The sequence below is a fragment of the Bombina bombina genome, chromosome 8, assembly GCF_027579735.1.
Source record: "Bombina bombina isolate aBomBom1 chromosome 8, aBomBom1.pri, whole genome shotgun sequence".
Classification (NCBI taxonomy): domain Eukaryota; kingdom Metazoa; phylum Chordata; class Amphibia; order Anura; family Bombinatoridae; genus Bombina; species Bombina bombina.
In genome coordinates, this window is record NC_069506.1 from 187,079,866 (window position 1) to 187,656,581 (window position 576,716).

Here is a 576,716-nt window from a genome sequence, read left to right on the forward strand (position 1 = left end):
ACTCTGTACGTGCTCAGGTCTGCACTTGTGATCCTTTGCTTTACCTGTTAAGGGGTTCACCTCTCATAGCTTGCAATTATCTACGTGATTAGTTGTGAGGCATGCTCTGTCCAATACGTAGGGCTCACCACGAGAGAGGCCAGAACCTGCATAAAGGAACACCTTGCAGACATTAGGGCAGGTGTCCTTACCACCCCACTTGTAAACCATTTCTCGGGTTTCCATTCAAAAGATGTCTCAACATTCACTTGGACCATCATTGAACGGATACCTCCTTTAAAGGGGGGACAGGATAGAATTCGTAAGTTGGGGGAGAGGGAGGTCTTCTGGATCTTTAAGCTCAAAACTAGAGTTCCAGCAGGCCTCAATTCTGAGTATGATCTCATCAACTTTTGGTGACACTTTTGTGTCATCACTTTCATATTTTGTCCTCCTCCCAAATTTACATTTGTATCCTTCTTTGCACCCTCATTTAGTTAATTGTGTCCATATCAGCTCCTTTCTCTTATATATTGGCTTATTCTTAACCCTTCTGGGGGCAACCCTTAATTGGGTAATTTTTGCCCAAGGGGGTGGTATGTACGTATATATCCATGTACACTTACACTTATATATATAATAATAACGACTATCTGTGGGTAGTTAATATATTTGTAATCCCATACCCTCCTCCCCCAAGAATAGGGTTCAAGAGATATATAGGAGTATCTAATATCTAGCTTAGAATGTACTTAGAAATACATCTTGCTATTAATAAATCTAACACCTAATCTTTTTATACAGGAGATCCTGCTGTCCTCTGAAGCTTTTGCTCCATGGGGGAAGTTCCATGTCGTCAGCACTTAAATAATATAATATGATAATATTTACATGTTTCTATATTTTGAATATTGTCTATTTAAATTTCCACTACACAACCCATTCACTGATGTATAATTTGTCTATCTTTATAGTCAATCTGGTACATGTATAGTATAGTTTAGTTACATTGAGACAATACCTCTTTCCTCCCCAAGTCAAGCATCTGCTGGCAAGCGACAATTCGAGGATAGTGGAGATAATTACGTTTAAGTTCAATTTACTAACACACTTTGCATTGCATTTTATTTTCATATTTGCATTTCGATTTTTGATCCCATATTCACTGTGCCTCTTATATATATTCCCCAAACTTCATTTCTGGGTGCACTATAATCAATAACAATACCAATCACTATAGTTATAGTTGTTATAGTTGTTCTTAGTATATAAATTATTTGATTAGTATTCCACTGCTCACGTATAATGCAATGCTGTATGTTCACTTCACTTAGCAGTAAGGGGCTGGTTTCCTACTTAGGAATCTATTGGTCGAGTTAAGGAGGAGGGCGTGTACCCTCTGACCAATGAGAATCTGGGCTGTTTGTTTTATAGTGCACAGCGTACTATTTTTAGATTAGGTCATGAGTAAGGCTACACGCTGAAACGCGTTTACCTGACATTATTCAGCCCTTGTTGTTTTTTCCGTGTTTAACCCGGGGTGTTTATCCCCTCCACATTACTTTTGTGAAGCATTGTAAACTGTCTTTTTGTCTACTCTCATGCCGCGCTACGGCGCTAGGTTTTAATAAACCTTATTTTATTTGCATTCCATCCGGTTTGTGCTCCTCCATTTTTTCTTTCACTGTATTGGTTTTGGCCAGGAAGTGAGCACTTGCTTGGGGTGAGGACCGTATGTACACACACACTGCCTTGGCGTTTGCAACAGGAGGAGGTTCAGTGATTGACATAACCGCCGTGGAAGGCGGACACAGGACTCAGCTGCGATATCAAGCAGGAAGCAACGGCATCAAGTACAAAGGTAAAGTGACTGGTTTATGGTCAGCCTATCTGCATGTTTGTTGCATATGATCCGGATATATGACAGGTCTGACAACTGTGGTAGTGTGCACTATATGCCGATTTGATTGCAATAACTTCGGATACAGTAGCACTGTTAATCCTACGCTCCTTACATCACCACCAGCGTTGTTGTGGGAAACGTGTGGGGGGTAGACTCCTGTCAGTGGACTAGTATTTGTGATTACATACTACTAACTCTCTAGAGTAGTGAAGATTGTTGAGTATATACACATCTACACGTACATGAGGAGTCCTCGCCATTACACTTATCCCATTGGTGTATTCTTCATATTTTATATTTAATTAGATTAGAGAGATGTTCTTGTATAAACATTCTCTTTTGCATTTTTGGAGTGTTAAACTGTCTACCTGTTTAGACTCACTAGTCACATCCAATTTATCAAACAGGACTTACATTGTTTAAATAATGAGAAATACATTTTTTAAATAAATTGAAGCACTGTGTAAAATTATAATATGAATACAAGGAAGTAATTGTCTTCTTTTAACAAAAAGACAACTCGTCTTTTACCATTATCATTACCATTATCTAGAAGGATTTTGTTTCTAATTTCATCTTTGTCCTTGGATTTCCCTTCATCTCACTGTCTTTTTGCTAAGCCTTTCAGTCATGCTAAGTACACTGAATGTATTATGTGGGAGTTTGTAACCACAGCAACCTTTTATACTGGAAACTAGATGAGATCTATCACTGGCCATCCAGTGAAGAGATGGTACTACCTAGTTACTAATTCTAATTTTCCTCGAGATAACCTTGAGAGTGTTAATAGCTGTAGCTAATCAGAAGCTAAACTCAACCTATTCCTCAGTGCTGAAGATCCCGTAAGACAGAAAACAATACACAGTAAAAATGCTTACTTCTTAGTCATCAGTATTATTAGACCTGTAGATATCTAACCATAAAAATAAGATTTATACATGAATGCCAAACAATACAAAAACAAAGAAAATACCTACTTAGCTAATACATTTACTTAATGATTGTAATATATATTATAGAAAGTTTTATGGGAAATATATAGAATTTTACTAACTTGTTGTCAGATAACTTATTAGTATGGTTCTGAAATATACCTACAGTTTAGCCCATCTGTGCCAATAATGGAAGTTATTTTGGCTTACCAAGTATTTTGCCCAACCCTTAGACTACCTTCCCAATATTGTGACCATTTTGTTTCCAGATTTCCTCTTTATGTTATGACTATGATCTTAACTAAAGACTTGTTACCACATAGGCCATGGTGCCTCTAGAATCTTTCTTTAGCTCCTACGTCAGCCTTTTCCAGTGGATTTTTCAAGTTACCTTGTTGACTTTGCTTGAAGTTGAAGTTAGGTTCCCACCCAACAACACCCAATGGAAAATGCTTGCAAAGTTCAGAAATCACCACTTAAAGGGACACTGAACCTAAATTTTTTCTTTCGTGATTCAGATAGAGCATTACATTTTAAGCAACTTTCTAATTTACTCCTATTATCAAATTTCTTTATTCTCTTGGTATCTTTATTTGAAATGCAAGAATGTAAGTTTAGATGCCGGCCCACTTTTGGTGAACAACCTAGGTTGTCCTTGCTGATTGGTGGATAAATTCATCCACCAATCAAAAACTGCTGTCCAGCATCCTGAACCAAGAAAAAAGCTTAGATGCCTTATTTTTCATATAAAGATAGCAAGAGAATGAACATTGATAATAGGAGTAAATTAGAAAGGTGCTTAAAATTGCATGCTCTATCTGAATCACAAAAGAAAACATTTGGGTTCAGTGTCCCTTTAAACCTCTTAGAGGCCTATGTATCAAAGGTCTTGAGGACCTGATCCGACAGTGCGGATCAGGTCCGCAAGACCTCGCTGAATGCGGAGAGCAATACGCTCTTCGTATTCAGCATTGCACCAGCATTGCACCAGATGCTTACGTCACTACAGATGTTCCGAACGCAAGTTTGGCACAATCTGACTACTTTTGGAAGTTATCAAATTTCTACCAGGTACACTCGCCACTATTCCGGCCCAGCGTACCTGGTTTTCGATACACCGCCCTGGAGGCGGCGGATGCCATAGGAATCAATGGGAGTCAGAAAGCAGCGAAAGCTTATGTTCGCTGCTGCCCAATATCCCATTGATTTCTATGGGAATGTCTACACCTAACACCCTAACATGTACCCCGAGTCTAAACACCCCTAATCTGTCCCCCTACACTGCCGCCACCTACATTATACTTATTAACCCCTAATCTGCACCCCCTACACCGCCACCACCTAAATAAAAGTTATTAACCCCTATCCCGCCGCTCCCGGACCCCACCACAACTAAATAAAGTGTTTAACCCCTACCCCGCCGCCACCTACATTATATTTATTAACCCCTAATCTGCCAACCCCAACGTCACCGCCACTATATTACATTTATTAACCCCTAAACCTAAGTCTAACCCTAACCCTAACACCCCCCTAACTTAAATATAATTTAAATTAATTTAAATTAATCTAAATAAATATTCCTAGCATTAAATAAATTATTCCTATTTAAAACTAAATACTTACCTATAAAATAAACCCTAAGCTAGCTACAATATACCTAATAGTTACATTGTAGCTAGCTTAGGATTTATTTTTATTTTACAGGCAACTTTGTATTTATTTTAACTAGGTACAATAGTTATTAAATAGTTATTAACTATTTAATAGCTACCTAGTTAAAATAAAGACAAATTTACCTGTAAAATAAAACCTAACCTATGTTACAATTACACTTAACACTACACTATAATTAAATAAATTAACTAAATTAGTACAAAAAAAACCCACTAAATTACAGAAAATAATAAAATAATTACAAGAATTTTAAACTAATTACACCTAATCTAATCCCCCTAATAAAATAAAAAAGCCCCCCAAAATAATAAAAATCCCTACCTTATACTAAATTACAAATAGCCCTTAAAAGGGATTTTTGCGGGGCATTGCCCCAAAGTAATCAGCTTTTTTACCTGTAAAAAAAAGATACAATACCCCAACATTAAAACCCACCACCCACACACCCAACCCTACTCTAAAACCCACCCAATCCCCCCTTAAAAAAACCTAACACTAACCCCTTGAAGATCACCCTACCTTGAGACGTCTTCACCCAACCGGGCCAAAGTCCTCAACGAATCCGGGCAGAAGTGGTCCTCCAGACGGGCAGAAGTCTTCATCCAAGCCGGGCAGAAGAGGTCATCCAGACAGCATCTTCTATCTTCATCTATCCGGAGCGGAGCGGGTGCATCTTCAAGACATCCGACGCGGAGCATCCTTACAGGTCAACGACTACCCGACGAATGAATATTCCTTTAAATTACGTCATCCAAGATGGCGTCCCTTGAATTCCGATTGGCTGATAGAATTCTATCAGCTAATCGGAATTAAGGTAGGAAAAATCCTATTGGCTGATGCAATCATCCAATAGGATTGAAGTTCAATCCTATTGGCTGATCCAATCAGCCAATAGGATTGAGCTCGCATTCAATTGGCTGTTCCAATCGCATTCTATTGGCTGCTTCAATCCTATTGGCTGATTGCATCAGCCAATAGGGTTTTTCCTACTTTAATTCCGATTGGCTGATAGAATTCTATCAGCCAAACGGAATTCAAGGGACGCCATCTTGAATGACGTCATTTAAAGGAATATTCATTCGTCGGGTAGTCGTCGGCCTGGAAGGATGCTCCGCGTCGGATGTCTTGAAGATGGACCCGCTCCGCATGGATGAAGATAGAAGATGCCGTCTGGATGAAGACTTCTGCCTGTCTGGAGGACCTCTTCTGCCCAGCTTGGATGAAGACTTCTGCCCGTCTGGAGGACCACTTCTGCCCGGCTTCGTTGAGGACTTCAGCCCGGTTGGGTGAAGACGTCTCAAGGTAGGGTGATCTTCAAGGGGTTAGTGTTAGGTTTTTTAAGGGGGGATTGGGTGGGTTTTAGAGTAGGGTTGGGTGTGTGGGTTTTAATGTTGGGGGGGTATTGTATCTTTTTTTACAGGTAAAAGAGCTGATTACTTTGGGGCAATGCCCCGCAAAAAGCCCTTTTAAGGGCTATTTGTAATTTAGTATAGGGTAGGGATTTTTTATTATTTTGGGGGGCTTTTTTATTAGATTAGGTGTAATTAGTTTAAAATTCTTGGCATTATTTTATTATTTTCTGTAATTTAGTGTTTGTTTTTTTTGTACTTTAGTTAATTTTATTTAATTGTAATTAATTGTAGTTAATTTATTTAATTATAGTGTAGTGTTAGGTATAATTGTAACTTAGGTTAGGTTTTATTTTACAGGTAAATTTGTCTTTATTTTAACTAGGTAGTTTATTAAATAGTTAATAACTATTTAATAACTATTGTACCTAGTTAAAATAAATACAAACTTGCCTGTAAAATAAAAATAAACCCTAAGCTAGCTACAATGTAACTATTAGTTATATTGTAGCTATCTTAGGGTTTATTTTATAGGTAACTATTTAGTTTTAAATAGGAATAATTTAGTTAACGATGGGAATATTTATTTAGATTTATTTAAATTATATTTAAGATAGTGGGTGTTAGGGTTAGGGGTTAGACTTAGGTTTAGGGGTTAATATGTTTATTATAGTGGTGGCGGTGTAGGGGGGGCAGATTAGGGGTTAATAAATATAATGTAGGTGGCGGTGGGCTCTGGGAGCGGCGGTTTAGGGGTTAAAAAATATATTTAGTTGCGGTGGGGTCCGGGAGCGGCAGGATAGGGGTTAATAACTTTATGTAGGTGGCGGCAGTATAGGGGGCGGCAGATTAGGGGTTAATAACTTTATTTAGGTGCGGTGGGGTCTGGGAGCAGCAGTTTAGGGGGTAAAACAGTATAGTATAGTGTGGGTGCTTAGTGACAGGGTAGCAAGAAAGCTGTGAAAAAGCCAAAGAGCAGCAAGATCGATGACTGTTAGTTAAAAACAGTCCGCTGCTCATCGCCCCGTACTTGGTGCGCGGCTTTTTGACAGCTTTTTTGATAATTTTGGAGAACGTATTCAGGTCTGCAGTGGCGATGTTAGGCAAACTTAGGCGAGCGTATTGGTGCCCGGCGAATGCAAGAAAGTCGACGGCTTGATACATAGGGGCCTATGTGTGTAGTCAACAATCACCAGCCTGCTTCCAGTAATGCACTGCATACCTAAGTATGCTTTTCAAGAAGGATACCACAAAGAAAATCTGGAAATATAAGTAAATTTAAAAGTCTGAGAGGTTTTTGAACAACAAAGCATTCATTATCTTTATGTGTATATTTATTAAAAAGAAAGTACAGGTGGCCCTCGTTTTACGCCGGTTCAATCTGCGCCGTTTCAGAATAACAACCTTTTTTTCCAGTCATGTGACTGCTATTGAAAAGCATTGAAAAGCAGTGCACTAATTAAAATAGCCAGTAGGTGGAGCTGTCCCCTTGTGTTGCAGCAAAGTTATGTAACTTAGCAGACTGAAATTAATCTGTGTACACAGAACAGACCTTAGCTATCGAGCAGCTTTCAAGCAACAAGATCTAGCAGCCACTTCCCTATTATCTTCCTGTCCAGCTGCTTGAGGTGAGGGTGCCTAACTGCCTATTAATCACTCCAGATTGAAATGCATAGAATAGGTGCAGACCCAATATTATCTAACATGCTAACAATGAAGAGAACTGTTTGCAGAAAAATGCAAGTAAAAAAATGCTTTTGTTCATTAAACTTAGTTTAATGATACAGTCTGTTGTGTGATTATTTAACTAGGTTTATAATGCTGTTTAGCATTTCAAGTCTTCATTTCAAAGCTTTAAAAATAATGTATTAGGTGTTACTTAGGACAATTTTGAGAGGGGCCTGGAATCTAACTCCCTCACTTCCCATTGACTTACTGGGTTTGAATTTACAACGGTTTCGATTCACAACCATTCTTTCTGGAACCTAACCCCGGCGTAAACTGAGGGCTACTTGTAATAGTAACTGGTTACAATGAAAGCAAATAATTTGTATCTTTTTTTAAATTAACATAAAAAACTAATTTTGCACCAATTATTAAGTTATTGGTCCCATTTTATTAATATTGTTGTAAAGCATTCACCATAACTTGTCATTTGTCCTTTAGCAGGTGGATACAGCAACTGGCATACTTTATATAGTTATTGGTCGCTCACTTCCATATGTTTTATTCTCTGTTTCATACATTTTGGGCACAGCCATTATTTCAGGCAAAGGCCCCTGCCGCGGAATGGTCCAAGGACATTCCAGTGGGAAGTAGACATCCCGGGACCGCTTGATATCCAGAGGCACTTGGTAACTCTCCTGTGCCAAAGATTTTAGACCACGGTTAGGCACAGGAGCAGCACGTGGAGGTATCCTTGGTAGTTTTGTAGCAATGGGGAACTGCATGCCATCTTGCAGAGGAGGTGGTCGGCGAAGGATAGGTTGCCCCTCTTTAGGAATGGGGTTTTCTTTCAAGCCATGACCCCAGGCTTTGGGGTAATCCTCAGCCTGCCAGAATGTCAGGACATCCTTCTTGGCATAACCTTCCAGTTCTTTTCTAAAATACAATAATGCATTCATTGTAAGCTTGTCAGTGCAAAAAAAAAAAAACAGTATACTGTTCAGTATGATGATGGAGTTTTACACAGTTATAAAGAAAAAAACCTGTTGCTCCTGAGCCTACCTATTTGTGCTTTTTAGTATAGGATGCCATGATAAAGAAGTCAGTTTTATAATAGAAGTAAATTGAAAAAATAAGAATGCTCTTTCTGTATCATGAAAGTTTAAAGGGACATAAAACAAGTCTTTTAAAAATATATAATAAATGGCTGATGGATTTTTGCTGTCTCCGATTTGAAGAGTTTAGAGAGAGCTTTTCCCTAATATCTAAATACACACATTTGTGCTCACTCAGAGAATCACATTTCAGACTGCTGAATAGATTGTATATTACACCAAACATTATGTCTAAATGGTCTAACCAGCAGTTTAACCACTGTACTAGATATTCTGCACCTAAGGCAGATATCATACATGTCTTTTGGTCCTGCCCAAAATTGCAAGAGATCTGGCATAAGGATGCTTTCTGGCTTAATAAGTTTCTAAACAATAAAGAGATGGATACCACTGTATTGCAGTTAAAATTTTCTTTATTATCACAAAAAAGTTAAAAACATAGAAGCATCCTGGGATGTAGGTGAGAGCATAGGACCTAAAGCTAACATGTTTCGGCCCTCAAGCTGTAATCATTGCATGTTATCTATATTCACCTTTGGTAGAATGCAAGACTTTAACAAATAAGCAAATAAGCTGCTTTGAACTCAGTTGAAATACAATGCCTGTGTTTCTGATGCTAAACACTGATAAGGGGGGTGGACCAGACTACTCCAGACAGCATGGCTATGTAACTAATTTTGCTTATTTATGAAAATTATTTTTTAATATACTTTCCAGCAATTTCTAAACAATTTTTTATGCAAACTATTTTTACTTAATTAGCCCTTTTAGGATATGCACAGATCTCAACATGTTTTATGGCATTTTAATTTTGGACTTGATGTCTCTTTTAAAACATGGAGTACATCATTATTTATTTTATCTGCTATTGTTGTGATATACCTTGGTAAACTGTGCTTTCCCCTCCCTCATAGAGTGTATATTGCAGTTATCCTACGATTGACTGCGTATTGGACCAAGCTCTAAAAACCTCCTGGTGGGTGTGTGTGTGTGTGTGTGGGGGGGGGTTAGTTAAAGAGAAAAAGAGACCAACCCGTTTGAAAGGTTGTTCCTGTAGCTGCTCTGTATACACTAAACTCTCATAAGCTGCTTGCCTAAATACATTACCTTTAACTGTATATACTGTATGTATATATACCTGTTTATACACTAATATACACTATGCAAACATAAACAAAGCAACTTTGATGTCCTTTTAACCTATTTCATGTACAAAAAAATAAAATAATATATTTAATTTCTATTCTGGTTTTACCAAGATACAAATATCTTTAATTCAATGTTCCATTATGGAAAGATTCCTAGTCAAACTTATTTTCTATAACACAATGATTAAGCTTGCAGTTGGCAGATTATCAGTCATAATTTAAAGACCTAATTAGATGGGGGAAAAATCGACTTTTTAAATGATTGTACATCCCTTATATACCTAAAATTAATGGTTTTGTATAGTTTCTTCAGTAACAAGACATTACTTGTGATAACATCACAAAAAAGAATATTCTAGAAAAAAATAGAGAAGGCGCCACATAGCGTGATTCCGTACAATAAATCTTATATAATGTACTAAAAATGATACACCCACATTTAGTGAAGCACTAAGATGTAGTGCTGGCTGCGCAGACCGGATCCTCAGTGTTGTCCGGTAGAAGGTTGTGGGAATAGGTCACCAAAGTATTAAAAAAAGCAGCAAGTAGCATAAAAACAAGTGTTTATTAAACACAAATAATGCACAGCTGATAGCCTGATGAAACAGTTTGGATACTGAGAAATGCGTTGCTGTTTTTGTGAACCAAGAGGAGAGTTTTACCAGACAACTCTGAGGATCTGCCCACCCAGCACTACATCTTAGTGCTTCACTAAATGTGAGTGTATCATTTTTAGTACACTATATAAGATTTACTGTGCAGAATCACGCTATATGGCGCCTTCTCTACTTTTTTCTAGAATAACTTGGAAGTGGATGGCCTTAAACTTCGAGGAGAGCTGCCTCTCTGTGTAACCTATACAGGAATTTGATTGGACTATCTGTTTGATGTAGTTCATATGTATTTACAAGCACATTTTGTATATATATTTGTATTGATTGAGATAGTGGTAGTTGGTGTCTTTTTTTGACACTAGTTCTAATTACCACCTTTTCTTTTTGGTACACATATCTATTCACCTTTGTGATAGCGCCCCTATTTACACCTGAGAGTGTTATCATTGTTACAAAAAAGAATATATTTGAAATGTTGCTGGGGGTGTTGCTGATCACCAATAGTTCAGTTGATCCTTGTCAACCAGTGAGCTATGTGGCCATAAAAATGAGATGTGCACAAATACTTCCTGTTAGTCTTAACCAGATTACATTTAAAGGGACATTAAACTAATCTCATACTGTATAAACACAATTAAAGGGATGGTACATTTTACATGTTTTAAATTTAGGTCTGGGATCTACTCATATTTTTTGTGAGTTTGAACTGTTCTCCAATAAGCGCTCTAGCTACAAAAAAAGTGACATTTTCATTAGAAGTGATCAATTAAAATCCATCTAAAATATAGCTTAGATTCCAGACCTGATTTGAAAGGGACAGTCAAGTTGAGTGAGAGTTAGAGTGAGTGTGTACACAATATTCATTTAACCTATGGTGAGATAAAGTGAACAAGAGAACTCTGGGGAAGATATACAAATGAAATATGAATCATCTAACACTTTTTTTCTGCATTTAGCAAAGCAAGAATTTGAATATCTTACCCAGAGTTTCTTTATATTTCTCAAAAAAGTTGAATGAATATTGAATTTGACCTGGAAATAAACTTCACATACCTTCAAATCAAACCTAATAGCTGTCGATGTAAAACATATCACTTAAAAAAACTAGAAGGTTGGATTGATCTGTAGGCGTTTAGGACAGAAACTTTCTTGTAGACTGATGATCTATCCTCTTTGTTCCTTCCTTTTTCAGTGTTACCCTACAGCAGTATTTCTCTACTATTACTGATAGCTGAGAAATACAAACAAAAACAATGCATCCATGATGGTTGGCAGTGATAGGCACATAGCCACTAGGACATTCTGATATGTTATTCTATAGCAACACAACAGAAATATCTTGTAATTACAAGGTGCTTACTACCCTTTAAGGGGATGGTAAAGTCAAAATGTTTATTTTGTGATTCAGATAGAGAATTCAATTTTAAACAACTCTTCAATTTACTATTATCTATTTTGCTTTGTTTTCTTGGTATCCTTTGTTAAAAAAAACATAGGCTCAGGAGCAGCAATGCACTACTGTGAGCTAGCTGCTAATTGGTGGCTCCACACATATGCCTCTTGTAATTGGCTCAAACAATGTGTTCAACTTGCTCCGAGTAATGCATTGATGCTCCTTCCACAAAGAATACCAAGATGATGAAGCAAAATAGAAGTAAATTGGAATAAAATGAAATGCTCTATCTGAAACATGAAAGAAAAAAAAAAGAGTTTTACGTCCCTTTAAGCAAAAAGATTTGAATGGTTTATTAGCAGCCTGTCATATGCAGGATATACTAGCTGAATGTATCCTTGAGCAAACTAAACACAGGCATAAGAAAAGACAGAAACATTAAGGAATACTCACGCTGTAAATGCTCTGAAGTCCCGTGCTGTAGTTGTAGCATAAATGTCATTCAGACTCAAAACTCCCTTATCTCTTATGTAGAATGGTTCTCCAGATAGGGTCTTGTTCTCTGTAGTTGCCACTATTGACTGAACATTATCATCATTATTATTTATTATTGGCTTATTTGCTTATCATTAAAATTGCAACTAAAACATTTTGCCACTCCGTCCTATTTTTATAGTTTATCCCATGTTTCTCATTTTGTTTCCTGCTCTGATACCAATTTCTCTTTCCGACTCTATCAAGACCCAAATAATGCTATAAGATGAGGCAATTTCATAGGCTGTTTTATAGACTACCCCATCATCATTCTGTAATGGAATTTAACTGGCTTGTTGCCTGAAGGTGAAATTACCCAGAATCCTCATCTCTGCATCCTACGCATTTAGGCCACACAATTTCCTCTAGACCCTTCCCTTTCTGTTTCACAAACCACTGGAATGATGTTTAACAGAATTAATGTGTATTTTATATGAGTGTGGTGTCCAGGCAGACTCACAACTCTCCTTGGTTCCTAGGTTGGGGGTGGACCTAGGATTGCCACCTCGGCCATATTTTCCTGGACACTTATGAGTTACACATGCTGCAGTGTGTGCAGAGGGTGATCCTGGACAGCACTATTCATGTTTCTCCCTGCATACCCTGCAGCATGTGTAACTCATAAGTGGCCGAGGTGGCATCCCTAGGTGGACCCTTCACACTATCTACCTGCATCGGTCTAGTATAGCAAGCAGACTAGGCTTGCAGAGTGTAGAGAGCTAAGTAATGCAGCCAGCGTGAGAGGATCTGTGAGAGCAGTCAGATTGTTTGCCATGAAACTGCTTCTGGAAAGGACAGGAGCTTGCTACTTCAGAGGTTTCCCAGAGAAGTCTGCCTAAGGGAACCCACTTATCTCAGGGTGACACTGAACCAGTACACACACACACATCCCTGGGCCACAACAGTGGTGAAGAGAATTGTGGATTCTAACAATAAATGACACTAATAGAGTCTGTCCAACTAATTGAGACACTCTGATTAAAGGACTCAGGGCCTAATGATCAAAGCTTTGCTGGGCTAGATGATAAAAGCCACATTGACACTCGCAGGGGCTGCCCACAGAGAATTTTATAAAACAGCTGTTTCTGGGAGTTGCAAGATGTATCCTATAGAAAGTAATGCAGCTTGCTGGAAAGGGTAACTTAACTGGGGAGAGCGGAGTTAGCAGGGAGCAGGGAGCGCAGTTTAAAAATTAAATACTGCGGCCAAAAGAAATCAGATTACTCTGCTTTAAGTGTATAGTGTCTTACAATCACCTCTATTTTTATATACTTGTGTTTTTCTATTAGGGTAATGAGTGTTTTGCATATTTTGACACAATCTCGCCACCTTTTAGTTTTCATAAAAACAGCAAGATTTAGGAAAATATTTAAAGAATATGTCAGACCTTGCAGAGAAATTTCAGTTACAACCATAGAATGCTCCTTTTCTGCCCGCTAGCAGAGAATGGGAAACTCGTTTTACATTAAGGTAAACAATCAGTTTTTAATTTCGTATTTTAAATACGAATGTCACAGCGTTTTTTGCATATGCAGTGTAGTTGTAATATTATGACTTAAAAAGTTTATTTCCTGCATAATTTCAATATGATTTTTAATTTTCACATAAAATACAATTTTTGCTTAACAATTTTGTTGTGATTTTTAATGCTATACCATTTGTTTACTAAATATTTTTATTTTAAGATTTCATTTACTCGTTTTATATGATTTTTAATTTACAATTTTTTGTAATGAAGGCATTGCCTTCACATACTTAAAGGGAAAGTGTAATGTAAAATTAGTTTCCCCTAATTGACATTTCAGCAACGTGTAACATGTTTCATTTTTGAAAGTGGAAACATTATTGCAATATACATTCATTTTGCTTCCTTTTGCTGTAAAATATATCTGGAATGTATACTTATTCCACTTTATCCCAGGGAGGTTTGGGTTAATACTTTTAGCTAATTCTATGGCCTAGATTTGGAGTTTGGCGTTAGCCGTGAAAACCAGCGTTAGAGGCTCCTAACGCTGGTTTTAGGCTAACTCCGGTATTTGGAGTCACTCAAAATAGGGTCTAACGCTCACTTTTCAGCCGCAACTTTTCCATACCGCAGATCCCCTTACGTCAATTGCGTATCCTATCTTTTCAATGCGATCTTTCTAACTCCGGTATTTAGAGTCGTGTCTGAAGTGAGCGTTAGACATCTAACGACAAAACTCCAGCCGCAGGAAAAAAGTCAGTAGTTAAGAGCTTTCTGGGCTAACGCCGGTTCATAAAGCTCTTAACTACTGTACTCTAAAGTACACTAACACCCATAAACTACCTATGTACCCCTAAACCGAGGCCCCCCCACATCGCCGCCACTCGATTAAATTTTTTTAACCCCTAATCTGCCGACCGCCACCTACGTTATACTTATGTACCCCTAATCTGCTGCCCCTAGCACCGCCGACCCCTGTATTATATTTATTAACCCCTAATCTGCCCCCCACAACGTCGCCGCCAGCTACCTACAATAATTAACCCCTAATCTGCCGACCGCAAAGCGCCGCCACCTACATTATAGCTATGTACCCCTAATCTGCTGCCCCTAACACCGCCGACCCCTATATTATATTTATTAACCCCTAATCTGCCCTCCACAACGTCGCCTCCACCTACCTACACTTATTAACCCCTAATCTGCCGAGCGGACCGCACCGCTACTATTATAAAGTTATTAACCCCTAATCCGCCTCACTAACCCTATAATAAATAGTATTAACCCCTAATCTGCCCTCCCTAACATCGCCAACACCTAACTTCAATTATTAACCCCTAATCTGCCGACCGGAGCTCACCGCTATTCTAATAAATGTATTAACCCCTAAAGCTAAGTCTAACACTAACACCCCCCTAAGTTAAATATAATTTTAATCTAACGAAATTAATTAACTCTTATTAAATAAATTATTCCTATTTAAAGCTAAATACTTACCTGTAAAATAAACCCTAATATAGCTACAATATAACGAATAATTACATTGTAGCTATTTTAGGATTAATATTTATTTTACAGGCAACTTTGTAATTATTTTAACCAGGTACAATAGCTATTTAATAGTTAAGAACTATTTAATAGCTAAAATAGTTAAAATAATTACAAATTTACCTGTAAAATAAATCCTAACCTAAGTTACAATTAAACCTAACACTACACTATCAATAAATTAATTAAATAAAATACCTACAATTATCTACAATTAAACCTAACACTACACTATCAATAAATAAATTAAATACAATACCTACAAATAACTACAATGAAATAAACTATCTAAAGTACAAAAAATAAAAAAGAACTAAGTTACAAAAAATAAAAAAATATTTACAAACATAAGAAAAATATTACAACAATTTTAAACTAATTACACCTACTCTAAGCCCCCTAATAAAATAACAAAGACCCCCAAAATAACAAAATGCCCTACCCTATTCTAAATTAAAAAAGTTCAAAGCTCTTTTACCTTACCAGCCCTGAACAGGGCCCTTTGCGGGGCATGCCCCAAGAAATTCAGCTCTTTTGCCTGTAAAAAAAAAATACAATACCCCCCCCCAACATTACAACCCACCACCCACATACCCTAATCTAACCCAAACCCCCCTTAAATAAACCTAACACTAAGCCCCTGAAGATCTTCCTACCTTGTCTTCACCCTACCAGGTTCACCGATCCGTCCTGAAGAGCTCCTCCGATGTCCTGATCCAAGCCCAAGCGGGGGGCTGAAGAGGTCCATGATCCGGCTGAAGTCTTCATCCAAGCGGGAGCTGAAGAGGTCCATGATCCGGATGAAGTCTTCATCCAAGCGGGAGCTGAAGAGGTCCATGATCTGGATGAAGTCTTCTATCAATGGCATCTTCAATCTTCTTTCTTCCGGATCCATCTTGCAGACCTCCGACGCGGAACATCCTCTTCTCCCGACGCCTACTAGCCGAATGACGGTTCCTTTAAGGGACGTCATCCAAGATGGCGTCCCTCGAATTCCGATTGGCTGATAGGATTCTATCAGCCAATCGGAATTAAGGTAGGAATATTCTGATTGGCTGATGGAATCAGCCAATCAGAATCAAGATCAATCCGATTGGCTGATCCAATCAGCCAATCAGATTGAGCTTGCATTCTATTGGCTGATCGGAACAGCCAATAGAATGCAAGCTCAATCTGATTGGCTGATCGAATCAACCAATCGGATTGAACTTGATTCTGATTGGCTGATTCCATCAGCCAATCAGAATATTCCTACCTTAATTCCGATTGGCTGATAGAATCCTATCAGCCAATCGGAATTCGAGGGACGCCATCTTGGATGACGTCTCTTAAAGGAACCGTCATTCGGCTAGTAGGCGTCGGGAGAAGAGGATGTTCCGCGTCGGAGGTCTGCAAGATGGATCCGGAAGAAAGAAGATTGAAGATGCCGTTGATAGAAGACTTCATCCGGATCATGGACCTCTTCAGCTCCCGCTTGGATGAAGACTTCATCCGGATCATGGACCTCTTCAGCTCCCGCTTGGATGAAGACTTCAGCCGGATCATGGACCTCTTCAGCCCCCCGCTTGGGCTTGGATCAGGACATCGGAGGAGCTCTTCAGGACGGATCGGTGAACCTGGTAGGGTGAAGACAAGGTAGGAAGATCTTCAGGGGCTTAGTGTTAGGTTTATTTAAGGGGGGTTTGGGTTAGATTAGGGGTATGTGGGTGGTGGGTTGTAATGTTGGGGGGGGGGTATTGTATGTTTTTTTACAGGCAAAAGAGCTGAATTTCTTGGGGCATGCCCCGCAAAGGGCCCTGTTCAGGGCTGGTAAGGTAAAAGAGCTTTGAAATGTAGTAATTTAGAATAGGGTAGGGCATTTTGTTATTTTGGGGGTCTTTGTTATTTTATTAGGGGGCTTAGAGTAGGTTTAATTAGTTTAAAATTGTTGTAATATTTTTCTTATGTTTGTAAATATTTTTTTATTTTTTGTAACTTAGTTCTTTTTTATTTTTTGTACTTTAGTTAGTTTATTTCATTGTAGTTATTTGTAGGAATTGTATTTAATTTATTTATTGATAGTGTAGTGTTAGGTTTAATTGTAGGTAATTGTAGGTATTTTATTTAATTAATTTAATGATAGTATAGTGTTAGGTTTAATTGTAACTTAGGTTAGGATTTATTTTACAGGTAATTTTGTTATTATTTTAACTAGGTAACTATTAAATAGTTCTTAACTATTTAATAGCTATTGTACCTGGTTAAAATAATTACAAAGTTGCCTGTAAAATAAATATTAATCCTAAAATAGCTACAATGTAATTATAATTTATATTGTAGCTATATTAAGATTTATTTTACAGGTAAGTATTTAGCTTTAAATAGGAATAATTTATTTAATAAGAGTTAATTAATTTCGTTAGATTAAAATTATATTTAATTTAGGGGGGTGTTAGTGTTAGGGTTAGACTTAGCTTTAGGGGTTAATACATTTATTATAGTATCGGTGAGCTCCGGTCGGCAGATTAGGGGTTAATGTTTGAAGTTAGGTGTCGGCGATGTTAGGGAGGGCAGATTAGGGGTTAATACTATTTATTATAGGGTTAGTGATGCGGATTAGGGGTTAATAACTTTATTATAGTAGCGCTCAGGTCCGCTCGGCAGATTAGGGGTTAATAAGTGTAGGCAGGTGGAGGCGACGTTGAGGGGGGCAGATTAGGGGTTAATAAATATAATATAGGGGTCGGCGGTGTTAGGGGCAGCAGATTAGGGGTACATAAGGATAATGTAAGTAGCGGCGGTTTACGGAGCGGCAGATTAGGGGTTAAAAATAATATGCAGGGGTCAGCGATAGCGGGGGCGGCAGATTAGGGGTTAATAAGTGTAAGGCTAGGAGTGTTTAGACTCGGGGTACATGTTAGGGTGTTAGGTGCAGACGTAGGAAGTGTTTCCCCATAGCAAACAATGGGGCTGCGTTAGGAGCTGAACGCGGCTTTTTTGCAGGTGTTAGGTTTTTTTCAGCTCAAACAGCCCCATTGTTTCCTATGGGGGAATCGTGCACGAGCACGTTTTTGAGGCTGGCTGCTTGCGTAAGCAACTCTGGTATCGAGAGTTGAAGCTGCGTTAAAAATGCTCTACGCTCCTTTTTTGGAGCCTAACGCAGCCTTTTTGTGGACTCTCAATACCACAGTTATTTTTATGGTGCGGCCAGAAAAAAGCCGGCGTTAGCTACGCGGGTCGTTACCGACAAAACTCCAAATCTAGCCGTAAGTGAGCCAGTCTATCCCCCTCCCTCACGTTATCTGCACTCATTTGCTCTTTTAAGGTGGATTATCAGTTTTCCACCAACAACCAACTATTATATATATATATATATATATATATACATATATATATATATATATATATATATATATATATATATTCACAACTAAACTGCTTAATATGCCCACTGTTATGTAGCTATCAGACAGAGATTAGAAAGGAATATATGTCTGTCTGTTCAAATACCTATAAAATAAATTATTACTAAGTAACTAAGATGAATCAATGCTAAACCACCTTAAGGGGAAAGAATAGGGCAGGTAAGATATGTTCATTTGACAAAATAAAACTGCAGTATTCATTGCAAAATTCTTCTCAAATATGAAGGACATTGATCAATTTGTGTCTAATGCCAGTTTAATGTGTTTCAACATTTCATACCAGCTGCAGAGTATAAAATGTATGTCAAATTTGTCATTTATGTTTGTTTTTGTATATTAAATAGCTGGTTCTATTCTTTGAAACCACAACCCATTAAAATTAGTTTATTTTATCACTTTCTATACACACACATGCTTCACTTATATTATAGAGAATGCAGCAATCCCAGCACTTCGGTAAAGATGCTTTCAGCACAGGAGTATAGGTAAAACCAAAACTTCTTTATTTCAAAGGGTAAAATCATCAGACATAAGAGAAATAGTAGTCAATCAGCATAAGCGTTTCGTCAGCAAAGACGTAACGTGATCATAAGGTCATTGAGGAAGTTACGTCTTTGCTGACAAAACGCGTATGACTGTTTGACTATTTCTCTTATGGCGGACAAGTACATTGAAGATTACAGTGGATGTCTGGAGTGCTTACAAACACTCATATCAGGCTTCCTTATATTATATCTGTATAACAAAGCCCAATACTTAGAAAGAGCAATTGAAAATTAATATTTTTTTATTACTTATCTCTCCTATTTCTCACTGGGAGTGTAATTCCTTCTGCTAGTTTTGTTTACATATCTTTTCTATAGCCAATTCTGAAGTATTGAGAATTTATACACAAAATAATACTCTACAGCAGGAGAAAATATTTAGAGAGGCTTCATAGTACTTATGAGATTGCTTAGAAAATCTAAAAAAGCCCAGAGAGCTTTAGATAATCAGGCAGACAAGTTTAGTCTCATACTACTAGATTGAAATACTTCACAAAGTTAACATTCAAATTCTATATGTAATTAGATTGTGAGCTTTTAATGCAGTTTTAAAAAGGAGTTCAGCAATTACTGAGATTTCATTTAAAAATCAAAAAAATGTCACACTCTCATGGTGACATACAGTAGTACAGTATGTTGGTAATATATAAAAAAAAATAAAAAAAAATATATATATATATAAATATATATAAAGACTATTAGCAACATGCTATGTCACAATGAGAGTGTGAGAAAATTTAGATTTTTCCAATAATGCTTGTAAATTGCACATGTGAGGGTACAGTAAAGTAAAAATTAAACTTAAATAAACTAGATAGAGCATGACAGTTTAACCCTTTCGCTACAGGGAATTTCAGAGAAAAACCTGCCAAAAGTACCGGAGAATTTTTTAGATTTTTGCTCTCCCTACGTTTAAACAGAAATGTGTGTACCACACTTCTGAAATTCTCTGCAGTGAAGGGGTTAATAGGGTATCTTATAAGATTAATATTTGCTCTAGTGTAGGGATTACCCTCCCTCTTTATACCTCTCACTCCCTTATACTTACTTGATCCCTCCCAAACAGCTCTATTCCCCCCCCCCCCCACTGGTCACCACCATATTAGGTACTGGCAAACAGTCTGCCAGATTTTAAATATTCCTCCCTGATCCCCGAAACAGCTCTCTAACCCTCCCCTGCACTCCCACTACTCTCTGGCAGCCAGTAACCAATTATTATTTTTTTAATTTATTTTTCATATTTATTATTATAATTTATTTTGTAGTGTAGGACCCCTCCCCCCTCAAAGATAACTTTTTTTCTCTAGTGCTCCATAGTGTAGGGCTCCATCCCTCCCTCTCCCCTCATAACTTTTCTGTAGTGTAGGGAACCACGCCCCTCCCTCCCACTGCTCCCACTCAGCACCAACAGATGATCATTACAGACAGTTACATAGACAGTGTTACGCTCTGTAATGATCATCGATCTGGCTTCATATGGTAAGGGAGAACAATCAGTTCTCACTTACCATATGAAGGCAGATGCCTTCTGCCCTCAGCTGCAGTTTCCACTGTGTAAGCTGACAGTGAGGACCCTAACATGGGCCTCCGTGTTGGAAAGAGGTACTATGTCAACACAGTATGCTAGGCAAAGTACTGTGTGACACAGTACCTACGTCGGGTTAAAAAACTTTCCAATTTACTTGTTATCAAATTCGCTCAGTTCTCTTAGTATAGAGTAATCCTAGTTGAGCTCAGGAGCTTGCGAGTCAGTAGCCATCTGGCAGCAGTGTTTGCAACATTGCTTATAACAGCGTTATATATAGATTGCTAAAGACACGTGCACACTTCTACCTAGCTTTACTCTTAACCAAGGATATAAAGACAACAAAGCAAATTTGACAATCGAAGTACATTGGAAAGTTGTTAAAATCAAATGCTCTTTATCAAAAACGTTTAATTTTGAGGCTACGGTCCCTTTAACCTAAACTGCAGTTTTCCTAGAAAATACATTTAAAATGTGGAAAAGTATCACACTCATTGCCAGGACTGGGTGCATTCCATGACCTGGATTTGGAATTAAATATTATATAAACATTGTCATTGAAGAAAGTATTTTCTGGCACAAACCTGTGATGGTCCATTGATGTGATGATTCTCCAGTAAAAATGGTTGAGGCCCTGAATGAAATGTACTGAGTGTGGGTTGAAGTTGTTGCCCCTGAAATTCAGCTTTCATTTCACTTTTCTGACTTCCTGGCTCTAATGGCGATCGCCAAGCTCTCAGCTTTAACTGTAAGACACATTTTTATTAAATTTTATTTATCTAAACAGCTTGATACATTGTTTTTACTGGTAGTTTGGGAAGGATCACATTCATAAACACAAGTTATTTACACAGATTCCTTTATTTTCAAACATCAATCTATGAAAATCCAGATTTTAGCTTGTTGCTGTTGCACAAGAATGAATTTAGCAATGAAAATAGCCTAGCGGAACAAAGGGCTGTCTTCTTCCGCATTCGGAGGTTCACGAAACCTCAGAATGCACATTTTCTTGACTAAGTGCCTACTATCGGTGCCAAAGGCATAATATCAGTTCATACACAGGCATTCACTTTTTCAATTAATTTAATAAATTGTTTATAATTGTAATGCCAGTTTTACTGAGTGTAGCTTTTGTACTAGAAATGTAGCACTGTCTAAATACCTACCTATTATATATGGACTTGTTGGCTATATATGTGTCCTATGTATGCACCCTTGCTGGCTAACTGGCTAAATATACACTATTCATATAGGAATAAGTCTGGCATAGTACATTCCCATTGCATATGGGATTACTGGTTATACATAGATATCTTTTGTATGTATGACTATCAACTATATATTTTCTGAAGATGCCCCCTTACTGGAACTAAGGGGCTAAGCACAGACCATGAAAAACATACCCAGATCATTATCCCTCCTCCACCAAACTTTACAGTAGGAACAATGAATTCCGGTAAGTAGCATTCTCCACACCATAAATCTTCACCGCTCCAGAGTTCAGTGGCGGTGTACTCTACACCACTACAGCCAACACTGCTCTAGACCACTACAGCCAACACTGCTTTACACCACTACAACCGACACTACTTTACACCACTACAACCAACACTGCTTTACACCACTACAGCCGACACTGCTCTAGACCACTACAGCCGATAATGCTTTACACCACTACAGCCGACACTGCTTTACACCACTACAGCCAACACTGCTCTAGACCACTACAGCCGATAATGCTTTACACCACTACAGCCGACACTGCTTTACACCACTACAGCCGACATTGCTTTACACCACTACAGCCGACAATGCTTTACACCACTACAGCCGACACTGCTCTACACCACTACAGCAGACACTGCTCTACACCACTACAGCTGACACTGCTCTAGACCACTACAGCCGATAATGCTTTACATCACTACAGCCGACACTGCTCTAAATCACTACAGCCGACACTGCTTTACACCACTACAGCCGACACTGCTTTACACCACTACAGCCGACACTGCTTTACACCACTACAGCCGACACTGCTTTACACCACTACAACCGACACTGCTTTACACCACTACAACCGACACTGCTTTACACCACTACAGCCGACATTGCTCTAGACCACTACAGCCGATAATGCTTTACACCACTACAGCCGACTTTGCTCTACAACAGTACAAACGACACTGCTCTACACCACTACAGCAGACACTGCTCTACACCACTACAGCCGACACTGCTCTACATCACTACAGCCCACACTGCTCTACATCACTACAGCCGACACTGCTTTACACCATTACAGCCAACACTGCTCTACACCACTACAGCCGATAATGCTTTACACCACTACAGCAGACACTGCTTTACACCACTACAGCAGACACTGCTCTACACCACTACAGCTGACACTGCTCTAGACCACTACAGCCGATAATGCTTTACATCACTACAGCCGACACTGCTCTAAATCACTACAGCCGACACTGCTCTACATCACTACAGCCGACACTGCTCTACATCACTACAGCTGACACTGCTCTACATCACTACAGCCGACACTGCTCTAAATCACTACAGCTGACACTACTCTACATCACTACAGCCAACACAACTCTACACCACTACAGCAGACACTGCTCTACACCACTACAGCTGACACTGCTCTACATCACTTCAGCCAACACTTCTCTATATCACTATAGCCAACACTGCTCTACACCACTACAACTGACACTGCTCTACATCACTACAGCTGACACTACTCTACATCACTACAGCCGACACTGCTCTACATCACTACAGTCGACACTGCTCTACATCACTACAGCCAACACAACTCTACACCACTACAGCCTGCGGTGTTTGTGTTTAGCTGTAATTTTCCTCTTATTCATTTACTGTACCCACACATATTATATACCGTTTTTCTCGCCATTAAAAGTACTTTTTAAATATACCATTATTTACATCATATCTTATAATTTACTATAAAAAAATATAAAATATGATGAAAAAATGGTAAAAAAACACACTTTTTCTAACTTTGACCCCCAAAATCTGTTACACATCTACAACCACCAAAAAACACCCATGCTAAATAGTTTCTAAATTTTGTCCTGAGTTTAGAAATACCCAAAGTTTACATGTTGTTTGTTTTTTTGCAAGTTATAGGGCAATAAATACAAGAAGCACTTTGCTATTTCCAAACCATTTTTTTTCTCGAAATTAGCGATAGTTGGAACACTGGAACACTGATATCTGTCAGGAATCCCTAAATATCCTTTGACATGTGTATATTTGTTTTAGTAGACAACCCAAAGTATTGATCTAGGCCCATTTTGGTATATTTCATGCCACCATTTCATCGCCAAATGCGATCAAATAAAAAAAATTGTTCATTTTTTCACAAACATTTTCACAAACTTTAGGTTTCTTACTGAAATTATTTACAAACCGCTTCTGCAATTATGGCATAAATGGTTGTAAATGCTTCTCTGGGATCCCCTTTGTTCAGAAATAGCAGACTTATATGGCTTTGGCATTGCTTTTTGGTAATTAGAAGGCTGCTAAATGCCGCTGCGCACCACACGTGTATTATGCCCAGCAGTGAAGGGGTTAATTAGGGAGCTTGTAGGAAGCTTTTAGGGTTAATTTTAGCTTTAGTGTAGTGTAGTAGACAACCCAAAGTATTGATCTAGGCCCATTTTGGTATATTTCATGCCACCATTTCATCGCCAAATGCGATCAAATAAAAACATTTTTTTAATTTTTTCACAAACATTTTCACAAACTTTAGGTTTCTCACTAAAAATTTTTACAAACCGCTTGTGCAATTATGTCACAAATGATTATAAATACTTCTCTGGGATCCCCTTTGTTCAGAAATAGCAGAATTATATGGCTTTGACATAAGCCTGTAGGGTTAATTTTAGCTTTAGTGTAGTGTAGTGTAGTAGACAACCCAAAGTATTGATCTAGGCCCATTTTGGTATATTTCATGCCACCATTTCATCACCAAATGCGATTAAATAAAAAAATTGCTAACTTTTTCACAATTTTAGGTTTCTCACTGAAATTATTTACAAACAGTTAGTTCAATCATGGCACAAATGGTTGTAAATACTTCTCTGGGATCCCATTTGTTCAGAAATAGCAGACATATATGGCTTTGGAATTGCTTTTTGATAATTAGAAGGCCGCTAAATGTCGCTGCATACCACACTTGTATTATGCCCAGCAGTGAAGGGGTTAATTAGGTAGCTTGTAGGGTTAATTTTAGCTTTAGTGTAGAGATCAACCTCCCACCTGACACATCCCACCCCATGATCCCTCCCAAACAGCTCTCTTCCCTCCCCAACCCGACAATTGTCCCCGCCATCTTAAAGGGACACTGTACCCAAAAATTTTCTTTCATGATTCAGATTGAGCATGAAATTTTAAGCAACTTTCTAATTTACTCCTATTAGCACATTTTCTTCATTCTCTTGGTATCTTTATTTAAAATGTAAGTTTAGATGCCGGCCCATTTTTGGTGAACAACCTGGGTTGTCCTTGCTGATTGGTGGATAAATTCATTCACCAATAAAAAAATGCTGTCCAGAGTACTGAACCCAAAAAAAGCATAGATGCCTTCTTTTTCAAATAAAGATAGCAAGAGAACAAAGAAAAATTGATAATAGGAGTAAATTAGAAAGTTGCTTAAAATTGCATGCTCTTTCTGAATTACAAAACAAAAATGTGGGTTCAGTGTCCCTTTAAGTACTGGCAGACTTAAAATAAAAAGCATTTTTTTTATTTATTATATTGATTATGCAGTGTTGGATCCCCCCTTAGCCCCCAACCTCCCTGATCCTCCCCATACAGCTTTCTAACCCTCCCCCCTCTACCTACTTGCCGCCATCTTGTTTGCCCAAAAAAATGTGTGTTATTTTTAAATTTTATATTAAAAATAAAAAAAATTCTGTAGTGTAGTGTAGCTGCCCCCCCTCAATACCCTCCCCCTCAGATCCCTTAGCCAATATTTAATATCCCCCTCCCTCCTTCATGTCCATTCTTGAATGTAATGTGTAAATGTGGCGCGCGTGCGCACGCCCCCTGTCCAAACCTGCCGCGGCCGTAAGTGAACATGCACACATCGGTGTGCACAGGAACCGGAACCACCAATTGATGGGCCGCCCACCCGCCTCCCTGCTACTGCTCCCACCCACCAACGATCGGCACCATCAATGGCCACAGAGTGGCCCTCTCTGCATCGGTGGTTTAAAAACAAAATTTATGCTTACCTGATAAATTTATTTCTCTTGTGGTGTATCCAGTCCACGGGTTCATCCATTACTTGTGGGATATTCTCCTTCCCAACAGGAAGCTGCAAGAGGACACCCACAGCAGAGCTGTCTATATAGCTCCTCCCCTAACTGCCACCCCCAGTCATTTGACCGAAGACAAGCAAGAAAAAAAGGAGAAACTATAGGGTGCAGTGGTGACTGTAGTTTAAAAATAAAAAACACCTGCCTTAAAATGACAGGGCGGGCCGTGGACTGGATACACCACAAGAGAAATAAATTTATCAGGTAAGCATACATTTTGTTTTCTCTTGTAAAGGTGTATCCAGTCTACGAGTTCATCCATTACTTGTGGGATACCAATACCAAAGCTTTAGGACACGGATGAAGGGAGGGACAAGGCAGGAACTTAAACGGAAGGCACCACTGCCTGTAAGACCTTTCTCCCAAAAATAGCCTCCGAAGAAGCAAAAGTATCAAATTTATAGAATTTAGAAAAGGTATGAAGTGAAGACCAAGTCGACGCCTTACAAATCTGTTCAACAGAGGCCTCATGTTTAAAAGCCCATGTGGAAGCTACTGCTCTAGTAGAATGAGCTGTAATTCTTTCAGGAGGCTGCTGGCCAGCAGTCTCATAAGCTAAGCGTATTATACTTCTTAGCCAAAAAGAAAGAGAAGTTGCCAAACCCTTTTGGACTCTCCTCTGTCCAGAGTAGACAACAAACAAAGCAGATGTTTGACGAAAATCCTTCGTAGCTTGTAAATAAAACTTTAAAGCACGAACCACATCAAGATTGTGTAATAGACGTTCCTTCTTTGAAGAAGGATTAGGACATAGTGAAGGAACAACAATCTCCTGATTGATATTCTTATTAGATACCACCTTAGGAAGAAACCCAGGGTTGGTACGTAACACTACCTTTTCTGCATGGAAATCAGATAAGGGGAATCACATTGTAAAGCAGATAACTCCGAAACTCTTCGAGCCAAGCAGATAGCTACTAAAAACAGAACTTTCCAAGATAAAAGCTTAATATCTATGGAATGCAAAGGTTCAAACGGAACCCCTTGAAGAACTTTAAGAACTAAATTTAAACTCCATGGCGGAAAAACAGGTTTAAACACAAGCTTGATCCTAACTAAAGCCTGACAAAACGCCTGAACGTCTGGAACCTCAGCCAGACGTTTGTGCAAAAGAATAGACAGAGCAGAAATCTGTCCCTTTAAGGAACTAGCTGACAAACCCTTCTCCAATCCTTCTTGGAGAAAAGATAATATCCTAGGAATCCTGACCTTACTCCATGAGTAACCCTTGGATTCACACCAATGAAGATATTTACACCATATCTTAAGATAGATTTTCCTGGTGACAGGCTTTCGAGCCTGAATTAAGGTATCAATGACCGATTCGGAAAAACCACGCTTTGATAGAATCAAGCGTTCAATATCCGAAGGAGAGAGCTTCGGTGATCTTGATAGCCCCTGCGTGGCCAAGTCCTGCGTGGCCACGCAGGGGCTATCAAGATCACCGAAGCTCTCTCCTGCTTGATCTTGGCAATCAGACAAGGGAGCAGAGGAAACGGTGGAAACACATAAGCCAGGCTGAAGGACCAGGGCGCTGCTAGAGCATCTATCAGCGCTGCCTTGGGATCCCTGGACCTGGACCCATAACAAGGAAGCTTGGCGTTCTGACGAAACGCCATGAGATCCAGTTCTGGTTTGCCCCAAAGTTGGATCAACTGGGCAAATACCTCCGGATGGAGCTCCCACTCCCCCGGATGAAAAGTCTGCCGACTTAGAAAATCCGCCTCCCAGTTCTCTACTCCTGGGATATGGATAGCTGAGAGATGGCAAGAGTGAACCTCTGCCCATAGAATTATCTTTGAAACCTCCAACATTGCCAGGGGGCTCCTTATTCCCCCCTGATGGTTGATATAGGCTACAGTCATGATGTTGTCCGACTGAAATCTGATGAACCTGACCGCAGCTAGCTGAGGCCAAGCCTGAAGAGCATTGAATATCGCTCTTAGTTCCAGAATGTTTATCGGAAGGAGGGCCTCCTCCTGAGTCCACGAACCCTGAGCCTTCAGGGAATTCCAGACTGCACCCCAGCCCAGAAGGCTGGCATCTGTCGTTACTATAGTCCATTCTGGCCTGCGGAAACTCATTCCCTTGGACAGATGGACCCGAGATAGCCACCAGAGAAGAGAATCCCTGGTCTCTTGATCCAGATTTAGTAGAGGGGACAAATCTGTGTAATCCCCATTCCACTGATTGAGCATGCAAAGTTGCAGTGGTCTGAGATGTAGGCGGGCAAACGGAACTATGTCCATTGCCGCTACCATTAATCCGATTACCTCCATACACTGAGCCACTGACAGACGAGAAATGGAATAAAGAGCACGGCAGGAAGTTAGAGGTTTTGACAACCTGACCTCTGTCAGATAAATCTTTATTTCTACTGAATCTATCAGAGTTCCTAGGAAGGAAACTCTTGTGAGAGGTGAGAGAGAACTCTTTCCTTCGTTCACCTTCCACTCGTGAGACCTTAGGAATGCCAGAACAATGTCCGTATGGGACCTGGCGATTTGAAACGTTGACGCCTGTATCAGGATGTCGTCTAGGTAAGGGGCTACTGCTATACCCCGCGGTCTTAGAACCGCCAGAAGGGACCCTAGAACCTTTGTAAAGATTCTTGGTGCCGTGGCTAACCCGAAGGGAAGAGCCACAAACTGGTAATGCCTGTCTAGGAAGGCGAACCTGAGAAACTGATGATGATCCCTGTGTATCGGAATATGTAGATAAGCATCCTTTAAATCCACGGTAGTCATATATTGACCCTCCTGGATCATAGGTAGGATGGTTCAAATAGTCTCCATCTTGAAGGATGGGACCCTGAGACATTTGTTTAGGATCTTGAGATCCAAAATTGGTCTGAAAGTTCCCTCTTTCTTGGGAACTATAAACAGATTTGAATAGAAGCCCTGCCCCTGTTCCTCCTTTGGAACTGGGTGGATCACTCCCATAACTAGTAGGTCTTGAACGCAATGTAAGAATGCCTCTCTCTTTATCTGGTTTGCAGATAATTGTGAGAGATGAAATCTCCCCTTTGGAGATGAAGCTTTGAAATCCAGAAGATATCCCTGGGAAACAATCTCCAGAGCCCAGGGATCCTGGACGTTTCTTGCCCAAGCCTGGGCGAAGAGAGAAAGTCTGCCCCCCACTAGATCCGGTCCCGGATTGGGGGCTACTCCTTCATGCTGTCTTAGAGGCAGCAGCAGGCTTTTTGGCCTGTTTCCCCTTGTTCCAAGCCTGGTTAGGTCTCCAGACTGGCTTGGACTGGGCAAAATTTCCCTCTTGTTTTGTAGAAGAGGAAGATGAAGCTGCGCCACTCTTGAAGTTTCGAAAGGAACGAAAATTAGTCTGTTTGGTCCTTAACTTGTTGGACCTATCCTGGGGAAGGGCGTGGCCTTTTCCTCCAGTAATATCAGAAATGATCTCCTTCAGTCCAGGCCCAAATAGGGTCTGCCCTTTGAAGGGGATATTGAGAAGTTTAGACTTTGAAGTGACATCATCTGACCAGGATTTAAGCCATAGCGCCCTACGTGCCTGAATGGCAAAACCTGAATTTTTAGCTGTTAGCTTGGTTAAATGAAAAACGGCGTCAGAAATAAATGAATTGGCTAACTTAAGAGCTTTAAGCCTGTCAAGGATATTATCCAACGGGGTCTCTACCTGTAAAGCCTCCTCCAGAGACTCAAACCAGAAATCCGCTGCAGCAGTGACTGGGGCAATGCATGCAAGAGGCTGGAGAATAAAACCTTGTTGTATAAAGATTTTCTTAAGGAAACCCTCTAATTTCTTATCGATAGGATCTAGGAAAGCACAACTGTCCTTGACAGGAATAGTTGTACGCTTAGCTAGGGTAGAGACTGCTCCCTCCACCTTAGGGACCGTCTGACACAAGTCCTGTATAGCGGCATCTATAGGAAACATTTTCTTAAAAGCAGGAGGGGGAGAGAACGGCACACCTGGTCTATCCCATTCCTTAGTAATAATTTCTGAAAACCTCTTAGGGATTGGAAAAACATCAGTGTAAACAGGCACTGCAAAGTATTTGTCCATTTTACACAATTTCTCTGGGACTACAATGGTGTCACAGTCATCCAGAGTCGCTAAAACCTCCCGCGGAGGTGTTCAAGCATAAATTTAAATGCTGTCATTTCAGAGTCAGACTGAAGTAACGCCTTCCCTGAATCAGAGAAGTCACCCACAGATAGAAGCTCTCCTGCTTCCACTTCTGCACATTGTGAGGGTATATCAGACATAGCTACTAAAGCGTCAGAGAGCTCTGTATTTGTTCTAACCCCAGAGCTGTCTCGCTTTCCTTGTAACCCTGGCAGTTTGGACAATACCTCTGTGAGGGTATGATTCATAACTGCCGCCATGTCTTGTAAAGTAAACGCATTGGACGCGCTAGATGTACTTGGCGTCCCTTGAGCGGGAGTTATAGGTTCTGACAGGTGGGGAGAGCTAGATGGCATAACCTCCCTTTTGTCTGTCTCAGAAACCTCAGGTGATAAATCTTTAAAAGCCATAATATGGACTTTATAACTTATAGAAAGGTCAGTGCATTTGGTACACATTCTAAGAGGGGGTTCCACAATGGCTTCTAAACATAATGAACAAGGAGTTTCCTCTATGTCAGACATGTTTAACAGACTAGTAATGAGACCAGCAAGCTTGGAAAACACTTTAATAAATGTGAAAAAAATAATAATAAAAAAACGGTACTGTGCCTTTAAGAGAAAAAAACTACCACGTAAACTGCAAAACAGTGAAAAAAAGTAGTAAACTTTACAAAATGTTTACAGTGTGTATAAGGGACTAAAGCAGCATTGCACCCACTTGCAAATGGATGATTAACCCCTTAGGCCCAAAAACGAATTAGAAAAACATTAAACCTGTTAACAAACAGTCAAACACACTGCCACAGCTGTGCTGTGGCTCCTACCTGCCCTTAAAAACGATTTTTGCAGGAACAAAACCCTCTATAGAGGTCCTATAAGCCAGAGGACTCCTTCAGGGAAGCTGGATGTCTCAGACTGAAAACGAAAATAGGCCCCTCCCACCATGCACTCAAAGTCAGAGGGCCTTAAAAAAGTACTCCTAGGAGTAATTTAACAAGCCATTTGGAAATTAGGCCCCAAATAAAGATTTATCACCCTCAGAGAAAAAAAGTTTTTATTTATAAATCATGCAAACGTTTTTACACTAAATAATATAGGTATTAACATGAATATTATCCCTTTTTGCAAGCATGATCCCAGTTGCTGTTAAATCACAGTATCAGGCTTACCTTAAATATACCAGGCACTGACAGCATTTTCTAGACCTTATCATCTCTCTAGAAAAAAATATACTGAACATACCTCAAAGCAGGCAATCTGCAGACCGTCCCCCCAACTGAAGTTTTCTTTCCATACTCTTCAGTTATGTGTGAGAACAGCAATGGACCTTAGTTACAAACCGCTAAGATCATCAAACCTCCAGGCAGAAGCCTTCTTCCAATTTCTGCCTGAGAGTAAAAACAGTACAACGCCGGTACCGTTTAAAAATAACAAACTTTCTTTCATGTAATTAGCAAGAGTCCATGAGCTAGTGACGTATGGGATATACATTCCTACCAGGAGGGGCAAAGTTTCCCAAACCTCAAAATGCCTATAAATACACCCCTCACCACACCCACAATTCAGTTTTACAAACTTTGCCTCCGATGGAGGTGGTGAAGTAAGTTTGTGCTAGATTCTACGTTGATATGCGCTCCGCAGCAAGTTGGAGCCCGGTTTTCCTCTCAGCGTGCAGTGAATGTCAGAGGGATGTGAGGAGAGTATTGCCTATTTGAATGCAGTGATCTCCTTCTACGGGGTCTATTTCATAGGTTCTCTGTTATCGGTCGTAGAGATTCATCTCTTACCTCCCTTATCAGATCGACGATATACTCTTATATATACCATTACCTCTGCTGATTCTCGTTTCAGTACTGGTTTGGCTTTCTACAAACATGTAGATGAGTGTCCTGGGGTAAGTAAATCTTATTTTCTGTGACACTCTAAGCTATGGTTGGGCACTTTGTTTATAAAGTTCTAAATATATGTATTCAAACATTTATTTGCCTTGACTCAGAATGTTCAACTTTCCTTATTTTTCAGACAGTCAGTTTCATATTTGGGATAATGCATTTGATTTAATCATTTTTTTCTTACCTTCAAAAATTTGACTCTTTTTCCCTGTGGGCTGTTAGGCTCGCGGGGGCTGAAAATGCTTCATTTTATTGCGTCATTCTTGGCGCAGACTTTTTTGGCGCAAAAATTATTTTCCGTTTCCGGCGTCATACGTGTCGCCGGAAGTTGCGTCATTTTTTGACGTTATTTTGCGCCAAAAATGTCGGCGTTCCGGATGTGGCGTCATTTTTGGCGCCAAAAGCATTTAGGCGCCAAATAATGTGGGCATCTTATTTGGCGCTAAAAAATATGGGCGTCGCTTTTGTCTCCACATTATTTAAGTCTCATTTTTCATTGCTTCTGGTTGCTAGAAGCTTGTTCTTTGGCATTTTTTCCCATTCCTGAAACTGTCATTTAAGGAATTTGATCAATTTTGCTTTATATGTTGTTTTTTCTCTTACATATTGCAAGATGTCTCACGTTGCATCTGAGTCAGAAGATACTACAGGAAAATCGCTGTCTAGTGCTGGATCTACCAAAGCTAAGTGTATCTGCTGTAAACTTTTGGTAGCTATTCCTCCAGCTGTTGTTTGTATTGATTGTCATGACAAACTTGTTAATGCAGATAATATTTCCTTTAGTAAAGTACCATTGCCTGTTGCAGTTCCTTCAACATCTAAGGTGCAGAATGTTCCTGATAACATAAGAGATTTTGTTTCTGAATCCATAAAGAAGGCTATGTCTGTTATTTCTCCTTCTAGTAAACGTAAAAAATCTTTTAAAACTTCTCTCCCTACAGATGAATTTTTAAATGAACATCATCATTCTGATTCTGATGACTCTTCTGGTTCAGAGGATTCTGTCTCAGAGGTTGATGCTGATAAATCTTCATATTTATTTAAAATGGAATTTATTCGTTCTTTACTTAAAGAAGTTCTAATTGCTTTAGAAATAGAGGATTCTGGTCCTCTTGATACTAATTCTAAACGTTTGGATAAGGTATTTAAATCTCCTGTGGTTATTCCAGAAGTTTTTCCTGTTCCTAATGCTATTTCTGCAGTAATTTCCAAAGAATGGGATAAATTGGGTAATTCATTTACTCCTTCTAAACGTTTTAAGCAATTATATCCTGTGCCGTCTGACAGATTAGAATTTTGGGACAAAATCCCTAAAGTTGATGGGGCTATTTCTACCCTTGCTAAACGTACTACTATTCCTACGTCAGATGGTACTTTGTTTAAGGATCCTTTAGATAGGAAAATTGAATCCTTTCTAAGAAAAGCTTATCTGTGTTCAGGTAATCTTCTTAGACCTGCTATATCTTTGGCTGATGTTGCTGCAGCTTCAACTTTTTGGTTGGAAACTTTAGCGCAACAAGTAACACATCATGATTCTCATGATATTATTATTCTTCTTCAGCATGCTAATAATTTTATCTGTGATGCCATCTTTGATATTATCAGAGTTGATGTCAGGTTTATGTCTCTAGCTATTTTAGCTAGAAGAGCTTTATGGCTTAAGACTTGGAATGCTGATATGGCTTCTAAATCAACTCTACTTTCCATTTCTTTCCAGGGTAACAAATTATTTGGTTCTCAGTTGGATTCTATTATTTCAACTGTTACTGGTGGGAAAGGAACTTTTTTACCACAGGATAAAAAATCTAAAGGTAAAAACAGGGCTAATAATCGTTTTCGTTCCTTTCGTTTCAACAAAGAACAAAAGTCTGATCCTTCACCCTCAGGAGCAGTTTCTGTTTGGAAACCATCTCCAATTTGGAATAAATCCAAGCCAGCCAGAAAGGCAAAGCCTGCTTCTAAGTCCACATGAAGGTGCGGCCCTCATTCCAGCTCAGCTGGTAGGGGGCAGGTTACGTTTTTTCAAAGAAATTTGGATCAATTATGTTCACAATCTTTGGATTCAGAACATTGTTTCAGAAGGGTACAGAATTGGTTTCAAGATGAGACCTCCTGCAAAGAGATTTTTTCTTTCCCGTGTCCCAGTAAATCCAGTAAAAGCTCAAGCATTTCTGAATTGTGTTTCAGATCTAGAGTTGACTGGAGTAATTATGCCAGTTCCAGTTCAGGAACAGGGGATGGGGTTTTATTCAAATCTCTTCATTGTACCAAAGAAGGAGAATTCCTTCAGACCAGTTCTGGATCTAAAAATATTGAATCGTTATGTAAGGATACCAACGTTCAAGATGGTAACTGTAAGGACTATCTTGCCTTTTGTTCAGCAAGGGAATTATATGTCCACAATAGATTTACAGGATGCATATCTGCATATTCCGATTCATCCAGATCATTATCAGTTCCTGAGATTCTCTTTTCTGGACAAGCATTACCAGTTTGTGGCTCTGCCGTTTGGCCTAGCTACAGCTCCAAGAATTTTTACAAAGGTTCTCGGTGCCCTTCTGTCTGTAATCAGAGAACAGGGTATTGTGGTATTTCCTTATTTGGACGATATCTTGGTACTTGCTCAGTCTTTACATTTAGCAGAATTTCATACGAATCGACTTGTGTTGTTTCTTCAAGATCATGGTTGGAGGATCAATTTACCAAAAAGTTCATTGATTCCTCAGACAAGGGTAACCTTTCTGGGTTTCCAGATAGATTCAGTGTCCATGACTCTGTCTTTAACAGACAAGAGACGTCTAAAACTGATTGCAGCTTGTCGAAACCTTCAGTCACAATCATTCCCTTCGGTAGCCTTATGCATGGAAATTCTAGGTCTTATGACTGCTGCATCGGACGCGATCCCCTTTGCTCGTTTTCACATGCGACCTCTTCAGCTTTGTATGCTGAATCAATGGTGCAAGGATTACACAAAGATATCTCAATTAATATCTTTAAAACCGATTGTTCGACACTCTCTAACGTGGTGGACAGATCACCATCGTTTAATTCAGGGGGCTTCTTTTGTGCTTCCGACCTGGACTGTAATTTCAACAGATGCAAGTCTCACAGGTTGGGGAGCTGTGTGGGGATCTCTGACGGCACAAGGAGTTTGGGAATCTCAGGAGGTGAGATTACCGATCAATATTTTGGAACTCCGTGCAATTTTCAGAGCTCTTCAGTTTTGGCCTCTTCTGAAGAGAGAATCGTTCATTTGTTTTCAGACAGACAATGTCACAACTGTGGCATACATCAATCATCAAGGAGGAACTCACAGTCCTCTGGCTATGAAAGAAGTATCTCGAATTTTGGTTTGGGCGGAATCCAGCTCCTGTCTAATCTCTGCGGTTCATATCCCAGGTGTAGACAATTGGGAAGCGGATTATCTCAGTCGCCAAACGTTGCATCCGGGCGAATGGTCTCTTCACCCAGAGGTATTTCTTCAGATTGTTCAAATGTGGGAACTTCCAGAAATAGATTTGATGGCGTCCCATCTAAACAAGAAACTTCCCAGGTATCTGTCCAGATCCCGGGATCCTCAGGCGGAAGCAGTGGATGCATTATCACTTCCTTGGAAGTATCATCCTGCCTATATCTTTCCGCCTCTAGTTCTTCTTCCAAGAGTAATCTCCAAGATTCTGAAGGAATGCTCGTTTGTTCTGCTGGTAGCTCCGGCATGGCCTCACAGGTTTTGGTATGCGGATCTTGTCCGGATGGCCTCTTGCCAACCGTGGACTCTTCCGTTAAGACCAGACCTTCTGTCACAAGGTCCTTTTTTCCATCAGGATCTGAAATCCTTAAATTTAAAGGTATGGAGATTGAACGCTTGATTCTTCGTCAAAGAGGTTTCTCTGACTCTGTGATTAATACTATGTTACAGGCTCGTAAATCTGTATCTAGAGAGATATATTATAGAGTCTGGAAGACTTATATTTCTTGGTGTATTTCTCATCATTTTTCTTGGCATTCTTTTAGAATACCGAGAATTTTACAGTTTCTTCAGGATGGTTTAGATAAAGGTTTGTCCGCAAGTTCCTTGAAAGGACAAATCTCTGCTCTTTCTGTTCTTTTTCACAGAAAGATTGCTATTCTTCCTGATATTCATTGTTTTGTACAAGCCTTGGTTCGTATAAAACCTGTCATTAAGTCAATTTCTCCTCCTTGGAGTTTGAATTTGGTTCTGGGGGCTCTTCAAGCTCCTCCGTTTGAACCTATGCATTCATTGGACATTAAATTACTTTCTTGGAAAGTTTTGTTCCTTTTGGCCATCTCTTCTGCCAGAAGAGTTTCTGAATTATCTGCTCTTTCTTGTGAGTCTCCTTTTCTGATTTTTCATCAGGATAAGGCGGTGTTGCGAACTTCTTTTGAATTTTTACCTAAAGTTGTGAATTCCAACAACATTAGTAGAGAAATTGTGGTTCCTTCATTATGTCCTAATCCTAAGAATTCTAAGGAGAAATTGTTGCATTCTTTGGATGTTGTTAGAGCTTTGAAATATTATGTTGAAGCTACTAAATCTTTCCGAAAGACTTCTAGTCTATTTGTTATCTTTTCCGGTTCTAGAAAAGGCCAGAAAGCTTCTGCCATTTCTTTGGCATCTTGGTTGAAATCTTTAATTCATCTTGCCTATGTTGAGTCGGGTAAAACTCCGCCTCAGAGAATTACAGCTCATTCTACTAGGTCAGTTTCTACTTCCTGGGCGTTTAGGAATGAAGCTTCGGTTGATCAGATTTGCAAAGCAGCAACTTGTTCCTCTTTGCATACTTTTACTAAATTCTACCATTTTTATGTATTTTCTTCTTCTGAAGCAGTTTTTGGTAGAAAAGTACTTCAGGCAGTGGTTTCAGTTTGAATCTTCTGCTTATGTTTTTCGTTAAACTTTATTTTGGGTGTGGATTATTTTCAGCAGGAGTTGGCTGTCTTTATTTTATCCCTCCCTCTCTAGTGACTCTTGTGTGGAAAGATCCACATCTTGGGTAATCATTATCCCATACGTCACTAGCTCATGGACTCTTGCTAATTACATGAAAGAAAATATAATTTATGTAAGAACTTACCTGATAAATTCATTTCTTTCATATTAGCAAGAGTCCATGAGGCCCGCCCTTTTTTTGTGGTGGTTATGATTTTGTATAAAGCACAATTATTCCAATTCCTTATTTTATATGCTTTCGCACTTTTTTATCACCCCACTTCTTGGCTATTCGTTAAACTGAATTGTGGGTGTGGTGAGGGGTGTATTTATAGGCATTTTGAGGTTTGGGAAACTTTGCCCCTCCTGGTAGGAATGTATATCCCATACGTCACTAGCTCATGGACTCTTGCTAATATGAAAGAAATGAATTTATCAGGTAAGTTCTTACATAAATTATGTTTTTGATTGAAGGTAAAAACTACACTAAGTCACCACATCTCTCTTGATACTTCCTTTCTTGTCGAGAGCTGCAAGAGAATGACTGGGGGTGGCAGTTAGGGGAGGAGCTATATAGACAGCTCTGCTGTGGGTGTCCTCTTGCAGCTTCCTGTTGGGAAGGAGAATATTTTACAAGTAATGGATGAACCCGTGGACTGGATACACCTTTACAAGAGAAAAGGGTATTGCAGTGATGCCTCAATATCAGGGCATCACTGCAATACCCTGGAAGCTGCTGGAAGCAATCACAATAGTTTCCAGCGCTTCAAACCCCAGAGGACGTGCCAGGTACGTCCTTGGTCGTTAAGGGTAGTTTTTTGGAGGATGTACCTGGCATGTCCTTGGTTGTTAAGGGGTGAAACGCTTCTTGTTTTATACCTGCTGCTACGGTATTTTGAATCACTAGATTACATATTTTGCCTTTTGGCCTCTTAGGGAGCATGGGACGAAGTAAAAATTTTTACACAGAAACAAGAAATCATGAATCAGATAGAGCATGTCATTTTAAGACACTTTTAAATTCAGTTACTGTATATTTTCAAATGTGCTTTGTTCTCTTAGTATCCCTTGTTAAAATGAATATGCGCATATCATACACTAGTAGGAGCTGCTGCTTATTGGTGCCTGCACACAGTTGTCTCTTGTGATTGGCTGACTAGATGTGTTCAGCTAGCTGCCAGTAGTGCAATGCTGTCCCTTCAGCAATGGATAACAAGAGAATGAAGCAAATTTAATAATAAAAGTAATTTGGAAAGTTGTTTAAAATTGTATGTTCTATCTGAATCATAAAATAAAATTTTTAAAGTTTCTAAAATATTGATCTAACGTGATAGAAAAAAGTGCAATATCCCTTTAATGCTAAAGAAAAATATTAAACTATGTATCAATAAAAGAAAAATATTTTAAATTGTAATATCTGTAAAGAAAAAATACCCTAAAGTATATGTTTTTGATGATAAATGTATTTATTTTATTTCAAGAAAAACCAGGTGGCTATGTAAAATATGGGTAAATAAAACTACACATTTTGTGCTTTTTAAAGATATGTTGTTTTGTATGGTGAGATTTCTTTAAAAAGAACTAGGGTATAGATTACTATTCCCTCCAATAATCAGCCTGTGGCTAAAACGCTTCTAATGAAATATGCAAAATATTTAAAGCACATTTCTCTGAAGCTCTTAGCAGCTACAAGTTCACAGCATTTAGGACACTATGACTTCATTCTTTTATATGTAGACTCTAGAATGTTGTTCACATAACCACATTTTGTCATGGGTAAAATGAGACAGGTCATGTGTAAATATGATGAAGTTTAGCAATATTAAATGGATGCTGTTATTATAATTTCTGCAAGTCTGACATACAAGAATGATAGTTTTTTTGTTTTTTTTAAATGGACATGAAACCGAAAATGTTTATTTCAAGATTCAGATAGACCGTATAAATAAAAAAAAAAACACAAACATTTCTAGTATATTTCTATTACCAAATTTACTTTGTTCTCTTGGTATCCTTTTTTGAAAATCAATTAGGTAGGCTTTGGAGCGTCCACATATATGGCAATGTTATACATTTGCAAGAGCACTAGGTGGCAGTAGTGTTTACAGAAACTGCTGCCATGTAGTACAATCACACTACCTATCTAGGTATGCTCTTGAACAAAGAATATGATGAGAAACAAAGGACATTTGATAAAAGTAGTAAAATGGATTTTTTTCAAAAAATGTTTTGCTCTGTCTGAGTGAGTGCATATCTCTTTAACAAAAATTTATGTAATTGATTTAGATTTCTTTTTACCTCAGTCTTAAAGGGACAATATGTAACTTTTGAACTACTACCAAGCTGGCTATGTGTTTAACACCAAAAAAAGAGTTAAACACATAAGTAAAATCCTACTCAGGAACAACAAGCCTTACAGCTTCCAAGAAGAAAAAGGCTGGTAACTGTTGGGGCTGTGTGACTGCACCTGCTGATTGTCTCACTGGCCAGGTCCTGCTCAGGAGCAATATTTAAGACTCCCAATTGGGACTTTACCAGAGTTTGTAACCGTAATGCATATAGCGGGATTGTCATGATTTTGTAGCTCTGCCCTCTGTGTCTCCCACACTCCTCTTCATTTAAATGCTTTGGTTTCTGTAAAGAAACTAGGTACCATCTAGGATACACCTCAACTCTGCCCATAAACTGGCCTAGCACAATCAAATACTTATGACCCCACCCTATTGGTCATAAATCTGCCCAAATGACACCCAAGACTCCGCCCACAATTCTCCCTCATAGCAGCCCTCTGGGAAAAGTTGGGAGGTATGATTTACACAAAATTCCACAATGACTATAGCTCATATAAACTTTTAATAATATCTATAGGTAGAAATAAATAACAACAAGCATACATTCAACACTCATGCCAAATTAGGATCCACAGGGACGTCTCCCTTAAAAATGGGGTTAAATAAAAACAAGTATATATATAACATTTTCTGTTTGAGCTAATAGGTATGATCTACCTGCTAAGGGCTTAAAATCATAGTAATCTAGGATCAGTTAGGCAAACATTGCAAATGGAATGGAAGATATTAATTGTATTATGCAACATCCATAGTATGAAACCCCCAAGGGGATAAGCTGAGCTATGTGTCTTCTCAGTTCATTTCCGTGCCAATACTTTGTAGTATTTCTATTTGTCATACGTTGCATTGTAAATATGCTCACTGTTCATTTTCAAGGGGAATTAATCACTTTGAGATGGTAATATGAAATGATAAATTGTATCTATAAAAAAAACCTCTGCAATAAACTTATTTAATGTGTCCCCTTTTCCTGCAATTCCATGAAATTTTGAGCTTTTCAGTTCCAGTTAGAAATGGAAGTGCAGAACACTGTCATATTCCACACAGCCATTGGCTGCACACTATAGTGACCTATTTATAACTGTTCCTAATTGGCCACAGCAGAGAAGGTAACCTAAGTTACAACATGGCAGCTCCCTTGTTTAATAGACACTAAAACTTTACACTTATTTTGTCATTATAAACAGCCAATGAAACCTTAAAAATCTATCTACATGTTATTCTCAGACTACTCTTTTCTTTGAATGCATCATTCTATCTAGCATTTATTTAGTGTTTAATGTCCCTTTAAAGGGAAATTGCACACAAAATGTTCTATCATTAATGTAAAAGAGCAGCGCTTAAAATGTTAAAATATTTTTGCATAAACTAGGTGAAAGAAAAGATGATTTGGTCTAAAGCATGAAAATGTGCACATCCAATACTGCTACATTACTGCTCATTGGCTGAGAAAGACAATTCCTACAGCCATTGTGGGGAGTTGCCCAAACCTCCACAAGCCTGGAAAAAAGGTTAAATTATTCAGAATAAAAACATCCACAAGAAAGACTTACACATTTTATAATGCGCTTGTTAATTTGAAGAATGAAAAAACGTAAGCACATTCTCCTTTAATATTATACAAAGAGAGCAAAAATAATCCTCCCCCCTCTTGCCCCTAGAACAGAGCATTATATTAGTGCACTAGATTGCCCCTATGTGCACAACTCATCCCAAGGGACAGATTGCTCACTGGCTGACAAGGACACTTCCCACAACTCAATTGGTTAACAAGGATGTGGGCCACAAGCAATTTCAGCATCAACCATTTTTTTAAATTAATATTCCCTCTTTTAGGTGAAAAACATACTTAGGCATCCTTAAACTATTTAGAAAGGAAATTTGATTTTGTTGTAGATGACCTGTGACATATTTTTATTAAAAATTATATTATTTAAAAAATCCCCACAAAAACAAAGACATTTGCAGCAGTTTCTCACCTTTTCCCATAAGTCTTTGTTATAATGAACTTTCCAGTGGGGCGGTGCAAGAGGGAAGCTGGGCTGAGAGAGGACTCCTCCAGGGTACTTCCTGCTATGGGCACTTCCTGTGGTCGTCTCATACGTATTTAGAAGCTCATCATAAGCTGTAATCTCATCTGCCTTCTGCAGCCCTGCAGGCAGTGGTGCCGAAATGGTTGACTGGAACAGGAGGAATACATATTATAAGATACACAAAATGATATAATCAGGGTTATCTCCTGGATAAAGAGACTATGGGGCATATGTATCAAGGTCTGACGGACCTGATCCGACAGTGCGGATCAGGTCCGCCAGACCTCGCTGCATATTGCTCGCCGTATTTAGCATTGCACCAGCAACTCACAAGAGCTGCTGGTGCAACGCCGCCCCCTGCAGACTCGCGGCCAATAGGCTGCCAGCAGGGGGGTGTCAATAAACCCGATCGTACTCCAGAAACACAGGGCATCAAGCTCCATTTGGAGCTTGATACATATGCCCCTATGTTTCCATAGTGTCCTGGGTTTTGCTAGATAGACCTTTCCCCAAAACCGCACCATAGGCCCCAAACTACCTCACCATATATATGTGTCACAGCTTAGCTGCCATTAACAGACACATAGTGCCATCAACACACATAGAACACTGATTCTTTTGTATATGGTTGCCAGTAACACACAAAGTACGACGACTTAAAGGGATATGGAAACCAAAAATGTTCTTTTGTGACAGAGCGTACAATTTGTAAAAAAAAGTTTTCAATTTACTTCTATTATCGACTTTACTTCGTTCCCATGGTAATTCTTTGTTGAATAGATACCTAGGTAGGTGTCTGGAGAGTATTACATGTTGGGAAATAGTGCTGCCATTTAGTGCTCTGGCAAATGCATAACATTCTTACAAGACTGCTGCAATAAAGTGCTCCAGACACGTCCACACTCCTGAGCTTAGATCCCTGATTTTCAAAAAAGATATTAAACGATTACTGGAGTTTTATTCTTGGCATATATAACTATTATATACATCGGCTTATAATGTTCAAAGAAATAATATGCACCTACTTGCAGTCTCAAACGATCTGTCCATCATATATAAAATGTAGTTTTAAAATCTTCTAATGACGTAGGCTAAGACAGCCCCCAAATATGGGCTGTACAATTGTCCGTATATTCAACCAATAATATTCCGTTTTTATGAATCTAATTAAATCGTTTAGTCGGCATCTCGCGCATGCGCAACCTGATCTGAGCTATAAAAAGTTATTTCTTTCTTATGCCCAAACAATGTTAAGTTGCTCAATAATGCTAGGGCGATTCTATATGCGAACTGCACTCACCTTATTAGCGCAGCTCCGTCACCCGCTCTGCTGCTTTCAATACAGAGAAACACAAGGTGACGTATTCGCTGACGTGTCAGAAGCTTGCGCAGGCGCATCGCGGATAATGTCCGCCACATTCATACCTGGGTTCGCATGCAGGATAGGGCTAGGTGATCAGGTACCCCCGGAGTGGGTTTGGAAATCAGGATTACTTTGTAAATCAATTGTGGACAAACAGTAAGTTATTACAAAGTATGTGTCTAATACAAAGTGTCTTATTTTTAAACGTTTTATCTATATTTCAAACTTTGTTTTTTGAGTTCAGTATCCCTTTAAGAGAATGAAGAATCTTTGATAATAGAAGTAAGTTGTTAAAAATTATATACGCTATCTGAATTATGAAAAAAGTTGGGTTTCATGTCCCTTTAATCATTGTGTGCCAAGAACACATGTAGATCTGTGATTTTACCACTTGACTGTCAGTAATAACTGAGTGATGATTTAACCCCTTTGTGCCAGTAATATATATATAGTGATTGCCCCCCATTTGGATATCAGCAACACACAGGACTTTTCTGAAGATAGTGGTGGTACTTAGCTGTTCACTTTGTTCTTTGCACATTCACAAAGAGCAGCAAAAGCTTGTTCTTTCATCTATATGGCTGTGATTGAGAACAATCAGCTCTTTCATATACAAAAAAACTCTCTCTCTCTTACCCCCCACTGGGAGATTAATTAAAGGGACAGTCTACACCAGAATTTTTATTGTTTTAAAAGATAGATAATCCCTTTATTACCCATTCCCCAGTTTTGCATAACCAACACAGTTATTATATTAATATACTTTTAACCTCTGTGATTATCTTGTATCTAAGCCTCTGCAAACTGCGCCTTTTTTCAGTTCTTTTGACAGACTTGCAGTCTAGCCAATCAGTGCCTGCTCCCAGATTACTTCACGTGCACGAGCACAGTGTTATCTATATGAAATATGTAAACTAACACCCTCTAGTGGTGAAAAACTGTTAAAATGCAATCTGAAAGAGGTGGGCTTCAAGGTCTAAGAAATTAGCATATGAACCTCCTAGGTTAAGCTTTCAACTAAGAATACCAAGAGAACAAAGCAAAATTGGTGATAAAAGTAAATTGGAAAATTGTTTAAAATTACATGCTCTATCTGAATCATGAAAGTTTATTTTGGCCTAGACTGTCCCTTTAATGATATAGTCTCATGTTTACCTAGCTTTTCTACAGAGAATAGGTTTGTTATTCATATTTTCAGAGTGGGTGGCAGTTAAATAACAAACTATTAAATACACCCCAACAGGTAAAATGGACCATTGGGAGCACATTAAAGGGGAGAAAATGTTAAAGCATAATGTCCCTTTTATTTATATATACAAAGTGCACATGATTGTAATGGATATCCAACATTTTTTCCATTTTGAGGGTACCCTACACTGAAAATATTTCTATTAACCACGTCACAAATATTTTCTGCTTGAATAATGCCCACTGGCTCATGGTTAGTTCCTGCTGGTGCTCATTGGCTAATAGTTATTCCCTGATAATGCTGATTGGCTGATAGTTACTTCCTGCTAATGCTTATTGGCTGATAGTTATTTCATGATAATGCTTATTGGCTGATAGTTATTTCCTGCTAATGCTCATTGTGTACTTCTGCATTAGTTTCAATTTAAATATTAACAGATATATAATTCACGCCACCTCTTTCAAATAGTTGAATAGTTTCAACTATTGCTCTTATTTTACTGTTTTGCATTGGACCCCCCCCCCCCCCCCACATACACACACATTATGTTAAACCTATTTTCTCCCAAAAAGTAACAAATAGGCCCTGAAATAGATGATCACTTACTGGCTGCTGAGGAGGACAAATCCCTAAGCTCTATTGGGGAAACAACGCGCAACCCTAATAACTAACAACCAAAAGTATCTTATTTAAGCACATCTATAAAACATGTAAAATACCAAGTTGTAACAAAGAAAAATACATTTAATGCCACATTCAGATGGGCACAGACGTACACTAAACAGTTCCATTGACCAGCAGAAATGGCAGCTATAATAGAGCTTGAATTTCTATTTATTTACCAGATTAATTTAGAATTCCGATAACTCGCCAGTGGACAAAATGCACTTCCACTCCTGTATGTCGGTAGCACTAAAAATCATAGTAAATTAATTCAATAGGAAAATATATAAGTTGGAGGGTTTTTTTCTCTGTGAATTTGTAGAAAATGTCAAGCGCTATAATCACCAATAGGAGAAACATAGACGTGCGTTGAGATTAAAGGGACACTGAACCCAAATTTTTTCTTGCGTGATTCAGATAGAGCATGCAATTTCAAGCAACTTTCTAATTTACTCCTATTATCAATTTTTCTTTGTTCTCTTGCTATCTTTATTTAAAAAAGGCATCTAAGCTGTTTTCTTGGTTCAGAACTGTGGACAGCACTTTCTTATTGGTGGATTAATTTATCCACCAATCACCAAGGACAACCCAGGTTGTTCACCAAAAATAGTCCAGCATCTAAACTTACATTCTTGCATTTCAAATAAAGATACCAAGAGAATGAAGAAAATTTGATAATAGGAGTAAATTAGAAAGTTGCTTAAAATTTCATGCTCTAACCGAATCACGAAAGAAAAAAATTGGGTTCAGTGTCCCTTTAACTGTTTTTGTGGAATTAGTTATTCCTTCATATATTTACCTACAATATTTCAAAAACCTAAGTTGAGTTACTAGAACTTTTCCCTTTGATTTAAGTCTTTGGTAATCATACTAAATACTAAATTTTAGTCAAATGTATTATGGAAATCTACAGTAAGATCATGGATTTGAACAATTAGGCATATGATAGAAGCTCCAACCTAACCAAATAGGGTGTATTATATTGCACAGCACATCTAATTACTACTATATATAAGTTGCATCAATTAAATATATATTAAATGTTAAAAAAAATATATATATATGTAATATATTCCATATAATTAAATAGATTTCCAATCTTTTTCATGAAAATTACAACTCTACACTGAAAAATGAGTTTATGAAACTATAAAATAAAATATCATTTTTAATGTCCTGTGTGCTGATGAACATATGTATATTGTATACATTCACATATGACACATAATACAGTCTCACACTGCATCCCTTACCTTGATATGGGAAGGAGGGAAAGAAATCTTGGCTTTGTAATTATGGCCAACTCCAGTGCTAGTTTGGTGCCAGTCTTGTCTCCTCTCGAGCCCCATTATCCTAAAACATTAAAAAGCAACAAGTAAGAGAACAGATAACACTGAAGCCTGAGAACGGGACTACGAATGTTTTGTTTCCCTGCTGCTATGGTGATAGAATGAACACGCCTCTTCTAATCTGATGACCTCATAGGTAATTAGCATTTTTTTCTAACAATACATATGAGAATATTTGATACAATCACTAATATACAATTCAGAAAAAAAAATATTTAGAATACAAACAATTATCCTGTGCTAACAGAAAAATCATGAAAAGCTAACGCGTTATACAAATTAAAGGTAATGTGATTCACCTTTTCTACCACAAGGTGGTGATATAACACAACGTATTAAGCATTTTTATGATTTTTTTGTAATATTCCATTTCAAATGTTAACTTTTGATTATCTTTTATATATATGGTGAGCAATATCATTTTAACAAATAAATATTTTAAGCTATTTTACGTTTTTAAACAGAAATCAGAATAAACATAAAATGTCATGTAATGCAATTTATATATAGGAAACTAAATGAATTTAAGATTAAATAAAAGCAATACTTTTATAACTCCTTATCACAGTGAGCGTTTATCCCAAAACACAAATATAATGTAACAATATATTAAAGATACAGAATACAGCTATTTACTATGGAGTAATAGAGTGGCCACTGTGCGTAATTTGTTTTTAATAATGCGCACAATTTAGCTAAACATTCCCACTATTTAAGAAACCATATATAAAAAGAAGCATTAGGAATGATATAGATGCTCCACAAATTTCCTTGAAGGGACAATACACATTGAGAGTTGTATATAAAATTCTAAGTTATGCATAATGAAACAACTTTGCAGTATACATTCATTATTTATTTTGTCACCCTTTCATATAATTTAGTTTAGAAAATTGAGCAATTTCGAATTTCCAGGACTTAAACTGTACTGTTTTCTCAAGCCTAAATTTGCCATATATCTGTCCCTAAGTGGCTTTATCAGATAACAACTGCAAAACAATGCACTCTTTACTAACATTGAGCCAGATTACAAGTGGAGGGGTCCTATTTGAATTGTGCTAGAAGTAAGCTTTTTGTGTGTCGGGTTGCGCTCGTATTATGAGTGGAAAGTAAACTGTTTTCTCTTGCGCGCTTACCCGAAGGGTGCAAAAAGCCAAACTTATAATATTGCACGCGCATTCACGTATTCCCCCGCAGAAGTCAATGGAGAAAAAAAAGTGGAAAAAAACCCTACACCTCACTTTTGCGCAAACCCGAATGCATATTCTCATGTTCTTCAAATATGTTATTTATAAGTACATTTTTCTACATATATCTGATGTTTTTTGGACAATATATATCTATACCTATATATATACAAGTATCAAAAAACAGATGTACTCTCCAGGATTTTTTATCACTGTCACCTCTTTATTTGTAAAGTTTCAGGGTTTTATCCCCTTCGTCAGACACTCAAAAAGTGATAACATATATATATACATACATATATATATATATATATATATATACACAGGTATATATATATATATATATATATATATAAAATTATATATAGGTATAGATACATACAGATATATAATATATAGGAATATCTATTTATAAATACTTAGAACATATTCTGCTATGTGAAAGAACATTGGAATGACAACTATTTACAGCAAATAAATAGTTAAAACCTTTATTAAAAAGGAATATTGCATTAATATGTTTTTACATGTTTTCATCTACTTAACTGCAAAGGGCTCCATATACTGTATGCATATGTATGTATCTCTATGTTAAATCCCCTTGCCTGCTTTTTTCTTACACCTGAGACCATCTATATTTGAGCCCTTACAACTTTTGTGTGCAATATTTGAGTGTATGTGTACTTTGTAGAGTAGCATTTTGTGCAACCTTTTAGTTTTGCAAAACAATTAACCAGGGCTCTTATGTCATTGTAATCATTGCAGTGTAGATCGCAATTGCGCTCAAGCGATTGTGTTTGCATTTAACTCGTCATACCAGCACAAACACCCGCGATACACCCCTTATCGCTAGCGTGGAAATGTTTGCGCTCCACACGTAATCTGGCCCATTATGGGGTACATTTATTAAGCTGCTTTCGCAGCTTTTGAGGCTTTGTGAAGTAGGCTTGCATGACAGGAGCCCAGATTGACTTACCCAAATACGACAAATGGAAGGTGGCGTTTGGCTATTGATAAATAATTGCAGTAAAAAGTAAAAAAAAAAAAAAAAAGCTAAATCTTAATTTGTTTTAAAAATGTTAAGACTTGGCTGATAGGTTAATGTACAACAACACAACATAAATGTATTGTAATTACAAAGGTTTACTGTTTCTTTAAGTATTTTCATGTTCCATTTTAAATAGGAGGCATTTCTATTCGAGTCCGGACGGCACGGCACTTACCTCATAGGATTGAGGTAAAGGAGTGTAAGTAGACTCCCAAAGGGACCTGTTGGTTAAAGTTGTCTCTTTCTCTATATGTTTATTTACTCATCATCGGTTTTTCAACACCATAGGATTAATACACACTGAAGTGGCTGTAGTTGCTGTCTCTTACCTTGACAGATACCAATATTTTATTTGTTATGATAATATCTGAATTATATACTATTCATATGAGATATTAATATCTGATTTGTAGTTTTATTTTATTGTACATATTATACTCTGGATATTTTTTCTGTATACTAGGGTATTCACATCTATTTGTTGAATCACTTGTATAAATGTATAATATTGTATACATTTTTTTATTACCTGAATGCCACATTGTATGACTGTTTGTACATGTAGCTATTGTCATCCATTTGTTTAAAGTGCATCATTTAGTTACTTCTCTAACTCAAAGTTTAGATCGTATTTACGGTGTCCTTTTTTACTTTCACCCTAATATTTAGGTACTTATTTACACCAAATACTGGTATTTTTGATCTTTTATCACAATAGTGTATCTATCACTCATTCTTTATTCCAAGAGTGTTGTGCCATTAGAAACACACCCCCTGCTCTTTCCCTTTTCCCTACTATTTATTTACCATAATTTTTCTATCAGGTGACTAGTATATAGGGATACTACTCATATTTGATAGGTTTTCTAGGGCGGCATTATCACTCCTCACCTATTAGTTTATCTAGGTATTACCAGCGCCATTCCTATACACATCTTCCATACTATATATATATATATATATATATATATATATATATATATATATATATATATTAGAAGGTGGGTAATACAAGTATGCACTCTGTGATGTCATCTTGGCAATATCATCTTCCAGTTAATTTGTATAAGGTAATTTGGGGAGACAAGCTAAGAGGAGCACAAAGACTGAGGTTATAGTATATGTGTTTAAAGAGTTTCTGTTGCTAAAGAAGCTGGGTTTTTTTTTTCTATATTTGTGGCATGGACCATTAATTTGTGGTATAGCAAGTGCTTTGATTTCTGTGACATCCAAAAATAATACATCCCACTGTTGTGATAAATTAAATTTACTTTTATATACTTATCAATCTCAATTTGACAATTAGACCTTGACTTAAATGTGTCCACCACTAAAATGCATTGTGTGTATGTCAGACAGAGTGAAATTGTGTGTGTGTGTGGGCTGTCTGTGTGTGTGTGTGGGGGGGCTGTCTCTGTGTGTGGGGGGCTGTCTCTGTGTGTGGGGGGGCTCTGTGTGTGTGGGGGGCTGTCTGTGTGTGTGTGTGTGGGCTATCTGTGTGTGTGGTGGGCGGGGCTATCTGTGTGTGTGGTGGGCGGGGCTATCTGTGTGTGTGTGTAGGCTATCTGTGTGTGTGGGCTATCTGTGTGTGTGGGCTATCTGTGTGTGTGGTCTATCTGTGTGTGTGGGCTGTGTGTGTGGGGGCTGTGTGAGGGCTGTGTGTGTTGGCTGTGTGTGTGTGGGCTGTGTGTGTGTGGGCTGTGTGTGTGCATGGGCTGTATGTGTGTGGGCTGTGTGTGTGTGGGGGGCTATCTGTGTGTGTGTATCTGTGTGTGTTGGCTATGTGTGTGTGGGCTGTGTGTGTGTGTGGGGGCTGTGTATGTGGGCTGTGTGTGTGTGTGTGGGGGGGGCTGTGTGTGTGTGGGGGGGACTGTGTGTGTGTGGGCTGTGTATGGGGGCTGTGTGTGTGGGGGGGCTGTGTGTGTGTGGGGGGGCTGTGTGTGTGTGTGGAGGGGGGCTGTGTGTGTGTGTGGGGGGGGCTGTGTGTGTGTGTGGGGTGTGTGTGTGTGTGTGTGTGTGGGCTGTGTGTGTGGGCTATCTGTGTGTGTGTGGGGGCTATCTGTGTGTGTGTGTGTGTGTGTATGTATGTGTATATAAGTATCTGTGTGTGTGTGTGTATCTGTGTGTGTGTGTATCTGTGTGTGTTGGCTATGTGTGTGTGGGCTGTGTGTGTGTGGGCTGTGTATGGGGGCTGTGTGTGTGTGTGGGGCTGTGTGTGTGGGGGGGACTGTGTGTGTGTGTGGGCTGTGTATGGGGGCTGTGTGTGTGTGTGGGGGGGCTGTGTGTGTGTGTGGGGTGTGTGTGTGTGTGGGCTATCTGTGTGTGTGTGGGGGCTATCTGTGTGTGTGTGTGTGTGTGTGTGGATGTATGTGTATATAAGTATCTCTGTGTGTGTATTATATCTGTTTGTGTGGTACAGTGCATTTCCCCATTTCTTTTAAGTATTTTTTTGTTCTGGGTAGAGGCCCGCGCTGTCATTCTGCCTAGGGACCTGCACTTGCTGAGGCGGCCCTGGCATCTCTGTAATGTTCTTGTTATCATAAGAAAACACATAAAAATAAGGCCCAGTTCAACTTAACTGTTCCTAATTGTCAGCATAATTCTTCATTATATACATAAACCATTGTTCCAATATTACAAATGGTATATTACAATATATACAATGTTATAGTGCTGCACTTTAGTGGATTTATATATATTTTTATTTAAAATGTTGTGCATTACCTTAAATGATTTTTCTCCCATTTTTTTTATTTGTAAAAACGGCAGGGGCGCGGTTGGGGTGAGGAGATTGGGCGGGGTGGGGGGCGGAGATAGGGCGGGTTGTGGCAGAGATTGGGCGTGGATAAAGGGGGGCCCCATTTTGTCATCCTGCCTTGGGCCCCGCAATGGCTAGGGCCGGCCCTGCAAAAACAATCTCACATAATGTGGTTTATATGTTAATCAAGTTATAATAACAAAACCCCTAGTTACAAGAAATATTTCTATAAATTAACCTTACTCGAAATGAATCGCTTAATAAAATCCCACCTTAACGTTAAACTTACAAGGCAATTTGTAATTATCTAACAACACAAGTCCAATGCCAAAATATGGATCACTAACTTACAATGCTTAAACAACCACAACCAGAGAAATTGTATATTCTTAACACAACAGCCAATTTATATGCAATTTCTAAGAGATTTCATAATCAATAAGACGGACTTATAAATATAGTATACAAAGTCTTTTCCAGCAATAAAACTACTTAGCACCAATATAATTATTTCTAAGCTACACAGGCCAATGGGACATACATTTAAAGTACAAAATACCCTTTTAAATCACAGCTATAATTTAACTTACAATGCTTAAACAACCACAAACAGAGAAATTGTATATTCTTAACACAACAGCCAATTTATATGCAATTTCTAAGAGATTTCATAATCAATAAGACTGACTTATAAATATAGTATACAAAGTCTTTTCCAGCAATAAAACTACTTAGCACCAATATAATTATTTCTAAGCTACACAGGCCAATGGGACATAAATTTAAAGTACAAAATTCCCTTTTAAATCACAGCTATAATTTAACTATAGCTATAGAATACCTTTGATTTAAATATTAAGTATTCTTAACAATCACGTATACTTTACCAGCGAACCAGTATGAGAATCAATATCCAGATAAATTCTTTTCACTGTCATTTTAGAGGGTATGCAAACGTCTGGAAGTAAATGTTGGGTCCAATTTTGTTTTACAAACTCTGTGTATTTCCAAGGCAGCAGTTTGTCAGTAAGTCAACTTAAGAAGCCACGCAAAAAGCCAAAAAAATCCCCCTTTTTCTGCAGAGGTTTTTATCTCTCTGATAAAACCCACCTTGTTTCTAATCATTGGTGAAATTTGGGTACGCTCTTATTTGTAGCTTGTCCCTCATTGGCCCTGGTACTGCCATTCAATTTCCTTAAATTGAATTTCCGGGCTGTATTTCCCATATCAAACACCGGAGGGCAACAGACATAACAAAATTGTTTCATTATCAAATACTACAACAGTTTAATATGTATATTAAAGTGTTCATTAAATACACTTATGTTTTCCAGTATCAATAAACAATATGTTTAATCTATATGGGACTATTTAATACTACTGAATATGTATAATTCAAAACCAAACATGAGTATATTCCACTTTATTATGGCACTTAAAAGGATTTTTAATACTTTCAGCATGAATTTAATTAGTATTTTAGTTCATGTCCTGATATAATGTTGCCACCTTTTTCAGATATCATTTTAATATCACATGCATACCTTGTGAGTAGCAGTCTGATGTAATTTCATATAGCTATATTTCATTTAATTATTATTCCATAATAATATAAATAAAGTATATTCCATATATCTCTTGCTGAGTGTATAAAACATATGATATAATTTACAGCACCAATTACATATGCATTTATCAGAAGTCTGAAAAACAAGGAAGATGTTATTTATTCTGAAGTAGGTTGGTTAAACATTTTAAATTCAATGCAGCTATTATTTATATTTAATTAACTTTAGATTTAAGGGTATATTAGGTGTTAGACACATTTCCTAGATTGACAAATACTATTTATATAAAATGCTGAATACACAATAACTGAAAATTAGACATAAGTTGTACTTTAAAATCTCAATTTTGATGTTTCCCCATATCACCAAGGGCATTTGGAGCTGACACAACATCTGGAGTTTGTGTAATGGAACTCAGCATGGGACAATTTACACCCGGATAATAGATATTTAAATTTGTTGTCTATCCTGAGATCTCTTCCACATAGTAGACATCTAGGGGCATATTTATCAAGGTCTGGCGGACCTGATCCGACAGTGCGGATCAGGTCCGCCAGACCTCGCTGAATACGGCGAGCAATACGCTCGCCGTATTCAGCATTGTACCAGCAGCTCACAAGAGCTGCTGGTGCAACGCCGCCCCCTGCAGACTCGCGGCCAATGGGCCGCCAGCATCGGGGTGTTAATCAACCCGATCATACTCGATCGGGTTGATTTCCGGCGATGTCTGTCTGCCCACTCAGAGCAGGCGGACAGGTTATGGAGCAGCGGTCTTTGTGACCGCTGCTTCATAACTGCTGTTTCTGGCGAGCCTGCAGGCTCGCCAGAAACACGGAGCATCAAGCTCCATACAGAGCTTGATAAATATGCCCCCTAGGCTGCGTGAAGGGGGACGTGTAATTTTATTACACCTATTAGGCAGGAAGTCCTTATATGGTCACACAAATCTGAGAGTTCCATGTGCTAAAATTACTTTGAAGTGGCCCATCAGTTTTATCTATACAATTCTCTGCTTCATTGTTCTCTGATGTGTAACCAGAAAAAGGGAAAATGGATTTGCATTTATCAATGCTCAGGGCATTTTATAAATATTGAAATACAACACATAGTATCTGTTGAGATATATATATATATATATATATATATATATATATATATATACAGTACATATATTGAATATTACTCACCAATACCCTGACAACTCATATAAGATGTCTGTTTCTGTATTGTTTCAGTTATTTATAACAGGCTTCTTTGCGGGAAAGGCTCATGTACTGAAACCGATTAAATGCACCCCTTATTTGGTTAAATATCGATCCCCTCTTATTCAGAAAAATATGCTGTTTTGTCGTTCTGACTTTTTTTTCTGTGTTTTTCAGAGGGTAACTGTAAAGTTATTTAATTATAGGGTAAACATATATCCAATTTCTGTGCACTTCTGTACTGCTTTCTCTACGTCTTTTTTACCAATGATATTCTTCCACAACCGGGGGTGTCATGTGCAGTTATAATACTTTAGCGATATATAGCTTAGAAGTGTAGCATACTTGCGGTTCTTCTGTTCTAGTAGATCGTACCCACTGTTTCGGCCTGCTTCTTCAATGCCCTTCCACAGGAACCAGTGCGTCCAAGACACCTCTTGAACGGTCCATTATTTGGTATACGGAAAGAAACTTGCATCGGCTTCTTGGAGCTTTTCAGCTTGGCCTGAGTTGGGTTACAATTCTGTGTCGCACTTGAGTGGTGTTGTACTCTCACTTCTTTGATTTCCGCCTTGTGTATACCAGTTCTGCACACCCTCCGGTTGACGTTCAGACTGTATGGTTGTGGTCAGCACCGCCCGACCTATGGAGGCTTTGTTGAGATTTCCGTGCACCGTGCTGGGGTTGTGCCCTCCCAGAGCAGGTTACTATTACCCTGCCAACAGGAGATAGGTGCTGGGTAAAGATTGAAACACCGCTCCGCATACACAGCTCAGAGCGCATGTGTATCTCCAGGTTCCTCCCACCGGAAACCGTTAAACTGACTTTATAGTTCTCCTGGTCAAGCCCTGTAATAATTCAGTTCAGTGTAATTGTATGCACATTTTTACAGAGCTCTAGAAATGTGCTCATGATTTTAAAAATAAAAATAGAAATTGAATAGAAATAGGAAAAAGGTGTCACATGTGCACGATTTGCTTAAAGGGACATGAAACCAATTTTTTTTTATTTGAATAGAACATAGCATTTTAAGCAAATTTCCAATTTACTTCTATGATCAATTTTGCTTCATTCTCTAAAAATGTGGTTTCATGTCCCTTTAATCATGCAAACATTTTGGAAAATCATAGACACAGTTTCCTAAGCTATGCGCATGTTTTGCTAAATCATGTGCCCAATTTTTTTTTTTTTTTTTTTAAATCCACAAGGTGGCTTCTCAGAGGCTCTGTAATTTACTTTTTTGTTGGTTTTATTTTGCCTTTCAATAGTAAGTGGAGTTGTAATTGGCTGTCACCTATAAGTTTGAACTCTGTGGTATAAATCAGATGTTTTCTATAAATGAACAGATTTATTTTAAAAAAAGGTTACAACTCTATGTGATATTGGTGTGTACGTTTGTAACTAGACAATAGTCTTAGTAATAAATAGTGCTTTACAATGTTCTCCAGCGTATTTCAGCACTAATAATATACCCTTTAATTAAGTAATCATTATAAGGATAAATGGGTTTGACAATCAATATATAAGGGATTTACTAGTAAGAACTTATGAGATGGTCATACAGACATTTTAACCCTTACAACCCTCTTAGAGCACTATTCGTGTTCCACTGTGCACGCCCTGCAGCATGTGTAACTCATAACGGTCCAGAAAAACAACAAGGCTGAGGTGGCAAACCTACTTATAGAGCTTCTGAGTACTTTTCCTGTGAGGTATCCATACACGTCATATTCTCTATTTTTACATTAAATCATTTGACATAAATGGTCACGAGTCCCCTAATTTGTAAGAGTTTTTGTTTGACAAAAGCACCACAGTCTCCTGCAAGCTTGTAAACTAAAAGTACTTAGCCATTAACGTATATCCCTCTAAAGGGCCATTATAGTACAACAATTACATGATCTAATTCATTGGAGCAGATAATTTTAACATTAACAACCCTGCAACTCTGTGTTTAACCCCCTCCCAAAGGGAACTGCTGGTCCTGATGGAAAACTGCCAATCAGCATCTCTAGCCTCACAACACAGTTTACTAAGAATAGAGTTGTAAATAGAGAAGAACAAAAAACCCACAAATAAATATTAAGGAATTAGAAAAAGTCAGAGGAGCAGAAGAGCTATAAGATAAGGAAACTGGATGCCATAATGAATTCTCTAGTACCTTTTATCTGACCCTTACACATAATATACATCACAAGGTGTTATGGTGAAGCATTTGGGTAAGTCCTTGCTACATTTTGACCTTTGCCATTTCATCACAGAGTGTTTATTCATACAGAGCCAGCTCAAGTAATTGTACTGATTATGTGCTGCCTGGGTCTGAGAATAAAATGATACCACCAATTCTCTTTCCACTACAGTCTAAACCCAACCATTGCACTGCATCCTAAAGACAGACGAGGTACATAGATATATACAAGTGACTTGTGTAATGCAACCATATTGTCCCCACATGCTGCCCGTATTAAATGCTGCCACTGGGATCCATTATAGAGCCAGCCCTGTATTCACACAATAAGCAATGCCTTGCTAACAAAATTCCTTTGATTGGCTATATATGGAAAATATTGGTATTAGCCGTCTTGTTATGGAAGTTCATTGTGTTAACTCTGCTCTTTTACTGTATTTTACTCAGAAGCTCGTAATTCAGCAGCCAAAGGGCCAACATTTTAAGAATCAAATTAACAATTAGAGACATCTAAAAATCAGTATGTGGGGACAGCAGCCAAAGGGCCAACATTTTAAGAATCAAATTAACAATTAGAGACATCTAAAAATCAGGAATTTACCCCAATTTTGTTCTGAGTAAGAATATAACTCTGTCACAAACAAACGCCTAGATTTAGAGTTTTGTCGGTAAAGACCCGCGTAGCTAATGCTGCTTTTTTTTCCAGCGCACCCTTAAGACAACGCTGGTATTTAGAGTTGTCTGAATGGCTGCGTTAGGCTCAGAAAAGGGAGCGTTGAGCATAATTTACCTTCCCTTTAACTCTCAATACCAGCGTTGCCTACGGTAGTGGTAAGCTGGAAAAACGTGCTCGTGCACGATATCCCCATAGGAAACAATTGGGCTGAGCTGACTGGAAAAAACACCTGCAAAAAAGCAGCTTTCAGCTTCTAGCGCAGCCCCATTGTTTCCTATGGGGAAACACTCTCTAAGTGTATACTGTTAGGTAAGGTGGGGCAGACTTGCTGGGCCTATGGCTCTTATATAAGTTTATACTGTTAGGTAAGGTGGGGCAGACTTGCTGGGCCTATGGCTCTTATCTGCCGTCAATATCTATGTTTCTATGTTTCTAAGTCTGCACCTAACACCCTAGCATGAACCCCGAGTCTAAACACCCTTAACCTTACACTTATTAACCCCTAATCTGCCGCCCCCGCTATCGCTGACACATACATTATATTATTAACCCCTAATCTACTGCTCCGGACACCGCCGCCACCTACATTATAGCTATGAACCCCTAATCTACTGCCCCTAACATAGCCGACACCTATATTATATTTATTACCCCCTAATCTGCCCCCCCAACATTGCCGCTACCTAACTACACTTATTAACCCCTAATCTGCCGACCGGACCTTCGCTGCCACTATAATAAATGTGTTAACCCCTAAACCGCCGCACTCCCGCCTCGCAAACACTATAATAAATTTTATTAACCCCTAATCTGCCCTCCCTAACATCGCCGCCACCTACCTAAAATTATTAAACCCTAATCTCCTGCCCCCAACGTCGCCGCTACTATAATAAAGTTATTAACCCCTAAACCTAAGTCTAACCCTAACCCTAACACCCCCCTAACATAAATATAATTTTAATTAAACGAAATAATATTCCTATAATTAAATAAATTATTCCTATTTAAAACTAAATACTTACCTATCAAATAAACCCTAATATAGCTACAATATAACTAATAGTTACATTGTAGCTATTTTAGGATTTATATTTATTTTACAGGCAACTTTGTATTTATTTTAACTAGGTACAATAGCTATTAAATAGTTAATAACTATTTAATAGCTACCTAGTTAAAATAAGTACAAAATTACCTGTAAAATAAATCCTAACCTAAGATACAAATACACCTAACACTACACTATCATTAAATTAATTAAATAAATTACCTACAATTAGCTAAACTAAAATACAATTAAATAAACTAATCTATAATACAAAAAACCCCCACTAAATGACAAAAAATAAAAAAACATATTACAAGAAGTTTAAACTAATTACACCTAATCTAAGCCCCCTAATAAAATAAAAAAAAAAAAAAAAAAAAAAATGCCCTACCCTATTCTAAATTACAAAAGTAATCAGCTCTTTTACCAGCCCTTAAAAGGGCTTTTTGCGGGGCATTGCCCCAAAGTAATCAGCTCTTTTACCTGTAAAAAAATTACAACCCCCCCAACATTAAAACCCACCACCCACATACCCCTACTCTAACCCACCCAAACCCCCCTTAAAAAAACCTAACGCTAACCCCCTGAAGATCTCCCTACCTTGAGTCGTCTTCACTCAGCCGAGCCGAATTCTTCATCCAAGGTGCGCATAGGAGGTCCTTCATCCGTTAGAAGTCTTCATCCAGGCGGCGTCTTCAATCTTCATTCATCCATCCGGAGCAGAGCGGAGCCATCTTCCAAGGAGCCGACGCGGAGCCATCCTCTTCATCCGGAGTCTTCGTACACAATGACGGTACCTTTAAGTGACATCATCCAAGATGACGTCCCTTCAATTCCGATTGGCTGATAGGATTCTATCAGCCAATCGGAATTAAGGTAGGAAAAATCCGATTGGCTGATCCAATCAGCCAATCGTATTGAGCTCGCATTCTATTGGCTGTTCCAATAGAACTTCAATCTGATTGGCTGATTGCATGAGCAAATCAGATTTTTCCTACCTTAATTCCGATTGGCTGATAGAATCCTATCAGCCAATCGGAATTGAAGGGACGCCATCTTGAATGACGTCACTTAAAGGTACCGTCATTGTGTACTAAGACTCCGGATGAAGAGGATGTCTCCGCGCCGGCTCCTTGGAAGATGGCTCCGCTCCGGATGGATGAAGATTGAAGACGCTGCCTGGACCTCCTCTGCGCACCTTGGATGAAGAATTCGGCTCGGCTGAGTGAAGACGACTCAAGGTAGGGAGATCTTCAGGGGGTTAGCATTAGGTTTTTTAAGGGGGGTTTGGGTGGGTTAGAGTAGGGGTATGTGGTTGGTGGGTTTTAATGTTGGGGGGGTTGTATTTTTTTTACAGGTAAAAGAGCTGATTACTTTGGGGCAATGCCCCGCAAAAAGCCCTTTTAAGGGCTGGTAAAATAGCTGATTACTTTTGTAATTTAGAATAGGGTAGGGCATTTTTTTTATTTTGGGGGGCTTTTTTATTTTATTAGGGGGCTTAGATTAGGTGTAATTAGTTTAAACTTCTTGTAATATTTTTTAATTTTTTTAATTTAGTGTTTGTTTTTTCTTGTATTATAGATTAGTTTATTTAATTGTATTTTAGTTTAGCTAATTGTAGGTAATTTATTTAATTAATTTAATGATAGTGTAGTGTTAGGTGTATTGTAACTTAGGTTAGGATTTATTTTACAGGTAATTTTGTACTTATTTTAACTAGGTAGCTATTAAATAGTTATTAACTATTTAATAGCTATTGTACTTAGTTAAAATAAATACAAAGTTGCCTGTAAAATAAATATAAATCCTAAAATAGCTACAATGTAACTATTAGTTATATTGTAGCTATATTAGGGTTTATTTGATAGGTAAGTATTTAGTTTTAAATAGGAATAATTTATTTAATTATAGGAATATTATTTAGTTGAATTAAAATTATATTTATGTTAGGGGGGTGTTAGGGTTAGACTTAGGTTTAGGGGTTAATAACTTTATTATAGTAGCGGCGACGTTGCGGGCGGGATATTAGGGGTTAATAATTGTAGGTAGGTGGCGGCGATGTTAGGGAGGGCAGATTAGGGGTTAATAAAATTTATTATAGTGTTTGCGAGGTGGGAGTGCGTCGGTTTAGGGGTTAATACATTTATTATAGTGGCGGTGAGGTCCGGTCGGCAGATTAGGGGTTAATAAGTGTAGTTAGGTAGCGGCGACATTGGGGGGGGGCAGATTAGGGGTTAATAAATATAATATAGGTGTCGGCGATGTTAGGGGCAGCAGATTAGGGGTTCATAGCTATAATGTAGGTGGCGGCGGTGTCCGGTCGGCAGATTAGGGGTTAAAAAATTTTATTAGAGGGTTGGCGATGTGGGGGTGGCTCGGTTTATGGGTACATAGGTAGTTTATGGGTGTTAGTGTACTTTATAGCACAGTAGTTAGGAGCTTTATATTCCGGCGTTAGCCCATAAAGCTCTTAACTACTGACTTTTTTTTGGCGGTAGGAGTCTTGTCGGTAGAGGCTCTACCGCTCACTTCTTCCAAATACCAGAGTTAGGCAAATCCCATAGAAAAGATAGGATACGCAATTGACGTAAGGGGATCTGCGGTAGCCTGGAGTCGCGGAAAGGAAGTGAGCGGTAGACCCTTTCCTGGCTGACTCTAAATACCAGCGGTATTAGGACCCCTTAACGCTGCTTTTGACGGCTAACGCCAAACTCTAAATCTAGCCGATAGATTTTTGGTTATTTAATTTTCCTAGAATAAAAAAAGATATATGACAGTTATGACTACTCAAACTCAGAACTTTCAATAAATACATGGACAAAAACAACTATACTACTTGAGTCTTAATTTAAAAAAAAAAAAGTTTTAGTCACTTCTGTTTTAACTCTAACACATAACTAGTAAAGAAGAAAATGATTTACTGCTTGGAGTGTCTTTTGAAACAATCAATCCTAACATAGGAATGAGCTATATCAATGCTCCTTTAGTAATTTTGTATTTCATAATGACATCACATACAGAAGTATAGTGTTAGACTATTATAGACACTGGTTAAATGTGTTTACAAGCAAACTCTCTCTATGAATGATTTTCACTCAACAATAGTATACCCTTAAAAAATCACAATATGAGTCATAAAGCACTTTTGTTAGTTTAGGACATTTCAGCATGAGGTTTGTTACATTAGTTTTAAAATATAAAAAACTTTACACTCCCTTGAGGGGCACTCAAACCTATAAAGTTCTGTTACACAACAAGGTGCTTAGTCACCTAGTTATTCTTTGTGTAGTGTTAGATGTATAATGACAAACACCAGCAAATTCATGGTCCATCATAGACACCAGTGATAAAGAAGCTCTCCATGCAAAGTATATTCAACATAGTTGTGTTTGTCCTTCAACTATGTACAAAATGAGCAGTGAATCGCTTTGTAAATTGACGATATTTCAATCTGAACTCTGTTAAATTACTTGTAAAGTTTAAAAATAAATAATTAGATATTCTATTAAGAGAAACTTCAGTTTAGCTGGAAGTAGCTATATACTCAATGTAATTTGGACATTTAGGACCAGATTACGTGTGGAGCGCTAGCAGTTATGTGCAAGGGGTTTATGACGGGTGTTTCAGTGCATCGAGTTAGTGCGACCTCAGAGCTCTGGTTAACTGTCTCGTGAAACAAACAATTTGCACAAAAAAGTTATAAGGGCTTAAAGACATAAGATCTCAGGCAGGCAAAGGGCTTTAACATTGAGATATATACAGTATATATGTCTAAATATGTATATGTATGTATATATACATGCATATATGTCTGTACATATGTATTTATATGTGTATATATGTATTTACAGACATGTGTACACATAGAAACACATAAATACATATGTATATAACTATATATAAAGCTAGACAGGGTTAATAAAATAATATAATAAAAGATGGAAATTTAAACAAAAACAAGAAAAGGGGAAACTTTTGTAAATACAATGGTTAAATACAAAGTTGTATGAAAGCAACAGTGAAAAATTAGATTATTTTCTTTTTGCATTTTTATACTCCTTTAAATTTAAATACAGCTATTCTATAAGATAACCACATGGTGTCACTGTTGAGCTACTTATGCCATAAAATATTTCCTGACATTTCATTACTAGTATCACAGATACTGTGAACATATGAGGTAGAGAAGTCATCCTCAAGGTTTTATGCTTAGTAACACCCCTGATTCTAAAATGCTAAATAAATAAAGAACAGATTAATATAATCCTTAAAGGGATAGAAAAGTCAAAATTAAACTTGCATGATTCACATAGAGCATGCAATTTTAAGACACTTTTACATTCACTTCTATTTTCAAATGTGCTTTGTTCTCTTAGTATCCCTCGTTAACTACGCACATATCCTACACTAGTGGGAGCTGCTGCTAATCGGTGCCTGCACACATTTGTCTCTTGTGATTGGATAACTAGATGTGTTCAGCTAACTGCCAGTAGTGCAATGCTGTCCCTTCAGTAATGGATAACAAAGGAATGAAGCAAATTTGATAATAGAAGTCATTTTCAAATTTGTTTAAAATTGTATGTTCTATCTGAATCATAAAAGAAAATATTGTAGTTTACTATCCCTTTAATTAGTGTTGTGCTATGATTTAAACCTTTCCTTTACAAATTCTCTGTATTGATACTTGTCTTCTACTATATGTCTTCTTCAAACTGTTAAATAGCATCATATTCCCTTATAATCCAAATTAACAGGTCAGCTATTGTAAAACGTCTGATTTATTACCAAGTATATATTGTATTCATTTTAAAATTATTTGTGGTTAATCAAATATGACCTCCAATCAAAAGCGTCCCCATTTTCTCAGGGCCGGCTCAACCATGAGACCAAGTGGATTCAACAAACCCAGGCAGCACACAAGGGACAGCACTTCAGTGACTGAGTTAGCCACTGTCAGACCCAGGCCACTTATGTGTCTCCGTGAAGGAAGTCACAGGCGCCCAGCAGCATAACCTTCTCATGCATAAAGACACCGAACTGGTCAGAAGCAATATTTAAGGCGGGACAAGTGCAACTCATCCCTAACTACCTTCCCACTTATTGCACAATTGTGCATAAGAATTAGTTGCATTCAGGTAGGCAGACTTAGTAAGGTCAGCGGACAGGCTAGTAGGTTTATAGGCATAGCAATGCTGGAGAGGAATCATTTCATTTTTGGACCCAGGCAGCACAATATCTTGAGCCGCCCTGCATCTACTTCTTTAAGAACTACATACCCAAAACTTTTTTGATATTCAAATAGTATAACATTAGATTCTACTGTAGAGTGTAGTTTGAAGGTTCATTGGTAATTTTTTTAGAAAAATATACATATATAACTAAAAGTAATTGATTTTTAACAAATCCTATGAAACATTTACCCAGTGGGATCTGTTTATGCTACAAGAAGAAAAGGAATAGATATCACCAGGTAAAAAGCAACCTGCAACCCAGTTCTGCTTCCTAATCCTTAGCTTGACGCACCCAGGGATAGTGAGTTACAACAACCTGGTTGAGATTCACTGATGTGGAGCTGGTTTTCTAGGAGGTAAAAAAATAAATAAAAGTGTGCATTAGTAAAACTTGGAGTTGCTATTTAGGTGGGTATAGCGGCTAGTCTCTAAAGTGTTTTAACCCCTTGGCTGCCAAATAGAGTTGTAACATATTGTGTATGTACTTAAACTATTATATTACTCTGTCTGCCTATATGCTCTAGTAATACCTCTACCACCAACTGTCTAGGACCTGCGAATCCTTCTGTATTATACACTTCTCATACTGAACGTGTTATACACATGATACAATAACTGGTATATTTTAATAGGGTTGCAACGATACAGATACTAGTATCGGTATCAGTACTGATACCAAGTATTTGCATTTGTATTACCAAGTACTTCTACTCGTGCATATGCACCGATACTTAAACCGATACCTCCACTTCCTACCCATATGCTATTTTGTGGCATTTTTTAAACTGCATATTCCCATTTAATTTTAAGCTGGAGTTGAGACTAAACTAAAAACTGTTTACTACTATTCTGCCAATACAAATTGCTTTTATTTGTATTATTGTAGGAGAGATTACTTTACCTCATTCAGACAAACCCCTGAAATACTGGGAAGTTAATAAACTGAGATTTCCAGCTCTGGCTAAAATTACCCAAAAATATCTTTCTGCCCCATGCAGTAGTGTGGAAAGTGAAGGACTGTTCAACATAGAGTCGAATGTCCTTACTGATAGCAAAAACAGACTTATAGCTGAACATGTTGAGATGCTTCTGTTCCTTAAAAAGAACTTGCCACTAACTTTTGAAAAATTATTCTAATTGCTAGATTGCCTGTTATACTGTTTGTTCTTATCTTGCACAATTATGTTCAAAACATACTGTACTCTGAGGAATATACATAGCCAGGGGTTTACTGGGACACTCCTTCCTCAGTATTTTTTCAGAATTAAATTATATTACTTTGTATTAATACAAATGTCAGATTGATGTTATATAACAGCCCTACAACTCAATTGCATCACCTCTTTAAATTGTAGCTTTCCAGCCCCAACTGCTGCAGCCCATCAAGAAATCTGGTATCCAGGTATTGTGTTTAAATTTGATCATTATGTTAACGGTGGAACGACATTCATGGTTTACCTTCTGGAGTGTAACTTATGTCATGTTCAGTACGTGGGTTAAACCTCACGGTGCTTGAGGTTGAGAATTTCGGGAGCACAGGAGGGATGTTAAAAACTATGACAAGGACTCTACTGTAGCTAGGCACTTTAATGGTTTTCATTTTATGCACACTTCTAACTTCAGAGGTGGTAACAAGTATGAAATCCTGAAGAAAAAAGAACTTTATTGTATATTTATGTTGAATATGAGGGAGCCTTGTGGCTAAAATAAAGAGTGAGACATTAGTTTGTATGTAGACTGAGTGTTCCATTCTCCCTTTCTTCTGATTACTTAGTATTTCCATCCCCTTTTTGGAGCACCTAAGTTTTGTCTTTTTTTTTTTTTTTTTAAATATTTTTTTTATTGAGGTTCTTTTCAAAACATACAATTAATAGTTGCCATAACATACATACGAAAGAAAGCAAATTGTTGCAGGTTAAGCTACAAAAACAAGTGAAGGAAATGCACAGTATAATTAAATGGCACATTACACTTTCAGTACAGGCAGTAATTGCTGATCAAACTCTAAACCCACCTAATGATGTGAGTGGCCACTCTTGGACCACATAGTTATAGTTAATATAGTATATGGTGGGTAAACCTTAATGTGCAGGGGCCACTCATGGACCCCAAAATGAAGGACCTCTTATTTTTTAAATATTAATACTATATTTCTGATGAACAATTTAACAGGGTAGGGTAACGCTAAAAGATTGTTGGTAAAGCTCTGCCTGCAATATGATTGTAATATAACACTAAAATATTACGAAAATACTGAACGAGAAATGTAACTACTGTAAACTTCAATAATTATAGCTACATAAAATGTAGGAGTTGAAGAAGTAAGAAGGGATTATATGTGAGGTTGCCACAGAGAAGGGGTCTCCACCACCAAGCCTAGTGAGGGAATATATAATAATATTGAGCCAAAGTCTAGAGTGACAAATCATGCCCAGAATAAATATACACCCATATTGAGAGGTTATAAATGATTACTAAGAACCAGAAAAGTGTAGGGAGAAATAGATGTCTCGCTACCTCGGCCGCTGGGAACAAGACATCATCTTAAAATGGTTCATTAAGGCATTATGGGTGTAAATGGGGTTTAGAGGCTGTAATATAATCTAGGGCTGAAGCGAATAGGTAGCTAAATACCCTTTCTATATAGAAGCAGTAAAGGAGCATAGAAATAATATAACATTTAAGGAGTGGACATACTACTGTATGTTAAAAAGCGATAATTAAAACACAAATAGCTAGGGGGCATGCAAGTAGTGAATGGTTGATCCTCAAATAGTTATGTGCTCATTCCTAGCAAACAGATCAAACTCACATGAAATACAAAACATAATGGCTATAGGATTAAATACACATATGGTTAGTTCCTATTATGTTACACAGAGCCCGATATCCCTATACGAGCAGTAAATACTATTATGTCATCGAAAACTTACTTGCAGATACTATACTTATTGCTCACATGAAAATTTAGTAGAATTATAGAAAGAATACAGGGCGCATGATATATCATAAGTTCCTACTATAGCACGTAACTTGACATCCCTATAAAAACGTTAGGAATGGTTATACTATCTCGTGACAGGAAAATGTATAAAGGGGTAGCCTTAAAGGTTACAACTGCAGGGATAAATGGCTCAGCAGTGGTAAATCAGAACGTCTTGGAAAACACAGACTACTATGAATATATATATGGATGGTGGGAAGCATTAAACAGGACACAAGGTGTTGCTAGATATGAAACATTTGGTGTGCCATAGATATTTAAACCTTTGAAGGGTTCACCATAAGATCCTAGAGTGGTCTTGTATGAAATACTGGTATATAAATTGTTATAAAAAAGGAACCATAACCCCACTTTCACAGTAAAACAGTTGCCCACTACATAAAATAAAATCTTATTTAGGATGTCTGGTATACCATATTCAAAGCACTATATCGCTAAATAAGGGGTGTTTTGACTATTAAGCTTAGTGATATCAAACTACATTGTTCCAACATAAATATATCCAAGGCATATAAACACAGGCAATGAGTCACCAATATTTGAAGTATTATAACCAATGCGATCCTCCAAGAACCCAGCTAGATCGCAACAAGGCCACCCAGAAAAGGGTATCTAGTAAAGAAAGTATTCAAGCAGTCTGTGTTGGGATAGAAACTAATCGGCTTGTTCCAGTCTCTGTTGCTGTCAAGAAGGGAGCGGCCCGGATCAGACCGCCAGGATCCCACTGCGGTTGTAGCGGTACCACATAAACAAGGATGCCAGGTAATCCAGAGCAGCGTGTTTCCTCCGGTCGTCTGCAGAAACTGTTCCCAATAGTTACTCGCTGCTCTAAAGTCCACAGCCGCGATATAGTGGGTAGTTGACTCGCCGTTGTAATAGATACACAAACATCTGGCTGGGTACTGCAAAATGTCACGCTAGCATCTAGCTGCACAGCTCTGTCAGCCACTCCAGTGGGCACCGCTATAGGGCTCCTCAAGTTCCTCATCGATGCAATAGGAGTGGGCAATGGGCTCCAGGGTTCCAGATTGCCCTTAAAAGAGTCCGCGTTCTCCCGCTCTTGCGGTGCAGGCTCCTCCTGATTGACAGCATGGGGCAAGTGGTTATCCCCGGGATGCAAAGTTTTGTAGAGAATAGACTCGAATGTGGCATGATGTTCCGTTAGTAAACAGTTCAGCTCTTTCAAGATATCAGTAGCACAATCCATTATCCTCGATATAGCTCTGTAAGCAGGCAGATTAGAGATGGGATGTTTTGAATTCAGCACTTCGTGCTGCCTAACGACAAGGTCCAAGTGAACCTCGCCGGGGGGTAGATAAAAGGCCTCAGCCTTAGAATGTGCTCTGGGTGCTCATTGTCGCGATCATCTGAGATTTGATAGGCTCATCTAAAGCAGGATCTGTAACGCTTCAAAAATCAGGCTATGTAGCATTTAAATGGAGCATCTGAAATGTTATTTTGAGCAAAACTGATGAATAGGCTAGAGCAGAGTGGTAAAGTGCGACCTATCATGGCCGCCTCCCGGAAGTTCCCCCTAAGTTTTGTCTTTTGACCTTTATCTAACTCTGTGATATATTAAATACTTTGAGAGAGTGATTAGTTCTGCTTTATGTGCCATTTTGTCTATAATCCCTGACATGAATATTATCATAGAAAGTTTTAGATAACTTACATCCTGTGATTCTGTACCGTTCTGGTTTTATCCTTATACAGTATATGTAAAAATTAAGATACAGCCAATTCTTGAGACATTAACAATAAGATATATTTAAGTTTCGTTATTCGCCATTCATTACAAATTTAGTGTGGTTCAGCATAGTTGTGGTTGTTTAATGTTAAGCTAGTAGGGGTAATGTATTTTTGAATTTTTGTATCTTGCATTATACTCTAAAGTGTGGATTTTAATATCTGACTATGATGTTCTGAAAATGCACAGTGATATCTTTATTTGTTCTCTAATTTTCTTACACAATCAACCAAGCGTGTAATATATTCACATGTTATTGTAACCCATTTGGGATAACCTCTGTTTAGTGTTCTTGGCACTATTTGAGGGGTGGATTGCTAGTGTGGTGATCTTGTTATCCACTTTATAAGTGGATTATTTTACGTATAAACAAAATCAGTTATATTCTGTATAGAATGAGCCTCCCCCCCTTTTTGTGTCAGGATCACGAACCTGGTTGTCTTTATTCTAAGATGGGATCAGTTTGGGCTACCTTATTCTTTTACATAGTATTAGCTTAAGATATATATTCTTATATTCTTGCATTAACATTTCCTAGAAGTGACGAATACTCGTAAACAGTACTGATGAATTGTAAAAGTACTATAATCTTTTCTCTGTAAATCATTTTTATATGTATTTGTTTTTAATTGCATGTATATTAACACTGCATGTTTTGACACTCCCGTAGCCTCTAGACTCAGTGATGGTATTGGTCATTTGTGTCTGGAATGCTATTGGATAAGCTGAGCATATAGGTGCTGTTACCTGACTTTCTTGTTATCCTATGACTGTACTGCACGAAACGCGTAAGGACATGTCCCCTTTCCTCCTGTTCGTGATTTTGTGTGTATTTTCATGACGGAATAAAGCATCAAGATTTTAACAAATACCCTGGTGTGCTGCCTACCTCTTCATTCTACAATTCGGCCCTGTTCTTATCTTAAATAATTGCAGGAAGAGTACTTATAGGAAAAATTAAGTTAATTGCAATGAACACTCATCCTGCAATTATAGGACTATATTTAGATTACATTTGATTGGTAAGCTTTACCAATGCTCTATTCACATTTCCAACTCCTTAGACTTTAATGGAGTAGGACATGTAATGTGGGCATTTTTAAAGCTTACCAGTCAAAGGTAATCTAGCCCATAGTGTTGTTCCCCATGATTAAACAGTGCACTGTTATATTTTTTACTGTATTGCACTTTTGGTTGGTTGTGATTTTATATTTGTTATTTATTGTTGTTATTATTGACATATTTTATTGACAAATTTTTGTTTATAAACATATTCTGTGAACTTTGTGACAAATAAAACTGTTTTATTATTTAATAATGTCTTTTGAGTTACAGTTCTTCATAATTATAAAGAAGGAATCTTAAATAATTAGTCTGTATTGTGCTTGGTAAACTGTCACATGACATTAAAAAAAAGTATCTGTAATTGGTATCGGCGAGTATTTGAAAACAAGTATCAGTACTTGTACTCAGTCTTAAAAAAATGGTACCGGTGCAACCCTAATTTTAATGAAGAAAATATCCAGATAAGTGTCCAATCATATGTAGTAAAATATGCATCCCAATGTTTGAAGGGACATTGTACACTAGATTTTTCTTTGCATACATGATTTGTAGATGATCCATTTATATAGCCCATCTGATATTTTTTTTTTTAGTTTTGCATATTTTTAAGAACATGGTGCTGATTTTCAGACTCCTAACCAAGCCGCACAGTGTCAGATGTATACACGCAGTTACAGGCTCCTGTTGGCTTCTGTTTATGTTATCTGTCCTTTCATATGCAGGGAAGGGGGGAGTATCTGCTCTTCTTGTTTTCCCAGACCCTTTCACTGGGTGTCCCAGCCAAACCTCATCAACAGTGTTAAACTGGGAGCTTTCAGTAAGTAAGTAAGTACTTTTTAAAAAAGTTTTATACTGGATTCTTAGCTCAGTATCTGTGCATATTCTTCTTTATATGAAAATTGGTGTATACTGCACCTTTAACTGTTTAATTCTGAGACTAGATGACTTGGGGAAGAGTTTGAGTACTCTCGGCAGGCCTACCACTCTAGAAGTGAAACTGAGCTAACTGAGGATAGAGTTTGGCTGTTCCTAAGTATGAGCTGGGTATTCTTTTATAAGAAATGGGTCGCCCAAAGTTTCTGTAAAAAAAAATCATACCAAAAAACAAAATTGGAAAAAAAATAGAACAAAAAAGACAGAGAGACAGTGGGATAGACCCTGCAGTTTGGCATATTGTGGTTCTATTTGAAGTTCTGTAGAAGGAAAATGGCTATTACTCTAGGATTCTGTAATAATTTAGCAGTGCCCTAAATAAGAGTTTAAAATATCTGATCCCATTCCGTTCAGACATGCAAGAAACCAATTACTGGAATAATACTGCCAACTCATAACATACTTAATTCTGTCTTGAACTACAAGATGCACGATATGATAACAAGTATATATGAGAGATGTCCAATTTTATTTTTACCTGAGGGCCCACAGTACACAAGATATTCTCCACTCACGATCTCCAAGGAAACAGTAATACATTTTTACATATAAATACATTTATTAACAACTATGCAGTCATTTAGTACATACAGGGAGTGCAGAATTATTAGGCAAGTTGTATTTTTGAGGATTAATTTTATTATTGAACAACAACCATGTTCTCAATGAACCCAAAAAACTCATTAATATCAAAGCTGAATAGTATTGGAAGTAGTTTTTAGTTTGTTTTTAGTTATAGCTATTTTAGGGGGATATCTGTGTGTGCAGGTGACTATTACTGTGCATAATTATTAGGCAACTTAACAAAAAACAAATATATACCCATTTCAATTATTTATTTTTACCAGTGAAACCAATATAACATCTCAACATTCACAAATATACATTTCTGACATTCAAAAACAAAACAAAAACAAATCAGTGACCAATATAGCCACCTTTCTTTGCAAGGACACTCAAAAGCCTGCCATCCATGGATTCTGTCAGTGTTTTGATCTGTTCACTATCAACATTGCGTGCAGCAGCAACCACAGCCTCCCAGACTCTGTTCAGAGAGGTGTACTGTTTTCCCTCCTTGTAAATCTCACATTTGATGATGGACCACAGGTTCTCAATGGGGTTCAGATCAGGTGAACAAGGAGGCCATGTCATTAGATTTTCTTCTTTTATACCCTTTCTTGCCAGCCACGCTGTGGAGTATTTGGACGCGTGTGATGTAGCATTGTTCTGCATGAAAATCATGTTTTTCTTGAAGGATGCAGACTTCTTCCTGTACCACTGCTTGAAGAAGGTGTCTTCCAGAAACTGGCAGTAGGACTGGGAGTTGAGCTTGACTCCATCCTCAACCCGAAAAGGCCCCACAAGCTCATCTTTGATGATACCAGCCCAAACCAGTACTCCACCTCCACCTTGCTGGCGTCTGAGTCGGACTGGAGCTCTCTGCCCTTTACCAATCCAGCCACGGGCCCATCCATCTGGCCCATCAAGACTCACTCTCATTTCATCAGTCCATAAAACCTTAGAAAAATCAGTCTTGAGATATTTCTTGGCCCAGTCTTGACGTTTCAGCTTGTGTGTCTTGTTCAGTGGTGGTCGTCTTTCAGCCTTTCTTACCTTGGCCATGTCTCTGAGTATTGCACACCTTGTGCTTTTGGGCACTCCAGTGATGTTGCAGCTCTGAAATATGGCCAAACTGGTGGCAAGTGGCATCTTGGCAGCTGCACGCTTGACTTTTCTAAGTTCATGGGCAGTTATTTTGCGCCTTGGTTTTTCCACACGCTTCTTGCGACCCTGTTGACTATTTTGAATGAAACGCTTGATTGTTCGATGATCACGCTTCAGAAGCTTTGCAATTTTAAGAGTGCTGCATCCCTCTGCAAGATATCTCACTATTTTTGACTTTTCTGAGCCTGTCAAGTCCTTCTTTTGAGCCATTTTGCCAAAGGAAAGGAAGTTGCCTAATAATTATGCACACCTGATATAGGGTGTTGATGTCATTAGACCACACCCCTTCTCATTACAGAGATGCACATCACCTAATATGCTTAATTGGTAGTAGGCTTTCGAGCCTATACAGCTTGGAGTAAGACAACATGCATAAAGAGGATGATGTGGTCAAAATACTCATTTGCCTAATAATTCTGCACTCCCTGTACATGCAAGTAATTACCTAGTAGAATAATAATAATAATAATAATAATATAACACCTTTCTTTCTGAAGGAACTCAAAAGAACAATTGTTATTAATTAAAAAACCTCACTGTTTTGCTTATAGCAAAAACAAGCGTGACATTTGCGCTTTGAGATTGTGATAAAACATGAAAACCTACTTCAAATGCCTCCTTTCTGGCAGCTGAAGGACAGGATACTACCCAGTTAGTATAAAAAAAGAGTAATACAAATCAATGGGCTTAATGGGGAGAACAATTATACATTTTATTTCCCTCACTTTTATTAAATAGTTTTATTCTATCCAACCAATCAGGAACCATGACATCTATACAGTCTGTATAGCTCTGAGAGGAGCAATCAAACTCAGACTGTAAGCATGGAGAAGGGTGGAATGATTTTTTTTAACCTAGGTTAAAACATGGCGGCACCTATTGCTTTATGGACAGTAAAACTTTAGGTTTTGTTTATTATTTAAACAACTACAATATTTTACTACCACTTATTAACAGTCCTGATGTATTTATGATACTCATAGATGCTGATCAGACACAAATGGTAAGTGACCTCTGTGCATAGAGGTGATGGTCAGTAGTCAGCTTGGTAGGTGATCGGTCATGTATGTGGCTACAGTGGGGTTATTAGCTGTGCAGTGTCTCATTATCTGGGACTGTGTTACAAAATACTTTTATAGTGCTCACTAAATAATACAGCAGTATTAAATAATAATGAAGTGCTACTAAATAACTTGTGACTGGCCATTGTATGTGTATGGTGGGCACTAGGCAGACGAGTCAGTAGCATTTCTGGGAACCAATTTCATGGGGCAATTAAAAGATACTGCTCTGACTAACCACAAGTCCAACAACCGCTATTATACTTTAGATAATCTGGATACATTATGGGGACCACCTGTAGGGAGAGACTGTGTACATAATGTTAACACATTATGCTGCCATTCATTATTAACCACCTGCCTCCCTTCTCTCTTTGTCCTACCCCTCTCTCAACCTCCCTTCTCTATTTCTCCCTCCCCTCTCTCAACCTCCCTTCTCTCTTTCTCCCTCCCCTCTCTCAACCTCCCTTCTCTATTTCTCCCTCCCCTCTCTCAACCTCCCTTCTCTCTTTCTCCCTCCCTTCTCACTCACATTCCCTAACTTCCCGCCTCTCCTTTCCCTCCCTTTTTTCCTCCTCTCCCTCCTCCCTCCCTTCTTCCTTTCTATTTCCTCCTCTCCTCTCATTTACCTTTGAAATGCCATAAAAAGTCATATTACACCCTAATAAAAAATATTATGGCTAAAAAAGGCCTAAAACCTGGGGGGTGGAGGGCAGCAGAATTGTAAGTGCCTAGGGCAGCACAAAATCTAAATACACCACTGTATATAGCATTTAATTATATATTTAATACACAGTAATATTCTTCATAAAAAGTGTTAATCAAATACAAGTTATAATAGCCTTATATGGTGCAAACCCTTATAATTAAATACATTCTAGAAGTACTACAAGAAAAAGAAAACTAGGACATATACCCTGTTAAGTAGTCCTATAAAAAGACAGGGAATACAGCACTCTTTTAAATGTCAGCAAACACTTATTTATTCAATTATGTTAACACAGTTCATATCTGAACTGAGAAAATATAAACATGAGCAGGTGCATTAAAAAGGAACATCATGTTATACACAAAACTCAAGCACACCCAGAGCAGTCATTCAACATACATACACAGAGAACTTCTTATGTACTATCCCAGCAAAAAAATCATCAAACTAGGCAGCAGCTAAAAAAGCATATTAAATGGCCATTTAGAAAAAAACGTAATACACTTTAGAAAAACACACTGTATCAGCGGTTGTCGGTTAAGCACGCCAGGCATCAACAAGCCAGTCCAAAGCAAGTCCGCTGTGTGAATGTCACGCTTGTATAAATGAAGGCAGTTTATGCATTACCAAAATATTCACTGTGTGAGTGTGAAGCTTCTTTTAAATATGCAGTTCATGCAAAACATATACAGGTAGCCCTCAGTTTACGCCGGGGTTAGGTTCCAGAAGGAATGGTTGTAAATCGAAACCGTTGTAAATTGAAACCCAGTTTATAATGTAAGTCAATGGGAAGTAAGGGAGATAGGTTCCAGGCCCCTCTCAAAATTGTCATAAGTAACACTTAATACATTATTTTTAAAGCTTTGAAATGAAGACTTTAAATGCTAGACAGCATTATAAACCTAATAAAATAATCACACAACACAAAATATATAATTAAACTAAGTTAAATTAACACAAACATTTGCTAAACAGCATTATAAACCTAATAAAATAATCACACAACACAGACTTCACTTGCATTTTTCTGCAAACAGTTCTTTCTGTGCATTCCAAACTGGACTGAGTTATAGACAGGAAGATCTTGTTCCTTTGAAATCTGCTCAATAGCTCAGGTCTGGTTAAACTGATTAATTTCAGCATGCTTGGCTTTGCTGCAACACAAGCGGACAGTTCCACCTACTGGCTATTTTAATAAATGCACTGCTTCTCAATGCTTTTTAATAGCAATCACATGACTGGAAAAAAAGGTTGTTATTCTGAAACGGTGTAAATTGAACCGTTGTAAAACGAGGGCCACCTGTATTGACCGCTTCATTCAAGAATGGGGCAGATACATCCTACCTGAAGCCTTCATTCCCTCCAATGACAGAGCTTGATCTTCCTCCAAATTCCTTAGTGGTATATTAGTAGCACTGTAGCAGATACCGCCTATACCTCTCCTTTCTTGTAACATTCAGCGTGCTCCCTTTAATCCAGAAAACCTGTAAGTATGTTACTCCAAGGACCGCATCCAGGTTAAACACTTTCAAACAAAACAGCCTACGTGCGTTTCACCCATAATCCTTTGCGACAAGGGCTTCATCAGGGCTGTCAATCTCACTGTGAGTCTATCTTTTAACAGGTTGTCTCCACCTCTTTTTTTTTACATCATTGTCCCTTAAGGTGGAGAGATACTGTTACCAATATGTCCTCACTAGATACTTTAAAATAGAAACAAAAAAGGGGGATATTTTTGTTTTTTTATCATTCATTCATAAAACACCATTCACACTGTAGTAACGCTATCTATTAGTTAATAACTATTTTTCACCTTATTCCTCAAAAGGAATATCATTTTCTTAAAATTTTTTTATTGAGTATATATAGTTATTATTTTTGTATATATACACGCACCCACTGTGAATACCTAGGCCTACAAAAAAGAGCCTCTAACTCATATACATTATTCATTATTAACGGGATACATCCAAAAATTGTTTTAATTTTCAATCTTTATTTTAGTTTACCATTATCAACCAGCTAAATTCAGACAGTGGCCTCTATTTATCATTGATCTTGCGGACCTGATCCGACAGTGCGGATCAGGTCCGCAAGACCTTGCTAAATACGGAGAGCAATATGCTCTCCGCATTTAAGATTGCACCAGCAGCTCACAAGAGCTGCTGGTGCAACGCCGCCCCCTGCTGACTCGCGGCCAATTGGCTGACAGCAGGGGGGTGTCAATCAACCCGATCATACTCGATCGGGTTGATTTCCGGCGTTGTCTGTCCGCCTGCTCAGAGCAGGCGGACAGGGTTATGGAGCAGCGGTCTTTAGACCACTGCTTCATAACTTGTGTTTCTGGCGAGTCTGAAGACTCGCCAGAAACACGACCCTTCAAGCTCCGTACGGAGCTTGATAAATATGGGCCAGTGTATATCATGCTGCATTTAGTCTAATGCTCCATTATTCTCACTTCTATCTATGCCGGTAGTCTTTTATCTAAGGAGACCTTTTGTTAAGGTGTAATTAGTTTGTGGAAATACAATGGTATAGTACAGATTTGGGGGAATTCTCATTTATTAGAAGCTCACCAAATATTACTTGCTTAGAGAAAGCTTGCAAACTCTAACTTCTCATTTAACCCGTTAGGGGACAGAGTTCTTACCATATACATCCACTTAGTTTCTGTTTTGTAAAAGACACTTATCATTATCTCCTCCTGTTCCTGATGTAATGCCTCTATCAATACCCACAAATTTCAAACTTTCTGGGTTTGATTCATGACATTCAAGAAAATGTCTTGCCACACTTGTATCCTTCAGAGAGGTAATATCATCTCTATGTTCTCTTATACGATCTTTTATCTGTCTTTTCGTTTTTTCCAACGTAAAATTTTGGACAGGAACAATAGAGAAGATAGATTAGTAAAGTGTTTAATTTATTTGTTGCTCTTCTTGCTGTCATAATGGGAGCACAACCTACTACTTCTTTTACCCCCTCATCCTGTAGTAAGTAATGCCATTTTTAAAAAAAAAATTGATCTCATGGATTCCCACTGACAGTTAAATTTACTGATGTATCTTATCTTTTGGGTCTCATTATCTGTGACTTTGTTTTCTTTATACAGAAGTGTATCCCTTTGGGTATTCCTTGCTCTCTTTCGTGCTCTTTTTACAGATTTTTTTGAATAGACTCTCCTCAGAAACCTATTCTGCATCAAATCAGCATGTTCTTCAAATTTCTTATCTACTGAGCAGTTCCTTCTGAGCCTTAGGAACTTCCCAGTAGGTACTCCTTTCTTTACACTTACTGGGTGTGCACTAGTAGCCTCAAGAATACTATTTGTAGCTGTGTCTTTCCTAAAGTTTTCAGTAATTAGTACATTACCTTGCTTTTTAATCTTAATGTCCAAGAAATTAAGCTCACTTTCACTTATTTCAGAGGTTAGGAAAATATTTCTATTATTTTTGTTTAATTCCAAAATAAAGTCTTTTAAGAGGTCCACCGGGCCGTCCCACAGCAACAAAATATCATCCACATAGCGAACCCAGAGGTGAATGTATTTTTCCACAACGTCTCCATGTCTATCAAATACATCAGTTAGTTCCCACGCACCTACAGTAGGTGCAGGCATGCATAAGTTGGGGCTCAAACCGCCCCCATTGCAGTACCTCTTAATTGTTGATATATCTGATTATCAAACATGAATACATTGTGGGTCAAAACAAACCTCAGTAATTCAATGATAAGATCTGTATGCTTATCATAGGGTTCACCTCTTGTCTCTAGGAATCGTCTGGCCGCCTCCATCCCTATATCATGAGGGATTGATGCATACAGACTTTCTACATCAAGTGACACTAAAATAGTGATACTTGACACTGTTAGACCATCCAATTTCCTCAAAAGATCCAAAGTATCCTTTACATAGGACGGCAGAGTCACCAGAAATGGTCTTAAAAATGTATCAATGTAGTTTCCTATTTTTTCAGTGAGACTTCCAATCCCTGAAACTATGGGACGGCCCGGTGGATTCCCCTTGTTTTTGTGCAATTTTGGTATTGTGTAGAAAACTGGAGTGACCAGATGTTCTGGGTACATAAATTTAAATTCCTTCAGATTAATTTATTTCTCTGATTTTGCTTCATTCAAAATTTCTGATTGCGACTTTTTTATTGGGTTAAAAGGTAACTTGGCATACTGGTCTTTATAATTCAATTGACGTTTAACTTCCTTTACATATTGTTTCTCATCCATAAGGACCAAGACTTTATTTTGGAATTAAACAAAAATAATAGAAATATTTTCCTAACCTCTGAAATAAGTGAAAGTGAGCTTAATTTCTTGGACATTAAGATTAAAAAGCAAGGTAATGTACTAATTACTGAAAACTTTAGGAAAGACACAGCTACAAATAGTATTCTTGAGGCTACTAGTGCACACCCAGTAAGTGTAAAGAAAGGAGTACCTACTGGGCAGTTCCTAAGGCTCAGAAGGAACTGCTCAGTAGATAAGAAATTTGAAGAACATGCTGATTTGATGCAGAATAGGTTTCTGAGGAGAGGCTATTCAAAAAAATCTGTAAAAAGAGCACGAAAGCGAGAAAGGAATGCCCAAAGGGATAAACTTCTGTATAAAGAAAACAAAGTCACAGATAATGAGACCCAAAAGATAAGATACATCAGTAAATTTAACTGTCAGTAGGAATCCATGAGATCAATTTTTTAAAAAAATTGGCATTACTTACTACAGAATGAGGGGGTAAAAGAAGTAGTAGGTTGTGCTCCCATTATGACAGCAAGAAGAGCAACAAATCTGAAGGACGCATTAGTAAGGAGTAATTATGTAAGATCTCCCCATATGGGAAACTGGCTAAGTTCCCATAAGGTAAAAGGTAACTCTCCATGTGGGAAATGTGTCTACTGCCCCTTCATGGTGAGGACGAAAACTTTGATACAGGGGAGAAACAGTACCAAATTAAACACTTTACTAATTGTGATTCATTTGGAGTGGTCTATCTTCTCTATTGTTCCTGTCCAAAATTTTACGTTGAAAAAACAAAAAGACAGATTAAAGATCGTATAAGAGAACATAGAGATGATATTACCTCTCTGAAGGATACAAGTGTGGCAAGACATTTTCTTGAATGTCATGAATCAAACCCAGAAAGTTTGAAATTTGTGGGTATTGATAGAGGCATTACATCAGGAAGAGGAAGGAGGAGATAATGATAAGTGTCTTTTACAAAAAGAAACTAAGTGGATGTATATGTTAAGAACTCTGTCCCCTAACGGGTTAAATGAGAAGTTAGAGTTTGCAAGCTTTCTGTAAGCAAGTAATATTTGGTGAGCTTCTTATAAATGAGAATTCCCCTAAATCTGTACTATACCATTGTATTTCCACAAACTAATTACACCTTAACAAAGGATCTCCTTAAATAAAAGACTACCAGCATAAATATAAGTGAGAATAATGGAGCATTAGACTAAATGCAGCATGATATACACTGTCTGAATTTAGCTGGTTGATAATGGTAAACTAAAATAAAGATTGATAATTAAAACAATTTTTGGATATATCCCGCTAATATTGAATAATTTATATGAGTAAGAGGCTCTTTTTTGTGAGCCTAGATATTCACAATGGGTGCGTGTATATATACAAAAATAATAACTATATATACTCAATAAAAAAACGTTAAGAAAATTATATTCCTTTTGAGGAATAAGGTGGAAAATAGTTATTAACTAATAGATAGCGTAACTGCAGTGTGAATGGTGTTTTATGAATGAATGATAAGAAAACAAAAATATCCCCCTTTTTTGTTTCTATTTTAAAGTATCTAGTGAGGACATATTGGTAACAGTATCTCTCCACCTTAAGGGACTTTGATGTAAGAAAAAGAGGTGGAGAAAACCTGTTAAAAGATAGACTCACAGTGAGATTGACAGCCCTGACAAAGCCCTTGTCGCAAAGGATTATGTGTGAAATGCGTGTAGGCTGTTTTGTTTGAAAGTATTTAACCTGGATGCGGTCCTTGGAGTAACATACATACAAGTTTTCCGGATTAAAGGGAGCACGCTGAATGTTACGAGAAAGTAGAGGTATAGGCGGTATCTGCTACAGTGTTACTAATATACCACTAAGGAATTTGGAGGAAGATCAAGCTCTGGCATTGGAGGGAATGAAGGCTTCAGGTAGGATGTATCTGCCCCATTCTTGAATGAAGCGGTCAATATATGAAGCCGAGATGCGGAAGGTAACGTTCCCCATTGCCGTAATCTTTTTTGCATGAACTGCATATTTAAAAGAAGATTGACACTCACACAGTGAATATTTTGGTAATGCATGAACTGCCTTCATTTATACAAGCGTGACATTCACACAGCTGACTTGCTTTGGAATGGCTTGTTAATGCCTGTCCTTTGACGTGCTTAACCGACAACCGCTGATACAGTGTGTTTTCCTATCTGAAGGATTACCTGACTTTTTGCTCTGAATACACCTCTGAACTGAATATTACCTAAGGCTGGGACTTACTGATATATATTCTCTCAACAAGCATGCTTTTGTTTAGTTTTGTTTAAAGTATCAGCGCTGAATACTAAGTCCGTATTACGTTTTTTTCTAAATGTCCATTTAATATGCTTTTTTTAGCTGCTGCCCAGATTGACGATTTTTTACTGGGATAGTACATAAGAAGTTCTCTGTGTATGTATGGTGAATGACTGCTCTGGGTGTGCTTGAGTTTTGTGTATAACATGATGTTCCTTTTTTTTTTTTTTTTAATAATTTTTATTGAGGTTTAGTACGTAATAAGACAATCAAGCGATAATACAAATGACATGCAAATTCAAGAAGAGTTAAACAAAATCTCCGGCTACAGTCATGTCAAAATATGAATACAAACATTGTCAAAGAATGCATATAGAAAAAAAAGCAAAAAAAATTAACCTCATGTTTTCTATGAAGGTGTGTCCCCTTAACATATGATGAAATAAGAGATAAAGTGTTCACCCCCGGAGATATATAGGGCCTCTCTTGGATGCCCTGAAATAGCTTTATAACAAGGTGGGGGTCTTTGGGGGGAGGGTAGAAAAATAATAAAATGGGCCACTCTTGGACCCGATATATAATATTGGTTGCTATTGTGCCACTTATCTAGGTAGCGCCTGGGGTTAAATTCTCATTAACTATCAACCAATTACAGAAAACAGCAGACAATGGGGGGTAGTTATCAAGCCGTCTACTTTTCTGGCTTCGCCGGCCCAATACGCCCGCCTAAGCTCGCCTCACATCGCCGCCGCAGACCTGAAAAAATACGCCTAAGTTATCAAAAAAAGCTGTCAAAAAGCCGCGGGGCGATGAGCAGCGGACTGTGAGAGTTATCACTCATCCGATCTCGCTGCTCTTCGGCTGTTTGACAGCTTTCTTGCTAGCCTGTCACTAAGCACTCACACTAAACTACACTGCTCTAACCCCTATACCGGCGCCCCCGGAGCCCCCCGCAACTTAATAAAGTTACTAACCCCTAAACCGCCGCTCCTAGACCCCGCCGCAAGTCTCATAAATGTATTAACCCCTAAACCGCCGCTCCTAGACCCTGCCGCAACTCTTATAAATGTATTAACCCCTAAACCGCCGCTCCCGGACACCGCTGCCACCTACAGTATACCTAGTAACCACTATCCTGCCCCCCCCTACACCGTCGCCCTCTATTATAAATTTATTAACCCCTATCCTGCTGATCCCGCACCTCTCCGCAACTAAATAAATAGTTTAACCCCTAAACCGCCGCTCCCTGAACCCGCCGCAACCTATATTAAACCTATTAACCCCTAATCTGCCTCCCCTACACCGTCGCCCCCTATAATAAATTTATTAACCCCTATCCTGCCCCCCACTACGCCGCCGCCACTGTAATAAAATTATTAACCCCTAAACCTAAGTCTAACACTAACCCTAACACCCCCCCTAACTTAAATATTAATTAAATAAATCTAAATAATATTTATCTTATTAACTAAATGAATCCTATTTAAAACTAAATACTTACCTATAAAATAAACCCTAATATAGCTACAATATAAATAATAATTATATTGTAGCTATCTTAGGATTTATTTTTATTTTACAGGTACCTTTCAATTTATTTTAACTAGGTACAATAGCTATTAAATAGTTATTAACTATTTAATAGCTTACCTAGCTAAAATAAACTGAAATTTACCTGTAAAATAAAAACTAACCTAAGTTACAATTACACCTAACACTACACTATACTTTAATACATTATTCCTATTTAAAACTAAATACTTACCTGTAAAATAAACCCTAAGATAGCTCCAATATAATTAATAATTATATTGTAGCTATCTTAGGATTTATATTTATTTTACAGGTAACTTTGTATTTATTTTAGCTAGTTAGAATAGTTATTAAATAGTTATTAACTATTTAATAACTACCTAGCTAAAAGAAATACAAAATTACCTGTAAAATAAATCCTAACCTAAGTTACAATTAAACCTAATACTACACTATCATTAAATTAATTAAATAAACTACCTACAAATAACTACAATTAAATACAATTACATAAACTAACTAAAGTACAAAAAATAAAAAAATAAGTTACAAACATGTTAAAAATATTACAACAATTTTAAGCTACTTAAACCTAATCTAAGCCCCCTAATAAAATAACAAACCCCCCCAAAATAAAAAAATGCCCTACCCTATTCTAAATTAAATAAATTTCAAAGCTCTTTTACCTTACCAGCCCTTAAAAGGGCCTTTTGTGGGGGCATGCCCCAAAGAAAACAGCTCTTTTGCCTGTAAAAGAAAAATACAACCCCCCCCCAACATTAAAACCCACCACCCACATACCCCTAATCTAATCCAAACCCCCCTTACAAAAACCTAACACTAAGCCCCTGAAGATCATCCTACCTTGTCTTCACTCAGCCGAGCAGCGATGGAACCGAAGTGGACATCCGGAGCGGAAGAAGTTAATCCTCCAAGCGGCGCTGAAAAAAATCTTCCATCCGATGAAGTCATCATCCAGGCGGCGCTGAAGAAAAGTCTTCGATCCGGCCGATGTCATCTTCAAAGAGGCGCTGAAGAGGTCTTCTATCCGGGCGATGTCATCTTCCAAGCCGGGTCTTGAATCTTCCTCTCGCCGACGCGGAACCTCCTTCTTCACCGAGGGACTACGACGAATGAAGGCTCCTTTAAGGGACGTCATCCAAGATGGCGTCCCCTCAATTCCGATTGGCTGATAGGATTCTATCAGCCAATCGGAATTAAGGTAGGAAAAATCTGATTGGCTGATGGAATCAGCCAATCAGATTCAAGTTCAATCCGATTGGCTGATCCAATCAGCCAATCAGATTGAGCTCGCATTCTATTGGCTGTTCCGATCAGCCAATAGAATGCGAGCTCAATCTGATTGGCTGATTCCATCAGCCAATCAGATTTTTCCTACCTTAATTCCGATTGGCTGATAGAATCCTATCAGCCAATCGGAATTGAGGGGACGCCATCTTGGATGACGTCCCTTAAAGGAGCCTTCATTCGTCGTAGTCCGTCGGTGAAGAAGGAGGTTTCGCGTCGGCGGGAGGAAGATTCAAGACCCGGCTTGGAAGATGACATCGCCCGGATAGAAGACCTCTTCAGCGCCTCTTTGAAGATGACATCGGCCGGATCGAAGACTTTTCTTCAGCGCTGCCTGGATGATGACTTCATCGGATGGAAGATTTCTTCAGCGCCGCTTGGAGGATTAACTTCTTCCGCTCCGGATGTCCACTTCGGTTCCATCGCTGCTCGGCTGAGTGAAGACAAGGTAGGATGATCTTCAGGGGCTTAGTGTTAGGTTTTTGTAAGGGGGGGTTTGGGTTAGATTAGGGGTATGTGGGTGGTGGGTTTTAATGTTGGGGGGGGGTTGTATTTTTCTTTTACAGGCAAAAGAGCTGTTTTCTTTGGGGCATGCCCCCACAAATGGCCCTTTTAAGGGCTGGTAAGGTAAAAGAGCTTTGAAATTTATTTAATTTAGAATAGGGTAGGGCATTTTTTTATTTTGGGGGGGTTTGTTATTTTATTAGGGGGCTTAGATTAGGTGTAAGTAGCTTAAAATTGTTGTAATATTTTTAACATGTTTGTAACTTATTTTTTTATTTTTTGTAACTTAGCTTTTTTTATTTTTTTGTACTTTAGTTAGTTTATGTAATTGTATTTAATTGTAGTTATTTGTAGGTAGTTTATTTAATTAATTTAATGATAGTGTAGTATTAGGTTTAATTGTAACTTAGGTTAGGATTTATTTTACAGGTAATTTTGTATTTCTTTTAGCTAGGTAGTTATTAAATAGTTAATAACTATTTAATAACTATTCTAACTAGCTAAAATAAATACAAAGTTACCTGTAAAATAAATATAAATCCTAAGATAGCTACAATATAATTATTAATTATATTGGAGCTATCTTAGGGTTTATTTTACAGGTAAGTATTTAGTTTTAAATAGGAATAATGTATTAAAGTATAGTGTAGTGTTAGGTGTAATTGTAACTTAGGTAAGTTTTTATTTTACAGGTAAATTTCAGTTTATTTTAGCTAGGTAAGCTATTAAATAGTTAATAACTATTTAATAGCTATTGTACCTAGTTAAAATAAATTGAAAGGTACCTGTAAAATAAAAATAAATCCTAAGATAGCTAGAATATAATTATTATTTATATTGTAGCTATATTAGGGTTTATTTTATAGGTAAGTATTTAGTTTTAAATAGGATTAATTTAGTTAATAAGATAAATATTATTTTGATTTATTTAATTAATATTTAAGTTAGGGGGGGCGTTAGGGTTAGTGTTAGACTTAGGTTTAGGGGTTAATAATTTTATTACAGTGGCGGCGGCGTAGTGGGGGGCAGGATAGGGGTTAATACATTTATTATAGGTGGCGACGGTGTAGGGGGGGCAGATTAGGGGTTATTAAATTTATTATAGGTGGCGACGGTGTAGGGGGGGCAGGATAGGGGTTAATACATTTAATATAGGTTGCGGCGGGTTCAGGGAGCGGCGGTTTAGGGGTTAATACATTTATTATAGTTGCGGTGGGCTCCGGGAGCGGCGGTTTAGGGGTTAATATGTATAGAGTAGCTTGCGGTGGGCTCCGGGAGCGGCGGTTTAGGGGTTAATACACTTATTATAGTTGCGGTGGGCTCCGGGAGCGGCGGTTTAGGGGGTAATAACTTTATTTAGTTGCGGCGGTGTAGGGGGGGCAGATTAGGGGTGTTTAGACTCGGGGTACATGTTAGGGTGTTAGGTGTAGACAGCTCCCATAGGAATCAATGGGATGTCTGTCAGCAGCGAACTTGTACTTTCGCTATGGTCAGACTCCCATTGATTCCTATGGGATCCGCCGCCTCCAGGGGTGGCGGATTGAAAACCAGGTACGCTGGGCCGTAAAAGTGCCGAGCGTACCTGCTAGTTTTTTGATAACTAGCAAAAGTAGTGAGATTGTGCCGCACTTGTGTGCGGAACATCTGGAGTGACGTAAGAATCGATCTGTGTCGGACGGAGTCCGGCGGATCGAAGTTTACGTCACAAAATTCTACTTTTGCCGGTCTCGAGCCTTTGATAACTAAGGCGTATCAGCCTCGCCACAAATACGCTGCGGAATTCCAGCGTATTTGAGGTTGACGGCTTGATAACTAGGCCCCTATATCTTATATAAGTTCCAGAGGGAGCCCAGAGAAATATTCTTCAAAGAGGAGACATCAATCATACAAAGTTAGCTCACAGGGTTACTCAGAACCTTTTTAATACATTGCCTAGTCTATCCTATGAGCTTGGCCGCAATCTACAGGACAAGGACTGATACTCAGGCCCATGTGGGATTAAAGGGACTCTAAAGTTTGAGGCCCAGGGTGCCTCTATTTATGGTGTTAAACGGTTAAAATATACATTATTTAGAGAGTGATGCTCCTTTTTTAATACACCTGCTCATTTTTATATTTTCTCAGTTCAGATATGACCTGTGTTAACATAATTGAATAAATAAGTGTTTGCTGACATTTAAAAGTGCTGTATTCCCTGTCTTTTTATAGGACTACTTAACAGGGTATATGTCCTAGTTTTCTTTTTCTTATAGCATTTATTTATAGTTTAACATTCCTTTAGCTATATTATACAGGGAGTGCAGAATTATTAGGCAAGTTGTATTTTTGAGGATTAATTTTATTATTGAACAACAACCATGTTCTCAATGAACCCAAAAAACTCATTAATATCAAAGCTGAATAGTTTTGGAAGTAGTTTTTAGTTTGTTTTTAGTTATAGCTATTTTAGGGGGATATCTGTGTGTGCAGGTGACTATTACTGTGCATAATTATTAGGCAACTTAACAAAAAACAAATATATACCCATTTCAATTATTTATTTTTACCAGTGAAACCAATATAACATCTCAACATTCACAAATATACATTTCTGACATTCAAAAACAAAACAAACAAATCAGTGACCAATATAGCCACCTTTCTTTGCAAGGACACTCAAAAGCCTGCCATCCATGGATTCTGTCAGTGTTTTCATCTGTTCACCATCAGCATTGCGTGCAGCAGCAACCACAGCCTCCCAGACACTGTTCAGAGAGGTGTACTGTTTTCCTTCCTTGTAAATCTCACATTTGATGATGGACTACAGGTTCTCAATGGGGTTCAGATCAGGTAAACAAGGAGGCCATGTCATTAGATTTTCTTCTTTTATACCCTTTCTTGCCAGCCACACTGTGGAGTACTTGGACGCGTGTGATGGAGCATTGCCCTGCATGAAAATCATGTTTTTCTTGAAGGATGCAGACTTCTTCCTGTACCACTGCTTGAAGAAGGTGTCTTCCAGAAACTGGCAGTAGGACTGTGAGTCGAGCTTCACTCCATCCTCAACCCGAAAAAGCCCCACAAGCTCATCTTTGATGATACCAGCCCAAACCAGTACTCCACCTCCACCTTGCTGGTGTCTGAGTCGGACTGGAGCTCTCTGCCCTTTACCAATCCAGCCACAGGCCCATCCATCTGGCCCATCAAGACTCACTCTCATTTCATCAGTCCATAAAACCTTAGAAAAATCAGTATTGATATATTTCTTGGCCCAGTCTTGACATTTCAGCTTGTGTGTCTTGTTCAGTGGTGGTCGTCTTTCAGCCTTTCTTACCTTGGCCATGTCTCTGAGTATTGCACACCTTGTGCTTTTGGGCACTCCAGTGATGTTGCAGCTCTGAAATATGGCCAAACTGGTGGCAAGTGGCATCTTGGCAGCTGCACGCTTGACTTTTCTCAGTTCATGGGCAGTTATTTTGCACCTTGGTTTTTCCACACGCTTCTTGCGACCCTGTTGACTATTTTGAATGAAACGCTTGATTGTTCGATGATCACGCTTCAGAAGCTTTGCTATTTTAAGAGTGCTGCATCCCTCTGCAAGATATTCCCAAAGGAAAGGAAGTTGCCTAATAATTATGCACACCTGATATAGGGTGTTGATGTCATTAGACCACACCCCTTCTCATTACAGAGATGCACATCACCTAATATGCTTAATTGGTAGTAGGCTTTCGAGCCTATACAGCTTGGAGTAAGACAACATGCATAAAGAGGATGATGTGGTCAAAATACTCATTTGCCTAATAATTCTGCACACAGTGTATAACATAGCAAATGGTAAAGCTGGGAAGACTGGAGAAGATATTTAGACATTAAACTGTCCTTTGAAATAAACATGCTCGATTTACCAGTCATGTTCCTAACATTTGATATACGTCATTTGTAAAATTGTCACAAATTTGTGTTTAAACTGTTAAAACAAAGCAGACAAAAATGTTAACTTGCCCCTTATTTGCCTCAATCTTTCTATCTTTAGAGAAAAGAATTTTGGAAACTGTCCCATTCATGGATCAGATTTTTGATTTATATACAATATGTAGTTTGTCCATTGTTCCAAAAAGTTAAACACATTGGCCTGTTTATTTTCTGCTCTCAGCTCATACTTCACTGTACAGTCTTTCTGCTGGTTGAGAATGTCTGTAGCATTCCTTGTCTGTAAAGTACTAGCTCCTAACAAAGACGGCATGCTTATCTTGTTTACTGTGCCTGGAATTTTGCAAAAGCTACAACATCATAAAACACCCAGCATATAACATGAATATATTTTTTTTATCTCCATGTCAATGATCTGCTATTGCAGGAAGCGTCCAAATCTGGTCTTTAGGGGTGACACAATGACAGAATTGTATAGTTTGCGCACTTGGGTGATGTATCAAATGATTAAAACTGAACTTCTACTGGAAACAAAAAGCCAGACAGGGAACCTGTCCGCCCACATTTAAAAGGAGTGAGGCAGCATTGACTGCCGCAATCTAAGATTGCACAAGTACCAATAGTGCAAGGGTAGGGCTTGCCAGCTGTATTAGTCCAGGATGTTTTAAGTCCACCACCTCTGATGTCTAAAGACCACTGATTCTTAACTTGGAGTTGTGACCTCACAGTTTTAGAAATGGGGTCCTATGTCCTGTTTGTGGCCATCAAGACCGGGATTTCAAAGTCTAAGGTAAATCTTTGTTTTGTATTGGTTTGCTGGAATAAACAATGCACGCTCAATGCTCCTCTCCTCCATTTATTTTTTTGGTGGAACACTGGAATTTTTCTTCAAAAGCTAAGAAAGGAAAATCAAAATCCCTTTTCATGAAATTTGGAGGAAGATGCAACGACGCCTAGCTTGATTCTTTTTTGCAACCCCAAGGCCAGAGACCAAATTTTTGTTGGTGTCCTAATTCTGGCCTCTTTAACAGGATAGAGCCCAGTGGCAGAGTTAGAAGGAAACAGGGCAGATTGCATTGCAATGGACTGGATATTCAAATATATACACAGTCCTATTTATTAGGAGAAAGTTATGCAGGCGAATAGAAAGTAATGTCCCAAATTAGTTTATACTGGGAAACAGATACAAGTACAGAAAGACCAACTTCAGGGCCAAGGACTGTAGTACCCACTTCTGGGCTAAACAAAGGAAATGCCTGTACCTGGGCTAGGTGAAGGGAATGCCCACTTCTTGGCTAAGCAAAGGAAATACCCGCTCCTGGGTAAAGTGAAGGGAATGCCCCCTTCAGGGCTAAGCAAAGGAAATACTTGTTTCTGGGCAAAGTGAAGGGAATGCCCGCTTCTGGGCTAAGCAAAGGAAATACCCGCTACTGGGCAAAGCAAAGATAATGCCCGCTTCTGGGCAAAGCAATGGAATACAAGAAGCAGAATACAAGTTGCAAGCAGCAGCAAAGGCAGTGCTGAAGCCAGGACACCCAAGTGGGCATATTCTACACAGTGATTGCTTGATCAAAAATACAAAATAATGCAACTTTTGCTAACAAAATGACCGTTGTAAAATGCTTTTGTTGCATTTATATTCTATGAAGAATTTTTGCAATTTAATGTTTAATTTGAGATATACATATAGATCCAAGCAATGTTGTGGATGCACTCTCACCATCCTGTTATAACTGCCAGGGTGCTGTAGAAATCAAGTATAAAACGTTTGATGAATAAAACACTTACTGGACTTCCGACATCTGTGTCAACCTCTATTTATTGTATGTGACATTTCGGGGCGAACAGAGTCCCTTACTCTGACAAACAACAAGTGAAGAAATCAAATTTTTAAAGGCCTGAAAAACCCTCCCCCTGTAAGCTGCCAATCAGGGCAGACCGTGTGCAAAGAAAAACAGGAACGTGCGCACCATGTATACATAATCAACAATGTGAATCATTGTATATGTGTGTAAACAAATGTGTAGCTCAATATCTAATATGCATCCAATTGCTGTGCCCCCCCAGATCGTCATACCTAACGGTATGCTACTATGATAGATTTTATTTGTTTTTTTTAGTGTGATTTAGAATGCCCTGTCAGGCAGGGCCACCTTCAAGTATTCAGGCTGCTATGTACCCAGGTAGTAGATTTAATGAGCACCAGTAGACTATCTAATCCAGTATAAATCCTTATTGATACATCATATCATGGAGTATTAACCTCTATCACATATTCTCAGTTACTGTTCTTTAAAGCAAAAGACAATGTTAAATGTATAAGAGTCAATGTGAGCGGTCTAAAATATACTTTGCCACAGATTATATAAGCACATGTCCTTGTAGGTCACATAGTTCAGACAATATTCCAGGACCTTTGACAGACCCCAATGTATCCATCTCTGTAATATGTAAGCCAGAGGAGTTGATCCAGGCTGAACTGTATTGATTCACAGTAAAGTTCTGTCACCCTTTAGAACCAAGCATAACCTCTGCCCATGCATGGAACACAGGATTCCAGCAGCAAAACAAAAACAAGTACCTTTAGACCTTATAGGCCATATTTCATTCGGTCCCACAGGAGCCGCAGGATTTACACGTCTCCCAGATCGATGACTGCAGACTCGTGTGCTCACAATCAGGCCTACCGACTTACGGGCTTAGCTGATGCAGACTGTGCACCAGGAAATGCGTATGGGGCTGCTTCCAACTCACTCTGTCCACGCCACCCTCGTCAGGACCAATGTGAGTGCAATGACCAGATGTACCTAGCCCAGTGAGGAGAGCCCGTTTTTACGTTGTCGCCTTCCACTGATCTGAGTCCCGTAGTTACAGGATTGGCCGCTTCTCCAGGTAATCCAATTGCACATTTCTAGGCTTCTAGTGTGTTGGCAGATATAGGTACCCAGAGGCCGCAGGATTTTCCCTTCCCCTGGTAGGACCACGTAGTTACCGTGCGGCAGAAGGTAGTCAATTACCAGCTGGGAGATATGGGCTACAGCACCCAAGGGGTATGAAGGCAAATAGAGTGTCTTGCATCTGGTGCTTGCTCCTGCAGGAAATAGGTGAAGCAGTAAGCAAAAAGAGTTGCTTCAGCCATGAAGCCACACAGGGCAACAGCGGGACTTCCACATCGAGGACCCTAAGATCCGCTGACCGGGCCAGTTACACACCCAGCCAAGGCACACTACAATGAGGGGAGTTGGTGAGCATCTCAATCACAGAGAGACACAGAACAACAGCTTCTTACTCGCTCTTCCCCAAACCGGAAGTTGCTACTATCATAGATAACAGCTGGTTGCATCAGTTCCATAGATAGGCACATTGTAGAGAAAACCAAAAACAAAACACACCATTGGTAGTGACTGGAAATGCCTAAATGCCACAATATCCCCTGATGGGCTACCTTACTGATGACTCACCGATGGGCATGTATTGAGCCTACCTTAGCCACACACTGTGATGATAGCGCTTGCAACTACCTCTTAAGACCGCCCATAGGGCGTGTATGCAGTATCCACCCAACATAGGGTCTAATCGAATGACCTGAGGGTGTGCGGTAACAATCCGCCCAGCCTATGTAATCTGTTACTGGCTATATCTAACTGAGGCTATATCACAAGAGAGCACACAAGGGTATGTCTCCAATCTACCCCTGGATCGCTCAAATGTAGAAGTACTAGCTGCGGCAGCACTCTGCCTATTGTGACCATATGTTGTGTACCAGCAGCCAATGGATGCTGTGAAACCTCCAGACAGACCAACTGTTGTGGCTAGGGGTCTCTGCTTCAACCACTGGCACAATTTGTCAACTTCTTCTTGCAGCCATGGGTCAAACAAATGAAATCTTACATATAAGACTCTTCAGCCTTTATTGACCAGATTACTCATCTTGCAGATATCCGTCCCACTGACATTTTGGTCACTTTAGACGTTTCCAGTTTCTACACCGATATCCCACATGAACTGGGTATTGCTGCAGTCACAAACTGTCTAAGATGAGTGCCTTACGTGGGCCCAATGGAGGAGGTTCTTATAGAACTACTGAAGATATGTCTCACAGAGAACGTCTTCCGCTTTGAGAAAACTTTCTACCTACAGATCTAAGACACAGTGATGGGGTCGATTGTCGCCCCATCGCTGGCAAACTTATTCATGGCCGAATATGAGACAGAGATCATTAAAGTGTATGAAACACCACACATTAAATTCTACTGTCGCTATATTAACGACCTGTTCCTCATCTGGCAGGGGGATGAGGATACTCTTTCAACATGGATTAAGTCTCTGAATGAGATTAAGAGCACAATCAGGTTTTAATATACAATACGTTTTTCTCTGAAATTAGAGAAGAGAGGAGTGCAGACTCAAATGCAGAGTAATAACAGTTTTAATATAACACACACGACAAATGGCCACTCACAAGATAAAAGTTAAAAATCAGCATATGTGCAACATTAACACAAAAGACTTATCGTCTCAGGTCAGCCTCCTTCTGTATTCCAAAGATGTCAAAATTGGCGTGTACCTCCAGTGTTTTCCAAACACAGCTCAGTTGTCAGATTGTGTCCGTTGAAAAATGTCTCCAAACAAAGTTCATGCATATGCATATGCATCAGACATGGACAACAATGGAAATGGTGATAGTACCTGTGATTCAACACTGGAATGTGGGGCAAAGAGGATAACAGGCAAGATGAGGTATGCGGCTATATAGTAACGTTCCTCTGCTCTTATACCTCCAGACTCGTAGCTGCAGACTTAGAGCTGGGGCGGCTTCACAGGAACGAATGGCTCAGGGGTGGGCGGGTCTCTACGCATTTCGTCACATCTCGGCGTGACTTTCTCAAGAGTGATAGGTGTTAAGGGAGGAGAGGCTCTATAAAGGGGAGTGTAAATACACACACCCACGTGTTTGACCAATAGCAAGGGGTAAATGACGGCAGAGTTGGATATCTAAAAAAAAAAAAGGAACATGCAAGTAAAATAACAATACTTTCTTTAAGATATCACAGTACTAAATACGATATACATATACATATTAATTAATAAAATGATATAATATAGAGACAAGAATATATAAACATAAATTAATAAAAAATGCTAAAATACATAGACCAATATTCAAGTATTGAAATGCTATATATATGGGAAGAATTTGTAAACATGTATGTATTGAATATAAATATATATATCTTATAAAATACTCATAATAGTAACACTTGAATTGAAATTAAAAACAGTAAAATTGATGTATGTTATAAAACTATTTTATAAAAAAGCCTGCAAGTCAATTTCTATATTTAACCTATTGGGCTCCATACAATTGAGATTTTTAATCCAAAAGGTTTCTTGTTTCCTCAGTTTTAAAAGCCTATTTGTGTCCCATGCATTAGGTTTGACCCACTCTATAACTTTGACGGTAAGATCCAGGGGATTTTGATTGTGGTGGGTTTTAAAGTGACGGGACACACTATGATTTTCGAAGCCATTTGAAATATTATTTACATGTTCTCTAATTCTATATTTGATTTTCCTCTTCGTGCGCCCTATATAGATATAACCACATTTGCAGACTAATTGATAGACCACATATGTGGTGTGACATGTATATCTATCTTTACATGTATACTGTTTGCTATTATTATAGTTAAAAAAATGAGTACTGTCTTGATCTATTAAGGGACATAAAACACAATCCTTCTTTTTACACGGATGTAAACCATTTTTGCCCCCACACCATTCATTCAGAGAAACAGGTTGTTTTTTATTATCTCTTAATTTTGTGGGAGCAATATAATTTTTAATATCTTTGCTCTTCTTAAAAATCACCTGCGGTTTGTCTTCCAAAATTTGATTAAGGATGGGATCTAATTTTAGTACATTCCAATGTTTTCTAAGAATGTTTTTTATTTTAAAATGCTGATTGTTGTATTGTGTCACAAACTTAGGATGATTGTTTGTGTTTTTGTTTTTTGGTACGCTGATCTTATTATTTAAAAGAGAATCTCTATCCATCCTGTTTACTCTTTCTCTACTTTCCTTCAAAAGGTCCATATTGTAACCCTTTTCTCTGAATTTGTTTATTAAAATATCTGATTCTTTCTGATAGTCATCCGAATTGGTACAATTACGTCTTAGTCTTTGGAATTGACCCAGGGGAATGTTCTGTTTCCACTGTCTTAAATGGCTACTTTTAATATTTAATAAGCTATTTCTCTCAGTGGGTTTGCGGTAATTTCTAACAGCAACTTTGTTTGTGGATTCATCGTGATAGAGAGTAAGGTCCAAAAAGGGTAAAGAGACAGTTGAATGTTCCATAGTGAACTTGAGATTATATGTATTGACTTTCAGGCTTTTTTATAAAATAGTTTTATAACATACATCAATTTTACTGTTTTTAATTTCAATTCAAGTGTTACTATTATGAGTATTTTATAAGATATATATATTTATATTCAATACATACATGTTTACAAATTCTTCCCATATATATAGCATTTCAATACTTGAATATTGGTCTATGTATTTTAGCATTTTTTATTAATTTATGTTTATATATTCTTGTCTCTATATTATATCATTTTATTAATTAATATGTATATGTATATCGTATTTAGTACTGTGATATCTTAAAGAAAGTATTGTTATTTTACTTGCATGTTCCTTTTTTTTTTAGATATCCAACTCTGCCGTCATTTACCCCTTGCTATTGGTCAAACACGTGGGTGTGTGTATTTACACTCCCCTTTATAGAGCCTCTCCTCCCTTAACACCTATCATTCTTGAGAAAGTCACGCCGAGACGTGACGAAACGCGTAGAGACCCGCCCACCCCTGAGCCATTCGTTCCTGTGAAGCCGCCCCAGCTCTAAGTCTGCAGCTACGAGTCTGGAGGTATAAGAGCAGAGGAACGTTACTATATAGCCGCATACCTCATCTTGCCTGTTATCCTCTTTGCCCCACATTCCAGTGTTGAATCACAGGTACTATCACCATTTCCATTGTTGTCCATGTCTGATGCATATGCATATGCATGAACTTTGTTTGGAGACATTTTTCAACGGACACAATCTGACAACTGAGCTGTGTTTGGAAAACACTGGAGGGACACGCCAATTTTGACATCTTTGGAATACAGAAGGAGGCTGACCTGAGACGATAAGTCTTTTGTGTTAATGTTGCACATATGCTGATTTTTAACTTTTATCTTGTGAGTGGCCATTTGTCGTGTGTGTTATATTAAAACTGTTATTACTCTGCATTTGAGTCTGCGCTCCTCTCTTCTCTAATTTCAGAGAAAACGTATTTTGCAATCAAGGTCTGTGGAATCACCTGTCCTAGAGGAGCTGCTGGAGTCTTTTGCTTTATGATCTTTTTAGAATAAGTATAAAGAACTTTCCTTGTATCTACATCATTGCACTTTGTGATATTTGTATTTATATTTTATACAATAACAACTGTTATGTTTTTTTATATGATATTTAAATTATAACTTCTAGGTTTATTGCGCTGCTTTGGTGTGTGTGTGCCAACACTCCCCATTTGTTTGTGTTATATTTAGGTTTTAATATACAGCTCACAAAGACACAGTCGACTATTTGGACAAGGGTCTTCAAGGATAAAGACAAACTGGGCACCACTTTGTATAGAAAGACCACGGACCGCAACTCTATTCTACACGCAAGAAGTTGCCATCAGCCTACGCATATTTGCAATATTCCGAAAGCACATTACCAGCATGTCATTAGGAACAATACGGATAACATTAAGTGCAATGAACAAATGTTGGAGATGACACAAACATTATATATATATATATATATATATATATATATATATATGGACGTGCAGTCACTAGAGGCAGGTGAGGCAGGGCCACACAGAGGTCTTGGTCACATGGAAGCACAAAGCATATGTGACCAAGGCCTCTGTGTGGGGCCGAAACGTTATGGGCTTTTACGCTTTGGAATATTCAATAAAAGGTGTTGGATCTTTTCTCTGAGAGCCTACTATTATTTGAGAATACATTTGTATATACACCGGATCCAGATTTTCATATGCTATACAATTGATGTTTCAAGTAGTGCACCGAGATGATGGCTGTTGATAGTGCTGATCTGTTTTGTTTATTTTATTTTGTAAAACCAAGCTTTATTGAAGACAAGTTGAGTTATACATAACATATTAAGTCATGAACAAGCATAGAGGCATTTACATATATTTTAAAGTGCTGTAGTTAGCTCCTCTTATATGTCTATCAGTATTTATATAATATAAAGGTCCTAAAGAGGGTGTTGTCCAATATGCCTTAAGATCTCAACTTTGTCCATTACTTCTGTCTCGATAAACATGGCCTTTGAGCTTGTTATTTCGATACAAGATTATATTATCTTAAGAAACATTAACTGATAAACAGAATATTAACATTTTGAAGGATGCATCAGGCAGATCTTTATACACTACTGAGGTTTCCAGCATTTCTAACACATACTGCTGGTAATTTCAAGATACCTGATGTTCACTCATTGATATGAGCGGGAACAAGGTCATAGAAAGTAAAGAGTTAGAAGAAAAGTAGTTTTAGAAGGTTATATGTAGAGGAGAGAAAGAGGTGAGAAGGAGAGGGAAAAAAAAGGGGGGGGGAGGGGGAGAGAGGAAGGGAGGGGGAATGGGGGGGGGAAGAGGGCGTACAGGGCACCAGATGTTTACCAGGGGATTCTCTCCTCCGACACCCACTGGGTCTATAATAGATGGGCTAGAAGTCTCTACCCTCCCAGGTCAAAGTCATCATTTCATGTGTTGCAATTTTGTCAATTTTCAGAAAGTGTTAACGTTCCAGTCGTAACATGTCCCCTACCCTATCCTCCCACTCTCTCACGCTAGGAATCTGAGTACTCTTCCAATGGGCCGGGATGAGTCCCTTGGCACTGCTTATCATCAGGAGGAAGAGAAGGTATTTATCTTCTCCAATTATCTTGGGGAAACCATGGGAAATCAAGTACCGTATTGTTCCGCATATAGGCCGCACTTTTTTCCCTTGATTTGTACCTTTAAATTTGCAGTGCGGCCTATATGCGGGCCGCGGCCTATATTCGGGTGCTTATCGGCAATATCACACATGCGCAGTGCTGCCGAACTTCCGGTGCACCTTGTGGTCTTATGGGTATTGTATTCAAATGAAAAACTGCAAAGGGAGCACTCACTTGTTGTAAAACGTCACTTTTATTTTGCCAAAGTAAAAACTGCTTACACAACAGTCCATAAAACAAGCATCGTAGAAGCCCAATCGATGCAGATAGCAGCTATCTGTATTGATTGGGCTTTTATGATGCTTGTTTTATGGACTGTTGTGTAAGCAGTTTTCAAATTGGCGAAATAAAAGTGACGTTTTACAACAAGTGAGTGCTCCCCTTGCAATTTTTCATTTGAATCCAGACCTTTGGCCTTTAGGAGTGAGCACTCGTTTCTACCCTTAATGCCCTTAATGCTGCTGAGTGATGATGTCATTACCTGGTGCGGAAGTCCAAGTAACCTGAAGAATGAATATGGAGGTGTCAGTTATTGCTGAAGGAAACGCTCCCAGCTACATTCAAGGGGATCACACAATCGTAGGGGACCGGGTTGTCCGGTTAGCCACACATCCAGCACCGGGTGTTAGACAGAAGTTGCCGCAGCTTGTGGGTAAGTGTGTTAACTTAGCTTTTGGTACTTTATCTATGGGCGCATGATAGGCTGACTTGTTAAGCCATTATACACACAGTGTTTGTTGGTTTAATGTGCATTTAAGGGCCTCCCTTTTTGGGAACTTTATTGCATTATGAGTATTGTAGGTGTGAAGATATTTTCTTTAAAAATTTAATTTCTTCAAAATGGCAGCAAACATTAAGGGTGCGGCCTATATTCAGGTGCGGCCTATATGTGGCACAATACGGGTATGTTGGTTTTGGGGGAATTATGATCTTAAGACGATTACTCATCGCTCCCAGCACCTCCTCCCAGAACGGCTGTATACGTGGGCAGTCCCACCATATGTGGAGGAACGTCCCTTCACCTCCACATCCCCTCCAGCACTCCCTCCCCGCCTGAGGATAAATCCTATGAAGCCTCGAAGGGGTGAGGTACCACCGGCTCAGCAACTTGTAATGCATTTCCTGCAGTCGCGCCGAAACTGAGGCCCTCTTGGTTTTCATGAAGATTTTGTCCCAATCTTTGGGCGATATTTCTATGTTTAGTTCAGATTGCCATGCTGCAGTGTATGACAGGAGTTCTGATCCTCCCCTCATCAAGAGCATCTTGTATAGACATGAGATCAAGTGGGTTGGGGTCTGCTGCGTTATGCACAGGGACTCAAACTGAGTCCTGTGCCTGTTCAGAGCGGTTCGTTCTTTGTGCATAGCATAATAATGCCTAATCTGCGCGTGCCTGTACCATGAAGCGAACATTTCTCCATCCCATTCCAGGAGTTCAGACATCGGTTTAAGTTTCCCCTGATGTAAAATGTTGGAGAATGCTGTCTTAGCCAGTGCGTAGCTGCCTCCCCGGGCAAATGATTCAATTTCCATGCCCAAGTCCGGGTTATCATGAACTGGTATATTAGGCGAGGTCCTGGAGGAAACCGAAGGCTCCCTTGCTAAGATTTTGTCCCAGACCTTAAAGGTGTCGGACATCAACGGATATGCTGATACCACCAGAGGGCGTTTCCTCTCTGTGATCCAGGCCAGCGACCCAGTGTTTCGCCTCCCAAGGATCTCATTGTCCACCTGGATCCATCTCTTGTTTGGGGAGTTTCTACACCACTCAACAATATGCTGAAGGAAAATGGATCTCTGATATTCCCTCAACAACGGCACTCCCAGTCCCCCCCTTTCCCTAGGGAGGTAGATGTTGCGCTGCTTGATCCTGGGCCTGATCCCATTCCATATGTACGCTTCCATGGCTGTTTGGATACGATTAAGATAACCAGATGCTGCCAAGACTGGGACTGTCTGCATAATGTACAGAACTCTGGGGAGTATATTCATTTTAACCACCCCATTGCGGCCAAGCCACAAGATAGTTTTCTTTTTCCAGTTACTGAGGTCTCTCATGACCTCATCACTGATATTTTTATAATTCAACTCAATGATCTCTGCCAGGTCTCGGGTGATCTTGATACCTAGGTAAGTGATGTGATGATCAGCCACCTTTATTGGGCAGTTTGATTTACCGCCATCAAAGGCATCCGATGGGACCGTGATGTTCAGTATTTCAGATTTAGATGGGTTGAGGAGAAAGTTCGAGACCCTTCCGTAGGACCTAAGCTCCTCCAAGGCAGCCTCCAATGAGCTCACGGAGTCCGATAGGGTGAGAAGTATGTCGTCAGCATACATTGATAATTTGTGTTCCGTTTCTCCTACAACAAAACCCCTCACCTCCCGATTGGCTCTAACTCTACTCGCCAGCACTTCGATGAAAAGAGCAAAGAGGAGGGGGGACAGGGGACACCCCTGCCTCGTCCCATTTCTTATCTGAAAAGTGTTTGAGAGTGTACCATTTACTCTCACTCTGGCATTTGGAGCTGAATATAAAGACATGGCTTTGTTGATAAAACCTGGACCAAACCCAAATTTTAGCATTGAACACCGAATGAACTGCCAACTGACCCGGTCAAACGCCTTTTCAGCGTCGGTTGTGACCAGGGCCAGTGGTCTATTGTTCACATGGGCATGGGAGATCAGCTGCAGCACTTTGAGGGTGTTGTCTCTTGCCTCACGCAGAGGGACAAACCCCACTTGGTCAGTAGAGATGAGGTCTGGCAAAAATCTGTTTAGGCGAGTTGCTAAGATCTTTGCCAGTATTTTGACATCTGCGTTGAGCAGCGAGATCGGCTTATAGCTCTCAGGTTTGTCCTGAGGCTTCCCTGGCTTGGGAATCACAGCTATGTGTGCTTCGAGCATGGAGTCCGGTAGAGTGGGGAAGTCGGAGAGGGCGTTGAACATGTTTGCTAGTTTGGGGACCAGAAGGTCTGCGTAGAGTTTATAATATTTAAGCCCATAGCCATCTGGCCCCGGGGACTTACCAGTCGGCAGATCTTTTATGGCTTTGTGCACTTCCTCGTTAGAGATCGGGAGGTCCAAAGACTCAGAGTCTGATCTATTTAAGATCGGGAGCTCAGTGTTTTCAAGGTATGTCCGAATGTTTTCTTCATTACCCTCTGCTGCTGGGGGTGCTTGGCCATTCTGGCTAGGGGAGGGCAGGTTGTATAAGGACTCGTAGTAGGTTCTAAAGCTCTCTGCTATTGAGTTGCCGTCAGAGCATACTGCTCCTTGTGCATCAGTTATATGGTGCACGTAAGCTTTTGTTCTCTTTCTTGCAATTGCTCTAGCTAAAAGCTTGCCAGGTTTATCGCCCTGTTCAAAATAAAGCTGTTTTAGTATAAGAGCTTGCTTTTGATATCCTTCCTGGAGAAATTGCAATAGGGTTTTCCTGGCGGAAAGCAGAAGAGCCAATCGTGCCTCATTTTCGGGATGGGCCTTGTGGGCCAATTCAGCCCGTTCGACCTGAGAGAGTAGGCTACTGTAGCGCTCTCCACCAAGTCTTTTGAGCTTTGCCTTGTGCTTAATCAGCAGGCCTCTGATGGTGCATTTATGTGCTTCCTATATGGTAGTATCTTTTAGTTGTTCTGAGGCATTAAGTTGGAAGAATTCAGTCAGGGCTTTCCGAATTTCTAATCGAAATATTGGATCTGTCAATAGCGTTTCATCCAGCCGCCACACAAAGGGGGTGACCGGGATAGTAGGCCATTGTATAGAGCAACTTACCGGCGCATGATCCGACCAGGTGATCACGGAAATATTGCTACTCTTAGTAATTATGAGTCCTGTTGAGTCAGTGAACAGGTAATCGATCCTAGTGTATTTCCGGTGCGGGTGGGAGTAAAAGGTATAATTTTTCATCTGTGGGTGGTGTGTGCGCCAGATATCATGCAATGCTAATTCCGATAGGATAGCAGTTATGCGTCTCCGTACTTTCTGAGGGGCGCTAGAGATGCCATTCGAAGTGTCGAGTAAGGGGTCTAGGGCCGCGTTTAGATCCCCTCCAAGGAAGAGGACCCCGATCCGGAGTTCCATGATTTTGCTGGAGACTCTCTGCAGGAAGAGGTGCTGTGAAGCGTTAGGGCAATAGACATTAACAAGTGTTACGGGCCTACCATAAAGAGTGCCTGTTAAAAGCAAGTACCTGCCCTCTGGATCTCGGTAAATCTGCGCCATTTGGAAGGGTATTCCTTCGTGAAAGAGGATGCCAACCCCGTTCTTTTTGTGCGGACTCGAAGCAAAGTATGCAATCGGGTAATGTCGGCTAAACCACTGGGGCTCATGTGCATTCGCGAAGTGGGTTTCTTGTAGGTACACTATGTCACCCCCCATTCTTTGTAAATCCCTAAACACTATGGAACGCTTATTAGGGCTGTTCAGACCTTTCGCATTTATGGAGATGAGCTCCAAAGGATGGGCTCCGCCGGGCCGCTGCATCTTGTTGTGGGGTAAATCCCGGCTAAGGATAGGTAGTGAAGGGGCAGGGGGGGAGGCAATACTCCTAGGGAGTGCGTGTAGATGAAAGGAGGCTACAGCAGGGTACACAGCTAGGAGAAAGGGGAGGGCACAAGGAAGGGGAGGAGGGCTAACAAAGAGCGGGAGGGAGGAGAAAAAAAAAAAAAAGGGGGGGAGTGAGGTAAAGAGTGGCGAAAGGAGTATAAGTATAAGGGTCAGTTCAATTACAGAGAAGGGTGCTTTCTGAGATGAGTGTGAGTTGCTCTACAGAGAGTTTGCAATCTATGGTATAATTCCAGAGTAAAAGGAAGATGAGGTGGGGGAATAAGAGGAGGGAAGGAGAAAGAGGAAGGAAGAGAGAAGAAAAGTTTTTGTAATAAACAGAAATATAATCAAGGTTTGTATTTCACAGTGCAATATCAATATCAACTACTAAACCAAACAGGGGTAGTTGTCCCTGTATACCTTGCCTGAATCATAAACAGAAAAATAACTTTGTAACTAGGAATGATCTAAGTGTGTTAACAGTAAGTACTTGTAATAGATGAGCCCTGGAGGCATCGTGAACAGGACCACCTATCTATGCTATTGTCCTCTACTACTACTAATTTACATGTGTGCTTTTCCGTGTGATGGTCTAATAATCTTTACCTAGCCCTTCCTGTGTCTGAATCTCTTCGTAGATGCCTAACGGAAGAGGCAAGTGCCGCGTGAGCTAGAGGGTTAGAATATTTTGAAGGCATGAGGTGGCTAGTTACTTAATGTGTTGTAGCGTCCACCCATCAAGAGGTGTTCCATGTAAGGCCTGGTTAGCTACTATTCTATTTTGTATCATCGGCCCTATATACTTAATATATTGTGACAGTTCCCCCTGATAGCTGAACTTAGTGTTGTTGTTTTGTGGCTCCTACTTCTCTGCTCATCATTTTATGACATTTCTTAGAGTAGCTGTTTCTGGAAAGAGTTACCTAACTACACTGTGTGCAGAATTATTAGGCAAATGAGTATTTTGACCACATCATCCTCTTTATGCATGTTGTCTTACTCCAAGCTGTATAGGCTCGAAAGCCTACTACCAATTAAGCATATTAGGTGATGTGCATCTCTGTAATGAGAAGGGGTGTGGTCTAATGACATCAACACCGTATATCAGGTGTGCATAATTATTAGGCAACTTCCTTTCCTTTGGCAAAATGGGTCAAAAGAAGGACTTGACAGGCTCAGAAAAGTCAAAAATAGTGAGATATCTTGCAGAGGGATGCAGCACTCTTAAAATTGCAAAGCTTCTGAAGCGTGATCATCGAACAATCAAGCGTTTCATTCAAAATAGTCAACATGGTCGCAAGAAGCGTGTGGAAAAACCAAGGCGCAAAATAACTGCCCATGAACTGAGAAAAGTCAAGCGTGCAGCTGCCAAGATGCCACTTGCCACCAGTTTGGCCATATTTCAGAGCTGCAACATCACTGGAGTGCCCAAAAGCACAAGGTGTGCAATACTCAGAGACATGGCCAAGGTAAGAAAGGCTGAAAGACGACCACCACTGAACAAGACACACAAGCTGAAATGTCAAGACTGGGCCAAGAAATATCTCAAGACTGATTTTTTCTAAGGTTTTATGGACTGATGAAATGAGAGTGAGTCTTGATGGGCCAGATGGATGGGCCCGTGGCTGGATTGGTAAAGGGTAGAGAGCTCCAGTCCGACTCAGACGCCAGCAAGGTGGAGGTGGAGTACTGGTTTGGGCTGGTATCATCAAAGATGAGCTTGTGGGGCCTTTTCGGGTTGAGGATGGAGTCAAGCTCAACTCCCAGTCCTACTGCCAGTTTCTGGAAGACACCTTCTTCAAGCAGTGGTACAGGAAGAAGTCTGCATCCTTCAAGAAAAACATGATTTTCATGCAGGACAATGCTCCATCACACGCGTCCAAGTACTCCACAGCGTGGCTGGCAAGAAAGGGTATAAAAGAAGAAAATCTAATGACATGGCCTCCTTGTTCACCTGATCTGAACCCCATTGAGAACCTGTAGTCCATCATCAAATGTGAGATTTACAAGGAGGGAAAACAGTACACCTCTCTGAACAGTGTCTGGGAGGCTGTGGTTGCTGCTGCACGCAATGTTGATGGTGAACAGATCAAAACACTGACAGAATCCATGGATGGCAGGCTTTTGAGTGTCCTTGCAAAGAAAGGTGGCTATATTGGTCACTGATTTGTTTTTGTTTTGTTTTTGAATGTCAGAAATGTATATTTGTGAATGTTGAGATGTTATATTGGTTTCACTGGTAAAAATAAATAATTGAAATGGGTATATATTTGTTTTTTGTTAAGTTGCCTAATAATTATGCACAGTAATAGTCACCTGCACACACAGTTATCCCCATAAAATAGCTATAACTAAAAACAAACTAAAAACTACTTCCAAAACTATTCAGCTTTGATATTAATGAGTTTTTTGGGTTCATTGAGAACATGGTTGTTGTTCAATAATAAAATTAATCCTCAAAAATACAACTTGCCTAATAATTCTGCACTCCCTGTATTACTATGGACAAGGGGACTTGGACAATATTCCCTATCTAAGTGAATATGTAACTGTCTATCTCAGTTAAAAGTTATCATTTTTCTTACATTACAGACAACAGTTACACAGTTAAAGTATAGTATAACATTATTTCTAACAACATTTTCCTGACATAAGGCTGAACTGTCTATCTCATTTAAAGGTTATCACTTTTCATACATTACGGACAACAATTACACAGTTAAAGTATAATATAACATTATTTCTGATAACATTTTCCTGGCGTAAGACTGACTAATATGGTAAGGTTAAACAGTATAAGAAAGTTCTGCCTCTAAGGCAAAGTGTCTCTATACGGCCAGGTGTCCAAGTGTCCTGAGTGTCTTAAAGAGCCTTTGGCTTAACATACATTATAATTATAATTGAACATGTAAACATACAACCTGAATGCTCTGCAACATCAGTCCAGGGATCAGGGTCCTTGTAGAGAAGGGTCAGCTCACTGATGTCAGTTATAAATGATAGGCTCCTTTCAGTGCAGTGGGGATATGGATACCATACCAAGGCCACCTGTAAAAAGAGTGAGTTCCTCCACTCAGATCTGGCGAGCTTCTTCTTGATTTCTGTGGTTTGGAGCAGCATCTTCCCCTCCAGGCGGCCTGATATCAAGCCCTAGTGCTTGCGCAAAACTTGGAATATCTTCTGGGGTCTTCAAAGTGTGGGTGGTGTTGTTCTTGGTTGCTATTAGGCTGGTAGGGAAACCCCATCTGTATGGAATCCGTTTTTCTCGGAGAGCTGAGGTGATGTGCCTTAAGTCCCTTCTTTTTTGCAGGGTTGCGGGGCATAGGTCTGAAAACACCTGGATTTCCATTCCCCTGAACCTGAGTGGATGTGGATGTTTGGCTCTTGCAAGTTTAAGCAAAGTCTTGTTTATACTGCTGCAGGGCAGGGGGGTCCACAGTCTCAGGGATGCCTCTCAGTCTCAGATTACTCCTCCTGCTCCTATTCTCAAGGTCTTCTATTCTCTCCATGAGGCCTTGCACAGTGCCCTCCTGGGCTTGCAAGTAACTTGCTTGCTGCTGCATATCTGAACTGAGAGTTTCTTGCTTTTCTTCAATCTGTGTGACCCGCCTTCTTACTGCTCCCATATCTCTCCAGAGTTCCCCAAACATATTCTTAAAGTCCAACATTGCATTTTTAATGTCATCCTTTGAAGAGAGATGCAGGATATCGTTTTTTGTGAGATATCCGTGTGACTGCATATTGTGTGCATATTGTGTGCTTGGTCAGTTATTTGGGCTGAGTTCTGCTGGCCCACGCTGTCCTGTGAGAGTTTATTAGAGGGATTTGCAGGGTCTGCAGCTATCAGGAAATTCTCCATTACTGATGAGTGTGATCCCTTATGGGGTTTATTTGTCTTTTTACTTGCCATGCTGCTATAAGGTAATGCTATGACAGGGAACCTTCTGTGTGGCCTTGCTCTCCTATCAGCGTGACTAGCTGTCTACTATATTGGACTATGCAGGGTATTAAAAGTCTTCCCTCTGTTCAGGTTAGGGGTGAGTAGGTCTCCCTCTGCTGCTATTCTGCAGGGTCAGAGCGTACATGGCCTACATTCACATTGCACAGTGCGTATGGTGAGTGCCCAGCTCACCCACTTCTTTACTGTCCCTGCGTGTGATGATCTTAACCCTATCAGGGGTTAATGTGAGCCAGGTGTAGGGTCGGGGAGAGCACCGTCCAGGAGGGTCGTGTCTGTCACGCAAATTTCTCTGCCGAGGCCTACCTCTCCAAATCCACCAGGTAGTCTCGCGGACGCTGCCCCCTGCGTGTGGCAATCTTACCCCCAGTCAAGGTCAGCGGGAGCCAGTAAAGGTGCCTTCCTCCGTGGGGTCCGGGAGGGAGCTCCAGCCAAGTAGACCTCACCCACCTCGCGATCTCTCCGCACAGGCCCACTTATGCAAGGTCACCGGGCGGTCACGTGGATGCGGCCCGTAAGCTTCCGGCCAGAACGCGGTGAGCAAAGTCAGCTGCTCGGTGTACAGGTACACCGCTTAGTGTCTCAGTTTGGCTGGCGGGTTCCGGAGGGTGCCCTGCGGGTGGGATGCCTTCTAGGATACTGCAAGGCCCAGTGTGTGTATAAGGGTAGCTGGCGCACTGCACGGCCTATCTTGCTATCTTCATGTGTCGGCACCTCCGCTCCGTTATCCGCTGTTCTCCGGGACTTGGCCAGCAGTTAGCTTTGGGTCTGGGGAGCTCTCCAAAGTACTTTTATTTGGTATTGGGCTAGTTGATCATTCCTAATTTCGGCTAGGTATAGTCAGGACTACGGAGCACTAACAGATTGCAGCCATTTCGTTCAATGGCTAGGCTCCGCCAGTTTTGTTTATTTTATATATATATATATATATACACACAGTGTATAAGATAATTGTTGTCTGATTATCCTAATAGTTAATATAATAGTTTCCTTAATACACTTAGGGCTAGATTACAATTGGAGTGGTATTTTGCGTTTTCGCTATAGCAAAAATTCCGCTAGGATTTTTTATTTTTGAGCCAGTCAGGTTGCGCTGGTTTTACAAGTTCAAAGTAAACTGTTTTTTCTCTAGCGGTAACCAAAATCGTGAATAAAGTTGAAGTCCAAAAATCGAGATCATGTTTATGCATTCACCTGTAACTTAACACCCCACTATCAGGCAAACAACATAGCATATTCTCATTAGTGCCAACTTGATATGAATATAGGAATATTTCATTTTTCAATGTTCTTTACATATCGGAATATGTTCTATTTATTCATAATTAAATATTTTTTACATATATCTGATGGTTTATTAATCAAATATATATTTATACCTATACATATATATAAATATATATATATATATATATATATATATATAGAGAGAGAGGTATAGATAAATTCAAATATATATAGGAATATCTATTTAGAAATACTTAGAACATATTTTCCTGTGTGCAGAACATTGGAATGTAAAATATTTACTGTAAATACATAGTCAAAACCTTTATTAAATATGAATATTGCATAAATATGTTTTTAGAAATTTTAATCTACTTAACTGCAAAGGGCTCCAATGCATTGTATTATTGTATTTATATAAAAATAATCTTATTAGACAGTGTTAATATGAGTGTAACTGTACTTTGTAAAATATTTTTGAAGTGCTTTTGCTCTTAATAGTTAATATAATAGTTTCCTTAATGCACTTATTTTTATGCTTGGGAGCTGTATGAATTTAAAAAAATCAGTGCGCTCGCTGAAAGCTGTTTTCAGATTAAATAAATGACAGTTTATAAATGACAGCTTATTTTTGCGCGTGCTTCAGCAATCATTCCCAGTATGACTCAAGTAAACTTCATGAATCAACTAGACATCGCTTGTGCACGCTCGCTGAAAACTTTATCCCCAGTGTAGATATAATAAGGTGCTTGGTAAATTAATGATTGTGTCTGGATGGATTAATTTATTGGTGGAACTTTAGCATATAAGTAATTACACTTGACACATGTAGCGTATCATGTCCGCAGCACATCGATAAATGCCGACAGCATACCAATCGGCCGCTAGCAGGGGGTGTCAGTCAGCCCGATCGTATAGGATCGGGCGGATTGAAGACCGCAACAGACAAGTAATAGAGCAGTGGTCTTTAGACATAACTAATGAAACAGGGGCATCAAGCTCCATTCGGAGCGTGATAATTCTGCCCCACGGTCTGTGACTTTGCTTATGTGAATGGTTGTCGTTGAACAACTGGCAGTAAATTAATGAAAAAGTACCATGAAAAATAAGAGAAAAAAAAGGAATAGCAGGATTATCATATACATAATTTAAGAATTCTTGTATGCTCTTCATTTCTACTGATTCAAGTCTGATTTGTGTGTTGCACCTGTTTTCTTTTTCAAAGTAAAAAATGGTCAAATAAATATTTTTTTTACTAATACAGTCTTCTTTTAATAAAAAAAGTGAAAAACATATTAATACAATATGTACTAATAAGTAAAAAATTTAAATGAACTTATCTATGAATTTAGGTCATAAGTTTATGCCATATTATTGTACTGGGTCTAGGGAAAAAGGTTTGAGGAACATGATGGAAATCAAATGCCAGAAGTGAGCACTAGGGAGGAATCTATTTATTCTTACACAATTTTACATTTCCAACATCCGTTTAATCTGATGACATTCTATGTTCAATATAAAAGTAGTTGTACTAATTAATAAGTAGGGTATTTGCCATGTTAGTGGTGGTATAGTTTTAAATCTAATTCTCCTAAATAAATTATATTAATGACACAGATTGTTCCATCCTTCTATAAAAACCTTACCTTCTGAAATGTAAAAAGAGAACAACTGTGCCCAGAGGGTTATGAAAATTCTGTAGCAAACCTAATTAGCAGGGTGGATCAGGCAAATAATGTGCCCAATGATTTGTTTCCAAGAGGTACCAAATTATTAACACTGTGTTATTCATTTTTATTTAATAAGGACAATTTCAGAATTATAAATTCCAGTCAATACCAATTTAATCAGCAAAACATGTCAAGACAATCTATCAAAATAGCATACACAGAAGAATGAAACAGACAATTTCAGTGCCCAACATTCTATTTTTTAAGAATAATCATGGGTGTCCATAAGACAGCCTATACTGGAAATAAGCAGTATCCGAAAGCTAGTACCGTTGCAATCTACAGGAGCAGGGAACTAACTACTCATGGGAAAGGAGGTTTCCCTTCTTAAAAAAGTACTCACATAACGCTCTACTTATCAAAATAATAATGGGAAATGGCAGTTTAAATACCACGTTTGAGAAATAATTGTAGGAGATCATTGAAACTGTGCATGTCTATCAAACTAAAATAAATTAATTCGCCCATCACCCTAAGTTTAGAATGGAAGATTTTTATTTTCTAAAGGAGGGGTCACATGACCTTATAGATATCACATGATCGGTGAGGCAATCGCAATACAGTAACTCATACATCAGACTGAGAGCAAAAAAGAGAGATATCTGTAACTGTCTCTAAATTCCACCAAAAATAAATAAGGGGTTACTTGACTGTCTTGATATCACACACTAGATGGAAAAAATTTGAATCCTTGATCCACAAAGGACCAGGTTTAGAGTCAAATTGTCATTCTTCTTCTTCCAAACCCCCCCCCCCCATCCCTTAGATCTTTCATTAGAGACACTGAAGATATCATGTTGTTTATGTAAGAAATGACAAAAAATGTAACTTGCTAAACATTTGCTTTAGAGATAAATGGGAGGTTACGAAAACTAGGGGAAGTGCACATTTTGTGTCGCTGTTTGGTGACTTGATACCCACTGTACCCACACTCTGCTTTACAATTTTATTTTACTTAACACAAATGTGTGGGCATATGCTTCCTAGATATGCCTCCCTATAGAATTAAACACTATGGTGGTTTTGTTGGGGGCATGGTCTTTCACACTTTCTCCATCAGGCAAATGCCTCTCTGGCATGGTTAAATGACATCACATGCCACATTACCCATTACACAACAACATTTAACTTTGCACATCTAAGAGAGGTGTTTGCTGGGTGGAGGGGCATTATTAAAGGAACACCTCAATGCAGATAATAATGCATGCTCTAATTCAGGGGCTTAACTAGACCACACTGGGCCACAAAGCTGTGTCGAGGCCCCCAATTTCAACAGCACCCTTTCTGTCTATTTGCAATCAGCACAAGCTTGGCCAGCAGCCACTTAGGAGAAGGACGAGCTGTTTCTCTATGAATGCGAGTCATCCTTTATTCTTAGTTAGTTTGCACCTTCTCCTTGGTTACTTTATACCAGAGGATGTGTGCATCCTTTCTTTACAAATATGGTGTCAGGTTTTTCTGTATAGCAAAACTGTGGTGGCCATTTTGTAACCCTGCCACCATATTGTAAAGGCAAATGCACTTTCTTTACAATTTGAGCCCTTTTTTTCCAGGGGGGTTGGGACAGAGAGGGGCCAGACATGATGCAAGTGAAGTGATTCCAGTACTGTTTGCAGAGCCCAGATGTGTTCCCCTAGAGTTGTGGAGTCTCAAATGAGACCTCTGAGACCCCTATAGTTACGCCCCTGTTCTAATTCACTAGGAAGTGTAATTTCTTTCTCTAGTTAGCATATGTGTTAAATCCCTGTAAAGTGTTAAAGTTCCAAGTCTTGCAGCTCCTGAGCAGTACATGGCTTGTCAGCCAATCAAGAGCGGCTGTCCTACTTGAGAGCTGCAAGGCTTGTTTTACATATGTATACTTCTAATGTCTATTCATCACACAACTGGAGAATACGACTCATATGCACGGGATATATTTTAAACATTATTACTGATCTTTAGTCTGTACAGTATAGTATAATCTCTTGCTACTATTGATATACAGGGCTCCATTTATCAAGCTGTAAACGCGCAGTTTTGGAGCCCCTGGGTTTCAGACCCTGTGAGCGAGCCTGAGATGCTAGTTAAGTAGCAGAGGTCTTAAGAGCGCTGCTACTAAACCTGTCCGCCAACTAAAATGTGGTGGATTGTAATTATCCTGATCACTTCCGATCAAGATGACTGAAAGGCTGCATGTGAGTAAGGGTTGGCATTGCACAAACAGTCATTTGTGCAATGTTAAATGTGGTCAGTGGATGCAGCTCGCTTGCTGCTAAGCTCGGCAGACGAGGTTCATGACGGCAAATCTTGTCCGCTTGCCAGTTAATAAATGGAGCCCATAATATTTGTACTTTACATGATTTTTTATGATATTACATTGTTTGTCTTTTATTGTTTGATTTCCACTATATATATTATTGAAATACTTAGCTAGGCTCACTAATGAAACATTACATTCTTTAATGAATTAGAGCATATCATCTTGGCATTATAATGTCCCTTTAAAGGGACAGTCAAATCCAAAATAAACTTTCATGATTTAGATAGGGCATGTAATTTTAAACAACTTTCCAATTTACTTTTATCACCAATTTTGCTTTGTTCTCTTTGTATTCTTAGTTGAAAGCTAAACCTAGGAGGTTCATGTGCTAATTTCTTAGACCTTGATGGCCGCTTCTAATCTAAATGCATTTTGACAGTTTTTCAGCACTAGAGGGCGTTAGCTCATGTGTTTCATATAGACAACATTGAGCTCATGCACATGAATTTACAGAGGAGTGAGCACTGATTGGCTAAAATGCAAGTCTGTCAAAAGCACTGAAATAAGGGGGCAGTCTGCAGAGGCTTAGATACAAGGTAATTACAGAGGTAAAATGTGTATTATTTTAACTGTGTTGGTTGTGCAAAACTGGGGAATGGGTAATTAAGGAATTATCTATCTTTTAAAACAACAACAATTCTGGTGTTGACTGTCCCTTTAAAGATAATCAGAGGTCAGAGGTGCATGGAGGAACCATGAGTATTTACAGATAGTTTTTGCTCCCTTCTTTTAATAAAATACAGCTTCTAGTAACCCATATGCTAATACTTTAAATCTTCAAATAACTGAACAACTCAAATTCATTTAAATACCTCTGTATTTATTGGATGCAAATGAATCTCAATAAAAAAGCTGTCTTTTATCTTAAAAAAAAAAAAAAAAAAAAGATACAAAAAATACAATATCAAGAAAACTTGCAAAAAATATGGTCTTCTTTTTTGGCGGTTAAATGATTTTTGTAATAATTAAATGGGTTATGTAAACACACATATATGCACAGGATGTGGCACAATTGGCACAACTGTAGTTTATCGTATACCTTGCAAAAACTCTTTAAGAAACTTGCAAAACTTCATTCTCTTATCTGTAAATACTGCATTTTGGAGCAAGGCGGGTGATTCCTGTAATAAACGTAAAGGGAATTCTATAGAAGGCGATTTACTGCCCTATGTGCTAGAAAACAATTTGGTTTCTCACATGTATTTGCAATATAAATATGCAAACAAACAATAATGTGTGTATTCTAATAATAAATAAAATCTACAATAAAAATCCAATGGAGAGTCCAAAATTGCAGTCTCATATGCTAGAAACTAAATCAGCCGAGATAGGCCACAGAGCCAATAAACTCCTAGGCAGCTGCACTTCACCACATAGGGGGCACCACATAGCGTTACTCTGTATGGTAAGTATCTAACGAAACTTCAAAGAAGCAACTAACAAATTTGTAATGACATCACCTAATTAGGTGCAACAAGGATTTGGATTTTAACCACGTTCATGTGTCTCCGTGGTGTCTGTTCACCATGATTGCAGGGGAAGGAGCTTTGTCCCAAGATCAGTTAGCTGGTGAGTTTGAAGTCCACCCTGCCTTGTTGCACCTGATTAAGCTATGTCATCACAAATTGTGAGTTGCTTCCTTAATGGGACATTGTACACTAGATTTTTCTTTGCATAAATGTTTTGTAGATGATCCATTTATATAGCCCATCTGGTGGTGTTTTTGTAAAAAATTTATAGTTTTGCTTATTTTTTAAATAACATTGTGCTGATTTTTAGACTCCTAACCAAGCCCCAACGTTTTAGATGTATACTGATGTATACAGACTTCAGATTGCTTCTGTTTGTATAATGGTTCTTTTCATATGCAGGGGAGGGTCTGCTCTCAGCCCCTTTCAGTGCTTAAAGGGACACTGAACCCAATTATTTTCTTTCATGATTCAGATAGAGAATGCAATTTTAAGCAACTTTCTAATTTACTCCTATTATAATTTTTTCTTTGTTCTCTTGCTATCTTTATTTTAAAATTAGGAATGTAAATCTTAGCAGTCAGACCATTTTAGGTTCAGCACCATGGATAGCGCTTGCTTATTAAAGGCTTACATTTACCCACCAATAAGCAAGCACAGACCAGGTTCTCAACCAAAAATGGGCCGTCTCCTATGCATCACATTCCTGCTTTTTAAATAAAGATAGCAAGAGAACGAAGAAAAATTGATAATAGGAGTAAATTAGTTGCCTAAAATTGCATGCTCTATCTGAATCATGAAAAAAAAAAAATAGGTTTAGTGTCCCTTTAACCTCATCAACAGTGCTAAATTGGGACCTTCTAAGTAAGTTTTTAAAAGGTTTTATACTGGATTTGTAGATCAGTTCCTGTGCATATTCTTCTTTATAGTAGTGTCTATTACATGTAGTTAAATGAAAATTGGTGTATACTTTCCCTTTAAAGGTTAGCTAGATACTTACCATACAGAGGTATGCTATGTGGCTACCCTTTGCTTTTGGGTATTTCAGTGTTTCTTAACCACGGTCTTCACATACCCCCAACAGGCCAGGTTTTCATTATAGCTGAACTAGAGCACAGAACCATGGTTGCTAACCTGCTTTAACCCATCAGCTGATTATTTAATCTGTGCTCTAGTTCAGCTATAATGAAAACCTGGCCTGTTAGGGGTACCTGAGGACCGCTGTTGAGAAACACTGGTGTATTTAACTGATTCCTGAGCTGGCTCTCTCTTCTCTTAAAACTCATCTTAAAAATGTCAGTGTAATATGTAATTGCCCCAGGTCAAATGTTGTTGGCAGTTGATTCTACCAAAAATGTATTTTCTAACAATCTACTAACAAGGACCCTGTATAGTATTGCAGCTCAGTTGACTTTATGGTGCTGAATTATCATTGTGCAGGCGGACATGATCCGCTGTAGCGGATCAAGTCTGCTGCACATCGATAAATTCCGACAGCATACGCTGTCGGCATTTATCATTGCACAAACATTTCGAATGAAATGCTTGTGCAATGCCGCCCCTGCAGATTCTCGGCCAATCGGCCGCTAGCAGGGGGTGTCAATCATGCCGATCGCTTCTGATCGAGATCATTGCTGTCCGCCGCCTCAGAGGTGACGGATGAGTTAAGGAGAAGCAGTCTTACGACCACTGCTTCTTAAAGGGACAGTCTACACCAGAATTTGTATTGTTTAAAAAGATAGATAATCCCTTTTTTACTCATTCCCCAGTTTTGCATAACCAGCACTGTTATATTAATATACTTTTGACAGACGTGCAGTTTAGCTAATCAGTGCAGACTCCTAAATACTGTAACTCCACGGGAGTGAGCACAATGTTATCTATATGACACACATGAACTAGTACTGTCTAACTGTGAAGAACGTTTAAAATGTTCTGAGCTAAGAGGCGGTTTTCAACAGTTTAGAAATCAGTTTGAACCTAGCTAGGTTTAGCTTTTCAAAAATACCACCAAGGGAACAAAGCACATTTAATGATAAAAGTCAATTGGTAAGTTGTTTACAATTGCATGCCCTATCTGAATTATGAAAGTTTAATTTTGACTAGACTGTCCCTTTAACTCCTGTTTCCAGCGATCTGGAAACTACAGAGGTAGATTGCAGCATCCGCTGCTTGTTAACTCTACCCCTTTGACTACTTTTTGTAAGCCATTCCAATGCATTCGAAGAGCTGCTGTCTTTGTAAATTATAAGTAAATCATATTGTAGCAAAAACTATTTAAACACACACAAAAATTAAGAAAAGGAATATTGCAAATGTCATAAAGAATGCATAGACTTTGACAGAAGTGAAAGATGATGACTGCATGTATGTTTTTATAATTAACAATTGTAAATTGCCAAACATTTAATTGCAATATAGATTATGTTGATCATATTTAATTTGAGCACAAGTGTTATGGTTTAAAAGTATGATTTGAGGTAAATGTTTAACTTTTTTTTTTATTGAACTGAAGCAACTGTGTTTTGTAACATGTGAAATGAACATACACAAAAATGTTAAGAGGCATTCTTCTGGTGAAGATTTTAATGCACATATAACATCTTTGAATAGAAATATAGCGCTTGCTGATTGGTATGTACATTTAGCCACCAATCAGCAAGCTGTACCCAGGTGCTGAACCAAAGATAGGGCAGCTCATAAGCTTACATTCCTGCTTTTTCAAGTAAAGATACCAAGAGAATGAAGAAACATTGATAACAGGAGTAAATTAGAAATTTGATTAAAATTGCATGCTGTATCTGAATCATGAAAGAACAAAATTGGGTTCAGTGTCCCTTTAATGACTCATTCATTTTGAAGAAATAATATGCAAACAGTCAAGTCAAAATTACACTTTCATGCTTCAGATAGGGAATGCAATTTTAAACACCTTTTCAGTTAACTTTTATAATCAAATTAGCTTTTTTCTCTTTGTATTCTTTGTTGAAAGCCTAGGTTTTTGACAGGTTTTTTTATAGTTAGGCAGTGCTAGTTCATGTTTGCGTTATTGATAACATTGAGCTCACTCCCGTAGAGATATTTATGAGTCAGTACTGATTGGCTAAAATGTATGTCTGTCAAAAGAACTTAGATAAGGAGGCAGTCTACAGAAAATTAGATTCTAGTTAATCAGAGGTAAAACGTGTATTAATATAACACTGTTTGTTCTGCAAAGCTGGGGAATGGGTAATAAAGAGATTATCTCTCTTTTTAAACAATAAAACATTTCAGTAGACTGTCCCTTTAAATGAGTTTTAAAGAGCTTAAAGACACAGTAAAGTCAAAATGAAACGCTCATGATTCAGATAGAGCAATTTTAAACAACTTTCACTTTACTTCTATTATCAAAATTGTTTTGCTCTCTTGGTATCTTTTGTTGAAGAGTAAACGTAAGCAGGCTAATAGGAGCTTAGGAGCATGCATGTGTCTTCAGCGGTCTATGGCAGCAGTGTTTGTAACTTTGTGTAACATTGTTGTAAACATTATTGCAACCACTGCTGACCTATGGATAAAGACACATGCACACTCCTCAGCTCACCTACAGGGAGTGCAGAATTATTAGGCAAATGAGTATTTTGACCACATCATCCTCTTTATGCATGTTGTCTTACTCCAAGCTGTATAGGCTCAAAAGCCTACTACCAATTAAGCATATTAGGTGATGTGCATCTCTGTAATGAGAAGGGGTGTGGTCTAATGACATCAACACCCTATATCAGGTGTGCATAATTATTAGGCAACTTCCTTTCCTTTGGCAAAATGGGTCAAAAGAAGGACTTGACAGGCTCAGAAAAGTCAAAAATAGTGAGATATCTTGCAGAGGGATGCAGCACTCTTAAAATTGCAAAGCTTCTGAAGCGTGATCATCGAACAATCAAGCGTTTCATTCAAAATAGTCAACAGGGTCGCAAGAAGCGTGTGGAAAAACCAAGGCGCAAAATAACTGCTCATGAACTGAGAAAAGTCAAGCGTGCAGCTGCCAAGATGCCACTTGCCACCAGTTTGGCCATATTTCAGAGCTGCAACATCACTGGAGTGCCCAAAAGCACAAGGTGTGCAATACTCAGAGACATGGCCAAGGTAAGAAAGGCTGAAAGACGACCACCACTGAACAAGACACACAAGCTGAAACGTCAAGACTGGGCCAAGAAATATCTCAAGACTGATTTTTCTAAGGTTTTATGGACTGATGAAATGAGAGTGAGTCTTGATGTGCCAGATGGATGGGCCCGTGGCTGGATTGGTAAAGGGCAGAGAGCTCCAGTCCGACTCAGACGCCAGCAAGGTGGAGGTGGAGTACTGGTTTGGGCTGGTATCATCAAAGATGAGCTTGTGGGGCCTTTTCGGGTTGAGGATGGAGTCAAGCTCAACTCCCAGTCCTACTGCCAGTTTCTGGAAGACACCTTCTTCAAGCAGTGGTACAGGAAGAAGTCTGCATCCTTCAAGAAAAACATGATTTTCATGCAGGACAATGCTCCATCACACGCATCCAAGTACTCCACAGCGTGGCTGGCAAGAAAGGGTATAAAAGAAGAAAATCTAATGACATGGCCTCCTTGTTCACCTGATCTGAACCCCATTGAGAACCTGTGGTCCATCATCAAATGTGAGATTTACAAGGAGGGAAAACAGTACACCTCTCTGAACAGTGTCTGGGAGGCTGTGGTTGCTGCTGCACGCAATGTTGATGGTGAACAGATCAAAACACTGACAGAATCCATGGATGGCAGGCTTTTGAGTGTCCTTGCAAAGAAAGGTGGCTATATTGGTCACTGATTTGTTTTTGTTTTGTTTTTGAATGTCAGAAATGTATATTTGTGAATGTTGAGATGTTATATTGGTTTCACTGGTAAAAATAAATAATTGAAATGGGTATATATTTGTTTTTTGTTAAGTTGCCTAATAATTATGCACAGTAATAGTCACCTGCACACACAGATATCCCCCTAAAATAGCTATAACTAAAAACAAACTAAAAACTACTTCCAAAACTATTCAGCTTTGATATTAATGAGTTTTTTGGGTTCATTGAGAACATGGTTGTTGTTCAATAATAAAATTAATCCTCAAAAATACAACTTGCCTAATAATTCTGCACTCCCTGTAGATTACTCTTTAAAAAAACCCCAAATCAAGCAAAATTGATAATAGAAGTCAATTTGAACTTGTCTTCTATTGCCTATTCATGTATTTGGGCTTTCACCTGCACAGAGAACTGGGTATATAACTGCTCAGTGGGACACGGTCTGTAGCTCACATAAGCTTACATTAAAGGGACACTGAACTGCCACTGGGACAAGGTCTGTAGCTCACATAAGCTTACATTAAAGGGACACTGAACTGCCACTGGGACAAGGTCTGTAGCTCACATAAGCTTACATTAAAGGGACACTGAACTGCCACTGGGACACGGTCTGTAGCTCACATAAGCTTACATTAAAGGTCACTGAACTGCCACTGGGACAAGGTCTGTAGCTCACATAAGCTTACATTAAAGGTCACTGAACTGCCACTGGGACAAGGTCTGTAGCTCACATAAGCTTACATTAAAGGGACACTGAACTGCCACTGGGACACGGTCTGTAGCTCACATAAGCTTACATTAAAGGTCACTGAACTTCCACTGGGACAAGGTCTGTAGCTCACATAAGCTTACATTAAAGGGACACTGAACTGCCACTGGGACAAGGTCTGTAGCTCACATAAGCTTACATTAAAGGGACACTGAACTGCCACTGGGACTAGGTCTGTAGCTCACATAAGCTTACATTAAAAGGACACTGAACTGCCACTGGGACAAGGTCTGTAGCTCACATAAGCTTACATTAAAGGGACACTGAACTGCCACTGGGACAAGGTCTGTAGCTCACATAAGCTTACATTAAAGGGACACTGAACTGCCACTGGGACACGGTCTGTAGCTCACATAAGCTTACATTAAAGGGACACTGAACTGCCACTGGGACACGGTCTGTAGCTCACATAAGCTTACATTAAAGGGACACTGAACTGCCACTGGGACATGGTCTGTAGCTCACATAAGCTTACATTAAAGGGACACTGAACTGCCACTGGGACACGGTCTGTAGCTCACATAAGCTTACATTAAAGGGACACTGAACTGCCACTGGGACACGGTCTGTAGCTCACATAAGCTTACATTAAAGGGACACTGAACTGCCACTGGGACAAGGTCTGTAGCTCACATAAGCTTACATTAAAGGAACACTGAACTGCCACTGGGGCAAGGTCTGTAGCTCACATAAGCTTACATTAAAGGGACACTGAACTGCCACTGGGACAAGGTCTGTAGCTCACATAAGCTTACATTAAAGGGACACTGAACTGCCACTGGGACAAGGTCTGTAGCTCACATAAGCTTACATTAAAGGGACACTGAACTGCCACTGGGACAAGGTCTGTAGCTCACATAAGCTTACATTAAGATCAAAAAGAATTAGTGATTGTTGAAGAAAGTTATACCTAATTAAAGGGATATTCCAGTCAACATTTAAATGCACATAGATGAATTACCTCTTTGAACATATTTGCAATAAACATGCATTGGTAAAAATGCTTCTAGCAAAAGTTTCCACTGTTCTAATGTTAACATTTTTCTCTGCAAGTGCATGTGAAGCATAGCTAGATATTGCCAGTGCACCAGCATGTTAAATACTGCAGCTGGCCAGAGCACCAGTGGGGCTTGTATCATGTCAGCAATTAAATTGAGTCCATTACCAGATGGTAAAAACACCTTAGGTTCTCTGAGCAAGTGCTGTGTTTAAAATGCTGGTGCACGGTGCATACTTAAATACACTTTTGAAACAGCTAAAGCTTTTATTAGAAGTATTTTTGCTGATACATGTATATTACAAAAATGCTTCTATTCAAAACTGAAATGCATCCATGTGGATTCCAATTTTGTCTGGAATGTTCCTTTAACTCTTTCAAGGCAAATATTGATAGTTCTATCTAAATATGTGGCAGACAATGAGAGATGAAAGAAGAATCAACCACTTTACAGCTCTTTAATCCGTGTATAGTGGTAGATTTTTTACCAAAACCTAGACTGAAGCATTCACAACTTTGGAGTTGTTTCCCAATACTGTACAATAGATTTAGAGATTTATCTAAATTTGTGCATTGATAAATCCCAATCATTGAATACAGTACAAATGCATAATCATCAAGCGCACAATAAAAGGACAATGTGATAGCATTTACTATGAATTTTAAATGAGTAGTAGATTTTTTTCTGAGAAATTTCAACATTTACTTCAATTTGCCACCCCCTGTATCATGTGACAGCCATCAGCCAATCACAGGCAATCACAGGTTTGTGCAGCCGTGCTTAGCTTTTTTCTCCCATAAAAATGAGCTTCTCTACTGTTATTAACCACACAGAGATGGAGCTGAACCACCTCAATGGAAAAAACAGAACTGTTAGAAGCTGCAGTGTGTAAATTCGATAAATTTCACCACACTTCAAATTTCCTCATAAATAAAACCAAATCGGAAATGTTAGCTTTACATTGTAACGACCATCATCTATCTCTCCTCCTTCAAGCTAAGAATTTAAAATATTTAGGGATTTTCTTGGCCTCCACTATGCAGGAGATGTTTAAAGCAAACTATGAAGTACTACAAAAAACTATTATTGCAGACCTCTCCTCTTGGAGATCAAAGAACATCTCGTGGGTAGGGAGGATTACCACAATTAAAATGAATGTCTTACCGAGAATATTGTATTTACTTCAAACTCTCCCTATACCTTTACCCAGGGGTTTCTTAACTTCTCTGCAAAATGAAATTTTCGACTTTATTTGGGATAAAAAAAAAAAAAGGCAAGAATTAATAAATCATTGATGTGTCTTCCCGTATCTGAAGGAGGTTTGGGGGTCCCCAATTTAGTAAAATAAAGACAAGCAGTCTTCCTACAGGGGATTGAAGACTGTTTTGGTCATTATAATCACAAAGCATGGGTGTCCCTCGAACATAATTTAGCAGATAAATCCTCCTTAGGTACAATATGCTGGCAGACAAAGCCGACTCTATCACTAGATTTTAAACAAAATGACATCTTAATGGAAACTCTGACAGTTTGGAAAAGGATTATGGTCGAACAACCACATCTCACGTCCCAATACTCCCCACTAACACCACTCACAGAAAACACGGAACTTTACACCACTATGCTACAAAAAATGAAAAACCTGGAAATCCCTTTAAGAACCCTAATGATATATAATATTGGCAATGATAAAAACAGAGGAGAATAAATTGCGCTAAAGTTCTAACCCTGAATAGATATTATCTTATTGCTATATGAATCCACACCAGTTGAATATAAAACAAAAAAATATAATAAAATAACAAATAAATAAATACAATGAATATAATGTGAATGCACCAATGTCAAAATAATAAATAAATCTATCTTTTAAATGATGCAGAATGTTTTATGGCATGTTTTACAATGTTTTATTATTTATTATTCACTATTTGTATATTTGGCTCTATTATGTTTAGCACTTGATATGTTAGACCTTTGCTGTCAAATCTTGTAAACCACCAGACACACCTCCAACCAGGATTGGTTATAACAACACACCTCCGTACCATGATTGGTCAATATGCCTTTAAATCCAAAAGGCGCATTATCGGGCATATCCATCTCATAAACTTGCCTCTTGAAGAAGCCCGGCCGTAGAGGATTGGACAAACGACTGGGATCTAAAGTTTAACACAGCAAAGTGTAAAATAATGCATTTAGGGAAGAAAAATCCAAATGCTAATTACAGACACAATGACACTTTACTGACTGTTACAGATGAGGAACAGGACTTGGGCATTATTATTTCAGATGATTTATAACTTAGTAAACAATGTAGTAATGCAGTGAGTAAGGCTAGCATAATGCTTGGATGTATTGGTAGAGGTATTTGCAGCAGAAATAGTAAGGTTCTTATGCCACTTTATAGATCATTAGTTAGGCCTCATCTTGAGTATTGTGTGCAGTTCTGGAGGCCATATCTTCAGAAGGATATTAACAAACTTGAATCTGTGCAAAGGAGGGCTACCAAAATGGTACATGGTCTAAAAAATAAAACTTACCCGGATAGGCTCAATGACCTAAATATGTATAGCTTAGAGGAGAGAAGGGAAAGAGGTGATATGATAGCAACTTTCAAGTACGTTAAAGGGCTTAGTAAAACTGAGGCTGTGGGTATTTTACATAAAATGTAAAATTCAAGAACAAGGGGTCATGATCTCAAGCTAAAGGGTAGTAGATTCAGGAGTAATTTGAGGAAGCACTTCTTTACAGAAAGAGTGATTGATTTATGGAATAAACTTCCTCAAGAGGTAGTAGCAACAAACACTGTGGGGGACTTTAAAAATGCATGGGACAAGCATAAGGCTATCCTACAAACTAGATAAGTTTATACGGTTAGGTAATATCAGGCAGACTTGCTGGGCCTATGGCTCTTATCTGCTGTCAATATCTATGTTTCTATGTTATGTTTCTATGTACAGTGTACCTTGTAGTAGATATTGAAGAATTACATAAATTTAACTACATAAAGGCTGCTACGTCTATATCTATGTTGAGACCTAGAGGTGGTAATGTTTTTAGCCTATAGATCCATTTGGTCTCTAATTTTCTAAATGCAAGTAACCTATTAGGTTTTGATTGGGGGACCCAATCTATAATCTGTATTTTCAAAGAACTAGGATTACTGTCATGGCAATCAAGGAAATGTTTAGGAACACTATGTTTAACTAATTTTTGTTTGATGTTATAAATGTGTTCATTACATCTACGTCTCGCTTTCCTTTTTGTGCAGCCAACATATAAAAGGCCACACCCACATTCCAATAAATAAACTATGTAAGTGGAATCACATAGTTTATTTATTGGAATATTAAATGTTAAATGTTTCTGTTGATTCGCTGTTGTGGAAGGTTGGGGATTTATTAATATGTTTACACATATTACACCTTGTTTTACCACATCTCATCGTACCTTTCCATTCTTTGAGCCAATTGCTAGCCCCTTTATCATTATCCATCTTTTTATTATTAGATGGATTAATTTTACTTGGAGCTAGTATATTTTTAAGGCTTTTACACCTTTCTTATAAGTAATAGTGGGTTTGGTGTCTAAAAGGGGCCCTAAGAGGGGATCAGATTTTAGTAAGGGCCAATGTTTTCTGAGGATACTTTCTAGCTTCTTAGAGCCTTCATTGAAGGTAGTGCTAAATCTTGTAGGATTACTCTTGGTAGATTGTAATTTTATAAGTTCCTTATGTATATTAGTCCCTAGGTCTGCTGGATTTTCATTTTGTTTACTAAGGAAAGACTTCCTATCTCTAGATGCAGCTTTGGATCTGGCTTGTTGAATGACGTCTTGGTTATATCCCTTATCCAAAAATTTATTTTCAAGGACATTAGCTTCAAATTCTTAGTCTGCTAGGTGAGTGCAATTTCTTTTAATGTATAAAAATTGGCTTTATGGGACGTTATTTAACCAACTCTTTTTATGTGCACTCTTAGCTTGTATGAAGCTATTTCGGTCTGTGCTTTTTCTGAAATTCTTAACTGCTACCTTACCCTGATTGTCTTTAAATAGTACTAAATCTAAAAATGCAATCTGTTCATTGGAACTGGAATTAGTGAATAATAAATTAAAATTGTTGTTATTGATGTGATCCATGAAATTATTAATTTCTTTAAGTCTCCCCTTCCATAGTATGATAATGTCATCTGTGTACCTAGCGTAAACTGAAATATTATTTATAAAAGGGTTATTATTATTCTAAATGTAATCGTTCTCAAATGCATTTACATAAAGATTCACCTAGGACAGGGGGAAGGTGGTCCCTATTGCTTGCACATAAAATTTATTTTGAAAGACAAAATAATTGTGGTGTAAAATGAATCCTATGCTATCGATTAAAAATTTTGACAGTTCTGCTTTGACTTTCTGTATACCATTATCGTGAGGGATGCAGATGTATAGTGCTGCTACATCGCACGTAAGCCATATCATATCCTCATCTCAGGTAATCCCTTCAAATTTGGTTATAACCTCATTTGTATCTTTGAGGTATGCTTTTGTAGATTTAACTATAGGTTGAAGATATGAATCTACGTATTTTGATATCTGTAATGGACCCTATACCGGATATTATTGGCCTACCTGGGGGGTTTAGAGGGTCCTTATGAACCTTGGGTAAGTGATATATAATTGGAATATTTGGTTGTGAGGTATAGATGTATTTATATTTATCTTCGTTAAGAATTCCTTCTATTTTTGCCTTATTTAATATTTTATTTAATTCTTTGTTATAAAATCCTGTTGGATCATTCTTAAGGATTTTATATGTTGTAGTATCATTTAAAAGATACAATGCCTCTTTGAGGTAATCCGCTCTCTTCTGGATCACAATGCCCCCGCCTTTATCGGCGGGGAGTATGATGATTTCTTCATTATTAACCAATTTGTTGAGGGACTTTCTTTCTAAAATAGTTAAGTTGTCATTATGTTTGTTTAAAAAGTCATTTTCTTTTGCAAATTGTTCCTCAATATCATTGAGGACTAATTTGTTAAACATAGATAACTGCTCACCTTGCAATCCTACAGGTTAAAATGTTGATTTTGCCTTAAATTTAGAATGTTGTATTTCAGGTTCCATTAGATGTTGAGAGAAATTGAGTGTGTCTATGTATTCATGTAAATCTTCCTCTATTGTACCTTCTTCCCTCAATTGTTCGCTTTGATTTTTATTTTCAAGATCCTTTAGAATTTCTAATATACCTAAATCTGTTGACTCTAAATGGTATTTATGAAAATTACCTTTTTAACTGGATTCTTGAGGAAATATCTCTTTAATGTGAGTTTCCTAACGTATTTATGTACGTCTACAAAAATTTCAAATTTATTGGGTTTTGATTTGGGCGCAAAATTAAGGCCTTTCTGTAGGAGATTAATATCATTAGAATCCAAACTAATTTCAGATAGATTGAAAATGTCACTCTTAGCTTTACTTATTCTTTGCTTATTCTCCCTGTTTGCCTGTATAAGTTTTCCTGCTCTATTTCCTCTTCTCTTTCTAGGGACCTTTTTCTTTGCCCTGTTCTGTCTTGTTGTATAGGTTTGTGGTTTCTTATTTGTTCTGCCCCTAAATAATGTTGAATCCCATGTGTACTTTTGGGTTTTGCCCACTTATTTCCCAATTTGGAATATTATATTTGCTGGTGTTATGTTCCAAGTTTTCATATTTATTGTTAGTGGGGAGGTGTGAATGATATTGGCGGCTAACATCATCATTAGCTCTATAACTTTTCTCCGTCTCCATTGTAGATGTTGATTAGAAGAATCTTGTTTTTTATTATTACTATTATTATATGGAGTGTATTGTTGGTTAAAATAATTTTGTTTGTCAGATGGAATATAATCCCTAGCATTCTTAGAATTATAATTTATATGTCTATTCTGATTATAAATAGAATTGTAATTCTTATGTTTGTAATTTTCATGCTGTCCCCTTTGATTATTAGGAATCCTATTATAGCGAAAATTGAAATTATTTTTGTTCTCACTATATTGTTGTACGTGGTATCTTCTATAGTGAACCCTAGGTGTGAGGGGTCTTTGCTATATCTTATGTGTGTTGCTATCATCTGGGAATTTAAAGAAAGATTCCTGTTCCTTTTGATCTTTCTTATATGTGTAAACTTTATTGTTATTAAAATCTTCAATATCTCTCCTAAGTTTTTTCTGTTTATTACTTTGTAATTCTCTATCCAATTGACTAACTCTAGATTGAATGCTTTTATTGCGGTTCACCCATTTTTCTATATTTTTATAGGGTTGAATTTTGGTAACAATTTCGTCAAGTGCAGTTTTAAGGTTATTTAATTTGTTTTCCCTATATTTGATGAGGATTTTAATGAATTAGTTTGAGCATTCATATGCTGCTGCTTCCCACTCTGTGGTGTATTCTACTTCATCTAAGTCGAAAGCGGGCTGTTTAAAGACTCTTAAACCCCTGGGAACTACCTTGTGTATCAGGTAGTTTTCTAGAAGAATCACATCTTGACACAGAAGTTTTTCTAAGGATTTAAAAAGTTCATCAGGGTCGTGTTCTATTAGATTAACGCCCTCTACAGAGTCGTGTGAGACAAAGTGGCTGTAGGAACACAGCGCTCCATATGAACGCCCATTTTATCTTGCATCTAGTAAGTGTAATTTGTTTTGCGTGTGCAGCACTTTATAATAAAATCCTTCACTTGAGTCTCTCCCTGTGCGCCTCTTTCTTTTTCTTTTCTTCAATATTGGCAATGAGTTGAGGCTTTATTCACAAGCGGAATTACTAGATAAAGGTCTAAAGGTGTTTAGCAACTGGTTCCCACTGCATCAATGCCATTCTTACATCACCAAACATCCTGATAGACGTAATTTACTCAGACAGTTAACCTCCTGCAAATGCCTCTGGCAATCCGACTCCCCTAAAAGGAGAATCCTCTCCTTATCCTATTCACTTTTACAAAGACCTCTTCAGGGTTTTACCCCGTATTACATTGATAGATGGAATGATGAATTAAATATAGACCTTACTAACACAGAAATCTCTAAAATGTTTTCTAATGTCACTAAAGTCTCGGTCTCCAGCAATCTCATTGAACTAAATGTTAAAATAATTAAAAGAGGATATCTTACCCCTATTAGGATTAACGCATTATTCCCTTCCACCTCTGATAAATGCTGAAGATGTAGACAAAACTTAGGATCAATGGCTCATATGTGGTGGACATGTCCAACTTTAACCCCGATATGGCAATCTATAATTAAAGCAACCTCTACAATGCTTGAGACCACAATACCATCTGACCCCCAAATCTGGCTGCTTAATATCATCCCCAATTAAACCCCCGTTATATAAAAAGAAGCTTTTATTTACAGTTGTGCTCATAAGTTTACATACCCTGGCAGAATTTATGATTTCTTGGCCATTTTTCAGATAATATGAATGATAACACTAAAACTTTTCTTTCACTCATGGTTAGTGTTTGTCTGAAGCCATTTATTATCAATCAACTGTGTTTACTCTTCTTAAATCATAATGACAACAGAAACTACCCAAATGACCCTAATCAAAAGTTTACATACCCTGGTGATTTTGGCCTGATAACATGCACACAAGTTGACACAAAAGGGGTTTGAATGGCTATTAAAGGTAACCACCCTCACCTGTGATCTGTTTGCTTGTAATTAGTGTGTGTGTATAAAAGGTCAATGAGTTTCTGGACTCCTGACAGACCCTTGCATCTTTCATCCAGTGCTGCACTGACGATTCTGGATTCTGAGTCATGGGGAAAGCAAAAGAATTGTCAAAGGATCTGCGGGAAAAGGTAGTTGAACTGTATAAAACAGGAAAGGGATATAAAAAGATATCCAAGGAATTGAAAATGCAAATCAGCAGTGTTCAAACTCTAATCAAGAAGGGGTGTGGTGACCCTGCCTTTTGACTATGGCTGAAGTTGGACTAAGCCATTGGAAGCTGATAACTCCATTTAATGAAACGTAAATTCAACATTACAATTTAGCGTCCTTTTCACTCATGTCACAAAGGATATAAGTGCAAGGAAACATGATATAATTTATAGAGAATCAAGATAATTAATTCACTGTTCCCAGAGCCCCCTAAATTTCTGTGTGTGAGAAATATTTTCTATTAAAAGGCACATTTTCCATATGCAAATTATGTGTTAGGATTACTTGGAACTGTTGCCTTGCTACCAGAACTATGTTTTTCACATAATATATGTTTTCTTTATTTTTCAGCCTGACATTCCCATTGACAGTATTACAACCAAATAATGAATAATAATTCTGGTAGTTGAACTTAAAAGCTTAATACCACTGAAAAAAATATAAAAGGGCAGCTAATGTTAGATTTATCTTGGCTCATCCTAGTCAGTACTCACTTGGAATAAAAACAGCCCCAAATAACGGATGGACAGAAACAAACACCTCCTAACCTGTATGAAGTTGACTTCCCTTAGCAAGACCTCTGTTTGTAAATCTGCCTATGTGCAGAGTGGCAAGGACTGAGGGATTACTTCTCCCATTAGTTACCTGGTAGAGTGCTCAGGGTTAAACAAATATACATTCTTTTTATGAATCAGTTGTAGCATATCATTTTAAATAACTGTAATTTAATTACTTCATTCTCTTGGAATCCTTGGCAATGCACTATACTGGGAGCTATTTGAACACATCAAATGGGCCAGTGTCAAGAGGCATACATGTGCAACCATCAATCAGCTGCTAGCTCCCAGTAGTGTATTGATGCTCCCAAGCCTACCTAGGTATGCTTTTCAACAAAGGATACCAGGAGAACAAATTTTTTTTTATAACAGAAGCAAATTGGAGTTGTTTAAAAATAAAATGTATTGCTAAATGAGCCATTGGGCAGTTTTTTAAGAAATGGTAAGTGTTTATCAAAACTCTTTCTCCTAATGAGGTAGATTATTTGATTTACCCATTTAGGAATTTATTATAATTGGTGCTACTGGGATCTGGTGATCTAGTTTACCTACTCTTTCTTTCCCTCTCTTCCTCCTCCCCCCCCCCCCCCACACTTTTTCTTTTTACTTTTTTTCCTTTTGGGTCTAAAATAAATTCCCCAACAGATTATGAGTTTTAAAGTGAACTATATATATTTATGCATATATTTGATACAGTTAAATCATGTGTTGAATGACAGAGAAATATGTTATTTGTGATTTATTATTTTCAATGCCCTGCATGGTGGGAAACTCTGTAATTTATCTTTATTATTACGCACTGCATGGCGAGAAAACTATCTGTTTTGCTTTTGTTACTCCTTATATTGTGTATCTTCTTTTTTTTTTTAGTTTAATTTTTTTTTAATTGAGAATCAACAATCAAACAAAGTCTCACATTTTCAGTAAACAGAGAGGGTGGGGGAGATAGAGAGATGGGAGGGAGAGAGAGAGGGGAGAGGGAGATAGAGAGAGAGGGGAGAGAGAGAGTGAGGGGAGGGGGAGAGAGGGGGAGGTAGAGAGAGAGAGGGGAGGGGGAGATAGAGTGAGGGGAGGGGAGAGAGAGTGAGGGGAGGGGGAGAGAGAGAGGGGAGGGGGAGAGAGAAAGAGAGAGAGAGGAGAATGAGAGAGAGAGAGAGAGAGAGAGAGGGGAGAGAGAGAGGGGAGGGGGAGAGAGAGAGAGAGAGAGGAGATAGAGAGAGAGGGGAGAGAAAGAGAGGGGAGGGAGAGAGAGAGAGAGAGAGAGAGAGAGAGAGAGAGAGGAGGGGGAGAGAGAGAGGGAAGGGGGAGAGAGGAGAGAGAGGAGAGAGAAAGAGAGGGGAGAGAAAGAGAGGGGAGAGAGAGAGAGGGGAGAGAAAGGGGGGAGGGAGAGAGAGAGGGGGGAGAGATAGGGGGGTAGAGAGAGAAGGGAGAGAGAGAGGGGAGAGCGAGAGAACACTTAAGAAGTTATGTTAAATGGTAAAAAAATAATTTTAATCCTAAAAACAGTAGTCTTTCACAATAAGCAATGAGATAATGGCTGACTTTTTTTTAAAAACTAGAGCAGCAATAGCCACACCAACAAATGTACAAGAAAAACATATTTTAGCACACTATTGAAAATAGAAGCTGGCCCTCAGAAGTGTATTACATTGGGTACCACAGTCATAAACAGTCCTAAATGAGACTGCTGGCGTAGCACAAATCACCTGTCAGGAGCTTACACCCTGGAAAATTGCTTCACAGTGCAATGGGGCTACATCAGCAAGACAAGAGAACCGCTTTAAATTTTATCAGCAGAGAGACTCACTAGCAAACAAGAAACTAAACAATCTAATTAAATTATGAATCAAATTAAACACCAGCCGCCTCTCAAGGGCTGAATTACCCGGTCAGTCTGTCGCTTCCCAGAATCTTACTTCCTCAGCTGCTGCTTCTTTGCTCTTTCCCTCCACCAGTGCTTTCACTGTTTGCGCACACTTCCTGGTGAGGGTAGTGGAATTTGGCGGGCTGAGTTGCTACTTTGATGCTCCGCCTTCATAGATTGTTTGTGGGCCTGTCACGCTCTACAGACCATACAAGTCACTTGAAAACAATATGTGATGTTTGCAGACTTATGGCTCACGTGCCAACAGACTGGCCCCTGAGTGCCAGCTGTGGCACGCGTGCCATAGTTTCGCCATCGCTGCCCTAGAGCTTTAAAATTTTGCCCACGTCCCATACATCAAGTAGATGAGGAAAACAGAAAAGCAGGAAGGATAAAGAAGGGCAAAACAAATGCAAAACAAGTACTGCTGCCATCTAAACAAAAAGAAAGGGCGTGGCTCGTGCATTCTCACCACAATGAAAGAAATTAATTTATCAGGTAAGCATACATTTTTTTTCTTTCATCAGATGGTAAGAGTCCACAAGTCATCATGTGTGGGAATCTATACCCAAGTAGTGAAGTCCACGAGATCACCATGAAATAGGGGAGGACAAAACAGTGAAGGCAGATACTGTACGTTACAGTCAGATACTACGGCTAGCAGAACTTTCCTGCCGAAAGCAGCCTCAAAAAAGGCCTACACATCAAAGTGATAAAACTTCTACAAAGTGTGCAAAGAATACTACATAGCTGCCTTGCAAATCTGACCAATAGAAGCCTCATTTTGAAAAACCCATAGAAGTGGTAACTGATCTAGTTGAATGAGCAGTAATGCACTCGGGCAGTTTTACCAGTAACCAAATATGCCTTATGAATTAAGGTTTTAAGTAGCAGCCAAAGTAACAGCTGTAGCTTTCTGACCCTTACAAGGCCCAAAAAAATGAACAAAAAGAAAAGAATAAAGTATGAAATATTTTGTGGCTTCCATATAATATTTGAGAGCTTTCACAACATCCAGATTGTAAAGAAGACGCTCTTTAGAGTTCTTAGCGTTAGACCAAAGGAAATCACCACAATTCCACTATTAATAGTATCTGTAGATATTTACTTAGGAAGAAATAATATATGAATAGCCTTATGCTGATGAAAAATTAGAAAAGGAGGTTTTTGCATGACAAAGCTAAAAGCTGAGAAACCCTTCTAGCTGAAAAAATTGCTAGAAGAAAAAGAACCTTCCAGGATAAAAGCTGAAAGTCTAAACCATGCATCAGCTCAAAGGAGACGTCTGAAGAACCCTCAAAACCAGATTAAGATTCCAAGGAGGAGAAACTAGACAAATAACTGGTTTAATTCTGATCAGAGCCTGAATAAAAGTCTGAAAATCTGGAATTTTAGCAATTTTCTTATGAACAATAACTAAATAAAAAACATCTTTTTTTAAAAAAAGTGCTATAATATGCTGTTATTATGTACAAATACATCTCCCAGACTATGTGAAGCATGTGTACATGTTCATACTAATAACAGGTGGGCTAGTAAAGTGCAAAGTACATGTCACGTCCGTGCACAGGATGGCTAGCAGAGGGCATTTGCCAAGCACCGGTATCCTGCTTCAGTACACACACCCTGCAGATGGTGTCTGGCAAGCACCGGTATCCTGCTTCAGTACCCAAAACCTGCAGAGGGTGTCTGCCAAGCATCAGTATCTTGTTCCTATCTTTGGCCCTTAAATGGACACTCCTGTCTTCGGCCCTCTAGTGGACACACCAGTCTTGGCCTTAGAGTGGGCAAAACTTCTGACCCATCTCTGGTGTGGGCATTTTTGCTGCCTAATTCTGTTTTCTGAACCCAACTCTCCAGTTTCCTTTACAATAAACTTGCCTTGTGTCTGTTTTCTCAATCATGCCTAAAACGTTAGTTCCATAAAGAAGCCTATTCCACTGGCCCCTTTTAGTGCTTAAGATGGGACTAAGTCTGACACCTCTACACATGAGCTCCGAACCCCTGAACCCGCTCTGCTGAGCATGACAGTACATACCTGTGAGCACCTTTGTCAACTGTGCTTACCTCAGTTGCAACAATATGCTTCCAGTAGACAAGCCCGTCCTAGGCAGTACAAGCACAATGCCAAGGGTCTAAATATATAACAGCAAATACAACCATGGGGATTGATGAACAAGTCCAAATTTCACCTGGGGAGGGCTGTGGGTCCCACAAGGAGCAGCTGACTATAGAGCAGATTTCTTACTGAGAAAAGACCTTTTCACTGCCAAGCTGATAACTCCTTGTCTACTTCTCTGACCAACCAGGGCAGGCTGGGACTGACCATCGAGCATTACACTACTAGCATTACTCTACATAAAAAAGGTTTCTCTTTGGATGTGCTGCCTCTTTGTCCCTTTTTTGCAACTTGATATTTGGATTCCTGTGAGGGGGATCCTTGAGGCTTTGCACCCTTATTCTCTCAGTGTGTGTACCTACGTGGACTTTGGGAGGTGCTGGTCCTTCACTGTACATTTGACCATCGAGCATACCAAGCAAATCCCCACGGACAATACCCTTAGCCCCACCCCCTATTAATTTCCCACACTAGACCACTGCTATGAGCCTCTTTTTTCTTCACTCATAAAATAACAGCCAAACACACAGCAGTGTCACGTCTTGACCCTTTTTGGTAGCCAGACAAGCCCTACATATCCCTCCACACCATTGGCGCTGAAATCTTTACCAATGCTGGGGCCTCAGCCCAGTGACATCACACTTGACACAACACAAGGTGCAGTCAGGAAGCTCAGCCTCTTCAGTCTGTGTGCTCATCATGGCACCACTTGGGAAGGAAGCATGGATTGGAAGCAGTCATCTTGTAGAGAAGGTGAGTATTTGAGTTCAGCTTTTACAGAATAAAAAAAAATTGCCCTGCAGTGATTTAAGGCATGGGGAAAACAAACTTCTTCTTATGCTCTTGATCTTTTGAACAGGCCAAGCTTTCAGTAAATACCTTGTTGAGAACAGGTGGTTAAATCAGTGGCTTTGTAAACTTAATTATGCTCAGGTAAGGAATATCCTGAAATCCTGGGTTACTGTAGGGGCTGTTGCTGATTATAGCTAGGCTAACCCCTTGTTTGACTGATGGAATCTTGTAGTCAAGCTCTAACTCTTGATCATAATACTAAACAATAGAAGGTGACAAGAAAATCCAGAACTGGATAACAATATGGAATTGTATTACAGCACGACTTTTCATATTAGGTTTCCCTCTTTTTATAACAGCAGTAAAAATACACATATATATTTGTGTGTAATTTTAAGTGAAAGAGAGTTGATAATACATAGGGGCATATTTATCAATGTGCGAGTGGACATGATACAAAGTAGCGTATCCTGTCTGCCGCACATCAATAAATGCTGACAGTATACGCTGTTGGCATTTATAATTGCACCAGCAGTTCTTGTGAACTGCTGGTGCGATGTCGCCTCCTGCAGATTCGCGGTCTGAAGGCGCGCCGGAAACAAGGGGCATCAAGCTCCATACGGATCTTGATAAATATGCCCCATAGAGTTGGTGTAAGAACCCCTGTGTAATCACATGCCACCGCTTTCACCTGTCACTTTATAATTAAACCAGAGATGAAGCAGTTGACAGTGCAGGACTGAGCGCAGGGGGAGAATAAAACAGATATTTCTTCAGGCTGTGTTCTGCTTCTTTAAAGAGAAAGACGGCCTGCCTGGAAATGCAAAATCTCCTCTGGCTGACATTTTGACAGCTTTCTTTTGACGTGACGCGTGATTTCTGTAAAAATTTCAAAACTAATAAATAAAAAACATACAAATAATTCTAAGCTAGTAATGCCTTTTAGTGGATTTAATAAACATGAACTGCCAGATGTTTATATACATTCCTGGGATTATTTTGAAGAATTCTGAAAAGAACTCTGAAAATAACTAAGCAATCCTTATATGATTTCTTGGTGAATAAAATGTCAGAATAAAGAAATTAGTTTATCATAAAATAAGTGTTTTGTGACACTCATTACTTGTGTATCTATGTTGTAATACATCTATTTTTTGTGATTTTTTTTCTCTTTTTTAAATAAGTGCCACAGGTAACACTCTGTGTATAAAATGTGTATCTGTGAGAATTGGTGAACTCAGTAGTTGAAAGGTCATATTCGGTTCCAAACTTAATTTATTTTCCCAAGCTGTTGAGGCTTACCATGGGAATATTTAAATAATATTTTTTACACTCCATAAGTGAGTATTAATTGACATGATTTATGTACTAGTGAGTGTTTGTTTGGAATCTTATTCAGTTGCTGTTGCCTCAAAGAGGCTGCATTTGTATTAAATGCACTTTTTCAATAAATATGTACATATGCTTGATGTATTACTTAGGGGTTGGGCTTAATGGATATTGCACTTCAAAATGTTGGAAATATGTTTGTTAAGCTTCTATCTATAAGATGCATTGCCCTTTAAGGCGGCAGGAGAAGGTGTGTATATTCCTAATTGTTTTTAGCCAATGAGAATACGATTGTCTGTATAAATTGTATCTGTGCATCAGGTGTGTCAGGCTATGATTACGGCTCAGACCGAAACGCGTAAGCCATCCTCATACACAGAACCTTCTCTTTTGAAAATCCTCCATATGGATGTTATTTTTTTTAAGTTTTAAAAATAAATGCTATATTTTAGAACCGAACTTTATCTTCTCTTTTTTCTCTTTTTTACTTATCCCTTATATAAAAACATATGGATGCTTTTTAATGCCTCATGTCACCAAGCTAAATTATATGAATTCCTGTTGGGATTTTCAGGATATATCAAATCAGCATCTCAATACCCAAACGCTGAACAAAAAATGGGGTATAAAAGCCTCAATATTTACGGTATTAATTTACAATATACAGTGATTGTAGGGTGTTAGAAACCTTGAATGTTTTTGTCAGTCAAAAAAGACATTATACTTCTCATGTTCAGTATACGGTTAAATAAGAAACCAGGGGGGAGGTGCTGCTTTGCCTAAAAATGCCTGGGCGTATTTGTGGTCCCAGTCCGGGACCAGGGTACTACAAGGAGGAAATGGACCTCAGATCGGTTGGAGAACCCCTCTCAACGAGTAGATCTGCTGTTTCACCTCACTCCTCATCAAGGAGGCAAAAGAAAATGACTGAGGATCATGGGAAGTGGGAGTGATTTAAAGCTGTGGTGTGTTGGGATGTCTTTTGCCTCCTCCTAGTGGTCAGGAGGGGAATTCCCACACTTGATGACTAGTGGATTCTCACCTTCTGGTGAAAGAAATTTCATGCTCAATGTGAATCATGAGAGTTTAATTTTGACTTTATGCCCCTTTAAAGGAGTGTAATCTATTTTTTCAGGCATGCCTTGGATAAATGGCTTGTAGACTGACATACTAATACATGGGTAATATGTGATGCTCCTTGAAATCCTTTCATTCTAGTGCTTGAGAGTGTTAGGGGGATATAACCGTTGGTAGGCTTGTAGTGTTGGAAGTTTCTAGCCTTTGTCTCCTACTCACTAGTGGTGGACTCTATTATAAGCAAGCAGGAATGATGCAATTAGGTGCATAGGGGTCATGTGCTTTACGGCATTACCAGTGGGCTCTCCAGGAGGGATTGCTGTGTCATGTAAGGACAGGTGTGTATGTGTGCAATGATCATTATGTCTTTAAGTGCTTTGCTACACATATGCCCTGCAAATATCATGAATAATAAAATACAGCCCTGAACCTACACATGCTAAAGTCTGTTACTCCATCCACTAACCATATAGATACAGAAATTATGTGCTACATGTGTATCTCAAATTAATGCTGGTAACATTTATGAACCTCTGTTTTTCAAATGAGAATTCTTGAGATTGATAATTCTGTTTCTTATAGAAGAGAAAATGTGAAGTCTGAAAATGTTACTTCCTTGTCACAGCTGGGACCATTTATTAAAGAAACATTCGGCTAGATTACGAGTTTTTGTCGGTAAGGCTTGCGAGGCTAACGCTCCTTTTTTCCCACCGCTCCCTTAAGACAACGCTGGTATGACAGGTTTTTTTAAACCTGGCGTTAGCCGCAAAAAGGTGAGCGTAGAGCAAAATTTAGCTCCACATCTCACCTCAATACCAGCGTTGCTTAAGTCAGCGGTGAGCTGGCTAAACTTGCTCGCGCACGATTTCCCCATAGGAAACAATGGGGCTGAGCTGGGTGAAAAAAAGTCTAACACCTGCAAAAAAGCAGCGTTCAGCTCCTAACGCAGCCCCATTGTTTCCTATGGGGAAATACATTTTATGTTTGCACCTAACACCCTAACATGAACCCCGAGTCTAAACACCCCTAATCTTACACTTATTAACCCCTAATCTGCCGCCCCCGACATCGTCGCCACCTGCATTATACTATTAACCCCTAATCTGCCGCTCCGGACACCGCCGCCACCTACATTATACTTATATACCCCTAATCTGCTGCCCCCAACATCGCCGACACCTACATTATAGTTATTAACCCCTAATCTGCCCCCCCAACGTCGCCGCAACTATATTAAATTAATTAACCCCTAATCTGCCGCCGCCAATGTCGCCGCCACTATAATAAAGTTATTAACCCCTAAACCTAAGTCTAACCCTAACCCTAACACCCCCCCTAATTTAAATATCATTTAAATAAATCTAAATAAAATAACTACAATTAAATAAATTATTCCCATTTAAAACTAAATACTTACCTATAAAATAAACCATAAGATAGCGACAATATAACTAATAGTTACATTGTAGCTAGCTTATGATTTATTTTTATTTTACAGGCAACTTTGTATTTATTTTAACTAGGTACAATAGTTATTAAATAGTTATTAACTATTTAATAACTACCTAGCTAAAATAAGTACAAAATTACCTGTAAAATAAATCCTAACCTAAGTTACAATTACACCTAACACTACACTATCATTAAACTAATTACCTAAACTACATCCAATTAATTACAATTAAATTAAATAAACTAAATTACGGAAACCCCCCCACTAAATTACAGAAAATAAAAAAAGAATTACAAGATTTTTAAACTAATTACACCTAATCTAATCCCCCTAATAAAATAAAAAAGCCCCCCAAAATAATACAATTTCCCTACCCTATACTAAATTACAAATAGCCCTTAAAAGGGCCTTTTGCGGGGCATTGCCCCAAAGTAATCAGCTCTTTCATCTGTAAAAAAAAATACAATACCCCCCCAACATTACAACCCACCACCCACACACCCCTACTCTAAAACCCACCCAATCCCCCCTTAAAAAAACCTAACACTAACCCCCTGAAGATCACCCTATCTTGAGCCTTCTTCACCCAGCCGGGCACAAGTGGTCCTCCATACGGCAGAAGTCTTCATCCGATCGGGGCAGAAGAGGTCCTCCAGACGGCAGAAGGCTTCATCCAGGTGGCATCTTCTATCTTCATCCTTCTGGAGCGGGTCCATCTTCAATCCAGCCGACGCGGAGCATCCTCTTCAAACAAAGTCCTAACGAAGAATGAAGGTTCCTTTAAATGACGTCATCCAAGATGGCATCCCTTGAATTCCGATTGGAAGATAGAATCAGCCAATCATAATTAAGGTAGGAAAAATCCTATTGGCTTGGATTGATTGGAACAGCCAATAGAATGTGAGGTCAATCCTATTGGCTGATTGGATCAGCCAATCGGATTGCACTTCAATAGGATTTTTCCTACCTTAATTCCGATTGGCTGGTAGGATTCTATCAGCCAATCAGAATTCAAGGGACGCCATCTTGGATGACGTCATTTAAAGGAACCTTCATTCTTCGTTAGGACTTCATTTGAAGAGGATGCTCTGCGTCTGCTGGATTGAAGATGGACCCGCTCTGCTCCAGAAGGATGAAGATAGAAGATGCCGCCTGGATGAAGCCTTCTGCTGTCTGGAGGACCTCTTCTGCCCCGATCGGATGAAGACTTCTGCCGTATGGAGGACCACTTGTGCCAGCTGGGTTAAGATGGCTCAAGGTAGGGTGATCTTCAGGGGGTTAGTGTTAGGTTTTTTTAAGGGGGGATTGGGTGTGTGGGTGGTGGGTTGTAATGTTGGGGGGTATTGTATTTTTTTTTTACAGGTGAAAGAGCTGATTACTTTGGGGCAATGCCCCACAAAAGGCCCTTTTAAGGGCTATTTGTAATTTAGTATAGGGTAGGGAAATTTTATTATTTTGGGGGGCTTTTTGATTTTATTAGGGGGATTAGATTAGGTGTAATTAGTTTAAAATTCTTGTAATTCTTTTTTTATTTTCTGTCATTTAGTGTTTTTTTTCTCTCGTAATTTAGTTTATTTAATTTAATTGTAATTAATTGGAGGTAGTTTAGGTAATTAGTTTAACGATAGTGTAGTGTTAGGTGTAATTGTAACTTAGGTTAGGATTTATTTTACAGGTAATTTTGTACTTATTTTAGCTAGGTAGTTATTAAATAGTTAATAACTATTTAATAACTATTGCACCTACATAAATACAAAGTTGCCTGTAAAATAAAAATAAATCCTAAGATAGCTACAATGTAACTATTAGTTATATTGTAGCTAGCTTAGGGTTTATTTTATTGGTAAGTATTTAGTTTTAAATGGGAATAATTTATTTAATTATGTTAAATTAATTTAGTTAAATTTAAATTATATTTAAATTGGGGGGGTTAGACTTAGGGTTAGACTTAGGTTTAGGGGTTAATACATTTATTAAAGTGGCGGCGATGTTCGGTCGGCAGATTAGGGGTTAATAATTGTAGGTAGGTGGCGGCGACGTTGTGGGCGGGAGATTAGGGGTTAATAAATGTAGGTGTCGGCGATGTTAGGGGCAGCAGATTAGGGGTTCATAGATATAATGTAGGTGGCAGCGATGTCCGGTCGGCAGATTAGGGGTTAAAAATATTTATTTTAGTGTTTACGATGTGGGGGTCCTCGGTTTAAGGGTTAATAGGTAGTTTATGGGTGTTAGTGTACTTGTTAGCACTTTAGTTAAGAGCTTTATGTTCCGGTGTTAACTACTGACTTTTAAATGCGGTAGGAGTCTGGACAGGAGAGGGTCTACCGCTCACTTCTTCCAAGACTTGTAATACCGGCGTTAGGCAAATCCCATTAAAAAGATAGGATACGCAATTGACGTAAGGGGATTTGCGGTAGCCTCGAGTGGCGGAAGAAAAGTGAGCGGTACTCCTGTACCTGCCTGACTCGTAATACCAGCGGGCGTTAAAAAGCAGCGTTGGGACCACTCAACGCCAAACTCGTAATCTAGGCGATTAGGTCTTACAGGACAAATCCCTCAGAATTCTAACTCTAAAGAATGGTTTAGGGTTAAAGTTCTTAAAGGAATAGTCTAGTCAAAATTAAATTTTCATGATTCAGATAGAACATGCAATTTTAAGCAACTTTCTAATTTACTCCTATTATCAATTTTTCATCGTTCTCTTGATATCTTTATTTGAAAAAGCAGGAATGTAAGCATAGGAGCCGGCCCATTTTTGGTCCAGCACCTGGGTAGCGCATTCTGAATGGTATCTAAATGTAGCCAACAGTGAGCAAGCGCTACCCAGGTGCTGAATAAAAAATGGGCCAGCTCCTAAGCTTACATTCAAATAAAGATACCAATCGAACGAAGAAAAATAGATAATAGGAGTAAATTAGAAAGTTGCTTGGAATTGCATGTTCTATCTGAATAATAAAAGTTTAATTTTGACTAGTCTATACAATATTTTAAGAAGGTAAAGAAATTACATATCCCAGTACAAATATAGATGTATCCACTTCCAAAAATAGTTGCTGAAGCATTTGGTTCACTCCTAAAATGGACACAGCAATAACTGATTTTCCGAATTTCATTTGCACTATGGGGAAAAGGATGGAGTTGTGTCTTAATAATATCCACTTAAATATTGTGGCAATATTCCAGCTTTTAGTAACCATGATAGCTTTTAAAGCAGCTGATATGGTATTTATTTTGCAGTTAAAATAAATTGCTGCCTTTACTGAAGCATTGATCTGTTAAAACGCTCACCATATGAAGGCTGCTAATTTAATAAGAGCTGTCTGCTTTCCGCATTCTGAAACAAATTCTGGCTCTAAGGTTAATTTCTACAATCTTCCTTTTGCAATTGACATTGTGTTTGTGAAGTATTTACATTTATTAATTTCTAAAAGATTAAGTAAAAATGCATTATACCACCAATTTTAAACCTAACAGCTTCTATACTTTGAGACAAAAGTGTCAGTTTTGTTTCATGCATCAGCAGCCTAAATAAACCCCAATTGGATCCCAGAAATGGAAATCAAAATGCAGGGGTGAGGTCTTTGGAAAATTAATCTCCCAGCAAAAGAATATGGAGTAATGATTTGTCTGACTAGGTGTATCTACCAGTAGCAACACTGTCCGTTTTGCTCCACAATTCAATCAAATACTGGGTTCTGGAGAGTATAAAACAAGATCTATGCTTACCTGATAAATTATTTTCTTTTGGAATGATGATGGTCCACAGCCCTCCATAACATATGGAATATTTTAACACCACTAAGAGGAGGTCAAGAACCCATACATGAGTGTTAAATCCCTCCCACCTCTCTTTGTTTTTACGTATAACCAAGTAGAAAATAGGAAATAAAGGTAGGAAAGGCAGGGTCTGTAGAGGTGTCATTAGAATTGTTGCCCAAAAATTGAAATGGGCGGGGGACCTGTGGACCATCAACTTTTGAAAGAAAATAATTTATCAGGTAAGCATAAATTTTGTTCTTTTTTGTAAAATGATGATGTCCACAGTCCTCCATAACAAATGGGATTTAAATCCAAGCCGATGGTCTATGGTGCAGAAAGGGTGGGACAATTTTTCTGGCAGTTCTGATTTAGCTGACACTGTGGCCTGAAGGGCTTTCCTGCCAAAAATTGCTTGCTAAAAAGCAAAACCTCAAAGCGATAAGCTCTGAAAAAAGTATGCAGATAAGACATATTGCAGCTTTGCAAATCTGTTCCAAAGATGTATAATCTTTCAAAAACCCACAATGTTGCAATTGCGCTCGAAGAAAGAGCTGTAATGCTCTTATAAAGGTGATCTTCAAACCATCAAGAAAGTCTTGAATCCCTTCTTTCGAGTTAAGAGTCAAACGCTACCTTAGTATATTTCTGCCCCTTACTAGATTTAGTAATGAAAAAGCAAAATAGAAGTTTGACGGAAATCTATTGTTGGAGATAGAACTTCAAAGTGTTTACTATAATCAGTTTATGTAATATCCGCGACTTAGAGTTAGCAGGATCTGAACATAATTAAGAAACAAACATCTCTTGATTGGTATTTTTCTTTAGGAAGAAAAGCATGTTTAGTACAAAGTATAGCCTTCACCTCTGAATAGTGAGAAATGTAAACTCACAGACAAGGTTAACCCCTTAATGACCGGACCATTTTTCAATTTTCTTACCCTTAATGACAATGGCTATTTTTACATTTCTGCAGTGTTTGTGTTTAGCTGTAATTTCCCTCTTACTCATTTACTGTACCCACACATATTATATACCGTTTTTCTCGCCATTAAATGGACTTTCTAAGGATACCATTATTTTCATCATATCTTATAATTTCCTATAAAAAAAATATAAAATATGAGGAAAAAAATTGAAAAAAACACACTTTTTCTAACTTTGACCCCCAAAATCTGTTACACATCTACAATCACCAAAAAACACCTATGCTAAATAGTTTCTAAATTTTGTCCTGAGTTTAGAAATACCCAATGTTTACATGTTCTTTACTTTTTTTGCAAGTTATAGGGCCATAAATACAAGTAGCACTTTGCTATTTCCAAACAACTTTTTTTCAAAATTAGCGCTAGTTACATTGGAACCCTGATATCTGTCAGGAATACCTGAATATCCCTTGACATGTATATATTTTTTTTTAGAAGACAACCCAAAGTATTGATCTAGGCCCATTTTGGTATATTTCATGCCACCATTTCACCGCCAAATGTCATCAAATAAAAAAAAAAAGTTCACTTTTTCACAAATTTTGTCACAAACTTTAGGTTTCCCACTGAAATTATTTACAAACAGCTTCTGCAATTAAGGCACAAATGGTTGTAAATGCTTCTTTGGGATCCCCTTTGTTCAGAAATAGCAGACTTATATGGCTTTGGGGTTGCTTTTTGGTAAGTAGAAGGCCGCTAAATGCTGCTGCGCACCACACGTAAATTATGCCCAGCAGTTAAGGGGTTAAATTAGGTAGCTTGTAGGGAGCTTGCAGGGTTAATTTTAGCTTTAGGGTAGAGATCAGCCTCCCACCTGACACATCCCACCCCCTGATCCCTCCCAAACAGTTCTCTTTCCCTCCCCCACCCCACAATTGTCACCGCCATCTTAAGTACTGGCAGAAAGTCTGCCAGTACTAAATAAAAGGAGTTTTTCTTTTTTTTAATAAAAAAAAAAAAAATGTTTTAGCTGTGATGGACTCCTGCCTTAGCCCCAACCTCCATGATCCCCCCCCCAGCTCTCTAACCCTCTCCCCTACCTAATTGCCGCCATCTTGGGTACTGGCAGCTGTCTGCCAGTACCCAATTTTGCCCCCCAAAAAAGTGTTTTTTTTATTATCTTTTAATACCATTTTAATTTTTTCTGTAGTGTAGCAGCCCCCCACAATACCCCAACCCCCTCCCCCTCCCAGATCCGATATATATTTAATTTTTCCCCCCTCTTCCCACTCATTGGTGTCAGTGTGGGTAGGTAATCGCGCGCGCGCAGCACGCGCACCCCGCGCGCGCGCGCACGCGCATGCGCGCCTCCGCACGCTCCCGGCACCCGGCGTGCACATTGCACTAACAGGAGCCGGATGCCGGGTAGCGATGGGCCGCCCACCCGCCTCCCTGTTGCGCTCCCACCCACCAACGAACCGGCCGCATCGCTACCGGTGCAGAGAGGGCCACAGAGTGGCTCTCTCTGCATCGGATGCTTTCTAAAGGGTATTGCAGGATGCCTCAATATCGAGGCATCACTGCAATACCCTGAGAGCTGCTGGAAGCGATTGCGATCGCTTCCAGCACTCTCTTAGACAAGTGACGTACCAGGTACGTCCATTGTCACTAACTGCAAGTTTTTGCAGGACGTACCTGGTACGTCACTTGTCATTAAGGGGTTAAAGATTAAAGTGATGGTAAACTCTCCCCTTTTTAAAATCAGATCTGGAATGTAAGCGCTATTTTAGAAGGAGTTTTATTCATCTTGTGCAATGAAGATGCGCTATAGCTTAGTTATTAATATAGATATGAAATTCAAATACCCCACGTTACACCACCCACTTCAAAAGTCAATTTTCCTGTCAGCTAAATGATTGAATTACTCTCCAATCAATGCTCTAGCTACAACAAAAGTGCCATATGGGGAGAGCGCTGATTGGACAACAATTCAATCTGGTAGCTCACAGAAAAGTTTACTTTTGAAGTGGGCGGAGGAGAATGCAGGATTTGAATTTCATATCTATATTAAAAAGCATGTTATACTGCATCTTCATTACAGCTAATGAATTAAACTCCATCTAAAATAGTGCTTCCAGATCTGATTGTAAAAAGGGGAGAGTTTACCATCACTTTAAGAAACTCTAAAAGCAATGTAATGCAAAGGTTCAAGAGTAGAACCTTGTAATATATAGAAAAGTAAGTTCACATTTCAGGGTGGAGAAATAGGTTCCATCAGTACATACTCAACATACTTCCAATCTCCCACCCCCTCAAAAGCTCACGATCACCCAAAACCCAAATATCCAAAAATGCAGCTCTTTTGCCCCTGTTAACGAGGATGAAGTTTCTGCCCTTATACTGTCCTCCCACCTCACTACCTGTCCCCTCGATCCCATCCCCTCACAGCTACTCCCCTCCCTCTCTTCTACCCTCACCCCCATACTCACACACATTTTCAACCTCTCCCTCAGCACTGGTATATTTCCCTAATCTCTAAAACATGCACTTATCACACCTATCCTCAAAAAAACCTTCCCTCGATCCAACCTCCCCTTCCAACTACCGCCCTATTTCCCTACTCCCACTTGCCTCAAAGCTCCTCAAAAAGCTAGTTTATGCACGTCTATCCCAATTCCTTACACTAAACTCTCTTCTTGATCCACTGCAATCTGGATTTCGTTCCCATCACTCTACAGAGACAGCAATTGTCAAAGTTACCAATGACCTACTTACAGCAAAATCCAAAAGCCACTTCTCTCTGCTTATCCTCCTTGACCTGTCTGCAGCCTTTGACACTGTTGACCACCCTCTTCTGCTCCAAACCCTCCAATCCTTCGGCATCTGAGACACAGCTCTCTTGTGGTTCTCTTCCTACCTGACTAAACGTACATTTAGTGTAGCCTTCTCCGGAGCATCCTCTTCCCCGTTACCACTTTCTGTTGGGGTACCTCAAAGCTCTGTCCCTGGTCCCCTTCTCTTTTCAATCTACACGTCATCACTAGGTTCCTTAATAAAGTCCCATGGGTTTCAATACCATTTGTATGCAGATGACACCCAAATCTACCTCTCTGCACCAGACCTACCTCCTTCCTTACTAACCCGTGTCACTAACTGTCTTTATCACATCTCATCTTGGATGTCCTCTCACTACCTTAAGCTAAATCTCTCCAAAACTGAACTCCTTATTTTTCCCCCTTCTTCCAATGTCTTCACCCCCAAAATTTCTATAACTGTTGATAATTCCATCATTACCCCTACCCCGCACGCCCGATGTTTTGGGGTCACACTTGACTCAGATCTTTCCTTCACTCCTCACATTCAGTCCTTGGCTAAAGCCTGCCGCTTCCACCTTAAAAACATCGCTAAAATTAGACATTTCCTTACACAAGATACAACCAAGATTTTAATCCACTCACTCATCCTTTCCCGCCTCGACTACTGCAACTCCGTCCTCTCTGGTCTACCTAGCTGCCACATAGCTCCTTTACAATCCATTATGAATGCCTCTGCCAGGCTCATCTTCCTTACTCGTCGCTCTTCATCTGCTGCACCTCTCTGCCAATCCCTTCACTGGCTTCCTCTTGCCTCTAGGATTAAACATAAAATCCTCACCCTGACATATAAAGCTATGAACTGCACTGCTCCCCCCTACATCTCAGAATTTGTCTCTAGATACTCTCCCTCCCGTCCCCTTCGATCAGCTCAGGATCTCCTCCTCTCTAGTTACTTCCTCACATTCCCATTTACAGGACTTCTCCAGACTGGCCCCCATCTTGAGGAATTCCCTGCCTCACTCCATAAGACTCTCCCCTAGTTTTAACAGCTTCAAGCACTCCCTAAAAACTCTACTATTCAGGGACGCATACAACCAACACTAACCTTTCCTAACTCCATTGCTTACCCTTGAACCCCTTAGAATGTAAGCCTATGGGCCCAGCTGTTTATAGATCGCTTGATAAGAGCCGACTACAACAGTGAAACTCTCGGCAGGGCCCTCTACCCACCTGACCCCTACAAAAGCTATCCTGTACACCGACTATGTTTCCAGTGTTGCGGAATCTGTTGACGCTCTACAAATACCTGATAATAATAATTAGTAGCCTAATTCTAACTAATGCCTGAACAAAAGTCTGGACCTCAGGAAGTTTAGCTAACTTCCTATGAAAAAGAGATAAGGCAGAAAATAGTGGAAAACCCTTGACCACGGTATCCTGAAAACTAAAGGATTCTAGTAATTTTAAAGGATACAAAGAAAACCCTCTGAAAAGATACCATTTAAAGGTTGTATTCAATCTTGTGTTAAATCTCCTGTGTTACAGGCTTTGTGGTCTGCATTAAAAATTCAATGACTTAATCAAATAAATCTCTATTTTCCAAAAATAGGCGTTCAAACTCTATCTATTAAATTAGAGATTGATAGAAAAGAGAACCTTGAGACAACGGACTCTGTCTTAGATGAAAAGAGCTATGGAAAGCAAAAAGGACATCTGCACTAAGTCCGCATACAAAGTTCTTCGGTGCCAGCAACTAATATTACTAAAGTTGACTCCAGTTTAATACAAGAAAGATTCTTAGAACCCCCCCCGAAAGGAAACAGGTATGCTAGATGAAAGTCCCAGGGACATACCAAGGTGACTAATATGTAAATCTAGGATCTTTTGCTCTTGCACAGTAGCTTGGAAGTGTCAGATTTAAGTGATAGGCTATTAGAACTATGTCCTGTAAGCCCATTGGATCAATAAGCAATCAAAAATTTTCTATGGAGAGACCACTCTCATGAATGGACCGATCGACTGCTGGAATGATCCCCCTCCCAGTTGTTCACACATGGTATTGTGATTGCCAATATGGATCTATAATTCCTCTCTGCCTTAGAAAGAGTAATAAACATTTCCTGCATGGCCAGTGGACTGCAGTTAACCTCAGTGATAATTTATGTAGGCCACTGCCATGATGTTGTGCGACTGGAAACGTATAACCTTTCCTCCTTCAATAGAGGCCAGGGCTGACTAGCCCGAAGATTGCTCGAAGTTCCTGAATGTTGATTGGTAACCTTGCCTCAAGGTGATACCAAACTTCTTGCAATCTTAGAGAAACCCCAACCGCCCCCAGTATGAAAGACCGGAGTTTGTCGGTACAATAGACCAAGACTAATAAAGGAAGGATGTCCCAAGGGACAAAGGCACACTTTGTGTTTTTAAGAAAAGATTGACTGACTGTGAAATCCAAAGCAACCTGTATGCCAAATGTAGATAATTCATTAACAACTAATGTATCATAAAGATTATAGGGGTCTCGAGTGAAGAGAGGTCTAAAGAAACTGCAACTGAAGCAGCAACCAAAAGACCCATCGCCTCCAAGCACTGAGCTACCAATGGATGGAGCTCATTGTTGGAAGAGACACACCTTCTGAATCTTAATGTGAAGTTCCATCAGGAAAATAGATGCATAAGGATTGAATCTATTATAACTCCTGTAAATGCTACCCATATAGCAGGATATAAGGAGCTATAGGTACATTGATATGCCAACTATTGTCTTGAAAAACAGAGGTTTGAGGGTAAGAGCAACAGCTGTTGACAGAAAATAAGCATGCACTAGATATCAGCTAGATAAGGAGCCACTGAAATGTCTGGATTCTGATTACCGGCAAGAGTGTATCCCACACAGAGTGGCAAACTGGTAGAGTTTTGCAGTTATAGAAAACCTCAGGAACTGAAAATAATCCCTATGTATAGGGAAGGACAGATAAGAATCCTAGAGGCCTATAGTAGTCATAAACTGACCCTTGATTAAGGGAAAAAGACATAGAGGGATGTTCTGATTATACAAGAGGGAATCCAGACCAATATGTTTAGGGATATGAAACCCAAGGTAGGACTGTAAACCCATTGGATAAAAACAGATTGTGGTAAAATTTCTTGACCCTGAGATTAAACAAGTACTAGGATTAAATATGCCTCTATCCTCCAAATCCTTTTGTAAAAGTTGCTGCTCTTAAAGTTCATAGACAACATTAATATAGGGCCGCTGGTCAATCAAAGAGAACAAAAACACTCAATCTATTGAAGGAAAAGAAAATCAGTCTGGATATCCAAGCTATTTTCAGGGTAAAACCTGAAATGTAGAAACTTATACATTTAGTTTATACAGAGTTTAAAAATGTTGCCTTCCTGACTAAAGGAGCAGCACACATAGAGCAACAGGTACACATTAGATACTTGTAAATCCATGTCCAGAGAAAGCAGAGACTGTTTATACTAACTAGCGGCTAGATTACGAGTTGTGCGTTAGGCTTAAAAAGCAGCGTTGGCCGGTCCTAACGCTGCTTTTTAATGCCCGCTGGTATTACGAGTCTTGCAGGTACAGGTGTACCGCTCACTTTTTTGGCCAGACTTGGAAATACCGCAAATCCACTTACATAAATTGCGTATCCTCTTTTTTCAATGGGACTTGCATAGCGCCGGTATTATGAATCTGACAAAAAGTGAGCGGTAGACCCTCTCCTGTCAAGACTGGTACCACATTTTAAAGTCAGTAGTTAAGAGTTTTATGGTACATCACCGTAGCATAAAACTCTTAACTAAAGTGCTAAAAAGTACACTAACACCAATAAACTACCTATTAACCCCTAAACCGAACCCCCCCCCCCCTAACATAGCAAACACTAAACTAAAATTTGTAACCCCTAATCTGCCGAACCGGACATCGCCGCCACTATAATAAATATATTAACCCCTAAACTGCCGCACTCCCGCATCGCAAACACTAGTTAAATATGATTAACCCCTAATCAGCCGTCCCTAACATCCCGACACCTACCTACATTTATTAACCCCTAATCTGCCGCCCCCAACGTCGCCGCTACTATATTAAAGTTATTAACCCCTAAATCTAAGTCTAACCCTAACACCCCCTAACTTAAATATAATTTAAATAAATCTAAATAAAAATAACTATCATTAACTAATTTATTCCTATTTAAAAATAAATACTTACCTATAAAATAAACCCTAAGCTAGCTACAATATAACTAATAGTTACATTGTAGCTAGCTTAGGCTTTATTTTTATTTTACAGGCAAGTTTGTATTTATTTTAACTAGGTAGAATAGTTATTAAATTGTTATTAACTATTTAATAACTACCTAGTTAAAATAAAGACAAATATACCTGTAAAATAAAACCTAACCTAAATGACACTAACACCTAACACTATACTATAATTAAATTAATTCCCTAAATTAAATACAATTAAATAAAATTATCTAAAGTACAAAAACAAACACTAAATTACAGAAAATAATAAACAAATTACAAGATTTTTAAACTAATTACACCAAATCTAATCCCCCTAACAAAATAAAAAAAGCCCCCCCCCCCCCAAAAAAAAGCACTACCCTACACTAAATTACAAATAGCCCTTAAAAGGGCCATTTGCGTGGCATTGCCCCAAAGTAATCAGCTATTTTACTTGTAAAAAAAATTACAATCCCCCCCCAACATTAAAACCCACCACCCACACAACCAACCCTACTCTAAAACCCACCCAATACCACCTTAAAAAAACCTAACACTAACCCCTTGAAGATCACCTTACCGGGAGAAGTCTTCATCCAACTGGGCCGAAGTCCTCAACGAAGCCGGGAGAAGTGGTCCTCCAGACGGGCAGAAGTCTTCATCCAGACGGCATCTTCTATCTTCATCCATCTGGCGTGGAGCATCCTCTTCCAACAAAGTCTTCTTACTAAATGACGGTTCCTTTAAGTGACGTCATCCAAGATGGGGTCCCTTCAATTCCGATTGGCTGATATAATTCTATCAGCCAATCGGAATTAAGGTAGAAAAAATCCTATTGGCTGATGCAATCAGCCAATAGGATTGAGCTGGCATTCTATTGGCTGATTGGAACAGCCAATAGAATGCCAGCTCAATCCTATTGGCTGATTGGATCAGTCAATAGGATTGAACTTCACCCAATACCCCCTTAAAAAAACCTAACACTAACCCCTTCATTCATTACTTGTGGGAAATACAGAACCTGGCCACCAGGAGGAGGCAAAGACACCCCAGCCAAAGGCTTAAATACCTCCCCCACTCCCCTCATCCCCCAGTCATTCTGCCAAGGGAACGAGGAACGGTAGGAGAAATATCAGGGTATAAAAGGTTCCAGAAGAAAAAACTAAAGAAATTTAGGTCCGCCCAAGGGAGAACCGGGCGGGACCCGTGGACTCTCCTCGTAACAATAGAAATTAAATTATCAGGTAAGCATAATTTATGTTTTCCATCTAATACAAAGAGAGTCCACGACTTCATTCATTACTTGTGGGAAACAAATACCCAAGCTCTAGAGGACACTGAATGAAAAACGGAAGGGTAAAAAGGAGGCGGACCCTATTCTGAGGGCACCACAGCCTACAAAACCTTTATCCCAAAAGCTGCTTCAGCCGAAGCAAAAACGTAAAATTTGTAAAACGTTGTAAAAGTATGTAAGGAGGACCAGGTAGCTGCCTTACAAATCTGCTCCATAGAGGCCTCATTCTTAAAGGCCAAAGAAGAAGCCAAAGCTCTAGTTGAATGAGCCGCAATCCTCTGAGGAGGCTTATGCCCCGCTGTCTCATAAGCCCAATGAATCATGCTTATTAGCCAAAATGATATGGAAGTAGAAGAAGCCTTCTGCCCCTTGCGGTTCCCCGAATAGACAGCAAACAAAACTGAAGTTTGTCTGAAATCCTTCGTAGCCTGAAGATAGAATTTAAAGCTCGAACCACATCCAAGTTATGAAGTAACCGTTCCTTCGAAGAAGAAGGTTTAGGACACAAGGAAGGAACCACAATCTCCTGATTAATATTGCAATCAGACACCAACTTAGGGAGAAATCCCAGTCCAGTGCGAAGGACAGCCTTATCTGCATGGAAAACTAGGTAAGGGGGTTCACATTGTAAGGCCGTTAATTCAGATACTCTGCGTGCCGAAGCAATGGCCAGTAAAAAATTAACCTTCCAAGACAGAGTCTTAATGTCAAGAGAATGCATAGGCTCAAACAGAGGCCCCTGCAAAACCTTCAGAACCAAATTCAAGCTCCAAGGAGGAGCAGAATGTCTAAACACAGGCCTGATCCTGGACAGAGCCTGAACAAAAGACTGAATATCAGGGAGCTCAACGAGCTTCTTGTGTAACAGCACAGATAAGAGCCGAAATCTGTCCCCTTAAGGAACTGGCGGCAAGCCCCTTCTCCAGACCGTCCTGGAGGAAGGAAAGAATTCTGGATACCCTGACCTTATGCCAGGAATATCAACAAGATTCACACCAGTAGTAAGTCCTCCACACCTTATGATAGATGCGACGGGTGACCGGCTTTCTGGCTTGGATGAGAGTATCAATCACCCTCTCAGAAAAACCCCTTCTAGCTAAGAATAAGCTTTCAATCTCCACGCAGTAAGCCTTAGAGAATCTAGATTCTGATGCACAAAGGGGCCCTGTACCAGCAGATCCCTGCGACAGGGCAACCTCCATGGAGTGGTCAATGACATCCACACTAGGTCCGCAAACCACATCCTCAGCGGCCATGATGGAGCAATCAGAATAGTTGACGCTTGCTCCTGTATGATGCGTGCCACAGCACGAGGTAGAAGTGGTAATGGTGGAAAAATGTACACCAGGTTGAATCCCCAAGGCACTGCTAAGGCATCTACCAGTTCTGCCAGGGGGTCCCTGGACCGCAACCCGTATCTTGGTAGCTTGAAGTTGAGTCTGGATGCCATTAGATCTATCTCCGGAGTCCCCCAACTGTTGCAAATCTCTGCAAACACTTCAGGGTGAAGAAACCATTCCCCCGGATGAAAAGATTGTCTGCTGAGAAAATCTGCTTCCCAGTTGTCCACACCCAGGATGTGGATCACTGATAGTGAGCATTCGTGGGATTCCGCCCACTCCAGAATCCGAGAAACTTCCCTCATAGCCATGGAGCTTCTCGTCCCCCCTGGTGGTTGATGTAGGCCACTGAGGTAATGTTGTCCAAGTGGAATCTGATGAACTTGGACGGACCCAGGAGAGGCCAAGCCTCCAGAGCATTGTAGATTGCCCGAAGTTCCAGGATGTTGATTGGTAGAAGAGACTCCTTCCGATTCCACCTGCCCTGTGCCTTACTGGCACCCAAAACCGCTCCCCAACCTAAGAGACTAACGTCCATAGTCACAATCTCCCAAGATGGTCTGAGGAAGGATGTTCCCTGGGACAGCCGGTCTGGACAGAGCCACCAATAGAGAGACTTCCTCGACCCATTGTCCAGAGAGATCAGTTGGGACAGGTCCGAATGATCGCCGTTCCACTGCCTCAGCATGCACAGCTGAAGAGGCCGGAGATGGAATCTGGCGAATGGAATGACATCTATAGTGGATACCATAAACCCAATCAACTCCATGCACCGGGCCACTGTTGGCCTTGAGGAGGATTGGAGGGCAAGACAGCTGGAGACAATCTTGCAATGTCTCTTGTCTTCATGGCAATGGAGTCTATTATCGTGCCCAGGAACTCCACTCTGGAACTGGGAACCAGAGAACTCTTTCCTGAGTTTACCATCTATCCATGAGATTGCAGAAGAAGTAGAGCACTTGAGTGGCCCTCTGCCAGGACGGAGCCTGAACTAGAATGTCGTTCAGATAAGGAGCCATTGCTATCCCTCTGGATCTCGCCACCGCGAGTAGAGCTCCCAGTACCTTGGTGAAGATTCTTGGAGCAGTAGCCAGCCCGAAGGGAAGGGCTACAAACTGGAAATGCTGATCCAGAAAGGCAAACCTTAAGAACCTGAAGTGATTCTTGTGTATTGGCACATGAAGGTAAGTGTCCTTCAAGTCTAACGTAGTCATAATCTGACCCTCTTGAACTAGGGGCAGTATAGACCTTATCGTCTCCATTTTGAACAATGGAACCAACAGAAACTTGTTTAAGCACTTTAGGTCTAGAATTGGGCAAAACGTGCCCTCCTTCTTTGGTACCATGAAAAGGTTTGAATAGTACCCTAGACCCTTTCTGCTAGAGGTACCGGTACAATTACTCCTAGAGAGGAGAGATCCCTCACGCACTCTAAAAAGGCAATCCGTTTATCTGGATTTGATGAGAGATTTGACAAGAGTAATCTGCCCCTGGCAGGATGAGTTTTGAAACCTATCCTGTAACCCTGAATAACAACTTCCAGAACCCAAGGATCCTGCACGTCTCTCAACCAAACCTCCACAAAAAAAGTCTGCCCTGTATGAGATCCAGAGACGAATCGGGGGCCGCCCCTCCATGTCGAAATTGTCTCGGCGGGCTTCTTGCTCTGCTTGGCTTTATTCCAAGACTGAGAGGGTTTCCAAGATCCCTTGGACTGCTCGGTCTTCGCGGCAACTTGCTGTCATTGGGACTTGTCCGAACGAAAGGGACGAAAATTAGGACTCTTAGGTTTGTTCTTCTTATCCTGCGGTAGAAAGGCACCCTTGCCCCCCGTGACCATGGATATAATCGAGTCCAAGCCTGGACCGAAAAGGAATCTTTCCTTTAAACGGAAGGGAAAGCAATCAAGATTTGGACGTCATGTCAGCAGACCATGACTTCAACCACAGGGCCCTCTGGGCCAGCACAGAAAAGCCTGATGTCTTGGCATTCAAGCGAATAATCTGCAGATTAGCATCAGAAATAAATGAATTAGCTACCCTCAGGGCCTTAATTCTTTCATGTATCTCATTGAGGGGAGTTTCCACCTCGATAATTTCTGACAGAGAGTTGCACCAATAGGTAGCGTCTACCGCAACTGCGGCTGCAGGATAAAAAACTAACCCTGTGTGCTGAAACATTTTTCTTAACAGGGTCTCTAATTTCTTATCCATGGGTTCTTTAAACGACAAACCATCCTCAAGCGGTATAGTGGTGCGTTTAGTGAGCGTGGAGATAGCTCTATCCACTTTAGGGACAGATCCCCTTAATTCTAGCTGAGAATCTGGAACCGGGAACAATTTTTTAAATGAAGAAGAAGAAGGGGAGAAAGACGAGCCAAGTCTCTCCCACTCATTCTTAATAATATTCATCATCTTTACAGGAACTGGGAAAGTCTGGGGCACTACCCTGTCCTCATAAACTTTATCAAGCTTAGGAATAGAAGGTTCCTCCGGTAACTTCAGTTCCGGAACCTCTAGAGTCGCTAACAACTCTTTTAACAAAAAGCATAAGTTCTCTACCCTAAACCTAAAGTCTGGTTCCTCCGCAGCCGGAGGTTTAGAGGCCACAGATTCCGACCCAGAGAGAGAGTTCTCCGAAGTATCGGAATCCTCAGCATCAGCGGATAATCTAGTCTCAGATACATCCAACATGAGTAAATGAGCCCTGGGAAGGATAGCAATGTTTAACCTTTTGCTTGCGCCTGGCCTGGCAAGGTAAAGCACTAATGACTGCAGATACCGCAGTTTGCAACTGTTCAGCAAAATCGGGCGGCAACGCGGCCCCTCCTGCAGGAGGATTAGAAGTGCACTGGGGGAGCTGCATGTGTAATCGGAGATAAATGTAGGGAACTCACTTCACAGGATGGAGACCCCTCAGAGGTGGATGGCTCAGTGGTACTAAACATCTTGTTTCTTTTAGATATCGCTATTTTATAGAGGCATGTGGAACATAATTGAGCAGGGTATACTGAAGCCTCCTCACAATAAACACAGGCATTAAATTTAGGTAAAGAGGGAGTACCCTCTAACATATCAGAGTCCTCCATAGCTTGCGCCTTTAATAAGGACTATAGAAAAGATTAAACTGCACTTTTATACTCCCAATAAACGGGGCACTCACCACCTCCTATGACCCATGCCCACAGAGAACTTGTTTTCGTCTCCTGCAACTGACGGTCAGGAAAGGAAGAGAATGAGGCCACACCCGGTCACATGGAGTACCGTGCAGGACCGCCCCTGCAGCCAAGAAAAAGCATGCCAACCAAAACAGGCTGCGCAGTAATCAAGGAAGGAAAAGCCTAACTGTTCCACATTGCCAGAGCCACATCTCACACATGTCGCAGCAAAAAACACAAGAAAGCAATCATGTATACATCCCCCCCTGTACAGTAATCACCTTCCGGAGATATTAACCCTTAAATCTATACAGATAAAGGAGTCACACTGTGACCCTGTCTTCTTGCGTTATCATTACAGATATAAAAAATGAAACAATCTTACCAGAATCTACGCCGTGGAACAGGAACACAGCCTCTCAAGTTTGACAGTGTGTAGCATCACTCCTGACATGGACTTGAGTGAAGAAACTAGGCAGTGAAACCCGTCAACACTTATTGCTTAAGGAGCTGTTAATACGAGTCTGGATGGTTTCGCAGAAAGACTCTCCCTGCATCTCCAGACCCTAACATTCTTCAATCACTGAGAGGATGACAAGACTACTTAAAACTCCAGTCCCATTCTGAAGAGTACTACCCTCCATAAGAGACTACTCCGAAATCTTCTGACACTTCTCTGCCATCCTCCTGTGATGAAAGGCAAAGAATGACAGGGGGATGAGGGAGTGGGGGAAGTATTTATGCCTTTGGATGGCGTGTCTTTGCCTCCTCCTGGTGGCCACGTTCTGTATTTCCCACAAGTAATGTATGAAGCCGTGGACTCTCCTCGTATTAGATGGAAATAAACATGCAGAGTACCATGAATGAAAGGTATATACCTAGAGGGGTATATACTATAGATGGTGTACACTAATACCATAGGACATGTAATGTCTTGCATCCACAGAGACAAATGTTTTGCCTAGTTAAAAAGTATTACTTGTTTAACAGAATAGTGTACAGCATCTGCATGATGCAACAGTATAAACATGCCGACTGACATATATAAACTATCTGCTTAAAACTTATATTATGCTTACCTGATAATTTTCTTTTCTTCAGCTGGAAAGAGTCCACAGCTGCATTAATTACTTTTGGGAAATAAGAACCTGGCCACCAGGTGGAGGCAAAGACACCCCAGCCAAAGGTTTAAATACTCCTCCCACTTGCCTCACCCCCCAGTCATCCCCCAGTCATTCCATAAAGGAAAAAAAAAAATCTTCAAAGGAGGGACAAGTCCACAGAGACCCGAATGGATCCCGAGAACAAGGGGAGACGACGCCCAACCCACAAGAAGCAACCGGGCATCATCAAGGAGAAGAAACATCTCCCAAACACCGTGCAACAGCACCGAAAAAGACAACTGAAGATAAAGTCCTCAAAACGTCAGAACTCAGAGACTGAGCAAACAGAAAATTATAAGCAGCAAACTCAGAAATAAAACATCTGAGTCCAGTAACATGCTTGCCATCCGTAGGAAGACACAGAGAAAATACTATCCGTAAGGAAGAAGTGGCCAAACAAAATTTTAGACTGCCTATCCAAGACAGAGATTGCCCAACCTCCAAGACAGAGGACACTTTCCAGGCAATCCAGGCTGCCAAGCCTACCCACAGCTCTCAAAGAGGGAGAGGCACAGAGCCTCTAAAAAAGGAAGGTCCACTGTCACTCCCAAGACCTGAAGATGAACAACAGATCTCAGATCCTACACCTAGCCGGACCAGCCCAAGCAACGGCAGATCTGAAAGTAAGGGAACCGAAAGGAGCCCCAAGACCGGCCCCCCAAAAGGGCGGAAGAATGGGCACAGCCACTCCAATCTAAAGACAAATGAGCAGGCGTTAGACCCAAGGAGATCTAGCAAAGCCACCCGACTAATGCCTCGCTTCCATTGAGTCATTAAAAATGGAGCCGTAAGCTACCGAAGCGGCCGACAGCTAAAAGTAATTTACGGCTCCATTTTAGTACCAGGTTTCCATTGAAATATTTTGCGGATAGCGTGCAGTCGCTCTTTTCGTGTAGCTGTAAGTTAACGTTGTGTTAACGCTTCCATCTGATGTCGGATTTCTTGAAAATCAATTAGTTGCTAAGGTAACCCGACCTTACACTATAGAATTTACGTTTAATGTCCGTGCTCCTTACCGGTGATCACCTCTCAAGAAAAATAAAAAAACACTTATCCATATTTTTAATAATCAAATACTATTTTCTAATATAATTATATTTAACACTTCATAAATATAAGTAATATTTATTGCTGCCCTAGGCATAGGTCTAGTTTGCATTCTGTAGATATGTTCTTGCATATATTATTATATTTAAATATATACTGATATTTCTATTAGAATATAAGTTCAACTATTTCTATACATGAGACAACAATAAATATTACTTATAACAATTTATTTCTACATTAAAACACTTGCATTATTTGCAAGTTTTATAATTTCAATAGAAAATAGGTCTCAAAAAGCACAATTTTCCTCTTTTACACCTAGTTGAGCTGGGGGTAATATTTCTCAATGTATCGACAGCATCCGACAATGTATTAACGGTTAGCGCTTTCATTGGAAACCTGGTATAATTTATCGATTAACGGCTTCTATTACTTTCTATGGGACGCGAAGATCTTTTCGGCAGCCGAAGTCCGGCTGCCGATATTGAGGTATAACGCGCCATTGGAAACAGTCGATAAACGATATTGCTTCCGACAGCATATTTATCGGTTTTCGAGTGCACGCAAACTGAATTACGACTCAATGGAAGCGAGGCCTAAGTCTCAATGCGGAGCCAGCAGCTTCCCAGAAGGAAAGGAATAACTCAAAGAGCAGACCAATCCCCGAACCAGAAAAACATCTGTTCCAACCTCCCAAATACAGGAGAGGACCCTAAAAAAGGAACCATACCACCGTAAGGAGGACAATGAGCCCCCTGAAGAGGACAGCGTTGATAAACACCTGCCTATAAGACAGGAAGTCGTAGAGAGAACCAAGAGGACACAAGGCCACGTCACTGACGAACACGGAAGAACCCCTTAAAACACCATCGTGCTAGCACACATAACTGGCGCAAAGTGACAGCTGAGCAACTGCAAACCTCCCATTTGCTAGGCAGGAAAGCCCACCATCAGGTCATGTTAGTTGGCTGTCCCAAGGGAACCGCATCGTCCGGCACAAGACAAGGCCCAAGGAGCTCTGCTCTCAATAAATCAGGCCAAGTTGTAAAACAGAACAGCCAGAACAAGGGCTAAGCCCAAGTACCCCGGAAACTGGAACCCCCAGGCGAGTCCTAGGATCATAAGGTCCGGTAACATCCCACGGCGGGATCCACAAAGAGAAAACGGCGAGTAAAATCCTTGATAACTGGAAGATCAGGACAAGAAGCCCGGGCCCCACAAATGTTTAGATTAAACAATCTTCCAGGCACATAAATCCCTCGTCTGATATAAAAAAAACAGACCTCCCAGGGAAAAAAATCCAGAATAAACCGGATAACAAGAGCAAGAAGCCCTTGCAAGTCCCGACCCAGAGGGAAGAGACCACCCCTTGTAGGAGCCCAACACTCCAAAGAGCCAGGGCTATAAAAGGACATTAGAGTTAACAGGCGTCCAACTATCATTAACATGATTGTGCTTGAAAAGTGCGGCTAATCCCCCTAAGGGACACAAGGTGCTGCTCATTTTATCAACCTCGAAAGGAGGAAAGGCTGAGTAGGAATAGACCTCGCCATGGATTGAACTAGCAATCCTCAGTTTGCTACAGTACAGAGTAGCCACTGAGCATTAGTATGCTCAGCAAGCTGTCCAGCTAGTCACAAGCTCCAGACACAAAGGGAACAGTGAGGACAAGTCACCCGAACAGAGCAACATCAAGCCTCCACATCACCTCAGATTCAAAGTCAGAGGACAGTAAAACATAGGTTTGGATGCCACCTGGATGGCAATACCTGAACCATATGAGTAGAAAACCACTAGGACTTCTTCAATTCCAAGAAAGAGATGCAGAGGCAAGGACCCCTATGCGGAACCCAAAAATACCTCACTGTCTAATGTCCCGAAAAAGGAACAACCAACTCCTGAAGGGAATCTAAGTCCCCCGAAGGTGACCCATCCACAAGGAGAAACTGACAATCCAAGAGGTCTCAATGAAGAAGAGAAACTCTAAGGGAACAAGTCCAAAAAGGACAATTTCCTAAAGCAACACCACCCCGACCGGTGGAAAAGAGGAGCTAAACCCTCTAATTTTATTCACCACGTGGGAAAGAATGCTTTAGGTTCCAAGGGTATCGGAAGCAACAGAGAGTGACGCCGCAAAACTCACTGACCAAGTCACCAGAGAGACGGCTATTTAGGTCTGAAACAATCCCAAGAGCCGCACGGACCCGCAAGTCCTCTTGAGAATGCTTAGCTGAAATTTGTAAAACAAATAACAAGAAACATAAATAATGTTAATAACACTTGGCACCCCAACCTGACCAGCAAGGTATAACAGGCGCCACGTGTCTGAATAAGCCGCGAGACAGAAGATCTGAACCCAAGCAGGACAAGCCTGCAACACTGCCAAGCCGGCTAAATCCGCCCTCAGTGAGGGAGGAAGAAAAAACAGACAAACATGGGACTAACGTGTCCCGAACAACTTCCGTAGAATCAAACAGCGAGGATCGATCCCAGAGAAAGTTCCCGCAGGAAACATAGTATGAAAAATAAAATTCATCCTAACCGGATAAAATAAAATAACAGGCAACCCAAGGGTTAACGCCCAAGACGAACCGAAAGATTTACAGGACCAGCCTAACGGAAACTCTGATCTTCCAACAAAACTGGGAAGGATTTCGATAACAAGACTTAAAGGAGATTACTTCATCCCCCCATGTCTAACGAGGTGAGCCATTCGAAGGAGGAGACTGATGAGTCCCATAACCCAGAAGGATAGGGTCCCCTAACAGCTCATAAAGGTGTCTGAGTAGAACACGAAGGCAAGCCAGCCTGTAACGAAAGGCACAACACTCAGGTACAGTTACACCCGCAGGGAACTGCCCATACCCTCCTGTGGCCAAGAGACCTGGGGCAATCGGGCACGAACACAATCGCAAATAAACATCTGGACTTTGTAGGCGCACAAGCGGCGAAAGTATGTAAAACCGAAAACAAGCCACAACCTCCGGGGGGAACAATCCATCCTCCGAGGAGGAAAAAACATAACTTGGGTTACCCGCATGTGTAGTAGTAGGTAGCAGTAGGGAACTCGCCTCCTGGAGGACAGGTCCCCCTGAGGCGGATGGCTCAGCAGGCCCTTGAATCCCCGAGCCCGAGGAAAAAGGCACTCTAGAATGGCCTAAAGGACATAACTGACTGACCTAAATCAATGGGGCAAATTCGCATTCGTCACAGGACGAAGAATCTGAATCAGAAAGTTGAACAATCTCAACATCAGTATCCTCCATAACTGGATAAAAGATACAAAAAATTGGACTAAATATAAAACAATTTAAACGGCACCTGACACCCACAATGGCTGGGGCACTCACCACCTCCTATGAACCAGACACCAGCGGACTAGAATTCTCTGTCGCCCCACAGTCAGGAATGCGGAAATGGGAGGCCAGAACGTAAACACACCCGGTCACATTGTGAACCGTACAGTCCAAAAAAAGGGTGTCACATCAAAAGGCCGTTATGTTTCAAAAGCCGCAAACCCAGTTAACACTACACATAAGCAGATTGAATCACATAACAAACATAATTAAAAAAACCCTGTTCAATAATCCCCCTCAGGAGATATTAACCCTTGATTCCAAGATACTAAAGGAGTCCCACTGAGACCCTGTATTTTTCATGTGAGTTCGTAGGAACAAGTGAGTTACAGTACAATCATGAAGAAGTAAAATGAAACAATCTTACCGGAATCTACGCCATGGAACAGGAACACGGCCCTTCAAGTGTGACGGATAGTAGCCTCGCCTCCGCCATGGACTTGAGAGAAGAAAGCAGGCAGCGAAACGAAGTTCGACTACGCTGATTGCTTGTGGAGTTGTTAAAATGAGTTGGGATGGTTTGCAGAAAGACTCTTTGCATCTCCGGACTTTAACTTTCATCCAAGCCCTGACTGAGAGACTGGCAGGATTACTTAAAACTCCCTTCCAATGTCGAAGAGTACTACCCTCCATAAGAGACAAAAACAAACTTCCGACGCTTCTCTGCCAACCTCCTGGGATGAAAGGCAAAGAATGACTGGGGAATAAGGGAAGTGAGAGGAGTATTTAAGCCTTTGGCTGGGGTGTCTTTGCCTCCTCCTGGTGGCCAGGTTATTTCCCAAAAGTAATGAATGCAGCTGTGGACTCTTTCCATTTATGAAGAAAATCCCCTGGCAATGATGGGAGTACAATGCTTAATTGACTTAGAAATAGGTATTAATACTTCAGATAGTTATAATAAATGTGAAAAAAGGGAGGTATCAACGGCACTGCTATACAAATGTGTGTATTAGTACTCTATATTTCTTTGTAACCCCTTATGTATATTTAGTATATGAGGGCAATGTTCCCTTCAAATCTGTATTGAATAGAGCAGGTGCTATGTAGTATTCAACATATGAAAGAATACAGTAGAGAGGAGCTCTGACTGAAAAGACTACATCTTTAGCACTCAAAGGGTTAATATAGAGTGAATTTATGAATAGTAGAAAGACTCTATTATATGAAGGCAAATCAGAGTAGCTGATTGGTCAAGTGAGCTAGTTTACTCTACGTTAAAACATAACTTTTATTAATATCGAAAATGAAAATACTGGATTGTTACTTAAAAACACTCTCAGACGCTGAAGACTGGTTGAATAACCTAGTCACAGTAGGTTAAATATAATTGTGTAAATAATATATTTGCACATAGTATACTTTAGCTTTATTGTATCAAATCATTTAATGTTTTGTACAGAATCGTAACAGAAAACATTTATTAGTAAGTTGGTAATGGATGAAAAGTATTAAATATACAATACACCTTGCTTGAGAACAGCAGTCACGTAGTGTTTAACATTTGGGTAATTGACCCCCAGTTTTTTTGCCTGTTCATTGTATGTTTACAACTTTGACCCAAGAATTTGTGTGACATACATTTGCAAACCACAGACTCTAAACCCAGAAAATCAACCTGGTATTATAGGAGTATTAGCTAATATATCCTATTGGCAGGGCCGGATTGGCCAGCCGGGATACCGGGAAAAATCCCGGTGGGCTGCCGCCCGGCAGCTCACCTGGGCTGAGGGCTCAGCTTGCCTCAGGCTGGCTGCTGCTGTTATGCATTTTATTTAGTATTATTATTGCTCTTGCGATTGCGTTGCGAACTTTCGATAATAAAATTGCACCCAGTATCTTATGTTTTACATTTTTGAGTGGCCTGCACAGACAGTGCACTGTCTGTCTTTAACCCCTCCGCAACAGTTTTAACTTGTGCTTACCGGTTTCTTTTACCGCAACTAAAACTACTGCCATTTGCCAAATAATTATCGAAATCTTAAATATAGAAATTTAAATCACTAAGACTGTGACCGTGGAGGAATGAATTTATGGGCCGGGCCAACGGCTGCTTACGTCACTACTGAGGTGAGTTGACTGACAGACAGGCAGCCTCTTGTTCCGTTCAGATTCTCACACACCACGTGACGTCCACACGGTCCACGTGAGTGGTTCTGGTAAGTACCGGGGGTAGCTGTGGGCACTGGGCTGGGCTGATTAGCATTTGTATAAAACATCTGAGTTTTACAGACTGATCATTTATATAACAAACATAGAAGTGATCTATTTCTTGTGTCATTATTGTAGTTCCACTTCCACAAATCTAATTGCAGTTATCACCCTTTGCTTACCAGATGATGTGAAACAGCACTAAGCCAGTGGGGTTTAGTTACTAGTTGAATTTTTTTTAAAACCCCCCCACCATATTTCTACTTTTTACGTCTATGTTAGTAATTAATACGTATTTTTAAGTATTATGTGCAGTGATCAATTTATTATGTATTTGTTATGCAATTCATTAAGATTTTTTGTGTTGCTTGTTTTAGTCATCTACTACATCCACAAACATCTTTCTTTTTTTAACTGCACTGTTCTGCTTTATTATTTCTATGAATATTAAGATCTGCTGTATCATTCTACGTTTTTGATTGTGGAATGTAAATATAATTGCAGTTTCTAGCAAGTCTGAATATGCAAATATTTACCTGTACCAATGTTTTTTGAGTTAAAAAACAAAAACAAAAGAGCACATATGTAGGAAGTATGGTATAAAGGGAACCATTTAACCTTTAATTAAAATACCCCTATTATTTTATGGGAGACAACATCCAGTTTAACCCCCTATCTGAATAATGAAAAAAAAAAATACAGTTTCTTTAAAGGGGCGGGGCTGGAGGAGGGGGCGGGGCGGGGCCGGTCTATACAAATTTCCAGGGCTGGTCTGATTTCTCAGTCCGGCCCTGCCTATTGGTGATTCACTAATATTAGGACTGAATATAGAATTAAGGTCTCATGTATTTAATAAAAATCACCTAATTTAAAACAGGTTTAGCGGTATACCAGAACAATCATGTAACTGGAACAAAATTCTTAAGAACTGTGGGTCAATTACCCAAATGTTAAACACTACGTGACTGCTGTTCTCAAGCAAGGTGTATTGTATATTTAATACTTCACCTTAAATTCACAGGGCATAACACTCAAAAAGTGTTTAATGCGGTGAACCAGATTACTAGAGCTTTATCAATATATTAGCAAATCCACATCATATAATGTCTCTAGTGTACAAAAAAATAAAGTACACGGATGCTTTAAAATAAAAAGTATCTTTTCATCCATTACCAATTTACTAATAAATGTTTTCTGTTACGATTCTGTACAAAACATTAAATGATTTGATACAATAAAGCTAAAGTATACTATGTGCAAATATATTATTTACACAATTATATTTAACCTACTGTGACTAGGTTATTCAACCAGTCTTCAGCGTCTGAGAGTGTTTTTAAGTAACAATCCAGTATTTTATTTTCATTTTCGATATTAATAAAAGTTATGTTTTAAAGTAGAGTAAGCTAGCTCACTTGACCAATCAGCTACTCAGATTTGCCTTCATATAATAGAGTCTTTCTACTATTTATAAATTCACTCTATATTAACCCTTTGAGTGCTAAAGATGTAGTCTTTTCAGTCAGAGTTATAATAAATGGTAATGACACCATATGTTGTTATGGTTAGTATCTACAGTTGGCATACTGTTATACTGAAACATATTTGCAAAATAAACATATATATGCATATGGAGGGATTTCGGCAACCGACTCCTCTACGGAACAGTGGGGCAGAAAAGTGTTGTTCCATATTAGTACTTATATAACAGTATACAATTACACCTTATAAAGTAACAAAGGGGGGTAAAGTGTAAAGGGGTCTCTACCAGAGAAAACCTAGTAGAGACCCCTTTACACTTTAAAATACTCCCTCAGACACTTACACAATCTCCCCATGTAAACAGTTTTATAGCCTCCATAAATAAGATGCCCATAAGTAACCTTTGGCAGCTCCTATATGGGTATTCACCCCTTTACTGAGTTTGGCAGGCACTGAAAATCAGATTAGAATCTATTTAGAAATTGGCCTCAACTGCTGTAGCTGAAATCTAGTCACAGAGGCTCTGGATTGAGAGAGAAAAGCCAGGAAACACGGAGGGGGTGGAGCTAGAGCCAGGAGTAAAGCTGGTGTCTTTGTATAATGAAACAAAAACACTGGCTGTTTGAAATTAAATTATATTGTACCAAGCATAATAGGCATATAAACCCTGTCAAAATATATTCCTCAGCCTAACCGGAGCCTGCACTACTGAACCGCAGCATGTACTAAGCTATTGCTGGTTCTCTTAAAGGGCAATACACACATTTCTTAAATGTGCTCTAATAAAAAATCCTAAAACTGCCAGAGGGTTAAAAAGGGTCAGAGGCTTCCCTAATAATGTTCCCAATGCTAGTAAAATTGTTAGGGATATAAAATATTGTGTCATGAGGGGAGTAGGTTAAGTCCCCTGGCTATGCTGTTCCTGTGTCAGAGCACCTACAAATAGCCTTTGGCCTGTGCTGTGTAAAGGCACTTACCTTACGCAGTACCCCTCCACTGGCTTACCAGGCATATCAATGTTAATGCAGCTGCAGCAGTATCGAGTAGAGAGCCCATACAGTGCAGGTAGATTACCGCAGAGGATTGCAGTAGGAAATAACGTCCATCAGGGGAAAGATAGCGACGAGTCTCTGCGACGACTTAGGGTAGTTACGGTTGAAGTCCCGTTAGGAAAATGCTGTCCACATAACAGGGTATTCCTGTGTCCTTGTATCATTAAGCTGCTGTGAAGTGTCTTTTCTTTCTTCTTTGTAAATGATACTCCTCAGGGACTCTGGGTCTCACATAGGTCTGAGCTCCCAATTTGTAATCCATAAGCAAGTAGCTGGAACAACCTCTATTCCCAATCATCTCCTATGAGGCCAAGAACAAAAGTAAGAGAGAGATGGGAGGGTTTTAAAGCTCGTGTATGGGTTCTTGACCTCCTTCTAGTGGTGGGAAATATATCCCATATGTTATGGAGGGCTGTGGACCATCATCATTTTACAAAAGATAATATGTTACGCTACTGAGTTAAAGTTTCCAAGTTACTCTGTTTACTTTCCTCATTACAAGTTGGATGTGAATCAGACAGCAGACGCTAACTTTGTGAAAGATTCTTTCTGCTGTTCTTTTAACCTAATAAATCTTTAATTTGTAGTGTTATTGCCTCTCCTACTTTATTTGCCCACCATCATTTAGCTCCCTTGGGTAATCTTTCATTGCTGGTGAGTACAGAATAGGTTGAGCAAAGATAACGTGATTTAATCAGAAATCAGATATAAGAGCAATTGCTATACTGTGATTTATATCCCTAGACAATATCCATCAGTCCTCCCACACTGGTCTGGTCTATCTTGTACACATCCAAATGCTTGCTAAGGGGTATCACTTTTTCATTACGTTGCCAGAAGAACAAATCAGAATTAACAGGATGTTGTACAATAAAGTTCTAGATTAGGGACTTACAATGTGTGAATGATTTCATTATGTAGCCAGAAGATGAAATCAGAATTAAAGAGAATGCTGTACAACAAAGTTTCTAGATTAGGGAGTTGCAGAACACTTTTGAATTGAAGATATATGAGTGCCCGGTGCCTACAAATAATTATTTTGTGCTTTATTATCTATTGAGGTATAGTGATTAGTAGGGATTAGAACACAGACGGCTAGATTTAGAGTTCTGCGGCCAAAGGGGTGCGTTAGCTACGCATGCTTTTTTCCCCCCGCACCTTTTAAATACCGCTGGTATTTAGAGTTCACTGAATGGTTGGGTTTTCAGTGCGTTAGGCTCCAAAAAGGGAGCGTAGAGCATAATTTAAAGCCACTGCAACTCTCGATACCAGCGGTGCTTACGGACGCGGCCAGCTTCAAAAACGTGCTCGTGCACGATATCCCCATAGAAAACAATGGGGCTGTTTGAGCTGAAAAAAAAACCTAACACCTGCAAAAAAGCAGCGTTCAGCTCCTAACGCAGCCCCATTGTTTACTATGGGGAAACACTTCCTACGTCTGCACCTAACACTCTAACATGTACCCCGAGTCTAAACACCCCTAACCTTACACTTATTAAACCCTAATCTGCCGCCCCCGCTATCGCTGACACCTGCATATTTTTTAACCCCTAATCTGCCGCTCCGTATACCGCCGCAACATACATTATAGTTATGTACCCCTAATCTGCTGCCCCTAACACCGCCGACCCCTATATTATATTTATTAACCCCTAATCTGCCCCCCACAACGTCGCCGCCAGCTACCTACACTTATTAACCCCTAATCTGCCGATCGGATCTCGCCGCTAGTCTAATAAATGGATTAACCCCTAAAGCTAAGTCTAACCCTAACACTAACACCCCCCTAAGTTAAATATAATTTTATTCTAACGAAATAAATTAACTCTTATTAAATAAATTATTCCTATTTAAAACTAAATACTTACCTGTAAAATAAAGCCTAATATAGCTACAATATAAATTATAATTATATTGTAGCTATATTAGGATTAATATTTATTTTACAGGCAACTTTGTAATTATTGTAACCAGGTACAATAGCTATTAAATAGTTAATAACTATTTAATAGCTAAAATAGTTAAAATAATTACAAAATTACCTGTAAAATAAATCCTAACCTAAGTTACAATTAAACCTAACACTACACTATCAATAAATTAATTAAATAAAATACCTACAATTACCTACAATTAAACCTAACACTACACTATCAATAAATTAATTAAATAAACTACCTACAATTAACTACAATGAAATAAACTAACTAAAGTACAAAAAATAAAAAGGAACTAAGTTACAAAAAATAAAAAAATATTTACCAACATTAGAAAAATATTACAACAATTTTAAACTAATTACACCTACTCTAAGCCCCCTAATAAAATAACAAAGACCCCCAAAATAAAAAAATGCCCTACCCTATTCTAAATTAAAAAAGTTCAAAGCTCTTTTACCTTACCAGCCCTGAAAAGGGCCCTTTGTGGGGCATGCCCCAAAGAATTCAGCTCTTTTGCCTGTAAAAAAACCACATACAATACCCCCCCCCAACATTACAACCCACCACCCATATACCCCTAATCTAACCCAAACCCCCCTTAAATAAACCTAACACTAAGCCCCTGAAGATCTCCCTACCTTGTCTTCACCATGCCAGGTTCACCGATCGGTCCAGAAGAGGGTCCGAAGTCTTGATCCAAGCCCAAGCGGGGGGCTGAAGAGTGACGTCCATCCTCGGGCTGAAGTCTGGATCCAAGCGGCGGCTGAAGAAATCCATCATCGGGCTGAAGTCTGGATCCAAGCGGCGGCTGAAGAAGTCCATCATCGGGATGAAGTCTTCTATGAAGCAGCATCTTCAATCTTCTTTCTTCCGGAGCCATCATTTTCCAGCCGACGCGGAGCCATCCTTCTTCACCGACGGACTAACGACGAATGAAGGTTCCTTTAAGGGACGTCATCCAAGATGGCGTCCCTCGAATTCCGATTGGCTGATAGGATTCTATCAGCCAATCGGAATTAAGGTAGGAAAATTCTGATTGGCTGATGGAATCAGCCAATCAGATTCAAGTTCAATCTGATTGGCTGATCCAATCATATTGAGCTCGCATTCTATTGGCTGATCGGAACAGCCAATAGAATGCAAGCTCAATCTGATTGGCTGATTGGATCAGCCAATCGGATTGAACTTGAATCTGATTGGCTGATTCCATCAGCCAATCAGAATATTCCTACCTTAATTCCGATTGGCTGATAGAATCCTATCAGCCAATCGGAATTCGAGGGACGCCATCTTGTATGACGTCATTTAAAGGAACCGTCATTCGTCGTTAGTCCGTCGGTGAAGAAGGATGGCTCCGCGTCGGCTGGAAGATGATGGCTCCGGAAGAAAGAAGATTGAAGATGCTGCTTCATAGAAGACTTCATCCCGATGATGGACTTCTTCAGCCGCCGCTTGGATCCAGACTTCAGCCCGATGATGGATTTCTTCAGCCGTCGCTTGGATCCAGACTTCAGCCCAAGGATGGACGTCACTCTTCAGCCCCCCGCTTGGGCTTGGATCAACACTTCCGAGGCTTGGATCAAGACTTCCGAGGATGGATCGGTGAACCTGGCATGGTGAAGATAAGGTAGGAAGATCTTCAGGGGCTTAGTGTTAGGTTTATTTAAGGGGGGGTTTGGGTTAGATTAGGGGTATGTGGGTGGTGGGTTGTAATGGTGGGGGGGGGGGTATTGTATGTGTTTTTACAGGCAAAAGAGCTGAATTCTTTGGGGCATGCCCCGCAAAGGGCCCTGTTCAGGGCTGGTAAGGTAAAAGAGCTTTGAACTTTTTAAATTTAGAATAGGGTAGGGCATTTTTTTATTTTGGGGGGCTTTGTTATTTTATTAGGGGGCTTAGAGTAGGTGTAATTAGTTTAAAATTGTTGTAATATTTTTCTAATGTTTGTAAATATTTTTTTTTTTTGTAACAGTTCTTTTTTATTTTTTGTACTTTAGTTAGTTTATTTAATTGTAGTTATTTGTAGGTATTTTATTTAATTAATTTATTGATAGTGTAGTGTTAGGTTTAATTGTAGATAATTGTAGGTAGTTTATTTAATTTATTTATTGATAGTGTAGTGTTAGGTTTAATTGTAGTTAATTTATTTAATTAATTTATTGATAGTGTAGTTTTTAATTGTAACTTAGGTTAGGATTTATTTTACTGGTAATTTTGTAATTATTTTAACTAGGTAACTATTAAATAGTTCTTAACTATTTAATAGCTATTGTACCTGGTTAAAATAAATACAAAGTTGCCTGTAAAATAAATATTAATCCTAAAATAGCTACAATATAATTATTATTTATATTGTAGCTATATTAGGGTTTATTTTACAGGTAAGTATTTAGATTTAAATAGGAATAATTTATTTAATAAGAGTTAATTTATTTCGTTAGAATAAAATTATATTTAACTTAGGGGGGTGTTAGGGTTAGACTTAGCTTTAGGGGTTAAAAAATTTATTAGAGTAGCGGTGAGCTCCGATCGGCAGATTAGGGGTTAATACTTGAAGTTAGGTGTCAGCGATGTTAGGGAGGGCAGATTAGGGGTTATTACTATTTATTATAGGGTTATTGAGGCGGGAGTGAGGCGGATTAGGGGTTAATAACTTTATTATAGTAGCGGTGCGGTCCGCTCGGCAGATTAGGGGTTAATAAGTGTAGGCAGGTGGAGGCAACGTTGAGGGGGGCAGATTAGGGGTTAATAAATATAATATAGGGGTCGGCAGTGTTAGGCACAGCAGATTAGGGGTACATAGCTATAATGTAGGTGGCAACGGTGTACGGAGTGGCAGATTAGGGGTTAATAATAATATGCAGGGGTCAGCGATAGCGGGGACGGCAGATTAGGGGTTAATAAATATTATGTAGGGGTCGGCGGTGTTAGGGGCAGCAGATTAGGGGTTCATAGGGATAATGTAGGTGGCAGCGGTGTGCGGTCGGCAGATTAGGGGTTAAAAAATTTTAATAGAGTGGCGGCGATGTGGGGGGACCTCGGTTTAGGGGTACATAGGTAGTTTATGGGTGTTAGTGTACTTTAGAGCACAGTAGTTAAGAGCTTTATAAACCGGCGTTAGCCCAGAAAGCTCTTAACTACTGACTTTTTTCTGCGGCTGGAGTTTTGTCGTTAGATTTCTAACGCTCACTTCAGACACGACTCTAAATACCAGCGTTAGAAAGATCCCATTGAAAAGATAGGATACGCAATTGACGTAAGGGGATCTGTGGTATGGAAAAGTCGGGCTGGAAAGTGAGCGTTAGACCCTTTAATGACTGGCTCCAAATACCAGAGGGCGGTAAAAGCCAGCGTTATGAGACTCTAACGCTGGTTTTGACGGCTACCGCCCAACTCTAAACCTAGGCCAGAGACTGGGTAATATGCTTATCTCTAATATCAGTTATACTTATTTCAGATAGACTATTTTGGACTTTCTAATACTGAGGAAAATTTGCCTTTTAGTAAAGGGGTGGAATGAATTTCTAGACAGTGAATAGATCATATCCAATCAACTATATATTATAAAAATATTTGCTACATCTGAAATATTTTGTCCTCTTCTGATATAATGTACACATACAATTAATATCCAGGAGGTTCATTAATTAAAACAAAAGCAAAAGGTTAACATAGAAAACATTTTATTTTGTCTTATTTCCATTTGACTGTTTTCATAAACAACAAAACATATCAGACTACTTATCAGCCAGTGAAAATTTTAACACAAATAAGTTATGTATAAAACCTGCAAGACAGAAAAAGTTGGGGTGGAAATTTAGGAAAAATGGGTTTACAAATTAGATACATTTAGGTTAATGCCGTTACCAAAACATTCCGAGCACTGCAGATGTCTACATCTGCATTTTCACCATTGTGTGCACCTTGACTCTTGGGAATGTGGTTGCACACATAAAACAGTTATATTAGTTAAAGGGACACTGAACTCAAATTTATTCTTTTGTGATTCAGATAGAGCATGCAATATTAAGCAACTTTCTAATTTACTCCTTTTATCAATTTATTCATTCTCTTGCTATCTTTATTTGAAAAAGGCATCTAAGCTTTTTTTTGGTTTAGGACTTTGGAAAGTACTTTTTTTTTATTGGTGGATGAATTTATCACCAATCAGCAAGGACAACCCAGGTTGTTCACCAAAAATGGGCCGGCATCTAAACTTACATTTTTGAATTTCAAATAAAGATATCAAGAGAATGAAGAAAATGTGATAATAGGAGTAAATTAGAAAGTTGCTTAAAATGTCATGCTCTGTCTGAATCACGAAAGAAAAAAAAAATTGGGTTCAGTGTCCCTTTAAGCTGTTGACCTCTTTATTAAGAATGTTCACATCAGTATGCTGAGACCAAAGACTCACAGGACATCTTTATTAAAAAAAAAAGAAATTTTTGGTCCATCGGCTTTAAAGGGACATTCACCCCATAGGTGCATTTCGGTATTCAACAGAAGCATTTTTGTATTATACATATATTAGCAAACATGCCCCACTGATGTGCTGAGCAGCTGCAGTATTTAAAATGTGGGTGCAGTGACAATATCTAGCTATGCTTCACATGCACGCGCAGAGAAAAAACAGAATTTATGTTTACCTGATAAATTTCTTTCTCCAACGGTGTGTCCGGTCCACGGCGTCATCCTTACTTGTGGGATATTCTCCTCCCCAACAGGAAATGGCAAAGAGCCCAGCAAAGCTGGTCATATGATCCCTCCTAGGCTCCGCCTACCCCAGTCATTCGACCGACGTTAAGGAGGAATATTTGCATAGGAGAAACCATATGGTACCGTGGTGACTGTAGTTAAAGAAAATAAATTATCAGACCTGATTAAAAAACCAGGGCGGGCCGTGGACCGGGCACACCGTTGGAGAAAGAAATTTATCAGGTAAACATAAATTCTGTTTTCTCCAACATAGGTGTGTCCGGTCCACGGCGTCATCCTTACTTGTGGGAACCAATACCAAAGCTTTAGGACACGGATGAAGGGAGGGAGCAAATCAGGTCACCTAAATGGAAGGCACCACGGCTTGCAAAACCTTTCTCCCAAAAATAGCCTCAGAAGAAGCAAAAGTATCAAACTTGTAAAATTTGGTAAAAGTGTGCAGTGAAGACCAAGTCGCTGCCCTACATATCTGATCAACAGAAGCCTCGTTCTTGAAGGCCCTGTACAACGGCAAAGAGAATGACTGGGGTAGGCGGAGCCTAGGAGGGATCATATGACCAGCTTTGCTGGGCTCTTTGCCATTTCCTGTTGGGGAGGAGAATATCCCACAAGTAAGGATGACGCCGTGGACCGGACACACCTATGTTGGAGAAATGTTAACGCTAAAACAGTGATAACTTTTACTAGAAGCATTTTTGCTAATACAGGGTTTATTGCAAATATGTTTCTATTTAAAGATGTAATTAATCTATGTGCATTTAAATTTTGACCGGAATGGTAATTAAGTTGTTATTTATTTCACAATAGACAACATCTAAGAACAATAGTTAAAGGGCCATAAAAGTCAGATAATTACATTCTCTTATTCATTTTGAGCATGTAGGTTTTTGAGACTAGCAACCCTGCCTTACTTAACCCCTATGCAGAGGTTAAGCACCTAGTAGAAGTACCACTTGGAATCTGCAGAGCACTGCAGCTCCCAAGCAGAAACTTCCGCTGAACCAGTCAGCTAGTAACGCTGCTGATTGGATCAGTGATGGTTTCAGGCAGTGATCTGTGGGTCCCGAGCAGTACCTATACTCCGTGTATATCTAGTTTGTGGGGGTTAAACAATTAGTAGTGTAGGATCGCTAGTCTTAAAATTACAAGCTCTAAAAAATTATAGCGTCATTTTTATACTTTTATGGCTCTTTAATATTGGTATATTTACCATCTACAGCAAAAACTATTTCAAAGTAAAATAATTTTAAATTTAATGTTTTAAGAACCATTAAAAACCCATATGCAGGGAGGTTAGCTAAGGCTGGCTACTCTTAGCCAGGATTAATGATCTATTGGGCTTCTAATATAGATTATATCTGGTATAAATTACTTCTGTACGAAGAGAAGTGCCAGTGGCACACAAGATTATTTTCAAGCAATAGAATTTAAAAGGACACTGAACCCAATTTTTTGATTGTGTTATTCAGATAGAGCATGCAATTTTAAGCAATTTTCTAATTTACTCCTATTATTAAATTTTCTTCATTCTCTTGGTATCAATATTTGAAAAGCAAGAATGTAAGTTTAGATGCTGGCCCATTATTGGTGAACAACCTGGGTTGTCCTTGCTGATTGGTGGATAAATTCATCCACCAATAAAAAAGTTCTGTCCAGAGGCCTGAACCAAAAAAAACCTTAGATGCCTTCTTTTTCACATAAAGATAGCAAGAGAACGAAGAAAAAATTATAATAGGAGTAAATGAGAAAGTTGCTTAAAATTGCATGCTCTATCTGAATCACAAAAGAAAAAAATTTGGGTTCAGTGTCCCTTTAAGCAGAGCATAAAGGGACTGTAAAATCAAGATTAAGAATAAACTTTCTTGATTCATAAACAGCATTTTTAAACAATTTACTAATTTATATCTCCTGGTATTTTTTTTGTTGAAGTGTGAACCTAGGACGGCTCATAGAAGTTTAGAAGTGTGCATGTGACTTTAGCACTCTATGGCAGTGGTATTTGCAACAATGTTTGTAGCAGTTTTATATATTGTTGAAAGAATTGCTTTGGAATGCTGTATCTAAAGTTTCCTTCTTACTTTACTGTCACTTTAAAAATGGAACAAGTTATTGTTGACAAATTAAAGTAGTAAATAATGTCTGGTCATGAATAAAAAAACAGACTTTTATTAGTAAGTGGTACCTTTAAAAGAGCCAGCAAAATAATTTATAGAGAGGAGACACAGAGCTTTCAAAACCTAACAACTTAAAAATAATATACTGATGCAGAGGTGTAGGTAAGGAAAACGAACACATTCTTCATCACATTTCAAAAATGATTACACTCAGTCATATGTTATATATATATAAATCACTCCAAATGAAACTAGGCGCTAGCGACAAACTGGCAATGTTATCCGATTGGTTGTGCATCCGGTGCGTCACGGTGAGACGGACCAATCAGATAATGCAACAATGGCCGAGGGCAGATATGCTCTATTTTAATCAGAGCCTTGGCGCCGCAACCGCCTTTGGGAACCTAACCATGGGTCCGACCCGCCATGACGTGTTTTTAAAGGTTCTTGGACAATTCTGTCCAAGAACCTGCAAAAGCACGTAGTGGGGGTGGGACCCATGGTTAGGTTCCCAGAGGCGTTTGCGGCACCCGAGGCTCTGGTTAGAACAGAGCTCTCTGAAGTGTATCTGCCCTCGGACGTTTTTGCATAATCTGATTGGTCCGTGTCTCCGTAATGGACAGGATGCGCAACCAATCAGATAATGTTGCCAGTGTGTCTCTCGCCCCTTGTCAACTGAAGGTATGTTTATTAATATGCATGTGTCTTGGGCACCAATATGTAGTACTTGGAAGCAAAAAGCTTGATATGTTGTATATCTAATTTGCATATCTTACCAAGAGTTCCTGGTAGCATTGGTAACAATGTATACCAGGAACTTCTGAGGACAAGCAAGCAGGGATACTTGCCTAGATTTGCTAATTTTATATAATATTTCTATGTCTCCATCAATAATGGAATGCCATTGAAAGGTCCATCTCCTCAATATAAAAAAAAGCTAACAGCTTCCCTAAAATCCCCTATTCAGGTAATTCACTGATGCTTCCTTATCTCTCCAGTCTTTAGTGAATAGGAATAACAAAATAATTTGGAGATAGGTTTTTCCAGTCTTGGTCTAGGGTTTTCAACACAGCAGACATGTTGTTTGACTCTATACTGTATGTATTTATTTCCCATGGACATTATAAAGCTTCTGGGAAAAGTATGCAAACTGGGTAGTGGAATCTGTGATTGGCTATAGCAACCAATGACCTCTGAAAAGATTTTATGAGCTTTTAGCAGAGTATTAAAGAAATAATATTTTCAAATGTGTCCCATAACTGCTGACTAAAGTTAATTTTGTTAGAACAAGCACTTGTTTCTATGATAGTCTTTTTAACTGGCACCAGATATTACATCATTACACTGACAAAAACCATACAGATGGACAGTATCTATTTTTTTTTTACTTTGAAGAAAGATTTAATTTTGTAAACAAAAATGCACATATTGAAGAACAAATTAGTTGTGTCTACATTTATAATGGTCTCCTGTATATTGTCCTGCGCCTTGAAAACACCTAACCAATCAGACAGGTTTTCATGGATATCAATACTAAAGAACAGATTCTGCTTTCAAAATAAAACTATTCAGTGTTCTAAATCAAGTATTTTCTGTAACATTAATGAACATCGATCGATAGGTACATATGTTTCAGTTATTGCGAGTAACCTATCTGTTGTCAAGCAGGGATCTCCATAAAAAATGTGCCTGATGGTATTTAAAGAAATGTCCAAAGGTACTCGAGCATTAGAAACTCCAAAAAAAAAAGGATAATCTAAATACAACATATGGGTTATAAATACTGAGTAGTATTGAGAGAGGGCTTGTATTTCCTAAAGAATTAGGGTGGTCACATGCAGTCCATAAAAATGAGTTGCAAATAAGTTACATTTCTCAATATATATATAAAATTTACAAATAGAATAACCATTTTATAATAGCTTACAATGTGAACTGCTTTTATATTTATATATATATATATATATATATATATATATATATATATATATATATATATATATATAGCAGGGTCCTTCTTCACATTAAATAATAAAATGAAAAAAAAAAAAAGTCATAATGAACGTCAATTCCGATTTCCTTTGCCTAGCATGGTCACATTTGCAGTTTCACACTACTCCTGAAAATACAGGTGAGCCCATGCTAAGTGGTTGTTTTTCGTTACATATAATTAGCATTTTATTGATAATGGAACTGTGCAAATTCCAAGTGAAAAGGCACTAAATATAGTGAGCACTTCTTAGTGAAAATATCCTTTTACACTCTCAGTATGAGAACTGTATATTGTTCACTTGTATCCAGTTTTGTACGTTCATCTTTGTAATGTAAAATTACTTCTGGCAGTCATTGGTTCTCGATTTTTGCATCTTGCAAACTTGGAATGTTTGAGTGAGGAAATTTAGTCATATTGTAAACAGCTTATAAAACCAAAAGCTATTTCCACTTTCCCCAAGACCAGTAATGCCAGAAGAAATACAATGAGCCTTCCCTCTTTTTTTACGTCCTCCCTGTGCGGCTTAACAGGGTACAGACACATGCTGTATCGATCCGAATCCAGCGCCACCCCACCAGCTTGTCACTGTCCATAGTTAAAGCCCGTACAAATGACTGCTTTGGTTTGCACTCTGAAGTCCAATGTCTTTTGTCTACACCCCGACAGCCATTTGTTGTTCCACCAGAAGGATTGCACTTGGTTTCAAAGAAGTACTGTTTCAAGGGTCCTGTGAGGGTCTGTACTTCCGAGAGAACAGTCACGGTCTTACCTTTAATATCTATTGCTGTTCTCTTATCAGTCACCCAGTTGTTTACGCTGTCACATACAGACAGCTCCCCTCTCCGAGAATGGCTGATTGATTCTGACCCTTGTGCCCGTTTCACCCTAGAAGTTCTGTTGGCTGCTTCTGAATGTGTAACTGGTTCATCTGCCAAGAAAAGGAGAGGAGGGCCTGAAGGTTCTTGGCTGGATAAGGCAACTCTAGGAGAATAGTGGTTCCATTCTTTACCAGCCAAGTCAGGGTATGTAGAAGCTAAGTCTAAAAAGTCCCCCTCCAATAACCCCTGGCTGTAGTTGTAGAGTGTACTATGTTGCTCTGAGCTATGAGAGGGATTTTCAGGGCCATAATCCCGGTCGGTATCCTGGATCTGGAAGGGGGCAGCACTGATGGCACACAGGTATGAGATCACCATGGCATAAAGGCGGAGGAGCATTACTTAATCCACCTCAGACAACTGCAAAGAGAGAAAAAGAAGACAACGTTAGAAAATACTGATATAGCATTACACCTTATCTACATGCCACTGATATAAAAGGACAGTTTCTGGGACTTTAAAAAAACAACAACCCACGCATAGTGTATATAAAGAAATGCATTATAATTTTTTTTTTAAAGGTACTATATAAACTGACATTTTGTTTGAAAAAATATGCATTGTTTTGTGGTCAGGGACATACTGCTTGAAGAGCCTTAAGTATGGGTATCTTCTTTACTGTGGTCATTTAGGGGAAAAATATCAATGAGCTCCTGTACATATCAAGCAATCACAGAGTTAGTACTAAATTATGTATGATTTATTCCAGCCTTCCTAAGGAAATGAAAAGGAGGTAAATTGCAGGAAAAGCAGACAAAATAAATGATTACAAAACATTTTTTCTTTACTGTACATGATTAAAGGGACAGTCTACACCAGAATTTTTATTGTTTTAAAAGATAGATAATCCCTTTATTACCCATTTCCCAGTTTTGCATAACCAACACAGTTATAATAATATACTTTTAACCTCTGTGATTATCTTGTATCTAAGCCTCTGCAAACTGCCCTTTTTTTCAGTTTTTTTGACAGACTTGCAGTCTAGCCAATCAGTGCCTGCTCCCAGATAACTTCTTGTGCACAAGCACAGTGTTATCTATATGAAATACGTGAAATAACACCCTCTAGTGGTGAAAAACTGTTAAAATGCAATCTGAAAGAGGTGGGCTTCAATTAGCATATGAACCTCCTAGGTTAAGCTTTCAACTAAGAATACCAAGAGAACAAAGCAAAATTGGTGATAAAAGTAAATTGGAAATTTGTTTAAAATTACATGCTATATCTGAATCATGAAAACAGAATTTATGCTTACCTGATAAATTACTTTCTCCAACGGTGTGTCCGGTCCACGGCGTCATCCTTACTTGTGGGAATATCTCTTCCCCAAAAGGAAATGGCAAAGAGTCCCAGCAAAGCTGGCCATATAGTCCCTCCTAGGCTCCGCCCACCCCAGTCATTCGACCGACGGACAGGAGGAAAAAATAGGAGAAACCATATGGTGTCGTGGTGATTGTAGTTAGAGAAAATAATTCATCGGACCTGATTAAAAAACCAGGGCGGGCAGTGGACCGGACACACCGTTGGAGAAAGTAATTTATCAGGTAAGCATAAATTCTGTTTTCTCCAACATTGGTGTGTCCGGTCCACGGCGTCATCCTTACTTGTGGGAACCAATACCAAAGCTTTAGGACACGGATGAAGGGAGGGAGCAAATCAGGTCACCTAAACGGAAGGCACCACGGCTTGCAAAACCTTTCTCCCAAAATAGCCTCCGAAGAAGCAAAAGTATCAAATTTGTAAAATTTGGCAAAAGTGTGCAGTGAAGACCAAGTCGCTGCCTTACATATCTGATCAACAGAAGCCTCGTTCTTGAAGGCCCATGTGGAAGCTACAGCCCTAGTGGAGTGAGCTGTGATTCTTTCAGGAGGCTGCCGTCCGGCAGTCTCATAAGCCAATCGGATGATGCTTTTAAGCCAAAAAGAAAGAGAGGTAGAAGTTGCTTTTTGACCTCTCCTTTTACAAGAATAGACGACAAACAGAGAAGAAGTTTGTCTGAAGTCTTTCGTAGCTTCTAAGTAGAATTTTAGAGCACGGACTACATCTAAATTGTGTAGCAAACGTTCCTTCTTTGAAACTGGATTCGGACACAAAGAAGGTACAACTATCTCCTGATTAATATTTTTGTTGGAAACAACCTTTGGTAGAAAACCAGGCTTAGTACGCAAAACAACCTTATCTGAATGGAACACCAGATAGGGTGGAGTACATTGTAGAGCAGATAACTCAGAAACTCTTCTAGCAGAAGAAATAGCAACCAAAAACAAAACTTTCCAAGATAACAACTTAATATCTACGGAATGTAAAGGTTCAAACGGAACCCCTTGAAGAACTGAAATAACTAGATTTAAACTCCAGGGAGGAGTCAAAGGTCTGTAAACAGGCTTGATCCGAACCAAAGCCTGAACAAATGCTTGAACATCTGGCACAACTGCCAGTCGTTTGTGCAGTAGGACAGATAAAGCAGAAATCTGTCCCTTTAGAGAAATTGCAGATAATCCTTTATCCAAACCTTCTTGTAGAAAGGAAAGAATCCTAGGAATCTTTATCTTATTCCATGGGAATCCCTTGGATTCACACCAGCAGATATATCTTTTCCATATTTTATGGTAAATCTTTCTAGTTACCGGTTTTCTGGCTTGAACCAGAGTATCTATCACGGAATCTGAAAACTCACGCTTTGATAGAATCAAGCGTTCAATCTCCAAGCCGTCAGCTGGAGGGAGACCAGATTTGGATGTTCGAATGGACCCTGAACAAGAAGGTCCTGTCTCAAAGGTAGCTTCCATGGTGGAACCGATGACATATTCACCAGGTCTGCATACCAAGTCCTGCGTGGCCAGGCAGGAGCTATCAAGATCACCGAGGCCCTCTCCTGTTTGATCCTGGCTACCAGCCTGGGAATGAGAGGAAACGGTGGAAACACATAAGCTAGGTTGAAGGTCCAAGGCGCTACTAGTGCATCCACTAGAGTCGCCTTGGGATCCCTGGATCTGGACCCGTAGCAAGGAACCTTGAAGTTCTGACGGGACGCCATCAGATCCATATCTGGAATGCCCCATAGTTGCGTCAACTGGGCAAAGATCTCCGGGTGGAGTTCCCACTCCCCCGGATGGAATGTCTGACGACTCAAATAATCCGCTTCCCAGTTTTCCACACCTGGAATGTGGATCGCAGATAGGTGGCAGGAGTGATTCTCCGCCCATTGTATTATTTTGGTCACTTCTTTCATCGCCAGGGAACTCCTTGTTCCCCCCTGATGATTGAGATACGCAACAGTCGTCATATTGTCTGATTGGAATCTTATGAAACTGGCCTTTGCTAGTTGAGGCCAAGCCTGGAGAGCATTGAATATCGCTCTTAGTTCCAGAATGTTTATCGGGAGAAGATCCCCATTCCACAGTTTCAGCATGCACAGTTGTAATGGTCTTAGATGAATTTGCGCAAAAGGAACTATGTCCATTGCTGCAACCATCAATCCTACTACTTCCATGCACTGAGCTACGGAAGGACGAGGAATAGAATGAAGAACTTGACAAGCGTTTAGAAGTTTTGACTTTCTGACATCTGTCAAGAAAATCCTCATTTCTAAGGAATCTATTACTGTTCCCAAGAAGGGAACTCTTGTCGACGGAGACAGGGAACTTTTTTCTATGTTCACCTTCCATCCGTGAGATCTGAGAAAGGCCAGAACGATGTCTGAGTGAGCCTTTGCCTTTGAAAGAGACGACGCTTGTACTAGAATGTCGTCCAAGTACGGTACTACTGCAATGCCCCTTGGTCTTAGAACCACTAGAAGGGATCCGAGTACCTTTGTGAAAATCCTTGGAGCAGTGGCTAACCCGAATGGGAGGGCCACAAACTGGTAATGTTTGTCCAGAAAGGCGAACCTTAGGAACTGATGATGTTCCTTGTGGATAGGGATATGTAGATACGCATCCTTTAGATCCACGGTAGTCATAAATTGACCTTCCTGAATTGTGGGTAGAATCGTTCGAATGGTTTCCATCTTGAACGATGGTACTCTGAGAAATTTGTTTAGGATCTTTAGATCCAGGATTGGTCTGAAAGTTCCCTCTTTTTTGGGAACCACAAACAGATTTGAGTAAAATCCCATTCCTTGTTCCGCCGTTGGAACTGGGTGTATCACTCCCATCTTTAACAGGTCTTCTACACAATGTAAGAATGCCTGTCTCTTTATTTGGTTTGAGGATAAGTGAGACATGTGGAACCTTCCCCTTGGGGGTAGTTCCTTGAATTCCAGAAGATAACCCTGAGAAACTATTTCTAGCGTCCAGGGATCCTGAACATCTCTTGCCCAAGCCTGAGCAAAGAGAGAGAGTCTGCCCCCCCACTAGATCCGGTCCCGGATCGGGGGCTACTCCTTCATGCTGTTTTGTTAGCAGCAGCAGGCTTCTTGGCCTGCTTACCCTTGTTCCAGCCTTGCATCGGTTTCCAGGCTGGTTTGGTCTGTGAGGTATTACCCTCTTGTTTAGAGGATGCAGAATTAGAGGCCGGTCCGTTCCTGAAATTACGAAAGGAACGAAAATTAGACTTATTCTTGGCTTTGAAAGGCCTATCTTGTGGGAGGGCGTGGCCCTTTCCCCCAGTGATGTCTGAGATAATCTCTTTCAATTCTGGCCCGAAGAGAGTTTTACCCTTGAAGGGGATATTAAGCAATTTTGTCTTGGATGATACATCCGCTGACCAAGACTTTAGCCAAAGCGCTCTGCTCGCCACAATTGCAAACCCTGAATTTTTCGCCGCTAATCTATCTATTTGCAAAGCGGCATCTAAAATAAAAGAGTTAGCCAACTTAAGTGCGTGAACTCTGTCCATAACCTCCTCATATGGAGTCTCTCTACTGAGCGACTTTTCTAGTTCCTCGAACCAGAACCACGCTGCTGTAGTGACAGGAACAATGCACGAAATGGGTTGAAGAAGGTAACCTTGCTGTATAAAAATCTTTTTAAGCAAACCCTCCAATTTTTTATCCATAGGATCTTTGAAAGCACAATTATCCTCGATAGGAATAGTAGTGCGCTTGTTTAGAGTAGAAACTGCCCCCTCGACCTTAGGGACTGTCTGCCATAAGTCCTTTCTGGGGTCGACCATAGGAAATAATTTCTTAAATATAGGAGGGGGAACAAAAGGTATGCCGGGCTTCTCCCATTCCTTATTCACTATGTCCGCCACCCGCTTGGGTATAGGAAAAGCGTTGGGGTGCACCGGAACCTCTAGGAACTTGTCCATCTTGCATAATTTTTCTGGAATGACCAGGTTGTCACAATCATCCAGAGTAGATAACACCTCCTTAAGCAGTGCGCGGAGATGTTCTAATTTAAATTTAAATGTCACAACATCAGGTTCAGCCTGTTGGGAAATTTTTCCTAAATCTGAAATTTCACCATCTGACAAAACCTCCCTCATGGCCCCTTCAGATTGGTGTGAGGGTATGACAGAACAATTATCATCAGCGCCCTCCTGCTCTTCAGTGTTTAAAACAGAGCAATCGCGCTTTCTCTGATATGCAGGCATTTTGGATAAAATATTTGCTATGGAGTTATCCATTACAGCCGTCAATTGTTGCATGGTAATAAGCATTGGCGCGCTAGAAGTACTAGGTGCCTCCTGCGTGGGCAAAACTGGTGTAGACACAGAAGGAGATGATGTAGAACCATGTCTACTCCCTTCATCTGATGAATCATCTTGGGCAACTTCATTATCTGTGACAGTACTGTCCTTACTTTGTTTGGACGCTTTAGCACAATTATCACATAATTTAGAAGGGGGAGACACATTGACTTTCATACATATAGAACATAGCTTATCTGAAGGCACAGACATGTTAAACAGGCTTAAACTTGTCAGTAAAACACAAAAAACGTTTTAAATCAAAACCGTTACTGTCTCTTTAAATTTTAAACAGAGCACACTTTATTACTGAATATGTGAAAAAATATGAAGGAATTGTTCTAAATTTACCAAAATTTCACCACAGTGTCTTAAAGCATTAAAAGTATTGCACACCAATTTTCAGAGCTTTAACCCTTAAAATAACGAAACTGGAGCCGGTTACAGTTTTAACCCCTCTACAGTCCCAGCTACAGCCTTTACTGCGACTCTACCAAACCCAGAGGGGAATACGATACCAAATGACGCCTTCTAGGAACTTTTCCAACTATTTTCAGGTCCTCACACATGCATCTGCATGTCTTGCTCTCAAAAACAACTGCGCAGTAATGGCGCGAAAATGAGGCTCAGCCTACAACTGGGAAGGCCCTTCCTGACTGGAAAAGGTGTCTAACATAGTGCCTGAAGTTAAAAAACGTTCCCCAAGTTTATAAATGTGAAATACCAGCATAAACATGTATAAAATGCCCAAATAAAGCAATCGATTTTGCCCATAAAAGTGTCTACCAGTTTTATAGCCCATATTAAGCCCTTTATTCTGCTTGAGACTAAGAAAATGGCTTACCGGTCCCCATGAGGGGAAATGACAGCCTTCCAGCATTACACAGTCTTGTTAGAAATATGGCTAGTCATACCTTAAGCAGAAAAGTCTGCTAACTGTTTCCCCCAACTGAAGTTACTTCATCTCAACAGTCCTATGTGGAAACAGCAAAGGATTTTAGTTACAGTCTGTTAAAATCATCTTCCACTCACAAACAGAATTCTTCATCTCTTTCTGTTTCAGAGTAAATAGTACATACCAGCACTATTTTAAAATAACAAACTCTTGATAGTAGAATAAAAATACTACAACTAAACACCACATACTCTTAACCATCTCCGTGGAGATGTTGCCTGTGCAACGGCAAAGAGAATGACTAGGGTGGGCGGAGCCTAGGAGGGACTATATGGCCAGCTTTGCTGGGACCCTTTGCCATTTCCTGTTGGGGAAGAGATATTCCCACAATTAAGGATGACGCCGTGGACCGGACACACCAATGTTGGAGAAAGTTTATTTTGGCCTAGACTGTCCCTTTAAACATTCCATGGGGAATTCAGGTTTGAGTCTACCGTGCCTTTATAACTGAATAAAAGATTTAGTAAAAAATAAATACAATAAAAATAAAACAACAGATCACAACTAGGACAGCTGATATTTATTCCATTATTCCTGGACTCCAAGAATAAGTATCTCTGATCGTGAAATTTTTCTATGGAAATGTCAGCCTTCTAGACTATAACCATAAAAAATGAACATATCCTGCCACAAGAAATGGGACTATATGCTAAAATGACACAATGGACAGAACAGCTTAACAAGAACCAGTAAGACATATTGACCACATATTTGCTTTTCACATATTTTTAGAGACTGCAAACCATCTGTGAGAAAAGACCAGGCTCCCTCAATACATCTCGCTTCATATTAATAACAACGCTTATAGCACAAACTAGCTGTTTCCAAATAAGATGTTCCCTTTGGAAATAACATTAACAAGGGACAAGCTGCTTTAGTTTAAAATGTATTACTGGCAAAGGCAAAAGTAGATATGGATACATTGGGGCCGATTTATCAAGGGCCGAATGGCCTCTGATGCCCCTGTTTCCGCGCAAGCCTTCAGGCAGTGGTCTTAAAACCACTGCTCCTTAAATGGTCCGCTGCTTCTGAGGCTGCAGTTTGCAATCAACCCGATCAGATACGATCGGGTTAATTGACACCCCCTAACTGCTTGTGCAATGTTAACTGCCGACAGCGTATTCTGTCGGCATTCAGCGATGTTGGGCGGACATGATTCGCAACAGCGATGTCGTCCGCCATTTGGTAAATCGCCCCATTGACTTTACTAAGAAAGTCATAAACATTGTCCTTATAGACGTTTGTGTGTGTGCAATATGTATTTTTTGTTTAGGTGTGTATGAGTGTGTGTGTATATGAATGTGTGTGTGAGTATGGGGGATATGGATACATTGGGGCCGATTTATCAAGGGCCGAATGGCCCCTGATTCTGTCAGAAACAGCAGTAAAGAAGCAGCAGTCTTAAAACCACTGCTCCTTAACTGGTCTGCAATTAACCCGATCAGATAAGAGGGGGTTGATTGACACCCCCTAACTGCTTGTGCAATGTTAAATGCCAACAGCGTATTCTGTCAGCATTCAGCGATGTCCGTCTGCCATTTGGTTTAGAAGAAAGTCATAAACATTGTCCTAATAGAAGTTTGTGTGTGTGCAATATGTATTTTTTGTTTAGTGTGAGTGTGTGTATGAGTATGAATGTGCATATGAGTATGTGTAAGTGTGTGTATGTATGAGAGTCTATATATGTTTATGTATGTACAGTATGTGTATATATAAAGTGTATGTATGAGTATGTGCAAGTGTGTGTATGTATGAGTGTGTGCATGTATGAGAGTCTATGCATGTTTTTGTATGTATGTGTATATATAAAGTGTATGTATGAGTATATGTATGAGTATGTGCAAGTGTGTGTATGTATGAGAGTCTATGTATGTTTTTTATGTATGTGTATATATAATGTGTATGTATTAGTGTGTGTATAACTGTGTGTGTGTATGTATGAGAGCCTATATATGTGTGCATGTATGAGTGTGTATAAGTGTGTGCATGTATGAGAGTCTATGTATGTTTTTGTATGTATGTGTATATATAAAGTGTATTTATGAGTGTGTGTATGAGTATGTATGAGTGTCTGTATGTTTTTGTATGTATCTGTATATATAAAGTGTATTTATGAGTGTGTGTATGAGTATGTGTAAGTGTGTGTATGTATGAGTCTATGTATGTATGTTTTTGTATGTATGTGTATATATAATGTGTATGTATGAGTGTGTGTATAACTGTGTGTGTGTATGTATGAGAGCCTATATACAGTATGTTTGTGAGCCTATATATGTTTGTGTATGTACAGTATGTATATATATATATATATATATAGTGTATGTATGAGTGTGTATAAATGTGTGTATGTGTGAGTGCATGTATGAGAGTCTATGTATATTTGTGTATGTATGTTTATATATAAAGTGTATGTGTGTGTGTGTGTAAAAATGCATGCTGTATTTAGAACATGAATACTCAAAACAGAAATCAAATCCCACATATTTCTACGTCCAGTGGGTACTCTTTTATAAGTCTTGAAAACAGAAGTTGAGGTGACATCTGCTTAAACATGAATGCTTGGAATTGGCAATTAATCTATGAATAATCATAGGGCACAAAACACAAAATTATCTCTAGATGTATCAGGTCATTATCTTTCATCCCATTAATATTAAATGTATATGGGCTACGTGCATGGTGCGTATAATAACGGGGGGGGGGGGGTATTGTAATTAATTTATTAAATGACGATGAGACTATATACAAATGAGAGCACAATGTAGCCTGTAACAGGTTTAGGGGTCAGTTCATCACAGGTGGTGCACTAATTGTAAAGTTGGTTGCTTGACCATTTTTAATTTTCCTAATTTGTTTTGAGTTATTGCTTACATGAATTAGTATTGCAAAACAAATACATGGCTGCCGTGGTTAAACCAAGTAAAATAAAAAATTAAAATAAATACATACACCTAGATTACGAGTTGTGCGTTATGAGTCAAATAGCAGTGTTGTGGCCCATAATTCATCATTTACCCTAACGCAGCCATTACAAGTCTTGTCGGTATAGCTGTACCGTAAGCCTTTTAACCTGTAACACAACGTCAGTACAGCACTCGTAAAAAACTAAATTTATGCTTACCTGATAAATTTATTTCTTCAAGATATGGTGAGTCCACGGGTTCATCTTAATTACTGTTGGGAATACCAATCCTCGCCAGCAGGAGGAGGCAAAGAGCACCACAGTAAAAACTGTTAAGTATCACTTCCCTACCCATAACCCCCAGTCATTCGTCCGAAAGTAAATGGAGAAAGGAAAGTGACACAAGGTGCGGAGGTGACTGAGGTTTAGTCAAAAACCTAAAACAATTACCCAAAAAACAAAGGGTGGGTCCATGGACTCACCACATATTGAAGAAATAAATTTATCAGGTAAGCATAACTTTTGTTTTCTTCTAAAGATGTGGTGAGTCCACGGTTCATCTTAATTAGTGTTGGGAACCAATACCCAAGCACACAGATGAATAGGGAGGGATAAAAAACCAGCATGCCTAAACAGAAGGCACCACTGCTTGAAGAACCTTTCTCCCAAAAGCTGCCTCAGCCGAGTCAAAAGTATCAAATCTGTAAAATTCAGAAAAAGTATGCAAAGACGACCAAGTTGCAGCTTTGCAAATCTGCCCCATAGAAGCTTCATTTTTGAAAGCCTAAGAAGAGGCTATGGCTCTGGTGGAATGAGCCTTAATCCTCTCTGGAGGCTGTTTCCCAGAGGACTCATAAGCCATGCAGATTACACTCCTCAACCAAAGAGCTAAAGTAGCGGCAGTCGCCCTCTGACCTCTATACTTCCCAGAAAAACGAATAAATAAAGCGGAAGACTTCTGAAAGTCTTTAGTCGCTTCCAAGTAAAACTTAAGAGCGTGAACCACATCCAGATTATGCAGCAAGTGCTCCTTGTCTGAAGAAGGCTTCGGACACAGGGAAGGAACAACAATTTCCTGATTAATATTCTTAGTAGATACAACCTTGGCAAGGAATCCCAACTTTGTACAAAGAACATCTTTTTCAGCATGAAAAATGAGATAAGGAGAATCAAACTGTATAGCAGATAGTTCAGATACTCTCCGAGCAGAAGAAATAGCCAACAAGAACAAAACTTTCCAAGACAAAAGTTTAATGTCAAGGGAATGCATCGGCTCAAACGGACGTCGTTGTAAAACCTTAAGAACAAGATTAAGGCTCCAAGGAGGAGCAATCACCTTAAACAATGGCCTAATTATGACCAAGGCCTGACAAAAAGACTGAACGTCCGGCACATCTGCCAGACGTTTGTGTAAAACGACTGATAAGGCCGAAATTTGACCCTTCAGGGTACTAACAGACAATCCTTTTTCCAGACCCTCCTAAAGAAAGGACAATATTCTTGGAATCCTAACCTTACTCCAAGAATATTAGCTTCACACCAAAAAATATATTTCCTCCATATCTTATGGTAAATCCTTCTAGTGACCGGCTTACAAGCCTGGATCAGTGTCTCAATCACTGACTCTGAAAACCCCCGCTTAGATAGAATCAAGCATTCAATCTCCAAGCAGTCAGCTTCAGAGAAACGAGATTTGGATGAAGAAAAGGCCCCTGAAAAAGGTCCTTCCTCAGGGGAAGCTTTCACGGAGGTAGAGTTGACATCTCCAGTAAGTCTGCATACCAGATTCTCCGAGGCCAAGCCGGGGCAATTACAATCACTGATGCTTGTTTCTGTCTTATGCAAGCAATCACCCGATGCAGGAGAGCAAATGGAGGAAACAGATAAGCCAACTGGAAGTCCCACGGAACTACCAGGGCATGTATCAGAAAGGATCCCTTGACCTGGAACCGTACCTTGGAAGCTTTGCATTTTGGCGGGACGCCATGAGATCCAGCTCCGGCATCCCCCATCTGGATATCAGTTTGGAGAACACTTCCGGATGGAGTTCCCATTCCCCCGGATGGAAAGTCTGCCTGCTTAGAAAATCTGATTCCCAGTTGTCTACTCCCGGGATGTGGATGGCTGACAGACAAAAACAGTGATCTTCTGCCCACTAAATGATCCGAGACACCTCCCTCATAGCTAGGGAACTTTGCGTTCCCCCCTGATGGTTAATGTACGCTACTGATGTTATGTTGTCTGATTGGAATCTGATGAACTGGTTTGAGGCCAACTGAGGCCAGGCTAACATTGTAAATTGCTCTCAACTCTAGGATGTTGATCAGTAAATTGGACTCCTTGAGTCCAAAGACCCTGAGCTTTGAGGGATTTCCAGACTGCCCCCCAACCCACCAGGCTGGCGTCTGTAGTCACTATCACCCAAGATGGTCTCCAAAAGCAAGTGCCCCGGGACAGTTGCTCCAGAGAAAGCCACAAATGGAGAGAATCCTTTGTCTTCTGATCCAACACTATCTTTGGAGAAAGATCCAGATAATCTCTGTTCCACTGATTGAGCATGCATAACTGTAAGGCTCTCAGATGAAAACGAGCAAATGGCACGATGTCCATGGCTGTCACCATCAGTCCAATTACTTCCATACACTGAGCAACTGAAGGACGAGGTGTCTTCTGAAGGACTAGACAAGCCGATAGGAGCTTGACTGTTCTGGTCTCTGTCAGGAATATCTTCATCAGGACAGAATCTATGATCGTCCCTAAGAATAAAACTCTTGAAGCTGGAACCAGAGAACTCTTTTCCACATTTACCTTCCACCCGTGAGACTGGAGGAAGGACAGTAACATCTCTGTGTGAGATGCTGCCTTTGGAAAGGAAGAAGCCTGAATTAGAATGTCGACCAGATAGGGGGCCACTGCTAACTCCCTTGACCGGTCCACCTTTAGAAGGGCCCCTAGAACCTTCGAGAATATTCTGGGAGCTGTGGCCAGGCTGAAAGGCAAAGCCACAAACTGAAAGTGACGATCCAGAAATGCAAACCTCAGAAACTTGTGATTATCCCTGTGGATGGAAACATGTAAGTAAGCGTCCTTTAAATCTATGGTTGTCATATACTGACCCTCTTGGATCAAAGGAAGAATTGTCCGAACGGTTTCCATCTTGAATGACGGAACCTTGAGAAATTTGTTGAGACATTTTAAATCTAGAATCAGGTGGAAGGTTCCCTCTTTTTTGGGAACCACAAACAGGTTTGAGTAAAAATCCTGTTCCAACTTTGGAACCAGGACAATCACCCCCAAGGCCGAGAGGTCTTTGATACACCTCAAGAACGCCTCTCTCTTTATCTGGTCTGCAGAAAGTCTGGAAAGGTGAAACCTGCCCCTGGGGGGACAACCCTCGAATTCTAACCTGTAGCCCTGAGACACAATTTCCATCGCCCATGGGTCTGGAACGTACCTTAACCAGACCTGAGCGAACTGAGAAAGTCTGCCCCCCACTAGATCCAGGTCTGGATCGGGGGCAACCCCTTCATGCTTCTTGGCCTGCTTACCCTTACTCCAGGACAGAGTTGGTTTCCAGGCTGGCTTGTTATTATCCTGTTTAGACGAAGATGAGGAGGACTTTCCTCTAAAGTTGCGAAAGGAACAAAAATTACTCTGACGTCCCTTCGGTTTGCTCCTCTTATCCTGGGGCAGAAAAGACCCTTTTCCGCCTGTAACATCGGAAATGATTTCCGCCAAACCCGGTCCAAATAAATTCTTCCCCTTGTAAAGAAGAGCCATCAGTTTAGCCTTAGATGAAACCTCAGCAAGACTTTCAACATAAAGCCTGTCTGGCCAAAACAGCAAAACCAGAAGCCTTAGCTCCCAATCTAAGAACCTGAAGAACCGCATCAGCGTTTCCTCTTGTAAAGAATCTGTTAATGCCTCAAACCAATAAGAGGCAGCAAGGGTTACTGTAGCAATACAGACCACTGGTTGCCATTGGAGACCATGATGTGCATAGATCTTCTTAAGATAAGCCTCCATCTTTTTATCCATAGGATCCTTGAAGGCACAACTGTCCTCAATAGGTATAGTAGTCCTCTTGGCCAGAGTGAAAATGGCACCCTCTACCTTGGGTACTGAAGACCAAACCTCCTCCCGGAAGTGTTCTAGCTTAAACCTGAAGGAAGAACCTTCACTATCAGAGAAAGGCATTATACTGTCTGAATCTGAAATCTCACCCTCTGAGCGAGAATTCTCCTTATCCTCCGATCTTAAAGGAACCCGAGGGTCAGCATTAGAAACAGATACCCTAGTCTCTGAAACTTTAGATTTCCTCTTGCGCTTCCAGGAAAATCTGGAAACTCGGCTAAGGCTGCAGATATCGCTGAGGATACCTGTGCAGCAATCTCTGCCTTTAAAAATGCTCCACTGGGAGTTAAAGAGGAACCGCAGGACACAGTGTTAGCTGCCATAGAGGCTTGGGACGAATTAGGGGAGGCCCTGGCATTACCTGGACAACATCCTCCTGAAAGACATAAGGCTCAACATTAAAAAACTTGTCTTTACCCTGCAATGTCTGTTTAACAAAGGAAGAACAGAACTGCATTGCAATTCGTGCATCTAAACACAATAAACAGGGATTGAAATGAGTGGAATCCATATCCGATATAACCGGTAATTATCCTCTATTCAAACTCTCTAGCGTTTAATATTCAACAAGAATTTAACAATCAAAAAGAATTAAGTCTTTAATAAAAACTTTTATTAACAAATACCTCAGATAAAAAACCTCCCTTCGCCCCTCAGTATACCGAGGTGCCCTTACCACTACTTGAAGCGGATCAACGCTGCAACGTATTCCTCACTACGCAGGAAGAAATCCACACAGAGCAGAAAAGCGCAGGCCCGATGACGTCACAGATGTCAGAAGGCGCAAAAACACTCCCGTGGTCTGGACAAGGAGGTGGGTGTGGTTAAACAACCGCCCGCAATCTGAAGAAAAAACGTTAAACTAACCAAAAACAGTGCTGCCTAAAAAACACATAACAAAATTAGCCTTGAGACTCTTAAGTCTCAAATGTCTCTCCTCAGTCTGTGCCTACACATAGTAATAACACCCATCCCATGAGTGAATTATCCGTCCCTTACATTATATTAAACAGGAATTCTAAAGTACCCCTCTCCCATAGGAAGGATAACAGCACTTACCTGCTATGCTGTCTGACATGACGACAGCTCCTAATATGAGAGGACACATTCTCCTCACAGCAACTAGGATAACATTGATAGACAAGTATCTAACTTAGATATCTAAAGTTAGGGCAGCTAAGGTAGAGAAACGGAGCAAGAACCACTTTGCAGTTCTCCACCGCTTTAAAACCACCACAGCTCAACTGCAAAGACTAACGTGGGCTTGGTTATACCCAGTAGCTTGATTGAAAACTCAATTTTCTTTAAAAATATAATTTTAATTACACACTAAATATTCACCTCCTCCATGCACATAGAGGCAAAGAGAATGACTGGGGGTTATGGGTAGGGAAGTGATACCTAACACTTTTTACTGTGGTGCTCTTTGCCTCCTCCTGCTGGCGAGGAGTGGTATTCCCAACAGTAATTAAGATGCACCCGTGGATTCACCACATCTTTAGAAGAAATTATGTTTTTTAATGGGATTCCTATAGCACTGGTATTACGAGTTTTGCGTTCTGGCCAAAAAAACGGCGTTGCAGCCTAAAATGACAAGATCCGTACCGCCATCTAAAGACAGTATTTATGAGTTTCACGCTACAAATCTGTAACATAAAACTCATAACTAAAATGTTAAAAAATACACTAACACCCATAAACTACTTATTAACCCCTAAACCGAGGCCCTCCCGCATCACAAACACTATAATAAATTTATTAACCCCTGCCGCTCCCGACCGCCGCCACTAATAAAATGTATTAACCCCTATTTCGCCGCTCACCAACATCGTCACCCCTATGCTAAAGTTATTAACCCCTAAACCTCCGCCCTCCCTCATCGCAAACACTATTTAAATATTATTAACCCCTAATCTGCCGTCCGCCCACATCGCCCCCGCTATACTAAAGTTATTAAGCCCTACACCGCCGCCACTATAATAAACCTATTAACCCCTAAACTGCAAGCCCCCCCCACAACGAAATATACTAAACTATTAACCCCTAAACCGAATACCCCCCACATCGAAATAAACTAAATTAAACTAGTAAACCCTAAACCTAACGCCCCCGCACTAACTTTATATTAAATTTACAATTTCCCTATCTTAAATTAAATTAAAACTTTCTTGTCAAATTAAAAAAAAAAACTAACGGCTAGATTACGAGTTTTGCGTTATGAGTATAACGCTGCTTTTTCACTACCACTGCTATTACGAGTCTTGTAGGTACAGCTGTACCGCACACTTTTTTGGCATCACGCAACGTTACTACCGCACTTTTCAAAAAGTCCTTTTTCAATGGGACTTCCATAGCGCCGGTATTACAAGTTTGCCTGTCCGGCCAAATAGTGAGCGGCACAGCCTATAACTACAAGATCTGTACCGTCACCTGAAAGTCAGTAGTTATGACTTTTACGTTACAAAGCTGTACCATAAAACTCATAACTAAAGTGTTACAAAGTACACTAACACCCATAAACTACCTATTAACCCCTAAACCGAGGCCCTCCCGCATCACAAACACTAAAATAAATTTATTAACCCTTAATCTGCCGCTCCGGAATTTGCCGCCACTATAATAAATATATTAACCCCTAAATCGCCGCCCTCCCGCATCGTAAACACTTGTTAAATATTATCAACCCCTAATCTGCTGTCCCTAACATCGCCGCAACCTACATTTCTGTTATTAACCCCTAATCTGCTGCCCCCAAAATCTCCGCCAGCTAACTACACTTATTAACCCCTAATCTGCTGCCCCCAATGTCACCGCAACACTATACTAAAGTTATTAACCCCTAAACCTAACCCTAAGTCTAACCCTAACATAACCCTAAACCCCACTAACTTTAACATAATTAAAATAATTCCAAATAAAAATTACAATTAATACCTAAATTATTCCTATTTAAAACTAAATAAATACTTACCTGTAAAATAAAACCTAAGATAGCTACAATATAACTAATAGTTACATTGTAGCTAGCTTAGGTTTTATTTTTATTTCACAGGTAAGTTTGTATTTATTTTAACTAGGTAGACTAGTTAGTAAATAGTTATGAACTATTTACTAACTACCTAGTAAAAATAAATACAAATTACCTGTAAAATAAAAACCTTATCTGTTTTACAGTTAAACCTAACATTACACTAAAATTAAATAAATTAAATTAAACAAATACATTTATCTAAATTACAAAAAATAATAAACACTAAATTACCCAAAATAAAAAAGAAATGATCAAATATTTAAAGGAACGCTGAACCCAAATTTTTTCTTTTGTAATTCAGAAAGAGCATGCAATTTTAAGCAACTTTCTAATTTACTCCTATTATCAATTTTTTATCGTTCTCTTGCTATCATTATTTGAAAAAGAAGGCATCTAAGCTTTTTTTTTGGTTTCAGTACTCTGGACAGCACTTTTTTTATTGGTGGATGAATTTATCCACCAATCAGCAAGGACAACCCAGGTTGTTCACCAAAAATGGGCCGGCATCTAAACTTACATTCTTGCATTTCAAATAAAGATACCAAGAGAATGAAGAAAATTTGATAATAGGAGTAAATTAGAAAGTTGCTTAAAATTTCATGCTCAATCTGAATCACAAAATAAAAATTTTGGGTACAGTGTCCCTTTAAACTAATTACACCTAATCTAATAGCCCTATCAAAATAAAAAAAGCCCCCCCAAAATAAAAAACCCATAGCCTACACTAAACTGCCAATGGCCCTTAAAAGGACCTTTTGCGAGGCATTGCCCCAAAGAAATCAGCTCTTTTACCTGTAAACCCCCCCCCCAACAGTAAAACCCACCACCCACACAACCAAACCCCCCCCAAATAAAAACCTACCTAAAAAACCTAAGCCCTGGCTAATCCTATAGGATCAGTCAATAGGATTGAAGCTCAATCCTATTGGCTGATTGTATCAGCCAATAGGATTTTTTACCCTTTAATTCCGATTGGCTGATAGAATTCTATCAGCAAATCAGAATTCAAGGGACGCCATCTTGGATGACGTCCCTTAAAGGGAACCTTCAGTGTACGGCTGGAGCCGTATGAAGAGGATGCTCCGTGCCAGATGTCTTGAAGATGGAGCCATTCTGCGTCGGAAGGATGAAGATAGAAGATGCCGTCTGGATGAAGACCTGCCCGCCTGGAGGACGACTTCTTGCCTCTTGGATGAAGACTTCTCCCGGCTGGATGAGGATGGATGTCCGGTCTTCAAAAACTGTAAGTGGATCTTCGAGGGTTAGTGTTAGTTTTTTTTTAAGGGTATAATAAAACCTAACCTAAGTTACAATTACACCTAACACTACCACTATAATTAAATTAATTCCCTAAATTAAATAAAATTATCTAAAGTACAAAAACAATTTTTAAACTAATTACACCTAATCTAATCCCCCTAACAAAATAAAAAAGCCCCCCTAAAATAAAAAAGGTTAAAAAATTAAGGTAGAACAGCCAATAGAATGCCAGCTCAATCCTATTGGCTGATTGGATCAGCCAATCGGAATTGAAGGGTCGCCATCTTGGATGACGTAATTTAAAGGAACCTTCATTCAGTCGTAGCCGTGGAAAGAAGAGGATGCTCCGCGTCGGATTTCTTGAAGATGGACCCGCTCCGCGCCAGATGGATGAAGATAGAAGATGCCGTCTGGATGAAGACTTCTGCTCGTCTGGAGGACCACTTATGCCCGGCTTGGATGAAGAAGTCTCCCAGTAGGGTGATCTTCAGGGGGTTAGTGTTAGTGTGTGAGGGTGGTGGGTTTTAATGTTAGGGGGGATTTGTAATTTTTTTTACAGGTAAAAGAGCTGATTGCTTTGGGGGCAATTCCCCCGCAAAAGGCCCTTTTAAGGGCTATTTGTAATTTAGTGTAGGGTAGGGCATTTTTTTTATTTTGGAGGGTCTTTTTTATTTTGTTAGGGGGATTAGATTAGGTGTAATTAGTTTAAAATTTTTGTAATTTGTTTATTATTTTCTGTAATTTAGTGTTTGTTTTTTTGTACTTTAGATAATTGTATTTAATTTAGGGAATTAATTTAATTATAGTGGTAGTGTTAGGTGTAATTGTAACTTAGGTTAGGTTTTATTTTACAGGTACTTTTGTCTTTATTTTAGCTAGGTAGTTATTATATAGTTAATAACTATTTAATAACTATTCTACCTAGTTAAAATAAATACAAAAAAATAAAAATAAACCCTAAGCTAGATACAATGTAACTATAAGTTATATTGTAGCTAGCTTAGGGTTTATTTTATAGGTAAGTATTTAGTTTTAAATAGGAATAAATTAGTTAATGATAGTAATTTTATTTAGATTTATTTAAATTATATTTAAGTTAGGGAGTATTAGACTTAGGTTTAGGGGTTAAGAACTTTAATATAGTGGCGACATTGGGGGCGGCAGATTAGGGGTTAATAAATATAATGTAGGTGTTGCGATGTTGGGGGCAGCAGATTAGGGGTTCATAAGTATAATGTAGGTGGCGGCGGTCTCCGGAGTGGCAGATTAGAGGTTAATAATATAATAATATAATGTAGGTGTCGGCGATGTCGGGGGCGGCAGATTAGGGGTAAAAAAACCCACCACCCAACCAACCCCCCAGAATAAAAAACCTAAGTTACCATTGCCCTGCAAAGGGCATTTGTATGGGCATTGCCCTTAAAAGGGCATTTAGCTCTTTTACTGCCCAGACCCTAAACTAAAAAAAAAGCCCACCCAAAAAACCCTTAAAAAAGCCTAACACTAACTAATTAGCCAATAGAATGAGAGTTGCTTAAAGCCTATTGGCTGATTTGAATAACCAATAGGATTTTAGCAGCTCTAATTCCTATTGGCTGATTCAAAATTTTCAGCCAGTAGGAATGCAAGGGATGCCATCTTGAATCGTGTCCCTTGCATTGAGGATTCAGTGTACGGCGGCGACCGCATGAAGAGGATGCTCTGTGCCGGATGTCTTCAGGATGGACCCGCTCCGCTCCTCCGGGATCAAGATAGAAGATGCTACCTGGGTGAAGATTGAAGAGACCACCTGGATGAAGACTTCTTGCCGCTTGGATCAGGAATTGAAAGCCGGGATGAAGATTGAAGGGGCCGCCTGGATGAAGACTTCTCCCCGCCTGGATGAGGACTTCAATTCCGGGATGAAGTTCGTTCAAGCGGGACTTCAAAAACTGTAAGTGGATCGTCAGGGAGTTAGTGTTAGGCTTTTTAAAGGGTTTTTTGGGTGTTTTTTTTTTTAAGTTTAGGGTCTGGGCAGTAAAAGAGCTAAATGCCCTTTTAAGGGCAATGCCCATACAAATGCCATTTTCAGGGCAATGGGTAGCTTAGATTTTTTTAGAATTAGGTTTTTTATTTTGGGGGGTTGATTGGGTGGTGAGTTTTACTGTTGGGGGGGTCTTTGTGTTTTTTTTTACAGGTAAAAGAGATGATATCTTTGGGGCAATGCCCCACAAAAGGCCCTTTTAAGGGCTATTGGTAGTTTATTGTAAGCTAGGGTTTTTTTTCTTTTGGGTGGGCTTTTTTATTTTGATAAGGCTATTAGTTCATGCGGCCTATTTATTATGTGTCTGTCCGACATAATCCGATCAGAAGGCGGGGGGGGTCAATCAACCTGATCGTATTTGATTGGGTTGAACTGCGGCGATGTCTGTCCGCCTCCTCAGAGCAGACGGACAGGTTATGGAGCAGCTGTCTTTAGACCACTTCTTCATAACTGGTGTTTCTGGCGAGAATGAAGACTCGCCAGAAACACAGGCCCTCAAGCTCCATACGGAGCTTGATAAATGGGCCCCTAGTTGTAATTCTTTTTTATTTTGGATAATTTTGTTTGTTATTTTCCGAAATTTAGTGTTGGCTATTTTTTTTTAACTTAATATTTTTTTATATTTTGTAATTAGATACTTTGTAATTTTTAGAGTAGTGTTAGGATTTGTAATGTGTAGTTTAGTTTTTTTAATTGGTAGTTAGTTTAATATTAGTTTAATGGTTATATTAGTTTAATAATTAGTTTAAACTTAGTTTTAAGATAGGAAAATTATAAATTTAATATAAAGTTAGGGGGGGCGTTAGGTTTAGGGGTTAATAGGTTTATTTAGTGTTAGTGATGTGGGAGGCCAGAGGTTTAGGGGTTAATAACTTTAGTTGTGGCGATGTTGGGGAGGGGCGGAATAGGGGTTAATAAATGTAGAATAGTGGCGGCGATATCGGGAGCGGCAGATTAGGGGTTAATATTATTATTTATGTGCCGGCGATATCGGAAGATTAGGGGTTAATAACTGTAGGCAGGCATCGGCGATGTTGGGGGCGGTGTTTAGACTTAGGGTTTATGTTAGGGTGTTAGGTTTAAACTTTACTTTCTTTTTCCCCATAGACATCAATGGGGCTGCATTACGGAGCTTTTCATTCCGCGATCGCAGGGGTTAGACTGGACAACATTTTTCACACAAATACAGGGGGAATTGAGGGCATCTGGTGAACCAATCACTAATTTTTTTAATTTTTTTGTCACTTTTGTATTTTGTGTTCCAGATCCCCAAGAATTACGTTGGAAAGGTTAGGCGATTACCTTTCCAACGGTGGGTCTTGGGGGTCTGTAGCTGCTTAGATGCCTGAGATAAAGGCTTATAAGCAGCATGCCCCCTTTCCCTATACTTTGTATTGTCTATGCAGGCTGATTGCCGGGGTAGGAGAGGTTGGGAGCCCTCAGAGCCGTCGTTAGCACCAGAGTTGGAAACTCTGCAACGGCTCAGAGTCGTCGTTAGCACTCAAGGGGTTAAAAAAGCACAGGAATTAGAAGGACATGAAACCCAAACTTGTTTCCTTCCTGATTCAGATAGAGCATTAAAAAACAACAACAACAAAAAAACCCCATAATTTATGCTTACCAGATAAATTCCTTTCCTACCGGATAGGGAGAGTCCACGGCTTCATTCCTTACTGTTGGGAAATACAACACATGGCAACCAGCCAAAATACAACACCCCAGCCAAAGGCTTAAATATACCTCCCACTTCCTTATTACCCCAGTTATTCTGCCGAGGGAACAAGGAAAAGTAGGAGAAACTTTAGGGTATAAATGGTACCAGAAGAATAAAATAAATAATAGGGGACTGCCCATAGACAAGAAAAAACGGGCAGGCCGTGGACTCTCCCTATCCGGAAGGAAAGGAATTTATCTGGTAAGCATAAATTATGTTTTCCTTCCCAAAATAGGGAGAGTCCACGTCTTCATTCCTTACTGTTGGGAAAACTATACCCAAGCTCCAGAGGACACTGAATGAATAATGGGAGGGAACAAAAAGGAAGAGGCGGGCTCTATTCTGAGGGCACCACAGCCTGCAAAACTTTTCTCCTGAAAGCTGCTTCAGCTGATGCAAAAACATCAAACTTGTAAAATTTTTGAAAAAGTATGTAAGGAGGACCAGGTAGCCACTTTACAAATCTGATCCATAGAGGCATTGTTCTTAAAGGCCCAAGAGGAAGCCACTGCTCTAGTGGAATGAGCCATTATCTTCTCAGGAGGACGATGTCCTACTGTCTCGTAAGCTAAGTGGATGACACTCCTTAACCAAAAAGATAGGGAATACTCCTTAGTAGCCTGAAGATAGAACTTAAAAGCACGAACCACATCCAAATTGTGAAGTAACTGTTCCTTCAATGAAGAAAGATTAGGACACAAGGAGGAACCACAATCTCCTGATTTATGTTGCGATCTGACACAATCTTAGGCAGAAAACCTATTTTTTTTATGTAAAACTGCCTTATCTGCATGAAAAATCAGATAAGGGGGCTCACATTGCAAAGCAGAGATCTAAGAAACTCTGCACGCAGAGGCAATAGCCAATAAAAATAGAACCTTCCAAGATAACAGTTTAATGTCAACAGAATGCACAGGCTCAAACGGAACCTGTTGCAAAATCCGAATAACAAGATTTAGGCTCCAAGGAGGAGATGACTGCGTTCTGTATAGAAACAAAAAAAGAAGAGGCGCTCTGGTGCAGATGATCCTTGGCTACAAATGATTCTAAACTAACAGTTCAGAGTAATACTCACAAATATGTTTGCACATGCAGTGCAATAACAGGTGAGCCGAAGCTTCAGAGCCGCTCGGCTGACTCGCTAGAGGGTGAAATCAGCTGTTCACTGGGTAATCACTTCACCAACGATGTGGGGAAAAAAGATACCTATGACATAAAATATAGATACCGCCCTTGGTGCAGATTATCCCAGGCACAGAATACACATACAACAGATGTCGAGAAGTTATACTCACAAACGGAGTTGCACAAGCAGTGCAATATCAGGCGTGCCGAATCTTAAAGAGCCGTTCGGCTGACTCCCTGAGGCCTGTACAGCTGCTCCTGGATCGTTGGAGGAGTGGTGGAAAATAAAGGTGGATATGCCGATAGAGGTTAATCCAAGCAAGGGATCAATAAGGCAAATAGAACAATTCACCAGCAAGGTAGACAAAATAAAAGTATTTATTAAAAATATAAAAATTACTTAGCAACGCGTTTCTCGGCTAACATGCCGTTTCATCAGGCTACATAATTCTAAGAGCTACCTTGCTGACTTAAAAGGACTGACAGGACCAATCAAAACCCTGAAAATTCACACACCTCCCTTGCTCAGGTGTACTATCTGATTACAGGGTGTCGCCCTGAGATACATAGCACTTTTGTTAAAAATGAATACAATTTATACAAACTTCAAAAAAATCTTTCTATATATACAAGGGCAATTTAACATGAATCGATAGCAAGTTTTAATCTCAATAATTGTAACAATAATATTTAGATATTTCAGTCTTACAAACAATATAACAATATAAAAGAAATACGATATAATAATCAGATATTTATAAATATAATAGATGAATTCTCAGTAATAAATTTATAATAAACATATAAATCATATAATAACAAATTATATATAAATACAAGAATAAATACTAAAAAAATATATAATTACTAAAAATATATATAAAGCCATATAATCGATCATATTACTACATCTAATGGTCGGATTAGAACTCACGACCTAGTGGCTGGGAAACCATCAACCCAGCCACTAGGCTATAAGCGGGCTTCTGATGCAAGTGTTCATAGTGTACTGAATGTATCTTGACAATGCTGTGACTGGTGCAAGTGGTGCATTATACAAAATAAACGTGTGTGTGAAAAAAGGTGTATAAATGTGATGTACTTGTGCCTAACAGATAGTGGTATTTACCTTTATAGTGATGTACATATAAGGAAAGCAATGATGTACCATTATGTGATGGATTGCTATGTGTGGCCATAGCAGATATGTATACCAAAGACACAAAGTGAGAAAACCTAATACCCAACAAGAATTAAACAACGTCCCATCTCAAAATATACTGCACAGAACAGGAGCAATTTAAGCTCAACAGTCTCAGGTAGTGGACAGGTGTCGAGGTAAAGTTCAGGCAAAAAGGTAGTGGTGCGTGATGCAGGAAATGCAGATATATAGATAGAATGATACAGTCTCACCTCTGTTATGTGTATTTCGGTTCACCCTGTATTCCGCTCTCTCTCCTACCGCTGAGCTTTTACACACTTGTCCCCACCAGGGGGGGGGGGGGGGAGGAAGGCGTATACAGTGCTGTATCAGTTGTGCTCTACAAACCGTTCCATCGATCTTTCCACTTTACACTCACTTGCCGCTTGCCGAGTGTTCAGCAGATTCACTCCTTCTAGGGATCAGAGGCCTACCGCCCACCAGGGGGCGTGTCCAGAACTCTGCCGGACAATCCTCCAATCCAAGTGCTCGACTGCTTTCGTCACACCTGTTGTCCACCAATCCTGGGACCGCAGTCTGGAACCATAGGAATCCTCCGCTCAGGTAGTCGGAACCTTCGTACCAAAACGGCTTCTCACATGTGTGGTAATAGGATATCCCAGTTGCCGTGTGTATATAATATAATACAGACCAAAACAGTTCCAATAATTGCTCCCAGATAAGCAGAGGAGTGGACGAGGCAGGGAACTAACGCTCTCCAGGCTAAAGTATGAAGTCCACCAAAGAAAACGATTGAGAGCGCTAGTATAAAATAAAATATAACCTTTATTTTGTATATATAAAATAAAGTAGGACAACACAGTGTCAAAAGAGACAATATGGGGCACCTCTGGCTGGCAGGCTTACGCGTTTCGGCATAGCCGTAATCATAGCATACTGAAGCCAGCCACAGGTGTTCCTTATGTACATAAGTAAGAACAACCTCATTGGCTAAAAACATATTGAGAAACAACACGCCCTGAGTTTATTTTAACCCCATATATACTGGTTGTGAACAAAAGATAACAGAGCAACAAGAGGTCATGAGTCCATTATTTGTACATTTTTCCTTCCCGGTATAAACAAATAAATGAAGAGTTATATCATATTTGAATACTATTATCTGCAGTGTATTATTTAACCTGGGCATTCTTTAACAAAAACCATGGTCTACAATCAACATGATATAAATTATAAATTAACAGTCTAACAATTAGCAAAGAGTTATTTAACTTTCAAAAATGCTTTCGTCCTGAATTTGTGATTGTATCACATACATGAGGGTAAGGGCCACTATTTCAGGCTTCTGATTACCTGTTACACAACTATGCGTTCACGTAAAAGTTACCTCTGTGCATTGATGTTAGAAATATACAAATATATATAGAGACACAATACCCTATTTTCTTAACCCGTGGAATTACATACTGTTTAAAAAATCTAAGAGGACCTATATTCTAAGAGATGGAGTAATTGGTGATTATATCTCTAGATCGAAACTGTAATATGTACATATATACAAATAAGTGTAATGTTTTAGATGATTGTTTGTTTTGTATAGATAGCAGTAAGAATAACCTTGAGGAATATAATAGTAGGCATAACAAGGAATAATACATTCAATCCTATTCCCAGTAATTTATAAGATCAAACTCAGAGTTCAATCCTTTTGGGACTCTGGTTTCCATCTTAAAGATCCACAGCATCTCTCTTTTGGAGAGTGCTACTTCACGATCACCCCCTCTTCTCGGTCTAGGTACCATATCAATAGGTTGCCAAGAGAAGCAAGTCAGATCTTGTTCGTGGATTTGTGCGAAATGATGTACTATGGGAGTAGTAGCCTTGCCCACTCTAATGGTGGACAGGTGCTTTCTAATCCTACTTCTGATGTCCCTAGTGGTGAGCCCAATGTATTGTTTTCCACATCTAGTGCAAGTAATGCAATAGATCACGAAGGTAGAAGTACAATTTAGGCAGAAATTTATATCATAAGAGATACCAGTCACAGTGGAGCAAAATTGTTCCGACACAGTCAGATATTCACATGCCCCACATCTGGAACTACCACATCTGTAGGACCCTTTGCTGGTTAACCAAGCACTTCCTTGTGAAATGGATTTTGGTAGGACAGTTGGAGACAAGATATTTCCTAGAGTTTTATTGCGTCTATAGGAACATCTAAGTCCTCCTTTTACGCATTGTATTAGTCTGTCATCTGCCACCAGCATATTAAAATGATGTTTTACAATATTACAGACCTCTTCATACTGGTCGCTGTAGTCTGTCACAAAGGTTACCCCTTTCATGGGGTCCTTAGTTTTCCGATCCTTTTCTTTTAAAAGATCTTGTCTGTTCAGATTCCCAACTTCTCTCTGGGCCCTATTGACCACCTTTTTTGGATAGCCTCTCTGTAGGAGGCGCTTTTTAACTTCCATCATCTGTTTCTCACCTTCTCTGGTATCAGAGCAATTACGTTTTGCCCTCATAAGTTGACCTTTCGCTATGCCATACGGGACATGCTTGGGGTGGCAGCTCTTGGCATGCAACAAAGAGTTGCCTGAGATTGGTTTTCTGTACAGACATGTTTTTACTGAGCCCTGAGGGCTACCACTTAAAACTACATCCAGATAGTTGATCTGAGTCTGTTGAATCTCACTCGTAAATTTAAGGCCTATGTCATTGACATACAGCCCTTCAATGAATGTTTTCAGGACATCATATTCACCGTGCCATATGACAATCAGATCGTCGATAAAACGACGATAGAAAGCAATACAATTCCGTGATGGGTTCCTATCTCCAAAGATGTGGGACAGCTCCCACCAACCCATGAAGAGGTTGGCATAGGAGGGGGCAAACTTAGCCCCCATCGCCGTCCCACATCTCTGGAGATAAAAGACACCCTGAAACTCAAAAAAGTTGTGAGTTAATAAAAACTCAGTCACCTGTAAAATGTACTTTTGGAAATCTGTCGTGAAAGAGGACCAATTTTTTAGAAAAAATGATACAGCTTCCAATCCTTTAGAATGTGGAATGGTGGAATACAGTGCTGTGACATCTATGGTTGCCCATAGATGTGCCCCTTCCTGCCATTTAATGTCCTGTACCAAATTCATTAAATGCTTGGTATCTTTAAGAAAACTGGGGAGTGATTCCACAAATGGATGTAGGATCATATCCAACCATTGGGACAGGTGTTCAAAAAGGGACCCTATACCACTTACGATTGGACGTCCTTTGACATCCTGTAGGGACTTGTGCACTTTTGGGAGGTGATGGAAAACAGGAGTAACCGGATGTTCAACGTATAAGTATGACATAGTCTCTTTATCAATAAAGCCATTTTCCATCCCTTCATCTAAAAGGTGCAATAGTTCTCTCTGAAATCGAAAGGTAGGATCGGTCGGTAGCACTGAATAGCAGCAATCATCATTTAGTTGACGCAATGCTTCGTTTATATAATCAATTCTATTCAGCACTACCACCGAGCCGCCTTTGTCCGCATTTTTCACCACAATATTCTGGTTATTAGCCAGAGAGGAAAGGGCTTCCCTTTCAGTTCTGCCCAAATTATCAGGTCTCTGTTTTGGAGACTTCGATAGTGTTCTTAAATCACTCTCCACTCTTTTATAGAAGTTTTCAATCACTGTTCCCCTACTGTGTATGGGGTAAAATTTAGAAGGCGATTTAAGACTTTTCACTTTATTTGTGCTGAGTCTGGCCCCTGACTGATCGCCTTCTATAAAAAGAGTGTTGAGTGAAACCAGATCACAAGAATCAGGAAACGAAAGGTCAGTGTTGAGATTAGTGGTGACCCACTTTACACCCCGACTTTCGTCTGGTGGTGTTTCATCTCCACCTGAAAAATGACCTTTCAATGTAACATTGCGAATTAGACGATTTACATCAATTACAGTTTTAAAGAGATTGAAACTTGTAGATGGCACAAATCCCAGTCCCAGGCTCAGTACATATATCTGAGTCTCAGACAAAGTTTCATCTGAAAGATTAATTACACATGTTACTTGTACTTCGTTTCCTTCCTTGTCTCTCTCAGTTTGTACCCTCTCTTTGCCTGTCCCATAGTCCCTCCCCTGTCGGGGTTGCTCTGGGGCAAGGAAAAAACCTGCTGGACTTGTTCATGTCCAATATCAGGGTTAGCGGGTAAAGCTGACCTCATGGCATTAGCCATGGTATTAGCCACAATTACATCTCTTTGGGATACTGCTGGCTCACTGGCTTTATATTTAGTGTTAGTTTCCCTTTGTTTTATTGCAGGATCTACCTCTGATGTTCTATTGTATGTGGGTACACTGTATGCTATTCCCTCAGTTTGTTTATGTTTAAGGATTCCTTTCTGTGGTATAAGCTCATCCCCACTAGTACTATCCCCTGATTCTGCCTCAGTATCAGAAAAGGTTACTTGTGACTGTCTTCTCCCTCTTCTATTGCGTCTTCCCCTATTGCGGTTCTGTTGCCTACGAACTTGTGTACGTCTAGATCTATTCCACACATACACTGAATCAGTGTCATAATCAGTCTGATCTCGGATATATTTATTGTGTTTAGTGTTAATAATAGTTCTTTTTGCTTCTGCTATAGTGTCTCGTAATACAGTATCAAATCGACCATAATCTACATCCTCTTTTCTAGAGTTAAGTTCCATTTGTATCTCACATATGTTATCTCTAACAGTAGACAGTAATTTTGATTTATAATCACATAATAGTATCATAAGCCTCACAGAACATTCCGTTAATATTGAGTTCCAAGCTTTTATAAAATCAGTATCATTGGTATCAAAGGTTGGGTACTTATTTACCCTTAACCCCCTTGGGACAATACATAATTCAACATATTTATTCATAGACCAAATGTCCCATTGAAGTTTTATTTCCCTGATTTTTAGCTTCTCCATATCGTCAAAAAGTTCTCCTAGTGAGGAATAGGCTTTATCCGTTGAAAAAATTCTTGATAGCTCTGTATCAGGTTCACCTCCAGTCTCTATAGGTTGCAGTGAAAAGTACTGTGATACTATTTGATCGTCCATAACAAGATTGTTTCCCTGCATGTTGGGAATAGGTCTCTCTAGCGTCGCCTGGAACGCTTAATAATATATACCAAAGACACAAAGTGAGAAAACCTAATACCCAACAAGAATTAAACAACGTCCCATCTCAAAATATACTGCACAGAACAGGAGCAATTTAAGCTCAACAGTCTCAGGTAGTGGACAGGTGTCGAGGTAAAGTTCAGGCAAAAAGGTAGTGGTGCGTGATGCAGGAAATGCAGATATATAGATAGAATGATACAGTCTCACCTCTGTTATGTGTATTTCGGTTCACCCTGTATTCCGCTCTCTCTCCTACCGCTGAGCTTTTACACACTTGTCCCCACCAGGGGGGGGGGGGGGAGGAAGGCGTATACAGTGCTGTATCAGTTGTGCTCTACAAACCGTTCCATCGATCTTTCCACTTTACACTCACTTGCCGCTTGCCAAGTGTTCAGCAGATTCACTCCTTCTAGGGATCAGAGGCCTACCGCCCACCAGGGGGCGTGTCCAGAACTCTGCCGGACAATCCTCCAATCCAAGTGCTCGACTGCTTTCGTCACACCTGTTGTCCACCAATCCCGGGACCGCAGTCTGGAACCATAGGAATCCTCCGCTCAGGTAGTCGGAACCTTCGTACCAAAACGGCTTCTCACATGTGTGGTAATAGGATATCCCAGTTGCCGTGTGTATATAATATAATACAGACCAAAACAGTTCCAATAATTGCTCCCAGATAAGCAGAGGAGTGGACGAGGCAGGGAACTAACGCTCTCCAGGCTAAAGTATGAAGTCCACCAAAGAAAACGATTGAGAGCGCTAGTATAAAATAAAATATAACCTTTATTTTGTATATATAAAATAAAGTAGGACAACACAGTGTCAAAAGAGACAATATGGGGCACCTCTGGCTGGCAGGCTTACGCGTTTCGGCATAGCTGTAATCATAGCATACTGAAGCCAGCCACAGGTGTTCCTTATGTACATAAGTAAGAACAACCTCATTGGCTAAAAACATATTGAGAAACAACACGCCCTGAGTTTATTTTAACCCCCATATATACTGGTTGTGAACAAAAGATAACAGAGCAACAAGAGGTCATGAGTCATGAGGAAATGCAGATATATAGATAGAATGATACAGTCACAGAGGTGAGACTGTATCATTCTATCTATATATCTGCATTTCCTGCATCACGCACCACTACCTTTTTGCCTGAACTTTACCTCGACACCTGTCCACTACCTGAGACTGTTGAGCTTAAATTGCTCCTGTTCTGTGCAGTATATTTTGAGATGGGACGTTGTTTAATTCTTGTTGGGTATTAGGTTTTCTCACTTTGTGTCTTTGGTATATATTATTAAGCGTTCCAGGCGACGCTAGAGAGACCTATTCCCAACATGCAGGGAAACAATCTTGTTATGGACGATCAAATAGTATCACAGTACTTTTCACTGCAACCTATAGAGACTGGAGGTGAACCTGATACAGAGCTATCAAGAATTTTTTCAACGGATAAAGCCTATTCCTCACTAGGAGAACTTTTTGACGATATGGAGAAGCTAAAAATCAGGGAAATAAAACTTCAATGGGACATTTGGTCTATGAATAAATATGTTGAATTATGTATTGTCCCAAGGGGGTTAAGGGTAAATAAGTACCCAACCTTTGATACCAATGATACTGATTTTATAAAAGCTTGGAACTCAATATTAACGGAATGTTCTGTGAGGCTTATGATACTATTATGTGATTATAAATCAAAATTACTGTCTACTGTTAGAGATAACATATGTGAGATACAAATGGAACTTAACTCTAGAAAAGAGGATGTAGATTATGGTCGATTTGATACTGTATTACGAGACACTATAGCAGAAGCAAAAAGAACTATTATTAACACTAAACACAATAAATATATCCGAGATCAGACTGATTATGACACTGATTCAGTGTATGTGTGGAATAGATCTAGACGTACACAAGTTCGTAGGCAACAGAACCGCAATAGGGGAAGACGCAATAGAAGAGGGAGAAGACAGTCACAAGTAACCTTTTCTGATACTGAGGCAGAATCAGGGGATAGTACTAGTGGGGATGAGCTTATACCACAGAAAGGAATCCTTAAACATAAACAAACTGAGGGAATAGCATACAGTGTACCCACATACAATAGAACATCAGAGGTAGATCCTGCAATAAAACAAAGGGAAACTAACACTAAATATAAAGCCAGTGAGCCAGCAGTATCCCAAAGAGATGTAATTGTGGCTAATACCATGGCTAATGCCATGAGGTCAGCTTTACCCGCTAACCCTGATATTGGACATGAACAAGTCCAGCAGGTTTTTTCCTTGCCCCAGAGCAACCCCGACAGGGGAGGGACTATGGGACAGGCAAAGAGAGGGTACAAACTGAGAGAGACAAGGAAGGAAACGAAGTACAAGTAACATGTGTAATTAATCTTTCAGATGAAACTTTGTCTGAGACTCAGATATATGTACTGAGCCTGGGACTGGGATTTGTGCCATCTACAAGTTTCAATCTCTTTAAAACTGTAATTGATGTAAATCGTCTAATTCGCAATGTTACATTGAAAGGTCATTTTTCAGGTGGAGATGAAACACCACCAGACGAAAGTCGGGGTGTAAAGTGGGTCACCACTAATCTCAACACTGACCTTTCGTTTCCTGATTCTTGTGATCTGGTTTCACTCAACACTCTTTTTATAGAAGGCGATCAGTCAGGGGCCAGACTCAGCACAAATAAAGTGAAAAGTCTTAAATCGCCTTCTAAATTTTACCCCATACACAGTAGGGGAACAGTGATTGAAAACTTCTATAAAAGAGTGGAGAGTGATTTAAGAACACTATCGAAGTCTCCAAAACAGAGACCTGATAATTTGGGCAGAACTGAAAGGGAAGCCCTTTCCTCTCTGGCTAATAACCAGAATATTGTGGTGAAAAATGCGGACAAAGGCGGCTCGGTGGTAGTGCTGAATAGAATTGATTATATAAACGAAGCATTGCGTCAACTAAATGATGATTGCTGCTATTCAGTGCTACCGACCGATCCTACCTTTCGATTTCAGAGAGAACTATTGCACCTTTTAGATGAAGGGATGGAAAATGGCTTTATTGATAAAGAGACTATGTCATACTTATACGTTGAACATCCGGTTACTCCTGTTTTCCATCACCTCCCAAAAGTGCACAAGTCCCTACAGGATGTCAAAGGACGTCCAATCGTAAGTGGTATAGGGTCCCTTTTTGAACACCTGTCCCAATGGTTGGATATGATCCTACATCCATTTGTGGAATCACTCCCCAGTTTTCTTAAAGATACCAAGCATTTAATGAATTTGGTACAGGACATTAAATGGCAGGAAGGGGCACATCTATGGGCAACCATAGATGTCACAGCACTGTATTCCACCATTCCACATTCTAAAGGATTGGAAGCTGTATCATTTTTTCTAAAAAATTGGTCCTCTTTCACGACAGATTTCCAAAAGTACATTTTACAGGTGACTGAGTTTTTATTAACTCACAACTTTTTTGAGTTTCAGGGTGTCTTTTATCTCCAGAGATGTGGGACGGCGATGGGGGCTAAGTTTGCCCCCTCCTATGCCAACCTCTTCATGGGTTGGTGGGAGCTGTCCCACATCTTTGGAGATAGGAACCCATCACGGAATTGTATTGCTTTCTATCGTCGTTTTATCGACGATCTGATTGTCATATGGCACCGTGAATATGATGTCCTGAAAACATTCATTGAAGGGCTGAATGTCAATGACATAGGCCTTAAATTTACGAGTGAGATTCAACAGACTCAGATCAACTATCTGGATGTAGTTTTAAGTGGTAGCCCTCAGGGCTCAGTAAAAACATGTCTGTACAGAAAACCAATCTCAGGCAACTCTTTGTTGCATGCCAAGAGCTGCCACCCCAAGCATGTCCCGTATGGCATAGCGAAAGGTCAACTTATGAGGGCAAAACGTAATTGCTCTGATACCAGAGAAGGTGAGAAACAGATGATGGAAGTTAAAAAGCGCCTCCTACAGAGAGGCTATCCAAAAAAGGTGGTCAATAGGGCCCAGAGAGAAGTTGGGAATCTGAACAGACAAGATCTTTTAAAAGAAAAGGATCGGAAAACTAAGGACCCCATGAAAGGGGTAACCTTTGTGACAGACTACAGCGACCAGTATGAAGAGGTCTGTAATATTGTAAAACATCATTTTAATATGCTGGTGGCAGATGACAGACTAATACAATGCGTAAAAGGAGGACTTAGATGTTCCTATAGACGCAATAAAACTCTAGGAAATATCTTGTCTCCAACTGTCCTACCAAAATCCATTTCACAAGGAAGTGCTTGGTTAACCAGCAAAGGGTCCTACAGATGTGGTAGTTCCAGATGTGGGGCATGTGAATATCTGACTGTGTCGGAACAATTTTGCTCCACTGTGACTGGTATCTCTTATGATATAAATTTCTGCCTAAATTGTACTTCTACCTTCGTGATCTATTGCATTACTTGCACTAGATGTGGAAAACAATACATTGGGCTCACCACTAGGGACATCAGAAGTAGGATTAGAAAGCACCTGTCCACCATTAGAGTGGGCAAGGCTACTACTCCCATAGTACATCATTTCGCACAAATCCACGAACAAGATCTGACTTGCTTCTCTTGGCAACCTATTGATATGGTACCTAGACCGAGAAGAGGGGGTGATCGTGAAGTAGCACTCTCCAAAAGAGAGATGCTGTGGATCTTTAAGATGGAAACCAGAGTCCCAAAAGGATTGAACTCTGAGTTTGATCTTATAAATTACTGGGAATAGGATTGAATGTATTATTCCTTGTTATGCCTACTATTATATTCCTCAAGGTTATTCTTACTGCTATCTATACAAAACAAACAATCATCTAAAACATTACACTTATTTGTATATATGTACATATTACAGTTTCGATCTAGAGATATAATCACCAATTACTCCATCTCTTAGAATATAGGTCCTCTTAGATTTTTTAAACAGTATGTAATTCCACGGGTTAAGAAAATAGGGTATTGTGTCTCTATATATATTTGTATATTTCTAACATCAATGCACAGAGGTAACTTTTACGTGAACGCATAGTTGTGTAACAGGTAATCAGAAGCCTGAAATAGTGGCCCTTACCCTCATGTATGTGATACAATCACAAATTCAGGACGAAAGCATTTTTGAAAGTTAAATAACTCTTTGCTAATTGTTAGACTGTTAATTTATAATTTATATCATGTTGATTGTAGACCATGGTTTTTGTTAAAGAATGCCCAGGTTAAATAATACACTGCAGATAATAGTATTCAAATATGATATAACTCTTCATTTATTTGTTTATACCGGGAAGGAAAAATGTACAAATAATGGACTCATGACCTCTTGTTGCTCTGTTATCTTTTGTTCACAACCAGTATATATGGGGTTAAAATAAACTCAGGGCGTGTTGTTTCTCAATATGTTTTTAGCCAATGAGGTTGTTCTTACTTATGTACATAAGGAACACCTGTGGCTGGCTTCAGTATGCTATGATTACGGCTATGCCGAAACGCGTAAGCCTGCCAGCCAGAGGTGCCCCATATTGTCTCTTTTGACACTGTGTTGTCCTACTTTATTTTATATATACAAAATAAAGGTTATATTTTATTTTATACTAGCGCTCTCAATCGTTTTCTTTGGTGGACTTCATAGCAGATATGTGTGACATGTTGGTTAACATACTAGTGTGATGGCTTTTATCTTTTAAATTAACAATATAGATGCACAATTTTGCTATATCAGGAATATATTTAGCATATCAAACATGTCACACGAGTAAACGGAGCATTCTTAATATTCACCCACAATATCTTTTTAGTTAAAAATCTTTTAATACATTAGCACTTTAATAATCAATATTATTTATGATATTGGCTATCAGTCAATATTTATATTTAGGCACCACATTAGTATTTTAACTATTTGACCACTCTTTGCACACAGGCAGTCATGGCCTAGCGGTTAGCTTGTTAGATATTTATACTATGAGGTCGGGAGATCCAATCTAGTCAATGTTTAATACTAATATATATCACATTATATATAGTGGCTTAATACTGTCACATTAAGAGTACATTAACATAGTAAATATGTCATATGAATACATCAAGTATTCTTAATAATCATTCATAATATCTTTTTAGCAAATTATTAACATATTAGCACTATAATAATTACTAGTATCCCCTTCCAATATTGGCTTTTAGTCAATTCTTATTTTATTTTTAGCCATCACACTAGTATGTTAACCAACATGTCACACATATCTGCTATGGCCACACATAGCAATCCATCACATAATGGTACATCATTGCTTTCCTTATATGTACATCACTATAAAGGTAAATACCACTATCTGTTAGGCACAAGTACATCACATTTATACACCTTTTTTCACACACACGTTTATTTTGTATAATGCACCACTTGCACCAGTCACAGCATTGTCAAGATACATTCAGTACACTATGAACACTTGCATCAGAAGCCCGCTTATAGCCTAGTGGCTGGGTTGATGGTTTCCCAGCCACTAGGTCGTGAGTTCTAATCCGACCATTAGATGTAGTAATATGATCGATTATATGGCTTTATATATATTTTTAGTAATTATATATTTTTTTAGTATTTATTCTTGTATTTATATATAATTTGTTATTATATGATTTATATGTTTATTATAAATTTATTACTGAGAATTCATCTATTATATTTATAAATATCTGATTATTATATCGTATTTCTTTTATATTGTTATATTGTTTGTAAGACTGAAATATCTAAATATTATTGTTACAATTATTGAGATTAAAACTTGCTATCGATTCATGTTAAATTGCCCTTGTATATATAGAAAGATTTTTTTGAAGTTTGTATAAATTGTATTCATTTTTAACAAAAGTGCTATGTATCTCAGGGCGACACCCTGTAATCAGATAGTACACCTGAGCAAGGGAGGTGTGTGAATTTTCAGGGTTTTGATTGGTCCTGTCAGTCCTTTTAAGTCAGCAAGGTAGCTCTTAGAATTATGTAGCCTGATGAAACGGCATGTTAGCCGAGAAACGCGTTGCTAAGTAATTTTTATATTTTTAATAAATACTTTTATTTTGTCTACCTTGCTGGTGAATTGTTCTATTTGCCTTATTGATCCCTTGCTTGGATTAACCTCTATCGGCATATCCACCTTTATTTTCCACCACTCCTCCAACGATCCAGGAGCAGCTGTACAGGCCTCAGGGAGTCAGCCGAACGGCTCTTTAAGATTCGGCACGCCTGATATTGCACTGCTTGTGCAACTCCGTTTGTGAGTATAACTTCTCGACATCTGTTGTATGTGTATTCTGTGCCTGGGATAATCTGCACCAAGGGCGGTATCTATATTTTATGTCATAGGTATCTTTTTTCCCCACATCGTTGGTGAAGTGATTACCCAGTGAACAGCTGATTTCACCCTCTAGCGAGTCAGCCGAGCGGCTCTGAAGCTTCGGCTCACCTGTTATTGCACTGCATGTGCAAACATCTTTGTGAGTATTACTCTGAACTGTTAGTTTAGAATCATTTGTAGCCAAGGATCATCTGCACCAGAGCGCCTCTTCTTTTTTTGTTTCTATACAGAACGCAGTCATCTCTTTTTCAACATCTTTGGAGAGAGCAGCTATCGTTTGGGACATCATTTCCAGATTGGACATCACTCTATATTGGGACTTTCACTTGCATCTATGGATGTATATTTCCTAACCATATGACTGTGGTGACTATTGTTATGTATTTGTATTTATAATTATACAGTTCATATTGTTTATTTTTTGTAAGATATAAAACTTAGGATCTATCCATATTATCACTTTTTTGAAATAGCATAAATTAGGCGCACCTTATTTCTGGACACACTACTTAGATATAGTAGAGCCCCATTGTTTTTGTATACATCTATTTATCTAGAGGTTATAGCTGCCATTATGCTATCTGTTAATGAACGAGTCAATAAGAGATTAACATTAGTCGCAACTGTTTCTCCCACCAACCCTGCACTCTGTGAAAATATCAATATAGATAGTTTATCAATACACTCTTCCTTCTCCAGATTGGAGGAACTTATTAACATAGAATGCAGGCATTGGTGGGATGCTGAAATGTTACGTAAATACATAGAGAGAAAACAAATCCCTAGAGGATTAAGAATTTTTAAAAACTGCTCATTCAAGGATGATGCCGAACTGTCCTCCAAATGGGAGGAAGCTCTAGGAGATTGCTCAATTCGTTTGATGAAAATCTTAATATCCCATAGGGAAGCATTAGTAGCAAAAGTTACGATTGAGATTGAAAAATTACAAATACATTTAGAACAATTTAAAACTTCTACAGAATATGAAGAACTAAATAAATTAACATTACAGAAAATCGATAACTATCAAAGAGAACTCATAGAAAATAAAAATAAGAAACTATTACGTGATGAGGGGGATTATAATAGAGGAGAAATACATACTTATAACCATGGGAGATCCAGAAATAGAAATAGATTCAATAATAAACAAAACTTCAACTCACATAATAATCTCCAACAAGGGAATACTAAAGACACCACTGCACCAGCAAATTTGCCCCCCTCACAACAAATGAATAGGCATCATATCAGTCATAACAACTTTAGAAATGCCGAATGGACAGTTGTTGATAGAAGAAATAGTCACACAAATAGTAGTAATACCAACTCTCATCACAACAGCTATAGGCAGGATAGTAATACCACCCCATATCATAATGGTTATAGGAATGGTGGACACAACAACCCACACTATAATAGACCCCATAATATAACACAATCAAATAGAACATACAACAACACCAATACGAACAATAGTCCCTCCCACCCCCCTCAAACAAGCTATGATACATATAATCATCATATGGCTAACCCCATTAACCCCCCCAAAACTAGCCATAATTCTAATAGACCGGTATGGCATAATGACTCACATCTTCAGTATGACACTGATAATAGATATGAATCCAACAGAAGAGTCTCTTATGACCATCCTGTCTCTACCGATATCCTCACTTATAATAGATACGAGATTTTGGATGAATCTACCACCCCAAGGGGTAATAACCCCAGACAACCATTAATTACTGGGAATAATGAGATCTGTCACGATAATAGCCATTCCAATTCAACGGATAATGCTGCTTTTTTAGAACAGCGCCAAAGACCAATACACACATGGTCTCAACGAAAAATAGCCAGCTACTTAGAACCGATCAGCACACATACCCAGCCCCAGAAAGGAAAAAGACCATTCGTAGACGGGGGTGCAGAGGGCGTAGGTCCACCATCAAAAAAACAAGATTACAAAGATTAAAAAAGGGTATTTACAATTTATCATCACATAATTTATCAGATGATGAAATTAGGGTATTGGGTAAAGGTTTATCTTACAGTCCCTCAAATTCACACAACACATTTGATTTATTTGTTGATTTGAACAGATTCACACAGAAACTCACTATGCAGAAATACTTCGCTGAGAAAAGAATCAAAGAATCTAATGCATTACCTATCCTTACAGATACTATGGAAACAAGAATATCTTCTGGCATTCCCATATATGAACCAGATACACTATTGGCACAACTAAGTGAGGGTTATGTCCAGACAAATTTTAGGATTAAATCCAACTTTAATCCACAGGTTTCAAACAATACATATGTAGAAATTTTTAAAGAATTAGTATTAGAGGAATTGGAACAGCTCCCTAAAAATATTTCTAAACATAATCTATTTCCCAACGAGATTAAGGCCCTTGAAACACTAAGGAATAATGCTGAACTGATAATCCGCCAAGCAGACAAGGGGGGAGGTATTGTCCTTCAAAATTATTTGGATTATATTAAAGAAGCAAATAGAATTCTTATGGACAAATCATATTACTCTCCCCTTAAAGAAGATCCTACCCCCAAATACCTAAAAACTTTGACAGGTCTAATTAATATCGCCCATCAAGAAGGCATTGTATCTAAGAGAGAAAAGGAATTTTTGATTCCCAGTGAGCCTAGTTGTGCCTTCTATTACCATCTGCCCAAAATCCACAAGGATACTGTCAACCCTCCGGGCAGACCAATAATAGCGGGCATAGGTAGTCTCACTGAGAATGTATCAGCTTATATAGATTACTTCCTTCAAAAGTATGTAATTAACTTGGAATCATATATTAGAGATTCTATGGATCTATTGGATAAATTAAGATGTATACCGATCACTAAAGACTATATATGGATTACTTGTGACGTGGAGGCTTTATACTCCAATATTCCTCATGATTTCAGTGTGAACGCTATATCAGCTTATTTAGAAGAAGACCAATATATCCCCCCATTACAAAAACAATTTATATTACAACTTATATTATTTGTTTTACAGCACAATTATTTTCTATTTTTAGATGAATATTATTTGCAGATAAAAGGAACCGCCATGGGCACCAGGTTCGCCCCGAGTTTCGCTAATCTATATATGGGGAGCTTTGAAAATAGTTACATCTACCAATCGGAATTTGGGGCGAACCTGGTGTTCTATGGTAGGTTCATAGACGATTTAATTTTCATTTGGAATGGCACTCAAGATAGAGCTTTAGAATTTGTAGACCACCTGAACCTCAATAACAGAGGATTGAAATTTACTAGTTGTATACATAAGGAGAGTGTGGTTTTCTTAGATTTATCCCTGCGTTTTAATAATTTGGGTGGAATAGATAGTTCAACCCATTTCAAAACTGTTGATAGCAACAGCTATCTAGATTTTAGAAGTAATCACCACTATCCTTGGAAAAAGAATGTCCCATACGGACAATTTAAACGGATAAGGCGCAATTGTAGCCTAATATCGGATTATGATAAGCAGAGTACGACGCTCAAAGAGAGATTCATGGAAAAGCATTATCCAACAGACCTTATTAATTCTAGTTATCAAAGAGCTAGAAATGAAAATAGAGAGACATACTTTAACAAAAACCATAATATCCAACGGGGAGATGATAAACCTATTGAAATAAGATTTATTACACAGTATAACTGTAATTATAAACATATAAGTGAAATTTTCCAAAAACATTGGAGAATCCTGAAAAGAGACCCTATTTTAAAGGATCTAATTGGAGATACTCCCTCCATTGTGTATAGGAAGGCCCCAAATCTTAAAAATATTTTGGCACCTAGTAAAGTAGTAAAACACAAGGCCAAACAAGAAAATCATAAATCTAAGAATAGAAGAAATTTGAATTCCCAAATAAAGGGCAGAGGAATATACAAATGTAGAGCATCCAGATGTAAAATGTGTGATCACATAGGACATGGTACTCATGTGTTTCAATCCTTTGTAGACAAAAAAACTTACAAGATCAAAAGTAGAATGACTTGTGCTTCAAAATATGTAGTTTATCTTATCTCTTGTGTTTGTGGGATTCAATATATCGGCCGAACTATTAGACGATTGAGCCATAGGTGGTCAGAGCATTATTGTAGTGTTTTAAAAAACAAGAAATCACACAGTGTTATTAAACACTGCCATAAAAATCACAAAGGGAACCCCAATTGTTACACTATAATACCCATAGAAGAAATTATACCATCCCATACATATAATAGATTTTTGAGGCTTAGGCAGAGAGAGACTTTTTTGATTCATAAACTAAAAACTTTACACCCATTAGGACTTAACCTTAATGTAGATCTGGCAGCCTTTTAGATTAATGTAGATTTGGCAGCCCTCTAGATTATATTTATTAACTAAAAGTATAAAGCTGTTATATAATCTCTCTCTGCCTATCAAAATTACCCCTATCTTATGTAATAGTATAGTATTGAATTAGCATATGAATAATCTTAATAGACCATATACAGCTGATTATAAGAAAATTCGACCAATCTTGGTACACATGCAGTTGTGGCCTAGTGGTTAGGTTGATAGTCTTTATATTATTAGGTCAGGAGTTCAAATCTGGCCATTATTGTTTATTAGTATTAATTTATACTAAATTTTATTTATATTTTTTTAATTTTTTATCTTTTAAATTAACAATATAGATGCACAATTTTGCTATATCAGGAATATATTTAGCATATCAAACATGTCACACGAGTAAACGGAGCATTCTTAATATTCACCCACAATATCTTTTTAGTTAAAAATCTTTTAATACATTAGCACTTTAATAATCAATATTATTTATGATATTGGCTATCAGTCAATATTTATATTTAGGCACCACATTAGTATTTTAACTATTTGACCACTCTTTGCACACAGGCAGTCATGGCCTAGCGGTTAGCTTGTTAGATATTTATACTATGAGGTCGGGAGATCCAATCTAGTCAATGTTTAATACTAATATATATCACATTATATATAGTGGCTTAATACTGTCACATTAAGAGTACATTAACATAGTAAATATGTCATATGAATACATCAAGTATTCTTAATAATCATTCATAATATCTTTTTAGCAAATTATTAACATATTAGCACTATAATAATTACTAGTATCCCCTTCCAATATTGGCTTTTAGTCAATTCTTATTTTATTTTTAGCCATCACACTAGTATGTTAACCAACATGTCACACATATCTGCTATGGCCACACATAGCAATCCATCACATAATGGTACATCATTGCTTTCCTTATATGTACATCACTATAAAGGTAAATACCACTATCTGTTAGGCACAAGTACATCACATTTATACACCTTTTTTCACACACACGTTTATTTTGTATAATGCACCACTTGCACCAGTCACAGCATTGTCAAGATACATTCAGTACACTATGAACACTTGCATCAGAAGCCCGCTTATAGCCTAGTGGCTGGGTTGATGGTTTCCCAGCCACTAGGTCGTGAGTTCTAATCCGACCATTAGATGTAGTAATATGATCGATTATATGGCTTTATATATATTTTTAGTAATTATATATTTTTTTAGTATTTATTCTTGTATTTATATATAATTTGTTATTATATGATTTATATGTTTATTATAAATTTATTACTGAGAATTCATCTATTATATTTATAAATATCTGATTATTATATCGTATTTCTTTTATATTGTTATATTGTTTGTAAGACTGAAATATCTAAATATTATTGTTACAATTATTGAGATTAAAACTTGCTATCGATTCATGTTAAATTGCCCTTGTATATATAGAAAGATTTTTTTGAAGTTTGTATAAATTGTATTCATTTTTAACAAAAGTGCTATGTATCTCAGGGCGACACCCTGTAATCAGATAGTACACCTGAGCAAGGGAGGTGTGTGAATTTTCAGGGTTTTGATTGGTCCTGTCAGTCCTTTTAAGTCAGCAAGGTAGCTCTTAGAATTATGTAGCCTGATGAAACGGCATGTTAGCCGAGAAACGCGTTGCTAAGTAATTTTTATATTTTTAATAAATACTTTTATTTTGTCTACCTTGCTGGTGAATTGTTCTATTTGCCTTATTGATCCCTTGCTTGGATTAACCTCTATCGGCATATCCACCTTTATTTTCCACCACTCCTCCAACGATCCAGGAGCAGCTGTACAGGCCTCAGGGAGTCAGCCGAACAGCTCTTTAAGATTCGGCACGCCTGATATTGCACTGCTTGTGCAACTCCGTTTGTGAGTATAACTTCTCGACATCTGTTGTATGTGTATTCTGTGCCTGGGATAATCTGCACCAAGGGCGGTATCTATATTTTATGTCATAGGTATCTTTTTTCCCCACATCGTTGGTGAAGTGATTACCCAGTGAACAGCTGATTTCACCCTCTAGCGAGTCAGCCGAGCGGCTCTGAAGCTTCGGCTCACCTGTTATTGCACTGCATGTGCAAACATCTTTGTGAGTATTACTCTGAACTGTTAGTTTAGAATCATTTGTAGCCAAGGATCATCTGCACCAGAGCGCCTCTTCTTTTTTTGTTTCTATACAGAACGCAGTCATCTCTTTTTCAACATCTTTGGAGAGAGCAGCTATCGTTTGGGACATCATTTCCAGATTCGACATCACTCTATATTGGGACTTTCACTTGCATCTATGGATGTATATTTCCTAACCATATGACTGTGGTGACTATTGTTATGTATTTGTATTTATAATTATACAGTTCATATTGTTTATTTTTTGTAAGATATAAAACTTAGGATCTATCCATATTATCACTTTTTTGAAATAGCATAAATTAGGCGCACCTTATTTCTGGACACACTACTTAGATATAGTAGAGCCCCATTGTTTTTGTATCCAAGGAGGAGCCCTAGATCTAAACACAGGTCTGATCCTAATCTGAGCCTTAACAAAGGACTGCACGTCTGGAAGCTCAGCCGGTTTCTTGTGCAATAAAACCGACAGGGCCGAAATCTGTCCCCTCAGGGAACTAGCAGAAAGGCCCTTCTCCAGCCCAGTATCAATGACACTCTCAGAGAAACCTCTCTTGGCTAAGACTAAGCGTTCAATCTTCATGCAGTCAGGCTTAGAGAATCTAGATTTTTATGAACAAATGGATCATGTATCAGCAGGTCTCTGCGACAAGTTAAACTTCCACGGAGATGAGGAAATCCCCACTAGATCCGTGAACCACGTCCCTCACGGCCACGATGGATTACTGATACCTGCTCCTGTTTGATGCTGACCACCACTTGAGGAAGAAGTGGTAATGGAGGAAAAAGATATATGAGTTTGAACCTCTAAGGCAATGCTAGTGCATCTATTAGATCCGCTTGGGGATCCCTCGACCCATACCTGGGTAGCTTGGTATGGAGACGGGACGCCATGAGATCTATCTCCGGCGTCCCCCACTTGCTGCATATCTCTGCAAACACCTCGGGATGGAGAGACCATTCCCTTGGATGGAAGGATTGCCTGCTGAGAAAATCCGCATCCCAGTTTTCCACACCCATAATGTGGATCGCTGACAGCGAACAGCTGTGGGCCTCTGCCCACTCCAGAATCTAAGATACTTCCTTCATCGCCAAGGAACTTCTAGTTCCCTCCTGATGGTTGATGTAAGCCACTGAGGTTATATTGTCTGATTGGAATCTGATAAACTGGGACGAACCCAGAAGTCGCCAAGCCTTCAAGGCCTTAAAGATTGCCCGTAGTTCCAAAATATTGATTGGGAGGGAGGACTCCTCCTGAGTCCACAACCCCTGTGCCTTCCTGGCACCCCAAACAGCTCCCCATCCGGATAGGCTTGCGTCCGTAGTCACAATCTCTCAGAATGGTCTTAAGAAGCATGTCCCTCGGTACAAATGATCTGGACAGAGCCATCAAGAGAGGGATTTTCTCGACCGAGAGAATCACGGAAATGAATTGAGGAAATGAACATAGACCACACCGGGTCACATGGAGTGCAAGACAGTACTTTCCCTGTTATTACAAGTACAGCAAGTAATAGGAGCTGTGCAACACTTTCAAAAACGAAAGTGAAACTTAAAAGTGAAACCTGTTTTTTCCAGCCAAAAACACACAGTCTATCAGCCCAGGAAAAAAATTACACAAAACAGCATGTAAATAATTAATACACTGATTAATTAACCCCAACTGTTCAATAAACCCCTTTCAGAGGATATTAACCCTGGATCCTATTAAGGTATAAAGGAGCCACACTGTGACCCTGTTATAGCGTTTTATGTGTAAAAATTGAAATGATCTTACCTCCAGGATCCATGTTGTGGAACAGAACACAGCCTTTTAAGTGTGACAGTCTTATAACAGCGCTCCTGACAGCATGTAAATAATTAATACACTGATTAATTAACCCCAACTGTTCAATAAACCCCTTTCAGAGGATATTAACCCTGGATCCTATTAAGGTATAAAGGAGCCACACTGTGACCCTGTTATAGCGTTTTATGTGTAAAAATTGAAATGATCTTACCTCCAGGATCCATGTTGTGGAACAGAACACAGCCTTTTAAGTGTGACAGTCTTATAACAGCGCTCCTGACATGGACTTAAGTGAGAGAAAGCAGGCAGTGAAACTCGTCAACACTGATTGCTTAGGAGCTGTTAGCAGTAGTCTGGATGGTTTCGCAGAAAAACTTTCCCTGCATCTCCAGACTCTAACTTTCATCAATTCTCTCACTGAGAGGTTGACATGACTACTTAAAACTCCAGTCCTATCTCGAAGGGCAGGTACCCTTTTTCAGGACTCTCCAAATCTTCTGACATTTCTCTGCCACCTCCTAACATGACAAAAGGCAAAGAATGACTGGGGTAATGAGGAAGTGGGAGGGATATTTAAGCCTTTGGCTGGGGTGTCTGTCTCCTTCTGGTGGCCAGGTGTTGTATTTCCCAACAGTAAGGAATGAAGCCGTTGACTCTCCCTATCTTGGGAAGGAAAAAAACATTTTCAGTATGCTTCTATAACTGAATTATTTTGTTCTTATTGTATTCTTTGTTGAAGAGAATACCTAGGTAGGTAGTGTGCATGTGTTTGCAGCAGTGTTTTCAGAGTGTATTACATTGTTAAAAACAAAAACTGCTGACATATAGTGCTCCAAAAACATGCATGCTCCTGAGCCGAACTACCTGCTCTTCAAAGGATAGCAATAAAATAAGTAAATGTGAAAAAAAAAATACAAATCCCCAAATCTAGAATTCCAAAAATCCAATATTTTTCTTAAATCCAATCTTTTTAAATTAATATTATTTTAAAAATAAATTAAAAAATTACTATTTTTCACTGCCCGAAAGTCACAATCTTCTCTGCCTGTGTCTTTGGTTAGTTTTTTTGGGTTCTAAAATGCAAATAATAGTCTATATTTAAAACAACAAATGTTATCTTTCTGATGGTACAGTATATACAAAAACATACAAAAAACGATATAAAACTACCATTAGGTTACATGTATAAGCTGTATTATTAACTTAATGACAAAATATATTGTTGTTTACTCTTGGATCCATCCCCTCTCCAAACTGTCCCATTTTACAGATGCAAATATTCCAAAATGCAAAACTTCACTGGTTGCAAGCAGCCTGGATAAAGGGTTTCTACCTGTAATTGTACTTTCTATCTGAATCATAAAAGAAAAAATGGGGTTTCATGTTTCTTTAAAGGCAGAAGTCTACTCCAGAATTGCTATTGTTTAAAAAGATAGATATATTTATTTTATTACCCATTCCCCGGTTTGGCATAACCAATACGGTTATATTAATATACTTTTTACCTCTGTGATGACCTTGTATCTAAGCTTCTGCTGACTGCCTCCTTATTTCAGTACTTTTGAGAGACTTATTTAGCCAATCAGTGCCCTCTCATAAGTAACTCCACGGGTGTGAGCACAATGTTAACTATATGGTAGGGATGGGCGAATGTTTCTAAAAAATTGAAATTTAAAACTAATTTTGATACATTCGTTTGTTCGAATTTCGAATGTTTATATAACATTCGAAAACTGTAAATAACATTCGAAAATCGAATTTTTAAGAATATTCGTTCTTATCAACATTCTATTATGTAAATAAAATTTCTACAATAACATTCGTTCTAACATTCGAATTCGAATATAAACACATTCGCCCATCCCTACTATATGGCATATATGAACTAAAGCTATCAAGCTGTGAAAAACGGTCAAATGCTTTGATATAAGAGTTGGCCTTTAAGGACTTCGAAATTTGCATATGAGCCTACCTAGGTTTAGCTTTCAACAAAGAATACGAAGAGAACAAAGCAAATTTGAAGATAAAAGTAAATTGGAAAGTTGTTTAAAATTACATTCCCTATCTGAATCATGAAAGTTTAATTTTGACTACACTGTCGCTTTAAGTTATTAGTACTAATAAGCTAAATGATTTTAGCATCAACCAATTAATAATAGAAAAAAGTCTAAAAGAAAATAAAATGTAAGTTGTTAAAAGGTGTAATTTTTTCTGCATTAAACCTACTCTTCCATTTGTATATAAGTCCTTAGGGTCATTGTTGTGGCTCCAAATAATATATGGTAAATATTACACCTGAAGGATAATAATAAAGGGATTATTTATGTTTTTTTTATGTTTTGACTCTTTTTACAGACATTACATTTAACTGCACAATCTCTCTATTTCCTTTACAGTAACTTTGGCAGATTTAAAATTCCAGTGTTGAAAATTCTTTGAAAATTATTGTCTCCTGGGTGCAACTGCCATTACAGAGGTAATTTACTAAGGAACAGATGGAAAGTCATTATCTCTTGACATATTACGGAGACACCCACTTATTTAGAGAAGTGGACACCTGTGTAATATCGATACTAACAGATGACAGCTCAGAATTATTAATAATACATTATTTCTAAATGTTTATCTTGTGATCTGAAATCCGGTGTATTTTCTCAGACGTGCACTTCCCAGTGTGAACATTCACACTATAAAAGGAGTTTAACCTCACAGGGGGGAAATGTCCTTTTCCTTCCCAGTTTTCATTTCAAGGACATAGTTTGTCAATTTACAAACCAATTAAGTCAAATCCATACTTGACTGGAGCTGCCAGATCATGGCCGGCTATGAAGCTCGGTTCTATACTTCCCTAAGCCTCTTAATCCCAAAACACAGATGGGAAAAGCCTGGAGACTGAAAAGGCTGGATTGTAGTGCAACTCCCAGTATGGCATCATGCCATAAATGTTTATTGTCAATGCTGAACTTTCTCCTTGTCCCAAAGACAGAAAAAACATTTCTATCAAGGTCATTGTAACGACAGCAGGTTAGGCAATGCTAGGAATGAAATGTGAAAATCGTATAATAATAATGTATCAGGACCCATACTCAGTTTTGAACAATACACACATTTTTACTTGACTTTAAATAAGTAAAAAAAGAAGACACAATTTAAAGGGACATTCTAATGCTAAATTGATATGCTCTAGCTCAGTGTTGATTTTTCAATTGCTGTTTCTAGATAAAGGGAAAGTCAACACCAGAATGTTTGTTGTTTAAAAAGATAGATAATCCCTTTATTACCCATTCCCCAGTTTTGCATAACTAACAGAGATATAAAAATACATGTTTTACCTCTGTTATTACCTTGTATCAAACTGCCCCCTTATTTCAGTTCTTTGACAGGCTTCCATTTTAGCCAATCGGTGCTGACTCCTAGGTAACTTCACATGCATGAGCTCAATGTTATCTATATGCCACACATAAACTAATGCCCTCTAGTGGTGAAAAACTGTCAAAAAGCATTCAGATTAGAGGCGGCCTTCAAGGTCTAAGAAATTAGCATATGAGCCTACCTAGGTTTAGCTTTCAACTAAGAATACCAAGAAAACAAAGCAAAATTGGTGATAAAAGTAAATTGTAAAGTTGTTTAAAATTACATGCCCTATTTGAATCATAAAAGTTTATTTTGGACTTCACAGTCCCTATAATTATGTGTTTAATACCCACAGGGCAGTAAACATATCGAAACAGTCCTGTGCATTGGAAGCTTTGCAGTTCCAGAGCAGGAAACCTGGCTGGCAGGTATGGGCGACTGCCGCTCCAGATGGCTCATTTGAGGTTTCCTGCTTGAGAGATAAACACATAACTAGCTAGGATAAGTAATGCAAAAATGACAACTTAGACAATGTATGTGTTAGAATGTTCCTTTAACTGTTAGCTGGATAAAAGTTATGGGAGCTGAGAGAGAGAATTTACCTATATATTTAGAAAAGTATCTGTGATCAGGAAGAAACTGGTAAATTTGGGCCAATAACATGGACTTACAACCAAAAAAACAACAGTAGTCCATTCTGTGGCTGGTGTTGGGTATAAGTTGAATGTATCAACATTCTACTAATATTAAAAGGTTGTCATTACTGCCAAGGAAAAGATGGCTTCACAGCCAGGAAGCATTATGTCTTTATTTGTTATACAGTATTTAAAAGGGACACGAAACGCAAATGTTTTCTTTCATGATTCAGAGCGCATAAATTAGATTAAGTAAATTGGAAAGTTTATTAAAATTATCCAATTGGCTTTGTTATTTTTGTGTCCTTTGTAGAAAAGCATACCTACAGTGCCCTCCACTAATATTGTCACCATTGGATAATATGAGCAAAGAAGGCTGTGAAAAATTGTCTTTATTGTTTAACCTTTTGTTAAAAAATACACAAAAAACATAATTTATGCTTACCTGATAAATTTATTTCTCTTGTGGTGAATCCAGTCCACGGATCATCCATTACTTGTGGGATATTCTCCTTCCCAACAGGAATTTGCAAGAGGATCACCCACAGCAGAGCTGCTATATAGCTCCTCCCCTAACTGCCATATCCAGTAATTCAACCAAAACTAGCCGAGAAAGGAGAAACCATAGGGTGCAGTGGTGACTGTAGTTTAAAATTTAGACCTGCCTTAAAAGGACAGGGCGGGCCGTGGACTGAATACACCACAAGAGAAATAAATTTATCAGGTAAGCATAAATTATGTTTTCTCTTGTTAGGTGTATCCAGTCCACGGATCATCCATTACTTGTGGGATACCAATACCAAAGATAAAGTACACGGATGAAGGGAGGGACAAGGCAGGAACTTAAACAGAAGGGACCACTGCCTGTAGAACCTTTCTCCCAAAAATAGCCTCCGAAGAAGCAAAAGTATCAAATTTGTAAAATTTTGAAAAGGTATGAAGCGAAGAACAAGTCGCCGCTTTGCAAATCTGTTCAACAGAAGCCTCATTTTTAGTAGAATGAGCGGTAATCCTTTCAGGGGGCTGCTGTCCAGCAGTCTAATAGGCTAAGCGTATTACGCTCCGAAGCCAAAAAGAAAGAGAGGTTGCCGAAGCCTTTTTACCTCTCCTCTGTCCAGAGTAAACAACAAACAGGGAAGATGTTTGACGAAAATCTTTAGTCGCTTGTAAGTAAAACTTTAAAGCATGGACTACGTCCAAATTATGTAAAAGACGTTCCTTCTTTGAAGAAGGATTAGGACACAATGATGGAACAACAATCTCTTGATTGATATTCTTGTTGGAAACGACCTTAGGTAAAAACCCAGGTTTTGTACGCAGAACTACTTTATCTGTATGGAAAATCAGATAAGGAGAATCACATTGTAAAGCTGATAACTCAGAGACTCTACGAGCCGAGGAAATAGCCATCAAAAACAGAACTTTCCAAGATAAAAGTTTGATATCAATGGAATGAAGGGGTTCAAACGGAACTCCTTGAAGAACCTTAAGAACCAAGTTTAAGCTCCATGGAGGAGCAACAGGTTTAAACACAGGCTTAATTCTAACCAAAGCCTGACAAAATGCCTGGACGTATGGAACCTCTGCCAGACGCTTGTGCAAAAGGATAGACAGAGCAGAAATCTGTCCCATTAAAGAACTAGCTGATAATCCTTTATCCAAACCCTCTTGGAGAAAGGACAATATCCTAGGAATCCTAACCTTACTCCATGAGTAATTCTTGGATTCACACTAATGAAGATATTTGCGCCATATCTTATGGTAGATTTTCCTGGTTACAGGCTTTCGTGCCTGTATTAAGGTATCAATGACTGACTCGGAGAAGCCACGCCTTGATAAAATCAAGCGTTCAATCTCCAGGCAGTCAGTCTCAGAGAAATTAGATTTGGATGACTGAAAGGACCTTGTAGTAGAAGGTCTTGTCTCAGAGGCAGAGGCCAAGGTGGAAAGGATGACATGTCCACCAGGTCTGCATACCAGGTCCTGCGTGACCACGCAGGCGCGATCAAGATCACCGATGCCAAAATCAAACAGGAGAGAGCAATCAGTCGAGGGAGCAGAGGAAACAGTGGAAACACATAAGCCAGGTTGAAGAACCACGGTGCTGCTAGAGCATCTATCAGCGTCGCTTCTGGGTCCCTGGACCTGGATCCGTAACAAGGAAGCTTGGCGTTCTGGCGAGACACCATGAGATCCAATTCTGGTGTGCCCCAACGATGAGCCAATTGAGCAAACACCTCCGGATGGAGTTCCCACTCCCCCGGATGAAAAGTCTGACAACTTAGAAAATCCGCCTCCCAGTTCTCTACACCTGGGATATGGATCGCTGATAGATGGCAAGAGTGAGTCTCTGTCCAGCGAATTATCTTGGAGACTTCTAACATCGCTAGGGAGCTCCTGGTCCCCCCTTGATGGTTGATGTAAGCCACAGTCGTGATGTTGTCCGACTGAAATCTGATGAACCTCAGGGTTGCTAACTGAGGCCAAGCTAGAAGAGCATTGAATATTGCTAGTAACTCCAGAATATTTATTGGGAGGAGTTTCTCCTCCTGAGTCCACGATCCCTGAGCCTTCAGGGAATTCCAGACTGCACCCCAACCTAGAAGGCTGGCATCTGTTGTTACAATTGTCCAATCTGGCCTGCGAAAGGTCATACCTTTGGACAGATGGACCCGAGATAGCCACCAGAGAAGAGAATCTCTGGTCTCTTGATCCAGATTTAGCAGAGGGGACAAATCTGTGTAATCCCCATTCCACTGACTGAGCATGCATAATTGCAGCGGTCTGAGATGTAGGCGCGCAAATGGCACTATGTCCATCGCCGCTACCATTAAGCCGATCACTTCCATGCACTGAGCCACCGAAGGGCGCGGAATGTAGTGAAGAACACGGTAGGAATTTAGAAGCTTTGATAACCTGGACTCCGTCAGGTAAATTTTCATTTCTACAGAATCTATCAGACTTCCTAGGAAGGAAACCCTTGTGAGGGGTGATAGAGAACTCTTTCCCTCGTTCACTTTCCACCCATGCGACCTCAGAAATGCCAACACTATGTCCGTATGAGATTTGGCAATTTGACGCCTGTATCAGGATGTCGTCTAGATAAGGGGCCACTGCTATGCCCCGTGGTCTTAGGACCGCCAGAAGAGACCCCAGAACCTTTGTAAAAATTCTTGGGGCTGTAGCTAACCCGAAGGGAAGAGCCCCAAACTGGTAATGCCTGTCTAGAAAGGCAAAACTTAGGAACCTATGATGATCTTTGTGAATCGGTATGTGAAGGTAAGCATCCTTCAAATCCACTGTGGTCATGTACTGACCCTCCTGGATCATAGGTAGGATTGTCCGAATAGTTTCCATTTTGAACGATGGAACTCTGAGGAATTTGTTTAAGATCTTTAGATCCAAAATTGGTCTGAAGGTTCCCTCTATTTTGGGAACCACAAACAGATTTGAATAAAATCCCTGTCCTTGTTCCATCTGTGGAACTGGATAGATCACTCCCATAATTAGGAGGTCTTGCACACAGCGTAAGAATGCCTCTTTCTTTATCTGGTTTACAGATAATCTCGAAAGGTGAAATCTCCCTTGTGGGGGGGGGAAGCTTTGAAGTCCAGAAGATATCCCTGAGATATGATCTCCAACGCCCAGGGATCCTGAACATCTCTTGCCCACGCCTGGGCGAAGAGAGAAAGTCTGCCCCCTACTAGATCCGTTGCCGATAGGGGGCCGTTCCTTCATGCTGTCTTAGAGGCAGCAGCAGGCTTTCTGGCCTGCTTGCCTTTGCTCCAGGCCTGGTTAGATTTCCAGGCCGGCTTGGATTGCGCAAAAGTTCCCTCTTGTTTTGTAGCAGAGGAAGTTGATGCTGCACCTGCCTTGAAGTTTCGAAAGGCACGAAAATTAGACTGTTTGGCCCTTGATTTGGCCCTGTCCTGAGGAAGGGTATGACCCTTACCTCCAGTAATGTCAGCAATAATTTCCTTCAAACCAGGCCCGAATAGGGTCTGCCCCTTGAAGGGAATGTTAAGTAATTTAGACTTTGAAGTCACGTCAGCTGACCAAGATTTAAGCCATAGCGCCCTACGCGCCTGGATGGCGAATCCAGAATTCCTAGCCGTTAGTTTAGTCAAATGAACAATGGCATCAGAAACAAAAGAATTAGCTAGCTTAAGTGTTCTAAGCTTGTCAAGTATTTCAGTCAATGGAGTAGCTGTCTGAAAGGCCTCTTCCAGAGACTCAAACCAGAACGCCGCAGCAGCAGTGACAGGAGCAATGCATTCAAGGGACTGTAGGATAAAACCTTGTTGAATAAACATTTTCTCAAGGTAACCTTCTAATTTTTTATCCATTGGATCTGAAAAAGCACAACTGTCCTCGACAGGGATAGTGGTACGCTTTGCTAAAGTAGAAACTGCTCCCTCCACCTTAGGGACCGTCTGCCATAAGTCCCGTGTGGTGGAGTCTATTGGAAACATTTTTTTAAAAATAGGAGGGGGGGAAAACGGCACACCGGGTCTGTCCCACTCCTTAGTAATAATTTCTGTAAACCTTTTAGGTATTGGAAAAACGTCAGTACACACCGGCACCGTGTAGTATTTATCCAGTCTACACAATTTCTCTGGCACTGCAATTATGTCACAGTCATTCAGAGCAGCTAAAACCTCTCCAAGCAACACCCGGAGGTTCTCAAGCTTAACTTTAAAAGTAGATATATCTGATTCAGGTTTCCCCGAGTCAGAGACGTCACCCACAGACTGAAGCTCTTCCTTAGCTTCTGCATATTGTGACGCAGTATCAGACATGGGCCTTAAAACATCTGCGCGCTCTGTATTACGTCTAACCCCAGAGCTATCGCGCTTTCCTCTGAATTCAGGCAGTCTGGCTAATACCGCTGACGGTATTATCCATGATTGCCGCCATGTCCTGCAAAGTAATCGCTATGGGCGTCTTTGATGTACTTGGCGCCATTTTAGCGTGAGTCCCTTGAGCGGGAGTCAAAGGGTCCGACATGTGGGGAGAGTTAGTCGGCATAACTTCCTACTTGTCAGAATCCTCTGGTAATAATTCTTTTAAAGATAACAGCTGATCTTTATTGTTTAAAGTGAAATCAATGCATTTAGTACACATTCTCCTATGGGGTTCCACCATGGCTTTTAAACATAATGAACAAGGAGTTTCCTCTATGTCAGACATGTTTATACAGACTAGCAATGAGACTAGCAAGCTTGGAAAACACTTTAAATCAAGTTAACAAGCAATATAAAAAAACGTTACTGTGCCTTTAAGAGAAACAAATTTTGCCAAAATTTGAAATAACAGTGAAAAAAGGCAGTTAAACTAACGAAATGTTTACAGGGTATGTAACAAGTTAGCAGAGCATTGCACCCACTTGCAAATGGATGATTAACCCCCTTAATACAAAAAACAGATTAACAAAACGAAAAATATGTTTTTTAAACAGTCATAACAACTGCCACAGCTCCTACTTTTGAAGCCTTTTGAGCCCTTCAGAGATGTCCTATAGCATGCAGGGGACTGCTGAGGGTAGCTGAATGTCACAGTTTGTAATTTTAACTGCACCAACTGTAACTTTTATACTATAACAGTGGAAAGCCTCAGGAAACTGTTTCTAGACAAAAATAAAGCCAGCCATGTGGAAAAAACTAGGCCCCAATAAGTTTTATCACCAAAGCATATATAAAAACAATTAAACATGCCAGCAAAAGTTTTATATTGCACATTAATCAGAGTATATACCTCTGATAGCAAGCCTGATACTAGTAGCTATTAAATCACTGTATTTAGGCTTTAACTTACATTAATCCGGTATCAGCAGCATTTTCTAGCAAATTCCATCCCTAGAAAAACTTAACTGCACATACCTTATTGCAGGATACCCTGCACGCCATTCTCCCTCTGAAGTTACCTCACTCCTCAGACATATGTGAGAACGGCAGTGGATCTTAGTTACTTCTGCTAAGATCATAGAAAAACGCTGCCTGAGATAAAACAGTACACTCCGGTACCATTTAAAAACAATAAAGTTTTGATTGAAGAAAAAACTAACTATATTTTACCACTTTCCTCTAACTACCTCCAGCTATGTTGAGAGCTTGCAAGAGAATGACTGGGTATGGCAGTTAGGGGAGGAGCTATATAGCAGCTCTGCTGTGGGTGATCCTCTTGCAACTTACTGTTGGGAAGGAGAATATCCCACAAGTAATGGATGATCCGTGGACTGGATACACCTAACAAGAGAAATACTCTCATGGATATCAAACAGCTGTAAACACAACAGAAGTATATTAAAAAAATATTTTTTTGTTAAATATATTTGTGGCACAATTATTGGCACCCCTTTGAATTCATATGAGAAAAATATATTTGAAGTATATTCCCATTGATATTTTACATTTTTTAGTATACTCGGGTGACTAGGAACAGGAAATTGTTCAACCATGACTTCCTGTTTCACAGGGGTATAAATATGAGGTAACACATAGACCAAATTCTCCTAGTCATTCATCACAATGGGTAAGACCAAGGAAAATAGCTGTGATGTGTGGCAAAAGGTTGTTGAGCTTCACAAAATGGGAAGTGACTATAAGAAAGTAGCAAAAAGCATTGGCCATTTCCAATATCAGGGCAATAATTAAGAAGTTCCAGTCAACTGGAAATGTTATAAATCAACCTGGAAGAGGATGCGTGTCTTAATTGTCTCAACACACTGTGAAGAGGATGGTTTGAGTGGCCAAAATATCTCCAAGGATCACAGCTGGAGAATTGCAGAAGTTATTTGCTTCTTGGGGTCAAAAAGTCTCTAAAACTACAGTCAAACATCACCTACATAGCCACTATTTATTTGGAAGGGATTCAAGAAAAAAGCCTTTACTCTTATCCAAAAACAAATTCAAGCATCTTTAGTTTGCCAAACACTACTGGATCTTCAGATGGGAATAGGTTCTATGGTCAGATGAAACCAAAATAGAGCTTTTTGGCAATAAACACCAGAGATACCTTTGGCGCACACAGAGCCGTAGCTATATGAAAAAGTACCTCATGCCCATAGTTATGTGGTGGTTCGTTATTGTTTTGGGGCTGTTTTTCTGCCAAAGGACCTGGACATTTTGTTAGGATACATGGCATCATGGACTCGAATATCAACAGATATTAAATTAACACCTGACTGCCTCTGCAAGGAAGCTTAAAATGAATCTTGGTAGGATCTTCCAGCAGGACAATGATCCAAAACAAACATAAAAATCAACACAAAACCATTTTTGTGTTGATTTTTATGTTTGTTTTGGATCATTGTCCTGCTGGAAGATCCTACCAAGATTCATTTTAAGCTTCCTTGCAGAGTCATAAAAGAAAAAAAAATGGGTTTCATGTCCCTTTAATGTTAAAATACATGCATGGCAGTACAAAACACATATAAAGCAGGGAAACAAAATGTTTGATGAGTATAAATTATATAAATTAGATAGTAGTCTTATTGAAGTTTAACCTCCATTATTCAAACTATAACAAGATCACAAAGATCATAATGTGGTTCAAATAGCATTACAGTTATAAATTAATTTACACTAATTTGTGGTGTGACTTGACCACAAAGGATTTTAAAAGGGTATATCCCTGGACTGCTATAGATTTAAAAATTCCTGCAAAAATGTATAAGAAAATGGCATTCAGAGCTTTTGCATTTCAGTGGATGTTTATATACACTAATATTTCTCAACTCCACTCTTTAAATACCCCTAACAGGCCAGATTATTACAATATCTTAGCTAGAATACAAGTGAAATAATCAGCTGATGGGTAAGAGCAGGTTAATAACCATGGTTACTGATCAGCTGACTATTTCACCTGTGCTCTAGTTCAGGGTTCTTCAAACTTTTTCCCCCCAAGACCCAGTGCCATGATACCACATACCTTTGTGACCCTATTTTTATGCTTGGTCTGAAAATGTCAGAGGTAGTATACAACAAGATAGCTGCAATTTTTGGCAAAGTGACTAAAATGTGTGCTTTCTTTATTCCTGACTGTAGTCAAACTTGCAAGTGTTGTAAACGATAATAGCACACACTCTCATACCTTACACACACTCATACAACACACACTCTCATACCTTACACACACACACACACAACACACACTCTCATACCTTACACACACACACACCACACACACTTTCATAACATACACAAATACCACATACACTCTCATACTATACACCTTTATAACATACATACACTCTCATACCATACACACATCACACACAATCTCATACCATACACATATCACACACCATCTCATACCACACACCGTTATAACATACACACACGCTCATACCATACACACTACACACACTCTGATACCATACACACACCGCACACAATCTTATACCACACACCTTTATAACATACACACACTCTCATACCACACACACTACACACACTCTCATACCACACACAATCTTATACCACACACACCACACACCTTTATAACATACACACACTCTCATACCACACGCACACCACACACAATCTCATACCACACACCTTTATAACATACACACACTCTCATACCACACACACTACACACTCTCATACCATACACACAATCTTATACCACACACTTTTATAACATACACACACTACACACTCTCATACCACACACACAACACACACAATCTCATACCAGACACCTTTATAACATTCACACACTCTCATACCACACACACTACACACACTCTCATACCACACACCATTATAACATACACACACACACACTCTCATACCACACACACCACACACAATCTCATATAACACACCTTTATAACATACACACATTCTCATACCACACACACTACACACATTCTCATACCATACACACATCACACACAATCTCATACCACACACCTTTATAACATACACACACACTCTCATACCACACACACTTTCATAGCATACACACACCCCACACAATCTCATACCACACACCTTTATAACATACACACACTCTCATACCACACACACTTCACACACTCTCATACCACACACACACACACCACACACAATCTCATACAGCACACCTTTATAACATACACACACTCTCATACCACACACACACAATCTCATACCACACACCTTTATAACATACACACACACACACTCTCATACTACACACACACACCACACACAATCTCATACAACACACCTTTATAACATACACACACTCTCATACCACACATACTACACACATTCTCATACCATACACACACCACACACAATATCATACACACACCATTATAACATACACACACAATCTCATACCACACACACTACACACACTCTCATACCATACACACACCACACACAATCTCATACCACACACCTTTATAACATACATACACACACTCATACCACACACACACTACACACACTCTCATACCACACACACACACACCACACACAATCGCATACCACACACCTTTATAACATACACACACACTCTCATACCACACACACTACACATACTCTCATACCACACACACAATCGCATACCACACATACTACACACCTTTATAACATACACACACACTCTCATACCACACACACTACACACACTCTCATACCACACACACACACACAATTGCATACCACACATACTACACACCTTTATAACATACACACACACTCTCATACCACACACGCTACACACACTCTCATACCATACACACACCACACACAATCTCATAGCACACATACCACACACCTTTATAACATACACACACACACACACAATATCATACCACACACCTTTATAACATACACACACACTCTCATACCATACACACACCACACACAATCTCATAGCACACATACCACACACCTTTATAACATACATACACACACTCATTCCACACACACACTACACACATTCTCATACCACACACACACATCACACACAATCGCATACCACACACCTTTATAACATACACACACACTCTCATACCACACACACACACACAATCGCATACCACACATACTACACACCTTTATAACATACACACACACTCTCATACTACACACACACACACACAATCGCATACCACACATACTACACACCTTTATAACACATACACACTCTCATACCACACACACACCACACACAATTGCATACCACACATCTTTATAACACACACTACACAAACTCTCATACAACATACACCACACACACACTTTACAAACCACACACACTCACACATAACACACAAGTAGCGACCCAGTAAGCATAGCGTTGCGACCCAGTAATGGGTCCCGACCCCTAGTTTGAAGAACCCTACTCTAGTTCATGTAAATCTGGCTTGTTAGAGGTATTTGAGGACTGAAGTTGAGAAACGCTGACATACACCCCACCAAGGATATGTAGAAAATGACGCAGTGTGACATTAAAAATAAAACAGAAATGAAACGGTTTTCTCATTTTCTGTTACACCCATTATAAACTACTGTATAAACTAGCAGCCAATGACAAGCAGATCTGCAGTTTCTCTGCCTGTCCTAAAAACATTTTTTTTTTTTTTTTAAAAAGTCACATGACGCACCCTATATTGCGTAAGAAATTACACTCTCTCATGCCCTGACATGCTCATAATAAATTCTTAAATAACTAAGCAACATCAGTATTAAATATCAGAAATAATGAATGCGCTGTATGTAAGAAGTAAAGCGGTCTTTTGTACTTAGGAACGTGCATTGTACTCTTTAACATCGGAAAGACTTTGTAAACATTACATATGTTTCAAATGATCTTATGTCTGTGATATCAAGAAAGCGATACACACTTGCACATAGACTCAGGCCCCATCGCTTTCATCCACACCAGCCTGGGCTCATGCCAAAAACCTGAGCACGCTCCTCCGATACAGATCAAATATACTTCTGTAATTCCACCCCGGGCTCAAGTTAATCCTCACACAGGACTGAAGAGGAGATCAGGCTCCGCCTATCTCCATTCGAACGCAGATATTTTTCTGATAAGAGCCGTGCCACCCAGCTGCTACCTTGCTGGCAGGCTGCTGACACAGAGCTGCTCCCCTCGGGACACTCTCCTCTCCTAGCTGGGCCTCCAGCTGTTTTTACTGGCATGGTTAACTGAGAACAAGTGAGCCGTGAGCTATCCAAACCATCAAGGTTTTTTCCCCCTAATTCATATACTCTCCCTGTCATTTTTGAGTTCCTTCAAGAGAATTAACCCTTCATTTTCTGCAAAGGACAAACTATCTAGAAAACAGGAGATAATACATATTAAAGGGACACTATAGTGAAAAATAATTACTTGCTGTAATTTAGTAGAGAATGACATTTTTGAAACGGAGTGTGTTTAAACCCAATTATACATGTTAAAAAGGTTAAAGGGACAGTTACCCCAAAAACATTCTTGCTTTCATTTGTTTCCAATGATCCATTTTACCTGTTGGAGTGTACTGTTGGAGTGTTTACAAATAGCTCCTTAGCCTTTATTTTTTTAAATAGCTGATTTAGCCTGTAGTATCCCTAGCTATACTGAACATTTATATACCTAGGTATAGGCTATTGGTTAAACTATGTAAACACAGCCAGCAGAAAAAAAATTACACTCACGGTGGAAGAGATAAAGCTCTAAAATGTTAATTTCCAATTGTTCTTTCTAAGTATTATACATAGAGATTAGAAAGGGGAGCATTTGAGTGATAAGATAACGATATCTGATTGCAAGCTTAGCCTATTTTAATGGGCTGCTTTTCCAAAAGCAAGTCCAGCTGTTTCTTTTGCAAAAAGAAGCATACATGATCAATTTCTCATACATTTTATACGCTGCAGCTGGTATAACAATTCAAGGAAAAACTATTTTACAGTGAACTGTCCCTTTAAGTCCCACTTGGGAGCTGCAAGAATTAACTCCTATGATTGACTGAGATATGTGACTGCCCCTGCTGATTGGCTCACTGGCTGTTTTCTGATTGGGACCAGCAGTTCTCTGCAGCTCCTAAGCTGTATTTTATCTATGTGTTCCACAGTGATAAATGCAAGAATATCATGATCTAACTAATTAGACTATGTGATTTTTACTCTTTAACTACCCCTTTAAGGCCATTGCAACTAACCCCATCTCTCTAGAACGTGCACACCTGTCAAGCACTGGTTCATGGGACAGACCCTTACAGCCTGATAAGCACATGCCCCACAAGCATAAAAATGCAGTGTTTTTGTTTTCTTCATACAGAAACATATATATTTTTTTTTTACAAAAATCAAACAAACCATGGCAAATGGACTTTGGTGCACTGAGAGCTGGCGACTGGTTTTCCCCATTGTTAGCTGGTAAATATATCCCCACTACATTGTTATATTTTGTCACATTAAAATGTATGCTTTTCACATTAAAGGGATACTAAACTCATTTTTTTTCTTTCATGATTCAGATAGAGCATGTAAGTTTAAGCAACTTTCTAATTTACTCCTATTAACAAATTTTCTTCCTTCTCTTGTTATCTTTAAAAGCAGAAATGTAAGGTTAGGAGCCGGCCATTTTTTGGTTCAGCACCAGGGTAGCGCTTGCTGATTGGTGGTTACATTTAGCCACCAATCAGCAAGCGCTACCCAGGTGCTGAACCAAAAATGGGCCCGGCTATTAAACTTACATTCCTGCTTTTTCAAATAAAGATAGCAAGAGAACTCAGAAAAAACAGAATTTATGTTTACCTGATAAATTACTTTCTCCAACGGTGTGTCCGGTCCACGGCGTCATCCTTACTTGTGGGATATTCTCCTCCCCAACAGGAAATGGCAGAGAGCCCAGCAAAGCTGGTCACATGATCCCTCCTAGGCTCCGCCTTCCCCAGTCATTCGACCGACGTAAAGGAGGAATATTTGCATAGGAGAAATCATATGATACCGTGGTGACTGTAGTTAAAGAAAATAAATCATCAGACCTGATTAAAAAACCAGGGCGGGCCGTGGACCGGACACACCGTTGGAGAAAGTAATTTATCAGGTAAACATAAATTCTGTTTTCTCCAACATAGGTGTGTCCGGTCCACGGCGTCATCCTTACTTGTGGGAACCAATACCAAAGCTTTAGGACACGGATGATGGGAGGGAGCAAATCAGGTCACCTAGATGGAAGGCACCACGGCTTGCAAAACCTTTCTCCCAAAAATAGCCTCAGAAGAAGCAAAAGTATCAAATTTGTAAAATTTGGTAAAAGTGTGCAGTGAAGACCAAGTCGCTGCCTTACATATCTGATCAACAGAAGCCTCGTTCTTAAAGGCCCATGTGGAAGCCACGGCCCTAGTGGAATGAGCTGTGATTCTTTCAGGAGGCTGCCGTCCGGCAGTCTCATAAGCCAATCTGATGATGCTTTTAAGCCAAAAAGAGAGAGAGGTAGAAGTTGCTTTTTGACCTCTCCTTTTACCAGAATAAACAACAAACAAGGAAGATGTTTGTCTGAAATCCTTTGTAGCATCTAAATAGAATTTTAGAGCACGAACTACATCCAAATTGTGCAACAAACGTTCCTTCTTTGAAACTGGATTCGGACACAAAGAAGGCACGACTATCTCCTGGTTAATGTTTTTGTTAGAAACAACTTTCGGAAGAAAACCAGGTTTAGTACGCAAAACCACCTTATCTGCATGGAACACCAGATAAGGAGGAGAACACTGCAGAGCAGATAACTCTGAAACTCTTCTAGCAGAAGAAATTGCAACCAAAAACAAAACTTTCCAAGATAATAACTTGATATCAACGGAATGTAGGGGCTCAAACGGAACCCCCTGAAGAACTGAAAGAACTAAATTGAGACTCCAAGGAGGAGTCAAAGGTTTGTAAACAGGCTTGATTCTAACCAGAGCCTGAACAAAAAACGTTTTAAAATAAAACCGTTACTGTCACTTTAAATTTTAAACTGAACACACTTTATTACTGAAAATGTGAAAAAGTATGAAGGAATTGTTCAAAATTCACCAAAATTTCACCACAGTGTCTTAAAGCCTTAAAAGTATTGCACACCAAATTTGAAAGCTTTAACTCTTAAAATAACGGAACCGGAGCCGTTTTATATTTAACCCCTATACAGTCCCTGGTATCTGCTTTGCTGAGACCCAACCAAGCCCAAAGGGGAATACGATACCAAATGACGCCTTCAGTAAGCTTTTTCTATGTATCTGAGCTCCTCACACATGCATCTGCATGCCTTGCTTCCAAAAAACAACTGCGCAATAGAGGCGCGAAAATGAGGCTCTGCCTATGATTAGAGAAGGCCCCCAGTGAAAAAGGTGTCCAATACAGTGCCTGCCGGTTATTTTACATAATTCCCAAGAATAAAATAACTCCTCAAAGCTATGAACTATTAAAAATGCTTATAAATCAATCGTTTTAGCCCAGAAAAATGTCTACCAGTCTTTAAAGCCCTTGTGAAGCCCTTTATTCTTATTTAATAAAAATGGCTTACCGGATCCCATAGGGAAAATGACAGCTTCCAGCATTACCAAGTCTTGTTAGAAATGTGTCATACCTCAAGCAGCAAAAGTCTGCTCACTGTTTCCCCCAACTGAAGTTAATTCCTCTCAACAGTCCTGTGTGGAAACAGCCATCGATTTTAGTAACGGTTGCTAAAATCATTTTCCTCTTACAAACAGAAATCTTCATCTCTTTTCTGTTTCAGAGTAAATAGTACATACCAGCACTATTTTAAAATAACAAACTCTTGATTGAAGAATAAAAACTACATTTAAACACCAAAAACTCTAAGCCATCTCCGTGGAGATGTTGCCTGTACAACGGCAAAGAGAATGACTGGGGAAGGCGGAGCCTAGGAGGGATCATGTGACCAGCTTTGCTGGGCTCTTTGCCATTTCCTGTTGGGGAGGAGAATATCCCACAAGTAAGGATGACGCCGTGGACCGGACACACCTATGTTGGAGAAATTGATAATACGAGTAAATTAGAAAGTTGCTTAAAATGGCATGCTCTATCTGAATCATGAAAGAAAAAAAATTGGGTTTAGTGTCCCTTTAATGCAGTTATTAACAAGGGAAGTAAATACTTCAACCATTTTGAATTCATCAGGTATTTAGAACATCCAACCCACATCCCAATTTTTGACGTAGTGATTAGTGTAGATCACAAGATCCTGGGAAGGTGGAGGTTTTGGATAAATAAACTGTTCTGCTACAAAAATAACGAAATTGTGAGGTATTTTTTAGGTAAAAACCTTGCCTAGTCAAGGATGTATTTACTGCCAGTATATATTATCCCATTATCCTACAGATGTCAATAGGTGTTTGAGAAAAACAATTATGAAAATAATACACAAGGGCATTACATCCCCCTACGTATGTTTCAGATATCTAAATTTAACTCTCCCCTGTGCTGGAGAGGTTGCGGCAGAGTAGGAGCCCCTCTGCACATGTGGTGGGAATCAAAGGATCTGGTCAAGAGCTTTTTACTGCTGTACTAACCTGGGGGTTATGGATGTAGACCGTCCTCAAGCCGCATTGTTTCATTTAATTTCCAACAAGCTGCCTAGACATATCTTATATCTGTGTGTGTATGTTTTCATGGCAGTTAAGTCAGCTATTGCCAGGGCATGGCGTCAACCTAAGGGCCCAAGGTGGGGTCAGGTCCTGTCAACAATGGCCTATATAGAATCTATGGAAAGTGCGGTGTTTGTTGCCAATAACAATATTGCTACACATTGTATGAGCTGGGAAGCCTGGCGACAGTGCCCAGGAGGAGGGTCTGGGGATGGCTAGTGGGTTTCCTGCAGCAGCAAACTCTCCAATCGAAAGTGCACCTCTGCTACCGATAACCTTAATGGCCTATTATCCCTTCCCCCCCACCTTTTTTATTTTTTTTCCCACCCATTTCTTTGTTTTATTCCTTTCCTTCACACCTACCCTTCACACTTCAAACATATCATATTATACGATCTTCTAAGGAATTGTCTAACGCCACTCTCACTATTGCCCTTACCATATTATAACGAACATTGTATAGGGTAAGATAAAGCAATTAAGAATGTTTTAAGTAATCTTTATTTTCAGACCAGCAAACAATAATAATGAGTGAAACACTGGAATGGAACCTTTCCAGGAAAACAAAACATTGACTTTGCATAACTACAATCTTTTGAAGATTGACTCATAAGAGAATTCATTCTATTATTGGACAATATGGGAACTTTTATTCTAAGCCTATTTTATTACCTTGTTGGCATTCATTGTTCTTAAATGTAATTTTTTGTCTTGTATTGTATTACTTGAAAAACCCAATAAAAATTATTTTTAAAAAATATACTGTATATATAGTGATGGCAAAAATGCTCTGGTCTTATGGGGAAATTTTTGTCTGAAATGCCCTTTCCTTTAACTGATGTACTTTTGTAATGCTTGATAAAACATTTTTAATGTGTTTTTTTTTGTTTCTATTAACCATAGAAATAAATCACAGCAAACATTCACAAATCCAGTGCTCCATTTTAAGAAACTTTCTTTATTTTAACAAAATATTGTTTCCAGCTTTCAGACCACCATTGTGCAAGGAGGTAATTATCATAAACACACATGAATTCCCAAAACGTGCAATTCCTGTGTTCGTTTTCTATCTTCATCCTTCCGACGCGGAGCGGCTCCATCTTCAAGACATCCGGCGAGGAACATCCTCTTCTGTTGACGGCTACTGAAGAATGAAGGTTCTTTTAAGAGACGTCATTCAAGATGGCGTCCCTTGAATTCCGATTGGCTGATAGAATTCTATCAGCCAATCGGAATTAAAGGTGAAAAAATCCTATTGGCTAATGCAATCAGCCAATAGGATTGAGCTAACATTCTATAGGCTGATTGGAACAGCCAACAGAATGCAAGCTCAATCTTATTGGCTGATTGCATCAGCCAATAGGATTTTTTCACCTTTAATTCCGATTGGCTGATAGAATTCTATCAGCCAATCAGAATTCAAGGGACGCCATCTTGGATGACGTCCCTTAAAGGAACCTTCATTCTTCAGTAGCCGTCAACAGAATGTCTTGCCAGAAGAGGATGCTCCGCGTCAGATGTCTTGAAGATGAAGCAGCTCCGCGTCGGAAGGATTAAGATAGAAGATGCCGTCTGGATGAAGACTTCTACCCGCCTGGAGGACCACTTCTTGCCTCTTGGATGATGACTTCTCCCGGCTTCGTTGAGGAATTCTGCCCGCTTGGAAGAAGACTTCTCCTGGCTTGATGAGGATGGATGTCCGGTCTTAAAAAACTGTAAGTGGATCTTCGGGGGTTAGTGTTAGGTTTTATTAAGGGTTTATTGGGTGGGTTTTATTTTTAGCTTAGGGTTTGGGCAAAGAAAAAGAGCTAAATGCCTTAGATAGGATTTTATTTGGGGGGTTTGGTTGTGTGGGTGGTGGGTTTTACTGTTGTTTGTATTTTTTTTTCAGGTAAAAGAGCTGATTTCTTTGGAGCAATGCCCCGCAAAAGGCCCTTTTAAGGGCTATTGGCAGTTTAGTTTAGGCTAGGTTTTTTTTTTTTTTTTTTTTTTTTAATTTTTGGGGGGGCTTTTTTACTTTGATAGGGCTATTAGATTGCGGCGACATTGGGGGCGGCAGATTAGTGGTTAATAAGTGTAGGTAGGTGGCGGCGATGTCAGGGGCGGCAGTTTAGGGGTTAATAACTATAGGCAGGCGTTGGCGATGTCAGGGGCGGCAGATTAGGGGTGTTTAGACTCGGGGTTTATGTTAGGGTGTTAGGTGTAAACATAACTTTCCTTTCCCCATAGGAATCAATGGGGCTGCGTTTCGGAGCTTTACGCTCCTTTATTGCAGGTGTTAGGCTTTTTTGTAGCCGGCTCTCCCCATTGATGTCTATGGGGAAATCGTGCACGAGCATGTAAAACCAGCTCAAAGCAGCGCTGGTATTTCTGTGTGGTATGGAGCTCAACGCTGCCATATTGCCTGCTAATACCGGGTTTTTGCAAACCTGTAATAGCAGTGCTATAGGGAGGTGAGCGGTGGAAATAACTTGCAAGTTAGTACCGAGCCGCTCATAACGCAAAACTCGTAATCTGGCTGTTTATGTTTTAGTCTTCCATTGTACCTAATCTCTCAATAATAATGCAAGGAAAAGAGAAAGAGAGAATGAAAAAAGAGAGAATGATGAGAGAGAGAGTGGCAGGAGAAACAGAGAGAGAGAAAGAAGGAATAATTGAAAAGTAAGGTGGAAGGGTGAGAGAGAGGAGAGAAAAGAGAGTGTGAATGAGAGATAAAAACAGTTGAAATAGAATAAAGAGAATGGTTACAGAAGAAAGAGAGAGAGAGAAGACAGATTGGATAGAGAAGGAGAGACAAAGAGGAGAGATAACAGTAAAAAGAAAAGTCTGAGAGAGAGAGGGGGGACAACAAGATAAGACAGAGTAAAGTCTAGAGTAGAGAATGCAGAGGGTGGAAAGAAAAATAAAAAGAACAAGAGAGATAGAAAAAGAGAGAGAGAAAGGATAAATAGAGTCAGAATAGAAAATGGAGAAAGAGATGGGAGAAGAGAAAGGAGGAAGAGTGGGAGAAAGGGGAGAGGTAGATTGAAGTGAGAGGAGGGGGAGAGAGAGAGTGAAAAGAAAAAAGAAAGGGAAGAGAGGGGAAGTAGTAAGAGAAAGGAGAGGGAAGAAAGTGAAGTTAGTGAGAGAGATAAGAGGAAGCGCAGAAGAAGAGAGACAAACAAGGGGGCAATAGAGGAAGAAGAGAAGAGGGAAAGAAAGAAAAGAGGAAAGTTAGAGAAAAAAGGGTAAAGAAAGAAGAGCATGAGAGAGGAGAATGTGAGAGAAGGGACAGAGGAGAGAGAAAATATAAGAAATGTTAATAGCAGCTTATCACCTCTGGTCGCATAGGTTAAAATGCATTCTTCTCTTTTCCTTTTACATGTTTATTGTTGTCTGTGTCCCCTCTGCCTCTTGAGGGAGGCAGAAGGTGGACGGGAAGAATTTTTTTCTATGCCCCTCTGTGAGGCCCCATTAAGAGTGAGGCCTTAGGCGGTCGCCTATTTGGCCTAACACTAGAGTAGCCTATGCTGGACACCATGAATATTTTGTGAGGAGGCAGAAAGTTATTAAGATCCCTTCTACTTTACATACTTGGTGATAAGACCCCCGTTTAATACAGAGGAACCCCCTCTTTTGAATGAGGAGACACATTCTCCTCTAATCTGTATGTAATGACTATGGCAATGGTGATAATTCCTTATCTCAGAAGGCACAGTACATTTTATTTAACAGACTCTATTTTATTTATTTATTTATTTTTTTAATTAACTTTTTTTTATTGAGAAAAGTTTTGTTACAGTTTTCACAAGACAATTGGAACAGTGATACTTTACTGTATTACATCAAACATCAAATATCCTATTTACAACATTTTTTTTTTCCCTTCTTGCATCCATAAATGGTAAAGGGATGTTTAGCTTCCTCACATTACATCTAATATATACTTTATACAATCTTTCATCCAGCTTACTACCTCTACAAAATTAACCACTGTATTCTTATTAGTATAAATTAATTCAGTACTATTCTCATTTTTTAATTATGTTTATCTTGGTTATTTCTCTAAATTAATTACTAAAAAAAGAAAAGTCTTAATAACACATCCTTTTTCTTGATGTGTTTGACTGTTAAATATCTCATACATTATAACACAAAAAAAAAAAAAAGGGTTAGTCTTACAGCTCCCCCTCTCCATCCCTCTCCCCTCCTACGCCCTCCAGCTCCCCCTGAGTTGTTCCTCTTGAATATATATAGAGTTTTCAAATGGTTTAATAATAATTTGTTGTATTGCAGGATCTAACGATCTTATATATAGCTCCCATTTAGTCATAAATTTTGCTATTTGTTTTTCAGACTGACTATCTGTATCAAATTGCTCGTAAGTCATTTGCTGCTGTATTCGCCTCAAGAAAATCTTTATGCTCAAGTTCTTTTTGGAATTCCATTCACATAATATCATATTCCTAACAATTAAAATTATGGTATTTAATAAACAAGTGCATGACCCGTGTACTACCCCTTTTGCTAGGAAGAGAATTTCCTTCGGAGTGATGTCCACGTTAATTTTACATTTTTTTTTTCAACCAATAGGTTATTTTTAGCCAAAAAGTGTTAATTTTGGGGCATGAATACATACAATGTACTATATCTGCTCTTTCATATCTACATCTCTTACAAAAACTATTTTGGGGATTACCCCACTTAGCTAACACATAAGGGGTTAGGTAAACATGATGTAGTATTTTTTTTTTAATTTTTTTTTTAATTTTCAAAGAGCTTTATTGAGATAACGAGGATTTACAGCAGATCTTAAAAATACATGGAATATATCAGAAAAAGTTGCGAAAAGGCATTTCACATTGTTAGGACCATGCAATAATTATGAATTATGTAATACTCAAATTTCACTGTCTTATTAAAGGAATCTAAAAATAAGAAGATAAAACAAAGCAATGAGTATTAGTTATTGAACCTCGAGTTTGCCCCAACTTTTTAAATGGGCCACTTTTGGGCTCTGTGTGTATATAGACAATGTGGGGGTTATACATATGAAAAACAGACTAAACAATGATTTAAAAGAACAAAAAACAAACTAAACAAGGAGTTAAGAGAAAAAGAAGATAAGAAAAAACATACTGAGGTGATAGGAGTGGGGACCAAATATTGCAAACCAAATAAATTAAGGACCCAGACCGAGCTAATAGTTAATCTTATATATAATAAATAAAAAAATATTTGAGTATATCATCTCGCATCACTGCTGATCTTATCTCGAGGGAATGCCCTCTTTTCCTCCATTTTAATTAGTTATGGGTGTTGACGATTAAGAAGGGGTATATTATATCGTGAGGTTAGACTATAAGACATTTGTGGTGAACTACTGTTGACTAGTTGTTTAAATAATAACTTTTTATGCTTGAGCGGCACTAGTTCACCATCCCCTGCTCCGCGGCCCCGGCCGCAAGCCACAGAGAGGGGGCTGCATACTTCTCATTTTCACAATAAATCAATTATCCCCAGTAAATTGGCATGAGCAATACAAAAACTAAATAACATAGAGGGCAAACACAAGTGCTATATATACTATATATCATGCAACATAATAAAAACCGGTTAACATAACTTTGCATAGTTACTGCATTTTGCATCTCGAGGGTTTAATGTCCTCAGAGGTGAGTAAAGTCACTTTCACCCTCCAGTAATAGCCTGATCATACTGTCCCGCTTCTGAATTGTGCAGCCTTTTTCCTTGTGCAAGTCCGTCACACTGGGTCTCCCCGGGCCATGGTCGTATTGGGCTACCATCAAGCTGTAGCTCCGAGTGGAGCTCGAACTGTGTGGGGCATTGAAGCCCATCTAGGTCCCCGAGGCCTCCTCTGTAAACCTTTCGATCTCGGGAAGCCCCCTTTTTATGCCCCGCTGGAGTCAGACTTTGAGTCGGGAAAGAGGCCTGATGAGATCTCCTGGATCGTTTCTGCCGGAGCGGCGCTGTGGCAACCGCGTGATGCGCTTTTGCTTGGGGAAGCCCCTTCATATGTCCGGCAACGATGTCGGGTGCGCCAGTGTGGTCAACCTCTTGCCCCACATCTGATAATGATCTCTCTGGCCTGTCGTTTGTAGGTTTAGGCAGAGTGGACCTCTGCAGCGACTGTAATTCCTCTGATGCGTGCTCGATCCTTATGGCGCCATCTTGAGAGGTAATTTTCATATCCTCCTTAGGAGCTGTTATTAACTTGTCAGCGGTACACAGCTTTTTCATCAGAGCGTCAAATGGGGCTCTCTCCGCAAGATTCTCCATAAGCCTCTCAAGATTTGCAAAGTGAAGGTCATACTTTATCAATTTCTTTGTATCATACATAGTCACCATCTTTCAAGGATACTTAAATTCCGGCTATGTGTTAACTTGCCCCGTTGAGCAAAGATGTCTTGGTAGTTTGCTGGATGCGAGAGTAGGATGATAGCACCACTTCAGACTTGTTAGAGTGCGAAGAGTTCAGTAAGCCGGTCTCCCTGGCAGCACTGATAACCCGGCTCTTCCCGGGGGGGAGGTGAATGCCTAGTATTAGGCCGCCGCCTTAGGCCTTATTCTCCAAACTGTAGCCCCAGCGTCATGCAGACAACAAGAAGATTAAATGCTTGGTCGCTAGTGACCACACTGTACAATCTGTAATTTATAAACTCATAACTTGCTGTTATATGACAATAATCGGCGGATTACTGAAATCTCTGCTCAGAGCTCCCAGAGTGTGCGTCCTGTTCAGAACGCTGCTTGGACACCCATGATGTAGTATTTTAACTTGTGACTCTCTCCAGCTAGATAGTAAAGTGGCTTTTTTTGTTCTATTTATACTTCCTCTTAAATCTTCCTTAGTTATTTCAAGCTCTGGCAAAATTCTCAACCATTTATTGATTGATTCATATATGTATTTTATCCTAATTTGATTGTTAAGTTTGTTGTACAATGCTGAGCAACTAGTGTTCCCTTGTGAGAATATATTCAATATGGGAGTCAAATTGTGCCAGTTATACTTCATGTAAATAACCCTTCCTAATGAATTACAGTAGTGTCTCAACTGAAGATATATGAAGAATTGTGGATTTTCCCATCCATACATAGCTTTTAAGTAGTTGAAGTCCCAAATACAATTCTTCTGGTTATCAATTATCTGGTATAAATAGGTAAAACCTCTTTCCTGCCAGCGTTGACATACTTCAACATTAATCATTACCTCAGGATTCCCTATTAACGGTAAAAAATTTGAGAAATGGAAATCTATTTTAAGAATCTTGCATATTTTTTGCCAAGCTATTATAAGATTCGTTATGTTATCCAATTTTTTCACCCTATCTGGCAACCTATTATAATCTATATGTATTAAAGAGTTTAGACTATAAGGTTTTACTATGTTTTCTTCTAATTCTAAGTCTACGATCTTGTTATTATTAGAGATCCAGGCTAGTACTATTTTAACCAAGAACACCTGGTTATATAAGTTTAGGTCAGGTAGCCCCATTCCACCCCAATCATTTGCGATGGACAATTTTGAATATGAAATTCTAGCTTTTTTATCTTTCCAACATAGTTGAATTACTGCCTTCTTGATGCAAGCTAGATCCTTATTTTTAATTTTTAGTGGTAGGTTTTGCATTAAATATAAAATTTTAGGTGTTGTAATCATCTTAAACATATTAATTTTCCCCGCCAGGGTTATAGTTTTAGCAAATAAAGGATCATAGTTTAACTTGTACCAGTCGCCTGGTGTTATAGAGAAATTTATTCCCAAATACTTTATAGATGTATCTGCTACTGTAAACTTAGGGTTTATAACCGAGCCCTTCTGTTTTAATAGCCAGAGAATCTCAGATTTTTGTATATTAACTCTGTATCCCGAGAATGACCCAAATGTTTTTATCATTTCCGTTATTAATGGGATCTGTTTTTTAGAATTTCTTACAAATAATAACATATCATCCGCATATGCTGCTACTTTTATTTCAATGTCCCCAATCCTTATACCTTGAGTTGTTCCTCTAATTTGTGTCATTAATGGTTCAAGAGCCAAGTCAAATAATATTGGTGAGAAGGGACATCCCTGTCGGGTACCTCTAAACATTTTTATATGTTCTGATTGTTGGCCATTTATACAAAAAGCAGTTTTTGGGGAGAGATATAAGTTCTTGATGCATTCCAAAATATTGCCTTTAAATCCAAACATTCCCAGTGTATGGAAAAGATGATCCCATTCTACCGAATCAAAGGCTTTTTGTGCATCCAAAGTTAATAACAATAAATCCTCTCCTTTTTTAATAAGTTTATCCTTGTTGGCCCATACGTATGAGATAACATTTGTAACTCTTCTAATATTATAGAAGGATGATCTACCATTAATGAATCCTGATTGATCTGAATGTATTAAAGTCGAGATCACTTTTTGTAGCCTGTCAGCTAAAATGCTTGTCAGTATCTTTAAATCTGAGTTTAATAATGAAATTGGTCTGTAAGAGGCCATATCTTGATAATCTTTCCCTGGTTTAGGTAAAAATATAGTAGTAGAGTCCATAAACCTGTCTATCTTGATTCCTGAAGGGGAGAAAATACATAGTTATAGACCCTTTGCAAAATTGGTGCTATTTCTATATTCATTAATCTATAGAACTCGTTTGGGAGATCATCCGGGCCGCTAGCTTTATTTACCGATAGAAATTTGATCTTCCCAACTATTTCCTCCAACTCTATCGGGCGATTCAACCCTTCTAATTGGTCTATAGAAACTTGAGGTACTCTAACTTTCTCCCAAAACTTCCTTTTATTTTCCAAATTTATTCCCTGTGTTCTATATATATCTGAATAATATTCTTTAAAAGCTTTTAAAATTCCTTCTTGGGAAGATATATTAATATTTTTTAATATTAGCTATAACTGTTTTTTTCTTGTTTATTTTATTTAGACCAGCCAGATATCTGCCAGACTTGTTACCAAATCTTTGAAATCTACTTTTACCCCTAATGTCCTCTTGCGTAGACTCTATTTTAAAGCTCATATCTCCTCCTATGAACCACGCATAGAGGCATGAGGCAGCATTATGGAAAGCCGGGAAACTTTATTTTCAAATTCTGGTTATTTCTACAAAATAAAAGTTTATTTTCTAAAGTTTTACATCTGCCAAAAAAAAAAAAGTACTGCAAAAAACTGTGTAAATACAATTAATGCAAAAGACTGAAGTTGGCTTCAACACAGAAATGTGAAATGGCTCAACAGTGAAAAGGTAAATAGCGATAAAAAAAATGGAAGTTTGCTTTTTCTTTAACACAAATAAAGGATGCACTTACAACACCAATTTACAGGCCAACTGCTAACATTTACTTTTTTGTCTAGAAATTACACCAAGGTAAATAAATATAATACATAATAGTGACTTCAATTTTGTTCAGGTCCTTTAAAGACTTATAATTCACAAAAAGTACAAGTCTTTCAGGAAATGTGGATCTTGATACAATTACACTCAGTTACGGCTGCAATTCTGGCATGCGTCTTTTAGTTTTATGTTTAATATTTTTCATCATTAACTAGAACCACCTGTGTAGGAGAAATGCAATAGATTTACATTGTTTAAACAATTTACCTTCACAGGTCCTTAGAAACCCTGGGGTCACCGAAGAAATGGTTATAAGCAGCCATAAATTGTCTCACCAAGGTCACCAGATACAAGTGAAAATAAAGAGCATGTGTTTTCTGTGCAGCCAGCATATTCAATATGGCTACTTTCATGTTTTATTTGATTATTTTTGTGTCGCCTTGTATATTTGGAAAAATCTGGCTCACTGCAAAAGCATTTTGAGGAGATCAAACGATAAGGCAGAGTGGTAATTTATTTATAGCTCAGCTATATTTTTAACTTCCTGCTGCAGGTACATAGCAACAGTACCAGTATATTGCTTCCCTCAGTTTAGTTGTATGCTCTTCCTACTCTAGCTAAAAAGTGCTCAAAGGATTTCTCCAAATTTTGTTAGGTTTGTATTTGTGTCCAAGTATTTCTGAATTATAATATAACTATAATTCCAAAAGAAGATACACTTTATTTTCCCCTTTAATTTTTTTTTACCTTACTATTTATATTTCATAACGGTCTAGAAACAGAGTATTATCAGAAAAAAATCTAAAGCTGCAAACATAACTATTGAACTTTAGGTAAAGTACAGTGACTTCCATTCATGGACTTGTATCAGTGACAGTTTAAACCTTATATGCCACAGGAACTTTTAGTGAAGGTCTTACAGTAGAGGAGGTGAGGTAAAGCTGTAGACCAGTGACAGTGAGCATTTAACCCAGGTATGCCACAGGACTCTTTAGTGAGGGGACCTGGTGCTGCAAAGGTTTTAAATGCTGGGTCCTGCCTAGGGATGGACGAATATGTTTATATTCAAATTTGAATGTTAGAACGAATGTTATTGTAGAAATTCGATTTACATAATAGAATGTTGATAAGAACGAATATTCTTAAAAATTCTATTATCGAATGTTATTTACAGTTTTCGAATGTCACATGCAAATTTGAATATTACATTTATAAAAACAGTATTAGATTAGAAATACTATTTCAAATTCGAATATTACATTTATTAAACAGTTGTAGACTAGAAATACTATTTTGAATTCGAATGTTACATTCAAATTCAAATGTCACATTTGAATTTGAATATTACATTTATAAAACACAGTATTAGGCTAGAAATACTATTTTGAATTTGAATGTTAAATTCAAATTCGTATGTAGCGTTCGAAAATTACATTTATTAAACACAGTTGTAGACTAGAAATACTATTTTGAATGTTACATTAAAATTCGAATGTCACATTCGAATTTGAACATTACATTTCGAAATTCAATGTGATATAAAATACATAGCTAAACATTCTATTATTCGAACAAAATTTTTTCTAATTCTATTTACAAATTAGAAAACAAAAATTCGAAAATAGATATAAACATTCGAAATTCGATTCAAACGAACGAATGTATCAAAATTCATTTTAAATTTTTAGAAACATTCGCCCATCACTAGTCCTGCAATGTCAGCATATGTGTGGGGACCTATTGCTTAACAGAAGCATTGTGTACCATTTCACTACCAGTTCACAGTGTGTAATTACTACTCCTCATGGTCAACATAGCAATAATTGAAATTTGATCCCTTGAAGTATCAGGTTCCCTTAGTTTTAAAGGGACATGAAAGTAAATATTAAACGTTAATGGTTCAGATAGAACATGCAATTTTAAGATACTTTTCAATTTACTTCTATTATGAAATTTCCTTTGTTCTATTGGTATCCTTTGTTTAAAAGCATACCTAGGTAGGCTAAAGAGTAACAATGCACTACTGCGAGCTGGTTGGTGATTGGTGGCTACACACATATGCCTCAACGTGTTCAGGTAGCTCCCAGTAGTGCCTTGTTGCTCTGGAGCAGACTTTAACAATTAGTTTATCTGCTTTACAGTGCAAAGAACTTACACCTTCTTGTGCTTGAATAGGATGATCCTCATATATTGCAGCAAGATGGTAAAAGTAAGCAATTTAAAAGATGTCAAATTCACTATCAGAAATTCCCTGTAACTTGCACTTTATTGGTCTAACTAATGTTTCACAAATGTAGGCTAGCATTAACCCTTTGGCTGCAGTTCACGTTTAAACACTTTTAGAAGTAAAGTTTGTGTGAATAAACTATACAAACTATATATATTGTTTTTTTCAGCAGACCCAAAATATACCATTATTAAATGTGTATGTTATATCAGGTTAGAAAAATAGTGCGTAAAATGTGAAAAAAGTGTATTTTTTTCTTTACCCCATACTCAATAAATAATAGTATTTTAATTTTATTGTTCTAAGCTCTATCATCAAAATCTGTGTGGATAAATATTTGTAGTAGGTAATAAGCAGAAATAAAGAACATTTCACTGTTTTTTCCCCCACTGTATTATTGCAGGCCAGATGGCTCAGCATGCTAAGTGCACTGTGGCTGAGCTCTGTAGCAACCCAAGGGTTGCAGGTTTGATCGCCGGCGAGGTCCACTCAGCCTTTCATCCTTCTGAGATTGATAAAAGGAGCAGCGCCTTGAGACCCTTACGGGTGATTATCCACGCTTTACAAGTACCCAATACATACAATTTGATAAATTATCAAAAGCTGCATCTTAGAATTTACTGTACTCTTTTCAGCAATTAAACAGTTCTAGCCACCTAAGAAATTAAAATGGGGTACACAAAGCACACATTTGCAGAAAGTACACCCCTTGGTTCATCAAATGAGGGGCTACAAGTATTTCTAGCATGAATTTGAGGTGCGCAGCAATTAATGGAATAAGTTGCATTGCTAAAAAAAAAAAAAAAAAAATCTAAGCAAAGAGCCATATTCCACTTATTACATTGTCTATTTTTGTGCTAGCATTACATGTAGCCCCTCATTTGATGCGGCTTGGTGTGTAGTTTCTAGAAATATTTAGTTTATATATCATATGCATCATCAGTGAAGGAATCAGAGTCTGAGTTCATAGAGAACTCAGCTGCTTCCTCGGCACGCTTAGCCATAATTCTCTTTACAAAATAAATAGATATTTTTAAAGGAATTATGTTGTTAGAAAAACAGAATTTATGTTTACCTGATAAATTTCTTTCTCCTACGGTGTGTCCGGTCCATGGCTTCATCCTTACTTGTGGGATATTCTCTTCCCTTACAGGAAATGGCAAAGAGAGCACACAGCAAAAGCTGTCCATATAGCCCCCCCTCTGGCTCCGCCCCCCAGTCATTCGACCGACGGTTAGGAGAAAAAGGAGAAACTATAGGGTGCTGTGGTGACTGTAGTGTACAGAAATAATTTTTTTTAAACCTGACTAAAAGCCAGGGCGGGCCGTGGACCGGACACACCGTAGGAGAAAGAAATTTATCAGGTAACCATAAATTCTGTTTTCTCCTACATTGGTGTGTCCGGTCCACGGCTTCATCCTTACTTGTGGGAACAAATACCAAAGCTTTAGGACACGGATGAAGGGAGGGAACAAGTCAGGTTACCTAAACGGAAGGCACCACAGCTTGCAAAACCTTTCTCCCAAAAACAGCCTCCGAAGAAGCATAAGTATCGAATTTGTAAAATTTGGCAAAAGTATGCAGGGAAGACCAAGTCGCTGCCTTACAGATCTGATCAACAGAAGCCTCGTTCTTGAAGGCCCATGTGGAAGCCACAGCTCTAGTAGAGTGAGTTGTAATTCGTTCAGGAGGATGCCGTCCGGCAGTCTCATAAGCCAATCGGATGATGCTTTTCAGCCAAAAGGAAAGAGAGGTAGCAGTAGCTTTCTGCCCTCTCCTCTTACCAGAATAAACGACAAACAAGGATGATGTCTGTCTGAAATCCTTTGTTGCTTCTAAATAGAATTTTAAAGCACGGACCACATCTAGGTTGTGTAACAAACGTTCCTTCTTTGAAGCTGGATTCGGACACAGAGAAGGAACAACTATTTCCTGGTTAATATTCCTGTTGGAAACCACTTTTGGAAGAAAACCAGGCTTGGTACGTAAAACTACCTTATCTGTATGGAATACCAGATAAGGTGAAGTACACTGCAAAGCAGACAATTCAGAAACTCTTCTAGCAGAAGAAATAGCAACCAAAAACAGAACTTTCCAAGATAGTAACTTAATATCTATGGAATGTAAGGGTTCAAACGGAACCCCTTGAAGAACAGAAAGAATTAAGTTTAGACTCCTTGAAGGAGTCATAGGTCTGTAGACAGGCTTGATTCTGACTAACGCCTGTACAAACGCCTGTACATCTGGCACTGCTGCCAGACGTTTGTGTAACAAAACAGACAGAGCAGATATCTGTCCTTTTAGAGAACTAGCTGACAAACCTTTATCCAAACCCTCTTGGAGAAAGGAAAGTATCCTAGGAATTTTAATTTTACTCCAAGAATATCCCTTGGATTCACACCAACAGATATATTTTTGACATATCTTATGGTAAATTTTCCTAGTCACATGTTTTCTGGCTTGAACCAGAGTATCTATAATTGAATCTGAAAACCCACGCTTAGATAGAATCAAGCGTTCAATTTCCAAGCAGTCAGTTGCAGAGAGACTAGATTTGGATGTTCGAATGGACCTTGTACTAGAAGATCCTGTCTCAAAGGTAGCTTCCATGGTGGAGCCGATGACATATTCACCAGGTCTGCATACCAAGTCCTGCGTGGCCATGCAGGAGCTATTAGAATCACCGAGGCCTTCTCCTATTTGATCCTGGCTACAAGCCTGGGAAGGAGAGGGAACGGCGGAAACACATAAGCTAGATTGAACGACCAAGGCGCCACCAATGCATCCACTAGCGTCGCCTTGGGATCCCTGGATCTGGACCCGTAGCGAGGAACCTTGGAGTTCTGACGAGACGCCATCAGATCCATATCTGGAATGCCCCATAGTTGAGTTAACTGGGCAAAGACCTCCGGGTGGAGTTCCCACTCCCCCGGATGGAAAGTCTGACGACTCAAATAATCCGCCTCCCAGTCGTCTACTCCTGGGATGTGAATTGCAGATAGATGGCAGGAGTGATCCTCCGCCCATTTGATAATCTTGGATACCTCTCTCATCGCCAAGGAACTCTTTGTTCCCCCCTGATGATTGATGTAGGATACAGTCGTCATGTTGTCCGACTGAAATCTTATGAATCTGGCCTTCGCTAGTTGAGGCCAAGCCAGGAGCGCATTGAATATCGCTCTCAGTTCCAAAATGTTTATCGGGAGAAGAGACTCTTCCCGAGACCATAGATCCTGAGCTTTCAGGGAGTCCCAGACCGCGCCCCAGCCTAAGAGACTGGCGTCGGTCGTGACAATGACCCACTCTGGTCTGCGGAAACTCATTCCCTGAGACAGGTGATCCTGAGTCAACCACCAGCGGAGTGAGTCTCTGGTTACCTGGTCTACTTGAATCTGGGGAGACAAGTCTGCATAATCCCCATTCCACTGTTTGAACATGCACAGTTGCAATGGTCTTAGATGAATTTGAGCAAAAGGAACCACGTCCATTGCCGCAACCATTAATCCTATTACCTCCATGCACTCAGCTAAGGAAGGCTGAGGAATAGATTGAAGAACTTGACAAGCGTTTAGAAGCTTTAACTTTCTGACCTCTGTTAGAAAAATCTTCATTTCTACAGAATCTATTATTGTTCCCAGAAAAGGAACCCTTGTGGACGGGGACAGGGAACTCTTTTCTATGTTCACCTTCCACCCGTGAGACCTGAGAAAGGCTAAAACAATGTCTGTATGAGCCCTTGCTTTGGAAAGGGACGGCGCTTGGATTAGAATGTCGTCTAGGTAAGGTGCTACAGCAATGCCCCTCGGCCTTAGAACCGCTAGAAGGGACCCTAGTACCTTTGTGAAAATTCTGGGAGCAGTGGCTAAACCGAATGGAAGAGCCACGAACTGGTAGTGTTTGTCCAAAAAGGCGAACCTCAGGAACTGATGATGATCTTTGTGGATAGGAATATGCAGGTACGCATCCTTTAAGTCCACGGTAGTCATATATTGACCCTCCTGGATTGTTGGTAAAAATGGTTTCCATTTTGAATGATGGAACTCTGAGGAATTTGTTTAGAATTTTTAAATCCAGAATTGGCCTGAAATTTCCCTCTTTTTTGGGAACTACAAACAGGTTTGAGTGGTGACTGGAATAATGCACGAGTATGGTTGAAGAAGGAAACCTTGCCGAACAAATATCTTTTTAAGGAATCCTTCCAATATTTTATCCATAGGATCTTTGAAAGCGCAACTGTCCTCAATAGGAATAGTTGTGCGCTTGGCTAACGTTGAAACTGCCCCCTCTACCTTAGGGACCGTTTGCCATGCGTCCCTTCTGGGGTTGACAATGGGGAACATTTTCTTAAATATAGGAGGTGGAACAAAAGGGACACCTGGCTTCTCCCACTCCTTAGTCACTATGTCCGCCACCCTCTTGGGTATCAGAAAAGCATCAGCGTGCACTGGGACCTCTAAGAATTTGTCCATTTTGCACAACTTCTCTGGAATCACCAAAGAATCACAATCATCAAGAGTAGCTAGCACCTCCTTAAGCAGGGTGCGGAGATGTTCTAGCTTAAATTTAAATGCCACGATATCAGGTTCTGCCTGCTGAGAAATTTTTCCTGAATCAGAAATTTCTCCCTCAGACAGACCCTCCCTCACTGCCAAATCAGATTGATGTGAGGGTATAACAGATAAATTATCGTCAGCGCCAACTTGCTCATCCTCTGTATTTAAAACTGAGCAATCACGCTTTCTGGGAAATGCTGGCAGTTTGGATAAAAGATTTGCTATAGAATTATCCATTACTGCTGTTAATTGCTGCATAGTAACAAGCATTGGCGCGCTAGATGTACTAGGTATCGCCTGCGCGGGCAAAACTGGTGTTGACACAGAAGGAGAGGATGATGAGCTATCCCCACTACCTTCATTTGAAGAATCATCTTGGGTAACCTTATTAAATGTGATAGTACTGTCCTTACTTTGTTTGGACGCCATGGCACAATTTGCACATACATTTAAAGTGGGAACCACCTTGGCTTCCATACACACATAACATATGCTATCTGAAGGTACAGACATGTTAGACAGATTTAGGCAGGCTATTAATGCAATAAAAACAATTTTAAACAAAACCGTTACTGTCTCTTTAAATAATAAAAAGAGTACACTTTATTTCTGAATGTTCGAAAAACTATGAAGGAAATTTCAGATCTTTATAAAATTTACACCCCAGTGTCTTAATGCTTTGAAAGTATTACACACCAAATTTCAGTCTCTAAACCCTTAAATGAGCAAACCGGAGCTAATTGTTCAATTTACCAGTTTATATACACTACAGTCCCTGCCACAGACTTTGCTGCGGCTTTTACCTTCCTTAGGGGTTATTCACCACAGAAATAAGCCTTCCTGAGTCCGTTTCTCAGCCACAGGACCCTCTCACATGAAGCTGCATGCACTGCCTTTAGAAGTAACTGCGCAACTGAGGCGCGAAAATGAGGCCTCCTCCCTCTGCATACCAGAGTGAAGGGGCCTTTCTGACTAGATTAGGCGTCTAAACAACTGCCAGGCGTAATTAAACGTTCGCAAAAGTGTTTCAAATTTCACAAAACAATCCAATTGTCATATAAAAATGATATAAACAAATCGATTTAGCCCACAATAGTGTCAACCAGCATAGAGCCCAATTTATAAGCCTTAATTCTGTTACTGAGTCTAAGAAAATGGCTTACCGATCCCATAAGGGAAAACTGACAGTCTTCTAGCATTACTATGTCTTGTTAGAAAAGAGACTGGTTATACCTGGAGCAGATAAGTCTGCAAACTGTTCCCCCCAACTGAAGTTCTCTGGTTTCAACAGTCCTGCGTGGGAACAGCAATGGATTTTATTTACTGGTGCTAAAATCATATTCCTCTTTTAACAGAACTCTTCATCACTTTCTGTTGTAGAGTAAATAGTACAAACCGGCACTATTTTAAAATAACAAACTCTTGATAGAAGAAATAAAACTACAACTAACACCACATACTCTTTACCATCCCCGTGGAGATGCTACTTGTTCAGAGCGGCAAAGAGAATGACTGGGGGCGGAGCCAGAGGGGGGGCTATATGGACAGCTTTTGCTGTGTGTTCTCTTTGCCATTTCCTGTAGGGGAAGAGAATATCCCACAAGTAAGGATGAAGCCGTGGACCGGACACACCAATGTAGGAGAAATATGTAATTTTTATTGCAAAACAATAAGCTTCTTTGCAGTTAAAATACAGAAGGTTTGAAAGATGGAGAGAGCTGTGTAAAGAAGGTGTTTTACTCATCTTCCACGCACGCTATAAGACAGATTATAAAAATATTATTTGGTGTTTGTTTTTTTTAAATAGCATTCCTCTACCATTTATTAATTTGTAACCACATTATCCAGTTAATCATGGGATAACAAATATAATATTGGTATGTATTGTAAAAGGGAATGCAACATTTCTCAGCTAGGTGATCACTGCGGTAACGCTGGTTATCATGGTGATCATTTAGCTATAATACTTACACTGATATTTATTTTGCAAAAATAAACAAGTTTATTATTGTAAAATGTATTTATGTGTCTTTAGAGACCCCCCGAATCCCTTTTTTTAAACTTTTTTAATTTTTTTTTTTTTTTTTTACTTTTTTATTCTACACTCCAAATTTATACCATTGGAAAGGGTAGACGATTACCTTAGGGCTCTTGGGGGTCTGTAGCTGCTTAGATGCCTGAGATACAGGCATCTAAGCACCATGCCCCATCTCCCTATAACTAACAATTGTCAGTTTTAACCCCTTAGTGACAAGACCATTTTTCAATTTTCTTACCATTAGGGACCAGGGCAATTTTTACATTTTTGCTGTGTTTGTGTTTAGCTGTAATATTCCTCTTACTCATTTACTGTACCCACATATATTATATACCGTTTTTTCTCGCCATTAAATGGACTTTCTAAAGATACCATTATTTTCATCATATCATATAATTTACTATAACATTTTTTTATAAAATGTGATAACAATTTTTAAAAAAAACACACTTTTTCTAACTTTTACCCCTAAAATCTGTTACACATCTACAATTACCTAAAAACACCCATGTTAAATAGTTTCTAAATTTTGGCCTGAGTTTAGAAATACCCAATGTTTACATGTTCTTCACTTTTTTTGCAAGTTATAGGGCAATAATTACAAGTAGCACTTTGCTATTTCTTTTTTTCAAAATTAGCGATAGTTACATTGTAACACTAATATCTGTCAGGAATCCCTGAAAAACCCAACACATGTATGTATTTTTTTTTAGTAGACAACCCAAAGTATTGATCTAGGCTTTTTTTGGTATATTTCATGCCACCATTTCACCACCAAATGCGATCAAATTAAAAAAAAAAAAAACTTTCACAAACTTTAGGTTTCTCACTGACATAATTTACAAACAGCTTGTGCAATTATGACAAAAATTGTTGTAAATGCTTCTCTGGGATCCCCTTTGTTCAGAAATAGCAGACATATATGGCTTTGGCATTGCGTTTTGGTAATTAGAAGGCCGCTAAATGCCGCTGCGCACCACACTTGTATTAAGGGGTTAATTAGGTAGCTTGTAGGGTTAGTTTAAGCTTTAGTGTAGAGATCAGCCTCCGACCTGACACATACCACCCCTGATCCCTCCCTGACCCCTCTCAAACAGCTCTCTCCCCTCCCCCACCACCCAAAGGTCACCCCCATCTTAAGTACTGGCAGAAAGTCTGCGAGTATAAAAATAAAAGGTTTTTGTTTTTTTTCAATACATTTTCTGCTGTGTAGTATCCCCCCCTTACCTCCCAACTTCCCTGAGCCCCCCCAACAGCTCTCTAACACCCCCCCCCCTTCTACCTATTAGTCACCATGTTAGGTAATGGCACCTGTCTGCCAGTACCCAGTTTCCTTTTTTTTTGTTGCTCTTTTTTAAAAATAAATAATTAAAAAACGTTTTCCGTAGTGTAGCTGCACCCCTCATTCCCCTCCCCCTCCCAGATCCCTTTCCCAAAATATGTATATACCCTCTCCCTCCTTCCCAATCACTAAAAAACTGGCGTAGCTGTAGCAGTCCCACCTGCTCCCGCCCCTCTCACACCTCCTCCAACCCCCTCCAGTGATGGGCCGCCCAACCGCCTCCCTGCTATCCCAATGATTGGCACCATTGCTTGCCGATGCAGAGAGGGCCACAGAGTGGCTCTCTCTGCATTGGTTGCTTAAAAAACAGGGTATTGTATGATGCATCAATATCGAGGCATCGCTGCAATACCCTGAAAGCGATTGCGATCGCTTCCAGAGCTTGAAATCTCAGAGGACGTGCCAGGCATGTCCTCCTTAACGACCAGTTGTTATTCATTAAGGGGTTAAATAAAATTGTGCAATGACGTCATTGTGCGTGACATCACTACGCGAAACATGAAACCCTGGCGATGCCTGTCACTATACAGGCCAGATCGCCGGGGTGGGAGTGGATGGAGTTCCCCAGACCTCCATTAAGGTGGGTAAGTGCTAGTGATGGCTCAGAGCCGTTGTTAGCAACTAAGTGGGAAACTTTGCGATGGCTCAGAGCCGTCATTAGCACTCAAGGGGTTAAAAAGTCTGGGGAAACTGACTTAATTGCATTAGCTAAATGATAAACGTCATTTGTAGACAAAGTGTCAGAGTGTAGCCTATGGTTCCACTAAAAAGCTGTCTCAGGGTACCCTTAAATTCCTGCTATGTTTAAAAGCCCTCTAGCGCAGCATTGTACTGACATGTTGGAATGTTTCTTTAAAAGGGGTATTTAAGGCAAAATGATGAAGCACGTAAAGCTTGTCTGCATATCCTTACAAAGAAACCTCAGCTCTAGTGGGAAACCGTGAAAACTGGAAGTTCAGGTTTTATTTTGTTTCTCTAAAGAATATATATATATATCTGTACATCCATTATATATACATATTAGAGCTGCAACAAACGAATCAATATAAACAATAATGAAAAAAGTTGTAAACGAATCTCATTATTGATTAGTTGGTCTGTGCATAGCAGTTGCTGCTTCACTCTGATGAACTCCTGCACATGGTATTGTGTTTAATGGTTATGTCCTTAGCATAAAAGATGTCTACAGACATTTACTTTTCAGTTTTTCAGCGCAGTATAAAGTAATTTTTCAGTTTACAACTACTCCTGGCTTTTGTGGATTAGATCACCTGTGCAACTCAGAAATAATAGTAGTCATCATTTAGATTGTTTATATTAAATCAGGTGATTTGGGACTTTGCTTTGCATGATATAGTGCCAAGCTTATTATTTACACTTATACCTATTGATGTGAGTTGTTATTTGAATTGATGTGCTCTATTATCTGTTTGCTCAATTGTTAGCTGATTGCTTGCTATTGCTTATTATATGTACTGTATAGACCAGAATTCTTCAAACCACCGGTTGGGACCCATTATTGAGTCGCAACACCATGTTTACTGGAATGCATGTGTGTGTTGTTTGAGAGTGTATGTGCATTGTATGAGAGTGTATGTGTGTTATATGAGAGTGTATGTGTTGTATGAGAGTATGTGGTATGTGTGTGTGTTGTGTGATAGTGTGTGTTGTATGAGAGTATGTGGTGTGTGTGTGTTATATGAGATTGCAGGTGTGTTGTATGAGAGTGTGTGGTGTGTGTGTGTGTGTTATATGAGATTGCAGGTGTGTTGTATGAGAGTGTGTGGTGTGTGTGTGTGTGTTATATGAGATTGCAGGTGTGTTGTATGAGAGTGTGTGGTGTGTGTGTGTGTGTGTTATATGAGATTGCAGGTGTGTTGTATGAGAGTGTGTGGTGTGTGTGTGTGTGTTATATGAGATTGCAGGTGTGTTGTATGAGAGTGTGTGGTGTGTGTGTGTGTGTTATATGAGATTGCAGGTGTGTTGTATGAGAGTGTGTGGTGTGTGTGTGTGTGTGTTATATGAGATTGCAGGTGTGTTGTATGAGAGTGTGTGGTGTGTGTGTGTGTGTTATATGAGATTGCAGGTGTGTTGTATGAGTGTGTGTGTGTTATTACCTTTTACAACACTTACAAGTTTGACTTCAATCAGGAATAAAGTACACACACATTTTAGTCAATTTGCCAAAAATTGCCCCTATCTTGTTGTATATTACTTCAGAAATTTTCAGAACAAGCATAAAAATAGGGTCGCGAAGGTATGTTGTATATTTGCACTGGGTCTTTGGGAAAAAGCTTTAAAAAACCCTGGTATAGACGGTAGATAACTGTGTAAGGCTTTGTCCTGTTATTGATATATAGTCTTAGAGCTTTGGACCTTTTTTTTTTTTTAATTATATTTTGAACAAATTGTAATATATACCAGATTAATATCCCACCTTGGTGAAATTGGCAAAATCCTACTTATACATCCCAAGTGCCTCAATACCATCTGAGCGCCTCTTCTCTGCTGTAGGCAACAAAGCTTGCAGAAAGAGAGCCAGCCTCAGCCAGGAGCGTGTGGACATTTTTGAATTTCAATGTAAAGTTTCTGGAAGAATGAATAACAGAATGTTATAAAAAGTGATAGTCTACCTCTTTCTAGTTCTACCTCTATCAAACAGTTTTTGCAGTTTTGTTTGGCTTAATTATAAAAACGTGTTCTGCTGCTTAAAAACTGGATTAACAGTTGTGTTAATGTAAAGTTTTAGTCTGAACTCAGTTTGTGGATTTTATTTTAAATATACGAAAAAATGGTATTGGAATTTTATTTTATCTGATTAATTTAAAACAATTAACTCGGCCAATTAATTATGACAATAATTGTTAGTCGCAGCCCATATATATATGTGTATATATATATATACATACATATATATATATATATATATATATATATATACACACACATATATATATATATATATATATATATATATATATATATATATATATATATATATATATATATATATATATATATATATATATATATATATAAAATATATGGAACAATTAAAACTTGATCTTTTTCCAAAATCTTTACTGTGAAAAGCAAGTGACGTTTCGAGGACAAAGTATCCCCTTCCTCAAACACAAAAACAGAATTTATGTTTACCTGATAAATTACTTTCTCCAACGGTGTGTCCGGTCCACGGCGTCATCCTTACTTGTGGGATATTCTCTTCCCCAACAGGAAATGGCAAAGAGCCCAGCAAAGCTGGTCACATGATCCCTCCTAGGCTCCGCCTACCCCAGTCATTCGACCGACGTTAAGGAGGAATATTTGCATAGGAGAAACCATATGATACCGTGGTGACTGTAGTTAAAGAAAATAAATTATCAGACCTGATTAAAAAACCAGGGCGGGCCGTGGACCGGACACACCGTTGGAGAAAGTAATTTATCAGGTAAACATAAATTCTGTTTTCTCCAACATAGGTGTGTCCGGTCCACGGCGTCATCCTTACTTGTGGGAACCAATACCAAAGCTTTAGGACACGGATGAAGGGAGGGAGCAAATCAGGTCACCTAAATGGAAGGCACCACGGCTTGCAAAACCTTTCTCCCAAAAAATAGCCTCAGAAGAAGCAAAAGTATCAAACTTGTAAAATTTGGTAAAAGTGTGCAGTGAAGACCAAGTCGCTGCCCTACATATCTGATCAACAGAAGCCTCGTTCTTGAAGGCCCATGTGGAAGCCACAGCCCTAGTGGAATGAGCTGTGATTCTTTCAGGAGGCTGCCGTCCGGCAGTCTCGTAAGCCAATCTGATGATGCTTTTAATCCAAAAAGAGAGAGAGGTAGAAGTTGCTTTTTTGACCTCTCCTGTTACCAGAATAAACAACAAACAAGGAAGATGTTTGTCTAAAATCCTTTGTAGCATCTAAATAGAACTTTAGAGCGCGAACAACATCCAAATTGTGCAACAAACGTTCCTTCTTCGAAACTGGTTTCGGACACAAAGAAGGCACGACTATCTCCTGGTTAATGTTTTTGTTAGAAACAACTTTTGGAAGAAAACCAGGTTTAGTACGTAAAACCACCATATCTGCATGGAACACCAGATAAGGAGGAGAACACTGCAGAGCAGATAATTCTGAAACTCTTCTAGCGGAAGAAATTGCAGCCAAAAACAAAACTTTCCAAGATAATAACTTAATATCAACGGAATGTAAGGGTTCAAACGGAACCCCCTGAAGAACTGAAAGAACTAGGTTGAGACTCCAAGGAGGAGTCAAAGGTTTGTAAACAGGCTTGATTCTAACCAGAGCCTGAACAAAGGCTTGAACATCTGGCACAGCTGCCAGCTCTTTGTGAAGTAACACAGACAAGGCAGAAATCTGCCCCTTCAAGGAACTTGCAGATAATCCTTTCTCCAATCCTTCTTGAAGAAAGGATAGAATCCTAGGAATCTTTACCTTGTCCCAAGGGAATCCTTTAGATTCACACCAACAGATATATTTTTTCCATATTTTGTGGTAAATTTTTCTAGTTACAGGCTTTCTGGCCTGAACAAGAGTATCAATAACAGAATCTGAGAACCCTCGCTTTGATAAGATCAAGCGTTCAATCTCCAAGCAGTCAGCTGGAGTAGGACCAGATTCGGATGTTCGAACGGACCTTGAACAAGAAGGTCTCGTCTCAAAGGTAGCTTCCATGGTGGAGCCGATGACATATCCACCAGATCTGCCTACCAAGTCCTGCGTGGCCACGCAGGAGCTATCAAGATCACCTACGCCCTCTCCTGATTGATCCTGGCTACCAGCCTGGGGATGAGAGGAAACGGCGGGAATACATAAGCTAGGTTGAAGGTCCAAGGTGCTACTAGTGCATCTACTAGAGTCGCCTTGGGATCCCTGGATCTGGACCCGTAGCAAGGAACCTTGAAGTTCTGACGAGAGGCCATCAGATCCATGTCTGGAATGCCCCACAGTTGAGTGATTTGGGCAAAGATTTCCGGATGGAGTTCCCACACCCCCGGATGCAATGTCTGACGACTCAGAAAATCCGCTTCCCAAGTTTCCACTCCTGGGATGTGGATTGCAGACAGGTGGCAGGAGCGAGTCTCCGCCCATTGAATGATTTTGGTCACTTCTTCCATCGCCAGGGAACTCCTTGTTCCCCCCTGATGGTTGATGTACGCAACAGTCGTCATGTTGTCTGATTGAAATCGTATGAACTTGGCCCTCGCTAGCTGAGGCCAAGCCTTGAGAGCATTGAATATCGCTCTCAGTTCCAGAATATTTATCGGTAGAAGAGATTCTTCCCGAGACCAAAGACCCTGAGCTTTCAGGGATCCCCAGACCGCGCCCCAGCCCATCAGACTGGCGTCGGTCGTGACAATGACCCACTCTGGTCTGCGGGAGGTCACCCCTTGTGACAGGTTGTCCAGGGACAGCCACCAACGGAGTGAGTCTCTGGTCCTCTGATTTACTTGTATCTTCGGAGACAAGTCTTTATAGTCCCCATTCCACTGACTGAGCATACACAATTGAAATGGTCTTAGATGAATGCGCGCAAAAGGAACTATGTCCATTGCCGCTACCATCAAACCTATCACTTCCATGCACTGCGCTATGGAAGGAAGAGGAACGGAAGGAAGTATCCGACAAGAGTTTAGAAGTTTTGTTTTTCTGGTCTCTGTCAGAAAAATCCTCATTTCTAAGGAGTCTATTATTGTTCCCAAGAAGGGAACTCTTGTCGACGGAGATAGAGAACTCTTTTCCACGTTCACTTTCCATCCGTGAGATCTGAGAAAGGCCAGGACTATGTCCGTGTGAGCCTTTGCTAGAGGAAGGGACGACGCTTGAATCAGAATGTCGTCCAAGTAAGGTACTACAGCAATGCCCCTTGGTCTTAGCACCGCCAGAAGGGACCCTAGTACCTTTGTGAAAATCTTTGGAACAGTGGCTAATCCGAAAGGAAGCGCCACGAACTGGTAATGCTTGTCCAGGAATGCGAACCTTAGGAACCGATGATGTTCCTTGTGGACAGGAATATGTAGATACGCATCCTTTAAATCCACCGTGGTCAAGAATTGACCTTCCTGGATGGAAGGATTGTTCGAATGGTTTCCATTTTGGACGATGGAACCTTGAGAAACTTGTTTAGGATCTTGAGATCTAAGATTGGTCTGAACGTTCCCTCTTTTTTTGGGAACTACGAACAGATTGGAGTAGAACCCCATCCCTCGTTCTTTTAATGGAACAGGATGAATCACTTCCAGAAGATAACCTTGGAAGACTATTTCTAGCGCCCAAGGATCCAGAACATCTCTTGCCCAAGCCTGAGTGAAGAGAGAGAGTCTGCCCCCCACCAAATCCGGTCCCGGATCGGGGGCCCGCATCTCATGCTGTCTTGGGAGCAGTGGCAGGTTTCTTGGCCTGCTTTCCTTTTGTTCCAGCCTTGCCTTGGTCTCCAGGCTGGATTGGCTTGAGAAGTATTACCCTCCTGCTTAGAGGACGTAGCACTTGGGGCTGGTCCGTTTCTGCGAAAGGGACGAAAATTAGGTTTATTTTTGGCCTTGAAAGACCTATTCTGAGGAAGGGCGTGGCCCTTGCCCCCAGTGATATCAGAGATAAACTCTTTCAAGTCAGGGCCAAACAGTGTTTTCCCCTTGAAAGGAATGTCAAACAATTTGTTCTTGGAAGACGCATCCGCTGACCAAGATTTTAACCAAAGCGCTCTGCGCGCCACAATAGCAAACCCAGAATTTTTCGCCGCTAACCTAGCCAATTGCAAGGTGGCGTCTAGGGTGAAAGAATTAGCCAATTTAAGAGCACGAATTCTGTCCATAATCTTCTCATAAGAAGAAGAATTACTAATAATCGCCTTTTCTAGCTCATCGCACCAGAAACACGCGGCTGTAGTGACAGGGACAATGCATGCAATTGGTTGTAGAAGGTAACCTTGCTGAACAAACATCTTTTTTAGCAAACCTTCTAATTTTATATCCATAGGATCTTGGAAAGCACAACTATCTTCTATGGGTATAGTGGTGCGCTTGTTTAGAGTAGAAACCGCCCCCTCGACCTTGGGGACTGTCTGCCATAAGTCCTTTCTGGGGTCGACTATAGGAAACAATTTTTTAAATATGGGGGGAGGTACAAAAGGTACACCGGGCCTGTCCCATTCTTTATTAACAATGTACGCCACCCGCTTGAGTATAGGAAAAGCTTCGGGGGGCCCCGGGGCCTCTAGGAACTTGTCCATTTTACATAGTGTTTCTGGAATGACCAGATCATCACAATCATCCAAATTGGATAACACCTCCTTAAGCAGAGCGCGGAGATGTTCCAACTTAAATTTAAAAGTAATCACATCAGGTTCAGCTTGTTGAGAAATTTTTCCTGAATCTGAAATTTCTCCCTCAGACAAAACCTCCCTGGCCCCCTCAGACTGGTGTAGGGGCCCTTCAGAAACAATATCATCAGCGTCCTCATGCTCTTCAGTATTTTCTAAAACAGAGCAGTCGCGCTTTCGCTGATAAGTGGGCATATTGGCTAAAATGTTTTTGATAGAATTATCCATTACAGCCGTTAATTGTTGCATAGTAAGGAGTATTGGCGCGCTAGATGTACTAGGGGCCTCCTGTATGGGCAAAACTGGTGTAGACGAAGGAGGGGATGATGCAGTACCATGCTTACTCCCCTCACTTGAGGAATCATCTTGGGCATCATTTTTACTAAATTTTTTATGACATAAATCACATCTATTTAAATGAGAAGGAACCTTGGCTTCCCCACAGTCAGAACACAATCTATCTGGTAGTTCAGACATGTTAAACAGGCATAAACTTGATAACAAAGCACAAAAAACGTTTTAAAATAAAACCGTTACTGTCACTTTAAATTTTAAACTGAACACACTTTATTACTGCAATTGCGAAAAAGTATGAAGGAATTGTTCAAAATTCACCAAAATTTCACCACAGTGTCTTAAAGCCTTAAAAGTATTGCACACCAAATTTGGAAGCTTTAACCCTTAAAATAACGGAACCGGAGCCGTTTTTATATTTAACCCCTTTACAGTCCCTGGAATCTGCTTTGCTGAGACCCAACCAAGCCCAAAGGGGAATACGATACCAAATAATGCCTTCAGAAAGACTTTTCTATGTATCAGAGCTCCACACACATGCAGCTGCATGTCATGCTGTTCTCAAAAACAAGTGCGCCATACCGGCGCGAAAATGAGGCTCTGACTATGATTAGGGAAAGCCCCAATAGAATAAAGTGTCTAAAACAGTGCCTGCCGATATTATTTTACAAAAAATACCCAGATTAAATGATTCCTCAAGGCTAAATATGTGTAAATATGATCGATTTAGCCCAGAAAATGTCTACAGTCTTAATAAGCCCTTGTGAAGCCCTTATTTACTGTGTGAATGAAAATGGCTTACCGGATCCCATAGGGAAAATGACAGCTTCCAGCATTACATCGTCTTGTTAGAATGTGTCATACCTCAAGCAGCAAAAGACTGCTCACTGTTCCCCCAACTGAAGTTAATTCCTCTCAACAGTCCTGTGTGGAACAGCCATGGATTTTAGTAACGGTTGCTAAAATCATTTTCCTCATACAAACAGAAATCTTCATCTCTTTTCTGTTTCAGAGTAAATAGTACATACCAGCACTATTTTAAAATAACAAACTCTTGATTGAATAATAAAAACTACAGTTAAACACTAAAAAACTCTAAGCCATCTCCGTGGAGATGTTGCCTGTACAACGGCAAAGAGAATGACTGGGGTAGGCGGAGCCTAGGAGGGATCATGTGACCAGCTTTGCTGGGCTCTTTGCCATTTCCTGTTGGGGAAGAGAATATCCCACAAGTAAGGATGACGCCGTGGACCGGACACACCTATGTTGGAGAAAACAATATATAGCGACAAACAAACCCCACCCCCAATTAGGACCAAAAAAACACCAAAGGGTAACCATGGAAAGAACCTAATCACATAGTAAACATCAGTGGTAAAATCTGCATATGATCAATTTTGTATTCTAAGTATCAATGATCAATAATACTAACAATATAAAGTGCAGTGATAATATGTGACAATGTTACTATGACCAGCAACAGGGATAATCAGTGCAGGTACACAAAGTAAAATCAACGTAGGTACAGATATGTCATAACTTTGACTAAATTATGTGGTAGATTACCTGAAACTTTCAGGACTAGAACACAGAGTAAAGTGCGTCTGAACAAATACTAGATTGTGTATATCTCTGATGTATAGCAATTACGGCCGCGGCACTCACCAGGAGAATCCATAACTCGCTTCCTGGTTAGTGGTGCGGTCACGTGTACGGGTAAGCCAATAAGATCCAAGCATCATAATTTCTATGGCAACGCAGCGTCCACATGAACCATCATCTGGGGGGTATTGTAAAAAAACAATCAGGATGGGCAAACAAATGTGAGCGTAAGCACTGCGTGGACATAACAATTACAGTCATAGAAATAAAGGCATAAAACGAACATCGCAAAGGTGTACACAGCAAAAATGTTACATAAGGCTAATATATAGTGTACAATAAATCATTTACAGCATTAGAAAAAAGCATTTACAACATTACAACAAACGGAACTACTCTAGGGAGAAAGGTTGGCTATGAGCACAAATGGTGTAAGCGCAAATGTTATGCCAATCACAGAATAGGAAAGACACAAAATTGTCAGATCTTGACTAAAATCCAGTTGTCAGCTAAATGGGAAACATACCAACCCTAAAGGCCAAAGGGATAGTCTATGTCCCTGCAAACATGAGAAAAGGGGGGGGGGGGAATTACTTAGGCCACCAATAGGCAAACTGTGTATAAGCACCTATGCCAGGGTAATGGGTGGGACAAACTAGCAGCACCTTTAATTTAAAATCCCAATACTGAGCAGGAAAAATGTCAGAAGGTCAAAATTGTAGTGAATGGATCGTGAAACTCCAATAAATTGAAATATACAGGCTTTACACCTATAAAAAGCAATGCCAGTCAATGATGGTATTCTGTCCATTTGGCTGTAAAGTATTCAGGCGATATATCCACCTTGCTTCTACTTTCAGGAGTATCATGTTGCTGTCACCCCCACGTTTCAGGGGGTGACATGGTCTATCAGAAGAAAACGAAGATCATTGGCAGTGTGGCCAGCCTCCAAAAAATGTCTCGCCACTGGCTGGTGACTCTTCTTATTTTTGATGGCATTCCTGATAGATGATCTGTGATTGGCAAACCACACTCTGGCATCATCTGAAGTCTTGCCAACGTGGAACCTCCCGCAACTGCAATTCAGCATATATAGTACATGGGTAGTGGTACAGGTGATGTAGTGTCAAATACTGTATCTCTTGTTTGTATGTGGATGGCCAAAGGTTGGTCGTGATAACACATACAACAGTTAAATATGGAGCCCCACATAGAAATGATAATCATCCCAATTGGAAACAAAACAAGAATACTTATCAACAACATCAATATAATACATCCAATAATAACAATTAGAGGTGGAGAAATAATGATCCACAACAAACACATTGGGGAAATAGTAGAGATCAATATTCAGCTAGAGGATCTACCATCAACACCATCAGAACCACTATAGACAGCCTTATAATACCATGGTAACAATGGGACACATAATCCAACAGAGAGTCATAATTTTGAAATTTCAACACATAATAGATATGAGCCACTTTTAGAACAGGGCCAAAGCCAGTCACCTCATGTTCAATACCAAGAACAAATTAATTATAGAGAGAAAAGACCAACAACAGGGAATACAAATGCTAACAACCATTTTTTAGGGGACAGACCCCTAGCCCCCTTATGAAACAGAACCAGACCCCTCCCCCGCCAAACAGCAAAAAAAGGTCATACTCAAACAAGGGAGAAGAGGTAGAGGAAAAACCTTTAAAAAAACAGAATTACTCAAATTAAAAGAAGGGATCTTTAATCTCTCTACACATGAATTAACAAATGACGAAATTAGAATTGTAGGCCTTTCTTATTGCCCTCCTAATGAACCTAATGAGGGCTATTCAACAAAGGTCTGTTGGACCTGATCTGACAGTGTGGATCAGGTCCGACAGACCTCGCTGAATGCGGAGAGCAATACGCTCTCCGTATTCAGCATTGCACCAGCAGCTCTTGTGAGCTGCTGGTGCAACGCCGCCCCCTGCAGACTTGCGGCCAATCGGCCACCAGCAGGGGGTGTCAATCAACCCGATCGTACCCGATCCGGTTCAATTGTGGCGATCTCTGTCCGCCTCATCTAAAGACTCGCCAGCAACACGGGCCCTCAAGGTCCAATTGGAGCTTGATAAATGGGCCTCAATTTGTTTAATTTATTTGTAGACTTGAATGCTTTCACTAGGAAACTCAACCTACAAAGATATTTTGCGTTGAAACAGTTAAAGAAAAACAAACTAGAGGGTAGTCCCATTCTATTAGACATAATGGATCCCAAAAGGCTAGATTTTTTAGCATACACTCAAACAGATGATATATCTAATGAGCTATTTGAACAAGTACTACATACTCCTTTTGCCCCTCCTTCCTCCTTAAATCCTCCAAAGGATACTTGTTCCTATGTGGATCTTTATCAACAGCTAGTTATGGAGGATTTAAAAAAGGCAGTGAAAAATGTAAACATAGCCAAAAGAAACGTTGGCCTAATGAACAAAAGGCCCTTAAGATCCTCATGGATGATATAAACTTGGTTATCCACCATGCGGATAAGGGAATTGTGTTACAAAACTATAATGACTATAAATTGAATATTATAAAAAAACTCACTATAGATCCTACTATTGTTTACAGTAAATTGCTCAAAACAATTATATTACAAGGTTTTGACATTGGAATATTAAATAAAAAAGAGAAAGCATACCTTCTCCCTGATCACCCTAGTGTTCCCTTCTACTATAATTTTCCTAAGATCCACAAAGATCGTTTCAAACCCCCTGGGCAGCCCATTATAGCTGGAATTAACAGTTTGACAGATCATTTGTCAGAGTATGTAGACTTTTATTTACAAAAGTATGTATTACTGAAGAGCAATATCGTCTGGAATCGCTTCTAAGAGGTGACAGCCAGTTGTTCAACACACCCACTGCTATGTCACTTTCAACACACCCACCGCCACATCATTGGTCTAATAGAGGGTGTATTAGAACTATCGAGACAGGATTGGCTTAACATCGCCAAATGTTAAGTATCTTTTGGTAGATTGTTTGCTAACATATAGGAAGACTATAGGTTTTCATATAGTATATCTCAATTGTGAGCTCATTATGTTTTTAAAGCCTAACCAGCACACATATGTATATACCCAGCTGTGAGTAACTTACAACTTACTAAATTTAGAGAATATGGGAATGATTTAATTGAATCTTTCATAAACAGTGCCTGGTATATGACTTTCAATCAAAAAAGTGAGTATATTATGACGATCTTATGAACTCACAAATTCCATATGTTTATATAATTGTTACTGAATATGATATGACAAATTTAAGAAATTAATATTATTAAAAACTTTTAAAGTTAAAGTAGGGTCTTTTCTGAGATGAGGATTGGGACTTATTATGACCATATATATGACGCTGTAAACCTTCAATAGCTTGTCCCTGGGCAGCCCATTATAGCTGGAATTAACAGTTTGACAGATCATTTGTCAGAGTATGTAGACTTTTATTTACAAAAGTATGTATTACTGAAGAGCAATATCGTCTGGAATCGCTTCTAAGAGGTGACAGCCAGTTGTTCAACACACCCACTGCTATGTCACTTTCAACACACCCACCGCCACATCATTGGTCTAATAGAGGGTGTATTAGAACTATCGAGACAGGATTGGCTTAACATCGCCAAATGTTAAGTATCTTTTGGTAGATTGTTTGCTAACATATAGGAAGACTATAGGTTTTCATATAGTATATCTCAATTGTGAGCTCATTATGTTTTTAAAGCCTAACCAGCACACATATGTATATACCCAGCTGTGAGTAACTTACAACTTACTAAATTTAGAGAATATGGGAATGATTTAATTGAATCTTTCATAAACAGTGCCTGGTATATGACTTTCAATCAAAAAAGTGAGTATATTATGACGATCTTATGAACTCACAAATTCCATATGTTTATATAATTGTTACTGAATATGATATGACAAATTTAAGAAATTAATATTATTAAAAACTTTTAAAGTTAAAGTAGGGTCTTTTCTGAGATGAGGATTGGGACTTATTATGACCATATGTATGACGCTGTAAACCTTCAATAGCTTGTCCTTTGGATGCCAATATATGAATTTGTTTAGGGTTTGTTTATATAGATATATGCATTGCAATCATGAAACTTTGGGCCTTTTTAGAGTATCCTTTTTATCACTGCATAATGTGATACTTTCATTGTGATATCACTGTCACTGTTCACTAGTTTGCAGGTTTAGATCAAAATGTTTAGTATAACATTATATATATTTTCTGTATCTATGACTTTCACAAGTTTTCTTGTTGTCAATCAATCAATTAACAATGTATGTATGTATGCACGCCCACTAGGGGTGTGTCCACACTTACTATTGGTTGAGGAATAGTTTAAATGGGTTGTCAGTTAGAAGGTACACTATGCCTGATGAAACAGCCCATGCTGGGGCTGAGAAACGTGTTGCATTTTTACAATTGCTTGTTAATGCTTTTAATCTTGTTTTTAATAACCTAAACTTGTTTTATACAAGCATTGGTGTATCACCTTCTTGAGCAGTCACAACCGCTGCAATTAACTTCTAACTCACACTAAGTGTGGCAGGATCCTCCTGCATTGACCAATCTACGCCTGGAGAGGGTTAGCTGGTACACCCCAAGCTACCAGCCCGCATCTACCAGTACATAAGTGTACTTGGGCCTAATGTGAGTACCCATTTGGCTTTACCTTATATCTGATTGATTGGCATACTGATATACACATGAGGCGCCCCTCTATTCTCCCATTTCCTTGGCCCTGATAACATAGTACTGCAAGTGGTGCAACCTGCACACCAAAATGAGCTATGTTTCTTTCTTCGTTGTACCCAATTTTCCTTTTTATAACAGTGAGTAGGATCTGTAATCATCAGAGTGTCCTTCAGGTTAGTGTTCTGTTTAAAGCCCACCTTCGGATGTTGCCATTTATTGAACGGTAGGGATGGATAACTCTTTAAGATATGCCAATGTTGTTCAATACTCTTTCCCAATGTTCTCATGGCTGGACTATAAACAGTAGTGAAGGTCAATCTTTGTATATTCTCTTCATTGTACCAGGATCATTTCCTGGTAAATCTTCAACCATTCTTTTGTTTTGGTCAATCAGCTTTGGATCATACCCTCTCTTTGTGAATTTATTGGCCATTTCAGATAGTTGTTCTTGTCTCACCTGTGGTTCACTATTGTTTCTAACCACACGGATCATCTGGGCCTTGGGAATGGCCTTTAACAGAGATGGGGGATGGTTACACGTCGCATGCAGGAGCGAGTTTCTATCCATTGGTTTGCAGTAGAGTGATGTGCCCAGTCGATGTAGCGTCGATAAAACATCATTCATGTTCATCATAGATGCCCATCACGGAGGTCTCATATTTCTCCATAAACAAATTGGCAAATGAAGGCGCCACATTAGATCCCATGGCCGTGCCAGAGATTTGTTGGTAGTAGGCATTTTCTAAACGGAAATAATTCAGCCTTAAGCTTTTATATATATATATATATATATATATATATATATATATATATATATATATATATATATATATATATATATATATATGTGTGTGTATGTAGTTGTGTGTGTGTATATATATATATATATATATATATATATATATATATATATATATATATATATATACACACACACACACACACACATACATAACATACAGATATACATTGGACACACACATGCACAAATTAGGTGTATAAGAGAGAAAAAAATGTCAAAAGTATAATTTCCAAAAAGAGTAAACAAATAAACCTGTCAACCCTTCAGTAATAAAATTAACATTTAATATTGTCAAAAAAAATCATTAAATTTTGTAAACAATTGGTATTAACACGGAAAACAGAATTTATGCTTACCTGATAAATTTCTTTCTCCAACGGTGTGTCCGGTCCACGGCGTCATCCTTACTTGTGGGAATATTCTCTTCCCCAACAGGAAATGGCAAAGAGCACAGCAAAAGCTGCCCATATAGCCCCTCCTCAGGCTCCGCCCCCCAGTCATTCGACCGACGGTTAGGAGAAAAAAAAGGAGAAACTATAGGGTGCCGTGGTGACTGCAGTGTATAGAGAAAGAAATTTTTCAACCTGATTAAAAAAAACAGGGCGGGCCGTGGACCGGACACACCGTTGGAGAAAGAAATTTATCAGGTAAGCATAAATTCTGTTTTCTCCAACATTGGTGTGTCCGGTCCACGGTGTCATCCTTACTTGTGGGAACCAATACCAAAGCTTTAGGACACGGATGAAGGGAGGGAGCAAATCAGGTTACCTAAACAGAAGGCACCACGGCTTGCAAAACCTTTCTCCCAAAAATAGCCTCCGAAGAACCATAAGTATCAAATTTGTAAAATTTGGCAAAAGTGTGCAGAGAAGACCAAGTCGCTGCCTTACATATCTGATCAACAGAAGCCTCGTTCTTGAAGGCCCACGTGGAAGCCACAGCCCTAGTAGAGTGAGCTGTGATTCGTTCAGGAGGCTGCCATCCGGAAGTCTCATAAGCCAATCGGATAATGCTTTTAAGCCAGAAAGAGAGGTAGCAGTAGCTTTTTTGTCCTCTCCTCTTACCAGAGTAAACGACAAACAAAGATGAAGTTTGTCTAAAATCCTTTGTTGCTTCTAAATAGAACTTTAAAGCACGAACTACATCTAAATTGTGTAACAAACGTTCCTTCTTAGAAACTGGTTTCAGGCACAGAGAAGGAACAACTATTTCCTGGTTAATATTCTTGTTGGAAACAACTTTTGGAAGAAAACCAGGCTTGGTACGTAAAACGACCTTATCTGAATGGAACACCAGATAGGGTGGATCACACTGCAAAGCAGATAATTCAGAAACTCTTCTAGCAGAAGAAATAGCAACCAAAAACAGAACTTTCCAAGATAGTAACTTGATCTATGGAATGTAAAGGTTCAAACGGAACCCCTTGAAGAACTGAAAGAACTAAATTTAGACTCCAAGGAGGAGTCATGGGTCTTTAAACAGGCTTGATTCTGACCAAAGCCTGTACAAAAGCTTGTACATCTGGCACAGCTGCCAGTCGTTTGTGTAACAAAACAGATAAAGCAGAAATCTGACCTTTTAGAGAACTCGCTGACAACCCTTTATCCAAACCCTCTTGGAGAAAGGAGAGTATCTTAGGAATTTTAATCTTACTCCAGGAGAATCCCTTGGATTCACACCAACAGATATATTTTTTCCATATTTTATGGTAAATCTTTCTAGTCACAGGTTTTCTGGCTTGGACCAGAGTATCTATCACTGAATTTGAAAACCCACGCTTGGATAAAATCAAGCGTTCAATTTCCAAGCAGTCAGCTGCAGAGAAACTAGATTTGGATGTTCGAATGGACCTTGTACTAGAAGATCCTGTCTCAAAGGTAGCTTCCATGGTGGAGCCGATGACATATTCACCAGGTCTGCATACCAAGTCCTGCGTGGCCACGCAGGAGCTATCAGAATCACTGAGGCCTTCTCCTGTTTGATCCTGGCTACGAGCCTGGGAAGGAGAGGAAACGGTGGAAACACATAAGCTAGGTTGAACGACCAAGGCGCCACTAATGCATCCACTAGAGTCGCCTTGGGATCCCTGGATCTGGACCCATAGCAAGGAACCTTGAAGTTCTGACGAGACGCCATCAGATCCATGTCTGGAATGCCCCATAATTGAGTTAACTGGGCAAAGACCTCCGGTGGAGTTCCCACTCCCCCGGATGGAAAGTCTGACGACTCAAATAATCCGCCTCCCAGTTGTCTACTCCTGGGATGTGAATTGCAGATAGATGGCAGGAGTGATCCTCTGCCCATTTGATGATCTTGGATACCTCTCTCATCGCCAAGGAACTCTTTGTTCCTTCCTGATGGTTGATGTAAGCTACAGTCAACATGTTGTCCGACTGGAATCTTATGAATCCGGCCTTCGCTAGTTGAGGCCAAGCCCGGAGCGCATTGAATATCGCTCTCAGTTCCAGGATGTTTATCGGGAGAAGAGACTCTTCCCGAGACCATAGACCCTGAGCTTTCAGGGAATCCCAGCCTAATAGACTGGCGTCGGTCGTGAGAATGACCCACTCTGGTCTGCGGAAACTCATTCCCTGAGACAGGTGATCCTGAGTCAACCACCAACAGAGTGAGTCTCTGGTTACCTGGTCTACTTGAATCTGGGGAGACAAGTCTGCATAGTCCCCATTCCACTGATTGAGCATGCACAGTTGTAATGGTCTTAGATGAATTCGAGCAAAAGGAACCAAGTCCATTGCTGCAACCATCAATCCTACTACTTCCATGCACTGAGCTATGGAAGGCTGCAGAATAGAGTGAAGAACTTGACAAGCGTTTAGAAGCTTTGACTTTTTGACTTCTGTCAGGAAGATCTTCATTTCTAAAGAATCTATTATTGTTCCCAAAAAGGGAACTCTTGTTGACGGAGACAGGGAACTCATTTCTACGTTCACCTTCCACCCGTGAGATCTGAGAAAGGCTAGAACAATGTCTGTATGAGCCTTTGCCTTGGAAAGAGACGACGCTTGAATTAGAATGTCGTCTAGATAAGGTGCCACTGCAATGCCCCTCGGTCTTAGAACCGCTAGAAGGGACCCTAGCACCTTTGTGAAAATTCTGGGAGCAGTGGCTAAACCGAACGGAAGAGCCACGAACTGGTAATGTTTGTCCAGAAAGGCGAACCTTAGGAACTGATAATGATCTTTGTGGATAGGAATATGTAGGTACGGATCCTTTAAATCCACGGTAGTCATATACTGACCCTCCTGGATTGAAGGTAAAATTGTTCGAATGGTTTCCATTTTGAACGATGGAACTCTGAGAAATTTGTTTAGAATTTTTAAATCCAGAATTGGCCTGAAAGTTACTTCTTTTTTGGGAACTACAAACAGGTTTGAGTAAAACCCCTGACCTTGTTCCACTGTTGGAACTGGGTGTATCACTCCCATCTTTAACAGGTCTTCTACACAATGTAAGAATGCCTGTCTCTTTATTTGGTCTGAAGATAAGCGAGACATGTGGAACCTTCCCCTTGGAGGAAGTTCCTTGAATTCTAGAAGATAACCCTGAGAGACTATTTCTAGCGCCCAGGGACATCCGGAACATCTCTTGCCCAAGCCTGAGCAAAGAGAGAGAGTCTGCCCCCTACTAGATCCGGTCCCGGATCGGGGGCTACCCCTTCATGCTGTCTTGGTAGCAGCAGCAGGCTTCTTGGCCTGTTTACCCTTGTTCCAGCCTTGCATTGGTTTCCAAGCTGGCTTAGCCTGGGAAGCGTTACCCTCTTGTCTAGAGGCTGCAGAGTTAGAAGACGGTCCGTTCCTGAAATTACGAAAGGAACGAAAATTGGACTTATTCTTAGCCTTGAAAGGCCTATCCTGTGGGAGGGCATGGCCCTTCCCTCCAGTGATGTTTGAAATAATTTCTTTCAATTCTGGCCCAAAAAGGGTCTTACCTTTGAAAGGGATATTAAGTAATTTTGTCTTGGAAGATACCTCCGCCGACCAAGACTTTAGCCAGAGCGCTCTGCGCGCCACAATTGCAAACCCTGAATTTTTGGCCGCTAATCTCGCAAGTTGCAAAGCGGCATCTAAAATAAAGGAATTAGCTAACTTAAGTGCGTGAATTCTGTCCATGACTTCCTCATATGGAGTCTCCTTATTGAGCGACTTTTCTAGTTCATCGAACCAAAACACGCCGCCGTAGTGACAGGAATAATGCACGAAATTGTTTGAAGGAGGTAACCTTGCTGAACAAAAATCTTTTTAAGCAAACCCTTCAATTTTTTATCCATCTTTGAAAGCACAATTGTCCTCAATGGGAATAGTCGTGCGTTTCGCTAGCGTAGAAACTGCCCCCTCAACCTTAGGGACTGTTTGCCATGTGTCCTTCCTTGGGTCGACCATGGGGAACAATTTCTTAAATATAGGAGGTGGGACAAAAGGTATGCCTGGTTTCTCCCACTCCTTAGTCACTATGTCCGCCACCCTTTTAGGTATCGGAAAGGCATCAGGGTGCACCGGGACCTCTAGGAATTTGTCCATCTTGCACAATTTCTCTGGAATGACCAAAGAGTCACAATCATCCAGCGTAGTTAGTACCTCCTTAAGTAATGCGCGGAGATGCTCTAACTTAAATTTAAACGTCACAACATCAGGTTCTGCCTGTTGAGAAATTCTTCCTGAATCAGAAAGTTCTCCCTCCGACAAACCCTCCCTCACTGCCACTTCTGACTGGTGTGAGGGTATGACAGATAAATTATCGTCAGCGCACTCTTGCTCTACTGTATTTAAAACTGAGCAGTCACGCTTTCTTTGAAATGCTGGCAGTTTGGATAAAATATTAGCTATGGAATTATCCATTACAGCCGTTAATTGTTGCATAGTAACAAGCATTGGCGCGCTAGATGTACTAGGGGTCGCCTGCGCGGGCATAACTGGTATTGACACAGAAGGAGAGGATGAAGAACTATCCCCACTACCTTCACTTGAGGAATCATCTTGGGCAACCTTATTAAATGTGACAGTACTGTCCTTACTTTGTCTGGACGCCATGGCACAATTATCACATACATTTGAAGGGGGGACCACCTTGGCCTCCATGCATACAGAACATGTTCTATCTGAAGGTACAGACATGTTAGACAGGCTTACACAGGCTAATAATGCAATAAAACCGTTTTTAAACAAAACCGTTACTGTCTCTTTAAATGTTAAACAGAGCACACTTTATTTCTGAATGTGTGAAAAACTATGAAGGAAAATCCGATCTTTACCAAATTTTTACCCTAGCGTCTTAATGCTTTTAAAGTATTGCACCCCAATTTTCAAGTTTGTATCCCCTTAAATGAGGAAACCGGAGCTGTTTTATCAATTAGCAATTTTAAACCCACTACAGTCCCAGCCACAGCGTTTGCTGCGACTTCACCTGTCCTTGGGGGTTATACGACACCAAAATAAGCCTTCCAGGAACGTTTTCAATGACCACCAGACCCTCTCACATGAAGCTGCATGCACTGCATCCAAAAGAAACTGCGCAATTATGGCGCGAAAATGAGGCTCTGCCTACTATAGTGAAAGGCCCTCCCTGACTGGGAAGGTGTCTAAACGACTGCCTGGCGCCTAAAAACGTTCCCAAATACTAAAAGTTTTGAAAATCACTTCAAACCTCATAAAAAGATTAAATAAAGCAATCGATTTAGCCCACAAGAGTGTCAACCAGTATATAGCCCATAATAAGCCTTCATTCTGTTATGAGTCTAAGAAAATGGCTTACCGATCCCAAAGAGGGAAAATGACAGTCTTCTAGCATTACACAGTCTTGTTAGAAAATGGACTAGTCATACCTTGAGCAGAAAAGTCTGCAAACTGTTCCCCCCAACTGAAGTTCTCTGGGCTCAACAGTCCTGCGTGGGAACAGCAATTGATTTTAGTTACTGCTGCTAAAATCATACTCCTCTTTTAAACAGAACTCTTCATCCTTTTCTGTTTTAGAGTAAATAGTACAAACCGGCACTATTTTAAAATAACAAACACTTGATAGAAGAATAAAAAACTAAAACTAAACACCACATACTCTTCACCATCTCCGTGGAGATGCTACTTGTTCAGAGCGGCAAAGAGAATGACTGGGGGGCGGAGCCTGAGGAGGGGCTATATGGGCAGCTTTTGCTGTGCTCTTTGCCATTTCCTGTTGGGGAAGAGAATATTCCCACAAGTAAGGATGACGCCGTGGACCGGACACACCAATGTTGGAGAAAACTGGCTCTGAAAATGCTCAAATGAAAGTTGTCTCTGTTCTCAGCTAAACAAACAATATAAATGGATGGCAGATAAGATTCACTAGTCTCATCAAGTCTGCAAACTGCTGAATTTGTAATAAAATGCTCTATTACATTATTAAATAGAGGTTTTCCCTTCCTATTTAGGATCGACCCATGTCTATTAGAGGGATTTCTTTACTTGTGTAAAAACCTTATAATTCCCCATTTTTTTAAAGCTTTCATTCAAATAACTTCTTATTTAGAAAGTTGGCTGGAAAACTAACTGCAAATGCTTATATAGAGTGTTGGTAAATTAAAATACAGGCGTACCTTGAATATATTGCGGGTTCGATTCCAGACCACTACAATAAAACTAATATACCAATACATGGCTAGATTACGAGTGGTGCGCAAAAGTTTGCACTCGAGCACTAGTATTACAAGTGGAATGTGAACGCGATTGCTTGAGTGCAATCAAGATTTAAGCTAGAATGATTACCGTGACTTCAGAGCTCTGGTTAACTGTTTCGCAAAACTAAAATGTTGCACAAAACACATTAAATACATTACAAAGTATAGTTACACTCATAATAGCACTATCTAATAAAAAAAATATTTAAAAAAAAATATTGCACACAAAAGTTAAAGGCTCAAAGATATTAGGTCTCAGGTGTTAGGGGAAAAAAAGGCAGGAAAAAGTGATATAAAAGAGATACATGCATATACATGTCTAAAGATGGATATTTATATGTGTATTTATGTATTTACAGACATTTATACACATATAAACACATACATATGTTTACACACACACACATATATATATATATATACATACATACATACACAGTATCTCACAAAATTGAGTACACCCCTCACATTTTTGTAAAAAAAAATAACTCAACACACAGCCATTTATGTCTAAACTGTTGGCAACAAAATTGAGTACACCTCTAAGTGGAAATGTCCAAATTGGGCCCAAAGTGTCAATATTTTGTGTGGCCACCATTACTTTCTAGTACTGCCTTAACCCACTTGGGCATGGAGTTCACCAGAGCTTCACAGGTTGCCACTGGAGTCCTCTTCCACTCCTCCATGACGACAACACGGAGCTGGTGGATGTTAGAGACCTTGCACTCCCCCACCTTCCGTTTGAGGATGCCCCACAGATGCTCAAAAGGGTTTAGGTCTGGAGAAAAGCTTTTTCAGTCCATCACCTTTACCCTCAGCTTCTTTAGCAAGGCAGTGGTCATCTTGGAGGTGTGTTTGGGGTCATTATCATGTTGCGTGTGAGAGCGATAACACCAAATCTAACACAGCTGCACCCCATTTACACCTGAGACCTTGTAATACTAATGAATCACATAACACCGGGGAGGGAAAATGGCTAATTGGGCCCAATTTGGACATTTCCACTTAGGGGTGTACTCACTTTTGTTGCCAACAGTTTAGACATTAATGGCTGTGTGTTGAGTTATTTTGATGGGACAGCAAATTTACACTGTTATACAGGCTGTACACTCACTACCTTACATTGTAGCAAAGTGTCATTTCTTCAGTGTTGTCACATGACAAGATATAATAAAATATTTACAAAAATGTGAGGGGTGTACTCACTTTTGTGAGATACTGTATATATATATATATATATATATATTACACACACATACATACACACACACACCTTTGCACACCCTTATCAGTCTCTTTGCCTTCAACTCATACAGAAATAGATACCTTGCACCCGGTCAGTTAATTCCACTCTCTTCAATTTATTATATCATCACTGTGTTATCATAGTTTCCAACGTTTCGGTCCTCCACCTGGGACCTTTATCAAGGTTATAATCACAAGTGTTAAAAAATAAAATAGCTGTTACCAATGGGTTTTTATCATTAGAAAAGGTTACAGAATAACCCTGTGCTCCTAGGCCTTGTTGAAAGGCTGACAGCAGCTTCACGCAGACACCTGCTCCGTGGTGCCTTATTTATTATATGACAGTGAGATGTCACATTAGAGAAAGAAAAAAAGGTCTTAGTAGAAAGATGGACAGTAAATAGTTCAAATGTGATTTCACATCTCCTAACTAAAGTGTAATAAGTCTTGGAAACACGTTAGACGTCTCACCATTCGTTTGATTAAGGACGCAACTATTCAGTCTTTAACACCCTGGATGGCTACAAAAGGTCTCTTGCATAGTGACCTTACAATATTCACATTCAATATCTCATAATTATCTGAGGTTTATGAATATTTGTTGTTTAATAGTGTTTTTACTACCATAATAAATACAGAATTACACTATTGGTGCTCTTGTTTCTTCCCCTTCATGCAGAGTCAAATAGGAGGCTACCTTACTCAAAGAAGCAGTGAAGATGAAATACTCCAGTGCCAACGAGACTCCCCTTACCACATGCAGCTCTTACTTCATAGGATTGAGATCAGGAATTGTAAGTGGGAATCCTGAGGGGGATCTTCATTTATTTATTTTTCCATTTTTGTATGGACTTCATTAGGAGTTGTAGACAAACATTTTCTGGAATTGATGCAACAAAGAGCTAGAATATTGCATGAATTTTATTACTGGCATGAGGATTTGTATATGAGATTAATTTATTTGCCCTACCCCATATCTTTTGTATTATACATTTATTTTTGTGTTAGTATATTTGGGAAGATATACTTAACCAATCACAGAGGAAACGCTGCCATAAGTGTCTCAATCAGGATACATTTATTGATATTTCTTTTCATATTATAATAATAATAATAATACTATTTTTTATAACTATTTGCGTATAATACTATTTAGCGCCAGATTTCTCATCTTGCTCACACACATACATACACACACACACACACACAATATATATATATATATATATATATATATATATATATATATATATATATATATATATATATATATATATATATACAGATCGCCCTCGGTTTACGTCGGTTCAATTTGCGCCGTTTCAGAATAACAACCTTTTTTTTAGTGACTGCTATTGAAAAGCATTGAGAAAGCAGTGCATTGATTAAAATAGCCAGTAGGTGGAGCTGTCCGCTTGTGATGCAGCAAAGATACACACAAGCAGGCTGAAATGAATCAGTGTAGCTAGCTAGACATGAGCTATCGAACAGTTTTTATAGGAACAAGATCTTCCTGTCTATAAATCAGTCCAGATTGGAATGCATAAAAGGAACTATTTGCAGAAAAATGCAAGTAAAGTCTGTGTTGTGTGATTATTTCATAAGGTTTAGAATGCAGTTTAGCAAATGTTTTTGTTCATTTAACTTAGTTTAATTATATATTCTGTGTTGTGTGATTATTTGATACTGTTTATAATGCTGTTTAGCATTTAAAGTCTTCATTTCAAAGCTGTAATGTATTAGGTGTTACTTATGACAATTTTGAGAGGGGCCTGGAACCTATCTCCCTCACTTCCCATTGACTTACATTATAAACTGGGTTTCAATTTACAACGGTTTCAATTTACAACCATTCCTTCTGGTACCTAACCCTGGCGTAAACAGAGGGCTACCTGTATATATATATATATATATATATATATATATATATATATATACATACACACACATATATACTGTATATACATACCCACGCACACACACATATATATATATATATATATATATATATATAAAAACATACATACATATACACATACACACACACATATATCATGAGATTTATAATCCCCTACAATGGAGCAACGGGGAAAAAATTTTTGCGAAAATCTTAAACATTGGAGCAACCTGAGTAGGGATGGACCAATGTTTCTAAAAATTTGAAATTTAAAATTAATTTTGAAACATTCACTCATTCAAATTTTGAATGTTTATATAACATTCTAATTTCGAATTCGAATTTTTCAATAACATTAGAAAATATTTGTTTGAATAATAGAATGTTTAGCTATGTATTTTATATCACATTTAATTTCGAAATGTAATATTCGAATTCGAAATAGTATTTCTAGTCTACAACTGTGTTTAATAAATGTAATACACAGTATTAGACTATAAATACTATTTCGAATTCGAACCCAGCATTTAAATTTGAATATTACATTTACACAACACAGTTGTAGACTAGAAATACTATTTTGAATTTGAATGTCACATTTGAATTCAAATGTAGCATTCAAGATAGAATATTACATTTATAAAATAGTCTACAATTGTATTTTATAAATGTAATATTCAAATTTAAATGCTACATTTGATTTTGAATGTCCCATTCAAATTCGAAATAGTATTTCTAGTCTAATACTGTGTTTTATAAATGTAATATTTGAATTTTAATGTCACATTCAAAATAGTATTTCTAGTCTATAACTGTGTTTTATAAATGTAATATTCGAATTTGAATGTCACATTCAAATTCGATGTCACATTTGAAAACTGTAAATAACATTCAATAATAGAATTTTTATGAATATTCGTTCTTATCAACATTCGATTATGTAAATTGAATTTCTACAATAACATTTCGAATTTGAATATAAACACATTCGCCCATCCCTAATCCTGAGTAACAATCCAATCCTCACTTTAATAAATGAGCCACAAAAAGTGACAAATAAAAAAGTACGAGTGTAAAAAACATTCTAGCTCCCACTGTTTTAAAGAAAGAAATCTGAAAATTACATTAAAAGGATTATTCAAAATGTGGCTGAAATAACTGTGTTTGCTGCAGCCACATAGACAAGAACAGGGAAATTATTAAATGGATCATAAACACAGAGGACAGAAAAGTCCCTATTGAAAGTTTTCTCAAGTGCAGATCTGAATATGTCATAAGTTTTACATAGGTTGCACCAAACACACCCTGAAGAGAAGGGTCCTAGAACATATTAATAATATCAAAGATGATGATAATTTGTAATATTAGCTCATTTTAGCTTAACATTGGCTTCAATTGCACACACATATATATATTTACATATATAGTATATATACACACACACACATATATTTATATACATTTATATACATACATATATATATATATATATATACAGGTGGCCCTCGATTTACGCTGGTTCAATTTGCGACGTTTCAGAATAACAACCTTTTTTTCAGTTGTGACTGCTATTGAAAAGCATTGAGAAGCATTGCATTGATTAAAATAGCCAGTAGGTGGAGCTGTCCCCTTGTGTTGCAGCAAAGATATGCAAAGCCAAGCACAGTAACAGGCTGGAATTAATTAGTCTAGCTAGACATGAGCTATTGAGCAGCTTTCATAGGAACAAGATCTTCCTGTCTATAAATCAGTCCAGATTGGAATGCATAGAAAGAACTGTTTGCAGAGAAATGCAAGTAAAGTCAGTGTTGTGTGATTATTTCATAAGGTTTATAATGCGGTTTAGCAAATGTTTTCGTTCATTTAACTTAGTTTAATTATATATTCTGTGTTGTGTGATTATTTGATACAGTTTATAATGCTGTTTAGCATTAAAAGTCTTCATTTCAAAGCTTTAAAAATAATGTATTAGGTGTTACTTATGACAATTTTGAGAGGGGCCTGGAATCTAACTCCCTCACTTCCCATTGACTTACATTATAAACTGGGTTTCAATTTACAACCATTCCTTCTGGAACCTAACCCCCGGCGTAAACTGAGTGCTACCTGTATATATATATACACACATACACATATATATATATATATATATACACACACACACATGCATATACAGAATCACTTTATTCCAACACAGTGAGCTGGACAGATGCTGCAGCCATAAAGCTGGACAGAAACTGCAGCTAAGCGAACCTGTAGAGGAATCTACTTACACTATGCTTGGAACTGTTATTCTATTCTGAATCGCTACATGCGCTAATACAAAAGCAACATTGTATACAAGTTTAACTGAGAAATCAACAACAAAACTGCACTTTTTTCCGATTGGTCAATCTTAGGTCACGTGACCAAAGAGGAGAAAAAAGACGATCACTGATCATTACACAACGCACCAACCATTGGAGAGAGATCAAGGTAATAGGATACTGCGCTCAGTGGGGTCTCCCTTTCTATAGTTCCAACTATCTGGAAGATTGGGTACTTTTAAACATTATCAAGTATACTACAAATTGTACCAATCTTAATGGACTTAGAATCCATAGAATCCGTTTATTAATTGTGTTCTAATTAATTTTGTTTGGTTTTTTATTGTAATTGATGCTGGCATCCTTCCTTATGTTTATTATATCCATATAGGTTTTATAATATTCTTCTCATTTCCATTTTATGTGTATCTATTAATTTTTTTTAAAAACACTTATGATATGTCATTTTACATCATTAGCACCAAATATATATTAGGGTCCCCTCTATACCTTGTTATTTACAGTGCATCACACAGTTAGCTCTTAGTTTTTGAGCACTTTCCCTATTTTTGTATACCATTTACCTTTTTATCACATCTTTTGAGAGATATGTGCGATAATATAGGGTTTAGCATACTGTTATCAAGAGCGATCACATCAAACCTTCACTTATTAGCCATAGTACTAGTTTCATATTTTAGTTTTGTAAATCCACTTTGAAAATTAAATGTAGAACTCTTCCTTACCATAAAACTATATATCCTACCTGTGCATCCTAGTAACTACAGCATAATCTCCTTTGACTTTAAAGAATAGGGATCTATAGCTCCTGTATACTTGCACACCTTTAAGGCAACCCTTGATACTACGTGCTGTTAAAAAAACAACAACAAAAAACAGAAATAAAAATAAACTATTTTCACATTTAACCTCAGCCCCTTGTGAACACGTCTGGGGTCAATCTCAGAAATGAGGACATTAAAAGGACATGAAACTCAATTTTTGTCTTTCATGATTCAGATAGAGAATACAATTTTAAACAACTTTCCAATTTACTTCTATTATTTAATTTGCTTCCATCTCTTGTTATCCTTTGCTGAAAGGTTTATCTTGGCAAGCTCAGGAGCAGCAGATAACCTAGGATCTAGCTGCTGATTGGTGGCTGCATATATATACCGATTGTCATTGGCTCACCCATGTGTTCAGTTAGAAACCAGTAGTGCATTGCTGCTCCTTCAACAAATGATACCAAGATAATGAAACAAATTAGATAAGAGAAGTAAATTAGAAAGTTGTTTAAAATTGTATTTTCTATCTGAATCATGAAATATTTTTTGGGGGGGTTTCATGTCCCTTTAATGATGCCACTTCTAATACTGTATCTCCTTTAATGCCACTGGTACTAGGTACCAACAGTTTATGGTTTCTCAAGCTAAGCATTTTACAGCAGAAAGTCTTTGTCCGCTTTGATCATTTCTGCATGAGCACTTATTATGTGACTATTAACAAATACAAAGTGCCATCAGTTGGATTTGACTCTGTGAACTTTAACATAACACTGAACACTATGGAGAATATTTATTAAGCAGCGGATGCTGCTAATTCCGCACAAACCTTCTGGCTCGCCGGAAACGTAAGTTAAGAAGCAGCGGGCTTAAGACCGCTGCTCCTTAACTCGTGTGCCACCTCTGAGCCGTGAATGTGCAGGGGGCAGCATTGCACAAGCATTTCACTAGAAATGCTTGTGCATTGTTATATGCCGACATCGTATGCGGTCGGCATTTAGCGATGTTAGGCGGACATGTTCACCACAGGGAATCATGTCCGTCCGACATGTGATAAATCGGCCCCTATGTCCTGAGTAATCTACACTCTTGATAACCCTTTTATAAATGCTATTGTTCACAATAACATTAATCAGTCTATTATATACACAGACTAAAAGTGTTCACAAATATACAAATCATGTCCACTGCACATTTATTTGTACATATACCCAGCACAAAAATTATCTTTAAATCTCTTTGTATGTTTAGGACATTTTAAGTCTGAAACAAGACTATTAAAATACAACAAATGTAAATGATAAGTGCCTTGAACGGGTCTGGAACAGTTATATTCAGTATCTACTACTAGGGATAGGCGAATGTTTCGCAACATTCGAAAAATGAAACGAATTTTAACACATTCGTTTGTTCGAATTTCAAATGTTTACATAACATTCTAACATTCGATTTTCGAATATTCGGTTTCGAATTTTACGATTACATTAGAAAATATTAGTTTAGAAAAATTTGAATTTATATTTGTAATAGTATTTCTAATGCTTTAAATGTAATATTCAAATTATGCAATATTCGAATTCGAAAAATTTGAAATGATATATTTGTATCTATTATGTATCAATTTACTACATTCCTGCTCTACCACATGAACTATTGAACTTCTGACTAGTATTTGTTAAATAGAATGTTAAATTCAAAATTTCGAATGTGGACATTTAATATAATTATAAACATTTGAATTCGAAAGGGACATTCGAAAACTGTAAAATAGCATTCGATTATAGAATTTTTAATAATATTCATTCTTATCAACATTCGGATTTATAATTCGAATTTCGGTAATAACATTCGTTCTAACATTCGAATTCGGAAATTTACACATTCACCCATCCTTATTTACTACTATAATTAAGCTGCTTTGCAATATCCCTTTGAAGTGTTCGACACAGAGAAATATGTGAGACTTGATCCATCACAAACTGGTGAAATTATCTTCCAATAATCTGTTAGTGCTTAAGCCATAACCAAAAAAAAAAAGAGAAAATCAAACAGGCCAGATAATTTTTTCAAACAACAGGGCTCACCGTTTAGGACAAGGGAGTAAAAAGAAGCGCAAAAGAACAATCTTGAGTAGTTTATTCCGAACATATAAATAAATAAACATAAAAACTTACACTCAGGTAAGCAGCAACGTTCCGCCTAATCACACACAGAATATAATTTGGTCCAGTAAAAGCCTGCGGGTCTGAGTCCTGCTCTAAACAAACTGAACGTCCGTGATGGAAAACGAGCCGTCAAACCCAAATCGGCGTCTGACGTCAGGGCTCACCGTTAAAGAGCTTTAGCAACCAAATTGTAGACCCCTTTTATAGCAGAGTTTCTCATCAGTTATCAAGCAATCATAACAGGTAAAAAAATATTCTATCATTTTTGTGTCATAAAAACTAGTAGAAAAACATTTCTGTGTAAAACTGATAATAAAGTAGTCATTACTGATAGCTTCCACATAGGTGTTGGAGGAAAAGAATGAAGTAATGTTATTCATCACATCCATTAAAAAATAGATGGAAATCAGAATTTACAATGTACTATGTACTATAATATTGCCTTACCAAAGAACCTCTTCATCTGAAATGTCAGATGAAGAGGTTCTTTTACCCCGAAACATCACTTTAATAAAATACTTGTTTTCACAGTTGACTGAAGTCCAGCGAGTGCTTCATATGCAAATTATACTTGGATTTTGAGATAGCACCCTGGCAGTTTTTGACCTTTTGGTGAGAGTGCAACCACAACGCTCCTTTACTATACAGGTTGCCCTCAGTTTATGCCGGGGTTAGGTTACAGAAGGAATGGTTGTAAATCGAAACCGTTGTAAATTGAAACCCAGTTTATAATGCAAGTCAATGGGAAGTGAGGGAGATAGGTTCCAGGCCCCTCTCAAAATTGTCATACGTAACACCTAATACATTATTTTTAAAGCTTTGAAATGAAGACTTTAAAAGCTAAACAGCATTATAAACCTAATACAATAATCACACAACACAGAATATATAATTAAACTAAGTTAAATGAACAAAAACGTTTGCTAAACAGCATTATAAACCTAATACAATAATCACACAACACAGACTTCACTTGCATTTTTCTGCAAACAGTTCTTTCTATGCATTCCAATGGACTGATTTATAGACAGGAAGATCTTGTTCCTTTGAAATCTGCTCGATAGCTCAGGTCTGGTTAAACTGATTAATTTCAGCTTGCTTGGCTTTGCTGCAACACAAGCGGACAGCTCCACCTAGTGGCTATTTTAATAAATGCAATGCTTCTCAATGCTTTTCAATAGCAGTCACATGACTGGAAAAAAAGGTTGTTATTCTGAAACGGTGTAAATTGAACCGTTGTAAAACGAGGACCACCTGTATATATAAATATATATATTTATGTGTGTGTGTGTGAAGCCACCAATCAACAGCTCCATAGTCTACCTAGGTATCATTTTCAACAAAGGATCTCAAGAGAACAAAACAATTTAGATAATATAACTACATTTGAAAGTTGTTTAAAATTGCATGTACTATCTGAATAATGAAAGAAAATAATTGGATTTCATGTCCCTTTAAGTTCATTCTGAATCCCTATTGTTTCCAGATTTCTGCCCTAATCAAATCTAGTACCTAGCCTAAAACAAAGTACTTACAGAGATCGCCTTGAATAATTTTTGCAGGTGTAAGAACTAGTATGCTTCACATTAAAGCCAAGATGAGTCATTCCCCATTGTCTGACCTTTGCAATACAACTCTTAGTTCACCTTTATGAGTTATTGCCTTAGGTCTTCTTAGTGTGTTGTCCAACGTACGGAGAGACGCATGCGCAAAGGAAAGTTTAGTTGTTTATGCGCCTCTTAGTCACTTGTTATCATGGATAAAGAATCCCTCCAATGTCAACTGAACAAACACAGAATGTTCCTTTCATCATTCCTGCATTAAAAGCTCCTTACAATTACTAGACAAAATCTGTTGAAAGATCATAGCCAAACTTGGACAATAGGAGATTCCTTTCTTCTGTTGCTCTTTCAGTGGCAGATGCTGTTTAACTTGTTCATGTTAGGGTCACCTTTCAGATGCTCTTTTGATATCCCCTACAGGCATGGATTGCATGTCTTGAGATAATCTGCTTAACCCCTGAATTGCTAAAGAGAGTCGCAACACTATTCTACACAAGTATTAGCAGCCCTATCAACCAACAAGTAAAACAGATGCAATCACTGAGTATAGATATTACACAGGTCTACTACACAGCTATCACAATATATGAAGATCACTTCCTTCCTCTCTCTGAATTAAAGGGATATTAAAGAGACATGAAACCCCCTAAAAATCTTTCATGATTAGGATAGAGCATATATTTTAAAACAACTTTCTATTTGACTATTATATCAAATTTGCTTAATTCTCTTGGTATCCTTTGTTGGAGTGGCAATGCACTACTGGGAGCTAGCTGAACACCACAGTGAGCCATAGAGGCAATATGTGCATCCACCAAAAAAACACTTAGTTCCCACCTCCTGAGCCTACCTTGAAGGTCTGCTTTTCAACAAAGGATACAAAGAGAACTACGCAAACTATAACAGAGAATACAATTTTAAACAACTTTCCAATTTACTTATATGTATAATATATAATCAATGAATTGCTGTATTGCAATATAGCTGCAAACAAAATAATTATTTTAAAATATTACACAGTTACATAGTTTGCAGTGCAGGGATATACCCTTGAAAAGCATCTTATGCATATTTATATTATTTCCTTGACCAATTAGCAACAGATATATATGAGCTCCTGGACTGATCATATAATCACAGTGCATAATGTTGAAGGGTCGGGTTCTGGGAGGATCACAATTTTCAGAATTAAATTACAGGAAAAGTGGGCAAAACAAATACTATGCATAAGTAAACCTTTCATGGGGAATTTTATTTTGCATTTAATGTCAATTTAATGGGACACAGTACAAAGGTTTCTAATATTAATATAAAAGCAGCAGCATGTTAAAATATTTTTGCATGAAAAGAAAAGTGACATAACGGTTTAATTTTAACGTGAAACTAAACAGTGCGTATGCTTGTGTATAACGAATACCTAGATATCTATTGCTAACTGACTGATAGGGACAACTTAATCCGAAAATTAAACCAGCACAGGAATATCCAGTAAAAAACAAACAACAACAACAAAAAACATACATTATGCTTACCTGATAATTTCATTTCCATCTGTGGGAGGAGAGTCCACGGCTTCATTCATTACTTGTGGGAATTAAGAACTTGGCCATCAGGAGGAGGCAAAGACACCCCAGCCAAAGGCTTAAATACCTCCCCCACTCCCCTCATCCCCAGTCATTCTGCCAAGGGAACAAGGAACAGTAGGAGAAATATCAGGGTATAAATTGTGCCAGAAGAAAATAAAAAAAAATTAGGTCCGCCCATCGGGGAAACAGGCGGGGGCCGTGGACTCTCCTCCCACAGATGGAAAAGAAATGATCAGGTAAGCATAATTTATGCTTTCAATCTTAATGGGAGGAGAGTCCACGGCTTCATTCATTACTTGTGGGAAACAAATACCCAAGCTCTAGAGGACACTGAATGAAAAAAATGGGCAAAAAGGAGGCGGACCCTAATCTGAGGGCACCACAGCCTGCAAAACCTTTATCCCAAAAGCTGCTTCCGCTGAAGCAAAGACATCAAATTTGTAAAATTTAGCAAAAGTATGTAAGGAGGACCAAGTAGCCACTTTACAAATCTGCTCCATAGAGGCCTCATTCTTAAAGGCCTATGAAGAGGCCACAGCCCTAGCTGAGTGAGCCGTAATCCTCTGAGGAGGTTTATGTCCCACTGTTTCATAGGCCAAGCGGATAATGCTCCTCAACCAAAAAGATAGGGAAGTGGAAGAGGCCCTCTGCTCCATGTGCTTCCCCGAATACACAACAAATAAAGACGAAGCCTGTCTGAATTCTTTCGTGGGCCTGAAGATAGAACTTCAAGGCTCGAACCACATCCAAATTATGAAGCAACCTTTCCTTTGAAGAAGAAGAAGGGTTTGGACACAAGGAAAGGAACTACTATTTCCTGATTGATGTTACGTTTCGACACAACCTTGGGAAGAAATCCCAACCCAGTGCGAAGAACAGCCTTATCGTCATGAAAAACCAGGTAAGGAGGCTCACATTGCAAGGCCGCCAACTCAGAGGCTCAAACGGAGTCCTCTGCAAAATCTTAAGTACCAAGTTTAAGCTCCAAGTGGGAGCAGAATTTCTAAAGACAGGCCTGATCCTAGACAGAGCCTGAACAAAGGACTGAATATCAGGAAGCTCCACAAGCTTCTTGTGCAACAGTACAGATAAAGCCGAAATCTGTCCCTTTAAGGAACTGGCGGCAAGTCCCTTCTCCAACCCATCCTGGAGGAAGGACAGGATCCTAGATGCCCTAACCTTATGCCAGGGATATCCCCGTTCCTCACACCAGGGCAAGTAGGTCCTCCACACCTTTTGACAGATGCAACGAGTGACCGGTTTTCTGGCTTGAATGAGAGTATCAATCACTCTCTCAGAAAATCCTTTCTTGGCTAGGACTAAGCGTTCAATCTCCACGCAGTCAGCCTCAGAGAATCAAGATTTTGATGTAGAAAGGGACCCTGAACCAGCAGATCTCTGCGACAAGGTAACCTCCATGGAGGAGACAATGACATCCCCACTAGATCCGCAAACCCCGTCCTCCGTGGCCACGACGGAGCAATCAGAATAGCCGAAGCTTGATCCGGCTTGATGCGGGCCACTACTCAAGGTAGGAGTGGCAACGGTGGAAATATGTAGACTAGGTTGAACCCCCAAGGCACTGCTAAGGCATCTATCAGTTCTGCCTGGGGATCCCTGGACCGCAACCCGTATCTAGGTAGCTTGAAGTTGAGTCTGGACGCCATGAGATCTATCTCCCCCATCCCTCATCTGTTGCAGATCTCCGTAAACACCTCAGGATGGAGAGACCATTCCCTCGGATGAAACGATTGTCTGCTGAGAAAATCCGCTTCCCGGTTGTCCACACCCGGAATGTAGATCGCTGATAGCAAATAGTTGTGGGTCTCCGCCCATTCCAGAATCCGAGATACTTCCCTCATGGCTAGGGAGCTTCTCGTTCACCCCTGATGGTTGATGTAAGCCACCGAAGTAATGTCTGACTGGAATCTGATGAATCAAGACGACCCCAGGAGGGGCCAAGTCCTCAGAGTGTTGAAGATCGCTCGAATTTCCAGAATATTGTTTGGGAGAAGCGACTCCTCTCAAGTCGACCTGCCCTAGGCCTTTCTAGCACCCCAAACCGCTCCCCATCCTGACAGACTTGCGTCTGTGGTCACAATCTCCTAGGATGGTCTCAAGAAGTATGTCCGCTGGGACAGTTGTCCCGGACAGATCCACCAAGAGAGGGATTCCCTTGTTCAGTTGTCCAGAGAGTGATCGCCGTTCCATTGTCTCAACTTGCACAACTGAAGAGGTCTGAGATGGAACCAGGCGTATGGAATGACATCTATGCTGGATACCATGCTCCCAATCACCTCCATACACCGGGCCACAGATGGCCTTGTGGAGGTCTGAAGGGCAAGACAGCTGGAAGTAATCTTGCAATGTCTCTGATCTGTCAGGAATATCTTCATGGATGTAGAATCTATTATTGTACCCAGGAATTCCACTCTGTTGCTGGGAACCAGGGAACTCTTTCCTACGTTTATCTTCCATCCATGAGATTGAAGGAGAACAAGAAGAGCCCTCGAATGGTCCTCTGCAAAACGGCAGGACGGAGCCTGGACCAGGATGTCGTCCAGATAAGGTGCCACTGCAATACCCCTGGCTCTCGCCACAGCGAGCAGCGCTCCCAGAGCCTTCGTAAAGACTCTAGGAGCAGTCGCCAGGCCGAACGGCCCTCCTGAACTAGGGGCAGAATAGACCTGATCGTCTCCATTTTAAACAATGGGACCGACAAAAACTTGTTTAGGCACTATAGGTCTAGAATCGGACGAAACGTGCCCTCCTTCTTTGGGACCACGAAAAGGTTTGAATAATACCCCAGACCTCTTTCTGCTAGAGGGACTGGAACGAATACTCCGAGAGAGGACAGGCTTCTCTCTTCTCTGGTCTTGATGATAGGTTGGGCGGATGAGTCTTGAATCATATCCTGTAACCCTGGGCGATGACCTCCAGAACCCAAGGGTCCTGTACGTCTCTTACCCAAGCTTCAGCAAAAAGAGATAGTCTGCCCCCTACGCAATCCATAGACGGATCGGGGGCCGCCCCTTCTTACCGATTTTGTCTTGGCAGGCTTCTTGCTCTGCTTGGCTTTGTTCCAAGATTGAGCTGGCTTCCAAGATCCCTTGTATTGCTCGGTTTTCTTGGCAGGCTGCTGGCGTTGGGACTTTTCTGAACGAAAGGAAGGAAAAGTAGACCCCTTAGGCTTGGTCTTCTTATACTGCAGTATGAAAGCACCCTTGTCTCCCGTGACCGTGGATATGACAGAGTCTAGGCCTGGACCAAAAAGAACTTTCCCCTGAAATGGGAAGGATAGTAATCTAGACTTGGAAGCCATGTCAGCAGACCACTACTTTAACCATATAGCCCTACGGGCTAGAACAAAAAAACCTGATGTCTTGGCATTCAGACGAATAATCTGCACATTTGCATCACAGATGAATGAATTAGCTACCCTTAAGTCACACCAGTAGGTAGCAGCTCCAGCCACCACAGCGACTGCCGTTGCCGGTTGAAAAACAAAGTTTGTGAGCTGAAACATCTTTCTCAACATGGATTCCAATTTTTTATCCATGGGCTCTTTGAACGAAGAGCTATCTTTGACCTGGATAGTAGTGCTCTTAGCAAGCATGGATATAGCACCATCCACCCTAGGGATGACCCCCCACAGCTCAAGCTGCGAGTCCAGAATGGGAACAGTTTTTTAAAAGAAGAAGAGGGGGAAAAGGATGAACCAAGTTTCTCCCATTCGTTCTTAATAATATTAGCCATCTTAACGGGGACCGGAAAGGTCTAAGGCACCATCCTGTCCTCGTAAACCCTATTGAGCTTAGGGATCGAAGGTTCCTCCGGCAGTTTCGGTTCCGGGAACATCTAACGTAGCAAGCACCTCTTTCGGCAGAAAGCTCAAATGCTCCATCTTAAACTTAAAGTTTGGCTCCTCCTCTAGATGTCGCCGATTCCGACCCAGAAAGAGCGTCCAACGGAGTAGATGACCCCTGGGATGGATAGCTATGTTTCACCTTTCGCTTGTGCTAAGCAGGGCGTGACAAGGCATTGAAAGCTGCAGAAACCGCCGTTTGTAACTGATCAGGGAAATCTGGCGGCCAAAGGGCCCCTCCCGCGGGAGGATTAGTAGTGCCCTGGGAAGCTGCATGTGTAATAGGAGATGAATGTAGGGAAAGCACCTCGTGGGACGGAGAACTCTCAGAGGTGGATGGCTCAGTTGTACTAAATATCTTATTCTTTTTAGATATTGCAATTTTATCAAAGCATGTGGAACATAGTTGAGCAGGCGGATCAACCGGAACCTCCTCACAATAAACAGTTATTAGATTTGGTTAAAGAGGGAGTACCCTCTAACATATCAGAGTCCTCCATAGCTTGCGCCTTTATTACGGACTAGATAGAAATTAAATGGCACCTTTATACCCCAATGGCCAGGGCACTCACCACCTGCTATGACCCGGACCACAGAAAAACCGCTTCTGGACGTAATCTTGCAATGTCTCTGATCTGTCAGGAATATCTTCATGGATGTGGAATCTATTATCCTACCCAGGAATTCCACTCTGTTGCTGGGAACCAGGGAACTCTTTCCTACGTTTATCTTCCATCCATGGGATTGAAGAACAAGAAGAGCCCTCGAATGGTCCTCTGCAAAACGGCAGGACGGAGCCTGGACCAGGATGTCGTCCAGATAAGGTGCCACTGCAATACCCCTGGCTCTCGCCACCGCGAGCAGCGTTCCCAGAGCCTTCGTAAAGACTCTAGGAGCAGTCGCCAGGCCGAACGGCCCTCCTGAACTAGGGGCAGAATAGACCTGATCGTCTCCATTTTAAACGATGGGACCTACAAAAACTTGTTTAGGCACTATAGGTCTAGAATCGGACTAAACGTGCCCTCCTTCTTTGGGACCACGAAAAGGTTTGAATAATACCCCAGACCTCTTTCTGCTAGAGGGACTGGAATGATTACTCCGAGAGAGGACAGGCTTCTCTGTTCTCTGGTCTTGATGATAGGTTGGGCGGATGAGTCTTGAATCCTATCCTGTAACCCTGGGCGATGACCTCCAGAACCCAAGGGTCCTGTACGTCTCTTATCCAAACTTCAGCAAAAAGAGATAGTCTGCCCCCTACGCAATCCATAGACTGCTTTTTCAAATCAAGGTAACATGAGAACAAAGAAAAATTGATAATAGGAGTAAGTTAAAAAGTTGCTTAAAATTGCATGAAAGAAAAAATGTGGGGTTAGTATCCCTTTAAGCCTTTGGCTGGGATGTCTTTGCCTCCTCCTGGTGGCCAGGTTCTTAATTCCCACAAGTAATGAATGAAGCTGTGGACTCTCCTCCCATTAAGATGGAAAGCACACACTCACACTGCAATACATTTTGAAGCACTTTATTTTACAGAAATCAGTGTCCACTGTATTTTAATCACATTCTCTAAATTGTCTATTACTGTTATAAACAAATACAATTGTTACCCCGCGCCTTCACTTTTAGTGACATTTTTATTTTACCTTCCAATTGGGCTGTATGTGTCCCTGATTTTAATGATTTTTTTTTTTTTAAAATCTCTGTGATGTAATGTGCAATCTACACAGATCAAATGCCTTGAGTAAAGCCCTGGTTAAATTACATGTATTGCTTGGTTCAGACATGCAGGGCCTCTTAAATAGCATGTAAAGCCAGGTTCCTGTGACATTTTGACTCTTATGTTGCTATTATTTTAGTAAACGTGCCACTTAATCAATTATGTAATTTGATTATTACCTCATCACTTTGTTTCATCTCTCAGAATAAATCTTTGGCCATGGCCGGACATTTGAAAATGTATTCATCTAACAAAGAAGATTTTTTTTTCTATTTCTGCATTATAGTTATGACACTAATATAACATTTTAAAGACATTAACAATAACAGCAGAAAGTAGGGGCTGCGTGCAAAAAATAATAATAATATATCATGCATATAAAACCAGCAATTATAAAATATACATTGTTTTGCATGAAAAAAAAAGAAAATACTCTCAAATAAAAAAATAAGTACAATGACCTTGATTCAATAAAACAAATATCTTGCTTAAAAATCTGCATCTATCTCACCACTTGTCCACAGTCCAGGATACTGACCTCACAAAAGGTATAAAAAAACTTGTATAAAACAGTCCTCTCTAATATATGCATAAAGGAAAAAACAATCCAATTGAAATAAAAAAATATTAAAAACAAAATTTATGCTTACCTGATAAATCTCTTTCTTTCCGGATATAGTGAGTCCACGGCATCATCAATTACTTTTGGGAATATCACTCCTGGCCAGCAGGAGGGGGCAAAGAGCACCACAGTCAAACTGTTAAGTATCACTCCCCTATCCACAAACCCCAGTCATTTGACCGAAGGTAAATGGAGAAAGAAGAGTAACATACGGTGCAGAGGTGTCTGAGGTTCATACAAAAATAACTGGCTTAAAACAAAGGGCAGGCCGTGGACTCACCATATCCGGAAAGAAAGAAATTTATCAGGTAAGCATAAATTTTGTTTTCTTTCCTAAGATATGGTGAGTCCACGGCATCATCAATTATTGTTGGGAATCAATACCCAAGCTAGAGGACACAGATGATTAGGGAGGGACAAGACAGGTAACCTAAACAGAAGGCACCACTGCTTGAAGAACCTTTCTCCCAAAAGAAGCCTCAGTCGATGCAAAAGTATCAAATTTATAACATTTTGAAAAAGTATGCAAGGAAGACCAAGTATCAGCCATGCAAATTTGTTCCACGGTAGCTTCATTTTTGAAGGCCCAAGAAGAAGAGACAGCTGTCAGGATTCCTGTGTCATATTAGCCCATCCCACTTTCCCTACTTAATTTGCACGCTGACAGTCTCAGGTGCTTAGTAATATTGTTTAGTTCGTCTAAGCAGCCTGAGCCTCTGGGAACCTTCGTTTCTGGATTATCAAAGAATTACCTGAGACAGTCTGTCTTCACTTACCAGACTTCACCTAACAAGTCGGATTATCCTTTAACTGTTACCTATGTGTTTCTACAATACACGCAACAATTCCTACAGCAACGTCTCAACAACCAAGCAACAGTTGCACACTACTTGCCTGTCAGCTTCCTGCAGCGTTACAAATTTCCCTGAGCTGTCCGGGTTAAAAGTCATAACATACTCTGGGAATTGTTCTTACTAGTACAGGACTTTCTTCCGTTATTTTGAACTGTCTGAACAGGTCTCCGTGAACGGAGTTAAGCTCCACCTACCTCAGTGACATCACGATCTGAGCATAACAAGAGGCAGTCTAAGTATGTTACCTTTAGTAATATTGAGCAGTACAGAGAGGAAATTATTCTTCAGATATCTTATCCAATCCTGCCACAGATATCACATCACGAGCCGCTTCCAGTCTGTCATCTTCTGATTACTGCTCCGTATGCTAAACAGCTCAGATATAAAACCATTACAGTTGTACACTTGCTACTAAGTTGCACTATATTGGAGACTCTATTTCCTCTCTTAACCATACAAATTAAAATTTACTGCTGGCTGCTTGAATTACTTCCTTATAGTAAAAACAAAAAGCCAAGTGAAACAAATACAAATTTTCACTCCTTATATTGTAGGCTCTGCAGTTGAGATCCTTAAAAGGTATAACATTACCCAGAGCACACATTACAACAGCGCTAGTTGAATGAGCCATAATTCTCTCAGGAGGCTGCTGTCCAGCAGTCTCATAAGCCAAACAAATTATACTTCTTAACCAGAGGCAAAGGGAAGAAGCAGTAGCTTTGTGACCTTTATGTATCCCAGAAAAACAAACAAACAAACAGAGCAAAAGACTGACGAAAATTCTTAGTCGCCTGCAGATAAAATTTAAGAGCACGCACAACATCCAAGTTGTGCAACAAGCGTTCCTTATGAAAAGAAGGATTGGGACATAGAGAAGGAACAACAATTTCCTGATTATTGTTTCTATTTGAAACAATTTTAGGAAGAAAACCAAACTTAGTACGAAGAACCGCCTTATCAGCATAAAGATAAGATAAGACGAATCACACTGTAAGGCAGAGAGTTCCGAAACTCTCCGAGCAGAAGAGATAGCTAAAAGAAACAAAACCTTTCAGGATAACAACTTAATATCTATGACATGCATTGACTCAAACGGAGGCCGCTGCAAAACCTTAAGAACAAGGTTAAGGCTCAAAGGAGGAGCAACAGACTTAAACACAGGCCTGATTCTTGCCAAGGCCTGACATAAGGATTGCAAATCTGGTACGTCCGCCAGACGCTTATGAAGCAAAACAGACAACACGAAATCTGACCCTTCAGGGTACTTCTCCAGACCTTCCTGAAGAAAAGAGAAAATTCTAGGAATCTTGACCTTACTCCAAGAGAAGCCCTTGGATTCACACCAGTAAAGATATTTATGCCATATCTTATGGTAGATCTTTCTAGTAACAGGCTTGCAAGCCTGAATCAAGGTCTCAATGACCGACTCAGAAGAAAAATGCTTAGACAAAACTAAGCATTCAATCTCTAAGCAGTCAGCTTCAGAGACACAAGATTTGGATGAAAGAAGGGACCTTGAAGTAGGAGGTCATTTCTCAGAGGCAGTCTCCAAGGTGGCAGAGACGACATCTCCACTAGATCTGCATATCCTGCAAGGCCACGCAAGGGCTATTAGAATCACTGACACTGTCTCCTGTTTGATATGAGCAATGACTCGTGGAAGGAGAGGAAACAGAGGAAACAGGTATGCCAGTCTGAAATCCCAAGGGACCGCCAAAGCATCTATCAGAACAGCCTGTGGATCCCTTGACCTTGAACCGTACCTTGGAAGCTTGGCATTTTGCCGAGACGACGGCAGATCCAACTCCGGAATCCCCTGTTTGAGGGTTAAGTTGGAGAACACCTCCGGATGGAGTTCCCACTCCCCGGGATGAGAAAACTGTCTGCTCAGGAAATCCGCTTCCCAGTTGTCCACTCCTGGAATGTGGATGGCAGATAGGCCACAATTGTGGGTCTCCGTCCACTGAATGATCCGAGCCACTTACTTCATGGCTAAGGAGCTCCGAGTGCCTCCCTGGTGGTTGATGTAAGCCACTGAGGTTATGTTGTCAGACGGGAACCTGATAAACTGGGCTAAAGACAGCTGAGGCCAAGCCATCAAAGCATTGTAAATTGCTCTCAACTCCAAGATATTTATGGGGAGAGCAGACTGCTCCCTGTGCCTTTAAAGAGTCCCAGACTGCTCCCCAGCCTAGCAGGCTGGCATCCATGGTCACAATCACCCAGGATGGTCTTCGGAAGCAAGTGCCCTGAGACAGATGGTCCTGAGAAAGCCAATACGGGAGAGAGTCTCTTGTTGACTGATCCAAATCTATCCTCTGCAATAGATCTGTATAATCCCTGTTCCATTGGCTGAGTATGCACAACTGCAGAGCTCTCAAATGGAGTCGAGCAAAGGACATGATGTCCATGGAGGCCACCATCAGACTGATTACCTCCATAAATTGAGCCACTGATGGTCGAACAGTAGACTGTAGAGATAGGAAGGAGGAAATAATCTTGGCTCTTCTGACCTCTGTCAGAAAAATCTTCATCGATATGGAATATATTATGGTCCCTAAGAAAATTAATCTTGTGGCTGGAACAAGGGAACTCTTTTCCAGATTCACTTTCCATCCGTGGGAACGAAGAGAAGACATCAAGATCTCTGTGTGAGATTTTGCTTGCTGAAAAGATGGTGCCTGAACCAATTTGTCGTCCAGGTAGGGCGCCACTGCGATTCCCCGAGACCGGATCACTGCCAGGAGAGCCCCCAGAACATTTGAGAAAATTCTGGGAGCTGTGGCAAGACCGAACAGAAGAGCCACAAACTGAAAGTCTTTGTCCAGAAAGGCAAATCTCAGAAATTTGTGATGATCCCTGTGAATGGGAACGTGAAGATACGCATCCTTCAGGTCTACGGTCGTCATGAACTGACCCTCTTGGATCAAGGGAAGAATGGAACGTACAGTTTCCATCTTGAAGGATGGTACGCTGAGAAACTTGTTTAGACACTTTAAGTCTAGAATAGGTCGAAAAGTTCAATCTTTTTTGAGAACCACGAACAGATTGGAATAGAAGCCTAGACCTTGTTCCTGTACAGGGACTGGAACTATGACCCCTAGCGAGGAAAGGTCCTGTACACATTTCAAGAGCGCCTCTCTCTTTATCTGGTCTGCATATAATCTTGAGAGGTGGAACCTGCCCCTGGGAGGAAAGGTCTTGAATTCCAACTTGTAACCCAGAGATACTATGTCCACAGCCCATGGATCTGGGACATCTCGTATCCAAGCTCGAGAAAAATGAGAAAGTCTGTCCCCCACTTGATCCGATCCTGGACCAGGGGCAAACCCATCATGCTGATTTAGAGTCAGCTGCAGGTTTCTTTGATTGCTTCCCCTTGTTGCAAGACTGACTGGGCTTCCAGGAAGGTTTGGACTGTTCCTGCTTGGAAGAGGAAGGCTTACCTCTGAAGTTACGAAAGGAACGAAAATTACTCTGTCGTCCTTTCGGACTATTCTTCTTATCCACATGCAATGAAGCGTCAGTAAAGAAATAAAGAAATTGGCTAACTTAAGAACCTTAATCCTGTCCTGAATCTCCTCCAAGGGAGTCTCTTCCTGAAGAGACTCAGACAATGCATCTAATCAATAGGCTGCTGCACTTGTCACAGTGGCAATACACACTGGCAAGGCCACTAATTCAGACACCCTACTCGCCAAGGCAATAGCCAGTAGAAAAAGAACCATCCAAGACAGAGTCTTAATGTCAAGAGAATGCATAGGGTCGAACGGAACCCCCTGCAAAACCTTCAGAACCAAATTCAAACTCCATGGTAGAATGTCTAAACACAGGCCTGATCCTGGACAGAGCCTGAACAAAAGACTGTATTTTAGGAAGATCAGCAAGCTTTTTGTGTAACAACACAGATAGCGCCAAAATCTGTCCCCTTAGGGAACTGGCGGCAAGCCCTTTCTCCAAACCATCCTGGAGAAAGGAAAGAATTCTGGATACCCTGACCTTATATGAATCCATGAGATTCACACCAGAGTAAGTAGGTCCTCCACACCTTATGATAGATGCGACAGGTAACCGGCTTTCTGGCTTGAATGAGGGTATCAATCACCCTCTCAGAAAATCCTCTTCTGGCTAAGACTAAGCATTCAATCTCCACGCAGTCAGCCTCAGAGAATTTAGATTCTGGTGCACAAAGGTGCCCTGCACCAGCAGATCCCTGCGACAAGGCAACCTCCGCGGAGAGGAGGACATCTCCACTAGATCAGCAAACCACGTCCTTGGGATAGGTCTGAATCGCATGCATAGCTGAAAAGGCCTCAGATGGAATCTGACAAATGGAATGACATCTATAGTGGATATCATGAGCCCTATCACCTCCATGCACTGGGCCACTGATGGCCTTGAGGAGGATTGAAGGGCAAGACCGCTGGAGACAATCTTGCAATGTCTCTGGTCTGTTAGGAATATCTTCATGGCTATGGAGTTGATTATCGTGCCCAAGAACTCCACTCTGGTATTGGGAACCAGAGAACTCTTTCCTGAGTTTATCCAACCATGAGATTGCAGAAGAAGGAGAAGGGCTCTCGAATGTTCCTCTACCACCCGGTAGGACGAAGCCTGAACCAGGATGTCGTCCAGATAAGGAGCTACTGCAATCCCTCTGGATCTCGCCAAAGCGAGAAGAGCTCCCAGAACCTTTGCGAAGATTTTTGGAGCAGTAGCCAGCCCGAAGGGAAACGCTACAAACTGGAAGTACTGATCCAGAAAGGCGAACCTTAAGAACCTGAAGTGATCCTTGAGTATTGGCACATGAAGGTAAGCGTCCTTCAAGTCTTTCATAGTCATAAACTGACTCTCTTGAACTAGGGGCAGTATAGATCTTATCGCCTCCATTTTGAACGATGGAACCGACAGAAACTTGTTTAACCACTTTAGGTCCAGAATCGGGTGAAATGTGCCCTCCTTCTTTACCACGAACAGGTTTGAATAGTACCCTAGACCCCTTTCTGCTAGAGGTAATGGTACAATTACTCCTAGAGAGGAGAGGTCCCTCACGCAATCTAGGAAGGCATCTTTTTCTCTGGTTTTGACAATAGATTTGACAGGAGGAATCTGCCCCTGGGAAGATGAGTTTTGAAACCTATCCTGTAACCCTGGGCAACAACCTCCAGAACCCAAGGATCCTGTACGTCTCTCATCCAAGCCTCCGCGAAAAGAGATAGCCTGCCCCCTACGAGATCCAGAGATTGATTTGGGGCTGCCCCTTCATTCCATCTTTGTCTCGACAGGCTTCTTGATGTGCTTGGATTTATTCCAAGACTGAGAAGGCTTACAAGATCCCTTGGACTGCTCGGGTTTCGTTGCAGGTTGCTGTCGTTGGGACTTGTACGAACAAACAGGACGAAAATTAGGACCCTTAGGTTTATTCTTCTTATCCTGCGATAGAAAGGCACCCTTGCCCTCTGTGACCGTGGATATGATAGAGTCCAGGCCTGGACCAAAAAGAATCTTTCCCTTAAACGGAAGAGAAAGAAATCTAGATTTGGACATCATGTCAGCAGACCACGACTTCAACCACAAAGCCCTCCAGGCCAGAACAGAAAAGCCTGATGTCTTGGCATTCAAGCGAATAATCTGCATATTGACATCACAGATAAATGAATTAGCAACCCTCAGGGCCCTAATTCTTTCCTGTATATCCTCAAAGGGAGTATCCACCTCGACCATCTCTGATAGAGAGTCACATCAATAAATAGCGGCTCCCGCCACCGCAGCAACCGCGGCTGCAGGCTGAAAAACGAACCCTGTGTGTTGAAACATCTTTCTTAACAGGGTCTCTAATTTCTTATTCATGGGTTCCTTAAACGACGAACTATCCTCAAGCGGGATAGTGGTGCACTTAGTGAGCGTGGATATAGCTCCGTCTACCTTAGGGACAGATCCCAACAATTCTAGCTGAGACACTGGAACCAGGAAAAAAATATGTAAACGAAGAAGAAGGGGTAAAGGACGATCCAAGTCTCTCCCATTCATTATTAATATTCACCATCTTTACAATAACCGGGAAAGGCTAAGGCACCATCCTGTCCTCATAAACCTTATCAAGCTTGGGAATGGAAGGTTCCTCCGGCAACTTCGGTTTCGGAACCTCAAGAGTAGCCAACACCTCTTTTAAAAAAAGCGTAAGTTCTCCATCCTAAACCTAAAGTCTGGTTCCTCCGCAGCCAGAGGTTTAGAGGCCGCAGATTCCGAGAGAGAGTCTCCCAAAGTATCGGAATCCTCTGCATCAGCGGATAATCTAGATTCAGATACATCTAACGGAGTAGATGACCCCTGGGAAGGATAGCAATGTTTAACCTTTCACTTGCGCTTAGCCTGGCGAGGTAAAGCACTAAGGACCGTAGACACCGTCATTTGCAACTGCTCAGCAAAATCGGGCGGCAGCATGGCCCCTCACACAGGAGGATTAGAAGTGAACTGGGGAGCTGCATGTGTAATCAGAGATGAATGTAGGGAACGCACCTCGCGACACGGAGAGCCCTCAGAGGTGGACGGCTCAGTGGTACTAAACATCTTATTTCTTTTAGATAACATTATTTTATCGAGGCATGTGGAACATAGTGGAGCAGGTGGGTATACCGAAACCTCCTCACAATAAATACAGGCATTAGATTTAGGTAAAGAGGAAGTACCCTCTAACATATCAGAGTCCTCCATAGCTTGCGCCTTTAATATGGGCTTTAACAAGATTAAATGGCACCTTTATACTTCCAATGGCCGGGGTACTCACCAACTCCTATGACCCAGACCCACAGAGAAACTCGCTTTGATCTCCTGCAACCAACGGTCGGGAAGGAAGAGGAAGAAGCCACACCCGGTCACATGGAGTGCCGTGCTGGACTGCCCCTGCAGCCAAGAAAAAGCGTGCCAACTAAACAGGCTGCGCAGTAATCTAAGGAGGAAAAGCCTGACTGTTCCACATTGCCCGAGCCACATCTCACACATGTCATAGCAAAACACAAAGTAAACATGTATACATCCCCCCCTGTTCAAGAATCACCTTCCGGAGATATTAACCCTTGATTCTATACAGATAAAAAGAGTCACACTGTGACCCTGTCTTCTTGCGTTATCATTACATATATAAAAAATGAAACAATCTTACCAGAATCAATGCTGTGGAACAGGAACACAGCCTCTCAAGTTTGACAGTGTGTAGCATCGCTCCTGGCATGGACTTGAGTGAAGAAAGCAGGCAGCGAAACTCGTCAACGATGATTGCTTAAGGAGCTGTTAATCTGAGTCGAGATGGTTTCTCAGAAAGACTCTCCCTGCATCTCTGGACTCTAACTTTCATCCATGCTCTCACTGAAAGGCTGACAGTATACTTAAAACTGCAGTCCCATCTCGAAGAGTACTACCCTTCATAAGAGACTACTCCGAAATCTTCTGACACATCTCTGCCAACATCCTGTGACGAAAGGCAAATAATGACTGGAGGATGAGAGGAGTGGGGGAGGTATTTAAGCCTTTGGCTGGTGTGTCTTTGCCTTCTCCTGGTGACCAGATTCTGTATTTCCCACAAGTAATGAATGAAGCCGTGGACGCTCCTCGTATTAGATGGAAACAGTTAACCAGAGCTCTGAGGAAACGGTAATCATTCTAGCGTAAATCACGATTGCGCTCAAGCGATTGTGTTTAGCTCTCAACTTGTAATACGAGCAGTAAGCCAGACGAACACAAACACCCGTGATAAACCCCTTATCGATCGCGCGCAAACGTTTCCGCTCCACTCATAATCTGGCCCTATGTGTGCATTAATATATTTTCTTTACTTAGAAATAAAAAACGTTTTCACATTCCCTGACTTTTAGAAATGACCTGGTTAAAAACAGCAAGATTCAGAGAGATAATTTAAACAGTGCATAAATAGCAAAATCCTTTAAAGTGTAGTCTAAAATATTATACATATAATGGACTGCAGAAAACACATGGTTAAATGGACAGTCTACACCAAATTTTTTCTTATTTAAAAAGATAGATAATCCCTTTATTACCCATTCCCCATTTTTGCATAACCAACACAGTTATATTAATATACTTTTTACCTCTGTGATTACCTTGTATCTAAGCCTTTGCAGACAGCCTCCTTATCTAAGTGCCTTTGACAGACATGCAGTGTAGTCAATCAGTGAAGACTCCTAAATAACTTCATGGGAGTGAGCACAATGTTATCTATATGACACATGTGAACTAGCACAGTCTAACTGTGAAAAACTTTTAAAAATGCTCTGAGCTAGGAGGCGGTTTTCAACTGTTTAGAAATCAGTTTGAACCTAGCTAGGTTTAGCTTTTCAAAAATACCACCAAGGGAACAAAGCAAATTTGATGATAAAAGTAAATTGGAAAGTTGTTTAAAATTGCATGCCCTATCTGAGTCATGAAAGTTTAGTTTTGACTTTACTGTCCCTTTAATGCTGGTCTTGAGTGGATACTGTCAACTATATTATTCTCAAAATTGGGCAGAGACCTTTAAAAGGTCCAGTAACTGACATCAGATGACATCACTGCTTTAAAATCTAACTGTAACTGCTGTAGTTGTAACCGTTATTCTGGCATGTTCTGTATGTGGGCAGCAAAAGGACAGATGTTTGTTATGCACACCCTATTAATGGACTGGATATGTTTGTCATAAATATGTATTGCTGTAAAAAAATGTATTCTCTCTGGAATCCTCAAGCTTTCTAGTATTATTATTAATAAAGAGCAATCATGCTCCTTAATCTTAACAAAAGTAGACTTAATTTTTGTCTGTCAATCTGGATTTGTGCAAATGGTTTTGAGAGTGCTGAGAACAATAATGCAGGTCTCTTTCAAACAATTGATGAGAGTTGAGAATATGGGGCCACATACGTCCAAATAATACAGACATTCTTTAGCAGTAGGATATTATATAGAATTTGTAGGCTTTAGAATTTCCTAACGTAAAACATCAATGTATTTGCTGTATGTGTGTCATTATCCTTTACTGTTCTACAATGATGTCTTCTAGCAAGGACATTCCTGATTTAAAATAAATGCCCCTTGGGTCTCACTCCACATACTGAAGAAATATACTCATGATGAGCAGAGCAGAGTAATCAAGATGCTTAGGTACTGTCATCTCAAGCGTGACCGACTTTAACAGCCTGTTTTTGTCATTCACATGGTATGTTAAATCTTTTTTATTGTTATTCTATTTATTCCAGAACTTTATTGGGCCCTCCAACCCATGCTTTACTATTGAACAATGTTAACAAAGGTATATAACTAACTCTGTAAAATGTAGCATGCTATGTACTGATTGTGGGGAACATACGCCATAAAGAATCAATCTTTATATTCTAGACAGCTGGATAAGTCATTGAACTCCATTCACATTCATTTTCTGCCTCTTTAATGAACTAAGCCAGCAGTGCAGATTGCAAAGATATGTGTAATAATCCTAACTAAAGTAAATATCCCAACACTATGGTACGCCCATGGACATTACCCTTGTGCTACAAAAAAGCCTGGTATATCGATCAATATGCTTCAAGCCTCCTGTGTGTCCAACCTTTTCAGATGAGGGCCAGATTCAGTCTCCTTACCAGCTATGGTGGACTTTATTTATTACATACCTCTATCATTATTTAATTACTTCTATTAATTAAAAAATATATATGTATACACTCGGCTCTGCACAGTATAAACAAAAAATAAAATTAAGTTTGTACCTCTAATCATGGGTTTTGCTTCATAGCAGGATGCTTGGCCTCATATACACACAGTGTGCACATAACAAAAATAAATATAGATTACTCTGGATGGAGAAATAAAGGTCACATAAAAAATACTGGATAGCCCTGACTCCAGCTCTTCAAACCAAATATATATATATATATATATATACATATATATATATATATATATATGCAACAAAAAAAGAAAAGGAATACCGGAGCCAGGTTGTCAGTGCAGACTTAGGTTTATTCAGATAGGAGACAACAGATAGGTAAGACTCCTACTATCTGATGCGTTTCGCGCATGCGTACATGCGCTTCATCAGAGATATATACATACATATATAAAAGAAATGCAGAGAAGGTAAGAAGGACCACGGAGCCCTGCTTCCTAGAGAGCTTAAAATCTGTTCTTCTGTATTAGGGGCCGAATTATCAAGCTCTGAATGGAGCTTGATGCCCCTGTTTCCGCACGAGCCTTCAGGCTCGCCGGAAACAGCAGTTATGAAGCAGCGGTCTACAACTGGTCCGCTGCCTCTGAGGCTGTGGTCTGCAATCCGCCCGATCCTATATGATGGGGCTGATTGACACCCCCTGCTAGCGGCCGATTGGCCGCAAATATACAGGGGGGGGGGCATTGCACAAGCAGTACTGGTGAACTGCTTGTGTAATGTTAAAGGGACAGTCTACCATAGAATTGTTATTGTTTTAAAAGATAGATAACCCCTTTATTACCCATTCCCCAGTTTTGCATAACCAACAGAGTTATATTAATATACTTTTTACCTCTGTGATTACCTTGTATCTAGGAACCTTCTTCCAGCCCCATGATCACATGACTGTGACTGTTTATTATCTATTGTCTTAAATTTAGCATTGTTTTGTGCTAAATCTTAAATAACCCCCTGTGCCTGAACACAGTGTTATCTATATGGCCCACGTGTACTTTCTGTCTCTTTGTATTGAAAAAAGATTTAAAAAGCCTGTGATAAGAGGCAGCCCTCAAAGGCTTAGAAATTAGCATATGAGCCTACCTAAGAATACCAAGAGAAAAAAAGCAAATTTGATGATAAAAGTAAATTGGAAAGTTGATTAAAATTAAAAGTCCTATCTGAATAATGAAAGTTTAATTTATACTAGACTGTCCCTTTAAATGCCGACAGCGTATGTCTGTCGGACATGATACGCTACAGCGTGTCATGTCGGACCAACATTAATAAATCGGCCCCTTAGTCTTGAGAAAAATGGCTGAGATGATTATACAGCATGAACTGGTAACATAATGGACATAATGGTGCAGAAAGAACACATCTACACCTGTGATTACATCTGTATATCAATTCACATCCCTACAAAGTCAATAACCTGAGTAACTAAAGTGTTTGTTTTTTTTAACAACTGAGTTTATCCTCGTCCCTAATAAGGTATCCTTACAAAGTTACACTGGGCAACGGGAGCATGAACTGAATGTTCAAACTTCTTCCAAAATATGGGTATCTATTTTCAGAAGAAAGCCCTCTTCATCCAAATCTTACATATATTAAAGGGATATGAAACCCAAAAGTTTTCTTTCATGATTCAGATAGAGCATGTGATTTTAAACAACTTTCTAATTTACTTCTATTATCTATATTTGTTTGTTCACTGGGTATCTTTTGTTAAACAGCAGCAGTAGTAGCAGCTTAGTAGCTGTCCCAGTTTGGCAAGAATGTTATCAATTTGCAAGAGCACTAGATGACAGCACTATCATGAGAAAGAAGCAAATTGGATAATATAAGTAAATTGGAAACATTTTTAAAATGGTATGCTCTGTATGAACCACAAAAGAAAATGTTTGGTTTTCATATATCTTTAAGTAATAACTTAGCTTTATTGCTGACTGTATAAAACCTTACACAGATAAAAAGAATGTTGTAGATAGCCCTTACTAAATGGCAGTTTTAGTTCATTTTCTGGGTTACTTTAGAAAAAAAAATAAACGCTTTGTAATTACATTTGTATGCAGTGCGCCAACAGATTATCACATCAGCAGAATCTTAACAATATTAGAATAGATTAACACCTTGTTTGCGTCAATTTGTTTTCACCACTTTTTTTAGAGGAGCCCATCAGGACTTGAGTCTGGAGATAATTTGATTTGCCTCTGTCATTGTGTTAACAAAATAGCCATTGTTTGACTTCAGCAGAAAAAAAGATAACAAAACTGCAAATTATGGAGAAACACGTAGCAAGGTTAGGCTTGTCATGCCTGTCATGTTTTTCTTTAAATTTTCAGGACTAGAAAACCCAAAATTTTTAGACTTAAAATTACAGGGAAAAGGGCAAAATAATTAAAGAATGTGCAAAATGTTCAGAAACAATGAGATACATGATGGAATTGTTAGCTCTTTCTCTTTGCAGTACTGCTCCGTATCAGGCTGTCCTCTTAAAAAATTGCTGTGCTCTGGCTGCACTGTGTAAGTTTTCCATAACAGTGCAACCAAAGTGAAGTGCTTTTTGAAAAGAATAGTCAAATATAGAGCAGGGCTGGTTCTCAGGGATTTTTTCAAACCCGCTCCCTAGCCTTTCCTGGTATACAAAGCTGTGACTTGTGAGCAATGCACCTTTTTTATTACTAGATTTTTACCTTATATTACGTTAGACCAAGGGCAAAGGAAACAAATGTATTAAAGAGACATTTTAAAGCTTCTTTTCTTTTATTCTGCAAATAATTTGCAATGAGATTTTCAGTTGCTGCAATATATTATACAACTTTTAAAAATTGCTTTATTCTCCAGTTATCTACACATTGCCTAATAAAAACTGAATTTCATTTCAAAATGAAATTTCACAAAAAAATAAAAATCATAGCAGAAAGTAAAAAAATACTGCTTGTGGGTTAAAATCTCAAGAAGGGTTTATAGTTCCTTTAAGTTCTTATTCATGAAAATGGAGACTATGGAGCCTATTTATTAAGGTGCGAGCGGACATGATACAAAGTAGAGTATCATGTTCGCCGCACATCGATAAATGCCGACAGCATATGCTGTCGGCATTTATCATTACACAAGCAGTTCTTGTGAACTGCTTGTGCAATGCCGCCCCCTGCAGATTTGCGGCCAAATGGCCGCTAGCAGTGGATGTCAATCAGCCCGATCGTATAGGATTGGGCGGATTTATGTCCACGGCCTCAGAGCAGGCGGACAAGTTATGGAATTGTAACAGAGTATACAATTGTATAAAGGTAGCTCTTATCTGTGTAATAAAGAGTATAACACTGCTATATTTAAACTGATCAACAAGATATTATATGTTAATTAAAGGGACACTGAACCCAATTTTTTTCTTTCATGATTCAGAAAGAGCAATACATTTTAAGCAACTTTCTAATTTACTCCTATTATCAATTTTTCTTTGTTCTCTTGCTATCTTTATTTTAAAAGCAGGAATGTAAATCTTAGCAGCCAGGCCATTTTAGGTTCAGCACCATGGATAGCGCTTGCTTATTGGAGGATTACATTTACCCACCAATAAGCAAGCATAACCCAGGTTCTCAACCAAAAATGGACCGGCACCTATGCATCATATTCCTGCTTTTTAAATAAAGATAGCAAGAGAACAAAGAAAAAATGATAATAGAAGTAAATTAGAAGGTTGCTTAAAATTGCATGCTCTATCTGAATCATGAAAGAAAAAATTTGAGTTTAGTGTCCCTTTAATTACAACCATTCATACTAAATCTTTATTACAAAAAAGAAGAAAACATCATTCATACAACCAGCTTGGGCTAAGATTAAAAAACACTTGAACCGAGATGTGAATAAAATACATTCCCACAGTTATCTATCGTGAGTAGTATTAACTGAACTACAACAGCAAGCGAATGTAATGAAACATTAACTAAGCCCTTACAATCCGAGGGCTATATTATATTTATATTATCATCTGCATTGCTGAGAGTATTAACCCCTTAGTGACCAGAGCACTTTTCCATTTTCTGTCCGTTTGGGACCAAGGCTATTTTTACATTTCTGCGGTGTTTGTGTTTAGCTGAAATTTTCCTCTTACTCATTTACTGTACCCACACATATTATATACCGTTTTTCTCGCCATTAAATGGACTTTCTAAAAATACCATTATTTTCATCATATCTTATCATTTACTATAAAATAATTTATAAAATATGAGGAAAAATGGAAAAAAACACACTTTTTCTAACTTTGAACCCCAAAATCTGTTACATATCTACAACCACCAAAAAACACCCATGCTAAATAGTTTCTAAATTTTGTCCTGAGTTTAGAAATACCCAATGTTTACAAGTTCTTTGCTTTTTTTGTAACTTATAGGGCCATAAATACAAGTAGCACTTTGCTATTTTCAAACCATTTTTTTTCAAAATTAGCGCTAGTTACATTGGGACACTGATATCTTTCAGGAATCCCTGAATATCCATTGACATGTATATATTTTTTTTTAGAAGACATCCCAAAGTATTGATCTAGGCCCATTTTGGTATATTTCATGCCACCATTTCACCGCCAAATGCGATCAAATACAAAAAATCGTTCACTTTTTCACAAATTTTTTCACAAACTTTCAGTTTCTCACTGAAATTATTTACAAACTGCTTGTGCAATTATGGCATAAATGGTTGTAAATTCTTCTCTGTGATCCCCTTTGTTCAGAAATAGCAGACATATATGGCTTTGGCTTTGCTTTTTGGTAATTAGAAGGCCGCTAAATGCCACTGCCCACCACACGTGTATTATGCCCAGCAGTGAAGGGGTTAATTAGGAAGCATGTAAGGAGCTTTTTGGGGTATTTTTAGCTTTAGTGTAGTGTAGTAGACAACCCCAAGTATTGATCTAGGCCCATTTTGGTATATTTCATGCCACCATTTCACCGCCAAATGCGATCAAATTAAAAAAAATGTTACATTTTTCACAATTTTAGGTTTCTCACTGAAATCATTTACAAACAGCTTGTGCAATTATGGCACAAATGGTTGTAAATGCTTCTCTGGGATCCCCTTTGTTCAGAAATAGCAGACATATATGACTTTGGCGTTGCTTTTTGGTAATTAGAATGCTGCTAAATGGCGCTGCGCATCACACGTGTATTATGGCTAGCAGTGAAGGGGTTAATTAGGTAGCTTGTAGGGAGCTTGCAGGGTTAATTTTAGCTTTAGTGTAGAGATCAGCCTCCCACCTGAAACATCAGACTCCCTGATCCCTCCCAAACATCTCTCTTCCCTCCCCTACCCCACAAATGTCCCCGCCATCTTAAGTACTGGCAGAAACTCTGCCAGTACTAAAATAAAAGGAGAATTTTGGCTTTTTTGTGCATTTTTTTTTAGCATATTTACATATGCTTATGTGTAGGATCCCCATTAGCCCCCAACCTCACTGATCCCCCACCAAACAGCTCTCTAACCCTCCCCCTCTGACTTAATGTGCGCCATCTTGGGTACTGGCAGCTGTCTGCCAGTACCCATTTTAGTGAAAAATATGCTGTTATATATTTAAAAAATGTCCCTTTTCTGTAGTGTAGCTTCCCCCCCCCCCAATACCAACCCCCCACCCCTTCCTGATCCCTTAGATGTTTTAAAAAAAATAAGTTTATTATATATTTTTTGACAATCAACTTGTACCTTTTTTCTGTAGTGTAGCGGTTCCCACCCGCTCCCGCCCCGTGCACGCGCCCGCCCGCCACCCCCCGCGCACGCGCGCGCACCCGTGCGCGCCCCCGGCGATACCGCAACCGATCCCGCCCCCCTCTCTCACTAAGAAGCCATCGATGGCCGCCCACCCACCTCCCACTTCAGCTCCCACCCACCAACGAATGCGGCCATCGATGTCCGGTGCAGAGAGGGCCACAGAGTGGCTCTCTCTGCACCGGAGGGGTAAAAAATGTTATTGCAGGATGCCTCAATATCGAGGCATCCTGCAATAACCGGAAATCAGCTGGAAGTGATCAGGATCGCTTCCAGCTGCTTTCCAAACCGAGGACGTGCAGGGTACGTCCTTGGTCGTTAAGTGACTTTTTTAAGAGGACGTACCCTGCACGTCCTCGGTCATTAAGGGGTTAAAGATAAATATTATAAGGTTTTAACAACATTCAGTAAGCTAAGATAAAAAAAAGGAGAGGCAGAGCTTCTCCAGGTGACCTGTACACAATGGTGTACAGGACCTGTAAAAGAAACATACAACTAAACTTCTACATCTGGTCTAACATAAAACTTGTAACACACCCAGACTTCCACCTTCCAATCCTCTTTATCACACTCACATCCAAACCAAAACTTGCTGCTTCTGTGGCTGCCCCAATACGGAAGGAATGAGAACCAAACTCACTGGCATTAAAACCCAACCTATCCAACGCCCTCCTGAAAACAGCTACAAATTGGAAACGTGACAATGAAGACCCATCCTGATGAATAAACAAAGGACATCCCCCAAAAGGTCTCTGACTCAAGTATTCCCTCATAGCTGTAACAGGGCAACACGACCCAGCAACAGCAAAAATTCAAATCATCTGCACCTTCCCTTCTTGGTCAGTTTTTGCCCTACTTAACCATATACATAACTCCCCATTATTAAGAAAAACATCTCAGGCTTGCAGCCCCCAACATCCCCCTTATTAGCCCCCACCAATTCTGATATTCAAAAGGCACTGAAAAACGCCACAACAAATGCTGCTCTAAACAACAAAAATCAGAAGAACAAACTGTCAATTAACCTTACTAAAGATAAAAAACCACAGGTCTGTGCTGATCCTTATAAACTTGATGCTTACAGATACCTTTAACAGCTAATCTAACCACAAAACATTTTGTTAGATCAGCCTTATCAAGTAGATTAAGCAAAAAGGTTAATGCTGCCAACTTCCTACAAACTATAGCCCTAGACAGCTGACTCCTTCCCCACTCCTCAGTCCATGCCAACAAACAATGTAACCACTCACCTTCAAACTCCTAAACCCCCATCTCCTCAACAACTCTATCCAAAGCTACCACATGTGCCTATATGCTATCTAAGTTCTTCAAGTGAGACCTCTCCTTGCTACAGCCCATAGTCTAGAAACCTGAATTGCAAAAGGTCCGCAGTGCAACTTACTCCCTCCTCCTAGAGGGGTCACCTGGAGAAGCTCTGTCTCTCCCCTTTTTTTTAATCTTAGCTTACCGAATGTTGTAAAAACCTTATAATATTTATCTATACTACTCTCAGCAACGCAGATGATTATATAAATATAATATAGCCCTCAGATTGTAAGGGCTTAGTTAATGTTTCATTACATTCGCTTGCTGTTGTAGTTCAGTTAATACTACTCACGATAGATAACTGTGGGAATATATTTTTTTCACATCTCGGTTCAAGTGTTTTTTAATCTTAGCCCCAGCTGGTTGTATGAATGATGTTTTCGTCTTTTTTTGTAATAAAGATTTAGTATGAATGGTTGTAATTAAATAACATATATTATCTTGTTGATCAGTTTAAATATAGCAGTTTTATACTCTTTATTACACAGATAAAAGCTACCTTTATACAATTGTATGCAGGTGGCCCTCGGTTTACGCTGGTTCAATTTGCGCCCTTTCAAAATTTCAACCTTTTTTTTCAGTCATGTGACTGCTATTGAAAAGCATTGAAAAGCAGTGCACTAATTAAAATAGCCAGTAGGTGGCGCTTTCCGCTTGTGTTGCAGCAAAGTTATGCAAGCTTAGCAGACTTAAATTAACCTGTATACACAGAACAGACCTTAGCTATCGAGCAACAAGATCTAGCAGCCACTTCCCTATTATCTTCCTGTCCAGCTGCTTGAGGTGAGGGTGCCTAACTGCCTATTAATCACTCCAGATTGAAATTCATAGAATAGGTGCAGACCCAATATTATCTAACATGTTAACAATGCAGAGAACTGTTTGCAGAAAAATGCAAGTAAAAATTTTTTTGTTCATTAAACTTAGTTTGATGATACAGTCTGTTGTGTGATTATTTAATTAGGTTTAAAATGCTGTTTAGCATGTAAAGTCTTCATTTCAAAGCTTTAAAAATAATGTATTAGGTGTTACTTATGTCAATTTTGAGAGGGGCCTGAAACCTATATCCCTCACTTCCCATTGACTTACATTATAAACTGGGTTTCAATTTACAACGGTTTCGATTTACAACCATTCCTTCTGGAACCTAACCCCGGAGTAAACTGAGGGCTACCTGTACTCTGTTACAATTACTTGTTAGTTGTGCTTTGGCTCTTGCTCTTACTCTGTGGCAGGATACCATAACTATATATGTGAAGATTTAGACAATATAATGTACTACATTACATAGGTCTTTTGCACATTTACTAACTGCTCTCCCCCACCCCTTATTTGCTTGGACAAGTTATGGAACAGCAGTCTTTAGACCGCTGCTTCATAACTGCTGCTTCCAGTGAGCATGTAGGCTCGCGCGGCAACAGGGACATCAAGCTCTATTCAGAGCTTGATAATTCGGCGACTTATTCTTCAGGTATGTTCATGCTGCACCGAAATTAATGAATTAATGTTAAAGTACCCCATCAATGCCCCAGACCAAATATTTGTATACAGTGCTAAGCAGGGGATACAAACAAACAAACACATATATATATATATATATATATGTTACAAAGTAAGTTAAAAAAAAAAGAAAAAAATATTTTGGGATTTAATCTGTTTAAGGTTCGTATAAACATTAACAGTCATCAATTTTACATATTTTATTTCAGACCTCACTGTCTCAAAACTTCATGTAATTTCTCATGTATACGTATACTTGTACTGACGTAATCTAATATGCTATTTTTCTATTAAGCAATGCATCATAAAACTAAAAATATTATATGTTACCCAATTATATTACATTAGTGAAGTATTTGAGGTGACACAGGTCATTTAAAATATGAATCAGTGGAGTTCAATCCAATCCAAAAATAAATCAGAGAGAGAAAACATATCATTTATTTAATTAAAGGAACATAAAAAAGTGTATTTTTCACCGTAGCCTCAATAAAAATATTTAAAATAAAAAGTGTATTTTTTCTGTAAATGAACTACTTACAAATAGTGTCATTTGTGTTATTTATTTAATGTATTTATATTAAATACCCTTTATGTTTTTATTTATTTATTTTTGCTGAAGTTTTTCCTTGTCTTGTTTTTTTTACTCTAATTCTGCTGTCAAGCAAGATGGAATTATAGGTTTTACCACAGTGCATACACTTTCACCCACTCAATGGTAATGAGCAAGGACAAAAACATAATTTATGCTTACCTGATAAATTTATTTCTCTTGTAGTGTGTTCAGTCCACGGGTCATCCATTACTTATGGGATATATTCTCCTTCCCAACAGGAAGTTGCAAGAGGATCACCCAAGCAGAGCTGCTATATAGCTCCTCCCCTCACATGTCATATCCAGTCATTCGACCGAAACAAGACGAGAAAGGAGAAACTATAAGGTGCAGTGGTGACTGGAGTTATAATTTTAAAATTTAGAACCTGCCTGAAAAAGACAGGGCGGGCCGTGGACTGAACACACTACAAGAGAAATAAATTTATCAGGTAAGCATAAATTATGTTTTCTCTTGTTAAGTGTGTTCAGTCCACGGGTCATCCATTACTTATGGGATACCAATACCAAAGCTAAGTACACGGATGATGGGAGGGACAAGGCAGGAACATTAAACAGAAGGAACCACTGCCTGTAGAACCTTTCTCCCAAAACCAGCCTCCGAAGAAGCGAAAGTGTCAAATTTGTAAAATTTGGAAAAAGTATGAAGTGAAGACCAAGTTGCAGCCTTGCAAATCTGTTCAACAGAGGCCTCATTCTTAAAGGCCCAGGTGGAAGCCACAGCTCTAGTGGAATGAGCTGTAATTCTTTCAGGAGGCTGCTGTCCAGCAGTCTCATAGGCTAAACGTATTATGCTACGAAGCCAAAAAGAGAGAGAGGTAGCCGAAGCCTTTTGACCTCTCCTCTGTCCAGAGTAAACGACAAACAGAGAAGAAGTTTGTCTAAAATCTTTAGTTGCCTGTAAGTAGAACTTCAGAGCACGGACCACGTCTAGATTATGCAAAAGACGTTCCTTCTTTGAAGAAGGATTAGGACATAATGATGGAACAACAATCTCTTGATTGATATTCCTGTTAGAAACAACCTTAGGTAAAAACCCAGGTTTAGTGCGCAGAACTACCTTGTCTGAATGAAAGATCAGATAAGGAGAATCACAATGTAAGGCAGATAACTCCGAGACTCTTCGAGCCGAGGAAATAGCCATCAAAAACAAAACTTTCCAAGATAAAATCTTAATATCAATGGAATGAAGGGGTTCAAACGGAACACTCTGAAGAACTTTAAGAACCAAGTTTAAGCTCCACGGAGGAGCAACAGCTTTAAACACAGGCTTAATTCTAGCCAAAGCCTGACAAAAGGCCTGGACGTCTGGATGCTCTGCCAGACGTTTGTGTAAAAGAATAGACAGAGCTGAAATCTGTCCCTTTAGCGAACTAGCGGATAAACCCTTTTCTAAACCCTCTTGTAGAAAAGCTAATATCCTAGGAATCCGAACCTTACTCCATGAGTAACTCTTGGATTTGCACCAATATAAATATTTACGCCATATCTTATGGTAAATTTTTCTTGTCACAGGTTTCCGAGCCTGTATTAATGTATCAATAACCGAATCGGAAAACCCACGCTTTGAAAGAATCAAGCGTTCAATTTCCAGGCAGTCAGCCTCAGAGAAATTAGGTTTGGATGGTTGAAAGGACCCTGAATTAGAAGGTCCTGCCTCAGAGGAAGAGACCATGGTGGACAGGACGACATGTCCACTAGGTCTGCATACCAGGTCCTGCGTGGCCACGCAGGCGCTATCAGAATTACCGATGCCCTCTCCTGTTTAATCCTGGCTATCAGCCGAGGTAGCAACGGAAATGGTGGAAACACATAGGGCGCCATGTACTAAGCTTCGAAGTGACCGTCCGTCTGTATTTCCGCGTCAAAATTCGCTCACGATCTGCTTCTCGTATGTATCAATCTGCGATCTGCTCGAAAAACCACTATTTTTCATCAGTGATCGTAATTTTACTCAACTCATCGTTCCGAAGCCTTTTTCCACTTACTACATGTTCGATCGCACGTAAATTCGCTGTAATCGGAAATTATGAATGTTACAACTAATCCGCCCGCTCCAACTTTCACTGTAACTTCGCGTGATTTGCTTCGCGACCATTTAGGTAGCGAATACAATAGAAAACTATAGGGGGTATCAACCTGACGCCAGGTAGAAGTACTTTAGTGAAAGGACTAGACTACTATTGTAGCATTACGACATAAGGTTGTCCGCCTCCAGTACCTCGGGCATATTGCTTTTCTTTGGCAATTTTGGATTTAGTTTGACGCTTGATATCGTTGAACCTTTTTTTGCAGGACTCGATATCTTTTTTAGTGGGTCCTTGAGCACTCACTGCGTCACTAATTTTCTCCCAAATAATCTTCTTACGAGCGCCTGGGGTTTGCTTGACTCGACTACCATAAATATTGTCATAATATTCGAGTACTAGATCAACAAGTACAACATTCTGTTGATGCGAGAAGTTAGGGTTGCGAGTCTTCTTAGAAGTAGCAGAATCTCCGGAGCAAGCCATCTTGTCAAAGTGAATACCGAAAAGTAAATAAACAATATTCTAAGATTTCTGGGAAAATGCACATTCTTATACATGTCAGCAGCCAGACGTTGCCGCTTGTCTGGCGATTATGACACCTAGATCGTCACGTGGGTAAAGAACTAAACCAATCAGGTCGCAGACTGCTTCTTAACTTTGCTCTTTCGCGCCGAACGAAGCTTCAAAATTATCAATAATCCGATTGTCTTCGACACACAATAGACGCAAAATTTTACGGCTTGGTTTTTAGTACATTCATGTAACGAAGTGCCACCCGCATGGTGCGAATGCCGGCGGGTTATTTCGATACGGTCTGTGCGACAAAATTGACGCCTTAGTACATGGCGCCCATAAGCTATGTTGAAAACCCAAGGGGCTGCTAATGCATCTACCAGCACCGCTCCCGGGTCCCTGGACCTGGATCCGTAACAAGGAAGCTTCGCGTTCTGGCGAGATGCCATGAGATCCAGATCCAGTTTGCCCCAACGACGAATCAGTTGAGCAAATACCTCCGGGTGAAGTTCCCACTCTCCCGGATGAAAAGTCTGGCTACTTAGGAAATCCGCCTCTCAGTTCTCTACGCCTGGGATGTGAATCGCTGTGAGACTCTGTGAATTCGCTGTGAGACTCTGCCCAGCGAATTATCTTCGAGACTTCCAACATCGCTAGGGAACTCCTGGTTCCCCCTTGATGATTGATGTAAGCCACAGTCGTGATATTGTCCGACTGAAATCTGATGAACCTCAGCTTTGCTAACTGAGGCCAAGCTAGAAGAGCATTGAATATTGCTCTTAATTCTAGAATGTTTATTGGGAGGAGTTTCTCCTCCTGAGTCCACGATCCCTGAGCCTTCAGGGAATTCCAGACTGCTCCCCAGCCTAGAAGGCTGGCATCCGTTGTTACAATCGTCCAATCTGGCCTGCGAAAGGTCATTCCTTTGGACAGATGAACCGGTGACAACCACCAGAGAAGCGAATCTCTGGTCTCCTGGTCCAGATTTAGCAAAGGGGACAGATCGGAGTAATCCCCGTTCCATTGACTGAGCATGCATAGTTGCAGCGGTCTGAGATGCAGGCGCGCAAATGGCACTATGTCCATTGCCGCGACCATTAAGCCGATTACCTCCATGCACTGAGCTACTGATGGGCTTGGAACGGAATGAAGGACACGGCAAGCATTGAGAATCCTTGATAACCTGGACTCCGTCAGGTAAATCTTCATCTCTACAGAATCTATAAGAGTCCCTAGAAAAGGAACCCTTGTGAGTTGTAACAGAGAACTCTTTTCCACATTCACTTTCCACCCATGCGACCTCAGAAATGCTAGAACTATCTCTGTATGAGACTTTGCATTCTGAAAACTTGACGCTTGTATCAGAATGTCGTCTAGGTACGGAGCCACCGCTATGCCTCGTGGTCTTAGTACAGCCAGAAGTGAGCCCAGAACCTTTGTAAAAATTCTCGGGGCCGTGGCTAACCCGAAGGGAAGAGCCACAAACTGATAATGCCTGTCTAGAAAGGCAAACCTCAGGTACCGATAATGATCTTTGTGAATCGGTATATGAAGGTAAGCATCCTTTAAGTCCACTGTGGTCATATATTGACCCTCTTGGATCATGGGTAGGATGGTTCGAATGGTTTCCATCTTGAACGATGGTACCCTTAGGAATTTGTTTAAGATCTTTAAGTCCAAGATTGGTCTGAAGGTTCCCTCTTTTTTGGGAACCACAAATAGATTTGAGTAAAATCCTTGTCCCTGTTCCGATCGCGGAACTGAGTGGATCACCCCCATGATTAAGAGGTCTTGTACACATTGTAGAAATGCCTCTCTCTTTACTAGGTTTGTCGATAACCTCGAAAGATGGAACCTCCCTTGTGGAGGAGAGGTTTTGAAATCCAGAAGGTATCCCTGAGATATAATCTTTAACGTCCAGGGATCCTGCACATCTCTTGCCCAAGCCTGGGCAAAGAGAGAAAGTCTGCCCCCCACTAAATCCGTCTCTGGATAGGGGGCCCTGACTTCATGCTGTTTTAGGGGCGGGAGTAGGCTTTCTGGCCTGCTTGCCCTTGTTCCATGACTGGTTGCCTTTCCAACCTTGTCTGTAACGAGCAGTAGTTCCTTCCTGTTTTGGAGCGGAGGAAGTCGATGCTGCTCCTGCCTTGAAGTTACGAAAGGCACGAAAATTAGACTGTTTGGCCTTTGGTTTGGCCCTGTCCTGAGGAAGGGCGTGGCCCTTACCTCCCGTAATGTCAGCAATAATTTCCTTCAAGCCGGGCCCGAATAAGGTCTGCCCTTTGAAAGGAATGTTAAGTAGTTTAGACTTGGAAGTTACATCCACTGACCAGGATTTAAGCCAGAGCGCTCTGCGCGCCTGTATGGCGAATCCGGAATTTTTAGCCGTAAGTTTGGTTAGATGTACTACGGCATCTGAAACAAACGCATTAGCTTGCTTAAGGGTTCTAACTTTGCTCAAGGCCTCATTCTTTCATAACATTAGCCATATCATGTAAAGTGATTTGTAAGGGCCTAGATGTACTAGGTGTCTCAATCCTACGCATCTCCCGAGCGGGAGACGCAGGTACTGACACGTGAGGAGAGTTAGGCGGCATAACTTCCCCCTCGTTGTCTGGTGATAGCTTCTTTATCGGTACAGATTGACTTTTATTCAAAGCAATATCAATACAATTGGTACACATCGTTCTATTGGGCTCCACATTGGCTTTTGAACATGATGAACAAACAGTTTCCTCTGAATCAGACATTGGAAGTTACATCCACTGACCAGGATTTAAGCCAGAGCGCTCTGCGCGCCTGTATGGCGAATCCGGAATTTTTAGCCGTAAGTTTGGTTAGATGTACTACGGCATCTGAAACAAACGCATTAGCTTGCTTAAGGGTTCTAACTTTGCTCAAGGCCTCATTCTTTCATAACATTAGCCATATCATGTAAAGTGATTTGTAAGGGCCTAGATGTACTAGGTGTCTCAATCCTACGCATCTCCCGAGCGGGAGACGCAGGTACTGACACGTGAGGAGAGTTAGGCAGCATAACTTCCCCCTCGTTGTCTGGTGATAGCTTCTTTATCGGTACAGATTGACTTTTATTCAAAGCAATATCAATACAATTGGTACACATCGTTCTATTGGGCTCCACATTGGCTTTTGAACATGATGAACAAACAGTTTCCTCTGAATCAGACATGTTTAAAACAGACTTAGCAATGAAACTAACAAGCTTGGAAATCACTTTCAATAAGTTTACAAGCAATATAAAAAACGCTGCAGTGCTTCAAAAAATACAGATATAATTAAACAATTCTTAACAAGAAGTGTATTATTAGCAGAGGATTGCACCCATTAGCAAAAGGATGATTAACCCCTCAATACCCAAAACGGATAAAACAGATATCAATTAAGATTTAACACTTTTAATCACAGTCAGCACACTGTCACAGATCTGCTGTGACTGATTACCTCCCTCACAAATGAAATTTGCAGACCCCTGAGCTCTCTAGAGACGTCCTGGATCAAGGAGGAAGAAGCAGAAAGACTGTGCAATAATTTTAACTGCGCAACAAGGCGCTAAAACAAGGGCCCTCCCACTCCATCACAACAGTGGGAGCCCTGATATAACGGTTTCCATGCAGAAAAATATGTTAGCCATGTGGAAAAAAATCATGCCCAAAGCGATTTATCACCAAAGTACCTCACAAAAACGAATAACATGCCAGTAAACGTTTTATTAAAAAAAAAAACATTTTCAATGTCATGCAAAGCTATCACTAAGCCTGCTACCAGTCGCTACCACTGCAGAGAAGGCTTAAGTATTATTTCAGTGTTAACAGTATTTTCTCAGTCAAATTCTAGTCCCTAGAATATAACTCGACTGCGCATACATTTATCAGCCTGATACCAGTTGCTACTACTGCATTTAAGGCTGTACTTACATCATATGGTAACAGCAGTATTTTCTTAGTCAATTCCATTCCCAGAAAATAAAGTACTGCACATACCTCATTTGCGGAGGACCCCGCATGCTATTCCCAGTTTCTGAAGTTACCCCACTCCTCAGAATGTCGAGAACAGCCAGTGGATCTTAGTTACGCCTGCTAAGATCATAGATAAAAAACGCAGGCAGTTTCTTCTTCCAAATACTGCCTGAGATAGAAAAACAGCACACTCCGGTGCCATTTAAAATAACAAACTTTTGATTGAAGAATAGTTAAGTAAAAACTCCAGCTCCTCTCGCGACCTCCTTCTTTGTTGAGGGTTGCAAGAGAATGACTGGGTATGACATGTGAGGGGAGGAGCTATATAGCAGCTCTGCTTGGGTGATCCTCTTGCAACTTCCTGTTGGGAAGGAGAATATATCCCATAAGTAATGGATGACCCGTGGACTGAACACACTTAACAAGAGAAAAGTGCATGTACATTGTATTTCTGACTTGCAAGTGATTTTTGGGGCATTTTGGGGCAAACTTGGAGGCAGGATGAGTGTGGGAAATATAAACATGTTAAAGGGACATTAAAGGGAATTGCATTTTGAGTTTAAAGTATAGCACAATTGATAGTGCAGGGTGAACTATCTTGGGCTCATTCTTGTGATAAAAATAACACACAAACTGGTATTACAAGTTGATATTTACAAACCTTAATCAGAGCATCTTACCGTGGCTGAAACTTTATAAGTATGCCCAACACTTTTAATGGATAGTGCAGAGAGCACTACTGGCGCACTCATTGTGCTCGTATTATAAAATGATGAGTTAAATGTTGAGCTCAAGCGCACCACTGTAAAAACACAATTTAAGCTTACCTGATAAATTTATTTCTCTAGTGGTGTATCCAGTCCACGGATCATCCATTACTTATGGGATATTCTCATTCCCAACAGGAAGTTGCAAGAGGACCCACAGCAAAGCTGCTATATAGCTCCTCCCCTTCCTACCATATCCAGTCATTCGACCAAAAACAAGCAGAGAAAGGAGAAACCATAGGGTGCAGTGGTGACTGTAGTTTAAATTTAAAGATAATGTTTAATGGGTCCGCTGCAAGGAAGACACATCAGCCGCCTGATTTGCATGTAAAAACCGACTTTATTTAAAGTCAAATAAGGTACAAGTTTGCTCGGGAAGTTTGACTTGAGATATATACCATATACGGACAAGTGCATAAAAGTTTCAGTGCGTGAAAGTACGCCTTTTCATTATCCAGTAAATTTAAAGATAACCTGCCTTAAAATGACAGGGCGGGCCGTGGACTGGATACACCACTAGAGAAATAAATTTATCAGGTAAGCATAAATTGTAGATGAAAGGGAGACAAAAGGAGGCGCCACAATAGTGTGAAATCGTAGGTAAAGGGACCCCCACAAAACGATACAGGATCACTTACTGGATATAAAGCACTTGAGAAGTGCCACAGGTGCAGGCTGAACTATTCAAAGCTGTCCAGCGAGCTTATCCTTCCGGTCAAACAGCCAAAGGGTTAACTTCAGATTGCCCCACACGTACTGGGATCATAGATGAGCCAAAAAATAGTGGATTCCCACTTAGGAAAGAAAATCCAGCTATATATAGGGCTAAAAAATAGTTCAAAAGTCGGAACGACTAGTAAAAGCAATAATAAAACAAGCGTGATGACAAATAGGTAAAAATATAACCAAAAAGTTTATTTAAACCTAATACACTATATCACTATATCATATCACATTTTGTTAAGCATAAATTGTGTTTTCTCTAGTAAGGTGTATCCAGTCCATGGATCATCCATTACTTATGGGATACCAATACCAAAGCTAAAGTACACAGATGAAGGGAGGGACAAGGCAGGAACTTAAACGGAAGGTACCACTGCCTGTAAAACCTTTCTCCCAAAAAGAGCCTCCGAAGAAGCAAAAGTATCAAATTTGTAAAATTTTGAAAAAGTATGAAGCGAAGACCAAGTCGCCGCCTTGCAAATCTGTTCAACAGAGGCCTCATTTTTAAAGGCCCAGATGGAAGCCACAGCTCTATTAGAATGAGCTGTAATCCTTTCAGGGGGCTGCTGTCCAGCAGTCTCATAGGCTAAGCGTATTATGCTTCTTAGCCAAAAAGAAAGAGAGGTTGCCGAAGCCTTTTGACCTCTCCTCTGACCAGAGTAAACAACAAACAAAGCAGATGTTTGCCGAAAATCCTTAGTAGCTTGTAAGTAAAACTTTAAAGCATGAACCACGTCCAAATTGTGTAATAGACGTTCCTTCTTTGAAGAAGGATTAGGACACAAGGATGGAACAACAATCTCTTGATTGATATTCTTGTTAGATACCACCTTAGGTAAAAACCCAGGTTTGGTACACAGGACTACCTTATCAGAATGAAAAATTAGATAAGGAGAATCACATTGTAAGGCAGATAACTCGGAGACTCTACGAGCCGAGGAAATAGCTACCAAAAAAAGGACTTTCCAAGATAAAAGTTTTATATCAAAGGAATGAAGGACCTTAAGAACCAAATTTAAGCTCCATGTCTGGAACGTCTGCCAGACGCTTGTGTAAAAGAATAGACAGAGCAGAAATCGGTCCCTTTAAGGAACTAGCTGACAAACCTTTTTCCAAGTCTTCTTGGAGAAAAGATAATATCCTAGGAATCCTGACCTTACTCCATGAGTAGCCCTTGGATTCACACCAATAAAGATGTTTACGCCATAGTTTATGGTAAATTTTCCTTGTGACAGGCTTTCGTGCCTGTATTAAGGTATCAATGACTGACTCGGAGAAGCCACGCTTTGATAAAATCAAGCGTTCAATCTCCATGCAGTCAGTCTCAGAGAAATTAGATTTGGATGGAGGAAAGGACCCTGAAGTAGAAGATCCTGTCTCAGAGGCAGAGTCCATGGTGGAAAGGATAACATGTCCACTAGGTCTGCATATCAGGTCCTGCGTGGCCACGCAGGTGCTATTAAAATCACCAATGCTTTCTCCTGCTTGATCTTGGCAATCAGTCGAGGGAGCAGAGGAAACGGTGGAAACACATAAGCCAGGTTGAAAGACCAGGGCGCTGCTAGAGCATCTATCAGCGTCGCCCTGGGGTCCCTGGACCTGGATCCGTAACAAGGAAGCTTGGCATTCTGTCGAGACGCCATGAGATCCAGTTCTGGTTTGCCCCAGCGATGAATCACTTGTGCAAACACCTCCGGATGGAGTTCCCACTCCCCCGGATGAAAAGTCTGTTGACTTAGAAAATCCGCCTCCCAGTTCTCTACACCTGGGATATGGATAGCTGATAGATGGCAGGAGTGAAACTCCACCCAGCGAATTATCTTTGAGACTTCTAACATCGCTTGGGAACTTCTTGTTCCCCCTTGATGGTTGATGTAAGCCACAGTCGTGATGTTGTCCGACTGAAATCTGATGTACCTCAGAGTTGCTAACTGAGGCCAAGCCTAAAGAGCATTGAATATCGCTCTTAGTTCCAGAATATTTATTGGAAGGAGAGACTCCTCCTGAGTACACAATCCCGGAGCCTTCAGGGAGTTCCAGACTGCACCCCAACCTAGAAGGCTGGCATCTGTTGTTACAATCGTCCAATCTGGCCTGCGAAAGGTCATACCTTTGGACAGATGGACCCGAGATAGCCACCAGAGGAGAGAATCCCTGGTCTCTTGGTCCAGATTCAGTTGAGGGGACAAATCTGTGTAATCCCCGTTCCACTGACTGTGCATGCATAGTTGCAGCGGTCTGAGATGTAAGCGTGCAAACGGCACTATGTCCATTGCCGCTACCATTAAGCCGATTACTTCCATACACTGAACCACCGAAGGGTGCGGAATGGAATGAAGAACCCGGCAGGAATTTAAAAGCTTTGATAACCTGGACTCCGTCAGGTAAATTTTCATTTCTACAGAATCTATCAGAGTCCCTAGAAAAGAAACTCTTGTGAGTGGGGATAGAGAACTCTTTTCCTCGTTCACTTTCCACCCATGCGACCTCAGAAATGCCAGTACTACGTCCGTATGAGACTTGGCAATTTGGAAGTTTGACGCCTGTATCAGGATGTCGTCTAAATAAGGTGCTACTGCTATGCCCCGCGGCCTTAGGACCGCTAGAAGCGACCCTAGAACCTTTGTAAAAATTTTTGGGGCTGTAGCTAATCCAAAGGGAAGAGCTACAAATTGGTAATGCCTGTCTAGAAAGGCAAACCTGAGAAACCGATGATGATCTCTGTGTATCGGAATGTGAAGGTAAGCATCCTTTAGATCCACTGTAGTCATATATTGACCCTCCTGGATCATAGGCAGGATGGTACGGATAGTTTCCATCTTGAATGATGGAACCCTGAGGAATTTGTTTAAGATCTTTAGATCCAAAATTGATCTGAATGTTCCCTCTTTCTTGGGAACCACAAACAGATTTGAGTAAAAACCCTGTCCTTGTTCCTCGTTTGGAACTGGATGGATCACTCCCATAACTAGGAGGTCTCGTTCACAGTGTAAGAATGCCTCTCTCTTTATCTGGTTTGCAGATAATTGTGAAAGGTGAAATCTCCCTTTTGGGGGAGAAGCTTTGAAGTCCAGAAGATATCCCTGGGATATAATTTCCAATGCCCAGGGATCCTGAACATCTCTTGCCCATGCCTGGGAGAAGAGTGAAAGTCTGCCCCCCACTAGATCCGTTACCGGATAGGGGGCCGTTCCTTCATGCTGTCTTGGAGGCAGCAGCAGGTTTTTTAGCCTGCTTACCTTTGTTCCAGGTCTGGTTTGGCTTCCAGACCGCTTTGGATTGAGCAACAGTTCCCTCTTGTCTTGCATTAGAGGAGGTTGATGCCGCACCTGCCTTAAAGTTTCGAAAGGCACAAAAATTATTCTGTTTGGCCCTGGATTTGGACCTGTCCTGATGAAGGGCATGACCTTTTCCTCCAGTGATATCAGCAATGATCTCCTTCAAACCAGGCCCGAATAAGGTCTGCCCCTTGAAGGGAATGTTAAGCAGCTTAGATTTGGAAGCCACGTCAGCTGACCATGATTTAAGCCATAGCGCTCTGCGCGCCTGTATAGCAAAACCAGAATTCTTAGCCGTTAGTTTAGTCAAATGAACAATGGCATCAGAAACAAAAGAATTGGCTAGCTTAAGTGCCCTAAGTTTGCCAAGTATGTCATCCAATGGAGTCGCTACCTGTAAGGCCTCTTCCAGAGACTCAAACCAGAACGCTGCAGCAGCAGTGACAGGGGCAATGCATGCAAGGGGCTTAAGGATAAAACCTTGTTGACAAAATATTTTCTTAAGGTAACCTTCTAATTTTTTGTCCATTGGATCTGAAAAAGCACAACTGTCCTTGACAGGGATAGTAGTCCGCTTTGCTAAAGTAGAAACTGCTCCCTCCACCTTAGGGACTGTCTGCCATAAGTCCCGTGTGGTGGCGTCTATAGGAAACATTTTTCTAAAAATAGGAGGTGGAGAGAACGGCACACCTGGCCTATCCCATTCCTTAGTAATAATTTCTGTAAACCTTTTAGGTATTGGAAAAACATCAGTACACGCCGGCACTGCAAAGTATTTATCCAGTCTACACAATTTCTCTGGCACTGCAATTGTGTCACAGTCATTCAGAGCAGCTAAAACCTCCTTTAGTAACACGCGGAGGTGTTCAAGCTTAAATTTAAATGTAGAAACATCAGAATCAGGTACTCTGCCTGAGTCAGAATCATCACCCACAGACTGAAGTTCTCCTTCTTCATCTTCAGCATATTGTGATGCAGAATCAGACATGGATCTTAAAGCGTCAGTATGCTCTGCATTTCGTCTAACTCCAGAGCTATCTCGCTTACCTCTAAGTTCAGGTAGTCTGGCTAATACCGCTGACAGGGTATTATCCATGACTGCCGCCATGTCTTGTAAAGTAAACGCTATAGGTGCCCTTGATGTACTTGGCGCCATTTGAGCGTGAGTCCCTTGAGCGGGAGTCAAAGGATCTGACACGTGGGGAGAGTTAGTCGGCATAACTTCCCCCTCATCAGAATCCTCTGGTGATAAATTTTGCAAAGACATAATATGATCTTTATTGCTTAAAGTGAAATCAGTACATTTGGTACACATTCTCAGAGGGGGTTCCACCATGGCTTTTAAGCATAATGAACAAGGAGTTTCCTCTATGTCAGACATGTTTATACAGACTAGCAATGAGACTAGCAAGCTTGGAAAACACTTTAAATCAAGTTAACAAGCAATATAAATAAATGGTACTGTGCCTTTAAGAGAAACAAATTTTGTCAAAATTTGAAAAACAGTGAAAAAAGGCAGTTACACAAACGAAATTTTTACAGTGTATGTAATAGGCTAACAGAGCATTGCACCCACTTGCAAATGGATGATTAACCCCTTAGTTCAAAAAACGGATCAAAAAAACGACATAGACGTTTTTTAACAGTCCCAGCAAAGTGCCACAGCTTTACTGTGGCCCCTACCTTCCCCAATAAACGATTTTTAGGCTCTTTAGAGATGTCCTGTAGCATTCAGGGGACTCCTAAGGAAAACTGGATGCCTCAGTCTGTAATTTTAACTGCGCAATAAAGCGCTAAAATAGGCCCCTCCCACTCATATTACAACAGTGGAAAGCCTCAGGAAACTGTTTCTAGGCAAAAATAAAGCCAGCCATGTGGAAAAAATTAGGCCCCAATAAAGTTTTATCACTAAGCATATATAAAAAACGATTAAACATGCCAGCAAACGTTTTATATAGCATATCTATAAGGGTAATACCCCTGAGAGTAAGCATGATACTAGTCGTTATTAAATCACTGTATTCAGGCTTAACTTACATTTATCAGGAATCAGCAGCATTTTCTAGCATTTCCAATCCTAGAAAAAATTATAACTGCACATACCTGATAGCAGAATAAAATGCACGCCATTCTCCCTCTGAAGTTACCTCACTCCTCAGATATGTGTGAGAACAGCAATGGATCTTCGTTACAACCTGCTAAGATCATAGAAAACTCAGACAGATTCTTCTTCTATCTCTGCCTGAGAAACAATAGCACAACTCCGGTACTATTTAAAATAACAAACTTTTGATTGAAGTTAATAAACTAACTATTTTTCACCACTCTCCTCTTACTACCTCCATGCGCGTTGAGAGTTGCAAGAGAATGACTGGATATGGTAGGAAGGGGAGGAGCTATATAGCAGCTTTGCTGTGGGTCCTCTTGCAACTTCCTGTTGGGAATGAGAATATCCCATAAGTAATGGATGATCCGTGGACTGGATACACCTTACTAGAGAAATGGAGAGTTTTTTGAGATCTGATTTAAACCAATTTTTTTAATAGTACTGCCCAATCGGCTTAATGTTAAATATCTGATATGAATTTTACTGTGCTCCCCCATATAAGACTGCAATGTGAGAGATTTTGCACACCCACACCCACACAGTTATTGGCTTCCTCTAGACCAGTGTTTCCCAAACCCAGTCCTCAGGACCCTTAACAGGCCACATATTTATTATATCTTAAATAGAGCACAGGTGAACTGATCAGCTGATGGGTGAGCTGATTGTTTCACCTGTGCTATAGTTAAGATATAATGAATATGTGGCCTGTTAAGGGTCCTGAGGACTGGGTTTGGGAAACACTGCTCTAGACTATCAAGATTTAAAGACGGTACTGTACTCCCGGGCAAATTTTAATAAAAACAAAACTTTATTTTATTTAAAAAACCAGCACACATGGAAGTTTTTTTTTTTTTTTGGAAACAATTTTTTATTGAGGTGATAATAAAAAATAGTATACAGGCGTTGTCCGTATATGGTTAATTCAGCATGACATAAAAAGCATGAGAAACAATGCAATCAGGACCATTGTAGATTGTGAGATAAAACAGAGGTAATGACTTCACCAACCATTCCAACATTCTAAAAAGGAGCATACATAAGTAATAATAACAAATAATTAACTAGGGGGAGTAAGAGGTTGCCATAAAATCAGATAAGACTGTGTCTCCCATTACAGTCTCCTGTATTAAAGTAAAAGAAGTCATGGTTTGGAATGGGCAAATAAGAATAAGAGCATAGAGAAAGCCATTATGTGATGTAGTAAAAGGAAAATGGACTGAATAATATAGGACCTCATTTTGAATAGTATTGTGTGGTTATTATCCCCCGCTATGATTAAGGAGTGTATTTTTAAATCTTATAATGAAAAACGTGGGGGATTAGCATATAGTCTGGCAGTTCTTGTGCCAGAATTGTTAAGGGGGGAGGGGGAATCAGCGGGCCAGAGCCGCTCAGTATAGGGAGGGTAGGAGGGAAGGAGCTATCTAAGAGAGGACCGCAGAATTGTATGTGGGGTAAGAAACTTTAGTATACCATGGCAAGAGGGATGGTTATTATAGGGATAAGGGGCTTTTGTGTTTTAGTATTAGGATAACATAGATATGTCAGATAAAAAGTAGATTAGATGTCTAAAAGAGTTCCCCTAGATTCTGAGAGGTCTAGCTTGGTGAATGTAATATATGTAGTAGCGAGTTGGTTATTAGCTATTAGAGTGGACACGGTGTGACCTATATGGGAGTGCTGTAGTGCTTAACGCAAACCTAAATGTGGTAGGGAATGCTAATAGAATAGATGACACAAGACCTGGATAATATAGTAAGCAGTAACAAAAATAGTGCACAGCATTAAACCTACCATTGGAATAGTGGAGTGGGTATATGTGTACAGAATTTATAAGGGGCTGAATATATGTCAAAAGTTGCACTTGCTAAAGTTAAAAAAGTAGTCTAGATAGTGACCACAGCTCTGAGGGGATTCAGGGGTCTACCGCTACATTCAAAATAGCTAAGTATCAGATAGGCTACGTTAAATCTATAAGAAATAAAATAAAATTAAAAAAAACCCGCATGCATGAAGTGGTGTCAAAAGGCATAGTATAGGGGTTACAAAAACTTTGTTCAAAACAGGAAACAACAAACTTATAGGGTTAATGTGTGGCATCAGATAGTATCCGTAACCTCAATGCCACTAAGTAGGATCCTGAAGGGAAAAATTGTGACATCTTAGCAAAAATAGGCCTAGATTTGGAGTTTGGCGGTAAAAGGGCTGTTAACGCTCCGCGGGCTTTTTTCTGGCCGCACCATAAATTTAACTCTGGTATCGAGAGTTCAAACAAATGCTGCGTTAGGCTCCAAAAAAGGAGCGTAGAGCATTTTTTCCGCAAATGCAACTCTCGATACCAGAGTTGCTTACGGACGCGGCCAGCCTCAAAAACGTGCTCGTGCACGATTCTCCCATAGGAAACAATGGGGCTGTTTGAGCTGAAAAAAAACCTAACACCTGCAAAAAAGCAGCGTTCAGCTCCTAACGCAGCCCCATTGTTTCCTATGGGGAAACACTTCCTACGTCTGCACCTAACACTCTAACATGTACCCCGAGTCTAAACACCCCTAACCTTACACTTATTAACCCCTATTCTGCCGCCCCCGCTATCGCTGACCCCTGCATATTTTTTTTAACCCCTAATCTGCCGCTCCGTAAACCGCCGCAACCTACGTTATCCCTATGTACCCCTAATCTGCTGCCCTAACATCGCCGACCCCTATATTATATTTATTAACCCCTAATCTGCCCCCCTCAACGTCGCCGACACCTGCCTACACTTATTAACCCCTAATCTGCCGAGCGGACCGCACCGCTACTATAATAAAGTTATTAACCCCTAACCCGCCTCACTAACCCTATCATAAATAGTATTAACCCCTAATCTGCCCTCCCTAACATCGCCGACACCTACCTTCAATTATTAACCCCTAATCTGCCGAGCGGACCTCACCGCTATTCTAATAAATGTATTAACCCCTAAAGCTAAGTCTAACCCTAACACTAACACCCCCCTAACTTAAATATAATTTACATCTAACGAAATAAATTAACTCTTATTAAATAAATTATTCCTATTTAAAGCTAAATACTTACCTGTAAAATAAATCCTAATATAGCTACAATATAAATTATAATTATATTATAGCTATTTTAGGATTAATATTTATTTTACAGGCAACTTTGTAATTATTTTAACCAGGTACAATAGCTATTAAATAGTTAAGAACTATTTAATAGTTACCTAGTTAAAATAATAACAAATTTACCTGTAAAATAAATCCTAACCTAAGATATAATTAAACCTAACACTACCCTATCAATAAAATAATTAAATAAACTACCTACAATTACCTACAATTAACCTAACACTACACTATCAATAAATTAATTAAACACAATTCCTACAAATAAATACAATTAAATAAACTAGCTAAAGTACAAAAAATAAAAAAGAACTAAGTTACAAAAAATAAAAAAATATTTACAAACATAAGAAAAATATTACAACAATTTTAAACTAATTACACCTACTCTAAGCCCCCTAATAAAATAACAAACACCCCCAAAATAAAAAATTCCCTACCCTATTCTAAATTAAAAAAGTTACAAGCTCTTTTACCTTACCAGCCCTGAACAGGGCCCTTTGCGGGGCATGCCCCAAGAATTTCAGCTCTTTTGCCTGTAAAAGAATAAATACAATACCGCCCCCCCCCAACATTACAACCCACCACCCACATACCCCTAATCTAACACAAACCCCCCTTAAATAAACCTAACACTAAGCCCCTGAAGATCTTCCTACCTTGTCTTCACCATCCAGGTTCACCGATCCGTCCTGAAGAGCTCCTCCGATGTCCTGATCCAAGCCCAAGCGGGGGGCTGAAGAGGTCCATGATCCGGTCAAAGTCTTCATCCAAGCGGGGCAGAAGAGGATCTTCCATCCGATTGAAGTCATCATCCAGGCGGCATCTTCTATGGTCTTCCATCCGGAGCGAAGCGGCAGGATCCTGAAGACCTCCAGCGCGGAACATCCATCCGGACCGACGACTGAACGACGAATGACTGTTCCTTTAAGGGACGTCATCCAAGATGGCGTCCCTCGAATTCCGATTGGCTGATAGGATTCTATCAGCCAATCGGAATTAAGGTAGGAATCTAGTTCAATCCGATTGGCTGATCCAATCAGCCAATCAGATTGAGCTCGCATTCTATTGGCTTATTTCGTTAGATGTAAATTATATTTAACTTAGGGGGGTGTTAGTGTTAGGGTTAGACTTAGCTTTAGGGGTTAATCCATTTATTATAGTAGCGGTGAGCTCCGGTCGTCAGATTAGGGGTTAATAATTGAAGTTAGGTGTCGGCGATGTTAGGGAGGGCAGATTAGGGGGTTAATACTATTTATTATAGGGTTAGTGAGGCGGGTTAGGGGTTAATAACTTTATTATAGTAGCGCTCAGGTCCGCTCGGCAGATTAGGGGTTAATAAGTGTAGGCAGGTGTCGGCGACGTTGAGGGGGGCAGATTAGGGGTTAATAAATATAATATAGGGGTCGGCGGTGTTAGGGGCAGCAGATTAGGGGTACATAGGGATAACGTAGGTGGCGGCGCTTTGCGGTCGGAAGATTAGGGGTTAATTATTTTAAGTAGCTGGCGGCGACGTTGTGGGGGGCAGGTTAGGGGTTAATAAATGTAATATAGGGGTCGGCGGGGTTAGGGGCAGCAGATTAGGGGTACATAAGTATAATGTAGGTGGCGGTCGGCAGATTAGGGGTTAAAAATTTTAATCGAGTGGCGGCGATGTGGGGGGACCTCGGTTTAGGGGTACATAGGTAGTTTATGGGTGTTAGTGTACTTTAGGGTACAGTAGTTAAGAGCTTTATGAACCGGCGTTAGCCAGAAAGCTCTTAACTCCTGCTATTTTCAGGCGGCTGGAGTTTTGTCGTTAGAGCTCTAACGCTCACTTCAGAAACGACTCTAAATACCGGCGTTAGAAAGATCCCATTGAAAAGATAGGATACGCAAATGGTCTGCGGTATGGAAAAGTCGCGGCTGAAAAGTGAGCGTTAGACCCTTTAATCACTGACTCCAAATACCAGCGGGCGGCCAAAACCAGCGTTAGGAGCCTCTAACGCTGGTTTTGGCGGCTACCGCCGAACTCCAAATCTAGGCCATAAACATTTAGTACTAGAGTCTTATGTTATGCAATAGATTAATATGTCCCTTTTCAAAGCGTAATGTTGGCTTACACCACAGCAAAAAAAAATAACTAAACTTTACAGGTAGTAATCACTATTGTGTTAGCTTCATATATATAGCAGTCGCTGAACTATTGAGCGCACCTTGCCCTAGGTGTACCAAAGCAAAACATTTGGGTGAAAGAGTATGAGAACCAGTCTAGGTAGGATAAATATTTATAAACATACATATATGGATAAATGGTGCTAGTAACTTTTGGGCCATTATCTCAATAGGAGAAGCACCCAACTAGGTTTGCTGAGAATGTAAAAGATAACATCTGAGAGCATATATAAGTCAAATTAGACTCCTACAAACAGTAAATCAAATGTTGAGAGTGAGAGCTAGAGCTGAAGTTGTGGGTGCTCCACTGGCTCTGGAGCAGAGGCCGTTGGCAAGATCATATAGGAGCAAGGTGAGTATTGTCATCTGATATGTATAACACTCTATAGTTCTTACAAGGATGTGAAATGGAGAGGTCCTTGGCACAGGGGATTCTAAGTGTTCCAGAGATATGGTACCAGTGACTATCGTCCCGGCAGTATAAAAAGCTGCTTCTGATCAAGTATGCGAGTGTTACACAGTAAGCAGGCTACGCTTCGTGGGGAATCAACCTATGCCAATTCTAGTTTGAGGCAGTAGAGGACCCGCCGTATAGGCTGAGCTGAAAGGTGAGTTGTAGCACCGGGAACGGAGTACTGTAGCAGGGTGAACAAAGTCACTTGTTACCAGCCGGGTTGTTGTAGGAGCTCTTGGTAGGTGTGAATAAAGCTTAGGCTCTGACAGCGGCACATACTTTGACCACTCTGACTTGTGCAGATCAAAAGTTCCCATCGCGGCAAACTCATCTTCAGGCAGAGGCAGCGGCTCATTCAAGAACGCGGGAGGGGTAACAGTGTGATCAGGCTGAGACGGGGCCTGGGAGGTATGAGGAGTAACGGAGAGATCTAGTGCAGTCTCAGGTCCCTCAAGGTTAGTGTCACTGCATGTAGGCTCTGGGCGCAAGGAGTAGTGTAGATTTTCAAAACATTTATCCATTTTTCGCTCGAAAGCCTTGAGCGTGTCAATGATGAGTGTATGGGATAACTGTACCGCCATATTGCAGGGGTCGTAAGTACCTTGATATTGCCAGAAAAAAAAATAAAAAGCTACCTTCGAAGAAGAGATATCAGCGTGGCTGAGCTAGCAAAATGGTGTTTTCCTCTCTTTCTGAAGTAATCTCTGTGGAGATAAGCCGCGGTGTGTAGCGCTCGTCAAAGTTTTATTCCATCACAGTTGTTGAGGGTATTCTACTGCTTAGTCTATTGTTGGTCAATTGAGAAGTTGCCTGCCCTGAGCGGTCTAAAAGAAGGGTAAATCTGATAAGAGTAGCCGGAGCTAATGCAAAGTGCGACCGCTCAGGAGCTGAGCTAGCTCCCCCCCCCCCCCCACATGGAAGTTTTTGACTCCATCTTACGCGTTTCACACTCCACTTAGCTCTTACCTTAGAATATTGCTAGATCGATAAAAACAAACTTTGTACTTGTGATATTAGAGCAAAAACAGAAGAGCTATCGATTGCGCTCTAGCAATGCTAATGCACAGTAGCGATATTTTTTCACTTTACTTGTAATCTAGGATAAAATGTTAAATTTAAAAAAAAAATTTGCAATATACTTTCATTATTTTTTCTTCTGTTTTTCCTGTAATTTAAAAATAAACTTTGTAGTCTTTCCACACACCCCAGAAACGCTAAAGTGCATTCCCTGAAATGTATAACACTGGCACCGCTACATGCTTTACAGTGATTGGTTGATATGTGCATGATCCTGTTTATATCCATCCTGAATTGGCCCCAGTAACACAGGAAGTAAAATAAACAACATTCAAGAGACCTTTCATTTACAGGGAGAGGAAAACAATGCACATTTTTCAAACAAAATGACAATAATGACAATAAAGTCTATGGAGATTTTTCTAGATAAATCATCTGATACAATTTTCTAAAGGATTGCGATCAACCTCATATTGTGTATACAGATCTGTTACAATGCAGTGCATCTTTAACACATAAATAAAAAAAAATACTTTAAAAAGGGACAGTAAAGTTAAAAAAAACAAAAAAAAAACGTTAATGATTCAAATAGAGCACTGGTTTCAAAACCAGTCCTCAGCCGATTAGTAAACATGGTTATTTTACCTGCTCTCACCCAAGGTGATCCTGAAAATATGGCCTGTTAGGGAAGCCTGAGGTCAGGTTTGAAAACCAGTGAGATAGAGCATGTGATTTAAAACCACTTTTGAATGTACTTCTGTTATCAAATTTGCTTTGTTTTCTTGCTATACTTTGTTGAAAGGCATTCCTAGGTAGGCTCCGTAGCTAGCTGCAGATTGGTGGCTGCACGTATATGCCTCTAGGCTCACCTTATGTTTTCAGCTAGCTCCCAGAACTGCATTACTGCTGTTCCTTCCACAAAGGATACCAAGAGAATGAATTGTTTAAAAATGTATGCTCTATCTAAAATGTTTTTGATTTATGTCCCTTTTATACCCCTTTACAAAAATATCAAAATGAATTTATTTTTAAAATGATGCAGCCTATTAACATAAAAATACATTGATGTTTCTTTTACAAGATTAGACGGATCATATGCATAGCTTACACATTTGATTGAACTTATTGTTAAATTAATATTACAATGTTCTTATTAATCAGAGGATGTTATTATAAGACAAATTGCTTGCTTTGAGTTTAATCCTCACAAAACAAACAGTTAAACACGATAGCCACAATGCATTGCCATTCCTGAGAAGCAAGCCGCTAGCATGAGACTGAGGGGCTGATTTATGAACAGCCGTATTGCCCCTATTCCCCCTGTTTCCGTGCGAGCCTACAGCGTATCATGTCCCCCAGACATTGTTAAATCGGCCCCAGTGTCTGGCGTTTAAACCCTTTGCAAGGATTAAACCCATATCTGTGAGTATTTGTGCAATAATAAAATGTTCTGACCAATTAGAGTTTCTTATTAATATATTAAAATGTTTTTATTAAATGGTTGTCAATATGATATAAAATGTAAGAAAGCCAACCAAGTAAGCAGCCAGACAAATATTTTTAAGGAGCCATGGAATGGTGTATGTATATAAATATACCTAGTCTAACTAAAAGAAAGACGAGAGCCAGAAGTACAATTTTATTACTTTCGGTCCTTGTATTTATCATCCTGTCTTTCTACTGTAACAAAGAAATGCAAAAGCATTAGCTTTCCCTGCCAATAGCATCTGCCAGGCGTCTACACACGGACTGGGCACTTGTTTCACAATCCAGTATGGATACAGACAGGCAGACAAAAGTTAATGTATAAGTCTTTTATCCCCCACAGGAAATCAGACCGAAATATTGAACTATTTAACGTTTCCTTTTTCCAAATGATAATGTACTTCAAAAAGAGTAATTGCTATCAGAGAGAGTTGATGAAATGTCAGAGCGCAATTATAAACAAAGCGCACTCTTTCTTTTGGTATTTTGGTTTTGGGATATTTTGCAAGTGGAATTAGACACTCTGGGGTTTGTTTGTAGTACAATAACAGCCCTTGACAGGTCGTATAATCGCTAACAATACCTTCTGATATAAAAAGTACAAAATGTATCCAGTCACATCTTGTCACTAATTCAGCGCACTCTCTCTAATAAGCCGTAAAATTAGAAGGTCTTTAGAGAGAAGGGTATTAAATACTTTCACCTCTGAAGGTCACAGCTGGAATCTGGAGTCCTGAAGGCAAATACAATTGTGATTACCAGCTCAGAAATGACACTATAGTTGCACCTATTTTGAAATAAAATGTTTATGTAGCAAACGTAAAAACTATAATATATACATAAAAGGATAAGATTACTATTTATGAAGCCTTTAGGGATTTCTATGTGCCCCACGCTACTCTGTCATCTCTCAAGATTTACACCTCTCTCATTTACAGTCTCACTATGTTAATGAAATATGTTTTATTTCCAGAAATTGAGTATTCATATTTTTTCTCATCCAACCAAGGCATATAATTACATTACAGCAAAAAGGTTCTGTCTTCTTCCAACTGCAGGTTTTCTTTATCTTAAGACATTACATGCAATTTCGCTCTACACCCCAACATCCCAAAAAACAAGTAAATCAATTTATTTTATAATTGTTTTCCAAATTATTAGCCCAGCAGTGAATCATCACTGCTGGGCTAATCCTTTAAAAAATTAAATAAATTGCAATATGTGAAACTGGACCTAAGCAGTATTATTAAGTAAATAAATATATAAATTCCTCCACTGTGGATTCATTTAATATTCTTTTGAATGTGATTCTGATGTGAGTTTAGCTGGTTAAAGAGATTTAGGGCAGCCAACAGGAGCAAAGCAAGTTAAAGACTGAGGAGGAAGCATGTAGGTGCAGACAAATATAAGTTTACTGACTGAAACAGCAGAACTACTATGGGAAGCTGTAAAATCTGAGACAGAGAGAAAACTATAAAAATAAACCTTACATTAATGTGTGAAGTATCAGCATGACACTATACATCAGCCACAGCAGCACATGTCACTTCTTTGCTAGGAACAAGTTCCCTCTCACCCTGCACTAGACAATGCTGCATGGGGAGGGACGTGTGTGCACTCACTTATTCTTCCCACTGACACCTTTCTACAAAGCACTGTTCCCCTAAAAAACTTCAGTTAGTTGATCTTAGGGCCACAGCAGAAAGAGCAGGGCTAAGGGGACCAGCAGACTGGATGCTGTCTGCCCAAGGCTGCATGGATACAGTGAGAGATGTGTCATACAGCCTCAAGACTGAAGAGAGCAGTGTATGCAGCTGCACAGATGCTCAAATCCTCATGTGCCTGCCGCTCCAGCTTTCTTCTGTATGTGCCTACAGTCAGCCCTAACCAGAAACAATCCCCACCACCAGAGCAGTTACCTGGTAACAGTGGTAACCCCAGTAGGACATTTTCTGATGCAGTGGGAATGGCTGGATATCGAGTTAGGGCTTTGCATTCAGTGCTGCACAGTGCACATCTAAAACAGCACATGGCAATAGCTTGGCATGTCACATGACACTGGCACGGTCTGGCACAGTTTTAAAAAAAAAAAAATATATAAGCAGAGTACTTTTGACTGTGACAGTATTATGACTAAATGTGTGTTCCCCATGTCAAATCAGCAGTCTGGTATGAACCATAAAAAATGGTCCTGCCTGCTTAGCTGATAAAAATAACACCAATTAGTTTAAAGGGACATTCTGGTGATAATATAAATGCACATAGATGAATTACATCTTTAAATAGAAACATATTTGCAATATACTAAGTGTATTGGCAAAAATGCTTCTAGTAAAAGTTATCACTGTTTTAGTGTCAACATTTTTCTCTGCATGTGCATGTGAAGCATAGCTAGATATTCTAAGTGCACCAGCATTTTAAATCCTACAGCTGTTTAGAGCACCAGTGGGGCTTGTTTCAAGTCAGCAATTAACAAATTGAGTCATTACCAGATGGTACAAGCAACATAGGCTCTCTGAGCAAGAATTGTGTTTAAAAAGCTGGTGCACAGTGCATACTTAAATACACTTTTGAAACATCTATAGCTTTTATTAGAAGCATTTTTGCCAATACATGTATATTATAAAAATGCTTCTATTCAAAACTGAAGTGCATCCATGTGGAGTCTAATTTTTGCTGGATTATCCCATTAACTAAAAAGAGGAGGAATATTGAGGATTAAAATACATGGTCAAACTTGAGATCTCCATTCTTCATTGACTATTTCCTTATATGGAAAACATATTCCTTTAAATGCACAATAGTAAATCTTTGTAAGATTGTTTTATGAAAAGCTTCAAGTCTTTAATATTGAAATAAGATAAAAGTACAAATAGAATATCTGTATATTTGAGTTTGTAAAATTGGACAGCTTGGAATGGGGATGGGACCAAGAGTAGACAGCAATATCTTATGTCATTTAGGCAATATTTACATGTCAAAATGGTCATTTTTAATCATTTTGTTTGTAAAAAAAATTATGAAAAAGTCTGGATTTTGGAATACTTCTGGATTTGTGGAGTCTAATTTTTGCTGGATTATCCCATTAACTAAAAAGAGGAGGAATATTGAGGATTAAAATACATGGTCAAACTTGAGATCTCCATTCTTCATTGACTATTTCCTTATATGGAAAACATATTCCTTTAAATGCACAATAGTAAATCTTTGTAAGATTGTTTTATGAAAAGCTTCAAGTCTTTAATATTGAAATAAGATAAAAGTAAAAATAGAATATCTGTATATTTGAGTTTGTAAAATTGGACAGCTTGGAATGGGGATGGGACCAAGAGTAGACAGCAATATCTTATGTCATTTAGGCAATATTTACATGTCAAAATGGTCATTTTTAATCATTTTGTTTGTAAAAAAAAATTATGAAAAAGTCTGGATTTTGGAATACTTCTGGATTTTGGAATTCCAGATTTGAGGATTTGTACTTGTATCATGAAAGTGGAGTGGTGATAATTCCCATCCACATAAGCATATATAAACTCACAGGATCTTAAAGGGACTACCAGGAAGTGCTAGAAACAGAATTTATGTTTACCTGATAAATTACTTTCTCCAACGGTGTGTCCGGTCCACGGCGTCATCCTTACTTGTGGGATATTCTCTTCCCCAACAGGAAATGGCAAAGAGCCCAGCAAAGCTGGTCACATGATCCCTCCTAGGCTCCGCCTTCCCCAGTCATTCGACCGACGTAAAGGAGGAATATTTGCATAGGAGAAACCATATGAAACCGTGGTGACTGTAGTTAAAGAAAATAAATTATCAGACCTGATTAAAAAACCAGGGCGGGCCGTGGACCGGACACACCGTTGGAGAAAGTAATTTATCAGGTAAACATAAATTCTGTTTTCTCCAACATAGGTGTGTCCGGTCCACGGCGTCATCCTTACTTGTGGGAACCAATACCAAAGCTTTAGGACACGGATGAAGGGAGGGAGCAAATCAGGTCACCTAGATGGAAGGCACCACGGCTTGCAAAACCTTTCTCCCAAAAATAGCCTCAGAAGAAGCAAAAGTATCAAACTTGTAAAATTTAGTAAAAGTGTGCAGTGAAGACCAAGTCGCTGCCTTACATATCTGATCAACAGAAGCCTCGTTCTTGAAGGCCCATGTGGAAGCCACAGCCCTAGTGGAATGAGCTGTGATTCTTTCAGGAGGCTGCCGTCCGGCAGTCTCATAAGCCAATCTGATGATGCTTTTAATCCAAAAAGAGAGAGAGGTAGAAGTTGCTTTTTGACCTCTCCTTTTACCAGAATAAACAACAAACAAGGAAGATGTTTGTCTAAAATCCTTTGTAGCATCTAAATAGAATTTTAGAGCACGAACAACATCCAAATTGTGCAACAAACGTTCCTTCTTTGAAACTGGATTCGGACACAAAGAAGGCACGACTATCTCCTGGTTAATGTTTTTGTTAGAAACAACTTTCGGAAGAAAACCAGGTTTAGTACGTAAAACCACCTTATCTGCATGGAACACCAGATAAGGAGGAGAACACTGCAGAGCAGATAATTCTGAAACTCTTCTAGCAGAAGAAATTGCAACCAAAAACAAAACTTTCCAAGATAATAACTTAATATCAACGGAATGTAAGGGTTCAAACGGAACCCCCTGAAGAACTGAAAGAACTAAATTGAGACTCCAAGGAGGAGTCAAAGGTTTGTAAACAGGCTTGATTCTAACCAGAGCCTGAACAAAGGCTTGAACATCTGGTACAGCTGCCAGCTTTTTGTGAAGTAATACAGACAAGGCAGAAATCTGTCCCTTCAAGGAACTAGCAGATAATCCTTTCTCCAAACCTTCTTGAAGAAAGGATAGAATCTTAGGAATTTTTACCTTGTCCCAAGGGAATCCTTTAGATTCACACCAACAGATATATTTTTTCCATATTTTGTGGTAAATTTTTCTAGTTACAGGCTTTCTGGCCTGAACAAGAGTATCAATGACAGAATCTGAGAACCCTCGCTTTGATAAGATCAAGCGTTCAATCTCCAAGCAGTCAGTTGGAGTGAGACCAGAGTCGGATGTTCGAACGGACCTTGAACAAGAAGGTCTCGTCTCAAAGGTAGCTTCCATGGTGGAGCCGATGACATATTCACCAGGTCTGCATACCAAGTCCTGCGTGGCCACGCAGGAGCTATCAAGATCACCGATGCTCTCTCCTGATTGATCCTGGCTACCAGCCTGGGGATGAGAGGAAACGGCGGGAATACATAAGCTAGTTTGAAGGTCCAAGGTGCTACTAGTGCATCCACTAGAGTCGCCTTGGGATCCCTGGATCTGGACCCGTAGCAAGGAACCTTGAAGTTCTGACGAGAGGCCATCAGATCCATGTCTGGAATGCCCCATAATTGAGTAATTTGGGTAAAGATTTCCGGATGGAGTTCCCACTCCCCCGGATGAAATGTCTGACGACTCAGAAAATCCGCTTCCCAATTTTCCACTCCTGGGATGTGGATTGCAGACAAGTGGCAGGAGTGAGTCTCCGCCCATTGAATGATTTTGGTCACTTCTTCCATCGCCAGGGAACTCCTTGTTCCCCCCTGATGGTTGATGTACGCAACAGTCGTCATGTTGTCTGATTGAAACCGTATGAACTTGGCCTTTGCTAGCTGAGGCCAAGCCTTGAGAGCATTGAGTATCGCTCTCAGTTCCAGAATATTTATCGGAAGAAGAGATTCTTCCCGAGACCAAAGACCCTGAGCTTTCAGGGGTCCCCAGACCGCGCCCCAGCCCACCAGACTGGCGTCGGTCGTGACAATGACCCACTCTGGTCTGCGGAAGCTCATCCCCTGTGACAGGTTGTCCAGGGACAGCCACCAACGGAGTGAATCTCTGGTCCTCTGATTTACTTGTATCGTCGGAGACAAGTCTGTATAGTCCCCATTCCACTGACTGAGCATGCACAGTTGTAATGGTCTTAGATGAATTCGCGCAAAAGGAACTATGTCCATTGCCGCTACCATCAAACCTATTACTTCCATGCACTGCGCTATGGAAGGAAGAGGAACAGAATGAAGTATTTGACAAGAGTTTAGAAGTTTTGATTTTCTGGCCTCTGTCAGAAAAATCCTCATTTCTAAGGAGTCTATTATTGTTCCCAAGAAGGGAACCCTTGTTGACGGAGATAGAGAACTTTTTTCTACGTTCACTTTCCACCCGTGAGATCTGAGAAAGGCCAGGACAATGTCCGTGTGAGCCTTTGCTTGAGGAAGGGACGACGCTTGAATCAGAATGTCGTCCAAGTAAGGTACTACTGCAATGCCCCTTGGTCTTAGCACCGCTAGAAGGGACCCTAGTACCTTTGTGAAAATCCTTGGAGCAGTGGCTAATCCGAACGGAAGTGCCACAAATTGGTAATGCTTGTCCAGGAATGCGAACCTTAGGAACCGATGATGTTCCTTGTGGATAGGAATATGCAGATACGCATCCTTTAAATCCACCGTGGTCATGAATTGACCTTCCTGGATGGAAGGAAGAATTGTTCGAATGGTTTCCATTTTGAACGATGGAACCTTGAGAAACTTGTTTAGGATCTTGAGATCTAAGATTGGTCTGAATGTTCCCTCTTTTTTGGGAACTACGAACAGATTGGAGTAGAACCCCATCCCTTGTTCTCCTAATGGAACAGGATGAATCACTCCCATTTTTAACAGGTCTTCTACACAATGTAAGAATGCCTGTTTTTTTATGTGGTCTGAAGACAATTGAGACCTGTGGAACCTCCCCCTTGGGGGAAGCCCCTTGAATTCCAGAAGATAACCTTGGGAGACTATTTCTAGTGCCCAAGGATCCAGAACATCTCTTGCCCAAGCCTGAGCGAAGAGAGAGAGTCTGCCCCCCACCAGATCCGGTCCCGGATCGGGGGCCAACATCTCATGCTGTCTTGGTAGCAGTAGCAGGTTTCTTGGCCTGCTTTCCTTTGTTCCAGCCTTGCATTGGTCTCCAGGCTGGCTTGGCTTGAGAAGTATTACCCTCTTGCTTAGAGGACGTAGCACTTGGGGCTGGTCCGTTTCTGTGAAAGGGACGAAAATTAGGTTTATTTTTGGCCTTGAAAGACCTATCCTGAGGAAGGGCGTGGCCCTTGCCCCCAGTGATATCAGAGATAATCTCTTTCAAGTCAGGGCCAAACAGCGTTTTCCCCTTGAAAGGAATGTTAAGCAATTTGTTCTTGGAAGACGCATCAGCTGACCAAGATTTTAACCAAAGCGTTCTGCGCGCCACAATAGCAAAACCAGAATTTTTCGCCGCTAACCTAACCAATTGCAAAGTGGCGTCTAGGGTGAAAGAATTAGCCAATTTGAGAGCATGAATTCTGTCCATAATCTCCTCATAAGAAGAAGAATTATTATTGAGCGCCTTTTCTAGCTCATCGAACCAGAAACACGCGGCTGTAGTGACAGGAACAATGCATGAAATTGGTTGTAGAAGGTAACCTTGCTGAACAAACATCTTTTTAAGCAAACCTTCTAATTTTTTATCCATAGGATCTTTGAAAGCACAACTATCTTCTATGGGTATAGTGGTGCGTTTGTTTAGAGTAGAAACCGCCCCCTCGACCTTGGGGACTGTCTGCCATAAGTCCTTTCTGGGGTCGACCATAGGAAACAATTTTTTAAATATGGGGGGAGGGACGAAAGGTATACCGGGCCTTTCCCATTCTTTATTTACAATGTCCGCCACCCGCTTGGGTATAGGCCCCGGGACCTCTAGGAACTTGTCCATTTTACATAGTTTCTCTGGAATGACCAAATTCTCACAATCATCCAGAGTGGATAACACCTCCTTAAGCAGAGCGCGGAGGTGTTCCAATTTAAATTTAAATGTAATCACATCAGGTTCAGCTTGTTGAGAAATTTTCCCTGAATCTGAAATTTCTCCCTCAGACAAAACCTCCCTGGCCCCCTCAGACTGGTGTAGGGGCCCTTCAGAACCAATATCATCAGCGTCCTCATGCTCTTCAGTATTTTCTAAAACAGAGCAGTCGCGCTTTCGCTGATAAGTGGGCATTTTGGCTAAAATGTTTTTGATAGAATTATCCATTACAGCCGTTAATTGTTGCATAGTAAGGAGTATTGGCGCGCCAGATGTACTAGGGGCCTCCTGAGTGGGCAAGACTGGTGTAGACGAAGGAGGGGATGATGCAGTACCATGCTTACTCCCCTCACTTGAGGAATCATCTTGGGCATCATTTTCTCTAAATTTTGTGTCACATAAATCACATCTATTTAAATGAGAAGGAACCTTGGCTTCCCCACATTCAGAACACAGTCTATCTGGTAGTTCAGACATGTTAAACAGGCATAAACTTGATAACAAAGTACAAAAAACGTTTTAAAATAAAACCGTTACTGTCACTTTAAATTTTAAACTGAACACACTTTATTACTGCAATTGCGAAAAAGTATGAAGGAATTGTTCAAAATTCACCAAAATTTCACCACAGTGTCTTAAAGCCTTAAAAGTATTGCACGCCAAATTTGGAAGCTTTAACCCTTAAAATAACGGAACCGGAGCCGTTTTTATATTTAACCCCTTTACAGTCCCTGGTATCTGCTTTGCTGAGACCCAACCAAGCCCAAAGGGGAATACGATACCAAATGACGCCTTCAGAAAGTCTTTTCTATGTATCAGAGCTCCTCACACATGCATCTGCATGTCATGCTTCTCAAAAACAAGTGCGCAATACAGGCGCGAAAATGAGACTCTGCCTATGATTAGGGAAAGCCCCTAGAGAATAAGGTGTCCAATACAGTGCCTGCCGGTTATTTTACATAATTCCCAAGATTAAAATAATTCCTCAAGGCTATGGAGTATAAAATATGTTTATATATAAATCGATTTAGCCCAGAAAATGTCTACAGTCTTAAAAAGCCCTTGTGAAGCCCTTTTTTTCTTTCTGTAATAAAAATGGCTTACCGGATCCCATAGGGAAAATGACAGCTTCCAGCATTACATCGTCTTGTTAGAATGTGTCATACCTCAAGCAGCAAAAGTCTGCTCACTGTTCCCCCAACTGAAGTTAATTCCTCTCAACAGTCCTGTGTGGAAACAGCCATCGATTTTAGTAACGGTTGCTAAAATCATTTTCCTCTTACAAACAGAAATCTTCATCTCTTTTCTGTTTCAGAGTAAATAGTACATACCAGCACTATTTTAAAATAACAAACTCTTGATTGAATAATAAAAACTACAGTTAAACACTAAAAAACTCTAAGCCATCTCCGTGGAGATGTTGCCTGTACAACGGCAAAGAGAATGACTGGGGAAGGCGGAGCCTAGGAGGGATCATGTGACCAGCTTTGCTGGGCTCTTTGCCATTTCCTGTTGGGGAAGAGAATATCCCACAAGTAAGGATGACGCCGTGGACCGGACACACCTATGTTGGAGAAATCTAGTTATCTACTGCTCACTGGTTGAGAGGAACAACAACCACAGGAACAGTTTATTCAGCACTTACAATAAATCTTTCAATGAAAGCACTGTAATACATTTCTATATACTATCTTTTAGACGGCCCAAAGAAAACTGCATATGTACATATGCATCCCCAATCTTTCAAAACAACAAATGAGGATAAATATAGGGGCTCAATGTTTATTTTCAGTGGAGGGGCTAACAAAATAAAATGAAATATAACAGAAATAAATGTATATATAGATACACACACACACAAATATACATACATAGCCCACTAGTACCAGACAAGTAACAAAGTCAGCAGAAGCGTACAAAATATGTCTTTTCCCTATGTTTAACATTTGCACTCTAGGCTAATAACTTGAAACCCAAAATGCTTCTTTCATGATTTAGATGGAGAATACACTTTTAAACAACTTTCTAATTTATTTCTATGATCACATTTTCGTCATTCTTTTGGTATCTTTTATTGAGAAGCGTGTAAGCTCAGGAACGTGCCTGTGTCGAGAGCACTAAATGGCAGCAGTTTTGCACACAAAAAAATCAATTTGCAAGAGCACTAGATGGTAGCACTATTTCCTGTCATGTAGTGCTTTAGACACCTACTTAGGCATCTCTTCCACAAAGAATACCATGAGAACAAAGGAAATTTGATAATAGAAGTAAATTTGAATCTTGTATAATATGGTACTCTATCTAAATAACAACAGAACATTTTGGGTTTCATATCATTTCAGAAAACCCACGGTTCTTTTCTTTACAGCAGCCCAGAGGCAGAACTTTTTTTACTTTCTGTGATAAGATTTTTTTAATGGAAACTTTTTCTGCAGGTTATTTTTAAATAAAATTACATTTTAAATTAGGCAGTAACACTAAAACACCAGTTTGTTTTATCATTTATTGCAGCAGTTGAAAATTGGATTGCAAATTAGCTGCAGACAAAAAAAAATAATAATTGTAAAATGTCTCATAGAAATGTAGTAATAAAAAAGGTGCATTACTCATAAGAAGGTCATTCAGAAAACACAGCTTTGCAGACTGGGAAAAGTTAGGGGTCTGAGAGCCAGTCAGCGCTGCGGAGCTAGTCAATACTGCATATTTGACTTTTCACTTCAAACAGCACTAAGGGGCATATTTATTCTTGTGAACTGCTGGTGCAATGCCACCCCCTGCAGATTCGTGGCCAATCGGCCGCTAGCAGGGGGTGTCAATCAACCCGATCGTATTCGATCGGGTTTATTTCCGGCGATGTCTGTCCGCCTCCTCAGAGCAGGTGGACAGGTTATGAAGCAGAGGTCTTTAGACTGAAGGCTCGCCAGAAACACGGGACATCAAGCTTCGTTCGGAGCTTGAGAATTCGGCCCCTAAAGCTCTTTTTGAAGAGAACAGCCTGATGTGGAGCAGTTCTGCAAAGTTAAAGCAGTAACAGTTCCTGCTTGTGTCCTGTTCTTTGTGCAGACATGCTGCATTTTCTGCCATGACATCTCAGATCACTGCTTGTTCTGCCTTGGGCACAGCAGTGCAGTTAGATGTTTTTTCCTCAAATCCAGTTCCCATGATCAACTCAATTAATAGACCAGGATGTCAGAAGTGCAGGGGATATAATCATCTCCTCAGTAATTGGTGGGTAACTAACCTGTTCTCATCCAAGGTAATCCTAATAATCTGTTTCTTTATTGGGTCCTGAGGTTGGGAATTGAGGAACTATGATTTAAAAGCATTTTTGTAAGATGTTTGCTTTGAAATTTGAGAGAGAAAAGCATAGAAGTAATGTTAGAAACTGCTAATTTGCTGAAAGGATTTTGGGTATCAGAGATAAGCCCCCAAATTGGTGGCCTTTCATACAGCAATATCATTCATACATTTTGGGATTAGCAATTCTTTTCCTCCAAACCAAGAACAAAACAAAAAAAAAAAGTTGTCATGTTTTAAAAAGACAGATAATGGGCAGACAGCTATTAAAGATTTTGCTTCTAGATATTAACCCCATGATTGTTAAAGGGGGTTTCAATACATTGTTAGTAAATGGGTTATAAAAGCAAAACGTTCTGTTAAGTCCTCCACAAATCTTATATTGCCTAATTTCACCTCCCCCAGTATATTTAGTAAATTGAATCATTCATATTGATCAACCATAATTTTAGTGTAAGAAATAAGTATATCTAGTGTGAAATATGTTTTAAATTGAAAGAATATTAATAACCACAATCGAGAATAGTTTTAAAGGGATATGAAACGCATGGTTTTTTTTTCATGATTCAGATAGAGCATGCCATTTTAAGCAAGTTTCTAATTTACTTCTATTATCAATTTTTCTTAGTTCTCTTGGTATCTTTATTTGAAAAGCAGGAATGTAAGCTTAGGAGCTGGCCCATTTTTGGTTCAGCACCTGGGATGCGCTTGCTGATTGGTGACTAAATGTAGCCACAAATCAGCAAGCACTGCCCAGGGTGCTAAACCAAAAAAAGGGCTGGCCCCTTTTTCAAATAAAGATACTAAGAAAAAGAAGAAAAAATTATAATATAAGTAAATTAGAAAGTTGCTTAAAACTGCATATCTGAATCACAAAAGAAAAAATGTAGGTTTCATATCCCTTTAAGTGCAGTATTTTTAAATTCTTCTATATATTTGGCAGCCAATGGGTATTAGGAAACAATATAACAATACACATACGCAACAGGTCAGTTATCTTTGCAGTAAGGAAAATCTAGCTCGTATGTTGCCCTGTGAAGATTATTAAACATATGCCATTTATTTGAAAACAAAAAAAAGAAAACATTTGTTTTTTTTTAAATGTACTAGATTACGATTCTTTAAAAAATAACAGAAAAAACACTAGTCTGTATTGTTATAGCTATGTTTTGTTCATTTCCAGACAAGGTATACACGTTAAGAGTTTCTGGATCATTTATAATTGTGTTTTGCCATTAAATCACACAGTTAATTTCAGCTGAACGCTTGGATTAATATTTTCAACGTTTGCCAATAAGTATTTCCAAGAAAAAAGGGTTTGTTGTAAATCTAAGTAGAAAAAAAATAGTGTAGTGTAGGTAAAGGTATTTAGTAAGAGATTTACAAATGAAAATATGTTTGCATTCTATAAAACATCCATTAGTATAACTATCACATTATAAGAGCTGGGAATTATTATTTGTATCAATGATCCCTTAAAGGGACATCAAGGGCGCGATCCGATATAGATCGCAGTTTGCGGCGCAAGCGAGGGAACCGGCGTCGCCCGCAGTTTCAGCTCGCAACTCGAGCTATCCCATATAGGTCGCCGTCAGATGCTAACGTGCCGTAAGTCTCACAAACCAGCGATGTCCAGAAATCTGCGTAAGTACAAATTTCTGGCGTCGCCAGTGACTTGCGCCACGTTAGAAACTGCCGGCGCCTATAAAACCTGACTAAAGTTTAAAACACCCGCACTGTCTAACACGCCTCCCTAACATAGCCCGCACTGTCTAACACGCCTCCCTAACATAGCCCGCACTGTCTAACTCTCTATCCGCTATCCCCCCTCACTAGCCTAACAATAAAAATGCTATTAACCCCTAAACCGCCGCTCCTTTACCCCGCCGCAACCTAATAAAGTTATTAACCCCTAAACCGCCGCTCCCGTACCCCGCCGCCAGCTATATTATATCTATAACCCCCTAAAGTGAGCCCCTAACACCGCCGCCATCTATATTAAAATTATTAACCCCTAATGTAAGCCCCTTACACCGCCGCCATCTCTATTAAAATGATTAACCCCTTATTTAATCTACCTACCCAGCCGCCAGCTATATTATCTATATTAACCCTAAGTATATTATAGTTAATATAGGTATTACATTATATATATTAACTATATTAACCCTAATTATATTAGGGTTAATATAGTTAATATAGTTACTATAGTATTTATATTAACTATATTAACTCTATCTAACCCTAACTAAATTTATATTAAATTAATCTAATTCATTTATAAACTAAAATATTCCTATTTAAATCTAAATACTTACCTATAAAATAAACCCTAAGATAGCTACAATATAATTAATAATTACATTGTAGCTATGTTAGGGTTAATATTTATTTTACAGGTAAATTGTTAATTATTTTAACTAGGTATAATAGATATTAAATAGTTATTAACTATTTAATATCTACCTAGTTAAAATAATTACCCAATTACCTGTAAAATAAATCCTAACCTAAGTTACAAATACACCTACACTATCAATAAATTTAATAAACTACAAACATCTATCTAAAAATACAATTAAATTAACTAAACTAAATTACAAAAAAAAACAAACACTAAATTACAAAAAATAAAAAAAGATTACAAGATATTTAAGCTAATTACACCTATTCTAAGCCCCCTAATAAAATAATAAACCCCCAAAATAAAAAAAAATTCCCTGCCCTATTCTAAATTCAACAAATTTCAAAGCTCTTTACCTTACCAGCCCTTAAAAGGGCCTTTTGTGGGGGCATGCCCCAAAGAATTCAGCTCTTTTGCATACAACAAATACAATACCCCCCCCCCCCATTACAACCCACCACCCACATACACCTATTCTAAACCCACCCAAACCCCCCTTAAAAAAGCCTAACACTACCCCCCTGAAGATCTCCCTACCTTGTCTTCACCACACCGGGCCGAACTCCTGATCCGATCCGGGCGATGTCTTCCTCCAAGCGGCAAAGAAGAATTCTTCCTCCGGCGACGTCTTCCTCCAAGCGGCAGCAAGGTCTTCATTCTTCCGGCGGCATCTTCAATCTTCTTTCTTCGCTCCGCAGCCAATAGAATGCGAGCTCAATCTGATTGGCTGATTGGATCAGCCAATCGGATTGAACTTGAATCTGATTGGCTGATTCAATCAGCCAATCAGATTTTTCTAACTTAATTCCGATTGGCTGATAGAATCCTATCAGCCAATCGGAATTCGGCGGACGCCATCTTGGATGACGTCATTTAAAGGTACCTCATTCCAAGTTCAGCAGTCGGCCGGGATGGATGCTCCGCGGCGGCGGAGCGAAGAAAGAAGATTGAAGATGCCGCCGGAAGAATGAAGACTTTGCTGCCGCTTGGAGGAAGACGTCGCCGGAGGAAGAATTCTTCTTTGCCGCTTGGAGGAAGACATCGCCCGGATCGGATCAGGAGTTCGGCCCGGTGTGGTGAAGACAAGGTAGGGAGATCTTCAGGGGGGTAGTGTTAGGCTTTTTTAAGGGGGGTTTGGGTGGGTTTAGAATAGGGGTATGTGGGTGGTGGGTTGTAATGGGGGGGGGTATTGTATTTGTTGTATGCAAAAGAGCTGAATTCTTTGGGGCATGCCCCCACAAAAGGCCCTTTTAAGGGCTGGTAAGGTAAAGAGCTTTGAAATTTGTTGAATTTAGAATAGGGCAGGGAATTTTTTTTATTTTGGGGGTTTATTATTTTATTAGGGGGCTTAGAATAGGTGTAATTAGCTTAAATATCTTGTAATCTTTTTTTTATTTTTTGTAATTTAGTGTTTGTTTTTTTTTGTAATTTAGTTTAGTTAATTTAATTGTATTTTTAGATAGATGTTTGTAGTTTATTAAATTTATTGATAGTGTAGGTGTATTTGTAACTTAGGTTAGGATTTATTTTACAGGTAATTGGGTAATTATTTTAACTAGGTAGATATTAAATAGTTAATAACTATTTAATATCTATTATACCTAGTTAAAATAATTAACAATTTACCTGTAAAATAAATATTAACCCTAACATAGCTACAATGTAATTATTAATTATATTGTAGCTATCTTAGGGTTTATTTTATAGGTAAGTATTTAGATTTAAATAGGAATATTTTAGTTTATAAATGAATTAGATTAATTTAATATAAATTTAGTTAGGGTTAGATAGAGTTAATATAGTTAATATAAATACTATAGTAACTATATTAACTATATTAACCCTAATATAATTAGGGTTAATATAGTTAATATATATAATGTAATACCTATATTAACTATAATATACTTAGGGTTAATATAGATAATATAGCTGGCGGCGGGGTAGGTAGATTAAATTAGGGGTTAATCATTTTAATAGAGATGGCGGCGGTGTAAGGGGCTTACATTAGGGGTTAATAATTTTTATATAGGTGGCGGCGGTGTAAGGGGTCAGATTAGGGGATAGATAAGGTAGATGGCGGCGGTTTTAGAGGCTCACAGTAGGGGGTTAGTTTATGTAGATGGCGGCGGGGTCCGGGAGCGGCGGTTTAGGGGGTAATAACTTTATTAGGGATTTCGGGGGGGGGGGGATCGCGGTTGACAGGGAGATAGACATTGCGCATGCGTTAGGTGTTAGGTTTATTTTAGCAGATCGCAGTTGACAGGGAGATAGACATTGCGCATGCGTTAGGTGTTAGGTTTATTTTCTAGTTAGTTTAGGGAGTTACAGGGCTCCAATAGTCAGCGTAAGGCTTCTTACGGCTGCTTTTTGTGGCGAGGTGAAAATGGAGTAAGTTTTCTCCATTTTCGCCACGTAAGTCCTTACGCTGCATATTGGATACCAAACTGCGCGGGTTTGGTATACCTGCCTATGGCCCAAAAAACTACGGGCGACGGCAGAAATATACGCGCGTAACTTCTAGGTTACGCCGTATATAGGATACCAAATCCGCGCAAATATTGGCGTCGCCGACTTTTGCGGGCGACGATTTATATCGGATCGACCCCCAGATTGCAAAAAGAAAATGCTCTAATGTGCTAAACATTTTACTATAGCATATTGCTTTTATATGGCTATGTGTTTAAAGGGATAGAAAACCCAATTGTTTCTCTCTCGTGATTCAGAGAGATCAAACATTTTAAACAACTTTCCAATGCACTACTGGGAGCTAGCTGAACACATTGGGTGAGCTAATTACAACAGTTATATATGATAACATTTGATATTAGAAGCAGAAAGGAAAATTGTTTAAAATTATTTGTTTTATCTGAATCATGAAAGAAAATGTTTTGGTTTCATGCCTCTTTAAGCCTTGCACATGTGTTGAACTGCTCCAGAGCAGCAATGCACTATTAGTACCTAACTGAACAAATCAGGTGAGTCAATGGCTAGAGGCATATGTGTGTAGCCACCAATCACCAGCTAGCTCCCGGTAGCGCATTGCTGCTTCTAAGCCTATCTAGGTATGCTTTTCAACAAAGGATACCAAGAAAATGAAGTAATTTTCATAATAGGCTCTTACAACTGGATGCTTTATCCAAACCATTGAAGTTTAATTTTTACTTTTATATACCTTTAAATAGCAAAATAAATCCCAACAACTTCATTTAGTAAAAAATAAGATAAAGAGTTAAAGGTCAACTCCAAAATTGTTATTGTTTAAAATGATAGACAATCCCTTTATTACCCATTCCCCAGTTTTGCATAACCAACACAGTTATATTATACTTTTTACCTCTGTGATTACCTTGTATCTAAGCATCTTCTGACAGCCCCCTGATCACATGACTTTTTATTTATTATCTATTGACTCGCATTTTAGCCAATTATTGCAGTGTTGTGCACAACTTCACAGGTGTGAGCGCAATGCTATCTATAAGGCCACATGTGAATTAGCACTCCCCTGTTGTGATAAGAGTCTGTCTGTTGTGGTTTAGATACAGGCAGAAATGTAGAGGTTTAAATGTTATAACAATGTTGATTGTGCAAAGCTGGGGAATGGGTAGTTATCTATCTTTTTAAACAATAACAATTTTGGTGTTGACTGTCCCTTTAATGGACATTCTGATACAAAATATGAGATGCTCTAATTTGCTATATAATTTAATTATTGCATTACTGACCTAGCTATGTATTTAATCACTGCAAAGGGGTTAAGCACACACGTGTGCTTAAGAGCTGTAAACAGTGAAGCTCCAGAGTAGAACATGACCTGTAATGTGTGGGTTGCTTGAATGCTTCTCCTGATTGGCTCACTGCTATAGCTTGCTCAGAAGCAACAAGGTTTCTGGATCCAAATGGGATTTCAGCTACTTAACTATTTTTTTCAGGAGTTAAACACACAGGTAGGGTTGCCACCCGTCCCTGAGGTGGAAACCCTTCACACATGCCGAGATTACAAGTGAAGTGCTATAGATAACATGCAGTGTGTTTATTGCTTGGCACCATACAATCAGTAACACACATGCCTAGATTACAAGTGAAGTGCTATAGATAACATGCAGTGTGTTTATTGCTTGGCACCATACAATCAGTAACACACATGCCTAGATTACAAGTGAAGTGCTATAGATAACATGCAGTGTGTTTATTGCTTGGCACCATACAATCAGTAACACACATGCCTAGATTACAAGTGAAGTGCTATAGATAACATGCAGTGTGTTTATTGCTTGGCACCATACAATCAGTAACACACATGCCTAGATTACAAGTGAAGTGCTATAGATAACATGCAGTGTGTTCTTTATTGTTTGGCACCATACAATCAGTAACACACATGCCTAGATTACAAGTGAAGTGCTATAGATAACATGCAGTGAGTTATTTATTGTTTGGCACCATACAATCAGTAACACACATGCCTAGATTACAAGTGAAGTGCTATAGATAACATGCAGTGTGTTTATTGTTTGGCACCATACAATCAGTAACACACATGCCTAGATTACAAGTGAAGTGCTATAGATAACATGCAGTGTGTTTATTGCTTGGCACCATACAATCAGTAACACACATGCCTAGATTACAAGTGAAGTGCTATAGATAACATGCAGTGTGTTTATTGCTTGGCACCATACAATCAGTAACACACATGCCTAGATTACAAGTGAAGTGCTATAGATAACATGCAGTGTGTTTATTGCTTGGCACCATACAATCAGTAACACACATGCCTAGATTACAAGTGAAGTGCTATAGATAACATGCAGTGTGTTTATTGCTTGGTACCATACAATCAGTAACACGCATGCCTAGATTACAAGTGAAGTGCTATAGATAACATGCAGTGTGTTCTTTATTGTTTGGCACCATACAATCAGTAACACACATGCCTAGATTACAAGTGAAGTGCTATAGATAACATGCAGTGTGTTTATTGCTCAGCTTCATACAATCAGTAACACACATGCCTAGATTACAAGTGAAGTGCTATAGATAACATGCAGTGTGTTTATTGCTTGGCACCATACAATCAGTAACACACATGCCTAGATTACAAGTGAAGTGCTATAGACAACATGCAGTGTGTTTATTGCTTGGCACCATACAATCAGTAACACACATGCCTAGATTACAAGTGAAGTGCTAGAGATAACATGCAGTGTGTTTATTGCTTGGTACCATAAAATCAGTAACACGCATGCCTAGATTACAAGTGAAGTGCTATAGATAACATGCAGTGTGTTCTTTATTGTTTGGCACCATACAATCAGTAACACACATGCCTAGATTACAAGTGAAGTGCTAGAGATAACATGCAGTGTGTTCTTTATTGTTTGGCACCATACAATCAGTAACACACATGCCTAGATTACAAGTGAAGTGCTATAGATAACATGCAGTGTGTTCTTTATTGTTTGGCACCATACAATCAGTAACACACATGCCTAGATTACAAGTGAAGTGCTATAGATAACATGCAGTGAGTTATTTATTGTTTGGCACCATACAATCAGTAACACACACATGCCTAGATTACAAGTGAAGTGCTATAGATAACATGCAGTGTGTTTATTGCTTGGCACCATACAATCAGTAACACACATGCCTAGATTACAAGTGAAGTGCTATAGATAACATGCAGTGTGTTGTTTATTGCTTGGTACCATACAATCAGTAACACACATGCCTAGATTACAAGTGAAGTGCTATAGATAACATGCAGTGTGTTTATTGTTTGGCACCATACAATCAGTAACACACATGCCTAGATTACAAGTGAAGTGCTATAGATAACATGCAGTGTGTTTATTGCTTGGCACCATACAATCAGTAACACACATGCCTAGATTACAAGTGAAGTGCTATAGATAACATGCAGTGTGTTCTTTATTGCTTGGCACCATACAATCAGTAACACACATGCCTAGATTACAAGTGAAGTGCTATAGATAACATGCAGTGTGTTCTTTATTGTTTGGCACCATACAATCAGTAACACACACATGCCTAGATTACAAGTGAAGTACTATAGATAACATGCAGTGTGTTTATTGTTTGGCACCATACAATCAGTAACACACATGCCTAGATTACAAGTGAAGTGCTATAGATAACATGCAGTGTGTTTATTGCTTGACACCATACAATCAGTAACACACATGCCTAGATTACAAGTGAAGTGCTATAGATAACATGCAGTGAGTTATTTATTGCTCAACTTCATACAATCAGTAACAAACACATGCCTAGATTACAAGTGAAGTGCTATAGATAACATGCAGTGTGTTTATTGCTTGGCACCATACAATCAGTAACACACATGCCTAGATTACAAGTGAAGTGCTATAGATAACATGCAGTGTATTTATTGCCCAGCTTCATACAATCAGTAACACACATGCCTAGATTACAAGTGAAGTGCTATAGATAACATGCAGTGTGTTTATTGCTTGGTACCATACAATCAGTAACACGCATGCCTAGATTACAAGTGAAGTGCTATAGATAACATGCAGTGTGTTATTTGTTACAAAAAGGCTGGTTGCTTATTTTTCAGCCTAGCTTCTCAGGCCAGTCATTTAAAAAAAAAACCCTGGTATTTACAGTTGTCACTTGTTATTGTGCATTCAAAACATGGAAGGTGTATAGCAAACAACTTAACCAAAATCTCCACTCTTTGAGTGGAAGTTTTGCTCTCCATTGAGTTTGTGCTCAAGGGTTACCAGACATGAATTTTAACATAGACATCTGTATCTCAGAGAAATTACATACTTGTGCAATTCAACATGAATAGTGTAGTGTGCACTTTACTACTGCGTGCATAAACAATATTAAACATACACTTAATACCAGCACGAAAATGCAGTCAGTATGAACTGTGCTTCAGCACTGATTACTGTCTACATTTTATTCAGTCGACTTGTAATCTAGTCCTAAGCAAAGCTCAGTAATGTAAAAATCTACTGATTTAGAACAAGTTTTGCACCAGAATGTTGCATTAAAATATATATAAAATTTAACTGCTAAGCTGCTAAGGTAAGTTATCTATAAAAATTAAGGAGCATACCTAGATACACCAAGCACACAATGGCAGATTTTACCAAAATTATTTTTGCTATTACACTTTTGCAAAATGCTTGTACCTAAAAGTGAAATGCAAATTTCTATTTTTACTATTTGTTGTCCCTTTAGAGGTTTTAAGCTGTCCAGTAGCTAAAATGCTGTACTTGCTTATCAATTCCAGACCAAAAAAAAGTTTGAAAAAGGAGGCTATACAGTACATTTAACTTGACAAAATGATTTAAAAAGAAAAATAATAATATACCAAATTGTCTCAATTAAAATAATTTATGGATTTTGCAAAAGCAAAACGGTCTAGCAAAACTGTCATCTTCATAAGTGGAGGTACCATGAGTTAAACAAAATACACAGGATTCAACAATGACAAAGAATATTAACACTGCTCTGACAGCAACATTTTTTTTTTAAAATCACTGCAAATATTATTCTTTCTAAACCAGGGTTCAACAAATGTATATGAAACCTAAGAAATCCAGAATACTAAGGAAACAGACAGATCCAGGGAATGAGCAAGGGGTGTATTTAGTGGTGAAATTAGAAGCTGTGGCTTTCAGGACTTATCAAACTCTATTTTAAATCATAAAATGGTTTTAATATTGGTTTAGATATTTTAGCAAAAAAGTCAAGGGAACTATAAATAAATCAGTAAGGTGATTTACAAAATGTATGTGACTGTATTAGAAAATCATTAGTGTTTCCTTCACTAAAGTGGAATTTTATTTTACAAGAAGTTATGCGTTATCTTAGGTTACAAAAGCCCCTGTGGGCATAGCTTGCCTTTATACCACAAAGGATACACCTGGAAAAAAAAGGCACGTCGTGATTTTAATAAAATACAGAGTATTACAACACCCAAAACCAGAAAAATAATGTGTCTTTTGCTATGGGGAATTATTTCACTGCCATTTCTACATAATATTAACCAACACATGGCTGACGTGATGTAATGGAGCATTAAATCTCTAGGATATAAACAAAACCAGAGGTATAACATATATCTGTCCTGTCATCTTATCATAACCCTGAGCTGCTGTTCGTGCTTTGTGAACTGTGAAATTACAGTATTTGTAGAATATAAATATAACACAAGTAACCACAAAGAACACTATGATGAAAGCTACAATTTCTATAGCAATAAAAAATGTAATTTGTAGCACAATACAAATACTTTCCTTTATTGTACCACAGCAAACCACAAGCTCATACAGATCATCCATCAATTTCGTCTCATGGGAGAGGAAGAGAAGAATCAACCAATAAAATCTGCCATTTTTCATATTTCAAACTTTTTGGGTTAATTAAACAAATATTTATCCCACTTTTGGGAGTTTGTGCTCTTAAAGGGACATTCTAATTCCAGCATTGCATGCTCTACAACAAGCCTGGCAGAACAGGACTGGGAGCCTGTAGAGTATTTAGGTATTGTGATGCCCTAGGCACACACAATCCTGTTGCCCACACCCTCACACTCCAGATTTTAGGCTTTCTTTGGCCATAATATTTTTTGGTGAGGGTGTAGCATGACTTATTTCCCATTGCACTTCCAAATTAAATGTCCATGTTCAAGTGCCCGTGTGTGTATATGTCTGTGAGTATATAGTGAGGGTATGTGTAGTGAGTGTGTGTATTGAGATTAAAAAAGTGCTGCCCTCCCCCAAACCTGCCGCTCTAGACAAGTGCCTTGTTTGCCTAGGCCAAAATATGCCCCTGCTGGGAGCTGTAAGGCCTGTGGCATCTGAGAAGGAATTTACCTTTGTAGGAGTAAAAGGGATGCAAAAACTAAATTATTCTTCAGACAAGAGTGTAAAAATGTAAAAAACGTTCTAATTTATTTTTATCATAAAATTGTCATTGTTCTCTTGGTATCCCTTGTTGAAAAGCAGACAAGTAGGTTTAGGAGCGTGCACATTTCTGTAGCACAAAGGGCCCGATGCTAAAAGCATTGTCACAATATCGCTATGTTAGCACGATGGAGATTGCAGGTGAAATGTTGTAAAGGGATGAGAGCGTTTAAATGTAGCCTCGATGAGAGGCATTTTACTACACTTCACTGTATGAGGCAAAGCTTATCTGACGCTGACTGAATGTATCTGCAGCTAAGGTGTCATGTAAATGATCCCTTTAGACAGTATTGAATGGCAATACAATTTACATGTGTTAACTGAAACTGATACTCTTTTGTTACAGTACAATAGTGAAACGTGTACATGAATAATAAATCTGTTATAAGCTAGGGGGGTTGTAGATATATTGTACATGAGCATATAGTTTTGTATATTATACGTCTGTACTATACTGTAAAATACTATATTATGTCTGTTATATAAATAAACATGTTTTTAACTTTTGGAGTATTATTTTCTATTTAGGAACAAGATTTTGTGTATGGGATTATCAATATCCCAAAGAAAACAGTAGCTGCGGCTTTTTGTTTTGAAATAAACTTTGTACTTTGTGTTATTACAGTAGAACATGTTTGGTAAAGTATAGTACAATTGTAATACAAATGTATCAAAGTAAGTTTACACAGTACTGATCAGGTTTACTTCAAATATTGTGGTTGCACTATAACAAATGTGTTAATATATAATACCTACAGTACTGTGAAAACCTGTAGCAGCTATAAAACTACAATATTAAAAAATCTGTAAATTGTTGTAAAAAAATAAAAAGCCTAGGCTACTGTATTTTATAGGATATTAATATTCCGCACACAAAATCTTGTTCCTAAAAAGAAAAAAACATGTTTATTTATATAACAAACTTACTTTGAATACATAATATAGTATTTTACAGTAACTTACAGGCATATAACACACTGCATACACGTGTATAATATATCCACAAATCCCTAGATCCTATAGGTTTATTATTAAGGTTTTTGTGTTTGTTAATTAACAGTGGGGATCACATACATATATACAGATAGCTGTATTATAATGGAGAAATATTCCCAGTTTTTAATGTTGTAAACAATATCCCCTAGCTTAGATAAACCTTTTCACGTACACATGTATCGCCAGCTTTTCAGTGACAAGATAAGCAATTGTAAGAAATCCTACTTTAACAATGTTATACTTTTATAAGAGCACTAGATGCCAGCAGTGTTTTCTGCCATACAGTGTTCCAGACATATACATGTTAACTAGCTAGGTATTCTTTTCAACAAAGAATACCATGAGAACAAAGCATATTTGATAATAGAAGTCAACATTGTAAGCTCTATCTGAATCATGGGTTTCATGTCCCTCTAAATATATATTAAGCTCAAGTCACCAATGCAAAATGTATATGCACAAACAAATAAGTCCCTTCTAACAATATTGTGCACTGATACACATAAAACAGGGTGTGGTGGTATGTATTTATTTTCATTAAAATTAGCAAACAAAACCCAATCAAGAAATAATATAAAAACAGAATTAATATAATATAAATATAAATATATATATATATATATATATATATATATATATATATATATATATATATATATATATATATATATATATATATATAATTTATTTATTTTCCCTCCCACAGGTGAGCAGAGATTGTATCCAATGGATGCCATTTACACACAAATAATTTTACCTCTGGCTGCCGGCTAATTCCCAATGCTACCCGGCTGGCATTCGTTTCTTCGGAGAACCCTTTTGCAGAAGTTAAACTTTACTTTGCAAGGATACTAGTGTTAAAATAAAAACATTACAATGTACGTTTTAAAGGGACATTTAACACATGTTGCTTCTGTGTAAAAATGTGTGCTTATCCCACACTCCCTAGAGAGGAGAAAAAGCCAACTCTAACCTAGCAAATCCCTTTACTGATCTGTAGCATTCATAGGTTACATAATTTGCTTTATGGCATTTCTAAGAAGTACAGGAGAAGCACAATCTTTGCATAAAAGCAAGAAGTATTTAATGTTCCTTTAATTATAGGTTAGATCACAAAGAAGTTTCCCTTCATAGGGAAAGTCTGAAATAATATATTGCAAGCCATTATCTGCTACCAGGTGTTAAAGACCCTGGAGAGAAAATGCTGTGGTTTAACTATATAAGGAAATAGCCAATCAAGAATTTTCTTAAAAGGAGACTGGCGGCTAGATTACAAGTGTTGCAGTACGACTTTTAACGCTGAAAAAATGGCCATTCCAGAGTAATGGCCAGGAACACATATTACGAGTCGTGTCTGTACAGCTATACCGCAAGCATTTTAGCCTGTAATGCAACGTCCATTTCGCACTAAAAAAAAATGACGTTTTTGTGTGGGATTTTCATAGCGCCAGTATTACAGGTTGTGCGTTCAGGCTAAAAAGCTTGCATTACAGCCTATACCGACACGATCTATACCGCCATCTGAGAGCAGTAGTTATGGATTTTGCGAAACAAAAATGTTTCAAAAAACTCATAACTAAACTGCTACAAAGCTCACTAACACCCATAAACTACTTATTAACCCCTAATCTGTCGCCCATCCACCCACATCGCCACTATTAAATAAACCTAATAACTCCTAATCCACTGACACTGACACTAAAATAAAGCTATTAACCCCTAATCCGCCTCTCCCCGACATCGCCACCACTATAATAAAGTTATTAACCCCTAAACCTCTGGCCTCCCATATTGCCGCCACTATAATATCTATCTATCTCTATCTATTGGGTACTTATAGAGAGCAAACTAATCACCCGTGAGGGTCTCAAGGCGCTAAGGGAAAGCGGATAGGGGGAGGGGATGGGCGTTCAGTCAAAGAGTTATTAACCCCTAAACCTCTGGCCTCACACATCGCCCCCAGTAAATAAACCTATTAAAGCCCTAAACCTCCGGCCTCCCACATCGCCGCTACTAAATAAACCTATTAACCCCTAAACAGCCGCCTCCCACATCGCAAAACACTAAATTAAACTATTAACCACTAAACCTAAGACCCCCCAAACTTTAAATTAAAATTACAATATAACTATATTCAAAAAAATAAAAACCTGTGAAATAAAAATAAACCTAACATTAAACTATAAATTAAACTAACATTGCTAATAAAATAACAAAATACTACCAATTAAAAAATCTAAATTACAAATTTGAAAAAACCTAACACTACGGAAAAAAAATAATCTAAAATTATAAAAAAATAATAAAAAAAATAATTACAAAAAATAAAAAACACTAAGCTAACAAAAAATAATTAACGAAATTATAAAAAATAAAAACAATTACACCTAATCTAATAGCCCTATAAAAATAAAAAAGCCCCCCAAAACAAAAACACCCCATAGCCTACAATAAACTACCAATAGCCCTCAAAAGGGCCTTTTGTAGGGCATTGCCCTAAGATAAACAGCTCTTTTACCTGTAAAAGTCCCCCCAATAGTAAAAACCACCACCTAACCAACCCCCCAAAATAAAAAACCTAACTCTAAAAAAAACCTAAGATACCCATTGCCCCTAAAGAGGCATTTTTATGGGCATTCAGCTCTTTTACAAAAGCCCAAAGCCCTAATCTAAAAAAAAATCCACCCAAAAAAAACAAAAACAACCTAACACTAACCCCAGAAAATCTACTCACGGTTCCTGAAGTCCGGACATCCATCTCCATCCAGGCGGCGATATCTTCATTCATCCCAGGGCGTCTTCTATCTACATCCCGGCGGCGTGGAGACATCCTGGAAGCCGAACCCATCCTGCACGGAGCACCCTCTTCAGGTATTGGTAGTTTATTGTAGGCTAGGGGGTGTTTTTATTTATGGGGGCTTTTTTATTTTTATAGGAATATTAGATTAGGTGTAATTGTTTTTATTTTTGATAATTTCGTTTAATATTTTTTGTAAGCTTAATGTTTTTTATTTTTCTTAATTTGGTGTTTATTATTTTTTGTAATTTCAGATTTTTTTAATTTTTTTGTTGTAGTGTTAGATTTTTTTTAAAATGTGTAATTTAGATTTTTTTTAATTGGTAGTATTTTTTTTATTTTATTAGAATAGTAATTTTAGTTTAATTTATAGTTTAATGTTATGTTTATTTTTATTTCACAGGTAAGTTTTTATTTATTTTAAAATAGTTATATTGTAATTTTAATTTAAAGTTTGGGGGGGTTAATAACTTTTATTAGTGTCGGCGATGTCGGGGGCGACAGATTAGTTTTTAGACTTGGGGTTTATATTAGGGTTAAACGTAACTTTTTTCCCCATAGACATCAATGGGGTTGCATTACGGAGATTTTTAATTCTGAACTTCAGGTGTTAGGTTTTTTCTAACACTCTCTCCCCATTGATGTCTATGGGGGAAAGTGTGCACAAGCACGTCAAATCAGCCCTTGGAATTTGTGCGGAATGGAGCTTAACGCCACCATATCGCACGCACGAGGCGGCTTTTCAGTAACTCGTAATGGCAACGCTATGGAGAGTGAAATAACACAACTTTTTTGACGTTAGTTTCGCGCCTTGTTTAGCACAAATCTCGTGATCTAGGTGTGGATCTCTAACTGCATCAAGCAACAAAAAACAGCTCTATAGATATGTAACTTGGTAAATCTTTAATCCATAGCATCATTAAAGGGATATTAAACAGTAAATAAATACTAAACATAATGATGGTTTCAAAGCAAAGATTCGCCTAAGAATAGTACATAAATGTTTTTATTTTAATTCTATTAGTTGCTTAAATAATGAAAATAAATAGTGTAAAGGTTTAGTTTCTATAAAGTAATTTTAATATTCTAAAAGGAACTTGGTGCCACCAGTTATAAACCAGGCATTCTAAGAATATTACATTAAAGCAAAAGGTTACAGGATAATGAGTATATTGCAAGACTTTTTTTACTACACTTTTTTGGCTAGATTACAAGTGGAGTGCTAAATTATTGCGATAATTAATCAGCCATTACAAGTGGCTGGTTAAATTTGCAATTATAAAACTAACCAGAGATCAGATCCGATCCCTGGTTCATTTTATAAATCTGACCCAAATTGCCCCAAAATACTGTCTAGTGTAGTTTATTAACAAATAAAGATGTCAGTATCTTTATTTTTTAATACAATTACTGCACTAGACAGTATTTTGGGCATCAGCATATATATTTATATTTGCTGCCATAGTTGCACAACTTACCCCCTTCACTGGCACTGAAGTTCTGATGCTGTCCCTGACGGCATCAGAACGAGGCTCCCATAGGAGCCTATGGAAGCGTGCTCTTGCGAGTGCAGTGCTTCCCAGCGATGCAAACGGGAGGTCGCATTCGCATTGCTGTGAACTTGTAATACCAGCGCACAGTAGCGTGCACTGGTATTACACAGTGGAGCGCAAATATCTATTTCATTTAAGCAATATTTAGCGCTCCACTTGCAATCTGGCCCATTATATTATAATCTCAAAATGATAAATGTCCCTTTAAAGAATAAAGCATTTGTCAAATGTAGCATATTTTAATAAACTGATTGCTTAGATACGTATCTGTACATCTTGTGAGGTTTATCAGGTACGTGATTAAGGAATCTAGCATGAGAATAACAATTGAGCCAATCACAATCTAACGCTTATTTTTGTCGTAGGCAATGATTTCTGAATGTATGTCTCTCTAAGGGATTTGAACGGAGCATTTTGGGTACGGTGTGCTTGCTATTTTTAGTTTTGTTTTTGTACATAATTGAGCAGGTAGCATTTGTCTCTGTTTGGTGACATTGATACCAAGGCCCATATATATCAAGCACCATACGGAGCTTGAAGGGCCGTGTCTCTAAAGACCGCTGTTTCATAACCTGTCCGCCTGCGACATCGCCAGAAATCAACCCGATCGTGTACAATCGGGTTGACTGACACCTCCCTGCTGGCGGCCGATTGGCCGCAAGTCAGCAGGGGGCGGCGTTGCACCAGCAGCTCTTGTGAGTTGCTGGTGCATTGTTAAATGCGGAGAGCGTATTGCTCTCCGCATTTAGCGAGGTCTTGCGGAGAATTATTTTTTTAAAAGCTGATAATGTAAAACGTGCTTCTGAAAATATATTATAGAGATCACATCAATATTGAAAAAGGGCTCATCTGCAGCTGTCAACATGAATATAATGATTAAGTGATAGTGATCAACCTCAATGTTTGCAAAGCAAAATAAATTGTGTAATATTTCCTTGATTTCAACTAGAAAAATCCACTTATATTTTTTAGACAAATCAGCTGCAGTACCAGAATATTTTCTCTATAAATTGCCCAATCCTATAAACCAAAAGATTACTAAAATTAGATTCATCTACAGGGGTAGCAAGAACACCAGGACCCTAAGTTTATGTTTTAACAGCAACTCAGGAATGCAAAAATACCTTCATATACAAGAAGAAGGAAGCCTTCCAGGAATATATAGAGCTGCTGCTATTGCTGAGTGACAAACCATATTTACAGTACTGCTTTGTGCATGATTAAGCTCACATTAACTCTGCTCCCTTAACTTCTGCACTAACCATCATGGCTATCCTGAGAAGCTTAAAAGGAGACTGATTTATACCCTAAACACTTCCTTAACATAAAAACAGGTGCTAGAGTCCTAACACAGAACACTAAACATATGCTCCAGGACAAATACACAGCACAAGGACATCATAAATAAAATCTGCAAGGAAAGGAAAGACCATTGAGTAAATAGGCTATAATGTAGGTAAGGAAATCCAAACACATAAAAAAAGTCTGAATGGGACTATGGAGGTTAACACTCAGATCCATAACCCATAAAAATGCAAACACATCTCCTATATAAATATATATAATGAAGTATATAACTTGAAAACAAGAAGAGTGTGTCCAGAGCAGGATCACAGAGTAAAGTATAGTGTTTCTGATACAAATCGGGCTCCTTATTGAAGGGATACACTGTCTGAGGGGGTAACACAGGGGATGCAATGAAAGTGAGTCAGAGTCCATAGACACCATGGGGTGATAACAACAGGAACTCACATTTGTACTAGAGGCCTTCATGGCAGAGGACAAATGCTAAATGATTGGACCATTGCAGTGGTGAGCATTTTGCACTGAGAGGGGCCACAACATTTTTTTTCCATCTTTATAAAAAAGCAAACACTTCCTTCTGGGCTTCTGATCAGCCTGACAAAATCAGTATTGGTAAAACTGAACTAATAACAGCAGGTAATGAAGGGATGAACATAAATTGAGATGAGCCAGCTCTAAAGATTTCAAAGTGTTTTCTACTTATATTCCAAAAAAGGCTTAAGAATACATACTCCTGAGATCTGAATGTGAGAAATATTATCCCTACACAAAGTCACAAAAAACAGAATTTATGTTTACCTGATAAATTACTTTCTCCAACGGTGTGTCCGGTCCACGGCGTCATCCTTACTTGTGGGATATTCTCTTCCCCAACAGGAAATGGCAAAGAGCCCAGCAAAGCTGGTCACATGATCCCTCCTAGGCTCCGCCTTCCCCAGTCATTCGACCGACGTAAAGGAGGAATTTTGCATAGGAGAAATCATATGATACCGTGGTGACTGTAGTTAAAGAAAATAAATTATCAGACCTGATTAAAAAACCAGGGTGGGCCGTGGACCGGACACACCGTTGGAGAAAGTAATTTATCAGGTAAACATAAATTCTGTTTTCTCCAACATTGGTGTGTCCGGTCCACGGCGTCATCCTTACTTGTGGGAACCAATACCAAAGCTTTAGGACACGGATGATGGGAGGGAGCAAATCAGGTCACCTAGATGGAAGGCACCACGGCTTGCAAAACCTTTCTCCCAAAAATAGCCTCAGAAGAAGCAAAAGTATCAAATTTGTAAAATTTAGTAAAAGTGTGCAGTGAAGACCAAGTCGCTGCCTTACATATCTGATCAACAGAAGCCTCGTTCTTGAAGGCCCATGTGGAAGCCACGGCCCTAGTGGAATGAGCTGTGATTCTTTCAGGAGGCTGCCGTCCGGCAGTCTCATAAGCCAATCTGATGATGCTTTTAAGCCAAAAAGAGAGAGAGGTAGAAGTTGCTTTTTGACCTCTCCTTTTACCAGAATAAACAACAAACAAGGAAGATGTTTGTCTGAAATCCTTTGTAGCATCTAAATAGAATTTTAGAGCACGAACTACATCCAAATTGTGCAACAAACGTTCCTTCTTTGAAACTGGATTCGAACACAAAGAAGGCACGACTATCTCCTGGTTAATGTTTTTGTTAGAAACAACTTTCGGAAGAAAACCAGGTTTAGTACGCAAAACCACCTTATCTGCATGGAACACCAGATAAGGAGGAGAACACTGCAGAGCAGATAACTCTGAAACTCTTCTAGCAGAAGAAATTGCAACCAAAAACAAAACTTTCCAAGATAATAACTTAATATCTACGGAATGTAAGGGTTCAAACGGAACCCCCTGAAGAACTGAAAGAACTAAATTGAGACTCCAAGGAGGAGTCAAAGGTTTGTAAACAGGCTTGATTCTAACCAGAGCCTGAACAAAAGCTTGAACATCTGGCACAGCCGCCAGCTTTTTGTGAAGTAAAACAGATAAAGCAGAAATCTGTCCCTTCAAAGAACTTGCAGATAATCCTTTCTCCAAACCTTCTTGAAGAAAGGATAGAATCTTAGGAATTTTTATCTTGTTCCATGGGAATCCTTTAGATTCACACCAACAGATATATTTTTTCCATATTTTATGGTAGATTTTTCTAGTTACAGGCTTTCTGGCCTGAACAAGAGTATCAATGACAGAATCTGAGAACCCTCGCTTTGATAAAATCAAGCGTTCAATCTCCAAGCAGTCAGTTGGAGTGAGGCCAGATTCGGATGTTCGAACGGACCTTGAACAAGAAGGTCCTGTCTCAAAGGTAGCTTCCATGGTGGAGCCGATGACATATTCACCAGGTCTGCATACCAAGTCCTGCGTGGCCACGCAGGAGCTATCAAGATCACCGATGCCCTCTCCTGATTGATCCTGGCTACCAGCCTGGGGATGAGAGGAAACGGTGGGAATACATAAGCTAGGTTGAAGGTCCAAGGTGCTACTAGTGCATCTACTAGAGTCGCCTTGGGATCCCTGGATCTGGACCCGTAGCAAGGAACCTTGAAGTTCTGACGAGAGGCCATCAGATCCATGTCTGGAATGCCCCACAATTGAGTAATTTGGGCAAAGATTTCCGGATGGAGTTCCCACTCCCCCGGATGAAATGTCTGACGACTCAGAAAATCCGCTTCCCAATTTTCCACTCCTGGGATGTGGATTGCAGACAAGTGGCAGGAGTGAGTCTCCGCCCATTGAATGATTTTGGTCACTTCTTCCATCGCCAGGGAACTCCTTGTTCCCCCCTGATGGTTGATATACACAACAGTCGTCATGTTGTCTGATTGAAACCGTATGAATTTGGCCTTTGCTAGCTGAGGCCAAGCCTTGAGAGCATTGAATATCGCTCTCAGTTCCAAAATATTTATCGGGAGAAGAGATTCTTCCCGAGACCAAAGACCCTGAGCTTTCAGGAGTTCCCAGACCGCGCCCCAGCCCACCAGACTGGCGTCGGTCGTGACAATGACCCACTCTGGTCTGCGGAAGCTCATCCCCTGTGACAGGTTGTCAAGGGTCAGCCACCAACGGAGTGAATCTCTGGTCCTCTGATCTACTTGTATCGTCGGAGACAAGTCTGTATAATCCCCATTCCACTGACTGAGCATGCACAGTTGTAATGGTCTCAGATGAATTCGCGCAAAAGGAACTATGTCCATTGCCGCGACCATCAAACCTATTACTTCCATGCACTGCGCTATGGAAGGAAGAGGAACAGAATGAAGTACTTGACAAGAGCTTAGAAGTTTTGATTTTCTGGCCTCTGTCAGAAAAATCCTCATTTCTAAGGAGTCTATTATTGTTCCCAAGAAGGGAACTCTTGTTGACGGAGATAGAGAACTTTTTTCTACGTTCACTTTCCACCCGTGAGATCTGAGAAAGGCCAGGACAATGTCCGTATGAGCCTTTGCTTGTGGTAGGGACGACGCTTGAATCAGTATGTCGTCCAAGTAAGGTACTACTGCAATGCCCCTTGGTCGTAGCACCGCTAGAAGAGACATTGGTACCTTTGTGAAAATTCTTGGAGCAGTGGCTAATCCGAATGGAAGTGCCACAAACTGGTAATGCTTGTCCAGAAAGGCGAACCTTAGGAACCGATGATGTTCCTTGTGGATAGGAATATGTAGATACACATCCTTTAAATCCACCGTGGTCATGAATTGACCTTCCTGGATGGAAGGAAGAATTGTCCGAATGGTTTCCATTTTGAACGATGGAACCTTGAGAAACTTGTTTAGGATCTTGAGATCTAAGATTGGTCTGAATGTTCCCTCTTTTTTGGGAACTATGAACAGATTGGAGTAGAATCCCATCCCTTGTTCTCCTAATGGAACAGGATGAATCACTCCCATTTTTAACAGGTCTTCTACACAATGTAAGAATGCCTGTCTTTTTATGTGGTCTGAAGACAATTGAGACCTGTGGAACCTGCCCCTTGGGGGAAGCTCCTTGAATTCCAGAAGATAACCTTGGGAGACTATTTCTAGCGCCCAAGGATCCAGAAAATCTCTTGCCCAAGCCTGAGCGAAGAGAGAAAGTCTGCCCCCCACCAGATCCGGTCCCGGATCGGGGGCCAACATCTCATGCTGTCTTGGTAGCAGTGGCAGGTTTCTTGGCCTGCTTACCTTTGTTCCAGCCTTGCATTGGCCTCCAGGCTGGCTTGGTTTGAGAAGTATTACCCTCTTGCTTAGAGGATGTAGCACTTGGGGCTGGTCCGTTTCTGCGAAAGGGACGAAAATTTGGTTTATTTTTAGCCTTGAAAGACCTATCCTGAGGAAGGGCGTGGCCCTTACCCCCAGTGATATCAGAAATAATCTCTTTCAAGTCAGGGCCAAACAGCGTTTTCCCCTTGAAAGGTATGTTAAGCAATTTGTTCTTGGAAGACGCATCCGCTGACCAAGATTTTAGCCAAAGCGCTCTGCGCGCCACAATAGCAAACCCTGAATTTTTCGCCGCTAATCTAGCCAATTGCAAAGTGGCGTCTAAAGTAAAAGAGTTAGCCAATTTGAGAGCATGAATTCTGTCCATAATCTCCTCATAAGAAGAATCTTTATTGAGCGACTTTTCTAGTTCATCGAACCAGAAACACGCTGCTGTAGTGACAGGAACCATGCATGAAATTGGTTGTAGAAGGTAACCTTGCTGAACAAACATCTTTTTAAGCAAACCCTCTAATTTTTTATCCATAGGATCTTTGAAAGCACAACTATCTTCTATAGGGATAGTAGTGCGTTTGTTTAGAGTAGAAACCGCCCCCTCGACCTTGGGGACTGTCTGCCATAAGTCCTTTCTGGGGTCGACCATAGGAAACAATTTCTTAAATATAGGGGGAGGGACAAAAGGTATGCCGGGCCTTTCCCATTCTTTGTTTACAATGTCCGCCACCCGCTTGGGTATAGGAAAAGCTTCGGGGGGCCCCGGGACCTCTAGGAACTTGTCCATCTTACATAATTTCTCTGGAATGACCAAATTCTCACAATCATCCAGAGTAGATAACACCTCCTTAAGCAGAGCGCGGAGATGTTCCAATTTAAATTTGAATGTAATCACATCAGGTTCAGCTTGTTGAGAAATTTTCCCTGAATCTGAAATTTCTCCCTCAGACAAAACCTCCCTGGCCCCCTCAGACTGGTGTAGGGGCACTTCAGAACCAATATCATCAGCGTCCTCATGCTCTTCAGTATTTTCTAAAACAGAGCAGTCGCGCTTTCGCTGATAAGTGGGCATTTTGGCTAAAATGTTTTTGATAGAATTATCCATTACAGCCGTTAATTGTTGCATAGTAAGGAGTATTGGCGCACTAGATGTACTAGGGGCCTCCTGTGTGGGCAAGACTGGCGTAGACGAAGGAGGGGATGATGCAGTACCATGCTTACTCCCCTCACTTGAGGAATCATCTTGGGCATCATTTTCTCTAAATTTTGTGTCACATAAATCACATCTATTTAAATGAGAAGGAACCTTGGCTTCCCCACATACAGAACATAGTCTATCTGATAGTTCAGACATGTTAAACAGGCATAAACTTGATAACAAAGTACAAAAAACGTTTTAAAATAAAACCGTTACTGTCACTTTAAATTTTAAACTGAACACACTTTATTACTGAAAATGTGAAAAAGTATGAAGGAATTGTTCAAAATTCACCAAAATTTCACCACAGTGTCTTAAAGCCTTAAAAGTATTGCACACCAAATTTGAAAGCTTTAACTCTTAAAATAACGGAACCGTAGCCGTTTTTATATTTAACCCCTATACAGTCCCTGGTATCTGCTTTGCTGAGACCCAACCAAGCCCAAAGGGGAATACGATACCAAATGATGCCTTCAGTAAGCTTTTTCTATGTATCTGAGCTCCTCACACATGCATCTGCATGTCTTGCTTCCCAAAAACAACTGCGCAATAGAGGCGCGAAAATGAGGCTCTGCCTATGATTAGAGAAGGCCCCCAGTGAAAAAGGTGTCCAATACAGTGCCTGCCGGGTTTTTTACATAATTCCCAAGAATAAAATAACTCCTCAAAACTATGAAGTATTAAAAATGCTTATATATCAATCGTTTTAGCCCAGAAAAATGTCTACCAGTCTTTAAAGCCCTTGTGAAGCCCTTTATTCTTATTTAATAAAAATGGCTTACCGGATCCCATAGGGAAAATGACAGCTTCCAGCATTACCAAGTCTTGTTAGAAATGTGTCATACCTCAAGCAGCAAAAGTCTGCTCACTGTTTCCCCCAACTGAAGTTAATTCCTCTCAACAGTCCTGTGTGGAAACAGCCATCGATTTTAGTAACGGTTGCTAAAATCATTTTCCTCTTACAAACAGAAATCTTCATCTCTTTTCTGTTTCAGAGTAAATAGTACATACCAGCACTATTTTAAAATAACAAACTCTTGATTGAAGAATAAAAACTACATTTAAACACTAAAAAACTCTAAGCCATCTCCGTGGAGATGTTGCCTGTACAACGGCAAAGAGAATGACTGGGGAAGGCGGAGCCTAGGAGGGATCATGTGACCAGCTTTGCTGGGCTCTTTGCCATTTCCTGTTGGGGAAGAGAATATCCCACAAGTAAGGATGACGCCGTGGACCGGACATACCTATGTTGGAGAAATGTATTTTCACCACATTTTTTTTAATCAAAAGGTTAATTTTTATGAAATATTTTTAAAATGTCTTTTAATCAAAACAGGCTAGGTTTTCACTTTAGTTTTATGGGACTTACAAACATGTCTTATGATGCACAAAGGCAAAAAATTATGACCACGTGGCATCGCTTAAAGACCTTGCTTAGAAACCTAGATAATAAAGGTTTCTTTGTTTACCTCTAATTTTATTTCTGTTTTATAACCTTGACAACCACTGGAGTTTGGATTACTGTGTTGTGTGTCATTGCTGGTTACCTTGCAATTTCTATTTTATTTCAAGACAGGGTTTTAAAAATGAAAATCATTGAGTTGTTACCGTTTAACCTTACAAAATGGCAGCTTCTGTATATAATCTAGAACCACCTATTTTCTTCTGTTCCTTTAAGTTGCCACCCATGAAACATCATTTAAAATTAACATGATAACCCTCCTTTTCCTGTCACTAAGCATCTACATAAACATACATCAGTATATTAAAACAATGTATTTTTGTAAGAAGTGTTTGCCATATGGTAGTTTGCATACAAATAGTAACTTGCATATCTCTATAGAAGAATGGCCTAAAATCTATCCCATTTCTAATTGTTGGAATCCTAAGACACTTTTGTGTGCAGCAACAGCCATCTAATGTTTCTGAAGAAGAATTTCAAGCAACATTATAACACAATATTAAAATCCTGTAAAACATGATACAAATATACATTACTGTGCATTTCAAATTTAAATTATGTTACTTTAACATTGATTTTGGAAAGAACTGCAAAACAGCATAGCAACCATGAGGGCCATACCTTAGATTTTGTGAGGCCCTTGGCAAAAGAAAAAATTGTAGGGCCCCTTAGCCCAGCCCCCTTATTCCTCTCCCCCTGTATGCTGTGCCCACTAAATAGCCCACCCGTGTTCCAACATTTACTCTTTCCTATTTAAAGAATAACACTGATTAATGTTGCTTCTTAACTATTGGCCATAGGCTCGCTCATAGCCGACAGCGCTCCAAATATGCATTTACAGCTTATTAAATGGTGCCCTATATATATATATATATTACACCTCCTGATACCATAAACACTTGTTCATTACTGCACCTTCTCATACCCTCTCTCTTTACAGTGCAGGACCCCGAAAATGCAGGTAACAGGGTTTGTGTCCCTCTTCCCCAGCCCAAAGGGCAGGCCTGGCAACTGGTACATATAAAAGGAATCAGAGACTTGAATGTATATAAATAGTAAAAAACCTAATACACAAACATAAAATTTATGAACTATGGCTCCCAAAATTGTATAAACACTACGTTACACTAGCCTGCGACCTCATTAAAGAAAATATGTCAATATTATTTTAGGTTTCATTTCTAAAAGACTTTGATGTGGAAAGTTGACCAACTTTTTTATGGGACATAATTCAGTATTATAGCGTTGTTATTCATTTTTTATTTCCAGTTGTCTGAATATTGTTATCGCAGCATGGAACACATTTCTTTTGAGAAAAAGCAGGGCTCAACTATGCAGGGAACAGAATAAATCAAACAAAAAAGAATAAGGAAGACGCAAGACACTTCAAAATGAAATAAAGGAGAAAAATATTTTTGTCCTAAAGCAGTATGTTGGAACAGTGATCATTCTGCACAGTCCGGGAATGTTGTCAGTTAAAACAAGCTATAATAGCAAAAACTCTATTAACATAAATTTTAAAGGGACATGCAAGTCAAAATTAAACTTTCATTGTTAAAGGGACACTGAACCCAAATTTTTTCTTTCGTGATTCAGATAGAGCATGCAATTTTAAGCAAGTTTCTAATTTACTCCTATTATCAAATTTTCTTCATTCACTTGGTATCTTTATTTGAAATGCAAGAATGTAAGTTTAGATGCCGGCCCATTTTTGGTGAACAACCTGGGTTGTTCTTGCTGATGGATAAATTAATCCACCAATAAAAAAAGTGCTGTCCACAGTTCTGAACCCCCCAAAAAAAAAAATTTTCAAATAAAGATAGCAAGGGAATGAAGAAAAAATGATAATAGGAGTAAATTAGAAAGTTGCTTAAAATTGCATGCTCTATCTGAATCACCAAAGAAAAAATTTGGGTTGTGTCCCTTTAAGACAGAACCTGTCATTTTAATAGACACTTCAATATCTTTCAAATTTACTTCCCTCTCTTGGTAGCCTTTCTTGAAATAAAAAAAACAACAACAGCATATGTAACCTCATAAACAGCAATGCACTACTAGGCACTAGTTGGGAATTGGTTGGTACACACAAATGCCTCCTGTCATTGGTTCACTGGATGTGCTCAGCTAGGTACCATTGGTCCACTACAAAACCAGACAAAACTTTTAAAAAATCTAAAACTGTTGGCCAAAACAGTACATTAACAATATTATCTCTCTACACAGCCTACTCTACAGAGTAGAACAATTGTCTGGGTCATTTGCTTGTGGAACCTCTAACCACACAACATTACAAGAGGGTTTCACAGAAAACAGTTTAGGAGACATTTCCATTTAGACTTATGCGCCTGGCTCATAGAAAGAAGCATCCCGTTTGGATGGTCTATCAGTACATGTTTGGGAATAACGGACATAGCAGCCAAAGCAGAGGCCTAAAGTTTTAGTTTTCTCTAGATATTAAAAATAAAGTTACTATAGTTTTAATAGACAAATAATAAAATAACCCATTTAAAATTACTTGTTAAAAGTTAATTTAACAACCACATTGTATACATTTGTTTTCATTTAACTGCAAATCGACTCAGAAGTGATAAATTCCATTGTGCGTCTTTTCTTTAGATGCCCCTCTGTTAAAGTGATTAGCTTAATATGTTTCTTAGAGTTTCTCCACATGTATCCACGATAAAAACTTAGCAAGCAGCCATCAAACAATTAAATCTGTGAGTTGCTTGTCCAGCTGTACTTTCATTACATTAATCGTAATTAAAAATGTAGCTTGTTGCGGTGCCTAGCATGTCAGAAACCTATGTGGTTTTCCTTTTTCCACCACCCATGGTAACTTCTTCATTACCAGTCTGGCACATGTAGTGTGACTTCTGACAATTTCACGTTCAATTTGCATTCAGTTCATACAGTCACAAGAAAGCGACTTTAGCTTCCACCCCCAGAAGGACAGATATTCCCATCAGGTCAAAGAGTTTATTTTTTCCTGGAAAGGATGTTGGACTTCACCTTTCAAGCTCAGAAATAAATCAAAAGAACAAGTATGTAGATCTAAAAAAGTAACGAGATGTAAGGAACCACTGCCTGGTAAAAATGTCATGTTTAAGTACAAGTCGTTCCAAAACACAAGGTGGAAATAGAAGAAATGACCCTTCATTTGTAAAGAAAATGCATAAAGCAGCAACAATATATATTTTTTTCAACATAAAAAAACACCAGCTGTAAAGATGATTATTAGAGGCATATATATATATATGGACCTGACATACGCTCTCCGTATTCAGCATTGCACCAGCAGCTCTTGTGAGCTGCTGGTGCAACGCCGCCCCCTGCAGACTCGCGGCCAATGGGCCGTCAGCAGAGGGTGTCAATCAACCCGATCGTACTCGATCTGGTTGAATTCCGGTGATTCCTGTCCGCCTGCTCAGAGCAGGCAGACAGGGTTATGGAGCAGCGGTCTTTGTGACCGCTGCTTCATAACTGCTGTTTCTGGCGAGTCTGAAGACTCGCCAGAAACACGGGCCCTCAAGCTCCAGTCTGAGCTTGATAGATAGGCCCCATTATGTGTACACAATATTTAATAATACACTAGCAGCGATACAATCATTCAATTAAAAAAAAAAAAAAAAATACAGGAAAGTAATTGGAACTTTATCAATCTACGTAACAATACTGTACTGGTATTTTAAATCCACAATTTCTTCTATCTAAATCATTACTAGGCAGTCTGTGGAATTTTAACCTAAACCATTTATTTTCTTAGAAATTCTGATTCTTTTAAACATGAATTTTTAGTTATTAGGCACATTAACCTAAATACACTAGATCCTGTAGTACATACTTACGCCTAGATTTAGAGTTGGGCGGTAGCCGTGAAAACCAGCGTTAGATGGTCCTAACGCTGGTTTTTACCGCCCTCTGGTATTTAGAGTCAGTCAGGAAAGGGTCTAACGCTCACTTTCCAGCCGCGACTTTTCCATACCGCAGATCCCCCTACGCCATTTGCGTATCCTATCTTTTCAATGGGATCTTTCTAACGCCGGTATTTAGAGTCGTGGCTGAAGTGAGCGTTAGAAATCTAACGACCAAACTCCAGCCGCAGAAAAAAGTCAGTAGTTAAGAGCTTTCTGGGCTAACGCCGGTTTATAAAGCTCTTAACTACTGTGCTCTAAAGTACACTAACACCCATAAACTACCTATGTACCCCTAAACCGAGGCTCCCCCACATCGCGCCACTCGATTAAATTTTTTTAACCCCTAATCTGCCGACCGCCACCTACGTTATACTTATGTACCCCTAATCTGCTGCCCCTAACACCGCCGACCCCTATATTATATTTATTAACCTCTAATCTGCCCCCCACAACGTCGCAGCCAGCTACCTACAATAATTAACCCCTAATCTGCCGACCGCAAAGCGCCGCCACCTACGTTATCCTTATGTACCCCTAATCTGCTGCCCCTAACACCGCCGACCCCTATATTATATTTATTAACCCCTAATCTGCCCCCCACAACATCGCCGCCACCTACCTACACTTATTAACCCCTAATCTGCCGAGCGGACCGCACCGCTACTATAATAAAGTTATTAACCCCTAATCCGCCTCACTCCCGCCTCAATAACCCTATAATAAATAGTATTAACCCCTAATCTGCCCTCCCTAACATCGCCGACACCTAACTTCAATTATTAACCCCTAATCTGCCGACCGAATCTCGCCGCTACTGTAATAAATGGATTAACCCCTAAAGCTAAGTCTAACCCTAACACTAACACCCCCCTAAGTTAAATATAATTTTATTCTAACGAAATAAATTAACTCTTATTAAATAAATTATTCCTATTTAAAGCTAAATACTTACCTGTAAAATAAACCCTAATATAGCTACAATATAAATTATAATTATATTGTAGCTATTTTAGGATTTATATTTATTTTACAGGCAACTTTGTATTTATTTTAACCAGGTACAATAGCTATTAAATAGTTAATAACTATTTAATAGTTACCTAGCTAAAATAATTACAAAATTACCTGTAAAATAAATCCTAACCTAAGTTACAATTAAATCTAACACTACACTATCAATAAATAAATTAAATAAACTACCTACAATTATCTACAATTAAACCTAACACTACACTATCAATAAATAAATTAAATACAATTCCTACAAATAAATACAATTAAATAAACTAACTAAAGTACAAAAAATAAAAAAGAACTAAGTTACAAAAAATAAAAAAATATTTACAAACATTAGAAAAAAATTACAACAATTTTAAACTAATTACACCTACTCTAAGCCCCCTAATAAAATAACAAAGACCCCCAAAATAAAAAAATGCACTACCCTATTCTAAATTACAAAAGTCCAGGCTCCGAAATCTTCATCCAAGCCCAAGCAGGGGGCTAAACATCCATCATCCCGCTGAAGTCTTCTATCAAGCGACGGCTGAAGAAGTCCCGAAGAGGCTCCAAAGTCTTCATCCTATCCGGGAAGAAGAGTAGATCCGGACCGGCAACCATCTTCTTCCAAGCGGCATCTTCTATCTTCATCCGATGAGGACCGGCTCCATTTTGAAGACCTCCACCGCGGACCCATCTTCTTCTTCCGACGACTTCCCGACGAATGACGGTTCCTTTAAGGGACGTCATCCAAGATGGCGTCCCTCGAATTCCAATTGGCTGATAGGATTCTATCAACCAATCGGAATTAAGGTAGGAAAATTCTGATTGGCTGATGGAATCAGCCAATCAGAATCAAGTTCAATCAGATTGGCTGATTCAATCAGCCAATCAGATTGAGCTCGCATTCTATTGGCTGTTCCGATCAGCCAATAGAATGCGAGCTCAATCTGATTGGCTGATCGGATCAGCCAATCGGATTGAACTTGATTCTGATTGGCTGATTCCATCAGCCAATCAGAATTTTCCTACCTTAATTCCGATTGGCTGATAGAATCCTATCAGCCAATTGGAATTCGAGGGACGCCATCTTGGATGACGTCCCTTAAAGGTCCTCATCGGATGAAGATAGAAGATGCCGCTTGGAAGAAGATGGTTGCCGGTCCGGATCTACTCTTCTTCCCGGATAGGATGAAGACTTTGGAGCCTCTTCGGGACTTCTTCAGCCGTCGCTTGATAGAAGACTTCAGCCGGATGATGGATGTCTAGCCCCCGCTTGGGCTTGGATGAATATTTCGTAGCCTGGAACGATCGGTGATACCTGGCATGGTGAAGACAAGGTAGGAAGATCTTCAGGGGCTTAGTGTTAGGTTTATTTAAGGGGGGTTTGGGTTAGATTAGGGGTATGTGGGTGGTGGGGTATTGTATGTTTTTTTTTTACAGGCAAAAGAGCTGAATTCTTTGGGACATGCCCCGCAAAGGGCCCTTTTAAAGGCTGGTAAGGTAAAAGAGCTTTGAACTTTTGTAATTTAGAATAGGGTAGGGCATTTTTTTATTTTGGGGGGTCTCTGTTATTTTATTAGGGGGCTTAGAGTAGGTTTAATTAGTTTAAAATTGTTGTAATTTTTTTCTAATGTTTGTAAATATTTTTTTATTTTTTGTAACTTAGTTCTTTTTTATTTTTTGTACTTTAGTTAGTTTATTTAATTGTATTTATTTGTAGGAATTGTATTTAATTTAGTTATTGATAGTGTAGTGTTAGGTTTAATTGTAGATAATTGTAGGTAGTTTATTTAATTTATTTATTGATAGTGTAGTGTTAGGTTTAATTGTAACTTAGGTTAGGATTTATTTTACAGGTAATTTTGTAATTATTATAACTAGGTAGCTATTAAATAGTTATTAACTATTTAATAGCTATTGTACCTGGTTAAAATAAATACAAAGTTGCCTGTAAAATAAATATTAATCCTAAAATAGCTACAATATAATTATAATTTATATTGTAGCTATATTAGGGTTTATTTTACAGGTAAGTATTTAGATTTAAATAGGAATAATTTATTTAATAAGAGTTAATTTATTTGGTTAGATAAAAATTATATTGAACTTAGGGGGGTGTTAGTGTTAGGGTTAGACTTAGCTTTAGGGGTTAATACATTTATTATAGTTGCGGTGAGCTCCGATCGGCAGATTAGGGGTTAATTATTGTAGGTAGCTGGCGGCGACGTTGTGGGGGGCAGATTAGGGGTTAATAAATATAATATAGGGGTCGGCGGTGTTAGGGGCAGCAGATTAGGGGTACATAGGTAGCGGCGGTATACGGAGCGGCAGATTAGGGGTTAAAAAAATATGCAGGTGTCAGCGATAGCGGGGGCGGCAGATTAGGGGTTAATAAGTGTAAGGTTAGGGGTGTTTAGACTCGGGGTACATGTTAGAGTGTTAGGTGCAGACGTAGGAAGTGTTTCCCCATAGAAAACAATGGGGCTGCGTTAAGAGCTGAACGCTGCTTTTTTGCAGGTGTTAGGTTTTTTTTCAGCTCAAACTGCCCCATTGTTTTCTATGGGGATATCGTGCACGAGCACGTTTTTGAAGCTGGCCGCGTCCGTAAGCACCGCTGGTATCGAGAGTTGAAGTTGCAGTAAATATGCTATACGCTCCTTTTTTGGAGCCTAACGCAGCCATTCTGTGAACTCTAAATACCAGCGGTATTTAAAAGGTGCGGACAGAAAAAAGCATGCGTAGCTAACGCACCCCTTTGGCCGCAAAACTCTAAATCTAGGCATACGTGAATGTGAACTATCTGTAACAAAAAAGCAAATAAATAACAAATTTAAACATGGAATAACTATTTTAGAAAAAAAAAGTATGGATCTTAAAGGGACACTAAACCCAATTTCTTTCTTTTATGATTCAGATAGAGCAGCAATTTTAAGCAACTTTCTAATTTACTCCTATTATCAAATTTTCTTTGTTCTCTTGCTATCTTTATTTAAAAAGCAGGAATGTGATGCATAGGACCCGGCCTATTTTTGGTTGAGAACCTGGGTTATGCTTACTTATTGATCTCACGCCACTCTGGCTGTTGCCAGGGACGCGACGCTTGCTGCTCTGGCCATCACCAGGAAAGAGTCGGCTCCTGTGTGCGTGCAGCGACGTCATCGCAGGACGTCTCTTTCCCTCTAAAGCCGGTCAGGATCTCCTGTGGCGCGAATCCTGCGCCTATGTAAGTTGCTCACTTTCTACCTATCACTGCCCAAGTATAAGTGTTACTTAGTGTGCTCCTGGGTGTTATTATACTTTAAGCTGGATTGCTATACTGTTGCTGTACTCTGCCTGCTTAAGCCCTGAACTACTGGATTGCTATACTGTTGCTGAGCTCTGCCTGTCTGACCACACTGCCTGCTTAACCCCTGAACTGCTTGATTCATATACTGTTGCTGAACTTTGCCTGTCTGACCATCCTAGTGGTTTACCCCTGAACTGTTGTGCCCTGGATTTCCTTTTGTTGCTTTATCCTGCCTGTCCCTGGTCCTTCTATTGGTTTACCCCTGAACTGCTATACTGCTGGATCGCCCTCCTGTTCCCGCTAAGGACTACCCTGCCTACTGCTTACCCCATTTTACAAACTCTCTCTGCTCTGGGATATTTCCTATCATTCCACTTGACGCCGGGATAAGAAGACTACTGGCTAAGTTTGGTCTGATAGAGGAATATACCACGAGCATTACATTATACTTGCGCCATGGACCCAAATGAGGTAGCAAGAGCAGTCTCCCTTCAGGGACAGATGCTGGGAACCCATGCCATACATCTGCCGAATGTGGATACCAAACTAGCAGAAATTTCCGCTATGCTCTCCTTGCTGGTTGCAGAGAAGAACACTACTCCTGTTGTTACTCAGCCAGTTCCTGCTACTAGTGCTGCACCTCCTTCCCCAGCTCCTGGAAGTATACCCCAGATACCCTTGCCTGACAAGTATAATGGTACTAACGACTGTAGGGGTTTTCTCAACCAGTGCAGGCTGCACTTTCGCGGCAGATTAGGGGTTAAAAAAATATGCAGGTGTCAGCGATAGCGGGGGCGGCAGATTAGGGGTTAATAAGTGTAAGGTTAGGGGTGTTTAGACTCGGGGTACATGTTAGAGTGTTAGGTGCAGACGTAGGAAGTGTTTCCCCATAGAAAACAATGGGGCTGCGTTAAGAGCTGAACGCTGCTTTTTTGCAGGTGTTAGGTTTTTTTTCAGCTCAAACTGCCCCATTGTTTTCTATGGGGATATCGTGCACGAGCACGTTTTTGAAGCTGGCCGCGTCCGTAAGCACCGCTGGTATCGAGAGTTGAAGTTGCAGTAAATATGCTATACGCTCCTTTTTTGGAGCCTAACGCAGCCATTCTGTGAACTCTAAATACCAGCGGTATTTAAAAGGTGCGGACAGAAAAAAGCATGCGTAGCTAACGCACCCCTTTGGCCGCAAAACTCTAAATCTAGGCATACGTGAATGTGAACTATCTGTAACAAAAAAGCAAATAAATAACAAATTTAAACATGGAATAACTATTTTAGAAAAAAAAAGTATGGATCTTAAAGGGACACTAAACCCAATTTCTTTCTTTTATGATTCAGATAGAGCAGCAATTTTAAGCAACTTTCTAATTTACTCCTATTATCAAATTTTCTTTGTTCTCTTGCTATCTTTATTTAAAAAGCAGGAATGTGATGCATAGGACCCGGCCTATTTTTGGTTGAGAACCTGGGTTATGCTTACTTATTGATCTCACGCCACTCTGGCTGTTGCCAGGGACGCGACGCTTGCTGCTCTGGCCATCACCAGGAAAGAGTCGGCTCCTGTGTGCGTGCAGCGACGTCATCGCAGGACGTCTCTTTCCCTCTAAAGCCGGTCAGGATCTCCTGTGGCGCGAATCCTGCGCCTATGTAAGTTGCTCACTTTCTACCTATCACTGCCCAAGTATAAGTGTTACTTAGTGTGCTCCTGGGTGTTATTATACTTTAAGCTGGATTGCTATACTGTTGCTGTACTCTGCCTGCTTAAGCCCTGAACTACTGGATTGCTATACTGTTGCTGAGCTCTGCCTGTCTGACCACACTGCCTGCTTAACCCCTGAACTGCTTGATTCATATACTGTTGCTGAACTTTGCCTGTCTGACCATCCTAGTGGTTTACCCCTGAACTGTTGTGCCCTGGATTTCCTTTTGTTGCTTTATCCTGCCTGTCCCTGGTCCTTCTATTGGTTTACCCCTGAACTGCTATACTGCTGGATCGCCCTCCTGTTCCCGCTAAGGACTACCCTGCCTACTGCTTACCCCATTTTACAAACTCTCTCTGCTCTGGGATATTTCCTATCATTCCACTTGACGCCGGGATAAGAAGACTACTGGCTAAGTTTGGTCTGATAGAGGAATATACCACGAGCATTACATTATACTTGCGCCATGGACCCAAATGAGGTAGCAAGAGCAGTCTCCCTTCAGGGACAGATGCTGGGAACCCATGCCATACATCTGCCGAATGTGGATACCAAACTAGCAGAAATTTCCGCTATGCTCTCCTTGCTGGTTGCAGAGAAGAACACTACTCCTGTTGTTACTCAGCCAGTTCCTGCTACTAGTGCTGCACCTCCTTCCCCAGCTCCTGGAAGTATACCCCAGATACCCTTGCCTGACAAGTATAATGGTACTAACGACTGTAGGGGTTTTCTCAACCAGTGCAGGCTGCACTTTCGCAATGATCCTCACAGCTTCCAGTTTCATCAGTCAAAGTCCCTTTTATCATTTCTTTGTTGAAAGACAAGGCCCTAGCCTGGGTCTCTCCCTTTTAGGAACAGAACGCTCAACTCCTGAACAATGCTGATGCCTTAATTCTGCATTATCCTCTGTATTCGGGACTCCTGGCCACGCTTCTGCAGCAGAGTACTCTCTCTTGGTTCTCAGCCAGAGTAGTAAAACCGTGTCATTCATTCCCAAGCACAGCCTGTCATCCTTGGTCTTCCTTGGCTTCGTATACAGAACACGCAATTCAAGTGGACTGAGGGTCAGTTGGCCTCCTGGGGTACATCCTGCTTCCACTCCTGCCTGGCTAAGGTTACTCCTCTGCACCACATCCATATAGCCAGTCTACAGACCCCTTCCAGCCTTCCCTCAATATACACAGATTTTACAGATGTGTTTGAAAAGAAAGCAGCTGATGTGCTGCCACCCCACCATCCTTACGACTGCCAAATTGATCTCTTTCCTGGAGCCCCACTTCCTAAAGGGAGAACTTATCCACTCTGCAAAGCTGAAACCAAGGCCATGGAGAACTATATTCAAGAGAACTTAGCCAAAGGTTTTATTCACCCTTCCTTTTTTACTGCCGGGCTGGCTTCTTTTTTGTCAGTAAGAAGGATGGTGGGCTCAGACCCTGTATTGACTACAGTGCCCTAAACAACATCACCATCAAGAATCGCTATCCTATTCCCTTAATCACTGAACTTTACAATTCGCTCCAAGATGCTTGCTACTTCACTAAGTTGGATCTACGTGGGGCGTACAATCTTATTCGTATATTCCAAGGGCATGAATGGAAGACTGCTTTTAACAAGAGATCAGGGGATTACGAATACCTTATAATGCCCTTTGTGTTGTGTAATGCCCCTGCAGTCTTCCAGGCATTTGTCAACAATGTTTTCTGTGACCTCTTCAATCGCACTGTCATCATCTACCTGGATGATATCCTTATTTTCTCCTCCACCCTTCAGGAGCATCATGAACACGTGAGACAGGTACTTCTACGTCTTACAGACAATTTGCTGGTAGCCAAACTGGAAAAATGTGAGTTTGATCAAGTTCAGATCCAGTTCCTTGGCTATGTCATCTCAAAGGAGGGTTTTGCCATGGATCCCTCTAAGCTCACCGCAGTTCTGGAATGGCCTCAACCCACTTCATTAAAGGAACTAAAGAGATTCTTGGGGTTCTCCAATTATTACCGCAAGTTTATTAAGAACTTTTCCCAAATTGTCGCTCCACTCACTGAGTTGACAAAACGGAACAAAGACTGTAAAAATTGGCCTCCTGAAGCCCTAGATGGCTTCTCTCGTCCGAAAAGGCCTTTTGTTCTGCTCCTGTGCTCCGCCATCCTGATCCTGACCTGCAGTTCACTTTAGAGGTTGATGCCTCCGAGATAGGAGCTGGAGCAGTTCTAACCCAAAGGGATCCTTCGACCTCCATAATGCACCCTGTAGTCTTTTTCTCTAAACGCTTTACTCCTGCAGAGAGAAATTACGAAGTGGTTAATCGTGAACTCTTAGCCATTAAGATGGCCCAGACTGAATGGCCTTATTGGCTAGAGGGTACCGCCAATCCCATTCAGATTCTCACTGACCACAAAAATCTGACGTACCTAGAGACTGCTCATCGACTCAATCCATCGACAGGCCAGGTGGGCCTTGTTCTTTTCCAGTTTTAACTTTGTGGTCTCTTATCTTCCTGGGACCAAAAACAAGAAGGCTGATGCCCTTTCCCGCCAGTTACCTCAGTCTAGTGATTCCTCTGAAACTCCTATTGAACACATCATACCCCCTCCTGTGTGGTTTGTCAACTGAAAACCACTCTTCTTCAAAGACTGCAACGTCCCAGTCTAGAAAGCCTCCTGAAGCCCCTGCGGCTCCCGATATCTTCTTTGTACCTCTGAACCTACGCACCCCTGTGCTATCCTGGGCTCATGATAGTAAACTTTCAGGACATCCTGGTTTGACAAGGACTTTTAAGCTTCTTTCCCAACATGTATGGTGGCCTACCATGAAGTCTGACGCTCAGGATTATGTGAAAGACTGCACGACTTGTGCTGCCAATAAGACTCCCCAATCCTTACCTTCTGGCTTACTCCAACCGTTGTCCATTCCCAAACAGCCTTGGACACATATAACAATGGACTTCATTGTGGAGCTCCCTCCTTCTGACCATCATACAGTTATCTGGGTTGTGGTGAATCGATTTCCAGACTGGCTCATTTTGTACCCTTAAAGGAATTGCCATCTGCCCAAGAATTATCGTCTCTTTTTCTGTTACATGTGGTACGACTTCATGGCATTCCCGTGAATATTGTTTCCGACAGAGGTCCACAATTCATCTCTTCGTTTTGGAGAGCCTTTTGCAAGTTGATTGGAACCACTGTTTCCTTGTCTTCTGACTACCATCCTCAGACTAATGGGCTAACTGAGAGAGTGAATCAAGATCTCGAAGCCTATGTCAGAAGCTTTGTTAATTTTCTCCATACCAACTGGTCTGAGTTGTTACCCCTAGCTGAGCTGGCAAGGAACACTCATTGGCACTCTTCTCTACGATGTCCTCCATTTCAAGCCGCAGCAGGTTACCAACCTTGTGTCTTTCCTCTTTCTGCTCAGTCCACAGGGGTTCCTGATGCAGACCGACACGTTACTAATCTCACCACTCATTGGCAACGTATTCGCTCTCAGTTACGTTTAGCTGTCTCCAGATACAAGGGGTTTGCTGATCATCATAGAGCTTCTGTACGTTTTCGGTAGGTGAACGTGTTTGGGTCTCTACTCAACATATTCGTCTACGTCAACCCAGTCACAAATTAGGGCCTAAGTTTATCGGTCCTTACAAAGTCCTGAAAAGACTGTCTCCTGTTGCCTACAAAGTGGCCTTGCCCAGAACCCTGCGCATACACCCAGTCTTCCACATCTCACTGCTCAAGCCCTACATCAAGAATAGATATACTCGGCTCTGAGCTCCTCCTCCTCCCCTCCTGGTCCATGGTGACCCTGAATATGAGTTGCTAAGATCCTGGACTCCAGATTCAGGCGCAAACAACTACAGTATCTTGTACACTGGAAGGGTTACACTGTGGAAGATCGTTCCTGAGTTCCTGCCCGTGATGTGCATGCTCCATCTTTGGTCTCCAGATTCCATGCTGCTCATCCTATGAAGCCGACTCTGGTTCCCGGAGGGAACCCTTGAGAAGGGGGCTATGTCATGCCGCTCTGGCTGTTGCCAGGGACGCAGCGCTTGCTGCTCTGGCCATCACCAGGGAAGAGTCAGCTCCTGCGTGCATGCGGCGGTGACATCATCGCCGCACGTCTTTTTCCCTCTAAAGCTGGTCAGGAACTCCTGTTGCGCGAATCCTGTGCCTATGTAAGTTGCTCACTTTCAAGTGTAGGTGTTAGTGTGCTCCTGGGTGTTATTATACTTTATGCTGGATTGTAATACTGTTGCTGAATTCTGCCTGCTTAACCCCTGAACTACTGGATTGCTATACTGTTGCTGAACTCTGCCTGTCTGACCATCCTAGTGGTTTACCCCTGAACTGTTGTGCTACTGGATTTCCTTTTATTGCTGACTCCTGCCCGTCCCTGGTCCTTCTATTAGTTTACCCCTGAACTGCTATACTGCTGGATCGCCCTCCTGTTACCGTTAAGGACTGCCCTGCCTACTTTAAGTACTGCTTATCTCATTTTACAAACTCTCTCTGCTCTTGGATATTTCCTATCATTCCACTTGATAAGAAGGCTATTGGCCAAGTTTGGTCTGATAAAGAAATATCCCACGAGCATTACAATTGGTGGGTAAATGTAAGCCTCCAATAAGCAAGCGCTATCCATGGTGCTGAACCTAAAATGGGCTGGCTGCTAAGATTTACATTCCTGCTTTTAAAATAAAGACAATATCGTTCTGTTATTAGTTCTTTATATTATTTATTGTTCATTATTTGATTGTATTAAATTTTATACAATATACCTATTTCTAGTGTGTATAATTATCCCTAGACCTTACTGGCGCTGTATCCATCACTTTCCAATTTAAAATAAAGACAGCAAGAGAACAAAGAAAAATTGATAATAGGAGTAAATTAGAAAGTTGAATTAGAAAGTTGAATTAGAAAGAATCCAAATGCATTCATTTTTTATCCGAATATATTTTTGAGGTGAAAATTTTGCCATTGTGTTAATGTTTGAAATTTTCCAAATCAAATTCCCACATTTTATAAACAGATACACAACACAAACTATGTGAGATGAAGTTTTCGACTAATAGATATTAGTTTTCTACTTTGAGTTCACCTGTTGGATTCCTATTGGTCTTTGCACAAATGACAACTTCCGTTTTTATTAATTACAAGTGTATATAATGTTGCTTGTTGTACCTTTTTGTATCCGCTTTTTGCCTGAAGAAACGACCAGTGTTTGGTCGAGAAACGCGTTGCCTTGTAACAATAAAGCGTTCACGTCTTTTATATTATTGGAAATTGTCTTTGAACTTATTGCCAAAAAAACCCTCTGTCTGCATCTTTTGGTCTTGGCATCGAGAGCCGTGAAGTGAGTTACCACAGCGGGAGGGATCCCTTTCAGTGTACTAGCCACTGTTAAGTGCTAGTCTGCTATTCTGCACCGGTCACAGTACGGTGCCTACATATCTGTAATTGTTGTTAGGCTATAAGCCAAACTTTTAAATCTGAATGTTGTGAGTTAAATACAGGACCTATTAGCGGTATCAAAACCACGTTGATATAATACATAAGGGCTAACAGCCAATAGTATGAACGAATGGTGGGAGTATTCTCTAACTAAGCTAATGGGTTATTAATATGCTAACTATACTAACTGCAGCGCATTGCATAAGAACATAATCAGACGATATTAGTATCCAACAGTTCACTGTTGTATGAACGAATGATGGGAGTATTCTCTAACTAAGCTAATAGGTTATTAATACGCTAACTATACTAACTGCAGCGCACTGCATAAGAACATAATCAGACGATATTAGTATCCAACAGTTTACTACCGCTTGTGTGAAGCCCTTGGGCACCTTAGAAAAATACTGTTAGATAACTCCAGTACATAATCACTCTATATGGACTTTTAGAACCGTTATATTCAAACGGAAACATTTGTATCTACTGAATGACTGTATAACTCCCTTAGAATTGTTACATCCAAGTGTTTAAAGTTGTCTATTTTATTAACTTATATTATTTGTTACAATATATGCACACCATTGAAGTGCATTAAAACCAATTATTATAATTTAAATAGAATACAGTTACACTCGAAATTAGAATAAAAAATAAGGGGGGTATTCTGAACATGATACCAACTATATGTTAAATATAAATTAGTCCACTAGTATCAATACTACTGAGTATTATTTATTACTGGATCTTGTATCTATACAATCTTACTTCAAGTGGAAGATATATTATCATATTATTCTATATTGTGAAGTGTAAAAATAAGAGGTATATGTGTTTCAACACAGCATTATGTTCATAACAATATTCCTAACAACTGCTATAACAAATTATTGATAGCAATTTAGCGAGCAACTTGATGCCAGCATTAATAGCAGTGATGAAAGGAATAGAAACATAATGATTATAACACTGGATCTCTATTAATGTTCTAAGCATATATAGATGTACAGTACTATTATCAATCTACTAGAAGTCCGATTATTTGACCACGATAAATCTACCATTTAAGTGTAATGAGTACCCACACTCATACTTATAACTACTAAAATTGTACATTAAACTCTACACAATAGGGCACACCCCTTCAACTGGGTATACCCTCATCCTGAGACAAGAGCTAATTTTTTGTGCAATTCTCTGTATTTAGCATCAATACCTAGTACACAGTATCCTCACCAACATTCTGTGTTTTTATTAATACATTTTTGTGTTTGTTTGTGGATCACATTTTTATCTGAATTTCTAATAAAGGTTATATTTTAATTGCCACGGCTTAGACTACCTTCCCCTGGAATAACTTGTTCTAACCAATATGCCACTTCCTCTTAGATGAGAGTGCTTACAAGTGTACATCCTTCAGTCTCAGGATTGAACTCCTCTTCTCTTTTCAGAACAATAGTACACAGCACCTAACTCTTGTTATTATAGTAAGGCATATTTTTTGCCTCCATTATTACAGAGCATCTTAAGAATATCAGATAGTAGTGCCATTAGCTTTTTTCTTTTTTCTAAGCATAATTTATGTTCTCCATCTAAAGGGGAGGAGAGTCCACAGCTTCATTCATTACTATTGGGAACATATACCCAAGCTCTAGAGGACACTGAATGAAACCGGGAGGGTAAAAGGCGGATCCTAATCGGAGGGCACCACAGCCTGTAGAACCTTTCTCCCAAAAGCAGCTTCTGCAGAAGCAAAAACGTCAAATCTGTAAAACTTCGTAAAAGTATGTAAGGAAGACCAGGTAGCCGCCTTACAAATCTGCTCCATAGAGGCCTCATTCTTGAAGGCCCAAGATTAAGCCACCGCTCTAGTGGAATGAGCCGTGATCCTCTGAGGAGGCTTATGTCCCGCTGTCTCGTAAGCCAAACAGATCAAGCTCCTCAGCCAAAAAGACAAAGAAGTATCAGAAGCCCTCTGACCCCTGCACTTCCCTGAATACACAACAAAAAGAGATGTCTGAAGTCCTTTGTAGCCTGAAGATAGAACTTTAGAGCACGGACTACATCTAGATTATAAAGTAACTGCTCCTTCGAAGAAGAAGGGTTAGGGCACAGAGAAGGAACAACTATTTCCTGATTGATGTTACGATTGGACACCACTTTGGGAAGAAATCCCAAGCCGGTGCGAAGAACAGCCTTATCCGAATGAAAAACCAGATAAGGTGGCCCATGTTGCAAGGCCGCCAGTTCACATACTCTGTGAGTCGATGCAATGGCCAACAGGAAAAGAACCTTCCAGGACAGAATCTTTATGTCAAGGAAATGCATAGGCTCAAATGGGACCTGATGCAAAACCCTAAGGACCAAATTCAAGCTCCACGGGGGAGCAGACTGCCTAAAGACAAAGTCTTAACAAAGGATTGGATGTCAGGGAGCTCAGCGAGTCTCCTGTGTAACATAGATAATGCTGAAATCTGTCCCTTTAAGGAACTAGCGGCAAGTCCCTTCTCTAACCCTTCTTGAAGAAAGGACAGAATTCTGGAAACCCTCACCTTGTGCCAAGGGTATCCATGTTTCTCACACCAGGACAAGTAAGTCCTTCACACCTTATGGTAGATGCACTCGCTTCCTTGCCTGAACTAGAGTGTCAATCACACTTTCAGAAAAACCTCTCTTGGCTAGGACGAAGCATTTAATCTCCACACAGTCAGCCTCAGAGAATCAAGATTCTGAAGTTGAAAAGGAGCCTGTTCCAACAGATCCCTGCGACAAGGTTACCTCCACGGTGGAGAAGATGACATCCCCACCAGATCCGCAAACCACGTCCTCCGCGGCCTCGAAGGAGCAATTAGAATGGTCAACACTCTCTCCTGCTTTATGCGTGCCACTATACAAGGTAGAAATGGTAAGTGAGGAAAAATGTATGCTAGATTTATCGGTAAACGTGCCTCCAGCCGAGACCATTTCCCCTGTGCCAGTCTGGCACCCCAAACAGCTCCCCATCCTGCTAGACTCAAATCCGTGGTCACAATCTTCCAGGACGGTCTCAAGAAGGATGTCCCTATGGACAGTTGTTCCGGGCGGATCCACCAAGAGAGGGAGGTCCGAGCCCATACATCCATGGATATCAGCTGTGAGAGATCTGAATGATCGCCGTTCCACTGTCTCAACATGCATAACTGAAGAGGCCTGAGATGAAACCTGGCAAATGGAATGATTTCTATGCTGGAGACCATGAGTCTGATCACCTCCATACATTGCACCACCGAGGGTCTCTCTGAGGATAGAAGGGCCCGACAAGAGGATGCAAGCTTCCTGCATCTCTGATCCGTGAGAAAAATCTTCATGACACGGGGTCTATGATCGTGCCCAGAAACTCCACCATGAGATTGACGTAATAGGAGCAGAGACCTTGAATGGTCCACTGCCTGACTGAAGGACGGCGCCTGAACCAGGATGTCGTCTAGATAGGGCGCCACCACAATGCCCCTGGATCTGGCTACAGCAAGCAGGGCCCAAGAACATTCATAAAAAAAACTCTCTGGGCCATCGCCAGACCGAAAAGACGGGCTACAAACCGGAAGTGCTGGTCCAGGAATGCAAATCTCAGGAACTGTGAATTGAAACATAAAGGTAGGCATCCTTCAAGTCTATTGTGGTCATGAACTGCCCCTCTTGAACTAGGGGCAAAATGGACCTGATCGTTTCCGTTTTGAACGATGGAACAGACAAAAACTTGTTTAGAAACTTCAGATCCAAAATCGGGCGGAACGTGCCCTCCTTTTTTGGAACTATGAACAGATTTGAATAATATCCTAGACCCCTTTCTGCAAGGGGTACTGGTACGATAACACCTAGAGAGGAAAGATCCCTCACACATCCTAGAAAGGCTTCTTTCTTTTCCGGCCTCGATGACAGGTTTGATACAAGGAATCTGCCCCTGGGAGGGAAGGACTTGAATCCTATCCTGTAACCCTGGAAGACAACCTCCAGAACCAAGGGTCCTCAACATCCTGCAACCAGGCTTCGGAGAATAGAGACAACCTGCTCCCTACTCAGTCCATAGACCTGTCGGGGGCCGCCCCTTCATGCCGACTTGGTCTCTGCGGGCTTCTTGTTCTGTTTGGACTTGTTCCAAGACTGAACAGGCTTGCAAGTTCCCTTGGACTGGTCCGCTTTCGTGGCGGGCTGCTCATGCTGGGCCTTATCCGCACGAAAGGGATAAAAAGTAGCTCCTTTCAGTTTAGCGTTCTTATCTTGGGGTTGGAAGGCACCCTTGCCTCCCGTAACCATGGAAATGATCGAGTCCAGGCCTAGACCGAACAGAATCTTTCCTTGAAAGAGCAGGGACAGCAACCTCAATTTAGAGGTCATGTCCGTCGACCAAGATTTTAGTCACAAGGCTCTGCGCGCTTAAACCAAAAACAGAATTTATGTTTACCTGATAAATTACTTTCTCCAACGGTGTGTCCGGTCCACGGCGTCATCCTTACTTGTGGGATATTCTCTTCCCCAACAGGAAATGGCAAAGAGCCCAGCAAAGCTGGTCACATGATCCCTCCTAGGCTCCGCCTTCCCCAGTCATTCGAAAGACGTAAAGGAGGAATATTTGCATAGGAGAAATCATATGATACCGTGGTGACTGTAGTTAAAGAAAATAAATCATCAGACCTGATTAAAAAACCAGGGCGGGCCGTGGACCGGACACACCGTTGGAGAAAGTAATTTATCAGGTAAACATAAATTCTGTTTTCTCCAACATAGGTGTGTCCGGTCCACGGCGTCATCCTTACTTGTGGGAACCAATACCAAAGCTTTAGGACACGGATGATGGGAGGGAGCAAATCAGGTCACCTAGATGGAAGGCACCACGGCTTGCAAAACCTTTCTCCCAAAAATAGCCTCAGAAGAAGCAAAAGTATCAAATTTGTAAAATTTGGTAAAAGTGTGCAGTGAAGACCAAGTCGCTGCCTTACATATCTGATCAACAGAAGCCTCGTTCTTGAAGGCCCATGTGGAAGCCACGGCCCTAGTGGAATGAGCCGTGATTCTTTCAGGAGGCTGCCGTCCGGCGGTCTCATAAGCCAATCTGATGATGCTTTTAAGCCAAAAAGAGAGAGAGGTAGAAGTTGCTTTTTGACCTCTCCTTTTACCAGAATAAACAACAAACAAGGAAGATGTTTGTCTGAAATCCTTTGTAGCCTCTAAATAGAATTTTAGAGCACGAACTACATCCAAATTGTGCAACAAACGCTCCTTCTTTGAAACTGGATTCGGACACAAAGAAGGCACGACTATCTCCTGGTTAATATTTTTGTTAGAAACAACTTTTGGAAGAAAACCAGGTTTAGTACGCAAAACCACCTTATCTGCATGGAACACCAGATAAGGAGGAGAACACTGCAGAGCAGATAACTCTGAAACTCTTCTAGCAGAAGAAATTGCAACCAAAAACAAAACTTTCCAAGATAATAACTTGATATCAACGGAATGTAGGGGTTCAAACGGAACCCCCTGAAGAACTGAAAGAACTAAATTGAGACTCCAAGGAGGAGTCAAAGGTTTGTAAACAGGCTTGATTCTAACCAGAGCCTGAACAAAAGCCTGAACATCTGGCACAGCCGCCAGCTTTTTGTGAAGTAAAACAGATAAAGCAGAAATCTGTCCCTTCAAAGAACTTGCAGATAATCCTTTCTCCAAACCTTCTTGAAGAAAGGATAGAATCTTAGGAATTTTTATCTTGTTCCATAGGAATCCTTTAGATTCACACCAACAGATATATTTTTTCCATATTTTATGGTAGATTTTTCTAGTTACAGGCTTTCTGGCCTGAACAAGAGTATCAATGACAGAATCTGAGAACCCTCGCTTTGATAAAATCAAGCGTTCAATCTCCAAGCAGTCAGTTGGAGTGAAACCAGATTCGGATGTTCGAACGGACCTTGAACAAGAAGGTCCTGTCTCAAAGGTAGCTTCCATGGTGGAGCCGATGACATATTCACCAGGTCTGCATACCAAGTCCTGCGTGGCCACGCAGGAGCTATCAAGATCACCGATGCCCTCTCCTGATTGATCCTGGCTACCAGCCTGGGAATGAGAGGAAACAGTGGGAATACATAAGCTAGGTTGAAGGTCCAAGGTGCTACTAGTGCATCTACTAGAGTCGCCTTGGGATCCCTGGATCTGGACCCGTAGCAAGGAACCTTGAAGTTCTGACGAGAAGCCATCAGATCCATGTCTGGAATGCCCCACAATTGAGTTATTTGGGCAAAGATTTCCGGATGGAGTTCCCACTCCCCCGGATGAAATGTCTGACGACTCAGAAAATCCGCTTCCCAATTTTCCACTCCTGGGATGTGGATTGCAGACAAGTGGCAGGAGTGAGTCTCCGCCCATTGAATGATTTTGGTCACTTCTTCCATCGCCAGGGAACTTCTTGTTCCCCCCTGATGGTTGATATATGCAACAGTCGTCATGTTGTCTGATTGAAACCGTATGAATTTGGCCTTTGCTAGCTGAGGCCAAGCCTTGAGAGCATTGAATATCGCTCTCAGTTCCAGAATGTTTATCGGGAGAAGAGATTCTTCCCGAGACCAAAGACCCTGAGCTTTCAGGGGTTCCCAGACCGCGCCCCAGCCTACCAGACTGGCGTCGGTCGTGACAATGACCCACTCTGGTCTGCGGAAGCTCATCCCCTGTGACAGGTTGTCCAGGGACAGCCACCAACGGAGTGAATCTCTGGTCCTCTGATCTACTTGTATCGTCGGAGACAAGTCTGTATAATCCCCATTCCACTGACTGAGCATGCACAGTTGTAATGGTCTCAGATGAATTCGCGCAAAAGGAACTATGTCCATTGCCGCGACCATCAAACCTATTACTTCCATGCACTGTGCTATGGAAGGAAGAAGAACAGAATGAAGTACTTGACAAGAGTTTAGAAGTTTTGATTTTCTGGCCTCTGTCAGAAAAATCCTCATTTCTAAGGAGTCTATTATTGTTCCCAAGAAGGGAACTCTTGTTGACGGAGATAGAGAACTTTTTTCTACGTTCACTTTCCACCCGTGAGATCTGAGAAAGGCCAGGACAATGTCCGTATGAGCCTTTGCTTGTGGTAGGGACGACGCTTGAATCAGTATGTCGTCCAAGTAAGGTACTACTGCAATGCCCCTTGGTCGTAGCACCGCTAGAAGGGACCCTAGTACCTTTGTGAAAATTCTTGGAGCAGTGGCTAATCCGAATGGAAGTGCCACAAACTGGTAATGCTTGTCCAGAAAGGCGAACCTTAGGAACCGATGATGTTCCTTGTGGATAGGAATATGTAGATACGCATCCTTTAAATCCACCGTGGTCATGAATTGACCTTCCTGGATGGAAGGAAGAATAGTCCGAATGGTTTCCATTTTGAACGATGGAACCTTGAGAAACTTGTTTAGGATCTTGAGATCTAAGATTGGTCTGAATGTTCCCTCTTTTTTGGGAACTACAAACAGATTGGAGTAGAATCCCATCCCTTGTTCTCCTAATGGAACAGGATGAATCACTCCCATTTTTAACAGGTCTTCTACACAATGTAAGAATGCCTGTCTTTTTATGTGGTCTGAAGACAATTGAGACCTGTGGAACCTCCCCCTTGGGGGAAGCTCCTTGAATTCCAGAAGATAACCTTGGGAGACTATTTCTAGCGCCCAAGGATCCAGAACATCTCTTGCCCAAGCCTGAGCGAAGAGAGAAAGTCTGCCCCCAACCAGATCCGGTCCCGGATCAGGGGCCAACATCTCATGCTGTCTTGGTAGCAGTGGCAGGTTTCTTGGCCTGCTTACCTTTGTTCCAGCCTTGCATTGGCCTCCAGGCTGGCTTGGTTTGAGAAGTATTACCCTCTTGCTTAGAGGATGTAGCACTTGGGGCTGGTCCGTTTCTGCGAAAGGGACGAAAATTAGGTTTATTTTTAGCCTTGAAAGACCTATCCTGAGGAAGGGCGTGGCCCTTACCCCCAGTGATATCAGAAATAATCTCTTTCAAGTCAGGGCCAAACAGCGTTTTCCCCTTGAAAGGTATGTTAAGCAATTTGTTCTTGGAAGACGCATCCGCTGACCAAGATTTTAGCCAAAGCGCTCTGCGCGCCACAATAGCAAACCCTGAATTTTTCGCCGCTAATCTAGCCAATTGCAAAGTGGCGTCTAAAGTAAAAGAGTTAGCCAATTTGAGAGCATGAATTCTGTCCATAATCTCCTCATAAGAAGAATCTTTATTGAGCGACTTTTCTAGTTCATCGAACCAGAAACACGCTGCTGTAGTGACAGGAACAATGCATGAAATTGGTTGTAGAAGGTAACCTTGCTGAACAAACATCTTTTTAAGCAAACCCTCTAATTTTTTATCCATAGGATCTTTGAAAGCACAACTATCTTCTATAGGTATAGTAGTGCGTTTGTTTAGAGTAGAAACCGCCCCCTCGACCTTGGGGACTGTCTGCCATAAGTCCTTTCTGGGGTCGACCATAGGAAACAATTTCTTAAATATAGGGGGAGGGACAAAAGGTATGCCGGGCCTTTCCCATTCTTTGTTTACAATGTCCGCCACCCGCTTGGGTATAGGAAAAGCTTCGGGGGGCCCCGGGACCTCTAGGAACTTGTCCATCTTACATAATTTCTCTGGAATGACCAAATTCTCACAATCATCCAGAGTAGATAACACCTCCTTAAGCAGAGCGCGGAGATGTTCCAATTTAAATTTGAATGTAATCACATCAGGTTCAGCTTGTTGAGAAATTTTCCCTGAATCTGAAATTTCTCCCTCAGACAAAACCTCCCTGGCCCCCTCAGACTGGTGTAGGGGCATTTCAGAACCATTATCATCAGCGTCCTCATGCTCTTCAGTATTTTCTAAAACAGAGCAGTCGCGCTTTCGCTGATAAGTGGGCATTTTGGCTAAAATGTTTTTGATAGAATTATCCATTACAGCCGTTAATTGTTGCATAGTAAGGAGTATTGGCACACTAGATGTACTAGGGGCCTCCTGTGTGGGCAAGACTGGCGTAGACGAAGGAGGGGAAGATGCAGTACCATGCTTACTCCCCTCACTTGAGGAATCATCTTGGGCATCATTTTCTCTAAATTTTGTGTCACATACATCACATCTATTTAAATGAGAAGGAACCCTGGCTTCCCCACATACAGAACATAGTCTATCTGATAGTTCAGACATGTTAAACAGGCATAAACTTGATAACAAAGTACAAAAAACTTTTTAAAATAAAACCGTTACTGTCACTTTAAATTTTAAACTGAACACACTTTATTACTGAAAATGTGAAAAAGTATGAAGGAATTGTTCAAAATTCACCAAAATTTCACCACAGTGTCTTAAAGCCTTAAAAGTATTGCACACCAAATTTGAAAGCTTTAACTCTTAAAATAACGGAACCGGAGCCGTTTTTATATTTAACCCCTATACAGTCCCTGGTATCTGCTTTGCTGAGACCCAACCAAGCCCAAAGGGGAATACGATACCAAATGACGCCTTCAGTAAGCTTTTTCAATGTGTCTGAGCACCTCACACATGCATCTGCATGCCTTGCTTCTCAAAAACAACTGCGCAATAGAGGCGCGAAAATGAGGCTCTGCCTATGATTAGAGAAGGCCCCCAGTGAAAAAGGTGTCTAATACAGTGCCTGCCGGTTATTTTACATAATTCCCAAGAATAAAATAACTCCTCAAAGCTATGAACTATTAAAAATGCTTATAAATCAATCGTTTTAGCCCAGAAAAATGTCTACCAGTCTTTAAAGCCCTTGTGAAGCCCTTTATTCTTATTTAATAAAAATGGCTTACCGGATCCCATAGGGAAAATGACAGCTTCCAGCATTACCAAGTCTTGTTAGAAATGTGTCATACCTCAAGCAGCAAAAGTCTGCTCACTGTTTCCCCCAACTGAAGTTAATTCCTCTCAACAGTCCTGTGTGGAAACAGCCATCGATTTTAGTAACGGTTGCTAAAATCATTTTCCTCTTACAAACAGAAATCTTCATCTCTTTTCTGTTTCAGAGTAAATAGTACATACCAGCACTATTTTAAAATAACAAACTCTTGATTGAAGAATAAAAACTACATTAAAACACCAAAAAACTCTAAGCCATCTCCGTGGAGATGTTGCCTGTACAACGGCAAAGAGAATGACTGGGGAAGGCGGAGCCTAGGAGGGATCATGTGACCAGCTTTGCTGGGCTCTTTGCCATTTCCTGTTGGGGAAGAGAATATCCCACAAGTAAGGATGACGCCGTGGACCGGACACACCTATGTTGGAGAAAACCCTGACACCTTAGCATTCAAGCGAATAATTTGCATTTTGGCGTCGCAAATGAAAGAATTGGCTACTTTCAAAGCCTTAATCTTTTCCTGCACCTCTTCGAAAGAGGGTTCACCCTCAATCATTTCACTCAGGGAATCACACCAATATGACGCAGCCCCAGCAACCGCAGCTACGGCTGCTGCCGGCTGAAAAACAAACCCTGTGTGCTGAAACATCTTTCTCAGCATGTTCTCCAACTTTTTATCCATGGGCTCTTTGAACGACGAACTATCCTCTAGGGGAATAGTTGCTCACTTAGCGAGCGTAGAGATGGCCCCATCTACCATAGGAATGGTCCCCCACAGCTCCAACTGAGCCTCCGGAATGGGGAAAAGTTTCTTAAAGGACGAGGAAGGGGAAAATGAAGAACCTAATTGAGCCCATTCGTTCTTGATAATGTTAGCCATCTTTATAGGAACCGGGAAGGTCTGGGGTACCACCCTGTCCTCATAAACCTTATCTAGCTTAGGGATAGAAGGCTCCTCTGGAAGCTTCGGCTCCAGAACCTCTAGAGTAGCAAGCACTTGCTTTAGCAAAAAGCTCAAATTCTCCATCTTAAACCTATAGCCAGGCTCCTCTGCCGGAGCTTTAGATGACACGGATTGCAACCCAAAAGGAGTCCCCTCCGAAGCGTCGGAGTGGGCCCCTTCATTAAACCACTCTGTAGGAGCATCCGATGAAGACAAGTCCTGAGTCAGGCCGCTCTGAAAGGCCTAACGCTTGCGCTTAGCAGAACGTGGTAAGGCGTGAATCACTTTAGAAACCGCCATCTGCAGTTGATCCCAAAATCTGGCGGCCAACATATCTCTCCCAAAGGAGCAACAGTCGGACCCCAGGGCACTGCATGTGCAATAGGGGACTCAACTCGGGAACACACCTCACGGGACGGAGAACCCTCAGAGGTGGACAGCTCAGTGGTACTAGATATTCTTTTAGTCTTAGATGTCTTGACCCTTTCAAGGCATCTGGAACATAATTGGGCAGGCTGGTCTACCGGAACCTCACAATAAACACAGGTATGAGACTTTGTCAAAGAGGGAGTACCCTCTAATGCGTCATAATAATCCTCCATAGCTTGCTCTTTTATTAAAATAAAAGGAAAACTAACAGACACCCTTATAACCGCCAATGGCCGGGGCACTCACCACCTCCTATGTACCGGACTACAGAAACCGCTTAGTCTCTTCCGTCGCAGATCAGACCAGAAGTGAAGAGCCCCACCCGGTCACATGGGTGCCTCGCAGGATCGCCCCTGCCTAAAGAAGAAATTGCACCAAAAAAGGACCGCACAAAAACTCCCGGAAAAGAACCTGATAGTTCCACCCATTGCCAGAGCCTAAACCCGCACAGTGCAGCAATGACAGAATAAACAATACCATGTATAAACCCCCCCCGTTCAATAATCCCCCTACCAGGAATATTAACCCGTGATTCTGTAAAGATAAAAAGGCGCCACACTGTGGCCCTGTCTTCTATGTTAACATTGTGTATAAAATGAAACGATCTTACCAGGAATCCATGCCGTGGAACAGAAACACGGCCATTCAAGTGTGACAGGTCATAGCAGCACTCCTGACATAGACTTGAGAGAAAAAAGCAGTCTGCGAAACTCGTCAACGCCGATTGCAGTAGGAGCTGTTAATATGAGTCGGGATGGTTTCGCAAAAGAGACTCTCCCAGCATCTCCGGACTCTAACTTTCACCCAAGCCCTCACTGAGAAGCCTTATAGGGCTACTTAAAACTCCTGTCCCATTGCGAAGAGTAACACCCTCCATAAGAGACCTCCGAATCTTCGGCACCTCTCTGCCACCTCCTGTGGTGTCTTTGCCTCCTCCTGGTGGCCAGGTTCTTAATTCCCAATAGTAATGAATGAAGCCGTGGACTCTCCTCCCCTTTAGATGGCAATAAGTTTTTTTTCCAGCTCCTGCAATGAATTTGTAATCCAAGAGAATGGAAACAATGTACTGTCCAGATTGTATGATTAATCTGACAGAGTACGTTTTGATCAGTGTTCTCCTCTTTATAGACAATGCCAAATGGACCACAGATAAAGTTATAAACATGCACACAGACATTCCACTCACAATAGGAAGACAAAGTCATACGGAAAGATAAGACAAAGGCTGGACTATGCCGAGAATACTTGATTATTGCCAAACAAGTAGTATTACAAAGGGGTATTTTGGAAGCAAATTTCTACAAAAACACATTGTAATTTACTTTATGCAGTAATCAGAGGTTATCTGTATCCCAGGTGCATCAGCTGTAGGAAATAGCAGCAGAACAGGTAACATTTTGCATATTTTGATCAGACTTTAGTGAAACCACAATGAAAGAGATGATAAAAATTCCCCTTGTCTGACAATATCATTTATGTGACTCAACAGCCACAGGCAAGGGAAAGAACCTCAATACAATGGAATTTCACTGCATGTGCACACAATTAGTGGTGCACACATTGGACCATAGACACATATACTTTATTTATTTTAACAATGTAGAGCTCTTTTATTTCTTCTCTGTAGAGTTATACAACAAACTCACATTTGTATTGGGTTTGGCTTATTGTAACTGCTAGATCCACATCTTCAAAGTCTATATTGTGCTGTTCTTGTTTATTTCATTTTAAAGGAGTATTTTTGCAATGCTTGGGTGTCCAACCTTTTTCACATGGAGGTCCACAATTAAAGGAACACTAAACCCAAATGTTCTCTTTCGTGATTCAGATAGAGCATCCAATTTTAAGCAACTTTCTAATGTACTCCTATTATCAATTTTTCTTCATTCTCTTGCTATCTTTATTTAAAAAGCAGGAATGTGATGCATAGGAGCCGGCCCATTTTTGGTTGAGAACCTAGGTTATGCTTGCTTGTTGGTGGGTAAATGTAAGCCAATAAGCAAGTGCTATCCATGGTGCTGAACCTAAAATGGGCTGGCTGCTAAGATTTACATTCCTGCTTTTAAAATAAAGATAGCAAGAGATCAAAGAAAAATTAATAATAGGACTAAATTAGAAAGTTGCTTAAAATTTCATGCTCTATCTGAATCATGAAAAAAACAAATTGGGTTTAGTGTCCTTTTAACTATCTATTCTACTTCTTAATAGACAAATCATTTTTAACTACACAAAAAGGGCTAGATTTCATTGGAGTTTTTAATATTGACCAACTACACAAAACATATTGATGCAACATTTAGCATAATTTCTACAAATTGCTATGACCTTCCAAGTAAGGAGCTATTAACCCAGGTCAATATAACAGTTGTAACTATATCATACAAGTCCTGTATCCTTACCAAAAACCTGTCCCTAAATGCAATAAAATTCATCTGCACCCTGGCCCCCAGACCAATATAAACTAATTGTATTAACCTTAAATGCAACTCTGTCCCCTACTGTACTAATACTATACATAACTCCTCCCACATCACAATATCCCCAAAGCTACCATGAGACTCAGCTGCCTCAAAACCCACATTAAGTATAAACAACTCCCCATATAGAATACGCCCAATTCCAACTCGCTACAAGAACCTTTTTGAAACCCCTTGAATTAAATCTATGCCCCCCCCTTACAATTATTTTCCCATCACATCCCTCAACACCCAACCCTGCCCAATTTACAAAAAAAAAATTACACACCTGGCCATCAGCAACATGTACCCCTTCTTCAGTCCCTTCCTGTAGTATGAGCCTCCTTCAGGGTTTCTTCCTATTAAAAAAAAAAACAATACCTTTAAGGAGGACTGAAGAAGCTCTGTCCTAAGAAACAGAAAACCTATCCCAATCTATATTATGCCCAAATAAAAAAAACACCTTCCATCCATCCTAACTTATTAGTTAGTTTGCACCAAGAATATATATATATAATGATAAGGATGTATATATTTAAAAGCATGTTAATCGTCCCCAAAAGAAAAGAAAAAAAAACCCCTAAGAGCCAGAACAACAAGAGATGGAAAATAGCCTAATATAAACTATGGGGCCTATTTATTATGGTGTGAGCAGAGATGATCCGATATTGCGGATCATGTCCGCTACACATCAATAAATGCCGACAGAATACGCTGTCGGCATTTATCATTGCACCAGCAATTCTGGTTAACTGCTGGTGCAATGCCGCTCCCTGCAGATTCCCGGCCAATCGGCTGCTAGCAGGGGGTGTCAATCAACCCGATCGTATTCGATCGTGTTGATTTCTGTCCGCCGCCTCAGAGCAGGCGGACAGATTATGGAGCTTATAACTTCTGTTTCCGGCGAGCCTTGGAAACACGGGGCATCAAGCTCCATACGATAAATATGCCCCTATATATGCTTTCTATTTCTTGCTTTCAGTGTGTATTTACATTTTTTTGCTTGTTTTTTTGTTTGGGCTGTACCTAATAACTCTTTTTAACACCTGAATTGCATATGGTTAGACAAATGAAGCATCCTTAAATATCTGATTTAAAGTAATAAATGTGTTTATGGGTAAACAAAAAAAAGTCTTCTTTACTAGTGAACACTATTTAGGAGTTCTTATATACTTTTTTTTTTAAATGCATTGGGCATACTGAAAAGTCTCAGAACAGTCCGCTAGTATTATCTACCATTCCCTTCTTAAAGGACCAGTCAACACATTAGATTTGCATAATCAACAAATGCAAGATAACAAGACAATGCAAAAGCACTTAGTCGGAACTTCAAATGAGTAGTAGATTTTTTTATAACAAATTTCAAAGTTATGTATATTTCCACTCCCCTTGTACCATGTGATAGCAATCAGCCAAATGCATATACGTATAGTCTGTGAATTCTTGCACATGCACAGTAGGATCTGGTGACTCAAAAATTGTAAATATAAAAGACTGTGCACATTTTTTTAATGGAAGTAAATTGGAAAGTTGTTTAAAATTACATGCTGTACCTGAATCATGAAAGTTTAATTTAACCTGAGTGTCCCTTTAAAGCTTTTCTTTCTCTTCAGAAATATTTTTTAAGGGATAGTTACCCTTAAAATAAAATAAAGAATTCTGAATAAAATATATAGGACCAGATTTAGGGGCATATCTATCAAGCTCTCCATAACCTGTCCGCCTGTTCTGAGCACGATTGGGTTGATTGACACCCCCCAATCTGCAGGGGGTGGCGTTGCACTAGAAGTTCACAAGAGCTGCTGGTGCAATGCTGAATACGGAGAGTTAATGCCCGTCGGGTTAGCGTGACCTCAGAGCTCTGGTTAACTGTTTCGCCAAACAAAAGAAATGTCACAAAACACATCAAAAGTGCATTACAAAGTACAGTTACCCTCATAATAACACCAACTAAAAAAAAATATTTAAAAAAAAATATTGCACACAAAAGTTATAAGGGTTAAAGATATGAGGTCTCAAAAAGAAAAAAAAAAGCAGGCAAAGGGCTTTAACATAGAGATACACAATATAGATGTCTAGGTATACCTATGTATGTGTGTGTATATATATATATATATATATACTGTATATAATATATATATATGTGTGTGTGTGTGTGTGTGTGTATATGTGTACATACTGTATGTATTTACAGACATATAAACACATAAATACATATGTACAGTTCTAAACATATATAGACATATATATAAGTGCATTGGAGCCCTTTGCAGTTAAGTAGATGAAAACTTTTAAAAGTATATTTATGTAATAATTATATTTAATAAAGTGTTATACTGTGTGTTCTGCACATAGGGAATATGTTCTATGCTTTTATAAATAGATATTTCTATGTATACTGTATATATCTATACCTATTTCTCATACTGTACTGTACATCAATTAATGGTCACAACATTTATGATGTCTAGAAAAAGGCCCTCTCAAAGGCCCGAAACGCGTTGACATATTCTCACTAGGATTTGTGAGGCTTGTATTTCTCCCAAGGATTGTCTATTATTTGGTGAGTGTTACTCAAATATACTCCACCTTTTAGACGCTGTTTTTGCACATTTAGTTTTTCTTTTTTCTTCCTTTTAGGTGATCTTCGTCGATCATCATCACCATCTCTTTTTGTTCACACACCTATCACACACATTCAGGACTGTTGTGGGATTTCCATGACTAAGGTTTTAAGGGAACTTTCCTAATTTCTGCCCGCTCATCCTCTGGATATCTGATGGTATTTTGGTACAATATATAGCTATACAGGGGCGGAACTACCATTGGTACAGTGGCACCGTGGCCCAAGTGCTAGGGGGCCCCATAGCAGCCAGTCTATACACAGGAGTGTGTAGAATGTGTACAATCCAAATTCAGGGGAGTTTTTTATTAGTGCAGGTTGTCAATCCATTCATTTTTGTAGGGCATTGCCCTAAGTTAAACAGCTCTTTTACATTAAAAATAAACAAAGTCCCCCCTAACAGTAAAACCCCCCACCCACCAAACCCCCCAAAATAAAAAACCCTAACACTAAAAAAACCTAAACTACCCATTGCCCTGAAAATGGCATTTGTATGGGCATTGCCCTTAAAAGGGCATTTAGCTCTTTTTCACTGCCCTTAAAAGGGCATTTAGCTCTTTTAAGAAAGTCCAAAAAAATAGGTTGGCGGTTTAGGGGTTAATAGATGTATTAGGTAGGTTGCGATGTCGGGGTTTGCGGATTTAGGGGTTAATAATTTTATTCGTTAGTTCGGGTTTTTTTCTTAATACTTATTGCGTGTGGTTAGGTGTTTTTTACATACTTATTGCGGGCAGTTTTTTTTTTTAATGCTCCGTTTGGCTTCGCTGCATCCCGGTGGATTCTGTTGGCTGCCTCGCGCTGCCAACATTCCTTTGAGGATGTGTGCGCAACTGCTGATGGCGACGGACATTACAAGCGCAATTATAGTATAGATAGAACATATTCTGCTATGTACACAACGTTGGAATGTGAAATATTTACAGTAAATACACAGTTAAAACCTTTATTAAAAATTAATATTACATAAACATCAATTTGGATAAATTAGTGCCCGGTTTTTAATAAACCTATTTAAAACAAGGGCACTTTAATTCATCAAAATTGACATTTCACTCCTTTTCTTCAAAAACGTACCTTTTAATCCTGAAAGCCGCTCCAGCGATTCCCCCGGCCGTCGGAAGCCTCTTTTTACATCAGAAATGATGAATCGGGCTTCCTCCAATCACGGCTTCTCCCCGGGGGGGATCATGGCCTGATGCAACGTCGTAATTGGAGGAAGCCGGATTCGTCATTTTGGACCCGCAAAGGCGGCTTGCGACGGGCGGAGGAAGCGCTGCAGCGGCTGTCAGGATTAAAAAGTACGTTTTTAAAGAAAAAGTGTGAAATGTCAATTTTGAATAATTAAAGTGCCCTTGTTTTTAATAGGTTTATTAACCAGGCACTAATTCATCCAAATTGACCTTCACTTTAAAGGGATATGAAACCCACATTTTTTCTTTTATGATTCAGATAGAACATGTAATTTTCTAATTTACTCCTATTATCAACTTTTCTTCGTTCTCTTGGTATCTTTATTTGTAAAAGCAGGAATGTAAGCTTAGGAGCCAGCCCATTTTTTTTTCAGCACCTGGGTAGCACTTGCTGATTGTTGGCTACATCGCATTTACTTTCAACTCCTAATACGAGCAATAAGCTTGACGAGCACAAACCCCCGCAATAAACTTATCGCTCGCACCCAAACGTTCCACTCGTTATTTAACAAAGTAGAATTAAAGTAGACAGAGTAAAAAGGTCTCTATTCACGACAGAAAATCACAACACTGATAACCACCCATTACCTTAAAAGGAAACATATAGTCAAAACATGAGTGTATCTCAATGAATAAAACATATATTTATTGTAACTATTACATATATTGCATCCATTATATACATTTAACCTCTGAAATCTCTTCCTTCTACTCCCCCTTTTTATAAAGCGGGCATTAAGAATTAGTGTACGACAGTAAGCTGTAGGGTTCTTTGCACATATTTATTTCACTGGCGGTATTATTTACATAAAGCCGACTATCCTGTGATGATGTCACTGAGTGAGTGCGCGTGCATATTTGTACATGCAAGGTTTATTTGAAAGAAGACAAAAAAAAAAGAAGCAGGAAAAAACATTGATCATTCAGATAAAATGGAGAAAGTGTCTATTTACTGTTTAATAAAATGGTAATAGAAAAAAAAAGGAATATGCACCAATTACATACTACTTAAAGGGGCAGTAAAGTCATAATTAGACATTCATTCATTAGACAGAGCATATAAATTTAAACAACTTTCCAGTTTACTTCTATTATTTAATGTGCTTCCTTCTCTTGTTATCCTTTGCTGAAAGGTTTATCTAGGTAAGCTCAGGAGCAGCAAATAACCTAGGTACTAGCTGCTGATTGGTGGCTGCATATATATACTGATTATCATTGGCTCACCCATGTGTTCAGTTAGAAACCAAAAGTGCATTGCTGCTCCTTCAACAAATGATACCAAGAGAATGAATCAAATTTGATAATAGAAGTAAACTGGAAAGTTGTTTAAATTTGTATGTTCTACCTAAATCATGAAAGAAAAATGTTGGGTTTCATGTCCCTTTAATGAATAGGAGTAGAATTTAAAAATATATTAAATATAAATATAAAAATAAATAAAACATTTGGGATTTGAAGGATCTAAATAAAGGCCTAAACTCAATATACTATTTACACTGTATCTTAAAACAGTATGAGTCAGGTTAACCATAAGAAGCCGTAAACAAAAGTCCTGGTACTCACCTCTCCATGCCTGCTTAAAAGATCTCAACTATTTTAATAATGTGGAAAAAGGAAGATAGGGAACTAGAGAAAAGGGCGTCAAGCTTTGCTCCTCACACAACATCCATTGATAGAAGAAAAAATACTAAGTTTACATAAAGGGAACATTCCAGTTTTAGTAATAGTAGCCTGCATTGTAGGCGCTACCTGAAAAGGGAGCATAAACTGAACTAAAATGACTGACAGACGTCCATATAAAAACAGGATAAAAGAACTCTTACCAGATAAGGATGGAAGGTTTCTGATGGTTGGGAGAGCACATGGTGGTGTCATCATAAATGAAACTGAGCCCAGTTTTAATTTAATGGTTTGTTTTTTTCAAGCAAATCTTTCAAGACAGTTATGTTTGCCAGTCTGCCAACAACTCTTTAAAGATATTTTATGCATTGATATCATCTGTACAGAGCTATGTCTGATATAGATAAACTAAACAAATATTAGAAACTTAGGCAGGCTTCCAAGTTGGATACAAATGAGTTCTTCCTATGGATCTGTGGTTAGTTTTTCTAATTGATATTAACAGGCCTGGCTAGCCTTTGCTCATCTAGGAAGTGGTTATTAATGGGACAAGGAAAGCAAGAATGATACACTAAGCTTAAAATTAACAGCACACTTTCATGCATGAAAAAATAAAAGCAGTTCAGGCTTATCAGGGAATACAGGTCTGTATTTAGCTCATTAAGTTGTATTACTGCTCATTAGTAGAATTGTCTTCACATGTACAGACACAAACACACATGCATGGTAAGGATTCTTGGATCACCCCTAGAGAAACGAGCATATATAACAAATATCTTATTTGAAATACTTGCTATTTTTGCTAAGGAGAAGAAAACTATCACCTATATTACGAGTTTTGCGTTAGAGGCTATGCGGTGCTAACGAGCAGTTTATGCTCACCGCTCACTTACAGACAGCGCTGGTATTACGGGTTTTTACAAACCCGGCGTTAACAGACAAAAAGTGAGCGTTGAGCAAAATGTTGCTCATTACCGCAATCCAATACCAGCGCTGCTTACGTTAGCGGTGAGCTGGTTGTGCGTGCTCGTACACGATTTCCCCATAGGAATCAACGGGGAGAGCCGGCTGAAAAAAAGTCTAACACCTGCAAAAAAGCAGCGTTTAGCTCCTAACGCAGCCCCATTGATTCCTATGGGGAAATAAAATGTATGTCTACACCTAACACCCTAACATAAACCCCGAGTCTAAACACCCCTAATCTTACACTTATTAACTCCTAATCTGCCGCCCCCGACATCGCCGACACCTACATTATACTTATTAACCCCTAATCTGCTGCCCCCAACATCGCCGACACCTACATTATACTTATTAACCCCTAATCTGCTGCCCCCAACATCGCCAACACCTACATTATACTTATTAACCCCTAATCTGCCTCCCCCAACATCGCCGACACCTACATTATATTAATTAACCCCTAATCTGCCGCCCCCAATGTCGCCAACACCTACATTATATTTATTAACCCCCAACCTGCCGCCACCAACGTCGCCGCCACTATTCTAAATTTATAAACCCCTAAACCTAAGTATAACCCTAACCCCCCCCTAACTTAAATATAATTTAAATAAATCTAAATAAAATTCATATCATTAACTAAATTATTCCTATTTAAAACTAAATACTTACCTATAAAATAAACCCTAAGCTAGCTACAATATAATTAATAGTTACATTTTAGCTAGCTTAGGTTTTATTTTACAGGCAAGTTTGTATTTATTTTAACTAGGTAGAATAGTTACTAAATAGTTATTAACTATTTAATAAACTACCTAGCTAAAATAAAGACAAATTGACCTGTAAACTAAAACCTAATCTAAGTTACACTAACACCTAACACTACACTATAATTAAATTATTTCCCTAAATTAAACACAAATTAAATTATCTAAAGTACAAAAAACCCCAATAAATTACAGAAAATAATAAACAAATTACAAGATTTTTAAACTAATTACTCCTAATCTAATCCCCCTAACAAAATAAAAAGCCCCCCAAAATAAAAAAGCCCTACCCTACACTAAGTTACAAATAGCCCTTAAAAGGGCCTTTTGCAGGGCATTGCCCCAAAGTAATCAGCTCTTTTACCTGTAAAAAAAATTACAAATCCCCCCCAACATTAAAACCCACCACCCACACAACCAACCCTACTCTAAAACCCACCCAATACCCCCTTAAAAAAATAAATAACACTAACCCCTTGAAGATCACCTTACCGGGAGAAGTCTTCATCCAACCGGGCCGAAGTCCTCAACGAAGCCGGGAGAAGTCTTCATCCAAGGCGGGCAAAATGGTCCTCCAGACGGGCAGAAGTCTTCATCCAGACGGCATCTTCTATCTTCATCCATCAGGCGCGGAGCGGGTCCATCTTCAAGACATCCGACACGGAGCATCCTCTTCATCCGACGGCTAACACTGAATGCAGGTTCCTTTAAATGACGTCATCCAAGATGGCGTCCCTTCAATTCCGATTGGCTGACAGCCAATCGGAATTAAGGTAGATGCAAGGTAGATGCAATCAGCCAATAGGATTGAAGTTAAATCCTCTTGGCTGATCCAATCAGCCAATAGGATTGAGCTGGCATTCTATTGGCTGATTGAAACAGCCAATAGAATGCCAGCTTAATCCTATTGGCTGATTGCATCAGCCAATAGGATTTTTTCTACCTTAATTCCGATTGGCTGATAGAATTCAATCAGCCAATTGGAATTGAAGGGACGCCATCTTGGATGACGTCATTTAAAGGAACCTGCATTCAGTGTTAGCCGTCGGATGAAGAGGATGCTCCGCGTCGGATGTCTTGAAGATGGACCTGCTCCGCGTCGGATGGATGAAGATAGAAGATGCCGTCTGGATGAAGACTTCTGCCCGTCTCGAGGACCACTTCGTCCGGCTTGGATGAAGACTTCTCCCAGCTTTGTTGAGGACTTTGGCCCGGTTGGATGAAGACTTCTCCCGGTAATCTTCAAGGGGTTAGTGTTAGATTTTTTAAGGGGGTATTGAGTGGGTTTTAGAGTAGGGTTGGTTGTGTGGGTGGTGGGTTTTAATGTTGGGGGGGAGATTTGTAATTTTTTTTACAGGTAAAAGAGCTGATTACTTTGGGGCAATGCCACGCAAAAGGCCCTTTTAAGGGCTATTTGTAATTTAGTGTAGGGTAGGGCTTTTTTATTTTGGGGGGGATCTATAGGTGTAATTAGTTTAAACATTTTGTAATTTGTTTATTATTTTCTGTAATTTAGTGTTTAGTTTTTTTTGTACTTTAGCTAATTTTATTTAATTGTATTTAATTTAGGGAAATAATTTAATTATAGTGTAGTGTTAGGTGCTAGTGTAACTTAGGTTAGGTTTTATTTTACAGGTAAATTTGTCTTTATTTTAGCTAGGTATTTATTAAATAGTTAATAACTATTTAGTAACTATTCTACCTAGTTAAAATACAAACTTGCCTGAAAAATAAAAATAAAGCCTAAGCTAGTTACAATGTAACTATTAGTTATATTGTAGCTAGCTTAGGGTTTATTTTATACGTAAGTATTCAGTTTTAAATAGGAATAATTTAGTTAATGATAGTCATTTTTATTTAGATTTCTTTTAATTATATTTAAGTTAGGTGGAGTTAGGGTTAGACTTAGATTTAGGGGTTAATAACTTTAGTATAGTGGCGGCGACGTTGGGGGCGGCAGATTAGGGGTTAAAAAATGTAGTTAGGTGTCGGCGATGTTAGGGACGGCAGATTAGGGTTTAATAATATTTAACTAATGTTTGTGAGGCGGGAGTGTGGCGGTTTAGGGGTTAATATATTTATTATAGTGGCGGCGATGTCCGGTTCGGCAGATTAGGGATTAAAAATGTACTTTTAGTGTTTGCGATGCGGGAGGGCCTCGGTTTAGGGGTTAATAGGTAGTTTATGGGTGTTAGTGTACTTTTTAGCACTTTAGTTAAGAGTTTTATGCTACGGCTTTGCATACAGCACTTAAATTAAACCACCAATCAGCAAGAACAACCCAGGTTGTTCACCAAAAATGGTCCGGCATCTAAACTTGCATTCTTGCTTTTCAAATAAAGATACCAAGAGAATGAAGAAAATTTGATAATAGGAGTAAATTAGAAAGTTGCTTAAAATTGCATGCTCTATCTGAATCACAAAAGAAACATTTTGGGTTTAGTGTCCCTTTAAGGCAGTTCGGAAGGCAAAAGGGGGTCAAACCCGGAGAGTATATATATATATATATATATATATATATATATATATATATATATATATATATATATATATATACACACACATATACATATATATATATATATATATATATATATATATATATATATATATAAATAAATAAATAAAAAATATATCCTATATTATAAAAGACAAGTGTTTGTCTGAAGCCGTCATGCGCAGTACAGACAAACACTTGGCCTTAGACAGCTGATCGCACGCGCACCCACCCGACAGCAGCGCGAGGACCTGGCAAGTGAAAGAGCCCAGCTGATCGCACGCGCAGGGGTGAATGACAGCAGCGCGAGGACCGGCAAGTGGAGGAGAGAGAGCTGATCGCACGCGCAGGGGTGAATGACAGCAGCGCGAGGACCGGCAAGTGGAGGAGAGAGAGCTGATCGCACGCGCAGGGGTGAATGACAGCAGCGCGAGGACCGGCAAGTGGAGGAGAGAGAGCTGATCGCACGCGCAGGGGTGAATGACAGCAGCGCGAGGACCGGGAGAGAGAGAGAGAGAGAGAGAGAGAGAGAGAGAGAGATGAAAAATGAAAATAACAAAGAAAATAACACGGCCCGTGTGAACGGGCTTTAGGACTAGTATATATATATATAAATATATATATACACACACAACACACACACACACATACATATATGCAAACACATTTTCCCAATAACACCAAATTCTGCACCCACTGGATTTCCATAATGTGCAATGTTTATTAAATTTGTGACATTGCAACCCCTTCTTCGCACATCATACGTCTAATATCTACTGTCCCCAATTTTTCTGACTTGAAACAGTAACCTTTACACACATGCAAGTAAATACTGCTAGATGGTTTGGCCATTCCTCCTACAATACTTTCCTGGTTTATTAATTCAGAATCAGAATGGAACCTGTCTGTACTGTAATTATGACCATATATCATTACTTTTCAAGTCTGACATTTCTGAGCAGACCTCCACTTGGATCAATCAGCACAAATTACTTTAGCAGAAACACATATTTACCACATGGAAGCTCCATGAAAAGTTACAAGGAAATTCAGTATATTTAATAGAACCAGGAATCACCTAAGGCTGAAGTTCCAACCCCAGTCCTTCAGGCCTCCAACAGGCTACGTTTTTAGAATTACTGTTCAAATGGGTTCATGTAGAACTTTACTATTTGTGTATTTTAATCATCAAGAGATTTTTGTTTAACTCTGCTTGGCCATTATTTTATGTATGTCTTTACTGAGAAAAAAACCCTATGAAAAAGCAGTGATAAACAGAATTTTATAGTAGCCAGTTCCTGGCAAAAATGCTGCATAGTTGCTCTTCTTGCTTTTGCAGCATATACTGGCACAAGCGCATGTGACTTCTAGCACTTGGACTTACAATAAACAGCCATGTTTAGTCCTGTACTTAAATTTCTCCTAAGGTTTGGGTAACCATAAGCTCCTAAATTTATTTGCAGGCCCAGACTGAGCATAGGGCATACAGGGCATTTGCTGGTGGGCCAAGGCCAGTTGTGGGCAGAGGACTGTTGCCTGCCTAGCCTCTCACTGCCTTACTGTGTCTGTAAGTCAGGTAAGGGCCGGTCCTTCTCAGATACCCGTTATTCGGAGAAACTGCAGGCTTATGAGTAATAAGTGGCTATTCTTCATTTAAATGTGAACTTCAGTAGCTTTAATTTTGAATTATATTTTACTTTTTACTATTTAATTACAACCAATTACGAGTGGAGCACAAATTAACGCTTCTGCTTGAGCATTAATTGCGTTAGATTGAAATTGATGTGTTGAACTGTTGAACTGTTTTTGTTTTCGTGCTAACCCGACTAGTGCAAAAATCTGAACTTAGAATATGGCATGCGTGTTCACGTATTCCCCCCTTAGAAATAAAAGGAGAACAAAAGTAGAAAAAACACCCCACTCTTGCGCAAACACGATAGAATATTCTCGTTTGTGCTAACCCAACATGAAAATATGAATATTTCAAATTTTAATGTTCTGCAAATAACAGAATATGTTCATATTGATTAAATAAATATCTCTACAAATATCTGATGTTATTCTGGTACAATATATATCTATATCTATATATATATTTATATATACACACACATATATACTGTATATGCACACACATATATATATGTATATATACACAAATATATTTTTAGTAATATCTATTTATAAATACATAGAACATATTTTGCTATGTCCAGTCTATTCCAGAATATTTATTGTTTAAAAAGATAATCTCTTTATTACCCATTCCCACCAGGTTTTCATAAACAACACAGTTATATTAATATACCTTTTACCTCTGTAATTACCTTGTATCTAAGCCTTTGTAAACTGCCCACTTATTTCAGTTCTTTAGACAGAATTTCATTTTAGTCGATCAGTGCTGACTCCTAAGTAAATCCACAGGAGTGAGCACAATGTTATCTATAGGACACACATGAACTAGCTGTCTAGCTGTAAAAAAAAAACTGTCAAAATGTAATGAGATAAGAGACGGCCTTCAAGGGCTTATAGATTAGCATATGAGCCTACCTTGGTTAAGCTTTCAACAAACAATACCAAAAGAACAAAGACTTTAAAAAAGAAAAAAGTGCTCAGATAAAAAACAATAATTGAAAAAAGGAAAGGGTGCAAAGACTTTTCACAAAACAGTATACAATATGCCTTCCTATATGACCAGGGTGAATTTGATTTCAATCTTGATTTAAATCACAATTTAAATCACTAGTTAGTAAGACCGATTTAAATTGATTTAAAAATCATGGTTTTCATTTTTAGAAAAATTAGGTTTCCAGATAATTTTTCCAGTTATATCAGATCATATATCATTAGATACACATATATAGATAATTGAAATAAATTACATTATTTGGAGGTCAGCTATCTCCAGTTTAATTGGTTAATCATTCATATTTGAACAACTTTTCACATGTACTTTATTGGAAGGAGAAAAAACAGAATTTATGTTTACCTGATAAATTACTTTCTCCAACGGTGTGTCCGGTCCACGGCGTCATCCTTACTTGTGGGATATTCTCTTCCCCAACAGGAAATGGCAAAGAGCCCAGCAAAGCTGGTCACATGATCCCTCCTAGGCTCCGCCTACCCCAGTCATTCGACCGACGTTAAGGAGGAATATTTGCATAGGAGAAACCATATGATACCGTGGTGACTGTAGTTAAAGAAAATAAATTATCAGACCTGATTAAAAAACCAGGGCGGGCCGTGGACCGGACACACCGTTGGAGAAAGTAATTTATCAGGTAAACATAAATTCTGTTTTCTCCAACATAGGTGTGTCCGGTCCACGGCGTCATCCTTACTTGTGGGAACCAATACCAAAGCTTTAGGACACGGATGATGGGAGGGAGCAAATCAGGTCACCTAGATGGAAGGCACCACGGCTTGCAAAACCTTTCTCCCAAAAATAGCCTCAGAAGAAGCAAAAGTATCAAACTTGTAAAATTTGGTAAAAGTGTGCAGTGAAGACCAAGTCGCTGCCCTACATATCTGATCAACAGAAGCCTCGTTCTTGAAGGCCCATGTGGAAGCCACAGCCCTAGTGGAATGAGCTGTGATTCTTTCGGGAGGCTGCCGTCCGGCAGTCTCGTAAACCAATCTGATGATGCTTTTAATCCAAAAAGAGAGAGAGGTAGAAGTTGCTTTTTGACCTCTCCTTTTACCGGAATAAACAACAAACAAGGAAGATGTTTGTCTAAAATCCTTTGTAGCATCTAAATAGAATTTTAGAGCGCGAACAACATCCAAATTGTGCAACAAACGTTCCTTCTTCGAAACTGGTTTCGGACACAGAGAAGGTACGATAATCTCCTGGTTAATGTTTTTGTTAGAAACAACTTTTGGAAGAAAACCAGGTTTAGTACGTAAAACCACCTTATCTGCATGGAACACCAGATAAGGAGGAGAACACTGCAGAGCAGATAATTCTGAACTCTTCTAGCAGAAGAAATTGCAACCAAAAACAAAACTTTCCAAGATAATAACTTAATATCAACGGAATGTAAGGGTTCAAACGGAACCCCCTGAAGAACTGAAAGAACTAAGTTGAGACTCCAAGGAGGAGTCAAAGGTTTGTAAACAGGCTTGATTCTAACCAGAGCCTGAACAAAGGCTTGAACATCTGGCACAGCTGCCAGCTTTTTGTGAAGTAACACAGACAAGGCAGAAATCTGTCCCTTCAGGGAACTTGCAGATAATCCTTTTTCCAATCCTTCTTGAAGGAAGGATAGAATCTTAGGAATCTTAACCTTGTCCCAAGGGAATCCTTTAGATTCACACCAACAGATATATTTTTTCCAAATTTTGTGGTAAATGTTTCTAGTTACAGGCTTTCTGGCCTGAACAAGAGTATCGATAACAGAATCTGAGAACCCTCGCTTCGATAAGATCAAGCGTTCAATCTCCAAGCAGTCAGCTGGAGTGAGACCAGATTCGGATGTTCGAACGGACCTTGAACAAGAAGGTCTCGTCTCAAAGGTAGCTTCCATGGTGGAGCCGATGACATATTCACCAGATCTGCATACCAAGTCCTGCGTGGCCACGCAGGAGCTATCAAGATCACCGACGCCCTTTCCTGATTGATCCTGGCTACCAGCCTGGGGATGAGAGGAAACGGCGGGAATACATAAGCTAGTTTGAAGGTCCAAGGTGCTACTAGTGCATCCACTAGAGCCGCCTTGGGATCCCTGGATCTGGACCCGTAGCAAGGAACTTTGAAGTTCTGACGAGAGGCCATCAGATCCATGTCTGGAATGCCCCACAGTTGAGTGACTTGGGCAAAGATTTCCGGATGGAGTTCCCACTCCCCCGGATGCAATGTCTGACGACTCAGAAAATCCGCTTCCCAATTTTCCACTCCTGGGATGTGGATAGCAGACAGGTGGCAGGAGTGAGACTCCGCCCATAGAATGATTTTGGTCACTTCTTCCATCGCCAGGGAACTCCTTGTTCCCCCCTGATGGTTGATGTACGCAACAGTTGTCATGTTGTCTGATTGAAACCGTATGAACTTGGCCCTCGCTAGCTGAGGCCAAGCCTTGAGAGCATTGAATATCGCTCTCAGTTCCAGAATATTTATCGGTAGAAGAGATTCTTCCCGAGACCAAAGACCCTGAGCTTTCAGGGATCCCCAGACCGCGCCCCAGCCCATCAGACTGGCGTCGGTCGTGACAATGACCCACTCTGGTCTGCGGAAGGTCATCCCTTGTGACAGGTTGTCCAGGGACAGCCACCAACGGAGTGAGTCTCTGGTCCTCTGATTTACTTGTATCCTCGGAGACAAGTTTGTATAGTCCCCATTCCACTGACTGAGCATGCACAGTTGTAATGGTCTTAGATGAATGCGCGCAAAAGGAACTATGTCCATTGCCGCTACCATCAAACCTATCACTTCCATGCACTGCGCTATGGAAGGAAGAGGAACGGAATGAAGTATCCGACAAGAGTCTAGAAGTTTTGTTTTTCTGGCCTCTGTCAGAAAAATCCTCATTTCTAAAGAGTCTATTATTGTTCCCAAGAAGGGAACCCTTGTTGACGGAGATAGAGAACTCTTTTCCACGTTCACTTTCCATCCGTGAGATCTGAGAAAGGCCAGGACGATGTCCGTGTGAGCCTTTGCTTGAGGAAGGGACGACGCTTGAATCAGAATGTCGTCCAAGTAAGGTACTACAGCAATGCCCCTTGGTCTTAGCACAGCTAGAAGGGACCCTAGTACCTTTGTGAAAATCCGTGGAGCAGTGGCTAATCCGAAAGGAAGCGCCACGAACTGGTAATGCTTGTCCAGGAATGCGAACCTTAGGAACCGATGATGTTCCTTGTGGATAGGAATATGTAGATACGCATCCTTTAAATCCACCGTGGTCATGAATTGACCTTCCTGGATGGAAGGAAGAATTGTTCGAATGGTTTCCATTTTGAACGATGGAACCTTGAGAAACTTGTTTAAGATCTTGAGATCTAAGATTGGTCTGAACGTTCCCTCTTTTTTGGGAACTATGAACAGATTGGAGTAGAACCCCATCCCTTGTTCTCCTAATGGAACAGGATGAATCACTCCCATTTTTAACAGGTCTTCTACACAACGTAAGAATGCCTGTCTTTTTATGTGGTCTGAAGACAACTGAGACCTGTGGAACCTCCCCCTTGGGGGAAGCCCCTTGAATTCCAGAAGATAACCTTGGGAGACTATTTCTAGCGCCCAAGGATCCAGAACATCTCTTGCCCAAGCCTGAGCGAAGAGAGAGAGTCTGCCCCCCACCAGATCCGGTCCCGGATCGGGGGCCAACATTTCATGCTGTCTTGGTAGCAGTGGCAGGTTTTTTGGCCTGCTTCCCTTGTTCCAGCCTTGCATTGGTCTCCAAGCTGGCTTGGCTTGAGAAGTATTACCCTCTTGCTTAGAGGACGTAGCACTTTGGGCTGGTCCGTTTCTACGAAAGGGACGAAAATTAGGTTTATTTTTGGCCTTGAAAGGCCGATCCTGAGGAAGGGCGTGGCCCTTACCCCCAGTGATATCAGAGATAATCTCTTTCAAGTCAGGGCCAAACAGCGTTTTCCCCTTGAAAGGAATGTTAAGTAGCTTGTTCTTGGAAGACGCATCAGCTGACCAAGATTTCAACCAAAGCGCTCTGCGCGCCACAATAGCAAACCCAGAATTCTTAGCCGCTAACCTAGCCAATTGCAAAGTGGCGTCTAGGGTGAAAGAATTAGCCAATTTGAGAGCATTGATTCTGTCCATAATCTCCTCATAAGGAGGAGAATCACTATCGACCGCCTTTACCAGCTCATCGAACCAGAAACACGCGGCTGTAGCGACAGGGACAATGCATGAAATTGGTTGTAGAAGGTAACCCTGCTGAACAAACATCTTTTTAAGTAAACCTTCTAATTTTTTATCCATAGGATCTTTGAAAGCACAACTATCTTCTATGGGTATAGTGGTGCGTTTGTTTAAAGTGGAAACCGCTCCCTCGACCTTGGGGACTGTCTGCCATAAGTCCTTTCTGGGGTCGACCATAGGAAACAATTTTTTAAATATGGGGGGAGGGACGAAAGGAATACCGGGCCTTTCCCATTCTTTATTTACAATGTCCGCCACCCGCTTGGGTATAGGAAAAGCTTCTGGGAGCCCCGGGACCTCTAGGAACTATTTTACATAGTTTCTCTGGGATGACCAACTTGTCACAATCATCCAGAGTGGATAATACCTCCTTAAGCAGAATGCGGAGATGTTCCAACTTAAATTTAAACGTAATCACATCAGGTTCAGCTTGTTGAGAAATGTTCCCTGAATCAGTAATTTCTCCCTCAGACAAAACCTCCCTGGCCCCATCAGACTGGTTTAGGGGCCCTTCAGAACCATTATTATCAGCGTCGTCATGCTCTTCAGTATCTAAAACAGAGCAGTCGCGCTTACGCTGATAAGTGTGCATTTTGGCTAAAATGTTTTTGACAGAATTATCCATTACAGCCGTTAATTGTTGCATAGTAAGGAGTATTGGCGCGCTAGATGTACTAGGGGCCTCCTGAGTGGGCAAGACTCGTGTAGACGAAGGAGGGAATGATGCAGTACCATGCTTACTCCCCTCACTTGAGGAATCATCTTGGGCATCATTGTCATTGTCACATAAATCACATTTATTTAAATGAGAAGGAACTCTGGCTTCCCCACATTCAGAACACAGTCTATCTGGTAGTTCAGACATGTTAAACAGGCATAAACTTGATAACAAAGTACAAAAAACGTTTTAAAATAAAACCGTTACTGTCACTTTAAATTTTAAACTGAACACACTTTATTACTGCAATTGCGAAAAAATATGAAGGAATTGTTCAAAATTCACCAAAATTTCACCACAGTGTCTTAAAGCCTTAAAAGTATTGCACACCAAATTTGGAAGCTTTAACCCTTAAAATAACGGAACCGGAGACGTTTTTAACTGTAACCCCTTTACAGTCCCTGGTATCTGCTTTGCTGAGACCCAACCAAGCCCAAAGGGGAATACGATACCAAATGACGCCTTCAGAAAGTCTTTTCTATGTATCAGAGCTCCTCACACATGCGACTGCATGTCATGCCTCTCAAAAACAAGTGCGCAACACCGGCGCGAAAATGAGGCTCTGCCTATGATTTGGGAAAGCCCCTAAAGAATAAGGTGTCTAAAACAGTGCCTGCCGATAAAATCTTATCAAAATACCCAGATTAAATGATTCCTCAAGGCTAAATATGTGTTAATAATGAATCGATTTAGCCCAGAAAAAGTCTACAGTCTTAATAAGCCCTTGTGAAGCCCTTATTTACTATCTTAATAAACATGGCTTACCGGATCCCATAGGGAAAATGACAGCTTCCAGCATTACATCGTCTTGTTAGAATGTGTCATACCTCAAGCAGCAAGAGACTGCTCACTGTTCCCCCAACTGAAGTTAATTCCTCTCAACAGTCCTGTGTGGAACAGCCATGGATTTTAGTAACGGTTGCTAAAATCATTTTCCTCATACAAACAGAAATCTTCATCTCTTTTCTGTTTCTGAGTAAATAGTACATACCAGCACTATTTTAAAATAACAAACTCTTGATTGAATAATAAAAACTACAGTTAAACACTAAAAAACTCTAAGCCATCTCCGTGGAGATGTTGCCTGTACAACGGCAAAGAGAATGACTGGGGTAGGCGGAGCCTAGGAGGGATCATGTGACCAGCTTTGCTGGGCTCTTTGCCATTTCCTGTTGGGGAAGAGAATATCCCACAAGTAAGGATGACGCCGTGGACCGGACACACCTATGTTGGAGAAATAATGATTAAATTAATAATAATTAATAAATTAATAATAATTTAAATAGTTTTATTTAACTAAAACAAACATTTTTAAAATGAATATATTTACTTTTTGTTAAAAATCATTGATTTTTTTCCACCCTGCTTATGACACTACATTACACGTGATCCTATAATTATCACAAATTTACAATGCTGCTTTTAGAACAAGTTAGGTTATGCATCAGAACCTCGGTTTTCTAAAATATGCAATTTTCTTGCTGAACTGTGCAATGCAGACTAACTTAGTACTACAAAACAAATGAATATGAGTTATATATTTTTTCAATGGGAAATTTGAGCATTTTTTTTCTGGGGGTTTTCTTATAAATATTTTTGAAATAATCAAAAACACAAGCATCAAATGGGAGTTATACATTTAGTTGCTTCAGGTTGTTGTTCGTATACTGATGACATAAAAATATTTTTTGTATTGCATCTTTTTATTTTTTTTGAAAAATTATTTTTTTCATTTATGCTAGGGGGCTTGTCACTGTTCACCAATAGGATTAGGGGTTCTTTTTACCAGCCAGTGAGCTTCTATCTCACAGGGTTATGCACTTCCTGTTAGCTTCAAAATCAATACAAATAGCTTTAATATAAACTTTAATTTTAAACAAAATATACTTTTTGACATTTAAAGGGATAGATAGGTAAAAAAAAAATGTGCATAAGTGCATTTCAATTTAAAATATAAACATTTTTGCAATATACATCAATTAGCAAAAATGCTTCTATTTCCAATTGAAATGCGCGTTTAATTTTTGACCTTTCTATACCTTTTACAATATTCATTCATATGCATGATACAGTTTTAAGAATTTTATAGGAGAGAAAAAAATAAATAAATCACAATTAGATTTGAAAATGAGACCCTAGGCTACTAAAGCTGACAGTGATTTAACCCTTTGTGTGTCGGACAGGTCTGGAGCACATTATAAAGTAATCTGTTAGAGCCTTTTTTTGGCAGCCAGTGTGTTAATCAGAACATTTAATGCACACTAGTACTAATATAGAAACCTTAGTGATATTTCACGACCCCTCATCTACCTTTAGGCTACAATCAGAAGAGTGGGTGTCTCACTGATCTATTATGGTATGTGCAGCTTAAAACAAGACAGGCTATGACCTGCTTTGCATTGCATCCTTCCTTTCTACACAAAAAAATATCATAGCTTACAGAAAATTCCATAGCTGTGCCTAAGTTTCACATGCTTTTTGTAAATTTGCCCTTGTTCCCTATACATATTTTTGACTTGGATGAAATATCTGGTGTAACTGTGATTGGTTTCAAATAACTCTTATTGGGTCAGTTAACGCAGTGATTCTCAACCTTTTTGTAGCAGTTGCCCCTACAAGCAAAAATATTTGCCCTAGATTCCTCAACTGCAACAATATTATTAGGTTAAAAAAAGATCTTCCAGAAAGGGACGAATCGGTTACAGATATATTTTTGTTTCAGGAATTTATTTCAAAATCTAGTTTCACTGAATTCAAATACAGCAAATTATTATTAAACAATTAAGAAAGAAATCAACTTATAGAGAAAATACCCACACTTATAGGGCTAGATTACAAGTGGAGCACTAATTTATTGCGTGCCCGTAAACGGCAAATTTGCTCGTTTACGAGCGCACAATAAATAACCAGCCATTACAAGTGGCTGGTTAATGCTACCACGAGCTTGCTGTAGCCATTAGCACTCTGAAAATTAACCAGAGATCAGATCTCTGGTTAATATTAGAAAATATCCACCAATTGCCCAAAAAATAAAGTCTACCTTTTTTTCCGGTCATGTGACTGCTATTGAAAAGCATTGAGAAGCAGTGCATTTATTAAAATAGCCAGTAGGTTGAGCTGTCCGCTTGTGTTGCAGCAAAGCTAAGCAAGCTGAAATTAAGCAGTTTAACCAGACCTGAGCTATCGACCAGATTTTAAAGAAACAAGATCTTCCTGTCTATAACTCAGTCCAGATTGGAATGCATAGAAAGAACTGTTTGCAGAAAAATGCAAGTGAAGTCTGTTGTGTGATTATTTTATTAGGTTTATAATGCTGTTTAGCAAATGCTTTTGTTCATTTAACTTAGTTTAATTATATATTCTGTCTTGTGTGATTATTTTATTAGGTTTATAATGCTGTCTAGCATTTAAAGTCTTCATTTCAAAGCTTTAAAAATAATGTATTATGGGTTACTTATGAAAATTTTGAGAGGGGCTTGGAACCTATCTCCCTCACTTCCCATTGACTTACATCATAAACTGGGTTTCAATTTACAACGGTTTCGATTTACAACCATTCCTTCTGGAACCTAACCCCGGCGTAAACTGAAGGCTACCTGTATATATTTATGTGTTAATATGTGTATAAATACATAAATATATATGCATATATTCATATACATATATATTTTAAAATGTGCTACCCATCGCTGTGTGACTTACCCCCTTTGCTGCGCTAGGGTTCTGTGCCATATATGACGGCATCAGAAAGAGGCTCCCATTGGAGCCTAAGGAAGCGAGCTTCCGTGAGCGCAAAGCTTACCTGCAATGCGAACGCGACCTCATTGCGACCTCTTTTGCTTGCATTGCTATTACTGAGTGGAGCCCAAATATAACGCTTGCGTAAATGATATTTTACACTCCACTCGTATTATGGCCCATAGTTCTTTAAAGCAGTGTTTCTCAATAGCAGACCAAGTACCCCCAACAGTCCAGGTTTTCATTATAGCTGAACTAGTGCACAGGTGAAATAATCAGCTGATGGGTGAGAGCAGGTTAGTAACATTGGTGTTACTGATCAGCTGAATACTTCACCTGTGCACTGGTTCAGCTATAATGAAAACCTAGCCTGTTGGGGGTACTTGAGGACCACGGTTGAGAAAAACTGCTTTAAAGGACCCTTAAATACAGTAGATTTGCATAATCAACAAGTGCACTATAAACAGACAACGCAATAGCGCTTACTCTGAAGTGAAATTTGTCAGAAAATAATCTACTGCTCATTTAAAATTCAATTTGTCGGCCCCCTTTATTATGTGACAGACTCATGTGCGTACACAATGTCAACTTTTGCACTTGCTTAGTAGCTAGTGCCTACAAAAAATGTGCAAATAAAAAGAGTAAGGGCCAGATTACAAGTGGCACGCTAATTTTTTTTTCTGCTTGCACAGTAAATGCACTAAATATTAAAAAAATAATTGCAGCTGCATAAGCGCTGGTACTACAAGTTAAAAGTAAAAGTTTATGAGCGAGCGAAAAAGCGTTAACCTCTTCTCCCCATAGACTTCTATGATGCACTTTGAAAAAACAAAATGTATTCTTACCTGATAAATTAATTTCTTTCTTGGTAGTGAGAGTCCACAAGACCTTACTCTTGGGAATCACCTGGAGGAAGCAAAGACTCCCTACCATAGCTCTGAAATATCCCTCCTACTTCCCTTTCCCTCATAGCAGTACCGAGGAAAAGGTGAATTGATGCTAAAATGTGGAATTATAAAATGTATATTTGAAATTGTTAGGCAATAATAACTTTCTTGTTGATATATAGTAGTACTATGAATTTGGATCCTTGTGATTCGAATGCGGAAGTATGCCCTATTCAGTTGTTTTCAGAGCCGGATTGATTCTTGTGCAAGATCACTACATTAAGATCTGGATTTGCACAGATCTTAATATGGTGATCTTGCACAAGAATAAATCGGCTCCAAAAAGAGCCGAACAGCGCATAAGTCCGCTTTCGGATCTTAACGAAGGATCCAAATGCACATACCTAATATTTACCATGTATGCTATTTAAAATGACTCAATTTTATTTTTATTTTTTGGTATTTCATTTGGAGGAGTTTGGCTTGCTGAAAAAACAAGATATGATCTGTGTAGGAATGCAATTTACACTTGGGTCTCCCTATGAGTAAAAAGGGGAAACCAGACGTGGACTCCTTGCACATATGCCCTAGACCTAGAGAGATGCAACTGCAACTCACTGACAAGGCCCAAGGGAGGCCGTAATGTACATCTGGAGTTTGTGGTTTTCTCTTGTTCAGAGAAGAACTGCCTGGTATTTCAGCGCTGGACTGTCATTGGGCAGGTTCAGACTGATATGCTACAGGATATTTCTTCTCGATAAAAGGCATAATGTGCTAAAAGAGACTGCACACTGAGTGGCACTGGCCTTGTGGACAAGCACAGAAGTTTTTCTAGCTTTTGTTCTGTCTCAGTTGAGTGCGTCTCTCTATTTTCTTGTTTGTATGCAAATTACTCTGGGGTCTCCCTATGAATTAAAAAGGGGAAACCAGACGTGGACTTCTTGCACATATGCCCTAGAGAGATGCAACTGCATCTCACTGACGAGGCCCAAGTGAGGCCGAAACTTACGTCTGGGGTTTGTCGTTTTCTCTTGTTCAGAGAAGAATTGCCTGGTATTTCGGCACTGCACTGTCATTGGGCAGGGTCAGACTGATATGCTACAGGATAATTTTTTCTCTGTGAAAGGCATAGTGTGCTAAAAGAGACTGCACACTGAGTGGCACTAGCCTTGTGGACAAGCACGAAAGTTTTTCTAGCTTCTGTTCTGTCTCAGTTGAGTGCGTCTCTCTATTTTGTATGATCTGTGTAGGTACTTTACAGAAAGACAGTTGAAATTAATGTGTAAATGCAATAAGTGCCAAACAAACACAGCTCCAAAACTGAGATGTAAAATGGTGGCTCGGCACTAAAAATGAACATATAGGGCAAATCAACAGTTATTGTTCTGTAGTGCAGAAGGGATATATTTCATTTCTGTTTTTCATTATGATCCTTACATTTCTTTTTCTATACAATAGATCAGCGGTTCCCAACCTGGGGTACGTGTACCCCTGGGGGTACTTGGCAGGCCAGTTGGGGGTACGCAAAAATATTGTTGGTAATGGCGGAAGATGCGGGGGGAGGGTCGGGGGGGGCACTCTCAATGGGTCATCAACTAATAAGCATTGTGGAACTGTGGAAGGAAGGAGCATTTAGCCGGAAAGTGACAAATGAAGTCCTGGCCTGGCATATAGGCAGATGGGAGCCATGCACCTGAAATATGTGGACCGGGTGTGGATGACTCCGGTCCACATATTAATGATCACCCTGTGTCACCAGACAGCTTAGCCTCCTGCTCCACCCACCTCTGTCCCATGCACACAATTTTGACTGCAAGTGCTCAAATAGAAGCGGCACTGCAGCAGCATAGCTACGTGGACACGTGTGATAGAGCCGTTGAGATTGCGAGTCACACAGGCGAGGCAGGTCTAAGTCAGTGCCGGTAAGTAAAGTACTGCTTCTAGTGCTTGCTTGATTCAGATTGCTTCACTTCCAACTGGGTGGTTAATATCGATCTGATCTCACAAATTTAAATATTTATTTTTATGATCATTACACTTTGACTCCCCCCCAGGGCCTTGTTTAGGAGCAACCAGGCAGCTGCCAGGGGCACCAGCCACACAGCAGGACTCCTGAGAATAAGATCTGAGCTTTAATCCTGTTGATACACGTACAGTCGTATGCAATTCAGGTATAGCTTACCTCCCCTATAAAAAAGTGCTTCCTTTATTTTGAGGGATGGGTGGGGGTAATGAAGAGAGGGGGTACTCATAAATGAAAAGCCTAATCAAGGGGTACAGGAGAGAAAAAAGGTTGGGAACCGCTGCAATAGATGAACATAATTTATAAAGTATAGGAAAATATGCTGAAAAAGCTGATCTTGGGGGAGGGAATACAACTTTATTCAAATGAAACTAGGACAATGCAAGACAATAGAAGTCAGAGAGAAATATATATAAAAAAAAGTCACAGTGCAGTCTGGCTCAGATGACAAAAAGAAAAAGATATGTGGAAAGAATACAAGCTGACAAGGTGACGGCGACGATCTAGACAAAAGGCAAAAGAAAAATGAGGTACATAAAGGAAAAATTGGAGCAGATGAGTGATGGACTAAAGCCTACAGCCATTTACGGAGATGGATAATACAGAAGTATGAAATGTTCCTTCCAGCATCCAGATAAAACAGAGAAAAATAACTTACTTACTGCAGACGCACAACCTTATCTACTAATTCCTCATGCAAACCAGACTTATCCCCAAAACAGCCAATCACAGAACTGTTCCCGAGTTACACATGTTACTAAGCGGTACAGATCATTCTGCATTGTTCTCATTCAAAGATATCAGTTAAAGAGGCTCAGGAATTCGTAATGACAACACTTTTTGCAATCCTGAAGCCAAAAACTGACTGCAGCTTGTAGGAATGGAGGAGTCACAAAACTTCCCCTCTTTAAATCAGTCAAAATTATCAGTACAGGTTATTATGGGATACATACCTCAGAGGTAGCACTGAAGTCTGGAGGTCATAATATTTTAAAAGGGAAAAAAAATGATATTTATCATACATAAGAAGAAAGGACAGATAAAACATGTTAAAACACCAAAATGGGTTAATGGGGATTTATATTTTGCTTCCTATGCTGCGCCTAAAAGATAGAATTTTAATATATTATATAGGGTTTTGTTTTTGTTTTGTTTTTTTAAATGGTGATTTCAGTGCTGGAAAAAATACAATTGTTGTTGTCACTGTTTACCAATAGTGTTCTCTATCAGTCAGTGAGCATCACACTGCTTTACACTTCCTGTTGGTTTCAAACACAAAACCTATTTTAACATGTTTAACATCTTTGATATGCATGATAAAACGTGTAAAGTTAATGTCCCGTTAATTCCCTTAAAGGAACAGTCTACTCTAGCATTTGTTTAAAAAGATAGATAATCCTTTATTACCCATTCCCCCGTTTTGCAAAGCCAACATGGTTAACTTAATACACGTTTTTCCTCTGTGACTACCTCGTATCTAAGCCTCTGCAGACTGCCCCCTTATTTCAGTTCTTTTGACAGACTTGCATTTTAGCCAATCAGTGCTGACTCATAAATGACTCCACGGGATGAGCACAATGTTTTCTATATGGCACACATGAACTAGCAATCTAGCTGTGAAAAACTGTCAAAATAAACTGAGATAAGAGGCAGCCTTCAAGGGCTTAGAACTTAGCATATGAGCCTACTTAGGTTTAGCTTTCAACAAAGAATAAAAAAGAACAAAGCAAATTGATGATAAAAGTAAAATTGTACAGTTGTTTATAATTGCATGCCCTATCTGAATCATAAAAGTTTAATTTTGACTAGACTGTCCCTTTAAAGCCAGTTGCCCTCTCTGCTAAACTATCATAAAACATCATCATTACAAACAAGCAACAAGGATTACAATGCTCATTGGCTGGAGGCCAACACCCACAACGCATTGGTAAAAGAGGACCATCAGTAAAGGGACATCTCTATATTTTAAGACATATTACTTTAGGTGCAACCAAAAAAATGGGCTCAGTTACAAATCAAGCACAATCAATAACATGTGGTGCGTTATCTTGCTCTTAGCCTTGCGCAAACAATAATGCGCAATCAGATATTTAAAAGGAATTTTAACCAAAACAAAATTTTGAACAAAATAATTTTAATACACTTGATACACAAAATATTGCACCTATATGGGAAAAAGTAGTAGCATGCCCACTGAGCTCTGCAATAAAGAAATATTGATTTCCCATTTAGCACTTTGAAAAAAACAGGTATTAACTGTTACAACTAAATTGTTTAAATGTCCCTTTAAATCTAATATTCTGTTTCAAATTTTTATCAATTTCCAGCTCTGAAGCTACAGTTTGCCTTTCTAAAATTATTTGAGAGACCTCGCAGTACTGACAAGACTTCTTAGATAATCTCACTAGAGCAGAGAGTTTTAGATTATCGTACCCTAAATGAGATATTGTTTCTATAGTAGTATATGACTGTTGTGCTAAAGAAAAGGTACAGAAAAGTGAAAGGGGAAAAAAGAGAAAGATTTTGGGCAAGACATTGATACTAAATAGAGCAAAATAGAATCCACAGCACCCAATCTTATGAAGAATCTTGACTTTTATTTAAGCATCATGGCACACAACAGCAACCAGCTTGTTGCTGTTGTGTGCCATGATGCTTAAATAAAAGCCAGGATTCTTAATAAGATTGGTTACTGTGGATTCTGTTTTGTGTGATTTGAGGGGTGTTTGCAGTTGCTCCTATACCACTGGCACCAGGTATAGTGCTGTTTGTCACTTGGACTGTTGGTAATACTAAATAGAGGTGGTACAGGAAAATATCTAGGTCTGTTCAAGAAGAGGTAAATGGTTTCAGCTCATAACTAAGCAGGAATGAAGGCAGAGAGAAGTAGTAACCTAGAGGCTTGTTATGCACATGACACTGGTTAAGATCCTTCAACAGGTATCACACGCCAAGATCAGCGAGTCTTTCATGCTGTTGCTGGATGCCTGCATGTGAGGCTATCCAGCAACAGTGCAGTAGCAGTTAAGTCTCACTGTTACTGTGAATTAAATCATTGTGACAGACAATAACAGTGATTTTATACTTTAAATGCAGCCTAGGAGGCTTACTTATCAAGCCGTCAACTGTGCTGCATTCGCCGGCACCAATACGCTCGCCTGACATCGCCTAACTTCGCTGCCGCAGACCTGAATACGCTCTCCATATTTAACAAAAAAGCTGTCAAAAAGCCGCGCACCAAGTACTGGGCGATGTGCAGCGGACTGTTGTTAACTAACAGCCATCGATCTTGCTGCTCTTCGGCTTTTTCCCAGCTTTATTTGTATACTGTCACTAAGCACCCACACTATACTAAACTGTTTACCCCTTTACTGCCGCTCCTGGACCCCGCCGCAACTAAATAAAGTTATTAACCCCTATCCAGCCGCTCCCGGACCCCGCCGCCACCTACATTTTATTAATACCCCCTAATCTGCCACCCCCTATACCGCCGACACCTACATTATGTTATTAACCCCTAATCTGCTGCCCCCTACACCGCCATAAACTAAATTAACCTATTAACCCCTAAACCTAACAACCCGCTAACTTTATGTTAAATATTAACTCATCCCTATCTTATAATAAATTTAAACTTACCTTTAGATTTAAATTAAACTATATTAAACTAATAATTAACCTATTCTAACTATTATAATACAATTACATTAAACTATATTAAACTAATAATTAACCTATTCTAACTATTATAATAACATTACATTAAACTAATAATTTACCTATTCTAACTTTTATACTAAACTTACATAAAACTACAAATTAAAATAACTATATTCTATATTAAAACAGCTAACCCTACTAAAATAATATAAATCTACACTAAAAAATTACTAAATTACCAAAAACTAACAACTAAGTTACAAAAAATAACAAACACTAAGTTACACAAAATAACAAACACTAAGTTACAAAAAATAAAAAATAAATTATCAAAGCTTTAAAATAATTACACCTAATCTAAGGGCCCTATGAAAATAAAAAGCCCCCCCCCAAATAAAAAAACCCCTAGCCTACAATAAACTACCAATAAGCCCTTAAAAGGGCCTTTTGCGGGGCGTTGCCCCAAATAAATCAGCTCTTTTATCTGTAAAAAAAAATACAAATACCCCCCCAACAGTAAAACCCACCACCCACTCAACCAACCCCCCAAATAAAAAGCTAACTAAAAAAACCTAAGCTCCCCATTGCTCTGAAAAGGGCATTTGGATGGGCATTGCCCTTAAAAGGGCATTTAGCTCTATTGCAGCCCAAGTCCTAATCTAAAACTAAAACCCACCCAATAAACCCTTAAAAAATCCTAACACTAACCCCAGAAGATTTACTTTTTTTTTGCAGTTTTAAAGATTCGACATCCATACTCCAAGAAGCCGGGAGAAGTCCTCAATGAAGCGGCCGAAGTCTTCATCCAAGCCCGCAGAAGTCTTCATCCAGACGGCATCTTCTATCTTCATCCATCCGGCGCAGAGCGGCTCCATCTTCAAGACATCTGACGCGGAGCATCCTCTTCTTTCCGACGACTACCGACGAATGAAGGTTCCTTTAAATGACGTCATCCAAAATGGCGTCCCTTACATTCCGATTGGCTGATAGAATTCTATCAGCCAATCAGAATTAAGGTTGAAAAAATCCTATTGGCTGTTGCATTCAGCCAATAGAATTGAGCTTTCATCCTATTGGCTGATCCAATCAACCAATAGAATGCAAGCCCAATCCTATTGGCTGATTGGATCAGCCAATAGGATGAACGCTCAATCCTATTGGCTGATTGCAACAGCCAATAGGATTTTTTCTACCTTAATTCCGATTGGCTGATAGAATTCTATCAGCCAATCGGAATCTAAGGGACGCCATCTTGGATGACGTCATTTAAAGGAACCTTAATTCGTCTGTAGTCGTCGGAAAGAAGAGGATGCTCCGCGTCGGATGTCTTGAAGATGGACCTGCTCCACGCCGGATGGATGAAGATAGAATATACTGTCTGGGTGAAGACTTCTGCAGGCTTGGATGAAGACTTCGGCCGGCTTCTTGGAGGACTTCTTGCCGCTTCGATGAAGACTTCTCCCGGCTTCTTGGAGGATGGATGTTGGATCTTCAAAACTGTAAGTCGACCTTCAGGGGTTAGTGTTAGGATTTTTTAAGGGTTTATTGGGTGCGTTTTATGTTTAGATTAGGGTTTTGGGCAGCAAAAGAGCTAAATGCCCTTTTAAGGGTGTCAGGGCAATGGGGAGCTTAGGTTTTTTAGTTAGCTTTTTATTTGGGGGGTTGGTTGTGTGGGTGGTGGGTTTTACTGTTGGGGGGTTGTTTGTATTTTTTTTTTATTTTATATATTTTTATTGAGGATTAAACATAGACATACATAAATTTCTTTGTAAGATAGCTAAAATAAACAGGCAGTATGTTCCATAGCAATGAAGTAACATATAAGCAGATAGGTACATATATCTAACATAAAATAGAATACAATATTGCAGCCAACTATCTAAGTGGTACCTGTAGAATAGAATAACAGGAAGACATATCAAATGCTAATCCTCAGTTTTTTACCTCCTTACTACAAGCAAGGCCACTTTTGGGCCTTCAACACATCTATAATACAAAATAAAAGGGAGGAAATTTTAATATAAGGACCCTTTTGGACCTTTTGAGTTCTATTGGAACATATTAATTATAGCCATGACATATACAGCATATATAATATGTATAACCATCAAATATAAAGGAAGGGTAAAATTATGGAAACAAAGCTTAAAAACATATAGATATGAAAAGAAAAAAAACATTTGGTGGTCTAAGAACAGTTATCTCTTGGTTCAAAACTTGGAATAGGCAGGAGTATTATCCTGCGCGATGAATACAGCATATAAACTATGGTAGCATAATAATCTAGAGTAGAAACATTTATATTGTCACATAGTATTGATATATTCTCATCAACTGAAATAAGAAAACCAAGTTGGTCATTGAAATATTCTTGCATTATGAATCTCTTTCCACCTATATTAATCCATATAGATACTTGCTTCTTAAAAATAAAACACATGAATAAAAATTAAAGGGAAAGGTTCGTTGGAATCTGTGTTCCTTTGTTTATCAAATAAACAAGAATTCGGGGGGGCGGAGCTGACTTCAAGGGAGCTATAACTAAGGGAGGGTAAAAATATTGAAACTAGATGGAGGCCAATGTACCATGTTTTTCTCTAATCCTAGTAGAAATATGTGTAAGCAGATGTAAGCCGTTCAGAGGCCTTGATAAAACTAAGTTGGGGACTCTATCTGTATATAATTATGAACAGAACTAGTAGACAACTCAACTATAGAATGTGACCATCCAGACCTAAGAGTGATGTTTTGACATACATATTAGGATTTATATTTATGCGCATAAGATTCAATAATTTAACACCCTGTATATAGATCCTCTAGGGATGGTATGCAAGTGGTAGAGATGAGAATACAGTTATCTACAGTGACAAAAAAGGGGGAAAAAAAAGATTCTCTTTCTCTCTTTTGTTTATGTGGGCTAAGTAACATGTCTCTCCAAAAGCTAGAAAACAAATATAACATATAGCAATAGGTGTCAGCTCAATTCAGGAGGCTAAACAATGGGGAATATTGTCACTTTGCAAATACTGCAAAACGGCTATTGAATGATTAACTTCAGTTCAGTAATGAAACACACTACCTGAGCATGGGCCCTATACCCAAGCAGCGTGCTGGTAACAATGCATAGGTATTGTTTAACATAAATCATCTAGTATACTGGCACCGGTTAGATTTATGTAACTTAGGGCTGAGTGGTGCCAGATATAAAAAACAATAAGGCAGTACCAGAAACATCACATGTTACACTGCAGTAAAGAGAAATAGTTTGCCTTCACCCTAACGTTAATTAACCCTCAATGAGCATGTAAAGGATTGCACTGCTGATACAAAGGTTCCTTAATCTATTTTCTGTCTTAGAGTTGCAGTATAAGTGACAGTATAAGGGACTCAAATGTATTTACCACCCAACTTCCTAACTTAGTGCTAACAGAGCAATTTGAACAAGAAATATGAACTGCGTACATATTATAAATTAACTAATTAATTAATTAATTAATTAAACTAAATTCAAGATGCTACTTAACATTTTTAGAGGTCTAAAACAAAAAGAGTATCTATAGTAATCCCACAGAACAGTCTCAGGTCTGGACTCAGCAGCCTACCCCACACCAGCCCGTCTGCTGGTTTGTATTAGGAGAATGGTAGCGAGTAAACTGTCCTGTTCTAAGTCCAAAGAGATGGAGCCAGCAGGTGTCCTGATCTGAAATGTCTCTCTCACCCGACTGTAATACAACTCAACAGGTCGGCTGTTATTGCTGCGGTTTGATTTCCATATGCGGACAGCAACATTCTGTGGCCGCAGGAAGACTCCGGATCCGCTATCTTCCCTCTCTGGGAACTCCATTAAGCTAAATAGGTCCACCAAAGTTGCACAGGGCCAGACATCTGTTCCTTCTCTATACTGTTGCGTGATAAGTGGAAGAGCCGCTCTCCCTTGCCCAACCGGATCAATCTGCATCACAATCTTCACTGAGCCTTTGGGTGTAGCTCCCGGTGCAAGTGCAAAAGTAGGTATCATGGTGGCATATCTAGGGGCGAATGGTGTCCCCGTCATGGCGACCTGAAGATATGAGTCCAGCTGACAAGCCATATCCTGATCCCAGTCACCTCCCGATACTCTGCCACAGATTCCTGCCTTTATAGTCGTCATGCTGGGTTTTGTGATGTTAGTGTCGCCATGAGGACTAAGTCCTGATTCACAGTAGTCCCTTCCGACCTCCAGTGGTCTAACGCCATCTTGAGATCCACGTGGTGTAGCTAGGATCAGAAAACCTTGAGCGACTGATGCTTTGAGCTCAGATAGAAAATCTTCAAATAGTACATTGATCTCATCTTCTAGTGAATACATTTCAAAATAAAACTCCTTGCTGTATGTGTAGCTGAATCCAATCCCTCGTAAATCCGGTTATCTGTATACAAGTATGTGCGATCTGCACAGAAATCTCAGAATTAACTGAACAACATAGGCAGGCGACACACTCTAGGAAGGTTTTTCCGTGATCCTCTGAAGCTGTGTGTATAAATGACAACTTGAGTTTTGTAGATGTCTAATAAAAACGACAAAATATTGTTAAAATCTATATAAGGATCAGGAGCTTCTCTAAAATGCGTCCTGCCGGTTCAGCTCTTCGCTCCGCCCCCCCGTTTGTATTTTTTTTTACAGGTAAAAGAGCTGATTTCTTTGGAGCAATGCCCCGCAAAAGGACCTTTTAAGGGAAATTTGTAGTTTATTGTAGGTTGGGGGGAGGGTTATTTTGGGGGGGCTTTTTTATTTTCATAGGGCCCTTAAATTAGGTGTAATTAGTTTAAATCTTTGATAATTTCTTTTTTATTTTTTGTAACTTAGTGTTTATTTTTTTTTTGTAACTTAGTAATTTTTTAGTGTAGATTTAAATTATTTAAATAGTGTTAGGTGTTTAAATATAGAATATAGTTATTTTAATTTGTAGTTTACTGTAATTTTAGTTTAAAAGTTAAGGTAGATTAATTATTATTTTAATATAGTTTAATGTAATTTTAGTATAATATTTAGGGTAGATTAATTGATCTCTGATGAAGCGCATGTGAGCTTGCGCGAAACACGTCAGATCTAGCACCCCTTGCACACTGTGATTGTGCTCCATACTTTTTGTTTGAATAAACCCACTTTGGCAAAGAGCTCTGAGGTTCCTCGTTTTTCTCTTGAATTCTAGATTAATTAATTGTTTAATATAGTTTAATTTAATTTTAAAGGTAAGTTTAAATTTATAAATTATTTTTAAAATATTTAATATTGTTAGCGGGTTGTTAGGTTTAGGGGTTAATAGGATAATTTAGTTTATGTCGATGTGGGGAGCTGGCGGTTTAGGGGTTAATAACTTTATTAAGTTGCGGTGGGCTCCGGGAGCGGCGGGATAGGGGTTAATAACTTTATGTAGGTGGGGGGCAGATTAGGGGTGTTTAGACTCGGGTACATGTTAGGGTGTTAGGTGTAAACATTACTTATAATCTCCCATAGGAATCAATGGGATATCGGGCAGCAGCGAACATAGCTCTCGCTGCTTTCAGACTCCCATTGATTACTATGGCATCTGCCGCCTCCAGGGCGGCAGATTGAAAAGCAGGTACGCTGGGTTGGAATAGTGGCGAGCGTACCTGGTAGTTATTTGATAACTAGCAAAAGTAGTCAGATAGTGCTGAATTTGTATTTGGAACATCTGTAGTGACGTAAGCATCGATCTGTGTCAGACTGAGACGGGCGGATCGTATGTTACGTCACAAAATTCTACTTTTGCCGGTCTGTAGCCGTTGATAAATAAGGTGAATCAAGCTCTCCACAATTATGCTGCAGAATTCCAGCGTATTTGCGATTGACGGCTTGATAAATAGGCCCCTATATATCAGGATGCTGAAATGCATGCTGGTGTCAGGCTCAATGGGCAATAACTGAATGCATCAGGAGTGAGGCAGTCCATTAATATCCAATAAAGTGCCCCATGGCCATGTGATCACCATGACAGCCAGTCACAATGATCATGTCATGACAAGTCATTGTTGGCAAATAAAAGCTTATTTATATATATATATATATATATATATATATATATATATATATATATATATATATATATATATATATATAATCTTAAACAAATAATAAAGTGTATTTTTCTTTGTATAAATTTATTTTAATAAAGTGTATTTTTTTTTAATAAATGTATTTGAATAAAGTTTGTTTATTTTTATTTTTTTAAATACCTACTATTTTAGGTAAAATTTTAGATAAAATGGTTACATAAAAACTGTCCTAACGCCTTTAGGTAAATACCCTGGGGTGTATAGTTTCTATAAATATATACCTTTTGTGTAACGTTTTGGATTGGGTGACCGCTATTAAAGTGAATGTAAATTTTGATGCTAAAGTGCCCGTTTTTTAAAAATTCGATTAAAAACAGGGGCACTTTAATTCATCAAAATTTACATTTCACTTGTGTTGTGAAAAAATACTTATCTTTTAATCTTGACAGCCGCTCCAGCTTCCTCCGCCCGTCGCAAAGCCTCTTCCTGAGTCTAAAATGAGGAATCTGGCTTCCTCCAATCACGGCGTTGAATCAGACACTTATTCCCCCGGGGTTGAAGCCGTGATTGGAGGATGACCGATCCATCATTTCTGACATAAGAAACGGCTTGCGACGACCAGGGGAAGCTGGAGCGGCTGTCAAGTTTAAAAGGTAAGTATTTTTTCACAACAAGTGAAATGTAAATTTTGATGAATTAAAGTGCCCCTGTTTTTAATCGAATTTTTAAAAATCGGGCACTTTAGCATCAACATTTACATTCACTTCAAGCTTATAGTTCAAGCATAGCAAATTTTAGTGTTAAACCCTTAACGACCGAGGACGTGCAGAGTATGTCCTCAAACAAAAGTCAGTTAACAACCAAGGACGTACCCTGCACGTCCTCGGTCTGGAAAGCAGCTGGAAGCGATCCTGCTCGCTTCCAGCTGCTTTCCGGTTATTGCAGTGATGCCTCTATACCGAGGCATCCTGCAATAACCTTTTTTAGCCATCAGGTGCAGAGAGAGCCACTCTGTGGCCCTCTCTGCACCGGATATCGGCGGCTACATTCGTTGGTGGGTGGGAACCGGTGTGGGAGGCGGGTGGCGGCCATCGATGGCCCTGGTGATGTAGAGGGGGGCTGGATCATGGGCGGGGATGGCCGGGGGCGCGCGCGTGCACGGGAGGGCAGGGGCGGGCGCGTGCACGGGGAGGGAGCGGGTGGGAATCGCTACACTACAGAAAATATATATATTAAAAGTGTGAAAAAGTGGGGGATATAAGTGTCAAAAAATAAATCAGTCAGGGGGTGGGGGTTGGTCTGTGGGGGGGGGGGAGCTACACTACAGTACCCAAGATGGCCCCCAATAAGGCAGAGGGGGAGGGTTAGAGAGCTGTTTGGGGGGGGGATCAGGGAGGTTGGTGGCTAAGGGGGGATTCTACACAGCAGCATATGTAAATATGTTAAAAAATATATTATTTTTTTAAAAAAAAAAAAACTTTTATTTTAGTACTGACAGACTTTCTGCCAGTACTTAAGATGGCGGGACAACTGTGGGGTGGAGGAGGGAAGGGAGCTGTTTGGGAGGGATCAGGGGGTGGGATGTGTCAGGTGGGAGGCTGATATCTACACTAAAGCTAAAATTAACCCTGCAAGCTCCCTACAAACTACCTAATTAACCCCTTCACTGCTAGCCAAAATACACGTGTGATGCGCAGCAGCATTTAGCAGCCTTCTAATTACCAAAAAGCAACGCCAAAGTCATATATGTCTGCTATTTCTGAACAAAGGGGATCCCAGAGAAGCATTTACAACCATCTGTGCCATAATTGCACAAGCTGTTTGTAAATAATTTCAGTGAGAAACCTAAAATTGTGAAAAATTTAGCGTTTTTTTAATTTGATCGCATTTGGCGGTGAAATGGTGGCATGAAATACACCAAAATGGGCCTAGATCAATACTTGGGATTGTCTACTACACTACACTAAAGCTAAAATTAACCCTAGAAGCTCCCTACATGCTCCCTAATTAACCCCTTCACTGCTGGGCATAATACACGTGTGGTGCACAGTGGCATTTAGCAGCCTTCTAATTACCAAAAAGCAAAGCCAAAGCCATATATGTCTGCTATTTATGAACAAAGGGGATCCCAGAGAAGCATGTACAACCATTTATGCCATAATTGCATAAGTTGTAAATAATTTCAGTGAGAAACCTAAAGTTTGTGAAAAAATTTGTGAAAAAGTAAAAAAAAAAATTTATTTGATCGCATTTGGCGGTGAAATGGTGGCATGAAATATACCAAAATGGGCCTAGATCAATACTTTGGGATGTCTTCTAAAAAAAAATATATACATGTCAATGGATATTCAGGGATTCCTGAAAGATATTAGTGTTCCAATGTAACTAGCGCTAAGTTTGAAAAAAAGTGGTTTGGAAATAGCAAAGTGCTACTTGTATTTATGGCCCTATAACTTGCAAAAACAGCAAAGAACATGTAAACATTGGGTATTTCTAAACTCAGGACAAAATTTAGAAACTATTTAGCATATGGCTGGTGGTTGTAGATGTGTAACAGATTTTGGGGGTCAAAGTTAGAAAAAGTGTGTTTTTTTCCATTTTTTCCTCATATTTTATACATTTTATAGTAAATTATAAGATATGATGAAAATAATGGTATCTTTTGAAAGTCCATTTAATGGCGAGAAAAACGGTATATAATATGTGTGGGTACAGTAAATGAGTAAGAGGAAAATTATAGCTAAACACAAACACTGCAGAAATGTAAAAATAGCCTTGGTCCCAAACGGACAGAAAATGGAAAAGTGTTGTGGTCATTAAGGGGTTAAACCAATAATTTCATCCTTGTAGTATTTGGTCTATATTAGATATAAATTACATGGAAACCTAGACATATGGGGTATTCCTAAATAGAATTCTATCAGCCAATCGGAATATTTAGGTATTCCTAAATAGATAGAATTCTATCAGCCAATCGGAATTCAAGGGACGCCATCTTGGATGACGTCATTTAAAGGAACCTTCATTCTTCAGTTGGACTTCGTTGGAAGTGGATGCTCCGCGTCGGATGTCTTGAAGATGGAGCCACTCCGCGCTGGATGGATGAAGATAGAAGATGCTGCCTGGATGAAGACTTCTGCCCGTCTGGAGGACCTCTTCTTCCCGGCTTCGATGAAGACTTCTGCCCGTCTGGAGGACCACTTCGCCCAGCTTTGTTGAGGACTTCGGCCCGGCTGGGTGAAGACTTCTCAAGGTAGGGTGATCTTCAAGGGGTTAGTGTTAGGTTTTATTAAGGGGGGATTGGGTGGGTTTTAGAGTAGGGTTGGGTGTGTGGGTGGTGGGTTTTAATGTTGGGGGGGAATTGTACTTTTTTTTTACAGGTAATAGAGATGATTACTTTGGGACAATGCCCCACAAAAGGCCCTTTTAAGGGCTATTTGTAATTTAGTATAGGGTAGGGTTTTTTATTATTTTGGGGGGCTTTTTTATTTTATTAGGGGGATTAGATTAGGTGTAATTAGTTTAAAAAACTTGTAATTATATTATTATTTTCTGTAATTTAGTGTTTGTTTTTTTCGTACTTTAGATATTTTTTTTCAATTGTATTTAGTTTAGGTAACTCATTTAAATATAGTGTAGTGTTAGGTGTAATTGTAACTTAGTTTAGGTTTTATTTTACAGGTAAATTTGTCTTTATTTTAACTAGGTAGCTATTAAATAATTAATAACTATTTAATAACTATTGTACCTAGTTAAAATAAATACAAAGTTGCCTGTAAAATAAAAATAACCCCTAAGCTAGCTACAATGTAACTATTAGTTATATTGTAGCTAGCTTAGGGTTTATTTTATAGGCAAGTATTTAGTTTTAAATAGGAATAATTTAGTTAATGATAGTTATTTTATTTAAATTTAATTAAATTATATGTAAGTTAGGGGTTTGTTAGGGTTAGGGGTTAATAACTTTAATATAGTGGTGGCGATGTTGGGGGCGGCAGATTAGGGGTTAATAAATATAATGTAGGTGTCGGCGATGTTGGGGGCAGCAGATTAGGGGTTCATAAGTATAATGTAGGTGTCGGCGGTGTTGGGGGCGGCGGATTAGTGGTTAATAAGTGTAAGATTAGGGGTGTTTAGACTTGGGGTTCATGTTAGGGTGTTAGGTGTAGACATAAAAAGTATTTCCCCATAGGAATCAATGGGGCTGCGTTAGGAGCTTTACGCTGCTTTTTTGCAGGTGTTAGGGTTTTTTTTCAGCTGGCTCTGCCCCATTGATTCTTATGGGGAAATCGTGCACTAGCACGTTTTGCCAGCTCACCGCTAATGTAAGCAGCGTTGGTATTGAGGTGAGATGTGGAGCTAAATTTTGCTCTACGCTCACTTTTTTGCGGCTAACGACGGGGTTGTAAAAACCCGTAATACCAGCGCTGTCTGTAAGTGAACGGTGAGGGAAAACTGCTTGTTAGCACCGCACAGCCTTACCGACAAAAACGTAATCTAGGTGTTAGTTTATTCTATGACCTATTTTAATATTTCATAATCACCAATTGTTTTTATTTTCTGAACAAATACTGAGACATTTAAAGAGTCACTAAAGAGCTTCATAACAGTTTGCAAAACAACTCTGAAATCAACACTCCAAAAAGCATTCTTAGCTTTTTAACTGTGTGATCGGCTTGAGAGCTTCTGTTTGATGCACACACACACACCATGCACACACTTGCTTGTCAATTACATTAATGCACAAAACATATGCTCCAATCAGAGCCTGCATGTGCCCCATAATATTAACATAGTGGGTATTTAAATAGGTCTGGTCTAAATCAAATGAAACAGTTTCCTGTAAAGCTACTAATAATAATTGAAATACGCTGCTGTACTTCACAAATACCATTAGATTGTCTTTGTGTATTTTTTCAGAAGATTAGTCTGAAGAGAAAAGGTATGTCACACAATTTACATTAAAAAGTAGTTAATACAGGTCATCATTTTCCTGCAGAAATAGATTTAGAGTAAAGAATGCCTGGTATATGTATAAAGCTATCCTGAGGATTAGTTTTGCCTATACTTTAAACAGGGAAATGGCAAACTAGATGGGCCTTCTGGTTTATATCCACTGTCAAAATGTATGTTTCTGTATCTCTAGAAGCAAAAGGCCAATTTAAATCCTTTTAGTCTCGTTAATCACTTTAAAATCAACAAGCATAGGACATTAAATTACTTTTCATGTTCTCAGAAAACAATGGTGTAGGCTGACGGGCATCACCTTGCTTCCCACTATCAAATGACGGTTCTCTGTCATGTTCAAGCACAACCTGTTTCTATCGATACATGCAGACTCGCTTGTACGCGCGCAGACCTTGCCAGCTGCGCTCCAGATGTTTCCCTTTGTCGTGCAACACAGCTGTGTGCTCTGATGCCAATCAGACATGGGAAATCATGGCTAGAGAGTAGCATGTGCTATTAGAGCCCCAGGGCCTGAACTTCCTCCTCCTGCTGGTACACATCAGAAGGACGCACCGCTGTATACAGACTACAGTTAGGTAAATATGCGAGTCTTTTAGTGAGCTCACACTTCATTATACAATGTAAATAGAAAATATTGTAGCGTTCGTACATTCAGCGCCAGGATCACACTGGTACAAGGCTTGAAAATAGACAAGGACAAAAAAAATCTCATCTGTAACAGATGTCTAACATCACCCCTTAAATAATCCATGTGTGGGCAGCTATATGAAAAAGGACCTAGAAAACCAAGCTAGTCATAGCATTAATCGGTGCCTGAAAAATATATTCCAATAGAAATAAATTAATAGCGTCCATTAAAAGGGACATAAACATGAAAATGAAACTTGCATAAACATACAGTTTTAAACAACTTTCCAATTTACTTCTGTTATTAAATGTGCTTCATTCTTTGGTAAATTATTTGCTGAAGGAACAGCATTGCACTACTGGCAGCTTGCTGAACATATCTAGTTAGCCAATCACAAGAGACAAGTGTGTGAAGGCACCAATTAGCAGCTAGCTCCCACTAGGATATGTACATAGTATTTTATAACAAGGAATACCAAGAAAACAAAGCACATTTGAAAATGTAAGTGAATTTAAAAGTGTCTTAAAATGACATGCTCTATCTGAATCATGCAGGTGTAATTTTGACTTTCGTATCCCTTTAATATAATTTCTATTATCAAATTTACTTTACTCTTTTTGTATCCTTTGTTGAAAAGCATATGCACATATCCTCAGCAGCAGCAGTGCACTACTGGGAACTAGCTGGTGATTGGTAGCTACAAACATTTGTCTTTTGTCATTGGCTCAACAGGTGTGTTCACCAAGGCCCCAGTATTGCATTGCTGCTCTGTAGCAGACTTTAACAATGTGTTCCTTTGCAAGGGTTAAACGCATTGTTATATGCAAGCAATGGTTCAATAATAAAATTCTCTAAAATAACAGAACATTTTCTTTTTGCACTTTTATGTTCCCTTAATCACGATGGAATGCCACTTTTATGGGAAAACACAGTAAAGTGATTTTTTAATGTGCTGTCATCTTTCATCTGTTTTTCAAAATTAAAAAGTGGTTTTAAATCAGTGAGTGTTTATCAGCAAAGAAGCCGCGAGTTGCGAGATAGGCGCAGACAGGAAGAGGCTGTGGAGTAGCGGTTGTCAAATGTATTTGATAATTAGCAGACATTCAGAATAAGGAGAAGGTGATCATACATCTTCGTACATCTTCGTATAAGGGAATAAGTTGATATGAGGATGTACATAGGGGGATCCAAAAACGTTAGAAGGCAAAATTAGAATAATAGAAGTTGCGGCGCATATTGCCCTGGAATTTGTGAAGCCTTTGTTGGAGTATTTAAGCATCATACCATTTTTATCAACCAGGAGTAGACAGGATACAGTTGTATTCAGTTTGTATTCTCCATATTGTAATTTCAGAATAATAAAACAATAAAGAAAAGCACCTTCTAGCTTTTTCTCTGTCCTGCACAGAAAATAAAAAATATTAAAGTAAGATCTTTCAATAGTTACCTGATTCCATACATCTACCTATGCCTTATTAAAGGGATAGAAAGGTCAAAAATGAAATGTGCATGGATGCATTTCAATATGAAATATAAGCATTTTTCCAATATACTTTAATTAGCAAAAATACTTTTTGTAAAAGGGATTACTGTTTTCTGTGGCATATGCACATATCCTTTGAATGCTTGTGCACCAGCATTCAAACACCATAGCTTCTCAGAGAGTCAGCAGTGACTTGTATGACTTAAATTACATTTTCAGAAGTAAGACACATTCCCGCCAGCTCTCTTAGAAGGTGTGGCGCTTGAATACTGGTCACGGGCCTTCACAGGATATGTGCGTGTGTCACTGAAAAACAGTAATGCATTTTACTAGAAGCATTTTTGATGATTAAAGTATGTTGCAAAAATGCTTATATTTAAAAGTGAAATGAACCCAGGCACATTTCAGTTTTGACCTTTCTGTCCCTTTAAACTGTTTCAATACCCTTTAAACCAGAGCTTTCCAAACTTTTCATGTTGGTGACACACTTTTTAGACCTACATCATTTCGCGACACATTAATTCAGTTGTACTAGCAAAAAGGAGGTTAAACTAACTTATTTTAAAATATACGGACACATACATAAATTATATAATAATAATATGTATTTACAAGTAACAGTATGTATGTGCAAGAATTAGAAAAAAAGTTTAATATCACCAATAGCTAATTACTATTTTAATGGGATTTATGAGGTTGATGGGATGAACACAGTTTCTGAATATTTGGTGGAATATTAGATAGAGACACTCGCATTTCATCATCAAGCATTTTTAAGCTTCCACTTCCTATCCATATATCAAGAGCAGGAGCAGCAATGCACTACTGGGTGCTAGCTGCAAAAAAAACCCTCTGACTTCAGCTCAGCGTTTAAGCTGCCGCCCTCAGAGCTCCGTGAGCCCTACTGACTACTGCCTGCGCTGCAAACACACTGCTGTCCCACTCACTGACTACACGTGCAGTCACAAGCCAATTAAGGAGACTACACGTGCAGTCAGGAGCCAATGTGCCGCCAAAGCCGCCAATGTTTCAGTTCCCACTGAGCTGCACCAATTGGTTAAGATGATCTGTGACCCACTAGGTATCAATCATGTGTCAACCATGTGATATGCATAGCAGGCAGGCGGAAAGTCAGAAACCTAAAAAAAAAAAAAAAATAACAAAAATTAAATTTTAAAAAAATTGTGCTGAAGCAGGGACACACCTACACACTGCTGCCGACACACTAGTGTGTCCCGACACACAGTTTGGAAAGCACTGCTTTAAACAAACAAATGTTTATGCTTCTCTGGTCAATAATATGGGTCTGTTTCTGAAGACATTATTCCTGATGGATAGTTTGATACATTTTTGCTCATCGTGGCAACAAATACATTTAAATCCATTTATGTACATAATAGTGCAAATGGGTGAACTCACATATTTTCTGCTGGACTGAGAATTAACTCTTTAGCTGTCAGAGAGGGATAAAAACAATTGCATTGCAAAAAAAACTGCAGGTCTTTCTGGTAGTCAAATAATTAAATGGTGGGTAGAAATCTTAAAGGGATGGTAAAGTCAAAATTAAACTTTCATGATTCAAATAATAATAATAATTTTAAACAACTATTTACTTCTATCACCACATGTTCTTTGTTCTCTTGATATCCTGCATTGAAGAGTAAATGTACGTAGGCAAAGCAAGTTTTATAATAGACATAAATTAGAAAGTTGTTTACAATGACATGCTGTATCTGTATTTTTTGTTTTCTTTTACTTTTTTGTCCTGATATTATAGTGCAAAAACTACATGATCTAATTTGTTATGTATTATTTTAGCACTAGTGACCCAGCAGTGCTGTGTGTTTAACCCCTTTACTCTGCTTGGTCATCTACACAAGGAGTAAAGTGCAGATGACAACTGCGTGTCGTTACTCAGGGGGCTTTTGGCGCTTATTGTGGCCACCCTGCCCCTAAATCCCTGTTGGTCCAATGGACCTGCATCACCAGGGGAATCCCGGGGTGCTAGTGATGTCACCACTCCCTGAAAACCAGGAAGTGAAAAGGCAGCTCCATAGGACTACAGGAAGCTGTTGGGGTGGGGGGGGGAGTATTTAAACCCCTCAATCTCAGCTTCCTTAAGTCCTAGAAACCCCAACACATAATCACCTGCTCTTTTAAATGGTGGGTGTCTTGCGGGTATAATGTTAAAGCATAACTATGTAAAAAAAAATCAAAACTCACTACACTTCTCCACAGGCTGGGGGTCTTTAGGTACTTATAAAAGGTCATCAAAAAGGCCTAGATACCCTTGTTTTAACATTTAGAAGCCCCTCTTTAAATTAAAGCCCCTATAGAGGTTTTTATAGCCAGGTGATTACTATGGTAAAAGTGATCACCTGGCATGTTAAAATGTGCATTTATTTAAAGGGACAGTCTAATCAAAATTAAAAAAATCTTTCATGATTACGACAGGGAATTTTTTAATGTTTTTTTTTTTCCAAATTTACTTTAGCACCAAATTTTCTTTGTTCTCTTGGTATTCTTTGTTGAAAGCTAAACCTAGGCAGGCTCAAATGCTAATTTCTAAGCACTTGAATGCCACCTCTTATCTCAAATCATATTGACAGTTTTTCACAGCTAGACAGCGCTAGTTCATGTGTGCCATATAGATAACATTGTGTTCACTCTTTTGGAGTTATTTATAAGTCAGCACTGATTAGCTAAAATGCAAGTCTGTCAAAAGAACTGCAAGAAGGGGGCAGTCTGCAGTGGCTTAGATTCAATGTAATCGCAGAGGCAAAAAATATATTAATATAACCTGTGTTGGTTATGCAAAACTGGGGAATGGGTAATAAATGGATTATCTATATTTTTAAACAATACAAATTCTGCAGTAGACTGTCCCTTTAAGTAGAGGCCCATGGGACCCACTATGTGCTCATGAGAAGTTATATACATATATCCAAAGGGCTTTTTATATATTTATGTATAACCCCTTCTTTTTACAACAGAGTTTAGAAGAAAAAAACACTATTTTTTACAACTTTGTTTATTAAAAATATAGAATTTTATTATTTATATTTGCACATTTTGTTGTTGAGTTTTTTACTTGTCGCCATATATAAACAAAGCATAAAAAGGTTTATCTTCATGAAAATGGAGCCAGTTTATATTTAAGAATAAACCACAAAATACCATACTATTTGTAAAGTGGCCACAATTATTTAGACAGAATATACAGTAATATATACAAAAATGGACATTAAATGATACACTTTTCGCAGACCCACAATGACATTTTAAAAATAAAAGAGTAAATAAAAACTGTGCTGGAGAACCTGCAACATTCAACCAGAAGGCGATCGCCAATGACAGTAATGTTCAGATGAAAAGACCTAAGAACAAGAAGTCAGCAAAAAATGAGAAAGAAAAAAACCTGCATTGTAAAATGTAAAAAAATTATAATTATTCTGGTATTTTAAGAATAGAAGACAATATATAATATTTACAAATTACTATATAGATTTATAGTCCTCTAAATAAGCGAGTGTTCTGGATTGTACAAAATTAAAACAAGGTTCAACAAGCCAGTCCAGAAATGTATGAGCTGGATATATTATTTGGCGTCTGTGGTGTGCGCATGCACACACACAAATATAATTGTAACTTAACCCCTTGGTTGACAGAGCTAAACACACAACAATAATTTAATCTTTGTTATCCATTAACAAAACATATTTAGGCTCTTGGTTGCCTTCAACATACAGGTTTGGTGGGGTAATGAAGGGGTAAATCATTGTCCAAGCAGTCCTTGTGTTGCGATTTAAAACCCTTGACTGTCCGGAACACATGCAACAGTTATTTAACCTACAAACTGCTCTGATCTGCTTCCCTGTACGCGGTATGCTGTCTCTATCACTGCCTTGAGCAGGGAGTTAAAGAAGAAGGAAGGGAAGAAGAAGATATTTACTTATTTTAGAGCAAGTATTACTCGGCAGCCTCTATGGTAGTGGTTTTAAGAAGTCCAGCAGTGTCCTTCTTGGAAATGTTCGATACAGGTTGCAGAGACAGGTATGGTTGCAAAGTGTACATGAGTTTAAAATGCATGAAATATTGAAATGCATTAGAGTAGGTTTCACCTATGAGGTTTGCCTTGACGCAGTCAGGTGAGCATAATCTGTTGATTAAACTATGGTACTAATAACCCCTTTTCATATAAGTTTAGGGATAGAGCGCAGGTTTTATCTTATTTCTTAATTTTAGAAACCAGACCCTAAACATACAAAGCAATAATACCTGCAGACTTTATGATGAAACTACAATCACTGTCATCACTAAAATATCTGTTTGTACTTTATATTTACTCCAGCCTCTAGTTAATCCAAGATTTGTTTAAGCTGATTTGTCTTGTTCTAATAATTTTAGTGCCTGACGTCTTTCAGTGTCGTCTCTTCCGTATTTACAAATACTACTTAACAGAAACAGGCAACGAAAATTTAGAAGCACAAGAGATTAATTTAAAACTTAACTAGAACAATGTTAAATTAGCAAAACTAGCCTGACCACATCCAGTTTATTTATTGTTTTGCCTCAATGTTGCTGGGTGAGCCACAGGTTCTAGCTTTGAATTTGATAATCATTTGAAAATATAAAGTAAATATCCATAATATATTTAATGTATTGAGCATTATCTTCTTCCCAGCCAGATACATTTTTAAGCTTTAAAGAGACATACAAGTGCAAAAAAAAATGCATTATATTATTGCATTGCTGGGAGCTAGCTGCACATATCTGGTCAGCCAATGACAAAATGCTTATGCGTGTAGCCACTAATTCATGCTCCTGAGATTGCCAAGGTATGAATTTCGGCAAAGGATACCAAAACAAGAAATCTAATTTGATAACAGAGGTAAACTTAAAAAGTCTCTTGAACAACATCTGAACCAAGAAAGCTTAAAGGGACATTGTAGCCAAAAAAAATATTTTGTGATTCAGATAGAGCATGCAATTTTAAGCAACTTTCTAATTTACTCCTATTATCAAATTGTCTTCATTTTCTTGGTATGTTTATTTGAAAAGCAAGAATGTAAGTTTAGATGCCGGCCCATTTTAGGTGAACAACCTGGGTTGTCCTTGCTGATTGGACAGCACCTTTAAACAAGTGCTGTCCATGGTTTTGAACCCACAATTTGCTGGCTTCTTAGCTGAGATGCCTTCTTTTCAAATAAAGATTGCAAGAGAATGAAGAAAAATTGATAATAGAAGTAAATTAGAAAGTTGCTTACAATTACATGCTCTATCTGAATCATGAAAGAAAAAAATTGGGTTCAGTGTCCCTTTAACTTTGACTTTCATGTCTGCTTAACATTTCTCTTTATTTTAACAAAGACACACAGGTATGAATTACATTATAAACTCAAACCCACCATACCACTGCTTCTTAACCTAGGAGTTGAGACAGGAGTCTATCACATCACCTGTTTGAATGTGTCATAAAGAATTTTGGCTGTAGGGGATGGGTGTAAGAAGGTTCAAATATTTGTAAAAATAAACAGGTTCTATACGATTGTGAATATATTGTCATCATACATTGTTTAATTTATGCTTAAAACGCGGTACATGAATATCTCTCTCTATATATATATATATATATATATATATATATATATATATATATATATATATATATATATATATATATATATACACATACACACATATATATATATATATATATATATATATATATACATATACACACAGTATATACACACACAGTCCACACATATAGATCTTTTTTGCTTTATTTGTTATTTACATAGTAGAAGACACCCAGGGACTAAGCTAATTTTATAAAAATAATTTCTAGAGTCACACAGCAAAAAAACGTGTTGGCTATGAAACCTTTTTATATGAAAGAAGAGAGAATATAGAACAAAGAAAATAATTATGTCCCAGTAATAAAAAATGAAAAAAAAATGCACACAATGTAGATTCTTAGTTGGGTTAGAGCATAAGTATGTCGGAAAAGAAGGATAATTTAATTTCATGTTGCATGTGTGCTCATGAACTGGCTAATACTGCTTTTGTCTAAGATAAAATTCCATACAGTTCAATTTTCACAGGGATCAAGCGTTCCTAAATGTAAAGACATGCTGATTAATTAATTGCTGTAACCCAGCCACAGCCCTTTAACAGAAAAAAAAAAGATAACCACAGGCCATGCATAGACTGCGCAGACTTGGCACCCATAAGCAGTATCCCATTGAATCGAATGCCTGTCTTGTTCCAGACTCTATGGGTACCTTTGCTTTGTTAATATGGGACAAAAAGTCCCAGAAACTCAATCCCCTCTGCAGGAGACATGTATGCCCATGTCTCTCTCATCTCTTCACAGCTGCTTTACATTTACAAAGAAACCGACCATTAGCAGCTGAACAATAAACTTCAGACTTGTAACTGGGCAAAAAAAAAAAAAAACACAACATCAGAGAATTAATTTAGAAATGTTATATCACACATTGGTAACATAAAGCTGCCCATTGTGTTTCTGAGGTGCAGAATTTGTTTATATGGTTAATTAATTACAACCGGAACTAAATAACTATACTTTGTTAAATGTCACATCTAGAAATATAGTAGTTTGACAAAGATCTGGTTAACACTTTGTGTGGCACTTTAGATCAGGGTGACAAACATTTATTTGTATGGAGGGCTGGTCACTAATGATAGGATTGGCTTCTTTGCATTACACTCACAAATACAGTAAAGATAACCCATCAAAATAAAACCAGTTGTCTGTTATCTGCTGAAGACCAATTAAAAACCCTTGGAGGGGCCAGAGGTGGCCCTCAGGTATAGTTTAGGCTGCCCTTCTTTACATAACACTAGAGCAAATACAGCATGATATTTAAAGATATATATATACACCCACACACCAAACATTCTAAAAACGACTCACAACAAAAGCAATGTATCACTAGACAAACACTACCTTGTCTTCCAGCTTTCTTGATTCTTTAATAGGGGTCTCTTCTGCCCCTGTTCCAGAGGTATTCTTTGGGATACATTCCATCCAGCTTTTAAGAAACAAGTGTGTTTGTCGTCTCCTTAACTATGTTGGATAATAAATTGCTTCAAAGCTTGCTGAGAACGATAACACTAAAAGAACATATCCCCTTTGGAATTAACAGATAGAAAGAAGCCCGGGCTCTTCTCATATAGATATTTAGGGAGATAAGCCTGCAGCACTGTATCTCCAGGCTGTCCCACCAACATCAAACTAAGGTTTAGAATGAATAGAATTTTTTTTTTCTCGCTCTCCTATTCTGCTATCACCAAAGAGTAAAATAGAGGGTGTTTCATCTTTCACATGAAAACTTAATAACTCTCTTACAGGAGAGAGATCGTCTTTCCTCCTGCTATTCAAACTTGAGGGGAACCAGAATGAAATAAAGACAGGAGAAAAAATACTTTGCTATGTAGCAAGGAAGAGAGAAAATGCACTTTGCACACTTTTATCCTTTGATGTTCAAACTTGAGAGACCAACTTTTGCAACAAAAACAAGACCAATAGAAAATAAAAAAATAATATGATTGTACAATAGATCAGGTAACATAGCATCTCATCATAAGCCCTTCAGTAATGTAATCTACAGATAAAGCACTGCTAGAGTTACCTTTACATTTAGGCTACAAGTCTTTTCTCTTTTGACTAGATAGGTTTGGCTTGTGTTTATTTAATACAGCTCAATAGTTTGGCCTATTCCCTTTGATGAAAGAAGAGACAAGCAAACCAAACGGATGAAAAAGATGTACCAGCTGCTAGTAGCAAAAGAATGTTTTTTTTGACAAGCCAAATAAAAGAGACACTAACAAGACAGAGTGGATAGATATTTCTTACTGCTAGCTGAAAGGGCAGCAACATATTGCTTAAAAACAAAACAGCCAGCAGACCTCGCTGGCCTCAAGGGGGTTAAAAGAACACAACATTTCAATATGTTCTATTATGAAAATATATTATTTTGGCATTAGGTTTGCCTGCATGAAATAAGAATTAAAAACGTTTTACAGCAAAAAATAGTCCCTAGCTCTACCATACATCAATTATACAAAATTAGTTCCACTCTCCTTAGCTATTTACAGACTACTGAATGGTCTATTGCTATTAGTGGTGAGAAGAAGAATATTGCCAATTGTGAGTGCTGACAAGGGTGCTGCAGTATAACAATTAAGAGGTGTAGACATAGAGGCACGTGGCTGCCATGAAAGCATGCACATTATACGTGTGGCTGCCATGAAAGCATGCACACTTGGGTACAGCAGGACAGCCCCTGTATTGAGAGTCATAGCTCCAATCTGTGTATCTTTGTCTTTTCATTTGCAGATCTGGATAACCAACAGTGGCAAACCAAGCATAACACAGTACACTACTGACTGATTCTGTTTATCTGAAGCCGTGATAATGAAATAATAAAGTAAACCCGTAAAGAACTAAATGAAAAAAAAAAAAAGGCTTAAAAGGGATATGAAACCCCAAAATGTTCTTTCATGACTGAGGTAGACCATACAATTTTAAATAACGTTGGACCTCTGTCTTTTGGCAAACTATCTACTGACTTTCCAGTTTACTTCTATTAGTAAATTTGCCTCATTCCCTTGGTATCATTTGATGAAGGAGCAGCAATTTACTACTGGTTTCTAACTGAACACATGAGTGAGTCAATGACAGTCGGTATATATATGCAGCCACCAATAAGCAGCTAGAACCTAGGTTATTTGCTGCTCCTGAGCTAACCTAAATTAACCTTTAAGCAAAGGATAACAAGAGAAGGAAGCAAATTAAATAATAGAAGTAAATTAGAAAGCTGTTTAAAATGGTATGCTCTATCTAAATCACGAATGTCTAACTATGATTTTAATGCCCCTTTAACACATAGAACATATAATATAAGAACGGTTTAACTCCTTCGTTGTAAGACGTCTGCAATGCATTTAACATTAATGTTATGTGGCCATCGTTGGCAGAGAGGTTAGAGATGTTTATGATTAGAAGCATAATATCCTTCTGCACAAGATGATTAGCAGAAAAAGATCTGTGGTATGTGTAACAGCGTAAAGCTTGCAGACTGCATTACACAATGCTCTTCCTTCCTTTACTGCCAAAATACATACTCCAACAACTGACTCGTGTTAACCTGTTCTGGATCACTCTTACATGACCTCAATCAACAACATGAGAGCTTGATCAAAAGGAAAACAGTCATGTTAACAGACGTGAATGGCAGAGTCCTATTTTTTTTTAAAGATATTTATTACTAAACCAGGCTGTTGACAACATTTATATGAAACTTAAAGGGACAATAAACTCAAACTTAAGTTGTCATAAGGGCATGTGATATTTAACAACTTTCCAATGTACGTCTGTGATTAAATTTGCTTCTTTCTCTTGCTATCCTTTGATGAAAAGTAAACCTTGGTAGGCTCAGGAGTGACAGTGCACTACAGGGAGCTAGCTGAACACATAATCAAATGAATCAATGACAAGAGGAATATCACCAATCACTAGCTAGCTTACAGTAATGCACTGGAGCTCCTGAATATGCTTTTCAACAAAACAATCATATGTCTACAGAACCTTTAAACTTTAAAAATCCATCTTTATTGGATACAGACTTAAAACCGTTTAAAGTGAATGTCAATGTTCATGATAACGTGCCCAGTTTTTAAAAAAACTAATAAAAACAGGGGCACTTTCATTCATGAAAGTTTACATTGCACCGGATTTTACAAATACTTACCTTCTTCTCCGGAAATGCTGGATCGCCGATGCCCCCATCTGCTTCTTCCTGCTATACTTACACAGTAATGACAAAAACGGCTTCCTCCAATCACAGTGTGGCCTCACCAGATTAACGCTCCTGGGGGGGGAAGCTGTGATTAGAGAAAGCCGGTTTTGTCATTGCTAACGAAGAACAGAGGACCTGCAGGCGTGGGATCGGCGATCCGGCGTTTCAGGAGAAGGTAAGTATTTGTAAAATCCGGTGCAATATAAACTTTCATAAATGAAAGTGCCCCTGTTTTTAATAGTTTTTTTTAAAAAACTGGGCACTTTACCATGAAATTGACATTCACTTTAAGTATATAAATATATGTCCAATAAAGATGGATTTTAAACTTTGAGAAGGTGCTGTGTGGACATATAATTGTTTTGCTATATGACATAAAATTGTTTGTGATTTAGCAGAGTCCCGAGTCTACAATGACACCAGATAACCCTTGGAGAGATGCTGTTGATACCAAATGATCAAGGCAAATTTAAAGGGACATTGTACACTAGATTTTTTTTTTTTTTTGCATAAATGTTTTGTAGATGATCTATTTATCATCTGGGAGTTTTTTTGTAACAATGTATAGTTTTGCTTATTTTTAAATAACATTGTGCTGATTTTCAGACTCCTAACCAAGCCCCAAAGGTTTAGATGTATACAGATGTATACAGACTCCTAGTTGTGTAATGGGTCTTCTCATATGTAGGGAAAGGGGAGTTTCTGCTTGTTCCCCAGTCCCTTTCAGTGAGTGTCACAGCCTAATATCATCAACAGTGCTGAACTGGGAGCATCTAAGTAAGTTTTTAAAAAGTTTTATACTGGATTTTAATATCAGTATCTGTGAATATTTGTTCTTTATAGTAGTGTATATTACATGCAGTTATATGAAAATTGGTGTATACTGTCCCTTTAATAATACAAGTAAATTGGATAGTTAGTTATAATTGTATGCTCTATATGAATCACAAACAAGAGTTTAATTTTGAATTTACTGCCTCTTTACAACAAACTTTCCACTCCAAAGAATTTAGGCTTCAAATTTAAGAGATTGATAAAGAATGCTGTGCTCACTTCTGCGTAAGAACTTACATCTTTGACTTTATTATACGTTTCTGTCATTTAATTATTTAAAGAACCTGTCAACGTTGAAATGTGCATGGGTGCATTTCAGTTTTAAGTAGAAGCATTTTCGCAATATATTTTCATTAGCAAAAACGTTTTTACTGAAAGATATTACTGTTTTTCAGCAGCATATGCACATATGCTGTAAAGGCCTTGCACCAGCTTTCACTTACTTTGCCTGCTTAGAGAGCTGATGGTGTTGTGTATTGCATCAGGGAAGACTTAATTTGTGTCATACAAGCCATTGCCAACTCTCTCAGAAGGTGTGGTGCTTAAATGCTGGTGCACAGGCACTCACAGCATATGTATGTATGCTGTTGAAAAACAGTTATAACCTTTACTAGAAGCATTTTTGCTAATGTAAGTATATTGAAAAGAGAAGAAAAGAAGGCGCACCTCCAACTTAAATGTAGAGTATAAATTTATTGGATAAAAACCCCTATGACAGACATACACTCACAGGATATAAGTGCAAAATAAGCATATAACCAATACGATGGATCCGCCAGAGGTACTGTGTACCGTATCAGCATAGGAGAGACGCACCCGATCTCACAGATGTCACCAGCTGGGAACAGCTCAGTTCTCTGTGGCGTGCACAACAACGGATACTGATGCCCGATTCGCGGTGCACCCGAAAGTTCAAAAGACCCGCCCGGCAGCAAAAAATAAGGAAGCCGGTAAGGGTCACAAGTCCTCAGTCCTTACCGGCTTCCTTACTTTTTACTGCCGGGCGGGTCTTTTGAACTTTCGGGTGGACCTGCAAATCGGGCATCAGTATCCGTTGTTGTGCACGCCACAGAGAACTGAGCTGTTCCCAGCTGATGACATCTGTGAGATCGGGTGCGTCTCTCCTATGCTGACACGGTACCTCTGGCGGATACATCGGATTGGTTATATGCTTATATTGCACTTATAGCCTGTGAGTTTCTGTCTGTCATAGGGGTTTTTATCCAATAAATTTATACGCTACATTTGAGTCGGAGGTACGCCTTCTTTTCTTCTCTTTTCAGTGTTTCCTTTGAGGATTTTGGATCCCTTTATAAGAAGAACTGCCCAGTCGACATATTTTACATCCTTCATATGAACTCTTATTTGACAAACTTCTGGTGACTTTATAGTATTTAGTTTTTGTTTTTCACTCCCTATATACACTGACTCTTTTGGCGTGGTACACTTAGCGGACTTAAAATGTTAGAGCTCGACAATTTTATGCCACACCATATACTGCAACACCGGTTGTTTGCAATTATTTAAGCTTTTCATCCCTGTTAGGCTATTATTGTTTCCATTTGTGCTTTTTATTTTGTATTTTGTGTGGTCTGCCCTGTAATGGAAGTATATTGCAAAATGTTTCTATTCAAAACTGAAATGCACATTTCGATATTGACCTTTCTATCCATTTAATTAACTTCCTTTTTTGTGTTTTTAAAAAGATATCATAAAAGTTTCCTTAAAAGAACATTCTTCTCAGATCCATCTAAAAAATAATGTTTCAAAATGTTCTACAGTGAAATTAAATTAATGCCCCTAGATTTATTTATCGGAAATCTGAAAACCTTAAAACAATGCTGGCACCCAGCTTACTAAAAACAGGAAAGAAATTGTTAGAGACTAACATCAAGGGGGAGAGACTAATCCCCTGTGGATGGTCTAAGGCGTGCCAACATGGGGTTAAAAGTGATACATTCAGATCTAATAATAGTAAAGAGATTTTTAAGATAAATTATGTTATCCGTTGCCAAGCTAAAGGGGTGATTTATCTGACTAAGTGTGGTTGTGGTCTCCAATACGTTGGACAGACCACATGTAGAGTCAAAGACAGAATCAGAGCGCACCTATTAGCCATTAAACACAATAGAGACGATGTCCCATTATATAAACATTTTCAAGATAAACATGGAGACAAAAACACAAGTCTCAAATATATGGCTATTTGTAAAGTACCAAAACAATGGAGAGGGGGAGACTATGGCAAAAGATTGCTACAAGCTGAGGCTAAATTGATTTTTTTATATAGATTGCAATTATCCACAGGATCTCAATGCTGATTGAAGTTTTTCAGCTTTTCAATTAAGCCTATATTTTTAACTAATCAGCCTCTATGTATTGAAAATCCCCCCTCCTGTTTTATAATTATAAATATAATTATAAATATATTTTTAATACACATTCTCTTATAAACCCCTTTTTAATATTCTATTGTTCTTAATATACATTTTATTGGTTTTAAAATATTTTTTATAATTGTTATCAAATGCCAGTATCTTTTATGAAATGCTATCTTTTTTATATATAACCCATAACTGTTATACAGACTATGCTTTTACATAATATTTTTATACAGTTTGTTTATAGAGATTTTGTATGTGAGGGCTGTTAACACTTAATACTAATAATTTTATAACTTCTACATTTGATGTTGATTATAGAAGATCTTAAGTATAAATTAGTGATCTTTTAATATTCTGAATGTTTGTTCCATTTTTGATGGTATATGTATGATTGTAACTTTAGGCATTTTATATATTTTTATCATTTTTATACGTTATTGGAGATTTGGACCTTAAGACTCGAGCAGACTATTAACTTTTACACAAACTACCACATTGGTTTTTATATTGGAGAGCCCAAAATTATATCTTTTCTAGCCCATAGAGACATAAACTACATTTCCCAGAATTCTATATTGCAAACCGGCTACAATGACATATTTTTGCCGGAAGTGACGCAGAATCCAAAAAAAAGGTGACGCATCATCCGGAAGTGACGTAATTCTCACTACTGGTAGTTTAGTAAGTTCCGTGAACGATTACAAATTAACCATCCGGATCCTCTGATACACCTAAGGGTATTCTGTTTTAGGTTAATATACAACAAAAGTTAGTGTAAACTTAAGATTTGGGATATTTATTTTAAAAGTGAAATGGCTTCTTTGAATATCACTAAGACCAGAAGTGACTTAATAAATGATACTAATAGTCACCATTTTGACTAAGGGCAATGATCAAAATCAATTATATACATAAGGGCATTTTCTAGAGCAGAAGTGACCTTATAATAGCACTAAGTCACAATTTTGACTAAGGGCAATGATCGAAATCAATGATATATATAAGGGTATTTTCAAGGCCGGAAGTAACCTAATAATGGCAATAAGAGTCACCATTTTGATTAAGGGCAATGACTGAAATCAATGATATACATAAGGGCATTTTCGAGCCCGGAAGTGACCTAAAAATGGCCATAAGAGTGACCATTTTGATTTAGGGCAATGACAGAAATCAATGATATACACAAGGGCATTTTCAATGCGGGAAAAATCTAGATTGTGATTGGCCAATAAAGGCTATTTAAGTCTTAACACTACTAGCAGTTGACATATTGAAAAAGGCCCAGTTTGGGGCCGAAACGCATCGATATAGACAGTCACTGCTCGAGTCTGAAAAAAGGGTATCAATTATATTGGATATTTGGAGCTTCACTTTTTGGTTCTATATTTTAAAAAAATTTAATTTCATTTTTTTTATTTTTCGCTTTTATTTTTATTTTTGTTTTTATTAATTTTTTGGGAACACTGGATACAACCTAATTAGGATTCACCACACTAGGAGTCTCCATTTGGACACATTGGATATTCACAGAGGACACTCATCAAGGACACTTATATTCACTTTGGACACATATATATACACACAGTATATATATTTATTTATTTTTTATTATTTTTTTGGACACTTATTTTTATACACAGCTATATTATTTCCTCACAAATTTTATGAAACTTGTCTTAAGGAATTGACCTACCCCTAATCAATTGATCATAATTGTTTTGAATAGTTTTTATCTGTCATTCTGAATTATGTATAGGGTACCCTACCGTATGTTAAGTTTGTAATAAATTAATTTTTAACTTTGATATTTTAGCATATGTAGATACTTTAGCCTTTTTTAGGCGCTCCCTCCTTCTATTCAAAATGTTCTACAGTGTTTTGTGTAAAATAAAACAAAATAAAAACAAGCTTTTACAAAACACACATTTTTAGCGGTTGCTTTTCCATGTGCATGATAGAAAACAAAATCTTAGTTTTAATGGGGCTACCAGTGTGGCCTCGGATTGGCTATATGGCCTGATGACAGAAAGGGAAATCAATGATTTTCAGGCTTTATTTATCTGGATCTACTAAACAGACGATGACTAAATAATGCTAAGAATAGAATAGTACAAGAGCCATACTGTCATGCTAGTTTTCATGAAGGTAGTTTTGGCTGTGGAACTGTTTAAAATCTTTATACTGCCCCATAAGAAACTATTTTTTCACATCATAATATAACTAAAAAAGCAGTGAAGCAAATTACTTTATTTTCAGGGCTTGTAGTGTACGTCAAAATTTTAACCAGATTTAGCCATTCAAAAGTTTTAAACTGTACTACTGTGAAGCTGTTATGTAGAATAATTAAAAACATAGAAGTCATAACATTTTAGAAGCTATGGTTTGCTGGGTGCCATGATTTGTCAAGCGCCTAACTGACTATATACAAAACACCTACCAATGCTTGACAAACCATGTAAGCTCCAACAATTTTACTTCAGCATCTCCTGTAAAGCAACAACATTTACACCTGATGTAACTCAATGGCCCAACGGCATCTACACAAATCATAAAGCATATACTATTAAACAATTCTGTGCCCCACAACCACACCTACAGTTCATGTACCAGACCCAAATGAGTATATTCTGCATTTTAACTAGATTCCTGACTCAGAACCACATAAATTACAACTGTATCACAGAGTTACTACCCCACAACCTCATAAAGAGCTCCTGTACAATAACCATAGGGCATATTCAACATTAGAACTAAAATTAGCAACTCTTGCACCATAACTATTAATTAGCTGCACCAGAACAACAGTGGCCACTTCTGAACCATAAAAATGTTGGGTTCCCATAGTTATTGAAGGATAATATAAGGAGCAGACAGAGGTCGGACATATAGGTCCTAGACCGAGGACCTGACACATAGGGGGACCAACTAGTGGTATGCTGTGTCACCCTTTGCGCCCCCCCCCCCCAGTCATACTGAAGCTTCTCATGGTGTGCTGCCTCTGCTCACAGTCATAGACAGTTTTAGAACTGAGAATGGGAAGACACACAGTGAGTGCGCATAGCTATACCCTGTCAAAAGATTAACTAGAACAGCTGACAGCTTCACTAGTGGGTGTGAGCCGGGGTTAGCTAGAGCTTGAAAGCTGCGCTAGCTGTAACTAAGTAATTAAGGTGGGTGGAGTGGGGGCTTTGGCCCTGGAGTGGGGCTTTGTGCCAGTATAATGATGGGATCTGTTGCTCTAGGGGCCCTGGTCTGCTCCTAAAGAGTGGGGGCCCCGGGGTCAGTAGGGTAAGGGAAAGGCAAAAGGGGCAGGGTGGGCAAGCAGTGGGGGTCCTTACCTAATTTTAGCCCAGGCTCCCTGGTTGGTCTCAGTCAGCCCCAATGACCTCATCAGCAGCCACACTCATTAGTGATTGTCATGTATTTTCTGTTTCATAACCATCTCATAAACCTATGTGCTATAATCCTAGGACCAGTTTCTGCAATTACTCGATTGCCTGCTCATACACGACAACAATGCACCGTAGCTATGGCAAGAGCTCCTGCGCCATAATCATGGTAAAAGCTTGTGCACCATAAATATGTAAAAGCTTGTGCAGCAGAATAGCAGCAACAGTTACTGTACCATAACCAAATCATTCAGTCTCTGTCCCATCTCAAAAACTCTTCAGTCATAAACACATACAACAAAGCTATATGGTTATTTAATGATAACATGTTGTTATTCATAGTTAAAGTCCTATTCAGGAGTCAAAATGCATTGACAATTTTCAGCAGAAAAACAGCCAGTGAAGCCAACCAGGAGTGGAGGACACATGATGCATTAAAACCTTTACTGTGCCTTTAGGAGAAAGGATTATTGAGAAGACAGTTAAATATTTTAGGGACCAATCAAGAATTTTTGTAAGAAAAAAAAAGAAAAAAACAAGTCAGTGTTAAAATTGTAGGAGTTGTAACTTGATGAACTTTGTGAAAGAGAAAACACAGAGGCACCACAATGGCCTAATATCACCAGCACAAGGGCAAGATATAGCAAAATGAACAGGTACTCACAAGCGTGATGCACCCTATGGTGCTAGTGGGGCAGCTCACTGTACGATAACAGGCTCTGATCCAAACCAAAGGATATCCACAGTGTTATTCTCCAGCTCTGTTTCTGGTAAGATAGAATGGACCAACATAGCCTAGTACTGTATGATAAGACATATTTGTAAGATAGATAAAACACACTTACAAAAAGAAAAGCACCTCCAGGTGCAATATAAGTGAACTGGGACTTCACAGCCGCCCAGCTGACTCCACTTCTGCTCCACAGAAAAAGCTCGCAAAACTAGGACCAAAGTAATGATGTCCAAAAAAACAATTTTTCTTTATTTAAAAGCAACGCGTTTCTCAGCCGACAGACGTTATGTGGCTGTTTCCTCAGGCTAATACATGAGTGTATCTCTTCCTTTTTTTCTCTAATTAACTTGATGAACTTGTCAAGCCTTGTTCTAAACCCTTTATCATATCTTTCCTGCATTTCCTGCACAAGCTCTATAATAAACACATTCAAAATATCTGCCCATAACCACATACACAGATCTCACAGCACATATAACACAATTAAGCTATGACTTAGAGTTTCTGGCCATTAACATAAAAGTGAATATAGCTCCTTACAAAGCAAATGCAACAAAACCACAACAAATGCTATAGCTCAATCTTTATGGTCACATCTGGTTCCACAGTGTATGCACTAGAACCACTATCAGCAGAAGTGCGACAAACACAACAACGTGTTTCATTCACCATAGACACATTGGAAAACTAAAGTAAAGCTCATATAACAAACTCCATATCCTGCTGAATACAAAATGGAATGGCTGCTAGAGCTTATGCAAAATATACACATTAACAGCTCTCATGACTCGCACGCCATTCAACAGCACTCTTGACTCATGCAACACTCATTTCAAATGCTGCAACAGAACATGCATCATTCAGAACTAATTTCATGACTCACACAACTTAATCATTTCAGCTGCTGCCACAGCTTATTGACCAAACTGACATGTATTACAACACATGCAATACCGCCACTGTCATAGCTCCCACTGTATGCAACAGTTACTTTAACAGCAGCCACAGACTATGGAGAAGCAAATAAAGCATTAGTAGTGCAAACACTTAAAGTACGGTGTGCACCTGATTTTGAAACCAATAGGAAATACACGTTTATCCCTGAGGACAAATTGCTCACTGGCTGGTGACAATTTACACAGTTCTATTGGAGTACAAACTACCATAAAGGTCAAATATAAAAGCAAACTAAGTTGTTTCACATACAATTGAATACGCATTATATTAAAACGATATGAAAGTCAAAATTAAATGTTAATACTTTAGATAGAACATGCCATTTGAAGAGACTTTTTAATATTCTTTGTTCTCTTGGTATCGTTTCAGAAGCATCACTGCACACTACTGGCTGCTAGCTGGTAGGTACAAACATTTGCCTCTTGTCATTGGTTCACCAGTAGTGTTTAGCTAGGTCCAAGTATTACATTGCTGGTCTGAAGCTGACTTTAACTGTGCGTTTAATGCCTTTGAAAAGGTTTAATACATAGTTATATGCAAGGAACAGTGCAATAATAAACTGCTTCAGTATATTATTGCATGTTCTTTTTGCACTAATATGTCCCTTTAAAGTAAATAAAAAGTTATTAATAAACTGAAAAGTAAAGGCTGTCACAAAGGTATCCAAATCAAACCCTGAAAAGGAAAAACACAGAACATTTTACAATCAACATGACAATATTTTTATTGGATGTTATGTTAAAATTAATGATAGTGCAGTAAAACGTTTGTTCTTTAAAGCCTCTTTGTATACAGTACAGCTCAGCGACGTGCAGTCTTTTTGGGTACAGTATATCAATATAATCATCTGGGTTATTGCTCATAAATATATCTGAATTTTACTTCTTTATAAACAAATGTGCATTGGTTTAGCTAGGTATGCACCATTATTTTGGCTTGTTCTAAGGCCAATATTTGTTGGGGAAAAGGTACATTAGTGTACCAGTATTTCTGTAGCTAAAAACACACGTAGGATCTCCCCTAATGTCTTACCATCTCCATCAGTACATAATTACTGCTTGAAGAGGAATACTACTTATAAGATCAAAGTGCAGAAAAAATCCTCCATGGTTGAGTCTTAATTTAAATAGACATATAGTGAAAATGTATATGACCTAATTCGTTAGAGCATGTTATTCGAAAACTGGGTACCCTGCAAGTCTATGTGTTTAACCCGTTTGCTCAGGAGCCGCAGAGATTTGCCGGTCCCGAGCAGAAACTGCCAGCCACTCACTGACTGAGCCAGCAGGTCTTTCTACTCACAGCCAGCAGTACTCTGTGGCTCTCAAGTTGTACTTTAGCTAATGGTTTAGCCCCTTTGTGAGGGTAAAACACATAAAACTTGCAGGGTAACTAACTTACAAATTACACCTTGCTGACTACAATTGTTTTTCAAACACCACACAGTGCTCTCCTTATCTGGAAGAGCCCATCTAGACTTCAGCAGAAAATCTGGAAGAGCCCATCTAGACTTCAGCAGCAAGGTTCAACTGCAACTTGGGAGAGATATGTTGCAGGGTTAGCCTTCTGAAGCCTGCCACTTGCTCTTTCAGTTTTGAAGACCGGAAAATCCACACATTTTAGGAAAAAGGGAATAAATAAATAAATAATTAAAGTATATTGCAAAGTTGTTTTGCTATGCATAATAATTAAGCATTTTTTTTATTATAATCTAAACGTGTTTACTGTCCCTTTACCAGAGCAAATAATGTAAAGATTTTTATAAAATGATTCCCAATTCATTTCTGCACAGTAAATTAAATATTGAATGTACATGATGTGAATGACTGTTACACATATGAAAGAGCAATTATGTCCTCACACTGTAAATCATCTAAGTGTTATAAAAACTAAAACTACAAAAGAAAATTCCATACATTGTGTTGTTTGCCATGTGCAAGTATCTCATTCTTTTCCTACAGACGATGTAGCGTGAAGGCTGTAAGCAGATGTACAGAGTAGTACTGTTTGGAACTAATGTATACATTCACAGTACACAGAGCATGAAACCCTTCATAATAGCATAACAAGAAGAGAAAATCTATCTGGCATAAGTGCAAAGAAATACATACATTTAACAGGAGGCCCTTTAGTGACATTTTAAAGGGACATCGAGGCCAAACATTTTCTTTTGTGATTCAGCTAGAGCATGCATTTTTATGCAACGTTCCGACTGACTATCTCTCATTTGCTTCATTCTCTTCATATCCTTGGTAGAAAAGCATACCAAGGTAGTCTATGGAGCAGCAATGCGCTGTAGGAGCTAGATACTGATTGGTGACTACACATACATGCATTGCCATTGGTTCACCCAATGTATTCGGATAGCTCCCAGTAGTGCATTACTGTTCCTTCAATAAAGGACTGCAAGAGAATAAAGCAAATCTGATAATAGAAGTAAATTGAAAAATCTGACATTAATGTAATGTATATATGCACAGTATATAAGCACTGCATTATACAATAATCTGCATACAAATAAATGTGTAAATTAATCTAAAATATATATTTTTCTAGTATTTTTATGCAGTTCAGGTACACACCCTTTTGAAAAGCATATAAATAAGCTTCTGCACTGAGCAAGCATTCGCTGTGTAGAATATTATAGAGTAGGATGCGCATTCAGATCTTCGTGAGGATCCAAATGCGGAAGTAAGCAACAGCTCATGCCCTTCGGATAAATTGATTCCTGTAAAAGATCCCCCCCACTAAGATCTCTGCAAATCCAGATCTTAGAGTAGAGGTCTTGTACAAGAATCAATTTGGCTAAGAAAATATCTGAAGGGCATGAGCCGCTGCTTACTTCTGTATTCAGATCCTCACGAAAGATCATATGGTAAAGCCATGAGTAACAAGGCTTGGCTGCAAAAACAGCTCCTACAATTTAAAAAGATTCATGAAAGTCAAAAATAAATTGTCATGGTTTAGAAAGAATGAATTTTAAGATCCTTGTAATTTACTTATATTATTAAACTGACTTTGTTCTATTGATATCCTTTTTTAAAAGCATAACTAGGTAGGTTCAGAAGCAGCAATGAACTACTGGAAGCTAGCTGCTGATTGGTGGCAAAACATATGCTTCTTGTCATTGGCTCAGCAGATGTGTTCAGCTACTTACATTCTCGTAGTACTTCGCTGCTGCAGACTTTAAAAACGATATGTTTAACCAGTGTGCATGGGAGAAGCACAGTTATATGTGAGCAATAATAAAATGATCTAACACATCACAACATTGTTTTACAGTTTTATGTCCCTTTAATTCTTGAATCTTCTTCCTATATCTATATACAAACACACTGGTTTGTCAGACATTTCTTAACCCCCCATTTACCATATGGCACAGGAAACCGATAAAGAGAAAATAATTAACCTCTGGTTGCCAATGTAGGCTGCTAAAGCTTTGTTATACAATGTGTTATAAAGCACAGCCTCACAATGTGGTGCAAAGAGAGCTGTAAAGCACTGCTAAGTAATATAATGCAAATGGTGCTGTAAAGCAATGTAATGCAACATGGTGCAAATTGGGCTGTAAGAATTGCAATGAAATGTGCTGTAAAGCTCAGCAATGGCATCCCACTCTGACAGCCAAAGGTTAAACGTGCAGATACTTTATTATATATCAAGAATATCTGATTAGCGCTCTAGTGCCTATCACAGCTACTGCTCAATTCATAAATAAATTAGATGATCTTCCTAAATGAAACCGTAAATTAAAGCTGAGTGCATGAACTATAATTTGGCAATCCACTATATATCTTTACACTACATTTTTATTTGTACAATGGTTTGGGCTGTCAACAAGATTAGCACCTTAGGGAAGTGATCATTGGGAACGCTTTATCATCCTGTCAACTTTTTTCACGCTTGTATATCTCCTACTTTTCATAACCACAAATCTATACAAATGGTCTTTCCTTCAAAGTGTGATACTTTTGGTGAAAAACTGACTATCCATTGTACACTAAGCAGCATATGTTCCAACTGATATTTCATTGACTACAATACTGTTCTCTTTTGCCTCACATAACCTCTTACAACTCTGTTTACATAATAATATGTATTAGAATAGACACAGGCTAGCAAGCTTTGATGCTAGGACAAGGCTAATAAACCTTTTAAAAAAATGAATATTTATTGTAGATAAATGTTGATAATAAACATTTAATACTTAAAACGAATTAACATTGTATTGCCTGATATGGAAATGTTTTAGAAGATTTTAAATTAATAGTCAAGTATTTACATTAAAAAATGAACAGGATAAGCACAGTATGTTAACCCATTCACCCATATGACTTCTACTGAATTTGTAATAATGCAAACATTCCTCCAACTGAATTGTACTGAATTTATCATTGGAGTTTAAACTTGGTTATTTGGGTACAGTATATCATATTTTCTACAAATCTAATGCATAAATTAGGTTGTAAATATTTGTATTTGTTTTTGGTGATTTTATCTAATGGAATACACATCTATATATATATATATACCTGGGAAGTACAAAAATATCATTCTTTCATAAGTATTTCTTACTTCAAGACTAGAAAGATAGATGAACTAAACAAACCACATTACAAATGTTGGCAGTGGAATGCAGAAGCGCGTGCACAATATACGAAGCCTTTTTTTTACACCATATACGAATTTGGGATAAAATGCAGCTTAGCAATATAGGACAATAATGAATAGGAAAACAAGCTGGACAGGTGATATGATATTGCAGACTCCTAGGACTTGCAATCTAAATATTAAACGGATATAGCAATGCACGTACGTTTCCCTCCTTTCCATATATAAATCATTTAATAAAAATAATCATACAAAGTTTGCCTTTACTATTTTTTTGAAAGATTTGCCACTAAGATAAATACTGAAAGTGAGTGTTGATTTAAAATTGATTTGATAAAACACATAAATCCCACGCGTGAAATATGCAAACTACCGAATTAGTACAGTAATATGCGTACTTACCGTACTCCAGCCGAGAGTTACTTCTTCAACTTCCAAGGCAAACGTGATCAGGAAAGAAAGTTGCAAATTGTTTTTTTTTTGTTTTGTTATGTTTTGTTTTTCACTCCAAGAAACTGAGATTTTAAAATTAATAACTGCAAATATACCCAGATCTTCTCTGTCTTCAGGACACCTTGCTGCCAATGTTTGGAGAAAGAAGCTGCCTCCACAGCAGGAAGAGAAAATTCATTCTTGCTGGCTGGTGGGGAGTGGATCTCAGCAGACTCTTTCCACTGGCTTCTGCTGGTGTGTATAAGGGAAAGTAAAGGGAACAGCTAGGTGAAGAAGCATAGGCTGACTCACTGCACCTTCTTCTGCTTCTTATATTAGGATTCTTATTAAAAATGACCTCCCTCCAAACTCCTGCCTGAGGATGTCTTTGCTTAACCTGATCCCGCTGAAGCTCTTTGCTGCTTAGCTGCCACACGCGAGGTAAAATTCCCAGCAGGAGGCGAAACATACTTTAGGCACTCAAAAAATGTCTCTTTTTTTTCTGATGACGTGTCTGGGATCCACGCCTCTTTTCTCTCGTTAATTTCACCCGGATAATAACACCCAGGCCACTGGGCAAAATACCTGGGTGGATCTGTTCGATAGATTATTTTTTTTTAAATTATTATTATATATATACAGTATACGCAGAGTATCACATACCTTTGTACACACACTTATTTTTACACACATACATTTGCACATTCATTCATTTTTGCGCACTAAATTGTACTCTCTCACACGCCTTTGCAAACTCACACATACTGACTGAATAAAACCCTGAGTAATTATTATATTTATGCAGTCATTTTGGGGAGTAGTCATAGAGAAAATTACTGTATTTTTTAAAAAATTTGTAATCATGAGTAAACTGGACTAAACTTTGCCATAATTTATATAACACTTTATTAAGTTAAGTACATTCATTTTAAATTGATATTATTAGTAACCTTTGTGCATGGTAGATCAGCCTGGCCAGGTCAAAGATAAAAATAAATCTAGATTTCTAAGCAAGATATTTATTTCTTTTTTATGTGCCACAAATCTACCTACATGGTCACCAGACCCACAAATATATACACAGACCTTTAAATTGTGAAAAATATTTCATAGTGGTATTTAATTTGCATATTAGTGATGTAAAATAATCTGACCTAAAAACAAATGTATGGTTTTCAAAATGGTTCATCTCCTTTTTGATTTCAATTCTATAGTCTTAATGGAAGTAATTATTATTTTTTTTGTTTTTAGATATCTTGTTTTTGGAATATATAATATCACCCAAGAGTATCTGAAATATGTTTTTTTAGAATGTTAAGTAATATTAATAACATTGTGTTAGCAATATTTTTGTTTTAAAACAGTATTAATTCATACTTTTAACCCTAATAAATTGAAGTTTAACCATGAAAATTGAAATATATTAAAGATATTACTGAGTTATTATTATTTTTTTTAATCTATTTTTGCAAATTAACTTAATTTTATTTTGGATAAAATATAGTCATTTTGTATATAGCATCTGACAGTTTATACAATCTATTATTTGTCAGATTATTAAACATTGTTGTGCTTTTAAAGTGACAGATCCACCACATTACATGTTAGATCAGATGTGACAAATTAAAACTTGCTGCATATTTCAGAGTTTGGGTAATCACGTAGGAAGAGATTTGCATAATTTGACTTATTTTGCAAAGAGATTAGTGAGCCATTCTGTGATATTGAGAACAAACCTGCAATAGTGTGTCACACTGTAACTGACAGTTCTGTATGCATGGGATCCAAACAGAATATAGGAATGGGCCATTTGAAGTGAAGACGGGTGTAGGCAGAGAAGAGAGGAATGAAAAGCAGGAGAGGGTTGTATTGAGCCCCTAGGCTTTAGTTTAAACAAAGTGTTTACTCAGAAACAACAGTTGTTGGATAATGACTAGCAGTAACATGTAATCTTCCTATTGTCTGTTCGCTAGTATTTTAGAGGAAAACGACAGAAAGTAATAAACGTTGACACCTATTAGTCCCAATGAGTAAACAAGCACAGGCCAGTGATCCCTGAAAATACTAAAGGGTTCTTTAAACAAAGCAAAATAATGAGATTGTTCTCCAAAGGGATCACCATTTATTTTTGTCAGTAGCTGATGTAAAAGCGCCCTGCCATTTTATTAAAGGTCAAACAAAACAAGTAAGGAACCTCTGTCCAAGGTCTGAAGCCAATGACTTCTGCACATGGCTGCTTTATCACTGTCAGCTACAGCAGCATATGGGATTACCATTAGTTCATGCATTAGCTTGTCAGGTTTATGCAGCAAGTGGCCGGAATCCTCTTACTGCCATCAAGAAGCTGTACGTGAGATTGTCTTGTTTCATGTGTGCATAACATTATTATTTCTCTTACTGGCAGGGCTGCTGTTTTAGCTGTAGGCCCAGCTACTTCCAGGAACAAACTCTTCCTTTAGTAGTTAAAAATCATTTATTCTTGGAGAATTGCTGAAGGCCAACTGAATTATACCTAATGATCATTATAACTAATACACAAGTAATTCATCATAGAACCTAACACAGAAAATAACACACTTTAAGAGAGAAAAAAAAAATAGTTTGTTTAAACTGTACTTGAGTAAAACAGGAAGTTTTTGCTAGAGGCAGTCGTGGGCATGGACTATCTGTGGGAGTGGAGTGGGCCAGCCTAGCCTTTTAGTCCATGGAAGATCTACAGCATCAGTGATGAGGTTCCTGTCCACATTTTCCATATCACCACAATGTCTTGTGTCAGAGATTATGTGGCATCTGTGATATTTAGGGCCAAAATGTCACCTCAGCAATTTAGTGGCCTCAAGAATGTCACAAAATCATTGCTGCTCTAGGTAAAAATTGTTGAATGGCGGAAACACGTTAACACTTGAATGCCTAATGCAAAGAATTGCAAAACAATGTTGCGCAACTCGTTCAAGAAGTTAAAGGGACACTGCACTATAAAATTAGTTGTGTTCCAAATGACTTGTTATACCCACTGTTGAGTATTACATACATGGGAAATTGTTCCTTCATGTTTATTTTTCTATTTAAATTAGCTAGTTTGCCTATTAAATCCATCCCTGTTGTTTGCAAGGACATGCCCAATTAAATAGGCTGAGCCTGTAGGAAAAACAGACCTGCTTTTTTTATCTTTCTCTATTCAAAAATCCTAATAGTTAGGAACTGAAATGCTAACTATACTTGGTTAATTAAACCAGCTTTTTCAGATATAAACATCTATCTCCCTCACCCTGACTGGGAGGTTAATATATGCTGCTGTATCCTGCTTACATGGCTTTTCTGCCGGGGATAACAATGTATTTATATTTCAATATAGGTGTCAGTTTCTACTTGCAAATAAGGCTATTTCAAATGACAAAATAAAGGTAAAGGAGTTATCTGAACACAATTTAAAGGGACAGTGTACTTGAAAAGTTTTATTGTTTAAAAAGATAGTTACCCGGTTTTGCATAACCAACAATGTTATATTATTTTTTTATTTTTATTTTTTTAAACCAACTTTATTTTAAATAATTTTAAGTTTACATAGTGTTGAAGACGCAACTCCACTTTTAAAATACACAGTGGTTGGTTGATTTCCATAAGCAAATTATAAAAAAAATAAAAATAGTATTAATACACTCTAAATAATTTCTTCTCTTTCATGTAAAGATCTTCATAGTAAGAAGTGATGTCAGCACACAGGTTTCTAGTTATAGACCATAGTGACATCAAAAAGGTTGTGAGAGAAGATACGAATGTTAAAAAATAAGCTTAATAGAAATATAATCAATATTGAAATAATTGATAATAACTTGAAATAACTAAATCCTAAATCATCTGCACTCCCATTTGTAAACCTTATATCGCTTTCATATAATATTTTAAACTGATACTATTTCCTAGATATTCTTATTAAAGGGCCAGAAAACCTACAGAATAATGTTATATAATTCTGCACATAGTGCAGAATTATATAACATTAGCTTAGCGCCAACTTTAAAGATCAAAGGATTTCACATATATTTTATTTCAAATTTGGATTTTTCTACACACCGCTCCTGGCTCTACTGAGCGGGTCTTTTCCTAAGCGTATCACGGGCACGATCGCGGCATTAAACTGAATGTAGCTCGCTCCCGCTCTGGTCTGCTAGCTTGACCGAGCTACATTCAGTTTAATGGCGCGATCGGGCCGGCTGTGACTTGACAGTGTGCCCGCAATGCGCTTAGGAAAAGAAAGACCCGCTCAGTAGAGCCAGGAGCGGCGTATAGGAAAATCCAATTTTGAAATAATAAATCTCTGAAATCCTTTGATCTATAAAGTTGGCGCTAAGCTAATGTTATATAATTGCGCACTATGTGCAGAATTATATAGCATTATTTTGTAGGTTTACTGACCCTTTAAGTTTTACTTGTTTTCTTTTATTTTGGTTTGAGTATAGTGGTCCCATAAAGGTAAAATTTCCACTTATGTATCCATTTTATTATTTTTAAGATAGTAGTATTCCTCCAATTCCATCAGTACGGTGACTTTTTTAACCCACATTATTAAGGATGGAGTTTCTTTATGTCTCCAATTTGTGGCTATTAAAACTTTAATTCCATTGGTCATAATGTGGTACAATTTAAGATATGGCTTATATCTGATTTTGGGAGTTTTGTTCATTAACCATATCAAGGGGTCTAATGGAAACTGGGTCTCAAATATTGACTCAATTTCAGCGGTTACTGATCTCCATAAATTTTGTATGGAGTTACACCACCACCACCACATATGTGCTGCACTGCTGTTGACATGCCCACAACGCCAGCATTGATTTGTTTTAGTATGGTAGAGACAATGTAGTTTTTCGGGAGTGAGATACCACCTGTGCAGTATTGTAAGGTTTGTTTCTAGTATTGAAGATGAAATTGAAAATTATATTGAAGATGAAATCAAAGATTTCATGGTGGCCTGAAAGATAGATGTGTTTGCCTGGGGGAGGATTATGACTTCTAAATCAGTTTCCCAGCTTTCCATATATGGAGGGAGGGATCCAAGTTGACTCTTTACTAGTATTTTATATATGATAGATAGGGTATGTCTGAGTGGAGGAGTCTGTACACAAAGAGATTCAAATTTGGTTAATTTTCTGATCATGTTTTTGTATCCTCTATGTTCGACTATATAGTTCTGTGTTTGTCGGTATGTAAACCAATTTTTGAAACCAACACTGTTATATTAATATACTTTTTACCTCTTTGATTACCTTGTATGTAAGCCTCTGCAGACTACCCCCTTATTGCAGTGCTTTTTACAAACTTGCATTTTAACCAATTAGTGCTGGTTAATGCATAAATCCACCGGAGTGAGCACATTGTTATCTATATGGCACACATGAACTAGTACTATCTGGCTATCAAAAGCTAATACAATTCACTGAGATAAGAGTTGGCCTGCAACGGCTTTGAAACAGGCAGAGATTTAGAGGTTATAAAGTATATTAATATAACAATGTTGGTTGTGCAAAGCTGGGAAATGGGTAGTAAAGATGTTATCTATCTTTTTAAGCAATAAAAAAAAATCAAGTAGACTGTCCCTTTAATAGACTTCTCCAGCAGGTAAAATCGATCATTGGGAACAAGGAAAAGGTGAGAAAGCTTTACAGTGCAAATTCCAAGTTTTGTCTTACAGTAAATGCAAATCCTTATCCTAACCTGAATATGAGCTCTAATTGCAGACCCTAAATCTAGCTCTAATGGTAACTCTATACCCAGTTTATCTTACCTTTGCCATTATTACTTCTAGTACTGTTATTGTGCTGAATGTGAGATTCCTTACATAATATTACATGAGGATGCCACCAGTTATTATCTACAGGCTATGAGCATGTGTGAGTACACAGCACAGGATTAGAACAAAATACTTCTGACCAGACCTCATTCATTACAACAGTTTGGCTCTTCTGCACTGTTGCAAGCAATGCTCCATATACTAAAAATCTTACATTGCTGTATAATAAACAGTAGTCATTGTATTGATAGGTCCAATGGAAATTTTCATGTTGTGTATTACATCATTTACCTCACCCTCGTACAGACATTCATTTGCATAGAATAGGAAAGTTCTGCAAAAGAGTATCAGGGGATATATGAAGGAATTATGCACCCCCTTAGACACCAGGGATAAAAACAATCCCTGCCGTTATTAAGGATGATGGGTAAAATCACTGTTCTGTGTGTGTGTTACAGTTCATTAAGCAGTTAAATCACTCATCTGTGATTCTGTGTGGGTTACTGGCAATATGTAGGTAAAATGTCTGCTCTGTGTGTATTACTTGATAAAAGGCACACAAAATAGTGCTAACACCTGAAAGACTGTCTACAATACACAAATAAATAACAGTGCAAAATATAGTCACAAAAAGAGGCTGGTTGCAGATACCAGCTTAATAATCCTCCAATATCTATTTGTCAACCTTCTGATCCTCATATAGAGGAAAGATAGACCGGATAAAAAAAAAACCAATATTTTCCTATTTTGGAACTGCTGCTGTGCACAATAGTATGGGTCTCTTCTCCATGCAACAAGTACATAAAGGGGGTTGGGAGACAGCGAAAATTTAAAATCAAGGTGGTAAAAAGGGCAATTTAATAAACACATTAAAAGTTGCACTTACTAGAAGTAAATAGAAACATTCATAGTAAAATCAAATGATATGTGTGAATGTACATATATCCTGTATATGTGTGTCTGAGCATATATACTGATATATATAAATATATATATATATATATATATATATATATATATATATATATATATATATATATATATATATATATATGTGTGTGTGTGTGTGTGTGTGTGTGTGTGCAGTATTTTAAACTTCAATAGAAAATCATGGCTTAAGAGTAAGTGAAGACCTTTGGTTTAGTGCACTTTCAGCTTAAAGGGACATGAAACCCAAAAATTTTCTTTCATGATTCAGGCAGAGAATATAATTGCAAACAACATTCCAATTTACTTCTATTATCTAATTTGCTTCATACTTTAGATATCCTTTGTTAAAGAAATAGCAATGCACACGGGCAAGCCAATCACATGAGGCATCTATGTGCAGCCACCAATTAGAAGCTACTGAGCCTATCTAGATATGCTTTTCAGGAAATAATATCAAGAGAATGAAGCAAATTAGATTATAGAAGTAAAATAGAAAATTGTTTAAAAATGTATTCTCTATCTGAATCATGAAAAAAAATAATAATTGGGGTTTAATCTCCCTTTAACGCACAAGTGATAGCCAATATTAGTTTTGTAGCGCACCCCATAGATGTCTATTATGGAAAATAACCACTGATGAATGCCTATGTGTTCCACAGTAGATGTTTATAAACAAAAGTGAATATACATGCTTACTGCAGAACTCAAAATAGTCACAATTTGTTTTGGCTCCTAACTTTATTTAGCTTATTCTGTGTATACATCTGGACCTACATTTTTTAGAGCTTCTAATTCATGGAATAGATTTCTAATAAATAAATATCTAGGACAAATACTGTAATGGAATTTAAGAATACCTGGGATATGTACAGGGCAGGGCTACCCTAAGAATTACTTAAAGGGACAATGTGCTGTAAAACTATTTTCTCCTTTAATTTGTTAGCAATTATCCATATTACCTGCTGGGGTGTATTACATTGTTTACAAATAACTTCTTCAACTTTGTTTTGACTTTTGAAATAGCTACTTTTGCCTAAGGTATCCCCACATATACTGAAAATTTCTGGTTATAGAATAGCTATTTAAACAGAGCCAGCAACATTCAATAATTCTCCAGAGGTAAGATAATGAAGCATTTGTGTATAGAAAGTAATAAAATAAGGAGATCTGATTTCTCTGCAAGGTCAGCCCTTTTTCATGGTTTGTGGTGTCAAAGAAAAAAACAGCTAATTCATATACAAAAATAAACCAAATTGACCAATTTCTCATACATTATACTGTAAATATTTATTTTTTATATATATTTCTCAAAATAATGCAGGTTAAGTAAGTAGTGGTAAAGATATAAAACTACCAATACCTAGAATATATCAGCATATATACACTCACCGGCCACTTTATTAGGTACACCTGTTCAATTGCTTGGTAACACAAATTGTTAATCAGCCAATCACATGGCAGCAACTCAATGCATTTAGGCATCTAGATGTGGTGAAGACGACTTGCTGAAGTTCAAACCAAGCATCAGAATTGGGAAGAAAGGGGATTTAAGTGACTTTGAACGTGACATGGTTGTTGGTGCCAGACGGGCTGGTCTGAGTATTTCAAAAACTGCTGATCTACTGGAATTTTCATGCACAACCATCTCTAGGGTTTACAGAGAATGGTCCGAAAAAGAGAAAATATCCAGCGAGTGGCAGTTGTGTGGAAGAAAGTGCCTTGTTGATGTCAGAGTTCAGAAGAGAATGGGCAGACTGGTTCGAGATGATAGAAACTCAAATAACCACTTATTACAACCAAGGTATGCAGAATACCATCTCTGAACGCACAACACGTCAAACCTTGAAGTAGATGGGCTACAGCAGCAGTAGACCACACTGGGTGCCACTCCTCAGCTAAGAACAGGAAACTGAGGCTACAATTTGCACAGGGTCACCAAAATTGGACAATAGAAGATTGTAAAAACCCGGTACTAGCAAGGTGTACCTAATAAAGTGGCCGGTGAGTGGATATGGGTACTTGAGATTTTGAAAGTAAGGATATAGGGGCCACCACAGAATTAATTATTTGTATTCATGTATTTTTGTAAAGTAATTAATTTAAAAGAAAATGTGAAATAAAATGTTTAATTTTAAGAGAAAATTGTAAGTAAAAATTGTGAGGCGTTTCCTGTGAAGAAGATATTGCGTAAAATCGTGAAATTTACAGTCAGTGAGGCATATTTATTACAGTACAATTATGCCACAATTATCGACTAAATTTAGCAAAGTCAGGCAAAATATATGGCTTGAAGAAAAATACCCAAGTCAGCTGTTATGTAAATGGAAGTAGTTTGTAGGGTCATTCTTTACAACAAACTTACGTATCCATAGTTGGTTATTAAAAACAAACACCCAACTTGCTGCTTGAAGTATAAGAAGTCAGCTGTTCACAGCTTTCTGACTTTAAGTCAGTTTGTCAAATCCAAACTTTAGTTGCTATTATCAAGGATTCCATGTTGCATACTCTACACCTGCTGACTTGCCATAGTTAGTACTGAAGAACCTAATTATAGTAAATCTCAAGTATACCTGTAAAATTACTATTTGATAATAATAAGAACAATTTACATACAAAAATTATAAGCATTTTCAAAAGCATATAAATATATACAGTATCTCACAAAAGTGAGTACACCCCTAACATTTTTGTAAATATTTTATTATTTCTTTTCATGTGACAACACTGAAGAAATGACACTTTGCTACAATGTAAAGTAGTGAGTGTACAGCCTGTATAACATTGTAAATGTGCTGTCCCCTCAAAAGAACTCAACACGCAGCCATTAATGTCTAAACCGTTGGCAAAATAAGTGAGTACACCCCTAAGTGGAAATGTCCAAATTGGGCCCAATTAGCCATTTTCCCTCCCCAGTGTCATGTGACTCGTTAGTGCTACAAGGTCTCAGGTGTGAATGAGGAGCAGGTGTGTTCAGTTTGGTGTTATCGCTCTCACACTCTCTCATACTGGTCACTGGATGTTCAACATGGCACCTCATGGCAAAGAACTCTGAGAATCTGAAAAAAAAAATTGTTGCTTTACATAAAGATGGCATAGGCTATAGGAAGAATTCCAAGACCTTGAAACTGAGCTGCAGCACGGTGGGCAAGACCATACAGTGGTATCACAGGACAGGTTCCACTCAGAACAGGCCTCGCCATGGTCAACCAAAGAAGTTGAGTGCACGTGCATATCCAGAGGTTGTCATTGGGAAATAGAGGTATGAGTGCTGCCAGTATTGCCACAGAAGTTGAAGGGGTGAGGGATCAGCCTGTCAGTGCTCAGACCATACGCCGCACACAGCATCAAATTGGTCTGCATCACTGTCGTCCCAGAAGGAAGCCTCTTCTAAAGATGACGCACTATCTTAACATGCGCCCGTAAAGGGGCAAATTTGTAATGGCTCGTTTATGTGACCTCAAGCTTGTGCTAAGCGCAATTAACCAGAGCTGAGACCTCTGGTTAAAAATAAAAAGTTTCTCCTATTGTCCAAAAAATAAAGAGGACAGAACATTAACATGCAAAATAAATATTAGCATTTTTATTTAAAAAAAAAAAAAAACATCACAAAGCAGTTATAAGGGGTTAAAGTGAGGGGATGTGGGGCACCTAAAGTGTCAATGGGGGATTGTGTTTTCTCTATAAATATACATGTATATACACATATAAACACACAAATATATATGTATATAAGTATATTTATTTATTGCTACCCATCGCTGTGCGATTTGCCCCCTGCGATGCGCTAGGTGGTTTGCTGTTGCTGCTGAAATGAAAACTAGACTCCCATTGGAGCCTACGGAATCATGCTTTTGGCTTTACGTGCATTGGTATTAATGAGTGGAACGCGAATACCGCGCTTACGTGAGCACAAAATTGCCCTCCACTCGTAATCTTGCTCAAAGTAAGTTAAAAAGTAACGTCTTCCACTTTAACTCAGTTTTAATTTCTTTTGCTCTGTTTCAAGTTCGTTAAAAAATGTTTCAACCAGTCAGATGTAGATTTAAATCTGTTAAACGTTTCAGCCAATTATGTATAGCTACAAATCTGTTAAATGTTTCAGAAAGTCATATATAGATATACATCAGTTAAATGCTCAGCTAGTCCAAGTGGGTTAGTCTTTTCATCCTTTTAAAGGGATATGAACCCCAACATTTGTCTTTCATGATTCAGATAGAGCTTGTGATTTTTAACAACTTTCCAATTTACTACTCCTATTTATTTATTTTTCTTATCTTTTGTTAAAAAGCAAGGACATATTCGTAGGAGCCTGCCCAGTTCTGGAGCACTATATGGTAGCAGTTCTGCAAGAATGTTATCAATTTGCAAGAACACGAGAGGGCAGCACTATTTCCTGCCATGTAGTGCTCCAGATGCCTACCTAGGTATCTCTTCAACACAGAATATCATGGGAACAAATCAAACTTGATAATAGAAGTAAATTTGAAACTTTTTTTTAAAATGCCATGTTCTATCTGAATCAGAAAAGTACATTTTTGTGTTTCATATCTCTTTAATGTAACTATTTTGAGAATAGATAGGCTTTTAGCTGGGTTGATTCAGTAGAGTTTGACTAATTTTTACGCACAGTATACACCAATTTTCATTTAACTGCATGTAATAGACGCTACTATAAAGAAGAATATGCACAGATACTGATATAAAAATCCAGTACAAAACCTTTTAAAAACGCACTTAGAAGCTCCCAATTTAGGTTAGGCTGGGACACCCACTGAAAGGGCTGAGAGCAGAACCCCCCTCCCCTGCTTATAAAAAGACTCATTATACAAACAGAAGCAATCTGAAGTCTGTAGACATCAGTATACATCTAAAACTTTGGGGCTTGGTTAGGAGTCTGAAAATCAGCATAATGTTATTTAAAAATAAGCACACAAAAAACTACAAAAAAACCCTGTTATACTAATATAAACACTATCTCATAAAAATAATTACATAAATGTTAATAAAGCAATTTTATAAGCGTTAAAAAATAAAAATAAAATAAGCAAAACTATACATTTTTCCAATAAACATTCCCAGATGGACTATATAAATAGGTCATCTACAAAACATTTATGCAAAGAAAAATCTAGTGTACAATCTTCCTTCAAGGGTAATTAAATTGACCACTATTGATCCGTCTGTCCGCCTATCTAAACACATAAAGCAGCTATTATTCATATATATATATATAATTAAAAATTATGAGAAAGAGTTAAGCAGCTGACATATTTCTATGAGTAGTGGAATGAACGTTATCTTAAACACTCTACATTTAGGATGGAATGTTTTTGTTTATTTTTAGGTAGAATGAAAGATGTAGCAAGTCTGGAGAGGGGAGGAAAATGACAAATAGGTAATGTCCATTATAGAACAAGATCCTGGGTGGGACGTCTCCAGTAATGTATGTTATTTTCGCTCTTTTTACTTTTTCATGATGAATTTTTCTCCACTTAAAAATGGTATTAAAGACAGAAGTGAAAATCTCGCAGAATTGAAGAATTAGAATTCTCAATTATTTCCCAATAATAAAAAAAAAAAGATAACGTAAAGTCAAATAATCTTAGGCATTACACCACTGCTGAAGCATAACTTTAGAATGTAAGTTCACCCTAATGATTTATGTAAAAGTCTTCTGACTCCATAACTGTATACTTATGTTTTATGTAAATGTATGATTACTGTACTTCATAAATGTATACTTATGTTTTATGTAATTGTATGATTATTGTACTACATAGCTGTATACTTATGTTTTATGTAAATGTATAATGATTATTGTACTACGTAACTTTATATTTAAGTTTTATGTAAATGTATTCTATTATTGTAATCCATAACTGTATACTTATGTGTTATGTAAATGTATAATGATTATTGTACTACATAACTGTATACTTGTGTTTTATATAAATGTATAATGATTATTGTACTACATAACTGTATACTTATGTTTTATGTAAATGTATTCTATTATTGTACTCCATAACTGTTTACTTATGTTTTATGTAAATTTATGATTATTGTACGCCATAACTATATACTTATGTTTTATGTCATTTTATGATTATTGTACTCCATAGCTGTATACTTATGTTTTATGTAAATGTATAATGATTATTGTACTACATAACTTTATATTTAAGTTTTATGTAAATGTATTCTATTATTGTAATCCATAACTGTATACTTATGTTTTATGTAAATGTATAATGATTATTGTACTTCATAACTGTATACTTGTGTTTTATATAAATGTATAATGATTATTGTACTACATAACTGTATACTTATGTTTTATGTAACTGTATTCTATTATTGTACTCCACAACTGTTTACTTATGTTTTATGTAAATGTATGATTATTGTACGCCATAACTATATACTTATGTTTTATGTAAATGTATAATGATTATTGTACTACATAGCTGTATACTTATGTTTTATGTAAATGTATAATGATTATTGTACTACATAACTGTATACTTATGTGTTATGTAAATGTATAATAATTATTGTACTACATAACTTTATACTTATGTTTTATGTAAATGTATAATGATTATTGTACTACATAACTGTATACTTATGTTTTATGTAAATGTATAATGAATTTTGTACTACATAACTGTATACTTATGTTTTATATAATTGTATTCTATTATTGTACTCCGTAACTGTATACTTATGTTTTATGTAAATGTATAATGATTATTGTACTACATAACTGTATACTAACATTTTATGTAAATGTATAATGATTATTGTACTACATAACTGTATACTTATGTTTTATGTAAATGTATAATGATTATTGTACAACATAACTGTATACTTATGTTTGATGTAAATGTATTATGATTATTGTACTACATAACGGTATACTTATGTTTTATGTAAATGTATAATGATTATTGTACTACATAACTGTATACTAATGTTTTATGTAAATTTATAATGATTATTGTACTACATAACTGTATACTTATGTTTTATGTAAATGTATAATGATTATTGTACTACAGCACTGTATAGTATATTTATGTTTTATGTAAATGTATTCTATTATTGTACTCCGTAACTGTATACTTATGTTTTATGTAAATTTATAATGATTACTGTACTCCATAACTGTATACTTATGTTTAATGTAAATGTATTCTATTATTGTACTCTGTAACTGTATACTTATGTTTTATGTAAATGTATAATGATTACTGTACTACATAACTGTATACTTATGTTTTATGTAAATGTATAATGATTACTGTACTACATAACTGTATACTTATGTTTTATGTAAATGTATAATGATTATTGTACTACATAACTGTATACTTATGTTTTATGTAAATGTATAATGAATATTGTACTACATAACTGTATATTTATGTAAATGTATTCTATTATTGTACTCCATACCTGTATACTTAATGTTACAGTGCTGCGTAATATGTTGGCGCTTTATAAATAAACAATAATAATAACATATTTGTTAAAGCGCCAATCTAATGAAAGCATATACATGTACTGATTCCATAGAGGATGCAATTTTTGCGTCAATAATAATTAAATTCTCCCAAGCAGAATATGGCTGGTGAGGCAATTGGGAGTTGAAATCACACAAACCTCCGACCACCAGCCTTGTTCGGCTTTGGACATTGCCTATGTGTTTACCCCTTTACAGGGGTTAAATGGACATGATACCCAAATTTGTAAGCATTTGAAAGTGATGCAGCATAGCTGTAAAAAGCTGACCAGAAAATATCACCTCTACATCTCTACTTAAAAAAAGGAAGATATTTTACCTCAAAATTTTCTTAGTAGCCACATGCCATTGTGTCTGTTGATGTGAGGCTTGTGTACAGCTGCTTGGCCAAGGAAACCCATTTCATGAAGCTCACAATGCACAGTTCTTGTTCTGAGGCGGTTTGAAACTCTGTAATGAGTGATGCAGCATATTATAGGCAATTTTTACTAGCTTTGTGCTTCAACACACTGTGGCCCTGCTCCGACCAGCTGATCAGCATAACACTCAAGGTTATTTAATATGGGTATACAAAGAGAGAGAAGCACTTAACCAGGAATAAACAATGGATCAGTAGCTTTTTCCTTGGTGGGTCATCACCTGGGAGCAGCCTCTTTTAGTCCAATTATGCCTTTCACAGAGGAGGACTTTCCTGAATGGTCCAGCCCTGAAATACCAGATAATCCTCCTCCAAATGAGGAACATGTCTACCCCAGATGATTGTTTCAGCCTTCTGTGGTATGTTGCAGCTAAATGCCTCAAGGCACATTGGGAAGGGAGTACACATTTGGGCTCCCCCATCTTACTTTAAAGATATTTTATGCATGGTCATATTACAAATAAGCACAGAAAGAAGCACTTCTCTTTTGTTTATAGTCTCCCTAAGAGTTATGGGGAAACCATTCATGGACCCCTTGCCTACTGGGCCTAGATGGCTATAGCTATATCTCCACTGACAAGGTCCATATAGACTGAAATGGACATTAGCTATACAATGTCCTTATAGCAAACAAACAGAGACAGGAAGTGCGTAGGCAGTGCGCACAAACCTTTCCCTACTTAATCCAAAACCGGCAAAGTGGAGAGTGCGGAGATGATGTCAGCTGTAATTGCCTCCAAAGGCGCCACCATCAAAGACGCCAAAAAGTAACTACAAATCCAATGCACAGAGGCACAATAACACTCATTTGTAGACTGTGAAAGATATAAAAGTTAAAAAGTTGATATTTATTGCTTGCATTAAAAAAACAAAAGTAGCAATCAAATTGCAAAGTACAAAGTACTTACAGGAAATGGAGACCAGGCTTCTATGCAGACATGTTTCGTGCACCTCTGCACTTGTTCACTGCTCTTAGGAGCACCGGTCCCATCCGTTTAAATGAGCTGGTATTTAAAGATACAATACATACTATTTATATACATTGTAATGTACATTTCCTGCCAGTTAACATAATATAATTAATCTATAACAGCGATGCAGAAAGTAATAATATATAATCATGTATTTTCTTTGCAAATTCACAATACATATGTGTACCTATGAGGTTAATAAATATGATCATTTCTACTCTGACTATCCCTATTTTTCTCTATACAACTGCTATTTTCTTCAGGATTTTATTGCTAGTTCACACATATAGATCCAAATCTTTTCATATATTTATGCCTAGCTAGACAGTAGTTTGCAATGTGAAAATCCAATAGACTTCACGTAAATTTAACATGTTCTCTCTAGCTCCACCCCTTTTCCAGAGTGGAACATGATCTATTCCTTGTATGGTTAACAGATTAATATCTGAATTGTGGAAATCCCTAAAATGTCATGCTATGGGTGTGTCTGAATCAGGGTCTTCAATGGATCTCACATGTTCCAAGAATCTATCTTTAAGGGGTCTCTTAGTTTTCCCCACATATTGTTTTAGCACCCCCTACAGGTCAAAATGTAAACTAAATGTGTAGTGGCACAATTAATGAAAAAGTTAATCTTATATGTTGCATTATTTGTGGTTGAGCAGAATGTATCCCCCTCATCCACAAAGTCACATGTTTTGCATATATTTCTTCTACATTTGAAAAAAACCTTTACATTTTCTAAGCCAACATGTGTTTTTTTTACTTGGTACAGCTGAGGGAGAAACATAGTTACCTATAGATTTCCCTTTATTTGGAATAAAATCACAACCCTCCTGTACAATATTCTTACTGGATTTGTAAATAATTTTGGTAGAGATTCTCTAACTATATTGCATATTTTGTTGTATTCTGAATTAAATGTAGTAACAAATGCTGTTCTTTTTTGTGTACCATTATGGGATTAGTTTTTATATTTGAGCAAATTCACTCTATGAATATGCTCAACTTCCTGTTGAGCCTTGTTTAGAGTTATATCATCACATCCTCTTTGTCTTAAAAGTCTAGCGATTTCCTCAGCTTGTCATAGTACAATTCCTCTTTGCTCAAATGTATTGTCCCTTATGTATACCACGTACTGTGTGACGTGGATGGCACAAATTAAATTCTAAAATTGTATTGCCTGCTTTGGTTTACGATACAAATTTTTCTAAATCGGTCCTTCCCCCATATTACAGTTTACTGTTAAATACAGAAAATTAATTTGTCTATTACTATGTTTATCTAACAGAGATATACCAAATGTGTTATGGTTAAGATATTCACAAAAAGATTGAGTTATTTCTTCATTACCATCAAAAATAAATAACAGATCGTCTATGTATCTGATATACTGCACAATATGAGAAAGATAGGGGGTTCCCTTCTCCATAGACGTGGAACTGCTCCCACCAACCCATAAAAAAGGTTGGCGTAACAGGGGACACATTTTGCCCCATAGCAGTTCCACGTCTCTGGAGCTAGAACTTCCCCTCAAAAATAAAGAAATTATGTGTAAGTAGGTACTCTACTGATCTTAACAGGAACATTTTTGTAACAGTTTCATAGCCACTGTGGTAATTCATAAAATATTAAATTGCTTGCAAACCCATTTCATGTTGTATTGAAGTATATAAAGATGATACATCAACCACAAGAAATCTATATGTTGCTTTCCATTTAACGTCTTTTAATTTGACTAAAAAAGATGAAGAGGTAGATTTAACAAATGTCGGACGGACATGATCCGCTGTAGCGGATCATGTCCGCCCAACATTGCTAAATAAACATTGCACAAGCATTTCTAGTGAAATGCTTGTGCAATGCCGCCCCCTGCACATTCGTAGCCAATCGGCCACTAGCAGGGGGTGTCAATCATCCCAATCGTAACTCAGAGGTGGCAGATGAGTTAAGGAACATCGGTCTTAGACCGCTGCTTCTTAACTTTTGTTTCCTGTGAGCCTAAAGGCTCGCGCGGAAACAGCTGCATTCGCAGTATGGTAAATCATCCCCAAAGTGTTTTGTATGAAACTTGGTAGATTTTTAACAAGTGGTTGGAGAAAAGTATCAAGTAAATCTGACAGAGGTTCATTGAGTGAATCAATCCCCGCTATAATAGGTCGTCCCAGGGAAAACTGTAGATCTTTATGTATTTTGGGGAAGTAGTGAAATATTGGAGTTAAAGGAAATTTCGGTATTAAACTCTCCTGTACTGTTTGTGTAATACTGTTGTTGTGTCTAGCATAAAGAATCAAGCCTATTAATATATCTTTATAGTGTTTTGTGCGATTTTCACGTAGTTTAAAAATAAACTTCAGTGTCCCCAGCTGTCTAAGTGCTTCATTGATATAGGCCTGTCTATTACATTTCCCCAATTATCCAATGGTCTAATGACTATTCTTTCATTATTGCTTAGAGTTTTGAGGGCATTTCTCTGTTGTAATGTTAAATTCAATTGGTGTTTCTTAGACTTACTGTCCAAAGATCTTAATTTATCCTCAACCACCTTCTGGAATATGTCTAATGCATTAGATCTAGAATTTACAGGGTAAAAAATACTAATTCTTAAAGGACCAGTAAACACAGTCTATTTGCGTAATCAACAAATTTAAGATAACAAGACAATGCAATAGCACTTAATCTAAACTTCAAATGAGTAGTAGATTTTTTTCTGACAATTTTAAAAGTTATGTCTATTTCAACTCCCCCTCTACCATGTGACAGCCATCAGCCAATCACAAATGCTTATATGTTTATTCTGTGAACTCTTGCACAGGCTCAGTAGGAGCTGGTGACTCAAAAAGTTTAAATATAAAAAGACTGCAGATTTTTTTAATGGAAGTAAATTGGAAAGTTGTTTAAAATTGCATGCTCTATCTGAATAATAAATGTTTCATTTTGATTTGAGTGTCCCTTTAAATGTTGTACGATCTACAACTCTCTCATTAACCATTTCATTGGGATCCTGTGTATTTTCACTTAATAGCTGTTGTAAATCAGCTACAGTACAGCGCTCAGAGAAGCACAAGCCATAAATGGCCATAATTTGATGTAATTGATTTTCAGTATTATTTTGTGCCATATCATCATCCCTTTGAAAAAAATGTTTAGGCAATGTGGGTTTTCGCACAAATCTATTTACATCTAATATGGTATTAAACAGATTGAAATGATGAGATGGCACAAAATTAAGGCCTTTTGACAAAACTTGCAATTCAATATCTGAAAATGTTATAGCAAAAAGATTAAAGGGACACTGAACCCAAATTTTTTCTTTCATGATTCTGATAGAGCATGACATTTTAAGCAACTTTCTAATTTACTCCTATTATCAATTTTTCTTAGTTTGTGGGTCTATAAGTAAGTTATAATAAAACAATATGGGGTTAGTGTAGAGGTAAAACAAAAGTAAAACTATATAATCAAAAAGATGTAGTATATATAGAATGCGGGCCAAAACTGAACCCTAAATTAATGTTTTAGAATAATCGGGCACCTTACGGATGTAGCTTGTATGGGAAGGGAAAAGAAAATGCGGTAGGGCAGTACAAGTAGCGTATTAATTTGTATGAGGGAAGAGCAACTTAGTGAGATCACTGAGATGTAATACATTCACCTCATAAAAAGTATAAAACAGTTGTTGTAGCGGAACTGCACCAGAACTGCTTTTGCAATTATAAATACCGACAGCGTATGCTGTTGGCATTTATCGATGTGTGGTGGACATGATACACTACACCATATCATGTCCGCTTGCACTTTGGTAAATTGGCCCCAATGTCTTTTTTAGTCTCCCCTATAGTTCCGCCCGCTAACCACGAGGAGAAGGTTATAAAATTGTGACCTATGATGTTAGCACAATACAACTAGGGATATTGTCAGATCTAATATTCTAGTACAATATTTCTGTCTAAAACATAAGCCTACGTTCTAATATAGGTGCATTGTGATAAATAAAAGTAGACATTTAAAAATAAGTAAAACTATGAAAATATAACTAAATAACTCTGTTATCAATTTGAACTTGGCGATAATTTAGAGACGATAACCGGAGGTCTTGAAGATGGAGCCGCTCCTCGTCGGATGGATGAAGATGGAAGATCCCGCTTGGATGAAGATATCTGCCGGTCCGGATGTCCTCTTCTGCCCGGATAGGATGAAGACTTCTGCCGGTCTGGATGTCCTCTTCTGCCCCATCGGATGAAGACTTCGGCCCGGCTGGGTGAAGACGACTAAAGGTATGGAGATCTTCAGGGGGGTAGTGTTAGGTTTATTTAAGGGGGGTTTGGGTGGGTTAGAGTAGGGGTATGTGGGTGGTGGGTTTTAATGTTGGGGGGGTTGTATTTTTTTTACAGGTAATTTTGTAATTTTTTTTAACTAGGTAGCTATTAAATAGTTATTAACTATTTAATAGCTATTGTACCTAGTTAAAATAAATACAAAGTTGCCTGTAAAATAAATATAAATCCTAAAATAGCTACAATGTAATTATTATTTATATTGTATCTATATTAGGGTTTATTTTATAGGTAAGTATTTAGTTTTAAATAGGATTAATTTAGTTAATTTTAGGAATATTATTTTGTTTAATTTAAATTATATTTATGTTAGGGGGGTGTTAGGGTTAGAGTTAGGTTTAGGGGTTAATAACTTTATTATAGTTGCGGCGACGGTGCGGGTGGGAGATTAGGGGTTAATAATTGTAGGTAGGTGGCGGCAATGTTAGGGGGGGCAGATTAGGGGTTAATACTATTTATTATAGTGTTTGTGAGGCGGGAGTGCGGCAGTTTAGTGGTTAATACATTTATTACAGTAACTTTATTATAGTTGCGGCGACGGTGCGGGTGGGAGATTAGGGGTTAATAATTGTAGTTAGGTAGCTGCGACGTTGGGGGGGCAGATTAGGGGTTAATAAATATAATATAGGGGTCGGCGATGTTAGGGGCAGCAGATTAGGGGTTCATTGGGATAATGTAGGTGGCGGCGGTGTCCGGTCGGCAGATTAGGGGTTAAAATTTTTTATTATAGTGGAGGCGATGTGGGGGGGCCTCGGTTTAGGGGTACATAGGTAGTTTATGGGTGTTAGTGTACTTTGTAGCACAGTAGTTAAGAGCTTTATATTCACGCGTTAGCCCATAAAGCTCTTAACTACTGACTTTTATTGGCGGTAGGAGTCTTGTCGGTAGAGGGTCTACCGCTCACTTCTCCCAAGACTCCAAATACCAGCGTTAGGCAGATCCCATAGAAAAGATAGGATACACAATTGGCGTAAGGGGATCTGCGGTAGCCTGGAATTGCGGTAGGGAAGTGAGCGTTAGACCCTTTCCTGCCTGACTCTAAATACCAGCGGGCGGTAAAAAGCAGCGTAGGACCCCTTAACGCTGCTTTTGACGGCTAACGCCAAACTCTAAATCTAGGTGTCTGTTAACATCTGTTTTGTTTGCCATTAATCCTTTACCTTCCCCATTAACTATCATCTTGTACTTCCTTTAGCAAGTAAGTTCATGGGTCCTTCTGTCCTGTGTATCATCTCATCATGTAAAGTGTACTGTACAATTATATACCTAGTGACTGAAAATGAACATGTCTTTCAAAAAGCATAATTACAGACCTCGGAGATGTTTCTATTATAGCAAGCCTTCATTAAATCACATCCTTGACTATTGCAGTACCATATTAAATGGACAGTGTACTTGATTTTTTTTTATTGTTTAAAAAGATAGATAATGCCTTTACTACCCATTCTCCAGATTTGAATAACCTACATTGTTATATTAATATATTTTATAACATCTGAGTTTGCCTGTTTCTAAGCCATAGCAGGCTGCCACTTATCTCAGTGCTTTTTAAATCTTGCACAACAGCCAGACAGTGCCAGTTCATATGTGCCATATAGACAACATTGTGCTCACTCCTGTGAGAATGATAATAGTTATAGAAGAATCAGCCCTGATTGACTAAAATACAAGATTGTAAAAAGCACTGAGATAAAGGGTAGTCTGCAGTGGCTTAGATACAGGTAAACAAAGAGGTAAAAGGTATATTAATATAGCAGTGTTGGTTATGCAAAACTGGGGAATAGGTAATAAAGGCATTATCTATCTTTTTAAACAATAACAATTTTTAAATATACAGTTCTTTTAAGGACATTAAATACAGTAAAATGGCATAAACAACACATGGAAAATACAAAGACAATGTAATCAAACTTACTCTGAATTTAAAAAGAACAGTAGAATTTTTTTTCTAACAAATTACAAAATTTCCTTTTGTTTCCCCACCCTCTGTATAATTTGACAGCCATCAGCACATCACAGACTCATATATGTAGTTATTCACTGTGAACTCTTGCACATGCTAAGAAGGAACTAGTGCTTTATAAAGTGTGTGTATAAAATAATTGTGCACATTTTGATAACTGATGTTTTTTTTAAATTAAAGGGCCATGATACCCAGATGTTAAAACACTTGGAAGTGCTGCAGCATAGCTGTAAAAAGCTGACTAGAAAATATCACCTGAGCATCTACTGTATATGTAAGAAAGAAAGATATTTTACCTCAAAATGTCCTAAGTATTCACACCCCATTGTAAAGGACTTTAAGCAGCAAATCAGTATGTCTGTCCCGGGACCGGCAAGGGAGCGAGCATCATGCACACTCATTTTATTTACTTATTCAGTTTAATGAAGTTTACTATGAAATCTCATGAGAGGTAAGTGAAATCTCATGAGATCAGAGTAAAAGAGTTCATGACCTTAGCACTGTTGATGCTGATTGGCTGCAGTTCATTTCTTCATATATTTTTTTTACCTGCAGCTGAGCAACAGCTGAGTATAACCTTTTACTCAGCACTTACTGGTGAGCACTTACTGGTGAACTGAGTAAATTGTGAGGTAAAATATCTTCCTTTTTTACATAGATATGCTCAGGGGATATTTTCCTGTCAGCTTTTTACAGTTATTCTGCATCAGTTACAAGTGATTTAGCATATGAGTATTATGTCCCTTTAACTGTTCTATCTGATCCATGAAAGTTTAATTTAGATTTTAGTGTTCCTTTAAATAGATTTGTACTTTCTGATCTATTTAAATGCTGCTCTGCCAGATCGATCTACATCATCCATTGTTCTACATAGACTGTTCCACTCTGTTAGTCCCTTTTCTCATCCATCCACTGTCATTTTCTCCTCCCCCTTTCCATAGTCACCTTCTATCTTTTTTTGAAGCTCTCTTATTCATTTAAGCTTATCACTTAGCATCCTAAAATTTGACATTTGCTTAAGCAGTTGGCCAGCTTACTCACACCTCTGTTTTAACCTTATAATTATCATTAAATCCTGCCTATGATTTGGCCATCTGTCAAACAACTCTATGAGCTGTTTATAACACTCCCATTTACCCTAGACATGACATTGCATAATATGTTGGTGCTTTATAATTAATAATAGCAACTTAATGAGTTTTAAATCACTGTTCTTAGAGTTACTTAGAGCCATAGGGGTAAACAACACTTCTTTATGTAATACTGGTACCAGTGGGTAAAATCACTGCTCTGTATGCTACTGGAACTCAAAGTAGTAAGAATCACTCCTTTATGTGTTACTGGCAGCTATCGGGTAAAAATGTAATGGGTTGGATAGGTGCTTTATTGGTAACAAAGGTGTTAAAATAATGAGATTGTATGTCCTAAGGACAATCAATGGGGTAAAAAAAAACACTAATGTGTGTATATTAATAAGAGGACAAAAATGTCTGCTTTGTGTGTGTTTCTGGAAGCTAGAGAAGAAAGATTCACTATTCTGGGTGTGATAATGGCAGCCAAGGCTCAAGATAGGTTGGGAAAGGGCTATTTAATTTGCACATTAGACACAGTTCCTAAACTTACTGTAACCTAGCAATGCCTCTGCTCGTCACTTAGTGACCCTGAATATAGGGCAAAGGCTTTTCATGTGAGCTCAGCCTTCAAAATGCATTAAAACCTTTCAGCATTATCCTCAGATTATATATAGTCCTAATATACATCAAACTATGTTAAAACCAAGAAATATCATAGTTTAACTCCTGAGCTTTTGTTTTGTGTTCTGTTAATCATCTATGAATAATGAAGATATATAATGTATTCCTTGTTATGCCACTAGTTTCATTGTCTTCCTAGTACCTCATGTTCTAATGTTATCCTATGTATCTCCTGTTCCTATGTTATCTTATGCATCTCCTGTTCTAATGTTATCCTATGTATCTCCTGTTCCTATGTTATCTTATGCATCTCCTGTTCTAATGTTATCATATGTATCTCCTGTTCCTATATTATCCTATGTATCTCCTGTTCCTATGTTATCTTATGCATCTCCAGTTCCTATATTATCCTATGTATATCTCCTGTTCTAATGTTATCCTATGTATCTCCTGTTCCTATGTTATCTTATGCATCTCCTGTTCCTATATTATCCTATGTATCTCCTGTTCTAATGTTATCCTATGCATCTCCTGCTACCATGCCATCCTATGCATCTCATGTTACCATGTTATCCTATGTATCTCCTGCTCTAATGTTATCCCATGTATATATTGTTCCTATGTTATCCTATGTTTCTCTTGTTCCTATGTATCTCTTCTCTTGTTCCTATGTTATCTATGCATATCCTGTTCCAATGGTATCCTATGTATCTCCTGTTCCTATGTTATGCTATGTATCTCTTGTTCCTATGTTATCTATGCATCTCCTGTTCCTATGGTATCCTATGTATCTCCTGTTCCTATGTTATCCTATGTATCTCTTGTTCCTATGTTATCCTATGTATCTGATGTTCCTATGGTATCCTATGTATCTCTTGTTCTATGTTATCCTATGTATCTCTTGTTCCTATGTTATCCTATGTATCTGATGTTCCTATGGTATCCTATGTATCTCTTGTTCTATGTTATCCTATGTATCTCCTGTTCTATGTTATCCTATGTATATCCTGTTCCTATATTATCCTATGCATCTCCTGTTCTTATGTTATCCTATGTATCTCCTGTTACTATGTTATCATATGTATCTCCTGTTCCTATGTTATCCTATGTATCTCCTGTTCCTATGGTATCCTATGTATCTCCTGTTCCTATGTTATCCTATGTATCTCCTGTTCCTATGGTATCCTATGTATCTCTTGTTCTATGTTATCCTATGTATCTCCTTTTCTTATGTTATCCAATGTATCTCCTGTTCCTATGGTATCCTAGGTATCTCCTGTTCCTATGTTATCCTATGTATCTCCTGTTCCTATGTTATCCTATGTATCCCCTGTTCCTATGGTATGCTATGTATCTCCTGTCCCTATAATATCCTATACATCTCCTGTTCTTATGTTATCCTATGTATCGCCTATTCCTATGTTATCCTATGTATCTCCTGTTCCTATGTTATCATATGTATCTCTTGTTCCTATGTATTTCCTGTTCTTATGTTATCCTATGTATCTCTTGTTCCTATGGTATCCTATGCATCTTCTGTTCCTATATTATCCTATGTATCTCCTGTTCCTATGTTATCCTATGTATTGACTACCCCTATGTTATCCTATGTATCTCCTGTTCCTATGTTATCCTATGTATCTCTTGTTCCTATGTCTCTCCTGTTCTTATGTTATCCTATGTATCTCTTGTTCCTATGGTATCCTATGCATCTTCTGTTCCTATGTTATCCTATGTATCTCTTGTTCCTATGGTATCCTATGCATCTTCTGTTCCTATGTTATCCTATGTATCTCTTGTTCCTATGTCTCTCCTGTTCTTATGTTATCCTATGTATCTCTTGTTCCTATGGTATCCTATGCATCTTCTGTTCCTATGTTATCCTATGTATCTCTTGTTCCTATGGTATCCTATGTATCTCCTGTTCTTATGTTATCCTATGTATCTCCTGTTCTTATGTTATCCTATGTATCTCCTGTTCCTGTGGTATCCTATGTATCTCCTGTTCCTATTTTATCCTATGTATCCCTTGTTCCTATGTATCTCCTGTTCCTATGGTATCCTATGTATCTCCTGTACCTATGTTATTCTATGTATCTCCTGTGGTATCCTATGTATCTCCTGTTCCTATGTTATACTATGTATCTCCTGTGGTATCCTATGTATCTCCTGTTCCTATGTTATCCTATGTATCCCTTGTTCCTATGTATCTCCTGTTCCTATGGTATCCTATGTATCTCCTGTTCCTATGTTATCCTATGTATCCCTTGTTTCTATGTTATCCTATGTATCCTTTGTTCCTATGTTATCCTACGTATCTCCTGTTCCTATGTTATCCTACATATCTCCTGTTCCTATGTTATCCTATGTATCTCCTGTTCCTATGTTATCCTATGTATCTCTTGTTCCTATGTTATCCTATGTTTCTCTTGTTCCTATGTTATCCTATGTTTCTCTTGTTCCTATGTTATCTTAGGTATAACTCTTCACCACAGAATGAAAAGATAGGCTCAATGAATAACAAAGGAGTTAAAGAAACTGGCGAGACCATTCCAGTCTTAGTAAATTTTGTAGATTATCAATATATCTCCAAAAACCCCAAATGCTGGATGTTTATATATATTATAATTTACAATCAGTAATAAGTCCTGTTTAAAGCACTTAGGTCAGTAGCAAGTTGTGAGCCATCATACTTAAGCTGCTACTAATATGCATTAGCCTTGTAGCAAAAGCTTGTGTCAAATAGCAACCCTTATATTTTCTATCACTGTTACTACTATGTGCCGTTGCCCACATAGCTCTCACAGGTCCTTAAAATTACCTCCCTAAATTCTACAGTTATCAAATACATTTAAAATAAGAAAATACATAAATATTTTCAATACCTGTCTTGAAGTCTTCATTCTTCTTCTGTAGAGCCAGAGGTATGCTCCAGTGAAGGTCACTGAATTCCTAAGGCTGTAATGACGCTTTTCCCTTATTTAATTTTTTTTTTTTTTAAATAAATATATATATAAGTTTATAATGTAAGTCAATGGGAAGTGAGGGAGTTAGGTTCCAGGCCCCTCTAAAAATTGACCTAAGTAACACCTAATACATTATTTTTAAAGCTTTGAAATTAAAACTTTAAATGCTAAACAACATTATAAACCTAATAAAATAGATTGTAGCATCATCAAACTAAGTTTAATGAACAAAAACATTTGCTAAACCGCACCTAATAAAATTATCACACAAACACAGACTGTATCATCATCAATCTAAGTTTAATGAACAAAAACAAAATAATCACACAACAGACTGTATCATTATCAAACTAAGTTTAATGAAGAAAAACATTTTTTTACTTGCATTTTTCTGCAGATAAGGGAAGTGGCTGCTAGATCTTGTTCCTTTAAAAAAACGGCTCCATTGCTCAGGTCTGGTTATACACTGATTAGCCTGCCTGTGTTTAATCACACAACAGACTGTATCATCATCAAACTAAGTTTAATGAACAAAAACGTTTTTTACTTGCCTTTTTCTGCAAATAGTTTTGTGCATTGAGTCTGCAGCTAAGGGAAGTGGCTGCTAGATCTTGTTCCTTTGAAAGCTGATCCATTGATCATGTCTGGCTTGCTTTTCTTTGCATGTGTTTGCTGAAACACAAGCGGACAGCTCCACCTACTGGCTATTTTAATGTATCCATGTGCTAATGCTTTCAATAGCAGTCAATGCTTTTCAATAGCAAAAAAAGGGCGTTATTCTGAAACAGCGCAAATTGAACCGTCGTAAACCGAGGGCCACCTGTATATATATATACTGTATATATACATACTGTACATATTATCATTTATTTGTATAGTTCTACAAAATTTGGTTGCATTTATTATTATTATTATTATTATTATTATTATTATTATTATTATTATTATTATTATACTTTATTTATAAAGCGCCACAAATTCTGCAGCCCTGTTCATGGGTTAAAAAGATAAAAGTACAATGATGATACAATATTTTTAAAAGACAGGACAAAAGTTATCAAAAAAATACAGTAGGAATTGAGGGCCCAGTTCCAGTGGGAACTTACGATCTAGAAGAGTAGGAGGGTTCGAAATAGGAGTTGGGGAGTGCAAGATTGAGAATGATATTAGTACAGAGTTAGATAAAGACAATTATTAGGTGAGTGGAATTCATATGTTACTGAGTTGGATGATAGGCTTCCCTGAACAAAAAAACATAATTTATGTAAGAACTTACCTGATAAATTCATTTATATCATATTTATATCATATTGGAAAGAGTCCATGAGCTAGTGACGTATGGGATATACATTCCTACCAGGAGGGGGCAAAGTTTCCCAAACCTCAAATGCCTATAAATACACCCCTCACCACACCCACAATTCAGTTTAACGAATAGTCAAGTAGTAGGGTGATAAAATAAGGAGTAAAAAAGCATACAAAAAGAGGAACTGGAAAAATAATTGTGCTTTTATACAAAAATCATAACCACCATAAAAAGGGTGGGCCTCATGGACTCTTGCCAATATGAAAGAAATTAATTTATCAGGTAAGTTCTTACATAAATTAGGTTTTCTTTCATTGGCAAGAGTCCATGAGCTAGTGACGCATGGGATAGAAATACCCAAGATGTGGAAGTCCACAGAAGATTCACTAGAGAGGGAGGGATAAAATAGCAACAGCTATTTCCACTGAGAAATTAAATCCACACAATAATTACGTTTTTCTCAAAAAACTTAAAACAAAAGCAGTAGAATCAAACTGAAACAGCTGCCTGAAGAACTTTTTTTTACCAAAGACTGCTTCAGAAGAAGAAAATACATCAAAATGGTAAAAACAATAAAAGTATGCAAAAAAGACCAAATTACTGATTTCCAAATTTGATCAACCTATGATTCATTCTGAAAAAGTCCCCAAAATGGCGACTGAACTTAGTAGAATGAGCTGCAAATTTCTGATGCAGAGCCTGCCCTGCCTCGAAATAAGCTTTGAAAATCAAAAGCTTTAATCAGGATGCCAAAGAAATGGCAGAGGCTTCCTAATCTTTTCTGGAACCAGAAAAATAGCAAATAGACTAGAAGTCTTCTGAAATCCTAGTAACCTCAATATAGAAATATAAAGCTCTTACCACATCCAAAGGATGTAAAGAACTCTCAAAGAATTCTGGAGGATTAGGACACAAAAGAGGAACAACAATTTCTCTACTAATGTTGTTCAAATTCACAACCTTAGGAATAAAAGAAGTCCACAAAACAACTTATCTAGATGAAAAAATCAGATAAGGAGACTTACAAGAGAGAGCTGATAATTTAGAAATTCTTGAAGTAGACGAGATAGTCAAAAGAAACAACACTTTCAAAGAAAGTAGATAATCTTCAAAGAAAATATAGGCTCATAAGAAAAGAGGAATCCTAGGAATTCTACAAAAATGCCAAGAGTATTTTTGAGAAGAACAATATAAAATATAGGTTTTCCAAACCTGATAATACATGTTCCTTGAAACAGACTTATAAGCCTGCAACATAACGATAAAAACGGAGTCAGAGAAACCTCTATGACTCAACACTAATCAATTTCCATACCCTCAAATTATTTATTTGAGATCCCGATGGACAAATAGCACCTAAAACAAGAGGGCTGGCCAAAGAGAAAGCGGCCAAGGATGGCAACTGAACATCCAAACAAGATCCACATACCAAACTTGTGAGGCCATGCTGATGCTATCAGAAACACATGACACTGTTCAATATGATCTTGGACATCACTTTTGGAAGAAAAAAACAGAAGAAAAAAACAGAGGCGGAAAGATGTAGACAGGTTGCATAACCAAAACACTGCTAATGCATCTCCACCTGAGGTACCCTGAACCTGAACCTAAAATCGTAGAAAATAGACAGTAGATTAATTTCATCTAAGAACGTATTCAAGATACTTCTTAATTGCTAAGGAGCTACGAGTCCCTATTGTTGATTGACATATGCCACATTTGTGATATTGTCTATCTGAAATCAAAAAATGAAAAAATTCTCTCCTAAAAGACACCAGGCCTGAAAGAGTTCGTAAAAAATAGCACAGAGTTCTAAAATATCGATTGGAAACCTCGCCTCTTGAAGTGTCCAAACCCCTTGTGCTGTCAAAAGACCGTCAGACAGCTCCCCAATCTGTAAGACTTGTATCCATTAGGAATACAGTCCAGGAAGGACGAACAAAAGGAGGCCCCTTGAATAAACATGATGATAGACTAATCACCAAAACAGAGAGAGTAGAGTGTTAGGATTATAAAAATTTCAACTGTGATATCTAAAAACAAGGATGAAAGGCTAAATGGACCTCGCCAGAAATCGAACCTGCAACCCTCAGGTTGCTACAGAGCTCAGCCACAGTGCATAAGCACGCTGAGCTATCTGTCTGGCTTTAATAAAAGAAAAGTTTAAGCTAATACGAATATACCATCCAAATAAGGAAGCACCACAATACCCTACTGTCTGAAGACAGAAAGAAGGGCTTTAAGAACCTTTGAAAAAATTCATAAAGTTGTCACCAATCTAAATGGAAAAGCGACAAATTGGTAAAGCTTAAAAGAAAAACTCAGAATCCATAAGTGGTCTGAATGAAATAAGATATGAGGATAACATCCTGAAAAATGTAGTGGACATGAAACAACCTTAAAAAAGGCGTAATAGTCCTTATAATCGCAAAAATTAAAAGTTGAGACTCTAACAAAACAATATAAAAGTTTTCAAATCCAAGAATGGACTGAATAAACCTTTCTTCTTAGGGACAAAGAATAGAATTGAATAGAAACCCCAATCCTGTTCCTGCTAAAAGAACTGGCATAATCACTCCTGAAAAAAATTCACAGAGTGTACTGAGAAAATAAGATTGTTCCATAAAGAGGTCTCATTCTAAAAATCTATTCAAATCCTAAAAATAATATAGAATTTGGACAGAGTTCATCCGAAAACAATTTAATCTGCCCCCCAACAGAAGGACTGGTTTGAGAACCGAGCCTTCATGCAGTCTAATAACTAGTAATAATAAAGCCTTTTTCTCCCAGAAGGGTACAAAAAATGCTTCTTCAGTGTTTACAATCAGAGTTAACAAAATTAGCAGCTGATAAAAACAGTAGTTATTATTACCCAAATAAAAGGTACACAATAAATTGACCTCAAAGGCTAAAGAGCTGTATAACCCTGCCGTGAAATGAATCTATGATCCTTGGATCTAGAACAAGCGTTTGTAGTAAGGACATTCACCAACTGATCTACATCACCGGACTAAAAGTAGGGGAGAAAAAAAACTCTAAACCTCCAGAAATAGTGGAGATAATAGAAATCAAGCAAATTATTATCCTAACAAGAGAGAGATAATAAAATATATTTGAAGTTATATACTTAAGAATCTGAAACTGCTTATGCTAACTGTTCAACAAAGGATGAGAGAATAGTAATGTCAGCCAAAAATATAAACAGTACGTGACTATCCCCTACTAAGGTTATATTCAAATTCTAAAGAATCCTGAAAACAAGTACCAATTTCCATAGAAATAGTAGTACAGTCCCAAGAGGGAATCAGAATAACTCTAGAATATAATACAGATTAGTATATTGAATAGGAAAAAAAACTCAAAAAGCAAAAATATTAAAATCCAGATTTGAAAAGGATTATTAACATACAGCTAGATTACGAGTTTTGAGCGCTATAGGTATTTTAATGACCGCAACAAAAGCGGCGTTATTTCACCTCCCTATAGCGCTAGTATTACGAGTTTAAAAAAGCAGGCTTGTGTGAGCGATAAGGTGGCATTGAGCTCCATACCACACCGAAAACAAGCGCTGCTTTTACGTGCTCAAGCACGATTTCCCCATAGACATCAATGGGGAGAGGTGGCCAAAAAAAAGCCTAACATCTGCGATCGCGGAAACAAAAGCTCCGTAACGCAGCCACATTGATGTCTAAGGGAAAAATAAAATAATGTTTAAAACTAACACCCTAACATAAACCCCGAGTCTAAACACCCCTAATCTGCTGCCCCTGACATCGCCGCCACCTACATACATTTATTAACCCCTAATCTGCCTAAATAATAATAATACCTATTTAAAACTAAATACATACTTACCTGTGAAATAAAAGCTAAGCTAGCTACAATATAGCTAATAGTTATATTGTAGCTAGTTTAGATTTTATTTTTATTTCACAGGTAAGTTTGTATTTATTTTAACTAGGTAAACTAGTTAGTAAATAGTTATTAACTATTTACTAACTACCTAGTTAAAATAAATACAAACTTACCTGTGAAATAAAACCTAACCTGCCTTACACTAAAACCTAACATTACTAAAAAAAAAAAATAAACACTAAAATTACTAAAAATAACTAAATTACATAAAAAAACAAACACTAAATTACAAAAAATAAGAAACAAATTATCAAAAATGAAAAATAATTATAAAAAAAATAGCCTACAATAAACTACCAATGGCCCTTAAAAGGGTCTTTTGTGGAGCATTGCCCCAAAGAATTCAGCTCTTTTACCTGTTAAAAAAAAATACAAACACCCCCCAACAGTAAAACCCACCACCCCTACAACCAACCCCCCAAATAAAATAACTATCTAAAAAAACATAAGCTCTCCATTACCTTGAAAAGGGCATTTGTATGGCATTGCCCTTAAAAGGGTATTTAGCTCTTTTACATGCCCAGACTCTAATCTAAGAATAAAACCCACCCAAAAAAACCTTAAATAAACCTAACACTAACCCCTGACGATCCACTTACAGTTTTTGAAGTCCCGTTTGAAGTATCCAGCCAGCAAAAAGTCTTCATCCAGGCGGCCTCTTCGATCTTCATCCAGCTGGCGAAGTCCTCATCCAGGCGGCAAGAAGTCTTCATCCAGACGGCATCTTCTATCTTCATCCATCCGGCGCGGAGCGGGTCCATCCTGAAGACATCCAGCATGGAGCATCCTCTTCATACGGTCGCCGCCGTAAACTGGAACTTCAATGCAAGTGAGGTCATCCAAGATGGCGTCCCTTGCATTCCTATTGGCTGAAAGATTTCAATCAGCCAATAGGATTAGAGCTGTTAAAATCCTATTGGCTGTTCCAATCAGCCAATAGGATTTGAGCAGCTCTCATTCTATTGGCTGTTTCAATCAGCCAATAGTATGAGTTTACTTAAAGGCATAATAGCAGTCATAACCTTTATGATATAAGCAACAACATGTGATGTTTGCAGATGAAATCAAGTACATGAACTGATTATGTAAAAAACAGTAAATGTTATTGTACATGTAGAAACATTGCCAGCATAAAACATGATAAATGCCATATAATTGAGCTGAAGAAATAACAACAGCTTAAAAAATGAAAAGAACACACTTAGCTTTGTAGAATTGTGTTCCAGGGCATCATAGTTTCTACAGTAACATCAGAGTCAGGATCAGAAAGACATTTTGCACAATGTAACAGAAAAAGAAAAATAACATTAGGCAAAACATTCAATTTCCACAATGTAACAGTTTCAGTAGAGAAAAATAAAAGCAGGCATAATAGCTTCCAATGTTCATGAAAACAGTGAGCAATAGAGGGAGAGGGGTAAAATAACTAAAATTTGTCGCCAATACTGACGCAATACGCAAAAAGAAGCTAAAAAATTTTGCCGCAAAACTAACACCAAGAAATGACACAACTCACGTCATAACAAACGCGATTTCATGCCAAAACAACTAGCGTCAACAGGAAATTATGAAATTTGTGGCATCAAAGGCGCAACTTCGCAGCAAAAATTTTGCGCCAAGAATGATGCAATAAAAAACAGCAATTTGCGCCCTCGTGAGCCTAGAACTGCCCGCGAAAAAATGAAAGTCAAATTAAAAAAAGACTGAACCCCAGGCAAGAAAAAAGTTTAAATAAACTTCCCAAACATGATTCCTATACTGAAACTGTTTAGAAGGCAAAAGGGAAATACACATAGACCTGACTCATGGCAAATATAAGTAAAATACATATATTTAAAACTTAATATTAATACATAAAGCGCCAAACCATAGCTTAGAGTGTCTTAAATAATGATAAATACTTACCGAAAGACACCCATCCACATATAGCAGATAGCAAAACCAGTACTGAAAAATTTCTGCAGAGGTAATGGTATATAAGAGTATATCGTCGATCTGAAAAGGGAGGTAGGTGATGAATTCCTACGACCGATAACAGAGAACCCTTGAAAAGATTTCCCGCAAGGAAAACCATAAAATCAATAGGCGATACTCTCTTCACATCCCTCTGACAAACACTGTACTCTGAGAGGAATTGGGCTTCAGAATGTCTAGAAGTGCTTATCATAAAATAAATCATAAAAACAACAAGCAGAAACTTATTTCACCACCTCCATAGAAGGCAAAGTTTGTAAAAACTGAATTGTGGGTGTGGTGAGGGGTGTATTTATAGGCATTTTGAGATTTGGGAAACTTTGCCCCCTCCTGATAGGAATGTATATCCCATATGTCATTAGCTCATGGACTCTTGCCAATTACATGAAAGAAATGTCTTTAGGGAGCATTTAAAGGAGGACAGATTAGGGGAGAGTTGGACAGTGCAAGGAAGTTGGACCTTTGGGGGCAGGCTGGAGTATATTTGTTGATTAGTGAGGACAGGTAGTGGGGGGCAGCAATGATGGATTTGGTGCTTATTGGTCTGAAGGATGAAGTGAGAAATTGGATGTGGGCGATGGTAAACTTCAAAAGAGGAAAAGTAGATTGGTGGGAGTGTAGGAAGGTACTGATAGGAGCAGGAGGGGGAGAGCAAGGTTCCAACACTGCCACTACGTCTCTCACCTGGATTAGGGGTATAACTAAAGTGGAGACCATCGTGTGTGAGAGCAGCAATGTAAGCAGTGTCAAAAGAAGATAGCCAGGTTTCAGTAATTGCGAGAAAGCGCTGGAAACAAGCAGGTCTTGAACGATTGTAAGCTTGTTGCAGACAGAGCGAGTGTTACAGAGAGCACAAGCAAAGAAAGGGGATAAGCACTGTAGGTAAATGGAGATGAGATTGTTAGAATTTAGTGATCTAGAGATTTACTGTGGGAACACTGAGAGATTGAGTGAGAGTGTGGAAGTGTGGTGATTGCTGCAGGGCCAAGGTTAGGAGAGATGTCACCAGCAGCAAGCAGTAGTAGGAGTGTGAGTGAGATGTGAGAGTGAGACTTGTGGGAGACAGAAGAGTTGGATGGGGAAGTATTTCTAAGGAAACAAAGTAAAGAAAAGGATAGGGCAGGGGTATCAAACTCATTTGAGTCATGGGCCATTTTCCATACAAGTGTAACTCATGTGGCCCGCGCACTAACTACATATCTTGCTAAACACAGTAGTGGCATTTTCTATAACTGTATGCATTTCAAAAGATTGTGTTCTGTAACTCCTAAGTAACTTACTCTGGCTTGATTAAACGTGCTCTTATGCTTTTTTTTTTTCTTTTTTTCTTTTTTTTAAACTTTTATTGAAAAACAAAAGCATTACAGCATGTTAATCTATGTAAGACTCAGAGACTACAATGAATTGTTACAATCCAAGAGATGCGTAATAGTTCAAAAGGGTGGCCACATTCACAATAGTTCACCCGTGTGTGAGGGTCAATTTTGAGAGTAGGGGTTTGTACAGGTGGCCCATGGAGAGATGCATCGTGAAAAGGTCTCCTCAGCCTTGTCTCTGTTCATGTATGCAAAGTCCCGGAAAAGGCTGATATCAATAAATGTTGTAAAGCTGAAGTCCTTTTTCTCCGGTGCCAATATACATAACATACTGCATTTAACTGTCTATACCATGCATGCAAATAACTACAACTACATCTCCTAATGAATCATAGCCTGTTGTGCAAAGATGGGAGGTAGGGGAAGGAAAGAGCGGGTGGGGGGGGGGGGGAGGGAGGGGAGGGTATGGGATGCCCGGCTGGGGCGCCCTATTAAGTTACGGCATGTCCGAGAAAACGGAAACCTCCGGTGACTGGAGGGTTTTGGTTTGGCAGTCCCAGTAAAACTGGACATTGTGGAAAAAAGTTAAGTTGCCGGTCCGGTAATAGGAGTACTCCTCCGCAGCTAAAAGTTCTGAGGTGAGAGAGATCCACTCCTGTATCTTAGGGATGCGTGCAGATCTCCAGTGCCGAGCCACCAGAGCCCTGGCGCTATTTAAACTGATTTGTGTTAATTTCCATTTATATTTGCATATTTTTTCCGGTTTTAGATTTAAAAGGGCAAGGGAAGGTGATAGATTAAATGATGCCCCTAGTAGTTCCCTAAGGGCCATTTCTACTCTCTTCCAGAATGGGGATATAGAGGCGCATTGCCACCAGATATGGGACATCGATCCAGCGGATCCACATCCTCTCCAGCAGGTCACCCCCGCGCCCGGATAGATTTGCCTTATTCTCTCTGGTGTGAGGTACCAGCGGAAAAGGACTTTGTGGTTAAAGGGACAGTCTAGGCCAAAATAAACTTTCATGATTCAGATACAGCATGTAATTTTAAACAATTTTCCAATTTACTTTTATCACCAATTTTGCTTTGTTCTCTTGGTATTCCTAGTTGAAAGCTTAACCTAGGAGGTTCATATGCTAATTTCTTAGACCTTGAAGCCCACCTCTTTCAGATTGCATTTTAACAGTTTTTCACCACTAGAGGGTGTTAGTTCACATATTTCATATAGATAACACTGTGCTCGTGCACGTGAAGTAATCTGGGAGCAGGCACTGATTGGCTAGACTGCAAGTCTGTCAAAAGAACTGAAAAAAGGGGCAGTTTGCAGAGGCTTAGATACAAGAAAATCACAGAGGTTAAAAGTATATTATTATAACTGTGTTGGTTATGCAAAACTGGGAAATGGGTAATAAAGGGATTATCTTTCTTTTAAAGCAATAAAAATTCTGGTGTAGACTGTCCCTTTAAGCTCTAGGGACCTGGGCAATGAAGAAGACTTAGCTGTGTGGTGTAGGATAGCCTGCCATTGCTCCTCGGAAAACTCTGTGCCTAGTTCTCTCTGCCAGTGCAATCTATACGAAGGAAGTTTCGGTGTAAGTGCTGCGTCAAGCATTTTTTTGGACATTGACAAAGAGCCGCGGGGTGTAATACCGGTCAGGCAAAGCCTTTCATATTGTGTTAGGTTTCTAAGTAAGCTGTCCCTATGGGGTGAGATATTCAGTAGGTGTGTGAGCTGTGCATATTTGAGCCATCCCGAGAAAGCTCCGCCCACCGTTTCTGCGAGTTGTGTGCGGGTCTTTAATTTATTGTTGGATACCAGGTTAACAAATGGTGTTGTGTGTTCTCCTCCCGCAAGGCTAGGTTTCTCCGCCAATAAGCCCCCCACAAACTCTGCATTGTGTGATATTGGTGACATTGGGGAGATGGGGGACGAAATGCCTTTTATTTTGGAGCGGATCCCGTCCCAGGTTCTAAATAGGTGGCCATAGAGCAGGGATTGCCCCACCACGGGGGGTTTAGCTGAGTTTTTAATCCAGCTAAGTGGGCCAATACTTGGTGTCTTTAAGAGGAAAGAGTCAATGGATGCCCAAGCCTTAGTGATTGTCGTATTGTGCCATTCAATTACCCTCTGCATAACTACAGCCTGGTGGTATGCCAGTATTGACGGGACTCCCAGTCCTCCCTCTCCCAGTGGGGCTGTGATGAGTTTCCTGCTAATACGCGGTTTAATATTTCCCCAGATGAAGGAGTTTAGCATTGTTTGTATTTGACTTATGTAAGTATGGGGTAAGTGTATTGGTACAGTTTGTAATATATAGAGAATCTGCGGGAGGGCAGTCATCTTGACAGCTTGTATGCGGCCCCACCACGAGATTGGTTTATGTTGCCAATTGTCAAGTTCCTTTTTGAGTTTGTGCATGAGAGGAATGTAATTGTGCTTAAATAGTTTGTTGCATGTTGGCGTGAGCTGTATCCTTAAGTACTTAAGTTTATCGTGGTTTAGCTTATATGGGCAACAGAAGCATAGGGCTTCGTAAGATTGTTTTTTTAAGTTAATGTTTAGGACTTCCGACTTCTGCGCATTGATAAGGAAATTTGTGTGAGCACTAAAACGATCAAATTCTTCTAATAAGTAAGTAAGTGATGTGCTTGGGGATGTCAGGAGTACAAGGACATCATCCGCGTAGAGGGTTAGCTTATAGGTGTTAGGGCCCAATGTTATACCTGTTATTCTGGGGTTGCGCTGAATATGTGAGGCCAGCACCTCCATAGATATGGCAAAGAGGAGCGGGGACAGGGGGCAACCCTGCCTCGTGCCATTACCAATTCCAAAGCTATCAGATAGAACACCGTTAGCCTTTATTTTCGCTGAAGGTTGAGTATATAAGCTAAGAATTCTATGGGACATTAGATCGCCCAAGCCAAAGGCGGACAGGCACGAGCGCAGAAACTGCCAGTCCAGCCGGTCGAAAGCCTTCTCCGCGTCAGTGGATATTAATATAGAAGGAGTTTCCGACCGGCTGGCATGCTCTATTAGTTGGATTACCCTAATGGTATTGTCCCGCGCCTCCCTCCCCGGGATGAACCCCGTCTGGTCTACATGGATTATTTGAGGAAGAATTGAATTCAAGCGGGTTGCTAAAATTTTTGCATAAATCTTAATATCAGAATTGAGCAAAGATATAGGCCTATAATTCTCTACTTTTTGGGGGGTCCCTATCCGCCTTTGGCAGGACTATGACATGAGCTTCTAAATTACATTTAGGCCACGAATGTTTTGTGTCTATTGCTGTAAACATGGATGTTAAGTGCGGGGCCAAGAGCTGTCTATAATTTTTGTAGTATAAGTTTGTAAACCCGTCAGGGCCAGGGCTTTTGCGTGGGGGAAGGGATTTTATTGCTAAGAGTACTTCTAAGGACGTGATGGGAGCTTCTAATTTCTGCGATTGTTCTGCTGAAAGGGCCGGGAGGTCAGCCTCCGCTATGTATTGTTCTCGCGCCGTAGGATTCGCTGCTAGTGGCGGTTGCGGCAGGTTATATAGTTTGCTATAGTACGCTCTGAATTTTTCTACAATTTGGTGGCTGCCTAAGGCTTGGTGGCCGGCGTGCTCTTATGCTTTTAAGAAGGTGACACATATGTTCTATCTGGTTGCCCTCCCATGGAGTCTGTGCTTTTTTTTCTATAGTAGCCTCTGTTCTGAGCGCACTTATTTTATAGCATAAGCATGCGCATAGCATGATCCACTGTTTATATAGTGATAGACATATACTTGTTGTGATAGCTGCCAAAAATCTATTTATCCCTTTGGGAAATAATATATATATATATATATATATATATATATATATATATATATATATATATATAATATAATTTTTATCAAATATAAAGTATGTGATTTTAGTTATAGAGAAAATGATGGAAAGGAATGGGCAAAAATAATGATTAATAACAATCTGGCTTGTTAAAGTCTCAGGGGTTCTAATGATCTTGTTACCGTAGTGCAGCTGCTCACTATACAATGAGTGAATCGCAATGCCAGAACAAAAGGATACAGTCATTGAAATGGAGAGATGAATGGAGGTTGCACCCATGAGCAACCCTAACAGTAAGTGTGCTCACTGTTTAAGTAATAAGCATATTATAATTATTATTTTTCATATTTTTCATGTCGGTGTTGCGGGCTGCAAAAAACACATGAGTCCCATGGGCTGCCAGTTTGACACCCCTACCATAGGGGATGGTAGAATGGAGCGTGAGTTATAGATAGTATGGGGGTTATTGTTATATGGACATGCAGTGAGTTTTAGGAGAAGTGTAGACAGAAAGAGCAGAAAAGGCTGGAGAACATTGTGCAGGTGTATAATTAGTAATTATTACCTGTTAGTGAGGATTGCAGTTTTTAACTCCAGTTGGTAACTCTGCCACTTAGAGCACAGGGTTTTACACTGCAGAAAAAAAATTAAAGGGAGAGGGAGGTATGGGGGCTACACTAAAGAAAAGGGATGGGGTGGGGGTTCCCATATGTAAGGAACGCTGGGTTTGCTGTATCTACACATATAAACACATAAAATATATATGTATATAAGCATATACATATATATTTACAATTTGCTGCCATCGCTGTGCAACTTACCCCCTTCACTGCGCTTTAATTCATTTCCGTGTATGACGGCATAAGAACGAGGCTCCCGTTGGAGCCTATGAAAGCGCGCTCTCGTGAGTGCAATGCTTCCGTGCAATGAGAAAGCGAGGTCACGTTTGCATTGCACCTTACTTGTAATACCAGTGCACATTTGCGTGCGCTGGTATTATTCCGTTGAGAGCTTTCGCGTAAGCAATATTTTGCGCTTAACACGTAATCTGGCTCAAAATGTACGACTGTAAATAACTTTCTTTTTCCACTACTGCATCTGACAGTCAGCACTTCTTGAAATGGTGTGTCTCTGTACCCAAAATTCAAATGGGGAGTTGGAAACAGGACAACTGTTTATTTATGATACCTTTGTATACTATAATTATGGCTTATCACTATATGAACTGGCAGAGACAAGCTTTTACTACATGAAATATAATCTGAGCTAAGATAGTCGGCAATTTCAACATTGAGTTAAATACCAAACACACCCAGATGATTAAAAAGAGTGTGAGAAAAAGCTTTACGTTGTTTGTTGTCAGAGCCATGGCATATAGGGTATTATGTTCAGCATACGGAAGGAATGTGAAGCATATTGCAAAGCGCAGCTACCTTAAGTACTTAATTGACTGGTTTTGGCTCAAAAGAAGGATAAGTGAATACTTAACAGAGGAAGTTACAAAGTCAAACAATGTTAAACAGTAGGACACATCTATACATGACCCAAAAATGTAAACAAATTGAACAATAGAACAAAAAAATATGTTCTAATAATTAAATGAATATAATAGTAAAAGAGCATCGTCATAGTTTCAGCTGTAAACGCATTGACTATTACTAATATTTTTTGCTTACAAAAATCGAATTTTTTGTTTCAAATATTTTTTAATGGTGAATGTTTTTTGAAATTTTGTGTGAAGTTACATTCTCAATAAGAATGTACATGACCCTTAGACGTTATCTCCCTGTAAGTTATAGAGTAATTGAGAAATAGGCTACTTGCTTACTATGTGTAGATATATAATCTACATATCACAGATGAAAGAAGCTCATAACATCTTTCTGGGGTCAGTTGTTTGATTTTTTTATTTAGTACATATTTTTAAATATTTATGTATGCTCTCTGTTCCAGATCTCAAACCAGCCACAGAAATAAAGCCATTATATGTAACTAATAGTGGCATCTATTTATTTTACATTAGCTCTTAAGGTCACAGTCAAGTCACAGTTATTGAGTGACATCTTGGTATTTGCAAGTCACCAAATAAAAGTCACAATGGTAATGGTAATGATCTACTAAGCTTTGTTGCAAAAGCACTTAAACTTACAGTTGCAGGTACAAGTGGTATTGCCCTATAAAAATTTGGGCCAGACTGTAAAATTCAAGCAGCCCTGGAACATTTTTAAGACCAGCCCAGAACCCCCCCCTCTCTGGCCCTTTACCTTGCCTGCCAAGTCTGGCCACTCTATACCAGTGACATGCAGTGAGGTCAGAGGCTGGTGAGGCACTGGCTATGAAATGCCCAAGAAACATATATATGCACCTGACAGAGGCAGCTTAAATTACGATTAAATTGATAGGTTGGTTACAGGTCCGATTTGCTGCTATTATTAAATTTGCTTCATTCTCTTGGTATCCTTTGTTGAAGGCTATGCAGCAATGCACTACTGGGTGCTATCTGAACACATTAAATTAGCCAATGACAAGAGACATATCTATATATAATATTGTATGTTTGTTCTTTCTGAAACATGAAAGAAATGTTGTTTTAAAACAAATTAACATCCTTTTTATGACAGCTATTCTCCAGTAGCCAAACTCCACCCTCCATTGGCCTTATTTGGAGAAGCTAACCTGGACTTTATTCTTTAGACAGCAAGGCTAGCCACTGGCATAAAGTTAGTATAAAGAGTTATGAAGCTGTTATACACTAAAGCCAATTAGGGACAGATATGTAACAGACTTACCCTTGAAAATTCAGCAAAGTGCATTCCATGTTCTGATAATCAGAAATTGCTCAACTTTCAGTGCTTAATTACATGAGAGAGGGGGCAAAATAAATAATGAAAATATATTGCAAAGTTGTTTCATTATTCATAACTAGGAAGGAATGCTTTTCTGTACTCATAGGTTTGTAGCCTATAAAGAGGTTCTTACAAAACGCAAAGAACCTCGTTATAGGCTATAAACCTATGAATGCTACATATACAGCAGCCTCACAGTATACAGTAAATATATTATACTAATGATAATACTTTTGTTGTTTGGTGATACTGTTCAGTCTTTATAGCTGTGAAAGGAGTCAGAATTTATTTATTGTATCCAGTAATAGGTTTGCTGTAGTAGCACTGACTAACTTTATATTTCATGACTACAATACCACACTACTATTAGTAGTAAACTGTAGGTCTTATATTTTTCCTCCCCATAGAAACATTTTTTCAGGCTGTTCTCTGAAGCTTTTTTTTTCTTGCATATTTTTGTGTGAACGGTTCAATTATTAATTTGTAAGATTTGAAAATAAATTTTATTGTTCACTTTTATAATGTATGCATCTCCTTCATATATACAAAAATGCAGTATATGCCCCTTAACAAGACACCCTGTTTTCAGCATAAAAAGTGGCTTATAGAATCTCACCAGCCCAGGGATCTTTTTAGAATCGGGGTAGTATTTGTCTTTGGTATATAGACAGAGATAAAGCATGTGTGTGTACAGATAGTGCTAACATAAGGAGATTGGATTTCCCTGCAAACTCAACCCATTGTAATGGTTTGTAGTTTCAAAGGAAAAAAACAACTATTTTATATAAAATATAAACCTAAATAAACAATTTCTCATACATTTTATACTCTGTAGCAGGTATAACAAGTCATTGGAAACACAGGGAAAAACAATTTTCAGTATACTGACCCTTTAAGCTGATCTATTTCTTCTAATTTATTGTTTTAAAATAACTTTTATTGAGGTTTTGAACATAAAATGCAAGCTCTTATATAAACAGTGCTGAAGATAGGAAATTCATATCAAAGTAACGTTTGCCAAAAACATAAGCAAACTCAGTTAGTTTTGAATTTTTAAATCATCTTAGCAGCTACATACTTAGTGTAATGAGTAAGGTTTCTTCTAATTTATAGATTTTTTTACCCTAATATTGTTTGGTTAATAGAATAACCATTAATGATTGTGGTAGGAGAGTTCACTGTCAAAAGCACACGCTTTTTCAAATTCAAATCAGCCAATAGGAATGCAAGGAGTACCTAGCATTCAAAATTCAGTGTGTGGCTGGTGACCGCATGACAAGGACGTCCGTGTTTAAGATCTGAAGATGGATGAAGACTGCCGCCACCACCAGGAGGAGGATAAGAAGATGGACCATCGCCGGGATGAATTACCACCGCCGGGATGAAGATAGAGCAACGCCACCATCATCTTCGGTACCATCTTGGGGTTTAGAGTTAGGTGCTTTTTTTTTTTTTTTTTTTTATCTGGGCAGCCAAATAGCTAAATGCCCCTTTAAAGGCAATGCCCAGCCAAATGTCCTTTTCAGGGCACTTTTTTGAGTAATTTTTTTTAGTTTGTTTTTGTGTGCGCTGGTATTAGTGAGTGGAGAGCAAATATCGTGTTAGCGAAAGTGCAATTTTGCGATCCACTTGTAATCTATGCAATTCTTTTTAACCCTTAAAATAATCCCTATTCTACTGAGGCCCACTATACAACTCTTCCACAGCAATATCCACTCTTTAGCATCCAATTATTTACCCCTACACTATCCTATTGCACTGCAATACTCGATCTGTAACACCCATTTTTTTGTCACAGCAATAACCCTAAAACACAAGGGCTTTCTTATAAAATCTACACACCCCAAAACTCCCTGCTACTCAATGCCTCCACCACCACAAGTCTCCCAGGCATGGTACCCCATCTCGTACCCTTAAGGTCCCAACCTACTGTTAGATACTCTTTCATAATATCTCTCTAAAAAAAAAACAAAATGTCCAGAACTTCATCTCGCATCAGAGCAGTCCTTCTTCAGCATCTTCTCGTTGTAGTAAAAGATAAAAGGGTCCCTTATGTTTGCTCTTCTTAGGCACACAGAAGGTTATACATACAGTACTTAATTGCATTACACAATTATCAGAGTTTTAACTGGTTAACAGCCATTTTAAACAGATTTCTAGCAAATGCTTTGTTTTTCTTTCATCTTTTGGAAATGAGGTTTATATTGTCTGTGTTAGTATCCCAACTTATGATATGTTAAATAAGATCCGTATTGTTAGTGATATTTTAGATGGAGTTTAATTAATCAATTGTAATGAAGATGCGCTATAACTTACTTTTTAATATAGATATGAAATTCAAATACCCTGCGCTCCGCTGCTCTCTTAAAAAGTCAAGTTTTCTATGCGGTTTGAATTGATGTCCAACCAGCACTCTCCCCATATGTCACTTTTGGTGTTGCTATAGCGCTGAATGGAGAATAATTAAATTCATTAGCTCACAAAACAAAATTACTTTTGAATTGTGCGGCTGAGCGCTGGGTATTTTAATTTTATATCTATATTAAAAAGTAAGTTACAGTGCAACTTCATTACAACTGATGAATGAAACTCAATTTAAAATCACTAACAGTCTGGATCTGATTTTAAAAATCTCTGCACATTTCATATGTTTAACTTACTTTTCATATGATATCCGTATTGTATTTACTCAGTGCTATAATTATAGTGCTGTTAAGCCACAAAGTGGTAGACCATGAAAATTTGTAGACCTATACAATCTGTAGTTACTTCTTCACATATAAAATGAAATAATAAAATTCTATTTTCTTTAATTTAGTGTGGCTCATCCAGCCTGTTGCCATTAGAAAAGTCACAAAACCTTTTTGCACAGTTAAATTGGCCCAGGTCATCTAGATATTTGCCAGGATTTAATGGGACCTGCAAATTATGACAGCTAGTGCTATTGCATGATGCTTTCTCACTCCCATAGTCTCTGAAAATGTAATTTATAATTGTCATTACAAATCTATTTCCTGGTTGTCTAGTGCAGCGGTTACCAACCACTGGTCCTTGGACCACTGGTGGTACACGAGAAGATGTTGGTGGTCCTTGACAACATCAGGCAGGAATTAATCTCCTCTGATGGTGTCACCCCCTGGCTGGACATCAGTGAAAACCGACAGAGGAGAAGTTACATTACAATCTCCCTATGCACGTTGCGTAGTACTGCTCAACTTGCGTAGCTAGATTGTATTTTTAACTCCTCTCGCCCGGTGTGCTGCTCAGAGAAAGATGCTTCCATTCTAAAGCCAGCAGAGGTTGGTATAGTCTTGGCTTGAAATAGTGGAATTAAAGTATGTAAAAAAAGAAAATCTTATTTTTTTTTCTCATATTTCATTTATTTTCTTCCCTTTACCTGTCTCTTTGTTGTAGTTTTCCTAATTCCTTCAGATGGACTTACATGATCTACATCACTTTGTGTCTTCCTCCCCTCCATCTTCTTTTTCTTTAATTAAATATTAATTATTTTTCATTCTAATAATTTTGCCGTGCACAAAGTCATTGCACCTGAATTCCAGTAATTGCCATCCAGCAGATCAGCCATATCCCACCAGTATTACAGTAATTGCCAGTAACATCAGTCGTGGTTTGCTCACATCCTTATTGAGAGCTTTCTGATATAAACTTAATTTATGACTCCAATGTCTGTCCATGATCATAAGTAGTTTTGAATAATTCCTAACTGGGGAGGTAACTTGAAAGTCTTGTGGTCCTTTTAAACCTTTCTGCCTCTCTGTTTCCAGCTCAAAAGTTGGCACTCACGCTTCATCTCTCATTTAGAAGTATTCTCTCAGTTCTGTCATTCAGTTAGTTAATTCCAAAATATAATTCTTAAAAATGTGTAAATATATAATGTAAATAATATATCATGTAAACTAAGCTATGGTTATACTAGTTATGTACAGTATGTGTATGTATATATAAATACAAATATATATATATATATATATATATATATATATATACACACATTATAGAGGTTTTCATGTTAGTGGTCCACGGGATTCAAAATTGTTAGTTTAGTGGTCCCTAAGGTCCGAAAGGTTGGCGACCCCTGGTCTAGTGCATGATCCCTCTATATGTCCCTAAGGTTGCCAGGTGTCCGGTATTTAAGCAGATAGTCCAGTTTTTCAGCAGGCTGTCCAGTAAAATCTCTACAAATATACTGGAAACTTAAATGCCTTTCAAATATGTGTTATTTGTAGTCACTAGGGTAAACTCTGCTTTGTGTTTTTTACTGGCAACCTTGATTGGTATTAAAAGCACTGATCTGTGTGTACTACTGCCACTCATGGGAGGGGTCAAATCACAGTAGAGTGTGTTTTACTGGCAGCGAAGAGGATACAAGTGGGTGGAGCCTAAGGTAGAGATTTGGGGAGGGGCCATTCTGTGACCCACCTACCAATTATAACCTGTCACAGGTCTACATGTTGTCCAGTATTTTTGTGGAGGACAACTGGCAACCCTATATGTCCCTGTCATCCTTTTTTTGAGAAATAAGGCAATTATTAATTGCAGTTGTATTTTTGCCTAGGGCAGCATAAAACCCATATACGCCACAGCTACATTATTAGAGCAGTTGGTGATAATTGAGATGATCCAGAAAAGTTGTGAAACTAATAGGAAAGTTGGGTATTGTAAATATTACATATATTTATTATTGATTAAGGGTTGGTAAGAAGAGGTTAGACAATCAATGAGGTTGTAAAAGATGATGAAAATTTCTTGAACAGGTCAATGTATATATATATATATATATATATATATATATATATATATATATATATATATATATAAAAGGCAATATTACAAGTGTAGCGCTAATGTATTGTGTTCGCCTTGCTCTTTACTTGTAATATCAGCGCACATTTGTGTGCGCTGGTATTACCGAGTGGAGCTCAAATATTGCGCTCGTGTAAACGATATTTTGTGCTCCACTCGTAATTTGGCCCAAAATGTTTACTTAATAATTAAGCATCTTTGCAATTTACTTTTTTTTTTGTCTGCTTTTCTGTCATTTAAAGGCACACTGTACCCAAAAATTTAATTTCGTGATTCAGATTGAGCATGAAAATTCAAGCAAATTTCGAATTTACTCCTATTATCAAATTATCTTCATTCTCTTGGTATCTTTATTTGAAATGCAACAATGTAAGTTTAGATGCCCATTTTTTGTGAACAACCTAGGTTGTCCTTGCTGATTGGTGGATAAATTCATCCACCAATAAAAAAGTGCTGTCCAGAGTACTAAAACAAAAAAAAAGCTTAGATGCCTTCTTTTAAAAAAAATTATAGCAAGAGAACGAAGAAAAATTGATAATAGAAGTAAATTAGAAAGTTGCTTAAAATTGCATGCTCTTTCTGAATTACAAATGAACAAATTTGGGTTCAGTGTCCCTTTAACTCTATAATTTGCAGTTTCAATTCCATCTTAGGGACTGTGGAATTCAAACCCCTTGCATACTTATGTGCTGCACAGTGCTTTTTTGATATTGGTTGATAGGAGCTCATTTATGTATGTCCCTAACTGGCCACAGCAAAGAAATTAAGGTAAAGAGCATTCAGCAGTCTTTTAAAGAGCTGTTCCTCTTAATGCAAACGTTTATATTTTTCTAACGAAGTGCTTTTAAATTAATTTAATTTGTTTTGCAATTTTGCCAGTTAGTCACGCTGCAGTGGGAGTTTCCTTCCATCTGTCACCATGAGAAGATGCCTTCAGATTTCTTGTTTATTTATTAGCTATCACCTGATTCTTCTTTCAGCTGCTAGGTGTCACTGCACAAGCATAGACTCTAAGGGCTAGATTACAAGTGGAGCGCAAAATATTGCTTTGCAAAAGCAATATTTGCGTTCCACTATGTAATACCAGCACATATGTGCCCTGGTTTTACAAGTTAGGTGCAATGCGAACACGAACTCACGTTCACATTGCACGGAAGCTTAGCACACTTCCATAGGCTCTGTGTCGAAGGGGGTAAGTTGTGCAGCGATAGGCATCAGATTTAATTATATAACATGAATATATACATATATATATTTATGTGTTTGTATGAATATAGACACAAAAAGGCATATTTCAGTGCCGTTTTTTTTCTAACTCCATACACCCGCCAACTTTAGCACCCAAAAACTGCTTCCTGCAGTTTGTTTTTATTTTTAAAAAAATACAATTTTTTTTTAATAAAAACCTACAATATGCTTTATTTAGAAAATTAACCAGAAATCTGACCTTCCAAAAGTTTAAGGGTCATGAAATTTAGTATAATCATAACGTTTTCATCTTTTTATTTACTTCTAAGTTAACTCCTTAGAGAGATTTTACTTATATTTATAACAAATCACACCTCTGTTTTCGTCAGCTAAACTGCCCCTTGCTGAACTCCCTGTAATGAGCAAGCTGCAAGCACCAATTGCAGCTCATATGTTGATGAACTGTATGCATAATTAATTAGGAAATAAGCGCTCGTGATCACATGCGCTATGGAAATATTTCTCCATAATTCTACGGTCGCTTCCATTCTGCTGGTGCACTCAGCTCTATAGCGTCCCGTGACAACCCCTCTGTGTGAAGACAGTGTGTACACAGAAAAGTGATGTCACACTGCATAGAAATCTTTAGAAAAATGATGACGGCGCTTCATCCCTTTAAATACCAAGTAACCATTTTGCACAGAGGTGGACGACTCAATAAACTGTTATGAAAAGTACATATCAAAGCTTACATACACAAACTCCCAGAATTGAAATAAGCATATTTTTTAATATTTCTTTACATTGCAACATAGCAACATCACATTCATGCTAAACTAAAGATTATAGACAACAACAAATATAATCTTAACTCCCACTTCTTGAAATATTGTGGAATAAATCAAACCCATTTTTTTTTCTTAATTTAGATAGAACATAACATTTTAAACAACTTTCTAATTTACTTCTATTATCAAATTTTCTTTGTTTTCTTGTTATCCTTTGTTGAAAAGCAGAAATGCAAGCTCAAGAGTGTGCACAACAATGTTATACATTAGCAGGAGCACTAGATGGCAGCACTATTTCCTGTCATGTGGTGCTTCAGGCATGTGCACACTAGCTACCTAGGTATCTCTTTAACAAAGAATAGCATGAGAATGAAATAAATTTGTAAAGTAAATTGGAAATTTAAAAAAAATTGTATTCTCTATCTGAATCATGAAATAATTTTTTGGGGTTTAATGTCCCTTTAATGTATTTCTGAACATGTAACATTAAAGGGACATGATACCCAAAAAAACATTATTTCATGATTCAGACAGAGCATACATTTTTAAACAACTTTCAGATTGACTTCTATTATCAATTTTGCTTCATTAGCTTTTGTTGAAGGAGCAGCAATGCTAGGAGTTAGCTGAATACATGGGTAAGCCAATGACAAGAGGGCATATATGGACATCCACAGATCAGCAGCTAGCTCCCAGCTCCTGAGCCTACCTAGGTGTGATTTTCAATAAAGGATAACAAGAAAACTAAGCAAATTAGACAAAGAAGTAAATTGTGAAGTTGTTTAAAATTGAATACTCTGGGGGATATTTATAAAGCCGTCAACCTGAAATACGCTGAAATTTCTCAGCGTAATTGTGGCGAGCTTAATTCGACCTAGTTATCAAAGACTACAGACCGGCAAAATTTTAAATCTGTAACGTAACATACGATCTGCCGGTCCCAATCTGACACAGATCGATGCTTACGTCATTACAGATTTTCCGAATACACATTCGGCACTATTTGACACTTTTTCAAAGTTATCAAATAGTTAACCGGTACGCTCGCGGCTATTCCGGCCCAGCGTAACTGGTTTTCAATCCGCCACCCTGGAGGCCGCGGATGCCATAGGAATCAATGGGAGTCTTAAAGCAGCGAAAGCTTATGTTCGCTGCTGCCAGATATCCCATTGATTTCTATGGCAGAAAAACAGTAAAGTTTACACCTAACACCCTAACATAAGCCCAGAGTCTAAACACCCCTAATCTGCCGCCCCAACATCGCCGCCACTAAATAAAATATATTAACCCCTACCCCGCCGCTCCAGGACCCCACCGCAACTAAATAAAAGTATTAACCCCTATCCCGCCGCTCCCAGACCCCACCGCAACTAAATAAAATGTATTAAACGCCTATCCAGCCGCTCCCGGACCCCACCACAACTAAATAAAAGTATTAACCCCTAAACCCCAGGCCTCCCACATCACTACCACTAACTAAACCTATTAACCCCTAAACCGCCAGCCCCCAACATTGCCATAAACTAAATTAAGCTATCAACCCCTTAACCTAACAACCCGCTAACTTTACATTAAAATTACAACATCCCTATCTTATAATAAATTTAAACTTACCTTTAGAATTAAAATAAACTATATTAAACTATTAATTAACCTACCCTAACTAATATCCCAGAATTAAATTAAACTATATTAAACTATTAATTAACCAACCCTAACTATTATACTAAAAATACATTAAACTACCAATTAAATTAACTATATTACATATTTAAAAACCTAACCCTACTCAAATTATTTAAATCTACAATTAAAAAATTGTAAATTACAAAAAATAAACACTAATTTACAAAAAATAAAAAACACTAAGTTGCAAAAAATAAAAAACACTAAGTTACAAAAAATAAAAAAACACAGTATCAAAAATAAATTACACCTAATCTAATAGCCCTATCAAAATAAAAAAGCCCCCCCCCAAAAAAAAAATAAAAAAACATAGCCTACAATAAACTACCAATGGCCCTTAAAAGGGCCTTTTGTGGGGCATTGCCCCAAAGAAATCAGCTATTTTACCAGTAAAAAAAAAAATACAAACACCCCCCCAACAGTAAAACCCACCACCCACACAACCAACCCCCCAAATAAAAACCCTATCTAAAAAACCTAAGCTCTCCATTGCCCTTTTACTGCCCAGACCCTACTCTAAAAATAAAACACACCCAAAAAATGCTTAAAAAACCTAACACTAACCCCCGACGATCCACTTACAGTTTTTGAAGTTCTGCTTGAAGGATCCATCCAGCCTGATTGAAGGATCCATCCAGCCGGCAAGAAGTCTTCATCCGGACGTCCTCTTCCATCTTCATCCATCCGGCGAGGAGCGGGTCCATCCTGAAGACATCTGACGAGGAGCTCCTCTTCAATACGGTCTCCGCTGTAAAATGGATCTTGAATGCAAGTGAATTTTAGAATTAAAATAAACTATATTAAACTATTAATTAACCTACCCTAACTATTATCCTACAATTAAATTAAACTATATTAAACTATTAATTAACCAACCCTAGCTATTATACTAAAAATACATTAAACTACCAATTAAATTAACTATATAACATATTTAAAAACCTAACACTACTCAAATTACTTAAATCTACAATTAAAAAATTCTAAATTACAAAAAATAAACACTAATTTACAAAAAATAAAAAACACTAAGTTACAAAAAATAAAAAACACTAATCTAATAGCCCTATTAAAATAAAAAAGCCCCCCCCAAATAAAAAAAACCCTAGCCTACAATAAACTACCAATGGCCCTTAAAAGGGCCTTTTGCGGAGCATTGCCCCAAAGAAATCAGCTCTTTTACCTGTAAAAAAAAATACAAACACCCCCAACAGTAAAACCCACCACCCACACAACCAACCCCCCAAAATAAAAACCCTATCTAACAAACCTAAGCTCCCCATTGCCCTGAAAAGGGCATTTGTATGGGCATTGCCCTTAAAAGGGCAGTTAGCTCTTTTACTGCCCAGACCCTACGCTAAAAATAAAACCCACCCCAAAAAAAACCTTAAAAAAACCTAACACTAACCCCAGACGATCCACTTACAGTTTTTGAAGTTCCGCTTGAAGGATCCATCCAGCCGGCAAGAAGTCTTCATCTGGACGGCCTCTTCCATCTTTATCCATCCGGCGAGGAGTGGGTCCATCCTGAAGACATCCGGCACGGAGCGGGTCCACCCTGAAAACTTCAGATGAGGAGTTCCTCTTCAATACGGTCTCCGCCGTAAACTGGATCTTGAATGCAAGTGACGTCATCCAAGATGGCGTCCCTTGCATTCCTATTGGCTGAAAGGTTTCAATCAGCCAATAGGATTAGAGCCGCTAAAATCCTATTGGCTGTTCCAATCAGCCAATAGGATTTGAGCAGCTCACATCCTATTGGCTGTTCCAATCAGCCAATAGGATGAGAGTTCAATCCTATTGGGTGATTGGAATAGCCAATAGGAGGAGAGCTGCTCAAATCCTATTGGCTGATTGGAACAGCCAATAGTATTTTAGCGGCTCTAATCCTATTGGCTGATTGGAAACTTTCAGTCAATAGGAATGCAAGGGACGCCATCTTGGAGGACGTCACTTGCATTCAAGATCCAGTTTACGGCGGAGACCATAGTGAAGAGGAGCTCCTCGTTGGATGTCTTTAGGGTGAACTCGCTCCGCGCCGGATGTCTTCAGGATGGACCCACTCTTCACAGGATGGATAAAGATAGAAGAGGCCACATGGATGAAGACTTCGCTGGCTGGATGAAGATGGAAGAGGCCGCCCGGATGAAGACTTCTTGCTGGCTGGATGGATCCTTCAAGTGGAACTTCAAAAACTGTAAGTGGATCGTTGGGGGTTAGTGTTACGTTTTTTAAGGTTTTTTTGGATGGGTTTTATTTTTAGAGTAGGGTCTGGGCAGTAAAAGAGCTAAATGCCCTTTAAAGGGCAATGCCCATACAAATGCCTTTTTCAGGGCAATGGGGAGCTTAGGTTTTTTTAGATAGGGTTTTTATTTGGGGGGTTGGTTGTGTGGGTGGTGGGTTTTACTGTTGGGGGGGTGTTTGTATGTTTTTTTACAGGTAAAAGAGCTGTTTTCTTTGGGCAATGCCCCGCAAAAGGCCATTTTAAGGGCCATTGGTAGTTTATTGTAGGCTAGAGTTTTTTTTATTTTGGCGGGGCTTTTTTATTTTGATAGGGCTAATAGATTAGGTGTAATTCTTTTTTATTTTTGATACTGTGGTTTTTAATTTTTTGTAACTTAGTGTTTATTTTTTTTGTAATTTAGAAATTTTTAATTGTATATTTAAATAATTTGAGTAGGTTTAGGTTTTTAAATATGTAATATAGTTAATTTAATTGGTAGTTTAATGTATTTTTTGTATAATAGTTAGGGTTGGTTAATTAATAGTTTAATATAGTTTAACCCCTTAACGACCGAGGACGTGCAGGGTACGTCCTCAAAAAAAAGGCAGTTAATGCCTGAGGACGTACCCTGCACGTCCTCGGTGTGGAAAGCAGCTGGAAGCGATCCTGTTTGCTTCCAGCTGCTTTCCGGTTATTGCAGTGATGCCTCGATATGGAGGCATCCTGCAATAACCTTTTGAAGCCATCCGATGCAGAGAGAGCCACTCTGTGGCCCTCTCTGCACCGGAGATCGGTGGCTTCCTTCGTTGGTGGGTGGGAGCATTACCGGGAGGCGGGTGGCGGCCATCGATGGCCCTGGAGATGTGGAGGGGGGTGGGATCGTGGGCGGGGATGCCCGGGGGCGCGCACGGACGCGCGCGCGTGCACGGGAGGGCGGGGGCGGGCGCGTGCACGGGGAGGGAGCGGGTGGGAACCGCTACACTACAGAAAAAGTTGCAATCATTTTAATATTACTTTAAAAAAAAACGATCAATGAGGTGGTTGGGGTTTTTGGTGGTGGTGGGGGGGGGTTTTGGGGCTTGCTACACTACAGAAAAAAAAAAATAAGAAAAAAAAGCACTTTTTTGTGTAAGCTGGGTACTGGCAGACAGCTGCCAGTACCCAAGATGGCCCCAATAAGGCAGATAGGGAAGGTTACAAAGCTGTTTTGGGGGGGATCAGGGAGGTTGGAGGCTAAGGGGGGTCCTATACAGCAGAATAATAATTATTTTTTTTTAAAAAAAAACCTAAACCCCCCAAAAAGCTTTTATTTTAGTACTGGCAGACTTTCTGCCAGTACTTAAGATGGCGGGGACAATTGTGGGGTGGGGGAGGGAAGGGAGCTGTTTGGGAGGGATCAGGGGGTCTGATGTGTCAGGTGGGAGGCTGATCTCTACACTAAAGCTAAAATTAACCCTGCAAGCTCCCTACAAACTTCCTAATTAACCCCTTCACTGCTAGCCATAATACACGTGTGATGCGCAGCAGCATTTTGCGGCCTTCTAATTACCAGAAAGCAACGCCAAAGTCATATATATCTGCTATTTCTGAACAAAGGGGATCCCAGAGAAGCATTTACAACCATTTGTGCCATAATTGCACAAGCTGTTTGTAAATGATTTCAGTGAGAAACCTAAAATTGTGAAAAATTTAACGTTTTTTTTTTTTATTTGATCGCATTTGGCGGTGAAATGGTGGCATGAAATATACCAAAATGGGCCTAGATCATTACTTTGGGTTGTCTACTACACTACACTAAAGCTAAAATTAACCATACAAGCTCCCTACAAGCTCCCTAATTAACCCCTGCACTGCTGGGCATAATACACGTGTGGTGCGCAGCGGCATTTAGCGGCCTTCTAATTACCAAAAAGCAATGCCAAAGCCATATATGTCTGCTATTTCTGAACAAAGGGGATCCCAGAGAAGCATTTACAACCATTTGTGCCATAATTGCACAAGCTGTTTGTAAATAATTTCAGTGAGAAACCGAAAGTTTGTGAAAAAATTTGTGAAAAAGTGAACGATATTTTGTATTTGATCGCATTTGGCGGTGAAATGGTGGCATGAAATATACCAAAATTGGCCTAGATTAATACTTTGGGATGTCTTCTAAAAAAAAATATATACATGTCAATTGATATTCAGGGATTCCTGAAAGATATTAGTGTTCCAATGTAACTAGCGCTAATTTTGAAAAAAAGTAGTTTGGAAATAGCAAAATGCTACTTGTATTTATGGCCCTATAGCTTTCAAAAAAAGCAAAGAACATGTAAATATTAGGTATTTCTAAACTCAGGACAAAATTTAGAAACTATTTAGCATGTTTTTTTTTTGGTGGTTGTAGATGTGTAACAGATTTTGGGGGTCAAAGTTAAAAAAAGTGTGTTTTTTTCCATTTTTTCCTCATATTTTATAATTTTTTTTATAGTAAATTATAAGATATGATGAAAATAATGGTATTTTTAGAAAGTTAATTTAATGGCGAGAAAAACGGTATATAATATGTGTGGGTACAGTAAATGAGTAAGAGGAAAATTACAGCTAAACACAAACACCGCAAAAATATAAAAATAGCCTTGGTCCCAAACGGACAGAAAATGGAAAAGTGCTGTGGTCATTAAGGGGTTAATTTAATTGTAGGATAATAGTTATGGTAGGTTAATTAATAGTTTAATATAGTTTATTTTAATTCTAAAATTCACTTGCATTCAAGATCCAGTTTACGGCTGAGACCATATTGAAGAGGAGCTCCTCGTCGGATGTCTTAATTAGTTAGGGTAGGTTAATTAATAGTTTAGTATAGTTTATTATAATTCTAAAGGTAAGTTTAAATTTATTATAAGATAGGGATGTTGTAATTTTAATGTAAAGTTAGCGGGTTGTTAGATTAAGGGGCTAATAGCTTAATTTAGTTTATGGCAACGTGGGAGGCTGGCGGTTTAGCGTTTAATAGGTTTAGTTAGTGGTAGTGATGTGGGAGGCCAGGGGTTTAGGGGTTAATACTTTTATTTATTTGCGGTGGACTCCGGGAGTGGCGGGATAGGGGTTAATACTTTTATTTAGATGCGGTGGGGTCTGGGAGCGGCGGGATAGGGGTTAATACTTTTATTTAGTTGCGGTGGGGTCCAGGAGCGGCGGGATAGGGGTTAATACTTTTATTTAGTTGCGGTGGGGTCCGGGGTTAAACATTTTAGTATAGTGGCAGTGTTTAGTGACAGGGTATAAATAAAGTTGCTAAAAAGCCGAATAGCAGCGAGATCGATGACTGCTAGTTATATAACAACAGTCCGCTGCTCATCGCCCCGCACTCGGTGCGTGGCTTTTTGCAGACTATTTTTTATAAATATGGAGATCATATTCAGGTCCATGGCCACAATGTTAGGCGAGCGTATTGGTGCCGTCGAATGCAAGAAAGTTGACGGCTTGATAGATAGGCCTCTCTATCTGAATAATTCAAGTGAAGGTAAACTTTGATGAATGAAAGCCCGGTTTTTAAAAATACTATTAAAAACAGCAGCACTTTCATTCATTAAAGTTTAGAAAGCAGCCTTTTTGTTTTAAAACTTACCTTTCTTCTTTTCACAGCCGGAGCAGCTTCCCCCACCCGGAGATCCTCTCTTCACACGTCAGCAATGACTAATCTAGCTTCCTCCAATCATGGCCTCAGGCAATGACTCCCCTGGGGTGAAAGCCGTGATTGGAGGAAACCAGATTATTCATTGCTGACGTGTGAAGAGAGGATCTCCAGGTGGGGGAAGCTGCTCCGGCTGTGAAAAGAAGAAAGGTAAGTTTTTAAACAGAACGGCTGCTTTCTAAACTTTGATGAATGAAAGTGCCCGTATTTTTAATAGTATTTTTAAAAAACGGACTTTCATTCATCAAAGTTTACCTTCACTTTATGGGAAAAATATGGGTTTACTGTCCCTTTAAACAGGTGGCACAGTTTCAAAATGTTCATATAGATAAAGAAAATAGAGCAACTCTCCTTTTTAACAAATATTTATGTTTAAATCTTTTTTTTATTTAGAGAGATAATACAGGTGTGACAGACCCTTCTGTCAGTACTGAAAGAGTTAACTTTGTTCAGCTTTAAGAAGCTATTTTCTAAAGACAAGGTTGCTAGCCTCAGCTATTGTGTACTGTAATTAAGTTTAGTGATAAACATTCACATTGTTTAATCACATCCAGAGAGCAGACGCCCAAGTGATAAGAAAGACTAAATTGTTTATCTGCTTAAGTAATGTAATTCTATTGTATCATGTCAAAGGGCGTTTTCCCTCTATCTAATGTACAATATTCTTTCAACCCCCCATCTGGGGTCAGACCTGCATAAATACTGGGCATATAGCCCGCAATAAAGTGCATTCTGTTTTAACCTTCAATGTGGAGCCTGGTCTCATGGTTGAGGGGGGAATTAGCTGGGTTGTGAGTTGCTGATCTCACATACAGGGCATCTTCCATCTGGTATTAACCCTTGGTATCCTGTTGGTACCGTAACAACAGGCATGTAAAAAAACATACAAATACAAAAGTAAATCAACACATCTTAGCCTCTATGTATGAAGCCGTCTACTTTCCTGCATTCGCCGGCCCAATACGCTCACCTAAGCTCGCCTACCATCGCCGCTGCAGACCTGTATATGTTCGCCAAAGTTATCAAGAAAGCTGTCAAGAAGCCACGCACCAAGTACGGAGCGATGAGCAGCGGACTGTTGTTAACTGACAGTCATCGATCTCGCTCCTCATCGGCTTCTTCGCAGCTTTCTTGCTACCCTGTCACTAAGCACCCACACTATACTATGCTGTTTTACCCCCTAAACCGCTGCTCCCAGAGCCCCCCACAACTGAATAAAGTTATTAACCCCTAAACCGCCGCTCCCGGAGCCCGCCGTAACTCTAAAAAATATATTAACCCCAAAACCGCTGCTCCCGGACCCCGCTGCCACCTTATTTATACTTATTAACCCCTAATCTGCCGCCCCCTAAACCGCCGCCACCTACATAAAGTTATTAAACCCTATCCTGCGGATCCCAGACCCCGCCGCAACTAAATTAAATGTTTAACCCCTAAACCGCCGCTCTCGGACCCTGCCGCAACTAAATTAAATGTTTAACCCCTAAACCGCCGCTCCCGGACCCCACCGCCACCTATATTAAACTTATTAACCCCTAAACCTAAGTCTAACCCTAACACTAACACCCCCCTAACTTAAATATTATTTTAATAAATCTAAATACATATTACTATTATTAACTAAATTATTCCTATTTAAAACTAAATACTTACCTGTAAAATAAACCCTAAGATAGCTACAATATAACTAATAATTATATTGTAGCTATTTTAGGATTTATTTTTATTTTACAGGCAACTTTGTATTTATTTTAACAAGGTACAATAGTTATTAAATAGTTATTAACTATTTAATAACTACCTAGCTAAAATACTTACAAAATTACCTGTAAAATAAATCCTAACCTAAGTTACAATTAAATCTAACACTACACTATCATTAAATGAATTAAATTAATAAACTACAATTACCTAAAATTAAATTCAATTAAATAAACTAAACTATAGTACAAAAAAACCCAAACACTAAATTACAGAAAATAAAAAAAATTACAGGAATTTTAAACTAATTACACCTAATCTAAGCCCCCTAATAAAAAAAAGCCCCAAAAAATAATAAAATGCCCTACCCTAAACTAAATTACAAAAGTAACCAGCTCTTTTGCCAGGCCTTAAAAGGGCTTTTTGCGGGGCATTGCCCCAAAGTAATCAGTTCTTTTACCTGTAAAAAAAAATACAACCCCCCAACATTAAAACCCACCACCCACATACCCCTACTCAAACCCACCCAAACCCCCCTTAAAAAAAACCTAACACTAACCCCCTGAAGATCACCCTATCTTGAGCCGTGTTCACCCAGCGGGCCAAATTCTTCATCCAAGCGGGGCAAGAAGAGGTCCTCCATCCGGCCAAAGTCTTCATCCAAGCGGGGCAGAAGAGGTCCTCCATCCGATAGAAGTCTTCATCCAAGCGGTGTCTTCTATCTTCATCCAACCACGGCTACATCTTGCAGACCTCCGACGTGGAACATCCTGCTGGCCCGACGACTACCCGACGAATGAAGGTTCCTTTAAGGGACGTCATCCAAGATGGCGTCCCTTGAATTCCGATTGGCTGATAGGATTCTATCAGCCAATCGGAATTAAGGTAGGAAAAATCTGATTGGCTGATTCAATCAGCCAATCGGATTGAAGTTCAATCCGATTGGCTGATCCAATCAGCCAATCGGATTGACCTCGAATTCTATTGGCTGTACTATAGTTTAGTTTATTTAATTGAATTTAATTTTAGGTAATTGTAGTTAATTAATTTAATTAATTTAATGATAGTGTAGTGTTAGGTTTAATTGTAATTTAGGTTAGGATTTATTTTACAGGTAATTTTGTAAGTATTTTAGCTAGGTAGTTATTAAATAGTTAATAACTATTTCATAACTATTGTACCTGGTTAAAATAAATACAAAGTTGCCTGTAAAATAAAAATAAACCCTAAGCTAGCTACAATGTAACTATTAGTTATATTGTAGCTATCTTAGTGTTTATTTTATAGGTAAGTATTTATTTTTAAATAGGAATAATTTAGTTAATAATAGTAATTTTTATTTAGATTTATTTAAAGAATATTTAAGTTAGGGAGGTGTTAGGGTTAGGGTTAGACTTAGGTTTAGGGGTTAATAAGTTTAATATAGTGGCGACGGTGTAGGGGGGCAGGATAGGGGTTAATAAGTTTAATATAGGTTGCGGCGGTATAGGGGGGGCAGGATAGTGGTTAATAACTTTAAGATGGGTGGCGGCGGTATAGGGGGGGCAGGATAGGGGTTAATAAGTTTAAGATAGGTGGCGGCGGTATAGGGGGCGGCAGATTAGGGGTTAATAGGTATTATGTAGGTGGCGGTGGGGTCCGGGAGCGGCGGTTTAGGGGTTAATATATTTATTATAGTTGCGGCGGGGTCCGGGAGCGACGGTTTAGGGGTTAGTAAATTTATTTAGTTGCGGCGGGGTCCGGGAGCGGCGGTTTAGAGGTTAATAAGTATAATGTAGGCGGCTGCGGTGTAGGGGGACAGATTAGGGGTGTTTAGACTCGGGGTACATGTTAGGGTGTTAGGTGCAGACGTTCCCAAAGGAATCAATGGGATATCGGGCAGCAGTGAACATGAGCTCTCGCTGCTGTCAGACTCCCATTGATTGCTATGGGATCCGCCACCTCCAGGGCGGCGGATTGAAAACCAGGTACACTGGGCCGGAAAAGTGACGAGCATACCTGCTAGTTCTTTGATAACTAGCAAAAGTAGTCAGATTGTGCCGAACTTACGTTCGGAACATCCGTAGTGATGTAAGCATCGATCTGTGTCGGACTGAGACAGGCGTATCGTAGCTTACGTCACTAGATTCTACTTTTGCGGGTCTGTAGGGCTTGATAACTATGGCGAATCAGCCTCGCCACAAATACGCTGCGGAATTCCAGCGTATTTGCGGTTGACGGCTTGATAACTAGAGGCCCTTATCTCTTTAGTTTTTGAGTGGTAAAGATTTAAAGTAGCTTTGGAATACACAAATCCCTTATTGGCTTATTTTTCTGCTGTATCATTACCACTTTTTGAAGTATGTAAAAAATAACAAAACAAACAAAACTGTAACCTATTTGTTGACAAGACATGCAGCATAAAAGACTAAATTAAAAAACGCTAGCTACCCATTGATTCAACTCATAAAGATTCACAACTAAACGTGAAAAATAGTTTTAAGGAATGCAGCTCATCAAGGTTCTATTCCTGTTATCTGTCTTTTCATTGTTACTAAGATTCCAATAAAACCAAATCTTGTCGTATTCTCTCTATTATCTAGTATGTTATCTGCTGAGTTATACATTGTGCAAGTATGCACGATTTTATTGTGAACTTCAGTCCATGAGGGCACTCCGATTTTCCAATATCGCGCCACACATAGTTATTGTACATAAGATTCTAATAAATGAGTTTATGTGTTTATTGTATTTTTTGATTGGTTCGTGAAGCAATGCTTGTGACATAGAGAGTTGGACATTTTCTTCTAAAGTGGTACTTAGTAGAGTTGATATAGATTTCCAGATTGGCTGTACAACTTCACAGTCCCACCACATGTGACAGTAAGTTCCCACCTCTCTGCATCCTCTATAACATAGTCTAGTGCTATTAGGAGATATATGCAAGGTTCTAACCGGGGTAAGATACCATCTGTATATAGTTTTCAAGGTGTTTTCCCTCAGGTTTACACTTAATGAGCCTTTAGTGGCTAAGCTAAAGATCCTATTACATGTCTTCTTTTCTAGGGTGATATTTAAGTCTTTTTCCCATTGTAATATAGCAGAGGATTTAGTGTTATTGGTAAGAGTCTGAATAGCTATTTAGAGTTTTGAAATGGACTGTTTAGGTCTGGTTTTAGATTTGCACATGATTTCTAGTGTTGTGGCTGGAGATGCGGGAGATGGGTAGAGATATTTTTGTAGGGATGATGAGATTTGTAAATACAAGGACCAATGGATATGTACCGGAGCTAGCTTATTTTGTAATTGGGAGTAGTGTAATTTTTTTCCATTCTCTAGAAGGTCTGCCACTCTATATAATCCCTTATTTTCTCATTTGCCTACTTGCGGATGAAATTCTTGGCTAAGAAGATATTGAATCGGCATTATGAGTGTGGTAGAGGGAATTTACTTTTTATTTATTGCTAAGGAGGACCAAATATGTCAAGCGAAGTCAGACACAGGTGATTTATGCTGTGTTTGGTAGTAGTATGTTGATTATCCCATAATATTGCATCAGGGTAATCCAAACCCACCTGGTCAGCTTCCAAAGATGTCCAAAGGGCATCTCTGGAGGATCTATATAGTAGAGTTGCTTGTGCTAGTCTGGAAGCTTGATAATAATCTAGGAGATTGGGAACTCCCAGGCCCCCCACATCTCTATGTCTGGTCATAACTGAGTTCGGGATTCTAGTCATCTTTGCCCCTCTTATGTATGCCTGAATTTCTATTTGGAGGGAATTTAGTTCTGGTATTGGTATCTTAATAAGTAAGGTCCTGAACAAATAAAGGAGACGAGGAAGTACATTCATTTTAATCGCTGAGATACCGCCTAGCCAGGAAATACTATAGTATTTCCATTTCCATTTCTTTTCTATAGTCCTTAAAAAGTGGTATGTAATTATATTTGTATAATTGGTCGTATTGTGTAGTTAGATTAATCCCTAGATATTTAATATAATTCCTTACCCACCTTAACTCAAAATTTATTTCTATAATCTTTTGTGAGTGTGGGGGAAGTGCTAGAGGTAGGGCTTCACATTTGTCTAGGTTTATTCGATATCCAGATATCTTGGAGAATTTGTTTAAAATTCCATATAAATTGGGAAGGGCTGAATGGCTTTGTTATAGATAGCAATACGTCGTCAGCAAATAGAGTTAGTTTATATTCCGAGTCTCGAATTTTAATACCCGACACATCTGGGGAGTATCTGATGTTGGCCACTAGTGACTCAATACATAAGGCGAATAACAGTGGGGAATGTGGGCACCCCTGTCTAGTGTGTTTTATGGTTACTCCCTTCATTGACTGTTGTTGCAAAACCTGCCTGTGCTTAACCCTTAACAATCACAAGTACAGAAAGAGAACCGGAGGATACACCAGACACAGCTCCCTGCACCCGGTGTTCTCTTTCAAAAATTTTAAAATTTTATTTGGGAGGCAGGATTTTATAAATAAGGCTTTTTAGTAGTAATTGGCGCTTCAAATAGCGCTATGTGAGCTAGTGCTCTGACATATGCAAGAAAATAATTCCTGTGACCAAGTCCTCAGTGGTAAAACATAGCTTTTATTTGTAAAAAATATATATTTAAAAAGTAAATTCACAGACCTTGGTGATGTCAAATAGTACTATATACTTGATGCTGTTACCTCCGACCCCCAATTCGCGAATTGGTGACACAAATTTGGCGTTGGAGGTAACAGCATCAAGTACATAGTACTATTTTGACATCACCAAGGTCTGTGAATTTACTTTTTAAATATATATTTTTTTACAAATAAAAGCTATGTTTTACACTGAGGACTTGGTCACAGGAATTATTTTCTTGCATATGTTAGAGCACTAGCTCACATAGCGCTATTTGAAGCGTCAATTATTTATGAAATCCTGCCTCCCAAATAAAATTTGAATACCCCTGTCTAGTGTGATTGAGGATAGGGAATATTTTAGATTTGTATCCTGAAGCAGATACTTGGGCATTTGGTGCTTTTTAACACATATTTAGGCTAAAAATTTTAGTTCACCGGTGTGAAACCAATGGATCATCTATTTTTCTCCTGCATTAAGAGCTGCTTATATGGTCTGTTTTATCACATAACACTGTGAAAATGAAATTTGACAACCAGATTTGACCTTCTTCGCTACTAACTTCTTATTTGGGCAATACCACAATTAGTTTACAATGAGAAGTTGCCAGCATCTTTATTATAGTGTTATTATTTAACAAAACTATAAAAAATGTTCACACATGGGGCTCCATTTATCAAGCAGTAAAGGCTGATGCAAGCCTGCTTACCCCACTTTAAAGGGACAGTCTGCAATATAATTTTTATTGTTTTAAAAGATAGATAAACCCATTCCCCAGTTTTGCATAACCAACACAGTGATTACCTTGTATCTAAGCATCTTCTGACAGCCCCCTGATCACATGACTTTTTATTTCTTATCTATTGACTTGCATTTAGTACTATGTTGTGCACAACCCATGGGCGTGAGCACAAGGTAATCTATATGGCCCACATGAACTAGCAATCTTCTGTTGCAAATAAAAAAAGCATGTGATTAGAGGCTGTCTGTAGTGGGTTAGAAACAGGCAGACATTTAGAGGTTTAAATGTTATAAAGTATATTAATCTAACAATGTTGGTTGTGCAAAGCTGGGGAATGGGTTGTAAAGGCGTTATCTATCTTTTTAAACAATAACAATTTTAGTGTAGACTGTCTCTTTAAGAAGCAGCAGTTATACGACTTGTTTGTTCTGGGTGTTGACAGGCCCTTTCGCTTTGTTAAATGCGGGGAGTGGATGAACAGCGGGCGGACAGTTTACCTACTTGGGGACTTGTCTCTCTGTGCCTTGTTAAATGGGTCCCATGGTTCAATCAAATATTTTCTTTAAGTCCAATAATTTACCAAACATTACAATGCAATACATACAGCAGAAATTACTCTCACCATGGTCATATTTCTATTACTCTTTTCCTTATGCTACCATCTTTCTGATATAAATAGTGTTTACCACCCTGTATTATATAACACACTGAGTCTATGTTTAAATGTCGATTTGCAAACCATCAAAGTAACTATCAAAACATAAATTGCCATAAATTATTCTGACAAACTGCAAAGAAGTCTTAAGTCATATTTCCTTAAACATAAGGGATCTCACAATGACATGAAACTAAATCCAAGCTAAACATGCTTAGTTACACCTTATCTATGGCATATTAGGTTAATTCAAAATCATACTATGAAAATAGCAAAACGCAAACCATGAAGCTAAAGATGCAAAGGAATGTTCATGCATCAAGTAACTTTCTTAGAATGAAATACACTTTAGGATATTTCTATATATTTATGCCAACAAACCAATAAACCTAATAGTATGTTTAATTAGATTTGCAGATGGTAACTCATCCATTTATGCAATAAAAGCAACTATGATTCAAATCGCCAAAAGCCATGAAAACATTAATAAAGTGCCAAAGTCTATAAATCTGCTATAGACTGCAAGTGAAATGAATCAATTGTGAAGTGATGGATTTCTATGTAGAGTAAACCACAGAATCTTAACAATTAAAGAGATATGAAACCCAAATGTTTTTCTTTTATGATTCAGATAGAGCATGCAATTTTAAGCCACTTTCTAATTTACTCATATTATCAATGTTTCTTCGTTCTCTTGGTATCTTTATTTAAAAAAAACAGTAATGTAAGCTTAGAAGCTGGCCCATTTTTAGATCAGCATCTAGGTTGCGCTTGCTGATTGGTGGCTACATTTAGCCACAAATCAGCAAGTGCTACCCAGGTGCTGAACCAAAAATGGGCTGAAAATTGATGATAGGGGTAAATTAGAAAGTTGCTTAAAATTGCATGCTCTATCTGAATCATGAAATCAAAAAATTGAGTTTCATATCCCTTTAAGTCCATAATTAGTAACATAGTCCATTAATAGGCATCATTTAAACATGCAAATTATTTAAAACATATATCTATATGACAATACACTCAAGCCAGCCACTAACTCTAGTTTTTTTATACAGGTTGTAGAACACAAACTAAATAGATTACAAGTGGAGTGCTATTGATTACAATATCACACAATTTGGTATGGCAAGTCAGTGAGGTGTGTTATGTTTTGCTCTCAAGTGCAACACATAATAGCACTAAAAAGTTAGCATGACTGGAGACCTGAAGTTATGTTAGGGGTAAAATAAAAGTATATCAAAACTCATGTTAAACATATGTGTATATATGTATGTGTGTGTGTGCATACATACATGCACATACACATACATAGACATATATACATACATATTTTATAAGAACCTCTTTATTAAAAACTATTTAGAATAAATTATAATTTTCTAAATTTAAAGTAAAAAAAAAAAAAAAAAAAATATATATATATATATATATATATATATATATATATATATATATATATAAAACACCTTAATAGAACTCCTGTCAGTTTTAGCACACATGCAGAACAGTTTGACTCCTGTTGGCTTTAGTGCAGTTGAAGAATTTCTATTAAGGCGTTAATTCTGCATGTCTGCTAAAGCTAACAGGAGTTCTATTAAGATGTATTATTTTACTTTAAAATATAGAAAAGTATTATTAAAATAATAATTAATACTTCAAATATTTTTTTATGAACAAATATTATAATTATTTATTTCACATTATAAGAACCTCTATATAGATAACTAATTATTCCTCTTAATATCTTTTCTATATTTTAAAGTAAAATAATACATAATAAGCCCTAATAGAACTTCAGTTGGCACGCGTGAAGTATTCTTTTACTCATGACAGCTTTAGCACATATGATGATTTTCTATTAAGGCACATACGTTTTTTGTGTGCGTTGAAGCCAACATGATTTCTATTAGGGTGAGTTATGTATTAGTAATTATTAAAAAAAAAAAAATTTATTTATTTTTTTAGGTTTCAAAAAAACTTTATTGTACCAGATGAAAACATACATTTCACAGAAGCAGGGCATTTTAAAACAGTTACAGTAAGTAAAATAAGGAGACGCTTCGCCACAGATCAAATAATTGTAGGTGGGGTTAAAGAGTTAACCTCTACTTCTTCTTATAGTCCATGGACTGGTTGCAATGCCTCTAGGCGACTAATAGCGTAAACCTCAATTACAAGGTGCCTTGCAGCTCTAATACAGTGTGGTATAAACATATAAAAACAGTAAACAAATAACAAATGCAATAACCCTGATGCAGTGGTAAATGTAACAAATTGTTATGAAGTATGTAGTTTAAATTAAATTACAATGTGCAGAATAAGAGAAAATTTTATGTGTGACTCTGCAAAGTTATCGTTGGGGAGGGGATCTAGCTAATTAGCTAGTCTCGCTATGTTTGAGGTGGTAAGGAGGAATCGGTTTGATAGGTAATCTTCTATGTTGTGTAATTTTGAATAGTGATACTGTTCTAGTTCTATGGCTGTGGTTACCCTGTCTCTGCAAAATTTTGTGGACGGTAAAGTAGATCGTTTCCAATAATATGGGATATATTGTTTGGCCGTATTGACCATAATAGTAAGCCGTTTAAGTCTAAGCGTGCATTTCAGCTGAGGGAAATGATGAAAAAGATAAGTTCATGGGGTGTGTGGGAGGGAGATACCTATGACTAGCTCTATTTCTCTACCTATATGGGACCAGTAAGTTTGTGCAATAGGGCATGACCACCATATATGTGTAAAAGTACCTCTCTGTGTGCAACCTCAGTGCTAGAGCCTGGGAATATTTTCCCCAGTTTATCAGGGGTGTAATCCCATCTACAAAGGAGTTTTGTATTCATCTCTGCTATATTTATAGAAGAAGTGGAGGAGCTCATCTGTTTGTATATAATATTCCATGGCTTGTTTGGTTGATGGTCATTAAGTTCTGTCTCCCAGCTGGTCTTGTAGGATGGGGGGTGAGCTGCGCGATGTGAGAGCAGTAATTTATATGATATGGAGAGAATACTTGTGGTTGGGAATGGTAGACAAACATAATGATTCAAATGGGGTCAAAGGTCGAGTTAAGTTGTTTTTATCTGCATGCATCGAGAAGTAGTGTAAGAGTTGATGGTGTAGTAGACATTTGTTAAGGGGGGGACTTATAATCTTGAGTAATTCCTCTTTAGGTTTGAGTTTGCCATTTTGTAACATTAGATAATGGGGTATCATTTGTAAAAGTGAGTGTTTAGCGTAAGTGTGAGGCGTTGATTGGAGGGGACTGAGGCATTGCCCAGCAGGGGTGTTAGATGGGAATAGGGTTTGTATCCTCTCAAAAACATTTCCCACGTTTTAAATGTTTCTCTACCTAGGAGAGGGAGTCCCGGGGAGCTCTGGTCTTGTTTTAATTTAAGCCAGCATTGACCTCCAAGTTGGCTACCCCGAGAGAGTTCATGCTCTAAAACTACCCAATCCTTGTGGCTGGCATTTCTGCACCAGTCTACAATTCTGGTCATGAAAGTCGCATAGCGATACAGCAGCAGGTTTGGAACCCCAAGTTCTCCCTCCAATTTAGTTCAATATAGGGTTTGTGTGGCGATTCGTGGACGTTTATGATCCCAATTCTATGAATTTATGATTTTCTGTAATTGGTATATTGTGGAGTCAGGGATAGTAATGGGCAAGGCCTGAAGGATATAAAGAATTTTGGGGAGTATTACCATTTTGATGGCATGAACCCTTCCCAGCCATGAAATTGGTTTATTGGACCAGGAGTGTAGAGTAAAGACTATGTGGTTTTTTAGAGATTCAAAGTTCAAGGAGGCTATCTTGTTGAGATGTGGGGGGATCAGGATTCCTAGGTACTTAAGTGATATCGGTTGATGTTTAAATTGCTGTGAGCTGAGTATACGCAGGTCTTCAGGTGATGCCTCCAGACTAATAAATTCTGATTTAGTGTTATTGATACGAAAATTGGATAGTGTTCCATAGTTTTGAAAGAGGAGCATTAGGGGGGAATAGAAGTGCTAATGTTTGTAAGTGTGAGTATGACATCATCCGCATACAATGAGGTTTTATACTTCTGTTGTCCAATGATGATAACCGTTATCACGGGTGAGATCCTAATACTAGTTGCTAAAACTTCCATTGCTAGGATAAATAATGTTGGGGAAAACGGGCAACCCTGTCTTGTCCCATTTTGAATTTGAAAAGGGGTGATAAGGAATAGTTCAGCTTGATTTTAGCTGTAGGGGCATTGTATAGGGCAAAGATTTTATGGGTAAATTGATCATTAAATCCACATTTCCGTAGGGTGTGGGAGAGAAAAGGCCAGCTGAGGCAGTCAAAAGCCTTTTTGCCATCTAACGATAAAACTATAGAGGGGATATGATAATGAGTGGCATATTCAATAATATTTAATATTTTAGTGGTGTTATCTCGGGCCTCTCTGTGGGGGGTAAAGCCCGCCTGGTTAGTATGGATGATGTTTGGGATAATCATGTTTAATCGTGTGGTGAGGATTTTGGTATATTGTTTAATATCTAAATTTAGTAGTGAGATTGGGCGAAAGTTTGAGGGTGTTGTTGGTGGTTTGCCCGGCTTTGGTATCACCACTACGTGTGCCTCCAGCATAGAAGGGGGGAATTTTGCACCACCCTATATTGCATTAAATATCGTCATTAGGTGGGGTACCAGAGCATCCTGGAATATCTGATAATATTTTGCAGAGAAACCGTCTGGGCCAGGACTTTTCCCAGATTTAAGCGTCTGTATAGCCGATATGATCTCTTGTACAGTAATTCGTGAGTTAAGGTCTTTTAATTGTTCAGTGGTGACAGTCGGGAGGGGACAGGTCTGGAGGAACTGTTCTGTCTCTTGAGCACTGATTGGGGGGGAATTTCTGAGGGTATATTATATAAATTAGAGTAGTAAGTGTGGAATGCTTGTAGAATGTCAGGGGTGGTTTTCTGAGGGGGTTTGTCTGGGAGGTGCATTTCGTAGATATGTGATTTGAGCTTTCTTTTTTTAAGGGTCCTATATAAGTATTTACCTGCTCTATTACTTTCAAAATGAAATAAGCTATTTGTCTTTCTTTTTAGGGTGGGATATTCACTCTGCAGGAAGTCATCAAGCGCTTTCCGCACATCTGTGACCTCAGACAGAATGGAAGGGTATGTTGGTGATTGTTTGTGTTGAAATTCTAGTCATGAGAGTGTAGCGGGCAGATCCCGATACGTTTCCCTTTGATGTTTATTGACTTGGGACTTTATTTTAATGAGTTCTCCCCGGAGAAAGCACTTATGCGCCTCTCATACCATGAACTGATTAGGCATTGAAGGGGCATTAATAAGGAAGTACTCAATTAGGGCCTTATTTAATTTAGTAACGTGTTCGACATTGCCCAGTAAGGCATCATCATCTAAAGTCCAGAGAAAAGGACCAGTTGTGCGTTCTGGCCAATTAAAATAGAGTATTACCGCAGAGTGATCGGACCAGAAGGTAGGTGAGATAGAACACTTAGTGATCTGGGAAAGGCCTGGTTGGTTAGTGAATATATAATCTATGCGACTATATGATTTGTTGGGATAGGAATAGAATGTATAATCTTTTGTGTTTGGATGCAGAAAACGCCAGGTGTCGTATAATTTATAAAGTTTGAGGTTTTTCCAAAAGTATGTGAGGAATTTAGTGTTTGATTTGGTAAGGGGGTTGGTGCTATCAAACTGTGGCTGGAGAGGGAAGTTGAAATCGCCTCCCAAGTAGACGGGACCCTTAGAGGTGTCCAATAATCTATTGAACATTGTAATAAAGAATGGTTTTGGGGTAGTATTGGCTGCATACATGTTGACAAGTGTTATGGGTTGTCTATAGAGAAGACCTACCAATCCTAGAAGTCTACCTTCCGTATCTGTCATTTTATTCAGTAATGTGAAAGGTAGTTTTTTTTAGCAGTATACTAACCCTGCATTTTTTTGGTGGGGCCTGAATTGTGAAAATGTTGGGTATATGTGTGGCCAAGGTATTTTGGCCAGCGATTTTTCCTAAAATGGGTCTCCTGTAAATAAATAATGTCTGCTCCTCGTTTTGCCAAATCAGAGAGCGCCTTCAAGCGCTTACAAGGGGAATTCAGTCCTTTTGCATTTTGTGTCAATTTCTTTGGAATACTGAGTTGTCATAGTTTAAGTGTAGGTGTATGGTGAGCTAAGATATTTAGAGTGTACACATGACTAACAATACGAATGTGTTTTAACCAGACCTCTTCTGCACAGGAAATATACAGTGTTACAAAATATGCATACAGAGTAAAAAAACAATAAACCAATAATTCTGAACAAACTGTAAAAGCAGTAACATAAAAAAATAAACACATCTCTAAGTATAAAATTAGACATATATTAGAGTAAAAAGTCTTGAAGGGGGAATAAGGCACAGACCTCTCATATTTATATAGTAATATATATCTCCTCCATCTCTCTACGCAACTGGGCATCGTGAGAGAGGGGGGGTTAACTTTTGAATCCTGGGGGGGTAGTTAACAGTACATAGAGTGTTCCAGAGGTAATGAGAGTTACGGTAAGGGGGAGGGAGAGGGTAATACAACACTGGAACTGTGGAAGAAATAATCTGTTAGTGTTACCTGACCGTATGACATATCCTCTGATTTGAGCGCATTAAATGGCTGGGCTCACTTTAACATTCAGTACTGTAGAGGTCACAGGTTTAGGTCTCCTCAGGGCCAGAGGAGTGGGGGGATTTCTGCGGGGAGGGCCCGCAAGTCTCTGTGGCTTGTCTTCGGTCCAGGCTCTTGCGTGGCATTTTAGTTTGACACCTTGCCGTGTTTGGCTTTGTCCTCTTAGGCAGCGCCTGAAGGGAAGAGGATGTGGGGGTAGTTGTTGTTGGGGGATCTACTCCTAGATCCTTGCAGAAAGATGGTATGTCCTCTGGTGTATGTCAGACATATCGCCTGTCATTCTGTATGACCATCAGTTGGACGGGGAATCCCCATCTATAAGGAATCTTCCTGTTGAGAAGCAGTGATGTTAGTGGGAGAAATTATTTCCTAATCTGTAAAGTCCTTGCAGAAAGGTCTTGGTAGAATTGTACAACATTGCCTAGAAATTTGATGGGTTGTTTTCTCTGTAACTGGTTTAGCAGCATCTCCTTCTCAAGAACATTTTTAAATCTGATAATGATGTCCCTGGGTGGGGCATTTTCAAGAGGTTTAGGCCGGAGAGCCCTATGGGCCCTGACCCACAGGATGTAGTTTGGGTAGGAGGATTCATTGATAGAGGTGAATAGGGATTGTAGATATTCAGGAAAGTCTCTTGGGATAATAGATTCAGGGATTCCACAAAGTCTTAAGTTCTTTCTCCTGCTTCTATTTTCAAGATCATCGATCTTGTCCATTAGTGCTGTGATTGTTTGTTGATGCGTTGACGTCCTGTCATCAATTCTTTGAATGTCTTCCCTTACCTCCTCAGTTTCAGCTTCTAGCATGTCTACCATGGAACCCAGGTTATGGAGATCATGTTTCAGCTCTGTGAGCTCCTCACGGAGACAGGTTCTAAAGATGTCAGAGATCTCTTGTTTAGATGCAAAGTGAGATGAGCGAGGCAAGGATGCCCTCATGCGGGCTAGGTGTTGATGAGGGTTCAACTGTATGGCTTGCCGGGCTGGAGGAAGGTGTATGCCTATGGTGGGGGCCAGCAGTAGAAGCTGGATGTTCAGCAGCAAAGAATGACGACATGGTGTGGGATTTGGTTGCAGCTTGTTTCATTATTCTCTCTGATTTTGCTTGTTTCCTGGCCGCCATCATAATATAGTAAATTGCTCACAGGTAGCAATACAGTGGTGATAACAAAACAGGTAGCAGTCACCTGGTAACTTTTATATGACTAAGGTAGACACAGTTTTATTGCCGGATTTCCTTTTGTAAAAGGGTGAGGTGGGGCTGTGGGTCAGCGTCAGGGCCTAAGTATGAGGAACAGGTACCTCTTCCTGTCTTAGGTCAAATGGTGGAGAAGTTTCACGGCTAACGCTATTATTATGTAACAAATAGGAAGGGCCTTAGTGATAAGGATGAATATAATAAATATAGCTTGATAGTGTGTACTCTGTTCATATGTCCCCATAGGGATATAAGTGAAGAAAGGCACCGTGGAATCTGGGTGCGCTATTACTGTGCTTTGAGAAAGATCTTTGGCTCGCCTAGCGTGCTTTAAATCGTTACCACAATTTTGGTTGGCCTGGTTATATATGTCCCGGGCCTGAGAGAGTGTCTCTTATCTGCGGTGATGTTGGCCCTCTGCAGCAGTTATAGAAATCCAGCGCGTGACTGGTGTTAACAGGGAAGGAAAGGGGTGGTATATATATATATATATATATATATAAAATGGGTATTGCGCCTTTTAAAGTTTATGGCCGTCTTGGCCAGGGTAATATGGTCAAAAATGTTCTGGTAATAATCGCCAGTGAGAGCGGTATAGAGGTATGAGTTACCTGGGTGTGCCTCTCAGAGTCACAGTGATGCGTAGTGTACCCGGCATAAAGAAGCCAACAAGATGGCGTCCGGCCCAGCGTGGTCACTGCAGGCATATTTCAAGCGGCTCCCCCTGTCTCCGCAGGTCAGTTGGGGGAAGACAGAGGCTACGGTTCGGGTCCCTGAGAGCTATGTAGAACGCAGCTTACACCAGCAGCCGTTTGCAGCAAAGTAAGGGCTGGGGTCCCGACTGTCTGCTCTCTTGTCTGCAGAGCTTCTCCGGGTCACTCTGTGAATCAGTTTAGTGCAGCTTGGTTGCCCAGGATTAGCTGTTTGAGAGGTCTGCTTCACGGAGCTCCGGAGTTACGCAGCCATCTTAGCTGCTGCCAGGCTCCGCCCCCATAATCTCTGCTTTTAACAGGTACAATTGCAGAAGTCTCCAAATGCAGAGTTAGATGGTGAGAGAGCTGCAAGGAGACAGGAAAGGGCCAGACACAATATCCTGATGGAGAGATGGATGATGTACCTGAAACAACAGAGGGGCACCTCCTTTTCCCTAGCCCGTTGCTCTGCTATCTTGCCCTTCAGCATTTCTTGCCACTCTTACCACTATAGTCAGTCTCCATTCTAGGAGCCAGCCTCCTTCACATCATCCCTCTTCTTGCTCCTTAACCCCTTAACGACATACATCGTACAGGGTACGTCTTGCACAAACTGGTCTTTAAAGACCAGCGACGTACCCTGTACGACGTTGGGGTTGAAAGCGGCTGGAAGTGATCCTAATTGCTTCCAGCTGCTTTCTGGTTATTGCAGTGATGCCTCGATATCGAGGCATCACTGCAATAAAATTTTTCCCCATCCGATGCAGAGAGAGCCACTCTGTGGCCCTCTCTGCACCGGACATCGATGGCCGCAATCGTTGGTGGGTGGGAGCCAATGTGGGAGGCGGGTGGGTGGCCATCAATGGCTTGCTGAGTGCAGAGGTGGGCGTGGTAGCTGGGGGGTGCGCACGGACGCATGCGCATGCACGGGGGAGGCGGTGGGCGCGTGCAGGGGGAGGGAGCGTGTGGGAACCATTACACTATGGAACAGTTTGTTTAAATTTAGAGGGAGAGAGGGGGAATAAACATTTTATTATAAATAATCAAAGTGATCTGGGATGGGGTGGGGGTTTAGTCTTTGGGGGGGGAAGCTACACTACAGAAAAGTGGGGGGGGGAATAAAAAATATTTTTTTTTTGTAAACTGGGTACTGGCAGACAGCTGCCAGTACCCAAGATGGCTCCCAATAATGTAGAGGGGGAGGGTTAGAGAGCTGTTTGGGGGGGGATCAGGGAGGTTTGGGGCTAAGGGGGATCCTACACAGCAGCATATGTAAATATGTTGAAAAAAAATAAATAAAAAAAATAAATAAAAAAAATAAAAGATACCTTTTTTTTAGTACTGGCAGACTTTCTAGCAGGGTACATGGTCAATTAGAATAAAGCCCAAATCACAGATATGGGGGTAGATTTATTAAGTAGTGGATGCTGCTTTCTACGCCCATCATTTCAGGCTAGCCTGAAATGGAAGTTAAGAAGTTGCGGTCGTAAGACCGCTGCTCTTTAACTTCTTCACTACTTTATAGGGAGCGGACTGAAATCATCCCGATCCGATTGGAATGATTGACACCCCTGCTAGCGGCCGATTGGCCACCGGTGAGCAGGGGGCGGCATTGCGCAACAATTTCTCTAGAAATGCTTGTGCAATGATAAATCCTGACAGCGTATGCATTTAGTGAGGTTGAATCATCTGCTTGACCTTTAACTCCCAAGTGTTGTAGTTCAGAAAAACGCCTGGCTATTGGCTGTTAAATTCTGCCAACCCTAAGAGCTGTCCTAATGGCAGGCCAGTAGTTCTCCCTGACATAAAAAAGGCAACATACACAATAAAAAAAAAAGACCACAAACTTAGTAGTACATGTAAGATGATGATTAATCCTGTATTTCCTGTTTGTATGTGGATGTCTGAATGAGTTCCCTTGTAACATTCTATGACATGTGGTGCAACATGGATACTTCAATCAACCTGTTTTTTACTTAACCATGTTTGGGTGGTGTAGCAGTGTGTTAGGTCTGTAAGTATTAGCTTGTTTCTCAGACTTCTTCTCATCCTACAGCCTATTGTGGGCTCTCCCACTGTTGAAATGTGTGATCTGTTTTAATAAAATACCAGTATTTATTAAGATGTTGAGTCAAATAATTTTTGTCAGGGGGGTATGTTGTTGTAAAAGTCATACGTTTCTGTGTACTTTTAAATTCATTGCTCTCAGTAATGCAAGTGGATGGCTACTGCATGTGCACAGAGGACTGGGTTTCTATATGTAACCTTTAGAAATAGTGTAGTCATCCGTTTGTGTTCTTTTTCATAAAAGTCCAAAAAGTAAATTTCAGACCTAGGGGTACATTTATTAAATGTCGGATATATAGATAAATATTTTACAAAAAGATAATCATATAAATAGTGTCAAGGATACCAGATGGCTAAGGCTACCCCCCACCCCCCTACAACCTCACCCCTGTTGTTTCTCAGTGGTTTTGGGCTCCTCAGAGCAACCACAATCTCTAGAAGCTTTTGGTTGCATGGTTTTTTGTTCCAAACTTGTTTAGAAAAGATCTGGTCTATGACCTGGAAAACCCTCCTAGGCTGGCTGGGCTCCTGGAACTCCCAGTCGGCCGCCTCACAACGGACACCCGCCTAACCCCTCTCAAGCTGTCCAGGCTCCTGGAACTCCTGGTCGGCCACAGGACAGCAGAACACCCGCTAACTTTACCCCTGGTCGCTCCAGCAACCATGTGCACCAGAGCTCCGCTCTTTTGGGGATTAGTAGCCCCTAGGGAGGACAAGAGGTGGGAGAATTACCGGAGGGGAGCTGCTTGGGAACCGGGGGTTTTGACACCCCTATCCCCATACATTCAACGGGCTGTATCTCCGGTCCCCAATAACGAATCACGCCACTTTCTGGACTGCAGCATCTGGGGACGAGAGCTTTTAAATGACACCCTGGAGGTGCCGCCGCTCGCCTGGGATCACCCCAAAACCGTCACCACTGTGTCCTGGGATTCTGTGAGTCTATGGTTGCTATGGAGGCGCCGGTCAGTCTGGAGGGGCGGGAATGGTGGGAAAACTGTGGCATTGTCTCACTGTTTTATCAAGATGAGCTGTGTGTATAAAAGGAGTGTATGTTGTACAATAAAATCAGTTCTTGTTTCACCTGAAGGCTGGTCTGTCTAGTTATTTGGGTGGGCTCCAGCTAAAATCACTTTCCTGGGCTACATAGCTGCCTGTTCCAGGCAGAGGAAGGACACTCTGGCAGAGCTACCTAGTCTGGGTAGCTGGAGTCTGCCACAGGGTGGGACCCTGAGTACTGGTGCTGTCGGGCATCAGGGGTGGCTACAGGCTGTGGTCACTTGCCAGCTACATAGCTGCAGTCGGCAGGGAGGAAGCAGGACCTGTTTGGCGGAGCTACCCAGTCGGGGTAGCCGGGGTATCCATAAAAATAACATTTTCTTCTATGTGAAGAGCATTGGAATTTAAAGTATTCATAACTACCTTTGGCTTTAGCGCTGTTGGTCTAATGCAGTGTTGGGTTAGTTTGAGCAATAAGTTATTTTTTTTTTTATTTTTTTTTTAGATTTCCAACGAGCTTTATTGAGATAATTTGAGGTTTTACAGCAGATCTTAAAAATACATGGAATACATCAAAATAAAAAGGTCTTTCACATACTTAGAACCATGCAACAGCTACAACTATGTGATACTCAGTTTTCGTTGCATTATTATGCGATGAAGATTTAATACATTGGGCTATGATTCTGCTAGGATATTACATAAATATTCCCATTTCCAGCAATGTAGGCGTTATCAACTATACATTAAGTATAAGAATGAGTTAAGATATTAGAAGAGGATAAAACAAGGAAATGAGCAATAGTTGTTTAACCTCGATTTTTGCCCCATCTGTCTGAGTGGGCCTCTCTTGGGCCCTGTATGGATATGTATAGCCAATGTGGGGATTATACATGTGAATAATACATATAAAAAACAAACTAAACAAAAACTAACAAGACATAAACAGAACTATATAAAGAACAGGGCTGCAGTATAGGGTGCTTAGTTGTGGTGATATGATAGCGTATCTGGAAGAGTGTCTGCCAGGGCCCCACAGGGGTAACTATCCTGGGGGATCCTAGGGAGCTTGTATCTTTGGTATAGAGCAATTCTACAATATGGGGGCCTGAATAAAGGGGTTCTATCCCGTTCAGGACCATCTAATGGGAGAGGAGGGGCAGGGCGCTGAGTATAACTAGGGTTTTTTAGTGCTTAAACGCATGACGCTCTTGGTTACACTGGTGTGGCTAAGCAACTGTTCAATAATTTTGCAATGGGGTTTGGCTGTATCATCGTATTGCTCATACCACCCCAGTAGGGAAGTGATATGGTGTTAAACAAATGCAGGGTGTAAACCCCTATAGCGTTGTGGATGTCTCTTCCTGCGGTATCTAGATAGAACATATACACCCAAGCAAAATAAACTTTCAGTCCGCCCACCCCGCTATACAACAGTGCCTAAATAATAAACATTAAAGTCAACGGGACTTCTAAGCAAGGCTTGCACGCAGTATTACTACTTTAAACTGTATTACCGCCCTGCGTGCATCACATATCATGTCCCTCAGCCAGTGTCAAAACATGAACGGGTCCGAGACTGCATCGCCACACAGCAAGGATCTCGCTGTGCCCTGCTGTGGCTAAGACGCTGCCTCCCGGGTAAATAAATGAGTGGTCTGGTGGTTATCATACTTTGTTCGTGCGGATTCATGCCCCCATTGTTCACTTGGACTGCAGGTTGCGATAATGTCCCAAAGCTCTTGTCTGCAGCATGTTGCAGTGAGAGGTCGAGGCTCTTTTCCCCCAAGATAGGCAATGAGTCAGTTTGGAGCGGCAATGAATCCGCCATTAGATACAGGGGGGTGAGCGACGGGACCGGGTCATCTGATTGTCGTGATAATAGGGCAGGTTGTAACTTGTGCAGGATGCTTCCCTCACCAGGGAACGGCTTATCATCTTCAAGTTTGGCTGACAGAGTGTATGTGCAAGGGACTGCTTCTCTTAGGGAAGATTGCACACATCGGTACTCCCCATTGCTCTGGACAGCGGTGTCTTCCTTGCGGGGAGCATGTTGCTGAATATCCACAGTATTTGCAGTGACTGTGCTGGTGTGCCGTTCCCCGCCCAACCTCTCTGGTACATTATGAGGCACCCCAGCCCGATGTCCCGTCTCCTCCTCAATCTCCTGTAGTCTGTGTTCAAGGAAGTCACAAGGTGCAGACTCCATGAGCCGATGTATGAGTAAAGCAAGTTTAACCGGCATGTCCTCCCATAGCTCTAGGTTACTTTCCTGTGACATAGGTTATTGTTTTTCCCCCCTGGAGGTCCCGGCAGTGTAGAAAATTGCTTAATAATATGTCAAAGAACAGTCCTGTGTTATAGATTGTAGAGATTCAGTAAGTCTGATTGCTCAGACAGCACTGATCACCCGGCTCTACCCGGGGGGGAGGTGATTGCCTAGAGAAAGAAGGCCGCCGCCATAGGCCCTTAAATTCCGATCTGGACCTCCAGTGTCATGCAAACAGCTGAAAATAAGAAAATACAGTACACCGCAATATCCAGTACTGCAGTGTGCTTAGATTATATATTTCTTTCCTGCTGTTTAGGTATAATAATCGATTATTAAAATTTCCTCTGGAGCTCTCAGAAAATGCGTCCTATCTAGAACACAGCACGGACACGCCCCCCATAAGTTTTTTTTTTTTTTTAACAGCGTGCCCAATTTAAGTCAATGGGAGAAGTTAGCACAGTCGTGATATCCGGAGTCCTGAAATTAGTGAACATTGGACTTTTGCTTGCAAGCTAAATTTTTACTTTAAACTTGTAGCATGCGCATTTATCTTGAACTTTAGTTAGCTCGCCAGTTGCCACTTGAAATCTGGCCCATATTTAGGTAAATATGCTGTTACCATGACAACTGGTTTTGCGGTTTAGGCACAGAGGGTGGGTTAGGCCTTTTAAATCTGTAAATGTAAAATCCATTGAGTGCGGATTGGTTGAGTGTGCATACCTGTGTATATAGATAGATATGTATGCTATTTTATATATTTATTATTATTTTTCCTAACGTCACTCGTGCACAAATGATATATCTGGATTCATTACATTAATATACACAAAAATTTTGACATTCAGAAATAATATGCAGAACCGTCATGTATTTTAATAAGATATTATTGGTATTGCATTTTGTATATGCATGTACAGTAAATTATAGTTCAAAACCTTGAGTGAATATGTAAGAGATATGGCCAATAATTATGCAGCTATCTCACTATCTGATTCTGCACTTGGAGACTCCTGTGGGTGATTTAGTTTAATGTAGACATTACGGCCTTCATTTCTTCTCTGTTTGCTCCTTCCCCATATGGTGCAGAAGAGTCATGACATTTAGGAAAGTCTTAAATGTATCATAAATATTCTATGTAAATAATTTTATAGAATATATATTTTATATTTAATGGCTCAAATACATGAACTGTTGTTGTACTGTAAAATAATTGTCCTTGTTGTTAAACACTGTAAAATCCAGCTAAAGACTTGGCATCATGGTACCTCTTATTGCTCAGCAACTACCTCCTTATATGGCATTACTGAATGGACTGTGTTATGCCATACTTTTGCTTCATTTTGCACAAACACTTGGCATCATGGACTATGCCTATTAATGTTCAACAACTACCTCTTGTATGGCATCACTAAATAGACTGCATCATGAAATGTGCCTCTTCTTGCTCAGCAGCTACCTCTTTGTATGGTATCACTGAATGGACTGCATCATGCACTGTGCCTCTTATTGCTCAGCAGCTACCTCTTTGTATGGTATCACTGAATGGACTGCATCATGCACTGTGCCTCTTATTGCTCAGCAGCTACCTCCTTATATGGTATCACTGAATGAACTGTGTCATGCTTTTGCTTCATCTGGCACAAACACTTGGCAGCATGTACTGTGTATGTTATTGCTCAGCAACTACCTCCTTGTTTGGCGTTGCTGAATGGACTGTATCATGCCATACTTTTGCTTAATCTTGCACAAACTCTTGGCATCATGGACTGTGCAACAACTAATGCACAAACACTTGGCATCATGGACTATGCAACAACTAATTCCATGTATGGAGTCACTGAATTAACTGTGTTATGCCATTCTTTTGTTTCATGTTACACAAACACTTGGCATCATGGACTGTGCAACAACTCACTACTTGTATGGAGCCACTGAATTAACTGTGTTATGCTATACTTTTGCCTTAGCTTGCTCAAACACTTGGCATCAAGGACTGTGCCTCTTATTGCTCAAAAACAACCTCCTTGTATGACCTCAATGAATGAACTGTGTTATGCCATACTTTTACGTCATCTTGCTATACATTTAGTATCATGGACTGCGCCTCTTATTGATCAACAACTACCTCTTGTATGTCCTCAAAGAATGGACTGTGCTATGCAAGGCCGGATTGGCCTGCCGGGATCCCAGGACTTTTCCTGGTGGGCTGCTGCAGGGCCACATAAATGCATTATTTTGGAACCAAGTTAGCAGAGGGATACCACAGAGCGAGGTTTATGCACACAGCAAATGTTGCAAGGTTCCTCAGCTCCTGCCTGCTTTTTTTGTGCAATTTTCATCACATTTTTGTAATAATAGTTACACTGCCCAATACTCCCCAATTCAATGGTAAGCTAATTGACGCTATGCTATAAAACCGTTTGAACTGAATATACACTCTCTTAAAGGTAGATTAACCCTCACACTCCTTAAGTTAAATTTAACTAGAAACGCTTGTGCAATGTTAAATGCAGACAGCTACAACGAATCATGTCCGCTTGCCTCTTGTTAAATTGACCCCTTCCCCTTTCAGACAAATTCACTTACATATAATAATAATAATAATAATAATAGAGACATTTAACTTTAGAATTCCATAAGTTCCATACAATATGGCTTTTTATACAAATTACAGTACTGTGATGGAAGAACAGTGTGATATTGAACTAAGTTAAAACTTAGTAGTTGAGGAAGTTTCTTAAATGAGGCAATAATACAATATAATTTGTGCATTAAGATGTACTTGACATATTTATACATATAATTATCAGTTTTCCTGACGTAATATATTTTCAGGATAAACTGTTTGCATTTAGGTTAACATGTTGATATTTAGTGTACAATACTTTTCATTTTTTCACCATAATGTCTTTTTAATAAAATTCATCTCTCAGATAAAACATGTCTGAATATAAAGTCTTGGAGGCCTATTTAACAACAGTCTTGCAGACCTTGCTGAATGCGGAGAGCAATACGCTTTACGTATTCAGCATTGCACCAGCAGCTCACAAGAGCTGCTGGTGCAACGCCGCCACCCCTGCAGACTCGCAGCCAATGGGCCGCCAGCAGGGAGGTGTCAATCAACAGCAGTTGTTGGTCTTGTTAGGTGACGGACTGAAATCATCCCGATCCAATCCGATCGAGATGTTTGACACCCCCAGTGAGCTATATCGAATCATGTCCGCTCGCCATTTAATAAATTGACCCCAAGCATGAAGCAGTGGCTGTGAAAAAGGAATTGCAATAGGGAAGTATGCAAAAACGTTTTTTTATCCATAGAACTCGTTTTATATATTTAGGAATAAACCTTCTGAAAAGAGCATCAATGTGGAATAAACTTTCTGACTTCTGGCACTTGACTCCCTGTGAGTATTTTCTATGTAGTTCCAGTCCTGTTTTTTTCATATTAAGCTATTGGGATTCCCTTTCACAGCTACTGCTTCATCCATAGGGGCCAAATTATTAAGCTGCAAATGCAGCCGTTTCCGCATGAGCCTTCAGGCTCACCGGCGGAAACAGACGTTAAGAAATGATCAGAATAATTGACACCCTCTGCTAGTGGCCAGTTGGCCGGGAATGTGCAGGGGAAGGCATTGCACAAGCATTTCACTAGACGTATGCTGTCGGCATTTATCGATGTGCGGCGGACATGATCTGCTACAGCGGGCCAAATTATCATTGTGCAGGCAGACCATGTAGCAGATCATGTCCACCGCATATTGATAAATGCCGACAGCATACGCTGTCTGCATTTATCATTGCACAAGCATTTCTAGCAGCAGATTAGGGGTTAATAATATAATGCAGGTGTCGGCGATGTCAGGGACGGCAGATTAGGGGTTAATAAGTATAATATTAGGGGTGTTTAGACTCGGGGTTCATGTTAGGGTGTAGATATACATTTTATTTCTCCATAGGAATCAATGGGGCTGCGTTAGAAGCTGGACGCTGCTTTTTTGCAGGTGTTAGGTTTTTTTTCCAGCTGAATCTGCCACATTGTTTCCTATAGGGAAATCGTGCACGAGCCCGTTAAGCCAGTTTACCGCTACCGTAAGCAACGCTGGTATTGAGGTGAGATGTGGAGCTAAATTTTGCTCTACGCTCACCTTTTTGCGGCTAACGCCAGGTTTAAAAAAACCTGTAATACCAGCGTTGTCTTAAGGAAGCGGTGATAAAAAAGGCTTGTTAGCAACGCATCCCTGTTAACGCAAAACTCGTAATCTCGATGTTGGTGTTTTGATATCACATTGCTTCATCAAGTGCGTTTAGTGTCCTTCATGACAACGCATCTGCTTATTCTGGCATTCTATGGTGGATATTTTTGATTGATTACTTTTAAACTGACCTTGCCTTGTTCCTGGCCTTCTTGCCTACTGATTTTGTCTGCTGTGCTTGTGTGACACCTCATCTGAACTTGTTTTTGATCAATCTTCTGGAACATCCTCTGTGTCTGTATTTTCCCAACTGTTGCCAATCTGTGCTTGAATGTGACTTTTCATGGGGTATGTCTCTGGACTGCAAAACAATAAAAAGTTTGCTAACAAAATTTTGAATATATATATATATGAAGATCTTTTGCAGTGCAATCCTTACTTGCTGATAAATACTATGGACGTATAAAAATATAACTTAATATTTGTTTGAATATCACTATGGGGCACCTTTAAAGGGATATGAAAGCCTAACATTTTCTTTTGTAATTCATACAGAGCATGCAAATTTTTTATATTTTCCAGTTTACTACTATTATCAAATTTGCTTTGTTGCCATGATATTCTTTGTTGAAGAGATATCTAGGTAGGTTTCTGAAGCACCACATGGCAGGAAATAGTGCTGCCATTTAGTGCTCTTGCAAATGAATATCATTCTTGCAAAACTCCTGCTATATTGTGCTCCACATGCATTCTCCTGAGCTTACATCTCCGTTTTCAACAAAAGATACAAAGAAAATTTGATAAAATGATATGCTCTATTTGAATCATTAAAGGGACACTGTACTCAAATTTTTTCTTTCGTGATTCAGAGCATGACATTTTAAGCAACTTTCTAATTTACTCCTATTATGAAAATTTCCTCATTCTCTTGGTATCTTTATTTGAAATGCAAGAAAGTAAGTTTAGATGCCGGACCATGTTTGGTGATCAACCTGGGTTGTTCTTGCTGATTGGTGGATAAACTCATCCACCAATAAAAAAGTGCTGTCCATAGTTCTGAATTTAAAAAAAAAGCTTAGATGTCTTCTTTTTAAAATAAAGATAGCAAGAGAACGAAGAAAAATTGATAATAGGAATAAATTAGAAAGTGGCTTACAATTGCATGCTCTATCTGAATCATGAAAGAAAAAATTTGGGTTCAGTGTCCCTTTAAATAAACATGTCCTGTCCCTTTAAGCACAGTTCATTGGTATCATTCAGACATCACCAGGTATTTCCCTTGCATTCTTTTTTATAGTTTAATCTTAATAAATCCATAGGAGCTCTTGTATTTCTATACTTTATAATCTAGCTTTTCAGTAAGGGTTACAATGTATTGTGCAGAAAATTGTTGCAGCCTTCTTGGGTGACTGAGGGGTTAAAGTCTCATTTACAGGCATTCAACTTTTACTTATGGCTGTTTCATATATCACACTTTGTTGTATTAAACTTTATTACAGAAGAAGTGAGAGTATGAGCTTATAAATGCAAAAGTAATAAATCCTAAAGGCACACAACACCTCCAGACCATCCACACGACTTATGTCTGCAATCCATCATCTCCATGTTGCTTGGATGTGGCAGTGTGAATAACGGGTGAAAAATTAATTTTGAATGTTGTGCTCTGATCATTTTCTGCCATGTTTTCAAATGCATTTTATCTTTTATTTGCTTTTTTTTTTTTTTTAAATTAAACCATTAAATGTGTGGAAGTTCTGCAGTTTACTGACTCACAGTTCTGAATGTAAATCCTTCATTATATTGCTATGAGGGCCTAGGTTAGGGGGCCAGAGGGGGTAAATGCATAAACGCTCACTTGAGTAACTCTTTTGATCACAATGATGATGTGCAGCTAATGTGTACAACAATCAAATCTTTCCTGCTGCAAATGTTTCCACTTATATGATTATATGAGGGACATTTTATTTTTAATTTTTTTGTTCCTTCTAGAAAAATGTCTGCTGCATTGCAAATCTATTACTGTATTCTTAGGGTCAGTAATTATATCAATAAAATTCTGCTTTGCAAAAAAGCAGGTGGGTTATTTAGCAATTTTAATAGCACTTAGTCTCATAAGCTTCCCTAGGGAGTGGGACACGTTTTCTCTTCTCTTGAAGTGCAAACTGCAGGAAAAAAACTTCCTCCTGAATATCTATCTCCATTTTAAAGGAAAAAGCACAGCATGCTTGGAATTGCATAACATACTGTAAGTTGTAGTTTATTAATTCACTCTCAGTACTGTACCACTGAAGTTCAGGACTCTGTTTCCCAGCATGCAGTGCACAGTTGTGTGGAGTGAGGTACTTGGAACGACAGTAAACTTGTGCACAAGGAACTGACCCCTTCTCCATTAAGTGTGCACATAAGCCTCTGGTTCACACTGAGGCAGCTGGAAGAATGATCAGACCCTCTGTAAAAGTAGGGAAGGTGCATTGTGCCAGTGATCTTAAATCTTGCACTATCACCTAACCTGTGCTCTATTATTAATCAGTGCTTGCTTGTTTTGTTTGTTTGCAGTTGATTTTACTGACCTCCGTTATTTTTATACTCCCAGCGTTTTCGGAGTCATCGGATCAGATGTATCTTCGAGTACGTCAGATGGATTTTTCCTGATCTGTGGATGAAAATATGTAATACCTGTTGTACAGGTTTTCTTTCCAGTCACCAATCGCTTGGATATCGATACTTCACCGGGTCTGTGTGTTGTTTATGCGGCGTCTATGGATAAATGAAAGTAAAACCTGGCGTGCAGGTTCTCTTACCAGCTCCCTGGATTCTGGAACCTTGCCAAGATTGCACGCTGATTGTGCGGCATCTATGGACAAAAAAAAGGTAAGACCTGCCGTGCAGGTTCCCTTACCGGCTCCCTGGATCTTGGAACCTTGCCGAGATGGCACGCTTATTGTGCGGCGTCTTGAGATGACGTCACAGCGTGACGGGTAGAGATTCAAACTGGCGCAAGTTTCTCAGTGTTTGTTATAAATGATTCTTTCCCTGCACTTAGTACAGACGAACGCATGGATAGTCCATTAATGTTGAAACACCTTTTTCTATAGTATGAGATGTGTGAATGGTTAATGTTCTTAAATACAAAAATACACCTTGGTTAGGTATTCACTTGGCTCATAGTTTAACACAGCTTGTTATCAACGCGTTTCACCCCATGTTATTGGGCTTTATCAAGAATTTTTTTAAGTCTGTGTGACTGAATATTAAGCATCTTCTAAATAGTTGCGCAATAAGGCATACATTTATACTTGGATGGACGATATTTCTAAGAAGTTTAATACATCAATACTCAGATACCACTTAAAGAGCATTGTCAAAATGGACATTGGTTTTAGGAATTTTTAGTATTTAATTTTTTTTACAGCTGTAATCATGATTAATAATCTCTTTTTGTGTTGCAACTAGTGATGTCGCGAATAGTTCGCATCTGATCTCTGCTGTAAGGACAGCAACCCAAAAAGCCATTTTTAGGGCTAGAACATCAGTCTGCTTTTTTTTTTTCAATGTGTAATCTAATTGCAGTTGCCTGCCTGCTAGCGTGTGTGTCAGGCTCACAGTGTATACTGTGCCCACTTGCCCAGTGCCACCACTTATATCTGGTGTAACAGTAGTGTAGATTTAAAAAAAAAAAATAACACTTTTTGACTGTGTTAAATAATAGCAGTCAGTTTCCTTCACACGTTTGCGTTTCAGGGCCTGCCTGCCAGGGCACAGTGTCACCCCAGTGCAACTCATATCTGGTGTAACAGTAGTGTAGATTTAAAAAAAACACTTTTTTGACTGTGTTAAATAATAGCAGTCATTTTCCTTCACACGTGTGCGTTTCAGGGCCTGCCTACCAGGGCACAGTGTCACCCCAGTGCAACTCATATCTGGTGTAAGAGTAGTGTAGATTTAAGAAAAACAACACTTTTTTGACTGTGTTAAATAATAGCAGTCAGTTTCCTTCACACGTGTGCGTTTCAGTGCCTGCCTGCCTGCCAGGGCACAGTGTCACCCCAGTGCAACTCATATCTGGTGTAACAGTAGTGTAGATTTAAAAAAACAACACTTTTTTGACTGTGTTAAATATTAGCAGTCAGTTTCCTTCACACGTGTGCGTTTCAGGGCCTGCCTGCCAGGGCACAGTGTCACCCCAGTGCAACTCATATCTGGTGTAACAGTAGTGTAGATTTAAAAAAAAACCCACTTTTTGACTGTGTTAAATAATAGCAGTCAGTTTCCTTCACACGTGTGCGTTTCAGTGCCTGCCTGCCAGGGCACAGTGTCACCCCAGTGCAACCCATATCTGGTGTTACAGTAGTGTAGTTTTAAAAAAAAAAAAACAACACTTTTTTGACTGTGTTAAATAATAGCAGTCAGTTTCCTTCACATGTGTGCGTTTCAGGGCCTGCCTGCCAGGGCACAGTATCACCCCAGTGCAACTCATATCTGGTGTAACAGTAGTGTAGATTTAAAAAAAACAACACTTTTTTGACTGTGTTAAATAATAGCAGTCAGTTTCCTTCACACGTGTGCATTTCAGTGCCTGCCAGGGCACAGTGTCACAACAGTGCAACTCATATCTGGTGTAACAGTAGTGTACATTTAAAAAAAAAAATACAATTATGACTGTAAAAGATTGAATAGCAGTTAGTTGTCTGCAAGCTTGTGTGTCAGGCCTACAGCGTCTACTCTGCCAACTTCTGCCAGTGCACAGTGCCCACTCATATCTGTTGTCACAGTAGCTTGCACGCATAGTACCACCAATCGAAAAAAAAATGACAGGCAGAGGCAGGCCACCCCGCAGGGGCCTTCGTGTTCGTGGTGCTGTGATTCCCTTTGGCCCTAGAATAATGCCCAGTGTTCAGAGGCCACGTACCCCGAACTCGAACATTTCTGAGGACATAGTTGACTGGCTAACACAGGACACCCAATCTTCTACAGCTTCCGCTCGGAACCTTGACGCACCATCCTCCTCCAGCTTAGCGGGCACCTCTCAAGTTACCACTCGCCCGCCTGCCGCCACCACCAACACTAGCACCACAGCCGCTTCACTTGATCTGTCAGAGGAGTTATTTGCACATCAGTTGGAAGAAATGAGTGATGCGCAACCATTATTGCCAGAGGATGTAGATAACAGGGATATGTCTCAGTCAGGCAGCATTACACACATGGACGTACGGTGTGATGATGATGATATTGTACCTGCTGCGGGAGTTTGGTCTGTCACTGTGAAGCGGGCGTAACCCTTACACTACCTGATCGATACAACATCATACCTGATGTTTTAAAGCACGTTATTCCAAACAATTTAGGAATGTTAGGTGATTTATGCCCTTTATGGATTAAAACCAGACTCTGCATCAACTATGTAATTTTCCGTGGGAGTTTTGCCATGGATCCCCCTCCGGCATGCCACAGTCCAGGTGTTAGTCCCCTTGAAACAACTTTTCCATCACTATTGTGGCCAGAAAGAGTCCCTGTGGGTTTTAAAATTTGCCTGCCCATTGAAGTCAATGGCGGTTCGCCCGGTTCGCCGGTTCGCGAACTTTTGGGGAAGTTTGCGTTCGCTGTTCGCGAACCCAAATTTTTAGTTTCACGACATCACTAGTTGCAACACAATTTTTATGATTTGATTTTATGATCAGACTTTATATGTATGTTTCTATCTTCTATATTAACCACCATATGATCCGAATCTGTATAACTCATATATATTTGTTCCAGATGGAATTTGGTCTCTTTTTATAAACTGTTTAATAAACTGTTTTTATTTATAAAATAGATCATACTCTCCTTTTTCTCACACTATTATAATTATATAAAGATTAATATTATTGACTTTAACACTCGTGCTTATTTTAGCGCCCCACTAAAATACTGTTTATTTTCTCTGATCTTTCTCTATCCATGAATAGGATAGCTTTTAGTGAGGCTTAGTTGTTATTTAGTCTAGCGCCTTTTTCACTTACATTTACCTACCCTCTTGTTTTTACTTCCATAGGTTACTTATGAGTCATTGAGGAAGTACGATCTTGCGAAATGCGTTTGGATCTTTATGGTGCTGTATGATCCTTTGATTTTATGAAGATGTTGGATTAAAGCTGGTATTTTTAAAACCAACTTGACACTCGGCTGTTTTGTTTATCCTGAACTGTGTGCAAGGACCATTTTTATTTTTGCTATCTTTTCATTGTGAAGCCGTGATGGAGCTTCATATTTATGGGCACCATTTTGCAGGAGAGTGAGAGTAGCACAGACAGGGTGAAGACCGCTGGAATTAAGGGTGACAGGTCTTATTCTGAGCACACACTGATTTTTCAGTTATATGGTCTCCCAAAAAAAGCCCTCCTATTAATACTAAGGGATAGATTTATTAAATGTCGGACGGGGGTGTCAAATATTCCTGTTCGTATCTGATCGGGATGATTGCTGTCCCACACCTCAGAGGTAGAGGATGAGTTAAGGAGCAACGGTCTTAGACTGCTGCTTCGTAGCTTTTGTTTCCAGCAAGCCTGAAGGCTTGAACGGAAACAGCTGCGTTCGCAGCCTAATACATCTGCCCCTAATGGTTTACTTCAGGTCTTAAATAGTACCGAAAAAAATTAAAGCCCTGCTATTAAAAATGGTTTACTTCAGGTCTGAAATAGCACCAACTTTTTAAAACACTATTTTGGATTGCATTGCATACCATTGCAAAATTATCAGTTTCCTGGTTTTACTATTTATAGGTATGTATTTGAGTAAAATGAACGTTTTTGTTTTAGAAACTTCTGAAAACATTTCTTCCAAATTCTAAATAAAAATATTGTAATTTAGAAAATGTATTATATTATATATACCCCTTCTGTGGTCATCACTATCTTCATTCAATAATACCAGTTGGATGGCAGAAACAGTGCTAGTAGTAAATCAAAAGTAATTGGACTAAAAAAATAACTATTGGCCTTGCCAAAATTGTTGAAAAGAAAAGTTTTGAGTAAGGAAAAAAGGGTTCAATTCTGGCTTTACTGTTAGAGGGAAACAGTGAACATCAGGTTGATTCCAAAGATGACGGTTCTTAGGAAGAAGTTCAAAGCAGACATTGGGGACAACAAAGCTATAGAGTGGCATGGGGCGAAAATGACTCTCCTCTGCCAGGGATGACCACCAACTCATTTTAATGTCACTCAACAACCGAAGGATGACATTAATTGACCTACAAATAGAATGACAAATGACAGCTGGGGTGAAGTGCACAGCAAGGAAAGCTCAAAACACAGCACAGCAAGTGCACAGCAAGGAAAGCTTATAGGGGTAGGGCTGAAGTTGTGCAAAGCTAGAAAAAAAACCTTCATCAATGAGAAGCGAAGAAGAGCTAGACTGAGGTTTGCAAAAGGACCGGATAGCAGAGGACTTCTCTGATGATTCCAATTTTCAGCTTTGCCCAACACCTCATCATCTAGTTAGACAGAGACCTGTAGAGGCATACAAGTCACAGTGTCTCGCACACACTGTGAAAATTGGTGGAGTTGATGATCTGGGGCAGCTTCAGCAAGGCTGAAATCGGGCAGGTTTATCTTTCTGAACGCATAACTCAAGCCATGTACAAGGTTATCCTGGAAGAAAACTTGCTTTCTTCTGCTCAATGTTCCCCAACTCTGAGTATTGTTCTTTCAAGCAGGATAATGCTCCATGCCACACTGCCAGGTCAATCAAGGAGTTAATGGAGGACCACCAGATCAAGACCCTGTCATGGCCAGTCCAATCTTCAGGCCACAAGCCATCAAGCAAAGTCGAGCAGCATTAATTTTCTTTCCAGGAGTGTCATAAAGTCACCTAATAGTATTCAAACACATACATATAAATAGTAAAACCAGAGAAACTATATATATATTTATGTATATATATATATATATATATATATATATATATATATATATATATATATATATATATATATACACGTGAAACAAAATTGACTGCACTCTCAGTATTTTTGGATTCAAACAAGGTAGTGACCTGTCACACAATAATAACTGTGTACCTATTTTAACACTTTTGATTACAATGATGCTAAAAGTGTATTATGGTTCCCATGACAATACTTGATGTTATTTAAGTTATGATTATACATCCTTTTGGAAGTTGTATCAGTGTACAATTAACAATATTGCTTAAACACTTTTGATGAATAAAATATTGTTTTAACCGCACTCCTGGAAGTGACAAGATCGTCTGACGTAAGCACACAAAGTTTGGCGCCACAATGGGAATGGTATATGTTAAACTTTTGATTTGTTTGTGTACACTATAAATTGTGTTTGTGTCACTGAGTTATGTTTTCTGATGAAGGAGATATTATAGTCCTGAAAGCTGCAATAACATTTGACACTGTTTGTATCCAAAAGTCCTTAGAGTGCAGTCACTTTTGTTGAATACATACTACATCATTGCACCCAGGTAGCTGTACTAGGAGGATGGATCCACTTTCTACAGTATATATATATATATATATATATATATATATATACACCTCATTAATATAAGAACTAGGAATAAGTATTATGTTATTGAAGTCTATGTTTAAATTTTTAGTGTTGGGTGTTGTTGTTATGATATGTGTAGAGTGACAATGTGACAAATTGAAAGCATTATTAAGTATTACAGCAATTGCTTTTTTCTGTATTGGATAAGTGCTGTAGGTTGACGTAAGACTGTCAGGAAATATTTTGAATCAGTTGCATGATTCTTACAAGCATTTTAAATTGACAGAAGTTTTTTTTTTTTTCTTTCCTTATTTTTACCTCAGGATATACAATAAAGTTTATAAAGTATGTTAAGACCAGATTTAATCTGTAAACTACAGCATAACCGCACCCAGGATATACAAGGTCAATTTTACCAGTGCCATAAAAGCCAAATAAATTTGAAATCAGTGTTAAACAAATAGACAACTCAAATCATATGAGCGGCAAAATTCTGAGGACAAGGAAACAAATATTTAAATGGAGGAAATTTGGTGCCTAGGTGACTGAAAGATCAGGTATTTAACAATCATATATATAAAAAAAGCACACTCGTAATTGTTGACTTTGTTCTAATGACATTTTAGCATTTAAAATTACAGTTAAATAAATATCACCTTGATTACAAGTTTTACGCTATAGAGGGTATTTAACGAACGCAACAAAAGTTGCATTATTTCACCCTTCATAGCGCTGCCATTACAAGTTTTTGAAAAGGCGGCTTGTGCGTGCGATATGGTTGCGTTGAGCTCCATACCGCACAAAATACAAGCGCTGCTTTGACGTGCTCGTGCATGCTTTCCCCATAGACATCAATGGGGAGAGAGTGTCAGAAAAAAAACTAACACCTGCAATCGCGGAATGAAAAGCTCCGTAATGCAGCCCCATTGATGTCTATGGGGGAAAAAAGCCCTAACATAAGCCCTACATCTAAACACCCCTTTTAAGGGCCCTTGGTAGTTTAATATAGATTAGGGTTTTTTTTTATTTTGGGGTGTTTTTTTTTTTTAAACAGGGTATTAGAAGAGGAATAATTTTTATTGCTTTGGATAATTTTGTTTATTATTTTTTGTAATGGTAGTTTTTTTTATTTTTTGTAATTTTAGTGTTTGTTATTTTTTGTAATGGTAGGTTTTTTTATTTTATAATGTTAGGTTTTAGTGTAAGGCAGCTTAGGTTTTATTTCACAAGTAAGTTTGTATTTATTTTAACTAGGTAGTTAGTAAATAGTTAATAACTATTTACTAACTAGTCTACCTAGTTAAAATAAATACAAACTTACCTGTAAAATAAAAATAAAGCCTAAGCTAGCTACAATATAACTATTAGTTATATTGTAGCTAGCTTAGGTTTTATTTCACAGGTAAGTATTTAGTTTTAAATATGTATTATTTAGTTAATAATTGTAACTTTAATTTAGCTCTATTTTAATTATGTTAAAGGGTTAGGTTTAGGGTTAGGGTTAGGTTTAATTTAATTTAGGTTGTTGCGATTTGTGGGGCTGGCGGTTTAGGGCTTAATAGGTTTATTTAGTGGTAGTGATGTTCGAGGCCAGAGGTATAGGGGTTAATAGCTTTATTTAGTGGCGGCGATGTCGGGGAACGGCGGAATAGGGGTAAGATATTTATTATAGTGTGGGCAATGTTGGGGTGTGGGGGAATAGGGGTTAATAACTTTAGTATAGTGGCGACGATGTCGGGGAGCGGCGGAATAGGGGGTTAATACATTTTTTAGTGGCGGCGATGTCGGGAGCGCCAGATAATAGGTTAATAAATTTATTATAGTATTTGCAATGCGGGAGGGCCTCGGTTTAGGGGTTAATAGGTAGTTTATGGGTGTTAGTGTACTTTGCAACACTTTAGTTATGAGTTTTATGTAACAGTTTTGTTGCGTAAAACTCATAACTACTGCTCTCAAATGGCGGTACGGAACCTTTTGTTATAGGGTGTAACGCAAGCTTTTTAACCTCACCGCAAAACTTGTAATACCAGCACTATGGGAATCCCATGCAAAAATGCAATTTTTTCGAGTGCAGGACTACCGTTGCGTTACAGGCTAAAAGGCTTGCGGTACAGCTATACCGACAAGACTTGTAATGGCTGCCTTGCTGTTTTAATGCTGAAATTACAATTTTTTCAGCGTTAAAATACAAACGCGAAACTTGTAATCTACCTGCATTTGCCTACTGCATGTTCTGATTTTTTAAACTATTTTTATACATTTAATATTTTCCAACTTGTAAAAACAAAATGTTCTTTATAATTAAAGGAACATAATAATGCAGTAATAACATTTTCTAATGCAGGATTTGGCAACACTGCATAGTGAAATAAACAGCTCCCAGACTAAAATTGGTCTTTCTAATATTCTTTGAGTGGACTTGTAGTACTGATGAGACTTCTCAGATAATCTCGCCAGACCATAGAGCTTTAGAGAATCAAGCCCGTAGTCAAAGACCCACATGAGATCAGACTACTGGCTATGCAAAGTGAACCTACACATTTAACACTAGCAATTATAGCTTTAGATCCAATTTTTAGCCAACAACTGTATCTAAGCCCTTTTTAAAGTTATCTACTGCGTTGGCACTCACTACCTACTTAGCCATGTTTCATGGTTTGATTTTCAAAAATATCACAAAGCATTTCCTTAAAATATACAATGCTCTTGCAAACTCTGTATGTGGATAATGAATATACAGTAATCATATCACTTTTTTATTACAATTTTTTACTACTACAAGCAAGGTGAAGAATCTCATATTAAGGGCTAGATTATGAGTGGAGAACTAAGTGGAGCGTGCAAGAAATAAGGGGTGCATTGCGGCCCCTTGTGCATGTTTATATGTGTGTACAGATGTATTTATGTGTTTTACCGTACGGTATATGTACTGTACATATTTAACATTCCAATGTTCTTCACTTACAGGATAATGTAGTTTTTATTGTAAATACATCTCTCTCTCTCTCTCTCTCTCTCTCTCTCTCTCTCTCTCTCTCTCTCTCTCTCTCTCTCTCTCTCTCTCTCTCTCTCTATATATATATATATATATATATATATATATACCTATACTTGTATATCTATTCATATAGATATATAGGTATAGACATGTGTTTTACATGAACAGAATCAGATATAAATAGAATTTTTTCTATGTGAAGAACATAGGAATGTAAAATATGGGTTTTGTGCATCGTGTTTTGCGATTTAGGTTTTAAAGCGGTTGGGATAGCACACATGAAAATGTAGTAATCTTATGGCGGGTTATTGAAATATTACATATAAAATATTTTAAAAATGTAATAAAAATTATTAAACATACTGTAAAATATATATGAAAAATTATTAAATATTTTTATATGTAATATTTCAATAACATGCCTTAAGATTACTACGTTTTAAATCTAAATCATGAAACCCAATGCGCAAAACACATATCTTACATTTATATGTTCTTCACATAGAAAATAATGTACTTTTTATTATTAAATAATTTTTATATATATATATATATATATATATATATATCTGATACTGTTCATGTAAAATACAAATCTATATAACTATAGAAATATATATATATATATATATACTGTATATATATATATATATATATATATATAAATATATATATACATATATATAGAAATATGTATTTATGAATAAATAAAACATTCTGCTATGTGAAGAACATTGGAATGTTGACTAATAATATTTAATATTGGGTTTAGCCCTCTTCAATATACGTGGTCGGGTTAGCACGTGAATATGTGTATAGTATTGCAGGCTATGTTAGATTTCAACAATAGTTCATTTGTTATCGAAAAGTGGGCATATTCACATGTCAGAGATACTCTCATTCTGTATCATCCATGTTCCATTTTATATACGATAAGATCTTATTTACCCAAGAAGCTGCTACATCTTATTCAGACCTAAGTATTAATTTGTTGTCTTCAATGATACTTAATCCTTTTCCATATTTGTAAAGTCTAATTTCAAGTTTCAAAGCACTAAAAACTCCTAATTTTTGGCATTGTACCACCAAAAAATCTACTATAATCTTCATACCAGAATAATAAAAGATAGCATATTTCACAAAATCATTGGACTGAGCTTCGTCTTAGCTGAGATCCTTAGACCCCTGTAGTTCAACTCTTCACTGTTAAATCTCCTTTGCCATTTACTAACCTATTCCTCCAGTTTTTGCAAATCCACTTGCAGACCAAGTACATCCTGTTCTGATCTAATCATTTAATGTAATTTAATATCATTATCTAAGATAGAGATGTTACCTCTAGGCTATATATAAAAATATTAAAAAGAACTAATATTTCTAATATTGATCTTTGAGGGAACTCACTTCTTTCAAACATGCAAAGTTCACTCCCATGCTCAAAAAACCCTCCATTGAATCTAACTCTCCTGCAAACTACCGCCCCATATCATTGCTTCCACTTACTTCAAAACTCCTGGAAAAGCTAGTTTTCAAATGCCTTACAAACACAAATTTGTCCATTTCTGAGCGCTGACACCACTAGGCAACTAATCCACTCCCGGTTTTCAGACTTAAAGGGATACTAACCCCTCATTTTTTCTTTCATGATTCAGATAGAGCATGCAATTTTAAGCAACTTTCTAATTTACTCCTATTATCAATTTTTCTTTGTTCTCATGTTATCTTGATTTGAAAAAGCAGTAATAAAGGTTAGGAGCCGGACCATTTTTTATTTCAGCACCTTGGTAGAGCTTGCTGATTGGTTTGCTACATTTAGCCACAAATCAGCAAGTGCTACCCAGGTGCTGAACAAAAAATGGTCCGGCTCTAAAGCTTACAGTACTGCTTTTTCAACTCAAGATAGCATGAGAACAAAGAAAAAATGATAATAGGAGTAAATTAGAAAGGTGCTTAAAATCTCATGTTCTATCTGAATCATGAAATAAAAAAATGGGTTTAGTATCCCTTTAACTATTGCAACTGCAATAACCTAGTAACTGGCCTTTTTCTCTCCCCTTTTCAATCCATCTTAAATGCCTCTGCCAGGCTAATCCACCTTTCCCACCACTCTGAATCTGCTGCCCCTCTCTGTAAGTCCCTTCACTGGCTCCTCATTCACAGCAGAATTCAATTCAGAATTCTCACCCTGACCTACAAAGCCTTACCAATTCTGCATCCCACTGCCTGTCCTCACTAATCAGCAAATATACTCCAACCCGCCCCCTAAGATCCAACAATGACCTGCTCCTTGCATCTTCTACCATCACCTCCTTCCATGCTGGACTGCAGGACTTCTCTAATGTGGCACCAACCCACTGGAACTCACTTCCTCAAGCTGTCCGACTTTACCCTGATCTGTCCTCCTTTAAATACTGACTAAAGACAATTTTGTTCAAGGAAGTCAACCATCCAACTCAGTAACAGATGAATTCCACTTACCTAATAATTGTCTTTATCTAACTCTGCACTAACAACATTCACACCCTTGCAGTCCCCACCTCCTGTTTCTCACCCTCCTACTCTTATAGATTGTACGTTCTCACGGGAATAGGGCCCTCAATTTTTCATGTATTTGTTTGATACATTTTGTCCTGTGTCTTAATAATACTGTATCATCGTTGTACTTTTACCTCTTGTACCAATGGACAGTGCTGCGGAATTTGTTGGTGCTTTATTAATAAAGTATAATAATAATAATAATGAGTTTTGCCCCATATGAGCATGATCCATTCACTTCAGTTATTGGCTGCCTGCCTCTTAATTGGTTGTTTATCCATATACTAATTTTATCAGCTCTTCCAAATCCCATCATTTTGTACACTAATCTCCCACATGGCACTGTATCAAAAAACGGAAAATTAAAGCATACTACTTACTTCCTCATAGAAACTGATTGGATTGGTTTGGCATGATCTGTTTCTAGTGAAACCATGCTGGCTGTCACTCATTATCTTGTATTTGTAAACCCTTGAATCTTATCCATTATAATCCCAACCAATAATGTCATACTTACTGATCTATAGCTTTCCAGATAAGTACTAGTTCTGATTTTAAACAGTGGCACCACATCAGCTTTGTGACAGTCCTGTCGTACCATGTCTGACGAGCTTGAGATAAAAATTAAAAGCCTTTACAGAGCTTGGTTTCTTTGAACCATTGAATGTATATTGTATTCCAACTTCACCTGGTGTCAGGTCTGTGCCTCTTTATCTGTGCACGGCCATAGAGAATAGGAAGTACAGTATGCGTGTTCTGTGTATCTGTCTGCTCTCTCTGTCTATTTATTCTATATCTATCTGTCTATGTATTTCAGTCAATGGCCCCTATTTATCAAGGGCTGGCGGACCTGATCCGACAGTGCGGATCAGGTCCGCCACACCTCGCTGAATACGGCGAGCAATATTTTATTCGATGTAAATTGCTGTCTACAGTCCAGTGAGTGCTTTCTACTTTTCGCTTTTACATACCTGGCTACAGCACCCTGGCAAGTTGTAGTGTGTTGGTGAGAGTGCATATACTACATTACATCTTTATATATGTATATATATATATAAACATACACACACACAATGTATATCTATATCTGTTCTTTTCTCTCCTCTTTGTTTCCCTCCTTTCTTCTTTCCTACTCTTTTGCCACTATCTTTCTCCCTCTTTTCTCTCCCCCTCCTCTCTATTTTTTTCTTGTCAGGTTAGCGTGAAAGCAAAAACAGTTTAGTTTCAACTTGTAATATGAGTGCTATTTTACACGCCCAAAAATCTTACTTCTAGTGCAGTTAACTCTCAAGCAGGAGCATTAAATAACGCTCCACTTGTAATCTGGCACTAAATATATTTCATCCACCTCCCTCTATAACTGATTAAATTAATAACTTAAAACCCATTTATTGGCTCATCTTATATTAATATAAATGCAATAAAAGTTAAGCCCCCAGCTTAGATTTTAACTATAGCTATGAAATCTAGACCTAGATGTGAGAGAGAGAATTTAACTGTTGTGTGCGAGAGATAAGGGGTATATTGCGGCTCTTTGCGTGTCAGAAGTAGCATACGTTTTATGAAACTGAATGCGTTCGCCTGAGTGCAATCAAATTTAACACGCGTCGGGTTATCGCTACTTCAGAGCTCTGGTTAACTGTTATGTGACACAAAAAAGTTGCACAAAAAACATCAAAAATACATTTAACAGTGCAGTTACACTCATAATAACTGATTAAACATATTTTAAAAAAAAAAATTGTATGAAAAGTTATAAGGGCTCAAAAATATGAGGTCCTAGGTTTTACATGAAAGCAATATATAGTGCTCCACTTGTAATCTAGCCCAAAATGTTTTGTTGACTGAGTTGTTTGGGAAGAACACAAAGTACTATGTATGGCATAAAAGGGCACTGCAAACCAACATGAAAATATCTCAACAATTAACATCATCCCAACAGTTAAGGTGGAGGGAGCATCATGATTTGGGGCTGTTTTGCTGCTTCGAGACCAGGACCATTTGCAATTATCGAGGAAAAAATGAATTCCCAAGTCTATCAAGGTGTCCTACAGGATAATATCAGGATGGCTGTGTGCCTGCTGAAGCTCAGTAGAAGTTGGGTGATGCAGCAGGACAATGATCCTGAACATTAAAGTAAATCCACTACAGAATGGCTTCAAAAAAAGAAAATCTGCCTTTTGGATAGGCCAGCCAGAGCCCAGACCTTAGATGCTGTGGACTGACCTCAAAAGAGCTGTTAACACCAGACATCCAATGAATATGGCTGAGCAGAAGCAGTTCTGTAAGAAAGAGTGGTCCAAAATTCCTCCTGAATGTTGTGCAAGTCTAATCCACAGCTACCAGAAACGCTATTAAATCCAAGTGAGGATCAACTAGCTATTAAATCCAAGTGAGGATCAACTAGATATTAAATCCAAGCGCTCCACTTTATCGTGCACTGCTATTACAAGTTAGCCCCAATGCGAACACGAGCTTGCGTTCACATTGCTAGGAAACATTGCGCTCACAAGAGTACGTTTCCATAGACTCCTATGGAAGCCTTGTTCTGATGCAGTCAGAGACAGCATCAGAACTTCAGCACCAGCGAAGGGGGTAAGTTGTGCAGCGATGGCAGCAATCAAATATATATGCTGATATACATATATATTAATGTGTCAGTGTGTATATATACGCATATTAACAGATAGATATATATGTATTTCTATATACATAGAACATTGGAATGTTAAATATGTAAAGTAAGTATACAGTAAAACACATAAATACATACAGTAGATTCATATATAGATAGATAGATAGAAAGATAGATATATACATATATATCAGGGTAGATTTGATTTAAATCAGATGATTTAAATCATGATTAAGATCAAAAGTTAAATCACTAGTCAGTAGGACCGAAACCACGGTTTTCCTTTTTAGAATAATACGTTTTCATATATTTTTTTCCGGTTATATCAGACTATTACTGATTTGATTATATATCATTAGATATGCATAGATAGATCATTGAAATTAATATAATTAATTGGAGGTGAAGTATTTCCAGTTTAATTGGTTAATCATTCATATTTGATCAACTTTTCACCTGTACTTTATTGGAATGAGAACAATAATGATTACATTAATAATAACAATTGTTTTATTTAACTAAGAAATCTGTAATATAAGTGCACCAAAAATAGGTTATACAATAGTGAAGTACTGTATAAAATCCAATCAAATGAATAGATGAAACCGTACTCACACAGACAAGAGCTATGACTTAGCTCTAAGGGGCCGAGTTATCATGGCCTGAATGGGGCCAAATACCCCTGTTTCCGAGCGAGCCTTTAGACTCACCAGAAACAGGAGTTAAGAAGCAGCGGTCTTAAGACCGCTGCTCCTTAACTAGTCTGCTGCCTCTGAAGCTGCGGACATCAATCCGCCTGATCGCATACTATCGGGTTGATTGACACCCATTGCTAGTGGCCGCAATACCGCAAATCTGCAGTGTCGGCATTGCACAAGCAGTTCACCAGAACTGCTTGTGCAATATTAAATGCCGACATTCAACAATAGCGTATCATGTCAGGATGAAACGGCTCTGTGCAGCCGAGAAACGCGTTGCTGGTTTCTTTTTATAAATTTTAATAAACCGTTTTAATTTTACCCCTTTGGAATCCTTTTTCCCCTTCATTATCTAATAAGTCTTTGGCATCCTGTGGACTTTAGGATGTTAGTGGTAATTGCACTTCTGCCCCCCTTGAATACTCACTGAGTACGAATCCATTGCTGGGGTGTCTGGAGGAGAGAGGTGTGTGTCAAGGCCCACTACCGATTGGCTGTTTTGCCGTCCGGAGAAAGGTGTGGACGTGAATCCTGACCTGATTGGTTGAAGGGCCCCACGTGACGATCCAGCATCTCCTGTCAAGTGTTTGTCTGCCGGGCGACGAATAGGTCCCGGTTTGCTGTTTCCGGCACATTTCAGTGCCGCCACGTTTGTGAGTATTTCCACTGCTTTTATCTGATTGCTCATTGTATTTACGTTATCACCCTATTGGCGCCTCTCTGTTCCTGTCTAGGAAATTTTGGTCGATTTGGTTTTGTTTGAGAGAGCAGCCTTGATCTCCATTCATCGTTTGGAACCCGGATTGCTTCACATTTCAGCGCACCTCCAGAGGGTGACACGTCATTCCTCTTTTTCTCATATGTGTTAAAAGCCCATATAATCAATCCTTGTGAGATAAACAGAAGACCAGTGAGAACTCCAAACTGCATTTAAGGTATTTATTACATAAAAAGTCACTCTGGTAAAACAGACTTCAAAAATTAACAAACCACACTCATATCAGAATAAAACGCCTAACAAACAAGAGCTAGCCCAAAGTGGAAAATTTTGTACAACAGAATCCCAACCCTCTCAGTGACATCTTAGTTCAAAAGTCCAATGGTTCCTTAAATTATTTTTAATTTTTAATGCTTGCCCCTCCCTCCTCACACTTAGGTCCTTGTGCAGATCTATTCCACTCCAAACAATCTTTTATTCAATAAGCTTCTTTAAACTTAGCATAGATTGATTCTGTGTACATAGATTTGCAGGGGAGCAATGGCATTAGAGGGACAGTAAAGTCAAAATTAAACTTTCATGATTCAGAAAGAACATGCCATTTTTAACATTTTTTCATTTGACTTCTCTTAAACAAAAAAACATAGATATTGACGGCAGATAAGAGCCATAGGCCCAGCAAGTCTGCACGATATTACCTAACAGTATAAACTTATTTAGTTTGTAGGATAGCCTTATGCTTGTCCCAGGCATTTTTAAAGTCCCCCACAGTGTTTGTCGCTACTACCTCTTGAGGAAGTTTATTCCATAAATCAATCACTCTTTCTGTAAAGAAGTTCTTCCTCAAATTACTCCTGAATCTACTACCCTTCAGCTTGTGATCATGACCCCTCAGTTTTACTAAGCCCTTTAACGTACTTGAACATTGCTATCATATCACCTCTTTCCCTTCTCTCCTCTAAGCTATACATATTTAGGTCATTGAGCCTATCCTGGTAAGTTTTATTTTTTAGACCACGTACCATTTTGGTAACCCTCCTCTGCACAGATTCAAGTTTGTTAATATCCTTCTGAAGATATGGCCTCCAGAAGAAGATATGGACTCTTATCTAATTTGCTTTGTTCTCTTGGTATCAATTGTTGAAAAGCCTGCATAGGTAGGCTCAGAAGCAATGCACTACTGTGAGCTAGCTGCTTGTCACTGTTTCGCCTAATATATTCAGTTAGGCCCCAATAGAGCATTGTTCTCATTCAACAAAGGATTCCAAGAGAATAAAGCAAATCTGATAATAGACGTAAATCTGAAATCTGAAAATTGTATGCTCTATCTGAAACCCAAAAGTTATCTTTCATGATTATGTCCCTTTAAGGTCTATTTATCTATTTTATAACATTTTGTTGTGAAGAAGAGGCATGTTATTTCTGCAGACACAAATTCACAGTTTTGAGAACTACAAAATCAATAATATATAATAATATATTATCTTCAAGATAAAAAAATTGCCTAAAATAATCTGACAGTATGTGCAGAATTATGTAACATTATTTTTTGCATTTACTGTCCCTTTAAATAGACACTTTCTTTAGATAGATTTTCCCTCAAAAAGCATTTTATTTTAAAAACTCTTATTTAAATAAAAAAAAAAAAAGCTGATAAAATTACATAGCTCTTTGTTCTTCACATAGGAGAATATGTTCTATGTATTTTGAAATAAATATTCCTATATATATCTTTACCTATATATAGTCACAGATATGTATGTATATGTGTGTATATATAAATATATATCTACATATATATATATATATATATATATATATATATATATATATATATATATATATATATATATATATATATGTATGTATATATGTATATATGTTTATATATATATATATATATGCATGTGTGTCTGTATATGTATGTGTATATATATATATATATATATATACATAAATATATATCTACATATGTATATGTGTATATATATATATATATATATATATATATAAATAAAAATAAAAACATTAGATATGTATAGAAATATTTATTTTAAGAATATATAGAACATTTTTCAATGTGAAGAACATTGGAATGTGAAATATTGATAGTTCTTGTTGGATTGAGCTCACTTAGTTAAACACGATCGGGTTAGAGTACACGAGTATGTTTTTTTTTCTCCAGTTTTTGCACTCCATTGAAGTCTATAGGGAATACATTAACACGTTCACTATATTCTAGCAGGAGTGATAAATATCGTTCCACTTGTAATCTAGCCCTCAGTATTGTATTTATATTTTTAAAGGGATGTAAATTCTATAGCTGAAGATTGCATTTTAAAGATTTAATATAGGCCACATTTCTATATAAACCTTTTAATTTGTGTTTCTTAGCAGAACTGTACACTATATTGCTCTAAAACCATACATTTAATAATTAGTTCTTTTCATTTTTGTTCACGTTTGACCATTTCTTCAGAATCAAATTTCTACCAGCCAATATAACCATTTTTAGGGGTATAACTTTTTTCCCCCAAAAACTTTTCTGTCTAATAAAAAACATTTTATCCTTCAAGATGATCTTTTTGTAATATATATTTTTTCTTAACCATAAACTAACTTCAAACCAAAATGTCTTGATTTTGAGACAATTGAATGAATGTGATAATTCAGCATCTATTGATTAACATTTGGTTCCCAAAATCTATTCTCCACTTTTTAAAATTCTTGATAAATTTGCTGGTTTTATAGGTGATTGATGTAGTAAACAAATATGAGACTCCTTCCGTGAAGAGGATAAGGGTGATTTTTCCGCCTTGTTTTAATTCTTGTTCATCAACTGTCTTAATCATGTTATAAATGCAGAAGAAAAGTATTTGTTTTCTATTGGAACAACTTATTCTTAAAAAGCGTATAAAATGTATAATTTTGTAACAATGGTAGGTGGTTCCCAATTTCCCCAATATAGATCCACCCAATGCTTAAAGTTTCACTCCTTTGGGCAATTAAATAAGCTTATTTACTGCAATACAATAGTGTTCTTTCTAGTTACTAGAAAAAAATGTTTCATACTATTATCCTTTAAAAGCCTCAGGCTTACTAAAAACTGCTTAAATAAACATTGATTGGGTAAACATTACACCAGCGTAAAATGTTTGTTTCCTGGGGGAAAGCACTCTTCTCTTGACATAGCCTTGTATTAAAATCATTAAAGTATCAGTGGGCCATTTCCAAATTGTAAAAAAAATATATATATATTTTTTTCTATTACAATATAGAAACTCATTTTACACGTTCTTTCTTTCTTTTCCCTATGGGCTCCACACCCATGCTAGTCAGGGTTTAACTGCCTGTGTTGCTGGGAGCTGTACAGCTGTCTGTGAGTATCCAGAGCTGTGAGTTTTACAGTAACATAGGATGTACACCCAGTCAAGTTTGAGAGCACAGACCATGGGGCCGATTTATCAAGCCCCGTATGCATCACTATGCATCTGTTTCCGCACGAGCCTTCAGGCTCGCCGGAAACAGGAGTTAAGAAGCAGTGGTCTTAACTCGTCCACCACATCTGAGGCGGTGGACAGCATCCCTCCCGATCGCATACGATCGGGCTGATTAACACCGATTGGCCGTGAATCCGTGGCATTGCACATGCATTTCACTTGAAATGCTTGTACAATGATAAATGCAGACAGCGTATGCTGGTGGACATTGTTAAATCGGCCCCCATGTGTGTGTTTTGCATGTTTCTAGGGAAATTACATAAGGCCTATTTATTGAAAGCATTCATTGTGTGACGTAGATAGGGGCCCAGTGGATAAGAGACCGTCATATGGTCCTGGGCTTAAACCATTTGGCCACATGCAACTAACTCTTAAATTTTTTAATCATGCCATGTGCTTACAATATACTGCCAGACTTTTTGTGAGATGCGCTGATTATTTTGATTTGTAATTTTCATTGTGGGCTTTGCACTCAAGCTGGTCAGGGGTTAACTGCCTGTGTTGCTGGGAGCTGTACAGCTGTCTGTGAGTATCCAGAGCTGTGAGTTTTACAGTAACATAGGACGTGTACACAGTCAAGTTTTAGAGTGCTGTCTGTGTTTTGAATATTTGAGATATATATATATGCCTATACTGTCTTAATATTTTACATTTAAAGGCATAAACGTAATGTTTTGTGGAAAAATTTCTTTCTTGGAGAATGGTTTTGTATTTGTAGTCTTAGCACCCTGGTGGCTGTTAAGAGACATAGGGGCCGAATTATCAAGCTCCGAATGGAGCTTGATGCCCCTGTTTCCGTGCGAGCCTTCAGGCTTGCCGGAAACAGTAGTTATGAAGCAGCGGTCTAAAGACTGCTGCTCCATAACTGGTCCGCTGCCTCTAAAGGCTGAGGTCTTCAATCCGCCCAGATCCTATGCGATCGCACTGATTAACATCCCCTGCATCTGCAGGGGGCGGCATTGCACAAGCAGTTCTGGTGAACTGCTTGTGCAATGATAAATGCAGACTGCGTATGCTGTTGGCATTCAACGATGTCTGTCTGACATTATACGCTACAGCGTATCATGTCGGACAGACATTGATAAATCGGCCCCATAGAGTGCACACACATACATGCATATATAGTTCCTACTGTGGGATCTATATTTTTAAGACAGTAAATCTAAACTGTTAGTGACATAGGATGTGTACCCAGTCCAGTTTGAGAGTGCAGTCCATTTCCTTGTTTTGCATATATATATATATATATATATATATATATATATATATATATATATATATATATATATATATATATATATATATATATATATATATATATTATACATACACATATACATATACTGTATATACATACACACACACACACATATATATATATATATATATACACACACACACACATACATACACATATATGCTTTTACATATCAATCATCTAGATTACGAGTTTTGCGCTAAACAGGGTGCGAAACTAACGCCAAAAAAAATTCATTATTTCACTCTCCATAGCGCTGCCATTACGAGTTACTGAAAAGCCTCCTTGTGCATGCAATATAGTGGCATTAAGCTCAATATCGCACAAAATCCAAGGGCTTATTTGACGTGCTCGTGCATGCTTTCCCCCATAGACATCAATGGGGAGTGAGTTTTAGAATAAACCTAACACCTGAAGTGCGGAATGAAAAATCTACACTGACCTTAAAAGGGCTTTCACGAATACCAAGCTGCAAGGATTAAACCTCTACCCCCTACTACCTCACCCCCTCCTATTTCTCCGGGGATTTGAGTTCTGGAGAGCAACCGCAAGTTTGGGTTTTGTTATTTGGTGTTCTGAACCTTGTTTTGTGAGAGCTGGTCTCTGACCATCACAACCCTCTTCGGCCGCCCGGGCTCCTGGAACTGCTGGTCGGCCGGCTGCAGCATCCCGGATTCCCGGTGTCCTTCACCCAAAAAAAAAACCTAACACTTACCCCATAAAATCTACTCACGGTTCCTGAAGTCCAGTCATCCATCCTCATCCAGGCATCGAGAAGTCTTCATCCAGGCGGCGATATCTTCATCCATCCCGGGGGCATCTTCTATCTTCATCCCGGCAGCACGGAGCAGTTCAGAGCCATCCTGGAAGCCATTCTGCACGGAGTGTCCTCTTCATACGGTCACCGCCTTACACTGAAGTTGAATACAAGGTAGCCGTTTCAAAATGGCGTAGCTTGCATTCCTATTGGCTGATTTGATTCTTCAAATTGAAATCAGTCAATAGGATGAGAGCTTCTGAAATCCTATTGGCTGTTCAAAATAGCCAATAGGAGGAGAGCTACTGAAATCCTATTGGTTGATTTGAACAGCCAATAGGATTTCAGTAGCTCTCATCCTATTGGCTGTTTTGAACCGGTAAAAAGCTGTTTAACTTAGGGCAATGCCCTACAAAAGGCCCTTTTAAGGGCTATTGGTAGTTTATTGTATGCTAAGGGGTGTTTTTATTTTGGGGGGGCTTTTTAAATTTATAGGGCTATTAGATTAGGTGTAATTGTTTTTATTTTTGATAATTTCGTTTATTTTATTTTATTTTTTGTAAGTTTAGTGTTTTTTATTTTTCGTAATTTAGTGTTTATTATTTTTTGAAATTTTAGATTTTTTTTTTAATTATTTCGTAGTGTTAGATTTTTTAAATTTGTAATTTAGATTTTTTTATTGGTAGTATTTTTTAATTTTATTAGAATAGTAATGTTAGTTTAATTTATAGTTTAATGTTAGGTTTATTTTTATTTCACAGGTAAGTTTTTATTTATTTAAATATAGTTATATTGTGATTTTTATTTAAAGTAAGGGGATGTTAGGTTTAGGGGTTAATAGTTTAATTTAGTGTTTTGCGATGTGGGGGGCCGGAGGTTTAGGGGTTAATAGGTTTATTTAGTGGCCGGCGATGTGGGAGGTCGGAGGTTTAGGGGTTAATACGTTTATTTAGTGGCGGCGATGTGGGAGGCCGGAGGTTTAGGGGTTAATAACTTTATCATAGTGGTGGCGATGTCGGGGAGCGGCGGATTAGGGGTTAATATATTCAAATAGTGTTGGTGATGTGGGTGGGTGGGTGGCAGATTAGGGTTTAATAAGTTTATTATAGTGGCGGCGATGTTGGGGAGTGGCGGATTAGGGGTTAATATATTTAAATAGTGTGTGCAATGCGGGAGGGAGGCGGTTTAGGAGTTAATTGGTAGTTTATCTGTGTTAGGGTACTTTGTAGCAGTTAAGTTATGAGTTTTGTGAAACATTTTTATTTTGCAAAATCTATAACTACTGCTCTCAGATGGCGGTATGGATCGTGTCGGTATAGGCTGTAACGCAAGTATTTTAGCCTTAATGCCAACCTGTAATACCGGCGCTATGAAAATCCCAAACAAAACTTAATTTTTTTGAGTGCGGAATGGACGTTGCGTTACAGGCTATAATGCTTGCAGTGTATCTATACTGACACGACTCTTAATATTTGTTCCTGGCCTTATGCTGGAATGGCCGTTTTTTCAGTGTTAAAAGCTGTACCGCAACACTTGTAATCTAGCCGACTGTGTATTTGCTAGAGAGTGCCAGGTTTTCTGTTTGCTGTGTTTATAATATTTTGTAATTTTTCCTATGGGCTTGTTAACTGCCTGGAAACTGTACAAGTGTTTGAACATATTCAGGGCTGTGGGTTTTACAGTGACTTAGGATGTGTACCCAGTCCGGTATATATGTCAGTATACCTGTAGTGGTAAATAATTGTATGCATTAACCTGTGAAGAAATACCTCTAGAAATGGATAACATATTCATGTTTGTCTTCAACATTTAACTACTAGTAAAAAAAGACAACAGCAGATTTTTCATACAAGGTCCATTCTAGTGGATTTAACACATTCAGATATCTGTTATTTATATGAGGAGCTTCTGAGAGCAGCTGTTACAACACTATAGTAATTGTATTTATATCATAAAGGTAACATCTACTACTGTAAATTTGTGAACTCTCCACACTGAAATAAAATCAGCACTCCAACCACCTAATCACAATCAACCTTAAAGGGATATGAAACTGAAATAAAACTTATAGCAATAAAAAAGAACATCAAAATCAATTATTTTTCATAATTACTTACTGTTAGCAGTTTTATTAACTGACATAGATACATATATAAACACATAAATACATATGTACACATATATAGACATATATAGAAGTGCATTGGATATCTTTGCAGTAAAGTAGATGAAAACATGTAAAAGTATATTTATGCAATATTCATATTTAATAAAGTGTTATAGCGTGTATTTACTGTAAATATTTCACATTCAAATGTTCTTCACATTTCTAAAAAGATATTCCTATATATATATATATATATATATCTGTATATATCTATACCTATATATAATTGTATATATATATACACACACAGTATACAACAAAAGTGAGTACACTAGGGATATGCGAATGCTTCTAAAAATTCAAAATTTAAAACAAATTTTTATACATTCGTTCGTTCAAATCGAATTTCTAATGTTTATATAACATTCTAACATTCTATTTTCGAATTTTCGTTAGAATAATAGAATGTTTAGCTATGTATTCATTCAATTTCGAAATGTAATATTCGAATTCGAATGTGACATTCAAATTCGAAATAGTATTTCTAGTCTACAACTGTGTTTAAGAAATATAATATTTGAATTTGAATGCTACATTTGAATGTCACATTCGAATTTGAAATAGTATTTCTAGTCTAATACTGTGTTTTAAATGTAATATTCCAATTCGAATGTGACATTCAAATGTCACATTCGAATTCAAAATAGTATTTCTAGTCTAATACTGTGTTTTAAATGTAATATTCGAATTTGAATGTCACATTCAAATTCAAAATATTATTTCTAGTTTACAACTGTGTTTAATAAATGTGATATTCGATTTGAATGTGAAATTCGATTCGAATGTGACATTCAAATTAAAAATAGTTTTTCTAGTCTAATACTGTGTTTTATAAATGTAATATTCAAATTTGAATGTGATATTCGATTTGAATGTGATATTTGATTTGAATGTGACATTCGAATTAGAAATAGTCGGCTAGATTACGAGTTGTGCGTTAGCCTTAAAAAGCAGCGTTGAAAGGTCCCAACGCTGCTTTTTTCCTAACGCTGGTATTACGAGTCTTGCAGGTACAGGTGTACTGCTCACTTTTTTGGTCAGACTCGAAAATACCGCAAATCCACTTACGTCAATTGCGTATCCTATATTTTCA

General features: G+C 39.0%; 2 protein-coding genes across 2 annotated transcripts; both read right to left on the reverse strand.

Moving 5' to 3' along the window:
• Positions 1 to 7,933: 7,933 nt before the first annotated feature.
• Positions 7,934 to 468,376, reverse strand: LOC128638674 (uncharacterized). The gene is made up of 7 exons (XM_053690788.1): positions 467,878 to 468,376; positions 404,328 to 404,397; positions 45,967 to 46,066; positions 41,445 to 41,645; positions 21,381 to 21,542; positions 12,229 to 12,356; positions 7,934 to 8,441 (listed from the first exon to the last, which is right to left on the reverse strand). Exons 2-7 carry the CDS (start codon positions 404,342 to 404,344, stop codon positions 8,033 to 8,035), a joined length of 1,017 nt encoding a protein of 338 aa, XP_053546763.1. The 5' UTR covers positions 404,345 to 404,397; positions 467,878 to 468,376; the 3' UTR covers positions 7,934 to 8,032.
• On the reverse strand, positions 173,558 to 261,059 carry NTF4 (neurotrophin 4). The gene is made up of 2 exons (XM_053690789.1): positions 260,784 to 261,059; positions 173,558 to 174,817 (listed from the first exon to the last, which is right to left on the reverse strand). The coding sequence occupies exon 2, from the start codon at positions 174,794 to 174,796 to the stop codon at positions 174,086 to 174,088; it is 711 nt and encodes a 236-aa protein (XP_053546764.1). The 5' UTR covers positions 174,797 to 174,817; positions 260,784 to 261,059; the 3' UTR covers positions 173,558 to 174,085.
• Positions 468,377 to 576,716: the final 108,340 nt, after the last annotated feature.

What these genes read in the sequence shown, in the direction of transcription:
- NTF4 (XM_053690789.1), bottom strand. Translation starts at nt 174,796, where the DNA reads ATGCTCCTCCGCCTTTATGCCATGGTGATCTCATACCTGTGTGCCATC.
- LOC128638674 (XM_053690788.1), bottom strand. An exon ending in ACATCAATGGACCATCACAG is followed by an intron (nt 12,357 to 21,380) that starts GTTTGTGCCAGA and finishes GATAATGTTCAG; the next exon opens with TCAATAGTGGCAACTACAGA. An exon ending in GACTTCAGAGCATTTACAGC is followed by an intron (nt 8,442 to 12,228) that starts GTGAGTATTCCT and finishes ATTGTATTTTAG; the next exon opens with AAAAGAACTGGAAGGTTATG.